Source organism: Drosophila subpulchrella, chromosome 3L, assembly GCF_014743375.2.
Source record: "Drosophila subpulchrella strain 33 F10 #4 breed RU33 chromosome 3L, RU_Dsub_v1.1 Primary Assembly, whole genome shotgun sequence".
Lineage (NCBI taxonomy): Eukaryota > Metazoa > Arthropoda > Insecta > Diptera > Drosophilidae > Drosophila > Drosophila subpulchrella.
In genome coordinates, this window is record NC_050612.1 from 7,641,696 (window position 1) to 8,100,463 (window position 458,768).

General features: G+C 40.1%; 57 protein-coding genes, 2 long non-coding RNA genes and 1 other non-coding gene across 141 annotated transcripts; 33 read left to right on the forward strand and 27 right to left on the reverse strand.

Moving 5' to 3' along the window:
- Nucleotides 1–51,578: 51,578 nt before the first annotated feature.
- Nucleotides 51,579–51,967, forward strand: LOC119555199. The gene is made up of 2 exons (XM_037866456.1): nt 51,579–51,666; nt 51,732–51,967. Exons 1-2 carry the CDS (start codon nt 51,633–51,635, stop codon nt 51,965–51,967), a joined length of 270 nt encoding a protein of 89 aa, XP_037722384.1. The 5' UTR covers nt 51,579–51,632.
- Nucleotides 51,968–52,744: 777 nt separating this feature from the next.
- Nucleotides 52,745–60,873, reverse strand: LOC119554115 (calcium channel flower). 2 transcript variants are annotated; one of them, XM_037864883.1, is made up of 5 exons: nt 60,734–60,873; nt 60,413–60,533; nt 56,488–56,695; nt 56,317–56,424; nt 52,745–53,505 (listed from the first exon to the last, which is right to left on the reverse strand). In XM_037864883.1, the coding sequence occupies exons 1-5, from the start codon at nt 60,734–60,736 to the stop codon at nt 53,361–53,363; spliced, it is 585 nt and encodes a 194-aa protein (XP_037720811.1). In that variant the 5' UTR covers nt 60,737–60,873; the 3' UTR covers nt 52,745–53,360. The 2 variants fall into 2 exon arrangements, with proteins under 2 accessions (XP_037720811.1, XP_037720812.1); XM_037864884.1 differs by lacking the exon at nt 52,745–53,505 and adding an exon at nt 54,120–55,598.
- A 973-nt stretch (nt 60,874–61,846) lies between these two features.
- On the forward strand, nt 61,847–63,798 carry LOC119555608 (zinc finger protein OZF-like). 2 transcript variants are annotated; one of them, XM_037867107.1, is made up of 3 exons: nt 61,847–61,929; nt 61,989–63,204; nt 63,281–63,798. In XM_037867107.1, the coding sequence occupies exons 2-3, from the start codon at nt 61,993–61,995 to the stop codon at nt 63,437–63,439; spliced, it is 1,371 nt and encodes a 456-aa protein (XP_037723035.1). In that variant the 5' UTR covers nt 61,847–61,929; nt 61,989–61,992; the 3' UTR covers nt 63,440–63,798. The 2 variants fall into 2 exon arrangements, with proteins under 2 accessions (XP_037723035.1, XP_037723034.1); XM_037867106.1 differs by having other exon boundaries at nt 61,989–63,798.
- A 461-nt stretch (nt 63,799–64,259) lies between these two features.
- Nucleotides 64,260–65,955, forward strand: LOC119555609 (zinc finger and BTB domain-containing protein 24). The gene is made up of 2 exons (XM_037867108.1): nt 64,260–64,475; nt 64,536–65,955. Exons 1-2 carry the CDS (start codon nt 64,350–64,352, stop codon nt 65,841–65,843), a joined length of 1,434 nt encoding a protein of 477 aa, XP_037723036.1. The 5' UTR covers nt 64,260–64,349; the 3' UTR covers nt 65,844–65,955.
- On the reverse strand, nt 65,950–74,472 carry LOC119555607 (mRNA-decapping enzyme 2). 2 transcript variants are annotated; one of them, XM_037867105.1, is made up of 5 exons: nt 73,567–74,472; nt 70,672–71,402; nt 70,394–70,612; nt 69,379–70,116; nt 65,950–69,319 (listed from the first exon to the last, which is right to left on the reverse strand). In XM_037867105.1, the coding sequence occupies exons 1-5, from the start codon at nt 73,682–73,684 to the stop codon at nt 68,783–68,785; spliced, it is 2,343 nt and encodes a 780-aa protein (XP_037723033.1). In that variant the 5' UTR covers nt 73,685–74,472; the 3' UTR covers nt 65,950–68,782. The 2 variants fall into 2 exon arrangements, with proteins under 2 accessions (XP_037723033.1, XP_037723032.1); XM_037867104.1 differs by having other exon boundaries at nt 65,950–69,322.
- A 407-nt stretch (nt 74,473–74,879) lies between these two features.
- Nucleotides 74,880–79,552, forward strand: LOC119555458 (kelch-like protein diablo). 2 transcript variants are annotated; one of them, XM_037866861.1, is made up of 7 exons: nt 74,880–75,075; nt 76,124–76,229; nt 76,530–77,248; nt 77,498–78,189; nt 78,633–78,822; nt 78,890–79,077; nt 79,202–79,552. In XM_037866861.1, the coding sequence occupies exons 2-7, from the start codon at nt 76,181–76,183 to the stop codon at nt 79,224–79,226; spliced, it is 1,863 nt and encodes a 620-aa protein (XP_037722789.1). In that variant the 5' UTR covers nt 74,880–75,075; nt 76,124–76,180; the 3' UTR covers nt 79,227–79,552. The 2 variants fall into 2 exon arrangements, with proteins under 2 accessions (XP_037722789.1, XP_037722787.1); XM_037866859.1 differs by having other exon boundaries at nt 78,890–79,552.
- A 5,711-nt stretch (nt 79,553–85,263) lies between these two features.
- On the forward strand, nt 85,264–87,331 carry LOC119555464 (CDAN1-interacting nuclease 1). The gene is made up of 3 exons (XM_037866869.1): nt 85,264–85,621; nt 85,987–86,472; nt 86,576–87,331. Exons 1-3 carry the CDS (start codon nt 85,362–85,364, stop codon nt 86,826–86,828), a joined length of 999 nt encoding a protein of 332 aa, XP_037722797.1. The 5' UTR covers nt 85,264–85,361; the 3' UTR covers nt 86,829–87,331.
- Nucleotides 87,332–87,333: 2 nt separating this feature from the next.
- LOC119555477 (zinc finger protein 706) lies at nt 87,334–89,107 on the reverse strand. Its single transcript, XM_037866885.1, has 3 exons — nt 88,920–89,107; nt 88,491–88,642; nt 87,334–87,658 (listed from the first exon to the last, which is right to left on the reverse strand). Exons 2-3 carry the CDS (start codon nt 88,632–88,634, stop codon nt 87,569–87,571), a joined length of 234 nt encoding a protein of 77 aa, XP_037722813.1. The 5' UTR covers nt 88,635–88,642; nt 88,920–89,107; the 3' UTR covers nt 87,334–87,568.
- A 333-nt stretch (nt 89,108–89,440) lies between these two features.
- Nucleotides 89,441–91,471, reverse strand: LOC119555476 (zinc finger protein 706-like). The gene is made up of 3 exons (XM_037866884.1): nt 91,294–91,471; nt 90,830–90,981; nt 89,441–89,998 (listed from the first exon to the last, which is right to left on the reverse strand). Exons 2-3 carry the CDS (start codon nt 90,971–90,973, stop codon nt 89,909–89,911), a joined length of 234 nt encoding a protein of 77 aa, XP_037722812.1. The 5' UTR covers nt 90,974–90,981; nt 91,294–91,471; the 3' UTR covers nt 89,441–89,908.
- A 666-nt stretch (nt 91,472–92,137) lies between these two features.
- LOC119555460 lies at nt 92,138–98,059 on the reverse strand. Of its 3 annotated transcripts, XM_037866864.1 has the most exons (5): nt 97,880–98,059; nt 95,143–95,516; nt 94,084–94,243; nt 93,770–93,915; nt 92,138–93,049 (listed from the first exon to the last, which is right to left on the reverse strand). In XM_037866864.1, exons 2-5 carry the CDS (start codon nt 95,473–95,475, stop codon nt 92,138–92,140), a joined length of 1,551 nt encoding a protein of 516 aa, XP_037722792.1. In that variant the 5' UTR covers nt 95,476–95,516; nt 97,880–98,059. The 3 variants fall into 3 exon arrangements, with proteins under 3 accessions (XP_037722792.1, XP_037722793.1, XP_037722794.1); XM_037866866.1 differs by lacking the exon at nt 93,770–93,915 and having other exon boundaries at nt 92,873–93,049; XM_037866865.1 differs by lacking the exons at nt 93,770–93,915; nt 95,143–95,516; nt 97,880–98,059 and having other exon boundaries at nt 94,084–94,221.
- An 8,417-nt stretch (nt 98,060–106,476) lies between these two features.
- LOC119555452 (glutamate-gated chloride channel) lies at nt 106,477–161,698 on the reverse strand. 25 transcript variants are annotated; one of them, XM_037866836.1, is made up of 17 exons: nt 161,502–161,698; nt 155,626–155,947; nt 137,676–137,752; nt 126,702–127,673; nt 125,767–125,787; nt 125,077–125,165; nt 124,503–124,577; nt 123,948–124,012; nt 123,669–123,889; nt 122,446–122,528; nt 121,271–121,408; nt 119,835–119,987; nt 116,159–116,373; nt 114,533–114,583; nt 112,068–112,667; nt 108,032–108,142; nt 106,477–107,611 (listed from the first exon to the last, which is right to left on the reverse strand). In XM_037866836.1, the coding sequence occupies exons 4-17, from the start codon at nt 127,661–127,663 to the stop codon at nt 107,465–107,467; spliced, it is 2,931 nt and encodes a 976-aa protein (XP_037722764.1). In that variant the 5' UTR covers nt 127,664–127,673; nt 137,676–137,752; nt 155,626–155,947; nt 161,502–161,698; the 3' UTR covers nt 106,477–107,464. The 25 variants fall into 25 exon arrangements, with proteins under 25 accessions (XP_037722764.1, XP_037722763.1, XP_037722762.1 ...); XM_037866835.1 differs by having other exon boundaries at nt 161,499–161,698; XM_037866834.1 differs by having other exon boundaries at nt 161,469–161,698.
- A 968-nt stretch (nt 161,699–162,666) lies between these two features.
- On the reverse strand, nt 162,667–191,933 carry LOC119555455 (serine/threonine-protein kinase BRSK2). Of its 3 annotated transcripts, none has more exons than XM_037866857.1 (16): nt 191,381–191,933; nt 175,764–176,263; nt 174,576–174,670; nt 172,670–172,896; nt 172,442–172,592; nt 170,472–170,687; nt 169,512–169,711; nt 169,220–169,444; nt 168,347–168,786; nt 167,829–167,987; nt 167,598–167,764; nt 167,117–167,221; nt 166,982–167,057; nt 166,748–166,920; nt 166,559–166,689; nt 162,667–165,890 (listed from the first exon to the last, which is right to left on the reverse strand). In XM_037866857.1, the coding sequence occupies exons 2-16, from the start codon at nt 175,849–175,851 to the stop codon at nt 165,806–165,808; spliced, it is 2,538 nt and encodes an 845-aa protein (XP_037722785.1). In that variant the 5' UTR covers nt 175,852–176,263; nt 191,381–191,933; the 3' UTR covers nt 162,667–165,805. The 3 variants fall into 3 exon arrangements, with proteins under 3 accessions (XP_037722785.1, XP_037722784.1, XP_037722783.1); XM_037866856.1 differs by having other exon boundaries at nt 168,329–168,786; XM_037866855.1 differs by having other exon boundaries at nt 168,299–168,786.
- Nucleotides 191,934–193,234: 1,301 nt separating this feature from the next.
- Nucleotides 193,235–215,148, reverse strand: LOC119555459 (cAMP-dependent protein kinase catalytic subunit 3). 2 transcript variants are annotated; one of them, XM_037866862.1, is made up of 9 exons: nt 215,031–215,148; nt 214,899–214,970; nt 206,357–207,058; nt 196,097–196,265; nt 195,640–195,749; nt 195,335–195,580; nt 195,094–195,275; nt 194,387–194,464; nt 193,235–193,724 (listed from the first exon to the last, which is right to left on the reverse strand). In XM_037866862.1, exons 1-9 carry the CDS (start codon nt 215,131–215,133, stop codon nt 193,599–193,601), a joined length of 1,788 nt encoding a protein of 595 aa, XP_037722790.1. In that variant the 5' UTR covers nt 215,134–215,148; the 3' UTR covers nt 193,235–193,598. The 2 variants fall into 2 exon arrangements, with proteins under 2 accessions (XP_037722790.1, XP_037722791.1); XM_037866863.1 differs by lacking the exons at nt 214,899–214,970; nt 215,031–215,148 and adding an exon at nt 212,211–212,998.
- A 315-nt stretch (nt 215,149–215,463) lies between these two features.
- LOC119555473 (group XIIA secretory phospholipase A2) lies at nt 215,464–216,587 on the forward strand. The gene is made up of 3 exons (XM_037866879.1): nt 215,464–215,655; nt 215,730–215,889; nt 215,954–216,587. The coding sequence occupies exons 1-3, from the start codon at nt 215,566–215,568 to the stop codon at nt 216,388–216,390; spliced, it is 687 nt and encodes a 228-aa protein (XP_037722807.1). The 5' UTR covers nt 215,464–215,565; the 3' UTR covers nt 216,391–216,587.
- Nucleotides 216,588–216,776: 189 nt separating this feature from the next.
- LOC119555478 lies at nt 216,777–217,502 on the forward strand. Its single transcript, XR_005219889.1, has 2 exons — nt 216,777–216,903; nt 217,127–217,502. It is a non-coding gene; the product is annotated as an uncharacterized LOC119555478 (long non-coding RNA).
- Nucleotides 217,485–218,375, reverse strand: LOC119555475. Of its 2 annotated transcripts, none has more exons than XR_005219888.1 (4): nt 218,300–218,375; nt 218,053–218,246; nt 217,866–217,987; nt 217,485–217,809 (listed from the first exon to the last, which is right to left on the reverse strand). XR_005219888.1 is itself a non-coding variant. In XM_037866883.1 (4 exons), the coding sequence occupies exons 2-4, from the start codon at nt 218,072–218,074 to the stop codon at nt 217,562–217,564; spliced, it is 387 nt and encodes a 128-aa protein (XP_037722811.1). In that variant the 5' UTR covers nt 218,075–218,246; nt 218,300–218,375; the 3' UTR covers nt 217,489–217,561. The 2 variants fall into 2 exon arrangements, 1 of the variants encoding a protein (XP_037722811.1); XM_037866883.1 differs by having other exon boundaries at nt 217,489–217,809; nt 218,058–218,246.
- A 284-nt stretch (nt 218,376–218,659) lies between these two features.
- Nucleotides 218,660–220,413, forward strand: LOC119555466 (E3 ubiquitin-protein ligase NRDP1). Its single transcript, XM_037866871.1, has 5 exons — nt 218,660–218,880; nt 218,959–219,101; nt 219,172–219,616; nt 219,671–219,836; nt 219,895–220,413. The coding sequence occupies exons 1-5, from the start codon at nt 218,791–218,793 to the stop codon at nt 219,996–219,998; spliced, it is 948 nt and encodes a 315-aa protein (XP_037722799.1). The 5' UTR covers nt 218,660–218,790; the 3' UTR covers nt 219,999–220,413.
- A 501-nt stretch (nt 220,414–220,914) lies between these two features.
- On the forward strand, nt 220,915–222,675 carry LOC119555467 (PE-PGRS family protein PE_PGRS5). The gene is made up of 2 exons (XM_037866873.1): nt 220,915–221,282; nt 221,783–222,675. Exons 1-2 carry the CDS (start codon nt 221,165–221,167, stop codon nt 222,565–222,567), a joined length of 903 nt encoding a protein of 300 aa, XP_037722801.1. The 5' UTR covers nt 220,915–221,164; the 3' UTR covers nt 222,568–222,675.
- Nucleotides 222,676–222,995: 320 nt separating this feature from the next.
- LOC119555448 (putative U5 small nuclear ribonucleoprotein 200 kDa helicase) lies at nt 222,996–230,101 on the reverse strand. The gene is made up of 6 exons (XM_037866822.1): nt 229,953–230,101; nt 229,149–229,844; nt 224,342–229,085; nt 224,100–224,274; nt 223,762–224,044; nt 222,996–223,697 (listed from the first exon to the last, which is right to left on the reverse strand). The coding sequence occupies exons 1-6, from the start codon at nt 229,995–229,997 to the stop codon at nt 223,212–223,214; spliced, it is 6,429 nt and encodes a 2,142-aa protein (XP_037722750.1). The 5' UTR covers nt 229,998–230,101; the 3' UTR covers nt 222,996–223,211.
- Nucleotides 230,102–231,039: 938 nt separating this feature from the next.
- On the forward strand, nt 231,040–232,801 carry LOC119555462 (SPRY domain-containing SOCS box protein 3). Its single transcript, XM_037866868.1, has 3 exons — nt 231,040–231,570; nt 231,870–232,431; nt 232,500–232,801. Exons 1-3 carry the CDS (start codon nt 231,247–231,249, stop codon nt 232,640–232,642), a joined length of 1,029 nt encoding a protein of 342 aa, XP_037722796.1. The 5' UTR covers nt 231,040–231,246; the 3' UTR covers nt 232,643–232,801.
- A 389-nt stretch (nt 232,802–233,190) lies between these two features.
- On the forward strand, nt 233,191–234,388 carry LOC119555472 (SPRY domain-containing SOCS box protein 3-like). The gene is made up of 2 exons (XM_037866878.1): nt 233,191–233,665; nt 233,776–234,388. The coding sequence occupies exons 1-2, from the start codon at nt 233,369–233,371 to the stop codon at nt 234,253–234,255; spliced, it is 777 nt and encodes a 258-aa protein (XP_037722806.1). The 5' UTR covers nt 233,191–233,368; the 3' UTR covers nt 234,256–234,388.
- On the reverse strand, nt 234,328–248,892 carry LOC119555449 (ATP-dependent helicase brm). 2 transcript variants are annotated; one of them, XM_037866824.1, is made up of 7 exons: nt 248,807–248,892; nt 248,258–248,571; nt 248,107–248,189; nt 238,245–239,522; nt 236,524–238,186; nt 235,559–236,350; nt 234,328–235,496 (listed from the first exon to the last, which is right to left on the reverse strand). In XM_037866824.1, exons 2-7 carry the CDS (start codon nt 248,496–248,498, stop codon nt 234,637–234,639), a joined length of 4,917 nt encoding a protein of 1,638 aa, XP_037722752.1. In that variant the 5' UTR covers nt 248,499–248,571; nt 248,807–248,892; the 3' UTR covers nt 234,328–234,636. The 2 variants fall into 2 exon arrangements, with proteins under 2 accessions (XP_037722752.1, XP_037722751.1); XM_037866823.1 differs by having other exon boundaries at nt 248,107–248,201.
- LOC119555470 (inositol monophosphatase 1) lies at nt 239,783–240,865 on the forward strand. The gene is made up of 2 exons (XM_037866876.1): nt 239,783–240,486; nt 240,546–240,865. The coding sequence occupies exons 1-2, from the start codon at nt 239,903–239,905 to the stop codon at nt 240,814–240,816; spliced, it is 855 nt and encodes a 284-aa protein (XP_037722804.1). The 5' UTR covers nt 239,783–239,902; the 3' UTR covers nt 240,817–240,865.
- LOC119555469 (inositol monophosphatase 2) lies at nt 241,974–243,536 on the forward strand. The gene is made up of 2 exons (XM_037866875.1): nt 241,974–242,488; nt 243,008–243,536. The coding sequence occupies exons 1-2, from the start codon at nt 242,009–242,011 to the stop codon at nt 243,380–243,382; spliced, it is 855 nt and encodes a 284-aa protein (XP_037722803.1). The 5' UTR covers nt 241,974–242,008; the 3' UTR covers nt 243,383–243,536.
- Nucleotides 243,593–245,045, forward strand: LOC119555471 (inositol monophosphatase 2). Its single transcript, XM_037866877.1, has 3 exons — nt 243,593–244,117; nt 244,517–244,620; nt 244,681–245,045. Exons 1-3 carry the CDS (start codon nt 243,638–243,640, stop codon nt 244,949–244,951), a joined length of 855 nt encoding a protein of 284 aa, XP_037722805.1. The 5' UTR covers nt 243,593–243,637; the 3' UTR covers nt 244,952–245,045.
- LOC119555468 (inositol monophosphatase 2) lies at nt 245,622–247,623 on the forward strand. The gene is made up of 2 exons (XM_037866874.1): nt 245,622–246,318; nt 246,909–247,623. The coding sequence occupies exons 1-2, from the start codon at nt 245,735–245,737 to the stop codon at nt 247,189–247,191; spliced, it is 867 nt and encodes a 288-aa protein (XP_037722802.1). The 5' UTR covers nt 245,622–245,734; the 3' UTR covers nt 247,192–247,623.
- Nucleotides 248,893–249,123: 231 nt separating the features above from the next.
- On the forward strand, nt 249,124–250,651 carry LOC119555474 (ADP-ribosylation factor-like protein 1). Its single transcript, XM_037866882.1, has 3 exons — nt 249,124–249,282; nt 249,370–249,586; nt 250,144–250,651. The coding sequence occupies exons 1-3, from the start codon at nt 249,279–249,281 to the stop codon at nt 250,463–250,465; spliced, it is 543 nt and encodes a 180-aa protein (XP_037722810.1). The 5' UTR covers nt 249,124–249,278; the 3' UTR covers nt 250,466–250,651.
- Nucleotides 250,599–254,099, reverse strand: LOC119555451 (DNA polymerase delta catalytic subunit). Its single transcript, XM_037866827.1, has 2 exons — nt 253,939–254,099; nt 250,599–253,886 (listed from the first exon to the last, which is right to left on the reverse strand). Exons 1-2 carry the CDS (start codon nt 253,992–253,994, stop codon nt 250,664–250,666), a joined length of 3,279 nt encoding a protein of 1,092 aa, XP_037722755.1. The 5' UTR covers nt 253,995–254,099; the 3' UTR covers nt 250,599–250,663.
- A 359-nt stretch (nt 254,100–254,458) lies between these two features.
- LOC119555457 (palmitoyltransferase Hip14) lies at nt 254,459–258,336 on the forward strand. The gene is made up of 4 exons (XM_037866858.1): nt 254,459–255,438; nt 255,853–256,527; nt 256,627–256,906; nt 256,963–258,336. Exons 1-4 carry the CDS (start codon nt 254,875–254,877, stop codon nt 257,355–257,357), a joined length of 1,914 nt encoding a protein of 637 aa, XP_037722786.1. The 5' UTR covers nt 254,459–254,874; the 3' UTR covers nt 257,358–258,336.
- Nucleotides 258,337–260,573: 2,237 nt separating this feature from the next.
- Nucleotides 260,574–273,689, reverse strand: LOC119555465 (phosphatase Herzog). The gene is made up of 6 exons (XM_037866870.1): nt 273,246–273,689; nt 272,832–273,001; nt 264,205–264,440; nt 263,958–264,139; nt 262,898–263,051; nt 260,574–262,835 (listed from the first exon to the last, which is right to left on the reverse strand). Exons 2-6 carry the CDS (start codon nt 272,911–272,913, stop codon nt 262,500–262,502), a joined length of 990 nt encoding a protein of 329 aa, XP_037722798.1. The 5' UTR covers nt 272,914–273,001; nt 273,246–273,689; the 3' UTR covers nt 260,574–262,499.
- A 518-nt stretch (nt 273,690–274,207) lies between these two features.
- On the forward strand, nt 274,208–276,015 carry LOC119555461 (28S ribosomal protein S31, mitochondrial). The gene is made up of 3 exons (XM_037866867.1): nt 274,208–274,338; nt 274,394–274,852; nt 275,307–276,015. The coding sequence occupies exons 1-3, from the start codon at nt 274,301–274,303 to the stop codon at nt 275,938–275,940; spliced, it is 1,131 nt and encodes a 376-aa protein (XP_037722795.1). The 5' UTR covers nt 274,208–274,300; the 3' UTR covers nt 275,941–276,015.
- LOC119555450 (E3 ubiquitin-protein ligase mind-bomb) lies at nt 275,997–281,024 on the reverse strand. Of its 2 annotated transcripts, none has more exons than XM_037866825.1 (4): nt 280,561–281,024; nt 278,326–279,558; nt 276,326–278,266; nt 275,997–276,263 (listed from the first exon to the last, which is right to left on the reverse strand). In XM_037866825.1, exons 1-4 carry the CDS (start codon nt 280,882–280,884, stop codon nt 276,123–276,125), a joined length of 3,639 nt encoding a protein of 1,212 aa, XP_037722753.1. In that variant the 5' UTR covers nt 280,885–281,024; the 3' UTR covers nt 275,997–276,122. The 2 variants fall into 2 exon arrangements, with proteins under 2 accessions (XP_037722753.1, XP_037722754.1); XM_037866826.1 differs by lacking the exon at nt 280,561–281,024 and adding an exon at nt 279,643–279,802.
- Nucleotides 281,025–295,201: 14,177 nt separating this feature from the next.
- LOC119554931 (palmitoleoyl-protein carboxylesterase NOTUM) lies at nt 295,202–306,178 on the forward strand. Of its 2 annotated transcripts, none has more exons than XM_037866040.1 (4): nt 295,202–295,596; nt 302,281–302,683; nt 303,222–303,734; nt 303,935–306,178. In XM_037866040.1, exons 1-4 carry the CDS (start codon nt 295,522–295,524, stop codon nt 304,969–304,971), a joined length of 2,028 nt encoding a protein of 675 aa, XP_037721968.1. In that variant the 5' UTR covers nt 295,202–295,521; the 3' UTR covers nt 304,972–306,178. The 2 variants fall into 2 exon arrangements, with proteins under 2 accessions (XP_037721968.1, XP_037721969.1); XM_037866041.1 differs by lacking the exon at nt 295,202–295,596 and adding an exon at nt 300,367–300,430.
- Nucleotides 306,179–306,234: 56 nt separating this feature from the next.
- Nucleotides 306,235–306,588, reverse strand: LOC119555215 (U-actitoxin-Avd3l-like). Its single transcript, XM_037866478.1, has 2 exons — nt 306,486–306,588; nt 306,235–306,428 (listed from the first exon to the last, which is right to left on the reverse strand). Exons 1-2 carry the CDS (start codon nt 306,577–306,579, stop codon nt 306,235–306,237), a joined length of 288 nt encoding a protein of 95 aa, XP_037722406.1. The 5' UTR covers nt 306,580–306,588.
- A 568-nt stretch (nt 306,589–307,156) lies between these two features.
- On the reverse strand, nt 307,157–307,502 carry LOC119555201 (kunitz-type serine protease inhibitor homolog beta-bungarotoxin B5-B chain-like). The gene is made up of 2 exons (XM_037866457.1): nt 307,409–307,502; nt 307,157–307,353 (listed from the first exon to the last, which is right to left on the reverse strand). Exons 1-2 carry the CDS (start codon nt 307,500–307,502, stop codon nt 307,157–307,159), a joined length of 291 nt encoding a protein of 96 aa, XP_037722385.1.
- Nucleotides 307,503–309,206: 1,704 nt separating this feature from the next.
- Nucleotides 309,207–309,533, forward strand: LOC119554664 (PI-actitoxin-Axm2b-like). The gene is made up of 2 exons (XM_037865666.1): nt 309,207–309,288; nt 309,340–309,533. Exons 1-2 carry the CDS (start codon nt 309,207–309,209, stop codon nt 309,531–309,533), a joined length of 276 nt encoding a protein of 91 aa, XP_037721594.1.
- A 1,585-nt stretch (nt 309,534–311,118) lies between these two features.
- On the forward strand, nt 311,119–311,473 carry LOC119555203 (kunitz-type serine protease inhibitor scutellin-4-like). Its single transcript, XM_037866458.1, has 2 exons — nt 311,119–311,197; nt 311,262–311,473. Exons 1-2 carry the CDS (start codon nt 311,119–311,121, stop codon nt 311,471–311,473), a joined length of 291 nt encoding a protein of 96 aa, XP_037722386.1.
- A 5,169-nt stretch (nt 311,474–316,642) lies between these two features.
- On the forward strand, nt 316,643–319,014 carry LOC119553378. Its single transcript, XM_037863730.1, has 4 exons — nt 316,643–316,777; nt 316,889–317,447; nt 318,002–318,354; nt 318,576–319,014. Exons 1-4 carry the CDS (start codon nt 316,711–316,713, stop codon nt 318,959–318,961), a joined length of 1,365 nt encoding a protein of 454 aa, XP_037719658.1. The 5' UTR covers nt 316,643–316,710; the 3' UTR covers nt 318,962–319,014.
- Nucleotides 319,015–320,898: 1,884 nt separating this feature from the next.
- On the reverse strand, nt 320,899–336,187 carry LOC119552857 (death-associated inhibitor of apoptosis 1). 5 transcript variants are annotated; one of them, XR_005219736.1, is made up of 3 exons: nt 335,959–336,187; nt 320,964–322,463; nt 320,899–320,920 (listed from the first exon to the last, which is right to left on the reverse strand). XR_005219736.1 is itself a non-coding variant. In XM_037862733.1 (2 exons), the coding sequence occupies exon 2, from the start codon at nt 322,381–322,383 to the stop codon at nt 321,064–321,066; it is 1,320 nt and encodes a 439-aa protein (XP_037718661.1). In that variant the 5' UTR covers nt 322,384–322,463; nt 335,959–336,187; the 3' UTR covers nt 320,929–321,063. The 5 variants fall into 5 exon arrangements, 4 of the variants coding, with proteins under 4 accessions (XP_037718661.1, XP_037718662.1, XP_037718665.1 ...); XM_037862733.1 differs by lacking the exon at nt 320,899–320,920 and having other exon boundaries at nt 320,929–322,463; XM_037862734.1 differs by lacking the exons at nt 320,899–320,920; nt 335,959–336,187 and adding an exon at nt 330,248–330,621 and having other exon boundaries at nt 320,929–322,463.
- Nucleotides 336,188–343,534: 7,347 nt separating this feature from the next.
- On the forward strand, nt 343,535–376,208 carry LOC119555038 (protein phosphatase 1 regulatory subunit 12A). Of its 33 annotated transcripts, XR_005219852.1 has the most exons (22): nt 343,535–343,710; nt 344,508–345,060; nt 354,328–354,440; nt 354,506–355,060; nt 355,532–355,620; nt 355,980–356,147; nt 356,294–356,407; nt 356,837–356,927; nt 357,682–358,059; nt 358,633–358,731; nt 358,799–358,927; nt 359,506–359,722; nt 361,037–361,855; nt 363,313–363,457; nt 363,526–363,768; nt 364,712–364,809; nt 364,983–365,045; nt 371,224–371,366; nt 371,431–371,521; nt 371,929–372,015; nt 373,030–373,930; nt 375,026–376,208. XR_005219852.1 is itself a non-coding variant. In XM_037866191.1 (21 exons), the coding sequence occupies exons 2-21, from the start codon at nt 344,806–344,808 to the stop codon at nt 375,110–375,112; spliced, it is 3,984 nt and encodes a 1,327-aa protein (XP_037722119.1). In that variant the 5' UTR covers nt 343,535–343,710; nt 344,508–344,805; the 3' UTR covers nt 375,113–376,208. The 33 variants fall into 33 exon arrangements, 32 of the variants coding, with proteins under 32 accessions (XP_037722119.1, XP_037722113.1, XP_037722118.1 ...); XM_037866191.1 differs by lacking the exon at nt 373,030–373,930; XM_037866185.1 differs by lacking the exon at nt 375,026–376,208 and having other exon boundaries at nt 373,030–374,548.
- On the reverse strand, nt 347,328–347,866 carry LOC119555039. The gene is made up of 3 exons (XR_005219853.1): nt 347,794–347,866; nt 347,466–347,705; nt 347,328–347,403 (listed from the first exon to the last, which is right to left on the reverse strand). It is a non-coding gene; the product is annotated as an uncharacterized LOC119555039 (long non-coding RNA).
- Nucleotides 376,209–377,113: 905 nt separating the features above from the next.
- On the forward strand, nt 377,114–378,196 carry LOC119555637. Its single transcript, XM_037867159.1, has 3 exons — nt 377,114–377,286; nt 377,344–377,654; nt 377,714–378,196. The coding sequence occupies exons 1-3, from the start codon at nt 377,154–377,156 to the stop codon at nt 378,026–378,028; spliced, it is 759 nt and encodes a 252-aa protein (XP_037723087.1). The 5' UTR covers nt 377,114–377,153; the 3' UTR covers nt 378,029–378,196.
- Nucleotides 378,197–378,408: 212 nt separating this feature from the next.
- Nucleotides 378,409–380,224, forward strand: LOC119555633 (uncharacterized protein DDB_G0271670). Of its 2 annotated transcripts, XM_037867154.1 has the most exons (4): nt 378,409–378,891; nt 378,955–379,271; nt 379,328–379,624; nt 379,690–379,791. In XM_037867154.1, exons 1-4 carry the CDS (start codon nt 378,687–378,689, stop codon nt 379,690–379,692), a joined length of 822 nt encoding a protein of 273 aa, XP_037723082.1. In that variant the 5' UTR covers nt 378,409–378,686; the 3' UTR covers nt 379,693–379,791. The 2 variants fall into 2 exon arrangements, with proteins under 2 accessions (XP_037723082.1, XP_037723081.1); XM_037867153.1 differs by having other exon boundaries at nt 378,418–378,891; nt 379,328–380,224.
- Nucleotides 380,164–382,474, reverse strand: LOC119555634 (threonine aspartase 1). Its single transcript, XM_037867155.1, has 3 exons — nt 382,341–382,474; nt 381,261–382,246; nt 380,164–381,196 (listed from the first exon to the last, which is right to left on the reverse strand). The coding sequence occupies exons 1-3, from the start codon at nt 382,366–382,368 to the stop codon at nt 381,113–381,115; spliced, it is 1,098 nt and encodes a 365-aa protein (XP_037723083.1). The 5' UTR covers nt 382,369–382,474; the 3' UTR covers nt 380,164–381,112.
- A 71-nt stretch (nt 382,475–382,545) lies between these two features.
- On the reverse strand, nt 382,546–385,563 carry LOC119555632 (MOXD1 homolog 1). Its single transcript, XM_037867151.1, has one exon. The coding sequence runs from the start codon at nt 385,189–385,191 to the stop codon at nt 383,035–383,037; it is 2,157 nt and encodes a 718-aa protein (XP_037723079.1). The 5' UTR covers nt 385,192–385,563; the 3' UTR covers nt 382,546–383,034.
- Nucleotides 385,564–385,708: 145 nt separating this feature from the next.
- On the reverse strand, nt 385,709–392,233 carry LOC119555635 (NADH-cytochrome b5 reductase 3). 6 transcript variants are annotated; one of them, XR_005219901.1, is made up of 6 exons: nt 392,112–392,233; nt 391,787–392,053; nt 387,229–387,882; nt 387,063–387,162; nt 386,136–386,443; nt 385,924–386,064 (listed from the first exon to the last, which is right to left on the reverse strand). XR_005219901.1 is itself a non-coding variant. In XM_037867156.1 (5 exons), the coding sequence occupies exons 2-5, from the start codon at nt 391,808–391,810 to the stop codon at nt 385,892–385,894; spliced, it is 951 nt and encodes a 316-aa protein (XP_037723084.1). In that variant the 5' UTR covers nt 391,811–392,053; nt 392,112–392,216; the 3' UTR covers nt 385,709–385,891. The 6 variants fall into 6 exon arrangements, 2 of the variants coding, with proteins under 2 accessions (XP_037723084.1, XP_037723085.1); XR_005219903.1 differs by having other exon boundaries at nt 386,136–386,401; nt 392,112–392,226; XM_037867156.1 differs by lacking the exon at nt 386,136–386,443 and having other exon boundaries at nt 385,709–386,064; nt 392,112–392,216.
- LOC119555636 (serine/threonine-protein phosphatase 4 catalytic subunit) lies at nt 389,311–391,765 on the reverse strand. Its single transcript, XM_037867158.1, has one exon. It carries the CDS (start codon nt 391,016–391,018, stop codon nt 390,092–390,094), a length of 927 nt encoding a protein of 308 aa, XP_037723086.1. The 5' UTR covers nt 391,019–391,765; the 3' UTR covers nt 389,311–390,091.
- Nucleotides 392,234–392,687: 454 nt separating the features above from the next.
- LOC119554336 (60S ribosomal protein L10a-2) lies at nt 392,688–394,105 on the forward strand. Of its 2 annotated transcripts, XM_037865201.1 has the most exons (3): nt 392,688–392,794; nt 393,109–393,264; nt 393,562–394,094. In XM_037865201.1, the coding sequence occupies exons 1-3, from the start codon at nt 392,790–392,792 to the stop codon at nt 394,052–394,054; spliced, it is 654 nt and encodes a 217-aa protein (XP_037721129.1). In that variant the 5' UTR covers nt 392,688–392,789; the 3' UTR covers nt 394,055–394,094. The 2 variants fall into 2 exon arrangements, with proteins under 2 accessions (XP_037721129.1, XP_037721130.1); XM_037865202.1 differs by lacking the exons at nt 392,688–392,794; nt 393,109–393,264 and adding an exon at nt 393,449–393,471 and having other exon boundaries at nt 393,562–394,105.
- A 4-nt stretch (nt 394,106–394,109) lies between these two features.
- Nucleotides 394,110–395,627, reverse strand: LOC119554335. Its single transcript, XM_037865200.1, has one exon. The coding sequence runs from the start codon at nt 395,585–395,587 to the stop codon at nt 394,199–394,201; it is 1,389 nt and encodes a 462-aa protein (XP_037721128.1). The 5' UTR covers nt 395,588–395,627; the 3' UTR covers nt 394,110–394,198.
- A 1,430-nt stretch (nt 395,628–397,057) lies between these two features.
- Nucleotides 397,058–412,785, reverse strand: LOC119553948 (cubilin homolog). Its single transcript, XM_037864641.1, has 17 exons — nt 412,124–412,785; nt 411,163–411,269; nt 409,200–411,097; nt 408,525–408,709; nt 408,146–408,471; nt 407,980–408,089; nt 407,575–407,773; nt 406,204–407,518; nt 403,995–404,877; nt 403,770–403,927; nt 401,532–403,300; nt 398,791–401,110; nt 398,180–398,359; nt 397,980–398,121; nt 397,757–397,914; nt 397,398–397,695; nt 397,058–397,343 (listed from the first exon to the last, which is right to left on the reverse strand). The coding sequence occupies exons 1-17, from the start codon at nt 412,676–412,678 to the stop codon at nt 397,132–397,134; spliced, it is 10,815 nt and encodes a 3,604-aa protein (XP_037720569.1). The 5' UTR covers nt 412,679–412,785; the 3' UTR covers nt 397,058–397,131.
- A 658-nt stretch (nt 412,786–413,443) lies between these two features.
- On the forward strand, nt 413,444–413,515 carry Trnaq-uug. The gene has a single exon. It is a non-coding gene; the product is annotated as a tRNA-Gln (tRNA).
- A 650-nt stretch (nt 413,516–414,165) lies between these two features.
- Nucleotides 414,166–416,219, forward strand: LOC119553666 (2-amino-3-ketobutyrate coenzyme A ligase, mitochondrial). The gene is made up of 4 exons (XM_037864178.1): nt 414,166–414,307; nt 414,690–414,886; nt 414,945–415,806; nt 415,869–416,219. Exons 1-4 carry the CDS (start codon nt 414,271–414,273, stop codon nt 416,024–416,026), a joined length of 1,254 nt encoding a protein of 417 aa, XP_037720106.1. The 5' UTR covers nt 414,166–414,270; the 3' UTR covers nt 416,027–416,219.
- Nucleotides 416,220–416,257: 38 nt separating this feature from the next.
- On the reverse strand, nt 416,258–419,559 carry LOC119553665 (kinesin-like protein Klp68D). Its single transcript, XM_037864176.1, has 3 exons — nt 419,439–419,559; nt 418,547–419,279; nt 416,258–418,444 (listed from the first exon to the last, which is right to left on the reverse strand). The coding sequence occupies exons 2-3, from the start codon at nt 419,209–419,211 to the stop codon at nt 416,755–416,757; spliced, it is 2,355 nt and encodes a 784-aa protein (XP_037720104.1). The 5' UTR covers nt 419,212–419,279; nt 419,439–419,559; the 3' UTR covers nt 416,258–416,754.
- A 433-nt stretch (nt 419,560–419,992) lies between these two features.
- LOC119554874 (spliceosome-associated protein CWC27 homolog) lies at nt 419,993–421,941 on the reverse strand. The gene is made up of 4 exons (XM_037865959.1): nt 421,322–421,941; nt 420,663–421,046; nt 420,397–420,606; nt 419,993–420,336 (listed from the first exon to the last, which is right to left on the reverse strand). Exons 1-4 carry the CDS (start codon nt 421,909–421,911, stop codon nt 420,018–420,020), a joined length of 1,503 nt encoding a protein of 500 aa, XP_037721887.1. The 5' UTR covers nt 421,912–421,941; the 3' UTR covers nt 419,993–420,017.
- On the forward strand, nt 421,902–425,544 carry LOC119554873 (trichohyalin). The gene is made up of 3 exons (XM_037865958.1): nt 421,902–422,038; nt 422,426–423,751; nt 424,055–425,544. The coding sequence occupies exons 2-3, from the start codon at nt 422,427–422,429 to the stop codon at nt 425,523–425,525; spliced, it is 2,796 nt and encodes a 931-aa protein (XP_037721886.1). The 5' UTR covers nt 421,902–422,038; nt 422,426; the 3' UTR covers nt 425,526–425,544.
- An 800-nt stretch (nt 425,545–426,344) lies between these two features.
- LOC119555084 (protein new-glue 1-like) lies at nt 426,345–426,638 on the forward strand. The gene has a single exon (XM_037866300.1). The coding sequence runs from the start codon at nt 426,345–426,347 to the stop codon at nt 426,636–426,638; it is 294 nt and encodes a 97-aa protein (XP_037722228.1).
- A 1,834-nt stretch (nt 426,639–428,472) lies between these two features.
- On the forward strand, nt 428,473–444,459 carry LOC119552499 (phosphatidylinositol 4-phosphate 3-kinase C2 domain-containing subunit beta). 2 transcript variants are annotated; one of them, XM_037862103.1, is made up of 16 exons: nt 428,473–428,921; nt 430,757–431,811; nt 431,875–431,927; nt 434,115–434,831; nt 434,890–434,978; nt 435,089–435,722; nt 435,778–436,348; nt 436,416–437,055; nt 437,130–437,375; nt 437,435–437,871; nt 437,935–438,327; nt 438,390–438,590; nt 443,408–443,604; nt 443,664–443,755; nt 443,818–443,967; nt 444,027–444,459. In XM_037862103.1, exons 2-16 carry the CDS (start codon nt 430,787–430,789, stop codon nt 444,204–444,206), a joined length of 5,625 nt encoding a protein of 1,874 aa, XP_037718031.1. In that variant the 5' UTR covers nt 428,473–428,921; nt 430,757–430,786; the 3' UTR covers nt 444,207–444,459. The 2 variants fall into 2 exon arrangements, with proteins under 2 accessions (XP_037718031.1, XP_037718032.1); XM_037862104.1 differs by lacking the exons at nt 434,115–434,831; nt 434,890–434,978; nt 435,089–435,722; ... (8 more) ...; nt 443,818–443,967; nt 444,027–444,459 and adding an exon at nt 432,474–433,067.
- LOC119552500 lies at nt 438,967–442,496 on the reverse strand. Its single transcript, XM_037862105.1, has 4 exons — nt 442,299–442,496; nt 442,053–442,243; nt 441,139–441,232; nt 438,967–440,991 (listed from the first exon to the last, which is right to left on the reverse strand). Exons 1-4 carry the CDS (start codon nt 442,324–442,326, stop codon nt 439,100–439,102), a joined length of 2,205 nt encoding a protein of 734 aa, XP_037718033.1. The 5' UTR covers nt 442,327–442,496; the 3' UTR covers nt 438,967–439,099.
- Nucleotides 444,460–446,437: 1,978 nt separating the features above from the next.
- Nucleotides 446,438–446,853, forward strand: LOC119554469 (mitochondrial import inner membrane translocase subunit Tim13). Its single transcript, XM_037865384.1, has one exon. The coding sequence runs from the start codon at nt 446,523–446,525 to the stop codon at nt 446,799–446,801; it is 279 nt and encodes a 92-aa protein (XP_037721312.1). The 5' UTR covers nt 446,438–446,522; the 3' UTR covers nt 446,802–446,853.
- A 1,652-nt stretch (nt 446,854–448,505) lies between these two features.
- LOC119555204 (serine-rich adhesin for platelets) lies at nt 448,506–455,982 on the forward strand. Its single transcript, XM_037866459.1, has 3 exons — nt 448,506–448,555; nt 449,297–449,361; nt 449,418–455,982. The coding sequence occupies exons 1-3, from the start codon at nt 448,506–448,508 to the stop codon at nt 455,744–455,746; spliced, it is 6,444 nt and encodes a 2,147-aa protein (XP_037722387.1). The 3' UTR covers nt 455,747–455,982.
- Nucleotides 455,983–458,768: the final 2,786 nt, after the last annotated feature.

Below are 458,768 nucleotides of genomic sequence, written 5' to 3' on the forward strand. Positions count from 1 at the left end.
GAGCATTGGGAGTCTTTTCTCCATCACCACCCCAATCGGATTCCCGTTGGTCTGCCGAAAAAGCTCAAAGGACGGGAACAAAACTCCCAGTTGTTAATGCATGTTGGGATAGGGGACATCGATCGGGAATGTCGACTCTGGGCATATGTAAATACCAATTTACGCTACGGAAATGTCAACAGCGACGATTACAACAACCACGGGGTTACCCTTTAACCCATTGAGGACTCCACCCTTTTTTCGAAGGTGTGCAGCCTGCTTAGAGCGCTGTTCTCTGTTTGCTTTTAATTTGGTGCCCTCGCATATTAATTTTCACATCGATCGGGAATATATAGCTGACCCGGGGCCTATATAGACGCACCTTGACAGCCTGACAGCCACCCCCTCGGCTGACCCAAATACAACTAATTGACCATGACGTAATTAGTCATCTATTTAATTGTGCATTGAAAAATATTGCTCCGGGGTTGATTTCCCAGGTTTTCGCTTTGTTTTGGTTATGGGGTTTTTCGGTTTTCGCATGGGAAATATTATATTTCAGCTTCCTGGAAACCTATTCAAAAGCAACCATATTTTGATTGAATATCTGCAATAAACAGTTGCGGTCAAAATATATACAAAGGGGAATACAATTATTGGTCGCTTCAAGTGCATAGATTAAATAATTTATGTATATTTAATTTTTAATAATTTTGTGTTTAAAATGGATGGGCTAACTAATAACTAATACATTATATACCCAAGTACCTACCAAATAAATGTAGTATCAATCACATAAACAGGATTTTTAAATAAAATAAAAACATAAAAATAACAAAATTAAGGGCCCACCGAGTTATGTGTATTATTTTCATTAATTCTGTATTTCCCTGGATTTTTTCTGCTATTATGTTAACCGCAGCTGTGTGTGCTGTAATGGTTTTCACACAAAGTTCGAGGGAGAGTCCACACTTTGGCCTGGGAAAAGCCAAAACATATTTGTGCAACACCGAAAACTGCAGTTCGCTCGTAATCAAATAACAATTTGTTATGTTCAGCAGATTACAACATTTAAATCATTTCAATTTGAAATTAATTTCATCCCAGCAACGGACACCAGCAACATCCATCCAACAACCAGTATCCAGTAATCTCGATCTCAAAGCGCCGCCGGCTGGGGAACTGGGAAAAGTCAGAGTCAAAAGAACATTTGTTATGGCAACAAGCAGCAACAAATCTCTTAAACCGAACGCAACACCCACAAACAGTGAAAGTGAGCAAAAAATGGAGCTGGGAAAACCCCATTACCAAAATGAATTTATGCACATCTCAAAAACAGCAAACAAACAACGTGGCAGGGCGAAAGATGCAAGCTGAAGCTGGATGGAAAACAAGATACGGATGATGATGCTGCTGACGAGGAATGGAAAACTTTTGCATCTCTCTGTGTGGCTGGCCTTCCTTTTGCCCTTTTTCCGGTTGAGTTTCCTTGTTTTTGCCATTGTCGAGAGAGTTGAATTGCAGGGGCAAGAACTAACCAGGGTAAATATTTATTTTTTAACACGTTAATCTCACAAATCCCCTGAAGTGGACCGACCGCAACACACACAATAACACGCAGAAGCCACACGCAGTTGGCTGAATAAACAAAAAATAAAAAACAAAACGACATCAGACACCACAGCCACGGGCAGTTGAAGGTTCAAGCGTTCTAAATTTGTAAATCATGCATCATTTTGGTTCGTTTTTATATTTCGCCCGCCACTGGACGCAGGAGGGTAAACAAACAGTAGCCATAATCAGCTGCAGGCCGCTCCGGAGCTGTCAGCACTTGACTTTCCCCCAGACCTCGGAGCCCAGAGCCGGAATCTCGAAAGGAGGACCACAGACGACGGACTGCACTTTTCCCCCGAAGTCTGAAATCCGAGGCAGGCGTTGCTACTTGCTGACAAAAATGTCGCGCCTAGAGGCGCTGGCAAAAAATATGATTTAATTCTGTAGATAGGAAAAGAAAGCGGTGAAGATACGATTCTTATATGCTCTGCTTGAGGCATTTAAATTAAGAAAATATCCACGAACCATTTTTTGTATGGAGAATCTGTTTTAAAAATACCGATTTAAAAAAAAGACAATTACACAGGAACACAAAATTGAACTTTGTGAAATTTCCCCGATCCATTCCTAGTTTTCCGCGATAATTTGACCATCCTGAGTAAAAGTCCCATACAAACTTGTGTTCCATCACTTACAGGTTCCGGGGTATAGCTAAAAATACTAAAAACCGATCTTTGCCCACATATTGAATTATGCGGCATACGCATTGGACATTGGACTAATTTGGAAAATTTTGGAAGTGTACCTGTGTTATTTTGTTTCCAAATAACATTGAGGTATTAATCTTTATATATTAAAATATAAATATGTAAACATTTTGTAACATTTTAAACGATTAAAAAATGTTTTTAATTTTCTGCTCTTAGAGTTTCAAAAACGTATTTCCTTTTTCCATTAATAGTTACATCTTGTGTTTATTTATTGTACTGAATTATGATAATAAACATAATCTTAAATATAAATAATTTAGTTTTTATCATTTAATATATTTAATTTAAATTGCCAATTAAAAACCATCCATATTATTGGTACTTATTTCTACTAAATAACAGTTTATTTACCATTCAAGTATTTTGAAGCTATTTTTTGACTATAACAAAAAAAACTGAAATTATTTAATAATTTGTTGTAAATCTACCTATCCAGTTTTATTCTTCTAACCCAATCAGCAATGCCATTTCTCCTTAGGGTATTTATAAAAATATTACAGTTAATTCAATTTGTATGAAAAAGACAAGAGATTCGGTGTGTTTTTTGTGGCTTGTCAGTCATCCGCCAGCGTGGCGAGGCCTCTTTGGGGACTGTTTTCCGAGCTCCCCCTACTCCGACTCCGACTCCGGATATCTGTCCGGGAACTGTCAGGCTTTTGTGTGTGGTCCGGTTCAAGTGGCCATGGCTCTGCCAGTTGGCCCGGCCAAAAGGAAACGGCTCGATGGGTGGCTCTTGTGTTTTCCAGTGGGCGGGAGAATCTCGTTTCAATTGTACTTTGGTCGGAGCTTCGCGCCCGTTAATTATGATAACCAGTTGTTGGTCAACAGGGGGTGTGCAAAGTGAAGTGTGGAAGGGGTCAGAGGTGGCCAAACAATGGCTGCGAACGCGATGCAGAGCTTTGCTAATTAGCAGGCAACTAAGAGCCCGCTCTAATTTGCAGGCAGAGCTCCAACTGCGACCCGGACTTTGACTCCGACTTGGACACGAAATCAGCTTCATTAGCTGGCATTAGCACTAAGTAAATTTCCTGGGCCCTTCCTACACGAAATATGATTAAGATGAAACACATGCCATGCGAAAATAACCCAACAGGAACTGGGTTTCGAATTGGAAATGGAGAGCGAACGAAACAAAAAACCATCAAAACGCCGCAGGTGATTTCATTTCCATAAAAAATACACAAAGCTCCAAAAACCGAACAAGAACAAAGCGCACAACAATATAATTAAGAGCCTCAAGTGTGTTTAAATCAAAAGGAAAAAATATAAAAGCAGCAAGTTGGGCAGACAGGATCATCGAGGTAGGCAGCGACAGATTGGCAGGCAGATGTTTCCTTAAACTTAAATCCCCCATGGAGTTTGAACAAGCAAAAAAGATGCAATATGAGTTAAGCCGAATTTCGGCAAGCTGCAAAAATTATAAAATGTGCTACAAAAGATCTCAAAAGGCATATGGCTTTTGGAGAAACACAAAGTTAAGCTTCAAAGAAAACTAAAAGAAAGAAAAGTTTGGATAAAAGTTTTTATTAAAGACTACTTTTAAACTACTTAAAATGTTGAACAAAAATTAGAAAACTTTTAATTTGCCAATTTACGATAAAAAAATATTTTTGAAGTAACGCTAAATGCATATAAGGCTGCAGTTCTTAAGATACAAAATATTATACCAAGGAATACAGTAAGCGAATAATTATATTCCCATCGGGTTTCTCAAGACTCTTCAAAGATTATAACATCTAAGAAAGATATTACAGGCCATATTTTAGGCAATCACAAAGCTAAAAGATTTACACCGCCATCATTAGCTAAATCTCTTTATTTACACAAACATCTTTCAGGCTTGGCAATACCGGGACATATGAAGTGTTGGGGAAATATACCCCGAAGGCACAAGCAGCCACACCGCAGAAATTATAGCAACCAATGGACCTCGGCGGCGTATGCGATTATTTTGATGAGTCCGCCAGTCAGTTCGACTTACGCCGTAAATATTGGAAAAAATATGGCACAAGAGCAGCGCCCAGCGGGAATACATGGGGGAATCCACTGTCGAGGATCCCCCAAACAGACAGGGAATCGGAACCAGAACACAGGGGTCTGGCACAGAAGATATTCCAGCAACGTGCACAACTCGCATGCCCCGATGCCCCCAGCTCGCCAGCGAGTTGCGTGTGATGTGCGTGAAATGCAACTAAATCATGCCGCGAAATATTTCAGGGATTGCTACTCTCACAAAGAAACTAAGTGCAGTCGAAAAAAAATAAATTAAAATATTTAGGTCTTTAAAAATATAAGAATACTAAATGGTTTAGCATAAAGATGTATTAATATATTTTTTTAGAATTAAAGAAATTGAGAGATCACTAAATTATATAAAGATTTTTTTTCAAAGAAGCCTATTCATAACTAGTAGAATATATTTATTGTTAGCCCTAAATATCAAAATTCAAAATACATATAGTGACTATATACAATTATTCATTGAAATACCAAACGCATAACATAATAACTTAGCTAAACTTACCCATATGTTTCTTATGTCCATAATAAAACGATTCTACCTCCTGGACAAAATATTTTTTAAGTTCCATACAGGCAAATTATCTTAATGTTAAATCATATTTCAAGACAAAAATTTAAAAAATTTGGCTTTAAATTCGATTTTCTCGAGTGCAGGGACCGTAGTTGGGGCTAAAAACACGAACGAGCTCCCCACCAGGCGGCAGATGGCCGGTCGGGCGATTCTTGCTGTTGTTGATAACTTAAATGCCACATTTAGATACAGAAATTTCAGTAAAGTCGACGCATAAATCAAGCGGCAAGCGGCAGGCAGCGCAGTGAAGTTGGGGCAGTGAAGATCACCAGAGGCAGGAAGCAGGGGGCGTTGCTATAAAGATGGAGCGGCGAAACTCTGGGCTCCGGAGATCGACTTCTGGAGGGACTGCAACTCGATCGCCACAAAGTCGGAGGCGGAGTTCTGGATCTGAAAGACGGAAGTATGCAGGGACATAAAGTGGAAACAAAGAAAGGGCTGCCATTCAGATTCAGATTCGTCCATCTCGTGCGCTTAATTATTGTCATTTTTTTACAGAGTCTTATTTTTCCAAGGGGGAAAATCGGAGGCGAGCCGCTTAGTCACAGCTCTTTATCATCATTCGTCGCCCTCGTCGACGTCATTTGACACTTTCCTGACATTTTTATCATTTAAGTCACATTCAGATATATTTTTTTGTGTTTGTTTATTTTCGATCACTCCCCCTCCGGAAAGTCCAACTGGCAGAGGCTTGGATATGACAGCTTTTCAGGGCCATATAAAGATATTTTATTGTTGCCCAATTCCGTTCTGTGTTTAATGAAAGTGTTGAGTTTTAGTTTTCGTTGCGCTTTTTATTCTTTTAATTGTTTGTTTATAGTCAACGCATTCGAGGCGTGCTCGTTAAGAGGGCTCCCTTCCCTCCATGATAAATTGCTTAGGATTTGGGAATGGAAAACCCATTCAAAATGCGCCATAAAACTGCCTCTCTTCGACTGCACATTTCAAATTGATTTAAGTTGTTGCCCGTTGTCGAAACACGGAAAATCTATAAAACATCCCAACTTACCTTAACAACTCTGTTAAAAAAGGAAGAGAGAGCGGGGATAATACCTCCCCAAGTCAGCATTTCAAAACATTTCAGTGCGAGTACTTAAGAGCTGAGCATTAGCAAATACAAAACGTGAAGCAAATCATCGGTGGGTTATTTAAATGAAGGCACAAAGTAAACAAATGTAGTCCAATAAAATTTAAGTATTCTGTAAAATGAGCAACCAGGGAACGTTGATTTGGTTGCTGCTGTGATTGCCATTCGATTCGAAATAAATGAGAGAAAAGTGAGTTAAAATGGAGTGAGGGCAGCTACAAAAGATCTCACATGCATATGGCAAAGATTAAATTTGGTTTAACTACCTAACATCCTTGACTTTTCGTATATTTACCGTAACTTACGACATAAAATAAGATATACCATTTAAAGCTTTCACAATATTTAGTATGTTTATCAAGTTTGTGCTTTGCTTTCTCTCTCTTTTAGTAACTTATGCTAGCCAGTTAAAGATTAAATATGTCTACTACCACTAAATTATCAAATAAATAAAACCAAAATCTACCGATTAGACACTTTAGCCAGAGCAAATTACTGTCCAGCAGATAACTACAAGAGCTAGACATCTGATATTTAAACAGACTTTAACCACCACCGAACAGCAAACTACAGCGAATTATGTATACTTATAAATCAAATAACCTAACAACATGGCCCCTGTAATTATGGGAAATTTATAAAAAATTACATAATATTTACAAGATGTTATCGAACTTAACTATGGGGGAAAAGAACGAAAGGAGATACAACATAAGTTAATTTGTCTATTAGGACCAGTTGGCAGCCAAATGCAGTCGAAGAGAGTTTTTTTGTAAATGGCTCTAATCAGTCAGCCAAAAGGGTAAGCCTATAATTTGGTAATTACGACTACCAGGCCAAAGGAAATTCGAGGAGATTACCCTCAACCAACGGCATACAAATGAAGGTAATAAGTCAAAAAACGGTTGCATTTTGGGTGCATAATTTTGGGTATACGAACTTCTGTTCTTGACTTTCTTCCCGTTCCCATAGCCTGCGGGTATAATTAGCAGGCCCAAATGATGATGCCCGCTGTTCGAAGGTCTGCATCGATCTTTAAACCGGAAAAAATGCAGTAGTCCCCCGAGTTCCTGTTTTCCAGTTACAGAAGATGACGATCCAATCGGCCATAGAGACATCAACAGCTGTGGCATTTTTGACAATTTGATTTGTGGTTTTACGGAAACTATTTCACTGGGATACACATTTTTCCCGCATCACATACGTGCTTACAAACGGAAATTACATTTTAACAATTACGTTGCGAAAAAAGACCGATTCGGGGCCACATTGTTTAGAGGAATGTTTCTAAAAACCGCTGGACCCAAAAACCGTTGAGTGACCGCAGCCGTCAGTGGCAGTTGAAACCACACCGAAATCGTCGTCCTCCCAGTGCAAAACGAAATTGATAATTGCCAACCCAAATAATACACTGAAAATAAAATGCAGTTTAAATTCTAGAATGAAATTTGTAGAACACAGAAAGATTGCAAGAGGAAATATAGTCCTTGAAACGGAATAACATTCTTGGGTGCCTAAATGATCTATCTCAAAAATATTTATATTGAAATTCCAATTTTAATTATTTTGATTTATTTTTTTTCACTGTATGAAATCAACATAACTCAATATCAATAGTTACTATTACTTTATATTATAATAATATATTTGTGTATTTTTCTATCTGCAGGAACAGTAATTTCGCATTAAAACAACAGGTATGGCACCACTTCAAAGGGCTTAAAGGTTAAAGACCAACATTTGTATTTTCAGCCACACACCATGACCTTTTTGGGCCAAAACCCCGTTTTCGGGTCACGCTCACGCACTTTGGCGCTTTATCTACAAAGCATTTGCCCCCACCCCGCTGGGAAAATGAAAAGGAGGAAAATTGGTCGAATATTTTTTGAAAAAGGAAAACGTTCCTCAACCCACATATGCTGCTGCTGCCGTCGTCTGTGTCAAAATTACTGTTTAACTTTTATGGTGTTTTGTCGTATTTTGCCGCATTTCGCCAGCTATTTATACTCGGCAGCCATAGCTTTTGCAGCTTATTTCTTTGGCATTTTTCGGCTGTTCGGCGTCTGACACAAATGTGACATAAAATTTTCGGTTCGAGCAGTTTCGGGGTGGCCATCCCCATCCCAAAATCCCCAGTTCGGAGTTCCCAATCCCCACAATATGGCGCTTGTCTTTGGCCAAGTTGTTTGCTCTGGTTGCATGGCGTGTTGTGTAATTGCTGCAATCTGTTTTTGGGAGGGTTTCATTGGAAATATAGGGAAAAAATAAAAAGAGAGGTGTGGCAGCCGTACAAGGAGTTGGGCATCGGGGGACACATGTTGTCGGAACAGCTTTTAAATTGTTATTGATTGGCAAAGCGAAGCGAAACGAAACAAACAGAACAAAGCTAAAAGTGTGACATGTTTTGGGTCTAAGTGGCTGGGAAAAGGAAAAACAAGCGTACGCAAAAACAAACAATTTAATATTGGAAATCGGGTTATGGAAATATATAGATATACGTATCTGAAAAGTTTCAGCAAGAGCTCGTAGCTGCGTAAACACCATCAATCAATGTTATGTAGGTATTGGCTGCGGGTAGTTTTATCTTTTGATGGCTAAACTGCGGAGCAGGAGTGAATCTTAAAGGCTTGTTTAAAAGAAATTCATACTAGCTGGAAATAAAGTCACCACAAAATATTTCAGATTTATTTTCTTTAAAATGTCACATATCAAGATATTTTAAATGACGTATCGCACAAATTCGTAATAAAGATATATCATGTCACATGCAATCTTGCATGACTAAATATTTATATTAAACATATTTATATATATATAAATTTCACTGCATTAAATTTAAATGTACTACTTTTAAAAATCTAGAAATTAATTTCCAATTCCGTTTGTTGAGTATATTTCAACTACTAAGCATTGAAATCACGATATTAAAGTGCAAAAATTTAATTACAAATCCCACTGTAATTAAGAAAGATGCCATTTGTCTGCCTCTTGAATATTTAAGTATTAACAATTTTCTTATCGGGCAGCTGCGGTGCATATTACACATGTCATACGCCGAAGAAAAATGAACTGAACGGGCGGCGAACGGACGAGTTGGCCACCGAAATGCACTTTTCTGTTATCTAATTGCATTAAAAGTCGATAAATTAATAAATAGCAAGCAATAAATTTAGTAAAAACAAGCCATTAATAACACTTTGGTTGACACGGCCAGCAAACGAGACTCGGCGGCCCTGCGGCAATGGATCCGTTGGCCAGGTCGGGTCATCCAGTGGTCGGCGGCTGGGACTCGGTGGTTCAGGGGTCAGGGGTCGCGGCCCGCCGACATGTGCGCTGAAAAGTTGAAAAATCGAGCGCACCATGTTTTTGTCACCGCCAAACTAGCGGATATTCCTAAGAAAAATGCAGCAAGTAATTTAATTTTCAGTCCACAAATGCAGGGCGGGCACAATTCGTTGCACTTCGTTGCGTTTTGTCGTTTATCAAACAATTCATTTATCAAACAATATCGCCCACAATGCGATGAGGTGTGGGCGATTTGTGTGCGAGTGGCTCTGCCGGCAACAAAGCGTAATTAAATTTTTAAAACTATTTAAATCAACGCCGCCAAACAATTGGAATTTGTACTGTAAATTAAATTTGATGGGCCACGCCAGGCGAAGCATGCGGGCCTTGATTGAATCCGGATCTGAATCCGAACCCAAATCGAAATTGGAATCCTGCTAACGCGTGCCACTTTCCGCCTCCCAACTATGACTATTTTTAAATAAATAAAAAGAAGACTTCACTGTTGTGCATTTTACAGTCCAAACTGTTGTTTGGGTAATTTGTTTAATTGGAAAAATCGTAAAACGAGCGGCAATTGCAGCACAAATTGATTTTTACGACATTGAGCAATTGACAATAACGGTGGCAAAGTAACGGATAATTTACGATACAAAGTAAAGCCATTGGCATAGTTGTGCCAAAGGGGTGACAATGGAAAATCTATAAATCTATAAAAAGTATGCCGTACTCCGGAATTCATTTAAATGCCCATAAAGCAGAATTTATGCGAGGAAGCGATCGGAAAGTCAAGCATTTAATGGGCAACTTTACTATTTCTTGCACCGCAACAAGCCAACGAGGCCGAAAATATATTTCCTACTCCAGAAATACATGTATTTCCATCCCCACCACCGCAAGGCCAATTAAATCAGCAGCAAAAGTCTCACACTTTTGGCCAGGAAGGAGCATTAGCCTGCGGCACGTACCGCACAATAGGCCACAATACAGCACTTCCAGCAGGGCCAGTTAGTTAGTGGGCTTTCCCATTTTCCCAGGCCCAGTGCGTAGGCAATCAGCCTCCCGATTTTCCTACTTTTCCAGCATTTTGAACGGGGATCGGGGGTGGTGGTGGGTGGGCGGCAGCTTGAGAGACAACCACAAAAATGCACGCCACTCGGTGTGTGTGAAAATACCAGAAAAAAGAGGAAAACTGAGAGAACGAAATGGAAAAGTGGTGAAATGTATTTGGTTAGAGCCACAGGGAAACGTGTCTCTAACTAACTTGCTGACTGACATGGGGCTGAGTGACCCACCGAACGAACCACTGTCAGTCCATCTGACTGACTGAGTGCACTGAGAAAAATGTGAATTAAGTTGACCCGTGGCTTTCTTGCATCAGCACCGCAAAGTCATAATAATAAATATCCTTTAATCCGTTTGAAAATGGTTCACAGTTAATGAGCAATGAAATGCTTAAAACTTTTTAGACTTGATATTAAAGTTTTAATTACATTTATATCATTTTCTTCTTACCATATTATTATTCATTACATAAAAAAACATTTGACCGTTTTAAAATAATGTAAACCTTATTTAGATTATTTTTCGTTCTTTATACATCATATGCAATTTTATACTCCTAAGTAATTTAAATTTTTATTTTAATAAGAATAATATTACACTAAAACTTGGTCAATAGGGTTCGGATTTCGAAATTATTATTTTATGATGTTCCAAAGGCCATAACTTGGTTTATAAGATTCGAATTTCAAAAAGCCATACCTACAAAGGTTTGTAGTATTATTATTTTGTGATCTGCACTTATATATTTTATTCATAATTATTAACCATACTGACAAAACACGAAGTTTACAGTTTTGTTAATGCAAATCACATGTTTTCATGATTTTTTCCCGTGTAGTGTGGTGCGTTTTCAGGAGATAGAACAAATAGCATTTGGACACGCAATATGGAATTTATGTTGGATAAAACCGGGGCGACTCGTGCTTGTGTCGACTGCCGATGCAGAGATAAAGTTTCAAATTAGTTTTGTGGCTGGTAATTAAATTTAATTTTTTTATTAGGCCAAACCACACAGCGAACAATGCCATGCGGAATGTGTGTTGGGGTTAAATAAAATGAAATGAGGACAGTTTTAAATTGAAATGGGAAATTCATATGGTAGCAGGAGATGAGATGTACCGATGAGAGTTTATCAACAGAAACATTGCCATATTTATTCCAATAGCATGTCTCGAAATAATTAGTAACTTACGGCCATTCATCAACATCCTACTCCCAGCAAATTTGCATTTTCACAAACCCAAAAAGCTTTCAGTCGAGCCATCTTGATTGCCATTTGATTCGTGATCTTGCTCAACTCAACTGTCAGCCGGCTTGACTTGATGACTCTGGCCCCCAGTTTTGCCAAACACTGATTGATTGATGATGCCGGTGGTAAGGTGTGTTTCCTCTGGTAAAACTTCTTCGAGCACTCCTCTTAAATTCAAGAGGAGTGGACTTTAAGGAGAGCCCTCCTTATAAGCTAAGTAGGGCGCACTGGCAACCTGTTAACCCACTAAAAGAAGAACCCCCACGGAAGTAAAAAGTTTCCTGGCATTATTGTAACAGAAAATACTGACAGCAACAACCAAAGCAGAAACATTGGAAAGCTTTCCAACAAGGTAAACACGTGAAACAAATGCAGGGGCTAAAACAATATTGGCAAAAACGACAAAAAAACAACAGGAAGCCCGGAAAATAAAGTCAGCTGGGGCTGATAGCTGGCTAAAAAGGAAAAAGGAGGCTAACAACCCAATAAAGTACCAAACAAATTGGAGCATACATATCTTCCCGACCAGACATAATCCACCGGAATGCCGGGGTTATGATAAAGTGTCAAGATATTCCGGAGGTTCAACCTGAAAGGTAATTGAAATAAGCGTGGAAATTTGTTAGGCTCAGAAAAAAGCTCTTAGCTAGAAGTTCTTTACTCGCTTTGCCCCCTTTTGAAATAAATTCGTGCGTATTAATTATGATTTTCGGGCAGGCTCTCCTAATGGAGCCCACCTGATTGGCGGGGGGTAACCCGAGTAATAAATTCAATTTAAATGAAGCGTAAAATTCAATCAGTTCGGTGGTTTCGGAGCACTAGGGTTCGGCTTCTGCGGCTGCGTCTGCGGCTTCCTAGGTGGTAAATTGTTTTCCAAGGCGCTCCTCGAGTGGAGTTCTGCGAAATTAAAGGCAAACGCCACAATAAAGAAGTCAATTTATATACATTTTCCACTCCTCGGGTTCTGCGGTTCTCGACAAAAATGCAATTTACGAACTGCCCCGGCCTTTGTTTTCCCTCCTCGAGTGGCTCTCATTCTTCTCCGCTCGCTTTTCTTTTGTGTAATAAAATTAAGGAAAAAATCTAGGTAGACAAAGCCGTGGTAGCATATGTTATGCGGTCGAGTGATGCGGCATTCTCGAGACCAGAGTCTTTGGTCCCCTTCATCCCGAGCGGCATTCAATCAAAATGATGTTGTTTTAATTTAAGGGACAAGCGGGATTTGCGTTGAGAATTTTTAATAAATGCTTTTTACGACCATAAAGAATCGCTCTGTGGCTGCAGTGGAGTGTTTTTGGCCTGGGTCCTTGCTCTAATTTTATTGATGGTGTTTCATGTGCGCTGGATTGTGCGCAGCATTTGTAAACTGTAATTGCACAGTTTTCGGACAAGACGCAGATGTAGTTGAGTTGGGTTTTGTTTTAGCTGCATATGTTATTTGGAAAATGGGTAAATGAGGCAGAAAGGAGCCTACAACTCCGGGTTGCGGAGAGAAAAGGGAGTTTGTGGAACTAACTACAGTTTATTAATTTAGTATGTTACAGGAAAAGTGTTGCAATTGTAAAGAAACCTTTGGGAGTAACATAGTTTCCAACTATTATATTGGGACTTAAGAAAATCATCGATCTAAGCTCCGTTCGTTAAACCCTTTGCTTTAGGTAAATCCAAAAGAAATGAATTTCCAAATTTTATTTTAAAATGTTTTTAATTTAAGCTTATGTCCTCGCTGGAGCCCACCTCGTCTGAAACCCCATTTTGCTTTGGCTTACCCATGAGATCCCATTTGCGAACCCTCGCATATCCCACAAAAGCTTTTCATTGATAAATAATATTTATACAATAACCAATTGAACTTTAAAATATTTTTATAAAATTGAAAAACTCGTAAAATTTGTTAGTATCAGAATTAGGGTTCTTTGAAGTCTATCCCACTAAAATACCCAGTAAAACCGCCGAAATTCCAGCACTGTCTCACATATAAACGGCAAACTGGCCTGGCACGTCTGCTCCAACGCTTTTAGTCTAAATAAAGGCATTTAAAAGATTTAGAGCAAATGAACCTAACCTCAAGCGATGGTTCCCAAGTTCCCAGTGCGGCATTAATGGGCTGCGGTTTCGGCAGCGCGTGGGGCGTGTCACATAAAAACAAAGGACACGCATGTCCTGCCTTGTCCTGTCTGTCAGTCTGCTCCGCCGAAACTCGTCCTCCTTCACTTGTGTGACATTTTTATGGCGAATTTAAGACACGCAACTTTTTGCGTTGCCTCCTTTCTTGTTTCTCTGTCTTTTTTTTGGGTTTCTGCCTGGTGATTTGTCAGGAGTCGCTTTAATTTCCTGATTGTATATATATTTTGAGGGATTTCGAGTTTTCCCCGCTGGCTGATGATGATGACAAAATGACGCAAATAAAATGCTTCTGTGCATTTCCTGATCACATCCTGCGGTCTGCGTGCACGTAATTGCTTAATTTTTTATGTTTTTCTGCCTTTCGCCGCAGCTTTCCCCTGCTTTCCCTTTGATTCTGGGCTTCGATTTTTATTTATTTACGCTCTTGGCGAATTTTTATTGCCGCCTCTGTTTTGTGCAGATTTTCTGTTAATTTTTGCGCTTGATTTTTATCTGCCAGCCCCTGTAGTTAATTAAGTTATTAAGTGCGCCAAGGGAAGGACGTCACCAGCAACTTTATTTTGTATTACATAAGATTGTGTATGGTAATATCTTGTCTGGGGATGCACATATATTTTTATGACAACTGCCAGGGGCCTAGATCAAGGCGGTTGATATTAAGTCTGCGACAAGCAGAAGGTGGCGCAGCTGCCAAAGCTTTTAGCTAATTAAGTCGAGGAGCACAGTCTTAACGATTGAAGCTTACGAGCATAATTAAATGGATTCACCTCATTGGGGAGTTATAATAGGGCCATAAATTAGGTTTTTCAGACGGGGATATAACCCATTAAAGATAGGATCGCAAGAAAAACTAAAAGTGAGGAAGCTAACTTGCAACTAAAGATTCATTGATAGTATTGAAATTATATTTTTTATTATTCTAGAAAACAATAATGATAGGATGGGATATCATTTTAAGGAATTAAAAATTTTTTGTTCAACTTTAGGTTAGGAAATTAAATTCCAAATATTTTTATTTTCAGAAACTACTTTTGAATCGTTTACATAAAGATGATGATCAAGCAACAAACTTCCAATGTTTAGTTACATACTTTTAAGCTTTGCAAAATACTTCTCTAGCAGGTTAAAAAAGAAAGTAAAGTAAAGAAAGAAAAGTACCAAATACTTATTTATAAACTATTTTTAAATCGTCCATCTCTTATTTTCTAATTAAAACGGATATTGAATTATTTATGTAAAGTGGCTCTTAAGAAATTGGTTTTAAAAAGGACAATATATTTAATAATTCAGCTTAAGTGCTGCATTTTTGCAAGTGATGTTCTTTGTCCAACTCATTACACTATTCTTTACCAGCAGGCACAACCGTCACTAATACTTTTCAAATTCAGGGAAACCCTTTCGGTCGGTCTCAGTTTCCCAGTAGACAGAGATATACATTTGCCCGAACTTTCCTGGTGTCCACGCTTCAACGCCTACTCCAAAGTTTTAGCACAACCAATGCAAATTAGCATTAGCATTTCGGGCAAGACAATGTTGTGCCATTAAGTTGCTCTCGAGCACTCCATTGTTATGCATAAAGCCGAAACCTAGACGCGACGTTGTCATGCATAATTCAAAGTGTCCGTTAAGTTGTCATAAACTGCAGCAACAAAGAAAACTGAAGCTGCCGGAGCTCAAAGGAAATTAGCAAGCCAGAAACAGAGCAGCCAAATTTGGCAAAGAGGAAACTCTCGGCAGCCAAGGAAACCCTGCGCAATTTGGGAAAGCAAGGAGAAAAATGAACAACTCGGGGAAGTTACTCACAACTTATTGCTAATGTAAATATTTTGTTTTAATTTTCGGGTATGATAAAAACAACTTCTCATGCGGGCCTTCGGCTGCCTGTCTGTGGGACTGGATACATTTGAAACTTCGAAAGTGGAATTGTGACGGTAACACGAGATAGACAGACAGCTCTCTAAAGCGCAGTGATATAAAATAAAATTATGAAAACTAATTATAGGGGTCCCATCCGCAGAGGGTTGCTCGAATGAGGTGAGTCCTCAGTTTTCCCGTCAAACAGTAGCCGATATGGCCTAGTCGGGTTCTTCGGCTGCCACGCAAACGTTCAAGATAATTAACCACTTATGTTTAAACAAATGTTAAGTGCTGCACCCCGCGCCCCTCTCCATCAAAAGGGGGAGTGGCACATCGACGTGGGAATAATCAGAAGCACTGTCAAGCCAAATGGAAATTGGATACCCTCAAGAAAGCGAAAGGGAAATGCCCTTGTCTGATTCAAAATTAATTGCATTACCCAAAGGTAAATTTATAAAAGCAGTTTTTCTAATTTTTTTAGGTTGATTTACAAGACTTTACAGTACTAAAATAAATTTAAATGTTACAAAATCAAAACGCAAAGCTTGCCAAGTTTAATATTTATTTAGTATTTATTTTAAGGACTTCCCTCTTATTCAGGAAATATTTTCTTAAAGCCTACATAAACTGTAATATTTAAAAAGTAAAGCGAAATGCAATAGAAATTAAATGTAACAATAACTGATCAATTTAATTGACAGTTTAATACTTTTATAAGAGAAAAGGTCGGACTTTTAAGTGTCGTACATTTGAAAACAAATAAATATTTTAACTTTCAAATTATTAGCAAGCCCCTAAGGAATGACTAAAGTTTAACCGCATAATTTTATAGGAAATCCGTGACCGTATCAATAAAGAATACCCGATCCACTTCCGTTCTGCGTCACCAACACAATTTAAAAGTAATAATACCCATTATTTCAGAACATTCAGTTCAGGAACTCGCTCTCTGTGCAGGAACTCTCCTCTGCTGCATTGCGGCGAAGTTTAAGTGAAAAACTTTCTGTTTTTCCTTTTTTGCGTCGAAAGTTTTGCAGCTTGGCCGAGGAAAATTGCAGCGGCTGCCATTACAACGGCCAGGGAAATCACAGTTGGCGGTTGGAGGGGGTGGTGGGCTGGTGGGGCGGCAAGGAAATGGCAGCGGAACCAAGGAATGTTAACCGAAAACAAACAGCAAACAGCGCGGTGACATTGATTTTTACGTGCCCCTGGACCAAGCACACAACAGGCCACAAATGGCAGCTCAAGCCATCATTAACACGCACAGAGTTCACTCGCAGTTTCGGGCTACACTGAGTCAAAATAACTAATTAATTATAGGAATTCAGAATTTAATTATTAATCAACACTGTTGGTTGTTAATAAAATGATTATCCAAAAATTTATACACCTATTTACATTAGATGGAATTCAAACCATGTCTTAAGGATTCCAAAACATATTTCTTTTTCATAGTTCTTATTTCTTGATTTAAAATATTTTAGTAAATATTTTTTAAGAACAATTAAGTAAAAAATAAATTGGTAACAAAAAGGAAAATATTAAATACTATTTTCCATTGTTCAACAACAATCCTTTCGCATTTTTGTCTTATAATTATTTCTATCTTTCTTGATAAGTTTCGAATGGTTTTTTCTTTTCTGGGTTCAATTGCTATTTACCAAATTGAGTTTTGCATGTTTTTATAGAATACTTTGTTTGATAATATCTTCTGTTCAATGTGGGTATTATGTTACTGATCAGACTAGAATTTTTCCCAGTGTGGCCCTCAGCTTGGAGGCAAAACTTAAGCAGCTTAGCAGAGTTGCATGCAAACGGAAGCACATTGTAGCTGCTGCCTCTGAGCACAGGGCCGTAGAAAGGACATTACACTCAGGACCCACATCGAAGTGAAGCCGGGCAACAAGAACTACATTGTTGTTAGACATTTAGACAATTGGACAGCTCTAGGGAGTGGTAATGGTAGTAGTAGAAACAGTATAGGGATACATAGGGGGTGGCAAGGAGTTCGGGGCTTGTTGCAATTAAAGCCAAAGTAGTTTTGCCTTTTTAAAATAGTTTCCTTTTTGGCAAAGACAACGTCTGGAGTGGCTTCCCCATCGAGAAAAAAACGGCAGGAGGAGATCTACAAAAAGGAAGTGGCAGAAATGTAGCAATTACTTTAATTATTGGCGGCAGGAAATGGGTTGACAGACAGAGCGGAAAAAGCCAAAAAAAAGGAGGGAAGGAGATAAAGGAGGAGAGGAGATTTAGAATGGACAGCTATAGTCCAAACTTGCGAGGCTGGACATAGAAATATTTATAAAGAAATATATAGGTGAAACAAGTTATAACTTAGACATATTAAAGTAATATTCAAGATTATTGCAGTTTTCCATCCTACAAATCCATATGCACTCATTTAAAATAATATAGAAAACGGTAGACACAGTGATATTAAAGCTTTGATCTTTTATCACATTTATACACTCCTTAGTAATTTATAAAATATTTACATTAAGACTAAATTGTTATTATAACTATGGATAGTTTTACATTTATTTTTTATTTTAAAACAGATATTATTATTTTTATTTTTTTTAAATCTAGAATGTGGTTTTTGATTCTCCACAATAACATATGTTGTTCTTATTGTACAACATTTTTTTATTGGAAATGAATGAGACTATATTTTCAAAACGAAAACACATATTTTATCTGAAACTTCTGCAACCCCTCTACCAGTTATTCTTAAGTTTGCGGATCCTCTCGCAATTTGCACGTTTCGACGGCCTTCCTTTTACTTGCCAAACCACCCACGCCCATTCAATTACATGCCAAGGCAATTCCGCAATCGCTGGGAAAAAGTGATTTTACTTTGATTTTTGTCTGGCAGCGAATACTTTTTGGCGCCTTCTCGCTGATTTGTAATCGCAGGACGAAGGACATCGGAACTCCACCACCCACCACTTAGTTTGCTGCTTTGTTCTTTTGTTAATGCTGATGTCACGTAAAAAATTAGAGTGACCACCCGCTGATAGTTCCCCGAACTGTTTGCGTTTTTTATATACCACCCAAGGCGTTCGTTTTGGCACGCCCAGAATTCCGAAATTCGTTTCATTATTTTTTGTAAATTGCTTGCACGCGTTCAATGCAAAACTTTAAGCATGATAAATGAGTGCAATTGTTGTCCCTGTGTTGGTGTTGCTCCTGTCAGGCAATTAACTTCTGGTTCTCCACCAAGTGAAATTTGATTTTTTTATTGAATTGCATTTTCAACCACCGTGAAAATCTCATAAATAAAGCAGTCAACGGCTCGAGCGAAAAGGTAGGTAGACAGTTAGGCAGCCCGCATCCCTCGCAGTAGCTGCATTTTTTATTCCCGCTGACAGCAGAAATAATAGGGAATAAAATTGAGTCATTGTCAATGGTTCGTTTTGACAGGCAGGCACACAGGAAACAATTTACTTAATTTGATATGCTCCAAAATGTTTTCTGAAAAATATAGAATTTTTCTTCACTTTACAAATTGTACTACCATTAATATTAATATTTATATTAACAGAGAAATTTAATTCGGAAAGTTATTTGTATGTATAGCAATTTGTATTTAATATAGTAATTTATAAAAAAAAGGATCTTATTTTCCATTTAACGAGCTAATGATTTATTAAGAATTTCTTTCTGCCATTCTGTAAAAAACATTCTAAAGGTTTTTACAAGGCAACAAAATAGTATTTAAATTTTTCTTTAATTCAAAAAAGTTTTGAAAGTACCTTAAAAATGTTAGTTGTAAAGTAAATTGTTGTCGAAAATATATAAATAATACAAATTATGCATAAATAACTATTATACCATTTCTAAGCTAATTAAAATAGAACTTCCACACATATTTTCTCAGTGCAGATAGAACCGCTGGATATTAAGGGAATTATGAAATATTCCCCAGCTCAAATTTCTTTCGGCCAAGAACGTCTATCTCAAACGCCGAAAGAGAAGCCCAATCAATGTCTTTCACTCTATCTCCGAATTACCTCTGGATTTACCTTTACCTTTAACCAGTCCGTTGTCTGGCAAGTTTGACTTTGACATTTTCGTTGGCATTGTCGTACCGGCATTCATGTGCAGCCAATTTGTCCGGGTTTTCGGTGGTCGGGGTGGAAATACCGGAGATAAGCGGCTTAGCTGGCTTATAAATGGAAATTGCAGGCAAGTTGCGTTTCCTGTTTATATAAGATCATGATCACAATGCTGCTGATGACGTTGCATGCTGACGATTTGAAAAATCAGATTAATAACCTGAATTGCTCTTGAGCTCACGCACACATAGACCGCGTGTCGAAGGCTTAAGCTCCCTTTTCCTTCAATTTCGATCCCGATAATTGGCTCACGTTTCAGGTAAATACTCAAAAGAGCATATGTGAACTGAGGACTGGGAGGATGAGTTTTGGAGGGCCGTGCTTCGAGGTGTGGGAGTGGGTGTGTCTGCGTCTGTGAATTTTAATTAAAAAATTTTTCCCCAGCTGCACTTTTGCAATTTTGATTCCAACAAAGGTAAGAGTGAAGATAACGAAAGTTATTTGAACAAGAGGCAAGAAAAGCTGAAGAGGAAGGCAACCAAACTTGGTAATCGTAATGAAATCACGTTTGGCACTCGACTGAAGAAAATACTTTAACAAATGTACTTGTATACCCATCATTTCGGTTATTCTCCTGCCAAACGAATAACACACATATTTTGCCTTTAACTAATCTGCACAATTGTGTTCAAAATAATAATATTATTTTTAATACTGCAAAACAAGTTCCAAGGTTGTCTCACCTTAAACACACACATTTGGCCATAACTTTCGACAACTCGACGTTAAAGGTTAAGCATTGGCTTAAAACATTTTGTGGCACTCATAACAGCATTTACTTTCAAGGGCTTAAAAACTAATCACTTCCGAACCAAACCAACATCGAAAACGGTCCGCACATCAGTATCAATTTTACTAATTAAACGTTTAGAAAACTAATCTAAATTAAAGTCCAATCACTTCCAAAGCACAGACCACTTTAATTTAAACCGAAATTAAAGTTTTATTAGCAACTTGGGAACGGCAGGCGGGCACACTCTCTCCACAAGGGCATTTTATCAATGGAGACCAGCATCGATCTGGGTAGTGACCCTAAAACCAGGCAGATGGCTACGCTTCACTAAATTAAGAAATTAGTACCAAATAGAAAACAAATTAGGAAAGGGTCAGTTTGAAGAAGCGAAGGCCATAAATGCCCCGGGGATGACCACATCGAACATCCTCCCCCTTTTAAACGCCCCATGAATGACAAAATCAAAGTGATGGTCAGTTTATGATGGTCCACTGGGCCCGCACATTCCCGAACGAGAGTTCGATAAGACGGACATAAAAACTGACCACTGTCCACCGAGGAAATAAGAAATAGTTACCCCTCCCCAGTTTCCCAGTTGCCCAGTCGTGTGTCCGCCTGTCAATCATGCGGTCCATGGGCGATAATTTAACTATTTGCCGATAATGAAAACGGTCCAGCGATTTCTGTCTGCCTAGGCAAAATCGGGAAACGGAACGAAAAATCAAATGTACTTTTGCTGATTGCCTTGGGGACCTGTGAATTGGATTTGCAAAGGGAGGGCCTGCTGATGATGCCGCATATGTAATGCCATTGATTAACTTTTATCCCTGAATGTATATATTCTGCATAATTTGGTCGAGCGACAAGTTGACAAAAATTGAGTTAGGCACTGTGTTAAAATAGCTCAGGGAGTCACCGAGGAACAGGACAATCGATGCCAAATTAGGGAGCGCAGAAATTGTGACTAAACAGGCGGGTTATTTGTTAAAGTGATAAAACCAGGTTAAATATGGTTTCATTCATGGATGCTCCTGACTTCATTATATTACTTTATCTTTAAGGTTGGCCAATCAAGATGCCCTAACACAGGAGAAATTCCCAGAAATTTCTTTCTCAAATTTAAAGAAAACATTTACCATAGTTTGCAGTCAAATTATACACCCATCAATTAATCTCCATTTGTCCGACTCCCCCTTCGCAGAGTTTTCCCAATCATTTTTCATGCCTAGGTGCAAATATAGAACTACATCATCCATCTGTGCCTCTTGGCGTGAGAAAAGTGTAACCGAATACACGGCCGCTCCCGGCAATTTCCACTCCACGTCCCAAAGTGACAAACCATTAGCATGTCGGGCTCAACCCCAAATACCCCAAATATCAATCCAGCGATCCCCCTTTCATGTAGGGGCCTTCAAGTTGGATATGCTCAATCCTTTGGCTGTTTGGCTGTCAGCCTAAAAATAACATTTTCTTTAATTTGAGCCAGAGAAAGGCAAAAATTTAAAGCGCCTTTTTGACAATTTTCACGTCAACTCCAAATCCCCCCATCGAGTGGAGAATCCCTGGAAGAGCCAGACGAAATTTACATACCCGAGTGAGCCGGGCCGCTATATGTATTATATCTGCTGCACGGGTATGTATGGTATATATAAAAATAAACACAATTTTTGTCGCTCTGCTTCATCTCTATCTCGGGCCCTCTGGAGGCATTCGTTGATATAAAAATATGAAGCGGAAAATCAGTGACAGCAGCACGGCGAGGATTCCTTTCCTCCTGTGCCTGGTGGGTTGGTAGTTCTGAAGTGGAGTTAAATTACTTTCGGGTGGGGGTGGCATTCACCGGTGGTCGGGGTGGATCGGATCGGACTGGAACATCGTATCTGCACGAGATACCGGCATGTGCATTGCATTTGCCTCGGCGGTCCCTTGTTTTTTCCCTGTTTTTATTGGAAACTTATTCCCACAGTTCGTCCGACTGCCGGTCCAATCTGTCTGCTAGCTTGTCCGATTTGACTGGCAGCGAATGAAATATGGCTTTATGTGTAAAATAGAAAAATAAAAGCACCAGGGGTGTGGGCAAAAACATACACGAAAATCAGCCAAAAAGGTTTGCTGATGGGTCTAGCAAATTGCATTCTGATATTTGGCAACTTCTGTTGGCTATTGATTTTACCCAATTGTTAAATTTCACAACTTCCCCTGGTAAGAGTCTTGGGTTCTCCTCATCGAAATGAAATTATCTTAAATTATTAAGGCCTTACCCCTATATTCACTTACTTTCTCCGCTCATCATTGATTTATGGGCAAATCATGTAAATTTTACTGAGCATCAAACTTGATTATTATTATTATTGATGAACTCCCCGATTCTCCCCCGGTTTGATGGCTTTTTATGACTTTGCCGCTGCAATTAAATGATTTCTAATTGCTGACAGAAAAAAATCCCTCACAAATGATTTGTTGATTTATTGTGCCTTGAGACTTTAGCTCATAATTTGTCATATTTCCCTGACGGCCCATTTTTGATAAAGATTTATTATGACATTTCCATTTTTTGTTGCGTAATTAATTATGTCGGAGTTGTAAATACGCATAGAGGCAATTTGACTTGGGCAATTTTTATGCTGGAAATTGATTGAGTTAATCAAATGAAAGTTGATAGGCTAATAAAATATGGATTGGCTGGGAAATGGGGCGAAATTAGGGTTTTTCGTTTGGGTTTCTTAAGGTTTTTGTGCAGCCATTAAGATCCATTAATGTCTTGATTATGAGTGAATGTATGTAAATTGAGGAATGGCTTTCTATTGTCATTTTATTGAAAAGAAACTGTTTAATTTGCCGATAAATCATTTATTGCGATTGAAGGCCAGATAAATCTTCTCATGTCATCAAAACTATCAAACAAAATTATAATTATTTTAGATGATCTATTAAAATTACCGTTTCATTCGAAATTTAATTTATTTTACTTAAAAATTGTGTCTGCTTAACAACTAAAACTAAGAATAATGATGCTTTTATAACAAGTGTTGCTCCTTTTCTCACAATAAATAGGCGTACGATTAAAAAATAAAAAATCGTTTTCATCTGCACCTTTTATTAAAGTATTAAAATATTCCCTTAAATTATTTTATGGCTGCCTTATAACAAAATAAAAAAAATTTCTGTAATGATATATGGGTTCCCTATCAGGAGACTGCAGGCCTGAAAGCCTTTTCTCGCTTTTATGGGCGCCTTTCCAGGATACTGCACGCATTCTTGGCCAAGACGTGTTGGCTTTATCGCGGCCCCACTCCAACCCACAGAACGATATTTATACGGTGAAGCTTAACACAAAGCGGCCAAAAACCGCCAGCGGTTCGGGCGACCAACCAAAGCCAACACATTTCGGTGATTTACATTGATAAAGTTAATGGAATGGAATGCGTGCGCACTCGCTGACTCGACTGCGATTTCGATTCCGGTTCCATAAGGCGATATATGGCTTATGTGTTTGGACAGTGTGTGCAGAAATTTGCATTTCTTGGGAGCAACGCCGACATCGTCACACGCCAAACGGAAGTTGTATACAAAGAGTTGCACTTAAAAAGCACCCGACAATGTTCCCGTTTCCCATTCATTTCCAAGGAGCTACACAGAAAAGTTTTTCGATATTAAATTGGTTTAATTGAAGATTTTCATTTAAAACTTTACTTGATGTATATAAAGGTTTACAGCAATCAAATAAAATATTTTGAATGTTTTCGCATGTTTTTAAGATATACAATTTCAGTTTTATAATTAAAGCATTAAGTTTATTAAATCTTTATTTTATGATTATATAATTCGTCAGAATTGATAACCAAGGAAATACAAAATTTATAAAAACAAAACAGATAACTAAAATGTTTATTATTTTATAATAGTAATAAATAAATTTGTAAATAATAAAATCTCTAATAAAATTAAGTACACAAATTTATAATATTTAGTAGACACATTTTTTCCAGTGCAGCTTTCAACATGCATACGACATTCGGGACATGCAATTTTTATGGCTTGTAAGCTGGCTCCCATTTCGGCAATTGAAATGGGCCTGGTTCATGTTTTCTGGGGGTTAAAGGAAAAGTGACTTTTTTTTTGGTGGGGAAACTCCCAGTGCGGAAATGAAAAACGCCTAATCTAACAAATTTTCGTGCTAATTTAGGTCAAAGGCGGATTTGCATAAATTTCGCCCCGTATTGCAGGTGTTCACCTTTTGCCACCTTATCAAAGTCCATTAGAGCCGAGCCAGCCGACATAATTTGTGATGCCGACGTGAGGGGCTCGTACTCCTTACTTCACCCCCCCCTTCCATTCTGGAAAAAGAAAAGTATTTTCTCGGTATTTAAGTCATACTGACACATGACAAATTCCACATGAAAATTCCAAAACAGCCCAAGAGGGAGCCATGGGGCCGATGCCAGAAGTCATTAGCCCAAACACCCAGTTCTCCACCAAATTCACCAAGTGGGCCTGGGCCAAATGGAATTTTGTCATAAACGTTGTTGTCGTTTCTGCTATTTTTTTGCCCCTGTTGTTGTTGGCGACACTAGTGGCATATTTTCGTGCAAAATTTCACGCTCATGCATATTTAAAGAGTGTTTTACGGAAAAAAGGCACACAGAAATCATGAATCGTATAGGTTAAAGACTTTTACTCTTTGTTTGATGGGACTAGGTGAGTCTATGAATATTTTAGTAATAGATATTGGTTTTTTAATTCAAGGGTTATTGTTTTTATGGCTCTATAAAGGGCTCAAATTGATTTTGTAAACAGAAAGATTTATTTTCAGACTTAAATGTTACTTTTTCCTGTTGTTATGTTTCAAAATAGTATTTTAAGACTGTATTAACTTCAAAATTACCCTCATCCGATTAAAAAAAAATGTTTGTTGCTTTTTTTTCTATCTAGTTGAATTTTATTTGTTAAAATTTTATAATTTTTTTATTCATTTAATTTAAATTATTATTCAAAGGTAGGTACTAAAGGACTTTAAAGTAAAATAGTGTTTAATACATTTTGAATGCATCGCTAGCCACACAAATGGGGTGATATGACTAATATTTATTTTATTCGACACATTCTCTATTTGGTTAATATTTTAATCCTTTTGTATAATGCATAATCCTTTGTTATAATCCTTTATTTACAGTTTTAAGTAAATTTTCATGGTGTATAGAGGCTTTACTATAACCCACTACACTTTCCCGTTTTGGCCCATAGTCTCACTTAGCCTTATCAACTGGGCCCTCTCTCGCATGGGAATGCGCTAACTAAATAAGCCCAAAATTATAAATTACCATTGGATAGCCGGCACGAAAGCCACCGGCAGCTGATAGCAGGCTTTCCCCATAATTTTGCACTTTTGCAGCTGTCCAAAATGGGGGGACATCAATCAAACGTCATGGGGTAGAGCATTTCAACTTAGCGCTGAGTTATGGCTGAAAACCATTGCTGCCGTAGGTTGAGGTCGCTATACCTACATTTTCTTTGTGTTTTACGATTCAGTTTTTGGGCGTGTCCTTGCCAGCTTTTGGCCGCATTAAGTGCACAGTTGCGTGCACACACGCCCAACCCGTTCGAATCCGAAGGTGTAAAAGGGGGCGTGGCCGGTCGGAGGTGACGCCACGGGGCGCCCAGTAAGCAATTTACCTCAAATTGTTGCCATTTGTTTGCCGGCGCTTAGAGAGCCTCGAACACAAAGTTGCATTAGTATTTCTTGTGTGCTTAAATTGTTCATCAAGTTGTGCAAATTATGGAAATTGCCGTGCGTGAGCCAAAGGAACGGAGCGACAAGGCGTCGGGAATCTGGGATAATAGCTGATGGAATGACATGGAAAAGAATTTCTGTGAGAGGAATTCTATGCCGGAATTTGCATTTCAATCGATGCAGGACGAAGATACAAGCCACCACTTTTGAATAAAGATATTTCTTGGTTTGTATGGAAATTCCTGTTTCGGATTTATCATTTTTATCGCGCAAACTTGTATGCTCAATAGAAAATACAAATATTTTAGCATGACTACTAACAGGAAAATAAGTGCAATTGTTTATAAGCTTGCTTATTGTATTTCTGTTACAAAGGAATGTAATTCAAATAGGAATTTCATTATGTTTAATTTGTGATAAAAACTAGACTAGCAACATATATACAGCATACTTGTGTTTTAACCAGTAACTAATTACATTTATTTTTAGTTACATTTATTTTAGAAGGAATTTAATTTCAATTTAAAATTCAGAATCTCTCTAAACCGAGTTAATTTTAAATACCCTTTTACAAAAACTCTGCCTTACGTACAAAGGTAAATATAAATCGTTATATTGATTGACCCTTACTCAATTTCTTTCTTTGCTTTCTGTAATTTTTAAACATTGAGTAAGAATTATAACGAGGTTTTACCTTGAGCTTACCAGCAAACCCGGCCCCACTTGTATTTATCAATAATAATTTTTTGCCCGAGCTGCCGTTAAGCGAAATGCACTTCGGGTCTTCGCCTCTTGGCCAAGTCCTTCACGGTTGAATGCACCCGTTTCTGTTTGGGCTTAACCTCGCCTGACCTACTCCGCAACCGAACCAGGAGCAGGAGCAGAAACCTACAGATGGCGGCTCCGGGCAGAAGGAAAATGCAATTTCCTTTCTCCATTTTTCATATGCGCATTAAGCGCCTTTTCCACATTTCAATTTGCCAGGCGACCTGCCTGCACGGCGCAGTTGTGCTTTTGGCCCGGCCCACAACTATTGCCACCTGGGCCTGTAAGCATATAAAAATTAATATTTGAATGAGTTACCAGAAAGAAGCTCGACTGGGTTATGATTCCGGGACCGAAGGATCCTCAGGCTTCTCGGTCTCCTCAGGCTCCTGCTGGCAAAAGGAGCACTCTGGGCATATATATGGCCGAAATGTGGCTGCTTAAAAATGCATGAGAAGTCAGTCTGCTGGAAAACTGGGTGAAAGCTACGGTTGCACTGGCACAAACAACTTTATTTCCACTTAAGTTGTAAATTATACGAGAGCCCGGCGCCAGGAGGCCACCCACTAGGCCATTTGGCATTGTCCTTGCCCTCTGACATATGGTTTTCGCAATTGTCCAACCACAAAAAAGGGCAGACATTGAATTAGGCGAGGGCCGAGGCCATCAGGCTGTCCAAAATACACATAAATTCAATCGTGAAAAATTCTCACGCATTCACCTGTGGCTGCAATCACGTCCCCTCCACAAAAATATTCCTCTCTATATATAACAAAAGCGATTTCCCCCTTTGAAGACGTGGGCACACAAAGAACCACAAACAAAAGAATGAGACGATGTCTCGCGGTGCTGCAGCCTCACAAAAAATGTACAAAACTCGAACAAAAAGATGACACAAACAAAAATAATTTCATTTCTATTTCTCGTTACCAATTCCTATTCTGTTTTTGTATTGTCCCAGTTCCCCTTAAAATGGGTTTGACATTGTCTATGCGCAAAGTGTTGGACCACTGGCCACAAAAAGCCTTCGCACACACGAATATCGTGTTAAGCACACGTCGATCTATTGTTTTGGTGATTTTTGGGCTAAGGATCGTGTTATAAAATTGATTATACACACTTGCCCCGGCACAACGAGGTACATACAAAAGAACGGTCTATAACTATAATTTATTATATGATTTCTTTGAATATTAAAGGTAGTTTGTGGGAAGACTGCTTAAAAGAGAGGTCTAGTTGCAAGCCCCAGAGACAAGCGGAAATGTGTGGGTAGTTTTCTACTTGTTAGCTTCATTTAAATATGCCAAATGACTGTCGCTTCCTCTCAATTGAGGTCTGAAGTAAGCAAAGAATCCTTATAAAGTTTTAACTTTATTAGGGGGTAACAAATTCTTGTTTCACCTTTTTAACCCTTGGTATGTCGAAAACTTGATGGGAATTCCCTTTTTCAGGAAACTGAAAATTTGTTTCAATGCCATCAAAATCATAATATAATTTTCTTAACTTAGTATTAAAATGGAAAAAAAAATTATTGATACCGAAATTATTATGAGCCACTTTCCTTATATTTTTTTATTTTAATAGATAATGGATTTGAAAAACTAATTTTTTTTTTCATTTCCCTGGTTGGGTAGATTGTCTTACATTTATAAAAAAAAGTTCTTAAGTCAATATACTTTTCAATACAATTGCGTTTAACTAAATAGAAATATTATGAAATTAAGTACCCAACAAAAACTATCAAATATCCTTATAGGGTTAAATCTAAAGTTTTCCTTACTGCCGACTTTATTAGTTCCACTCACTCACCTGAATATTATGAAATTAAGTACCCAACAAAAACTATCAAATATCCTTATAGGGTTAAATCTAAAGTTTTCCTTACTGCCGACTTTATTAGTTCCACTCACTCACCTGAACTTGCGCTGTATCTTCAAACTTTTTTCAAGTCCAACCCGAACCGAGCAATCATCGTCAAGTTTAGCCCAGGAATCCTGACAGTTTTTGCCAACCACTAAATGTCAAACTTTGTGAGGTCCCGAGCGAGAGGGACAGAGAGTGCCGAGTGAGAGGGACAGCAGCCACGTCCTGTCTCATATGTGACATTCAAGTGTCATCAAAGGAAACGTGATGGTTTGCATTTTTATGAGAATGACAGCTAAATGGGCGGAATCCCGGTTCCAATGACTTGAGTGACTTTCAATAACAGTAGACAACAGTGGGGGAAGGCCTAAGATTTAGCATAATTAAATTTGGAAAAAGTTTTTTCAGTGCCTTTTTTGTATCCGGAGCAGACAAAGGATCTGCGATGCCTGGAAATCAGCATAAAATAATTGAAAATGTGTACGGTTCTGGTTCTATTTGAATAAACGCAATTTGAATGCAAAAGCACGAAGTGCAAACAAGATGGCAGACGTGAAAGGATATACAGGATGGGTGGTTTTCGGGATGGGATTTAGGAGCCAGGACGGCAGGATGACAGTCTCCTCTTGTCTGCCGTTGATAGATGGATGGTACTGAATGGGGTTTCGAATGGACTCTTTTCTTCCAGCGAGGTAAGCAAAAGTCGAAAGGTGGGAGGGTAATCTTCATCTTTGGTCAACTTAAAGTGCCCTTAATCTCAGGTCCTTTTCAAAGTGATATTCCCCGTACTTCCTATCTCTAATCAGCCTCGTTTTCCGCCCCTTTAACCCGCGCTAACCTAATCTAATCTCGTTTGCCACAGCGGACCTGAAAAGACCAGCTGTGGGTCTAGGCCTCAGCCTTTTGTTCCCCTATCAAAATCGCACATTTTCCGCACTTTCCACTCTTTGGCAATTCACAAATTTCCACACCTACGCACACAATTGAGCGTGCGGGCAAGTGCAAAGAGCTCTGTAGCAACAACAAAAAAATTGTTAATGCCATTTGACAGTTGACAATTATAGCAATTGTCATAGCATTTAACACGAGAGCTGAGCACTATACCAAAATGCGGAAAGGGATGGATGAAATACTCCATTGTTGTCTGCACAGGGAAAAATACAGTCTTACAAAACTTAAATTGTAGCTGCATGCTAAAAAACAAAAATGTGTTAGTTACCATGTATAAAAAAACTAAAAAATCTAAGTTACACAAAAAACAATTTTAACTAAGCAAATAGTTAGCATTAGTCAATACTTGCCGTTTCTAAAACTACTTCATTTACCAATAAGACATATGTATTTAATTAAAAAAAAAAACTTTGAAGATAGTAATGTTGATGAGTTAATAAGTATTATTTTAATTAGGGAAAATAAGAATGTTTTAGGTTCCAAAATAAAACACAAAATGATTTATAAATATTCACCGTCATCCTTATAAATTATGTTAGGCCTTTAAATAAATTGTTTAAGGAATCCAAAAAGAAAAAGCCATTTACTTATTTAAAGCATTCTAAAGTTACAAATTAAATTTTATAAATACAGTTTTAATTGTATAGTTTTTGCTTCGAAAAACAAACTATAATATTTTTCTCCCAGTGCGGATCTAGGCACGGGGATAGAAAAAGCAAACGAGGGTTAAGCGACAGAGGGAGGCGGATGTTAACCCTTGGTGGGTCGGTCTCACCCCATGATTCGTTTTGTCCTGTCACTCATTTACCCTTTTTTGCATGTCAGCGGGCATTAGTTGTCCTTGCTGCTGCTGCTGCTCCTGATGTTGCTGTTTTTGCCGTTGTTGTCCTTGGTGCTCTCGGACTCTGCTTATCTGCACCAAATTTGCACAGTCATTGTCAGGACTCGAGGTCCTGGACCGCCCCGTATCCCCTCTTGAACCTCTATTTTCGCCCGACTATCCTTTCATTTTTGCCCTATCCCTTTTGTTCGCACTTTTTGCCAACTTTGCATATGTGCAAATAATTTAGCATCCCAACTACAGCAAAAACATCGGCAAAAACCAACAACACCAGCAAGGACAATTGTGGATTTACTCGAGATTAGGGATCTTTGTTAGTTGGTCTGCGGGTCTGTTTGTTTGTCTACTGCTTTGCTGGCCAAATAAAAATTATAGTTGGCCGGTTCGTAGAGGGCTTCAATGTTGGTTGCTTTGTTAAAGGAGTTGCCACTGGTTTAGGACAAATACAATTTGGTTCCGGACCGAGTTTGGACCAGCTCCAAGGGGCGATGAGCCGGCTAGATGTCCGAAAGTGTGATGGAATAAATGTGCTGATGATGGTTATGTGATGTGGGTGCTTTTGAAGACAGTTCTGAAGGGAAATAAAGGAGGTACTTGTAAAAAAGAATGTAATTTGGCTGCTTAAGCATTAAGCTTAGATCGCTTATATATGTACATTTTCCCTCAGTATTCTATATCGCAATAATTGGTTATCTTTTTCCATGTAAACTTGGAGATACTCAAATGCAGATATCCCTAAGAAGCTCACTTTTAAAGCCAAGAAGCGTATAAGGAAAACTATCAGAACATCCTTTGGGTCCCCTTTTGGCTTATTTTCCTTTATATTTTTCCCGTGGATTTTCGCACCCTTTCCTTTTCAAGTTCATCATTCCGTAAGCCAAAATCGCACAAGAGCCGCCTCGAGGACTTTTCCTTGGGCTCCCCCAGAAAAGTCGTGTGAAGTCAAAGTGTCTCATCGCTGCTTATCTATACTGCAGAAATTGGCTGCTCAAAGTTCGACGAGGCGGGCAAATATGAAAACTTTCGGTTCATCCATGCGAAATTCCCTTTTCCAAAGGCAATCTCATCTTTATCTGCACCGCGCTGGGAGAGATGAATGCAGCTTTCAGAGCTCGTCGCTCACATATGCGACTCAACACTCCAACTTGTGCCAAATGCATAAAAATTCAGAGGGCGCGGAGCTGGCAGAAGATGAAGAACGGAGCTCCTTGACAGCAAAACTGCATTCAGAACAAGAAATAGAAGCAGAACACAAACTACACAGTGAAAAAATCATCGAAAAGTAGAACAAAAATGTATAGATATTCCCTTTGAGTGGGGATTCGCAGAACAAAATAACCAGGGCTCATTATATGATATTTATTTTAATGGCGAACTAGGACATTATTGTATTTACTTTTAATTATGTAAAGATACACAGTTGTAAAAGGAGATTAATGATATAATGATATTATACACTTTCAAAGCTTTCTTACATATATTGCCATAATTAAAATCTTTACTTTACATCATGAATCTTACAATCCTGTGATACTTGTCTGTGTATCAGTAAAGTAGGTCAGTTTGGGGAGTTTCCACAGAGGGACTTAAAGCACATCCTTGCTTATTGTGCAAACAACAAAGTGTTCGTCCATTTTCAACACCCACTGGTGTTCGGTGCTTGGGATTCTGGAATAATGGCCAGGCATTGTAACAACATTTCAAATGCAAAATCCCATTTTCCTTCTAATTGCTTTATCGCTCAACAAGCTGTTGGATGTGTTTCACTCACACCCTCTCATCGCTCCGCTCATTTCTCACTAGCTCACTGCTGACAGGATAATTCCAGCACAGGGACAATGCCACCCCGTTAAGTAGGGTGGCTCGATCTATTGGTGTTCGAAATTATAGATCTTAACTCTAAAGATTTCATCATTCATTTCACTTTCACCACTCATAGATTTATGATATGGTGATAACAAAACACATGTGTTTCGAATCTTTAAATGTACTTTTGGTAGAGGAAACATTAGGATAGTAGTAACTAGTCGTTAACTATACCCCAAGGTTCTTAATAATATTATATAATATAATTAACAAACCTTCGAAAGGTATTTTCGGGTACAGATGTTCAGTAGAAGACTAACTGCAGAACCATAGGTTATCGTGAAATACAGGACAGTACTTTGTTCCGACCCACCCTAACAATAAGCCCCTTTTTGAGCCCCCTAGTTTCTTGTTTACGTTTGTGCTCTGTCAAATATGTTCGAATTTTCTAACGATTACAACTACATTGGACGCCTGGCTCTGCTGACCTGATTTTCCATTTTTCGCTTAGCCGCTTTGGAACATGTGCTTCTGTTGTTGTAAGACCCTTTAGGGAGCTATACTGGCCGGGCTTTTGTTTGCCAAACGTCCCGGGGCTAAACGGATTTGTCCAACCTGCCATCGTCACCGAGTCAAGAGTACCCAGAGCCGAGCTGCAATCCCCCGATCAAATTGTTTGTTAATTGCAAAAAATTTTCGAAAATTGCGCATATTCTGGTTGGAACGGCCTTTGTAATCGGGCACTATGTGTATACTATATTTGGTGAGTGGGGGCGGATGAGGTGTTCGCCTATTGATCCGATGTGGTTAATGGTCGCTCCGCTTTTCGTAACAGTTGTCAGCTGCAGTTAAGCTAATGACGGAGGCAATTTCCTGGATGGGTTCAGAGAGGAAAATTGCTGGCGGTACATGGCATTTGATGGTTCAAAGTCGAAACTGGGGCAAGGCTTTTAGATGGCTGCAATTGAACATAACAAAAGCAGGAGTCTATACTGCCAATTAGCTAAAGCATTTCGGTACACAAATTAGCTAGGCAGTTTGGCGAATTTCACATTCAGTATGGTTAAATTGTATGGTTAATGTAAATAATAATCATTTTCAGTAATATTTAAATGTGATTGGTTCTTTTTCTTTTACCAATATATGTATAATCTCATTTCCCCATTTAAACATATTCCCCTTATAGTATTATCACCAAAAATAAACCCATTCATTCATCACTCAACTTTCAACATCTCCCCGCATTTGTTGAAATCATTAGGCAACCCCCATATCTCTTATCACAAAACCAGACCTACACTAACCATCTCGCAGCCAATAATTGAAATGTCAAATCCCTGCTAATGACAAATGTAAGAGCCAAAAAACTTTCCGAACCGCAACCGAGCAGAACCCGGACAGAAATTAATAAATGACACAGATTTTAGCACTTTAGTCGAGAACGAGGCACTCCGGAGACAAAACTGCTATAAAAACATAAGTGACAAGTGTGGCAGACACATGTGAATGAGATTTTCGGGACCCAAACCGAAGGCGGAAAGGCAGCGGAGAAATCTGAAATGTAGTGGGAATTTTGACACTTTTGACAGGCGAGCGTGGTCTTAAGTAAGCGGCCATTTGATAGCCTCATTAGTGCAGAGCCACCGCAGAAGGAGGCCACCGAAAGTGGCTGTCAAAGTGCTTAAGGAGGCTCCGATTCCTTGAGCTGTTTGAGTAACACAAAACCGAAAGGATATCGACCATGACGCACATGCGATACACGACCCCCGCCAATATCCAGAGACCTATAAATAAGTATATACCAGGCCAGAAGGTGGGCCTCGTTCCCCCAAAAAAAATTAAAACATAACCAAAACCGAAACCGAAACACGAAACACAACACAGAAAGTGGGTTGGTCCCCCACAAATTCAGAGGCTGACACAAACTTGGCTCCTCGCTCGGGGGCATTTAGTCATATTGAAACATTAAAAAAGTCAACACCCCCACATGGAAAACTAACAAACAGAACTTGACCGTATGGCTTTGCGGTTTCTGGTTATAATAAACAAGTCAAGGGGTAGTCCAGGCACTGTCCAAATGAATAATACACCACAGGAAAGGAAATCTGGAGCGGTCTGGGGCTCAGTGGGAACTTGAAATGCCCTGTAGGTTGGCTAGCAAGTGGGAGTATCAGAGGTCAAACTAAATGGTAAAATATAAATGGCTTTCTGGAAATTGAAATAATAAAATATGTGCATAAGCTGGAATTTAAGATTCAGAATATGTAGAAAGTTAAGACATTTTGTTGTTAATAGGTCTAGCAAAACAAAAAGAGATTTAAAGAATAAATTAAAGTTCTGATTCATTTATAATTTAATATAAGTCCGGGCTATAAAGTGCTTCAAAATAAAATGTAATTTGAATTTTAGAATATTTTTGGTAATATTTCATGTTAATGAAGTCTAACTTTTAAAATGCTATGATCAAGCAAAAACATAACATTTATCTTAAAGTTCTTGATATCCAAATGACAGATAATTATTTACGGACTTACTGATTGTTAAGAACCTTTATCCTTATCCCTATATCTGTTATCCTTATCACCGAACCGCAACTAAACGTTTGTAACACGATCATTGCTATCGTTTAGTTGGTGACTCGGGCTTTAGTTTTGGGGATCCATTGGATGGGCTGGGGCTCAGTAAATGCCCAAAGCAGCCATAAAAATGTCAAAAATTTCTATGTATTCATAAACACATGTGCTGCAAAAGAGGAAACTCAAAGGCGATGGCAAACGACCCCAAGGAGAAACCCAAAACCCCAAAACACGCCAACGCAATTCGACCACAAAGTTGTCCAGGACACTCCGCACTTCACTCCATATACAACCAAATATCTGTATCCGTCGATGGGGGTGTGTGCGCTTGTTAGTTTATATATGAAGTGTACATAACTTAAACATCCCAAACCCGAATGTCCATATGTGCATTTAACATGCAAACTACGCCCGATATGAAAGGCTCTTCGGCGGGCGGGGCGGTTCTCAAATTTCCGGTCAAGCAAGTGAATCCTTACGACCAAACGAGGAGCATTCCATATTTTTGTCGGTTATTTCTCCTGCTTTTTCTTTGCTTTATTTTTTTGGTTTCCCTTTGCCTGACGCCCACAAAATTTCTGCTAAATTAAATTATAAATACGGGCAAAAAGTCGACGATAAAGTGGCCCGAAGGCAGAGGGTCTGGGCTTCCATTATGATTCATGGCCATGTCTGGACTCCCCACACCCATCCACTTCCTGCGTTGGTTAAAGCTCGCCAAAGGATATCTCTCGCTTTTGGCCGGAGTGCGTGTCAAATTGGAGAGGCGAGCCATTCAATCCTTTGACAAGTCTGCATAGTTTTTGGCTCCGATATCCTTGATGTTGTGCCCGAGCATATTTGCCGGTCGGGATTTGTGTATTTTGTGGGTTGATTTGGGTAAGGCGATTGCATATAGGGGTGTTTGGATAAGCCTGATGTGGGTTTATTGTCTTCGGATAGGTTTTTAAATTCAGTTATTAAAGGAAAATAGACTAGGCAAAAATTTAAAAAGGCCGACATACACAAATTTTATTTTGTAGCTAAAACCTTCTCTGATTCTTTTTCGATTTACTTCTAATCAATGGATTACTTAAGCAAAATATATTTGCCATTTTGCCAAAATATTTTAACCACCAGGAAATTCCCCTTTTAAAATAATGGTAATAAAAACTCAGTTTCCTACCTTTAAAAGAACAATAGGTAAACCAATTTGGGTGTCAATCATAAACAAAGTTGGCAAACAGGAACATAGCGTGCCTTCGGTATAAAGGCCGTAATCCTTCCACTTTATTGTGTGTCACCTCAATCAACATTCAAACAACACCTCAGAACTCCGACGCCCTCACCAAAAATTCAGCCAGGAAGTGAACAATTTTCGCACCAATTAATCAAATTAAACAAGGACATTCAGCGTGGGATAAAAGGTTATCCTTTAACAGAGTTAATTGAAAATTTTGCGGTTGTAGGTTATCGCCAGAATGGTGAAAAAGGATAAATGTCGTGAGTGCAGCTGCAAGGATTTTTAAATGCAGCCCCAGGATTCCATTAGGGATCAGGATCAGGCTCACGCACTACGGCAGGACAATTACGCAGACGATTAGGCACGCCGCTAAAATCCAGAGACAGCGGCAGAGGAACCCCCAGCAAGGACCTTCACAGGACACCCTCGCACAGGACCTCCTCTCTGGGATCTGCCAAGTTTTATCAGCTGCAAAACAGTTGCCATTGAAATGGCGCAGAAAGTCGTTAGATAGATGGCCCGAAAGAAAACAAAAAATAAAGGAGCAGCCAAGGAGTCGAACAAAGCAGGGACCACAAAGCCATAACCCCAAGCTCGAACCACTTCCAATCCGCAGACCTATCCCATTGCCACGCCCCCATCAGGACAGCAGAGCATCAGAACCCCCGATGCTGCCCTCGTTTATAGAAAAAACATTGCGAAAATTGCTTTACAACTGATTAAACATTGAGCGGAACGCACGGCACGTTTAAATTTGGGTTAAATAGATTATATGAACTGGAAGTGTTATGAAATGATGTGCTCCGCCAGCCGTAGATGCGTTCTATAGTTCTCGACTCCATCAGATACCCTATATGTTGCGTTGGGTGATGGGCTTAATTCGATAATTTGATCGACTTTTCGACAATTTACTTATGATAAAATAATAGAATTAATTTACTTTATTACCAAAGCATGCATAAAATTATTTTTCCGCCCAAAATAAAGTACAACTTCAAAAGCAAGCCATATTTATAAAGCTAAAATAGATTGCAACTTTTAATTTTAAGTATTTTTTAATGTAGTTGTGTAAATATTATTTGGTAAAGTAAGAAAGGTTATTAATAAGGTAGGTAATCAAAACTGTATGTGTTCCTATAATTTCCAAAAAAAAATGTATTAAGGTTGAAATTTATTGGACTAGAGATCCCAATAAAATTAATTGTGCTGGCATTTTTCACATTTATTCTTAAAGGGTATTCATAAAGCGTGGCCATATCTTTTCCGTTTCAGCATTTTCTCTATTTTGTTTTGCTTTTCCCGCACTGTTGCTCAGCTCAGCTCAACAGGACTCAGCTCCAACTCCAGGTCCTTGGTCCTTGGGCAATCCTCGCAGCTGCGGCGCCTCTTTTCACGCTCGAAGGGTGCAAGTTAATGGCCGGATTCGATTTGCTCGTGTAGATGTTAACCACAGTTAAGGATTTTCGGGTTTTGGGTTTCCTTTTTTCCTTGGTCATTTCACTTGGGAGAGTGGGGAATTGCAGGACCTGGGCTAATGTGACCTTGACTGTTATCCGCCTGCGGATATAAATTTCAATTCAATTATCCAGCTCGTACCAATCAATACTTTCGAAGCTCATCCAGATATAGGGGGCATCTCTAGCGCATCGTAGGGTATGATTAATGAAGTCTTAAACCGCGAAACCGAAACTCATTTTTCCGGCCCGTTAAAAAACGAAGTTGGAATCTGGCGGGGTAAACTTTTAAATTCCCCCAACGTTTTGCCATTAATATCGCATTTATCAATATCACAGTTTTTCATTTTGTCGTCCGGTAAAACGTATTTCACTCTATCCACACATTTCCCATCGCCCCCGCTAAACTCCATTTTCTTCTCCAGCTCTTGTGCAATTTTCTTCGCCGCCAGTGTTTGCCGGGCGCTGGAGGAAAAAGGGAAAAACCCATTTCCATTATACAATGCCACATTTCTCTTTTCCGGTTTATACCGTTTAGATCGATTGCATTTTATAGTTTGTTTTAATGTTTTTTCTTCCTACGTCCTGTCCTTTGTGATTGCAACGGAATCGTAGGAATGGCTGGGAAGCCAGGATGCCACAGGACCAAATTGTCTCCAGCAGGAGGCCTCCTCGTTCTTGTTTTTTTATTATTATTTCGGCCGCCGGAAGCGCTACAAAAAATATATATTCTCTCAAGTCGGTCTGGAAAAATTATTTTATTGCTTCCCTCGACTCGCAGTCTCCTGATTCATTTAAAGTGAATATAACTTCCGTTTTGCCCGCACTCACAATGGGCCATTGTCCTGGCTTCTTGTCCGAGCATCAAAAGATTTTAAGTGTTCCTTTGCCCAATTTCTGTTTCAATTTCTTCTTATTTTTTGCTACAATTCAATTAGGCATTTGGCAGTGCTCAGTGTGTGTGGAGTCAAAAGTGAGAGCACTTTGCCTTTTGACCATTTCCTTTTATTTAGATACCTTCCTTAATGGAACAGATGTAGCTTAAATGATATAAGCAAAGTTTACAATTCAATTTGTTGCATTTGGGGCACAACCTTAAAGGAGATGAAACAAGTCTCAATTTTAAATGTTTTATTTTAAAGGCTTCATTTAGCTTGCGATATAATTCATTTCCCTTAAGCACATTGAATTATTTTTAAAGTTTTTCCACCAATCTCCCCGTAACAAAACCCCAACTGTCCCAAAAAGTCTGTCCAAAACTCCCATATTTTCACATTTTGCTATCTCACATGTACCCATAATCTCGAGCTTTTTTATATGTGGGCTGCATTAAATAAGCAAAATATCTCTTCTTATCTTTGGCAAAACTTTTCCTGACCCCAACGCAATATTGTTTATGCCCGTCAATTATCTCCGACCCCAAGAAGGACACCAAAACCGAGAAGCAGGAGAAGCTAAAAGAGCAGCAAAAAATATAGCAAACTAAGTAAATCTCTTCCATTGCTAACAATAATCTGACATAATGTTTCAATTATGCGTCGTTTAGCATTATATGGATGTCCCAAATCCCCCACTTTGGCCATCGCAAGCAACAAACAAGGCCAACTGCCCCGGCCCCCGGAAGAAGGAGCATTCTGAGAGCTAAGCAAATCTTACTAGAATAAACATTTTAGCATTAAATTTACATAAGAGACGACAATGAGCGAGGAGGCGTGGCACCGAAAGGGGGCGGAAGGACCGTCTACTTACCAGACATTTTCATAAACATCAGTAGCAGAGTTTTCTGTTTCTTTTTTCTCGCTTCAGCTTCAGCTTGATGTGTTTTCGCGTATTTGCATAAACATTAGCAAAACAAATTTGCACATTTGACTCACTTCCCTTCCGCCCCTCCACCCACCGTTTCCATCACTCCCCACTCGACATATGCAAACAAGCCGCAAAACAGCAACAAAAGTTCACGGGCGTCAAGAAAATGAAGTTAGAGAGCAAAAGAACGGAAGTCTTTAGGCCAACGACTGTGGAAAAAATCCAGACAAAACGGAAACGGAAGTGCGTGCCACGGATAGGAGCAAACGGGAGGGGAATAAGGAACTCCCGAGTGAGGAGCCAAATATGCTAAATCAGCCAAAAATGTTTACAATCATTCAAAAGATGAAGACCATAATGATGATGGCAGCAGTTGGAATGAGATACTTTCGAGGGGATTGCCAAAACAAACTATTGGATGCCCTGGTAATTAATCTATTTAGTATCTAGTAACCTAAAGAATACATTTTTAAAAAAAAATTACTTATTTTAAGAAAATAATAAAATATCTAATTATAACATTTTGAGATATCACAGCATACAAATTTTTTAGGACTATAAAATTATTCTATTGTTTTTTAAAGTCCTTCCTCAAAAAATTAAGCATTTCCAATTTTCCGTTATGTTTTTGTTAATTAATTATTTGTAATCATACTAATCATATACCATATATAAAATCTTACTTTATTTTTTTAGGAAATGTTGGGGAAATATATTCGCAATCCAATGCAATTTCCATAAAAAGAAGATTGGTTCTTTATTAAAATTCTACATATGTTAAAAGCAGAGATTTTTTTAAAAATTAAATTAGGCTGTGCGCCTATGTTGTGTGTCTATCCATATACACCCCTCATACCCTATGATTCTCGTTTTACTCTTACTTATGACTGCCTTACGTACATTTCAACTGTCTATCTCCCAGATGCTCCCCAGTCGCTTGGTATCCCAGTTTTTCTCCTCCTTTCTTTAGCAACTTTAGCGCCATTTTCTGTTTGCCTCTGTGGCGAATTTTGTGGCACTTTGGCGCCCAAAACTCGGAACAAATGACAGCCAAATATGCGTTTTATTGAATTTTATGTGCTCGGCTCTCTTAGCCGCCGCTTTTTCGCTCTGTGCCCCTCCAAGGATAACGCTTCCCGCTTGTTGACTTGGCCAGACATTATTTCCTTACAGCTTTTTTGGCGCTTAGCCGGTATTTGATTTCTTTTTTATTTTGGTGGGGAGATCATGCTGGGAAAGTGTAAAATACATTTCTGAATTTTCTTTTTGGCCGCCAAGTGAGCCTGAAATGCGCCAAAGGATTTTTGTTTTAGTCTTATTTAGTCCCATCGTCGAAAGCCCTTGAACTTCATATTGGGGAACTTCATGACTTTTGGCACGGAACTCGGTAATAAATTTTGAATAGGGGAAATTGCAGTATGCAAAACAAAATTTGGCATTTCAAGTGGAAAAATGCTTGTAGTGCAATTGAAGCTATAAAACAAAAGGCCTGAGCTCAACTTCTATATCTATCTCCTTTAAGAGCTACAAAAAATACCTCAACCTAGAACAAGATTTGAAAGGTATTACATTTAAATGTAATGTGTTGATATTGCGGACGAACTAAGAATGGCTGCTAGCCGACGAAGCAACTATTTTCCAGCTTCAGTAAACATTTTAAAAGTTTTAACGAGATGTCTACTAAAAGGGACAAGTACCTCTAAGCTCATTTAAATGAATTGAAAGTTCCAGATAGCTTTCAAAACTAACGACACTTGACAGCGACCAATCGGAATGAAACCTCAAAAACTAATTAGCACAAGTCAAAGGAAACCCGAAAACATTTCCATTTCAACATGTGTCCTAGCATCTTCTGGTAATATGTAATCAATTAATCAACGCCTGGGACGGCACCCACAAAAACCAAATTTCAACAAATTTCCAAATCCTTTCGACAGTTGACCGCATCTGGATGGAACTTCGCAGAACAACAACAACGCCAACAAAATGAAACTTGGTTTTTGGGAAGGGGAAATGCATAAAATTTCAATTTTCTGTAGCATAAACAAGGCAAAGGATCAGGCAGCCGAGGGAAAATCAAATCAAACCCAGAGGCAAAATTTAATTGCGTTTAACCTGAAATCAAATTTTCAAGACGATGCTGACCAGGCCTAGATTCAATCAATCCACAGGACATTCTAACTCGGGGCGAAAGGTCCAAGCAACAAATCAGAAGGGTTCATGTTTATCAAAATATTCATACAGTAAGAAAAAACAAGTTATAGTTTTCCTATAGTTCGTTACGAGCGTAAACTAAGGGTAGTAAATTATAACATTTTAAAATCAAACAACAATCAATTTAAACTTATATTTTTATAATTATCTATTTGTCTCCAATACCAATTTAAATTCTCCACACATTAATATCAATATAAAAAGGATATCTTCTCGCTTCTTATTTCTTAATTGGGATGAATATACAAAGCTTTTTCTCTGTGTGTACTTATACGTTCGGTTATTCTTTTTCCCACACAAGAAAGGATAATAAAATGCCTGGGGCAAACAAAAATAAACAACATGCGTACGCCCGGCTGGCTGCATCCTTTAAGGATGGATCCTTCAGGGAAGCCGGCGAATGGGGACGAGGCAAAGGCTTAGACTTAGATTGTGGCATTGATTTCATTTTCGGCTGTCTATCAAGCCAAATGGACAAGAACATTTAACACAATCAGGCAGTAAGGATGCCCGTCAGGCAGTGTTTGCTTTTCCTTTTTTATTATTATTATTTACTTTCATTTTGATTACTTTTTGGCCTCCGGCAAAGTTTTGCCCATTCACACTTCATTTGATGAAGCCCCGAAGGCTGCAGGAGCTAAGGATCAACACGAGAGTTCACCGAAAGTTGTTTCGTCCAACATTTTGAACAAATCATCGACTAATTTGCCCCGCTCACACCGAAACTAAATGGAAAAAGTTTTTTTATGGTCGGCAAATAAAATTAGCCGCCCTATCAACAGGTGTAGCCCCTAACAGATGTCTCACCGCCCGACCTTTGTCATATTTGTGGTTCCAGGTAAACCTACATAAAATGAAACCTTAATTCCGTGTAGTACCCTTTCTCGAGTCTGATGATGCTTATCGTCGGAGAACCGATTCCTTTATTCCTTTTTACGAATCATAAAATTCTGGTATTAATAAACGCGTGCCTGTCAAAAGAAATCTAATGGATTTTAGGGTTTGCCTGAGATAGAAATCTGTGGCCTGACATCTTTGGTGGATAGTTTATGGTTCGGTGTGGATTTGCTTTGGTGACTCACATATGATCGTTGAGTCACAGGCGAGGACAGCTGTAGGATTCAGGATGGGGTTTGTGAATATTTTGGTGGATCTTTTCAACAGGTGATGCAGGCAGAAATATTGGAGGACCTTGATAGATTAAATCTAGATACCAACAAAATAAGGTACATAAATATTCCCACATTCAGTCACAATTGTCAACCATTATTTTTAATTTTCGTGTTTAATATATAAATAAAACGTATAATATATTAATATATCTAAAAAAGTTTAAAATATTAATTCAAACAGCATTGCAATTGTACAAAATTAGGATTTTAATTTTCTTATTTTTAAGTATTAACTAATAATAATGATAATTGAATGTAATGTATAAACTTCAAATACAACTTTGTTTACCATCTATGTATTTTTTGCTGTGCGCTTGCCAGTGGAGATAAATAAAAGTAGAATCAAGGAAAGGCATCATTCTCTAATTGATTGAATTCCACAATTTAATACCAATTAAAATCTTTATAAATACCAATAATTTGGTTACATTTAATAAAAATACACTTTGCTGCGTTATCCTACAATCAATATGAATTTCATTCTCACAAAGACCTCCTCTTTTTTCTGTCTCCTGCCCATTTATGTCCTGTTAAATGAAACCGAAAAAAATGCAACATTTTACAACCAGATTCGATGTTTCGATTCTCGCCCACCAAAAAATATTTGAATAAAAATAAAGAAACCCTTTAGCAGAATATCCGAAACTATAAATTATCAAGCCATTGAAAGTATAGCCGTGAAAAAAGTCGCTACCATAAATCCCCAAAAGAACGTTTTTCATTTACAACCCAAAACGTAACTCATGAATATTTCGACCAAAAGAGAAAAACCCAAAAAATATACTGGGCAAGCGTAAAGTAAAATAGACATGCAAAAAGTGCGACAGACGCCAAATGTAAAGTCAACAAATAAACAAAAATAATAGACAGTTTTATTTAGAAGTTGTTTTTGTTGGTCTTTCTCTCGTTATTTTGTATCGGAATGGGAGCAACAATCACAAAAGTAACCTCAAAAATTTCAATAAAGACCACAACAAAGCAATTTATAAAAATGCCACAGAAAGGAAGGGGGCGAACGACAACAAATGAAAGCTCAAATAGAACAGAAATATTGGTAGGGGTATTTCTTTTTTGGGGGATGGAGGGAAGTCGGGGACCCGGCACGACATTTTAACAAAACAATAGAAATCAATTGATTGCGTTGTGGGAAGCTTAGCACTTGATTTCCGTAGAGGGAGGGAGGTGGATGGACAAAGGGAGCGGAGGTGGATATATTGCGTGAAAGCCAGAGGAGCTTTTCCTCTTTGAGTACAGTAAAACTTCTTATGTGGAATTATACAAATTGAATGACTTACATCTTGTACTAAGGAATTTAAAGCTTAAATTTATATTATTATTTAAATGATACAATATGATATCATTGTATTCTGAAAACCAAGCTAGATATTAAAAGAAATAAGATCATTTTTTAAAATTACCTTTGAACAGCGTATATAAAATACCATTGTAAGGGTCACTTTATAAAGTTTTTATTTATAGTATAAACAAAAATCACTTAAAATTGAATTATGTTCATAGCATAGGTTAATCCCAAGGCCAACTGTATGGGTTGTTGCCACTGTTATTGGAAATGGTGGTGCGGCTAAAATTCTATTTTTCCAATTTTTGCGCAATTTATTGCATTGTCAAGGGATTCACAGGAGTCAGGAGGAAAACGAAAGCAAACGAGGAAAAAAGGCGAGAGACATTGGGAAAAACAAGCAACCCAAATGCCAAAACATAGTGCGGCTTGTACGGTTTATTGGTGGATGGGATGGGGATACGGATGGCTATAGGGATGGGAATGGAAATGGGGATCTTGGGGGGCTTTCGTCTGGGGCCAAGCGTAAAAGTAAACAAAGCCAAAAGCGGAAACGCAAGTGAAATAATACCACAGAAGCTCGGCAGCAGCAACTAAACATCAATAAGCATTGACTAACTGGATTCGCATTCCGGGCACAACAAAAACCCAAGGATACGGGCAACTGGGGAGTACTCCCCACCCCCCCCCCCCCCCCAGGACCCCACGGCATTAATAGCTCCAGATTAAATAATCGCTCCTTAAGCGAGCGAACAAAGAAATGCAAGAAATTGAAAAGACACTGCTGGGACTTGATTTCGAATTAAATAAAATTAATTTTAATTGGGTCCGCATCTGCGTGGAGTGGTTGGTGGGAATGGCGGAATATTTAGGGTGCTGTGGATACCAGAGTATTTGTAGTTTTCTGGGGTTGATTGGATCAATTTTTGGGGGTTAAATTAAGTATATTGGGGGTTCCATGCAGCACAAAGATCGAACTTTAACATGAAAATCATTTTCTTAATTACAATTTTGGAATGTTAAATAAAAACCGTTATTTGTAGTATATGTAATCCGAATCGAATATCAAATTTAAAAAATATAATTTTGTTGTTCTTTATTTTTGATAGTTCGTATAATTCTTAGTTAATGCATTATATTCATTAAGACACCATCTTAAATTCGCTCATATATTTATAAGATTTGTGTTAAATACTAAAACATACCTCTGCAAATTCCCAGATTTCCATTATCTGTCAATAATGAGCCAAAAATTGCATAGAACCATAGTTTAAAGATTAGTGTCATCCCAGAAAGTATCGCAGCAGACTGCAGTTTTCCCTTAAAAAAGATATCAAAAGGACAATCCCCCAAACAATATCAACAACAAAGTCATCATCCACTGTCGTCCCTCCATTCTTCGATATCACAGGCCTAACTCCGATAAAGATGCAACATTACAGCGATTATATCGTGAGGCAAAGAAGGATCTTTCAGCGAGAAGAATGCAATGAAAGACAAAAGGGCGGGCGAACAAAATGTCATGATTATGGCAAATTTTCGTAGTCCTTTGTGGCTTTCAATTGCGCTTTTTTCATCCACACGACACACAGTCTTCGGATCGAGGGTCTTTAGAATTCGGAACAGACAATGTCCAGCATTGAGAATCATCGACTGCAAAATCTCAAATGTCTTGGGCAAAGGACTGCCCGTTGCTCCTTCTAAACTGTAGGCAAGTTTCTCAAATTAGAGGCTCTGCCCGCCTGCCGAGAGTCCTGCAAAGATGTCCCCGCCAGGGGCGGTCCTTTCTTCAGTTTTATCTCTTTGTCCAGGTCGGCTAGTTTTATGGTTGACGCGAGCATCGCTTTTGACTCCGACCTGACATCATTGTCCCCGATTTGCAGCTGCATCTATATCTGCTGATGTCTTACTGCCTGTCAGCTTCCCTGGTAGCATTTCTCGAAAAAAAATAAGGCCCAAAAAGGTCTTCTTTTTTGCGCAATGTTTGTTTGTCCTTCCGATGTCCTTTTCTCGATCCTCCTGTAGGTGGTTACTAATTGGGTTATTGTCAAATATTTGATAAGATTAGGCGGCAGCTGCTCATGCTGCAGCTCCTGACCAATTAATATTTCTCCTGGCGTAATCATGAGCTGGAAAATTTATAGTTCCGTGGAAGCGCCGCCCAGCGTTGTTATCCCTTCCTGTTCCCTGCACAAAGAACACTACAAAAAATGGGTTTAAGGTCCCCCCTTTTATTAGGAAAACTTTTTTATTTCGGTGGGTTGCTAATTTATATTTTGGATTCAGGGCCAAACAAAAATTGATTTTTCAATTGTTTATTTACACTAATTCTTAATATTTTATATGTACAATGTACATTCGTTTTGTAAAATGTTTACCAAGATTATTAATAAAATATAATTACGCTTATAATTCAAGGCACTATATCCTGGATTCGATTTGGAATTCATGTTGAAAAATGTTATTCTGATAGAACTCTAATCAACAAAAACATCTTAAAAACATTCCACATATTATTTAAATATTTTGTTTATTTATTTTTAGACTTCAAATTATCTCAGAAATCTATCGGGCTCCAAATAAAATATATTTATATGTTTTAAAACGAATGTTGTTTTTTCTGAGTGCCCTCAAATGTTAAATGGAAACGGGATGGAAATGAGGCCCACCAGCAATTCGGGGAGGCGCCTTGGCGTCATCATAATTTAAATCGCGCCACGCGCACCGAGCGAAGGTAAATATGGAAAATGGGGAAAACTATGCCCCGGGCACTTTGCGCCAACGTCAGACACAATTTTCCAACGAAACCGAATGAAAATGAGCATTATCCCCGCTGAGGTCGGCGGTCCTTCTGCCGCATTTAAAATCAGTTTTTACCTGTTGATCGGATGGGCATGGGATTGGGATTGGGATTCAGATTGGGAATGGGTTTGGATTGGATCCGGGCCTGCGGATAGGACGCCTGGCGGAAGGTTATGACAATGTTATACGCTAATTGAGCACAAAACATTTAGAATTTATGGAAATTACACTGCCGAGCATAGTATGCGTTCTCAAGGAAATCGTTATTGGAATATTAACAGCATTTGAACATGAAATAATGTGAATATCCTAGTATAGGTCTATATAGTAGACTTTTCTGAAAATATTGCAAAATGAAATATTTACTTTGGAAATCGATGTGTATGTTTTGTATTAAAAAATTCGGATGTCTTAGAAAACATTTTGAAATAATTTGCTACAAATATTTATTATTGCAAAATGTAAAGATATAGCTCTTACATTAAACCTAAATGTATGAATATTATTTTTTACCTAGTTATATTTAAGAATATTAAAAATAAAGTTTTTTAAAGATTCATATACAAGATTTAATCATACGGAGTTTAGTGTAGCGCCCCAGGAAGCACATGCTTTCCATTTTTACTGACCCCTCCGTAATATCGAAGTATTTCTTTGTCACACATGCGTCCCCAAAAGAACATAATTCTCGATTCCAGAGGACGCCTCCTCTCGATTTCGTTGGCAGCGCCTTATGACAGTTTTATGGTTTTGGTGCTGGGTGCCCTACGCTACTTTTGTTTAAATGCAACCAGCAACAAAATCAGAAGACAAAGAGGAAAACATGGAAATTATGCATAATTTAATTTGTATATAATATATGCATTTTCCGAGCACATTTTGCCGCTACAGGAATTCCTAGAAGTTGGGCGACGGAAGCCGCTGGCGACAGGCTGCCAACATCGCTCCCCAACTTCGACCCAATCACCAAAAAATATATATTTCTGTTGGGGGAATTTATTCATGTTTCATGTTTTTTATTGTGCCTTACTCGTAATTTGATTTTGATTTGGGAATTTTAATTAATAATCATGTTTTTTAGGGGGAGGTGCTTTGAATTTTTGATGAAATATTGTTATGAATGCGCTGCGTGTGCCATGAACATGTATATGGAACTCGAATTGGACTCGGAATTAAAAATAGTAGGTGGATGGGGACATCTAAAAGTCACCTAACAATATAATAATAATTGTATGGCTTTTAGAACATCTAATTGGCCGAACAGAAATTTTATGGTCCGCTCAGCCATTTTAATTGTTACATTTATGTTTAGCGGTTTGTTGGTGAATCTCTCAGGTGTGGAAAATGTTTATTGCTTAGATATATTATTATATTGTAAGGTTTTATGAAATTCCATTATTGAAATTTAGATTTTGCTTTATAATAATTGTTTCTCTCTTTACTTTAAATTTATCGAGTAATGAAAATACTTTAAATTAACTAATTTTCATTACAATATTTATTTTCAAACCTTATTTTCTCTTTTCCATTAAAACTAACTCAGACTATTAGTTTTCAGGAAAACTATTGCAACTTAGTTGAATTGGTATGAAATATCCATTCTCAACAAAAGAAGTATTAAATGGATAAAATTCAGCACAGTAGCCCCCAACCAAAAGAACACCTTACAATAGCCGATTAGTTTTCGAAATGGTTTTCCAAAAACTTTTCTTCAGAACAAGCAAGGAGAACCATTGTCGTCGACTTGAAAGCGGAACTCGTGTATTGCATTACCCGCAATGAAAATGGAAAAAGGAGGAAAATCTCAATTAGTGTGCACTCGAGAGCGTTCTGAAAAGAGCAGAAGACCAGGAGCCGAGAAGGAAATTTGCAAAAAAGATCAATTTTCCAGCGAAACGGAAAGCCGGGGCGCACATTTTAACAGGATAAGATGCGTTTAAGCAAATGAACGGACAAAAAGGACAAAGGACGTGCGTCCTTTGAAGTTGCAGGCGTACAACAAAGCGAAATGGTCAAGCCACAAAAGGCAAACGGTGCGGAGCAGCTGGCCGAGATGTGAGCAGTAGAGATTAGCCAGGAAAAAAGGAGCAGCAGATCCTGAACACAATGCCATTTAGCAGGCAGAAGGGAAAAAAGCGGAAGCAAAGTCTTAAGGCGGCTACGCGCTACTCGATTTAAAAAATCTCAAATTAATCCCATTTGGCGGAAAAGATACACTGGAAAAATGTAGAAAAAAAGCCATGGCGAATGGAATAAATGCCGCCAAAAAACAGCTGGGAATCCTGCGGGAAGTCGGCATCCTGCTGCCAACTTTAGTACAAATTTCATGCTGGCTTTGGGAACAGAATTTCGTCTGTCAACTCGCCGACTTCGCTTGGCAAGAACTGTTGACACTTTCAGCTGTCCCTTTGATGTCCTGGTGCTAATATGTTAAGCAGCAGGCATCCCAAAAACCGGACCATTTCCAAATTCATGCTGCGAGCCGAGAAATTCCTTCACACTCCACAGATTGAGCTGTCATCGCAGAGTTTTGTCCTGCGGCGCTTTAGCCAGAGAAAATTCGGTATCTTGAAAGTGCTTTGGTGAGTTCCCTAGATGCGATGTGGGAATATCTGTATCTGGCGTCTTTTCATCCGAAATCTTCCCTCTGCCCAAACACTTGACCCACATCTTCCGCCACCGAACTATTTTGCCTGCTCAATCGAATTGCGTAATCGATACTTTGCCCCAAAGGCAGACTTACGATCGATTGCGAAGATACAATGGCGGAGACAAAAGGATTTTCTGCTACATTGAGTTACGTAAAAAGGTAAGATCCCCAGGCATTTCTTTAAAAGGATGTCTAGACAGATGCTCAACTTATGTGGGCTCAATCAATTGAGGATCCTCTTTATCCAAACGGATTAATATCAACATTGAAATTTTTGAACTGGAAACCCCAGAAAAATAGACGACCCTAAAATGATTATTATACGGATTTTTACAATTCAGTAAGTCCATCTACCATGATTTTTATTGACTATTGTGCAGCGCTTTTTATTCATATTTATTAATTAAGCCCTTCAGAAGGACATTCTAGTTACGCTTATGTTCATTACCTATAATTCACCTTCCCTCACCTTTTCAATCTGATCATTCTTTCATGCAATTTTTTATGTAAATTCAAGTACGAGACAACTTAAAGCAAGAGTATTTTGTTTTTTAAAAGGAGCTGTTACAACCAATATATTTATTATACATATTGGCCACTTTGGAGCTTTGCTTCATGTTAAGGGATATCATATGCTCTTACCATGCCAAAAATCATTTTACAGCGACTACAATTTATAGAATTGTTGATGTCTTTAGATTTTAAGAAATGGAATAATGGCTGTTTAAATATATTAACAAAAATCGATAAATGTTATAAAAATAATAGATATTTATTGTTGATTACCACAAATTTTTTAATAATAATTAAATTTTCTTTCTCGATTTTTCAAGTTCTCACAAAACCATTGCCCAAAGTTATGCTTTACAAAATAAATTTTAAACTTATGTTAACTGATACCCCCAAAAGTATGCTTTTAATGAGATGTTACCCTTTGAATTCGCTCATTTTTGTTTAAATTTGATATTTGTTTTGCCCTGCCTCAATTGAATTCGCCTGTTTTAGCGAAGTGTGGCATACTTTCAGGCTGCAATTTTCTTTCGAGTTCAAACTAACGCTCTGCCCGCCATACATTTTTCTGGCAGATAAGAAACACACAATAATTATATTTTAAGAAATTATTATTATTGTTCTCGAGATAACAACAATAACAAATTTTCGTACGCGATTACTCTCAGTCTAACGACTATTTATTTTATAATTTCATCAGCAAATTAACATTTGTTGAAGACGCTGTCATAGCTGAGTTAATTTAAGTTTCCTTCAAAAACTTTTTTGTTTTGCTATGATTTTAAATGTTGTTAAGATATACAAAAAAAAATATAAATCAGCTGACAGTTTCTTCACTCAACCATTTTTGAAGCTGTTTATTAATAAGCAAACTATAGTATTTTATATGTATTTAAAAACATGCATATAAATAAAAAATCTTATATGAAAAAAAAGGTTTTTCCATATTTTTGTAAATTTGTATTTTATATATATACATATAAAAAGATACCTACCCAATTTTTTTTTTAACTTTTATTAATGCGTAAATTTTATTCTTTAGATTAGCACACTGCTACCCAACTGGCAGCTGAATCTAATCAGTTTTTACAAAAATAGTACAATAATTAGTCTAAGCGTTTCTTAAGGCAAGAAATAATTTCGTGGTTTTTATTTTTGTGTATTAATATTGAGGGTGGTCCTACCCAATGTGAATATTAGAATACGATTTAAGTATCCCCAATTAGTATATATATATAAGTTGTTTTATTTTTAAATTAGCCAAGCCCGTTTACGACCTTAATACTCCGTTCTAGCTCTCGAAATTCCCAAGCGCTCCCCGAAATGCTGACCTTGATCACTCTCTAGAGACCTCAAACTCAATAGCTATGCTAATATTTAGTTAGTTGTTTTTATATAGAATTGTAGGGCGATCTGTTGATCTTGAATTAGTCAAACACTGACTGTTGGGTCAGGCAAATCGCAAGGCATTCGCAAAAGTTTGGGTATATAAACTTGGGCCAAGAGCTCACTTAGCATCGAAAGCATCTCAAGCTATATTCAACCATCAAATATGCAGTCCAACAAGGTTTTATTCCTGTTCTTCGGTGAGTTTGGAGAAGAAAGCCACGAAAAGGATACAAATTCATCTAACAACGATCTTTCCATTCAGGTGTCCTTGCCATAGTGATCGCCGTTAGTCTCTCCTCTGAAGTTGTGGACCAGGGCAACGATGCTATTAGCGATCGTCGTTTCCGTTGGGAATTCTCAGAAGATTCCGATGAGCCTGCAAATGACTCGCAAGCGGATGACGGACGCGTTGATGAATCCGACATAATCATCTCTGAGTCTATTGAATATCAACCAGCATCTTCTAAAAGTAATGAAAGCGGCTCCACTGAAGCTTAAACATCAAGCAATTTGTACAAAATTTGTATTTTTAAGTAGTATTTGTTTTTATGGGGAGAAGTTTAAATAACAAAAGATATTTACAAATGAGTCTAGACTATTATTATTCCCAAACGGAAGCTAACTTCGGCAAGGCGAAGTTTCTATACCCTTTCAGGTCGTTCCCGTGGCAGCATTGTATGTACAGAGCTTTTCGGATTTTTAGAAAACTAAAAGTTTATTATATAACTTTTAAGATAATGTTCCATTTACCGAAAACGAAATATAAAGGTCTTTATATTATTATGACGTTAGTTATCCGATGGTTCCTATGACAGCTACATATTATGATATAGATGTCATATTTTTTTTTAATTTTATTCCAAATTCTGAAATATTAAAACAATGGTATTCCCAAGAGTATAAGTTAATATGTTAAAAAGCACCGAAGTAATAATTTTTTTTATTTTGTTGATCATTCCGATGGTAGCTATAGGATATAGTTGTCCGATCCGGCTCGTTCCGACTTAAATACTACCTGCAATAGAAATATGACTTTTGGGAAGGTTTCATCCCGATAGCTTTAAAACTGAGCGACTAGTTTGCGTGGAAACGGACAGTCGGACATGGCTAGATCAACTTTTCTAGTGATGCTGATCAAGAATATATATACTTTAGGGGGTCAGAAACGTCTCCTTAACTGCGCTGCAAACTTCTGACTGAAGGGTATAAAAATGCTCAAGTTGTTGAATCATCCAAAAAGCATGCCCCATATCTCTGATGACGAATACAACGACGCTTTGTATAATTAATTTTATTTAACATAATTTAAAGTATGTATAATTCAATTTTAATATGGTTTACATACAATATTTATAGTTTTATTTGCATTAATTTAAACATTTTAGTATTATGCATTTAAATATATTTAAGGTATATTTAAACTATGACTAAACATAAATTTTACATGGTTTTCTCACCTCGCTAGTGATGTCGTTCAATAATTTATTTGCAATTTCTACTTAGTTGAAACCAAATATTTTGGAATGATGGGACACAGGCAACACAATTGATAGGATATAGAAAACGCAAAACGCATTTAAACCCAATAAACATTTACATACATTTAATACTAAACGTGATTTTTTAACTGAATGATAGGTTTCGTTAAGGGGTTTGTCTGATTGAATAATTTGGATTGCTCTAGAAGGAGATCAGAGCTAATCGGATTTAAAAACACTTGTGATTCCATTGCGTTGGTTATTGAACAATTTGAAATTGCACATGATTATGTAGATTGCCTGCTGATGTTCTCTTGGTTAGGTTTGCCTTCAAATGTTGCGTTTGAGTCTTGTTTTCTCACGGCACACCCAGCTCCCCGAATCTCCGGTATCCCGATCAGCTAGCTCCTGGATCACACATTGCTGTCTGTGCCCACGGCGCCGGTGAAGGAGAAGGGCTGGGCATTGTTCACGATCCCCGCTCGATCGTTGGTCTGGGAGGGCGTGTTTCCACCGAAGGTCTGTTGAGCAGCTGCCCGCATGTCTTCAGAAGACGCTCTGTACGGAAGAATAAAAAGAAAGTATTAGGTATTTGCAGTTTAAGATTGCACAACTAGTATACGAAATTATAGGGTTTACAAGTGCTCAACTAAAAACTGTGATTTTGCCTACATAGGATCGAGGGACGAAAGAACAGCAAGAATGGTCCATACTGATGCACAGACCAATGACAAACCAACAAAAAAAACTAAAGCAGCATTAAATACAGTATGAAATGTACAATTTTTGCAAAAATGCCAGGATCTACGGGAATTAAGCTAATTTATTTCAATTGTAATGTACAAAAATAAAAATACTTCATATGTATTGACTACTCAATATATTCTACATGGAAAAAGTCTACAAAAAATATACAATTCGTTAGGAACTACAATATGAAAAGCTCAAAGTGTATTTGCCTTTGGTGATCTCTTGGACGCAGCAAAGTTATTAACGAGTTGTTAGAGCGTAAATCGTATATTGTTCATTACGCTGTTGGCCGCCGTTGGTTGTACTTGGCTTTAACGGCAGGTTTTTGGACAGTTTTTATGTGGCATGTACAAAGTCATTGATACTTGATTCATGCTCGTTCAATTGCTAACGAAATATTTTACATGATTCCATTTTTAGTGTTGCGTTCATTGATTAACAAATTTTAACAAATTTATTACGATTCATTTTTACTTCAGGTGAGATTCTCGGTTTCTGGCGAAGGCTATATTATAACAAGTTCTCGCGAGTAGTTTTTAAATAATGTCTACTTAAAGTTATAGTAAATAAAAAGACAATAACTTAAGTGTAAATAAAAAGATTTGGAATGCTTCTTGCGATAAGGAAGCCAATAGGCAACAATAAAAATAATTTAAATCGCTTTTTTCTCAGACTTTCAAAGTTTAAACGATTGGAATAAATACTTATAAATAACTTAAGTATACGAAAAATGAAGCACATATTACTAGCAAACAAGAAATCATACGAAACCCGAAAAAGAAAACCTATTAACCAAGTGATTGTCTAAAAAGAAAATTGTCTACAAATACTTCAAATTGAAATGGACACGTTTTTTGTTCACAACATTTAAAAAATAGAACTGGTAATTCCTCAACTTGTTGTATATATATTCTATTTGTATGCTTGATTATGTTCAATTTCAATTTGTGACTATCTTGCGAGCAAATCGATCCTCAAACAACGTTTAACATTTAATTGTATGGTTTACATCGAAGCAAAGCATATAAAGTTAATAATTTCTGAGTTGTACATATTGCTCTAGGTTCTCGACATTCACTTGTCCATATCATCAGTGGCTCTTTAATTAGCTTTAGCTGTGTGTGAGAGTGTGTGGTGTGGAAGCTGTGGTTTACTTATAGGTTTCTCTTGCATTCGGTTAGCTTTCAAATATAGTTTCTCACTAAAAATATATGCTTACTGCAGCTTGACATGTGTATTACGTTATTGTTATCAGTAGTTTCTCTATGCGTATAATATATTTAACTGTAGTTTTTAACAACACCAACCGCTCGACGAAAGACATTAAAAAATTTGAATACGAATACGAATGACATGCAAAAAGGGACGAATGACGGAAATGCATTTGCCCAAAAAACACTTTGATTACTAACACTCTCGGTTTCAACAATAATGAGAATTTCGTTCAATTTCTTTTTGTAATTGGTGGGGTGTTCTGTATTCTATTCTCTGATGCCCTACACTGCTGCTTCGTATTGATTTTGTTTTCCTCCTAGTTACATTTTTCCTTGGAACGAACATTAAAAACTAGGCGCCGTAAAATATTTGTTACTCGATCAATTGTTGCATCATTTGCATTTCTAGTGTTGTGTTTTCTGTGTGGGTGTATCTGAGTATCTGTGTCTTTTATCTTCAACTGATAATGTATCTGTATCTTTATCTGTATCTGAGGGTGTGAGAGTTGTGGTTTTTTTTGGCAGTTACTAATCGCGCGGCTAGGAATTTATGTGGGGCGCCAGACGTCGGGATCTTCCATGAGTGTGATATGCTGATCGCCGCCCATCTGCATCTGACCGCCCGCCTGACTGCCGGCCATCTGTGTGGGCGATGTGGCAGCGGCGGCCATGTCCTCCCGAGAAGCTCTACGTGTTAGTTTATATTTATTAAGCGTTTTCACAGTGGCAAGCACATCGTGGGAATATAGAGAAAACAGTTGGTTTCGATTAGCAAAAATGGGTTAGCATGGCTAACTAAAATCGCTCTTTCCTCCGCTTGCTAAGCAACTAAAATGAACCCCCACTTTATAGTTAGAAATCGCCTTAAAATCCAGAAAATCGCTTTAGAAAGTGGAAAAATTTAATATGATCTTCGGGCACTCTTTTTTTAGGCTACTTTATGTTTAAAGTAAGTTTTGGGCGACTTTGAGCCACAGTTTGATCTTATCACAATATTTTCATTGTGTTTTGATTTACTGCAAGTACTGTGCTTTTTAGTTTTAAGATTAACACCTTTCGAAACATTTGTTAAACTGGTCATTCTCATCTAAAGAATTCGTTACTAGCATTTGGCTGAAGGTCCAACAAGTGACCAATTGAGATATTTTGTTTATAATTGTTCAAATTATTGAAATCGAATTGTGGTAGCACATGGGACATTTAAACGATCGGAAGACTGTTAAGACGGTAGGGTATGTAGCGTCCAACTATTCAATCAATTGTTCTTTAATGCCCAATTTTATCCTTGACGAGCTTTTGATATGTGGTATCATTCGGCTCATATCTGCTTAAAAATGCAGGCTTTGGCTTCGATTTTCGGAATTTTTCTGGGATTTTTTTCAAAGGTTCTAGCGCCCCTACTCACTTCTTGCCTAACGCCATCATTCCGTAGACGACGCCAGTGCCAAAGATCAGGCCACTGCCGAATAAGCTGGCCAGTCCGAAGCACAAGATAATAGGCGGAATAGCCATGCTGAAAATAAAATATAACATTGTTAAGTTATACAAATTTTGGGAAACTCCAGCTGTTACTCACGCAATGTAGAGTCCGGCCCGGAAGTACAAGGGCTTGGAGTCCACCTTATCCGCGATCATGTTCACCTGCTCGAAGCAGACGAAGCAGCAGGGCGCCTCCAGGAGCATCACCACAAATCCTGCCACCATTTGTATGATGCCAGCCACCAGGCAGGTAACGCTGAGAGTGAGAATAGAGAACACATTCCACAGGCCGAAGAGTATGGCAACTGCAAGCGCAAGATGAAAAATTAAGTTTAGGTTACAAAGTCATTTTAAATGATTTACATATTTTGTAAAGCAAATATATCAGAAAGTTTATTTAATTTAAGTGATTCAATTTAAAGTGATCGCCAATTTAAAGGGTGTCACTATGAATCAACAGACCTTTTAATTGGAATTCTGCTATCAAAGAACAGTATAGCCTTACCTACTTTTTACTGATAACAGTTATCGAATTGCAGTAAACAAATAAAATTTTTTGTAAGTCATTTTGTTATTTAAGTAAATTGTTATTTTTATATTTAGTGCCCTAATAAAGCTTAATTTAATTACAAATTCATTCAACTTAAATCAGCTTTTTGCAGCATATTTAACTAAATTTCAAAACTTGCAAATAGCTGACAAAATTAAACAAACATTGAAAGGGATGTTTTGGGGAAAATGTAACCAATATTATACTACGCATTTTCTAAATATTTTTTTTCTTAAAATTCAGTTTTGTTAAAAAGTTTTTGAGGCGTATTTTCTTATCTTCAAACGCTGACCCAGGAGACCGACCAAAAATGTTAATCACATACTCCCTCTGAGCACAATAAACATTTGAAATCGCAATCTAATCGACAAGGCTGACTCATATATGTGTGCCAGTTTTTAACGTTTTTATGCCACCGGATCTCTTTTATTTATAAATTAGCCACAATAGCCAGCCAGAGAAGCGTGACAAAACACACTAAAAACAGTTGGGCAAATTGTAAGTTAACTTTCATAGAAAGAATGTTCTAAGTTCTACTTGATATCGCAGGGGCGTACAAGCAAATTACATTAAAATATTTTATCAGCTGCATTTGGTCTATGATAAAAGCATAAACAAAGAGCAAACAGCACATACGACTTTAATTCTTAGATAAATAAATGGCGGTGCGGGCGTGATAATTGGATAAAAGTGGCTACAGAAAATAATACGGAAGATCACGAGGGAAAGCTAAATTCTTAGGCTCAAAATATTACATTTATAAAAAAAGATTCCTTTTTATGGATCACTTTTAACTTTATGTATTCTGTACCTACAAGTTTTATTTTTATACCCGTTACTCGTAGAGTAAAAGGGTATACTAGATTCGTCGGAAAGTATGTAACAGGCAGAAGGAAGCGTTTCCGACCCCATAAAGTATATATATTCTTGATCAGGATCACTAGCCGAGTCGATCTAGCCATGTCCGTCTGTCCGTCTGTCCGTCTGTCCGTCTGTCTGTCCGGATGAACGCTGAGATCTTGGAAACTATGAGAGCTAGGCTATTGAGATTTGGCGTGCAGATTCCTGAGCTTCTTACGCAGCGCAAGTTTGTTTCAGTAGAGTGCCACGCCCACTTTTACGCCCACAAACCGCCCAAAACTGTGGCTCCTACAGTTTTGATGCTAGAATAAAAATTTTAACTGAAATGTATTGTTCTCATCAATACCTATTGATTGATTAAAAAAAAAGTTTGCCACGCCCACTTTATCGCCCACAAACCGCCCCCAAACTTCAAAAAATCGTAAATATGAACGTGGATATCTCGGAAACTATCAAAGATATAGAATCAGGATTTCAGATTTAGATTCCGTGTCTTTGTACGCAGCGCAATTTTGATACGCGAATATGCCACGCCCACTCTAACGCCCACAAACCGCCCAAGCCTGTGGCGCCCACAATTTTCATGCTAGATACAAAATTTTAACTGAACTGTATCGGTCTCGTCAATACCTATCGATTGACCAAAAAAAAAATTTGCCACGCCCACCCTAACGCCCATAACGCTTAAATCTGTCTACCGCCGGTAGGTGGCGCATTTCAGTCTTGCTTTGCTGCTTGCTTATTTCCATTTCCCTTTGGTCCCTTTAGCTGAGTAACGGGTATCTGATAGTCGAGGCACTCGACTATAGCGTTCTTTCTTGTTTCTTTTGCGAAATGCGATCTGGGTTTTGAGGTTATTGCGGTTCATAAAGCCAGACAAACTGACCCAACTTGTGGAAGAAGTCGTTGTGCTCTACGGACCGGCTAAAAAAATTATTTATTAATCATAGACTTTTGGTTTTATTTTACGCAAACACAACCGGTTCATTGACGAAGCCGCACGAGTGAGTTTTGCTCCCTTAATTGAGGTATTCAGCTATTTATATTGATTTTAAGTGGATGGGGTACATTTGTTGGTCAACAATTGCTGAATAGAAACTTCTCCATTTCCCTAAGTAAGTGAGAAACATCGCCAGGAAATGCAACAACAAAAGAAGCGGTTGTACAGGGAAAGAAAATCGCTAAGGAAAAGGTTAATTTCCTTGGAAAAAGAGCGATTAACCCTCTTTGTAACCATCATATCAGCTGTTATAACTTTTGTCCCCTTATAACTCGTAAGTAAATGAAAAAATATATGAACAGCATTTTAAAAATAAATATTCCAAGGAATTTGCACAAAAACATCTTTGATAATAACACTATGATGAATTTGTTAATTTTGAAAAATATTTAAATGAGTAAGCAACACAAAGCACTATATATATACATATATGTTTTGGGATTTCAAATGAATGAGAAATTCAAAATGTATCTTTATTTTTTACTTATGCCATTTGCTGTACAAAAAGTAACAAGATTTTCAAAATCGATTGCAAATTTAGCATGGTTTTTTGTGAAGTAGCGTATTAAATTCATAATTATTGCAAGCAAAGCTGTATAATATTGAATCCATAAGAAACAAGGAAGCTTTGAAAATATCGAACTTATGGCTGGGGGAATTCGATAAGGAATTCTGAGAAGTTCATTCAACTGCAATCATGAATGCCTTCTATTGGTGATGATGAAATTAATTCCGACAGCTAAGAAAAATAGCCGAGTTTGTTGAGTTCAAGAGATTCTGAGTAATTTTTTGCAATGTTACCATTATGACACGTGGGGCATCTGAAGGGTTAAGGTTAAATGAGTACATATAACAAAGCAAATACGCAATACGAAACAGAGAAAAAGAGGGGGCGGAAAAGAAACGGGGGATGCTGATAAAACAAAAGGCAATGCGAATTTCCAGTGAATGGTCGCAGAGAATTACATTCGATATGGAAAAAACAGAGCGCCAAACTTGACACAGAAAAGCTCTTTCACACACTTGCAATATCCTGTACACAAAGAAAAAATGGAAATGCGCAGGACAGAGGTTTTCTAATTGGTTATATTTTTATGTATTAATAAAAATGCTAAATTAACCATTCCACTTTTACAAAAAATTGTAATAGTACATTTAAGAAAATTTTGGAGTACCCTTGTAGTAAGAAAGGAAATATATTTTTACCGTATTTATTTAAATATTGTTAGCGGTAACCCTATTCGCTAAACTTACAGTTACGATTTACAATAAAAAAAAACTTTTATGTAGGGCCACTCAAAGATTTACTTTCAGTGTACGATTTTCTGTATCCTTTTTGTGTTGTCTTTTACATGTTTCCTTTCTCCGCTCTCACTCTCTCGCTCTTTTCCTTTATCAATGTCAGAGAGCGTGCGTACACACAATGGGACAAACACAAATACACGACTACACCTACGAATAGATAACAGCAACAACAACGGGTGGTACACAAAAATCGATGCAACATATTTTTGGGCCGCCCAATGTCACGGATGTTTCTTTTTCTCGGTCCCCAAGGGGTTAAAACATATCTTAACTTTGCTAACATAATACGTAGGTGTATTAACTCACAGAAAGCGGCCACAATGCCCAGCAGTCGACTTCCATATTTGAGATACCAGGGCTGCTCCGGTCCAATTGGATCTTGTTGGTTCGGCCGTGCCAGCAGGCCCGTTATCTTTTCCGCAAACGACTGATGGAAAGTGGGAAAATCGAAATGCAATTAGGAAAAATCGAAGCACAATTTTGTATTGTGACGCGGCGGCCGCTTTTTTAACACGCACACACTGCCACACGGCACACACACCAGGTAACGCGCGGCACACACACACTGATCACTGCGTCAGCACTTTATCACCTATATCGCTCCTCCATCGATCAGGAGTTACCTACCATGGCTATTTGTTGGGCTAGTTAACAAGACTTAAGCTAATTCGAACCAATATTATGTGCACTTTTCACGTCACACGAAACGAAAAAAATCCTGAGTTCTGCTGCACACGAACTAGTAATGAACTAGAGCTGCACGAACCGCACTAGTTCACGATTCTGATTTTCGATTGGGCATATCGATAGTCGGTGGCCATCGGTATTTGGAAGTCGTTCACTAGTTCCACTTCATTCAGTGTCGTTACTTCAAACATATTAATTATTAAATTATTTAAAAATTTAAAGCTATGTAAATGTGTACTATTAAAGCTATTGCACGCAGGCTTTATTAAAACATATGTTGTGACAAAATAAAGTTACAGGAAAATAATAACAGCAATTCAAAAACAATATTAATACGTATATATATATTTATTTAATCAATTTATGAAAAATGACTTACAGTCGTCACAACTCACTGCAGCCAAAAATGGGACTGCGCACGGAAAGCGACTTGTAGTGTGCAACAGATACTAGAATGTTATTAAAAAGAAGCTACTTAATATTTTTACATCAAACCAAAAACATTTTTAAGAAAAAATATTTCTTCTCGTATCGCTGCACTTGAAAGTTGGGCTGGTAGTTAAATAAATCACATATATTTTTGTCGCGTGCTAAAGCCTTTGGCTAATTTCTATATCTTCAAAACGAACAATGTTCCAAAGTCAGTCCTAGCACCAATTATAGTGCTAATCAAAAGCTTTAGCTTAAGCCCCATGCCGAAAAAAAACTCTTGGAACATGTCTTTTTTTCATCTTTAAAGTATGCGTTTGTCGCGTGCGACAGTAGAGCGACTGAAAAGTCAGAACAACTACTACATCTTGTACTGTAATGGCAAAATAAAATATTTTAACTTATTAAATTCCTTACAATAAGTTTTAAAGAAATTTTACTTCCTAGAAACGCCTCTCAATGCAAAATATTTTGATGAATTTTGTATCTATTAAAAACTTAAAACGAAAATATTTGAGGTACTCTGTTTTCGTATGTATGTGTTCTTTGTTTAAGAAAAAGTGTGAAAAGTGTATTACCATCGACGGTGTCCTTAACAAAAACACGATATATTCACATCACTAAAAAATGTTTTGAGGAAATGTAAACAATTCCAAACGTTTAAGTTGAGAATTTTTAAATCTGGTTATATACACCCAAATACAAACGTAAGAAAATACTCATTTAATATTTTCAAAAAATTTATCTTATTGTTATTAAATTTCAGAGTTATGGAGGCGTCATTATGCAGGGTTTGCCTGGAAAATAGCGCCGAAATGGTCAACATATTTGAGGAGACGCTTGCATTTGGAGTTTCCATTGCAAATATGATATCAGAGTGCACCGGCTTGAAAGTTGAGAGAAGCGAGCTAGGTTCCCCAACGATTTGCCCTTCCTGTCTAAAAGATGCGCGAAAGGCATTCGAGATAAAGAAAGTTTACGAGCGGAGCACCCTGCTCTACTCCCAGTCAAAAAAGAGTAAGGATCCCCTGGAAGCTAACCTAACGAAAAGCGGAGGAGGATCTCTACTGGCTGTCTCTCCTGTTAGGGAGGAAGTGGCAGAAGATATGCATGCAGTGGAGGAACCATGTGTATCCCAATGCCAAGTAAAGAACGAACCACTTGAAGAGGGCGTGTTTGAAGAAGAGAAGGGTCCGATTTTAGAATGCGACTTTAAGGTTGATGAAGGGGAAGGGAGTTTGCAGGTTGACGGTATTGGGAATAACAAGGCTAACTTGAAGCGAGAATATAAGTGCCGATATTGCCCCAGAACTTTTGCTTTTAAGTCAGTTGTAAAGCGTCACCTACGAGTGCATTCAGTTAATGGAAAACGCCAGTGTCCTTACTGTCTGAAGTACTTTGTTCGGGTCTCAAGTCTTAACACACACTTGCTTCTCCACACAGATCGTCCAGTTTTCAAATGTTCCCAATGTCCAAAAAGTTATTTTAAGAAGGCACGTCTTGATCACCATTTGCAAGTACACGCAAGATCGTTCAACTGCTCTCACTGTACAAAGAAGTTTGCGAAGGACTCGACTCTTCAAAAGCACTTAAAAGTTCACTCGGGAGGTCGGTTTCTTAATTGTACCCAATGCCCAAAGGCTTATAGCCAAAGTAAATCGCTTCGGGATCATCTAAAAAAGCACTTAACCCACTCCTTAAAGACTTGTTTAAAACGGGGTGCTAACAAGATATACCTGAGAAGTACCGCACCAGAGAGACCGCTTGTGTGTACTCAGTGCTCAAAAGCCTTTAGAAATAAATATTATTTCAAGGCACACCTGCAACTACATAAAGGAGAAAGTCCGTTTAAGTGTTCCCATTGCTCGAAGAATTTTGTAACACTTTCGAGCTTGCAGATTCACTTGCGAACACACACCGGCGAAAAACCGTTCAAGTGTTCCCACTGCCCAAAGGGTTTTACCCAGGCATCGGCTCTTAAGGTACACATACGAACCCACACGGGTGAAAAGCCGTTTAAATGCAATCACTGCTCAAAGACTTTTGCATGTCTTTCAGGTCTTAACGCCCACATGCGAACGGTCACAGGCGAAAAACCATTCAAGTGTTCCCACTGCTCAAAGGGTTTTAGCCAGGCAGCGAATCTTAAGATACACATACGAATCCATACGGGTGAAAAGCCGTTCAAATGTACCCATTGCTCAAAGGCTTTTGTAGCTCAGTCAAATCTTATTCAACACAATCGAACACATAAAAAGAGTCTTACCCAGACCACAGAAGTTAAGAAACACAATTGGAGTCACGAAGGAGAATGATGCATTTAAATTTTAAAATCGTGCTGTGATTTATATGATTTGTGTTGAAGATTAAAGAACAATCTTCTGCGAATTAACTGTGGCTATTGTTTTTGAAGTAAAAAAACCTCTAGATCTAACACCTTTTGGTTTTTATTAAATATTGCTTGCAAAGTCGTTCACTTACAGGCTACCATTTAGCTTATAAGCTGTAGCTAAGTTAAAAATTACCTGTAAATTTTACATTATAACAATATAAATAATAATAATACTGCCTCTGAAGAGTGGTTGCTAACTTTTTCTCTTTTGTGTCAATGTATTAAATTATATCGTTATACCTTCAAGCTGTATTTTTGAGGATGCTTTTGATCATACGACTGGTAATATTAATAGTGAGAATAACGACTAACTTGACGAAAACTGTTATTAGGCTACTGGACCCATAAAGTATATATATTCTTGATCAGGATCACTAGCCGAGTCTATATAGCCATGTCCGCCTGTCCGTATGAACGCTGAAACCCATAAGTGGCTATAAACTAAAGGTCAAATACTCCTCAGCAACTTTATTAAATGGTAAGACTTACAAGATTTCACGTAAGTTTCTATACTTTCTTATAAGGTTTTTTGAATTTTTCATGAAAATCAAACAAATCGATAAGTCAATTTGATTATCGATGTTAATACCAGCTCTACAAACTATCGATATAATTAAAGAGTCCCCGATTTCTCGCATTTCATAGACTTATCGAAAGTATCGATTGGCCGACATCGAGGAAATCATTGAAATGAAAAATTGAATTTCTTCATAAATTTCATAAAATTGGAACAAAATGTCAAATAAGGAAGTTTGCAAATTATGCAAGAATAACCAGGCGATAGAGGAAGATCTTGAAAAGGCCAAGTTCAAATCGGTTAACAAACTGCTGCAAAGACTCTTCGAGTGCTACAAAATTGATGTGAGTCCGAAAAACGCTTCTATAGTTATGTATACATATGTATACTTACATACTCTTTAGATCGGCATTCTGGGAGAGGATTCGTGCCTATGTGAGCCCTGTTTGGATGAGGTTTCGCGTATGAGCGAATCCCTTGAGAAATGGAGCAAGGGCCAGGAAGATATCCGGGATAAAGCCCTCGAAATAGACGACTCCAAGGCGTTTCAAGTGAAGTTTGAAGTTCCGTCATCCGATGATGAGGAGCAATACCCCGGATATTATGAGGAGCAATCCCCCGGATATTGTGAGGAGCAATCCCCCGGATATTATGAGGAGCAATTCCCCGGGAAAGATGAAGCACAATCATCCGGGGAAGATGGTGAGGAGCAATCACCAGGGAAAGATGGGGAGACATCAACTGAAGAATACGATATGGAGGGAACAGAAGAGGAAGATGATGATCTATCTGACCAAAACGACGATATGAAACTGGCAGAGGAGGACCCTTTCCAACCATCGGCCGAGGATTTCTTCAGCGTGGGCTTGGCCCGCGATGGCTTGGCGATAACCAAGTTCTTCAAGGACAGGACCAAAACCACCCGGATGGTGTGCACTTGTTGCGACCAGGTGCTCGAAATCCTGGCCCACATTCGGATGCACAGTGGAAGGGCCCGACCGAATCCGACCTACTATTGCCGTGTATGTGGCTCGGATTTTCACACTCCGGGCGAGCTACAGACGCACACCATGGCGATGGGGCATACCATTAGCAAATGCGGTGGAAGAGATCTGGAATTCTTGTGCCTCAAATGCCACCAGATGTTCTCACGATACTTCGACGTTATCCGCCACGAGAACAGCGCCCACAGTGCTTCACATCCCATATGTGTGAAGTGCAACGTGTCCTTCAAGTGCTGGGAAGCCTACGAGAAGCACATGAATGAACATAGTACCGAATCTGACGAAGGAAAGATCTTCCAGTGCCGCTATCAGAACTGCAATCAAAGGTTCCGAGTGTGGGCCCGTTTTGCGACGCACATGAACTGGCACAGTGGTCGGGGTCACCTTTGTCCGCATGCCGGTTGCAATGCGGAAATACTGCCCGGGAATTTCATGGTCCACATGCGCACGCACTTACAGCCATGGCGACTCGATCGGATGGGCCAGTTTATGGCCTTGGATCCTTCGAAGCGGGTGGAACCGGATGTTCGAAAGGTGCCGTACGACAAACGAAAGTTTGAGGCCCGGCAGGGTCGCTATCTCCGTCCGCTTAAGCTCATCCAGCCGCATCCCTCTTGCGGAGGACAGTTCATCAGCCTGCCCAAGAAAATATCCCTGCAACAGGGCAAATACATAAGTGTTGGCAAGGCAAAAGACCAAAGAAAATAGCAATACGGACGTGTGATGATACGTAATTTGATTAGTTTCCAATAAAATAATCAGTATCAACCCAGAAGTTGAAGTTCACCCAAGTGAATAATTAAAAAATGAGTTCTTAAAACTTGGTACATCAATTTATTGCCGGAATTTTGGGGGAAAAATGTTGGAAATATATATTGCCACAAATTAGTTATTTTATAATCTTTTTACGTTACAATTGTTCTTGATTGGAGAGTTAACTTCGTTTTTCGTATTTGGTTGTTTTGGCATTAAATTCTACATTGTTTTTTTTTTTGATATCGTATGATTTTGAAGGAGGTGCGTGCACAAGAATAGAATTACTCAACCAATTAACTTGAATTATTCAAGTGTGATCAAATTTTGTGTTGGATCCAATTTCTTTTCAGGAAATCTATTCTGGTGTACTCACTACCTCAGTTTTTGTTTTGGACGTGTTTGCAGATTCCTTTTTGGTTTATTTTCGGATACAATGGTTAAAATGCATAGCAAATTTAGCTTGGAACGAGTATTCGGATCACTCGAACCGTCGGGCGGTGATGACTTTCAGGTGTTGGCAAGATTTCAGTAAATCAAGTCCTCGCACATCCAACGTTCACTTAAATTAACTTAATGTTGTCGGTTGTTGTTCCAGGAGCCCTTCACTAAAGTTAATTAACGCTATGTCTATGGTTTTTAACAAAGATGAATGTAAACTATAATATTGTTTTCGGGTTGGATTTGGATCAAGTGTCAAACAGGATTGCAGTTCCTCAAATGTAATCGGTTTGATTGGACTCTGTTTTATAATTAAAATGTTTGACTTTGCTTTTGTGTTTGATTATTTTTGTACAACAAAATTTCACAATATTTAATTCTTGGTTTCCTTGTTGCTTTCATGCTGCTTTAACAATGCTGTTCTTGCTTGTAATTTGATATTCATTGCTTGCTGAATAAGTTTGATGTTCGTTTGTTGCTTGGCCCAGACAAATGCCCAAAGGAATTAGGTTTAAGGTTTATTTTAAGAATGAAACGAAGATGCTAACGAATCAAAATTGATCAAAATTATAGTCAATTCCCTTGGGCATTTGTCTATGGCGGCTGGAAACGGATTTTGCAGTGTTTCCAAAAAATAAAATGTTAAACTATAGGTTTTTTTGATAAAAATGAAATATAATCCGAATCCAAACTAAAAGAGAAATGTTTAAAACAAATTTGCAGCTCGTTGTGTAAACATATAAAATAAAAATTAATATGGCTTTTCAAAAAGCTTTAAAAGTCAATGGTAAAAGATTTAAAGCAAATGCAAATTTTTCTGTTTTTGGTGGTTAAGATTAAAGAACTAGTATCGAATTGTACACAAAAGACCGAGTTACAGGGAACTTCTTTTGATTTTCAGTGCTGTAAACTAATAGACTCTGGGATTACGACCTTGGAGACATTGCTGATCATTGCTTAGTCTAAAGATAAACGCTAATAGGCAACTGTTTCACACATTGGAGACTATGCTTGATGGAGAAGTTAGATAACATGTTGCGGCATGCTTACGAATTATAGGAAACTCGGTCTGGTGGAAACCCTAACGACCTCTATGCGTAGTTATCAAAAGACTTAACACTTCTTAAAAGGCTTCTCCTCCTCTTTCTTACGCACTAATGGCTCACAAAAATATACTCTTCTGGTTTTCGTTAAATTACAAATCGCTCATATACTTTTACCTTTCTTCGTGTATATCATACAAATTTATCATGATTGAAGACGTTGTAAGCATTCAATTTTAAACTAATTTAAATTCGTTAAATGTTTTGTTTTCTCATATTTAGCTTCGCATTCCCAAGTTGTCAAAAATATTTTGACGAAACATTTTACTGCTGAGATATGCCTGATATTGCCCCCGATTGTGGGAAAGTGGGTCTCAATTTTGAACAGTTTGTGTGCGGGGCATTCCTTTTGATTGATTAAAATGGTGATGTGGTTCGCTTATAAAAGTTTTTGTAGTTGCCAGCCGTTTGTTAAGATCACAATTGTGCTAAGAAATACTATATCACAATTTAATTATTTACATTGTTATTATTTGTATTCTTTCTTACACATCTCTCTCGTCTATCATTCGTAGGTGGGGGCGGGCAGTAAGTAATACGGCCCAGAAACTTTATTTGTTTATCATTTTATTCTCGCCCCGCAGAATCGTTTCGTCGCCCTTGTAGAAAGTCAACCCTGGACTTTGAAATCTTAGCTCAACGATCTGTACTCGGGGCGGGTTAAAGCTACGCTTTAGTTAAGTTAGATTTAGTTTGTTGGTTTTCTCTAAAAATACGTTCAAACGGCGAGCACTCGGCTCGAAGTAGGCTTGGTTCACTTGGCTCACAATAAACACTTTTTAGCTTATACAGGAAGGATTCTAACATAATTATACTCAATCTGTTCGTTCTCACTTGGGTCTTAAAGTCGAACAGCGATTGTAGTGTTTTTACAAAATATTACTTTACATGTGCTGAGCGGAAGACTCTCGTTATTTTTCTTTTTCTTGTGGTTTTTGGTATGAAAATCATGTTCATTTTCGTATTAAAAATTTCTTATACAATTGATCGCATTCAATTTTTGAGTTTGAGTGTGCTGCTTGCAGTTCCCTAACGTAGAATGTGTGTGTGGAAAAGTTTAACCTCCAGTTTAGAGATCGGGAAACTTTACGTTCATACATAGTCTCCAAAGCCTAGGACTAGACATGATTAGTTGTCTATAGTGTTGGTAGTTGTAGTGTTAGTTTTATAACAAATGAACTTGTTAAATGCAGTTGGCATGCTTTCATTTTCTAGCAAGTCTCCAAAGATTCTGTTCTGTCAGCCCCACAAAGCCTGCTAAACTATTCGGTGTCCCCGGTAACCTGGTCTTTTGCTGGGAAATGCATTAATTCAGAATTTTGAAAGGAAGATATTGACTCGAAGAGAAGTTTAGCAAAACACATTTGCTATGAAGTTCTTGGTGAAGGAGAAATTCGTCCACGAATTGAAATTTGGCGTAAAGTCAACGCCCAACTGCTGCTGTTGCTGCTGCAGTTGCAACTGCTGCGGTTGTTGTGATTGGGCTCGCTTCAAAATCCTCAAATTTGTGCCCGAGGCCATGCGCTGCAGCTTGTGCATGTCCTGGGCATCCGGAGCAGATGGTGTGGCACCTGCGGCACCACCTGCTCCAAAGTTAAGCGACACAGAAGCTGGTCGTGGTCGTGGTTGCTGCTGCTGCTGTGCTGGCTGCTCGTTCTTTGGTGTCTTTTGAGCTGCGGCCGCTGCCGATAGCATAGCTATTAAATCCATGCCCGTTGTGGGTTGCTGTTGTCCCAAGATCTTCACTGGCTGCTGTGGATTGTACTGCTTATCACTCTGGGACTTGGTGCGCAATCGCTGTTGCTGTTGCTGCTGTTGCTTTTGCGCCTTAGCTGCCTTAAGTTGTTGCTGCTTCTCCTTGCGTATTAAATCAAAGGAGCTGACAATCTGCTGAAGAATAAGGGTTTTACAATTCACTTGTATACCAAACACTGCCCCGAACTTACCTTCTCATTGCTTGCCGATTGCTGTGCATCGTTCTGACTTTGGCTGTGGAACAGTTGACGCTTGGAGGATATTGTGCCGCCTCCGACGGCTCCATTTGACGTCACTGCTGTTGCTGTTGATAGTGGCGTTGTTTGATTGCTGCCCGCAGCCGCGTTTTGTTTATTGCGTTTCCCATTGCTATTGCAAATGTTCATGGAGTTGATAGCAGCGGTGGCGGAGGCGGGAGCTGCCAGTCCCGCACCCGGTGCAGCTGCCACCTTGCCACTGAGATTATTTAACTTGACACCATCCAAATCCCCCATTGACTTGTGTCTCTGACGTCGTGATTCATTTCGCACACCGGCGACGTCCTTCTTGCAACTCCCGTTCATGTTGGTGGGCGAGGTCGCTTTTGGCGATTGCTGGCCGGAGCATTTGCGGCGACGCGGTTCAATTCCAGCCTTCCGCTCGTTCACCCACTTCTTCAGGCGCTTCACGAACGGCATGATCATGAAGAAGGAATTGGAGTTCTTGCCCAGCTTGGCCTTCGATATGGCATCGTTCTTGTTCACCGGCAGCGCATCAATGCGGAACCAGTCGCAGCACTTGATCTCATTTCGGGTGCGGGGCACGAACTGCGTGTCCATCGGTATATTTCGCACCACGTACAGCCGCGTGTACTGGTAGTTAATGAAAGCCTCGATGTAGTCGTTGGCATCGATGATGTCCGTAATGTCGAACCCGGTTTCCTCATAAACCTGAAAGGGTAAGGATTTAAATCAATTAAACAAAAATCCATAGCTTATCTAAACTACTTTCGAATCAGATTGTCATATTTCTGAATTTAAATATAAACTAAATATCTCAATTCTAAAAACAAAATTTATGACTGTGGTTGAGAGTGGAATACGGAGTATTTAGAAGATGACATTTTCGTTTGGTTCATATTATTAACAATGGACTTTAAAATAAAATAATAACAAAATAACGATAACAAGTTTGGTAATTTTTAATCCTTGTCCTTTCCCGACTTGCCTCTCTCGTGGCGCAATGAGCTGGATCCTCATTCTCGTTGATCTTGCCCTTAGGAAATCCCCATGAGTTGCGTGCAAAGTAGGACTGCACTAGCAAGCAATGGTTGTGATCCTCGGACACCAAAATAGCTCCATACGTGGGCACCGACAGCTTGTAGTTCTTCCACTGGTCGAGGATTTGATCCACGGTGTCAAAGTGTTTGTTCAGAAAGGGAATGTGCTGATAGAAAACCAATGTGTTTCAGTTACATTTCGAGAAAAACACCCAATATTACTCACTTGGAACAACTGCATGGCAAACTGCTTGATGCCCACCGTTGGCAGCTTTCGCTGGACGCTCTTTGGGGTTTCGCCATCCTCGCCAGTTTCGGGGGCACAAAAAAAATCCAAATAGAACCAGTGGGCCAGCTCGATTTGGAAACACATTCGAATTAGATTATTTAGCTCCATGTCCGGTACATTGATTATAAACCGACTGGCCAGATCATCAAGTATATCGGACGGAATTTTCGATTTCTCTGGCAATTTAATGCTGGACGCCTTCGTGGTGTTTGCTCTTGGTGTTGTGGTGGCTAATGTGGCAGATGCGGCTGCAGCGTCTTCCGAGGATGAGCTGCCGTAGGAGGAGTTCGTTGATGTCGATGAGTGGGTCGATGATATGGATGAGTTGAGGCGTTGCTTCTGTGCGCTGCATTGCTGCTGCTGCTGATGATGTTGCTGTTGCTGTTGTGCATATTGGTGTTGCTGCTGCTGCTGGGACTGCTTCTTCCTCTCGATGGCAATGGGCGCTGTGGGCGTGGGGGTGAAAACTGCTCCAGTTTTTAGCAATTGGCTTAATACATCGGATTCGCTCTTAATATCGAGGTATCGTCGTTGTGGTTTTTGTTGCTCGCTTAGCTTGATATCGCTGCTGTGGCTGCGGTTGTTGTTGTTGCTGTGCTGGTTATTGTTGTTGTTGATATTTAGCACTTTTTGTAACGTCAGCGAAGCGAGCAGCGCCAGATTGTTGACTTGAAATAGAAAAAAACAAACACTTGGAGATAAGCACACGACACCAAGGAATTGATAGTAAAGTAATAAAAACACCCAGAGTTAATGGAACTACAAAAACACCTCACAGGTATCTGTTTCTCGTCCGATTTTCTGAAAGCACTTTTTTATGTGACCCTCGGTGGTGTCAAAGCACTCCTGACTTCAGTTTTGTATTTTCAGCTGATTACAAAACATTTTTATTTTTAGCAGAGGTAAAAAATGGAGTCTACACATTCATTTATTTAGCATTACGTACGTTATGTGTACGAGCTCTAACTAATAATAAAACTCAAAGTTTTCATAAATCTTTCATTAATCCAACCAAAAGTGAATTTAAATGTTATCCAGATAGGTTGTAAAATTTATGTTTACTGATTGTTATTATAAATTCATTATTTTTAATGTCTTTGAAGGTACTCTTTCGGAATGATATTAAAAGGAATTTGAATGTTTTGAAATCCAAATCTATAAATAACTTATAGTTTACAGAGTTTAGTCAAACTAATGTTTATATCCAAAGCAAATTACCATTTTATTACATTTTTGAAAATCTTCTGGGTTTGCCTTTAAAGGTTAACTACTTGATTTAAAAAGCACAACTGTAAGGGCCTTAAAATAACCTTTTGTCTACGGGTTGCCAAGCTGTCTAGGAATTTGAGGCAAATGCTATTTTGCTATGGAGCACCTTGAGGAACTGCTGAGTAATCGCAATCGCTGGCCAATGATCTATCTGCGCTGCCAATTGCGCAACAACAAACAGCGAGGGAAAAGGCAAAACTACTACTATTACTATGCTATTGTTGTCGTACTCCGTTCGCTTGGCCTCTAAAAAACAATTGAAAAAACACTCGGCGCAGTTCAGCGACCTCCGTTGAAAAGTGTTGCAACATGCACATGCACACTAGCTGGTGTGGGTGGCTATTTGTGCAATGTGTACTGGGTACCACAGTCCGACTTCTATAAATGCGAAATATTCGACTTTACAGATATGAAATTAGCAATTATCTTTTTAATTTCACATAACATGGGAGAATTTAAATTAGAAAACGAGTTAAGGAATTATATTAAGCTGATGCACACGTTTAAAAAATTGAATATATATTGCAACTCTTTATTACTGGATTCACAAATATAACTTTTCGTTAAAAAGATCGAAGTTATGGTGTCTGAATGCTATAAATTAATATTTTCTTAAATGCTTATCTAATTTTTTTGACCAATAAAGTAAAATAACTTGGTAAATACAATTTGACTACTCATTAAGAACATTAAGATATGGGGTTTATTGGAACATTTATTTATAGAATATGTTTAGGAAGTCAACCAAGCTATAACATTCATAAGTTACAAACAGATTCAAATATAAATGTGAAATTAGTTTATACAGACCGAAGCTTATAAGGTATACATCTTCAGTTCTTTGATAAGGGCAAGTTAAAAATTTAGGACTATTTCAGTTGGTGTAAGTTTTAAAGAAGAGAGATATGTATGTACAATGTACATCTTTATATATATTCGACGGCCTCGACTATCAGTCACTCAGCTAAGCAGCAAAGCGACAGTATTGCACTCTCCGAAACAGCGCCACCTACCGTCGATTCCTCGATTTGCTTATATCTTTTTAATGGATGTTCCGATTTAAAACATTTTTGGCAATGTTTGGCATTTTTGTATATGTGGATATTGATAATGAAAACAATATTGTATTTACACTTTTCCAATCGTTTGTAGACGTGGCATCCTGCTAGAATAAACTTACGCTGCGCAATAAGCTCAAGAATCTACTCAAGTACATGCAAAATCCCAACTTTCTAATTTTTATAGTTTACGATATCTCAGCTTTCCTACGAACGGACCTGGCTAGACCGACCCGGCTAGTGATCCTAATTAAGAATTTATATAGTTTATAGGGTCGGAAAAGCTTCCTTCTACCTGTTACATACTTTCCGACGAATCTAATATACCCTTTTACTCTACAAGTAACGGGTACGAAAATTGGGGTAGGTACAGAACCGTGAACGCAGTTTTCATAAGAAAAAACTTTTCACTCGTGGAGTATCCACTGTGTCCTGCGATTACTGTAAGTGTGTATGGTTTATTGTGGACCCTTATGGGGCGATTATCATCTAAAGCCCCGCTTACCGTTATCATTCTCCTTGCTGCTGCTGCTGCGCGTGACGTTGGTAGAGGCAGAGACAGCGACGGCGGCAGAGGCTGTGACGGCAGCGACGGCGTTATTGATCAGTGGTGCAATTTCCATAATATTTCGATATCTGCGCCGTTTGCTTATGTAATACACTTTATTGGATTGATTTTGTGTTTGTCCTTTCGCAAAATATTTTTGTTTGTTTGTTAATTCACGTTCGCGTCTCTCTTTCTCTCTCTCCCTCCCTCTCTCTTTTATATGCGAGCGTGTGGGTGTCCGACTGCGTGTATGTGTGTGTAAGCGTTTTGTCACGTATTTTTACAACGGCGTTGTTTTTGTAGTAAATATGGCTGCCAAGTTTCGAAAATTTTTGCAATCGTCCGCTTTTGTCGCACGAATTTGAATTTCCAATGAAATTGCTGTACTTGTACTCTATTTAATTTTAATACATCGATTGCATTTGCATTACATTCTAACGCTTTCGCTATTGTTCTCTCGATTTTCGTTCTCTTTGTGATTTCCTCAACATTTTCTGCACTTGCATTTGTATTTGCTGTTGTTGCTATTGCTGTGACGTCGTTTTTATTGTTGCTCTTATTATTGGTGTTGTTGTTCCACTCCATCCACAAAATAATTGAGTGCGCTCCACTTCGGTGCGAGGGAGACGGAAAACTCTTCGCACGCACACAGTCTCACGTTTTTGCGTTTTCTCTTCTCGCCCTATTCACGTACTTTCCACTTTATAATCTCGAGTTAATCGCTGCTAGGAATATGATCGCGATCTGATTTTTATCTATTTACACGTTGCACTTAAATTTAGTTACTATTTTGCACTTTTTTACGGGCTTTTCAACTTCTCGAAAATTGCCTTCCCTCGTCTCGTCGCGTCGTGTATTGAAATTAGAGGTGGGTTGACCACTCACGATGCAACTTATATATCGATGTTTTCACGGCTCTATTAAAAATAGTGTGACCAAAAACGGGATATATCAATTGAGCTCTTCAAAATATTTTTATAAAAAACTAGTTTATTTGAGGTCAGCCGAGCTGCTACTGTAAGCAAACTCTTTCAAAATTATCTTTGTTGGCTTCAGACTAAGCCGTTATTAAGTTATAATAAATTTATATTATCGAGAGCAACGGACGAGTGTTTCTAACAATTTTTTTACAAATCAAAATGTTTATTAATGTATAACAGGTTAAATTTTTTGTTATTTCAATATTTTTAGCACTTAGTAATCGATATATAAGTATTGGCACATTTATTTTATTGAGAAACATCGATATACATTTATTTTGTTATGTTCACATCTCTAGTATCAATCGTGTGTTTCGACTTTTCCAGGCCAAAAAGAAAAACGATTTTCCCTGCTGAAAAGTGCATTTCGCGCCAGGAATCTTCGATGTGGTCGCTTTAAGCCAGCAGCAAGATTGCATTTTCGAAATTTTCCGCCTGCAGCTGGCCCTGGACGTGCTTTGTATCCGTGGAGAACAGAGACGCAAAGGTTGGGACACCAACATATAAATCGACATCTAAACCAACATCGGTCTCGCGTGCATGTGTGTGTGCTTTAAGGTGGACCAGGCTGACATCCAAATTAAAGGAATATCAGTGGATTGCTATTTGGCCTTAAAACTAAAATCAGTATACGATAAAAGACATTTTAATTTGATATACATTTTTGGTAAAAGAAATCGGAAAATTTTTTTATGGACTTGACGGTTTTTAGATCAAAATGATCAAATGTTCCATTTCTCGAACTAAAAATAACAGTGCAGGTGGTTTATTGTATTTATTTATCGTTTTTAATTCATAAATACTTCAAATTGTAAAATTTAAATTTTTGGTTAAAGACCAATTGCTAAAATATATTAGTTTCCGTTTCCTATGTTCAATATATGTATGTATTTTTTAATTGATGTTTGCTAAATATGCCCAAACAAGCCGAAGGTCCACCTTTGTGTCCATGGATTTAAGAGCACGAATGCGTGTGCGCTTTACTTGGCATGTGTGCGTGTGGGCGGTGCAAAAGTTGGTGGAGGAAAATGAAAATAAATCAAAATCACCTCCTCCAGTGTTAAAGATATGAATTTTATTAAAACCAAAAGTCTTCTATGACTTAAACTCTTACATCGGTACATATTAATAAGGTTTATCCTCATAGTAAAGTTTCAGTGAGCCCACGGTACAAAAGTCGCTTGAGAATAGATACAACAAATCAGAAATATCTCATGCTTAAATTAATTAAATGAACTACAGTTCATATCTAAAAATGATTGGGCTTATCACCGAAAAATTAACTGTTTCAGATTAAAGTTTTGATCATTTCTCCTTAAGGTAAAACAAAATTAATGCACTATGTGTTAAAATGTACAACTTAATTCAGATATATGTTATTGTATCACAGCCCAAAATGTGATACCCCTTTTATAGACCACAATGCTTTATCGATTTAATTCATTGATTATATTCACCATTCAGTAATAATGGATTTCGACGTTAATTAACAATGTATTATTTTATTGATGCCCCAACTCCCCTTTAACCCACAGATAGACGCCGTGTGGGGTTGGGTTGCTTCCGGCCCGCTGCGCTTAGCAGCGAACAGAATGGGCGACCTGCCGGGCTCGGGCTCCACCGCTCAACCACGGGATGCTGGTAAGGACGGTTTAAATAATTAAGTAATAAGAGTCTTCGCTCAAAAATGTCATACCTTATTGATTTATGTATGTGTAGCTTTAAAATTCAACTGTCATTCTGACAGAGGCAAGCCATGAAAAGGCATAACTGTCTTTTTGCATGATGCAATTACTTTCGGACGCCTTTTTCTTTTTTGCTTATTGGCTTCATCCAATTTCTAAAGCTCAAAACTTACCTTCATATTTTACACTTTTGGATTTCATTACTTGATTTGCCTTTTTCTAACTCGAATCTGTCTTCAATTTTTTTCTTAAACAGCTGTCACCGGAACAGGTGGTAATTCCACGGCTGGTGGCGGCTCCTCCGTTGGATCGACGGCAGTGGACCGACCTCCGTCGCCCGCCCGCCTCTCTCACACTTCCGAGAAACATCCAAAGGTCACGCTCACGGAACTCAATATGCTGCGGCGCCATCGAGAGCTCTGCGATGTGGTTTTGAACGTGGGCGGACGGAAGATCTTCGCCCACCGGGTCATCCTGTCCGCCTGCAGCTCCTACTTCTGTGCCATGTTCACTGGCGAACTGGAGGAATCGCGCCAGACGGAGGTCACTATACGCGACATAGACGAGAACGCCATGGAGCTGCTTATTGATTTTTGCTACACCGCCCACATCATCGTCGAGGAGTCCAATGTCCAAACGCTCCTTCCCGCCGCCTGTCTGCTGCAACTGGTTGAGATTCAAGACATCTGCTGCGAGTTCCTCAAGCGACAATTGGACCCCACCAACTGCCTGGGCATCCGCGCCTTCGCCGACACACACTCCTGCCGGGAACTGTTGCGGATCGCCGACAAGTTCACGCAGCACAACTTCCAGGAGGTGATGGAGAGCGAGGAGTTCCTGCTGCTGCCCGTCGGCCAGTTGGTGGACATCATCTGCAGCGACGAGCTGAACGTGCGCTCGGAGGAGCAGGTCTTCAATGCGGTCATGTCCTGGCTCAAGTACAATGTCGCCGAGCGGCGACAGCACCTGGCGCAGGTGAGCTATATTCTTTAAAACAAAGTAGAGTATCTAACTCTTAAAACTATAAAGTCATTTAAAGACAATAAGTCCGCAAAAAAAATAAGTTCAAAAGATTGGTTAAACAGCTAGTCACAAAATGGAATCGTAATTAAAAGAAATTAAGTTATTATAATAATATTATTAATATAATATAATAATAATTAAGTTATATACGTTTCGGGATATATTTACATACAAAACTAAAACATTACCGCTTTCTTTCAGGTACTACAACATGTCCGTCTGCCTCTACTCTCCCCAAAGTTCCTGGTGGGCACGGTGGGCTCTGATCTCCTGGTCCGCAGCGACGAGGCCTGCCGGGATCTGGTGGACGAGGCCAAGAACTATCTGCTGCTTCCGCAGGAGCGACCGCTGATGCAGGGTCCGCGCACCAGACCTCGCAAACCGACCCGACGAGGTGAAGTGCTGTTCGCCGTGGGCGGCTGGTGCTCCGGCGACGCCATAGCCTCCGTGGAGCGCTTCGATCCGCAGACAAATGACTGGAAAATGGTCGCTCCTATGAGCAAGCGGCGCTGCGGAGTCGGCGTGGCCGTGTTGAATGATCTGCTGTATGCAGTGGGCGGTCACGACGGCCAGAGCTATCTAAACAGCATCGAGCGGTATGATCCGCAAACCAATCAGTGGTCCTGCGATGTAGCGCCTACCACTTCCTGCCGCACCAGCGTGGGCGTGGCCGTGCTCGACGGCTTTCTGTATGCGGTGGGTGGACAGGATGGCGTTCAGTGCTTGAATCATGTGGAGCGGTACGACCCCAAGGAGAACAAATGGTCAAAGGTGGCCCCGATGACCACACGACGGCTGGGTGTGGCGGTAGCTGTCCTTGGAGGATACCTATATGCAATTGGTGGCTCCGATGGACAATGTCCGTTGAACACTGTTGAGCGATACGATCCCAGGTAAATAAAACATCAAGATTTTTTCGATAAATTCAAAGTATATTTATACAAAAAGTTTCTAAGAATAATGCGATTCCCTAAATGGTTTTAAAGGCAAACAAATTTTACGTTTTCTTAAAAGGTCTAACTATTATAATAACTAAAACAATTCATTTAAAAAAAATTCGATTTTTTAAAGTTCCTTAAGAACTACTTTATTTATTTTGAAAACCCTTATGACTATCCAACAATTTAATTTGGTAAACTTGTTTTCATTTGCTTTAAAAATATCCCTAAATTAAAGTATATATATTCGAGCAGAGGGACCAGGTGGTTTAAAAATAAATGCTCCAAATATAGTTCTCGTTGCCCCGGTTTCTTTTTTAGAGCGACAACAGAGTGGTTGATTGCACTTAAACTCACTCCCAGAATTGATTTAAAGCGCATTGATTTAATTATTATAGACACAACAAATGGGTGGCCGTCAGTCCAATGTCCACGCGACGCAAGCACCTGGGCTGCGCTGTCTTCAACAACTACATTTACGCCGTCGGCGGACGGGACGATTGCATGGAGCTCTCGTCCGCCGAGCGCTACAATCCACTGACCAACACCTGGAGCCCCATCGTGGCCATGACCTCTCGTCGCAGTGGGGTGAGTTTGTTTTATCCACCTCTCCACACCGAATGATATTCAAATCAATGAAATCGTGTCGTTGTAGGTTGGCCTGGCCGTCGTGAATGGACAGCTGTATGCGGTGGGCGGTTTTGATGGGTCCGCCTATTTGAAAACCATCGAGGTCTACGACCCAGAGACGAACCAATGGCGTTTGTGCGGCTGCATGAACTACCGCCGACTGGGCGGCGGCGTGGGCGTGATGCGGGCCCCCCAGACTGAGAACTATATGTGGTGCGAAAACAGTTTTAAGCAACAAAATCCCTGAAACTATTCCAACTCCTAGACCTTCCATTGCTGATGAAATACCATTGTCTTGTCTCTTTCTCCCCCCGAACACATGCTATTTCGAGTACAGGATTCGCAAGGATTCTGTTGTCTGATGGGAGCAGCAGCCGACGACGTTGCCCTCGCAAACGTTGCCGCCGCCGCATTTCTACTAACAATATCCGCAATCGAAGCCAAATCTAATCAACTAAATCCCTTTCACCCCATTGTCTAGCATTATAATCGCATTGTATTAATTGTTAATTGTTTATTTGGTAGAGCCTGAAGCGCGTGTTTGTTAGACTTTCCCAGAATAGTATTAGCGTTAGCATAACCCCTTCGCTCCCGTACACCTGCAATCTCACTCACCCCCATCTTTTCGTAATTATACATGATTCTACTCTTAAGATATATATATTTTATAAAGAACTTAATATCTAAATGTTGCTGGTGTTATTTCATGGAAATAGCTAGCTCGTAACCATGCCTTCTTTCGAAAAAAAACAGAATCAAATATTAAATTAGAAACGAATTCGATTAGTTGTAAATCTTTAATCGATGAGCTCGAAAGTCAAGTAACAAATTGGTATTAACATAATTTAGCTTTAAGAAGTAAATACGAGAAAGTTAGTCCGAAATTAGACATCACAATGGTGCAATATTTCGATCGACCAACTTAATGATGTATTAGTTATTTAGTCAAGTCCTCTTAAAATCGAATCATTGCAAACGTCTTTAACAATAATACGATAACATCAAATAAACAGAAGAATTAAAGAGTTAATTAGAATTAATGTTCAGCCTGAAAAACAATGAAGATAAAAACCTTATCAAAAAAGTTAGACCTAGCCCAAAAAATCAATAGTAAAATTAACAATTATACAGCCGTAAGATCAGCACTAAGCCAATACATTTTAATATTGTTACTCCTAGATCGTAAGCCGGTAAAAGCATTCATCCGGAAAGAGGACACGTTTTATGAATAATTATTGTTAAACCAAGTTTGACCATCGAGCTGAATGAACCAACTCGAAATAATTGCTTAGACAAGGGAGAAAAACAAATTGAGTCTCCCAATAGCAACGTATTTGGTATGCTGCCTTTTTACACCAACACTTATTAATAAACTATTTATTTCCGAAATTACTATTTATTATACGCTTTTGAATCTCATTTAGTTTATTCTTTTGTGCACATTTGTCATTATTTTATACACTGTTGTTGAATCGAGCAAATGGGAAAGAACTTTGCTTCCAAATGATAACTAAGAATAGCATTTACAACACAAAAACCAAGCTTATATATATTATAGATTTAAGTGAATGGTGAACACATACAGATATTCGCATACCACACACACTATTCACAAAAATACAATAAAAATGAATATTTATATTGAGTGGAAAAAACGTGCTTAATAAAAATAATAGACAAAGTGTTAACCTTAAAATCGTAAACCCGTGCTAAGTGTAAGGATACATGATAATAAAATATATCGAAATTTAGTTAAAGAGGAGTTTTATTTCATAACATTTTGAATTGAGGTATAGATTAAAAATATAGCTAGCATTTAGACGATCAATGCCTTAATCAATAAACCTTGAGTACCACTTAAAAGGTCATAAGGTCCAGTAGCATGCCTAAGATTTGATTTCGTCGAGTTAGTCAGTCTTCTCACGATTAATATTACCAGACTTATAAACAACAGCCCTTTGTATGTGTTCCATTGTGTTGAATAAGATTTGATTGACCTACAAAAGCCTTTGAGCAGTGGGTACAATTGAACGGATTTCACCCGTATGGATTCGAATGTGTATCTTAAGATTCGCTGCCTGGCTAAAACCCTTTGAGCAGTGGGAACACTTGAACGGTCTTTCGCCAGTGTGTGTTCGCAAGTGTATCTGCGAGGCGCAGGTGTTGAAAAATTCTTCGAGCAATGGGAACACTTAAACACACCTTCTCGTGTGTAAAGTTGCAGGTGTGCCTTAAAATAATATTTATTCGTAAACACTCAGTTCTCAGAGAACACATAAACGGTCTCTCCCGTGCGGTACCTCGCAGGTGTATCTTGAGACCATCTCGTTTTAAAGACAAGACAAACAATAAAGTTTTCTGATTTGTCCCAATCGGATATATTGCATTATCTTGGGTCACGGAATGCTATGCAAAATAAATTTTGTGGGACGAACCTACAATATCTCTGAGCTAGTTGCGTCGTTAAAGTAGCGCGTAAAACGGTCGAAAACAGTTGGTTACAACATAATTTAGAAGTAATAACAAGAAAAGACTGCTTCAATGTTTATTTAATATAAACTGTTGCTCTTATCAAATAAAAAGTTCACGCTGATTAACTAATAATATTCGGACATACTACACATATGTATGTATTTTTGTTCAGGACATAAAAACAATGGTTTTGGCTGGCTGCTGCTTTCTTTGTCTTGACCTATATTGCCTTATCAACAAATTGTTTTTTTTTGCACGGAAATGCTATTGTTTTTGGTATGTTTTTCAAAATATTAATTGATTGTTTTTATGTTTGCGGCAAAACAAATGTTGTTTATTTATTCTACCATTATTTTTATTCTAGTATTAAAACTGTAGGTGACAAAGTTTTGGTCGACTTGTGGAAGTTAGAGTGGGCGTGGCACATTCCAACTTCCATTGGGATAACAAACTTTTTGGGTCCACCAAATCCGTTTATGGATCCCCCAAATCCGATGTTGGAAAATTTTCAATAATATAGCATTACCTCTTTAAAAAAATGCAAATTGTTGATAAGGCAAATAAGGTTCAACTGAATGCAGAAAAAAATATAACTCACAGACGAAAAAAGCAGAACTCAGTCAAGTGTTTTTCCTAGCTAAAGTCGAAAAACAAAAGTTTTTATATGGAGCTGTTTAATACAATGTACATAATTCAATGACCTCAAACCAAATTCAATGCTCTGGCATCCTTAGGTGTTCTGAACTGGTAAAAGTGACTATTTTTGTTGTTATCAAAAATTGAGGGAGTCTCAAGGGATTCACAGTTTACATTTTTGACAGCAATCGTTAAAGCCCTTTTTAAGAATTCAAAAAAAGACTTTAAAAAAAATTGTAAAATTGTTTTTTATTCGGACGACTGTATCATATAACTGAAAAAGATCTATCAGATACTCTTCACTCAGCCAAGGGGAGCGAATGGGAGATGGAGATATGCAGCAGCAAAGCAACTGTTTTTGGGATTGCAGGGCGCAAGCTTGTGTTGATTACAATAATTTCTTAATAAATGGTCTGATTTGCACAATTTGTAGATGGGCATTGATAATCACAACAAAATCCAATTTACACCTGTACAAAACCTTTAAAAATATGGACGAAAAAGATATTTTAGCGTTTTTTGCGTTTGCGGGCGTTAGAGTGCCCGTCAAACATTGTTTAGGTCAATCAATAGGTATTGACAATTCCAACATATTTCAGTTAAAATTTTTATTTTTGCATTAAAACCGTAGGTGCCACATTTTTGGGCGGCCTGTTGGCGTTAGTATTGGTGTGGCACATTCGGATGAACAACTTGCGCTAAGCTAAGGAAACTCTCTAGCTCTTATAATTTCCGGGATTACAGCGTTCATACGGACAGAGAATAGACGGACATGGCTAGAACGTCTCGGCTAGAGATCCTGATCAAGGATATAATTAAATACTTTATGGGTCGGAAAAGCTTCCCTCTACCTGTTACACACTTTTTATACTCCTATAATTAAAGCTGCAAGGGTATATCAAATGCGGCTTACCGAAGAAAGCATCCTTACTTGATTACTTTACATTACCTTCCACTCGGCTGAAATTCTTTACACAGGCAACAAGTTTTACAATTTCCTGATTTTACTCTTTGGAATCTGGAAAGAGTTGTTACCGTAAAAATCAGCACACTATTCTGTTAAATGGCGGAAAAATAATTGTTTTATTAGTATTTTAGACTATTTTTAATATATGGCTTGATGATGTTTATGATTTTCATAGATTTTATGATGCTTTCCGTTAGAACCACCATTATTGGTTCTGGCAAGTTCGTAGTTGGGTCCGCCAAATATGGTTTTGGGTACATTCGATTCATCCCCGTTGAAATATCCGAATACTCCCTGACCGCCAAGTCCAGTAAATCTTTCGTCATAATGCCTTTCAGGTCTGGCCAAAACAACGGCCACCAAGGCAATCAGGACAATCTGAAAGGCGAACCAATTTTGGTTAAGGCTACTATTTAATTAGCTTATATTACTCACCAGTATTTTCATGTTGAATAAAATTTGAGAACTGAAATGTATTCCCAAAACTAGCTCTTTTTATACCCGAGTCGTTACAAAATTCAAAATGTAATTTCGACTTTGAGATACCTAATAGCATACCTAACTCTAAATTTATCCAAGCTTTAAAGTCATTGTGCTCTTATCTTGAAAAATATATATTGCACTTAAGTAACAGAGGAAATATCCTTTTATAAACATAATGTTTGTTTTGCGACAAATATAAAAATTATAAATCATAATCTGTCAAGGCATATTCCCAATAGAACAGCATTACCGTGTAAAAAATAAAAAATTGTTGATAAGGCAAAAAAGGTCAATGCTAATGTAAGCCTGGAACGCCAGACGGAGGAAGCAGTAATCAGCAATAGCCATCGTTTTTTGTTCTAAAACAAATTCGCAGTCTTATTTATGTATGTCCGTATTTTATTAAGCATGAGTGTGAACTTTTTAATTGTTAAGATCAATTTCATACTTTAAGTCTCTTTAAATATAAAAAAAGTAATTTAAAATAGTTATCGTTAAGACCTAGTATTCAACCTAACAAAAAGTCGTCCAAAACCAAAAATTGTATATGAAAACAAGGGAGAACGCTATAGTCGAGTACCTCGACTATCAGATACCCGTTACTCAGCTTAAGGAACCAAAGGGAAATGGAGATATGCAAGCAGCAAAGCGAGATTTAAATGCGCCACCTACCGGCGGAAGACAGTTTTAATCGTTGTGGGCGTTAGGGTAGGCGTGGCAAATTTTTTTTGGATCAATCCATAGGTATTGACGAGACCAATACATTCAGTTAAAATTTTTTATCTAGCATGAAAATTGTGGGCGTGGCATATTCGTGTAACAAAAATGAGCTGCGTATAAAGCTACGGAATCTAAATCTGAGATCCCGATTCTCTATCTTTGATAGTTTCTGAGATATCCACGTTCATACCTACGATTTTTTGAAGTTTGTGGGCGGTTTGTGGGCTTTAAAGTGGACGTGGCAAACTTTTTTTTGGGTCAATCGATAGGCATTGATGAGAACAATACATTTAAGTTATTTTTTTTTTATTCTAGCATCAACACTGTAGAAGCCACAGTTTTGGGCGGTTTGTGAGCGTTAGAGTGGGCGTGGCACTCTGCTGAAACAAACTTGCGCTGCGCAGGAATCTCAGGAATCTGCATACCTAATCCCCGTATTGTAGCTCTTATAGTTTCCGAGATCTCAGCGTTCATACGGACGGACAGACAGACAGACAGACGGACACTGCTAGATCGACTCGGCTAGTGATCCTGATCAAGAATATATATACTTTATGGGGTCGGAAACGCTTCCTTCTGCCTGTTACATACTTTCCGACGAATCTAGTATACGCTTTTACTCTACAAGTAACGAGTATAATAAAAATGGCAAACGGCTTTTTGAAATTTTGATATTTGTAGCTGTTTTCTTGCTAAACTAGCTGTTTTTTCAAAAGGCGTAGATTTATTTTAATACCACAATGTGTTATACTCGTATGTCAGAAGTTGGGAAATCTTAAGGGCTTTACAGTTTAAAATTTAAACAGAAATCGAAACTTAGCCAGATGTAGTTGTAAAGTTTCTTATATCGAGCTGTTTAACACCATTTCCAGAACGTTAAACAACGTTTTGGATTTTAACAAATGTCCACAACAGCTCCAATATTTTGTTTAAATATTTGTAGTGCTTACAATATTTATTATTAAAAGGCTTAGCCTAATTTGGAGTTCGTAATACGTTGCATAAAAATTGTTTCTTCGCCTTAAAGGGTGAGAACCTTTTGCAACAGCGTCGGCAGTGTGAACTTTAGTCCCAAGGTGTTAAAACAATCGCCTCAAACTGATATCACTAAGCAATCGATACACTTAAATGTGTATTCGATCAGCGCTCGCCGCACAGCTGTTTATTCTGGCGCTCTTTCCTAGTTTGTTGGAACAAGTTTGGTTTCTTGCCCGTTAAAATGTTCCACGCCCCGGATTTGGCCGGCGGAAATGTGCAGCAGAAGCGGAAGATCCTGAGTGGCGGGGAATACAACCGGATCTGCCAGTTCATCAACGGCTACCACGGATTGGCCATCGACTGTGAGTTCGAGCTGAGGAGCCGCTTCTTCAAGGACGTGGAGCCGATGGCCTTGACATGCATCCTTCAATCGGAGCTGTTCAACAAGTCGCGGGGTCAACACCACAAACAGGAACAACGGGGCAAGAAGCTCCTCAAAATGTAAGGTTCCCGAGGAAATGCAACCTTTTTGGGTCCTTTTCTGAGACTCGGCTATTGGGCTTGGTTGTCCCTGACGATATTTTGTAGTTTTAGCAACGACGACAAATCTTGTACTGAAAATCGACCCCAGATCTTCTTCAGGAAGCTCGTACATATGTACATTCACGTTCTTTGTCGAATTTCATGTTATTTCATATATGTTATGTTCTGACTGTGCCCAAATTAGTACTCTTAAACTCTTAACAACTGGTCTTTCATGAAATTCAGATTGTACTTAAAGGTTTTAACGAAAGATTGGTCGATTTAAATGTTAACTTTTCTCTAAACTTTGTGTACCAATAATAATCCACATTTCTTGCCTTTAGCTATGAGGATCAGAAGAACGTCTATGACAACGCCCTGCTAATCCGGATGGCCTGTGTCGAGGGCCTCAATCCAGTGGCTCTCTGCAGGATGCTGCTGCTCGAGAAGTACAAGCGACGCCACCGCTCGCACATCTCACGGTTCCTGAAGCATCCACATCTCATCGACGATCCCAAGCTGGCGGCCAATGTGCAGCAGTGCATAATCAGCGACAATCAAGAGGGATCCATTACGGACCTGCGAAGACGCATCATCGGCGAGGAGTACGAACTGAAGCTAAAGACTCTGGCCACGGAGGCCGGTATTCACTTCTATGACGAGCAGGATTTGCGGCGGATGGGTTATGACAAGACGCCGGACATCAAAATGATCCTGCCATTCCTATACAGAGGCTCTGTGATCAACTGGATCGAGAGCAAGGCCAATTTCGGGGACCCCAAGGGACATAGGTTCAACATCCAACAGCAGCTTCATAGCTACTGCAATCGGTAAGGATTTCAACTAATTAAAATTCAATAGTTTCGGTTATCTTTATCCAAAGGGTTGGTTTTTCCTACTTCCACTCCGTTTAAATCAATTGCTTTTTTTCAGTTTTGGGTCTGGCATTATAATCTATTGGTTTGGTTATCACGAGGAAACGCCTTTGCTGTCGGATAATAACATTGGCATTACTGTACTCGCTGGTTTTCCGGCCAAAGAAGATTTGGTTTTCCTGCAGCTTGCACAAGGAGAATCGGCCACAGAAACTCCAGCAATAACAGCGGATTCCTGTTCGACGAGTCAGCATTTAGGACAGACTATAGAAGCCTTAAGTCCGGGCAAAGAACTGAAAAAACCCTCATGAAAGCAGAAGTGTTCCAAAGCAATCAGAGACACAGCAAATAGTCGTATTTCGCAGATTAGACTTTTTACCAATTGAACGATATGTGCTTGTTCTTACAACGTGCATAGAAAACATACACTTAAACTTAACATTGTAAAATTTAAGTAGCCCTAAATCAATCAAATTAAACTAAATCACTTCGAATGGTAGTATGAAGACGGAGATGCTTTGCATTTACACATTAGCTGTTAGACAATGCTGCTGCAGCAATAACATTTTTTTTAGTTTTAACAATTATTTTTATTGTATTTATAAATTCAAATTTACATGATTTATTAATTGTGTATAGTACAAAAAGATTGGTTTTCTTCCTTTTCTGGCATAAATCGCATATAAAACTATAAAATATTGTAATAATCGTTATTCAGTGAACAATGTTCATAAAACAAATCAAAAACGAGCACGAGTAATGATTGTGACTCAAATTGCTTGTCGTCTTTCAGGGAAATAAAAATCGAAACAAACATTTTTATTTTGCTATGTGGTAGGTTGCTCTGTATTGTGGTAGCCATTAGGTCATGTGATATTTTCAATGTAAAAACCGAAAGTCAGCAGTGTATATAAAAAATTCAGCTGGGCCCACTGCAATTGTATTTTAACCTAAGTCCTAACAATTTTGCATAGGTTTCGTACTGGTAGGCAATTCGTCGATCTCTTTCAGCTTGATATATATATATATATGCACACGACAGAGTTTGTCATCAGACGTCCTTCAGCTCCTCGGGCATGTCGTTCTTGGGGTGCTTATTCTCGAAATGCTGTTTATAAGTCTTGGGATCGGGCATTTGCGACTGAAATGGAGGAGGAATACGATTAGATTTCACACAAACAAAAAACTTATGAAAATCACTGTTTACAATGGAAGCGCTATGGCTTGCCTTTTCCTCCAAATTAAATCGGATTCGTATGCCGCATAAAAACCTTTTCGCTGAACTAGAAGGCACTACTTTATTGTTGAGTTGATTATATCATGATCATTTTTTACTTCCAAGATAAAACCACCGTCATTTAGCGTTGCATGCAAATGAATTTAGCAAGCAGACAGTTAAAAAGTTGAAAACAATTATTTGTACGTTCACTTCTGGAATTTCGTTTGGCGCTGACTTTTAATATTCAAAGGAATTTCTATAACAACAAATTGTATATTGAGTTGTAATTTCTTTTCGAAAAATACATTTTGCACTAGATAAGAAGAAAGTAATTTTGCTACAGTTGTAAGTTGTAATTTTGTTGGTATAACTAACTTGATTTGGATTATTAAAAACAAAGCTATCCAAACACCCATCATTATGAACATTTTTTGTATGAACAAATAAATCTAAGCGCTTAAATTTGAACTACATATGATTTTAGAATCGTATAATCTGTATAAGATTGGAATAGCCATGAAGATGTAAAATGTTTCCCTGTCGATTTTGTATGGCTACGGTGTTTAAGTGATACTCTTATGAGATAATTTCGCGGAATTTCTACTTGTTACTATTCCTCTAAAAAATGGACTGGGTCTATTTAGATAACAGCAATAGAGCGGATCGGTCCTTTTCAAAACAACATCTACGTATGTTCAGCAAAATAATATTCTTAGTATTGTGGACTTGGGAGGTTCCACTGTAGCTGCCTCACCTTGCAAACGGCACACACATGGACGAGTGCCTTTTGAGCCGCCTTTTTCTGGTCGTTGGCACTGTGTCCCTGCTGCTTCTTGAGCTTGGCCTGTTTCTCGGAGGCCTTCGCCTGCGACTGGATCTTTTGGTGTCCGCGTGCCATGTCTTTCTCTAAAAATAGTAATAGAATTGTTAGTATAAGTGGTTTGCCAAAAGGTCTCAGAGCGGGATTACAAAACAAAGGCGGCAGACGCGCAGTTACTTTCACTTTTTCGACCCTGGATTACCTGGTACAGGCTTTTCCTAATCTGTGTATTTCCAACGATAAGATTGTAAATATACAAAAATCGGGCCTGACACGACACAGTACTGCACATCACCCCCGCAATAGAAAATGTGGATTGCGACCACGTTCTGCGCTCTTTCTGCGAATTCCATCCTAACTTACCTAATTAACCCGATTAATTTTGGTCGCCTGTGCTAAATGCAGGTGTTGCAGCCTTATGATTTGGGTAAAATTCGTTGTCTATAAGCTGTTTTGATTTGATACCCGAAATTGTTGACGATTCGCTTTAGCAATTTATTAATTTGTTGAGTTTTGTTTCGCTGCCAGGTTGAATGGGACCAGATGGAACTCTGAAAGTATACCCCAATGTAGTGCATTAATGTAATATATGCCAGCGGGTGGAGGTGTAGATACTTGGTAGACCTTAGCGGTGACCCAAACCTCTTGAAGTACTCAAAAACAAATGCATACCAATTTTCCAAACAATGCAAATTTTAATTGTACTAAGACGTCCTCTGAAAGTTTATGGAAATTATGATAAAAAAAAATATTCCAAATTAATAGATTATCAAACTAGATTCAAGTCACGAAATTAAAAGATTATTGAATATTTAATTTGTTTTAAGATTTCAAAAGTCCGGCGGATTGGAAATCCCTTGTTAGGGCAATGTATAACTTCTAAATTATTTTATTATTAACATGTTTTATTCTTTAGTTGCTTATAAATTGTCATTTCTTTGTTGTTTTCATTTGTTTACAGTACAAAAAGATTTCGGGCTTAAATTGTATAAAACTGTTCTTTGTAAACCGAATCCTAAACGACGCACAGAGTGAAAAATAAATATCTAAATAAAATCATTCCTATTTATTTTGCTACGTGGTTGGTTGCTTTGTATTGTGGTAGCTATTCATCGAACACACTGTGTTAATTTCAATGTTTAAACCAAAACCAAAAGTCAGTATTGTGTACACAGAAAAATTGGCAAATACAATTATTATTACTATTATCCATCCTCTGGGCTTCGGCTTGATTGTTGGTTTTCTTCTTGGGCTGATGTAAAGTTATTGTTGCAAAGGTTTCGTACTGGTAGGCAACTCGTCGACCTCCTTCCGCTTGATAAATTTATATATGCACACGGCCAAATCGGGCATCAGACGTCCTTCAGCTCCTCGGGCATGTCGTTCTTGGGATGCTTGTTCTCGAAATGCTGCTTATAAGTCTTGGGATCGGGCATTTGAGACTGAAATGGAAAAGGCATTTGATAAGATTCCATTTATAAATGGTTATCTATTGAGAGAAAGATTGGGTGGAGGCTTATAACCGGAAAAAATAGTGATACGAGTTGCTATCGGCTAACTTCGGCAATATATCATGAGTGCATAGCTATATTTTACTCTAAAAGAAATATATTTCGTTAAAACTCAGTATTAATTATAACTATAATCATATTTGAGATTTTAGTGTTAACAGAAGAGAACTAAAATGATTCTTTCGTTGAACTCTTTAGGACAACAAAAAGCGTACAGATTATTGTTATTTAAATAAGTCAGACAAAATTAAATAAAATATTAATTTAAATATAAGGACATATTAAAAAAAAATTGTTAAACAGAGCAGAAAAAGAAAGTTTTTGACGACATTTGAGTGAGCGTTGATAATGCTAAATACCGGAATACCTTGAAAAACCATTGTATGTTAGTGTAGAGGTGTTTCAATTTAAAAAAATATAAAAAGAGTAATAAAAACTATGTGAATTCTAAAAGGTTATTTCAAAAATATATTTCAACAAAAAATGTTTGGACCTATATCTTAAGTGGTTGAAGCAAAATGATGCTATTTTACTATTTTGTATTTGTTTTTGAACAAAGTAACTTGTCAAGGATCTAGTGTGGTTCGTTCAACTACATCCTATTGCAGGTACAACTTTCTTAACTGTTAGATATTAGTGTATTTTCTTTAAGCTTGAAAGCCCCATTCAAGCCGCTCTTTTTCGATCTACTTGGGTTCTTCCAAAGACTATAAAATGGTCTACATATATTGTCTTTGGATCTACTGTGATGTGATGGCTCACCTTGCAAACGGCACACACATGGACGAGTGCCTTTTGGGCCGCCTTTTTCTGGTCGTTGGCGCTGTGTCCCTGCTGCTTCTTGAGCTTGGCCTGTTTCTCGGAGGCCTTCGCCTGCGACTGGATCTTTTGGTGTCCGCGTGCCATGTCTTTCTCTAAAAATAGTAATAGAATTGTTAGTATAAGGGGGTTGCCAAAAGGTCATTAATCATTGGTTTTTTCGTTAGGCTCAAACGGGATTTGCAACAAAGGCGGAAGAAGCGCAGTTACTTTCACTTTTTCTCCCAACAACCTATAACCTACTAAACAGGAAATGAGTTTCCCGATCTTTGTAACTCCAGTAATAAGATATTAGTTATTATAAATTAAAAATAAAATTTTCCACCTACAACAAATCACCCCCGCAAAAGAAAATGTGGATTGTGACCACGTTCTCGCCTCTGATTCCGAATCCCATCCTAACTTACCTAATTAACCCGATTAATTTTGGTCGCCTGTGCTAAATGCAGGTGCTGCAGCCTTATGATTTAGGTAAAATTCGTTGTCCAAAAACTGTTTTGATTTGATACCCGAAATTGTTGACGATTCGCTTTAGCAATTTATTAATTTGTTGAGTTTTGTTTCGCTGCCAGGTTGAATGGGACCAGAGCTAGGATATATCAAAAATGGTCGGTAGCAAATATATTTGGGTGGGGTCTTTGATAGATACTAGTGCTGACTCAAACCCCTTAAGGGGTTTCAAACAACGTAATGACAAAGGCCGTTGAAAATCTTTTGAATCGAGTTAAGGAACGGTTAAGGATTTACCCTTGCAATCATTATTTATATATATATATCTAAAAATCTAGAATATATCTGGAATATGTATATCTAAAAATCGGCAAAGTCAATCCTTTTTGCTTTATCAAATAAAATCATCAAAAGAACATAAAATAAGCTACTGTAACCTAACAGAAAAACAACAATATAATTTAAGAAATATTATATTCTTCTAATAATTATACCCAAGTGTAACTGAAGCGCAAGTGAAGCCGTAGATACTTTTTCTCTATAACTAAACTATCTGCATAATGAAATTTTTACAAGGTTTTGTAGATCTTTCGAATTTTAGAAATATTATTGTACAAATGCCAAGTATCTAACAAAGCATTTATTGTTATTGGCTTGCTAGGTCATTTTGCAAAAGTTATAATAATTTTCAAACGCTTTCCAAGGAATCCCAAATATATCAAGAAAGTTTAAAATATATATAAAAATGTAAAAACTACATATTTATTCGTCAAAAACTTAACAAATTACAAATATTTAAAACTATACCAGCATACTGGCATTATTATCGCAAAACTCGTAAATATTATCAACAAACTGCATTTCCTGCGTGTTTTTAGCAACTTGAGGGGTATTTTCAATTTCCTGTGAGGACTGTGGTTGTTTAGCCACGCCTCCTTTACATTCAGTATCTGCCTCCGTTTCCTCCAAGGTCAGACGTTTTAAATTGTTGATCAGTGAAATGTCGTGCCTGATCTCGTTCTTTAGTTCGAGAAGTTCGTGTTCCGTCTTAATTATGTCCTCGGCATGAGCTTCGATATTTTGCTGCAACTGCCCAACGGATAGCTCCATTTCCGGTCCCTTGTACCGTTCGTTCTGCAACCGGTACAGTCGGCACTTTTCGGATAACTGACGTGTCAGCGCATATTCCTTCTCATAGCGAACATTCATATCGGCATGTAGGGATGCCAGTTTATTGCGAACACTATTGCGTAAGGGTTTATCCTTTCTCCTCCTTATGCAGTTATTATTATAGTTATTGTTGTTGCACTCGCTGGGGATTGCTGTCCTGAATGTTTCGATTGAAGCCTTCGTAACCTCATGACGACTTCGCCTTCGACGTCGCTGCTTTGAGACCCGATTCTCGGCCAGTTTGTAAAGCTTGGCTTTGGCAGCATTTTCGGTGCCCTTATAAAGCTGGTCTGGCATTATAACCAATACCAAATCATTGGCAATCGATTGCTTTTGGCCAAGCAAACTCTTCTCCTTCAATTTGTTAGGCACTTTGGGAGGAGTCTTTGTCGGTTTTGGCGTTATCTTCTTTCCCTTTTTAAGATGCAACAGTTTTTTGAGCCACTTGATCATCGAGAAACTTGTGGGCGGTTGTGTATGGGGTATTAGTTGCATGGCCTGGGGATCTCTGAAGTTATCTCGATGCTTTAAGGATATGCGAAGCTGTAATAAAAAGAAAAGGAATATGAACAAGGCAAACTAAAGTAAGTTGAAGCAGGTAATAAAATTGTAGGCTTAGAACTATTTCTTTCTTGTTTGTGCTTAAGGTATGTCAATGAATTTTTTTAAAAATAATTTTGCGGACAAAATAAAATTTTGGAACTAGCTAAATTTTTTCTACGTGACTTCTGATCTACTACAATTAAAAAAAAAAGTTATGCAATTAACGGTATGTACTACCCCAATCTACCTCTATCCTAACTCTTTCTGTCCATTAACTAGATAAGATCATCAAATAACAATTAGAAGCTCGCAGTCCTCAAATAACATTACCAATGGGAGGGATCATAAAAAATTTACAACATAATTAAGCCGAAAAGGAAACATGAACTTTAATATAAAAATCAATAGGCAAATTGATTTCACTCGGTGCGTCATGAACAAATAAATACGAAAAGCCAGAGCATAAGTCAAATGCGAGTGGTACAATATAGTAGTCGCGGGTGTGACTTTGGAAAGGGATGTAGAACCTAGGGAAGGGGTTTCGAGAACGACATGAATTTCACATTTCTTGGCTTGCGTGTGGCGCCAGGAAAAAAGCGCTTATTATGCAATCACTGTAGACTTTTTTTCGGGCCCAGTTCGCTGGTGTTTCGTTTTTCTATTTCTTTTTTTCTGCACGCCAGGTGGGATTCCCCTTGGTCCCCCGATTGTTGCCATTACCTCATTGTGTACACGGCTCCAAGCGCGCCAAACGGGCAAAATGGCCATGTTGCCATCGTAGCTCCGCTCTATGCCGCCCCAACTTTCCGTTATAATGTAATCGCCGTAGTCACGCGATGCTGCCGCCGTATTCCTCTGGCCGCCATCTTGTTTTTCCAACGTCCGGAAAACAAAAAATTCAATGAAACGAAACGCAAACGGGAGAAAATAAAATTAATTTTAAATAAGAAGCATAAATAAGTAAAAAACCGAAATTGTGATATACAAAAAAAAAGCAGTCACGACAGGATCGGTTGAAAATATTATTGACTTACCTTTCGGATTGTTTGCGCAGTAAATCCCATCGCCGTTCCTCAGTTCGTCATCAATCAGCGCCTTGATTATGTCATCGCACGTCGTTTTGTTCGTCACTCCCGATACGTAACGCGCTTCGCCATCGTCCATCCAAATGGGGATTTCCTTGTGGCCTTGCTCCTAAAGGGTGGCAGGGAAAAATGGGGAAGTACGAAGATCAATAAACAGGGTTGCCAGACATTCAACATTGGATTAAGGGGGCCTTTGTGCAATGCTTAGGTTTGATACTATAAAACTAGTTGATGAATAGATTATTCATTAAAAAATGATAATGAAAGAGACAGTTCAAACCTTTAATAGTTGTTTTCATTTGTCTACTTTTAAAAGTTGATGATCCAATACAAATTTGTTTAAACAAGTTTTTGATAAAATACTTTTCTATTTCTTTTCAATTTTTTTTTACCCAATTTTATATAATTATTTTTTACCAGTAGCAGCATCCTTACCATTTGAAATTTTTTTTGCTTTTGTAATTTGAATGTTTTTTGCTCAGATTTTTGGTTATTGCTGGAAACTAACCTTGTAAATTTGAACTTGAAAAGTTAAGGCGTGGCTAAAGGCTATAGAACGTTTATATTTTTGATACAACTTTTATTTCCTTAAAATAACTTTAAAAATTAAGTTGAAAGGAGGCTTAAGAGATCTGTATAAATATATGAAAGTTTTTGATAATGCATTTGTTTAAAGATATCCCTAAAATTGCAATCAATAGCTTATACCACCGACGCATAAAATGAGATTCCCATTGATGTTTTTAGAAAATGCATTTCTTAAAGAAATCAATAGCTTATACAATCGACGCATAATGGGAGTTTCCCAGGCCCATTTAAGTACAGCACAGGTTCTCTTCGAGGTCGCCTGTTTATACATATGACAAGCGCCTGTGCCTGCCCACCCAATTAGATGATTTGTTTGATTTCAGTGGAAAAGCTGCCGCAACCGAAAATCAGGGGTGGGAATTCATGAGGGGTTGGGCTGGTAGTAGGGGTTTTTGGGCCGGAGGAGGAGGAGGCACTTACCACAGTGCTATTAACGCCATAGAGGGAAATGGAACGGTGGCGACGACTGGCCTGGCCAACGTTTCCGTTTTCCCTGCCGTGTTTATTTTTGCATGCTTGCCGGGCTGGTGGTGCTGCTGGTGCTTTTGGCGGTGCTAATGGTGGTTCCCCCACCGATTCATCCACCAATCGCTCCTCGAATGCAGCCTGCTTATTATTATTATTATTATTGTTGGTGTCTTGATTTTGACATCGCCGCGGCGGAAGAATGGGGCTTTCTGGTAGATTCAACAGCGATGGACAGCTGTCCAGATTATCATCGATGAATGTGGAGTTCTGTTGTTGCGGCGCCATATTCCTTTGGCTCGTTGAAAAACCTCTCTAGCTAATTGGCACTGCAATGAAAAAAGAGGAGAAAAATAGTTAAATATATATGGAGAACATGCAATATCCTTGTTAGACATTTTGTTGGTTCAGCTGGGTGTTCGCCTACGCCTAACGATCAATTTAGATTTGTTGCCCGCGATTAAATAAATTATGCAGTAGCCCTTGCCGTACAATACGTTCAGTTATATAGAACGTATACGTGTATATATAGATGCACCTCGCCATAGACACGACGCAACCCCATCTAGATTCCTAGAAAATTGCCTACCAACGTCAGTTGGCGCCGGTGGCCCATTATTCAGGAACATTGCCGGCGTTTAGCCTGTCGCCCCATCCCCCATCCCCCGACCCACTCCGTTCCATCGGAATCCTACGAGGCCTACTAAGGCCCCGTTCCCCAGTTCACGGCCCCACTAGGCCTCACATAATTTGTTGTTCGGGGGGCGTTGTACGGACCTTGCAGTTTGTATGCAAATTCTCTTTTTCAGCCGAAAAACATTTTCCTTTCTTGTTCATTTTCTCTTTGTTGCATTGCAATTGGTGGCCTGACTGACTTATGAATTAATGCTAATTTATGCCGCCGGAAAATGCAGCGAAGGAGCTCAAATTATATAGATTGGCGGGAAGGACCGATGAAACATTTTTCGGCGAACGAGTTAGAGAGAATATGTTTTTTTTTGGATAGCGCCAAAGTAGTAGTCGAAAATAGAGCATTGTTTTCCTAAAATTAAAACTTGTATATATATTTTTACTGAAAACAATTTGAAGGATATTAATTCATTTAGATTATATTAATCTTAAGTTCTAAGTACAAATTACAATTTGACTATAGTTCTGTCAAAAGATAATCTCGATATTCAGGTGGGATCAAAAAAGTATTATTTATAAGTACTGGTAAGGTGTGCACTTATATGTAGAACACGTTATTAATGGCATTAACATGAGCACAAGATCGATCTAGGATGCACTTAAAGTAATTTAATTTTAAAAATTGTTCATAATGAACCTCTTTAAAGTGGCACCCCCGAGGACCTTATTTGTGGTCAAAACTACAATGGAAATGGAATTTACGGAACTTTTCTGAATTCCCTCATCAAATATTTATTTGCTCTCTGGACAGGTGGCTCAGTTGTGGGCCACGCCCCCTGGTCTATTAGAGAAATGAGTTATGAGTAATGTAATTTGCGAAAGGATTTCCACCTGCACCGGGCTGCAACCCCTCCAGAATATCCTTGAGTGTGGGCCGCCTTTGATTGCGCCTGGACACCTGGACATGCCAGCGTTCATTTAAAAATGTAATTTCCAATCAAGATAAGTTCAAATGTAAATTTCCATCGGCGAGGTCAATTACTGAACTCTGACCCGCCCCCGCATTGCACTTAATTGTTTCTGGGGGGTGGACAGCCACCCCTTATTACACATTCATGGGTGGGCGGTTGGCCAACTTAGGAAATACTTCTAGCCCCCCGAAAGTTCAATGTCTCCAAAGTTTGGCCAGCGATTGTGTTTCACTCTTCGAATATTATATTTTTAACTTTTTCACAATTTTAGCTTATCCCCAATTAATTGCTCCCGTGCAATCCCCCCTCGATATTTCTGTTGCGTGCTGGGGTGAAATTAATTTTGTTTGGGTACTGCGCATTGGATTCTAAAATAAAAGTAGAGGAACCAACGCATTCGTGACGTTAGCGCTTCAGTGGGGCTGGCTATGGGGGCGTATGAGTAATATTGCGATGCCTGTGATTTGGAATAGTAGAAGTCAAAGTTTAAGCTTTCGTAAGAAAAAGTCCTTATGGGTGTAGGGCTTAAACTTTTTTCTGTGTGGCTTTGACACGATTTAGCTCCAACTTAAAATGGATTTTTATTTGTGTTGTATTTGTATGGCTATCTTTGGTTTCTTTTAAAATAAATCTCCTATATTTTGATTTTACGTGATCAATAAATAAATCAAAGAACAGGAATATATCTATAGAAATTGTACGGTTTTATAAAATACATGAAAATAAGTATTTCACACTTATTGAATCTTTCTTAGATTATTTTTGGCTCCTAATCGTTTTAAAATAATTAATATAACATATATTTGATTCAAAACTAGCTAAACTTGCCTCTACCTATTGGTTCCCTTTTATATCCTTCTAATAAAACCTCTCTTCCCGTTTCAAAAGTAAACTCTTTTTAACATTCAGTTTAACTGGGCACTTTTGTAGTCGTTGTGTAGAGTCGAGGATTAAATTTTGGCACCCGCAGAACCACAGAATAATGAAATCAACTGTGAATTCTCCCAGTGCCAAGGTTTAAAGTCGGCTGAATCATGATCTAGGGTTCCAAAAACACGAATTCTTAGAGAAGATCACCGAAGACCGCTTACCTCTGAGTGTTTTTCTCCAAATGTGGCAGTTGTGAGACACTTTTCAGTTTGATCTTTTTCGGGTTTCTAGAAGTTTTCCTGCAGTTTTTGGCAAGCTAGCAAGTAAATTTGGTGCTGAGAATTCTGTTTCGCAGTGAGCTCCACTGGTTCACACATGCTGCAGCTGCAAGGACATGCTAATCCTTTGAGCTTTGACACTTGACTGAAGTTCAAATTTGAATTTGCGGCTATGTAAGGTGAGCTAGGCAGCGCCGTCGACGTCGACAGAGGCGCTGACTGCGCTGCTGCCTACCGGCCGGATAATAAACGAGTATATAAAAATGTTTCTAGATCTAGACAGGTGCTAATGTTGCTGTCCCTGTCGCTAGCACTCGATTCGAGCCTGGCACTGAAAGCCTTTCGCTCCTTTCGTACCGCTCGCATTCAAATATTCTCGGCACGGCACAGGTCCTTTCCTTCCTGCTCGAGGACTCGTGGTTGCCACCAACAACGTTGCACAACAAATAACTGAACGGCGTATCCTTGGCGACGGCAAGTGACTAACTAAAATTTTATTTGCTACCACACAAAACTTTAAAGCAAAAAGGGAGCGCAGACACACCGACACACCTGGCGTTGCGGCAGAAAGAGAGAGCGTCCGATCCGAGGGTAGGTTCCCTTCCCAGCCCCGCTGTCGTCATCATCATCATCATCATCACCATCATCATCACCATCCTGCCACTGTCTTTTGGCCAACCACCAGCCACCACCGAAATTGAGTAAAAACCCCGGTATCAACGCCCGAGTGTTCCTACCAATTTCCACTAGCCCTAGCCTTCTAGAACTTCTCTCTTTCGTTCGCGGCCACTACCATTACCAATACCATTACCAATACCATTACCAACACCACTACCACTACCACTGCCGCTGCCACGACCACTCCCTCCGCTCCTTGTTGCAGTTTCAGCTATTCCGTAAGCGAGCTATAGCGTGTGCTACCCGCCAGCAGCACCAACACCAGGAACCACCAGGAACCACCATCAACACCAACACACTACTGCACTGCAAAAAATACTAGCAACACTGATGATCTCATGATCCAATGGGGCGCACTCCCCCACACAATGGTCCCTGAAAAATGTTCATATTTCTTGGTTTCTAAAATTCTTTGGCTTACAACTGTAAATATTCTTGGCTGAATCCGCTCTAATCTACTTATAAATTACATTATTATCCGTACTCTTTTTAAATATATTTATAAAAAGATGTTAGGTCTCAAAATATTTTATTTACTAACAACTTTTAACTCTAAGTTTATTAAAGTCTATAACACACTGCTTGAAACATATGTGACACAGGTTTCTTAAGTGATTTTAAACATAGAAAGATCATTCTTTATAACTCGCCTGTTTTAATTTTGTGGATACATTTGTAAGTATATGGTTCTCTGATAATAATGTTTAAAATGAATTTTTAAATATTTTTAAAACATTTTAAAGTATATAGATGTATCGGATTTTGAATAACTTATGCTAACATTTATCGGAAGAATTTAGGTTTTACTTTGATATCAGAAAAATAGGTGACCGTACTTAATTATATAAATTTAATATTACATTTAACACTTCTGCCAACAGGGGGTGCGGAATACGTTAAATGTATCATTTTTTCCTGTGTACCAATGCCATGACGCGCACTTTGCGTTATTTGGTAAAACGAGATTGTTGATAACGTGCAAGCAACAACAGCAACAACGAACTATAAAAAACTCGCGGTACATAAAAAACGAATTTCTGCCTTGTTTTTATCCACCCCCACTACCACCTCCATCCTTTGCCCAGCCTATTTTGCCACCCCCACTGTTTTTTTCGCTGTGTATTTTATTGTTAATGGGCAGCATTTGCTTTTCGATTCGATTTTTTTCGACTTTTTTTCTTTGGTTGTACATTTGTTACTAACAGACTTTTTTCGGCCAGGATCAAACACTTAAGGATAGCAGAGGCAGACATACTATATGGTATCGAGTTTGGGAGGAGTTCAATATTGCTATCTAAGCAATAGTGCTAATGGTTCAAGCAGCAGGCTTTTGTGGCTTTGGGAATGAAAAGAGTTCCTTTTGTGACAATTGTGCGACAAAAATAATGTTTAGCGTTTGATGCAATATGATATTTTAATTTTTAGTCGGTATTCTTAACGGCTTTTTGATGTTAATTCAGGTGAATTGACGATTTTGATAAAAGAATGTGATAGAAAATAAAATTTATATTTTTGAAAAGCTTAAAGTACTTCTTTCTTTTACGAACTTTTTTATCAAATAAGATTTGGTACTCAAAAACAAAATGTATTTAGCATATAATGCATATAATAAACATGATATAAACTTATTGAATACAATAGAATAGGTAAATTCGAAGCCAATCTATTCGTTCTGTAATTCTCCAGAGTCATAATTCATATACAGATCGATCCACGATGGCTATAATATATATTTCCCCTGGCTTCAACTACTTTGCTTGGCCAACCAATAATTTCCATTGGTCTCATTAGGATTGGACAATACAAATATTCAATAATGCTTCTGCTCATTAGGAATCGATTGAATGGAAGTGCGGCTCATAAGGAACATTGTTGGAATTATAGCTGCGGAGGAAACGGGGTTCTACCTCCTGTAAAGTTGATGGCAGGTGCCAACTTATCTGTGTAATATGACAAATTGCCCCTCCTTGCAAGTCATTACAACTTTGCTTAGTAATGCTCAAGCGATTGCATTTGAAACTAAAATATAGTGCCTATACCCACCCATCAAAAAAAAGAAAGAAACAATTAAAAACACGCAACTTGTCCATTTCTGGGGAAAAAGCGCGTGAAATTTCGACGCGTTTTGGGCCAAAAGCGAATGTGGCTATGACGATTATGTAAATGATTGATTTGGAGTTGGAGCGGGTTAGGCTGTACTTACTGGCTCTCAGTGACTAGGGGTTGGTTAGGGGTGGCTAACTTGCCCGATGCGGTTCAGCGGTTTCATGGTACGGCGTCGCGTTCGGAATAAACAAACATAATGCTCGTAATATCCTTATAATGGCACCAGCAACTCTCTGGGGGGATTATTATTACTATTACTGCCTTTTTTTTTAGTGTGGGAACCTTTGCTGGTGGGTATTAATTTTTATTTGGATTTTCCTTGGCCACATGAAGCGACTAATTGCCACGCCCCCGCCGCCTTAGATCCCTAATTTGGCAAGTCCTTTTTGTCCATTCTCAGTCCTGCATGCAATTGCCTGGCGCCACGTGTCAGCGGGCATGGAGGCGCCGAAAAGGGGGTTATTTGTGGGGGGTGCTGTCTAGCGTTGCATGTGTCGCACACTCGCATATGGAAATTTCCTAATGACAGGGGAGTACGACTCGGCACCCAAGTTCATTGTAGTCGAGTTCAGTGCTCAAGCAATGATTGAGTTTTATTGTTGATTGTTGAGCAGAGATTGCAGGTCAGCCGTACAGGGTCAGTTGTCAGTGGTCATACTGGGTGTCCTAGCCCTAATGAAAGCGACCCAAAGGTAAACTCATTTGGGACATGGCAACATAATACTACACCTATAATTTTTTTATCATTAGCCTTTTAAGTGCTTACACGTCTTAAAAAAATGCATAGGGCATATTTATTGCTTTCGATAAAATAAATAATACGTATATTCTTACCTTTAATTAAAAAGGACTAGTAGTTATTTAGAAGAAATAGTTACTTTAAATTTATGTATGAATACAGTATTTTGTTTATATGTTATCTACAGTAACTACATTAATCAATAAGATTTTAAGACAACTAAAACACAGTAATGAGCTTCCTAGAGCATTGAACATTCTGTTAAACACCTCTTTATACTATGTGCATTGTTATTTTAAGAGAGCTCTAGAATAATTTTATAAATTTAATTTAAACAAATTAAGAATTACTAAACTTATATAACAAGAACAATCCTGAACCCTGCTAAAAATCCTGGGTACGCCTTCGCATTAAACAGTATTTAATATGCCATATATTTATTCTTAAAAAAACCTCCAGGTGGCAACAGTTTTTGTATTTCTTGAACATCGTGAGTTTATTTTACTTTCCACCCGGGATTATAGGACCCAACAGATCTATAATATAATTTGAACATTCAGCATCAGCTGTTTTCTGGCATTGTTCCCTTGTTAGGACGTAACACACATGTTCTACTCCAAAGACTGACCCTGACATAAATATTTCCTAAGATCAGTTCACATGTGTTCGATCCATTCCACACCCTCCACAAATTGTAACGTATTTTACCGCCACATAACAAAATATAATTTGTTTGCATCAAGTCCTAAAGAGGGGATATTGTTACCTTTTGGGCCGCTTACTCGCCGAGGCACAAAATAATTACAAGTGGCAACCGGCAGACGACAAACGGCCAACTGCATCCAGGTAGAACCTGGCTGACTTGGCCCCTTCCTCAGGGTCTTACCTTTACTTTGCCTTTACCGCGTGCCATCATCGCCGGCTGCTGTTGCAGGTGCAGAAGTCAACGAAGCGCGTCCCGATCCCAGTTGAACTCACTCTCGTACAGGGAAATAAATACTTTCGACCTAGCATACCTATACCCCTATCTGCATTGATCAAAATCGAGTTGGGAAGTCGTTGAGTTTACTATTTTATTATAGTTGTAATAACATTAAGAAAGTTAGTTTGTAATATCATTTTGAGGCTAACAAGAACAATTGTATCCACTTATATTTACGCTATGGTTATACAATCCAATAATTTAAAGACTTTTTTAAGTATACTATCTCTGTTTAAATGAAATAAGAAGAAATAAAAAATTTGGAATAAAATACATATTACTTTTATACCCCCGTGGATCCGCGTATGATTCAAACCAATTATATAACAGCATGTTTTGAGTAGCAGATCCTTTTGATCATAATAAATTAATTATAACAAACAAATTATAAAAAAATATATATTACTAGAGTTGTTGTAAATAATACTACAACATTTTCCCCGTGTATCCACAAACATTCTCAGACCCAAAAGACAGTTGCATTTCGTGCGGGGCGGAAGGAAGCTGTTGCGCGGGTCAAAACACTTGTCCTCGTTCGCCGGTTCCGAGTTTGAACCTTTTGGAAGAACCTGTTTGCTGGTTTATCTGGCAAGGGCGGGCTCTGAGATCTGGACAGCAGTCAGTGAAAATAAGTACACAGAGAATAATATAATGACAAATCTGAATGTGAGGAACGATATATTAAAGAGACTTTACCAACAGATAAAAGATAAAGATACAATTAATTTTTTAAAAATCACAACATAATTATAAGATACAATATAATTATAAAAATATTTTTATTTTTAATGCTGAACTAATAAAAGCGTAGATTCTCTAACGGGCTAAATAAAAACAAAATGGAATAATTTCTAAAGTAAAATAATTAATAATTAATAATTGCGAATGACACCGTTTTAAAAATTGGAATTGTTCGTGAACAAAGTTAAAATACAAGAGTTTATGCGATAATAAAAACTAGACATTTTCAGAAACCGATTGTAATCTAAAAGGTATTTTCTCTCAGTGCAGAAGCAGTTGCAGCCCCAGTGCACTCGGTTGTCATTCTCTGGGCAGGTTGTTTCTCATATGGCTCTCGACTTAGGGGTTGTCCCGTCTTAACGGCAACTGCGACTGCGTCTGTGACTCGTGTGCATTGACCTGAAAACAGAGCGTTCCTTTTGCGATATTTCTACTTAGTTGTTGTACGCAGTATGTTTATCCACTACGTCAGAATCTGCAAGAATTCTTACATGATTGCAGCTAAAATATAAGGAATCTGTTGTTTTGGGGATATCCTTACGGACACGTTATCGTTTCGTGTCTTGAATTTGTAATAGTTTTGAAGAGTTTTCGATTTGCCTTTCCCGTAGAGATGGATGCTTGCTACCATCGAATCTTTTGATGTTTTCCCTCTAATGATATTATTTTAGCGGTGGGTATTAAGAATAGGGAAGAATAGGAAATATTTAAATGCAAATATACACAGAGAAAGTTCTGACGTTCTCATCTGAGTTGAAAATATTCTTAAAAATAGAACGACATTTTTGAAGAAGTAAATGTTTTCATTTTCTCGAATCAAAGTGGTATTTACATTGTATATCTCACCAAATAAACTATTAGTCCAGTCATTAGTGAAAACTTATCAAGAAGTTGGTAAATAAACTTAATTTAACTTTTCTCTTCTCACCATTTCATTTTAATATTGAGAACATAGATACCAAAATGTACTTACAAGGTTTTTAAGAATGAATGTTCCTTATTGAAGAACAATGTTCTTGAATATTTCTCTCTGTGTACGATTTTTTTAAATAAATAATATACTCTTTCTTTTTACATATTGTTTTATATTTGTTTTATTTTCTGCCCACGCTCCCAGCCCAATAAAAACAATCAATTGCTTCAAAATTATTTAATAATTGTTATTCGTTTTCTGATTGAGACGATCTTTATTAATGCGAAGCTGCTTTGTTTATTAGTTTTCTGGTTTTTCGTTTGTTGTTTTCCAATTTATCTTTTTTTTCAAATATTTTCTCGTTTATAACTAAGTTTTGACTTGGTTTATGTACTTGGTGTATTTACATGATGTTCGTTTGGGAATGCAATGTTAATAAATTGGTTTTTATTATGCTCAAGGTTGTGCATTATAAAAAAGTTAATATTATAATTACGTTTCGTAGCATTGTGGAGTTTTTGTTTTGCAATTGATCTTTAAGAAATCTACTCGTGTGTGAAATAAATTGGACAACAGAAATTGCCCCAATGGCTCAACATGTTCTTCCTTTTTAAACTTTTTCATATATTTTTTTAACAAATCTCTAGCAAACAGTTCAGTTTGACTTTTATAGATTTAGCAAATATTACTTGTAAAGAAATTATTTTAAAGTTATCGATAAAATGATTTAACTACTAACTGTCTTGAATTATTATTATTTACATTTCGTTCATAGCATTTACAAATTATAAAGCTTCGGGTATTGAGAATTTAAAATGTATTTGCAATTTGCACTTAGCACATATTATTCATGAGTACATCTACAGATTTTTTAATGCATCTGAACATTGTGTTTTTTTACTTATCCTTTTTTTTGCTAAATTCATTAATGCTTTTTTTAAGTGTGAACTTTTATGGCTTTGTTTTAGATCTATTTCATTTAAATACATTTTCATAATGTTACTGGTCTTTGGTTTAGCTTCTACTTTGTTTTATCAGCAGTGTAGCTTGTGAGGAGTTAAATACAATCCCAAACTGAAATCGTTATAGGGCACATAGGTCGGGTTCCCATCCATAACAACTCAAACTGTGTTTCGCTTGAAACCATCTAAGCAATCAATTAGTTTTTAATTCTCTTAAAGAAGGCACCTTCACCCAAATAGATTGCTAACTAACATTTAACAGAGTTACGTGGTTAAGCTGTTCAAAAAACGAATCGAATATAGTTTCTAAGGGTCCATCTTTACCGTATTTTATTTGTACATTCCTTATATTGGCCACATATTCAGCAAATTCCACTCACATTTCGTACCCTTGACTATTTATTCGCAACAAAAATATTTATCCTTGGACGCGATGAATTTGGAGTTCCGTTTTTGTGTATTTCGTGTTCTATATAAGCAGCTAATTTTACAAAAGGATTCAAAATTATTCGGCATTGCTTGTTAGAAAGTTTACTTAGCACTTCCTTTCATCTAATTAACTTTTTCGTTTTTGTAAATTGCAAAAAGATTGTCCTTGTCTTTGTGTTTTCTTTTCCTTTTTGTGGTAGTTTAGTTATATATATTTTTTGTTCAACGAGAAATAATTGCGAAGAGCTTGCAAAAATGGCGAAAAGAAAATTTCCCAAAAATCTACAAATCTCTAAATTCATAAATTTATTTATTTGCAAAAAGCATTTTGTGTATACGCGTATTGTGTTCTATAAAGGTAATATTGTTTAAACAATTGGTAACTGTGGCCCTCAATAACCTGCTCTCAATTAATTTCAATAAAATTTCGTATGCAAAGGTTCGTTTAAATTTAGGTTTCTTTTTTGTGTTCTTTATCACAAGGTTTAAATTTGGTTTAGGTTTAAGTTTGTTTGAATTAGGTCGTGCTTCATTGGGGTTTTTTTTTATATTTTATTTGTCCCACAAACAATTGCAGGCGTTCGTCGACATACATTTTATCTAAAATACTTGGGTGTTAGTTTTGTGAGTTTATAGTTGGGTTGGCATATGTTTCATAGCTACTTATGAGAATTTTATAAAGTTTCTTGTCATATATTTTGTAAATATTTTAGTTAGCTTTCGTTTATGTTTCTTCTATGAGCTTTGATATGTATTTTAATAAAAGTTGTTAGGCAATTCCTGCTGCTACTTAAAAAGGCGTTCATGGATTGAATAAAATGAATCTATGAAGGTGTAGGAATTTTCGTGTGTGAACTATTTTTGCTTAATACATTCTTATAAAACCAAATTACTTTGCGTGTTTTTATTTCACCTGAATTTAAGTTTAGGAAAGCTTTTACTGTGGTCTACTTTGCGGCGGTTCCATTTCTATGAAATTATGTGATGCGATAAGATCAAATTCTGCTTTATTAATCGAACATTTATTGAAAAAATAAACGGAGTTTAACTAAACATTTAAATAAATATTATATACAGTACATTATAACGTAAAAATCAGTGTGATGATAACAATTTGTGTGTTCTGTTTGTTTACTCTTTGACATATGCGGAGGCACTTCAACTCATTGAATTGAATGGAACAAAACTGGGTTTTAATTTCATAATATTTGACTAGAGCTGCTTGTAAATATATAACATCTATGTATATGTGTATAAACAGGTTTGCATCTTTCGACTACTCAAATCGGTAAAGCCTTAAAGCTTTTTGGTTTGCGTTTCATATTTCATAATTATAGGCTAGGTCTTTTTATCTTCTTGGATCGTGTTTTTGGTACTTTCAGCTTACATTTCTTTGCTTAATAAATTGTTTAAATATTATATATTACAATTGCTAGACAGTGTTTCTTTGGTTGGTATAATTAACTAATGCATTTTCGAGCATATGCAAAAATTTGCAAATTTAATTTAAGGTTCGTTTTTTTTTTTGGTTGTTTCTACTATTTTTAAAAAAGGCAGTCGAAAATGTTTCTTTCGTATGTTTGCTCATTTGCATAAATTTAACTTTCGTAAATATTAATTATTAACAACTTATTCATTTTCTTTTTCCCCGTTAACAACTCAGTTTAAACTAATTTTTCATTTTGACGTTTTTATCACTGGTTTTGTCATGTTGTTGCCATTTAAATAATCGTTAATGAGTAATTAGATGTACTTTGTGTTTCCCTTTGTTACATTAAAATTAGATGACTTTGCAAGGCCCTAGAACTTAGCAAATGAGTTTTCATGTCAGTTTGCATGTTTCTCTACAAATTACTTTACGAATAATGCATTCTCTCGGCATTCGAGTCTGCTTTTCTGGCATTGCTCCGGCAATTTAGCGTGTTCAAGTATCTATATATGTATGTTATGCATTACTTTTAGTGTTTTATGCTTAATTTTACGAAAATCCTTTATAGTGTACAAAGAAGAATATCAGAAAAATGGCATAAGCAGTTGGAAATGTAATTCTAGCGATGACATCGATCGTCTTGGCCACTCGAATCGGATGGGGTGGCTCTTTTTTACGCACTTGGACGAAGCAGGTCTGAAAGGAAATAGGAAAGTAGTGAGTATTTATCCAAAAGGGTTCCAAAAATTAGTTTCTCATTGGAAAATATAATTTCTTGGCTTTTAATGATGGTATTCATGGTACTTCAAGTTGGTAGCAAAGTTAAAAAGAATCTAAATATGTACCTCTGTGGTTTTTTCGAAAATATATGCAAAATCAGTTTAAATTGTTTATGCTCTTTGAATTCTTAGATTGAACTAGTTCGAAATTTTAAAAATATTTTTTTTATAATAAAAAACGATACTCTAAGATCTTGAAAACATGTCTATAACCAGTTTCAAGATGATAATATACAGTATATATATTTTCTACTATTCCTCAGAATTTATATATTTATCTTTTTGGAGAAACAAATTTTTAGATTTAGTTTTTATTGATAATTAGGGGTAGTCTCACCTCCGTGGCACAGCCATTGTTCGCTGAATGGGTGCACGGACTGTTGCTGCCGCCGCAGGTGGTGCATGCCACGATTTCGTTCGGGGCCCCGGCCTCTCGTCGCTTCTCGCCCTGATAGACGGCGGTAAATTTAAAAAACTTATTCGTTAATTTTCATTGGGCCATGGTGGTGGTTGGCAAACAAGTTGGCAATTTTACAAGTCAAATACAATTGGTGAAAAAGGAGTTATTTACACATACATACACACACATACGCATACGAAAAAAAAAACGTAAAATTGGTTTGGCAGTTGCAGTTTGGTTATTTTTCGGTTGTTTGCATTTCGTTTTTGCAAAAACCCAGCAAAAAGCGTATAAGTATGTTAAAAATATATGAAAAAAAGGTAGAAAAATATTTTATTTATTAAAGTTTATTAAACAAGTGGCACAAAATCACTACGAAATTTATCACAAAAGCGCTTGAAATGCTTTTACAAATTGAACTACGGAAATATTTGAAATATAACTATTATTGTTAGGTCAGCATACTTACGGGCTTTAAAATGTTTATTTTATTTAATTGTTTTTATGTCAGTGGCAGCAGTTGAAAAAGCAAAGAAGAGCAAATTTTATTTTAGTACCTGGCAGTCTATTTATAACCACAGCGCAATTTAATTGAATTTATTGAAATTTTTCAAATTTTTACTAAATTTTTTTTTGCACGTACAGTATTTTATTCATTTGTTATTTTTGTTTAAGCTATAGCAGTTTGTATAGAATTTTGTATTTTGATTGATATGAGAATGGCATGAGAATTTTGCTGTGTTTTTATTTTAAGTAGGTTGAAATTAAAAATTACTCAAATGTGATGAGAATTTAAGTTTCAAATTTAAATAAAACACTAAATGAAGTATTTAACGCTTAAATAAATATTAAAGTTTTTGTTATAAAATGTATAATAGTGTTTATTGTAGGTTTAGTGTGGTATGTAGGATGCTTATTTGGGGCGGCATTCTATTATTTATGAGCACGAATATTTTTAATGATTGAGTATGAACACATACAGGGTTAGTTTAGGTTAATTTCTGTTGAGTTTTGTGCATTTATTGTGTGGGTTAAAGCGTGCTTTATGTTGGATATTTCTAGGCAGAGGTGTTGGGGTAAAATCGAAGCTTGTGGCTTTAAAAATGGTACTATATATACAGGCTGTTTACTATACAAGCACACATTGAAAAATTAACTAAAGTTGTGTAACATTTATATTTTACAATACAAGTTGGTCTCTATAAATATTTATTTTTAGCTTAGTAAATAACACTATGTGCTGAAGGCTCAGCTGTTTCAGCAGGAAACAAATACAAGTGCTGCCTGATTACTGCTCTGTTTCATGGAAATTGTGGGCTTAATTAAGATCAAAAATTTGTGAGCGGTATATAAATTGTCCAATGGGTCGTAGGTGGCAGGCTAAGAAATTAACTGCGTCCGCTCGCAAGTATGCTACAATTTATTGCAGCTACAGTGGCACGTACTACCCCAAGTTGCATCTGAAAACGCCAACGAACCAGGGGAAAAATCAAGTGGATTTTCCGGGGGGTAGAAGGCTGGGTGCTTTTTGGGGGCGTTGGGCTGGCAGCTGACTTGTCTTTGTTTGCCAGCAGCTGGCGGCCATTTGCCGAGTGCACAAATGCAGCCAAAGGTGGCCGAAGGGGTTGCGAAAATGGAAAAGTCGGGAGGGCAGGAAAATGGGAAAACGGGCTGGGAGGAAATAGTTACTTAGGTAAGATGTATTATGCGGGTGTGTTTAAGCAGCCAGAGAGCCGGATAACGTGGCTGACCTAAATTAAACAGGGTAGCTGTGCCAGAACTTTGCTTCTCGTTAATTTCTTCAAAATCAACAAGGCATTTTTAACGACCACTGCTTCAAGAGCTGACTAAAAATGTATTGCATTTGATTTTAGAGTAGATATTAACATACATTTTAATTTTTTAAATTTTTTTATATCTGAAGAGAGAAAAATGATTTAAATTGGCTTGATGGGATGCAATTATTTCAACTTTGGCAGATAAAGCTTTTAATTATATTGGAAATGACCCAATATTTTTAAAACGTATGATTATACGTTCCTAAAATATTTCACAGGAAAATGGCGAGATTTCTTAAACAATATGAGCTCTCATACATTTTCGGTAAGTGGTCCCGAAGGTTCTTATATAGCCATTTAATTTTATTAACACAATACTGAGAGAAAAACTTGAAAAATGTATGACAAGCGAAGATTTATATGCCCAGTGCAATTAGCATTGGGGGAAAAAGTGTGAAGTAAAAGTATCTTCCCTAGTGAATTTTTTCGGCTTTCCGAACTTTTCGTATTTGCATAAGACTCCCGAGGGGAAGCGCGCTGCTTTAAAATGCCGGGCCCGAACTTTTCCGCTGGAAAATCCTTGCGCATCCTTTCGAGAACATTTTCGGCTATTATGATGCATGTACCGACGCGTTCTGTTTTCGTTTTCATTTTGGCTTTCCTTCTCCGACTCGGCCGCATCCTTCGCATCCTTCGCTGCCATTTGTTTGTGTTTCCACTCTCGTGTCGTTGGTTTTTCCGGTGCTCTCGGGCTCATTACGGCATTTTCCACTTTGGGGCGCTCATGAATAATTATGTTGTCCTGTTGCGGCCCAGTCATCCCGTTGTCCACCTGGCCGGGCGCCAATTTAAACGCGTACACCATTTTTAATTTACATGCTAATGGTGAAAAACATTTTCTCAGCCACCTTGTTGTTGACGGTTTTCCGTTTCTGGCCCGGCTGCAACTCCTTCATGCTCTGGTTCTGTCGGAAGTCGACGTCAGCGTTTCACAATTTCCCATAAAATAGTTTTGCCTGGAACACGGTCTTTCATCACGCCCACTTGAGTTGGTTTTATTTGCCTTATTCCTATCTTGATGGCGGCCCGGCTCTCCTTCACCATCCCGATAAGTTTGATTTACTTGGGGACTTTTGGGGGAAGTTTCGTGATTTATGCGCTGGAAATTGGTTGCAAATCTCGAGGACGTTAAAAGTTTATCGCCACTTTGATACACCACTTTGATATCTTAGGTTTTCGTGATATTTCTAAAATATCTCTGTCTATAAAAAAAATATTTATTTGGAAGATAATAGTCAATATTATTTCATCACTAATAAAAAGAAAAGGCATAAAAAATATCTGCATAATGCGTTATTTAATTTAAAAATATTTAATATTTAAACCAAGGTAGAAAACATTAGTTTTGATACTAGTCATATTGTCTTAAAATATTTAACTTCATTAAAAAAAATAATTTCATATTAATTTTAAATTTTAAAATTATTGAGTTTATTGTAATTGTTAAATTAAATATTTTTATATTTAAAGTAAATGTTGAAATATTAAATACCAAATCCTTGGATTTACTACGTTTTTTATCAGTGCTGAAATGCCCAGATTCGGATGTTTATCTTTAAATAGCTAATAGTTTAAGTCGATGAAAACCCTTAGAGCGCAAGTGTCCTCTTCAGTGACCTAATGACTAAATCACTTAGGCTAGGGGTAATTAGTTGGGAAAACATCTTCATTGCTTGTGTTCGATTTTCCAAGACAACTTTGCCCCACTTTAAGCCCTAATTGCTTAACCTTCTGTTTCCTTTGGCTACCAATTGCTCATGTCTAATGTAGTTACTCTTGTTAGTCATTGTTAGTCTTTCATTTAAAGTTCAATTGCAAGTTTTTGGCAAAAAATCCAACTTTGAGTGTGCGTGTTTGGGGGTGTTTGGGTGCATTTTGTGGGTGTTTTTTCAAAAATGGCAAATGGCAATCAAAATAACCGCAGGCAATCAAGTTTAGTGAGAGGGGAGGCGAACTTCGATGTTCGCCTTTTGGCCAAACTTTCTTCTTGCTGACGTTTTTCTTTGGCTCCGGCTTTTTGTACATTGTTATGGTTAGTTATTAGTCGGTTGTGCAAACAACAACAAGAATGAAGGTTATTTTTGGTGGATTTTTCGGTTAGTCTCGGGAGCGATTCTGGTGTGTCCTCTACTCACTGTAGTATCCACATTTTCGAACGCATCGCCATAAACGGAGGCTGGGGAATTGGAGCGCGAGGCCTTGCGGCGTGGCGGCTTCAGCGGCAGGGACAACTGGCGTTCTGTGGCTTCCACATCCTGGACCGGCTTCGGTTCCGCCTCCAGTTCGGTCTCGGTCTCGGCCTCGATCCTCACCACCAAGGCCGGTGTGCTGGTGGCCACCGACCGTCGCAGGGTGGCGGTGGACTCGGGCTGCTCCTCCTCCTCCCTCAGCTCGTCCTTGAACTTCACCTTGGTACTTGAGACACCGGAAGTCGTTCCGCCGGGTTCCTCGTATATATGCTCAGTGGGTCTGCCACTGGGATGGGGCGATATGGATGTGGATGGACTTCTGGCCGCCTTCCGTTTTATGGAGCGTGCCCGGAGATTCTGAACAGCAGCTCCAATGATCCCGCCGTGGGCCTCCTGCCACCGCATGCCGCCGCCGAAGAACTCCTCCGGATCGGTGGTCCTGGGGGTTCCGGGCGTGGCCACCGAGGAGGAGGCGGCCGGGGTGCCAGCGGACATGGGCGTGGCACCGCCCATCATCGACATGGCCGGCGTGGCAGCGGCGCTTGCCTTTTCGGAGGACAAAAGCGGCATGAAATTCGCGTTCGATTATTTCCTACAGAGCAGGTTGGTTGAATGGGGATAGTCTTTTGTTTTGGATTGGTTCTGAGCTTTGGTTTCTTGAGAGTGTTTTTGTTTTCGAACGCGAGGAAGAGAAAGACAATTTTCGGAGAGAGACACACAGGTGGTTTTAGTCAGGATAATCGAAGGCCACAAGAGTAATTGGGTTAATTGATGGGCATTGTCAAGAGAGAGGTTACTTGGATTCAAGCGGTTTTTGTTAGGTTGGTTAAGTAATACCCCAAATTATTGGACTCTTGTTTTTCTTTTTCGTATTGATTTGTTTTTCGTATTTTGTAATTCCAGTTTAAAATGTTTGCAATCGCCTTTAAGATTCACAAGATTAAACAAAATGTTAGTTTTCGAAAATTCTTAGAACAATTGAACTTGTAGTCAAGTTTTTAAGGTGTTGCCTTGAATTATTTATTTTTTAAAACTGTTTATAGAAGTATAAGAATTCAAAAATGTACACTATATCATAAAATTGGAAATATTCAAAAATATATGTGGCATGCCTTCTTTAAACTTTTTTTTAAAGATATCCCATTTTCCTTTATTTTATTTTGCTAGTTTCACACGTATCTGTAATTTGAACCATTCAGTTAAAAGGACACCCCTAGGAGCATTTATCGATGTTTCTGGTGTCTCGTTTATAAATTGCATGAGTGTTTTTATATTTATTGAGAAACATACAGATGCACAAAATGCTCTAAAACCATACGCCTAAACAAAAAGCTTTCAAGCAAACACAGACTACACAAAACAACCAAAAATGAAAATGTTTCAGCTACTACTTGTTAGTACCATAAATAATAGTGGCCAACATTTCCGGCACCATATATCGCTTTTTTTGTAGAGTAAACCAAAAAAATATTTGTTTTATTGGTGGCAGAGGGCGGTGTCAGAAAATCAATAAGAACTTAATTCGAATGTATATTTCAAATTCAAGGCAAAATTCATTTACCAAAATTAAAATGTAAATCAGGGGCAAATAACAGAATTGATTTATAGCTTTTCCGATATAATTTATTCGATTTGTAAGAATATAAAGAATTTTTTCCATATTAATTGGTAATCGTTTTTTCGCTTTTCTGTTACAATTTTCTCTCGTAACATTTTTCCCAATTGTAAGTGACCTTAAAGTGTGTTTTATTGATATATATATATTTTTTATATTTATTTTTCATCATGAGTTTTTCTATGTTGTGGTTGAAGTTGTCGTTTCAGCTGTTGGTCGTGTGCAAATAGATTCATCAAATACAATTATGCGACGCATATGAAATATGCGTAGAACTGGCTGTCAGGTGTTTAAGCACATAACGAGTTTGTTTATGATTGGTTCAAAAACACAAAAACGTAAATAAATTATGAAAATAATTAATGTAGTAAGTATGGAGTTATATACATTGAAAGCAAGTGCGAATCTACTAGGTAATTATTAAATTTGAATTATAGTTATTGTTATTTTCATTGGTTTTCCGTTTGGCTCGAAAATCAAATTAAACACTGTTTGTTTTTTTTTTTTGGGGGAAACACAAAAACCAAAATCGAAACAAAACTTTTTCAATGCATTTCATCAAAGCGAAATTCGCATGCCATTTTTCTTAGGATTACTTTTCGCTGTTTGGTCGGGGGAGGGGGGGAAAGGACTCGGTGGGGGTGTACAGTGTGTGTGTGTGTGTTTCTTAGTTGGATCGAGTGTGTTTAGTTGGGGGCTTTTTGTGGCTGCTGTTTGCTGCTAAATGGTTCTGTTAAGGTTTTCTGTTTCTCAGGGGGCGGGGCGGGTGGTGCATGAGTTGTGGTTGATAGCTTACCAAAGGACTTGCAAGAATTACTCCGATCCTGCTTAGTACTGCTGGAAGACGCTGCAAAAATGTACACAAAACAATGTTCATACTCAAAACACACTTTAAGTTTGGTTTGGTTGTCATTTGATTGGGTTTGGTTTGGTTTTCTGTTTGCCGTTCGCTACTGTTTGTTCAGTTCTCACTTGGCTGCTAATTTCGAGAGTAAATTGAATTTTGCTGGTGGCTGTTCGAATGGTTGCATATCACTAAAATTGGGAACAATGTTCGATTCTTTTCGGTCACGCAGACGTCTTTTTACGTTTTAAAATATAAGGTATATTTATGATGCATGGGGCTAAAAAGTGGCATTTATTTAAGTGGCACTATCAGCTTATTGATATGGTTGATTTTTATGTAATCTCTTCACGTCACATGCCACTTAAATGAATTCCCATAAACAGGATTACAAATTCGTAAATCACATCAAACAAAAATGCTTAACGTGCATTGAACGTTCGGTTCTTAATTCGAAAAGTGCCTACGTAAAAACAAAATGCATATTTAATTGGTTTTTCAATTTTAGTTTTTGTGGCTTCATTTTCGTTAGAAAACAATGGAAAACATAAATAAACATACCTACCTACGGGCATGTAAAACGTTTCAATTATTTTATTATTGTTCATATTAAGTTTGGGTTTGTTAAAATATTTGCAAACTAATTGGAGATGAATAAAACGCATTGTTTTCCTTACGAACGATTGTATTATACAACACTTAGAAAATAATTGAAACATAACAGAAAAGAAATGTTTAGGTTTCTATCGAAAGGGAGGATTGGCTGTTGGCATTTCTCGGGGCAAATGTCACTTCATTGGGTTAATAAAAATGCAAACAAATAATACAACTGAGCATCGGCACAATTAATACACATACATAGACAGTATCTTTATATAGGATGGGTCAAAAATCAAAATCAAATCAGTAGTGTGTGGACAAAAATCAAATGGAAAGTTTCGGTTTAAATCATTTCGTTATTCGTAGGACACACAAGTTTACGTTTAGTATAGATTTAAAAAGTAGTTGTACAAAATGCTAAGGGATCAACACAAAGTGAGTTTTTATAGCGAGCATTTTGAAGTTGATAATGTAAATATGACAATGGTTCTATTAACTAAAGACCATCAAATAAGACTGGACAGTACACGGATAGGTGATCAAAAGTTGGGTATACGCAGATATAGAGAAAAGGAGAGATATAGACGGATAGAGAGAGAGACAGAGAGAAAGGGGGACGCAACACAATGGCGGAAATCGAATTGTTTTGTCTGAGTTTTAATATATTTTTTGTTTTTTTGTTGTTTCATGACTTGGGCTCAGGTGTTGCTGGCTTCTTAAACAAAGGAAGAACAAATAACTTGAATAACTTATATAGTACGAATGTTGGTTGTTGTGTTCGCTGTGTGTTTTTATTTGCTTGGTTTGTTTGTTTTTTTTATAGGTATATAACGTTTTTTGTTTTTTTCTGGTTTTTTGTTGGCTTTGCACGCTCATGTAAAATTCATATTTAATTGCTTTCAAAATGCATACGAAATTAGCTTTTTTTCGGGTCGGGGCTGCCTGGTGTGAATCGGATTAAATGATTATTTAATTTACCTGTGTTACGGGATTCTCGCCGGGCCGGTAGACGACGTTGTGGAGGGGCCGCTTTCGCCCCACATAATTGACGCAGACGAATTCCAGCAGGGAGGCGTAGATGAAGCACATACAGACGCCGTCCCACACGTTCATCGCCGTCAGATTAGAAACAACCGGCAGAGTGCTCCGGAAACCGTTCGAGGTAGTGAAGAAATTCAGCATGGTTGTCACGCCTTCGCCGGTTGTTCGTTCAAGTTGTTTCAGGTTGTTCACAGTTGTTCAAAGTTGTTCATCGTGCGGATGGTAATTGTAGAGAAACTTGCATTAGCCGTTTGACACGTAATTAGAAAAGCATTGCATTCTTTGGGTCGGGGCAAAGGGGTCTTAAGAGGTGTCAGGGGCGGCAGGATGTATTCGTATAAATTCTGTGGCGTTTAGTTGAGTTGTTTAATTAGTTTTGGCATATGTACAAAAGTTTTTAGTTTCAGCTTTACCGTCCGGTACTCGGAGAAAAGGATTCGTTATGTCATACTGTGTTGGTTTCACTTGTTCGGTTTTATTTTGTGGTTCAATAAATGTGCATAAGCTAGGGAAAAGTAAACAAGTCTACTAAATTGATGAGGGGCATTATATCTAAGCATTCGATTCATGTATTTTGTTTTATATTTTCTGTGGTGTCGCGGAGGTCAATGTTGTTTTAAAGCAGAATAGTTTTGTAAGTTATTTTTTCCAGAGTTTTTAACTTCGGGTTAATTGTTATATGGTTTGTAAAGTATTTAAAATTTTTTTATATTTTTGTGTGTCATTATCAGACTTTGGATTTTATGTGAATTCGTTTCTTACTTTAAGTTTTTAGTGATCCTTGATCAGATAAAAATTTGCTTACAAAATTAGAAAAATATTTGGCTATGATCCTATTATGATTTAATTAATAGATTATTAACCAATCGAATAGGGCTGGAAATCGTTAAAAAAAACGATTTCACACAAAATTTTACGTCATGTCATTTAATAGTTTTTATATTTTGTTTTTGCTTTTTATTTAACATCTTAGGACTGTTGACTTAATATAAATATATTTCATTACTAGTCGTTGAATTATAGGTGAAATCGTTATTTTTTAAAACCAATTTACAGTGACGCTTAATTAATTACGCATTTATGGTATTCTAAAAAAAGTATGGTTTTATGTAAAAAGTCAAGAATTGCAGAAAATGAATGTTTAAAAAATGATTTCACATATAATCCGACGTTCAGTCATTAATCTCATTGATTAAAATGATTATTTCAATATATGAAATCTAAAAGCCCTTTAGCAAAAAATAATAATTTAATTAATCACAATGATGTGTTAAAAAGTACCTTCCTTCCATTAATATTTTATTTGGCTGCAAATGACTAAGTTTTTTGCTTCATTAATCAACTTTTTCCCCATCAACCGAAGCAAAAGTCCGAATCGAATTAATCAAGGGTAATGCTGGCATTTAATATTAATTATTCAGCTCATGACCGTCCGACATAAAAATGCCATTGGCCAATGATGCTGGATATGCGACATTATCAATCTTGGTTGCCTAATTAGTTGCGTCAACAATTCGCCAGCTGGCTGAATGCAGGGGAATTTAACTAGTTTGGCATGCCGAAAGGAGCCCTTTCAGCATCCGCTTCGCTGCGTCCACGAACCACATCGATTTTCAATTTGCCAGCGTTTTGGTATCCGCCCTACTCTTACCAATAAAACAGGGAAAATGGGGAAAATCTCGACGCTGCACTCAACTGCAAATACTTCGAGGAAAAGCTCGAGAGCCAAGCGGGTCACAAATGAGGCAAAAGATGCTGCCATGCTAAGAAGGAGCTGCTGTAAAATGCATGCAATGTCAGCACTTCGGCTTACAAAACGGCATCGCTTGCCCCGAAGCCATTTCGCCGTTTTTTGACTATTTATTTATTTAGTTTCCCTTTGTCATTGAAATGTCGTCTGATTGTGTTTGCTCTGGGCAGACAATGACAGCCAGAAACAGAATTATCCTTCCCCCATTCGATTTTACAATGCCATTTGAGTGCTCTGTCGTCGTTTTGTCAGCGGAAGATCTCAAGTGCATTATTACTGCAAAAGTTATGTAAATCAGGCCAGTTTCATCAAAAGTGATGTTTAGAATCAAATTGCAATCTATGTTGGCGGATCCAGAGCTATCATAACTTACGATATTATCAAGGTAAATTTATAAAAACTTCATGAACTACACACGGTTTATAATAACCATAGCAATATCTTTTTTTTCATTACTTTTAAAACAAATATAGTGATGACCAATTCCTATCTGTATTCCTTCTTAGTGCAAATATTATACTGCAATTTAAAGTCAAGTCAAGCACTAAGCTTTTTATAATCCCCAACTGCTAGTTTTTCATCTCTGCCCCAACTTTGTAGTTTTGGCATTACACGCACTGAGAGCTTTCTGTTCTATTTGCCTAGTCCATGTGGCCCATATGGCTTATGCATAAATCATCATGTATGATGTCGCCACCGTCCACGTCATCATCATCATCATCGTCATCGCAGGAAAAGGGACAGGGATGTGGATGCGGAATGTGCCACAAGCCGTGGAAAATACCAGGATACGGCCGTGTCCGTATTTCTGTGTCTCCTGTCCAGGAGCAGCTGCCAACGACGTGGGATTCTGATGTTTCGACTGACATTCCCCTTGCGTTGCTCTCATTATTTCCATTTCGGTTTCCCTCACTCACTTTTGATCATAGAGTTCAGTAATTGCATTTTCCCTCCACTCGGCTTAAACAGCTGAGGACAAAATACTATAAGTGGCCTAGGAAATCGTCACACATTGGAAATAAAAAAGCTAAATTTTATAAAACTACTAAAATAAGCTGTATTATTTTAAGATCATTTTAAAATTGATTTCAGATTTTTAAAAGATTTGTAGTTATTTATTTATAGGGTTCTATAACAAAGCGGTAAATGTTTTTGTATTGTATTCATTATTTATTATTTTCTTTTTATTTACTATGTTTTTTATTGTTCGTTGTTATTAAAATAATTTTTTATTCGTTATGAATTTTGTTTTGTATTTTGAAATAACTGTCTTTTAAAATGTTAGTGTCGAAATCTATTTGAACATAAATTCGAGTAGCCTTTTAGCATGATGTAGTAGTATGTAGAATGCTTTAGTTGTTTTTTCGTATGTTGTTTTACCAAAGCTTCTCAAAGAAAATAAAGCTTTAAAATTGCCTAGTTTAAGTTAAGAGGTCATGCAATGCTTAAGGACTCAAAGGAGTTGGGCGTTTACCAAATACGAGTGCAGGAAGTAAAAGTACAAAATGAGAAAATCAACATTGGTAAAATCAGTCCAAGAAATGGATCGAAATGAAAAAGAATCCATTTAAATCGAGCGGCTAGCTAAACTGAATTTTAAATGAATGTTCCTATGCTGTTCTAGACTAAAAAACACTTCTAAATATATTTAATTTTTGATTGGCCAATTGTCTCGTGGTTGCGTTTAAATTTGGATTAGAACTTACTGGACTGCTACATTTTCGTAAACGACTAAATTGTGATTTGGATTGTTTTTTCATTGATTTGGAAGACTTCGATTTTTGTTAAGTTTTCTATTTGCTTCATTAAGAATTTGGATCTTCTTTTGTTTTTTTTGGTTTTGGTTTTGATTTTGCTACGTACCGATCATAACCCGGGCTGGGACTGCATTCCATTCCAGCCAAAATGTGATAAACGACGAGGTGACCAATATAATGCCAGGTATGAAAACGGTTGTAAAATAATACGCACGATCACGGGTAAATGTCAACTCGACCTGTAGGCAACTGTAATTACCTTAAGAAACAAGGCCGGAATTATGCAAATTCGGCCAAAGGTTAACACACGCACACACACAGAGACAGACAGAGAGAGAGAGAGATAGATAGAGGCCTATTTGGTAGGAGGACGCATTTATAAGGAAGTTCCTTAAAGGGCCTAAAACTAGCCTATGCTATTTCCCGAGTTTTGGCTTATTTTGGCTAATCTATAATCTGATTGCAGAACTGAAAAAAATGTAAACTTATACAGTGTTTGGTAATTTGGGCTTTGCTTTTCAGATTTTGGGTGGGATTGGTATTGGTGGCTCTCATTCAAGGAACAGAACCCATGCAGCAAACCTTAAACTCTAAGATCTTTTTTGTGTGGGCATACTTTGGGTGGGTACTTTGTTCTTATTTATTTTTGCATCTACTTTGGCCGCTTTAAAATGAAATGGAAAAGTGACAGTTATAAATCATAAGATTGTACAAATTACATTACAGAAGGGCAATCGAAAAAGGCAAATGCTACGAAAGGCGGAAAGAAAATCAACTCTCAATGGCGTACAAAATTGATTTTTGGTTCGGTTAAATTCTTAAAAGTACGTATTTTTATTAAGAGTTTTTTTTTTGGTTTTGTTTAGTGTGAGAGAGAGAGCGAGGGCAAAATTGGTTATGGTTGTTTTTTTTAATTGGTTGGTGGGTATTTTGGTATTGTTACCTATCATCGATCTAGCTGGCACTGCATTCCATTCTAGCCAGAAGGTTATAAAGGACGACGTCACCAATATAATGCCGGGTATAAAAACGGTGGTGAAATAGAATGCACGATCTCTGGTAAAGATTAAATCGACCCTAAGACAGCTGTAGTTCCCTAGGGGCATTATTTGTTTTGTTTTGGTATTTGGATATTTTTGTTGGTTGTTTTGTAGCGTTGGTTTTTATAAGAGAGAGGCGGAGTGGGAGGGTAGACAAAGAGTAGACCATTAGATAGGCATTGGATTTATTTGTAGATTCTTTGCTAAAATGTAAAAGCTGCAAAAGCACGTCTAGCCGAGGCCTGAGACTACGAAAGTAAATCAAGAAAAAATTAACTTCAAAAGCCAAGCCAAAGAATGGAGTACTAAACTGTTTGTAAGAACCTAAAATTATTCTTTAAATACGCCTTTTTGTATGTTGTACAAAGAAATACCATTTTACCATAAAACACTACGGTTACTAAAGAGCAAAATTTCCTGGTTGTAAAATCTTTGGCTAATACAAAGTATAAGCAAATGAAGTGATTGGCAATCGAGTCAAATTGAGATCCCAATGACTTACCTCTCCAGCTGTTTTGATCGCAGGCCGTTGTTTGATTCTTGATCAAGTACGCGTTTAATGTGGTCAGCGAGGGACTTTTCCGCAGAGTGTCCTCATCGTTTTTCCAGACGTATTTGATTTGGGCCTCCTCGTAGGAAACTGGCAAACAGGGACGAGAGAAGAATTCATGTTAGAGAGACACTGGTTTGCCCAATGGGATTACACTCCCAGCCCCGAGTAATCCCATCATCATGCCATTAATTAATTAGATTAATGTAAATAGGCAGCGGTACACAAACGCATATTGCCTGAGTCATTTGTCAGGGTTCGGGCCCAGACCCAGTAAATTAAATCATATTTGACAAACAAGGCTTGACAAGCAGGCAAAAGGCACAACACTTCGATGGATGTTCCTGTTACCCCCTCATAGATGGGAATCTCGGCAGGAACCGACATCATCATCCTCTCAAAGTAATTTACGATGTTGCTCACGTTCTTAGCCGATGTTTCCAAGGGGGCTGGGAACCGGAAACAACTTTCGAAAACAATGTAAAGACAAAAAGCCCAGAACAAGGCTGACTGTGCGCCTGTCTGTGTGGCAGGCAGTCAGCCTTGTTAGTCACTTTGTCAGCTTTTGTCGTTTGGGCCCCCCTTGCCGGTGCCACGCCCCTTTAGGCCCCATCGCCTCCTCCATTGTTGCATAAACACAGACAAATAAGCACACAGACGAATGCAGATAGAGGAACAGATTTCCCCTGAGTGGCAGTCAACACGCTCGCCTGCCCATCTTTTTATCATCAGAGCATCAACATCTTGAGGTTCCCTTTCAACACTTCGGAAATGTCACATTATTTATACATTAATCCTACTGGTTCCTTAATTGTGCTGTTAAAAATAGCTTTACTCCCAACATTTGTTTTTGACATCTTTTTTTCTACTTTTCAATATATTCATAGCTTCAACGAATATGATTAATTTATTCTTAAGATATTTTGTATCGTCAGTTTCGTTAGGAAATGCCTTTTAATTAATTATTAAAAGGGACTGTCTGACATTCACATACCGTTTTTTATTTTTGTAAATAAGTATATAAGCCTATAAGTATTTTATATATTTATTTATATGTGCAGCCAAAAGGGTATTCTGGCTTATAATAACAAAATTTAAATAAATTATATTTTTATACTATAACTTACTGCTTTCCATGGAGAAGGAGCACTTTGGATCATCGAATGGAAATATATGAAGACTTCCCTGGCAGGATAAGATCAGATGACGTCTAGAAGGAGATACCACAAGCAATATTATACATAAATTCATAATAAATAAATTAAACACACTTTACAAGTACCTTCAGTTGTCTGTTTAACTTTTAAATACTATAACGATTTTCATAAATAAATGTATGGTTTTAATTCAGAGGCTTCAGGCAAATCTTTAACTATACTCGTATCGTACAAAATCTTCGATAAAATGAATAGGCAATTCAAAGATTTTAAATACTTTTTTAATGTTTTCTGATGCACATCTACCGTGAAAATATTTTGACCTTATAATTCTTCGAATTTTACCCTCAAGCAATTTCATGCTTGTCTTTGCCACTTAATATCTCGCTTTGTTCGCCAGCATCAATTCATAATTTTCCACCCCGTGTCGCTGTCGCTTTTCCAGCAAGTTTTTCCGACGTTTCTCCTTGTCGGCTATGCAAACACCAAAAGGGAAATGCTGGACCAGAAAAGCTGGGAAAGTAAATGGCAACTGCAACTTATTTTAATTGCTGGACGACACTTTTGCGCTATGCAGTCAATTGGAAAAGTTCTGTTGAATTAAAAATGTAGACAAGTTGGGAAAGCGGAAAAGGGGAAAATGGAGGAAAAGAAGACAAACATGAGCATTCAGCAAATGCTGGCCATATTGTGAAAAGTTCCTCGCCGTTTTTTTTACTCAGAAAACAACATACGAGCCTGAATTTTCAGTTGGCCAGGAGTTGGGATGTATGTACCTTGTACCTGTCCAAATATTTACATACCTACTTTTACCTTTTTTACATTTTACTCATATTCACCTATTTCTCTGCGCTACCTTCTCCATTTCTTGTGCTATTTTTCATTACGGCCTCGTATGTTTGCCCTGCTAGCTTACATATTTTGTGGGCCCTTTCCTCAAATTTTCCACTAGCCAGTGAGAAATAAAAAAAGGAAAACTGCGGAAAATTGAGCAAAAGAAGCGACGGAAAAAAGCAGAGAGAATAAAAAAATATGGCCGCTCTGCCTGTCATCTTGCTCTCCCTAATGAATATGAACTTTGAGCGAAAATTTGCATTTTCTGGCGCCATTAAAGCCGCTTAGCCCGGCCTCGTCTCCGGTTTTGTATAAAAAATTCATTCATATTCAAATCGGGCTTCAGAACAGACACACACCTCATTGCGTACGTAATGGTCCCGTTCCGAAATATTCTTAAAGCGAAATGCATTGGTATGATGGGATCCTTGAAATCGCCATGCATAATGAAATACGTATCCGGCGTCCAGATGCTGTCATGATGATGCAGAGCATTTAAGAAGTCGTAATGAGACTTATTGCCATATTGCAGTCGCGGATCGTTCCATTGCTGGTTAAGCAGAAATTCCACCTCGTATTTCTGCAAGCAATCGTTTCAATAAGAAATACATACTTTCTTCAATTTCCCTTGGACTCACCAAACTGCTTTCATCGGGCGATGCTAAGCTCAGGAGCAGCACGTTCACGTTCACCGTCAGAGTGCCTATTAAAAGGAGTTCAATACACACAATAGGGGTCTACTTAAAAATGTTTTTATTGAAATGCCATAAAAGTGCCGGAAGAAATGAAAATTCTAGTTAGCAAAGACGCAATAAAAGCAAAAGTCTACTATAAATATACATTTTATATTCAGCTAGCAAATATAGAAATTGGTTTTTAATATGGAACCCCAATATAAACAAAAACTAAAGTTTCAGGTACATAACACCACCTTCGTATGGGAAAAACTAAAATCTTTCTAATAATGCACTCAACTACATGGATTTGCGAAACTTTTCTGGATGTTTCTAATTCAAATCAGTTGTACATGAATAGAAAATAAATAATATTTCATAGATAGAGAAACTAAGAGAAGTCGAAAATAAATATAAAACATCTTAGAAAATATAGCAATCTCTACAAAAGTAAGAAGAAACACAAAACGTCAGACAAAAGTGCAATCATAATATAAAAATCCGTGAGAGTACACCAACCGCGATTGTGTGGTCTCCGTGCATTTTGATTAGTTGCCATATCGGGCGATTGCAGACCACAGCAAAAGTCTTCATCTGCAAAAGTTCAATGATAGTAGTCTGATCGATTTCGAGTACAAATATTAAACTTTAAGCTCATTGTTAATCTCATCAAGTTTTCCCATTAATATCATCTCCCATTCCCTATTTTCTGACTGCCCAAAGGATGTAATGTAATGGTTTCCAAAGCATAAACATATCGAAGAAAATGGAATTCCATTGCATAGATGGTCGGAAGATAGTGCCCACCCAAACCCACTTCTTTTGTGCATCAAATCCAGGGCAGTGGACCCATTAACTTTAATTGATTTTATACTGTCCATACGTTGAGACTTGGATCCTGCAATTGTTGTCTGTTGGTTGTCATTCGGCAACCAAGACTGAAAACACCCAGCGATCCCCTTTCCCCCTTGAACAGCGACTCTTAATGGCACAAAAACTAAGTTTTCATTGTTTTGACCCACTCTCCACTTAGTAAAATTGAAAATGTAATCGCAACAATGTGGAATGGAGGATAAGTTCTGAAACTTCTTACCATTTACAGGCGGCAGTAATCGTTTATCGTAGCGCTTCTTCTCAAGCAGTAAATCTAATATCTCCTTGTCCGAACTGGACTCATCGAATCTGTGGAAAACATAAGAAAATTAGTTTGGTATTTGTGCACATAAGTTAGAGTTAGTAATAGTCAAAGTATAAACTGGTTTATTTTCCCAAGGAATCTTTTATATACAACAGTTTTGTGTGCTGTTTTAAATAGATGGGAAGATTGCTAGTTTGTGGATAAATAAGTCGAACAAGAAAACCAATTAACAGATAATATCGTTTAACTCATATGTAAGTAAGCAGTAAATAAAATAATTTTCCTATTTTATAACCAAAGTGGCTTTAATTAATTGTTTGATAAAAACATTAAAAATGTTGCTAGTTATCTGAGAACTTGGAAAGTCCTTGATTTGCTTTGATAGTAGTTCGCAAATCATTTTAGTTTGTGCAAATCATAAACTTGTTTTCATATCGCATGCATAACATCAGCAGAACGAAGCTGAGAAAAACCAATTACCTCAACAGGAATCAAATAAACTCAAAAAGAATAGTGTGTGCACAAAACGAAACTTCATTATTTGAGTAAAAGATGTAACCAAAAAGTCTAGTTTGCTCTTTTTCCATATTTTCTTTGTTTCGGTTTATCTTTTTTAGAGAGGGAAGGAGGTGTGCATTAACTTACTTCGACCAATCGATGCCATGACTGAAAGAATTTCAAAAAGGAAAAAATAAATAGAACAATTTTTGTACGTGTCGTGGAAAGGATTGCCGGGCGATATAGATTGATAGATTTGTGGAGAGACAGATAGATAGTAAGGGAAATAGAGAGGCGCGTGTTTGTTGAGGGTAACAAAATCAAATGGCGGTGTTCCGGAATGAATTTGGGAGTTTTTTAATGAATGCAAGAAAATCGCCTTGATTTGAATTCAAAATTGTAATTCATTTGTAAGTGGAATTTAAAAAACCTCTTTTATGATTTCAGAAATTAATGTTAGTATTTCTATAATAATTTTCTAGTTAAATTGTTATCTGATTTGTTAAGTTTCTGGTTTTGAATGTATCAATCAATTTACATTTTTCATATACTTTAAGCTTTACCTTCAATTTCTTAATCTACAAATTGCTTTTTAAGCACTTCAATCAATGGTATAATAGTCATTTTAAGTTTATATTATCTGACGGCCTACGTTTCCGGTTTTGAACGTTCGATAACAAATATATTTGCTATCGATGTTTTATTACCATCCGTTTCCGTTAGTTAAAATGGCGGATGCCAGTTTAAATTGTGGGTTTCCGTTAGACGAAGTGGCGGGTTTCGATAAAAAGTAATTGAAGCCTGTTTATCGATTATCTTCAAAACATAAAAAATATATATTTGTTGCTCCGGAAACGGAATTTTTTTATGTACAATTTATTACTTTTATCTTTAATGTTTTATTATAGCCTGTTTATCGATTATCTTTGAAAAATAAATATGACTGCTACATCGTAAACGGAAGCCTCAATTTTTTTACATTTTAATATATTACTTAATTTTTTCAAAATGTAAAGAGATAAATCAAGGCGACCTCTGCGGTTACGGGGACTCTGTATTGGTTTCAGCCGGCCTGCACTCACATGGGATGCTTGTCGAGGGCACCCGTCTCCGATTGCGTGGCCGCCGTGGACGCGGTGGTCAGATAGCAGAGCATCAGGATGACGCTGGAGGCGGCGTAGAAGCTGATCGACTGGCTGTAGTGCTTGTAGTGCTGGCCGAGATACTGGAAGGCTGCCGCCGAGGTGGCCGCCGCCGTGGCGCTGACATTCGCGATGATGGCCGCTGACATGGTGGCGGGCAGCTGGCTCTCCGCATACGGATGTCCCTGCCACGGCCGGTAGGCTATTGGCTGGCGATCCTGGCCAGGACTCCCCACCTCGTCGTCGTCGTCGTTCTGCTTCTGCAGTGTTTTCGCTAGGGCGGCGAGGGCTTGGAAATGCAGGGACAGTGCTGAGGTGCCAGCAATGGCAGCTGGTGACTTCGAGACGCTGGTAGGATTCGCTGGGTCCTGGCGCCTCCGCCGGCGGACAGTGTGATGCTGCCGATGCTGCTCGTCCTCATCCCGCTCGGCGATTTGAGTCGTTGTTGCCGCAATATCGATTCCGATTCTGGCCGTCGTGTCGACAATGGATCCTGGCGTCGTCGCCAACGCGTCCTTCGCGCCTTCGTCCTTGTGCGTTTCAGCCACTTGACTACCGTGCTTGCCGTTCTCCTGACGTGCCTGCCGTATCGTTAAAAGCACTTGAGCCGTCGCTTTTAGATGTTCGGGCACAGTTTCGGCCTCTGATTGTGTTTGGGCTTCTGATTCTGCCTCTGATTCTACTTCCACTTCTGCCTCTGTTTGTGTTTCGGTTTGCGTTTTATGGTTTTGTTGATAGTTATCCTTGATTTTGATGTCCTCAGCTGGTTTCTCGTTCGCTCTGACAGCGGCCTTGCCTCTGGTCCCCGCTGCCGCCTTGCCACGGCATTGGTTGCGCCTCAGTTGCTTGCTTCTCGGTTTGTGGGGCTGCTGCTCTTTGGCCGCTTCAAAGACGCAGCCCATGTTACGACAACTGCAAAGAAAGGAATCCTTTAAGTCACACATCAATCGCTTATGTAATCTGAGATACAGCTTATTCCTGTCAAAGCGGTCCAAGGAAGTATCTCTTCAATCTTTTCAAATGGTGCCTTGAAATATAAGCTTAAGTCCATATCTAGTGGACCTCGAAATTTGCATATAATTGTTTATTTGTACAAATTCCTAATTAGATTCAGCTTTAGCCTAATAATAAAGTTATAAAATATGAGTATATTTAAAATGGCCTAAACATGAATGTTTAGAATTCGATTGTATCAATAATCCTTCGTCTAATAATCGGGTATTGCTAATATTTATTGTGGAAGTAATTTTGACCCTTAAGGAAAAATATTTAAACTAATTTTTAACATTGTATCAGCACAAATAAAATGTTAGTTCATTTTAAAAAAATCAACTCCTCTGGTTGGAAACTGCTGATGTAATTCGAATTTCAAATCAACATTTCGCGATCTTTAAGAGGTACTGGAAGTCCTTTGGAGCTGAATTTCACAAAATTCTTTATTGGTGCACTTCTTCTCTATAACACGTTTCAAACTCAATTTATTCTATAATCTTAGCTCTTATACTTTGTTCTAAGGGGATGTCGGATATCGACTTTAACTATTTTAAAGTAATTAGGATTATAGATCTCAAAATGTTTTTAAGATTTGTTTGCTTATTGCAACAAAATGTATGGTATAATCATAATAGCGTATTGTGCATGATTTTTAAACTAATTAATACTTAAAAAGCTTGATTCCCTAAAAATAAATGTCAAAATCCTGTGCTGAGAAAAAACTTATTTCACGAAAATCACCACTTAACTCCTTGGCGGTATTTCAATTTAGGGGCACCCCACAAAACTAATTAACCTCGTCGAAAGCAATTCGCGCGGCACAATCTAAAATAAAAATCTATCGTCACCCACTTGATTGTCGTTTCCAATGACTTGCCTGCATCAACACTCGACCCCGTACATATAGGATTTGATTGATGTGGCAATATTGGATTGTTTCGGCCCAACGGCCACGCCCACCTGCGTGCACAACTAACCGTAAATGTCAGTTGCCAAATAACACGGTTCCTGAAACAGATTTACGACTGCCACAAAACTTTAATTTTCCAGGTAATTTCAAGCATACATAAGTTGGGGTTTTGTAGAAATCCGTAATATAAGTTGCCTGCAATGCCATTGTGAATTATATGGACAAGTGTCTATATTGACAGCCGAAAATAGTAGGGTAGATCACGATCAAACTGATTGGGCATCTTTTCTAATAAATCTAAGATTTTTAATAAGATTAGCTATATATTTTACAAGATTTCTGTTAGTTTGTTTCCTCTTGTAAAAAAATTAAATTATATTTTTACTAACATTTTAAATCAGTACCAAGTATCTTATTCTTGATCCATATGCTCTGTGAAAAAAAAGCAACGATATACAATTCCTTCCAAGCTAATATTTTTTATAAATGCAGTGCCAAAAATAATAACAAACCAGGCCGAAAAACTAGCTTTACCCTACTGTAAGCGGTTTAGGCGAGACCCAAAAACTGAATGTCAGTCAGCTAGTCAATGGGCCAAACGAATTTTTATTGTTGCCTGTCAAAGGCTGTCTTTTGGCTGTCTCTCCACGGCTGCTGTTTTTGTTGCCAGTTGTTGCAGTAGTGGTTGTCAGTTTGTGGCCAAGTCAGGCAGGAATGCAATTTTCATTTCGGCCAAACGTATATGTAGTTTTCAAGTAGGTACAAGTTTGGCTATATTTTGACATTTATTCAACATGCAAAGACTCGAACGGCCATTGCACTAACCGAACTGAATGCAGACCGCAAAAATTCAATTTCCGCTTTTGCTCTAAATAAAAGTGAAGAATAAACAGACATCCATTGAGACCGAATGATTTGGGTCTGATTAGTTATGTACATATGGTTGCATGCATGTTCGAATTCGTGTATTTATTGTATAAGCGGATTATATAGGAAACAGCTTAGAACATTCCTTTAAGCGGTTTAAAGGAAATTTATTTTAATACTTTAAAGAGAAGTTTACAGACTAAGAATGCGGAAAACATGGGAACAAACCGCAGTCAATTTAAGCTTGATTGCCCAAACAGCTTATTCCCAACCATATGGAAAAGCCAGTGAAAAACTTTGACAAGAGTGAGACTGCTCTCTAGCCTTTGCCCCTTCAACAAAAGGAAAACCGCAGGAAACACAGACAATCCCACCAAGCTCAGTGGCTTTGGGGTATCCTCCACCATATTCAGGGTCTTCATTATACATTTATTCGATTTTTACGTGACTTTGGCCATAAAGCACAAAAATAAACCCCAAGGCGGCAGATACCGAAAGTAATAGGCATAGAAACTAGGGAAGGCCCAAGAAGTGGGCTTGTAAATGGGACTCATATACAAATTGGTACCGATATGGCTTATACGTGTTTTCCTTGGCCCCAACTCGGTTCCACCCGCCCACATGTGCCAGGACAATTATTGACCTCAATCTATTTTAAACGCCTGTTCGACTTTCTTTTTGTTTCGGTTGGTGCACCGAAAATGTCAAAAAACTTTAGCTGAATGCGAACTTTTTGAGCGAGGCAGAGGGCTTTAAAAAAAAGGGTAGAAAATATAGAAATTTCTGACCGTAGATCAGTTCATACCGGGCTTCCTTTGAATCCTTCCTGGCCTTCCCCGCTGATATCCTTCATGCCTTCCGGGGCATAAATTTACACAAACCGCGCTCGAGCGTCCGACGACTGCAGCTTGGCCAAAGTTAATCCGGCCATCGTCTGGCGGCCGGAAACGGCGCCAACTGACAGCCCAAGCCAACAACTAACCCGAAACACAACCAATCCTCAAATCCCCCATCCTCTCCTTCCCTTGGCACATTTTTTTCCTTGGGCTTAGTCTAGTTCGCTGTGCATTTCATTTTGCGCTCTCAACTTTTTCATATTTTTACTGGAGCAACTTTTCATATTCCGTATCTGTATCTGCGTTTTGTATCTTTTTTGTTGGTGCGACTTGTTCAGTCAATTTAATAATTTGCTGCTAGTTTTTGCCTGCTCGCCAAATTAGTTGACACTGTGGGTAGATTTGCAGCCAACATTATTTGCATACTTTTGGGCGGGCGCTTTTGTTGCGGTCGTGGCCACATGTCGGATACTTAATATCCCCCGGACCGACAAACATTTCGAGCACGTTTTGTGCTGGATCAGCTTTAATGCCCTAATTTGAAATTTCGCCCAAATCAAGCGGCAATCCAATTAGATGTTAGTCCAACGCTTTTGAAGCCAGGCAGAGTTAATTGAAAATTCCATTAAATCTGATGGGAGAGAAACTATTTCCCAGGCTGTTTAATTGCAATTTACAGCTGGTGGTCAGATGTAAAGAGCTTGCAGGTGATAGGGTTTAATTATAATTAAGATATAGCAAATCAAGATGACTTTAAATTGAATTTATATTCTAAACTGTTATAGAAAAACACATGCTGATGGATTAGACTATCAAATATTATATTATATTTAACACATCTCTGTAAACTCGCCTAAGGTTCAATCTATTAACCTAAATACCTTTTATTGGGGAACCTTTTAAAGAAAGTATTTAAGTTGCCGTTGAGCGGACAAGTCTCGGTCACAGACCAGCAAGTAACCTCCGTAAACAAAATAACAATAAAAACTTTAGCCACAACGGCAACAATAACAGCAACCAGCAACAATTACAAACAACTTGTTATCGATTTTTCGGGCGTCAGTGTTTGCCATGGCGCCATTGTTCGAAGTCACGAACTTTGCAGTGACAGAAAAGACAAGAGCAAAAATAAAGTTGATTAAACCCATTGAAATATTCTCTGGCCTTTAACGTATCCCTTATAGCCACGTATATATAAAGATTGTGGGCGGCCAAACCAGAAAGGCCAAATGGGGGCATTGTTGTGTTGAAGGCAGCTCTACAAATTATGAATGTGGACAACTCAACAAATTGTGAATTAATCCGTTGTTCTGAAAGAGTTACAATCACACAGGGAGAAAAGCCTGTTAAAATTTATAAATTAACTTTTTAAAACATTCTATATAAGCCCTTTCAATGCAAAGTAGTTTAAGATTTGCTGTTAATTTTAATTTTGGAAAACGATGGTTGTGAAATTCAACTGTTTCAATTTATCCGTAGTCCCGTTTTGAAACCATAATGGCAGGTCATTCCGAATTTACATCGCTTTCCGGCGTTTCAATCAAATCAACGCAAAATGGTATCCATTTTTAATGAGCTTAATCTGCCGCTGGCCATAATGGACCGTAATCTGTTGCATTAAAAGTTATTAAAATGTCATGGCATAGACCAAAAATGGATGGCCAGGCAAATGTGGTAATTGAGGAAGGGCACTTGACCCAGTTTTGCCAGCGGGTTGCAATTGGAAATTGGCAGCGCGAGCACTAAGAGCAATCTGCATGCTGCCATGATGCCCTGCCTAATTAAATAACTCGGTGGGCAAATGCAGCGCAGTTCAGCCCTGGAATGCAGGTGGGTTTCCGGAGTGGAATGGAGATCCAGTCGAGTCGAGTGCAGTTCATTCGCATTTCAATTAAAATGGAAGTGCAGACACAGACACAAACAGGCGGCGGGCTCTCAACAAATGGCAAACCACTCAGAGGGACGCTAAGCCGTTTAGGCTTAAGTCAGCTTATTGCTCGGAAAAGTGGAACACGCGACGACATAGTTGACACACGACGACGACCTGTTGGAGACCGAGAATTTTCCAATAATCGAACGTACACGTTTAATTAATGCCAGGCGAGTGTAATTGAATAAAAGTTCTATCCCCGGCGATTTTTAATTTGATTGCAATGTTTAATTTAAATTTTTGTACATATGCAAGCCTGCAGCGACCATAACTGTATATACAGTGTAGTACAGTAGGTATTCCCTATAAAAGTATCACAACAAAATTAACAAAGGCAATTCTAAACAAAGACTCTCGCGATGATGTTAAAATTATTACAAGGCGCTTATTAATATTCGATTTGTGAATGTTGGTATTTTCATTTAAATCGTAGTCTGGTCATATTTTAAAAGGACCTTGTCGTGTAGAACCGACAAAAATACCATTTTAAAGTCTAGAATAATGGGAAAAATTTTCGTTTCTAAAACGAGTACTACCTCTTAAAGTTGAATTTCCCAAAATGTATTATATTTATGAGCAAACAAGGCCGACTTCCACTGTACATGCTTATGATTCATCGCTGAGGTGAGCCATTTAACCCAACTAATTGCACATTTTGACAGTTTGCGGTGCAAACGTTTGCGCAAAGTTAACGCAAAATGACAAAGTGCAAATGTGCTATGGTCGTGTGGAGATAGAGCAGGAATTGCGGTTGGACTTGGGGATTGGGAATTCGAATGGGTTGTGGAGTTAGTGGTGCATTCATAGGATGTGCGGGGGTGTTATTCCGATATTCCGGTGTTTGTCTGCGTGGTATCACATTCTGTTTACAATAAGCTTGGGTCAGCTCGATGACGATGTTGGCCAACACACAGGAAAGTGAAAAACATCGAAGAATAGTTAACTTTTTTTTTGTTTTTTTTGTCCATGCCCCAGAGAAATAAGAACAGAAATCGAACAGATGGCAATCGTACAATGTTGGCTTTGGGAATTTTTACTAGCTTGTTCGGTTATGCAACATGTTTTCAGTTGAACACTTCCGAAAAAGTTGTACATACATGTTTTATATATAATTAAAATTGAATGAGCAAATTGCGGTGGATATTCACGGATGACCGCGACCACAGACCCTTAAAGTGAAGCGGAAGTGTGTCACGCCCGCAAATATTGCGAAAACAGTTGCGGTCAGAATATTAACACTGCGAGTTCAACTTGAAGCATTTCGACGATTTATTTATTGGAATTTTTAAACTAAATATATAGAGGATATAGTTTGGTTCTTTTTTCCCTGTGAAATTTAGCTTAATTTCAATTTTATTTTTATGTTTAAATATATTTATAAATCCCTTAGATCTCTGGTTTATTAATACAAAATCGTTAAAACAAAAAAAAGGCTCGCTTATTCCAAGTAATAATAACAAGAATAAATAAAAAAAATATATAAAATGATAAAATATTATAAGAAAAGGGTATTTTCAAAATACCAAAAATTAAACGGGTTAGAAGTTGTCAACCATTCTATTTATTCTACTATTTTTTTAACTTATGCATTGTAAATTCTGTATCTGCACTTAAGCATCAGCGGAACATGTTTTTTTTATACCCACTACTCGCTGCCATTTCATTGATTGTTTGAGTAATTAAACAATCGAATCGAGCAATCCCCTTGATCCCATTTTCAGATCCAACTTTTCGAGGCTGCGTCCTTTTCAGTTAAATTTTTTTTGTGCATCACGCCCAGTTTCGTTAAAGGGCTTTGGTAAGGATTTGTTTTTTGTTCGAGAGCCCTCCTAAAATGTCGAAGGGAGGAGTTCGAATGCTCTTGGTCCTGTCACTGCCACTTAAATGCCATGCATCATGGAAATTTATGTGAATAAATTATAATCAAGCAAAGAAAAACTTGCAGACCGTAATAATTCAGATTAAAAAGTATTTATACACATGACACAGTCAGTTGGGTAAAACGCTGGATGGTGAGATGGGCCCTTGGGAGGAGGGCGTGGCAGTTGGCAGTTGGCAGCTGGAAGTTGGGTGGGCTTATGCCGCTGGTCACGCGTGTTGGCCGCGTGTGTCCCGCGCTGATTTCGCCATAATAAATTGACATTTTTTGGACATTTCTCTGCTCCTCGCTCTGGATTCACCCGGGGCACTGGGAGCTGTCTGTCATTTAAGCTGCCCTGTTTTTACTCTTTTTCCCCTTTGGCTGGTGGTTTCTGCTGTTTTACAAGGGCCGAGGGCAAGCGGCTTACGGGGATATTGGCTCAAGAGTCGAATTGAGGGCGAACCGAAGGATATGCATGCTGACAATTGAGAAATTTATATTTTAAATCGAATTGGTTCTTACAAGTTGTAATACGTATATGGTAGCGATATTGGGTGTTTGGGTATTTTCCAACCAACGTTTTCATTGAAGGTCAAAATTCTTAAGTCTAAAAAACTTAAACATTATAAAAGCAAGAAAAGAATCACCCCAGAAAATGCACAAATTTAAAAAATCTTACCACCAGGCTTAAATTTATAGCGAATTTAGGTAGATTTTCTAATATTTATAAAAATGTATTTATGAGTGTAATGGCCAGGAAACCAGGAAATTCAACCAAAACATTTGAATTTCCTGAACATTTTCGAACTCTACGGCTATAATCGTTGTCTATAAAAAATATATGTATAGAATTAATACTATAGATGCCATCGGATTCAAAATCATTTCATAGTAAGCTATTGTATCCAATTTTGTGATGGATAAATAATATTTCTTAAACTATTTAATATTAAAAAAAATGTGTATCCAAAATATTTTAAATGAAGTTCCTTGGAAATAAACAAATTCGATGTATCTTTTCATATGTATATATTTATCAAGGATCGTACCTTAAATGCCACCTTTGGGATCCTAAAACCTACAATATCCCTTCGTAGACCACAGCAAATAAAGCTTATGCGGGAATTTGCTTCACAAAATCTGGACAATCAAAATTCTTGGTTTGCCCCTACAAAAACAAGAAACCAGCAAGAAAATAACAGGAAAAAGCAATAAGCATTCAAATAGCAAGTAGCATAAGAACAGCGAACAAGCAACGACAAATAATTTGGCACAAAAGCAAATAAACAAGATAAACAAACAAACAAACAAACAAACACGAGGGGAAGACGTTGAAGAAGCAACAACACCGACGAAAGTAAAGACAAAAACGAGCCAAGTACCAAAGCACATAATGAGCATAATGGGCGTGTTGAGAGGGGGCGGCTTGCTGGGGGGTCACATTGCCCCTATGCCATGCAACCTGCCCCCGATTGCCCCCCTCCATGGACATGCCGAGTGCCAAAGAGCTTTTTGTGTTGGTTTCTCTCTGTTAGTGCTAGAATAAGCGCCACTTTACATGCACACACACACGCCAATCACATACGCACACACATGCACTGAGAAAAAATGTATTCAGAATTTTTATAATTACATCTCGTGATTTACAAAAATGTTATAAAAGTATTAAGTCAAAACTAATACATCTTTAAGCTTCTAACAAAAGATCATTTTATAAATATAAAATTATATTAATAGTAAATCAGTTAAAATTAACAAAATATTTTATTACCCACATAATAAGGCATAGATAGAAAATATGTTTTAGGTTTTTGAAAACAAATCTATGAAAAATGTTTTCTGTGTAGAATATCCTATCTTAAATAAAGAGTAATTAGTATTGATTTAAGAGTAAAGACACGCTTTTGTATAGACTTTGAGTTATGGCAGTAAAGATATATTTTATATATAAAAGACTTTTGTTCTTTCCCTTTTTTATTTTTAGTGTAGTGACTGAGGGGTATGGGCGGAGGAGCGGAGGAGATATTAGGGGATGTCGCCCTCCTGGCTGGATGCAGTTACCAGCTGCAGTTGCATCTGCGAAACGAGGGCAAAGGCACGTCGCCAACCATTTAAACTAATCTTGAGGCAGTTTATTTATATATCTCAAGGGTCGTTTGTCCTAACAATGTGCCCTGCTTATATAGGAGCAGATATATACGCAGATACGTGTGTATATGTATGTTTATATACCTGAGTCAAGAACAGGTAAGCTATCGAAAAGGGGAGCACGCCAAACGAATGGGGGGTCCTATTAAGGCCAACTCCCTTCTCCAAATACGCCCTAGATTTATCTTCATAAAAAAAGTTTCAGGTTCTTTAGTATAAAGGAGAATTCCTGCGATGCTATACCATTTGCTAGATTGTGGAAAAATATGTTTAACAATTATAAAAGACACGATTTCCGAACTTCCTCTTCAAAAACTATTAAAGGATCCTAAAAAGATAACATTTTTAAGAGTTGTGCTCTTTGCAATTACTTAATAAATTTAGTTCTTCTGTTTATATTATCGCATTATTAAATTTAAATGCTCGTGGTGGGACTTTAAATTGATTTCCCATGCCTCAGTTGATCCTCATAATCAGCATGAGAGGACTTCAATTACATGAATTGAATAGAGAACCCAGCCACCCCGGGCACTCCTTCACCTCCAGTTCAGCGGTTCATAGGGCTCCTGAGGTCGGAGTCGCACACTTCACTGACCTTTGCCTTAAGTAATACCGGCTTGGAGGCTATTTAATTTCTATATAAATATTATGCCATAGACCACAAATCTGCGGGTCATGAGCCGCAAGGACACGACGCCACAGGACACGCAGCTCCTTGGGAGCTTACGAGTCCGTCAGGCTCGCCAATCCTGGCCAAGCCTCAAGTGCATGCCCGACTGAACTTGTATTAAAGCAGCCGGAAATTAAACACACAAAAGTTTTCCAAGACCTAGCCCGCACCTTCACAAATACATATAGTATGCACGTACCTGCACTGAAAAATAACTTTAATTGTATGCGTTGTGGATGGGTTTTGGTTCTCCAGATTACGTTTTTAAAGTATTACCAAAATATTCATTGTTTTAAAAAAATTAAAAACAGATAAGTCCCTATATTCAAAGAACTAAAGTCTGTTCAAAATATTTTTCAATAATTTAGAATTTTGATAACACTTTTTGAGCACTAATAAAACTTATGTAAAGACCTAACGTTGTGTAATGATGCTGTCTACAGCTTTTCACTTTATTATACAATTTATTAAAAATGGCTTTATCCAGATTAAAGCTATCTTTAAGTACCTTAAAGCCTTTTCTCTCTGTACCCCTGCACTGCTTGTTAGTGCTTTGCATTTTTATGGCTCGCACTTTATTTTTATATTTTTCGTACGAGATTCTTTGCAAGCGAGTGCATTCAGAGATCTGTTTGAGCTGGTGGGGCTTTGAGCAAGTAAGGCTGCCATTGTGATTGAAAGGAAAAGTTTCGCACTCACCGAATTTAACTTGGCAGCCAGTTCAATGGAATCCTCTATCGCCTTGTGTCTGCATAAGTGCACACGATGCGAGACCGCTGAAAAAGATAAGCCAGTTAGAACAACCAATTATTAAATGGAAATCAACACCAAAGGCCCGCATATTTTCGCACTTCAAGATTGCCTGGTTGTGGTATAGTGGGTTGTGTTTGGGTTAATTCCCCATTGTCCGGATCCCAGGACAACAAGCAACAGTCGAGAGCTGCTTTTAGATGAAATTGAACATATGACTTGGAAGGAGTGAAAGGAGTGAAAGGGACTTAGGCTGCTGATGTCGTCGGCATTACCAACTTGGAATTCCCCAGCATGTGCCGCCGGCGCAAATGATGGAAATCACTTAACACGGAGTGCGGGGAGTGTAAGACGATGACGATGACAACAGGATATGACAGGAGTGGGTTGTTATGGGGCTGCGAGTGGGATTGTGTCTGAGTTCTTAATGAGCTTTTGTCTGCTGCATACTTTTCAGCGCGGAGCATTGGAGACGAGACTTGCGCGTCTTGGGCTTTGTTCAAATATTTGACAGACGGCCGGGGGGCGGGGCTGTCCCCTGGCTATTATGGCCAAGTTTCTCAAAGAAGAGTGAAGCACTAATGAAAAATCAGAGCAGAGGGCTTGCTTCGAGTAACTAAGCTTTGACGGACCCTTGCAGATCATAACATTAGCCTGGAGATGCAAATAAACTGTTTAGTAACCAAGAGTTGTCATTAAAAAAGTTAAGCTATAAAGACATCAATAAGAACAGAGAAATATTGTTTAATGTCTGAAGAAAAGATTAGAGCAGTAAGTGAAATCCTTTTAAAAGATTAAATTATTAGCTTGTCATAATTATATTAAATCCGAAAATCTAAATTATAATATCTATGGCTAAACATCCATTATCAAAATTTATTAGCCAGGAGAGCTAAAATTTATTTCTCGACAAAATTTCATTAGAGACTCAGCCCCTAATGAGTGCCCACTTAATTGCCTTGCTTTTGTATAAGATTTCTCCATTCCGACTTCCATAACAATATCAATATCTTGTTTATGGGCCACACACAAAATTCAAATTTCCCCACTTATTTAATATACTTAAGGCATCAACTTGGACTTGGTGCACATGGCCACACGTCCTAAATCACTTACGGCCAAGTTCAATCAAACGAGTTAATAACTTCCGCAATGTGGCAGCCAAAATTAACCATAATTCACATGCTACGGCCAACTAAACTGACCTATTAGCCCCCTGGTTCTCCGCGGACATGGGGGTCTGGGCCCAGTTTGTGCGCCTGAATAGATGGTCCGTAGTCCGTGGTCCGAGTGGGCCACGTTGATCCGGGCCAAGACTACTGGGCGGCTGTCGGGGGACTATAATATGGTAATTTTAGCGCTTGTCTCTCCACGGACTCACATGGCAATCAGCACACACAAGCCCAGGTACACAAGGAATAAAAATGCCGGAGCACATGTCACATTTGCCACATGAGTTAACGTAGCTCATTTATCATGGCCCGTCCTGCGTCCTGCGATGTCCTATATCCTTCTGTCTCCCCGAGGCGGCGGTTCAAGGTGACCAAGGCATTTGCCGGCCAATCTAAAGCCGTGTTTTCACGTCCACTTGGAGGCACGGTGGTGCACGTTAATCAAGTGCAAGGATTCTTATAAAAATTTTTGTTTTTCTATTAGTTCGAAAATTATTTCTTCAGAGGGAAGAACTTAAAAATTCACCAAGAAATAGTTTAGACTAAGACTTAGAATTTTTAATAACAAATATTGCTACTATGATTTAATTTAGATTAAATTGACTGCAAGAGAAAATATGAATAACTAAGTTTACATTTTTTTATCATTTTAATAATTATTTATGAAGATATCTTTTGAAATCATACATAAGTTTTGTCCCATCAAAAGAAGGTTTTAAAGAAAATGCTTCCCAATTTAAGGTTTAATTTTCATTCACAAGTTTTTAAAGTGTTTTTTTATTTCTTTTAATCTTGTTATTCCAACAAAATATACCATGCTTAACTTAATGACTTTCACATTGCTAGGGGCTTAGTAATATTGATTGTTATTCGGAAAATTCAAAAAGAATTTTTCCCGCTCCAGAAAGAGAACTTTTTTTAGGTGTAAACATACATGTGTAGAGAGTGAACACATAACACCAAAATCTAATTGTAGCCCCAAGGCATAGGCAGATGGTGGAAGAACTTTAATTACGGCAGCCACGACTCCTCAAACTGAGCGGACTCCATTCCCAGTATCACAATGCAATATTTATTAGTGCGTGTGGCCGTGCTCCCTGGCCTCCATGTGTATAATAAACATATATGCATGCGAACATACACTGTGTGTGGTATGGCATTATATGTCGCCTGACTAAATTTAGATATGCAAATCGATAAAAAAGAAATACCAAGGCACGCACGCATTTTTAGTGCCCAGGTTTTGCCTCGGAACGTTTTTCCAGGTAGACTTGAACTAGGAGTTTCAGTCGGAGTCGCATAAAAGGGCTCTTTCTGAGGGACATGTGTATAAAGGTCGCGCTTTAGTTATAATTGTATAAGGATAGTAAAGGTCTTATTCCAGCAAAACGATTTACCAAGCTGCCACGAGGATTCGCCCACAACTGAGGCTTAAGATTTAGGCTAGCCTGATAGCATTTCACATGAAATGCCAACTCATTTGTTTTTCTCTGGAGAGTGGTTGGGTACTAAATTCAAGCACAATGTATTTAAGTGTGTGCTCTGTATGTAATAACAAAGGGGATTGCTTATGTTGGAGTGCATTACTTTGAAACCCCTATAAAAAAATAATCCTGTTACTTAAGTATTAAGGCAAAAACATGCAACTTAACAAATTTGACTAAGTTGTGTGAAGCCCATTACAAGTCTAATTCCAATTTCATTTGAAAATATGATTTCATATCCTATAAATGGATTTTATATTTTTATTCAAATCTATGTTTTGGAAACGTTTGTGTATATTAATTCGGAACCCTATTAAGACGTGTAAGGACAAAGACATGCATCTTCCTAAGATGTGAAAAGTGGAGTTTTTCTTTGCATTCAAAAATATATTATTTAAATTTCCTTATATACTTATATCGAATTTATATCATTGTCATGTTCTGGGGCTCTTAGGAACTGTCTGACCCAGTCGTTTACCTTTAATTATTATGTCCGACGCCTTGTTCATCGAAATTATAGGGCTCCTGTCTGAAATATGGTATTCCATGCAGTTTAGCATTGTGGGAACTTTAACTTTTGTTTTCCTTTCACTAATTGGACCAATTGGGGCCACACAAGCACCAACACATATATTACAGGCATTCATATATCTTTTCCCTATGGCTGAGAGCTCTGTGCAATATTTATGGGCATATATTGATTAAATAATTAGGCCTCTGCAAGAGACCAATTCACATGGATATAAATAAAATTTATGTCAAATGGCGGAGAATATAAATTTGCACAAGTAAGGTCTGCTTTTTCAGTTGCATTTCATTTAATAAAGCAAATTGCACAGACTGGTCAAGTAGAGCGACTTAATTAATAATTTATACGCTGCTTGTTAACACTTTTTTCCTACTTTCCTGCATCTTTTTCAACATTTTCTGTGTTTGCTCCCCCTTTTTTATTTGTTGTCTTATTTGTCGGGCCCAGAGCCCCAGGACATTCAAGCAGGGCTCACCGAATAGGGTTAAGTTTTTGAGTCAGACCGTGATAGACAAAGTGAATAATAAAGCTGCAGCCAAAGTAGAGCAGACTCGCCCAAAGTATGTGGCAAAGGTAAAAGGAGCGGGGTATTTGGTGGGATTTCTTCTTGGTTTCCACCATAAATGAAGGGAAATTCTTAGCAAAAAAAAGGGTTAATGAAACACTGATTTTACGAATCCCCATTAAAAATAATAAAGTATAACACACATAATGAATAAATAGTTGTTTAAATATTATTAGTAAATATTATTATTTGTAGTTCTTCAATCAGTACATAATTATTTCTTTTGGAAAGTTTTAAAAAAATTGACTGGTCAATAATTTCTATAATAATTTTTTTAAAGTAAACAAATAAAATGTTTACAAAGCAATAAAGATTAAGTTTATAAAAATATATGAACAATTGATATATATTTTTTAAGAAGTAATTTTCTTCATTGTCCTAAATAGGCGTTTAATATTTTATTTATTTATTGTACTCTGTTGCCAAAAGTTTAAAACTTAAGGTACAGGGAGGAATCGGCCATAGTTGCTAAGACTTTCGGCCGGACTAAATTGTATTTACAGGTTTACTTAATAACTAGAATTTTACATATGAGTGGGAAGAGAAGGAGATTAACAATTTAAATGAGTTGAAGTAGGTTAGCTGATTTGAGGAAGTTAAGAATTTGCTGGAGATTTTCATATGAAGGGTTAATTAAGAGATCAGATAGTTTTATATTTGAGTTACTAGGTCTATGTGTTTGAAATGCGGTGCAGTCGTTGAGGATAATATTTTATTTAATATTTTATAATAGCTTATTTTTTTGGCAAAACACTAAAAATATTTAAAATGTTCTGTGGTAGAGATCTTTTGATAAAACATATAAAATGTTGATAGTTTGCTAGAATCAACTTTATAATTATATTTTAATGCACATAAAGTCAAATGCACAAAATAGTAATAATTGGCTAAACTTAGTATTCAAATTGTGCTCAATGCACAAATTTGTTTATGTTTAATTTTATCACGACATCCGTAAGTACTAAAACTATTTCACAATTTATGCAATTACGTGTGCATTGCCATTCGCGGTGATATGAATGCTTTTATGTGGCTTCCATCCGCATAAATATATTAATGGCTCTCTCTGTTTTTTCAGAGTTCATAGTAAACGGCGCGGAGAAAGCCGAAAGTCGCTCACTCACATATTGATGGATATTTATGGCGTTCGTGGCTGGAAAGCGTAAAAGCTTCAAAATACGTGCATGATTAAAATCCTCGCGGGAGCACACGGATATGCGGATATGGCCAGCGGACATGGCTCAATCAAGCTGGCCAAATAGCCGAGGGCGGCGAGGGCACCTAAATTGGCTTTGTAACTGTTTGAATTTGTTTGTCCAGCATTTTATTCGGCCACATCTGCGGGGCAACGGAGATCGCTGTTGCGGGGTCATCTATCGATTTTCCCATCGAAACTCTGACATTAAAAAAGCTGCGTTTTTTCGCTGCCAAATATTTGCGCCTATTGTGTGCCGCTTGTCTATTTACGAAAATATTTATTCTGCATTTGCTTTCGATGTGTTTTTGCCGCTAATTGCTTGCATAGGATAAAATGGCGAACAAGACTAATAGTTTGATAGTGGGCACTATTTAAAAGTCAACAGCTTGTGTGTTACGCTATCCTCTGGGGTCATTTTTGGCACAGATAAATACATATTCTTTAGTTTATCCTTTAGCCAATTAAATTTTAAAAGCTATTATTTGTGAATTGTATCTTAAGAAAATTTATTTTCGTTAAAATTCTTAAGAGCTTTATTTATTATTTATAGTCAACTTTTTCTGGCAGGAAATGCCGTAGGAATGACTCACAGCAGCTAGAAATTCTTATATAATTTTACTGATAAAAATCAGTGTTAGTGTTTTCCATTTAAATGGCATCTACATTTAATTTATAATATTTTTATACCCGTTACTCGTAGAGTAAAAGGGTATACTAGATTCGTCGGAAAGTATGTAACAGGCAGAAGGAAGCGTTTCCGACCCCATAAAGTATATATATTCTTGATCAGGATCACTAGCCGAGTCGATCTAGCCATGTCCGTCTGTCCGTCTGTCCGTCTGTACGTCTTGGAAACTATGAGAGCTAGGCTATTGAGATTTGGCGAGCAGATTCCTGAGCTTCTTACGCAGCGCAAGTTTGTTTCAGTAGAGTGCCACGCCCACTCTAACGCCCACAAACCGCCCAAAACTGTGGCTTCTACAGTTTTGATGCTAGAGTAAAAATTTAAACTGAAATAAATTGTTCTCATCAATACCTATCGATTGACCCAAAAAAAAGTTTGCCACGCCCACTTTAACGCCCACAAACCGCCTACAAACTTCAAAAAATCGTAAATATGAACGCGGATATCTCGGAAACTATCAAAGATAGAGTATTGGGATTTCAGATTTAGATTCCGTAGCCTTGTACGCAGCGCAAGTTTGTTATGCGAATATGCCACGCCCACTCTAACGCCCACAAACCGCCCAAGCCTGTGGCGCCCACAATTTTTATGCTAGATTAAAAATTTTAACTGAAATGTATTGGTCTCGTCAATGCCTATCGATTGATCCAAAAAAAAATTTGCCACGCCTACCCTAACGCCCACAATGCTTAAATCTGTCTTCCGCCGGTAGGTGGCGCATTTAAATCTCGCTTTGCTGCTTGCATATCTCCATTTCCCTTTGGTCCCTTTAGCTGAGTAACGGGTATCTGATAGTCGAGGTACTCGACTATAGCGTTCTTCCTTGTTAAATCTCGTTACGTCAACTACGATGCTTTAATAAAATGGTATCTTTTGGTCCCAAAAGCTTAATTAAAAATTTAAAGGCCGCTTTAGCCGGCAGATCAGTTTCATATCTTTGACACACATTCGAAATGGTTATTCTAATTTGATTGCTCAGAGCAAATAATAAATTCTGCAGGAGCACAAACATTCCCCTTGCAGTTGGCAAATAGCAAAGTTAATTAGTTTTATGCACAACCTTTGTTTGCGCAAAAAAAAAAGAGAAAAACTAGCAGACTAGCGGAAAGCAGGGGAGAAATCTACAAAAAGTTTTCACATTTCCGTGCAAGGACATGCGTGACGTAGTTGGGTGACCCCTCAGTTTTCACACTTGCTACTTTCTCGTACAGTACTCTTATTTTTTTTGGCCAAGACTCAAGTGAAAAACAAACTTGCACGGGTCTCGAGGAATTAAGAAAACGAACGAAAATATAATACGTATATATACAAAGGACATTGCTATGATTAGCATTTCAATAGTGCTGGGCTGAGTCCTTGCCGGAATATTATTCATAAGAGGCGATTACTTTTAATGCCCAGGCAGGCCTCGTGTGCCAGTAGCCACTAACTATAATTAGATGGCCAATTATGGCGTTGAAAATTGAAATTTGCAGTGACTGCAGCCAATTTGCGATACAAAGAACAAGGCGGCGTATACGTAACATGCACTCATTCTGGTGGACCTCTTAGTCACGCGTCGGCATCTCAAAATTCCCGGGCATAGCTTCGCTCACAGGCGCCAGGTAGCCATAAAAAAGCGTGTCATCCAGGCGATTATCCTTGCGTGTCCATGGATTAATTTTAATGCTCAAAATGACGCACGATTTGGCTTAATGCATGTGGCCTTTTTTCAGAGGATGTGTGCGGCCAAAAGGGACTTAGCCCCCAGATCTGGGTCACCTAGCCTGTTCTGTCCTGTGTTCCGATCACGAATCGGAAAAGACAACCTCTACCAGCCATTTAATGTACTAATCCTCACCGAGAACCGAAGAACTAACCGCAATCTGCATTTCAGTTCATTGGCAATGCTAGGGTCCACTTCCATTGAAATTTAATTAAAAATCACCCACGAATCAAGCCAAATGAAAAAAAAACACACGTCAAACTGTTTGGTAATAAAGTCAACCGGTTCATTTGGCATTTAAGGCAATTAAACTACAATGTTTATATCAATTAAATGAGTTTCCACGGCTGTCCGCTGCGGACTGGTCCACCGAAATGTTTACATAATAAAATAATTAAAAGTAATTGTGTTGCATTAAGCGGTAATGGAAATGCGATGGGTAAATTTCACGGCATTGACATTATTAAATATGAAGAAGAACAAATGATAAATGGCAAATCGAATTAAATGTTGTGGCACAGCCTTTGTCAAATAAATGGGAATTACTTTTTATATTATTTTATTGTGACTGCAGGTGCTGTTTAATTTTTTTTTTATTAGGTAATGTGTAGTAATTGTGTAATTGGTTTTTCAAATTATTTTGTCAGGTGTTCTTTCCGTTGACTATAAGATTTAAAAAATATACCAACACCTATTGTGGTTGATTTTCTAAAGATGGTAGCCATAAATCCCCCGCTTAATAACCGCATGGGAATTGGTACGCAACTCGGCGAGTGCAGCACCAAAGTGCGAATAAGAACGAAGTCGGAAAATCTTTAAAATATTCTCATCTCACAAACGAACATATATTGCACTATCTTATTACCATACACCATTTTCCTCGTACGCAGCAGAAATTGTTGCACAGCATGTGGCGAGGATAATGGCGGGGGACATCGAGGGCCAGGAGTTAGGATCCTTGGTACAGAGAGCATATTTGAGTTTCCTGCTGCCGAAGCCCTGCATAATAATCCTGCACACACACACTCGATAGGATACCTTGTGTTGAGGGGAATGTAAACGAAATTTGTTGTATTGAAGGCATGGCTTGGATTTCAACGCCCTGCATATGACACGCTGTCCCCATTTCCACCTTCGCCGCCCTGAATGCTCAATGAGTTTGACTTTTTACCTGCTCGAGAATGTTTCTGGTTGTGCTTGGCTTTGGGTTTTCGATGTCACATTTCCCGCATGCAGGAGCAGAGATTAAAGGGGCGAATATCGCATTTGAGTCAATACGGTTTGAGCCATATTTCAATAAACGCCACCATTCAACTTGTCAACGTGTCGCCTGCCAAAGTGGCTGTAAAATGCAACTCCCTTCGCACTTTTTTTCGCACTTCCTCACCCCAGTTTATCATCTCCCGCATACTTTCCCAGCCCTCGAAAATTATTTTTCCAACGCGAGTTTCCTTTGCAGAAACATAAAAATCGCTGGCGGTTCGGAAGGGGTAACTCATTTAAGCCCTGACATGTGATGCCTGCCTGCCTTGTTATGTGACGGCCAAGGGTGAAAGTTTTGCATAATTTACGTTGAGCGCGAAATGTGAAAGTTTTGCATCCCCCTGCCGCCACGTTCCCTTTTTTTTTAGATGTTCGGTGTCAGGCCCGAAGGGCAAAGGACTTTGAGCCTGGAGAGTAGAAATATGTCTCCTACAACATTAATTAAACTTATTACATGGCGGGACATTCTTTTTAAGGAAGGAAAATGATTTTTTTAATGTTGTAATTTAAAAAATGATCATTATTCCAATGAGGAAAGGGAAAGATTCCAATATAATATGCTTATAGTGTAAAAAATATGCTCCTAAAAATTTAAAACTATTACCTTTGGATAGGAAAGTTAATTTACACTCTTTAACTAATTTTGAAATTTTAGAAAAAAAAAGTACACTGAAAACTAAGAACAGTTTTTATGATGCGGAAAGTAAGGGTGTTTTTTTTCTATTATGCAACAACATAATAATAATAAAATTTTTTAAGGGTACTTGAACTGAATAAGGTTCCCATGAGCGCCACAATTTTAATGGGAAATGTATAAAAAGTCTAATACCAATATAAAGAAGCTCCAGGTTAGTATAAATTTCAGATACGCTATGCTTGTTTTGCATGTTTTGTTTATTTGAAACTTTGAGATTTGATATTTCCCCGCTGGAAAACTCATGCACTGACAGCTCTATATCCCCTTTCCACAGCGCCCACGGCCAGGTATCGTTTTCATTTCGGTTCTGGCAAGGAGAACAAGGCAAAAAATATCGAGCAAATATAGGTAAACGTGTATATAAATATATGCAGCAACGACAGGAACAACAAATCAATTTCTGTTTGACCAATCGCTCCACTGAGCTGGACACCGAGCTAACTGAAAGCGGCGGCAGGCGGAATGCCAATCGAGTCCACTCCGAGTTGCCACCACGTCCATCCTTCCCGGGTTGGTTTATGCCCTTTTGCAACCTGCAAATAAACTTGGTTTCGTTTGTGCCCGGTTTCTGGCTCTGGTTCTCGTTTTAGCCCGTGGCACTGGCACTGACACTGATTGCTTGTGAGCCATGTGCCCGACTTGACTGCAGTCAAGACGGCCATTATTCACTTGCACTCGCCACTTCAGCCGGTTCGTAACGGCCCAATCCGAAGCCAAAGCCACAAAGGCGGGGGGCAAACATTGGATTCCCGTCGCAACTTCACGGGCAATAGGCGACCAGCCACAAAGGAAAGCGACAAGCTTTTCGTTCGATTTTCCACCACTCACTGGGGAAAAATCGAACATCATAAGGATAATATTTTATACACTTACAAGAAAAAGGAATTGTATAAATAGATATCTGGAAATTGAACTAAAAAGGTTGTATTTGATATTTGAATTCAACTCATAAACATATTATTTGATAAAAAACATCTTAAATTGCAAAATTCAATTTGATAATATTAGAATCAACGTAGGAAATATAAGATACTAATATTTAAAATGAAAAAAAATTATATTTTAATTTAAAGTCATAAAGTTCTGTAAGCTAATAATTCTGGATAAATGTAATATTTCCAGACTTACAATTAATAAAAAGAACATTGCATGAAAAATAAGGAGAGAAAATTTTAATTGAATGTGATATTATTGATATTATTGTTTTAGTTTTAATTAGTGTACGAAGTTTCGTTTTATTTTAAATGAATTTCTCATTGCATATGCATCAGCTATAGAAGTTGACTCAGCTGTGGCAGAATATTTATAAATATATGAATAAATTAATTAAATAATAAATAATACAAATAATAAATTATTTAAATAACTGAATTAATTACAAGTTTAGAATACGATGTTGATAATTTTTTTGTATTTTTAAGAGACCTTTTTCTATCATTATTTTTAAGAGAACCCCTGAACTGTCTTGCTCCTTAAATTGAAAGCACTTGCTAACACAATGATTTCTTTTTAACTTAGATTTTGCAATACTATTTTTCTTTCTCTGCACCCAGTCCCTTGAGGGAGGGGGTGGTGCGTTTGTAGGCTTGGCCACCGCACCGGATGTCCTGGCATTTCCGCCCCGCTAATACGGAGTCGCTATGAGTCAGCCATTGGGCCATGTTTGCTTCGCCTGCCTCGGGTTTTCTTAGTTTTTCATTAGCATTTTCTTGCAACTCTATGGGGAAATATTGTCGTCAATTATGTTACATAATAAACAAAACAAAAATGTAACAATTCCTAACTTTCGCAGACTGTGACATGGTTCCATTTTCCACAGTTTTCTTTGAGTTTCCCCAGCAGATTAGTATTAATGATGTTAAGTTAGCACGCGGCCAAAACTAGGCTAGCTTAATATTTAGGTTAATTCGGCTAATTTTTCTTACTTTCGGCACTAAGACGAATGGATCAGGAAACTAGACCCAAATTCCGCAATTATGACTTTAGCAACGGATATGCGCTGAAATTTCCGTGGCTTTCACATCAGAAACTTTTCTAAATCAAGGTTATAGCTAATTAGATTCAAAGAAAACAATTTCACGAAGGCAGAAAAATGTTCCAACTTCCTGGAGCTTTAAATAAATAAATCATGAAAATGTATTTCAGCTATTTTCAACATAATTCAAATGTCTATGATTTCTACTCTACCGCACTTGCATAATTTTATTTCATTCAACTCACATATACTCGTCAAAATGAGAAAATATGATTTAATATGATATAAGAGCAGCATAATTTCAAGTCAAAGTAATATTTCTTTATTTTTGCACACAGTTTTTAACCTTGTTTTCGTCAAATTGTTATTCTGCCTTCGAAGCTAATGAAGCTGAATTTATTGCCAAGGCTTTATGGACATCGACCCAGTTCGCACATACTCGTTTTATGGCCCACAACACAAAATAATGCGACTGAAGAGCAGACAGAATCGGCTAATGTATGCAAAAGTACGACGGATATGATGGAGATGGTGGAGAAAAAATTGGGGATGTTCAGGATGTCAATGCTGTGCATGCCCAAAAAGTTGGTACCACACAAAATGGATTTTGCCTGCATTAAAATAACTTCTAGATAAAGCAAGGAAATTGCTTTCGAATACAGGCGCATGCATATATATTTTTGATGGCAAATTGAGACATTTTCTGTGGCATTTTTCAAGTCGTTAAGCTGCAAGGAGCAGACATGACGTATACGCAATTTTCCACATTGTTTGCCAGCAGCATCGATCCCATATGCATGATGGCAGCGGAACAGTGAAAATGTGCTTAATTTACTTATGGGTTTTGCTGGAACTCCAAGAGCAGCGCAGCCTTGGTGTTTTGCCAACTGAACGAGTGCCAATTGAAGAGACTCCCTCCCACATAGCAGCTCGTAAATCTTGGTTCAAACTCTAGCTGCCGGGCTGAGGACAAGGCATAAATCCAAATTTGGCAGCGTTGGAATCAAAGTTTCCAAGCACGCACAGTTAAGAAAAGAGCGTCACATCCCAGTTGTAGTTCTGGCCAAATAAGCCCACTCAATATGTTGAGATATCTGGGTCAAAGTATGAGTTATGTGCCCTTCCACAATCGTAAGCCGCTTAAAGAGTTCGGCAAACATAATAGTGGAAATAAAATGAAATCTCTTGTCTGGCGGAGGTCCTTTACCATTCGTAACCTTGGTGAAGTCCATCCGTACTTCTAGGCCGGCCACACGCACACATAAATAATTAAAATGACCTCATAATGTTTCGATTTTCTCGCTTTTCCCTGGCTCCTTCACATTGTTTTCCCAGTTTTTGTCTGCTGGGTGGACTTTTTGGCGCTTTTTCGACTTTCTGCCGCAGTCATTAATGTAATGGTCTGCATTATTTGCGAACATTCAGAGTGTTAGTGGCCATCGCTGTCCTGCTATTTATTTGTCGACCTTAGGCCTAGACACTAAATATATGTGAATGACACGCAACGCACTGGGGCACCCTACAAAATAAGGAGAGTTGGGAGATTATATACAGGCAAGCTTCTTCAACATAAGTCCCTTTAAAAGATTTGGCATCCTTATTTAACCAAAATGTGACAACATTATCGAAATACCTAAGCAAAAGGCCTGTTGAAATTGTTGTAAATACCATAAATAATAACTATTCTTACAAAATCGAGTAACCTAAAATATTAACGCTGCAAAGAAATATTATTTTGTTTGAGGGAAAGAGTAACGTCTTATCAGTTTTAAAAATAGATGTTACAATATTTTGTTATAAAATCAAACAAAAATAAATATTATTTATTTAAAAGAAATACTAACGTCTTTTCAGTTTCATGTTAACATAATAAATTATTTTAGGCAGATTAAAAAAATATATAAATAACCTTTGAGGATGATATAAAAATAGTTAAGACCATCGGTTGAGTTATGGAAGTTGAAACACTTTATTTCCGTAAATACCTCGAAAACGAAAGTTTCTACGCAATCTAACCAAAACATAAAATATTAACGCTACAAAAGAAATATTATGTATTTAAAGGAAGTAGTAAGGTCTTTTCAGTTTCAAAAATAGATAGTACATTATTTTAGGCATATACAAAATATGTATAAAAAGCCTTTGAGGATGATATAAAAGATAACCAAGGCCTGAGACCATGGATTGAGTTATGGAAGTTGGACTGTACGCTTTATTTCCGTCCCCGTCCTTCTACTTTATATGTAGGTATGTACTTGTAGGTTCCTTTTAGCATTTTATTGCTGGTCACTTTTATTTTCGTCCTGCTGCCGCTCAACCTTCGATAGGGAGCTTCCCCCTTTCGGGTATTTTTCCTTTTTCGGACCCTTTGAGCTACCGCTTTCCTCAGCAATTTTTCCGCTTGGCATTCGCTGGTCAGTCATTCATGACGTGGCCACCATTGCTCCGGTCTAATCCTCCACTGCCGTTTTGCCTGCCAAATCGGCTGTGCCATCAAATTAAACGACAACTAAATTGGCGCACATTTTGCGCTATTTGGCAGGCTTTTGTCTGCTTTCCAGGGTTTACATAAGCGGACAAAAACCAGCCAACAAGAGGGCAAATAAAATGCTAACAATGACAACAGCTGACATTGATTGGGCCCCTGAAGGCCGGCGGGGAGGCGAAAGGCGGGTCTAATAACTGTAATAATAATAAGTAGCTGATAATTTGACACTAAGCCACGGGGTTGCATGCGTAATGCGATAGAACATAACCGGAATTGGTTTCGCCGAACAATCAATTGGTTAGAAAGGTGAACGCATGGTAAAAATTATATCTAACCGTTGGGCATGAAGATCTTAGCCAGTAATCCAATGTAATCATAAATACCTATCTTCATTATGTGTTAACATACAAGGAAGGGTTTTAATATATTATATTCTTAGAATGAAATTAGGTTCCTTCATATTTCTACATTTTTACAATACAGTTTTAAAAGATCTTTTATTAAAGACATTAAAAATATAATTGTTATTCTAGACGATTTTGGTTTTAAAGTTAACTTTCGGAGTATCAAGGCCGACTTTGACTCATTGGACTTATTTTATAAAATCATGGCAACCTAAACCTGATTTTATATATAAATTAAAAAATTGTTACTAAGGTGTAGAGCCTTTTTTGTACAGATTGCCACGACTTCAAACAAGTGTCATAAGGCCTTTAGCTTTCAAAGGCCCCTGTATTTGATCTTCTATAGAGATTCAGTGGGTGTATAATTGCATCAAAATCAAATCAAATCGACCCTAATTCCATTCTGCTTCTGTGCAGCCATTCATTGGAGTCTTGCCATGCCAAAAAGGTTAATGCAACCACTTTCCGGGTGCGAATCTCTCGACTCTCTCACACCAATTCACCCGACACTTTCGCCGCTTTCACCTCGGAAAATGTCGAGTGCAATTTCCCGACTGACTTAATTAGTTGCTGTCACATTTTCTGGCAGCCAGTTCGGCAAGACGAAAGCCCCGAAAAGCCCGCAGCCCACGAACACTTGCAGCTCCCTTGGCGCACATGGAAAACTTTCAGAATAGATTAAATTTGTTCTGGCTGCGGTGCCGAGGGGGATTCACCGCAGCTTCCAGCCCCGCCCCAAAAGAAAACGCCGAATTGCAAGAAATGGCTAAATTGAGTGCACACAAAGGGCTGGGCAGAGGGGTGCCAGAGGAGGGGGACGGAGCAGATAGTTGTTGCACAAGTGCAGTTTTCCTGCCGCTGCGGCTGTCCAAACATAAAAAGGATAACACATGCAGCCGCCACATCAGGGCCAATAACTTGGCAGATAGTCCGCCAACAGGATGAGCCCGTTTTCCAGGCCCAGCAGCTTTACGGCTAGAGGTCAGTGATGTCCGTAGCGATTGGATACATCGGGGTCATGGATTAAATGTAGGCTTTTTTTATATATTTTAAATAAAAAAAAAACTAATATTCCATAAATCGTATTTTCCATTTTAAAGTACAGATTGAAAAGATTCGAAATGTATCTTTCCTGATCTATTTACCTAAAATATACACAGCCTTTGTATAAGAAAATTGGTTATTTCTCAGAAAATGAATACCCATTTGTCTACTAATTAAATGAATCAAATTAATTTGTTTTAGTTAATTCTTAAGAACCATAATCTTAACATAAAATTCTGTAAATTTATTTGCTTAAACGGAAAGGAGTTATATTTTATATTATAATTCTGAAAATATTTTTGTTGAAAAGAAAGGGATTAATATTTTATCTGCTAGCACCAACTTTAATATAAAATACGATCATGCTGGATTTATGATACTAACATATATTAGATATAATTATTAAACTAACAAAATAACCCTTTGAAATATATTTCATATTAAGGACTAGCATTATAAAAATATAAAATTTGAACTAAAATTCGTTTGGAAAAACTTTAAATGTAAATTCACTTGTTAGATATCCCACACAATTTTTACGAGTTATTTCAAACACTTCAAACTACATTTTAAGCCATCATCTTTGATCATAAATTGGCCAAGTTGCCAGCTCTGGCCGTGATGTTCGTCCAGTTATGACAACAAAGGAATGGCCAACGCGAAGGCTGAAAGCGTACAGCGAGGGGCAGCAGAATAGAGCTCCATTGTGGCAACCGAGCTGGGGAAAGGCCAAGCTAGTTGGGGCTGCCTTCGGGCCATTCAATTGTCGGCCTGATCCCAGAAAACGAGAAGCCAGTTAGCCCCAGAATCTCCTCTTATTTGCCTGCTGGCCTTTTCTTTCTCTTTGCTGTTGATTTTCCATTTGGCCAGGACACCGCCTACGCTTTTCCCCAGGCTCAGTGTTTAATGTTTCTGGCTTTCAGTTACCTGTACCTGTATGTAGGTCAGAAATGTACAATCAGTTACAAATACCTAGCATACCTAGTGGAACACGTTTTCCAGAGATATTACGCATAAGTCAGCGGGACCATGAAACATTTTTGACATACAAAACAAACAGTGCAAACTAAAAATGAAATATATTTTTTGAGCAATTTTCATGAACGAAAATATTTTCCCCCGCTTTTCCTTTAGCCAATTTCCAAACGGTTTTCTGAATAATAAACCCAATCGCCCAAGCGTTTAACAAAAAAACAAGAGTTCCTGTCATTTCAGGCCACAGCAAACGAGAATTTATACATTCGTTAAGAAAAAAGTGCAATTGCAAAATTGCACAGAAACGAGAAGCAAAGGAATGATACCCATGAAACAGTGTATTTATCGGAGTGGGGAAAATCTCTATTGATGGCTAAAAGCCCGAAAAATCCCCAAAAAAAATATATAGAACATCAAATTTAAAATCATTGAATGCTGTTTATCATCTAGCTTTGATGCAGTGGATGATTCTATTCAACACGAAATGAAAGCCAAACATTGCAGCGTCATTTCACCTGCGTGTATGATTATGTGACCCCTCAGCTCCCCCGATGCAGTTTACCAGGAAATTCAATTTGGCGCAACGCGGTTTTTCCAAAATGAAGAAAAATTGCCTGCAAAGCTTTTTTCGATTGGCTTGGAACATCGATTGACTGCCGGAGGCAAATAAATGATGAAAAACGAATTTAAGCTGTAGAATTCTACATATCTGAAGCATATGAAAATTGAAACATGGAGGAAACACTTTGTTAAACTTTCTTTTTCCTTAAATATTAAAAAAATGTTTTCTAAGATTATAATTATTATTTGTAAAACATCAAAAAAATGGCACACGTTTCAATTATAATATATTAAGGTTATTTGTTTTTAAATTTTAAGTAACCTCAAGTTATAAAATGTTAAGAAATTGCAATCGCTGTGGACGGCAATCCACGTAGTAACGAAGCGCACGAGGAGAGTGTGCGAAGGCGACGAACTACGAGAACAATTCGTAAAGAGTAATACATTAATCGAAAGGTATCGCAAAAACTAAAAGGATTGCATACCAACCTTTAAATCAAATAGCTTCAAAGAATGGCGGCGAAAGTGAAAGAGTAAAAATTTATAATATTTGATCTGTTGCGGCCGCTGGGGATTAATGTAGTATTGTATTAAGTATTGTATTCGAATGAGAAAAACTTAAGTGTATTTATTTAGTAGATCGTATAATACATTTTCGTCGCAAAAGTTGATATCAGAACTTTTGTTTGTTGAAGGTACGATCGTCACTAGACTTTTACCTCGTTAAGAGGGGTTTTTGCTTGATGTCCTTATTAAAAGATAATGTGTAATAATAATTTATTTAGGAACATCTATTTAATTCAAACATAATAATATATGATAAGCTATAACAGTTCTCAGTTCATATAAAAACTAAACACTCTGCTCCCCTTGATCAACATCGGAGCAATACCAATTTGTACATAAAGCAGGATCCCATAATCAGTTATCCTTTTAATTCCGTTACATCATAATCATCGCGGAGAGAGGCAAGAATAACATATGATTAAGAGTTAAAGTAAACTGGTGGCCACGTGGCGTATGTGTAACATTTAGTGCACTCGCGGCTGACGCAAATTGCCATAATTACAGCCCGGCCCCGAAATGAAATAATATGCCCGCCACCTCCTGGCCACAAAGGACACACTCCTTGCGGCCGAATGGCAGTGACTTACCTAATTAGCGACAGGATTTCCAGTAGTAGCAGCAGTTGTAGTTGTAGTTCTTTGGGGTTGTTCAGCTCGCTAGCGCCACCAAGCGGGCGACAGACGGACTAGCCAACAACGTTCATTTGGCCCTTTGGGCTATTGTTGTGGCGTTGTTAGCCGCTGTTGTTGTTGTTGCTGCTGTTGTTGGCCAACAATCTGGCAACGCCTTTCAGCCCGCTTACAATGTTGCGTTGTTTGTTTTTCTACCTTTTTGGTTACGTTTTTTTCTTGCTGTCGTTGTTGTTACTTTGCTTGTTGCAACTTATGTGCAATTGCCGCTGGCTGTGGGCTGTGGGAGCGAGCGAGAGGGCCGCAGATTTAGAGGGGGCGGTGGTGGTGGGGGGTGAGTGAGCGAGAGGGGCGAAAGTTGCAAGGACACGCATGGCATCGCCTGACGAGCGACACACACAGGATTTTGCACCCACACTCGCGAGCACCCGACAACGTACGACACTTTGAAATGTATATTTCTCTTTTTTTTTGGTGTTTTTCTTTTGATTTTGCACTGGTGTTGGGGCGTTAGGTCCTTTGAAACCACCCCTCGAACAACAACAACAAGAAGCCCCAGTTTTATTTTATTTCGCCTTATTTTGGCCAACTTTTGACGCTTTATGTTTGGCCCTGTGATTTGCTTTATTTCTCTTCCTTTTTTTTTATGGTTCTCCCTCTTTGTTTTGTTCCCCCATTCGCACTCATCTTTTACGATTGTTTTGTTTACTTTGAGGTCTTAACTGCCCTGCGATGTATGCTAAAGTTTTGTGTTTGCTGATTTTTTTTCCTACCTACACTCAGTTGCTCATTTGGCGCCACTTTTTGGCCGAAAAACTTTTGTATTTTCTTTTGAGTAAGTGATGGCCGAGCTGCTTACGTAAGTGGCAGCAATTTGCCAAGCAGTTAGCTGGCGGAGAAAGCGGAGAAAGCAGGGAAAACACTTGCCTTGAGGTGGAAACTTATGGAAAGTGATGTAAAGCTGGGGCCCTGATAAAAGTCTTTGGCAGCGACAGGCAACGTCTTGGGAAATTTATAATGGGATCTGGTGGAGTTGAAGAGGTCGAATGCAGCTAAAGTTTTTTTTTAAATAAGTTAAACTCTGAGCACGAGATAAAGTTCGGAGATCTGTGCTTTACAAGATTTCAAGAAGTGATCTGGAACTTTTTAAAAGATTCCTCTAGTGGCTTTGGCATAAAAGTTCAAGTTGGATATATACATTTTGAGAAAACTAAAACTGACAAAGTCAAAATATATATTATACTAATACCATAGCCTAATAAATACAATAATATTAAAATGTTTTATTTGTTTCAGTGTGATAAAAGCAATTTAAATCGAACTCATCAGCAAACACTTAAATTCAAAATTTGTTTAATTTAAGAATAGAAAATTATTTTAAACCAAGCTAACGTTTCTAAAACCATAAAATTGCCCTATATTTGTTTCGTACAATTTTTCTAGCCAATAATTGCCTAGAATTCCCCGTCGCAAAACATTATTATATTATTCATTTTGTTGCTACTCAACCACCTCAGTGTATCCATGCACCCTTCATTTGTACACTCGCCTTTTCCCAGCGATTCATTAAAAAATAATTCCCTACACTTTCTACACTGGCATATTCCTCCGTGTATGTGAATAAATATGTGAGCACGGCAAAGGCTGTAAAAATCGTGTTTGTCTTCTGCCTCAATGAACTATTTTTATTTATTTATGCACTCGATTATTGCCCGGCGTATTAGCGGGAAAATTGTGCGCTTAAATAAAATAAAATTAAACAAAAATAACCCGTTTGGCTGCGAATTCAATTCGCAATGCATCTCAAAGTAATTACGACAAAAAGTTTTGCAGCGAAGCTATTTTTACGCTTCATCGCGTTTATAGTGCAGTTTTTGGAAATTTATTAGGGTGATCGTCATATGGAAGGTGGCCATAAGGAAGAGATCATAAATTACCATCTGTCTCAGCCTTATCATTCATTTATTTCGCATCATTTGTGGCCGACAATGTAACGAAGGTGGGGGAATTTTTCACACGCTCTGAGGAAAGATGTTAAAAATAAACCAAAGCACCGAAAAGAGAAAGCCAAAAATGCGAAGCATCGGACCAAAGCAAAACCGAGCAAAAATACCATGTGAAAGTCTGATGGTTCGGCATTTAACAAGCCAAAAAACAAGGAACACTAAATCTAATTTAATTGTGTTTTTTGTAAAAACAAATTCGCCCGCTAGTCGGTACACAAATGCTGAGTATATTTCGGTGTTTTTCATCTCATTACTGCGAGGGTGGCGGTCAGACAAATGCCCCTGTTTCAATGTCTGTCCTTAACACGGCGTTGGAATGCCGGGCATTTCGTTGAAAACGACATTTTTGTCTAGCAGCCAAACACGCCCCGAAATATGCAACATGTCTTCCTGGCCCCGCCATCGCCCCATATCCCATGTCCACTTTCTTTGGTGGAGGCTCCACCCAAGAACACGCAATGCTCGAGGACGAGCACTTTGCACTAGGAAAAAAAAGGATACAACTAGTATGATTTTTGAGCCTAGATCAGATTTTATTATGTACACAAGGTCTGATTTTAGAATTCTACTTATGATTGTTAACAATAAATTACAATCGGAATGAAACAATTCAATGATCTCGTCATGAAATAAATATATTTTAGTTTAGTACCATAAAAACGAGTATTCACTCCTAAAGTTTAAGTAAACGTATTAGGCCATACAACATATTAATTTCGTTACGTTAAATAAAACTGTCATGGAAAAATGTATTAATTTACTACGTTAAGACACATGATTTCCTTCTGTCTATATTAACACAGTGTTTATAAAATGATATATGATATAAATCATAAAAAAATTGTTTCAATACATTACGTGTTAGTTGAAATTTCTCATCAATTTATATTTTTATTTGCATCAAATATTAGACTATTTATACTTTTAGAAAATTGCATCGAATAAAAATATTCTTAAGGCTCAGAATGCAAGGTAGCAAAATTGTTTCGAAAACAAATCCATTCAACATTTTGACAGCCACACTCAGAAAAAACACCGTGCTAAAATTAAGCACAGTCTTGATCTAACAACGATTTCATGCTTAGCATACTAACTGAAAAGGTCTTAAATTGAGAACACTTTGGATATAAAAAACGATCAACTCCAAAAATTCCGTGCTCAGTATGAGGCGCATAAAACACAAATACAAAGCACGAATAGGACTAGATTTAAGAATAATTCATACATGATTGTAGAGCAAAAGGTTCTGAAATCGAGTTTTTTTGTCCTTAAAATTCGTACTTGAAAGCTGTATTCTTTTCTCAAGATTGGGATTTGCCACTCTTGGCGAAGTTTCGACACTGAAAATAATGATTCAAGTGCCAAATACTTGATTTTTTTAGTGAGTGCAATAATATGGGTGTGACTTTTCGTTTGGGAGAGATTTAGTTAGCATGAATATTGGTTAAAATATGTAAAGATTCGTTTATCTATAAATGAAGGGCAGCCAAAATCCTTTCGTTATTCCCAATTTCCTACTTTTTTCCATTTGGTAATCCTTTATTAAAATATTTTTATAAAATACCCCCTAAAAGATATAATTTTAAACTTTCTTTAATTGCGATACCAGATTTTCCTTCGAGTGTAGGTCACATACTGGCTGACTCATAAGGCATTTCGGCTAATGATTGACTGACTGACTGGAGGAACGACTGGCGGACTGGCTGACTGATGGACGTACCGGCTGACGAACCGACTGAAGGAATGACGAAGCGACGGAGTGTCGGAATGTCAGAATGACGGAATGACTAACCAGCGTGTGTGACTTTTCCCAGTTGTGTGTGGGCTTTCGGCGACTTTGCGTGTAGTTTGTAATTTAAGTAATGTGGGTCGCCGCCTGAAAGCTGAGCCCTGCGTATCCTTGTTCTTGTTGTTGTTGCTAACGCGATTTACCTTCCGAGCGAAACACGCGCCTCGGTTCCGTTACGTTACCGTTAGCCGTAGCTATGGGTATAGCTTTACCGTTAGCGGTGGCATATATAGAGACCTGCGGTTTTAGCAGCCTAATTGTCATTGAAGGCAACCCACCCAAGACATAAATTCAATTTCTTTCTGTTCGATGTGACAAGTCTAGAGGGGCACCCCCTTGCCACCCCCTAATGCACCGCCGCCCCTGCCCAGCTGTTGTTTTTGTTATTATTTTTTGATAGCCACCTTTTCGTGTGTTGCTTTCTCGCGATGTCGTCGCCGCCGCCAAGAAAAGGGGGTTCCCCTTCTGGCCCCTTTTCGGGCCTTCTTTTGCGTTTTCTTGACTTGTTCTTTTGGCTCGACTGTTGCCGTCTCTCTCTGAGACACCATCCCCGTCTCTTTCGCTCTATGCACTGGCTGCACCTTGACACTAATATTGAGCAAAGTAAAAAAAAATAATAAAAACAAAAAACAGAAAGCAAGTGCAACTAAAAATAGTCGGAGAGAGACCGCTAAAAGCGAATTGATTGGCAAGTGTGTGTGTGGCTTTTGGGCTCTTTATGCGGACACTTGGCGATTTTATTGTCAGGTTATAATTGGTAATTGATGCCGATACCCAAACTGATTGTGTTATGATATAGCTCACTCAATGGGCTGATTGCGGGGGATTGAAGCGCCTGTAAATGAGTTTTGATTGATTTACCCACGCGGGGAGGGGCGAAACCTTTGGGTTTTATGTAAACTTTTGCTGGCTTAGGGCTGTTAAGTTGTTGGATTATGAAGAGGTTTTATATGTTTACATTCGATTAACATAAGATCATGGAAACAGGTTCAATCCTGCATATTTTATGAAATCTAGAATGTAAGTTAAAAAGAGATCTATAATTTACTTGATGAGAAAAAAGATATTGAAAAAATGCTATCGAAGAATATAAATATTCATATATTTAATATGGTCTTTGTTGTTTGCCCATTAAGTCTAATTTTCCTTAATTTGTTACCTATATTATATGTTTTTTAATGTGGAAAGTTACCTAATTATATTTTTTCCATGTAAATATAATGCAAAGAACTGTGTTTCCTAATCGTCTTTTTGTATTGAAATAATTCTAATTTCTTATTAGTTTTTAGGTATTGTTACGGTGCTCAGTAAGTTCCTCAAATTATGGTTTATTATTCATATTTTCTCAATTCCTTTGGGGATTCAGTTTTAAACAAATAGTTACGAAGTCACCCAAGATTCATTAACGCTTAACACGCCACACAACCTTAAAATTTTGAAGTTTTTAAGATTATGCATATATTAGCAGTAATCCATGGGTGCGTATACTTAATTTCCACCGCCAACACAATCTTCGTTTGAAATCCCACTTTCTGCATCCTAATTCTCTCGCCGTTAATTTTTTAATAACCACTTTTTTTTAAGCCACTCAATCTTGCAACGCTTATTGTCGGTTCACACGCTCGCCGTTGTTGTTGTTGTTGTTCTAGTTGTTGTTGCAGCTGAAAGTGGCCATTGTTGTTGTGGTGGTGGTGGTGTTGTTGGTGCTGGTCACTATCCCGCACCCAACAAGAACCCCAAAAGGAACCCAACACAACACCAGAGCTTTACATAACTCACTCGCTCACTCACTCACTGCAAAAAATGGAAACACTGCTGGGGGGAACGTTAAAAATTCAAAACACAAATGCACACTTAATCGCACATTGCAATTTCCACGCGTTTTTCCATCATTTCCCAACACAGAACACACTGGGAAACGGTCCACACTCTGCGGTCAGGCACTTTCGCATTTATTCCGATTCCGTTTTCTTGCGAATATCATATATGCGATATAATATATATACTATATCGAGGGGCGGTGGAGTCGATATTACTACGCTGGCTTATATCGCTTGGCCCGTCTCCGCTGTGGCGACGAATTCTCTCCGCTTCCGCAGTGCTGTTGAATTGCAAACCCGAACCGAACTGAGACCTCAACTGACCAGGTTTTCCTTTTCATGCACTTTGGCACGCATTTTCGGTTCGGAAAGGCGGAAAATCGGAAAATCGGAAAGGCAGGATGACGAGGCGCGGCGAACACCGAAAGGTCTCTGGTGCGCCGCTTGCTTTTCGATGTCGCCTCCTATTTTCCGTTCGGAGCCAAAGCTCTCGGCCGGCTCTCTCCGAAGCTCCGCGGATGGGCCAGCTTTCCGAGTGGCCCAAAGCTCCACAGCTGATTGCCGCCAGTGCATGCGGCATTTGGCCCCCTTGCCACACTGTCCCCTCCCCCTCGGTCGCCCCAAGCCATCCTTCGCCCCGTAAAAACAGCTGATGGCCGAGGGTCAGCCTCCGTGGCGATAGAGACATGGCGGCAAGTGACGTAATCCTTTGCGGATGCACGGCGCACAGTGGGATGGATCGGAAGAGAAGCACTCAAAAGTGGGGGGATAGAGATATGAGGTATTTTCTATGCTCAACGCTCAAGCAATATTTAAATTAACATTTGTATGCCAGAAAACATATTTACTCGGTTTTAAATTAATATTTCAAATACTTTATTCGGAATGTAACAAAAATGAATTACCTACATAAGAAAATGAGGTGAAGTGCAAATGTTTATTATGTAAAAATTTATATTATGTATTCAGGCCATAAGTAAACTTACAAAACATACACTCAACAACTGAAGAAATGAAACAAACGCTTTCAAATATAACTCCTTAAAGTATGCCTAATGTATTTTCATTTCGTACTTTATCTACTAAATTTAATTACAGAGTTTATTTTCTTTTCATTTTTTATATTTTTTAAAAAAATATTTAAAATTTTTAAACAAATTTAGAAAGTAGTCCTGGCTATGTTTGTGTTACTCATAAATTTGTTTAATTCTGTTAAGCCAAAAATAAATAGACAATATAAGAAATTACGCATACGACCCGTAAGCCAGATAGAGCTTACCATTACGTAATGGAGTACTGTGCTTTGCTAGCATAACTTCAAATTCTTTATTTTTGCAACCCAATAAAACGTCTTTGTTATTATTTGAAATATTAATTTTATTTTTAAATTGCAATTACAATTTGTTGTTGTTTGCTTGTCTGTTCACTGTTTGTTTTTATGCTAAGTGGTATTTTATTTGTATTTATATATATTTCACACATTTTCTTGCAAACAATATCAATAATTCTTTTAACCTAATAACAGATGCCACTTTGTTTGTTCATTTTTTTTGGTTTTGGTTTTGTTGTTTCCCTTACACGTGTTGGTTCTAATATTTATCTCTTTTACGGTTTGATCTCGGCCTGTCTCCGATTCACCCACCTCAGACGCGATTCCTCAAGCTTAAAATTAAGTTACAAAATACAATCATTCAACTTATATCCGAAGATACAAAACAAAGCGCACAATGCAGTATTTAACTTAGCCGTAATCACTTGCAGAACTAATTACAATATTACAATAATATATCGAAACGCAGGAGGAAAACAAGACAACAACGTAAAAAGCGTAGTACAATACACAACATTACCCTCTAAATGTATTTTAATAAGTATGCGAATCGTTTATTTTGTAATGAGTAATAAACATTCTCCATTGCACTGCATTTGCATCTGAAGTAAAGCGCTTGCTTTGGTGTATAATGCGTGTATATATATAGGGATGTATATATATACTATAGATAGAAATATGTATACATTGCATATAAAATTATCTCGGCGCAAATGTTCGCTGCTTATGCACAGTGTGAAGCAGTTAAAATGAGTTAGTTGGGTTTGGTGGTGATTATGTTTTTGAAAAGAGCGCGAAAGATTGGTTGATCATCTAGTATAGGCTTCAGTTAAGGTAAAAAGGTAGGCGTGGCATAATGCAGCATTGAGTATTAGGTGTTTTTTTTTGGATTGTTGTCCTTATAAAGCAATTATCGTTATAATTTTCCTTGTAGCTGCGATTGGTTTTTAGTATGCTGAGCTTTTTGGTTATGCTTAGGTTTAGTATTATTTGATTTTAGTATCAAGTGAAAAATATGATTTTTACATTTCTTATGATACAATTTTGGTGATGAAATGTAACTTGTATTAAATGCGCTTGTATGTAAATATATATGGATGTACGAATGCAGGTGAGGCATATAGATGTATACTTCGTATATGTTGGGTATGCTGGGAGGACTTTGTTCTTGTATATGAAAGTAAATACAGAATATAATATGATCGAGGTGTATATGATATATGCATGTATAAATATATGAATGCGATCTCTTCAAGTCGGTGAGCTTAATTTTGAATGTATGTTCAGCTTAAATGCGTTTTCTTCTTGAGTATTTTCAATATGATGAGCGATAAATAATTTGATGTATTGTAGTTAATGCTAGAAAGTAATTTCATTTCAATATTATTGCATGATTTTTGTTTGAGTTTGTTCTCGTGTATTTTTCCAAGTACTGATTCAATACTTTTAAATAGTTATGTTTAATATTTGTTATGTTTTACGCGACGTTACTTTGGTTTATCATTAAGCATTTATTAACTTGTCGCATTTTGTCGTTTAATATTTGTTCTAATCACGTTTTAGTATCGCTTCCTACTCCCCATCTGACTATTTTGATATTGCTGTCATACACAGTTTCAGTATAGATCTATATCCTTTTACATGTTACATACATTATTCAGTTTTCCCCTTACATTCTTATCCAGTAGATTCCACAAATTGCTGAGGTGCCTCTACATTGTTGTTAGCTTTAAGTGGATAAATGGACGGTTTTTTGTTTGGATTTCATTAGCTTTTTGTCGATTTCTTAAGTCTTTTAGTTTCAAAATATCGTATGTGTTATAAAAAGAACTCTGATTGGCTTGGGTGTTAGAAAAAAAGCTATAAACTATGAAAACCACTCAAAAGTAGGGTAGGGAAGGATTCAATGTGATTGTTTGTGGGGTTGCCATGCGAAACGCTTCTTACACTGAGAGAAACACCATCGTAGGTCATCGATAGCATTGCGATTTGTGCATTCTTGGACAGCTTGTTTGCTCTACTAGTTTTCCAATAAAAAATATACAAACTCCAATTGAATTTCTCTCCTAGGTTTTTTTGTCACTGATGCAACCCAGCAATTTGTACAATCCCTGATCCCTTCTATACATAGATATATATTCGTCTCAATCGATTTATACAAGTATTGGTTAAGAAAGCTTTATTTCATGCCCATGCAAAATATATTGTTTCTGGTATTTAATGTCGTTACTTTAATGTGCTGTATATGCTTAATTAGCCATGTGCTGTGCCGTTGTTAGTTATTCGGTATATTTTGTACATTATACATGCTTGTTTTTCTTCATTCCTACGCACTGTCAATATCAGCTGAATTTATCTACCGCACAACACTCTTTTGATCGTCATATATGCATGTCTGAAGTTCGAAAGTTGACGCGTTTTATTTAGTAAATATTTTTTTGTTATTTAGGAAAAATAGTTTGCGTTTCCCGTTCCGCTTCTTCCGTTTTTCTTTTGGCTAGCAAAATAGTTATATCGATTTGGTTTGTTAGAAAAAACAGCAACGCTAAGTTAATGCAAAAGTTCTTTAGTTTTTCATTTTTGTTACTTTAGTTAGTATTTAAAGATCAGTGCATTTGCGTAATACCCTTTATACACTCTATACAAATCGTCAGCGAATTTTCTTGAGTAGCAATCGTTTGCGTAGCTAAATACGAGGCCTAGTCTAGGTAAAGAAATCGACTAGAATAACTGGTTCGACTTACGCTAGGGCTAAGTTGATTTTTTTGTATATTTTTACACGGTGTTTTTATTTGCAAGCTTTTTAGGCGCGGCGGCAACAATGTCCCTCAAAAGAACACATACAAAAAGTCACTCAAAAAATCAACAATAAATTAAAAATCAAGTTCGATAAAAGCTAGAGCAGCTAGCAAATTCTGTTCGTTCGATCGGCTTTCAAAAGTTTAGATTTCTTATATATTCTAATTCATAGAAATTCCACTATTATTGCTTTGGTATATTATTCGGATTTTTCGTGTGTTTACTTAGTTTGAAGATCTCTGGCTGATGGTACTCTAGAAAAAATACTGTTTGAGTGGCTGATTCGATTCGTTCTCTAGTTGAAATACATTATTTGGTTGCGTTTGGTGTTGACTAGTGCCATATCGAAACAAATGTCCTTGAGAAAAATGTAACTAAATCAGAGAAATAATTCTCATGCGATTGCACTACCGGACATCGTTGTCGCCTGACGCTCACTCTGCAGCTCGCGGTTGCGTTCGTGCTCAGCGGTTTCAGAGCTGAAAAAAGGAATATATTAGTTTTCGGTATACGAAGTTTAAATTATTAAAATAATACGTAGAACAAATAATTTATGAGTGATTTTAAATGTATTTTTCAAGGCCGAAGGACTAGTTTCAGGTGACTATTTATTTTAACAATGCAATGTTTAAATTTGATATACTAAAGCAATTTGGACATTATAGCAACATAAGGACATGGCGTAAAACTTGATTAATAGGGGCAATATTTTTTAAGGCTATTTAAATATCAGGTATTCGTTCTCAAAACAATGGAAGGTAGGTCAATAGAAAAACACAAGAAATCACTATCAAAATAGACTACAAAATTTTAAAGAAGCAAAGCCATTTGTATTTATAATGATATTTTTGCGACATTTTATGGCTTTGCATTTTAATTCTTAATGTCAATACCTATATACCCTAAAGAAAATAAAATAAAATAAAATTTGTCCTATGTATAGCCCATTTTTATTTGAAGTCTTTACATCGCTATAATGTTAAAACGCAAACTTAGCTAGAGGAACCCTAAACCGGGTTTCAGTAGTACCATTAAATGTAATAAATTTTAGAAGTTCACTATCGACGATTCACTATCACTTAGATCTTCAATTTTTTTATTCCGATAATCGATCTTGGTTTTTTTTGGACTTTGGTGTGCTGCTTACTTTGATCGCACTGCAATGGGACTTCCGGGTATGTCGACTGGATTGGCATTATTGTTGTTTGTGGTCGAGGCCCGACGTCCATTACCCGACTTGTACGAGAATATGGAGTCGTTCTCCATGTCGTTTTCGATCTAAATAAAATATAATTAGCTCTACATCCTCAAAAATGGTTTTTTTTAGCCAACTCACCACCTGTCGCTTGTACGATAACCTCTCACTGGACACCGATCCGCAGGAGGAGCTCTCCGAAACAGCCTGGGTTACACTGGTCACCGTCGGCGGACTACTGGGACCCGGGAACCGCTTCGAGCACACCTGGGATTGGATGTGCTCGCAAATGCGTCGAAAACGCCGAATGTTACCTGGATAAGCAAGGAGCTCAATAAGGACATTTACAGAGGTTAATGACGGTGTACGGTTTACCTGATAGCAGCGTAAATGTTAGTGCAAACAACATATCAGCAATGTCACCTTGTTTGCAAATGGCACTGATGTCAACCTGAAAATATTCATGAACCATTAGTGACCTGAGTCCCTGATGAAGGCTAGCCAACTCACCTGAAACTTAACATGGCGCTGGAACATTACGGGTCCATTGCCATTCCGTTTGTACTCCACCCGAAACGAGGTGGGCGAGACCACACTATGAGATAGTTCAGCCATCTAAAAAAGGAAAAAATATTCCAGATGATAATAGGTACTTTTTAGAGTCTTTAATTTCATAAATATGCAATCAAACATTTTTTACTTTTAACTATTAGCAACTATTTTAAAACAATTTTGTAGTACAAATTATACTCTTTAAGAAACTTAATATGCTTGACTAGTTATAAGGCGTGGAAATACATATATGTGAAATCATTTCATAAACATCTGAATTTTCGTGTCTGATTACCAATTTGTTGTATAAAACCATATCATTGACTTCAAAAAAATTATGTGGATTGGGATGTTAAAATAAGGCATATAATCGATGTACCTAATACCTAGAATATCCCTCAATAATTTTATCCCCAATCGGATGTAGTATTTAACTTACGGATAAAAATGCATGTATCAAATGCGCCTTGACCGTGGCAATGGGCTTGCCCTTGACCAAAATAGTAAAAGTTTCATCCTTCTCGGTTGTTATGAGATTACCGAACCAGGAGCGCTTCGTGAGCTCTGGCGAGGATTCGGGCGTCAAGTGCACTTCATCGGCAGAAACTAGGCGGATTAATCAAAATAAATATTTTTGTATTTTCAAAATTATTTTTGTAGGCTCACATACCCTGCATTTTTCTACGATGGAATCGCGGACTTCCCAAGAAACTGTTTTTGATGTTTGTGAGCCGCGTCTTCCATAACTGGCCTCCTGGTGTGTTGCAAGGAGAGCCGGGCATTCCCGGATTGCTGTTGTTCATCATGGGCGAGCCATTGGGATTCACAACTGCACAGGCGATAGTAATAATAAATGAGTAATCAGGAAACTCAAGGCACAGAAAAAGTAATGTCCACTATTAAACCGATATGTCTTTAGGTAAATTTACTATTTTCCTCTGGTACCGCTTTAAAAAATCAATATTACCCAAGCGATAATAATATCATGTGTAATTGTTTACACCATTGAAAATACTAAATTACCCGTATCATATCGGTTTTGTTTGTTCTTGAAACAAGATTATATGGATCTTGATTTCATTTGTTCATTTTTCTGTGTTAGACTACTGTGTATAGGGGATCTACGGGGCATGCACACACCACTATTCGAATCTGGATCGTGGAACATACTAATGGCAATGGTCGGACCTGAGTTGGCACGGTGGTGCACCGACGGTGAGGCGGAATTGGATCCGCTCGAATTGCCGCCCGGACTGCCCGGCGGTATGCCGCAGTCCCCTCGCTCCCTCGGCGATCCTCCTCCGCGCTCCTGACGCAGTGAGTCCCTTCGCTCGATCCTTGGCTCCCGCACCACCACCACATCGCCCTCGATGCTCTTCTGCGAACTGTGCGAGGGTGTCCGGCTCACGGAGGAATGGTGTCCGGATCGATCGCGATCCCCGTAGGTCGAATGCCGCGTTCCCGCCGCTGGGGAAGATGGCCGGGAAATGGCATTCGCCTGCTGCTGGGCCGAAGTCATCGGGGAGTTGCAGCGCGTGGGACTGTGATATGAGGAGCTCCGCACCGACGAGGAAACTGTTGTGGGCGAGCGCCGTTGGTGGTTCCGTGTGCTGCTGTACGACCGGAAGCTGGAGGTTTGAAAAATTATACAAAAAAGTTTGAATTTTAATAAAATGTTAAGACTTTAAAAAAATTGAGCTTTGTAGGACTTTTATTTTGATAAGTAAAAGATAATAAACTATAAAGCATAATAACAAATGTAAAGCATATTTTCCGGAACTGATATCCTCTCAAAATACAAAATGGGGACTACTTGAGCCTCTATTTAACAATCATCTCAAAAACAAACTCAAGAAGACTTTTAACTTTATTTCAAGAACATTTTTTCTCAAATAAGTGAGAAGACGATTTTGTTTAAATCTAAAAAAATTGGTATTTAAAACAAGTGGGCATTAAATTAATATTGCCCTAAAAAAAAGACTCCCAAATAAAAAAACATCTTGACCGATTTATCAATTTTGGGATCAACTTCTATTTATAATTTTAGTATTAAACACTCACTTAAAGGCTTGTCGTCTGGGCGTTAGCGGGGAACCCTCCGATATCTGTCCATAGCTGGGTGCATTGGTGCCATTGATGCGGCAGGTGTCCAGGCGCTTTCGCGGCGGATCCACTGCATCCAGTTCACTGCGGGATTTCTGCGCAATCTCGTCGTCGTCCTCCAGCGCGGGTCGTCTTCGCTTGCGCTCCAGCAACAGAAAGTATATGACCTTCTCCGTATTGTGACTATGTGATAAGATAAAATAAACATAAATCATTCGCTACTTTAAATATTAAAGCTATTTAAGCCAACCTTGCACTGAGCAGCTCCTGGATGAGCTTCTCCTTCTCCTTGAAGCAGCCCAGCGAGCAAATGGCGTTCAACACGTCCGGATCCACCGCAGTGGCTGTGGGAATAACATGTGTCTGCACCACCTCCATCATCGGCAGCTCCAGCTCCAGCTCTCCCTTGCCTCCAGCCGTGACCCACGGATGGCGGTTGATTTCAGCCAGCTGGACGCGGTCGGAAATGAAGCAAAAACGAGTTACAGGGAGGAAGTCCAGGGGGTGGGTAAATAGCTGGCAACGTGGTGACCCAAAAACCAACAAACGCTTGGGGGGTGGCTTTCAAATGACTCACCACCCACACTCAAAAAAAAATTACAGGCAACAGGCTTTAGATTCATGGTAGCTTTAAAGTGCCTGTGTGCTAGGTAGTTAGAGATTTTTTTCTCTCTCTGTGTTTGAAAATAAAATTGGTACTCCAATTGAACATTTATTTTTGTTAATTAAGAAAATCAAATAATTACTATGTACGTTTCCTGAATTACAGTGTTTAGTATCGACCGCATATCTAAAATCAATATTTTATTTTTTGTGGTGTTTGATTTAATTTAAATATCGGACAGCTACTAAAAAGCAAACGATTTTCTGTGAGTTTAGTATTTTAGTGAAGGCAAAGTTCTCAAAAATACCAGAACATTTGTAGAAACATTTTATAAAAATTGAGTTCCCTTTAAACACGTAAAATCTTTTTTTTAAGTGGGTTAAAGCATATAACACAATTTAAAATGAGGAAAAAATTAAATATCTGTATATCAAAGTATGTTCTCGAGAAAGCCTCGAATCGGTGCAAAGTTAGAGCCGTTTTATAGGAAATCAAGAAAAGACTTTTTATTTTTTCAGTGCACCCAGAAGAGCAGATAGTTCTGGGAACTGGCATTGTTGGATCACCGCTGCATTTCGGGTGCGAAAGTGAATGTGGATGACTCACCGTGAGCCGCCGGTCCGGATTCACCTCAATCATGCCGCGCAGCAGACTCTGGCAGTCCGGCGGCACGAAGTGCGGTATGTGAAAGACGCCGCGCTTGACTTTCTCCAGCAGCTGGCGCAAGTTGTCGTCGTCGAAGGGCAACGCACCCACCAGCAGGGCGTACAGGATGACCCCGCAGGACCAGACATCCGCCTTGCGGCCATCGTACTTCTCACCCTGGAAAAGTGCGAAAAAATAAATGGGAAAATGGGAAATCAGAAATTGAAACGTTTTCAGGACGAACGTTTGTCCGTTTGCTCGGATATTCCATCTGTGTTTGCTTTCAGCTTGATTATTTTCGAAATTCGATTGGCCATTGTGCGTGGCCCCAAATCGTTAGGACCCTTCACCCTTTTTTTATTGAACCACATTCGTATGGGAATGCCATCAGCCCGATCTGAATGCTTACTAATTTAAAAAGTTTTCTATTTAAAGAATAATAGATAGAAGGGGGATTAGGTCCGTTCAACTCGTTGACGTCCATTGACGTGTCCATCAAATGCCAAGTTTCTCCCTCTCACCGACGACTCGGTTTTCCTAGGGGACGGTTATTGACTTGGCAGGTAAATGGCACAATGACTCGCAGTTTGTTGCCCACTACAATGTGTAATTGTGGTACGACTGTAAATTACGGGTCATGTGGAGTCCCCTCAAAGGTAAATCTTTAAGCACGAAGGTGGGATACATTTAATGATTTCAAAACTATTTGCTTTGAGTTGTGTGTATCCTGTGCAGCAAGAAATTTAAATTGCAGTATACTTGTTTATTTGATTTGAAAGTAACTCTAGTAACTTTTATATGAAAAGAATTGCAATCTATAATCTGTTAACCCTCGATAGCAACCTCATGTTTTCCCTGTCATAAGCCAAAACCGACCCACTATTAATAAGCATTTTCCAATTACAGCTACTCTCAAAACTCCAATTTGCTAGATTATATGTCTGGTGTGCGCTCGATTACCCTGGGCAACTTTTGCTTATCGGTAACCCTAAACCTTACGGGGGCTCTGGTTGTGGCTTGAGCCCCTACCACCTTCCAAAGATTGATAAACGACCACTTAAGTGATTGAGCACATGGGCTTTCCACGCATTTTTCCCCTACAAATTGTCAAGGTTTTTCCTTACAGGGCAGATTTGGTTAGCAGACATCAATTAGGAGTTGGGGAGAGCTTCCAGTACCCAGTGAGCTTTGACTGCTGAATATTTATAAAAGAATATATACTTGCAGATAAGCTAAACATCACGTGCAAGCCAGATTTATAACTTAGCCGGAGTATATGATAAGACTGAACGAGGAAATATTTTAAAATTCCCCTTATGAATTTATTACGGGTGCAGGAGCCATGAAGCATCGCCAGAAGCTGCAGCGTCTCCTGCTTGAAGGATATGGTCAGGATGCACTAAGAAAAATGTACAAATTATTATTTTCCACTACAGGGTTTTCCCAAGTTTACAAAGGAAAGGTAAAGAAAATTGCCTTTATTTAATAAGCATACTCATTTTGTGTCAATATCAATGTTCTTATATTAAAAATGGGTAGAAAATATTATCAAGGACCTCACTTTTAAATCGCAATAAATTGTTTCTCTCAAAACAGAAAAGATTCCTTTACCCATGGCAGAAAATCGAAGTCTTTAAGGGGGAATCGAAACTTTTTGTTGGGTGTAGAGAACGCAGGGCGTCCCGAGATGGGAAATCATATGCGCACATGACGTGCATTTGCATAGAAGGGAGCCCGAGCCTGACGAAATTTTCATGGGAAAGCGACTCCAGGAAGCCGCCTCCTCCAATGCCACCAATGCTGCATCTGAAAATGTGCTAAAAAGTTCGCCTTGATTGACGTTTATGCGTTTGCCGCACTTGTGCAGAGTGCAGGGACGAATAGAGCTGCCTGGGAAGCAATCTTTTGGCCATTTTTCACCAGAGACTTACCCGTATGACCTCCGGACACGCGTAGTGTGGACTGCCGCACGAGGTCTCCAACATGCTGCCGGCTGGCTGCAGAGAAGCCATCCCAAAGTCCGCTATCTTAATGTTATTCTTCTCGTCCAGCAGCAGGTTCTCCGGCTTCAAGTCCCGATGGCTGGTAGGCAAAATAAATCCCATTTTGATTGCAGTTAGGCAGGGAGTTTCCATCGAGTAGAGGGGACACGGACTTACCAAATCGAATGCGAGTGACAGAAATCCAGGGCGGAGATGATTTGCCTGAAGAACTTGCGAGCCTCCTTGGGCGTCAGGCGACCCTTCTTCACCAGGTAGTCAAAGAGCTCGCCGCCGGATACATGCTCCAATATCAAATACAAATACTTCTTGTTCTCGTACACATCGCTCAGGCCAAGGACGTGCGGATGATCGATTAGTTTCATTATGGCGATTTCACGTTCAACCTTCGCAGGGAGAAGAGAAAGGAGCATGCGAGCGATTTTAATCGACTTATCGACAATGTTGCCAAGTTCCCCTAAATCCCCATACCCACACTTGGAGAAAAAATCAAGCAACTGAATTAAATAAGCTTTAAAATACAGCGAGGGCTTTAATGGTCTACTGATTCTAGGTAAGGTACTTGTATAATAATAAATATCCCTCGAATTTCTTTTATTTTCTCTGCAATTTTCTAATATCCGGAAAGAAATCTCAGATTTTTTGAAGAGTGCACTTCTCCCCACAATGCACTCAAAGTGCTTGGCCATAATAGCCCATTGTTGTCCTCCGAATGGCGTCCAATTTCTCATTGCGTGTCCCGACCAGCTGGCCCTACCACAGGACACCACACGCAATCATCGGCGGTTCTTTATCCTCATTTGCACCCCCCGACCTCACCTTGCACTTCGATTGTCCTACATGTCTGAGCTTTTGTCACCCCCAAAAACTCCACCCCCTCCTGAGGGCAGTCAATTTTGTTTTACTTTGTTGTCGCACGCACTAATTTGTCCCATGTCCTTTCAATGTCCTACAAAAAAAGTGCACCACATTTTCGGTAGATATAGAGAAGATGTTGGGGGTGGGGTGACCTTTTCTATGGTTCTATTATGACAGCAAAGAAAAGATAAATAGTTGAGCTTTGCTCTGACTTTTATTGGAAGCGAATGAATGGTGACTGGGTCTGGGAATGAATGAAATCTATTTAGAGTGTTTGCCACGAATTATAATAGACGTGGTGCGGCCTGGATTATGGCAGAAAATCGATTACGGAATGAATGAATATTTACCGCAGATAATTTGTGGTCTATTTGTAAGATAATTACAACCTGTGTAGCAGGTAATCGTAGAGGTCAGATAAGCAATGGATATTTTTCCCAGTTTGTGTTTAATATTTAATTTATTGAATTTTTAAAAAGATCATAATAGGTCATAAAGATTTGGAACATTTAAAAAGTAATGGTAAAATACCTTAAAAATATAAACATTCAGAAAAAAATTTCGTTGAATCTGGTCCATCGACTTTAATTTAAGGAATAATGGACTTAAAGTGGCTATATGTAAATATGGCCTTAAAAATGTGCTTCCCACATGGACTTAAACCAATTTTAGTCCCTGAATAGCCATGTTTAGCAAATTTAAGCCCATTGTTCCTTAAATTACGGTCTTTAATGTGTAAATGTCACCCACAAAATGACTGAAATGTTTAAAGTCTAGTTGAAGACACAAAACATCCCTATGACTTTCCCTGACTTTGGCACACTAAAGATCCAAAGCCGGGCAAAGCCGCAAGCCTGGGAAATCCCCAAAACCATTTCACCCCTTCCCCAACATGTAACGTAAGTCCAAAAGTCCAAATGGCTGTAAGTTTGACTGCAATGTTCCACCCCTGGATCCACCCCTGCGACAGCCCCTAGACCGCGGTTCTGTTTCAAGGAACCGGGCAATAAAACAACGAACCACAAAACAAATTTTATTGTCACAGTTTTTTATGACTCGTACGCCAGGAGAAGAAGACAAACAAGAAACCAGAAAGAAATAGGAGAAGAAAGCGAAAAACAAAATCATAAACAGCGGGAAAGCCATAAACCAAAGGCAGGGAAACTTTCCATCAAGCCACGACCTTCGACCCCGGGTAACTACTTACCTTCATTAGCACCGATTCGCTGAGTTTCTCGCGATTGATTATTTTAATCGCAACCTTCTTGCCAATCACACAATGCACGCCCAACTTGACGAGACCTGCAGACGGATAAATGGAAAATCGTAATTGAAATAACTATTGTGAGTGTTGCAGATATTTCTAAGTGGTTTTTGTGCTTTGGAAAAGAAAATAACGAAGAAAACAATTAAGAAGGTAAATTACTGTAGCTCTTAGAGTAAATACTACAGGTAGAGAAGACAACAGATAGACATTCAATACAGGTCTTTATAATTGTTTGGCAATAGTGATTATTGAAAGTTTTTAGTCGGGGAAGGCATTTGTTTAAAAATATTATTCATACTTGATATACGCAATTCAACTAATTTAAAAGGGTCAGATTTTTCCTCACTTATTTTAAAAGAATTGGATTAACCTAAAATTTTAAAAGGTTGTGGAGAAATTGTAGTGAATATGATTAATTCTTATATAAACACCCATGTGTGCAAATAAATAAGTAAACATTTAGAATTTATAATTTAGTCAAAAATCATTTATTTAAAAAAATGTATATTTCTGTTTTAAATGTTAACGATCAATGCCAATTCCAATTATAATATATTATATTATATTAAATTATATTATATTATATTATGGGCATGTCAAACTTTAAATAAGACTTTGCTAAGTTATTTTCAAAAGCATTTTTGACTTTAAAAAAATATAAAAATGTATTACATTTTTTTAAATTTCATTTACACTAGATTCCAGCCATAGTTTTTTTTTAGAAGGATGGTGATTTAACAAAGTTTTATTTCCTTAATCCTTAAATGAAATGTCCATAAAAAATTTTGCGACTTTTAATTTATGATCTAGGGGTCCAACTCTACCAGAAACTACTATTATCCTTCTTGGAACATTTTCAAAATTTTATTTTGTTAGCTTGTGTAAAGTTTACTTGATTGAATAAAATCTTTTTCGTGCGAGGTACCTATTGATTATACGTTGCCTGGATTTTAATACCTAAAGTATCAACGATACTCTTTAATTCAAAGAAACATCAGACAGAGGTATAATTACAGTGAAAAAGATTCGAGTAAGACAAGCACTTCAGCTAATAAATGTAATGATAGTTCTAGTCGATGCAGCTACCACTTAGAATCACGTATATGGTAGGAGTTCTCCGGCACTTACCCGTTTGACCCTTGCCGAGGGTTTTCTCCAGGCGATAGGGCCCCACAAATTGGCAATTCTCCGCCGTGACATTGTTCTCCTTCTGCATTTTGTCGGCCGTCGCTTGGTCCTCGTCCTCGTCGTCGTCGGCGTCTTCGTCCTGCGTCCTTGGTCCCCGCGGGGCTCCTTGGTGTTAGCTGTTAGCTGTTTGCGGCTGGCAGCGTCAGCTGGCTCCTGGCCATGTACTCCTGGACTCCTGGCCCCGCCTCCTTGCCCCCTTGCCCCCTTGCCACTCCTACCAACTTGGGTGTCGCATAGCGGCAAGTGAGGTATTGGTATGGGTGTGGGTCCTTTAATTACTTTTGTTCGACAAAAGTTTTATTGCGATTGTTAAGAATTCCTTTTTGCAGCTTGCAAATGATGCAGCATTTAATTAACTTTTGCCTATAATTGTACTGGTCGTGTTGTTGATGTCGCTGTTGTGGCTGCTATTTCCACATGACTTCATCACAAAATACTAGCTGCAATAAAAGAGAGAGACGAATATATGGTTGAGTGAAAGAGACGGAGGGAAGGAGTAAGGTCAATGTGATTACCAATGAATATTTATGTTCCCTTTGGCCAAACTGAATTTTTAATTGAAATAAATGGAAACTAACTATATTACCGGATAACTACATATTTGGGTGTGTGTGTTAGATGGTGTTCGTGAGTGTGTGTGTGTGTTAGTCAGCAAGGTGTTCTAATTAAAACCCCTCCAGCTGTGCCTGTGTGCTTGCCTCTCGTTTTGGCCATTTCAAAACTAAATTTATGACTAGCCAGCTTTCTACGAACAGGAAAGCCATGGCAACACACACATAAACAGGTGAGAAGAATATATATTTTAGTGTGTGCCGGTTCATTTAAATTCGTAATATTCTTGGCTCTTTGAAGTGTCTCGGTTTCAATTATTTGCCCATTTAGTTTAATTAAAGGTACATTCTGCTCCTAGTGGGTTTCCTTGTAAGAGATTATGATTTTGCTATTTACGGGAGTGTGCTACCAAGTGGAATTTTTGATGCATGCATCCTGTTTAACCATACTGCAATTTAAAAGATAAGTGGGACTTAATTGCTGATAAGCCGATCAAATTTAAATTGCTGTTCTAAATATTGGGTAAGCGCTAAATTATATTTAAGTCAGTGATAAGAAAATTTTAACTAGTTTTAAGATTTGACTTAATTAAATAATATAAAAGATTATTGTGACTAAGATAGAGATACAACACCCTTACAATCCAATTTTTTTTTAATTTGTCAAACCTGATACTTTCTCTTCCTAATAAAATATCTATTAGTCAATTTGATAAATTCAACTCTGTTGAAACTAATATTATATAGTATTCAACATTGCAATCAATAAATTAATTTTATTCAACTGTTTAGAACTTAGTAATTTAGATACTTTCTAAAGTATTTCTAAAGTAAATTGATAAATTCGTGATTCGTGGTGATCAATTAAAGGCAACCTTGTAACCATTTGTAAGTTCAATGAGTACAGACCAAAAGATACAAATAGTTTCTGGGAATTTTCCTCATCATTTCTACGCAAATTGACGCTTTTCAATCTGCTGCTGGCCGTGAAGTGAGACAAAATCGTTTAAAAATTTCATTAGGAGAGCACTAAAAACACCCATAGAAGCAACAACAATTGCTCAACGGGGCGTGTTGGCATAAAAAGCGACCATTAAACTTGGCCAACTACGAATGGCTGAGAGATGGGCAGGAACAAAGACCAGCCATGGATAAAAGACCAGGGAATCCGGCTGAAATACTGGACGAGGGGGCAGGTAAGCCTTATATTTAGATGCTGACGCAGTCGCTGATAATTCTCCGAAATGACGTTGAAGTGCCAAGTCCGAGGGGCGGGTTTGAATAAGACGCCAAACTGACAGGACGATGGATGCTCACGCGCTCAAATTGAAAAATAAGTGCACATCAAAATGAAACAGTGCGCAAATGTGGGTACACAAAGGAAAATATTAAAACCCTTTGGGTGGTAAACGAAATTATAATAATTATAACATTTAAATATTCTTTTGAGATTACAAAAAAAATGTTTATAAAATCGCCTTAATAAATGTATGCCTTGTTCTAGTTTCAACAAATTAAAATCAAATTACTCTTTAAATATCAAACTTGAAACAAATTCTTTTCTTTCTGTGCCCTGAAGTGAAGTGAATGGAAGTGAAGGGTGTGGTTCTGGTTTGGCCCAAAACATTAAGGTTAAACGGGCAGCAGATGGTGGGTTTACGCAGGAAGCGCAGGAAGGAAGGATGCTAACAAGCCTACCGCCAAGCCCTTTCCCCTCCACCCAAAACAATAAGAAAACTTTCACTGGGGCCAACACCATCGCACCCCTGTACTCTCACACACGCACAGCCCGACATCCTAAAATCATTTCTCCCAACCCCCCGCCACTGTTCTGCTAACCTAATTTGAAAAATGCGCTAAAAGTTGAAAACTGACATTGTTTGGCAAGTGCCAACACAAAAAAAATGGCAAGATAAGGCCAAATTGAAGCCACGAATGGTGGATACTCCGCATAACTTAAAGTTTCCAGGCGCATGTGATTTTTGGATTTCGATTTTTTGAGGGGAATTCCATTCTTTGCGATACTGATTTTTTTTCTTGAAATTTTCTTTTGTTAAGCAAATATCACTTATTATAATAATTATTATTAATGCTAAAATAATGTTAGCACCACATATTTCTTCTGAATCATTTTTTTTAAATTTCAGTCCTGTGGTTCTAATGTAAAGATTCCATCATGCTAACAATATTGATATATAAACATGTTAAATATTTTCTGTGCAATTTCTTAGGTTTTCCCAAAAAGTATGCTATGATTTTTGTATAAAACAGCTTTCTTCTAACATTTCACGGTAAATAATGCTAAAATATGTAGACCGTCTCATCAAAGGAAACTTAATGAAATAAACCAAGTGCTCGCCCATATAGGCTCATGAAGTGTAAAATGGGCGTGGCCGCCAACTGCCATAAACAAGTCATCGCCTTGGGTCGCCTTTTTCCAGTTTTTTTTTAGCTTTCGCACTTAAGGCTGCGGCAAAATGTCTACACAGGCTTTATATATAAATGTACAAATTTATATATATATATCTTTGGATCTGAATAAGTTTGCCTTCGTGTGCGTGCAATAAAAATCATAAGCAAAACGTTTAGAGCATTTGGCGTTGATTTTGGCCAAGCCACGGGAAATTTATGCTTTTAGGTCGTGGCAACTAGGAGAATGTCACAAGGCAAAAGGAGAGCGGAAGAGGAAGAGGAATAGGAAGGACGCGGGGATTGAGGCAGGAAGACGAAAATGGAGACGACCGGCATTGATGTAGGCCCAAAAGGACCTGGGGATGTGACCGCCTTTTATGGCTCCGTGCCCCAATAAAATGCCATCGACCATAATTAAGCGATTTGCAAACAATGCACAGCCATATAAAGGCAATGAATAGTGCTGAGATAGATCGAAGCTGGAGGTGGCTTGATTTCGCATAAATTACTTTATGGGGACCATAAGAAATACGAGACAATGTATGTGACAATCCTTAGAAGTTCGATTAATTAGTAAAATGTTTCGAGAACAAGTTTACTGTGTCATATGTGGGCCGTTTTTGTTATTGTTACAAGGACGCTTTTTTTATTAATCAATATTTTTGCCAAATATTTATTAAAGCCAATTTGACAATATCGATAAGACACACGGAATTATTATTAAGAAATTGTACTTATTAATTAAATGTGTTACCATTGTTCAGCAATGACAACGATGCGGGGAGGAATCGAACTTATCGCCGCACTGCTGAGGCCAAAAAGCCCACTCAAACAGAGGGATGTGACGTCCACTGCCCTGCGGAATTGGGACTGCAGAACACTATCGAAATTGCAATCACAAGGGCTACATTCGTTTGTGACGACTCCATAGTAGTAGCCTGCCATAGGGAAGAAGGGCTTCTTGCATCACCACAACTTTGACCCTTCTCAGAGGAACGAAGACAGGCTGCACTCGGTGTGGTGGTTGTCATGGCAAAGCTAGTGGTACTGAAAATGAAACTCGAGTCTGATGAGCAGCTGCCAGCCAAGCCACAGAACTGGAACTAAACGTCGCGGAACCCATCCTTATCCGAAACCTTTATTGTCGATAAGTTCTTGAGCGATTCTCAAAGTTCCTTCCTATCGCGCAATTGTAAGCGACATATAACATCATCCCCGGCATAGGCCAGCAGGTTCTATCTCGATTAGAATTTTTCAATATGAATCAGAAATCAGTGATTAAGTTTGTTATCATGTTGTTCCGCTGAACGCAGCCAATGTTTCTCGTTCCGATAAATTGAAAGAGTCAAGAAAACCGATTGGCTTTTACGAAAAATCGATCTGGCTTTTAACTCTTTCGGACAGATAGCTATTAGGGACTTTGGCAGGGACTCGAGAAACCAGCCCTTAATTATTGAGCCTTTGCTAGAATTAATTTCATTCAAGAACTCCTAGAGTTTCCGTTATGAAAAACCTACTATCCATTAACATATGAATTAAGAATGAAAGTTATTTCTGCAACCAATTAAACTTTGCCACTCATAATTCATACTCCCAAGATCCAACCCCCAATTACCAATTAAGAAACCCCCAACTCCAACCTTTTCTAGTTTTCCTCGAATTTACATCTTATTAATGTTCACTCAACGGTTTCAAAAACAATTAACAAGCCGAATCTGAAACGCAGCTGTCAGATGCTGCCCGAGCTCCACGTTCATTAGCCTTCTCGCACAATTAACCCCGAGGGGCCAGGAACCCCGGAAAATAAGGAATTTTCCGTAGGCAAGTGCGTTATCTAACCAGCAGCCAGCAAAAAAAAATGAGCAGTGACTTTGATTTCTCAGGCCATCCCCATACACATTTGCATACATCTGGCTGAGACCTCGAGGGCTAAATTGCCTTTGCAGCAGCGCCAGGAAAAGACCCCAAAGTTTAACCAAGTTTTTTCTTAGGATGGGGGTGCAGGGTACGTGGGGCCATCTAAAAGCCAGAAAAACTCAATTTCAAAACGACAGTCAATAAACGCACCCAGCTCACACGCACATTTCTGAAAGGGGCTGAAAATTCACTGGAGCAGTATGCCAGCCAACGTGGCGTATGAGTGTTTTGGTTTCTCAACCCGGCGTTTTTAAAGTGCAATCAATAAAATGCTTTTGAGTTGTGAAAATTGTGCGTAAGTGGCTTTTCATCAGGCCCCCGACAAGAGTTTGCCCGGCAGTGAGTTGAGGAAATTCAGAAACAGCAACAGAAACCCAATGGGGAACAGCAAAAGGGCGTTGCTGCCAGGAGAATGATGAGAACTTGGGCACAGTGGAAAAGGGGGAGAAAATGGGAAAAGCTCTTCCAACATTTCAAGCAGTCCCATCAAATATTTGCTAATTTTGATGAATTTTTAAAAAAATTCATCTGAGCTCCAAAAGCTTACACAAATAATAAACACAAGCTTTGTATATTCAAATTTATATCCATAACATACAGGGGTGTCACATTTATCACTAGGGATCCGAAACCACTTTTAAATGTAATTTAAGGTGTATACAAGTATGCAACCAGGTATTTAAAGCCCAGAAGTTCAATTACATTGGTTAGACATCTAAAATAACATGTAAGAGTGATTTTAAAACCCTTGTGGATGGTATGAATATACTTTAAAAAGCCAAAGTAATATTTTTACCCTAAACAAATTACTTGCTTTGGAAATTCCTTGTAAATGTAATTTTTGGCGTCTAAAAGTATGCAACAATATATTTAAAGCTCAGAGTACTGTGAAAAACGAGTATTCATTATTCACTGCATACTTTTTGACACCTAAAAAGTGACTTTAAGCATGATGCTTATAAAGTATTACTTTTTTTTTCTTCTTCCTATTGGATCCTTTATGTCCCTGTGGAAAGCACTACGTTTCTGCAGATTTAATTCCATAAAGTGTGGATCGTAGTAATATCTTACTTATGGAATAAGAAAATAAGCTCAACCACTGTGCCACTTTAAGCCATCGTAGTGTTGGCTGCTCGACCCGACTTCTCGTTGAATGCCTGTTATTGCATCCGTTCCTGTTTTTGATGTTGCCCGACACCATGTTTAATCAGAATCAGACTGCTCCACAGGCGATGGCAGCGACAGGAAATGGGGAAACAGGACTGCAACAGCTGGCTCCACATTCATCAACTAATTGCAATTATGTGGAAAATTAAAATCAATATTTAACTAACCTCCGCCCCTCGGAAGCCCCTCTCGACTGCTGTTGTCATTTGCCATTCAACATTGATTTCAATTTCATGTCAACTCGATGCTGCTGTGTCAGCAGCAGCAAAAGATTTTGTTTACTGATTGTTTCTGTATTGGATTCTTGATATATTTGAAATCAATGTTAAGGTCCATTGAAAAATGCAGGCAGCAACCAATTTTAAATTAAATAAGGTCAATTAAAAACGAATAGAATGCCAAAAGAATTATTGTAACATCAAAAGAAAACTACATATTTTCTAAGTTTTCATTTAAGGGAATAAATATATTGAACTCGTCAACTTCAATAAGTTTTCTTTCTTTTATAAAAATGTTTTTAATTGAAATTGATTTTTGAAGAGCTGCTGTTAAATATCAAAGTGAAAGAATCAAATTAAGTTAATGCCCAATTCGCAAAAATGAAAGCAAAGGTGAAAGTGTCCTATTCCATTAACTGTATACAAGACCTAAACAAACTGTCTTAAGTTTGTCAATTAATCATTTATAGACAATATCAATCAGAATATTCAATGAAATTGTCACTTTGCCACAATAGCCGCCACAAGTTGATAACTACTTTTCTTTTCCCAAAAAAGAGCCGGAAAACAAACAAGTTGTCGAGAAAATCAACTGCTTGGACGAAGCAAACGAAAACAGAGCCAATAAACCGACAGACAAAGCCCTGTGCCAGCAGGATATGCCAACTTTAAGCCTCCGGATTTCCAGTACGATGAAAATGAGGAATGAAACCGCCTCTCTTTTCATTATTAAATAATGGCCACCATGCTGTGGGAAATGTTAAGCAGCTTACTTCCAAATCGGGGCTAATAAACCGCTTAGATCAACACGTAAAATGCAAAAGCAGCAAACCGCAAAAAAACCTTTAACCTGGACCCAGTCAATGCCTCGAAAAACACGCAGCTGGACTCAACAGCAAAAATTCGATTAAAAGCAGCCGAAAACTAACACAGCTGCCGGCGGAGGAGGAGGATCCTATTGCAGGCTCCAGGACCTGGCCCGGCACAAATTAACTCGATTCGATAGGGCCAAAAAGCCAGAAGCATCCACAGCAGCTGCTCCTGTTCACAGCAACAGGAACAAACAGCAACAAGCACTTGAAAAAAAGGATCCTTGCAAAAAGCAACAATTAAGATACATTTTTGGGAGTGTAAATTACCCATACTTTCTATGGTTTTCTCTTTATATTGGTCATTCCTACTCCATTTTAGGTATATTAAGTAAATGATTTTTAAAAATATAGCTCCTTAATGCTTAAACAGAATATATGGTCATCTTAATTTAAAAACCCCACTATAAAATGTAAAAATATTTTAAAATTAAACTACACCATCAGTTAGTAATAATTACAAACACATTAAAAAGCCATGGTGCAATCAATAAGAAAACGCTTTTTCTCTAAGTGAACTACAAACTCTGTTGGCTGCCAGTTTTGCTCATCTTTTTGCGAAACGAACATCAAATCAAGTTTGTGTTTGCCTACGAAGTGTCCACCTCTCGTCCTCGAAATTTGCAAGCGGAAAACATTTGCCAGTTTATTTGCCCTGCCTTTTGGCAGGACGATTTCGATTACCAAACACACAAAACTGACTACTAACCTGGCCGGAAGCTAAAAAGATGAAATGATTAAGGTCGCAATTAGATGGCTAACATCCGCAGCGAACTCGAACCCGGCCGTTTTCGGTTCCCTGGCGGCAAAAAATTCAATTATTTCTGGCAAAAAAATTGCAAAACCAGCCAAATAAAATGCAAACGCGAAAAATAGAGAAAAACTGAAAATTGGCATCGGGATAAAAGAGAATAGTGAATGGAATGGCTGGAAATGGCAGAAACTATGCAAAAACCCAATTAAAAACGAAGGTTGGAAGCGCTGCATAGTAGATTGTTCAATTCAATCACACGAGAAAGCAGTGGGAAAAGGATGATATTACGCTACGGAAATAATTTTTGAAATACTTATAAATTTATTTATTTATTTGTTTAAAAAAAAAATTGTGATGGTTCCTCGAATTTAAATTATTATTATTATTCTACCTACAAATAAATCAACAAAAACCAATATTTCTTGAATGGAATATAATAAATACCCAACAGGAAACCCAAACGATTTTCGAATTACCAAATAAATCATGACTCATCAGTACTTCACATAAGACATTTCCTTTTATATTGATTGAAGACCCACAGGAATAATTTTGAGTTTGGGGAGTGCTCCTGAAACTTCTTCCCTTATTCCAGTCACATTAAACGAAACCTCCCCCGCAAAGTGTTTTTCTTACAAAATATGGAAATCAAGTTTAGTTGTACAAATAATCCGGAACAGGAGAAAAAGAGCAACAAAAAGAAACCCAAACAACAACCGGGAAAAACATGGCAAAACAAGCAGGGCATTTTTCAATTTTACGCGCATCGCAGGCCACCAACCTCCAATCTCGTACACCCCCTCACCTGGCCCGGGGGCAAACAATCCGGTCTCCGGACTCCAGAGTCCACAATCCGGGGAACAAGATCTCAGGACATGAGCACGGACTTGGCAAAGCCCGCATTTGTTTGCCAAAGCCATGGGCTCTCGCCAGCCATCACCTCCAGCTGCTATCCACTGCTCCGCTCCAGTCCGCTTAGAATTCAATTTGGGAGTGGGGCAGCCGGAGGAGCAGGAGTGTTAAGGACACTCAAAAAAAAACTATCCCTCATAATGTGATATATTTCCATCAATAAAAGCTCAGAAATCGCTTTGTCCCAAGAAAAAACTATGATCAATTGTTTTCCTTGTTATAATCAAGTAACAGCTCAATTAGTATTTTAGTATTTTAGTATTAAGTGTTTAGTATTTCGTGTCTTAGTATTTAGTATAATAATGATGTAATATGAAACTTTATGAAACCATTACCTCCGTTTCATTTTCTAGAGCTCTAATTTTAAGTTAGCTCATAGTTATACACTTTTAGTTAGCTTTATGTAAATAATTAAATAAAATATGTACCTTTAAGTTCACGTTTTCTCTATTAGGAACTCCACATTAAAAAAAAGATAACAACAAACCCACTTGTCTTTAAAAAATGTGGCAGTGTCCTTTTGTACAGCTTTATCAAACATACTTATATTATTCATCTAGCTCTTAATATATAAAACAAAATAGTTTTTTATTTTAACTCAAAGCAAAAAGGGTATACACAAAACTATTCGCCTTTTTTTCCTAAAAAAACATTAATTCGAACCTGAAGTTAGGAAAACTTTTTTGTTAGTGCCGGGACTTCCTTGTTCTTAATGATATATTTTGCGGTTCTGCAGCCGCACTTAATTCAATTTTCGTTTACTTAGTTATGCATGCGTGTTGCCAATGACACGCCCGCCGGCCACCGCCCCGCACCTTTCGGCCAAGGATGCTGGCCTGGCCAATTTGCAATTGCCAGCCTCTTGCTTTTTTTGTTGCCTTGGCACCATTTTTTCACCGGCCCAGGACGAACGTGTTTACGCCTTTCGCGCGGCCACTTTGACGTTTTAATTCTCCGTCACTTTGTGTGTTTTAATGCAATTTCTTGGCAGGATTGGTGGGATTGACGGGGTCCAACAGACCCAGCTGGCGGCTGGGATTGCACTCCAGATACAGCTTAATTGGCAACCGACAGTCGACAAAACTTTTCAATTAGAATTAATGATGTTAGGGCCTGTTGGCCGAGGGCAGGAACAAACTCAGCAGAAAACTGGAAAACTTGCACTTGCCGCTTGCGGTGGGCGAGATTATTTTGCCAATTACAAGTGCAATTTTTCCACAAATGGAAAACCGGCTGACAGACAACTGAAATATGCAAATTAAATTTATGACTCGACATTCCTCGGGCAAAAACTGCAAACTGTGAAATACATTTTTGGTGTTGCATACTTTTGGTCGGGAAAAAATGCCAGCACCGAAATCACAATGTACGGCAACGAACCGAATTTAATGGTAGGCTTAAGCCTTAAAGTACAAATAGTCGGATATTCGGCTACTTTTGCTGTCAAGGATGTTGCATTTTGATGTTGGATTTTGTGTCACTTTTGTGTTACGTGTATTTCTTTTTTTGGCAGCTGAGCCATCGCATTAGGGCTAAGCAGGTTGCTCCAACCCGAGCCCGATGGAGTCTCTGATGTAAGCCGAGTTCTGTATAATTGATGACATCGGAGCGAGACCGCACAAGCAGGTCAAGGCAGGTGGCTGGGGGCCCATCCAAGGCCAGGCCGGCACGTCTTGCAGGTAACTGGGCATTTAAATCGCTCACTCTTCATTTCTTTGGGAGCAATCCTTTCAAGTCTATCACGCAAATAAAGGAAATTCTATTCAAATGCAACGTTTTAAAAGAAAAAATTACCACAATATTTACACGAAACAAAATTTAATTATTGCATATGTATGGATATCAATGGGTTTTTATTGAGGCATTTTGAATTTATAACTTTTATTTTTATTAACATAAGAATAAATATTGTTAAGATATATTTTTCTGTCAAAATACACCTATATGGGTCGGTTTCTGGAGTGCTGGCTAATATTTCTCGGAGAGATAAAGTGCATGCTAAGGAAATTAGGTTTGTCTATGTAAGAGCTAACTCTGACAGAAACTGTTAAGTCTTTTCGGCTCGATAAAATTACATCTTTTTTCACAAACCCTACCAAAATGAAATTATGCAATCTAGAACATAAGCAAAACCTAAAGTTAGCCCTGTGTTTTCGCTTGACAGCTCAAATTTGTGCTGAACTTTACTCTGTAATTGTTTCTCGTTCGGATAAATAAAAGTTTATCTGGTCTTTAACTTTTTAGAACGTATAACAATCAGGGGCTTTGTCAGGGACTCGAGAAACCGGCACTAAGCAATTTAATGACTTTGTCGCCAAATAATTGAAATATATATATTCTCAAAAATTTTAACATATTCTGGGGGTTGAACTGTTCTATAAAACTTATCTCAAAAATATTTATTTATCTGTAAAACACCAATCAGACTTAATAAACATTCCAAGTGGCTCAGCTGACCACACAGGTTGATTTGTAGTTTAGAGTTTATGCATTAAATGCATTTCTGTTCAGCTTTCTATTCCCTAGCACGTTTCAAATAAACTGTAAGAACAGGTCGCTGTAAAATAATAATCATTGTAAAATACCTATCGCTCAGGCTCTGGCACCAGACATGTCCTTGAAGCAGTATACAATTTCCCAATTCGCAGATAACCGATTTCACACCAATGCCAGATTGAATTCCCTTCGGTCAGCTCTGAACGTAGCAAAAATCGATTTCGGGGCACTGGATGGGGGTGGCTCCATCGCTCTATCGCTCCTTCTGGCTCCACTCGTGCAGGCAATAAAGCATTCCCAGGACCCATAATATTTGGCCAAACAAATGCCTCGGTCCCTGCATCGGAAAACCCCTCCGGCGGATACTGGCTTAACCTATGACAACAAGCAGCGGACAAACATTGCCAAGCGCAAGGACGACGGCAAAGGCATTCCCCATGCTAAAATTTATGCGGTCGGCCGCATAAACAAATTTCAACTTTAAAACAAGCCCAACAAAAATTGCAAGCTGGCGCAAGCTGAAAAACCAATTCGATTTCGCCATATGCAATGTAAATCCCCCAAGGATTTAGAGGGAGAGTACGTAGGGATATGCGGCACATGCTCGAAGCCCAGAAGTTGAAAGAAAAAATGCGGAAGAAGCGGAAAAAAACGTTTGCATATGCTTTAATCAAAGGCAATGACGTACGGGAATGTGGTTCATTCTTAAAAACGTAGCCAGGATTCCGGAGAGGGTTATCGGGTGTTGGGGTTACGTGGTTTGGGGTTCGGGGCTTCGAGAGAGGGCTTCCTCCAGAAACGGAACTGTTGACAAAGCCATGCGGGTAGCTGCTCAGGCAGGATTCCGAATGGACATTTGTGATTGTCCGCTGGCAGGCCCAGCGCAGGCGCAAGGGTTAAACAAAAGAGCGGAGAGTGGAGAGTGGAGAAAGGAGAGCGGTAAACGGTGAACGGAGAGCGCAGAGAGCTTTGCCACTCTCTTTCTCTGCCGCCCTTTCTGCGGCTTACACGCCCCACTGGGTGGTTGTTGTTCTCTCGGCAGGGTTGCTTTTGACATTCTGTTTGCCATGTGCCCCACTGTAAGACGGATATACACTGAGCAAAATACCCGCCTTCGAAAAGTTCAAAAAATAATATTAGAAACTCGTTGTGCTCTAGTTAATAATTATATGTTTTATTTACGCACTTCTTACCTCTGATACTAATTTTCGCATTACCATTGCATTATATTACAAATTCTTCACAATTTTTCCTAGTGTTTATTATATACCATTGGTTAAAAAATGAAGACTTTTTTGGTCCAAGTATTGCAACCTAGATTCACGAAAGTCACATACGTTTCTGAGAAATGCATTAATTAAAAAAATGGGATTTTATTGCATCAAAATATGCATAATCTTACCATTAAATTTTCTTCAATTTGTATTCTACTTGAGACACTTATAAATCAAGATTGAGCGTACAGATTTCTTGCAGTGTACCCTCCCCGCTGCCCCATTTTTGCGCCACGCAACCCCTCGTTTCTTGGTTGCCGCTTATAGCTTTTTAATTACAAATAGAAACTGTTAACATTTTTGTTTACGTTTATTAAACTAATTGGATGAGGCAATGTCGCTGCATAGTTTACATCCTGGTCACCTGGCCTTTGTTGGGGATTTTGGGACTGCAGGAACGCCCACGGTTAGGGGAGTCCCGACTTTGTCTACAGCGGTAATCCCCCGGGTCATTAAGGCGTCTACGTGTCTGCAACAGCAGCATCAGCAGCACCAGCAGCAGGATGCTTACAGCCAGGACGTTGTCGCCTGCCGATTGTCGCATGTTTTATTCAGTTCTGCGACGTTCTCCTCATCGCCGCCATCAGGTTGTAAATATTGAACAACACCAACAACAGCGGTGAAACAACGACCGAGGACAGAAATCCACCGGAAGCCAAAATGGTGCTCATATTTTAAGATGTTGCATTTTTGATCTGACGCGACAGTTTCTTTTATTGCCCAAGACGAAGGAAACCTTAATTGTTTGTCGGAAAAAGGATAAAAGCCAAAAGACGGGGGTGCAAAAATTGCAAGAAGCTCTGGGACATGTCATTGGAATTGAAATAGAAATGGAAAAAATAATAGAAAAAAGATAGTAACAAAGATGGAGATAGAAATTGAGTTAGAAAACGAGATGGAAACGGAGATAGGGATGGAAAAAAATGACATGAAAGCCACTGGAGCTTAACTGAGCTAAACATTTTGGCATTTTTATCGATAAGCCATATTTTGCCTGCCTCGTATCTTTGAAATATGAAAACTTCCATGGACCTGCGTTTGATTGATAAAAAGTTTGACGTTGCAAATGCCTGATGAAAAGTTTGCAAGTTGTAAACCGAAAGTTCGAAAAGAAAATGTCACAAGCAAGTTGCATAAAATGTAACACAAATGTTTTACTGCAGGACACTTGACATTTACTTTCATCTGACAGTTGTTAGATTATCAGCACTAATTGGTAAATTTATAGATTAACATATACGGTTTCCCAATTTCAAAAAGCAATAATTTTACCCTGCCCCCTAAGAACAATATCCTGTCATTTATCGACTTTTTCATTGTTGCATGGATTTATTTTTTGGTTCGCCCGAGAGTAGAGTAGTTCATTAGGACAGTGCAATGTTGACAACAACATTTTGAGGGTTGAACTTGGCTATAAATACGAAACTATAATGCTACCAAAAGCAACTAAGCTGACAAAAACAGACAACAAGACAGGGGATCACGGCTTGGGGTTGAAAATGGACGGGAAATATTCATAAGTATTTCTGGATAGGTCTGCGGTGACGTCATTACCGCAGAAATGCTATTGCAATCTATCGGGGATACTTGGACGTGCACAAAAAAAATGACATCAATCAATTTCGAATATTTACCATCTTAAGTAAGCAATCCGCCGCCCCGTTGTATATCAATATTTTGTGCGAAGACAGTTTGATAACGAAGACGTTTAGCCATTTGCAGGGCCAACTTCAGGCGCACAAGTGTCTCCTTCATTTCCCAGATCGCCCCCCATCGCCCCGCCCCCCTTTCGGCCCCTTGATTAATGCCCTTACTGTCAGGCCAAACACCTCAAGTGCCCATTGAGGCCCGGCTCCTCCTCCACCTTTCCTCGAAGCTCGCAGGTGAGCACTCGTAAAACTCAAAAGCCACATCCGCCCGCCATATTAAATTCTGCAATTCAACTTCGTTTTCGTGCAGAAACAAAAAAACTGTCTATAAATACTGTTAAATGAGTGAGGTGAAGACTCCTGCGTACGAGGACACTGAGGGAAAAGATACCATCTGTGGTGTATTTTGGGTAAAAAAGTTAGGCTTTAATATTTCATCATTTAGTCTCGGCATAGTTCGGTATACATATGAAATATGAGGTGGCAGACACGTTTAATTCAAGAAAGTGTTTATAATTTTTTTTAGTAATTTTCGATGCATTTGATGTGCATCTAAAAGTTATCAGGTTGTATTTAAAACAATACTCTTTAGATGTGATAACAAAACCATTCATAATAGAACTATATCCTAGAATATGCTGGCTTCCAAGTTCTTGAACCCTTTTTTTCTCTGTATGTGTGTAGCCATACGTAGTTGCGGTTGCTTGTGGTTTCCCCCTGAAATAATTGTGGGTGTATGGGTGTTCGTGTTTTTGTGTGTGGGGACGCACGGATGGATGGTTCGATGTTGTTTCCCAGTTGTTTTTGGTTGAAAATCGATAGGAACAAAAAATCCATAAAAACAAAACAGTAACAAACAAGAAAATATGTGAAAAATGCATAACATCGCAGAAAAATATTCGTTCTCTGTATGCCAAATATTTCGCTCGTGGTGGACAAAAAATCGAAATGAAAGCAGTCGGAAAAGTATCAACGACTTGTAAACCATTATATTTTATTAATTGAAGTTAAATTTTTATATTTAAACATGTTCGCAGAATATTTGTAAAATCAAATTACTTAAAAAATAATCCAACTTAATTCAAAAAGCCTTAAATCAGGTTTATTAAAATTAAATCAACAATCAAAAGGTTTTTATCCTAAGAAAATACAAAAATATCTATAAAAGGCGTTTAAATGTGAATGGGAACGGTGAAACCGTATCTCAAAAAAATGTAATATGAAAGGTAACAAACCAACTGTTAAAATTGGTTTGGTTCCTAAAAATCCCTAAAACAAGTCGGTAACAATATGGGAAAAATGCAAGCCTGCTATGGATAATGCATGGGCTCTACGTACCAACTATTTCCGTTTGGGTGTAAAATTTCAGAGGCTTTCGGCCTTATACAAATCACTTCCGGGATGAACCGTTCACGTTGTTGCACCCACAGTGCACACATACAGGCGCCCACTGCCGCTCACACACACACAGACAGCTGGCCACGAGACACCAACACACGGCCACACTCGCCAACACCTACACGCACACACACACACACTCGCGCGAAGAAAAGGAAGAGGAGCTGCAACCTTTGCCTTTCTTTGTATTTGCCAAAAAAATACTTTTCGCTTATTTCCTCGTGCCGCTCCTTAATTATATAATTTCGTTTCACTTAATGCACTTTATGATTTTACGCAATTGGCGCACATTCGTCGCATGATTTGCATAAACATTTTACTGATTTTTCCCACAGCACACACACACGCGCGCGGTCTGTGACGTACGCACACACACACTCAGGCGTACTTATTTTTTCTCCTTTTTTGTTGCCTATAATCGCGCTGCCGTTTACAGTTGGAAATGATGTTTCAACTAAAATAGTGTTTGTCCGTTCTTTTTTGGCCACGGCAAACGTTGTCTACAAACTGAATGATTTTATGGAGCGAAGCTCGCGAAAAGCCGCGCTCTGTATAACTGTAAAAGCGTGCCATAAGGCAGAGAGCGAGTGTGAGAGAAAGCCTGCGAGAGCGGAAGCACTTGCCATGTTTGTTGTTGTTGCTATTGTTGTTGCTACTGTGGTGGTAGTTTGGCCGCCACAGGGTGACTCTCGCTCGCAGTGGGCACCCTGTGCGAGAGACACCATGCGCGTCGCACAGTGGGCCCATCAACAGGCGGGGGTGAAATTCAAATTACAAATCAAGTTGAAATACCCAAGGCAGCGATTTCCTTTCGAACTTTGACATACACCAAAATATTCTTAAAATTAATATTCTTAATTTCAGAAGAAATTGTTTATAGCATACTTTCTTGGGTGGCGCTAATTTCGTTATTGTACGAAGCAATTTAACGCAGTTTTTTTTTATTTTCCCAAATGTAAATTAGGTACCTGATAGCAATGACAATACATTTTTTTTTGCAATTCAAAACCTTTAATTTTTATCTCAATAATTTCTTTTTTAAAATTCCCTCCAATTCTTATCGATTGCCATCGCTTCTTCAATTTTTCGCTATCCGATACACAAACCGGAAATGCGGTGAAGTGTTCAAGTCCAAATAAGTGGTGAAAGTGGTGTACAACAATTTTAAATACCAATAGTACAGATTTTTGCCTACACAGCCATTTTCTATTCAACGCGAAGACTGAGAAAATTTTAGAAACTGTATTTATTTAGTCAACCGTATCATAGTTACAAAAGTTAATATCAGAACTTTTCTATGATAAACATGCGCTCGTCAATAGTTCTTTATATCGTCAAGTGATACTCGAGCCCAGTAGCCACGACCATCATAATACCAACTTATCATTTATTTATTATATTTTTTAAAGAAATTAAAATTAGTTTTACCTTTCAAATTTGGCAAAACATCTAGTTTTTAAATAACCTTATCTTTGGACACCGAAAAAACTGTTGAACGAAAAGAAAAAGAAAACTTATTCAAGTTTTCAAAAGACCAAGAAAATTATTTCAGACATCAAATAAAATAATAGAACTGGACCGAAATAATTTAGAATATATAAAACCAAACGTCAAACAGAGATCACGCTCGTCACGCCTTCAGCAAGTTGACTCGTGTTCAAGATCTGACAGATTTACGGATCCAAAACTAATCCCCCAAAAGTATAGAAATATAGTCAAAATGAAAACATAAAGACCAAACAGAATTTCAATTTGTATCACTTTATTCAACGTTTTACGTTAATATTTTTTTTGTTTTTTAATAATATACTCTTTACTGTACTTTATACTGTACTCTTATAGGGATTTCTTTTTGGGTTTGGGGACTGCTCGCAATTTGAACATTTAAACAATTAAATATATATAAATAATTATAGACGTCACTTGCTAGACATAACATTACGGGTATAAACTTAGCTTACTATGTATGGGTGTATGTTTATGTATAGTCGTACATTATAATATAGTTTATGTATAGATATATGTACCGTTACATATCATTGCATTAGCACAGCACTTTAAACACTTAATTGCAGGTATAAATAATGAATGTTCTTGCTGTCGCAAATTATAACAATTTTCAACAGAAAACAAAAAACGACAATTTCTCGGCTCTTATTTAGAAATCATTGAAGTACTGCAAATCTCTTTGGTCTACTGCCTTGGCGGGCTTCCAATCCTTCTCGGGATAATCATCAAAATTTTTGGTATCACCGTCGTGATGTACATCGGGCAAAATAGGTGGCTACAAGCGAAATAAATTTGAAAAATTATTATTTTGATGTGGATCTATTATATTTTCACTAATTGTTGAATATTTATGGGTATTTTAATGCGAGCAAAAAAGTGTTCAATTAAATTGCATGTAAGCTTATTAAATCTAAAAAATACAAGGAAAATTCTGAAGTGAACCTAGGGCATTTCCATTTCCAAAATCACATAAAACATACGTGATTAGCGGGCAAAAAGTGAGAAATGTGTGCAAAATTCAGCACGTTTGTAACAATCATTTCTGACGCATTTAACCCATTGTCTCCCGCCTGGGCGGGGGCGTTCATGTGGGCAATTAACACCTTCTCCTTCAGATGCGAAATGCCCCCTTTTGTTACATTTCACTCGCACTTGGACCAGCTGGGCTGGCCAGGGAGAATCCGGAGATTTATGGGTCTAACACCCACCACCACGGCCGAAATAGACGCTGCGGTCATTAACTAAAGGCACAGCTAATTTGAAAAACTGATTTGTTTATTTGCTTTTAATTACGGGAACGTATGAAAATACACATTGGTCGACTGACAAAAGCTCACAAAAAAAATTTGTGTGACGCAAAAATCCTGGCAAAGTAATAACCTCATTTACTACTAATTAAAATGAACTATTTTCCGGAGCAGGAACCCTTGAACTCACCTTTAGTTTCTTGCTGTAGACGTCATTCCAATTCAAGTGCTTGAACCAGCGATGCCTCTTCACGTCATCGGCGCCATTCTGTGGGGTCGAGGGAGGTATTCCGAGATGGGGGCGAACATAGAATGAAATACAAAATATTGGACATAAATAACGTTCTGCACTTGGCTAGCTCGTGTTGCAAAAACGCGCGACAAATCTATTAAAAAAAGCAACCGTGCCGAAAACAAAATTCGCACGAATAAGAAAAATGATTTTGAGGAAAATGTATTGGGCTAACTGACAACGAGCATGTGCAGATCTATTTGCGATGGCCAACAATTAATTTTTGATATATGCGATGCAATTTTTAATGCCAGCAACAAAAACTGACCATCCAACTGTGACAAGTGTAAACAATTCTCTATAAATATGGGGCCTAATAAGCCGGAAAATGTTAACGAAAAGCTTGCCAAGTATTTTTATGGGTGCCTATCTAAGAAAAGGGTGGAAGTGCTCGAAGGGGCGGAATAAATAAATAAACTTTGACAGGGCTAATTTTACTAATCATTAAAAGATATTCAAAGAAAGAAACAGAAAACTTGACGGATAGTCCGGCAGCTGAACAAACTTTATGCTTCCAAATATTTGTTTATTTATTCCAGTGCCATGTTAGATCTCTGAGACTTTCTATAATTTTATTTTTAAAAATTCAACATCTGATTGCTCACCTTCATGTTGCCCAGTCGCTTGGTTCTATCATTCACCAGCAGCTTTTTGATCAAGTCTTTGGCAATGGGATCCATATGACGCTCCCACTCAATTTTACCGCTCAATATCTTCTCGTAGATGCCAAAGGGCTGTTCATCGTAGAAAGGTGGATAGCCCACGAGCATTTCGTAGATGAGAACTCCTGAAAATGAGTAGAATTAGTATTTTACAGATCATTGAGATTACTGCGGAGAAACTCACCCAATGCCCACCAGTCCACGGCCTTGTTATGGCCCTTGGACTGAATTATCTCAGGTGCTATGTACTCGGGCGTTCCGCACAATGTCCAAGTGCGATCCCTCAGTTTTTTGGCAAATCCAAAATCTGTTATTTTTAAATGGCCATCCCGATTGATCAGCAGATTCTCTGGCTTCAGATCGCGGTACACAATTTGCAGTGAGTGCAGGTATTCCAAAGCGCTGACGATTTCAGCCGCATAAAAGTTGGCTAAAATATACGTAATACCCATTGATTAGGTTTTCTTATTTTACAGAATGGTTACCTACAGGTTTGACTAGTGAATTTTCCCGCATTCCGCAGATATGTGAACAGCTCTCCGCCGCAGACATAATCAAAGATCATATACAGATTTGAGTCATCCTTTGTGGACCATTCCCTTTGTAAGAGAAGAAGTAAATATTTTTATTAAATAAATAAATAAATATTAGCATAAAATAAATATTTGTGTCTCTTTCAAAATGAAATTGACCTTTTATGTTTTTGTTAAATACAAAAGAAAGGAACAAATTTATTTAATGTTGTAACAAATCAATGAAAAAATTTTAAATAAATTATAATGTATTCTTTAAATATTTCTCTTTTAAGGTACCACAATATTTTATGATGTAGCTGACAACAATTTAAAAATTCGTCAAATTATATTTCAGACCTTTTGTTTTTTCAAACTTTTTAAGGAAGTCTTTTTTTTAAATTATGGTATAGTCTCCATATTGTTTTACTTACAGACTGATGACAAACGGATGTCGTATTTCCCGCAATATATTCCGCTCGTTCTTAACGTGTTCAATCTGTTTGAGACGAATGACTTCGGTCATGGCCAAAATCTTCATGGCACAGTACTTCTCCGAAATGCGATCGCGACACAAGCACACGCGTCCAAAGGTGCCAGTGCCTGAAAGGGAAAAGAAGAGGTAATGTAGGGTATCGTATTATCGAGTGCAGCGAGGCCAAAACCGCAAACAACATTCTTAAATATCGGGGCATGCCCCATTAAAGTGTTCGCAAACGATATGGCAAAGGTCTCGGCTTACCCCGAAACAGACGAGGTGGAAAAAATAAAGCCTAGAAATAATATGTATTTAATTATGTATTTAATATAAACCCTTCTACGTTGCTATACAATTTTGTGTAATTTGTTTGATTTTATTCTGTGCCCTTTTGAAAAAGATTAAGATTAGGGGGATTGAAAAGGAATATCACCTGTACACCTCATCGTATACACCATTAAACGGCTGTTATTCAAAAATAATTACTTCCATTTATGTAAGCCGCTTTTAGCACCACTTTTGGAACCCCAGCTGTAAAGTGCATATGTGCGGAGGGTGCATAATTACTGTTTTCACTGCCGAGCACGTTTTGAGGTTACAAAAGCAAGCTTGCTTTTACTACCACCTGGTAATATGGCCGGCAAGCTGGGTGTTGGGTGTTGGCTTACACGCCCGGCCGAGATTTTCTCAACCTTGAGTTTTTAATTGGGCTAACGTCCGACTCGCTGGGCACTCGGCAGGCGAACGAGTGGCTGAGTGACTAACCGGCAGGAAAGGAAACACGGAGCGTGTGAGCCTCTCGGATTTCACATAAACACTTTGGCCAGATACACTTAAGGCCAAGTACGACGTCGGCAAATTTCTTTTCGTTTCGTTTTCTGTGTTTTGTTTTCCATGGCATGCCAAAACAACAAAACGGCTACAAATTGATTTGTCTTATAAATCAAAAGCCGAAACGCAACCATTTCAGATTCGAAGAGGCCGCGGGGGAGTGGGAAAAGTTTTACTTTCTGCAGCTGCTTTTAGTTTTTCAGCACGTTTTCCCTGTGTGCTCGATGCTCGGTGTTCCCGATCATGCCAACAATAATTAGCCGTGATTTTCAATGTAATAAAGCAAGAGTGAGCAGATTATTGAACTCGACCACAATTATTTGCCACGTGCGTTCCTCCCAGAAAATTAAACAAAAACTTCCAAGCAACGTGCCAGAATAGTCGGCTCCATACAGCAGAGGTAAAAAAAATAAGGATATTAAATTATCTAAAATGATTTTTAAACTAAACATTAGAATAGTTGATTGCTAAACTGTAAGTAAGGAGACCGTTTTTGCAAAGACCATTTTATTGTTTTTGAAAACTATTTTACTATAAAAAACTTTTAGGTAAAATTTACCATTATAATAGCTAAATGGTCCCAACCTATTAAATTGTCAATTTGACCAACGAATTAGTTACTCTCCCAACAAAAAAACACACACAAGTAACCATTTTATGGTAGTTTTACTGTAAAAATAGTAACCAAAGCTAAAATAAAATACTAGTCACAATTTTTAATAGTTGCTAACCTTTTCTAAGAGTTAGGTTCGTAACATACAATGTACTTAAAGAATACGAATACTAATTGCCAAATTTTTTAAGTTACACCTAAAATTAATAAGTCCAAAAGTATTCTTTAAATGCCAATTTTATAGAGCTGTAGTTTTTTGATTTTTGAACTCGCAGCACTATTTTTTTTGGCTGCCACTGTGCGCGGGCGTAGTTGGGTGGGCGTACCCTGCCCCACATGGGTGCACCTGGAGGGGGAGAGCATTACACGTGCAAATCAAAATATAAATCCCGACATTGTAATTAATGAATTGTTCTTTTTTGCTGTACACAATTAGGTTTTTCGATTACGTAGTTTCAATGATTCAGCAAGACAATGGGATTATATAAGTTTTGAAGTGGGAATGAAAAAGCGTGGAAACCGAGAACCTGGTTGATAAATCCCAGAGGCATTAATGAGCCAATAACACTTCTTCCGAAATGAGTAGAAATTCATGCTTTCAAACAGCAAATATCCACATGTCCAGAACTTCCAAAGAAATATTCCCCAAAAGCCAATCAAATTGCCCTCCCAAATACATTCCAGAATATCTAAAACATTTTTATAGATACATTGCTCGAGTGCAAACAAACTCAAACAAGAGGAACCCCCTAAATCGAACTTTGAACACCCCTACTAAAAGAAGCAATAACTAATTAAACCATCATAAATAAACAGCTTATAGAACATACATTTGTGGAAAATCTAGGATATAGACGTTGTTTAGCAATCGCCATGGCATCCAAAATTCGAAATTTAGCTAAACGGGAAATAAACATTGAAAATATGCCAGACGGAATAAATCAAGCAGATATAACTACAGCCAATGATGGATTGGATGATTTTATGGTTAGAATTCGAATTCGGGGGCGCAGTTGCAGACACCGACACATTGCATGGGATTGTGATTACGAGGCGTGAAGAAAACAACAAATTGCAGGAAATAATCAAAAGTATTGGGGGAAAAGTATTGAAAAACTGAAAGTTCTGGCTGGCAACCAGTTGCATGAAAAAATTCGAGCGAGTCTGGCAACAGGAATTCGGCTGCGCTCTGGAGAGAATAGTTTTTTAAATATTTACATGTTTTAATAGTGGAAAATTCCATCAAAAGTTTTTCATCATTTCTGATTGGGGAAGTGAAAGGCTTTGTTTGAAATTTCTAGTTCAGTTGGTAAACTTTTCGAGCATTTATCTGCCAATGTTTACTTGAACCACGTAAGGAAATGGCTCTTAGATTTCCTGGAGATGTATAACCAATGAGTTAATTAAAAACTTTCAACTCAGAAAAGAACAATATTATTTCCACTTTCTGAGTTTTAACTCACGTAATAAAAATTAAAATTGTGAAATTTTCTAAAATTCAAATTTATGAGCAATTAAAAAAATATATCTTTCATAAATGTCAGATTATTTTTACTTCCAGTGGATCTTTAGCCCGACTTAATGTTGAATTAACAAAAGCCGCTTGTTTATGCCAAGTACAATGACTGTGTGAATACTCCATCCCATCTCTTAGTTTCAAATGCTTTTCAAACACGCTTTCCAAAAGAAGCGGCATCTTCGCACTCAGCAAACATTTAAACTGATCTCTTAGCACCTCGTATACGATCCACTCCACCTCAAGTTGATCTCGTCTAGTGCAAAGGAAAGTGCTTTTACCGATGTTTTAACTACCACTTCCACTTCCATTTCCACTACCTCAACCGGCAACTGCCCGCCGGCTGCTCCTAAATGTCTGGTCGAAGTGAAATTGTGACAGCTGGGAGCAGACAAAACCAAGACTGAAGGTTGCACTGAAAACAATCGCCAGGACTAAAATCTTTTATATAAATAATAAATAAATAATAATAATAGAAACAATGTCTTCTTCATGCATTTAACTAGTTCCGAAAAATAAAGTACAACTATATAAGTTAGTTATATGGTCATTTAACTCTTTTTTAAATTTGGACTAACGGGCTAGATTGTCTTATAAGAATCATGACCACCTATACAAAACTTTACTTTATATATCTATTTTTAATTTATCGTCAAATTTACAGATATGCTGTAGGTTACAATGAATAAATCTAGTCAAGCTTAGGTATTTGTCATATGGTCATAATAAAACTAAGCTCGGTTTCAATAATCTTAAAAATGTTAAAAACTTGTTCGGCAAAAACAAAAAGTATTATTTTTAGCTTTCCTAAATTAATTAATTAAAACGAAAACAAGTTTAATATGGAAATATACCCAATATACCATTTGGTAGAAATCCTGCAGTACTGTAATAATATTTTGTACATGATTTAAAATGATACCATGGTGAACCAAACCTACTACCTACATATGTATTTCTAATAAAAATCGTAAATCGTAATACATGTTATTATTCAATTTCTCTCAGTGCAAGCTAAGTCTTCAGAAGTCGAAGCCGCAGACGGCCGAGTCGATAGTCGGGCGCAATTAAAGTCTGGCCGAGATGTGGCCAAACCTGTTGGCGGTGGCAGATGGCGCACATAAGTTGCAGAGATGCAACTGCAAAAAGTGCGTGAAAAAAGGCGAAGCATATTTTACATAATACGCGAAACTTTCTATTTGACGAAGCGATGCCATAAACTGTCCAGTGAAATTGCCATCCCATGGATGCAGTCCGTCCGTCAGTCAGTCAGTCAGCATCTGACGGATGGATGGATGCCTTTCATTTGCGCTGGCAAATAAAAATCATTGCAGTTGGACGCGTTTCTGTTTCTGTTTTTAATAAATTATGTGTGCCAAAAGTCAAAATACTGTAAAAAAAAGAATCCGAACATCACAGCATGTAAATGTGAATATAAACTTGGCACCATTTGCATTTCTCGCCAGCTGGCGTACCAAGTTAAATAAAGTTAATTGCGTTTTATGCAGTTCGTCGAAGCAAAGTTTGTTTAAAGATGCATAAATAAAGGAAGACGACTGAGAGACTCGGAGCCATGGAGGCCAGGGTAAAAATAATTCTGGCCTGATCTTACACATTTCCAAATAGGCATTAAAATCAGATATTTAAGCTGCTGTAAATAATAATAAACAAGTTGTATTTAGGTCACTTGATTATTGTTGACTGACTGAACTCATTTAGTTCGCCGCTGGGAACTTGTTGTTGATATTGCAATTTGTACTTTCGAGATGCAATCTTGTCGGCTTTCAGTTATTTAACTTTCTGCTTTTTGTGGTAGGTTAAATATTGTTTCCGAACTGAATCATTTATTGTTTGAGTTAATTATAACAATTAAGGGGTTTCATCTATATGCTTTTAATATTATACTTCTGTTCCAGTTTAATTAAGTATTGATGTTCTGGAAATAAGGAAAATATTAGCCAAAATATTTTGCCCTTGATTGTTTTCCAATAAATTATTCTTCCAAACAGACAAATAAATAGATTTAATTTTTAAAAATTCTTGAAATCACTTGACCAGCTACTGACCATAATACCAATTCGTAGAACTCATTTATGAAATGGCTGTCAAAATATTTTCATATGAAAATATAGGTATAGAATTATTTTTATTAGTTTGAATCTAAACCAATTCCTGGTAAAATATTTTGGTTTTAAAGCAATAATAAGTCAAGTTTAAGATTATCATAGCCTTTGTTTATTAGACTTTCAACTGTGCTTATAGATATACAGTTTTATTGACCAATAATTGGAATTATCTGTGTGGGAGTCACCCAATGAACCACACACCTTGCCCAATCACCATTCCATTGGCGACATCCCGATTCAACTTAAGCGATTTATGACACTTTCAAAGCAGATGTTTATCATTTACCACATAGCATATACGCCGTAGACATTAGCCCACCTGCCCCTGCCTGTCGATGAGAATTCACATTTGTCAAGTTTTTACAGAATGTATTTACAATTTTACAAGACCACAAAGTGGTGGGAGGCTCGATCGAACATAAATTTGATGTTGAAATATAAAAAAAAGGGGAAAATCACTCCGCGTTTATTTCTGGTAATGGGTGCAGTTCAATTTGTCTATATTTGCCAGATGCAAAGTGCATTTTTAGGTCACCTTTATAAATAAGACACAACAGAGGCGAAAAAGTGTGCTTATAACGCAGTTTTATATGCTCGTTTAATGTTTGAAAGAGGCGGAGGTGGGTCTCGATTTGGATCCGAACTGGGTCCCCAAAGACGGGGCGATTCTGCCAGCCGAAGAGCGGACGAGGGGTCTTTGGTTTTCGGCACAGTGCCAAATAATAATTTCTATATTATACGTTGGCTCGATGTTGTTCAAATAAAATTCACATTTTCCTCGGGCTTCACACAGTTTACAGAGATCGGGCGAGGCGAATTCAAATTTTCCATGCGATCGTAAATTTCCCGTTGACTGATTTTGTCTTTTCATGCGGCGAACACAGCCAAAAATTGTTATTACTTATACAGAATATATAGATACATACTGTCCGAGCACTTAGCACGCAACAAAAAACGAAACGAACAGGAGGTTTTCCAATTTCCATTTCCATTTGAACTATGAGTTATACTTTGCAGACGCAACGTCGACACACAACTTGTTGTTCTACACGGCAACAACCACTGGGACATGTGTTCGCTATCCGACAGATACATTTAGCCGCTCGAAATTTGATTGCCTTTTATTATTTAAAAATCAATTTATGCTAAAAGCACAAAAGACGGCCCGAAAGGAATCCCCGCCACACACGCAGTCTGACACTCTGCGATTTCAATTCGATTTCAATTGGCAAACGGCAACGCGCTCTCGTGTTTTGGCCAATTTTATGTCCCAGCTGAATTGTGTTTCCGAGAATCGTGCGTAAATATTTATCTTTGGAAAAATCCATCAATCAATGGGCAGACTAAAAGGATTGTCTGCCCCCAGGTCTTTCCGCATTTCGAAAACGGTCCACGATCCGCTGAAAAGACACCCCCCACAGGGAAAATTTGTCAAGTTGATATATTAGCTGTGGGGACTTAGGGAAACAGAAGGTCAGCACCTCAATTGTCAGAGATTTCCGCATTGGTTCTACTTAGTCCAAAAAGTGGGCCACCAAACGATATGTATAACTCTTTCGTCGCTAATTGATGGGGTTATTGATCCTTTCCGAAAATCTGGCGCACTTTTACCACACTTTATACAATTTTAGAGCAATAGGCACATTTGGGAATTTTTAATGAGCCAATTGATCGCCCGAGAACACATTTCACATTTCCAAAGTAATGTCTATCAGCCCGTTTTGAGATTTTCATTTTGAAATTTTTAAATTTTGGGTTGGCCGAATTTTTGTGATTTTAGTATACGATCCGTAAAAGGTCATTAATTTAATAATACTTTAAATAGGAATGTTTTTAGTACCTGGTTTATTAAGAATTATAAAATGTATATTTATAAATATATTAGACTAGACTATTTCATATCTATTCTATTTCTTATTTAATCCCCCATTTCAAGGCTTTTGACTCTGAGTGATAGACCTTTTATTTTCTCTTTATATCTCCCCTGGAAGATCCTGGTAAGGCTTCACGAAACAATAAAAACTTTCTTCCCGGACACTTAAGCAATGATAAGACATAGACTTTCACTCAAATAAAACTCTGTCGGAGACGGGCAGACTTCAATCCAGTTTCCCGAGGCGAACATTTCCTTTTCGAGTTACAACCGCAGTCCATTTCACCGCGGTGTTAATTGCATTTCAACTGTTGAATTGACAGGTTTAAGGCCAAAGCTAATGGCATTTTCTGGTTGTTGATCCATCGCATCACATGCACCCAGAACGTGCACAAATAAAAACATGTTTTGTTTGTTTCCCAAATCAAAACAAAAGTTCTTCTGTTGTTTGCGGAATTTTAAAAACATTTCTTGTGAAATTTTCTCACAAGAAAATCCCCTTTTTAGTTTAAATCATTCGTAAGAGACCTGGGGTCGCTGGTGGTTAGTCAATGGGATTTTGAAACAACCAAGCAAATGAACTATCAATATTTATAGTAAATCTTGAGGGGCACATGTTCAGAGTTGGCAATGTTTTCGTTTCGGTCCAGTGTGGTTTTTCTTCATATTTTCATGCCGCATTGTTTTCAGCATCCACTGGCTTTTCCGCAATTACGGCGATGATGCTCGCTTACCCATAGCCGCATCTCCTATCCTTCGGCTGTTATTGTTATTATCGAAGATATGAGGGGAGGAAACTAGACCGACTGATTATCCGTATGCCCTAATAGAAGCGTGACTCACTGGCATTTATTCCCCAGCAGCCCATTCCCATTTTCATTTGGGATACCATGCGTGTGCATGGCATTATATCCGCTCTGGTTTATTTACTTTTAACGGATTTCGCTCGAAAATCGCACTCAATACCTTTTGGGCAGTGCGATGTTCTGGCAATTGTTTAAAATCCATGCTAGATTACTCATACGGCGTGTGGTGTGCGCCAAGCTAAGTATGAACACCCCTGGATTTTTGAAAGCAAATACGGAAAGGAGCTCGGCCGAATTACTCATTCTGCGGAAGAGGTGTTAACTGGGGTAATTTAAACAATGGCCGAGAACCGGAAAGGCCACGGCACGTCCTCCCCTTGACATAGGGCAAGATCTATAAGGTAAATACGATAAATCGTTCTCCAAACACATGCGATTGACTCTTACTTACAATTAATCATTTACTCCCATAATAAAAAAATTATATTTTTAATAAACCTTATCCAAAAAATATAATTCAGAGTTCATTTCAAACAAAATTTTGGTTTTGAATGAAATGGAATCTTCAAGATAAAAAAATGGTTTCAAGAAAAAGGGGTATTCCAAATAAAGTATTCTATGGAAGAGCCAAACTTAATCCACTAACTAATTTGGAAGACTTATAACCACAATTAACCTCATCACAAAAATACAAATAATCTTCTTTCAAATTAATTGCCTAGAAACAAGTAAGAATCGCTTGCCAAGGGAATTAAAATATTCCAAGAACCAATTTAAACTCCCACAGTGGTTTCAAGAAACGCAAATGTAGCTGTAATTAATCTATTGAAATAAAAAAAATCAAGACCATAAAACCATTTAGAAGGTAATTGTAGTCCAAAGAAAAGCCATTATTTACTCCCACAATATTTTCGCGATTGTTTGAGTTTGCTCGAACATTTTGGAGCTGAAACGATCGGTGCATAAATGTTTTTAAATGATTTTGATAGCACAAAGAAAAACCAAATTGATCACACGTGTAGTAAAGCAAATGTTGTGGTAATAAATCAGGAAAATGCTCTGAACTTGCCTCAACCGCAAGTAAATATTTATGCCACAAGGCTTAATGAGTGTTTGAATTGTATACTAAATTTAGTTCGGTACTAAAATCGGCTGCTTTGCTCACACCGAAGACGTCAAAATGGGAAAACAAATCAAAATATTATGGGCATTAATTGGTTGAGCGTCTATGAGAGTACGTAAGACCCATTGATGATCCAAAGCAGAGTCCATGAATAAATACCCGTACGTAAGCGGACTCACTTTAAGTATTGTCTAAATGAAATTTTACGCAATCCAGATCGCTGTGCAGCAATGAAAACAATTGCCCTGCCCGCTGTGGTGCGAAAAGCTCATAATCATCATAATAGGAGCATCTAGTCTTCGCTGCCCCATTCAATTTGCGTAATCAATAAGAATTTATTTATGCATAAAGCCAATAAAAAGCAATAGAAAACCGAAGCTGACGCTGGCCTGTAAGGAGCTCACACACACCGAGGTGCTTAAAAAATGAGGTAATAAATATTTGAAATTAAATCGTTGAGCGAAATCAAGGAATAGCAAACAAAAAGCAGCGAAAATGTGAGTCGATGGTATTTGAATACATTTTTTCATGTGCCAGATGAAACAACTGGAGATGAAAACGAATTGATTGAACAGGTGAGAAAACTCTTTTAATTAAATCGAATAGTCAAAGTAAAGAAAGATTTGAAATGTGTGCGGGGGTGGGTCAGTTTGATTTTTTTGACAGAAATAAACGTGTTTCCTATGAGTTTTGTCCAAATTTTTTCGATGGCTATCTGGCTTTTTACTTTTGTGTTTTCAAAAAGAATACAGAAAATGGGTGGATAATTGTATGTTTTAGTTAATATTTTCAAGAACCAATTTTTACTGGCTAAGATTTTAAAGTTTGCTTATCTTTGGCTACCTATCAACTGTGAAAAAAGATTTTAGTTAAGTTTCATGGTGTGTTTTTAAAAACTTATTTTCAAAATCATGAATTCCAAAAACTAAAAAATTATATTTTCTTTAGGAAACTATTATCAGATTTTTAAACTTTGAATTGCCTGTTAGAATTCACTACCACAAGGAAAAGCCGCAAGGAACCACCATTACTTATGAGGTAAGCAAGTAAGTATTGAGCATTTAGGGTGAAGATAACCTCCATCAATTCCCCAATGAAAACAATTGAGCCTTGACTTCCGAACTGACCTAGAAGCGGAGCAGTTTTGATGTCATCAGTCTAAACAGTTTCCCGGGTAAACCAACAAACAATCGAGAATCGATCGGATCGAAATAGTACACTATCTATCTACAACCAAGCGACAAGTTGAAGGCTGAAAGGCTGAAAGGCGTGGGACCTTCACATCAATCATACGCCCCGTGGGCCAGTGTAAACAGCATCCGACTTACCCACTGTTTTGATTATCTGGTAGTCGTCCAAGTGGTATTTGCGCACTCCCTTCGCGGTCTGGACACTGCTGCTCTCCTCGGACTCGTCGTCGTCCTCCTCGTCGTCGGTCTCATTGCCATCGTCCTCCTCGATGCTCTCGCTGGAATCGTGGGTGGCCTCATCGGCGTCCCGCCCGTTGCCCTCCTCCTCGTCCTCGTCCTCCTCCTCGTCCTCCTCGTCGACGTCATTGTCATGGTCAGCGGAACTGGTGGTGGTGGTGGTGGCGGTGCTGCTGCTCCGGCTGTTGGTGGCCGGGTCCGGCCTGCGCTGCTCCTGCTCCGCATCCTCCTCGCTGTAGTCGGACTCCAGCGGATCGGATGACTCACTGGAGGCCACGTTGCTGCTGCTCCGCCCGTTCGGGCGGCCCAATTTGAATGTGAATGTTGTCTCTGTGTTGCTGCTGTCATTTGCTGCTGCTGCTGTTGCTGCTGCTGTTGTTGTGCTGCTGTTTGATGGAATCTTCTTCTTGTAGGATGACGTCATCGTGCTGCCGCTTCCGTTTCCGGTTGTCAATTTTGATGTGGATCCTGCCGTGCCGGATGTCAAAGGCGTGCAGAAGCGGGCACAAGTCGCCATGGACATCTCTGTCGCAATCCTCGCCTGCGGTTCCCCGAGAGTCCTCGCCGGAGTTCCTTTCGCCCCTTTTCCTCCTGTCGATTTTCCTGCAATCGAATGGAAATGAATTGTCTGGTTATATTTGGATAACAAAGCAAATAGTCAGCGAGATTGATTGAAAAGGGTTACAATCGCTGTAATTACAAGCCGGTAACGTTTCCTTCTCGGTGTAACGTTTTATGTAACAATCTAAGCAGGATGTATTAAGTTGTCAAAAATAAAATGAACTACTTAATTAATTTGCTTTAAAAAATACTCTCTATGTTTAACAGTTAAAACAAAATAAATATTTAATATTATTGATTTCCACAATTTTATTTTACTATTTTTTTTTATTTAAGCCATTTTTTAAAACTAGTTGAGCCCATACTATTTTTAATTTTAGGTACGGCTTTAAATGTAATATAAATTTACCTAAGAAAATAACGTTGTTTTTATCAATATATGAATTTGGGTTATTTAAAAACTCCTAATTGTTGTGAATCGTATCGTATAAGATCTATATAATCTTAAAGTAATACAATCATAAATACTCTTCGAAATCCAAATAGGAGGCAGGGCACATCAGTGAAAAATGAAAACATTGTATAAAAAATTGATACAAATTTAGAGATTTACCAAATATTTCAGTACCAAATTAAATTTTAAAAAATCCTCAAAGGGGAAGCATATAGATCTATACCTAAGTTCCGACCCCTTAACTTTTAGGGAAGCAACTACCGTAATTACAACGGCTACTATAAACTTGCATTCTTTCTATTTACTTCCCGTTCTTTGAGCTCAGTTCACATATCCATTAAAAGCCCAGAGCTCTTAGTTAAATGCCGCCTCCATTGTTCTCTCAAATTGCCTTGGGGTGTATTTATACGCCGAATCCCACAATCCCGTCCAATCCGCTCCCATTGCCAGACCATGGTCGCTTAATTAACCAGCCGAGGATAGTGCTGATGGCTTTGTGTTTAGGCCCGGTCGGGCCGTTGTGGTGTTCGTAGATTGAAAGTAAAATGAAATGGCCGCCGGTCAGAGGGACTATGTGTACTCCAGCGCATCCAGCAACAAGTGTCTGTCCCGGGTCTTATCAACGCACACAGACTGACTGGCGCGCCGACAAAAGGCATTATAGACTGACAGCCCGGGAAAATTGAGTTCGCATGCCAAAGGGTTTTCACCGCCACAACAAAGGAGGCTGCAGTCCAGTTAATATCACATACTAATATTATTAATAACAATGACTGCAGTCTTGATTCAATTTGCTGCCTGCCTGCCTGCCAACAAAAGGAAAGCCCAGTGTCCCCAGTCACAAAGCCAATTTCCTGAGGTTCGCCTTAATGCACAGATGCATTTAACTCAAGACATAATAATGGCGATAAAGAGGTATTGGGGTCGATCCACCCGAAATGCAAAATCGAGATGGATGCATGCGGCCATAAAATCAATATCCATCTATATGGCGCCTCTGCCCGTATATTCTTGGCTGGCCCGAGTGGCTTTTATTGTTTAAGCGGGTGCTGGGGCAATCTAGGCCAGTCGGGCCATAGAAGAGCATTCGATTGATTCGAGGATTGTACAAAAAACCACCCGAAATGCGGACTGGAGGGCAGGGATTGATCCGCATCATTAACTACAGCTTTGGCTTTTCGAAGGCCAAGAAGATGACAATAGATTAGTCAGGCGAGGCATTTGACTGAGGAACATCGAAAGGGTTTATGGCAAAATTCGGTGAAAAGGCATATTTTAAAATTGAAAAAATGTGTGCACAAAAGCTAATACTTTTAGTAGAAGTACAAAGTTCTTTCGAACTATGTTTTACTAAATGATATGAAAAATATGCAAAGATAATATTAATAGTTTATATTTTTAGTTTAAATGGCCCCTTTCTGAAATATCTTAAATGATTATAATTTTTTGGAACTTCTAAATTTTGTTCAGTTTAATGTATTAATTTACTACCTTTGTATTTACTATTATTGCTATCTTGACTATTAAAAATAAATTTTATGATACGGTCTAAGTTACCCTGGACCTACGATAATCCTACAAAAAATTCTAACTAATCATTATGGAGCAAAAAAACTACACCCAATTTTATCAGTACAAAATGATGTTCGGTTACAGAACCCGTTTGGTTTTATTTAAATTCAGGGGATTTGTATTTTTAAAGCATTGTATTGTCTTGCCTAGTTTTCAATCGAGAATATCTTACTCACGTAAAAAATACCCCTCAATGCAATCGACACGCCTCACGCTCTAATGAAAAAGGCAACCCCTGATAAAAATGGATTTACGTAAATCTGTTTAACTACGCCTCAAGGAAAATAAAACCTACGTATATGCATATCTATATTGTTTTATTGAAGTAAACCTTGTGGTATCAGAACGTTTTGTTATTTACGAAAAATACCATCCAACGATTTCTTGGAATATTTTCTTTGGCTTTTGTTTTGTTTGGTTTTTTTTATTATTATTACACACATTTTAATTTTATGAACGTCTGTCACTCACGATTATTTACGTACGCGTTAAAAATTTGTGCACTTTTTCGGTGGGGATGATGAAAATAAAACGCCAACGCAATAAAAGTGCGGAAATATAAATTAAAGTTGTCTAAGGCAAAGTGCATGGATTGTTTTGAGAATAATTTCTCAAAAATTATTGTAGACAATCACTCGGGCTGTAAATTAGCCAAGCAGCAGCAGCAAGAACCAAGAAACACAAACAACCGATCTCGATCGGCGGGTCCTACGAACATATATCCATATATCCACTCACACTCACTCTGAAGAGCGGCCCCATTCACCTTGGCGGCTGCCAAATTTGAAAATGGAAATGGAAATTGGGGTCGTCGCTGCCAGCCAGCCAGCCAAATGTTAAAATGTTGCCTAATCTTCCGGTGGCCAACACTCTTTTTCTGCTCTTGTTGCCGCTTCCACTTTTCGTGAATGGAAAACGCAATAAAAAGTATATACTATATGCTTCGTACAAAAGTTAAGCGCAAGAATTAGTGGCTACGAGATAAGGTGGAAAGATCAGGTGAATGAAGTGCGAGATATCGGGGCTATCAACTTCTAGAGAACAATTAAGGGATTTACAAATTCTGATTACAAGATGGAATTTTTGGAAGAGTCAACAAACAATCAACACGGAAATTTTTGTAATATGTATTTACATTTCATAGGAAACTTACTTAAAATGTTTTTCCTCACACATGTGTAATTTTTCCCGAAATATAAATAAAGAAATGTTCTTTGTTAGGATCTATTAAAATTTTTATTTTGTTCAAATAACTAATTTATGTTTCTTTTCAACTTTTAAAATAATTAATTTTGCTTATAAAATTAATTTATGTATCTCTTTAACTTTTAAGTTTATTTTTTTTTTGTTTAAAAAATTAATTTATGTTTTTTTTCAACTCATTCAAATATTCCCCTTAATAATATTTAGATTATAATACTCAGACCCAATTTATCTTGACTGTCTTATAAATTATTTGGAAGCATTTTCTTGTTCGAGAAGATTTCCTGATAAAAATTATGAAACTCATCCCATGGGTCTTAGCTCACCTCGCATTAAGACACTTTGATTTATTCAGAATATTAGCAAATGTTTCAATAAGCGGACCAAAAAAGAGATTGCCTAATTTTGTGACTGCAGGCCACTTGACCTCTGATTCGGGAAATTAAATTTACGTGCAATGTTTCCAACATTTATTAATTCGTTGGGCTACCCAGGGCATAAATTATGATATTAATTAATTAAAAGCAACGTGAGGCGATTTATTTAAAAATATATGCTCGTTTTGTATAAAAAGAAAGCGTCTCATATTAATATCATCGTCATCGGTGTATTTTCAAAATTTATAAACAGCGAAAGAGAATTTGCCGTAGGCGTTGGTATTATTAATATTTTTCGTCCGCCAGGATATGTAATTATCTGAGTAAGTGCACAGGTCTGAATTAATGATCGGGGTGTTACAAAAACGAGAATTCATTGGCCGTTTTCGGTTGACAAAATAACGATTTTCACCCCACTCCCTGTCTGCGTTTGGGCAATAAACCCCAAATGGTAATAGTCGTCAAAAATAATGCCGGCTAAATGTAATCATAACATAAATACATATAACAGCCTGCGCCACGCTTTTTATTTTTCCTGGGCGGGTTTCTCGAACTCGCTTAAGGGCGAAACAGATTTATGGTCTTGGATTTGTTTTTATAGAGCAAGTATTTCCGTTGTCCTTGTGCTAGTTCCTCACTCATTTGGCTATGAGAATATATGGAACTTTTATGCGTAAGAGGAAGTTGGGGAATAGATTTGGAAAGTCCTTGGCTGAGTTTGTGCAGAATTATTGGAGCGGTACATGAAGAAGGGCTATTTAAATGAGGTCAACTAAATGAATATAGTTGCTAGATTTCGAAAGCGAGGGAACAAAAACAAAAAAAAATGTATGTAAAGGTATTTTGCCATATATTTTGGAAAAATGTTTGGGTGTTTAAAAACACATAAATCAGGGGTATATAAATGTTTCAGATATTTACAATTTGTCGCAAGACAATCTAATGATCTATAAGACTTTCAGAACTTAAGAAAATCAAATCTTACATATAAGTAAAATATGTACAATAGTAATAAAAATTGTGTAAATACATATACTTTGTAGGCTTTAATGAAATACATTTTTAAGGAGTAATTTTTAAGCTACCTTTTATACAGTAGAGATGTATTACCTTTTAATATTTTGTTAACCAATTTAAATTAACAAATTTAGAAGAAACCATAGAATGCTTTAAATATTATTTTAAATTAAATTTGTCTCCCCTTTTAAAGATTTTTGGCCTCAAAGAATTGTGTCAAAAAGATTATCGTTTTGTAAATGAATGTTAATTTACAACACTGCAAACTTAATGAAGTTAATCGCTACATTACCCAGATCTCGGAAATCTCCGTAAGACAAAGCAAAAAAAGCACATTAACTACAAACTCTTTTTTATATCTTTTCCACTCCAAATATTAAGATTTAACTCTCCATATGAGGTGTAATTAGCTAATTGCGCTAATTAAATCGGCTCGCCTAATTATAGTACTAAAAGCTTAATCATCAAAGCGAATTTATCTCCACTTTTTGTTTCTATTTTGGAAAGCAAGCATTTATGATTTGTGGCTGGTTGCTGGCTGCTGCTTTTTACACTATTAACGATTACTCACCAAACTAAATTTTAAGAGCCAAAGTTGCCGGCCGTCGTTGCCGCTGTTTTGGTTTTTCTTAACGATCGCCCCGCCGATCTATTTATTGTTGTTGTTCTGGTTGTTCTGGTTGCGATTGTCTGGTTTCTGAGTTCTGATTTTTTTGCTGGAGCAAAATTTGAACGCTTGCGAAATTTTTAAAAATAAATATGTTACTTTAGGAGCGCACGATTTTCCACGACTAGCCGTCGACGATTTTTCCTTCGTTTTTGGCCAGCAATAATAACAAAAAAAGCGAAAAACCGCTGAAGCCGACACAGAAACAGAAATAAACTCAACACTCAGCGTTCCCCGGGGGGCTATAGGTATGGATATTATTATACGGGGGTATGGGTATGGGTATTATAGGTACCAGATCGACTGGACACACCGATCGCGCTTTGCTTTAATTGTGTCACTTTTTTCGTGGGTTTTCCAACGTTTATTTCGCTTGATTTTTTGTGGCAAAAAGTGCCGCTTTGTTTGGTTTGTTTTGTTTATACGCTGGGATCGTGAGATCCGAGAGATCTAGAATTTCCGGTTTTCTGCAGCGCAACTTGCAGTTTTTGCTTTGTTTTTCGTTAGTCTCCGTTTAGCCAGCACAATGCAAACTACTGACACTAACCGTAATTAATCAAAACTAACGTTCGGGCAATTTGAATATTTTTTTTTAACTGTCTGAAGAACCTCTAGACTCGAGTTTTCAAATTTTCTTTAGCTGACTTTGTGTTCTGTGGTGTTTTTCTTGGGTTGACCAGCCGCTTCCACGTTTTGCACGAAACTGAAACGTAAAATCTGCGAATCGCTTGCCACAGCTCTCGACGTCGACGTCGCAGTAGGCGCCGCAGTCGTGGTCGCTCGGAAAAGGGGGCGGCACAGACTGAGGGGGCGGGGCAGCGGCCAATGATGATGACGACGATGATGATAATGGCCAAGGGGAGATGGCTTCGGGATGCTCGGATAGTCACAGGCGGATGTGTTTGTGTTTGTGTTCGCCCTCCATGTGTGCGCGCTGTTTGGCTTTGGCCAAGTGTCTCGAGTGTTGGTCCATTCGAGGGCCTAAACGGTTTGGCGGCAACAGGATCATCGCCACAGGATAGCGCGGGCGTCCTAATCAACGAAGGCGATAAGGCAGCTAATTGACAGCAGCCTCACGGAAAAGGAAGTCTTTACAGTACACTTATAATATATTGTCTGGAATACATTTGGAAAAAATGAGGTATTTTCGAAGTCAAATTGGGGGAAAAGGATTTTCTTGGACCTAATTTAATCTGTTAAGTTCATTTTATCACTCACCGAAAAAAAAACGATTAAAAAGTTCCATGAAAAACAATTTATCATTACTTTCAGCAGTAGTAGTTTTATAAAGTTTTTAAAAATATTATTTTAATTTTTCGTAATAATGTTGATGGGCCAATTTTTTTCACATAAACTGTCAAAAATATCTTTCTGGGTTGAACCTCCGAATTTAATCCGTTAAGTTCATTTTATCACTCCTCGAAAAAACGATCATAAAGGTCTATGAAAAACAATATATCAGCAAAAATAGTTTTTAAAACTTTTTAAAAATATTATTTTAATTTTCCTTACTGTTGATGGGCTAATTTTTTTGCACATATACTTTAAAAATTATCTTTCTGGGTTGAACCATAAATAGCTCTAAGGACATGCAACCAAAAAGGAATATAGGAAGGAAAGCAATAGGAATAGAATATATAAATATAATTATTGGAAATACAGTCGTAAAAATTTATTGAGGCAAGAAGTTTATACCTGCATTAAAGTAACGTGTTTCCCGCAAACGATTTACTTGGGACTTTTATAAATATGTATGGTTTTCCCACAGTGTTAGGTTTTTTGGCAGACATTTCATTAGCAGCGAATTTAGGAAATTATATATATTTTTTATCCATATGTGCTTGCCACAAACATGGATTATTTTATGTAGTTCTATTATTGCAGATGTTCAATATTGAAATAGAATAAAATTAAATCAATAAGATAATTACCTAACAGGTTTTGTTGTCCATAAGTTTTCGAATAGTGTTTGTAGGCATTTGTTAGGCATTTTTTTCCTAGTATTTAGAAACATATGGCAAGAACTTATTGAACTTGTAGGTAACTGTTAAACTTCAAGAAACATATTTTAGATATAAGCTTTAAAGTAATTAATTAATGTGGTTCAAAGTGGGCGCACAAAAAAGCAATCAATAAGTTTTTGGCTGATTTATAAGGGTGTTTTTCCCCAGTGTTTTGTTTGTTTTCAGTAGACATTGAGGCAGCGGCGCTGGTGAAAAATCTGGGAAATATGTTTTGTGTATTTACGAGCCCTCCTCTGCCAGTGTAAGCAAACAGCGAGAGCGCCTCTTTAACGCTTTTTTCGGGTGTTGCGTTTGCATGTTTATGTATGTTGATTTTGCTGGCCGTTGCTATAAAGGCCAACAAGGTCAGGTGCAAACGAATGTGCGAGCGACGCCTGCGTGCCAGAGTCACATTTCAGGTGTCGCACACACAATTGCCGTGTGCATTTCAATTTGATGTTATAATTAAGCGGAGGCAGGCACGAGATGTCAGCATGCCTTGGGTTTAGTTTCTGTTTGGCTGTTTTTCCACTGCGGCTGCTGCAGCAGCAGTCCTGTGTTGTCAAGGGCAAGGACATTGTTCACTCACCTCCTTGAGTGGGCGGAGAGGGCGTGGCAGGTCCTGTCCGCAGACCGGAAGCCTCGTCATGGTCACGCCAGTCTGTCAGCCATAATTATTTAAATTTCTTGCGCACTTCAAATACATAAGTACCCGACTCACCTTGCCTCCAGCAGGAATATAATTTAAGACCTAATTTGACGACTACGCATGAACTTATTCTGTAAACTACTAAAATAGGGTCAAAAATTTGCCAGACCTCCATAGGACCAAAATATTACTTGTTTTACATTAACACTTTTTGAATTTTCCCTCCCGATAGTTCGATAAATTTTTGTGTGGCGCTGCCAGATATCAGGGGACTATGTCTGTAACAGATGGCGCCACTATTGATAAAAAGGTTTGAGTCATAGATTAAATTTAATTGAAGACTCAAGCCAGTGGCTTGTGTATCGGATATTCCTTATATATTTTCCGCGCTATAATTTGAAAAGCAGTTACAAATCATAAGAATCGGAAACAGTCGATAACAATATTTATTTCATCGATTTGCCGCTGATTTCGATATATATCGCATCTGGTCATATGCACGTCGTGCAACCATCACTAGCAGCAATTGAAAAAAAAGGTTTATTATTACGCGCAAGGAACAAACATCTCACCTTTTAAAAGGAATAATAATCAAAAGAAAGCAAACATGCAGTTCTCCTGGATGAAGGTGGCCATATATCTTTTAACGTTCCTCACCTACGCCTATTCCGGCTATGGATCCAGCACAATAGTTCATGTGAGATACTTTTTTGGGAACCTGTAAAAGATGGTATCTGAATTCCTGCATCTTCTCTTCTCCCCGGATTTCAGCTAAGGGATGCCATTATTGCGGCGGAGGCAATATTTGGTGACGTGTTCAAGAACCTGATAGTTCTGGTGCGCAAATTTCGCACGGTTCATGAGGTCTTCGATGCGGCAGTGGACGAAAATTGCGTTTACCAATGCCCCGCTCCGGATAGCGGAGGGCCAGGTGCGTGACGCAAATCGAATTATGTAAATTGCCCGGCATCTATGAACATGTTTTCTTCTTGCAGCCCCCCGAGCGGTGCAGAACAAGTTCTATACCCCCACCTCCGATGGCTGTGGCTCCCTGGGTCTGCGGATCAGTACGGATTACCTGCCGGCCAAGGAGATGGAGACCTGTTGCAATGACCACGACATCTGCTACGACACCTGCAATAGCGACAAGGAGTTGTGTGACCTGGATTTCAAGAGGTGCCTCTACAAACACTGTGATAGCTACGAGAAGTCCATAGCCAGCGATCTTATGGTGAAGGGCTGCAAAGCGGCTGCCAAGATGCTGTTTACCGGAACTTTGACCCTGGGATGCCGGTCTTACTTGGACTCCCAGCAACGATCCTGCTACTGCGCTCCTGCGAGGAGCTCCTCCTACAATGGCAACAAGCAGGGCACCAGCAGGGAGAGACAACAGCGCCAGAAGTATGGCTGGAAGGATCGGAACGAGATATAGTACAGGATCACTGCTTATGAGGGTGTGGGACACGAGGGGTATCTGAATAAGTACGCGTTGAATGTTTTCGTTAACCTGTTTTGTCTTAGTTTATGAAAGGGTGTTCATATCTTACTCCCGATTCGACGAATTTCATAATTGTATACCAAATAGTGGCATGTCCAGACTGTTGAATAAACTGATATTTTTACCATTTATAAAGATGTCTTATTTTTAAATCGAATAGTCATATACGATGTTGACGTGGTCATTAAGTCAGGATATACTGTAGGGCAATTGTTATGGGCGCGGAAAATTGAAGAAGACTTGAATTTCGGCTAAAAGAGAATCCTGTGACAATCCAAATATTTAGCTTTTAAATGAAGCTAATTTATTAATAACTCAGTTAAACAGCTGTTAGCTGTGGGCTCGGGGAAATTGTTAATAAATTTGGAAAATAGAGAAATTGGATGAAATCGAGCTATTAATAAAAGCTGCAGTGGAGCTAAGTACTTTAAGGATACTGATTATTAGGTAATAATTAATTCGAATTCGTTTTGGGAGGAGGATGTTCGTAATAATTCAGATGCGTTGTTCAAACAAAATTTCCGATTGGATCGAACTACGTTCACTGCCCTGGTTGAACGGCTTTCCAATCTGCGGAAGGACACTCCATTCCGAAAATCAATCCCCTTGGAGAAGCGAATAGAGATTGCCTTATATTCGTAAGAATCCTCTTTGGACTACCGCACCATAGGTAGTCTGTTTTTCTCTCCCAGGAGAAGATCACAGAAACAGGGAAGGGATTTGAAAACATTGGGTTTCCCCATTGCTTTGGAGCAATGGGTAGGTCAAGCATATTTGGAAAATACTCATTATTTAATACATTTCTCAATAGACAGCTGTTACATCGATATAAGTCCGATATCAGGGGATGCAGAGGATTACCGATTGTATTGTATTTGTATTACTTACAACTGCTCCATTGGCGACAACTGGCTGACAACAGTAGACCAGCAGCAGAAGAGGGAGGTTTGTATAAACAATACAAATAAAAGTACAGAATTCATCCGGAAAGCTTTGGGACAACATTTAAGGAGTACAAATTTAAAATAAATTCGGAAAAATTCTTATATGCCTAGTTTTTATTATTTATATGCATAGTTCTTATTGTAGATATAACAAAGACTTCTTACTTTTTATAACGCCTTTCCAGGATATCCAGCAGGCGGTTCTGGAATTTTGCGGAGTCCTCAGCCATTTTTTCCATTGCTGCGGCCTTTCTTTCCTCAGCCTCAACCAATCTCTCGGTCAAGTCAGAGCGACTCTTTTTCGCTAGAGGGCCCGAGGACTCCTCAAAGGAATTTTCGGTGGGAAAAGAAGAGTTGCTTGCTTCTGAGCACTCGATATCGCAACTGGCCTCCGCGAATTTTAAGAACTCTGCATGAAATGTTTTTAAAATGTGCTGAACACTACTTCTGTTAATATGGTATTACCTTTGCTGTCGGCAGGATTATCATAAACTCTATTAGTGGTTTCAAGAATGTAACCCAATCGGTCAAAGTGCTCCCATGACGAGGGTCTCCCCCTTGACGGATCCACCTTGGCCAGCTCCCTTCTAGATATTGAAATAATTACTTGTATTTTGAAAACGGTTTTATTCATGAATGGTTTTTATTTTACCTTACCTGTACCTCTTTACCATGTTTCCATTTTGTTTTTTACTTCCATGTGATTGGGCCCGAAGTCCTTTAGTTTTTCAGAAATTTCTTTATAGATATGCGTATTTTTGCGGTCCCCTCGGAGCCCATCCAAATTATCCTCCCACAGCTCGAAGAGCGATTCGACGGCCATATCGCTCCAAGTAAATCTAGTATCTGTAATGGAGTAGAATGAAGGTATACGGTTTCTAGTTAATGTTTTTATTTACATTTCTCTGTGGAGCTCATAACTATAGTTTGTGGGTGCTGTGATAGTGACCGATAGACAAAACTCTCGAGTTTCGGAGACTCCACTGAAACGCACCTTTTTCCCATCACTAGGTCCTATTCAAAACCATTGTAAGGCCGCGTTTCCAATATGGAAGCGTTTGGTCAAATATTTTTTTAAATATTTGTTTAATAAAATCATAGCAACATTTGATGTATACAAATTTTTAGATATATTTTGAGTTTTGAATAAAAATAAGAGCATAAAGTGATTTTTATTTCAAAAATTATACCCCATACGGTCCCGTTTGCTTACACTTAAAAAAGCCAAATCTGGCGAAATATAGCTGACGCGCCACCTCTACTACCCAACATACACAGTGTTGTGAAACACAACACACACGAAACAAGCGCAGCGATTTTGCAATCCGCAGAAAAAACTTATTAATAAATAGTTTATTTATGCGGATGGCCAGCGAACTGAGGACCTAAGATGGGTTACGACGTGAATCGCTTTCAGGGGGAGGTGGACGAGGAGCTCACCTGTCCCATCTGCTCCGGAGTTCTGGAGGATCCGCTGCAGGTTTGTTTTGTTTGCAGTCGTGCAAAGTACACATACGCTATGTATACACATATGTACTGAATATATTCACCGATTTAGGCCGTGATGTGTGAGCACGCCTTCTGTCGCGGATGCATTAACGAGTGGCTAACCCGCCAGCCCACTTGCCCTGTGGATCGCAACGCCCTGACGACCGCCAACCTGCGGGCAGTGCCTCGCATATTGCGCAACCTACTGTCCAGGTGAGAACCACCCAAGGCCTCCTCCTTCTCCTCGTGAGCCACAATCTAATCTCCCACTCCTGCCAACCAGACTGTCAATTACGTGTGACAATTCGCCATATGGCTGCACGGCTGTCCTGAAGCTAGATGCCTACAATTCCCATCTGGAGGAGTGCATCCACAATCCGAAGCGTCCGTTTCCCTGCGAGAAGGGCTGCGGCTTCGACATACCCAAGGACGAGCTGAAGGATCACAACTGCGTCCGGGAGCTGCGCACCTTGATTGTTAAGCAGACAGAGAAGATGGGCGAGCTCAAGTCGGAGCTCACTGACCAGCAGCTAACCATCAACGAACTGAAGCGCGAGCTGCAGCTATTTAAGGACTTTATGCGTGCCATGCGCGTCTCCAATCCTGCGATGCGGGCCATAGCCGACCAGATGGAGCGCGACGAGGTGATCCGCTGGAGCAGCACGCTGCCACGGGCCAGGGTCACGCGCTGGGGGGGAATGATCTCTACGCCCGACGATGCACTGCAGGTGAAGTATTGGATACACGTTCGGTGAAACATTAACTAACTCTCCGTTTGACAGCTCATGATCAAGCGCGCCTTGTCCGAGTCGGGTTGTCCGCCACACATCCTGGATAGCCTTATGGAGTTCTGCCACGAGCGACGCTGGCCACGCGGACTCAGTTCGCTGGAGACGCGACAGACCAATCGTAGAATCTACGACAACTACGTGTGTCGACGCATTCCAGGTGACTAGGATAGATCCTGAAACCAACGGGCATCCTTTTAACACAAACTATTCCACAGGCAAGCAGGCTGTGCTCGTTTTGAGCTGCGATAACCTTCACATGACTGAGGACGTCATGATCGATCCCGGCCTGGTCATGATCTTCGCCCATGGCATCGAGTAAGCACACGCCGCTGCTTAACCACTTATCCTAGGTTAACTGCTAACTATATCGAACAGTGCTCAGTTTTGTTGATTCCTTAACTTAAGTCTAAGAATTAAAAGCAATAGTATAAGAATAATCTCTAAAATCAAACCATTCAATCGCCTCATGACGACTTTCAAGTTGTACAAAAAATTATACATTTATTTCAAATCTCCATTTAGTTCGTAAAAAATTTCGCATATTCCATTAAAAGTCGCATACCTAATATTACATGTTTGATTAAGCGATCTCAACAAATGTCCCTTTGTTATCGTTCACTTCATCCTCATTTTGATGGAAGAATGCTGTGAGTGTCTTAATTCGTGTTTCAATTCTTAAAATTCTGAAATATTTGTCAATACTCTTAGAATAAAATTGGAACAAGTAATAAAAATGTATTTAACTTACGAATATCATAAATTGGTTATTCAATATGGTGTCAACACTTAATTAATTTTGTAAGAGAAGAAATACCTACTTCTAATAGCTTCCTTATGACAAGGTCTGTTTCAGCAATCTCTTTCTGAAAGTTTATATTTTTAATAAAATTGTTTATGCGATGCAGCCTCTCATCAGCTGAAAGGGTAGACAATCGGCTGCATTTAGAAATCTCAGACAGAAGTTCACTGGGATGCCCTCCACTCACAGACACCAACACATCGCGGAGATCACTCCGCCTCCGCCCATGGCACCCGTAAAAGTTCTGGGCAACATCTGTTTCCCGAAAAGGAAATCGAAAAGCAACAAAAACCGGGCACCGCCGAGATAAAAAATAAACAAAAGAAATCCAAACTAGTTCCTCCACGAGCTTTAGATGCTAACCGGTTTCGGCTTTTGTACACCCGTTTTGTTTTTTCATAATACAACATTATTAAATGTTTGCATCTGTTACATGTGCCAAAAATCGTTTGATTATACAAGCCAGTTTTTATCCAATTTTTTTTCGTATTTGCCGAAACATCTCGAATATTGATAGAAGCAATTAGCGCCATCGGACAAAGGGGAAGGCCCCCCGTGTCGATTGAAAAGTGAGAGTTGATCGGCCGATCGGAAAGGCTGCGATCCAACAGTTGATCGTGAAGCGGCCTAGCTAGCGGACGTGTCCAGCTGTGATCCCCAGAAGAAAACTAATCGAAGAATCAGCAATGAATCTGTCAGTTCCGGTGCTAATCGTGGCCCTCATCTGTCTAGGAGCTGCGGCGGCGTTTCCCCAACTGAGGCAGCGAAACGAGAAGCAGGTCCAGACCGGGGAGGATGATTTCCGTGAGTGTTTGCTTCAGCAGCCTTAAAATATATGAATAGATTTAATAAGTATACCAGTGATTTGAAAATATTTGTGGGGGAGTACGCTATATTAAGCTTATCCCCTACATATACACAAAAAAATTACATTACATATACAAAAAATTGGATAAATAAAAAAAAGGATTTTTAAAAACTAACAAAACGCAGTTAGTTTTTAGTCGAAATGTTAGGAGAAGATTATTTACATGGTTAATATACCAAATACTTATAAAATAAATGAGGCGGGACATAGAGTAACAATTTTGTGGACTTCTCGGTTTGATATATCGGTACGAGAATGTGTAAATCAAATAGAATAATAAACAAATTTTAATAATATAACTGACAAAAAAAAAGAGTCGCTCTCCATTCTATCATCTTAAAAATAACTATTGTAGCTACTAAATCAAAATCTTTATTGACTTTCGAGTAATTTATATTGTAGAATCTAATAAATATTGAACTTTGTCGTTTTACAGCATCCAAGGGTGCCTTAATCGAGGAAGTAGTGGTGGAATCCGCCTTGTACATCAAGCCGAAGTCTAACCCACAGGTGCGTCGCGTGCGTTCGGTTTTGGATCAAGGGTCCGGAATCACCCACAAGCGAGTGAAGCGTCAGTTTGGTCGTCAGTTCGGTAATCAGTATGCGGGAAATCCCGGCTTCGGCGGTGGTTTCGGTGGAAATCCCGGATTTGAAGGGGGATTCGGTGGTAACCAAGGCTTCGGCGGCAATCAAGGATTCGGAGGCAATCAAGGATTCGGTGGCAATCAAGGGTTCGGCGGAAATCAGCAACTTGGTGGAAAAGTGCAGGCAGGCACATCGGCCGGGGCTGGAGGAACCAAAGCAGGCGTTGATGTTGGAGCCGGACCAGATGGCGGCAATGCCAACGCTAATGTCCAGTTGAATCCTCTGGGACCACTCGGCCCCAACGGCTACAACCAGGAGCAGGCCGCATCCAACGGAGCTGCCAACAGTCACTACAACAATGGACTTGACTCTGGGTCCTCGGCAGCCAGTGGACAAGCCCAAGGTTTTCAAACGCAGAGCGCTAATGGATCATTCGGTGCCTCCTCCGCCAGCACGGCTACTCAGTCCCAGAACTCTAGTCCCTTTGGATCTAATAATGCGGCAGGTGCTTCGCTGAGTCAGGTGTACCACCTGCCAAATGGACAAACCATCAACTTCAGCTCCACGAACAGCTTCGCTAATGGAGGTGCCAACCATGGCAGTAGCCACGGTTCGGCTGTTTCCGTCAGTCGTTAAAAACAAGTTGTATTCCACACGGAAAATACCTCCAAGTTAATCCATTGGTCAGCAGCCCTATGTGCAAATGTCTAAAATATGCAAATAAATATTTATGATTGAATCTAATATAAGTTGAGATAATTTAAATGGGAAAAAAGGGAAGGATCATGGCAAAATAGTGTCGCCTATTGAAAATTGGAGATATATAATTAAATTGTTTGCCTTTATATATCTGGTGATTATTTTCTTCCTAAACTGCAGTTGATTTTAAATATAAATCTTATCTCAAAAGTAGACGTGGAATAATGTCAAATAATTTCTTCAACATTTGATTTCTAGTAATTCTTGTATTGGTTACCATTTTTGATTTTATAAAATCCTAATTAATTTAAACATTAATACAATAATTGGTGATTACAAAGATATGTTTCATATAATTCTTCTCGTAGTTTTTGGTGATTTGTCAATAATGGTTTTTATTAATTCTTTTACGGTCTGATAAAAATAATACAATTTTCCCCAGCATTGCATTTACAAATTTGTGCTACTCGCAGGTAATATAAGAAACGATTAAAAATTATTGCCACAATTATTGGGATTAAATTGTAAAATGGTTGATCTTTATTTGCGCGACTACGCCCAACTGATGTTCCTTAAGATAACTAATCTGACTCGCTCTCGCTTTCCGACTGGAAATCGCCCACTTCAATGGAAAACTTGTACTCCTGATCGCAGCCCAAGTAGGAATCGCTCATGTAGTACAGAGTGTAGTCGTGCTTGCCCGGACTAGGGGCCACAAAGTCCAGCTTGACCTTTGCCTTCTGCTGCAGCGTGAGCCGTTTGATGGAGAGCAGGGAATTGGTCTTTGGATCACCAATAACGACCCACCATCCTTCCTCGCGTTTCTGCGGGAAGAAGGGAGCGATGACTGGACCGGTGACCTCATCCTCACGCTCAAGTTGAACCACCACATTGACGGTTGACCCGGAGTTAATACGATCTTTGTCCACCACCTCGTAGTTCAGCTCAATGTTGGGATACCGGTTACAGAAACGGGCCACATCGGCCATTTGTAAATCAGAGAGCTGCAGCAGGCGGGTGCGATCCTCATCCTCCAGTTCCATGATATCAAAAACGGTTTCGATTTTCTAAAAAACACAAGCGAAACTCCATTAGAAAAGTTGTAAAATATAAAATTGTTCGAGAGTTTACCTTCTCTGTGCACCGCTTGACAATCTCAGGACTAAAGTGTGGCAACTGTTTCAAGTACGAGTCCTTGCTCCACATGGCTTGTGTGACCATCTGGGCCAGCTCCATGGCAGCCACAGCCGGCGAGAGCCAGCCGTTCGAACTCAGCACATCCACACAGGCCTGAATGAGGCGGATGGCCTTGCTCAAAATCTGTTCAGTGTCGCCCTGCAGTTCAGGCCCCAGCTGCAATCGTGAAAGATGAGCCTGGAGCAGCAAATTGGTCTTGATGTGGGGATCATTGAATCTAAAATTAGATTGGTTATGATTTTTCTGGTATAATTGGTGTATGGCTAGCTTACTTTGGAGCCGTTTCATTGGGTCCGGTTAGCTTGTTCGGCAAGCGCTGCGAGAGAGTGCGCAGGACCTGCTCCTCATGATGCCTAACCACCACATCCTCGTACTCAGCTGCTGATGAAATAATCTCCAGCAGGCCACGCACTTTCGTTTTGCTGTTAAGGGACAAACTGAAGAGTTCTAAGGGGAACAAAATAAAATGGAATATAGATGATATTTGCTTTAACCTAATAGTTATGCTTCTTACCGATAGTTGTGTAGTTTATGTAATAATATGCCGCAATCATGCCCAGATTCAATGGAAGGGTGTCCATATCGTCCTCCACGCTGATACATTTTGACTGCTCCAAATCGCTCAGCGTATTCTCCACCAACTCCGAAAGATGATCGGAAAGATGGCGATGCGTGACGCCTTGTAGATTATAGTAATTGGGATTTTGAGTCAATCTCCTGTATAGGAACGTCCAGGTTAGATAATCCACAGCATCCTGCTTATTCTCAATCGTCTTGGTCACCACTTCAGCGTTGAAGTGATCGTGCATTCGGTGGTCCAAATGACTTTCGATGGGCAGCGGTTCGTTGATGAACTTCTTGAAGAAATCCTTCTTGCTGCTCTGGCACATCAGCACACACTTGGCATCCGCATCCTCGTTGGGGCGATTGGCTCGTCCAATCATCTGCAGCACGTCCGTAATTGGGTAATCCTCATACGAATGATTCTTGCCGTTGTAGAATTGCGTGTCCATGATGATCACCAAGTGGGCGGAGATACTCATGCCCCAGCAGAGGTCCCTGGAAACCACGGCTACTTGCACAGCGCCGGAGTCAAAGAGTTGCTCTACAAGGCGATGATCGGAGGCGGATAGTCCCTCATGCAGATAGGCCACTCCTTGCGCTAGAGTCTCCTTCAAAGTTTTATCCGTCATTCTCTCCAGGAACGGCTTGATATCCTCCTCCTCGGCATGGAAGAACCGGTTCGGTTGCAAGTCCGAGGCAGCGTAGGTCAGAACATCAATGGCCGTGAGCCTCGCCTGCTTCCTGGACGAGACGAAAACAATTACTGGCTTGTGGGCGCTGTACTTGAGGATGGCATTGTAAACCGGCTTGGACATAGTGGCTATCCTGGTGGCGTTGTGAGTGACATTGAATCCTTGGATGTGCAGCTCCAGCGGAATGGGTCGCACACTTGGATGGAAGTTAAAAGTGGCGTTGGGATTACAGCCCAGCCATTGGGCCACATCCCTCGCATCGGTCAGAGAAGCGGACAGGGCCACTATCCTGATCTGCTTCTCAATCTGCGAACTTATGTATCGCATCCTAGAGCACACGATCTCCAGCACAGGACCATCCTCACCGCCCACCAGCTGCAGTTCGTCCACAATGAACAGGTTTACGAGTTGCACGTTCTTCCTCTGCTTCCATCTGCGGGACAACACATCCCACTTGTCCGCAGTTGTAATGACCAGCTGACCCTTGGCTATCAGCTTCAGATCGGTTCCAGTTTCTCCAGTCAATTTAACAACTTTTATGTCCAGTGCACCAAACTTACTATGCCAATCCGCAAAGACAAGATCTGCCAGAGCCTCTTGGGAAACCAAATAGACACATCTGGCATCCGATTGAGTGGTGAACAACCGCATGATGGCAAACTCAGCAATTGTCATCTTTCCGGATCCAGTTGGAGCTCCAACAAAGACGTTTTCATCACTGTTGTAAACCGCGTTGAAGACCTGAGTCTGGATGGGATTGAACTGCGGGAAGCGTTGCGAATAAAACGATTCAAATTTCGGCTGCCGCAAAGCACTAATAGGAAGCGGTTGCAGATCCAGCAGCTCCGTGGGTGGCATATTCTTCTCCGGCAAAATCAAGTGGCGGAATGAGACGGGCAGTTGGGTCTCTGCTCCTATCCAGCGATCCGAGACAATTCGGAGGAAGTATTGCGGAGGCAAGGGTTCAAAAACGGGCACAAAGAACTTCAGCTGATGCTCATCCTGGGAATACTTCTGCTTTAACAAGAAGAACTCGTGATGGAGAATGAGTTCCGAGTCCACATCTTCGATCAACACCCAGAAACCTTCAGACGCTCCATGCACCTTCTCATCCCATTGGAAATCCGGTGTGATCGTGAGTTCCACTCTTAGAGTTCCCCTTGTTATGGGTTGAATGTGCGTGGAGAGCTCCAACTTGGGAAACTGGTGCACAAACTTATGGATGGTTTTACCCAGCTTGGGCACTCTGATCAGCTCACCCAGTTCGTGGGGCTCCAAATCGTAAAGCCTTCCCCATGGGAAGTGCTTTTTCTCCAGCTTCTTGGCAATCTCGTCGGGCATCTTCTTGAACTGCCTCAGTGGAGTCATCGATTGCCACATCCTCCTATCAATCATCTTACAAAGCGTCAACGTTTTGTCCGCCAATTGAGCCCACCCGCGTGTCAGGACAATCTCGAAGATAGCCCTCATTAGACGGGCTGCGGATTGAGTGATAAACACCATGTCTGACATCAAGGCAAAGCCCTCCAGCTTCAATTGGGAGATATAGGCCTGCAGCAGAACATTCACCTTGGCGCTGTGCTCCTCAATGGACTCCTTGATGGGAATGGGCACTCGTTCCATTAGCTTCTGCAGCTCCAACTTTTCCTCTTCTCGAACGGAAATATGTCGGAATTCCGAAGACAAGGAGAAAACACGAAACAGCTCGATCTCACTGAGAGTTTGCTTCAGGAGCTGGTTGTAGGTCAACATGGTTTCGTGGGTAAGGTAGTAGTGGGAGGCAATGCGTCCGAGATCCGTCACCTGGAAGTGTCCCGTCTTTCGATCGTATTTAACAAGACCACTCCTCTCTAGACAGCAGGCTGCGGTATGCAAGAGATCAGCCCGATGCTGCTCCAACAAAGGATCCGCCTTTATGGCATCGTGGGATACGCCATACAAAGTGGGGTTCCTCAGCATCCTGATGTACAGGTAAGTATAGCCCAACCAGTTCACTGCGTCCTGTAGATGTTGGACCGTCCCCAGCACAATCTCAGCATTCAGCATGTCAGGGAGCTTGGAGATGAATTGCGACTCAATGGGCAATTGCTGGTTGAGCAGGGAGAGATAGAACTGCAGTTCACTGTGATTGGTAATGAGAATACCCTCACCCTTGGTGTCATACTGCGGTCTTCCAGCACGACCCAACATCTGCAGGACATCCAAAGCACTCAGCTCCACCCAGCGACCTTTTTCCGGATTGTAGACCTGCGTTCCCTTGATGATTACCGTGTGAGCTGGGAGATTCACACCCCAAGCCAACGTGGCGGTGGAAACTAACACCTGGATGTGCCGATCTGCGAAAAGATCCTCCACCAGAGTTCGGTCGACACGGGTCATTCCAGCATGATGGATTGCGAATCCGTAGGGCAGCAGCTCCTTAAGCTCTGTGTTCTTCACTTGCTCTGCTTCAGTACGCAGCACCTCCATGCTAGCTGATCCCTCCCTTAGGAAGCTACCAAGAGTGTCTTGCTCCAGGCACATGTCCCTAACGGCCCTCGCCGTTTTTCCAGTCTCCTTACGCGAGTGTACGAAAACCAGCACCTGATTCCGTCCGGCGTGCTCCATGGTCTTTTCGTATACAATTTCGTTCATCACCTGGAAGCGCTTTAGAGCCTTCTTCTCCGTCACGCCGATATACTGCTGCTCCAGGGACACTGGCCGATAGCTGTTATCAAAGTAGAAGAGGCCTTTATCGGGTTTCACGCGTAAGAAAGTGGCCACATCCTGGTAGTTTGGAAGTGTGGCCGATAAACCCACCAGTCGCACCTCCTCCTGGGTGGTCTCAATATTCCTAATGGTACGAGCCACCAGGGCTTCCAGGACCGGACCACGTTCGTCGTGAAGCAGGTGGATCTCATCGATAATTACCAACCGCACTAGGCTCACGAAGGTACGCTCTCCTCCCTTTCGAGTGATAATATCCCACTTTTCTGGTGTGCACACAATCACCTGGGTAGCAGCAATTTGTTCCCTGGTCAGCTGGTGATCTCCGGTCAACTCGGAGACCGTCAGATTATAGCAGGCGAGGCGTCGTCCAAAATTGCCCACCATTTCCTGTACCAGCGACTTCATGGGAGCCACGTAAATGATCTTGAAATCCTGCGCATTGATAGTGCCATCTTCGTTGATGTGCTTACCAATCTCCCGCATCATGGTCAGCAGGGCCACATTGGTTTTACCTGCACCAGTGGGGGCACACAGCAACATATTCTCGTCACTGTCCAACGCGGCTTTGTACAGACGACTTTGTATGCGATTGAGGGTCTTAAAACCCTCGAACACGGGCTGCACGTACTTCGGGAGCTTGTCCACCGGTTGAAGCTCCTCGTTGGCATCAAAGGGTACTGGTTTTAGGGCAGGAACGTGCACCTCTTCGTAGCCCTTGCGCTGTTTCCTGTAGGAACCATCGGGCAGTTGACAGCGTTTGTTGGCCATAAAGTGCGATCCCTGTGTGAAAGCCATCTCGTCCAATTCAAGTAGTTGCCGCACACCGGCCACCTGACCTGCAGCTGCCGCTCCTCCATCCTCTGCATCCCCTTTGCCACGCTTGCTGCCACGAGATTCGCCCTCGTCCTGCTCCTCTGCCTTTCCCGTGTCCAACTGCCGGAGAATCTTGGCCAGCGCGGAATTCCCGCGCATCTTCTCGCGAATCCTTTGCCGTTCGCTGTCCGTTTGAGCTGACGCCAGCATGGTGCAGTACAGGACCATTTGGCGGTTGAGCTTCAGCTGCTTGATGAAATCAAAGCAATCATAGCCCAGCAGCAGCACCAATTGGTTTTCGCAATCGCGATCGTCGGCGGCATCTTTGAGGATCTTAAGCACATCAGCGGCTTTGCTCTGCGACACCATGGCATCCTTGTAGAACTTGCTCAGGCAACGCTGCAACCAGTAGGCATCTATGTCCAAAGGATGCAAGGAGCGCTCTTTTTTAACATTATTGGCGGCTTCCTCGTTGGCCAGCTGTGAAAGAGGAACGAAACATGAATTAGAAATAGGATTCCCAATATTACTTTTATAACTCACATTCTCTGCATGCAGGGTGTGATCAATCCGCGCCTCTTCGCCCTCGTCTTGCGCATCATCATCCCGAATCTCGCCATACATGTCGTTGTCGCTCTCCTCCTCGGACTCCTCGAACTGCACATTGATGCCGTAGGTTTCATCGATCTGTTCCTCGTTGTTGGGAGCAGCAGTCAATGCGTTCACGGCATCACTGCCGAAGTCTGTGATCTTCTTGCCCAGGTTAACCAACAGGGCAAAACGCTCGTCGGTGACAGCGCCCAGCAAACTGTCCACGTCCCTCTTTCGCTCCCGATCCTTTAGGCGATCGTTCTTCAGCACAGCCAAGATCTCGTCGGCGGCACCGCACAGGATGTCCCTGGGCTGATCGCCCAGAGCCTCTTGGATGAAACTGAGCAGCACCTCGTAGGTCTGCCGGGTTTCCTGCGTCTTGGGTCGATAGACAATGCCGACCATCTCGTCGATGCCCTCGGAGAGCAGTGTGGCGCCCTTCATCCGCTCGAAGTCGTACTGGGCCTCATCTCGCTTCTGGCGCTTCACCTTCCGCTCCTCCGTTTTCTCCGGCTTCGTCCGCTGGTAGCGATCGCCCATCCGGGTTCCGTCAAGCTTTCCCACCAAGGAGCACACCTCGCCGGTGGCCTCATCGCGACGCGGGCGTTCGATGAGTCTTACATCGGCTTGCAGCACAAGATTGGAGTTCTGAAATGGGGAAAACTCATTTAATACATATGTTTGTGAAATTCTGCGGAGACGCCGCATGGAGTGGGGAAACTTTTTCCGGCCTGGATTCCGAGGTTCTGCACTTACCGCCTTGTACTCGTACTGCAGCTGACGAGCTGCGGCATCCGCCATGTCTGTTGAGCTGTTTTCACGGGCGTTAACTTCTTAAATTAACCTATTTTTATAGATTTTTCAAAAATATTGTAGTGAAAAGCCGCTGTTTGTGGTTGGCCACAGAGTTGCATTCAAGTTGTTCCATTCACACAAAAGTGTCATTCACACAATGCGTATGATTTCTACCATTTGGTATATTTTCATAATTTTAAATTAGTTTTTTATTATAACAAATTGGTAAACAAATTGGTAACAAAGGTAATTTAAATGCATTTTGAATGATACAATACATTTCGTAACCCATTCAGTATTTATTGAAAAGGACGAATTTGTGTAAATCTACTTAAACATTTTTTTTTTAACTTTTTTCCTCGACTTGAAAACATAAATTTTTTGATGCAAAAAGGTTTTTCAAACAAAAATAATAGTAACTGCAAAAAGAATTTTGCTTATATTTTTTATAATTTTTTGAAAATGTTTAGAAACATGAATTTAAGCCATATTTGTCTTGTTTTCATACAAATTTTTTTCGACATTGTCACCTTCAAAAAATCATAAAAAATATAAGCAAAATGATTTTTTAAAAAAATTCTTTTTGCAGTTACTATCATTTTTGTTTGAAGAAACTTTTTGCATCAAAAAATTTAAGTTTTCAAGTCGAGCAAAAAAGTTTAAAAAGTAGATGTTTACACAAATTCGTCCTTTTCAATAAGTACTGAATGGGTTAGGAAATGTATTGTATCATTCAAACGGCATTTAAATTACCTATCCATTGATGCCAAAGTTTAAAGAAGTAAGTTCAAATTATGAGTATATTTAACTTATGTTTTGTCAAAATACTTAAGCCGACCACTGTAGTTACAAATTAATTTTTTTTATTATTCCGAAAATTTAGAAATTTTGAATTTTTATCATTGATTAAAATAATTACATAAAAGATTAAAAACATATCTAAGCACGACTGGTAATTTTTAAAAATAAACATAACTAGTATTTTGAGTCATGCAGTGTGACCAAACACTGATGACGACGCCGGCAGCGACGCTGGCGTCTATTTACAACGCATCGTTTTTGTTTATTGTTCATTTAATTTTTTTCGGATAGGTCACAAGCTTATATATGAGGCTGCAGCTGGTTTAACTGGAAACACTTGTGGTCCGCCGACTGTTCGAGATCATTGCACACGACTGTCACAAGTCATTAGTGTCGAGGAAACCAGAGATCCTAAGAGAAACCAGTGAGGAGCCAGTGAGGAGCCAGTGCCAACATGCTGCTGCCACCGCACCAGGAAGCCTGCAATCCCGGCTTCTGCGATTGCCCGTTCCCCAACTCCATCGAGGTCACCAACCACAAGGGTCACATACCCGACTTGGTGAAGTGCCGTTGCGGCGAGGATGAGCTCGGCAACGTAAGTCCCTGGCGGTGGCACGCCACAGAGGAATCGGATGCCATTGTGACCGACAGGGACATCATCTTCCACCCCACCTACAGCCAGGGCACGGCGATTGTGAGGGGGGAACGGGCCCTTAAGCCAGGCATGGTCCACTTCTGGGAGATGCGCGTCATCACGACTCTGGCCGGCACAGATGTGGTGAGTTATCAGCCCGGCTTGGCAACTAGTTGGGATGCTCCACGAGATGAATGTCAGTCAAAGTCGCCGCCTTAAAATAGATCACTGCCTGCTAGGCATCTGGTGTGCCCGATTCCATTGGTTACTACTTGATTGTTCGCTTCATTGTACTACTGATTACGGATTACAAGGCGGTGATAAGATAACAGGCGCAGCGGGTGGGGAAAATCTCGGCAGACAGCCCAACTAGATGATAAGCCAGCAAAAGTTCAATGTAAACAATGTGTTCTTTTTAATCGCCTTCCCTTTTCTCCTTCTAGATGTTCGGCATCGGCACGGAGAGCGTTAATCTAGGGCAGTTTAAGTTCCACTTTGTCTCGGCTCTGGGCACCAATGCCCAGTCCTGGGGCTTCTCGTATTCCGGACGCATCCAGCACTGCGGCGAGCAGCTTCCCTACGGCCAGAAGTTCTCGCAGGGCTGCCTGATTGGAGTCTGTCTGGATCGAACGCGGGGACACTTAGAGTTCTATCTGAACCGCCGGTCGTTGGGAGTGGCCTACACCAACGTTCCCACAGATCCGGATGTCAACATATATCCCATGGTCTGCTCCACGGCGGCGAAATCCGTTATAAGGCTAATTAATTGCACGTCGCAACCGGTGACGCTGCAGCTGCGATCCTTCCAAGCTTTGTCCAGGCAGCCCCTCAAGTTGGCCGAACTGCGACAGATGCCGGGTCTGAAGGGCATCCTGCAATCGTACTGGTTCCTGGCGCCGCCAATTCGTTACTCCCGGAACTCTCGGGAAAACGAATTGGACTTGGGCGACGAGGCGGTGCTCTCCAGTTCCAAGTTAAGGTTGGGACGCAAACAAAAGTACCGAGGTGAGATCATTCAGTCACTTCCACTTTCCCACCCTTCTAATCATTACTTCCACAATTTCCATTAATAGAAACTGACGATGCGGCCGTTGACGAGGACGACTTGTACGCCAATGCACACAAGATCACACTGCGGAGTAGTGATAGCGGCGACGAGGAGCACACCGCCTCCGTCCACGAGATGTGCGACGAGTATTTCCACTACTTGCTGTAGCTAGCACCTAAAAACCATATCAAAATAATTAATTATGCATTTATTTGAAGGAGCCTATTAAGTAGAATTGTTAAAGAAGCGTTTAATTTACGTTATGTTTAGTCTCGTTAATATCAACAAATACAGACATTCTCGGAGAGATGAATAACTTCAAAATAATTGGTTTTCTCGTTCCTGTGAGACCTTACTCTTGCTGCCCATTTCTTTTTCAGATAAATTATTATTATATCTGGTAGTTAATTTAATCAATGTAATGTTAACTTTTGTAATTGAGTTAAATAGTTGCTTTGGTAAAGTTAAATACCTCAATATCATGATGTCTTAATTAACTGGATACACTTAATTAGGAGCAAAGTTCTAGTTAAATTTCTCGTGATAATGGACTCTGTACATATCTATCATTCGAAAAACTAACATCACAATGAGAAAACGAATTTGCTTTCCACTCCATGTTGAATTTCTCTGGGAGGTAACGAACTGGATCCTTAACATGCGTTGAGAAATTGGCCTTTAGAAAATAAAAGAAATTATTTATTAGTTTTACTTGTCATAATTTTGACGTCTTATTTCGACTTCAACATCGTACAGGATTTTTTGTGAGAGCCGAAAATTTCATTTTTATTATCATTTTACCAGGCTTCAGTCACAAATCCAATAAGTCTTCAAATCCCCGATAAAAACACAAGTACAAAGTCCTTATTTGGTGCATCTGCAAACAGCATTGTCATGGCTCACGGATTCTGCGACTGCTGGATCCCTACCGACACCGACGAAGAGCATTGTGGGGGCCACACACCCAACTTGGTTGGGTGTCAATGCGGAGATAATGAAGGCGGCCACGGTTATTCCTGGCAATGGGAGGACACCAAAGAGTCGGATTCTTTGGTTACTGATAGGGACATCCTTTTTCATTCCACCAGGATTAATGGCACCTCCATTGTAAAAGGAAAACAGTCCCTGGAACCGGGCATGGTGCATTATTGGGAGATGTGTGTTAGCTCTCCTACATTTCGCCCAGATGTGGTAAGTCGATTCGGGCTATCACCATTTTTCAATCGCAACTGTGTTGGAGAAATCTACTTCAATCAGTCCTATGTTTGAACTGCAACCAGCATTTAATTTCCTCTTTTCAGGTGCTTGGTATTGGTACGCAGGACGTTAGCCTTGGACAATGTGCCAACAGATATGTTTCGGCTTTGGGTAGCAATGATCATTCGTGGGGTCTTATGTTTTCCGGACGGATTCAACACTGCGGCGAGCAGCTGCCCTACTGGCAAAATATCTCCCAGGGCTGTCTAGTTGGAGTCTATTTGGATCGTTCTCGGGGCCACTTGGAGTTTTACCTAAACCGAAAGGGATTAGGATTGGCCTACACCAATGTGCCCGTGGATCCGAGCGTAAAGATATATCCAATGGTCTGCTCCACGGGATCGATAACTGCGATAAGGCTTAACAACTGCACGTCAGTGCAGGATACCTTGCAGCTTCGATCCTTTCAAGCATTGGCAAAGAAGCAACCGGATCAGGTCTCCATACTTCGCCAAATTCCGGGATTCAGGGCGACCCTTAAGTCCTACTGGTTTCTGTATCTCTTATTTCATTACTTCGAATAATCTGGATTTTCTTTAAAGAAATATTACCTTATATCTAAAAAAAAACCGTCCCACAACTTACACTGTATTGTATACGGCTAATTTATGTTATGTATGCATTTATTTTAAAGCACGTAATTATACAATCAAAAGAATTTGGAGAAATAATGGTTGTGTGCGTAAATAATTGAAATTGAACTTAAGACGAAAACCTACAACTAGGAAAGATAGATATATAAAAGTGATAGCCTGATAGGGAGGCTAGATGGTTAAGGAAACCCTTAAGTTAGGGTTGCAATAAGCATCGTCCTCGAAAGTGTTTAAACTTAAACTAACTAAAAATCAATTGCCCATGCCTTCGACATCCGACGATCCGCGTTTGAAGATCACTCCCAACGGTAGCTAGTCCATGTCGTCGTCGTCGTCGTCTGAAATAGTGTATTTCTTCTGAGACCGCTTGCGACGCGTCTGTTTTTTTGAAGTGGTGGCCGCTCCGCTGCCCACATTCGAAGATGATTGCGTGGGCGTGGCCGGGGCACTTGCCAGAGATTTGTTCAGCTTGAGCTTCATTTTAACAGCAGCCGCTGAAGTGGTGGCAATCTCCTCGTCGTCGGAACCGTCATCCCCGCCATCGTCGTCGTCATTGTCCGAGTTATCCGAGCCCCCGCCGTTTCCATGTGCTTCTCCCGTATTTTCACCTGCCGCCACTGCGGCTGCATCCGCTGCAGATGTAACCCTCTGCCTGGCGCCAACGAATACCTTTTGCAAGGCAATCGAATCTAGGTAGATCAGGGAGGCCTCTTCGTTGTAGATCTGTGCATTCTGGCACAGCTGCATAAAGTCCTTCTCCAGCTCGTTGAGATCGGCATACTTGCAGTCCTCGATGCGCTGCAGGATTTTCTTGATGTCCACTGGCCGCTTTATGATCTCGTAGTAATCGGGCAACCGCTGGCGCGACGGCAACTTCATGAATGGCTCTGACAGGGTGCGTCCATCCTGATTGTGCTTGATTACCGCGCTCATAATTTTGTGCATCTGCTTCTTAGATCGCTTGTCCAGGTTCTGGCGTCGGCGCCGCTTCAGGATCATCGAATCATCGTCGGACTCTTCCTTTCGATTCTTTCGCTTTCGTCGCTTCCGCTTGGAATCGTCTTCCTCCTCCTCCTCGTCGAACTCGGCGCCATCGTCGATAGCTTTCAGCCACTCCTTCTCCGTCAAGCTGTCCGTGTAGTCCACCTCCTTTCGCTGCCGGGAACCTCGGCCTAGAACAAAATAGTTCAACGGTTAGATAAAGTTTTGAACAAATGATAGCACTAAAACTCACCCAGAATGGTATCCTCGTCGTACTGATAGTGAAAACGCTCTACCTCGTCGTCGTCCTTTGTCAACCAGTCTGGTAACTCGGACTCATCGATAAGACGTTCCCTTCCCGGATGGATCTCCTCATCCTCCTTCTTGCGCTCCACATCCATGCGCTTAAAGATCTCGATCTCCTCTTCGCTGCGAGCAATCATCATGTTGATCATCTCATCATCCGGCACCTCATTTTCCTCCTCCTCTTCGTTGTCGTCCTGATGCAGAATCGTCTGGAGGAACTGCTGCCGCTCGCTACCCGTCGACTTTTGATCGAACATACCAGCTTGAATAACCTTCTCGTCCATGTTCAGCTTGTATCTGGCGGCAGCCAGGATCCGCTCTTCCACGGAGTTGACTGTCATTAGCCGGAGAACGCGAACCTCGTTCCGCTGACCAATTCGATGGGCACGATCCTGCGCCTGCAGATCCTGGTGAGGATTCCAATCGGAGTCGAAGATTACGACAGTATCGGCGGTCTGTAGATTAAGGCCCAAACCACCGGCTCGGGTGGACAGCAGAAAGACGAAAACGTCCGACCCCTTGGCGTTGAACTTGCGCAGCAGTTCGCCACGATCCTCGGCTTTGGTGGTACCGTCCAGTCGAAGGTAGCCGAACTGGCGCCATCCCAGGTAGTCTTCGATGATGGTCATGCACTGAGTCATCTGACAGAAGAGCAGCACGCGATGGTTGGTGGCCTTAAGCTTGGGCAGGATGCGGTCGAGCAACTCGAATTTTCCAGAGACGCGATACAGATCGGGTCCTGAAATCAAGAATTCATTAATAAACCATTCAAATTCTAACACAAAAAGAAAGTTTAAAGAACATATTTAATAACTATAATATAGCATTCTATATCTTCAAGTGTTATGAATAATAAACATACCTATAATTATTACATTGAATAACATTTTCAAATGAATAAAAGCAACTTACCAGACACCACTCCATGGCCTCCAGTGTGGTCGCAGTACTTCTCCTCGATGTGCTGGAACATAAACGGATGGTTGCACAGCTTGCGCAGCTGGACGATCGTGTTCATCAACGCCTTGGCGCCGCCCTTGCCGTGCTTGCCCTTCTCGGATCCGTCGGTGAGCAGGACGCCCTTGCTCTGCATGTGCTTGTAGAGAACCCGCTGCAGGGCGGACATGTCGCACTTGATGATGTACTCCACCTTGTCGGGCAGCTGGTGCTCCACCTCCTTTTTGAGACGACGCAGCAGGAAGGGTCGCAGCACCTTGTGCAGACGGCGAATGATAAGGATGGTCTCCTCCTCGTTGAGCTCGACTTTCTCGCCGGTGGTGGCGAACGGGGCATTGAACCACTGCTCAAACGTGGAGCAGGACTTGAAGATTGAGGGCAGCAGGAAATTAAGTAGCGCCCACAACTCGGGTAGTTTGTTTTGCAGAGGCGTACCCGTAAGTAGCAACCGATAGGGAGCAATGTAGTGCGTATTCAGAACCTGGGTGAGTTTGCAATGGTGGTTTTTCATGCGGTGACCCTCGTCGATGATCATGTACTTCCACTGGATCTTGGCAAGAACTGCTTTGTCCTTGATCACGTACTCGTAGGTGGTCAACAGCACATTAAACTTGGTGGCTCGCATTTGGTTCTGCAGCAATCGCCTGCCTTGCGGGCTACCCTTGTAGCTGACCACGCCCACTGCCGGCGCCCACTTCTCGAATTCCAACACCCAATTGGGCAAGGTCGAAAGTGGAACGATAATCAAGTAAGGACCCATAACCTTTTTCCGATCCATCAGGTAGGTCACCAGCGAAATCGTCTGAATGGTTTTGCCCAAACCCATTTCATCGGCCAGAATGCCATTCAGATTGTTGTTGTAAAGCGAAACCAGCCACTCCAGGCCCTTGATCTGGTACTCCTTGAGCGAACCGTTCACCATGATGCTGGCCTGCTCGACAACCTTTTCGTGAATTGTGTGAGCGATGCTGTAGTATGTCTGCTCCTCCGTCCTGTACTCATCGTCCTCCACCTTGGCCTTAGTAATCAGATCCTTGGGATCATCATCGCTGCCCGTCGCGGCCGACTTGTCGGTAACATCCTCCGTGGCCATTGGCTGCTCCTCCACCTTGGGTTTATGGTCATCGTTGCTGCCGCAGCTGTCATCTTCATCGTCGATCCAATCCCAGCCGGGATGCATGTTCAGCCAGCGGTGCAAGTGCTTCAGCATGGGAGCATCATCGCCGGTGAGCTTCTTGCCCGTGCACTGCTCCACCACATGGACACGCATATCGGCAACAATGCTGCCCTCGTCAATGCCAATGTACTCGCCGCTCATCAGCAGCTCCTTTTTGAACAGTAACAGACGCTTGCCCTCCTCCTCCTTCTTCTTCATCTGGTCGTCCTTGTGCTGCTTCACCATCTGAGTGAGGTTGCTAATGTACTCATCTGTCTGAGACAGCAGGAAGGCCAATCGCTTGTCCTTCTTCTGATCAATCAGCTTGCGGTAACCCTCCTCATCCTCGGCCATCAGGCGTCGCATACGCTCCTTCTCGATGCGCTCTTGTTCCTTCTTCTGCTCGCGCTCTGCATTCGCGTGATGGTTCATCACTGCCTTATTCATCCTGGCAAGCTGGGCCTGGTGGAGAGACAATTCATTAGTTATCACTCTCGTAACATAATTGTAGTTCACTTACCTTGTTATTTCTGTGGAACTCCCTCAGATCCTTTCCGTGCTGCAGCACCGCGGCCAAGAATTCCAGATGCTTTTGCCGGCGTTTCCGTTCAGCCTCAAGTTTCTGTTGCTTCTCCAGCTTCTCAGTGGCTCGCGCCTCTCGCAGTCCCTGCCTCTTGGTCCTCTTGTAGAACTTAATGTTCAGCGCCGTCTCCAACGTGGTATCTCTTCTCGTGCACTGGACAAACTCCATTCGCAGCTGTCGCTGGAAATTTAAAACCCTTAAAGCCCTCAACTCGATGGCTGCTTGCAGACGCAGATCCTCCGACATGGTGGCCGGCAGACGCTGCAACTCCTGCATGCGCAACGAAATCCTGGCTGCTATTCGGTTCTCCCTTTCCTGCAGCAATGTGATGGGATCCAGACCCACGGGCTTGGCCACCGTTGTAATGCGATTGGGCTTGGGCATGGGCATACCGGCGGGTGGCACCTGTCGCGGAGGACCACCTCCCGGTTGAGGGACCTGACTGCCAGGCGGCATTCCTGGCAGGGCACCCCTCACTTGCGGCTGCATTGGCGAGGCTGGTATCAATGGCTGTACTCCGGCGGATCCCATGCTCAGGGGTTTGCCTCCATTTGGCAACTGATGCTGCAGTTGATCCGGTGGCGGGGGCTGCGGCTGCTGTGGTTGCTGCTGCGGCGGCTGTTGCTGCTGCTGGATGGGCGGTGGTCCTCCCACCTGAGGCGGCTGTGGTGGCAAAGGCTGTCCCTGCTGCATGTGTGGCGGCGGTGGAGCTACCTGCATTTTCTGACCAGGAACTGGCGGCCCATAAGGATTGCTGGCAGGTGGCGTGGAGCACTGAGGCGGTGTTCCTGCTGATGGAGGCGGTTGTTGCTGTTGTTGGGGCTGCACGGGAGGCTGACCTGGATGTTGGCCACCCGGCGGCGGTCCTCCTGGTGCTCCAGGTGGCCCAATCGGAGGTCCTGGCGGTGGCTGTTGCTGTGCCGCCTGCAGAGCCTGTTGCATCTGCATGGATATGGGCTTGTTCCTCGCTAGCAACCGATAGGCAGTGATCTGTGTGCGCAACAGGTTTACCTGGTTGCCATTGAGGTGCTGGTGCTTGGAAGTTGCCCGCATCGCCAGAAGCTGGGAGTAGCGAGGATCTTCCTGCAGGCCCTTCTCCTCCATCGAGTCAATGGCGCGCTGGAGTGCATGAAGGTTTTCCTGACTGGAGCGCTCTGGAGGCGGAGGACCACCAGGTGGGCCACCAGGCGACACTATGCAGGGTTGCGTGGGAGCCTGAAAACAGGAAAGCATTTTTTATAAATTTTTAATTTTTTAATTTTATTTTTATTAATCTGCATTCTTTGGTGTTCTTGGGTTGTCCTAGACTGCCTAAAGGTCTTGGGTAGACTTCCCAATTTAATTATGTAAGTTCTATACAGTAAGTTCTGTACAAAAGCTGACTTCATGAGCAAATAAATTAAAAAAGCTCCCAGAATCTCAGTTAGCGAATGTCAGTCAGTGAACCAAGCCACTGGGCAAAAAAAAACCCGTTCCACTGTTGACTGTGCTCAGTTCTCGATTCAGTCGAGACGAAATCGGTATAGGCGCAATATACCTACGGCATATAGCATATAGTAAGATAGCACAGATAAGTTAAGCGAAAAAGAAGTGAGATGGCAACCAGCAAGTCACAGGTCGAAGAGCTCTACGACTTCATCTTTCCGCTGGCCGTAAGAGCTGGGGAAATCCTGCTGGAGGGATATCAAAATGCCGGAAAGAAGGTGGACCTCAAGGATGGAGAATTCTTTAATGTAGTGACTGCCTATGACAACCAGATCGAAGAATTTCTCATGGAGAAGATACTGGCCAGCTATCCCGATCACAAGTTTATTGGCGAGGAGGATACCCACAAAAATAACAATGTGACCAAAGAGCTGACCGATGCTCCCACCTGGATCATAGATCCCATCGATGGCACCTCCAACTTCATCAAACAAATTCCTCACGTCTCGGTTTCAATTGGATTGTGCATTCAGAAAAAGATTGTCTTGGGTGTGGTCAACAATCCGACACAGAATAAGCTGTATACGGCGAAATTGGGCCAGGGAGCCTTCTGCAATGGCAAACCCATCCAGGTGAGCAGCTGTCAACACATCAATGATGCCAATGTGGCATATGAGGTTTGTTTGCTGCACGCCCCAAAGATCCGGAATAAGCACATCAAGAGAATCTACCATGTGGGATCCAATGCCAGGAGGTGGGTTAACAAGTATAAAACTGTTGCTCCATTTCATTTACGTCGTAAATTCTTTCCAGACTTCTGGCCTATTCAGCTGTGGTGGATTCCCTTTGCATGGTGGCTGCTGGAAATTTGGATGCCTTCCACATCGAGGACATGTATCCGTGGGACTGTGCAGCTGGTTACTTGCTCATTCGTGAGGCCGGTGGAGTGGTCACTCATCCATATGGCGGACCCTTTGACATCATGAAGCCGGATTTGATCTGCGCCGGAACGGAGACATTGAGAGCTGAGATAGAGCAACTCATTCGAAAGGCTGATCAGGAGAAGCATGTGGGTGGGGAGTGAGATTGTAAATCTAAAGAGCTTTTGCAACAATAATATAACCGACATAAAACTGAGTCTTATTTAAAGGAGGTAACGATAAAGAACCTGGGAGTCATCATGCAAAAAACATCTAGAGCTTCTAGATCTGTTGTGTTTGCAGGGGGAAAAGTGTGTAGGGGTTAAGATAAACCACCTAAGAATCAACATTTATAAACAACTGCTGCGTCTAGATCTGTAGTGTTAGCTCTACATTTTGAATGATAGTTCATATCAGTCTAGCGTAAAAAAGTCAATTATTAACGTAAAATCAGAAAATTTATCAAACACTTTATCAATCAATAATACTTAGATGACATTTGCAATGCTTATATATACATACCTACCATATTCGTATTGAACAAAATAATATTAGAATTCTCCTGATGATTTATGATCGTATTTTCTCATTACCTATTAAAACTTTTAACACCCTAATGTTTATAAGTTTGGGGAATACCTAAGTTCATATTTATTTACATATACATATGTTTCTTATCACCTTGATATGATTCACAAGAATTCTTGATTTTAAACCAATAACATTTTAATTGATTCTATAAGAAACATGTGATTCATGGCATATAATAATATTCCCACAGGAATACTTTGATTATAATTATAAATATATAAAAATTTGTTTCGGGAAATAGTGTTATGTATAGCACTACAACTTTCTTACATTCTTTTTACCCAACATATCAGATTATCATAAGTTGTTCGGAATGGAAAATTGTTAGTGTTAATAGTAGGGACCGTAGATAAAAATAATTTTTGATTTTTATTTCAAAAACCCTTCTACGATTTTTGATTTTAAACGTATTATCCAAAAACAATCAACTAATTTGAACAAAATAATACTATATTTATGGTGGACTAATTGGTTAAGAAATTCCTAGTAGGTTATTTAAAGTAAAAATCACAAACAACTCTTAAGGTCCCTGGTTAATAATATTAATAGGCTTCTATTTGCTTCTATTTGATTGCCCACCGCTGTATTAACACTCCCACGAATCCGACACAATAGGAACTCTATCGCACTCTTCGATATGTCCAAAGTTCTATTGCACCGAAGAAAGCTTCGGTTAAAAGCTCTCCTCTCGCGACGCATTTTCTACAGCTGATTGGTTATTCGCATTCAGTTCAATCGCTCAGTTGGCAATCAACAGAAACAGCGATGAGTTCCCCGGTCAGCGAGTCCAAGCTCAAGGAGTACTACGATGTGGCCATGAAACTGGTCCTCAAGTGCGGACCTCTGATGCAGGAGGGCTACCAGAAGCCCAGGACGGACTACAAGGTCAAGGCGGACTTCTACGACCTGGTCACCGTTTATGACAAACAGATTGAGGATATCCTAACCGAGGGATTGGTGGCGGCCTTTCCCGAATCCCTAATCATTGGTGAGGAGGAGTCGGCAGCCTCGCAGCGCCAGGCGGAACTGACGGACGCGCCCACATGGATCATTGATCCCATCGATGGCACCACCAATTTCATCCACCGCATCCCACATTGCTGCATTTCCGTGGGTCTGGCCATCAACAAGGAGCTGGTGGTGGGCATCATCTACAACCCGCCGGCCAATGAGCTGTTCTCCGCCTACAAGGGTCATGGAGCCTACCTAAATGGCCAGCCCATCCACACATCCAAAGTGACGACGGTAAGAGAGTGCTTATATAATCCGGGAGCAACAAAAAAAGCGACAAACAAGATAAACGAAATTTAACAAATAACCGTGCATGTCATTTTGCCTGCACTCAGGTTTATGTGCACGGGAAAAAAATATGGTTTTATCTTAAATAGGCATTTCGATAAGAAGTGATTTGACATATTCGTTACAAAGAAAATACTCTGTCATATTTTATGAAGTAAATATTTTTAAAATCATATTTTATCAGTATCATAATTTATATTTTATTTTAAAGACTGGAAAGTATTCCATGATATACCAACCACACCTCTAAATATTTTTCTACTGAGAAAATTCCCATTTTTTTTATAAGGCAAAATTGTTTTATCTACACAGTGCAGAACATATAATTGTCCAAAACATGGTAAAAAATTTCGATTTCCTTATACAATTTTTTGTCTGTATCCGGGAGAATAGCATTTATTAGCATGACCCTATATACAATGCTCTTCTTAAACCGCTCCCGCTCAATTATATTCCCCTTTTCAGATCAACCAGGCGGTGATTGCCTACGAAATCTCCCTGATCCACGCCGCTGGAGTGAGAGACAAGAATGTGAAGCGACTGTACAAGATGGCCTCGAGTGCCACGGGAACCCGCTGCTTTGGAAGTGCAGCCCTGACCCTTTGCTATGTGGCCACTGGCCAGTGCGACGCCTATCATGTGGAGGACCTAAAACCCTGGGACCTTGCTGCCGGAGCCATTATCCTGACCGAAGCCGGCGGCACTGTTTGTCACACCAGCGGATCCAAGTTCGATGTGATGAAACCCGATTGTGTATGCGCCTCCACGCCGGAGTTGGCCAAGAATGTGATTAGCCTTATCGAAGAGGCCGGCCAGATTACTGAGTACACATTCAAGTAAGGGTTTTAACTGCACACAACAGTATGCAAAGTCAGTATCTACATTTATCATTTGTAAATCAGCTGTAAACTATTGTAATCGTGTGAGATTAAACAAAAATATTCCAGTATATGAGAACAAATAAAACGACTTATGTATATCTCAGAGCAGAAAACCACTCTGGAAAAGCTCGCAAAAAAAGCTTTGCCATAATCAGTTAACAGCTGATTCGGGGAAAAATTGTAGTTCCCGAACTGATCGGTCGATAGTCGGAACATGAGTTATCAAATTGGGGAAGAAAAACTTCGCGAGTACTACCAGGTATCCCTGGATCTGGTCAGGAAGTGCGGCCCCCTCTTCTTGGAGGGTTTCCAGAAACCAAAAACGGATTACGAAGTGAAGTCGGCTTTTTATGATTTGGTCACGGTGTACGACAGGCAGATAGAATCCACACTAACCGAAGGTCTGCTCAAGGCCTTTCCGGAATCAAAAATAATAGGCGAGGAAGCTTTGGCAAATGCCACAATCCAACCGGAATTGACCGATGCCCCCACATGGATCATAGATCCCATTGATGGTACTAACAACTACGTGCGAAAGATCCCGCATTGCTGTATCTCCGTGGGTCTGACCATTAACAAAGAGCTGGTGCTGGGGATTGTCTACAATCCACCGGCAAACGAGTTGTATTCAGCTTGGCAAGGTCACGGAGCTTTTTTAAATGACCAGCCCATTGAGGTTTCTAACGTAAAAGAGGTATGTGTGGGAAGAGTGTTGAAATAACTCAAAATCTCTTAGAACTGATAAGATAAGCTGTGATTAATAAGAAGTTGGACAAGTTTTAAAAACTACAACTGCTTTGCTTAGAAGTCAAAAAAAAAAGTCTGTCAAAAAAAAACTAAAAGTTATATGTATCGAAGATAAGCGTTATTTCCTACTGGACTTGAGAAAGTAACCCACGTGATATTTTAAATATTATAACAATAACATTTGATATATTTTTCTTTCGTATACTTTAATAAACCAATTAAAAATATAAAACCAATCAATTTTTCTTAGCTTTCAAACTGATAGCAGATTGGCAACCTAACTCTTGGAACAAATAAACATTAAATGAGCATTTTTTAGAAACAATATAGACACGTTCAATTACAGATAAACCAAGCTGTGGTGGGCTATGAGATCTCCCTAATCGTGGTGTCCAATGGGCGGGACAAAAACGTGAAGCGCCTCTACAAGCTGGCCTCAAATGCCACTGGGTGAGTGACCCACAGCACTCTGATCTTTTCCTCATAATTTACACTGCATTCGGCTATCAGCACTCGCAGCTTTGGGTGCGCAGCTCTCACGCTCTGCTACATAGCAGCCGGCCGATGCGACGCCTATCATGTGGAGAATCTTAAGCCCTGGGATCTGGCTGGTGGTGCCGTAATCCTCAGGGAAGCTGGAGGCATTGTTACCCACACCAGCGGTTCAAAATTTGATGTGATGAAGCCCGACTGCGTGTGCACCTGCTCTGAAGGATTGGCCAAAAATGTAATCCAATTAATAGAGGAGGCGGACCAGATCGCAGACTATACTATCGAATAAAAAGGAACTACCTAGGATTTGATAAAACGAACTGGACAATTATGTATTGACAAAAATATAGGTAGTAAATTAACCCTAATCCAATAAAAATGAACAGACGAACCTCTTTTGTGTTTAATTCAATGAGTTGAAAGGTTTTAAACAAATAAATAGATACAAAAACGTACACAACAAAAATATTTTTGAATAAATTTCATATTTCCTCAAATGAACACAAAAACCCGATTTTCTTGTTACATTGATTAAATGTAACTTAATGCTACTGGAGCTTAATGTGTCAAAGATCAAAGGGAACACGTCAAACGAATTGATACATTTTAGCACAAAACGCCGCTTGCAAGGTCTTTTTGACAATAATGACTAGCAGACCGATATTATAAGTCACAAAACAAGGACTGGAAGCGGGGAAAAATGCTGATAAAAACCGGTTTACAACTATTTGACTACACCGGCTGCCTGGGGAGATAAAGATTCTGTCTATTTGTGTACATCAAACAAATTTAGATAAAAAAGAGGAAGGCAGCCAGGTGAGATGCCAATTTTAGTACCGGCTATGGGGCGCTGTCGCCGCGATCATAAAACGAGATGCAGGCAAACAACAATCAGAGAACGAACGTATTGCTGAATGTAACCAAATCGAAGCAAAGCTCCAGCGCCAGCCAGACGAAACAACCGGAGCGAGGAACTACCTTCAGACGGGCACAATTTCTATCTGATTAGTTGGCACCGCGAGCTGAGCAGCAACGGATCGTTTTTTGCCGAAGGAATTCGCATAGAAGCAACATGGCAGAAGTAACGCAAGCGGAAATCGAGGAGCTGTACAACTTCATCCATCCCCTGGCCATCGAGGCGGGCGAAATCCTCATGGAGGGCTATGAGATGGCCAGCAAAAACGTCTCCATCAAGGGCGATTTCTATGATGTGGTCACCGACTATGACAACAAGATCGAAGACTTTCTCATGGCGAAGATATTGGCCAGCTATCCTGGTCACAAGTTCATCGGTGAGGAGGCGACGGCCAAGAACAACAATGTGTCCGGTGAACTGACGGATGCTCCCACCTGGATCATAGATCCCATCGATGGAACTTCAAATTTCATCAAGCAGATCCCACACGTTTGTGTATCAATTGGTTTGGCCATCAACAAAAAGATTGTGGTTGGAGTGATTAACAATCCCGTCCAGAAGAAGCTCTTCACAACGAAATTGGGCCAAGGAGCCTTTTGCAATGGCAAGCCAATCCATGTGAGCAACTGTGAGAGCGTCAAGAATGCCAATGTGGCCTACGAAGTGTCCCTGCTGCATGTCCACTCGGTGGCCAACAAGCACATCAAGAGGATCTACCATGTGGGATTAAACGCGAGACGGTGAGTGATAAATGTTTTTAATTCCTTCTGTCTTAGAGGGGTAAAAAGTTGTGTGTGTATAGCGTTTATATGGCCAAGAAAGCTCAAATTATAAAACAAAAACTCGGATCTTCAAAACCAAATGTCAGAACTCGACTCACAAAAAAAATATTTGCGAAAACAAAAAAATACATAGGGGTACAAAACAATTAACCTGTTAAAGCTCACTATAAAGCTTCAATCGTATGTGGTTCCAATTTAATTAAAAGAGTCATGCAAAGTGTATATCTATAATATGCATGCATACGAGTATATACAGCTGCGTTCAAAATATTAGGTGTATTTAAACGATGTATTAAAATATATTAGAGAAATAAAACAGGAATCTTTTCCAGCATTCTTGTTTAAGTAAAATAACATTGAAATATTTTTTGAATTGAAATTATAAAATTATTTAATATTCAAATATTATTTTTACGTGTTATGATAAACTAAAATAATATTGAAAAACTATTTAAACTTGCTATGCCCATTGAACCACTCCTACGCGTTCTATTTTTTAAATGAGCCTTGAAATGTTTTTTAATTAATCCAGTCTTATTTATCACCAGCCTTGTGGCCTACTCCTGTGTGGTGGACGAGCTGTGCATGGTGGCTGCTGGCAATTTGGACGCCTTCTACATCGAGGACATGTATCCCTGGGACTGCGCCGCCGGATCCCTGCTGGTGACTGAGGCGGGGGGCGTGGTAACGCATCCCTTTGGCGGACCCTTCGACATAATGAAACCAGATCTCATCTGCGCCGGAACGGAGAAGTTGCGCAAAGAGATCGAGGACCTGTTGCGCAAAGCCGACCAGGAGGAGTCGGTGGGGGGCAAGCCAGTGCAGAAGTAATTAGAAACAGACAAACCTAATAACAATCCTTGGCAAAAACGATCCAAATAAAAAAGCTTGAGTTCTGTTTAACCAACACTTTATCTTTGGAAGCTTTGCAAATTGAAAGCTTTTAGATATCACCCCCCACTTTGATCGCCGGCAGCTGGTAGACACGACACAAAAAAAAAAGGCGGGAAAGCAAATGACTCTCAGTTCTGCCTCTCAAAAACAATCTGTTATGATACAGCATTTTGTTACCATAATGTTTAGCCTTAGGCTGCCAAATAAATCAAAATAAATATAATGTTGATCCAAAATATGATATGATTACTAATATTTGAATTACTTCTCAACGATTCTAGTTTCATATGTATATTTTTTGTAAAATGATGGAAACCATTTTGATATTTATATTATCAGAAAATCTTCATTAAAGGTACAAGTAAAAGATGTAAGAAGTAACAGCTTTGTTGCGGTAATAATCACGGGTTTTATAATACCTTTTTGATATGTACATATGTAATATTGGACTAGTAAACAAATGAATATCGATTTTAATTACATTTTCACAAAAGCAGTAATGTTCCCATTAATGAATCTATTCAAATAAATCTATCTACTGCAATTCTATATCTTTGCCTTTTTCAGAGTTCCTGAAAGATCTAGAAAATATAATTGGGCTCATTTTCTCGTCCTAGAAACCCACAACCTAGTTCGTTTGAATCGTACTGAGCATAAGGACGATAAAAAGTCGTTAGAGGTTAACGGTTTCCTTTTTGAAAACCGAGGATAGAAGTATTTAGGAAGTATAATTGGTCAAGCCTGAATAAAATTTCGGGTTAGTCTGTCCCAACCAATTTAAAATTGGACTTTAGATAGCTAAATAATGCAATGTACTTTCTGTTCCAAAGTCTAAGACTTGGTGTCACTTACATTGGGAGGCATTCCGTGGGTTTGGTAACCAATGGGGGACATATTCGGACCCGTCGGCGGCATCTGCATTCCCATGTGCGGACCTTTTGAGAAAACTACGGATAATTACGTGCGACTGAGGGATTTGGGGTGGGTTAGCTGAGGAACATACTCATCCCCTGGTGGTGCGGCGGCATATGGTGGCCGGGAGGACCTTGCCCCGGCGGTCCGTGCTGCATGGGGTGTCCGTAGGGGCCGGGATGGCCAGGTGGCGGAGGTCCTTGCAGCGGACCCGGCTGCTGGTGGGGATAGGGGCTGTGCGGCGAGGGGGCGGGACTCTGCGAGGGCGGGGCCATCGGACTGGGCGCCTGTGGCGGGGGCATGGGACTGTTCGCCGGAGAGGGCGAGGCCATATCTTAGCTCTTGTTCCTCCGCTTTATCCAGGGAATCCTTCGATTAATATCCGACCAACTGGCGCAGCTTTGTCTGCAAATGGAACCCACGTCAATGCACTGTATTTGAAAACAATATAGAACCCATAGCCACGATATGTAATCCAAGCACTCTTTTTGTATGCGTTTTTTGGCACACTTTTTTGCGCAGTCCGTTGCAAACACAAAATAAACAGCAAAAGACGCGCCAAAACGGTTAAATTTAACGTCCCGCTTATCGCGCACGTAGAACGCAATAGTATTGCCCTGTTTGGGACCATAAGTATTACCTATTAGCACTGTTTTTTGAAGGTTTTCCTCACTTTTTTCAACGCGACGCGACAGCAAAACTCTAATGGCGGCCGTCTCTATAACAAAAGTCACGCGATGGTGGCAACTCTGCCAACCGGCAATAAAAGTGGGCGCGTTCACCGCAGATCACTAAAAATATTTTTTAAATATTACTTTTTTAAGTCTTTAAAAATGTTAGTTAATTCGATTCAGTATAATTTAATGTACACGTTTTTAAAGTTATTTAATTTTTTGTTACTTTTAAAATATTTGTCCGATGAACGCACACTGTGACACGTCATGTTCGCGTGACCTGTGAATGGCAAAGACGAAACCATTCTCTCTGCCCAAAAAAAGTGAAAACAAGATTATTTCGATTTTGTATTAATTGTAGCACCAAATACAATTAATTAGGTTTACACTTAAGCATTTGGAGGCAGCGCCAGCACTAGACAAAGTTCAGCCGTAATCATGGGTTTGTAGACTTCAGGAATGGAACTTCCCACTCCAGCGACACCCGGTGACGATGTCTGGTCATAAAAATCGTACGTTCTTCCTCCAGGTGGGGTGCTCAGCTACTTTCGCGGATTGCTCGGCTCCCGGGAGATGCGCATCTTGATCCTCGGCCTGGACGGCGCCGGCAAGACCACCATCCTCTACAGACTGCAGGTGGGCGAGGTGGTCACCACGATACCCACCATTGGCTTCAACGTGGAGCAAGTCACCTACAAGAACCTCAAGTTCCAGGTCTGGGATTTGGGCGGACAAACAAGTATTAGGTGAGTGGAGGATTCCGGGGGAGGGGGATTTCATAATATGATAGGTAAGACAAGCATGTAATTAGGTTTCACATATTTAGAAGCCCTACGATGATTTGTTTGTCTATCAATTTTTAATTTACACCTATTGAGAAGCAAAGTTCATGTTGTTACATATTTTTTCAACCAAAGATTAGACTTAAGCCTTTCTGGCTTTTTAGAAAACATACGAATATTATGTGAGTCAGCACAGAGGACCACAAGATAAGGGATTCTGATTTGTTTGACGTGTTTTGATAACTTTTCTTAAAAATTATGTTAATTTTATTTGTTCTTTTTCACTTCCATTTCCGCAAGCTTTCAATATTACTTACATATGTACATGAGTCTCTTATCATTCCCAAGAAATCTTGATTTAGTGAAATTAAGAATAAAGTTAGTCACCATATAATTTATTTTTGGCAATTTTGAAGCAAACATTTGCTATTAAAAAAAGCAAAAACTAACTTAAAAGCTAAAGCATAGGAAATACAATTTCTGTTTTAAAAATCGGTTTACAATCTCTAAATCCATTCCAGACCATACTGGCGTTGCTACTACAGCAACACAGACGCCATCATCTACGTGGTGGACTCGGCGGACCGAGACCGTATAGGCATTTCCAAGGACGAGCTACTGTATATGCTGCGGGAGGAGGAGCTGGCCGGCGCGATACTGGTCGTCCTGGCGAACAAGCAGGACATGGACGGATGCATGACCGTCGCCGAGGTGCATCATGCGTTAGGGCTGGAGAACCTTAAGAACCGCACATTTCAAATATTTAAAACGTCGGCCACCAAGGGCGAGGGACTCGACCAGGCCATGGACTGGCTGTCCAACACCCTGCAGAGTCGCAAGTAGATCCTTAGCCAGTCCCCAGCACCCCCAGTCCCCTGTGTAAAAATGTGTGTCCAAAGCATCGCCAGCTAGGAATCGTCAACAGCTTTTTCAAATTGCAAATTGCGCAAAAATCCACGAACCGAAAGAAACTTTGTAATAACTTCTAGTAATATAATTAATAAATTATAGGATTAAACAATTCAGTAATTCATGCATTGGTTACCACTCGGCCAGGCCGAATCGCATCACCCGCTTCTCCTGATTGTCCAGATCCATGCGCACCTTCTGTCGCATGTAGAAGATGGGACAATCTCTGTTGGAGCAGATCACCTCCTCGTGCAAGGATTCCTGGCAGCGCTGGCACTCCGTCCACAAGCGCGAGAAGGTCTCCTCCAGTTCCCTTTTGGCCCCAACCTCCTTCTGATAGAGCTCACTCATCCGGGGCTCGCAATGTGGACACAGGCAGGCCTGCTCGTAACCTTTTGGCATCAGGGATTTGCAGCCCAAGCAGGCGGTTTTCTTCGTCATAAAACCAGCGAGTCCACCCACTTTGGATGTGACCACAGTTCGCGTGCGAGTGTGCTCTCCCTTCAACAAAATGGACTCTGCATTGTCCCCCAAGATAGGTTCAAAGATTCTCAGCAGCGGCTTAGACAGCTGTTGCTCCAGATAGTAGGTGGCATCGATGGGAACGCTGTTTTCCAGCACATACAGCGGATCCTCAGCCTTCTGGTAAGCTGGTGTATTCTTAGCTGCCGCACAGATCACATAAGGAACACGATCCCCCAGCTTGGGTGCCGTGCCAGGATCTCTTTTCTTCATCTTGGCGGCCAACTCAACGTGCGCCTGTTTGGCAGCGTAGTCCGTTTTGGCCAGCTCCTTTGTTATGACCAGATGGGAGATGTCTATGCGATTACAGAGAAGATCGGCTATCACCTGCTTTACATAGGCCACTGCGCCATCAGGATCTCTTTCGATGAGTAGTTTCTGCAGGCAGGAGTTCATCAGGTTGGCCACCAGTGGTGAGTTATCTCTCCTCACGGTTTCGATGCCCTTGCAGTCCATTTTGTCATAGGTATCCGGTCGGGTAAAGTACAATCCCGCATAGCGCTTCTTGTTGATCAGGAGGTAGGGATAGTAGACCTTCTCGAACTCAAGTTTAATAGGATGCACGAACTTGGAGCTGACCAGCTCCGCCGCCTCGCGACCTAGCTCCATACTTCGCTCCAGGGTTTTTACTCCGAAATTGACCATCACGGAGTCTGTGTCTCCGTAGATGACCACTGCATTGTTTTCGTAACCATTGGCCTGTGTGTAGTGCGTCTCCACTTCGTTTTTGGTCAACTCTATCATGGTGCGGCCGTAGGCAGTAACGCTGCCAGAGATTTCCAGACAGGGTAACTTTCCCACCTGAGCACCAGTGAATCCGTACACTGAATTAGCTGAAATCTTCAAAGCCAGCTGCCTACCGTCCAAGACCTTTCGTTTAAAAGGATCTGTCTCCACTTTGAGGTCATTTTTGGCGCGCTTTCTTGCTGCCAAAAGGGACTCCAGGATCTCAGGTAGCAGGCCACGACGCACTTCAGATTTTACAAAATAGTTATTGGCAGGGGTGCGTTCCACTTGGTCGTCCTGGAGGTTTTCCTGCTCCCGTAGCTTCTCGCGAGTTCCACCCAAAACCAAGGTGGTGTAGCACAAGTTGTGCGCCATCATTATACTCGGATACAGGGAGGCGAAATCCAGCGTCGAGATAGGATCGGCATAGTAGCCCCTTTTTGGTTCAATCACAGTGGCTCCTTCGTACTGTTCATCCGATCCTTGAGAGGTGTACGAGGGCATGATGAATCCCTTGGTTTTGGCCTTGCGCAGCAGTTGACTCAAAACCTTGATCTGTTGTCCACGGGTGAGCAGGGATTCCAGCGGCACTCCCGTCACCCTGGCCATTTCCATGTAGTTAACAATGGCCATCAGCTTCTCGAGCAATCTTAACGGTAGGTAGGCATCCTTGAGGCAGTACATTGCCAGGCGGCGACGTGTCTGCTCGTCTCCGTTTTGAAGATCGGTAATGATGCTGTGATGCACATCCTCCTTTTGCTCTTGCAGGAAATGATAACTCACAGCGTTGAGTGTATAGGAGCGAAGTTTGTAGTCGCGCAGCAAGACAAACAGGAGATCGAAGGGAACTCTTCCCTCAAAGTTCACATACTGATTCTCGCGGCGACCCATCTGCTTGGACTGCAGCATCTGCTCCTTGATCACCGAGCGAATGTTCTTGATTCGGCCAAGATATTCGAAGTTCTTAACCTTCAAATGCGCTGCTCGATTGATCAAGTATGGAAAGTCAAAGTTGTTAATATTATAGCCGGTCAGGATGTCCGGATCGACTTCTCGGACAAATGCAGCCCACTTGTCCAGCATCTGGGTCTCCTTATCGTGGCACAGCACCTGGCTTCCTATAATGGGAGCACACTCATTCAGGGTAAAAACATTCCTGATGAAGGGCTCTCGTTCTCCCTGCCGGATCACCATATTGGCTATCTGAATGACCGGATCCATTTTGGCCTCGGGAAAGATTCCCTTGCGACCAGCGCACTCTATGTCGAACGAGAGGATGCGGAAGGGAGCCACCTTGGACCATTCGCCCTCTGGCTCGTGGGAGATGAACCTGTCGAAAGCAATATCAACTTCGATCTGGCATCGGGATTCAGGCAGAGGCTTGCTCCGGCTGTTCCTCATTCGCCAGTGCCCTTTCGGAAGCTCAATCCAATTGCAGCCCACCACTCCCGTGTCCACCATGAAGCGGATGTCAAAGTCAATGTTGTTTTCAAAGGCGCGACAGTCCTGGAAGTCGATCTCCGACATGATAACTTCCTTCTTCAGAAGACGCGAGGCGGCGGCCACGAACCTTGGCAGCGTAACGGAGATTTTGATGTATCTCTGCTTTTTGTCTCCGTTGTAACCGTGTATATTCAGCTTCTCCACCAGCTCTACCATTAGCACACCCTCCTGAACATTATCCTTGTTGTTGCGGATATCGGCAATGACCTTTTGATCCAAAGCTTTCTGTAGTTTCTCGCAGTGGTGCTCTTCGAACTGCCTGGGTGCTTCTATGTAAAAGTACGGACAGAAGCCGTGAACATGGCAGCACACAGAGTTACCCTCCATGGTGACGCCAAACATGCGGACCACCGGCACGGGTCCTATTTGGGCACCTGGCATTCCCGGCAGAGGCTGTCCCAAGTAGTTTTCCACATCGAGCTGCTGAAACTCCAAACTATCCCTGGACGGGTCAAGTTCTGGGGGCGCTGGACGGGACCAACGCTCGCTGGTCTGCTGGTTCTCGGGTCCGTCGCCCATTAGCAAGGTCTGGTCCATCTCCTCGGAGTTCTCAAAGGCGGCCAGCTCCGCCTCAAAGCCCATTTCCTCATCGTCGTCTGGGTTCCTGAGGGGTAAAACTTGTAATGCCTGGATTAAACTGTTAAAGGTTTCCCTACCTGGGCTTTTTGGCCTGGCCATTGGATGGTCCATTAAACTTGCGCTTGGCGTCCATTCTGGGTACCCAAATTAATTAAAATTTCGCAAAAACATGAGACAAGATGTGCTGATGCCAAAAAATTAGGCGCGCTTTTGCAGGTGGTTAAAGTGTGACCGCAATTGCTGAAAATATACCACAAATTTAAAAACAACGATTTGTGAAATTTGATTCACAAATATATCTTTCTTTTATAAACTAATTATTGCTGTCATTATATATAAAACTATAGCAGAGGTCATAATCAAAAGTCGTAAAGCTCTTACGAAATTAAAATAAATATAAAAAAATCGGCGTAGTAAAAAAATTTAACTGTTTTTATTTTATGAACTATGTATGTATTGTTAATGTATTTAAAAAATAACTAATTTAATCCATTAAAAATAAAAAACTAAAGTTGGTTCTTAAAATGTCTTAAAAATACCACAACTGCACTTTAAAAAATACCGAAAAAGTTGTGAAATTCCCCGTGGCAGTGCTGGAAAACGCGCCACTCAGTGCTATCAGCTTGTATTGTACCACCAAAATCGCTTGTAGTCCTCCTGAATTGGGAATTGGCAGGTAAAACGCATTAAACTGATTACTGCGATAGCCGTGCTGTCACCTGGAGATCCTTCCGAGAAAGGTGTCCCGCGATACGGAGGAGAACGCAGCTGCCGAGGAAACCTGCGGTGAAAATGACAAACCTGTGAATTGCCCGAAACAGTGCCTGGTGGGGGTGTCTCTCCTGCTCTCTCCCTCTCTCTCTCGCCATCCGCTCGACTCACCTCGCCTCACCCCTCTCGCTTGCTCGCCCGCTGGAAGGAGGGGGATGGACGGTTAATGTTACGACGAGCACATCGCAGTGTGAATCACGTTTGGACGACCCCAAGGGAACGGGAACCCAGAGAAGCCAGCGATGTACCAGAGTGCCTGCCAGGCGGCCACCACGGGCTCCTGTGTCCCGGGAACCGGCCAGCAGCCGGACAACGAGCGACAGTCGGCGCTGATCGCCCAACAACCCCCCACCGCGCCCGTGGAGCCCGACTATAGTGGCTTCGATATCGTTAAGGCCACCCAGTACGGGGCCATTGCCCGCGTCCGGGAGCTGGTCGAGTCCGGGTGGGATGTCAATCAACCGGACAGCGAAACGGTCACCCTGCTCCACTGGGCGGCCATCAACAATCGACGGGACATCATCCGGTACTTCCTTGAGAAGGGCGCCACCGTGGACGCCGTGGGCGGGGAGCTGAACGCCACGCCCCTGCACTGGGCCACCCGACAGGGACATCTCGGTGCCGTCGTCCTGCTCATGGCCGCTGGCGCAGATCCGAGGATCAGGGATGCGGAGGGCTGCTCCTGCATACACATCGCCGCCCAGTTCGCGCACACTGCTCTGGTGGCCTACTTTATAGCGAAGGGCGTAGACCCGGATCTCCAGGATCGAGGCGGAATGACGGCGCTGATGTGGGCAGCATGGAAGGTGAGTTTGTTTTTGGGCACGGTGATACCACACTTTCATGGGGTACATAGTACGAATTTGAAAAACACATTCCTCTTTTGGTTTATCATTTAATCTATAAACATCTGGAATAATAAGAAAGTCTTGACTAGCACAGTTTTACTGAAATTTTTATTCTTTTGGGAGTTTGATTAATGTATAATTGTTGTAGGAAATACGCAATGAATGTGTAATGTAAGATAAGAATAAAATGCCATAGAAATTATGTTGAAAATGTCAAATTCTAAAAGAATGAATATGTAGGAATAGTTATAACTTGCTTATGATCGAAAGTCTTTGTTAAAGCCTTTTAATAATATTCCTCAGCAATTAAAAATTATGTTAGATTAAAATATTCTAAAAAATTCAGCATTACTAATGATCTAATTTTTAAAGGTTTGCGCTCTGGATCCCGTGCGCTTGCTGCTGACCCTCGGAGCAAACCCCGCAATGGTTGATTATACGCATGGAAACACGGCCTTGCATTGGGCCATCCTGGCACGCAATGCCACGGCCATTTCCACACTGGTGCTCAAGTCTAAGGCCTCGCTGGATGTGCCCAATCTGCGGGGCGAGACGCCGCTCTCGATGCTGGAATCCCAGACGGGAGCAATTTGGATAGGGGCCAAGGTGATGGACCGCGTGAAAGAGGCGGCGCTCACCTCGCAGCAACGGCGATCGCTGGTCTCCAAACTGCGGCACGACAAGCGCCTGAGGTGGTGGTCCATGGTGGCATGTCCCTTCACTGCTTTCTATCTGGCTGGCATCGTGTTCACCGTGAACACGCTGTACATCATCAAGTTTTTCCTACTGGGCTGTTTGTACGCCATATTCCACACGATCGGCAAGGCCTTGTTCGATGAGCACCTGATGGCCCTACTGCCCCTGAGCGTTTACCTGGCTACCAAGGCCTGGTTCTATGTCACCTGGCTGATGTACATCGACGATGCTGTGCCATTTACGACCACCGTTTGCTTCCTAATCTCCTCCCTCGCCTTGTGGGTGTGCTTTCTCAAGTCGTGGAAGGGAGATCCGGGCATTATTCGGCCCACCAGGGAGCAACGATTTAAGGTAAGCCCACTTTTCTTAAGTAGATAAAATATGTCATTCTTATGAATAAGTTATGAGTAGTTCAGTATATGTGACACACAACTTATTTATTCCCTATAGACCATCATAGAGCTTTCGGAGCGAGGTGGAATCGGCTTTGAGCCCGCCTCCTTCTGCTCCGGTTGCCTGGTGCGCCGCCCTATTCGGTCCAAACACTGCTCTGTGTGCGATCGATGTGTGGCGAGATTCGATCACCACTGCCCTTGGGTGGGCAATTGCATCGGGCTAAAGAACCATAGCTACTTCATGGGATTCCTCTGGATGCTGCTGATTATGTGCGTCTGGATGCTGTACGGCGGCTCCAAGTACTATGTGAACCAGTGCAATGTGCGGTTCGATGGTGAGTTAATCGATTGATTCTCTTGTGAATCCATCTTATGCGCGAGTCACCCACAGATTTTCTCGGTGCCATGCGGGCCATTGGCAACTGCGATGCGTGGGTGGGCTGGGTAATGGGCAACGCTCTGCTGCACATGTCCTGGGTGATCCTGTTGACGATCTGTCAGACATATCAGGTGATTTGCCTGGGCATGACCACCAATGAGCGCATGAACCGCGGACGGTATCGCCACTTCCAGGCCAAGGGCGGCCACAGCCCCTTCACACGCGGTCCCATCCAGAACCTTGTGGACTTCCTCGAGTGCAGCTGCTTCGGATTGGTTCAGCCCAAGCGGGTTGACTGGATGAACTACTACGACTACGATGCCCAGACGCATCAGACCATCGAAAAGGAGCCGCTACTGAGCGTGGACTGCCCAGATGGAATGGCTGGCGAGCACCAGTACGTGTAGGATAAGTCCTATCGGGATGCGAAGACGCTTCAGATGCCCATCGCGCATGTTTAACAACCGACACCAAACGCTTTAGATAGTCCGCTAATGCTTTTTCTCTTTCCCAAAAATCCCACCCGTTTCATTTCCTTCAACCATTTTAATTGGTCCCCGCTGATCTGCTGCAAAAATATATAAACCACGAATCGCGAAGAAGAATTCAACACAGCCAAGACAGAAGCGTCATCGCTGACCGATATCGGATGGACGAGTTGGGGTCCGGGCCAAGTATGGCTACCCTTCACTTAAGTACATATTATGCATGTATTACTGTAATTACTCTGTACATTTCTGCGTATTTCTTACTCTTCGATCATAAGCCGAAAGTACACAAAACGTTTTTGTCCTTTAAAGTATTTGTATACCAAAAACCTAAATGCAATCGTAAGCAAATGAACACCGAACAAATTTACCAATGCAACCATAATCAAAACCAGAGTTTGTTTAAGCGTGCAATATTCAAGATTCTATTTCACATACTGAGATATTAACAAATTGTAAAGCGCACACAACAAAAGAGAACACCAAATGGAAACTGTCAACGTTTTAAGGTACTTGCATGGACTCTGAGCGAAGTTTCTCCTAGATGGAATGAATAATCAGGCATTATGTATTAGAAAAAGCAAAATTAAAGTGAAAATTCAGGAATACGTACTAATTTACGTACTTTGAGACGCTACCAGCTCTCTAGGATCGAAAACTTCGCTTCAGCAACAGCACGCAAAGACTCTTAAAATATTAACATGGCAAATACAGCGAAGACAACAAATTAACCAATCGATCCCAAGCACTAGCATACTTAAACAAATAATGAATAAATTCTAATGCGATCCAATTCTAATTATGCACTAGTCTAGTCAGAAAATCATTTAAGTAAAATGTTAAAGTGCAACTACAGCCACAAAATCGATAAAATAAATTGCATATTTATATAAACCCATATAGCTATGAAATGATCTATTTATTATGTAAAAGGAATTTCAGCAACCTGAGAACAACACGCATAGCAATGAATAAAATATGTTGTAATTGTAACACGTTACTTAAATGCATTTAAATATTAATTCAAACGAAACCTACAAACAAATTTAATACGAAGAATCGCTAAGCAAACATTTTCAACTATGTACTAAATACTGATTAAACATACAACTTTTTCGATGTATTTTGTATTTGAGATTATACAAATGGAGATGGAGACGAAGCGATTTGCTATTAAAGTAATGTATATGTTTCAAATCCATTTTGTATATTCCTTTCGCTCGCATTGCTACAAAAATAAAGCTTTCAAAAGACTATATAAATCGAACAAGATCTAACATCAAGCAAGGCCCCATAAAGCATTGCGCATATAAATGTATAAACTAAGTGTTTTTGGCCTATTTAACGAAAAATCAAGCAAATCAACCCCATTGCCTACATCTTTAGTTTAGCGGCTAAGTTCAAGACAAATATATTTAACTAAAGATATATAAATGAATGTATTAAATAGTGTGTAGAACGATGGAAATTGTGAGCTCGATGATGTGTATGTGTATGTGCGTTAAAAACAAATTTGAATAATAAATATAACTTTATTCCGTATTCAAAAAACACAATTTTTATTAATGTTATGGCTAGCAGCTAATGGCCAATATGTATTACAAATCTGCCCTTAGTCCGAACAAACAATGTTTATGATGTGGCGACGAGGACGATACTTTAAAGAGCGCAGGATGCGCCGTCTATTGACAAATCATTTTACTGTTGCTGTACCGATTTGATCAGAAATCTATCTTGCCATATTGAGGAACCTATTCGCAAGGACAATACTAAATAGGCCAAACATGAGATATGTAAAGGTGTCTTGTGGTGTAAGGACCCAAGGGTGCTCAACATGACCAGCATTCAACAAACCAAGCAGTAGCCAAGTTGGAAACAGTACCAGGCGATCAGTAGCACCCACTGCAGATGAGAATTGCTGATCAGCATGTTATACGACTCACTAACTCACCGACTCAACGGTACACTGACCCGCCAATGCAGTCAGCACATTTTGCACTATCAGCCGATCTAACTACGCGAACTGCTACCATAATCATAATTTCCTGAACACTTTAGTATATATCTCATTTCACTATTCATTACACTAGACTTCCATGTTCCAAGTAGTATATAAGCATGTATCAATTTAAGAATAAATCAGTTATCAATGCTACTTATAACTCCGCGGTTCTACTTTTTGCTTCCGGAAATAGAGCTCGTAATCCTACAATATCTCAACTAGCAGCTAACCACGTTAGCTCAACCTTTGCTTAGTTCCAGCATCGCAGTAACCATTGTTACCGATCGCCCTGCCATCAAAGCGTCCCCGTGCCAGCGACAAGTGCTTGCTACCCCCTTGTCCCGCGGCGTGACCCAGAAGGTCTACTTCGGTTAGGCACAAACAGATCCCATTCGCAAGGACAACACAAAAGAATAGGCCAAAGTAAGTTTGTAGATTTTGTTCTGCATGTGTTGCCTAGCGTATTATTAAACTGCACCGATGCTCCAACTGACAAGTAGTAAACAGTACAACAATCTTTGTAACTTTGTATTTACCAGCCTTTTTATGAAGGGGAATTAAAGAATTTGTTTTAGAGATTATAAGGATAAGATAATTCCGGCGGACCAATGTACGACATTAAAAAGAGAGTCTATCGCAGTGTTCGTCAACGGACTTAGAATTGACAGGAATCCGCTAGCTTTTATTTAAGTCTGGAAAATGTTAGCAAACAGACTAAGAAACGAGCGTTAGGTGTCCTGTTTTCTTTTACTTTCGAGCCCTTTTGCGATAATTATGCGTTACTTTATCGTTTTTGTATCTTTTTTTTCCTTGTTGCCATGGTAACCTGACTGATGCGATAACGCTAACAAACTTTTGGTCCACTTGGAATGTAATGGAGTAGCTAAATGATGTATGTGAGTTCTCATAAAATGGTGAAAAAAAATTAGCTATATACATATGAGTCAATGGGGTTTCGCTTATAAATGGGCTTAAGAAAAATAAAACGAACTCCAAATTGGGTTTTAATTTGTTTTTATTGTTTGATGACATAATATTTGTAGATTTTGAAATTTAATTTTTGTTTTAATTATTTTTTGTCGACATTGATGCATTACATTTATAGGCTCACTTTAAAAATAGAATTTCTTCCCTTTTATGATAAATTAAGTTAAATGGTTTTGCTTTTATTAAAAGTAAAACATTTAAATATACGCAATCAAAACACGTTTTCCCATTTTATTTCCGTGATTAGATGCAATCCTCTTTGTTTAGTTTTTGCTTTAGACTTTTGCTGCGGGTGTAAATGATATACAATACATATATTATTTTAGCATTATGTTAAATTTACTTGCTTGATTGCAAAAAATATGAGAATATCGCGCGTTTGCAACGTGCCAATTTTTGTTTCCTTCAATATTATTATTTTTAGTTTAAGCAAATTAAAACACACAAAGGCTTATGCTCTAAATAAAAGAATTGTTGCAAAAGTTAGTTGAGAAATACAAGACATAGACATTACATAGAGAATAAAAGATTGAAAGAAGAAATGGACTGGTCTGTGAGCGTGTCGAGTGGTTTGGATAGCAATAGCGTCTTTTGTCTATATAATATATTTATCAGGTGGGATTTCGGCGTGGCCAGCTTGAGCTCATATATATACTATATAATGATTGATATTTGGTCGGAGTTGAAAGAAGCTATAGGTGTTTCATCGTTTACAATCAATTGCCGTCTTCGCATGCTAACACAGAATACAGAACGCGGCCGAAGATGAAGTTCAATTCAAAGAAGTGTTAAAGTAGTCGTAAATATATATTGCAATGCGTTTCATAAGCGCACTTGATAAGAGGGGAAATTAACATAAATTGGTTAAAATATATAGATGTATAATTTTCATTTAAGCCTAGTACAATGTTTTGCAACTGCGCTTGCCAGAGTCCCAAAGACGGGAATTTGAATTTGCTCTAGGACAGTGGGATTATCTTAATACCAGATCGGATTGAATGTGAGTACAGATTGGGATCGAATGTAAATTCGGGTCCTTGGGCCACAGTCAAGCGCAGTCCCAGCTGTTCTTTATATATTAACTACGGACGCGCCGCAGACTTCTAGATGCTATACAATGTGGCTTACAGTTAGCCCATTTCACCCTCTTGCAATGCAACTTTAACTCGTTTATATGCGGCCCACCACTCACGATTGACAGACATTTCAGGAAACCAGAATGTGATACGATGAAGCCTTCCCCGCGATAAACCCGATATACTAACTTTGACATTTGCCAGTGCCAACGGTCAAGCGTGAGTGGTTGACCGCGTATAAACTTATTTCATTAATAAATATACGAAGTATTATACATGCCTTAGTGCTATAAACATGTGTAGACACGCCTTAAATATATATCCATGTATGTATATATCAATTTCTTTTAGTACACATATTATGTATATATTTTGTTTTAAGTTTTTCTTTCTGTTTTCTCTTCTCTTCATTTTACTCTTAGTTATTTTTGTTTTATTTTCTTTTTTAATAAAAAATATATATAAATATAGCTATTTTGAATTTGATTTTATCTCTCTGCTCATATGTATAGTTATCATTTTTGTTTTATGCCTTTAAATCTTTTGCTTGCTCAGTTGGTTTACCATTAAATATGCTTACAGAGTTATGATTATTGGGTAAAAATAGAGGCTTATGTTTTGGTTTAATATACCCCTTAGACGGGGTATCGCAAAACGCAATAAGCAATTAGCAGTTGTTTAAAAAACACAAAAAAATAATAATATTTATAATTGGTAGAGCAAAACAAGAATAAATAACAAATGTGCCGTGTAAATAGGGTTCTGTAAAAATTATGTATATCATATAAAACTTATGCTTAGCCTAGGTGTCGAGCGGGGTTATAGTATATAGCAAATGGTAGTTGGTTTCAACTCGTCTCCCGTTCTCTTGCGACCTGGGTTAATGAGTGAAGAGCTTGGGGAAGGGGCTTTTTGTTTGCTTGCTTATCGGCTTGCTTGGTCTTGTAATATGTATACAATTTATCATATATTTATAAACATTAGTTCCCACTGATGTTACGTCTTTTGCAGCAGCTCGCTTTGTGGGCTGGTCGGACTTGGCTGCTGCTGCTGGTTCAACATGGTCGGAGCAGACAGCGTTGTTGCCTGGGTAATAACTGTCGTGGCAGAGATGGTCTGTTGCTGCTGCTGCTGTTGGTGCTGCTGATGCAGCTGGTTCGGCGCCTGCTGCAGCTCCTGGGGGTGCTGCTGGTTGGTCTGATTGTTCAGCGGCTGGTTCGAATTGCAGAGCACCGAGTAGACGGAATCGACTTTGCTAAGCTTCTCAAAGAGCGGGATCAGTTCGCGCAGTTCGCAGTCGGTCACATCGTCGAACCAGGATTTTACAGGAACCTTTTCACAAAAATTAAAAAAATGAATATGGGGTTTGTGCTTTGAACGTTTTCTTTACTTACTGCATTGTCTGGATGAAAGATATAACTGGCCGGTGAGTTGTCGACAATGACAATCTTCTGAAGATCCCGCCCCAGACGATTCAGATCCTTAATGTAATTACCCCTGTAATAAACGCATGATTCCCTAAACAGTCTTGCACGAAACACATTCCATCTGAAATTAAAGTTTAACAAATAATTCAGTCAGTAAAATAGTATATACGCATTTAAATGTATTTATACCCGTTACTCGTAGAGTAAAAGGGTATACTAGATTCGTCGGAAAGTATGTAACAGGCAGAAGGAAGCGTTTCCGACCCCATAAAGTATATATATTCTTGATCAGGATCACTAGCCGAGTCGATCTAGCCATGTCCGTCTGTCCGTCTGTCCGTCTGTCCGTCTGTCCGTCTGTCCGTCTGTCCGTCTGTCCGGATGAACGCTGAGATCTCGGAAACTATGAGAGCTAGGCTATTGAGATTTAGCGAGCAGATTCCTGAGCTTCTTACGCAGCGCAAGTTTGTTTCAGTAGAGTGCCACGCCCACTCTAACGCCCACAAACCGCCCAAAACTGTGGCTCCTACAGTTTTGATGTTAGATAGAAAATTTTAACTGAAATGTATTAGTCTTGTCCATACCTATCGATTGACCCAAAAAAAATTTTTCTACGCCCACTCTAACGCCCACAAACCTCCCAAGAAAAAAAGCTATGACGTCAGAGTCAGACAGTGCGAAATGTTTTTACGCGTGTATGTGTGTGTATGTAAATAGTTGCCGGCCGAACTTAGCGGCAAAGAGAAAAGCACTGCCGGCGCTCAGAGAGAGCAAAGTGCGCGGCTAACTTATTCTATTGAACAATGAATTTGTCACGCCTACCCCAACGCACACAACGCTTAGATCTGTCTTCCGCCGGTAGGTGGCGCATTTAAATCTCGCTTTGCTGCTTGCATATCTCCATTTCCCTTTGGTCGCTTAAGCTGAGTAACGGGTATCTGATAGTCGAGGTACTCGACTATAGCGTTCTCCCTTGTTTTACATTAAATTTTAAATTAAAACTATATTTAGTTTAAGGTCAACTCACTTGTCTAACAGATCAGCAACGGGATCTGCATATTTGGCTAGTGATGCTGTAAACAAAACGCACTCGTACAGTTCACCCATCTTCTGCAGAAACTCATCCACATGCGGTCGCTTCAGAACGTACACCTGATGTACGGTTCCATCGATCTCCACTGGAACTATGAAATCAGCATTCGGTATGGGCTGAAAAATACCACACACACATTATTAATATGAGGCATATTGAAGGATCCTCTAGATGTACTCACCTTAAAACTACTGTGCACTAGGGTCTCATCCAAATCGATGACCATGCATTTTCTGTGCATATCGGTAAGCCTAACCTGAGGTAGTAGGTACCTTTGTTGGTCCGGTAATGGTGGCGGTGTTGTTGTACCATCGATTTGTGTGCCATTCTGGTTGGTTTTCGTTCGATTTCGTCGCCAGCAGCAAAGCAGAGATTGGAATAATCCTCGCTTCTGTGGCTTAAGGCGATCCACGTCGTCTGGAGTTGTACAAGCAAATAAAATATTGTTTTATTAGTTTTAAGGATTCATATCGTAATTGAAATGTTTCATTTCTCAGAGTTTGGTATTAAGTGAAGAATGATGAATATCTTTAATAAACGGTTTTCATTTCCATAATTCCATTTAGTATTTGATTATTTTAACGTTTGAGGTTTACAAATTGTAAGTTCAATAAACAACCTAATCTGTAGGGATTTATGTATTTAAGATCATCATAAATCTCAATAGGTTTTTCCAATTAAAAAATACATTCTTTCGGCTAAACTTCATATATTTTAATACAAATTCCAAGCATTTTCCTGATGGCTCCTCCATTAATTTAAACAACATTCTAGCCGCCTCATAAAAACTTCTCGCACAGTATTTAAGACCCCTAAATACGCCCACGATGTTTTCCCATACGTGCGTCTATATTTTCATTCCATTTTCGTACAAATGTTTCGCCTTGCTCGGATTACTATTTACAGTTTGTGCCCCATAATGACATAAACATTGTCTGTTTTGTTTGCTACATTTGCATAAGACAAATATAGATCTATTCCAATTTCTATATCTGGTTAATACTGCAGTACATGCAATGCAGACAATTTGTTTTAGTTTTTCGCTTGGCCGCCAGTCTGTTTTGGTTTGTGGTTTGTGTTTATGTGCGAAAATGTTTAAAAATAGAAGTCAAAGGCAAAACTAGAAGGCAGCAACACTGCGCGGCGAGGGGAGGTGTGGTGTGGGGTTGGGGGGTGGAAAATGCGTTTAATCGATGGGAAATGCTATAATTGCATGCGAACACAAACAAAGTAGCAGGTAGAGCGAGTCAGCGAGTTACAGTCCAACTTCAACATTGAAAACACCAATTATAATAATAATGGAATAAATATTTACATATTATATGTTCTTGTCATGGAAATAATAACAAATTTTGACAGTGTTAATAAAGCTAGCATGGTATTTTTCAAATTACCAGCAGTGATCTAAATCTTACATTTTCACGAGGCAGAAAATAGTCAATTATTTTAAGCAATTATTAGCTCAAAGCAAATGCGGAAGCTAACTTTAAACCATAACTTCAATGCTAATTGCTGTTTCTGAGAGCTCATAAAGTTTGCTTTTAAATTTTAGTATTACAGTTTTTATATAAAAATGGTAAAGTATTTTTGTTAATTATTGTAAATTGTTTGAACTTAATCATTTGTATTAAATTTAAATTTACAACATAAGCATGAATATTTTATTTTGCTTGTGATGTAATAACAGATTCTAAAAATGTTCTAATTGTTTTTCTGGATTTTCACATATCAAAAACATTTTATACAACATAATAACAATAAAAATAACAGCCTTCTACTATTGGCATTGTACCCAAAGTAAATTTAGTTCGAGTTATAGAAGTTTAACTGTAACAGGTAGAACGAGTCAGCGAGATAGTTACTTGGATGGATAGATAGATGAGTAGAAGGTCACAGGTTGACCTTTAAGCTGGCTTGGGGCGCGGCCACCTTGGCTAAAAGGGATAGGGGGTGGCAAGTGGAGTGCCAGGGTTAGAGGATAGCGAAAATGCGTCCGTCCGCAATTTGCATTGTATGGCAACAAAAGGAAACAGCAGTCAAACATCACTTAGCAGGGAAAACAAGCTTCAAGTCGGTGATGTTTGGGGTGGTGGGTGGCAAAAGGGGTGGTGGTCTTGGTGGCAGGAGGTGGGGGAGCGTCCTTCTTGCTGGCTAAGCTAGACGTAACGGTTCATTGAACCGTTAGCCAAGTGAAAACTGAGCTTAGGATGTGACGAGCTTTTTCTTTCTGTGCCGCTCTTTTTACCATACCCTTTTTTAAGGTACCAGAACTACTTTACAGAAAATGCAACCCATCAAAATTTATTTATCAATTTAAATTCTTGCTATATGTGGGTTTTTTTAAAAAAAAATCGAATACTATTTTAATATTTATTTCAAAATACAAAAATTAAAGACCCGATTAAAAAAAATAAAATTTTTAATATTATTTTTTAAGTATTAGTTTATCAATAGACTTTTTTAAGACAATGAACAACAAAACAATAAAACCATTAACAAATCAAAGTTTTTTAAGTACTGGTTATATATAACAAAATGGTTTATAAAATATCTTGACAAAACTATTTGACTTTTGAAAAAGGATGTTAAAACACCGTAAGAAAGATCTTGCTTACAGGACAGGTTTTTAAGGGTACTTAAACCTCACGTTCCACTCTTGTTCTTTCCTAATGTATTTTTTTTCTCATAGAACCCTTGCAAGTGAAGTGCAAATGCACTTGAATATTTTATGAGCGTGTGCTCTTGTTGTAGTTGCTGCTACTTCTCTAGCATAATGAAAGCTTTTTCCAGCGTCTGGCATTTGTAATTATTAGGCAGGTGAACCATTCCCCTCAGCCTTCAGCCCCCACCCCTCTTCCGCTCTTACCTCTCAACTTTTTTGCATAACTTTGCATAAAAGGGGCCGAAAGCCAACCCGAAACACTCAACTTGTTGAAAACTGCTCTGTATCCTTGCTGATTATTGATAGGCAATCTATATTTGGGTCGTCGATGGAGCAACAGCTCGAACCAACCCACTTCCATCCATTCCGTTCCATTCCAAGCACCCACCCACCCACAACATCACACTCAAATAGGCTTTTGTCCTATTTTTAAGGTGTTTTTGTGTGGGCAACTCGCTTCGCATTCTTCTTGTGCTCGTTTCCAGACATATTTAGATGACCATATTTATAGCTCATTATTGGGGCAACAATCTGTCATGTCTCTGCGAGATTCTGTTTTAATAGACACCCAAATATGGGCCGAAAGTATGCGAATCGAGTCGGTCACGTTGAATTATTAAATATTTCAATGGTTTCGAGAGCAATTATTTCTGTCAGGTTGCCTTTGATGTCCACAAATCAAAATAAATGGTAAAAGGAAATGGTTAGATTTATTACCTTTAAACATTTATATAAGATTGGGATTGGCGTTTTTCCAAGTGCATTTAGTGCTTGAAGATATGAATACTCGATAAATGGGAACTTTTGTTAATTATTGTATTCGCCTTATAACTGAACTGAAGCTATTAATGTTCTAAACCAGTTTTATTACCATACAAATTATACCCGACTTGTATTATAGCAATGCAATGTTTATAAGGTTTCCCAGTCTACAACAATTACCTTATATAAAACAATGTTTAAGAAAAAAGAACAATAAGAAATAATATTTAGTACAGGGTGAATCAGATAATTAACGCGCAGATTTATGTAAAACAATAAAAAAAAATCATGCTGACAAGGACGGCAGCAACTAGAATCGGTGCATTAATTTATGCAAACGCGAGTCCTTCTCCGCCAGACTGTTAAACGGCCTCACGCGTCAATTGGGCTCGATCTTCAGGACAACCCGCCAACCTACAGATCCAGAAAAGCCAACACACCCGTCTATATGTACCTCCACTGATGCGGAACGGCAATGGCAATTTCAAAAGATTTTCTTTTGTTATAATTTGAACACATTTTTTTGACAACTTTCGGTTCTGTTGGCGGGCAAGGTCTTTTTGGTGTCAGATAAGGAGAGGGCATCACGTCAAGGGGGGTATTATTTGATAATTAATTTAAAGCAAATAAAAGAAAAATTCTAAGGAAACCGTGAATATAATTGCCCACATGCCCCACACACCATTGAAACTTTTTTATTCGACTCGCGGCCACAGACGCTTATCTAATCAAAATGTTTGCTATCTGGTGGGGGGCACACTATGATATCATTCTTGCCGATTCCAAGAGCAACAAAAATGCCACACAGTCTCGACCTTCAGCATATTTATGAAGCTTTTTTTGTTTTCTATTTTTTAAACTTCAAGATAGAGGCAGCTTAACATTTAAGCCGCAGCAAAAGAAGATGCAAACAAAGTTAATGGCACGTGATATAAATGGGCAAAAGAGTGCCAATGAAAACAGTAAATATCAACTAAAGGAATACACTTTTAAGTACAGTGCTGGCATTGTTCTGGGTCATCGGAGCAAGATTATACAATAATCACTATGCCAACAAAATAACAACAGAGTTTCTCTCACTGTACCTGTTGAAACACCTGCCTTACAATTTTCGAAACCCCAATTTGCTATCTCCCTTATAAAGACGGCTTTCTAGAATTGCAGCACCCCAATCGCGCCTTTGTTTTTTGGGGGTTGGCCTTTATTTAACCCCCATCGTAGTTCAACGAACCTATATCCACCATGGAGATAAAATCTCAATGTACAGAACTCGTTGACCTTTATCGATTTAAAAAGGAAAAGCTAAAGCCATCATTTTAAAAGTGTTTCTCGACTGTTGGCATTAGTATATAGGAAATAACATCGCACAAGTCTTTTGCACGCAGTCCGCTCATCTTGGGCCATATATAATATTATTTTTTCGATAATTAAGCATTGCAATGCATCTGTTCTCTGTCTGTTTCGTGTATTTCAGGGCCCAAAAGGCCGTAATTTAAATACACTTTTGAAGAGATGGAATATTATTACAAGTATTATGTACTTTCTCTACTTTCGAAAAGTCAGTCCCAAAAACTTTTAAAAGTCAAGAGAGAATGAAATAAAAATCTACATATTTTAATGAGTCTTGCCCATTTTATTATGAACCTTATTCAACATTTTTTGCTTATCACTTTTTAATTATATAGGGTGCGAGTAATAAATGCTTAAAAAATATTTTTGTTTATACTATAGAATAATAAAATTTAAATAAAAGAATTCACACAACTTCCCTGACTCTCGGTTATTTATAGATTTACCTAATAATTGCATAATATAAAATGTTTATACATTTAAATTATAAATATTTCAGAGCGTGAATTGTTTATTCAATTATTATCTATTTTCGGATTAGGGCAATAAATGCAATAATAAAAATTTCAAATACTTTTGGCATTACCATAAGTATTAAACCAAGTGATATGTTTATACAAAAACATGTATAAACATATCCGAATTTTACTGTAGAAATTCGCCATTTCGGTCCATCCAGTTTTTTCCATTTTCTTCAAATTTGTTTATGATCAAGATCTTTGAACTCAATTCGCATTCTTTAAATTAAAAATTTTTTTTCGTATTTTTAGACTCGCTCAATAAATGTGAAAAATTAAAAATATTCTGAAAAAGGGCCTTAAATCGAAGAAAAACGCGCTGTCTGTGTGTGCGTGAGTAATTTGGCTTCCAAGACCTTGAGAAAATGGAAAAATCACAGCAGTTCAGCTGAGGCGCCTAGAAATGAGATACTAGGAGAGCATTTGCGTTTGCCCATAAAAACAATATAGATGTATTTATAAGCGAGGGTGACTCAAAGGGGTAGGGGGAGGGGCGGTGAGGCGTTATGGCGAACATATATCTATACTAATATTTATACGCGGTGAGGCAAAGCAAAAAGCACTTAGGCGGCGGCACCCACTCTCAAATAAAAAAGAAAAACATATTTCAACTGTTGCTGCTCGTTTGCCGGTTTGCCCCTGTTGCCGAGCTCTTCGCACTCCTACTGGCCCCTTACACCCACTCGCTCACACACAAAAAACAGCTGAGATCAGAATAATAGAAGTTGGTTTTTTTTTAAAGAGCTTTTGAAACAGGTCTTCCTTTAATGTCTTAACTTTTATGAACTAGAAGAACAAGTGTTTTACAATCCTCACGTTTACTATTCCCTAGTTTTACTGAAAATAGAAAGTAAAAGTTGATCATAATCAGTTCGTGATTTTTGATTAAAAATCTCTACGCCAGTGATTGAAAAAGATTATAAATCTAAATTGTAGAGGGTATGTCCAAAACTGTCTCTTAAAGGAATTATTAAAAATAAATATTATATAGCATCTCATACTAGAATGCATATTTAAAAATATGAATAATTCAGTATTTCACACAATAAATGTAACTCATAATAAATTGTCCGTTTTTAAGCAGAGACCAATAAGTATTTAATCTACAAAACAAGTCAAAAATGATTCCTCTTTTGATCAGTGTACTACTATCTTGACCGCAAGTGTTTGTACATGCTGCTGTGATGACGTCTCGCTTATTATCTCACGCTCTCTCAGTTGCTCAAAGCCCAACTAGTAAAAACCGCTTAGATTCCTATTTGGAACCCATTGGGATAACTTGATTTCAAGATGTAGGCTCCTGAATTGAGTTTCAATATATGTAGCTTGTGACACATATAGATCAGCCGTCAGATAAGAAAAAAAATTCATTTATTTGCGCCAAATTGGCAGCAGCGTCGATCAAAATCAAATTCGAAATCAAAGTGAGCGAATGACGTCGATTAACACCTAACCGCAAATATTTTCTATATTATATATCAAGTATAGCCTGTACATATGTGGCCATGTATAAAAGGTGCAGTGGCGACCGCAGATTAGATTAAATTAGTTATTACTTTACTTTAAGGCGTTCGTCGTGGTTTTTTCAACGCCCAGACCAGCCCCACCCTCCTTATTTTTCGCTCTCTGCACAGAAAAAAAAATTGAGTATCTGAGGTCAAGTAAATATTAACATTGGCAATTATACTTATCTTCAATTACCGAGTAAAAAATATACCTCTGATAAGAAAAACCGAATTCAATTTCCACAGCTGTCTATTTAATGTGTATATTTTTTAATCACAAAAAGTTGTGTTTAAATAAAGACTCGAACTTTGCTGGTCCCAAATTGCAAGTAAAATATTTATTACACACTAATTAAATTTTTCTATGTGTACCTAGGCCGCTCTCTTTCGCTCTCACCATTCATTTATTCATTCATTCATTACAACCATATCGCAACCTTTAAGCTACTCTTTTGTTGTTCGTCTGTTGCTTTGTTTGTTTGTTTGCATCACTGTGAGAAAAAAAAAAGCACACACAACTAGTTTTATTGTGGTCTTTCTCTTTGGCTGTCTCTCCCTCTCTTTATACCGGTTTTCCTCTATTTTTTCTTAACTTTTTTTTCGTACGTTTTTTGCTGCTGGCTTTTACTGTGCAATTTAATTGGCAGTTTCTATTGTTGGACCCTCGAAAGTAAACATGCAAAGGCAGTTAAGCAGTTAAGCGAGCGAAAAGAAAATAAAGTAAAATTGGAGAAAAGAAAAGGCTTTCGTGTCGAAATTCCATGACGTCACAAGCGCCGAAAGACGTCATCAATTGATTACAGGTGGGAGTGGGCCAGTGGGTGGCAAGTGGGCGGTGGGCAGTGGGTGGCGGCAGAGTTGCAACTGCGTCGCAAAATAATTCAGCAACCACAAAACGAAGCCAGCAAGTGGTTAGATCACTCACAATGGCCAACGAACAAGAAAACACTGTGTGCTGAGCAAAAAGGGGGCGAAACAAACACAACCGCCATAAGTGGGGTGAAAATAATACCATTATTAACTATTATTATTCATCAGAGTGAAATCCTGAGTAAATCTATTTAGTTTAATGCAAATTCACGGTGGGTAACAATGATGGAATAAAGATTTTGGGACTGATAAAATTATAAATTCATTTTCTTTACTTTCTTAAAATGTTTGCCTGAGAGATACACAAGTGCTTAAATGTTGTAAACCACGTCAACTCTTGTTAATGGGATAATGCTTTTAAATAGAGTACTTCATTAAAAATACATTGGTATAGTAGTTAAACCTGATAGAGTTAAACTGCTATCGAATCGAAGTATCTTTGTTCTAGTTATTGGAGAAATTGTAAGTATTTAAGTTGTAATTAAGATTTTAATTATTAAAGGCGACTTAAGATCGTATATAATGTGTGCTACACATAAACAAATGATTCACGATATATTAATTTTATTTTTTATTAAACATTTCTTGGCTTTGCTTTAAACCTTTATAAGCACCTTTGTTTCTTTTACTGAGTGCCTCCTGTATAAATTATAAAAAAAGGCCATTGCCATTTAATTATTAAAGGCGACTTAAGATCGTATATAATGTGTGCTACACATAAACAAATGATTCACGATATATTAATTTTATTTTTTATTAAACATTTCTTGGCTTTGCTTTAAACCTTTATAAGCACCTTTGTTTCTTTTACTGAGTGCCTCCTGTATAAATTATAAAAAAAGGCCATTGCCATTTAATTTGTCGAGACTTACAGAAAATACGACATATGTACAACTAACTATTCCCACGATTATATTGACCGCAATTGGGTGAGCACGAAAGGTCAGCGGGGTGTTGGGGTCTATTTTTGGGGGTACGGTGGGTGTTGGTTGGGTGGTAAGTGGAACGAAACTTCTTGGCAGCGGACAAGTGTCCTTTCGTCTTTGTTGTGACGCCTTTAAGTAGCGATGAGTCATGAGTGGAGGTCTATAATGGGTCTGGGTTTTCCCCGATGTTCCCCGTTTTTCCCCCGTTTTCTCACCTTTGTCATTGGGATAGCTGGGATAGACGTTCAGTTGCTCGTCGTCGCGGGAAACTTGCGTGATTATTGATGTTGCATCCATTTAAGCACTCGGTTTGTGGCTCCACTTCGCTTAACAGGTTGATATCTCGGAGTCGGAATCGGAATCAGATCGGTTTCGGATAGGATAGCTGCAAAATGTTGCGCACACATGAGAGATACATATGATATGACAATTATCGCGAGATATTTTCATGTTTCTCCGAATATTGATGTATATATATTTGCCATATATAACACGTATATATAGCTCACACACACACATGCACCAATTGATAGCCTGCCCCAGACAGTGGAATTTTACAATTACGCTTTGGCCGTCCGTTCGCTTCGTTTTATTTCTCGATGCAAATGGGTTTTCCCTTTGATATTCACCTCGCTATTTATCGCTCTCTCTCTCTCTCTCCCCTTCTCTTTCGCTCTGTTGCACTTTCGCCTTTCCGTTTATTTGTAACTTTAAAACTTTGAAACGATTTTAAAAAACACTTTCTTTCTCTCCTTTGCTCTTGTTTTTGGTTGCGCTCATTCTTTTACTTCTTTATCCGCGTCTGCTTTTCGCACACAGCTTCGCAGCGTTTTATTTATAAACGCACACACAGACAGAGCCACACTCACACACGTACGCACTCGCACGCACACTTGCTCGGCCGCTGATGTTTTCGTTATTTGTCGTTATTTAATTTTTCGCACTCGTTTTCCCTGCTCGCATCTTCTTGCCATTAATTAATCGCGCAAAAAAACAAAACGCGTGTGTACGTCGAAAAAAAGCGTCCAAGTCGTTCGAATTTTGGGGCGATTTTGAAAAAAAGTCGCAAAAAACAAAACGTGTGGAATAGTGTGACTGCGAGTGTGGATAACGCCAGATTGGCTGGCAAAACGGATGCTAAAAGTTGGTATATACCGCTATGATCGTGGGATAAAACGCATTGAAGAAAGTGGATGTCCTACGGAGAGAATGAAGGCTTGTGTGAAATATGGAATGCAACACAAGAATCCTGGAAAATGTTTTAGTCCTGAAATTAACTAAGAAAATTCAACATATACCGCGACAAACGGTCACTTCAACGCCTTAAAAATGTAAGCAACGGTCATACAGGTGCAGGGACTGCCAACTGTTTCTAAATGTAAGTAGCTAAATGAGATTTAAAGTAGCTAGATTTAAAATGCAGTTTTATAGAATTCTAAGCTGAATTTAAGTATTATGACCATTTAAACATATCTGTTTTAACTTAAGGACTTACGATTTTTGCATGTACTAAACTTAAAATTCATAAAACTCCATTTAAGTTAAATATAAAATATAGCCAAGTTATAATCAATGGTAGTCTGAAAGAAATGCAAAAGTCTGGCAACTCTCTGCTGGATTGTTGTTACGCGAGCGATTTTTTAGTTTTTATTTCTAGTTAAATTAATCAAAGAAATCGGGTAAAATGTTGGCTCTACGCAGCACCCACAGATTGAGCTTACGGTAGGCTATAAATCTGAACTACTACAAGCATTAATAATCGCCCAACTTATTGCAGTTCCCTGCTGCCGGCTGCCTACAAAAACGTGGGGTTGGTCAGCTTCTCCTCGCAGTCCAAAAACGACGATGGATACTCCTCCTCGGACGACGAGAAGCCCACAAAGAAGAAGGAGAAGCCCGAGGAAAAGGAGACGGCTGCCCAGCGGCTGAACCGCCTGCTGGGCACCATGCAGGCCACAGATCAGCTCTCGGCATCTGACTTCCCACGACCTGGCGATGCCAACCGCAAGCGAAGGGAGGCCCAGAAACAAGAGGCGGCCTCCAAGAATGTTTTGACCGCGGCCAAGAACATTGCCAGCATGCTGGGCACCAACGAGAGCGACAAGAAGCAGACTGAGTCGGAGCTACTGGCCAAACTCCTCGGTCATGGCAGCGAATCCTCTCCAGCGGCGAAAGGAGAAATTCAGTCGGCTGATGCTCCATCAGCCCCTGCTGGCGAAAAGGAACTTAACTTAAGGTGGGCGGAAATCTGATACTTCATTTCTAGTTCTATTTAAGTTCATAATTTTCTGAGGAACCACAGGAATTGTTGGTTTATTTTAAATCCTTGATTCCCTTTAGTTCCTAGTCAAAAAAGTTAGCTTTGAAAGATTTGTGACATTTTATTCTTTTAAATTAATAACATTTATGCAAATCTATAAGCCACCTAGATATATAGATACCTAGATTTGTCTTCAAATCAAATTAATGAAACCAGTGAAACGTAAGAAGTTTCAAAACTGGAATTTCAATAGTGATTATAATTACATACAGTTTAAATATCTCTGCATTTAAATAGTCCTCATTGAAATGCCTTGGTAGATTAAAAACTTTCTGTCACTCAGATTTAGTTTGCGGTTGGAATTCCGTGGTCAGATTTGTATTTAGTTTAGAAAATTGTAAGACTAATTGAATCTAATCTATTTTCACAGTGACCTGATTGTGGGTATGAAGATCGATCGTCGCCAGCAGCCACAACAAGAGCAGACTCGTGGAGAATACGTGCGTCGTTCGTTGGCCTCCAGGTCCAAGCACCAGGGCAGAGATGGTGGCTATCAGCGGCCACAGAGGCACATCAAGCGGGAGGCCGAATCCTTTACGGGCAGTGTCAATTTGTACGGTGGCGAACCGCTGGGCATCTTCAAGGATACCCAGCTGCCCAGTTCCACCGACATCCTTTCCACCTGGTCGCAGCTTAGCGAGCGGGAGCTCAGCCTCCAGGCCTCCCATCCGCCGGCAAACTACTTCGAGCAGATGGTCCTGTGGACGGATCAGAGCAAGGTGTGGCGCTTTCCCATCAACAACGAGCAGGATTGGGTTGACGAGGTGAACGTTGACTTCTCGGAACACATTTTCCTCGAACAGCATCTGGAGGATTGGTGTCCCAGCAAGGGACCCATCCGCCACTTCATGGAGCTCGTCTGCGTCGGCCTGTCCAAGAACCCCTACGTGACCGCCCAGGAGAAGAAGGATCACATCCTATGGTTCCGTGACTATTTCCAGGCCAAGAAGGACATACTCAAGGATCTGATTAGCAAGGAGCCGGGCAAAAGTATTTCCGCTTAATGTCTTTGTTTGAATATTTGTTAAAAATATATTTTTGCTTTATAAGACCATCGATATATAGTTATATATATGATATATTGTGTAGTTATATGTGTGTGTATAAGAATGTGAGTCCGTTAAATATCCTAATACTTCCAGGGCTGTGCAGACTGTGCGCGGAATGTGTGTGCCGGGAAGGGGCTTCAGAAGAGCAGAATGCGTTTCTCGACCGTCTTGCGGCAGATGGGACAACCCTCGATCTGGTCACCGCACATCTGGCAAGTGCCGTGGCCACACAGAAAGACCATGTTCTTGATGCGATCGAAGCAGACGGGGCACATTGTCTGGAATTTTGATACACGATCAGTGGATTTAAATCACTACAATTAATTGTGTAGCAACTCACCTGCTCCTTTATGTCCTGCAACTGCTGCTTCAATTTCTGCACATCGTCCATCTGGAAATTGTTGACATTGGAAGGGGCCACCATCACACTGCCGGCGGCTGCCAGATTCGAGACATTTGAAGAGGCTGCCGCAGCTGCCAGCAGATTGTTCTGGCTATTCAATGGATTGCTGCTGCCCGCCACCGGAGTTACCACGGTGTTGTTCATGACTACGTTGTGACCGCCTGAGGTATTTGCACAGGCTGCCGCTGCTGCTGCCTCCATGAACCGATCATCGGGCAGAGGCAAACCCACGGTAGCCACTCCTCCACCTGCCGCAGTGACCTTCTCTGGTCGTCCACTTCCTCCGCAGCAGAGACTAAACGACAAGATCTCGTCGATCTGGGTACGACAAAGGACGCACTTCTTCATCAAAGCACTGCAGTGTTCGCAAGCAACCATATGGCCACAGGGGCGGAAGAAAACAGCTGCCCTTCGATCCGAGCAAACCAGACACTCGTCGATCTTTTCGCGTGAGGAGACCGTCTCCCGGCAGATGAGGCACTTCTTCACCCTCGGAGCGCAGGTTTCGCAGCAACTGACATGGCCACAGGGCTTGAACACCGTATCCCGCTTGGCATCCGAGCAAACCAGACACTCTTCCAGACTGGGTGTCGATTTTGGGGGATCCTCGTGCAGGGACTGACTCATCTCGTTGGCGATGCCATTGAGGGCAAATATGGAGGACGAGGAGGCGGCGGGGAAGGTGGCGCTGGCAGCGAGATTGGCCAGCGGCAAACTTGTAGAAGAGGATTGGTTTAGGCTACCGCTGGCGGCTCTCGCCCTGGCATTCGAACTTGTGCCAGCCACATTTCCGGGCAACTCGGAGTCGTCGGTTTTCCTTTCGTTATAGCACTTGACCAGGGTCTTGCAGAGATTGGGATCTGGACACAAGTCCAATGGAGTCTGCTGCTTTCGATTCTTCAAAGTCAAATCGGCTCCATTGGCAGCCAAAAAACAGGCAATCGAGGCAGAGGCCTTCTTGTTATTGGCATTCCTTAGGCCCATCAAAAGCTTGCCGAATCCCTCCACATCTTGTAGTTGCTTCAACTGCGAAAGTGTATGATGTCTGAGCGCTTCATGCAGCGGAGTGTCCCCGTCCTTATCGGGTATGTTTAGATCAGCGCCATCCTGCACCAGCAGCTTGACAATCTGCACATGCTGACGCTCCACCGCCAGATGCAGAGCTGTTTGGAGATTCACATTCTGCCTGTCCATATTGGCCTTACCCATGTGAACGAGTAACTCAGCAATCTCAACGTGGTTATTGAGTGCTGCCAGATGTAGGGCAGTGTAGCCGTCATCCTTCTTTTCCTCCACGATCCAAGGACGGTTTGTCTTGGTCAGCAGGATCTTCATGGCGCTGGGATTACCCTTGAGAGCAGCATGATGTAAGGCATTGAAGCCATTGTTATTGTTAAGCGTGATGTCTGCCCCGAAGTCCAGCAGCAGGGAGAGCATCTCGTCGTGCTCCTTGGAAATGGCATCGTGAAGAGGTGTATCGCCCTCGGAATCTTGCAAGCTGGGATGGCAGCCCAGCGTAAGAAGCGTCTTAACTACGTTCAAATGGCCCTTGTTGACGGCAATATGCAGAGAAGTTTGTCTCCGCTTATTGCGTGCGTTTAAATCCGCGCCAGCTTTGGCCAAAATCTCGATGACTGCCGCCTCATCCCCAAAGGCAGCGTGGTGGACAGCACGATCACCGTCCTTGTCCTCGATCTCGACGTCCACGGAGTGTCGCAGTAAGACCTGAATGACCTCGATGTGGCCATTCTGGCTGGCCGCCTGCAAGGCTGTATGTCCGGCAAACACACCATTCACATTCACATCCGGGCCGGAACTGGGCGAGGCACTAGAAGTCGAAGGTTGACCTGCGCCGGCCAAGTACTCCTCGCAACGGGCCTGTAAGCACAATAAAATTGTTTAAGAAAATGAGAACTTAGTATTGACCTTGCACTCACCGCAAATCCATTGGCTGCTGCCTTGACAAACTCCTCAGTGGCATCGCCGGAGACGTTCGGTTCAAACAGCTTCTTAAGAATGGCCGAGAGACGTTCCCCGCTGGGGATAACCGGAGCACAGCCCCCATCGGAGGACGTGGAAGACGCCACCTTGCACACGGCCAGCGGATTGTAAGTCCACGACGTGTTGCCCACCTCCACTTTGAGGTCGTTATCGTGATAGACCTGCTGCACGCGACCAATCTTGCCCAGCGTCAGCTGCATGGCATCAGCCCACTCGCCGTGTCCGCGTTGCAGAATCTTGATGCTCTCCACATCCGAACAGATCTTGACAATGTCGCCCACCTGGAACTCCGGAGGAGCAGTTGTGGGGGACGATACTTTAGTGAGAACAGCTGGGTTAAATGTCCAGCGATTTCCGGAATTGTAGGCCACTACAATATCGTGATCTTCGTCGATTCCAACGACCATTCCCGCGTTGCTCAGGCACTCGAACATGCCATCGGTCCAGCCGCCATGTCCGTGCTGCAGAGACTGCACGATTTCTAGGTCCAGATCCACTGTAACCTTGTCACCAATCTGGAAGCCATGTGGTCCCTTTCCGGGTCCGTTTTCGCCAAGGAGTGGTAGGTGATCCCGGTAAACATTACTGCCCTTGGCATCGTTTACGACCTTCAGATCGGCCATTCCCTCGAAGCCCACGCGGTAAAGATTCTTGGAGCCATTGTCCCAGATAACATAAGCGGCGGATCTTGGCGAGGCCGAGGACCAGTCCTGGATCTCGTTGACCTTGCCACGTCGGCCCACTCCGCCATCTTGGTCCTCCCACTGCCAGTCTACGCCCCGAACCACACGGGCTCCCGGGAAGATGCCTCTTGCCAGCACTTTCTTGGACTTTCGACGCGGCTCCAGCATGGTTCGTTCGCCTCCTGGCGTGGTTATCCTGTAGAATCGATGCCGCAGGTGATGCTTATCTCCATGGTAACAGATGGAGCACAAATCGTAGTTGATGCACTCGGCGCACTTCCAACGGATGCCGAAGATCGGTTGCTGGCGGCAAGTGTCGCACATGGTGCCCTCGTGTTTCACGCCAGTGGGCGCACTGTCCAGGATGCGGAGATCGTAGGCTCCAGCGCAGCGATAGTTAGCAGCGGTGCCATTGTCCCAGACCACCACCACTTCCTCGGCTGATTCGAAATTGCGAACGGTGCCCACGTGTCCTTCGCCGCCATCCTGGGGAGAATCAAGAGGAGGGAATATTTTATTAGTCAGTCTCAGTCATTCGATTTTTCATTGCGTAAATAAGCTTGAACCTACGCTGATTAGGATGCGAAAATTATAGATGAAGTGCATAATAGCAACTAACTAAGTGTTAAGGTAGGCAGTCGCTACAAGTTCGTTTGGCTATCTTGCAAAGGGATCAGCGAGTCGGAAAAAACTAGGGTTTGCATACCCTGGTTTACGATTAGAGTGAGTTTATTTGTTCAAAGGTTTTAATGACATTTCAATGAGGGCTATCGGAATATTTTTTATACAAAGCTGGCAGATACTGTAAGGCCATTAGAAAAGTATCTGATTTATGGATTAGTCATATCATGTCAATGAACACATTTTATACACTGGAATATTAAATTACAATATGTGATTCATTTATTAATGGTAGCAACTGTCCATTTACAATTTAATTTGCGGAAATAACTTTATATTTATCTAACTATCTTTATCTACATCTAAAGAGATGTGCTGCATTTTTAAAACTTGCATAAGGTTATGACTCACAATGAAAACATATTTCCACATTATAAGACAAAAAATTTTAGGCATTCAAGATTTTAACGAAGCCTTTTAAGAATATATTGAACAGAAAAATAGTTTACATTGTTAATTTGACTATAAATTGTAATATACCTAAAGAGATTAAATTTCCTTAAGTTTCTAAAAAAAAATTAATTTAGTTTGTAAACCAATATGCGGTAGGCGATGTAAATACTACATGTTTATTTCTTCATGTGTATTTCTTCAGTCTACCGAATGAGGACTGTATACACACTTTCTAGGATCACTTGTGTCCATTCTGGTGAAAATGTGAAAAGAGAAACCTGACTAGTTTGGCAAGACGTCAAGAACCGAGCTAAGCGGGGTGCAATTAAAGCAATTGATCGGTCAATTGAGAACGGGGAGAGTGTTTTTTCGCCAGAACCAGATGGCTCAACTCGACTTGACCCGCGCGCTCACCTGTTTGTTCCACTTCCAGTCCGGTCCGCGGATCACCCTTGCTCCCACGCCCTCCATGGAGAATCTTCGGACGAGGGCGGCCGCCGAGTTGCCGCCCCCCGTTGCCACGCCCCCTGCGGCGGAGGAGGATGCGGTGGTGTTGCCCGAAATGGAGCCTCCCCCACCCCCTCCGCCCGATGCACTGCTGCTCACTACCACACCCACAGCCGTCGACTGTGTGCTAGTGTTGGTATTGCTGTTTGTTGGTGCTCCACTGGCATTTGCATTCGCGTTCGCCGCGTTCGTCGAGTCCTTGGCCGTCGAGAGGGTGGCCGCACAGGACATTTTGCCACTCCGCAAGGTCGTTGGGCGGATGCGCAATGTTTTCGCACGGTGAATTCCACAGTATCGTTAAGTAATTCGCGTTCGAAGTTTCGGAGCCACGGAATTTACAACCACCGAGCAGTGTGACCGTTGGTGCGCAAGCGATAGATGCCATAAACGATAGTTTGGCAGTAGGACCGTAGGACATAATTTTGAAAATGTTCCCGTTAAACTCTGGTCACTCCCTCCCGCACAGTGGAAAGAAAGGAGTTAATGTTCAACAAAAATTTAATGTCGAGCCAAAAACAAAAATAGTAAAAAATGTTGGTCTGAATTAGACCAAATTGTATGTAATTAGGAATATTAAAAAAAATTGTGAAGTAAAAATTATTATTAAATAAACTAACAAACAAACAAACTAAAATTACGGACATACAAATTAAATCAGAGAAAGTCCATAAGGCACAAACCAATCACATCAATCAAAACCAAAATACAAAATAGAATAGAAAACCAAAGACAAAAATTAACATACAACCAATGGAGTAGCAAATGCCAAAGCTAATGCAAACGGCAAAACAGTTTTGATACATTTGACATTAGATTACATTTTTTTAGTCAATTTGAGATCGTCAACTTGATAGGGGCCGTTTTCCTTCGATTTCCAGAGATTTTACAGAGAAATCTTTTTCAGCCAAATCGGTTGAAATTTGAATTTCCATCATTTGAGACGTAGCAGATAGACATTCCTAATCTGTTTGTTTAATCTCAATATCCAATTGTAGGCAGGGTTTTACCGAGCGCTTGTTTCACTTGTTTCGATGAGTTATTTTGGAATTTAAGATCCCAACTGTGGTTTCCATTTCCGTGTTGCAATGGGTTACCTGGTTCGATGACAACTACCTAATATTCCGTTTTACCAATTAAACATTATTACAAAATGTAAAGGGAGGTCGACTTCGCCCCACCCTCCCTAAGTAATCCTTCAGATATGTCGCCTTTTTCCCATTAAAAGGAATTGCCGCCCTCGATTCGTTAAGTCCTTGCTGCTTAGCAGCATACATAATTGCCGCCGTAAAGTATCAATCACAGATTTGAGTGATTTCCCAGCGTCCCCCGGTGCTGCGACTAATCAATTCAATGGCTCGAAATGCCCAGCTCAAATGATCTGTTAGCGGTCGAGATGAAAGGGGCGCGCGGACAATAGTCGAAAGTGTCCTCGTCCTCGTTCTCGTCCTCGTCCTCGTACATCAGCGACGAAGACACGCTTCACTATGGGCCTAATTGCTTTAAAATAAGCCACACCCACGGTGCCCGAAAATCCATCTTGCACGCACATTACGAGCCCATCGATCGACCGTTAGGCAAGTGACTACATCTCGGACCTTTTCCACCGTAGCTGGAGGATTGGGTTCTGGGCTGGAATGGAGGAGTGGAGGAACGAGCGTGCGGGCGGCCGGCGGCTTTGATCTTCAGGATCAGAGCGGTATGGCATAGTGTACAGTGCGGTGCGGGGCACGCTTGTCAATTGTGGTTGGCTTCAAAAGCGGCTTACTGAACCCCATGTCCCGATACCAATACCGTTTCCAATCCCAATCCCAATCGCAGTCGCAGTCGCTGTCCCAGTTCCCCGGGCGAATGAAGTGTGTAATTTGAAATTAGCTCAGGCTCAGCGGCACCTTTTGAGCCTGGCTGACTGGTGACTCGGTGCACCTGCTGCTGGAGACGGCGGTGCTGATGGTGCTGATGGTGCCGATGGAGATGGCGATTGATGATGGTGATGGTGACGGTGCGGCTGTCCTGCGGCGGCTACTCAGTTACGCAGTCGCACCGCAGCGTCAAGGCCAGGTATCTGAATCTGAGTCCCCCGCATCTCATCCAGCTCAGTTCGATACACACAGAAAAATGCAATATATTTTTACTTTTAATAGTTCTACACCCATAGTAAATATTTAAGCAGGATAATTTTAGTAGGGTCTAGTTTGCCACCCCCAATCTTGTGAAATCTTATGCAAACTGTTGTCTTAAAATAGAAAGTCCCCATAACCAAATCCAGAATACGCCCCTGAGCACAACACATATCCAAGAAGATACAACCAAAATCGGGGGGACTCAGAAGTCTCATCGGGCGGAATATGTATTGATTTATGTGTGAATATGTGTAAATACTCCAGTTTAGCACAAAGAGATTTTGGTTTTATCTGTTTGGGGATAAAATTCATATCTAGTTTTTTTCTCAAGGTAATCCTTTTTTCAGTGCAACATTCTTAACACTTAGACTTACAGATCTTTTTAATGTACTTGCAATAACTTTGATCTAGATAATCATTTATTCTCTTCTATGGAATCACACAGAAATACATAAATTATCTTAAGTGAGAAGATACAATTAAAACAAATTAAATGTAATTCGTATTAAAAATTTTCACATGGGAATAATATCTTATCCTATTCTATCTTTATAAATTTTTTGTATCAATGACTTTCATTTTATATTGACAAAAAATTGTATTAGATTAAAAAAAAACACATTAGGAACAACAAAAAATGCTAATTGTTATCAGCTGCACATCTATAAAAATTATATAGGTATACCATTCCGCCAATTGTTTTTTAACCTATTAACAGTTCTACAGTTTTTTTCCGTGTGAAATTTCATTTTCGATTTCTGCTCCATTCAGCAACTGAATGCCATAGAGATATACGCAAATTTATGGCCGCACATTTCTGTATGTACATTTATAATGTGACTAATTTGCGATCTCTTGATTTTCCAAATCCAAGACTCATCCAATCTCGGCTTCAATCTTCTATGCCTGCAGTGGGGGGCGCTAATCAGGTTTCTGGCCCCAAATTGATTTCATTTTCATATTTCAATTTCGAAAGACGGTAGCCGGAGCTCTGTCGAAAATGCAAAATCAGTAAGACCAGTAGTCGCGACATGATATAAATTAACTGTTTTGACTTTGTGAAATGAAATGCCGGCCTCTTTGAAATTCAAAAGCAATTCGAAAAGGCGAAATATCGGAAAGAGCCAAATCGATTTCATACACACAAAAACTACGAGCACCGAAAAAAATTCAGAAACAAAAAAAAACTGAAAAAAAACAAAACAAAATACCATTCAAAGTGGGTTCCGAACCGCCGAGCGAGTTGTTTATCTCGTTAGAGTTGCCAGCGCGCCGATTTCTTTTCGGCTTAAATGGTTTATGTGCGTTTGCAACCAGTTTTATGGACATCGCCTCCGCAGGCTGACGGAGCGGCCTGATTATATATTGATGCCGCCGCTGGATGTTGGATGTTGGATGCTGATGCTAAAGCCGATGCCGCCAGCTCTACGTATTCGAGAGTTTAGGTGGGCCGTGGCCGGCGCCTTTGAAGCATCTCGTTTACCACGTGCCGTGGCAAGCAGACCCAGCAGATCCAGCCGACCCAGCCGATCCATCCGATCCAGCCGACCCAGCTCATCCCATTCCAATCCTCTCCAGCGGGTGAAGTCTTTCGGCTGATCCCCACATGATCCAATCAAAACGGCGACACACAGACCCCCATTTGAATTAATAAACAAAAATATGCTCATAAATAAATATATATTTTATAAATGTTTATTTATATTGTTGAAAATTTATTCCGCAGCCTGTTTTCAAGTCGAGTAGCGATTTTAAACGATTTTAATGATGTGCTCAACGTCTTATGATTTAATTATGCCGTTTGTTGTTGCGGTTATCGTTTGTTATCTTCGCTTTTTTTGTTGTCCCCGCCTTTTATCGGTCTCAGCTAATAATATATGCCCCATATTGAAGCCGGCCCGGCTATTTATTGAGCCTTAATTATGTGCGATTTAAATTCTTAATGAATGCCGCTTTTGGCCAGATCCGCCGCAGATCGGCGATCAGCTCCTGTTTGGCGTGGGCGCACATGTGCCGATGATTTAAATGATAACGAATTGAGATATCTGCATAATGCCGATAATGCGCGGGAGGCAGCCAAGATGAGGAGGCGCCAGCATGACGACCCCAGCGGACCATCTTGCCGAATCGCGAATCGCGAAATTCCGCAAATCCGAACGCAATGTGTTAAAATATGGGGTTATACCGATTTATGGTACTCCCGGGGAAGAGGGAATGAAAGTATGCCCAGAGATTAAGGGGAAATGGAAAGTAACAGCTAAGAATCATATATATATTCCTGAGGTCATATATTTTTATATATTGTTGCTCCTGAAGTGAATTCATAAACCAATAAAGCATGTCCTCAGCATAATGCTCTAGATTTTTTTAGATGGTACAGTAAGTTCCTCTTTTAAATTCCACAAAAACATGGATTTAAAAAAAAATATCTCTAAGATTTGTTGCGTTAATATATAAAACTATTTTTCGACCCAAGAGGCTAAATTATAATTCAGCCGGTTTTAACAAAATTTCTTACTTCAAACAGTAAGCTCTTGCTAAGGAACTTATTAATATAACAAATAGGAATCTTTAATAGGATCTTTATTAAATATAATCTATTTATGACTAGCTTCTAACGCTAGTTCTTCGAAATTGCTTATATTTGTTCTACTAAAGTTGTTCACATTAGAAACTAGGGGTTTTCATTCATTTACAAAATGTTCTGTTAAAAAGTTAGGTATAATATAAAAAAAGTTTTTTGGGGTTTATAACATGCTAGGATGACTGGTGAATTTGATCCTTTTGACGAGATCAAAGAGGCTTGCCTCTTCAACTACAGAATGATATTTCGGCATATGAAAGTGGAAATAGAGGATGGTTTTGGATAGAGAAAAGGAGTTCTATGTTTCGAGGGGCGGGGCGGGGCGTGGCGAACGGGCGACATATGTAGGTTGCGCTTAGTAGCTTAGAATCAAAGTCGGATCAGCGCAAATTTTCTCTGTGATCTCCAGCGATTGCCCTCTGCCAGCGTCGCTGCCTCTGCCTCTGTCGCTGCCGCTGCCGCTGCCTCTGCCGCTGTCGGTTGAACACTTTGATGTCCTAATTGGTTTATTACTTTGTCGGCATCTCGAGTCTTCTTTGTGTTTCTGCTTTTTCTCTCCACCTATCCAGATCGCTCTCCCTCTCACAATGCACAGGAACAAATTTTTATATTTTTCCTTTCGTTTTTATATTGCCACGAATAACTATTTTTTTTAGTTCACAAGTCTTTGCACTGATGTTAAAAAGATAAGCATGCAAATTTCTCAAAAATAATACTTAAACTACTAAACTACAAATAATGTTATATTTGATAATTGTCAATTTTAACTTGGCATCGATTTTTTGGTAAGTCAAGATATTTTTTCTAATTTAAAAATTTGTATTTGAATGTGATTCGCTGTGCGAATGGGAATAAAAGCCAAGTCTATTAATTTCCATTTGAATAAAAACAAATTTTTAAAAAAATTCCGAATTTGAATTAAAAAAGGGAAAGTAATCATAATAAGTTTGCAAATGGGAATAAAAGCAACTTATATTACTTTCCATTTGAATAAAAACATATAAAAAAAAGGTCGAGTTTGAATTAAAAAAGAGAAGTATAACATCAGAATAAGTTTCATTTTATTAATAAGTTAATAAGCATTTAAACATTTTTTTTTTAAATGTATTTCCTAAAACCGGATATAAGTTTTATAACAGTTATAAAGTTATAACGGTATAAAATTCTATAAATAATATAAGTAATATAAGTTATATAAATTTATATAACAATAAATGAATTTTAAACTCTATTATTTTTGTCAGTGGATTTTTGCTGTTGTAGAGTTCTGTATTATGCCGTTGCCTGTTTTATTTATTTCTTTATTTCCCTGGGTTTTCATGCTGCAGCCAGGGACTTGGGGCACAACTTGGAGCCCGGCTTTGGCCCGAAATGGAGCTTAACGAGTGAGCACGCGCACGCGCACAGAACGGGACGATGGTCGTGGGCCTGGGCCCCGAGGCCCCGGGATCCCGAGATCCCGAACTGGAAAACGATCTGCCCGAACTCCCCAGCCTCCCAATTCCCCAATCCCCATTGGAAGCCCCAACTCCTCTTAACAATGTTGCCGCGTGTGCGCTCAATCAACATGTTGCGATATCAGCGCAATTTGTCATCTTATAAACAACAGAGAGCGCGGCGCGGCTAAAATTCTGGCCAGGTCCGGGGCATCGTGATCAGAAGCAGTTGTGGCAGTGGCTGCATGGGCAGCAGAACATCACAATGGGCAACTACCAGGAAACCGTTTTCCCAAATCTCCCATCTTCCATCTCGCATCGCCCATCGTCCATCGCCCATCTCTCAGTTCGCCGTGCGGTGCGGTGGTCCTGTGTGAAGTTTGCCGTATTCAAAGCACAAGAAAACTCAATCAAGGGCCTCGTAAATCTTGGCACAATTTGATGAGTGCACAGTGGGAGACAATGGCATGGGCCATGGGCCGTGACCCGTGCACAGTGGGACTTAAGCATATAATATAGTAGCGATTAACAGTCATTGCAATTATTTTTACCAGCTAAGATGACCTTTGACTAAAACTATAATAGCCTATATTAGCCTTAACGCAAAAGCTGTATAAATTAGCTAATTCGAAAAGAAAAGAAAACTATTTTTAAAATTTGCCTACAATCATCCAAATTGAAAAAGAAATTCAATAAAATCGCAGTATGTTTGATTATTTTTGGTCGTTTATGTTTTTTTAACGTAAATATTTTTGGTATCTATTATTATATATTTACAAATGGAAAACCCTATTAACGCTGATCCAATTAAAAATAATTAAGCATAATTACTTTAACCTTGTCCCGACCAATTATTTTTTGTTAGGTGACCCAGCTGAAAAATATATTAGCACGCGAATTCTTCAGGGGAATTCGAACTGAAGGACTTTCGGTTTAAAGTTGTGTTTTGTTTTGTTTTAATGATAAGGATGACCATGTATGGAATGAAACCACAGTTTGAAAGCACAATCAAAATAAATTCGTGTTGAATAAGTACACGGCCAATATATTTATCTTAATATCCCTCCCTTTAATAAAAGCTTTAGAAAACCTTATTAGAGACTGTGATCATATTAATGAAGTTTTATTCTTGGTTTGGAGACACTTTAATTTTTTACACATTTCTACAACGCATCCATCCCACTGTGCTGCCCTGTAAGTGGTCCTAAATTTCTCGGCTTATTGATTATAGCCGACGCATCGGCGCATCCAGTTCCATTTCCGATTCGTCATCATCGCCCCCAGCTGTGAGATTCTTGAGGATTCAATCGGAGTTATGATGGCTCGACGTGTGTGGCGGTTGTTTTGACATTTCAGGGCGCTCGGAATTTCGAATCCCAACGTTCTTTGGCCGTTTTCCATCCCGAATTCGAGTCATCAAAAGTGATCCGTTGATCTGCCGAGCAGGGCTGATTCTGAATCTGAAGCTGAAGCTGAACGTGGCATTATTGATCACCCCGTGTCCCGCTGTTGTGATCCGGTCGCAGCAGGCGGTAAAAGACGGGCCCATTACAACAATGGCATCGTTGTCCCATAATCTACACCATCGGCGGACCTTTTGAAGGTCCTTTCGGCCAAAGTTCTGCCGTGAAGGCGAACACACACGCTGCCAACATATGCAAAACACAATGAAGTTCTTTGAAGCGCATCGTCGTCGTATTTCTTTCAGGTAAGCGACAATTATTTATCTTACAAATTTACCTGAAATTAAATACTTTCGTTTGACGGCGCTGCAATGCAGCAACACAAAAGGCGACAAATTCCCCCTTTTGCCATGTGTGTCGTGTTTTCATTTTTTGTCTTTAATCAGCGGCTGTTGCTTTGATCACCATCTCGGGATCGGGATCGGGATCGGCATTGCCATCAGCACCACCTGACAAGGTGCTACGTTTAAGTCCCTCCTTGGCTGCCCACCTACCTGCGGTTGAAGGTGTGACAAGTCAGCGGATTTGCGTGTTGCTTCTTGCGAAATATTTAAAATGCAAGATTATCGCCCAAAAAGGCTCGCTCGCCGCACTTAATCCTGCCGCTTTTGCAGGCTCTCCCATTTCAACTGGCTGGCCAAAGTACACAGAGAAAAGTAATCGCAGTGATATTGCAAGCAGATTTTTAATATTTAGTCCAATTTTTATAGCACACTTTTTAACACAACATTTTACACGTTGTGTTGGCTTTTAATACTTTTGCACTTTCTTAAACAATTACAAAACAAAGGAAAAAAGGTAGGTAAAACTAAAGCACAAAGAATACAAATTTTTGAGATATGTATGTCTACCATTTTGATGAAATTCTGTATCCATTCTATCTAGTTTAAAGTTGTGCTCCATAACTTTGGATGTTTGCACCTTGCTTTTTGATCTATTGTTTATACTTCGGAAAGCTTCGAATATTGCTGCATCGCTCTTTTCTTTCTTTATCAATTTGTAAGAATTTTCTTATAGAGAAAAAAGATACTTAATAAATGTACCATGCGAATATCAAAGTATCAACCCTATTTAAAATAGTATTTTATAATTTTGAAAATTTATAAAATCATGGGAAGTGGTGTGGGTAGACTAACAATTAATAATCACTTTATTCTTTAAAAAAGTCATAACTAAATCAGTATATATCAGTATAGCATTTCCTTTATTAATTACTCTTTCTTAGGTACAAACAAATGTTTGGTGTATAAACCGGGATGCCCAATTTAGCGAGAAAAAATAAGAATTAAGAATCTTAGGGAAAACTAAAATTCTTAATATTTTCCTGTGTACAATCTTTTGTTGCTTTTGATCTTGCCGTGCGCTCAACTAATTAGCAATGAAAGCAACCGAAACAGTAAGCGAGCGGTGGATATAAGAACAACACAATTTCGATTAAAGCAAAATCCACCGACAACTAATTCGATCCCATCATAATCGCGCAATCATAATTACAAGAATCTTCCGAAAGAATAATCCAGACCCAGTTCCAGTTCAGGTCCCAGTCCCAGTCCCGATCCCATCCCATGCCATCCGAGAGACACAAACAAAGATCGACCGATCTTAGCCGGAATTCTATTGCTGCCTTTATACCAGCCAAAACCAAAACCAACAAAAGCGGCAGCGGCAGCACTAACAACGTCAACAACAGGTTGCCGCTGCCTGAAGTGCTTCGTGGCCCAGACAAACGTTAAGATTGTAATAACCATGTTAAAAGCAATTTACGTTTAAAGTGCTACCGTGATACGCCGCCGATGCGTTTCTTGATTAAGAACGGAGGGGATGCTGGAAAAAGGAGGAGGATGAGGTCCAGGAACTGGACTTTATTTGGCGGACAGAAATTTTGTATACCCGTTACGGGTCGAGGGAAGGAGTATATTCGAATTAAAAGGGGAAAAGATCAGTGTTTTCAATCAAAAAATTGAATTTCTGTAATAATTAATGTTAGGTATTTAACATACCTTCATAATTTTATAATAATCCTTAAAGAGATTTACTGAACAGTTGGTCTAATCCTTTCCTCTAACATTTTAAAGATAGTTACCGCATATATGATCGTTTTATTTTATACGGGATGGAGACGCCTGAATTTATGCAACATATTTTTTTTTAAAGAATTTAAATAGTGGGCATCTCATAGTCGTGGCATATTGTTTAATTTTTTTAGTTTGGCTCCTTTGGGAACTTTCCTTTCATATTCACAGTCCACTTAACACGCGCGTCGCAAAATGCGCCTCAAAACACAAATGAGCAGAGTTCTGCGCATGCGTTGCTGCTGCTGCTGATGTTGCTGTTGTTGATGTTGCTGCTGCTGCTGCTGCTGCTGATGTTGCTGCTGCCCCAACGGTGGCGATGGTAACCTCAGAAAATCTGTGCTGGCGGCACGCTTTGATGTTCGGAATGGCGTGTGCCCCAATGCAGAGATTTTCGCTTTGTTGTTTCGCCGACTTTGTCTACGTCTTCGTTGCCGGCCAACAACAACATCATCGCCATGCAACAGCAATTTGCCGCCAAGTGGACCGCAGCAGCAGCAGCGGCAGCAACAACAACATTGGAGCGTGCGATCCGAGAGAGTGCCACCAGAAAGTTGTTGCCCCTTGGCCAAGTGTAAAAACGATTTCAGCCATCTCTGGCGGCCTTTGGGAGTCACATAGAGTTGAGCACTTGACTGTCGCTGTGAGGTATTACAAAATCTTTCATTTTCGTAACATATTTTACACTTTTTGTTGAAAATAAAGAATATATAAGTCAGAGAAAGTAAACATAACATAAATATGTTAAGACATATTTCCAATCAGAAATTTAGAGACTATTTTTTGGCAGACATTGCTCAAATACAATCTCTTTACTTGCATTTATTGTTATGTATTACATACCTATGTAATTTTTACACATAGTGTTTGCTTCAAATTTGTTCTAAAAAGCGTTATGAATCTACGATTTGTTCTAATTTTTATTTTCATAACAATTGTTGAGCTGGAAAAAACAATGCTTGAATCCATAATATTCCATAAGTTTCATTATTTGTAATAAATTTGTATTAACATCAATGTTATGTTAAAATAATTTTAAATTATAATTTTTAAATTATTCTATGTACATTCAAACACTAATCGTTTTATCTTCTTTGAAAACAATCATTGTAAAGCATACACTTATCGCTAGGAAATATTTTAAAATAACCTATCGGAAAAAAGAATTTAGCTTGAAAATTAAATCTTTAGCAATATATTTTGGTAAAATTATAAGTGAGTCTAAATAATTTTTGATAAATTCGGAGCCAAATATAATAAAATTCCTTATGATCTCCTTGAATCGCCTGGTGAACATCCAACATCACTGACCTCCATCAATCGAGAGCAATGCAATTATGATCGCTGGCCGATGAAATTAGAGATGCCCGCTCTGCCGGCTGGTGAGTAATTCCGCTGCAGACTGGGGATGGGATGCTGAATCTGGATCCTCGGAGCACCTGTTGCGTTTCCCACAGTGCGATGCCGATGCCGCTTTGCTTTTCGCAAAAACGGGAACAGTTGCGCGGCGGATCCTGGAATCTGGTAAGGTAAGGTAAGGTACGGAAAGGAAAGGAATGGAAAGGATCAAAGGACGTGACCGTGACTGGGCCGAAACGATAATAAAGTTGTGCATTAAATGAAATTTTAATTGCTTATCGGCGACCAGCGATCCGGGAGCCCATCTGTTGGGATTAGAGCGGCCGAATGGTCGACTCGATTGATGTCAAGCGATGTCGGCGCTTTGAAGATTATGCCCAAAGTTATGAGGCTGCGGCCTGAGCTCCGTTTTCCAGGTGCTCGGGGTGATCGGATCGGCCTATGCGAAATTATATAGCTCGGTGGTAGCGATGTAGCAGCTTTAACTACGCAGTCGCTGTCGCTTCCTCGCCGTCCTCATCATCACGATCCTCCTCATCATGATCCTGCTCATCATGAGCATCATCTTCCATGGGGCATCCATCGCATCAGCTGGCGCTGCTGCTTGCCGCTTGCTGCTTGCTATTTGCTGCATGCGGCAAAAGATGAAACGCGGCGGCAACACTTTGATGCGGCCAAGATCAAAGCCGCCGATTGTTTACATAATAGTGGCCTTTGAAACGGAACAATAGAATGCCAGGATCAAAGACACCGACCAGTTTACCCGGTTAGTGCGCTTAAGCGAAATGAATGTCCATGTCCGTCCGCCCGTGATCTGTTTTCCTGGCCCCACACCGCAAAAAAATCTAGGTCACTTTGGAAATGAGTTCAGTACATTATACTAAAAGTCGTTTACAAAAATTAATACACCACAAATCATCTGTAACATTTTTATTATTTAATAATATTAATTTCCTTGTGATTTTGTTTAAACCATTTTTATTCATATTGAAATATACAAGCAAATTTTATTTGGCATAGATTTATTTCAGTGTGGTAAAAATGCGGTGGAAATATCATTAAATTGCCTGCTAAACTACATTAACTTATGTAAAACATTGCAAATTGCAAGTTAATATTTTTAACACAATATACACCAACGATTTTTAATTCTTAACACGAAATATTTGTATCAATAATATCGAAACAACCCGTTAAGTTATTATAGTTGTAGTCATTTCTTTTTTAAGGAGGTAAATAAGTTTATTATTCATTATAATACTTATATCCAATTATTTATACTTTTATCGCTGACTTTTAAGCTTCTGTATTTTTTGGCACTAATAAAAAACATTTCATAAAACTGGTTGGTAATTAAAAACCCTGATACAAAGTTAAGTCAAAATAATTACTAAGAGAACAGTCGGGAGGAGTCTTAGCAGAACTAGGCTATTATAGGTAGTTAGAGATATAGATTGGTCCAGGAGACTTCGGGGGATCTGATAATAATGATTTAATAAAAAATCTGAAATACAAGTGTCCTTTACTTACCAACGACTTCGACTTTTGAGTTCCCCACAATATTACAATTGATGGTATCGAAAAACCCTGCGAATTAATCAATCGTTTCTTACAGTTGAGGATGGTTCTTTAGAATTAAACCAGAACTTGGCTGTCAAATTATATTTCCAAGGAAGAACACTAAACACTTCTGTAAATTAGTTTTATTTGAAAAGAAACAATCGGAGTTGCTTAATCCAGCTAAATTTTCTCCATAATTTAAAGATTTTTCGTGTGTACAAATTTAAAAAATAATGAATATTATTAACGATTATTTTCTTCTTTCAAAAAGTGCTTTCCAAATCCAAGGGAAACAATTCCTTATTAACAAATCATTTATTTAAATTTTAAGCAAAAACAAAATACTTCGATCCTCAGAAAAGACATCGGATTGTACTTAAATATTTCACGGTGCAGTAAAAGTAGCACTCATCACAGCCAAGTGATCATCGCGATGGCAATATCATCTTGGAGCGTCTTTGAATTTGTGCTGCTGTAATTGCTGCTGAGCAGCCGAAGGAGTTGCAACTGCTGCTGCACTTCTGCTGCAACTTCTGCCGCAACTTCTGCTGCTGATTGCGCGTCAAATGTTTATGGCATTCATCGCGTGCTGGCGGCGTTTTAATTGCCCGAACGGCACAAGCGCCTAGTGGATAGTGGATAGTGGATGGTTAGTGGACTGGTGGACTGGTGGATGGTGGCCACGCTGCGTATGAGCAATGCGAGCATCAATAATCTCCTGAGATGCTGCCGCCGCCGCCGTCGTTGTCGCATAATAATTGCGTGTACTTAATGCATAAATATTGCACTGAATCGGACTGGTCGACCAAGTCGGCTCCTTTCTATTTGCCACTTTTAAGTTTGCCGCCGCCGTCGCCGCCAGTTGGACATCATTTTTTCAGACGCTGCTTTTTTCTCTTTTTTTTTTTTGTTTTTTGCTCTTGCCTTCTTCCTTTAGGCCTACAATTTCTATTGGAGCAGCGCTGCGGCGGCGAACAGCTAAAATCAATTTGGTCAGTGATAAAATTTTTGCAAAAGCGAATCAATTTTATGGCTGGTCCGGGGTGTCGTGGTGTGGGGGAAAATCGTAAAAGTATTTCGATTTCGGGGCCAAAACGGCAAAAATCAAAAGGCCCCGAAAAAAAAGAATTTTTAATGATCTGTCATTAATTGAGTTTCGCATACACATACATACTATGCTATACTATATATAGAAAAGCGTGGCAAGGGTCTGCGAAAACAGAGGGGGGAATTTGCCTTTAGATTTACAATTAGATAAAGTCGCTGGCTACTTTATTGAGATTTTATGTCTTTAAGCCGCATCCAAGAAGCCGAATATCCAGGGCCATATCAAAATTGCTCCGTTTCCACGAAATGCCGACATATGCCATAAAACACAAAATGAGCCAGTCGAAAAAAAAACCAAAAACAATAAAAAATATATACATATACATATATGCGATGAGCGAATTATGAGAGTTTGCATTATAATTGCAATTACACTAAATTAGCATTAAAGAAGAAAAAGAGAAAAAGGCGAGGGCGAAAAACAAAAGACTTAGGCAACGAACGCGAGCGGGAAGACCAGAAGCGAATTTCATTTCGGCTTTCGATTAAGCAGATCAAAGGGAACCTTAATACGGTTATTAACAAGTAGCTGCAGTCGCGGTCGCTGCCGCAGTCGGCGTAGCAGCCGCTGCGCTGCCCGCGGTTCTCTCAAACTGCATTGCCCTGCAGTTTATTATTAGTTTTGTTATTATTTTGCGTATTCTAAACAAAAACGCAGGCGGACAAACACCATGGAGAGAGGAAAATAAAAGCGAGAGAGAGAAACACGTGAGAGAGCGGCAACGTCGACGGAGGCGGCTACGGCGACGGCGACTGCGACAGCGACTGCGGCAGCGGCAGCGGCGGTGGCAGCAACTTCGGCATCCAATCCACAAACGCAAGGTAAAATTTCATTCCGTGGCGAGCATTCAACGCGAGCGGACGTTTTGAGCGCGTGTGCCGTGCCGCAGATAACGAAACATCGCAGTGCTATCACTAGAATACAAACAAAAATCGAATCGAATCAAATACATTATTTCACAGTTAAACGACAAATAGAGATAACCCCCAACCGCCCGAAAGCAAATCAAAATCACAACAAGTTGATAAGTGCCAAAACAAAAATCAATACCGATCGCATACCATGCAGCGCCCCAAAAAGTGCTACCAACTGTGCTGAACAACAAAACAAACAGCAGAAAATCTATATTTAATCCAATACCATATCTATGTGTAATCGAATCGAAAATGGCAGCCGAACAAATCGCTAAAATGGCAGCTAAAGCCGCAGAAGCTACAAATAAATGGATTAAGCCCCAGCAGGTGAGTTCTCAGCCGAAATACGGTAGCCCATGAAATGAGTTATGAAGATGCTGCGATGCCGCATCGAAATATTATAAAAGGGGGAAAAAAGGGGGATTTCAAAAGTTGCCGCTTAAGCAGAAAACCGAAAAATACAGTAGCACGTCAATTAAAATTAATAGCTTCCGACTTAAGCCGCTGGCCAAGTTGTGAGAACTCGGCCGAGAGCCCCAAAACCGAAATCGAAAACCCTCTACAGCTTTATTTACGACATTAGCATAGTCGGGTGAAATCAATTTGAAAATCCTTTGCAAGGGCATAAAAAACGAGATTAAATTTGCCTGCGTGCGCAAAAAGCCACAGAAAAGGCGAAAAACAAAAACAGCAGAAGAAAAATAAGCGGGGCGGCGAAGGGAATTGGGGGATTGAAATGGGAAGAAAACAAAAAGGCCGACAGAAATGAGCGGGGAATGGGACTTTAAGTGTAGCTAACCAAAAACCCTCATCAGCAGCAGCAACAACAAAGTGCAGGCCGCCTTCGTGCGCCCCACTTCGCTCGAACTCGAACGCCAAGTCGGAGTCGAAGTCGAGACCCCATATCCCCATAGCCATACGGCCATACGGCCATACAGCCCAGCCACATCCACATCCACTCCACTCCGCAGTCGTAGTAGCTACTGTTTTCAAAGTTAAGATCAATGAGTGCGGCGACGACGACGATGCCTCGGGTTTTTGTAGTTGGTCCGAACTGCACGGAGAATTATTTTCTTAGTCTTTTAAGATCAGCTAGATGGTTTTCCTATAATATCCTGTTTTTAAAAAGAGGCAATCTTTTAAAATAGTATCAGAAGTATTATATAATTAAACCACCTTTTCGTTGAACTATTCCCTTCAAAAATATCTCAGTTTCAATATTTCAGAACTCAGTTTTTCAAGATCAACTAGATGGTTTTCTTATAACATCTTGTTGTTGAAAAGATCCAGTTCTGGGTACTAGAATTCTTTTGAAATAATATCTGGAGTTTTACGTCGCTAATCACCCTTTGGTGGAGCTGACATTCACTCTTGCTCTCCAATTCAAGGTACTCTATAAGCCCAATTAGTACAATAACAGATGATGATCCTATTCTGCAAAGTATATTTATATCAAGTTATATATCCTTACCTTAGTATTGCTATTGGTTCTCTACATTTTATTTAAATTCTTGTGGCACAAATATTGTATGGTTTCATTTAATCATAGAAAGAGTAGGAACATACAATAATCCATAAAATGAGGTAGAGATTAAAATGAAATGAAAGCAAGATAATAATCTGAATCGAATTTAAATACAAAATTCCTAACTGATGATCCAAAATTAGCTGCATAGTCACAGTAAAGACGATCCGATTTCTCTCGGTGCCTTTGCTGGCCAGCTTCGATCTGCTTTGCAACATGCCGCAAACATACACGAGTCCATGGGCGGCAAAGTACAAAGCCGAAAACGGCACGGGTTTAGCGCGCTCGGAGTAAAAAGCGATCAGCGGGCAGCAGCCGCAGCGGTAGAGGCGACCGCTTGGCAGACGTGCGCACATCCACAGATACACTCACAGATACAGATACGAGTACGGCAGAGACACAGATACTGAGATACTCAGATACTCTGATCTGGCCGGTCTAATAACGCTGCTGTTGGCACTGGCTACACGATTCGGCGGCCTCGCTTTTGTTGTTGCCGCTCTACCGCTTCATTCCCATTCCAATTCCCATCCCCATATACCCATACCCATACCCATTCCCATTCCCGCTGGCCTGCGGCTTCATTTGAGGCTGCTTCCGAATTACCTGCGCCTTTTGCCATGCCAGCAATGCAGTAGCAACGCAGCAGCAACACAGCAACAGCAGCCCTGCCATAAAAAGTATTAAATTGCCGCAAACAGGTGTATTTTTATGCCCGGCAGGCAGAAAACAGAAACCATAAGGCGGATCGTTCAGGTTTCTTTCGGGAACTGCAATTATGAGCGCCTAGGCCATGGCTTTAAGTATTCTAAAACTTTGCCACAGGCAGGCCGGCCTAGAAGAAAAAACTAAAAGCGCAATTCAGGTCAGACGCGCTGGACAAATCAATCTTCGCCAGCTGCCCAGGATTAGGCAGGTAAAAGTGGAAAAGTTGGCGAATAACTAGGAAAAATGGGTATAGACGGTTGCTCATGGCTAGGAAACCTCTGAAATGTTAAGATCATAAAGTTTGGCCAAGAAAAAAAAGATAAAAAATGTACACTCAAAGGTTACCTTGTCAAAATAGGTCATATGTCATAGGGATCATTATAAATACCATCCAATATATAATATTAAATATCTTAATAACCATAATGGCATTTGATTAATTTGGAAATATTATGTTATTAAACAGTTTTCAGAATTTGTATCTTAGAAAGATGAAGAAAATAATTTGAAAACAGGTATATTTCCTAAATTGAATCCGTAAACTTTATTATCCGATGATGATATTGATAGATATTGCATAATATAACATAATAAATATAAAGTGTTAATACAACAGTGTATAATCTTAACGTTTTACCAAGAAAAACCAATATAAAATGTACACTTTGGTATTACCTTACCTTACCTGAATACCATCCCACATATTATGTTAAATATCTTTAGAACCATAATGGCATTTGATTAATTTGGAAATATTTAATTATTTAAGTGTTTTCACAATTTGTAACTTAGAAAGATGAAGATAATAACTTGAAAGCAGGTGTATTGCCTAAATTGAATCCGTAAGCTTTATTACAGATATTGATATTGATAGATATTGCATAACATTGCAGGATAAATATAAAGTGTTAATAAAATTGTGTATAACTCTTGGTTTAAATCGGTGTTTTTCACACTTGTTTAAAATTATTTGTAGAGAGACCGCTCTCTTTCATAACGATTCTGGTTACGCGCGCAAACTGAAGCCATTGAAGCCGGCAAACAACAGAGAAACCGGGAAAGAGACGGAGATACATTCATGAGGGCGGTGGAAAGGGACGGAGGAGCGCAAATCAAACAAACTGGCAGCAGGAACAGCAACAACACCAACAACAATACTTACTATAGCTAAAACAACAATAATAATAACAAGAACAACTACAACAAGTGCTGTGAGAACGGCAACGGAAGTTTATTTATGCCCCAGACCGCTGTTTACTTAAGCGTATTGCGATAAGCTGCGAGTGACTGAAAAAGCGCTCGTCCGTTTGTAGTTGTTGTTATTACTGTTGGTGTAGTGGCTGTTGTTGTGGCTTCGGTTGTTGTTGCTGCTGCAAGTGCGCCAAGAACAACAACAACAACAGCAACAACAGCAGCGTTGAAGTGGAGCTTCCTCCACTTTTAAGATCCATGCGACGACGGCCTCCCTTTGATTTGGACAAGGTCGTCATGGATTGTGCTTAGATAATTCTGTATACAGTGAAACCTCACTATGTTGAACCACTTTAGAACCACAATACGTTCATTTAGTAGTGAATTTTTTCTGGAAATTAATGGACAACAATGTGTAGCTGATTCCAATTATAAAGTCCATACTTTCCATATTATCTGGTATTTTTATTCACACACAGAGAATTATTCAAGTACATGGTTCTTGAATTGAGAACATTCGTTCTCAAAAACCGTCTAAGTACATTTTGGTAGCAATGTTCTTAATATTAGAACGAAATGGTGAGAAGGGAAAGGTAAATTGAGTTTATTTAACCTTCTGACTGGACTAATAGTTTTTTTGTTGAGATATATAATGTAATTACCGCCAATTCAACTTGATTCAAGCAAAATAAAAATATTTTCAACTTCAAAAATGTTGTTCTATTTTTAAGAACATTTTCAACTCAGATGAGAACGTCCGAATTGTCTCTGTGCAGTTCACTTTTTATAGGAAATCTTGATATATGGATAGCGACTTGTTGCTGATTCCAATTATAAAATCAACTCATTCTTTATTATCTGATTTTTTTATTCAGTCAAAGATCATTCTTTCGCAATAATAAATTACAAATAATTTACGACACTAAGAATTATTTATTTCAAATATTGAAATTAAGACTTTTTAAAAAAAATACCATTAATCAAATTTATTTTTAAAACATATACAAATTCGGAATCAATTATAAATATATATAAAATAGCAAAGTAATTAATATCACCACCCTTACGAACAGGCTTAACCTTTCCTTAATCAACTTTCAGAAAATGGTTTATCTCGCCATCCCTAACCTAATGCAAATTCGATTAAAAACACTTAGAGGGGCGCACAGTTGCAGTCAATTGCCGCCGCAATCGAATCAAATGGCATCAAATCAATTCCAGTCACAACGGGGCGTATACTCAATTTTTTAATAAATGAAAAAAGGCAGGGGGAAAAATAACAAAAATAAAGAACGCTTAGCGCCATCGCGTCGCAAACGCGACCGAGTATTTGCAGCAATTAATAAAAACTGACAATATAATCGGCGCGACAAGTAGTTGGCTGCCAGCCAGCCCCCAGACATTCGATTCGAATCGAATCGGATCGGATCGAGCAGAATAGCGCTCCTTTGTCGGCATCGCCACTTTGGCAGGGGAGTGAGTTGGGAAAAAAGGGGGAAAATAAGGCGAAATATTAATAAGCACTGCCCGCAATTAATAGCGCAACTTAAGACTCTATATAGGGTAATTAAGCGGCGCTTGTGAACATTTTTCCTTTGGCCACGCCGCCTCTGTTTTGTTTTTTGTTCGTCGGCGCTGCCGTTTTTCTTTTTATTCCGCCAGGTAAACAGCAAGTGCAACGTACTTCGTATCTCTCGGTGTATCTGTATCTGCATTTGTATCGGTGTTTGCTCAAACGTAAATCCGCGCACGCACACGTGAAATCTTTTTATTTGTCTTTATTTTACTTCTTTTTGGGGAGGTTCATTTTGTGGTCGCAGTTCATTCGCTGGCGCAGTTGAACTAATCAACAATGGAAACTACTCATCTAATTTTTTTTTGGTTTTTGGCGGCAAACATCAGACAACGAGCGGCTAAGACGGGCCACAAAATATCCAAACCTGTTGAAAGAGACGTGGAGAGCGGTCTGAAAAGGGGGATGGGGTGAGAACTAGAAGAGTGGAGCGAAATGTGTATGGATGTTCAGGGGGTATATAAGCAAAATACATTAGAAATAGGATGTCTTTTACAAAATATGCCTCTTTCTGTTTCCATAATCTCTTTTCCATAATTATTGTTATAATAAACTACTTTTTTGTAATTTCTTGAAATAAAATATATGCGAAACTATATTTAAGTTCTATAACAGCCTCAAATAAATCTAAAAATATTTATGTTTTAAAATCTTTCTTTATAATACAACTATCCAGAATTTATATAATAATCAACTACGATTTTAGTTTATTTCATATCTTGATTTCCATAAGATAACTAAAATTAAAGATAGCACTTCATAAATTAATATTTTAATTAACTATCTTTTTCAATCAAAAAAATATATTTAAACAACATAACAGCCATATAAATCAAGCTTCGCCACATCTCAATCCGAATTTATAAAGCGGACTGTCAAATAAAATCAATTCACTATTATTAAAATGTTATCATTTTAGGTATTTGTCAATGATTTTGTTAAACCTAATTTATCTGAATTCAGATTAGGTCTTCCTGCATTATGCATATTTCCTATGAATTTGGGAACCCGGTTGGGGGGGCTTTTAAGTATCCGAGCCACCGATATCGTGGCATATTCCTAGGAATACATATATTTTAATGACGGCTAGCTGGCTACCGTTAGGCCAAATTATACTTTGTAGGCCTTTGGCCAATATAATTGCCAGAGTGTTTCCATTTCGTTTCGATTCGTGTTTGTGTCATTTGCATTTTTCTGTCTGCAAATTGTCGTCGCTGCCGGCGGCTGAAATCGGCGGACTTCAAAGGCCTGTATAAACATTGATTGAAGATTTCTTTACGATTTCTGAATGGTTATTTATGCGGAGGCAAGACCGTAGACAGAATTGACAGACTGACACACTGAGACACTAAAATCGTTGCCGATGTTGTCGGCAAATGTGTTTTGTTGTTATTGTTATTTTCTTATTTACAAATTGCTGGAAAATAGCTAAACAAAAAACTCCGGCTGAGAATCAGCGAAACAACAAAACAAATCGCCAGATAGCTCATTTGATTGATGTGTGTGATGTGTAAAAAGCGAAAAAAAGGGGGAAAAAAAACCATAGCGACCTTAAGTTCAAAGCCAAGAACTGCTGATTACCACGCGTCAGCGGCCATGACAATGTGAAATTGAAATTTGTTTGACTGGCAGTGGGACTGGCCCACGGGGCGTATGATTAACAACAATTTCTTGCCATGTTTGACTAAATACTTTGAGGCTGTCTCAGTGTCTCTCTCTCTCTCTGTCTATGTAAAAAAATAAAGGGAAAGGTAAAGGAAAGGGGGGGGGGGGGGGGGGGGGGGAAATAACACAACGAAACGGCAAGCGGCAAAAATTCCTTTGATCTTATCGCAAAGCTTCTTGCTCGCATTTTGATCAAAGCAAGTTTTCCGCCAAAAACACACCAACCACAACTGGTCACGAGAGCGTTTCTGTTTTTGGCTCCCATAGAGAGAGAGCCAGCATCTCTGTTATTATATGGCCAACTCAAAATCGAAACTATAGCAACTCTCTGTTTTCTGCTCTCCCCCAGATAGCAACGCCACTGTTAACGCTTCTGCTCTTGGCCACGTTTAGTCAGCTGCCAACTGTGAGCAGTAGCAGCAGCATCTTGGATGCGGCCAGCGTCCAGGACAAGGATCCCCTGCGGGAGACCAGCATGAACATGATCCAGCGCAACTACATGGTGATGCACTCGGCCAGCGGATCCGGCGACCACAGCCGCTCCCTGAAGCGGGCCAACCTGGTCAACACGAGCATCACCTGCAACGACGGCACCCACGCCGGCTTCTACCTGCGCAAGCAGCCCAGCTCCAAGAAGTGGATCGTCTTCCTCGAGGGCGGCTGGCACTGCTTTGACGTGCGCTCCTGCCGCGCCCGCTGGATGCGCCTGCGCCACCTCATGACCTCCTCCCAGTGGCCGGAAACGAGAGATGGTGAGTCTATCAATATAGTACTATAAAGAATCAGCTATACAGAGTCAGCTATATAGATCCCAAAAGTACAAAAGAAGTCACGATCTTGTTTAATGGTTTCATCAATAAAGATTGTAAATACTTATGGGTTTTAAAAAAGTATACTCTTAATATATTCTTGTAAGTAAATAAAATTATTTTAAAAAAATTACGAAAACTTTTAATTTTGTAATATTTTAATTTTATTTATTTATTTTTATTTATTTTTTAATTTTTGTATATAGTACTGTCATATTTATGACGGTTTTTTGACTAAAAGTAAAACGTCCATCAGTATATTGATTTACAAGTTTATAAAGATCTTTAAGATAATTACAATATTTTAAAATCACAAAAATATTGTTTTCTAATATAAGCATTAAGAAACAATTTTAACTGATTTAAATAAAGTATTATCTTTCGATACTATAAATACAAATATCCCAAGAGATAAAACAACATAAATTATATTTTTAACATCTATATATAATTTCTAATAATTATATTCCCTTATTTCCAGTTGGAGGCATCCTGTCGCCCCATCCCGAGGAGAATCCCTACTGGCACAGTGCCAACCACGTGCTCATCCCCTACTGCAGCAGTGATTCGTGGTCGGGCACGCGAACGGAGCCGGATACCAGCGACCGGGAGAACAGTTGGCGCTTCATGGGAGCCCTGATCCTGCGCCAGGTTATTGCCGAACTGATTCCCGTGGGCCTGGGTCGAGTGCCGGGTGGTGAACTGCTCCTCGTCGGCTCCTCGGCCGGTGGTCTTGGTGTGATGCTCAATTTGGATCGCATCCGGGATTTTCTGGTCAACGAGAAGAAGCTCCAGGTCACGGTGAGGGGAGTGAGTGATTCTGGCTGGTTCCTGGACAGGGAACCCTACACGCCGGCGGCCGTGGCCTCCAGTGAGGCAGTGCGTCAGGGCTGGAAGTTGTGGCAGGGTCTGCTACCCGAGGAGTGCACCAAAGCTCATCCCACGGAGCCCTGGAGGTGTTACTTCGGCTACAGGCTATATCCCACATTGAAAAGTAAGTAACACTAGGGTTTTAAAAAAGGTTTTTAAGCAATATATGTGACTAAAAGTATGCAACAATATATTTAAGCCCCAGAAGTTCAATGAATTTCTCCGGAAAGAGGTCTATCCCTTATTCACTGCATACTTTTAGGCACCTTAAATAATTAACGATTTTATGGACTTTACCTAACACCTTGTTTTTCCCCCAAACAGCTCCCCTTTTCGTGTTCCAATGGCTCTTCGACGAAGCTCAGATGCGAGCTGATAATGTTGGGGCCCCCGTAACGCCCCAGCAATGGAACTATATCCACGAGATGGGTGGCGCCCTGAGATCCTCCCTGGACAATGTGAGCGCCGTGTTTGCACCCAGTTGCATAGGACATGCGGTGCTTTCGAAAAGGGACTGGGTCAATATCAAAATCGATGATATATCCCTGCCCTCGGCCCTGCGCTGTTGGGAGCACTCGACGCGTCGTAAGCGCCAAGACAAGCTGAAACGCTCGACGGAGCCATCGACGGCGGTCTCCCAACTGCCCCACGCCAATAACCAAAGACACCAGCGGCACCGTCAGCGCCAGAAGCAGAACAATGTGGCCCAAACTGGAGGGCAGCAGCGGCGGCACAATCACTTGAGCAAGGAGGAGCGAGAGGAGCGGAAGCGGTTGCGCCAGGAGCAGCGGCAGAAAAGGAAGCAGCGCCGCCAGCGACAGCAGCAGCAGCAGCGCAAGAAGGCCAATGGAGGGCAGGAGAATCGGAATAGGAAGAACAATAGCCCCAAGTCGAACAATGGCAATGATCAGCGGAAGCAGCGGCGTCGCCAGCAGTTGACACCGGAACAAAGGCAGGAGCAGCGAAAGAGGCGCCGCAAGGCTCAGCGGGAGCAGCAGGATCAGCAGGAGCAGCCTGGGGCGGCTAGTGTCATCCCAGAGGACAAGGTGGAGCCCCTCAAGACGCGCTCCTCGAACAACGCCTCCGCGGGCACCAAGACCAAGAAGCGGCCGCGAGTGCCCCGGGTGCCGGAGAAGTGCGGCCTGCGCCTCCTGGAGCGATGCAGTTGGCCGCAGTGCAACCACTCCTGTCCCACGCTCACCAATCCCATGACCGGCGAGGAGATGCGCTTCCTGGAGCTGCTCACCGCCTTTGGCCTGGACATCGAGGCGGTGGCCGCCGCTTTGGGAGTCGATATGCACACGCTCAACAACATGGAGCGCACCGAGTTGGTCAACCTGCTGACGCAGCAGGCCAACTAGGCTCACCAAATACCCTGTAAATTTTGGGGGATCCAAAAAAGCCACAAAAATCGCAGGGGGAAGCCCTAACTTCTTAGAATCCCTAAAACATTAGTGTTCGCTAATACTTAAAAACTTTTTCTGAACGTCTTCAAAAGTACATGGTAATCCCCTACGATTTTGTGGCCTTTTCTAGGTCTAGAGAACTCGCCCACCCTACTGTAAATAAGTGGCCTGTATATATAGTTTGTAGGTGGGGCCGCTCTGTAAATATCGCATAATACACCACCTCCACCCCCAAAAAACACACACTCACATTAGCGGAGACAACTCCAATTCCTAGATCACACCAAGAAAAAGACATGCGCATAGTACCCAGTAATTAAGCAGAATTTATTTATAGTCCTACTCGAACTGCAGCTCGTATTCGTATTTCGTATTCACATTCACATTTTTTTATTTTATCATTCGCATTCTGCAATCACAATCAAAGAAATGAAATCTGCTTAACGAGAAACTAAACACAAATGCAACCACAAGACTGTTTTTATGTTTTTTTACTTATATTATATTGATAAACTAGCCTAGTTTACATAGATAGTTATGCTTAGTAAACGTAAATGTTTATGTAATTTATTTGATAATTTATGGCCCGCTTAGGATGGTACTTTTGTGTGGAATCTAGACTGTTTCAATTGCCCCACGCAAATGTTTTTTTTTTATATTTTTTATACATTGTTTTATGCCTACCTCAGATCAGTAAGAATGAAATTGATAAACAGCTGCCTTTACATATTATTGCGTACCTGTGCAACGAAAATCAAATACTTAATACTTAACTTAATACCGCCCGCATTCCGTTAAACAAAAAAAAAAGAATACAACAGCACTAAAACAAATGCGAAAATAGCTAACCAGAAGCGAAGTGAACAAATCGAATGAATAATTGTAGCAATGTTTGTAAAGAATTTCTAGATAAACGAGAAAAATCGCACAAAAATAAACTATTTAAAACTAGTTACCTATGTTAAGCCTGTACAGAACTGGTTGAAGTTTAGCCCTAAGAATTGTTGTACTTAAACTTAGTGATAATCATAAACGTAATGCAATTTCCAAGCTTATTAGCTTTTGTTAGCGTTGTTCAAATGAACTGGTTATCATTTTCAAAAGATGAAATCGACCAATATTTGAAGAGGAAACCAATCAAATAAACCAGAAAAATAACTTATGTACACTGTGTTTTATTCTAAGGGGTGACTATTTATTTTATAATCTAAATATTTATTATCTCGGTCGGCAGCCCTCGCATAGTACTTTTGTGCACCAACGATTGTCATTACCGCCACATCCGAGGTAATTTATTTTAGTGCAGTTTTTAGTCACTGCATTGTAATGCCACATATCTTTATTGGCTGACTTTTTGCACTTTCTTTTGCGATTATTACCACCATCTAAGTTTCCTATACACTTTGACGTTCCTATGAATGTTACGGATGAAAACATACTCAGTAATCTTGATGTACAAGTCCACTTACCAGGTTTTCCCTTGCATCTTGCCACTCCAGTTACATCTACTGTGAGGTAAAATACCATAAGAACAGCAATTAAAATCAATGTCGTAATCCGCATCGTAGCAGAAAACTTCGTTCTTTATATGACGATATCAGAATAAGGTCTGAACTCTGGTGTCAGGGTCTTTATAAAGCCCATTTTCAGTGACCTATTTTTTATTTTCATTGTGCATAAACTTTCAATGTCTGCTGCTGAATCGAATTGTGAATATACACGTGCAATAAAATGAATAAAAGGCTTATTGCAATAAATTTATTTGTATTTTTCCCAGTCAATAATATTTTGGAAGATTCCAGATTGCCAGATAAAGGACTTAAAAGTATGGTTTGCATTTTTTTTTGCGTTATAATAAATAAAAGACAGCTTATTTGTTTGTATTATGTGTATAATAAACAATTTGTGTGTCAATGCAATTATGCTTTCTGATTCCTAATACGAATAAATCGAAAACATTTTTTAGTCATCCAGACATGCAATCCAATTTGCGATTAGATTGGATTGTGCTCCTAGATCCATTTCTTCCCATTAAAAATAATATTACTCCAAAAAATGGGGTGAATAAAATAAAAAATAATTATTTATGCACACTGTGCATTATTCTAAATATTGTCTATTTATTTATTTTATTTTATATTTATAATCTTGGTCGGCAGGTCTCGCATAATACTTTTGTGCACCAACGATTATCATTACCGCCACATCCAAGGTAGTTCAGTTTAGTGCAATTTCTAGTCACTGCATTATAATTCCACATATCCTTATTAGCCGAATCTTTGCACTTTCTTCTGCGGTTATTACCACCATCAGGTGTCCCAATACACTTTGGAGACCCTATAAAAAATGCACATGAAACTACCCTTAGTAATTTTGGTAGAAATCTACTTACGAGGTTTACCCTTGCATCCTGTCGCACCAATTACATTCTCTGAAAAGTACAGAACCACAATAACTGTTATGAAAATTAATGTGACGTTCCGCATCTTGGCAGAAAACTTCGTTCCTTATATTACGTTATCAGAATAAAGTCTCAACCATGGAGTCGTGGCCTTTATAAAGTCTAGTTTAAGTTACATTCCCGTTTTTTAATTATTATACCCGTTACTCAGAGAGAAAAGGGTATATTTTATTCGGGGAAAAGTAACTAACAGATAGAAGCAGTTTGCCATAGAAGCGTTTGTGGCACCCATAATTTTCATTTTTTTTTCAGTGTAAATATCATTTTATTTTATTTGTCAATAACTATTGATGTGCCAAGAGTTGATAAAATGGGAACATTAGTTTATAAGTTAAGTTGGTTCACTAAGCAATGGGTATATCATAGTCGATACACTAGACTATAGATCTGTCTAGGTTTTTATTTTTTGCCCGCTGCTGAATCAAATTGTGAAAAATACACGTGCATTAAAATGAATAAAAGGTTAATTCAATAAGCTTTATTGTAATATGTACATTTCTCCTTGTCGATTATATTTTGCGAGGTTCTAAAAATATCTATAGATCGCCAGATATAGGGCTAAAATGTATTGTTTGTGTTTCAACTCTGCCTTGCAGTAACTAATGTTTTAATAATTAAATGACAGCTAATTTGTTAATATTATGTGTAAAATTGAAAAAGTTGTGGGTCCATTCACTTATTATTCATGTGTGCTTTTTCATGAGGTGTCAAATTCAGTCGAGAAAAATTCACAGATGAGAAGGATGAGCGTAAATTTCTTTCAAGGATTTGCTATTGCATTGGGTTGATCTTGTAGCTCGAATTCTGAAATGGTGTTCTATAAGACTTCTTTGTGTTTAACGATTTATCCGTTTAACTAAACTTAAAAATTTTGTTTAATTTTAACAAGAATTAATCCAATTAGATTTAATGTAAGTGTGAAGTGAAGTAGGCGCTAGAATATTGAAACAATAAAATTAAATAAAATAATCTAATAGTGCTTTAAATTGTCCAGCTCAAATTCGATTTATTTCATACTACATCTTATACCCATTTTGAATAAAAATTATAATTTAAAACACAATACTGCCTCGGAGAATAACATTAGGCCTCTTAGGTTGATGAATTCTTAAATTCAAGTCCTGGGTTCCGCTACCGAACTTGCATTGAAAATTTTGGGTTGTTCGTTTTATTTTAAATGGAAATTTGTCCAAAATATTATAGTTTCTAATAAAAACATATATCAGCTAAATTGGATCATCACGATTCGAGATTAAAATATCTTAAAAACTTTTTTCTTTATTTTTGTGATCTAGGGGTCAGATGTACCAGGAACTACTGGCCTTCTTGGGCTATTGTAAAAAAAATTGTTTTTTAGGCATTGTAATAGCAAGGCCGTATATAGAGGTCTTATCCAGCTCACACGTGTTCCCAAAAGTAGAACAACTATAAATTTTTTTTAAGTCTTATAACCCACGAATATGATACTATATGTTGGGCAATTAAGAAAATAAGAAAGCAAAAACAAAAGATTTCCAAATATAAATTAATTCCACGCTTTTATTGTAAAAGCAAACAATTTTGTTTTACAGCTATTGTTAAAAATCTGGGACAAGCTTTAAAAGAAGCATTGTTTTAATACAAATTTAAAGCATTAATTTCGGTGGTATTTCAGTACACATTCCTATATAAGCTCTGCAAATCGAACGATTAAACAGTTGAAATCAAACAGCTTAGTGCGATATTAAAAATGAAGTTCCTCATGATCCTTGCTTGCCTCGCTCTGTACATCGCTTATATCGATGCCCAGCGCTTTTGCCAAGGACGTCCTGGTAAGTGCAAAAGGATCAAATGTGATCAAGATGACTGAGAAAAAATTTCAGTTTTCCAGGTGTGCACTGGCAATCGGGATGAGGGAAACAGCAATGGACGTCTATGTGGCGCTACTGCCCAAAACGAGATGTTTTTCTTTAATAGCCGCAACAGAAATTGCGAGAAGATGAGGTACCGCGGCTGTGGCGGCAATAACAACCGCTACTGCAGCAACCAGGACTGTGTTGAAAAATGCAGGCGCTGAAGTTCTTGAAAAAAATTATTTTGTGGTCCTGGCTTTGGATTTCGGAAACATGACATAAGAGTTTAAAAACATTAAAAAAAGGTATCGAAAATTATTAAAATAACCCTCCAACGATTTTTTAATTTATACTATATACTATACACAGCAACAAAACAAGAAGGAATGCTTTAGTTTATTACTATTGCTTTTACTCTTTCAACCAACTTTATAATAAAGAGGCCTTCTAGATTGACGCTGGAAAGACATCTGTTGTTGATTTTTTATAAATATAATGCAATCCGTCTACCTCTGACATTAGTAAGCATACTTATTTTATCAATACCTTTACAAATAAAGGTAAAGTCTTAAATACTAAAAATGTCGGTAGGTTTTGACAATTAACATAAATTCCAGATTAGATTTAAACCAATTTTTAAAAGCGTGGATTATTGCGACTAGTGATCGTTATAGTAGCCTTGCGTAGGCCTTACTAAATTGTGCATGCAAGTCCCAACTCTCTAGATCCTATAGTTTGGGAGATCCCAACGTTTATACGGACGTGTGAACAGACCGAATGACATGGCTAACATCACCTTAGCTAATGATACTAATCAAGAATATACAACGACTAGAAATTAACCCTTTTCTTCTACGAGTAACCAATATAAAATGGTCCTAAATTAGTATCACTAATTCTATAGGTTTGGACTGAAAGGCTAAATTTATTTCAAAAAGTAGTTTAACCTAGAGGAAACAAGAAGAAGGGCTGTTGTCTGACTATAGTCAGATAGCCGTTAATCTATTTCTAATTGCAAATAAAATACAATTTCGGAATTTTCTATAGAGGCGGCATACACACCACCGGTGCCAGAGACACGGCACCTAGCGGACAGTAGCGGAACTAATGCGTCCAGTTTTAAAGATTCGGAATACTCTACGAGTACCGGGTATAAAAAGTCTTAGGCTTAAAAACATTGTGTATTAAATAATTTGTTGCATTATAAGTCCTTAAAGTCTTTATCTAATCTTACTGATATCAATTGGAAAGGATATTCAAACATTTTGTCTTGATTATAAATACAAAATATCTATCTTTGTAAATACAATTCCAAGAACCTCCGAATAATTTTATTTACGTAGGAAAAAACATAAGATATATCCTCTGGGAACCGAACTCTAGGCCACAAGCACATAAGGCGACATTTTTAACCCAAAAACAAAAAATCAAAAAAAAGTGCAAATTCTTAATCTATTGTAAATCTCTCTGCTTTATAGGTTTTTATAACCTTCAGTTAAATTTGTAAGGTTTTAATATTTAAAACACACATTTCGACTCTTTTAAAACCAATATATATTTTGAAATAGCACAATAAGAAAGTATATTGGATTTAATAGGGTTGACTGAACAGTAAATAGAGCGCAGAAACAATAGAAACAATGTAAGTTAAAATGGAGAACTGTATCGCACGTTTCTTTCGAAATAACTTTAATTGTTTCATAGTTATTGAAATAAGCGTGGTAAGTAGCCGAATTTGTTCAATATAAGCCCTATACCAGCACTAGAGAAATCAGTTCAAATCGATCAGTCGAAAATAAACTATCCAACATGAAGTTCATATTGATCTTGGTCAGCTTGGTCCTCTATATAAGCCTTGTCGCTGCCCAAACTTGCCCTGGACGTCCTAGTAAGTTTTATCCCTAGAACATCAACATTATCATATTTAAAATATTAAATTTAATATTAAACAGACCCTCAGAACTGCAACGGCGGAAGGGATGAAGGATCACCGACGCAAGCCCCCAGAGGAGCGCCTTGTACTCCACAACCAAATAATAACATGTGGTACTACAATCCGACTACTAGACAATGCGTAGGAATGAGTTATAGGGGCTGCTACGGCAACAGGAATCGCTACTGCACATTGCAGACCTGTCAAGTTGCGTGCGTTCCTCGAGGCTAATTTTATGATCCCAACCAAACGCTGAAATCTGACACAGTGAAATAAAATCCTAATGATCTAAAACTGCACAATACGATTTACACCGCGTTTTATCTTATAAATCGAAAATAATACAAATAAAACAGATTATTTTCTCAATATTTCAAACCCAAAATATAAACAACATTTTTTGTTTACAGAATTTTATAATAAAAAATTTTATATGTTAAGAATAATTTAGATTACATAATTTTTTATTCATATATTTATATTAATACCAATAATACCTAAATTTAATTCGTCTGTTTCACTTGCAATACATATAAACCTGGATATTGGTAAAACCCCCACACTGCATTAAGTAAGGCACGTGTGACCTATTGAAAGGTATTGACTGAATTAAAATAAGGAATCAGTAAAAATGTCTGTTTTGGCACATATGTGATACATTGTCTACACCTTATTCAAAATGTGGCGCATGGGAATAAATTGTAACGCTAAATAAGCGCACAAATATGAGTTAGTCATGAAGGTCCCTAAGTTATAAGTTAAGTCATAAGTTAATAGGAGGTCCTCCCTCCTCCCTCCCAAGGATCAACCGTCTCCTCGTGACCACCGATCCTCCTTCCCAGTCCAGCGCCGTCGCTGTCCGGATCGCCGTTCAGATTCTCCTGAGCCGTCTCCGAAATAAGCCAAGAGGATACTAATCATAGGGGAGTCCAAGGGGGGACTTACGCGTACTGGTCCGCACCGTTCTTCTCTCCCACAGGCACACTCGTTTCCAGACGCCATCCCGAGTCGTCGCGTGAGCCTGCCTACCGTCAATGCACTAACTCTGTATTTAATTTACCAAATAAACCTAAGCATGTTGATTGTACTCAAGCTCGTACGTGTCACACTCTGGGAATCCAACACGGGATTTTCTTACAGCGACCACATCTGACATAAAATAATGTTGGAACGAACTGCTGGATCCCGCTGAACAACCTCATCCAAAGCAGGACCGTTACATGGCGCCCAAACAGATTAAGAGTAATGTCGAGCTTGGGTATACATTGCGATTAAAGCTGAACTAGTGGAGTACGCAAACGAATTCGGACTGGAAGCAAAGGGAAGATCGGAGGAACTAAGACAGAGGTTAGCGGCATAGGTAGAAATAGAAACGCTGGACCATGGAAAAATGGTTTAAAAGATGGAAATAGAAACGCTGGACCGGGTACGCAGCTGGGCGATCGCTTCCAGGATACAACAAACCCTTTGGAATTCTTGAGTTAAATGTAGGAATGGGCTACGGGATACGGCATAAACAAGAATGCACTAGTACAAACAATGCCGTTCATCCTGGAGGGAGTCGGACTAGACTGGTGGAACACGTCACCTAGCCAGATAAAAACCTGGGTAGAATTAAAAAAGGAGTTACGGAATACTGGCTACCGCCAAGGTACCAGGAACAACTGGAAACACAGATCACACAACTACGGCAGCGAGAAACGGAGCCAACGAGGGACTACGCAATGGGGTTAAGAAAACTTATGCGGTTTACAGAACATTCGGAAGGCGCAAGGTTAGACCGAATATATATAGGAACTGCAGGAACAAAATAAAGCTCTACACCAGACGATCAGGTTTCAATACACTGACAGAATTCCTAAAATTGGCCGAGGAGGTGGAGGAGATCGAAGCAACGGAAAGTTCAGCGGAACCCACGGTAACAGGAAACCACAGGCTCAGTGGAATTGGACATCACGGAACCAGAAGAGACACCCCAGGAAGAGGAAATATAGCAGGCCACGTAGGAGAAGGAACCAACTGAGGAGGAAATTCGAAGATTCCTGGAGACCCAAAGGCAAGTATTCGAGGAGATCGCCTCTTCGTCACGGCAACGGCCAACACACCAGGTCCACCAGTAGCGACACAGACTGAGCCGGAGATGATCGTCAACGAGCTAGGGTGGAGGGTACCGGTTGATGCCACTATCTCAGCCCAGGCGATAAATGAGATCAAGGATCGCAAGCTACGAAAAAGGAAATGCAAGTAGAAGACGACTCTGGTAAATGACGGCGACAAGGTGTGGAAAGTGGTTTTCGAAAGAGGAACACACGTAACAATTAAGCACTTCAAGCCTTCTGAAGCAGGAGGGCGGAAGTTGACACCGAAGTTCCCCATAGCATCCTGAGAGCCTGCCTATGAATGAAAATTAACTAACTCTGTATTTAATAGAAGGATAGAGAACGACTAAGCAACAGCCCTTTCTTTTTCTAGTAACAAGTATGAAATGGTTCTAAATTAATATCACTATATTCTAAAGGTTTTAGGCTTGGACTGACAGACTTAATTTATTTCAAAAAGTGGTTCAACCTAGAGAAAACAAGAAGAAGGGCTATAGTCTTTCTATAGTCTTTTTTTAAATTGCAAATAAAATACAATTTCAGGGCTTTTCTATAGACGCGGCATACACACCACCGACGCCAGCGACACGGCACCTAGCGGACAGTAGCGGTACTACTGCGTCCAGTTTTGAAGATTCGGAATACTCTACGAGTACCGGGTATAAAAAAGTCTTAGGCTTGAGAACATTGTGTATAAAATAAGTTGTTGCATTATAAGTCCCTAAGGTCTTAATATAATCTAACGGAAATCGATTCGGAAGGATATTCAAACCTTTCGTCTTGATTATAAATAAAAATTATTTATCTTTGTAAGTACAATTCCAAAAAACCTCCGAATATTTTTATTTACGTGGGAAGAAACAGAAGTTGCATCCTCTGGGAACCAAACTCTATAAGGCGAACTTAATGGCTTAAAAATAATCCAAAAAGTCACTCGACAACTGTAACCCAAAACCAAAAATTACATAAGAACGAGCAAATTCTAAATTGATTGTACAACTCTTTGTTTTATAGATTTTTATAACCTTCAGTTAAATTTGTAAGCTTTAAATAATTAAAACACACATTTCGATTCTTTTGAAACAAACATATACTTTGAATTAGGACGACAAAATAGTATATTGGATTAAATAGGGTTGACTGAATAGTAAATAGAGCGCAGGAACAATAGAAACAATTGTAAGTTAAAATGGAGAACTTTAATTGTTTCGTCGTTATTGAAATGCGCGTGGTAAATGGTCCGAATTTGTTCAATATAAGCCCTATTCCAGTACTCGAGAAATCAGTTAAAATCGATCAGTCGAAAATAAACTATCAAAAATGAAATTCATTCCGATCTTGGTCAGCTTGGTTCTCTATATAAGCCTTGTCGCTGCCCAAACGTGCCCTGGACGTCCTAGTAAGTTGTATCCCGAGAACATCAACATTATCATTGTTAAATAATAATTCAATATTAAACAGACCCCCAGGACTGCAACGGCGGAAGGGATGACGGATCAGCGACGCCAGCCCCCAGAGGACCGCCTTGTGCTCCACAGCCGAATAATAACATGTGGTACTACAATCCGACTACTAGACAATGCGTAGGAATGAGTTATAGGGGCTGCTACGGCAACAGGAATCGCTACTGCACATTGCAGACCTGTCAAGTTGCGTGCGTTCCTCGAGGCTAATCTTATGATCCCAACCAAACGCCGAGATATGACACAATGAAATAAAATCCTAATGATCTAAAACTGCACAATTCGATTCACACCTCGTTTTCTCTTATAAATTGAAAATAATACAATTAAATCAGGTTCTCAACATTAAAAACCCAAAATGTAAAAAATTTTTTTTGCTTACATAATTTTAAAATAAAAAGTTATATATGTTCAGATATCAATATATCAATATAAATATGTGAAAAAAAATTATGCAATGTACATATATTAACATTGCATAATTTTCTTTCACATATTTAAATTGATACCAAAAATACCTAAATTTTATTCGGCTGTTTCACTTGCAATACATATAAACCTGGATATTGGTAAAACCCCCACACTGCATTGAGTAAGGCACGTGTAACCTATTGAGAGGTATTGACTGAAATAAAATAAGGAATCAGTAAAAATGTCTGGTTTGGCATATATGTGTTATTGTATACAAAATGTGGCGCATGGGAAAAAATTGTGACGCTAAATAACCGCACAAATATGAATTAGTCATGAAGATCCTTAAGTTATAAGTTAAGTCATAAGTTAATAAAAAACTGGAGAACAGCCGATAAGCTGACAAAATCAAATTCAAACTCAAAGGTCACACTGGCAGGGTAGTATCTAGGTCTAGTAGGTACTCTAGTACCAGGTTCGAATACATTGTAGTTAGCTACCTTCCCTTCCTCCCTCCTTCCTCACGGGTCAACCGTCATTCCGTAACCACCGATCCTCCCTCCCAAGGGTCAACCGTCACCTCGTGACCACCGATCCTCCTTCCCAGTACCGCGCCTTGCCTGTACTGAAGCTCGTAAGTGTCATACTCGGAGACCGGGCTAGATTCTCTTACAGCAACCACATCTGACATAAATAAATGTTGGAACGAACTTATGGATTCCGCTGAACTACCTCAGTCAAAGCAGGAGCGTTACATATACCTATGCCTATCTGTATGGCTTTGGAGTGAATCGAATGATCAAGGAGATTGTTTCTAGGTTTCTTTCATCAAATCTTTGAACTTTTTTTCTCATTTATTTTTTTAAGAACGGAAGGATCATTCTTTTGGACTTTCGAACACTGGCTCTTGCCGTGTCCATATTTATTAAAATTAATATTGAAATGCATTTGCGCCTACAAATCGCAATAATAAATGCAATACCTTAAAGTTATTAGCTTAAATGATGTCTAATCTGTTAATTATATAAAAAGCTATTTATAATTAAAGTGAGGATGCCTTAAATGGTCAGCGTGCACTAACAATAGAGGTAGGTGGCGCTCTCGCTCATAGAATTGCACCTGGCGCCATCTAGAATCACATTTGTTTTGAAATTTCTTATCTGATAGACGAGCCTCTGATTTATTTTGATATTTTATTTAAATAAAGTCTTACATCGGAGTGGTTGTTTCGTAGTATTTCTTCCGAGAACGTAATTTCCATTTGTACTGGTCTCTCTCAGGTCAAACGATCTCCAAGCTGGGAATGCGAAAGCGCTCAATTACTGTACTCAAATGGCGTTGCGGGGGCACAAATGGCTGCTTCAATTGTCGCGCTTTGAGATACAAATGCACAGAAACGTAACTCTCGCCTCAATTCGGCACTGGCTGCCGAGCAAAAAACACGCCAAATCTATTCAGAGTGCTCGTAATTTCTAATTGAGTGTCAAGTTTAAAGATGATTAAAATGAAAATATTAGTAATGCCTTTGCTGCAGTCACTTCTTTTGATTGGCTCCCTGGAAGGTGGGTAAAAACTTCGTTAGCTTGCAAGTCTTATAACAAAGTTATACGTTTTCGAGGTTACTGCAAAGTGTATTTTTGTTTAATCCTAAATCAGAACCAATTATTTTTCAGCTGGCTGTCCTGTGTACCTTACCATTTCGCTTACTGGCAAGACACTGCAGGACACCTTTCTCGAGATCAACTGGGGTCCCAACTGCTATGGACCGCCCCAGTGGGTGGGCATCTATGGTCAGGATCCGACCATCTCCAATTTCCAGCCCGATCTGCGCATCGATGGGCTAGCCAATAGCACAGGTAAGATGATAACGCCCATAAAACTGGGTAAACTTCACTTCCCTGGTGGCTGGAATCGGCAGGATGATGGCGATCAGCCGGTCACCCAATACCCCACGGGCAAGTGCCTGCCGCATTATGTGGCCAGCTACAATGGCACTGAGCTGCTCACCGTGGACTGCCTCAAGATCCAGCCCAACTGGATGGCCCATATCAAGGACGTCAGCCAGATGCCGCTGAAGAACATCTTTCTGCCCGGCACACATGCCTCGGGCGCCGTGGTTGGTAGCTCCAGTAAGACCAATTCGGTCCTGGTCAGGGACTATCTGGTGGCCCAGCAATTCGATGTTTGGTCCCAGCTCGTCTTTGGGATTCGCTATCTGGATTTTAGTATAGGGTGAGTTTAGTAGGGGTAAATATGGAGTAAGAAATAAGAACCACCTATAGGGGGTTTGTCCATTTAAAAAAGCACTCAAAAACTAGTTCTTAAAGTGAAAGGTTCAAAGTTAGGAGGTAATAATATACTTTTAAGGACTTTAAAGAAATTACATTTTTCCTAAACGTTATTTTTAACCCAATGACGAAACTTATCATTGATCCTAGGAATATATTTTTATAACATAACAACACATTGGTGTTACGGATAAGAAAATAACCTCCTATATTAGATGAGCATAGAAATAAAATTTTAAATAACATTCATTAGAAACAACATTTTTAAAACATTTTTAAAAATTAAGTGTTGTTTGTTAGATCAAAGTTTTATAATAATATTTGAGTTGTTAAGGTTTTTAAGAAAGGAAAGTTTTCCGAAACAATTGTTTAACTCAATACTGAAACTTTGCAACGGTTTTAAGAATATTTTTAGAGCGTTCTTTCTTGTGTTTATCAATTCATTACTATCATTTATTGGTAACAACGATTCCTAATTATGATGGTTTCACCCGGCAGTTACAAGAACATGAACACCGAGAATGATGCGGATAATTTCTGGATAGCCAACGAGAACATGCTCATAACACCTCTGGTTGGAATTCTTCGTGATGTTTGTCAGTTTGTGAAGCGATCTGGCGAGATGGTAGTGCTAGATTTCAGTAGCTTTCCCATTGGATTTTACAAGCACCCGGAAGTCTATAGTTCGCTGTTCCGCCTTCTTCGACAGGAACTGGGGGATGAGGCCTATAGGCGCAATGTGACCAAGAACGAGCATTGTGCTGATCGAAATTTCCGGAAAATACTGCAGCAGAACAAACATCACCTAGTGATATTGTTCCCCTCGCAGGAATTACCCTATCCGGAGAACGGTATGTTGTTATTTGTTAAATGCTTAAGTTAACTAAATGGGAAGTGTATACATTTTTAATCCAATGGTCTAAAAAATTGTATTGTACCTTGGATAATGGTATACCTTCTTTACAAAGAAGTACACAAATATTTTATTCTAATGCACAGGCTAATATTATTTTCTTTAAAAACAGTCGACAATATTAAATCCACATTTACTTTCTATAAAAATCCTTTCCAGAATCGAATCTGATCTGCCCGCCGTGGCAACGCTTTAGCAGCAGTTTTATGAACATTTCGCAGACCCTGGACTATATGCGCCTGCTGTTCAGCAAGAAGCCGAACTCGCCGGTGCGGGACGATGGCTGGATATTCACCGCGGTGAGCAGCATGGAGCAGACGTTGAACGCCCACCAACTGCTGACCGCCAAGCAGCGAGCGACGGTGCTCAATCCCAAGGTTAATCAGTGGCTAAAAGGTCCTTGGGGCAATAATGCCAATGTTGTGGCCATGGACTATTTTAGCAATACGAATCTTGTGGATCTGGCCATACAAGTGAATGCACACAAGGCCTTCATCATGGCCAACCAGGACTATATCAATTTGGAAATTTTGAATTTAGCTTGAAAAATGTAGGGCTCGAATTGAATGGTTTAATAATATATATTTTAAAGAGCAATACACTTTGCTTAGTGTCTGAGTTGTTACTTACTTTTTCAACATTTTTGTGAGTACATTTTCTATTTATTCCTTATTTTAAGATTAACAAAGTTTTGATAATTTAGTTCAGTGTATGTTAAATGTAGTTTTTAGAAAAGTGGACAGTCCCTTTAGCTTACACACAAACCAATTGGGCTCAATTGCGGTATCATAAGCTTTAAGCGTTAGCCAGCACAGGAACCAAACAACAAGCAATCAAAGCAAAATAGCAGGTTTCAGAACCTACCAATAAAAGCAGCACCAAGTACCAAAACCAAATTGATCATTTTACAAAACCTTTTTAGAAAATACACAAACCAGCTGATAACCGTTGAATTTGAATATATGAAAGTAGCTGAGAATTTGTTTAACATTGCATTATCTACGTTGCTATTTCCATTGAGCTTGGGAATAGAAATTAAAGTTTCTCACACAAGTTGAAGGCAGTTTTATCAGGGGCCTTCGCCTGCTAATTGAAAACCTCACGCAATCTAAGGTCAGCGCCTGACTTTACGATCTCTCGCCACTGAATCTAGATCAGCAATTTGCATAATATCGACTGTCAAATGCCATTCCAGTTATGATCTCTGATACTTGCAGCCCACTAGCCAGTAGTGAGTGACATTCCTTTCCAGTTCTGGGAACGGATGACTCAGGTAAATGTTTCATTCATTAAGGCATTTCGTAATAATAAATAGCAAAGAGCCTGTTGCTATCTGGCACGTGTGCAATCGCATGGATTACAAATCCATATGCATATGGTTTGGTGATGCAACCCGCAAGTCGTACTTACCCGCTCGCAGGGTGTGCAGCATTTCTCACCTTGGCTAATCCGAAACCGGATCTGTCCGATCGCGCTAAACTAATTGAAATGCACTGCGAGCTTATCTGATGAGGTGGAAAACGCTTAAATCCAAATCTGATCTCCAAAAAAAACACCCAGTCCAAAACCTGAAATTTCAGAATTATTACGGCTTAATAAACGCAACAAAGAGCAGGGATTTGTCACTGCACACTGCACTTTAAATTGAAGTTGAATGCACTTTGTTTAGGCGTGGGCGAATGATTAATAACTGCATACCCTTATAGATCCAATGACTGATAAGAGCCCCTTTATTTAAGTTCCCTGGACAAAGGATCTGGCACGTGCTTATAGGTATGTGCAAAAGTAGGCCCGTTGTTTGGACCAAGATAACCGACTATTGCTAAACACCTGCTGAGACATTAGAAGGTAGGGGTATTACTTATAAAAATTTTAACAAATTGATAATGACAAATAAAAATTGACTAATACCTATTGATTAGATCTTAGTATTTACTTTTTTTTATAAAAAATGGCAATGGAGTGTATCAATACATTTTATACTTTAACAAAAAACCCTAAAAACTCATTAATCAAGATATTAATAGGTCTAAAAATTCTTGCTTAATTTTTGCTGATAGTATTAAAGCTAGTATCTCTCTCTATTATTTGTACGACTCATAAAAATTGTTACCAAGGGTGAACACAAATAATTTGTTTTCTGCGGTTCTATGAGATCGACAGTTTAATTTAGAATTCTATATAAATATGTTTCATACCAGAAACAAATAATATTAAAATCCTGAGACAAAGCCAGCCCTCAGTGATTGAGTGCTCTTGAAGTCCAATCGGCATTCGTGAATCCTCTTGATGATTCTCCGGGCTTCGGCGTGAACTCATCGCCGTGGCACTGTAGTCGACGCCTTTTGTAATTAATCCCACACCCACAAATGACAAACGACAGAGGGTTTTCGGTAATATGTTAGTTTTATTATAAATAACGCATATAAGTGCTGCACTAAACTAATATTACATTGGAGGCTTACGATCTCTACCAGGCTTGGTGTTCTTACTAAAGGCAACGGCCAGCTGCCGGGCTGCCCAACAGCTGGCCGTTGCGATCGCCGGTTGAACCCCGATTTTTTCTTACAGTTTTGATTAACACATTTGAAAATGGGTTTCATATTATTAATTTTGAATTTGGGGACTTCGGTCCAGATTAGCGTTCTTAAGAAAAATATACACGCATCACATCGGTGAAGGGCTTCCGGCACAGCGGGCACTTGGTCACGGAGGAGGCGCACTTGGCGCAGGCCACCACATGGCCGCAGGGCAGGAATGCCGTATTGTACTCGGCGCCGTAGCAGATCTTGCACAGCTTCTCCTCGGGTATGGAGGAGGGGCCGCTGTTGTTGGAGGACGGAGCCACCGATGTCGCCTCCTGGATTTTGTCGAAGATGCGGGTGGCGGCCGTGGGTGGCACGGACGGGACCACATCTCCCGAACTGGCCGCCTCCGAGGCCTCCGTCGCCTGCTCGGCCGGGACCTGTCTGCTGGCCGACTCGACCCCTATTGAACTCTCCTCCTTCTCCTCGGCTGGCTCTGGTTTGGCGGCCACTGTATCGATATAGAGTTGACCCTTCATCAGCTTGACGAAACGGCACTGATTTAGCCACAGGGCGTGCTGCTCCCAGGGCTCGTCGTTGTCGTCCCAGTCCTTGAGACCACCGCCGCAACTGAAGCAGCGGACGCGATCTCCAACGCCCGTGTAGAAGAAACCCGCCTCGGCCAACTGGTGGGGCTTCTGCTTTAGGTTCCTCGGCCACGCCTCGAAGGTGCGCAGGCGTGCCGACTCCACGGCGTACTCGGGATACTCGGGAAAATAATTGCCACTGGCGGCCGGGGCACGACACGTCTCCGGCTGGACATCGCCGTTGGCCTGCGTGGCCGTCGACGCGTGTGTGGCGATGGAGCTGATAGGCGGCGGGGAGGCAATTCCAGCGACAGAGGCTGCCGCATTCGCTGTGTTCACGCCTATCGACTGGATAAGCTGTGACATGGGGATGCGTCCTTCTGCGTACGCGTGCTCCCTCAGCTCCACACCCGTCGTCGAGTCGTTGGCACCGCATATATCGTAACTGATCGGCGGCAGGATGCGGTCCAGGGCTTCGCCATTGAGCGGCACATTGTTGGTGGTGCGGCGTCGCAACAAAGGGCAGTTGGGCGACCATCGCTGATGCTCCGGCACGGGTAGATCCTCCTGCTCCCAGCGTCCGATTTCCACGCCGCAAAAATAGCACTTCACCTTGTCGTCGACGTGTGTGTAGAACATGCCCGTCTGGGCCAGTTGGCGTTTGTCCAGCCACTCCAGCGGCCAGTTGGTGAAGGTTTTTAGGCGCGCCTCCTCCCGGTTTAGATCGTTCATGATGTTGTAGATATTGTTCTTGAATAGCTGCGTCGTCGCGTTCGTGTTGTTATCCACCTGATCGTGTACTAGATCGAAAGCGCTAGGTCCATAAGACGGCAGATCTGCTACCACATATGCCATTTTGCGTTCTGGTATTTGTTATCTTCCCTAGATTGTAGATCCTTAAATTCTTCTCCGGTTGCTTCCCTCTGAGCTCGAAACTGGAATGAATGAAAAAAAAGAAAGGCATCAGTATAAAGGTTTATCGGGCAGGTTCAGATAGGCGCTATCAACCTGATAAGGATATGTACACCTAGACTTCCCAAGCAGACGAGAAACTTCTTCTGAGAAGGTCTACGCGGTTCGAGCACACATCGCAGCAAGAGCTCATAAGAAACTGACAGGCAAGTACAGAGAACTTTGACTTGCCCGACACTTGACTTATAAAGCAATTATTGATAAGGTCGACCGATAGATAGGTAACAGGCGTCAATGGAAGTATACTATACACATAGAACTGATTTGCATTTATGTGTAATATGTATTAGAAAATGTTACTAATGCAGCTTTTATAGACTGAGATAAAATTCGTAGCATTGAAGTTCCACTTTGTATTCTTTGAAAAATCGTAGATGACAGCATGCATTTGCAATTTATAGTATCATATGACTAGACATGATTTTAAGAAATTTTACATTGCCTTTTTTTATATTGCCTTAACCCTTTAAAATGGGTATGCCTTATAAAAGTATTATAATATTATGAACAACATAAATTCTGGGAAACGTAATCAAAAACATGAGTAACTTGCAATGTCACAATGAACAAAACAAGTTTTGAAATACATCCTTATCAACAGAAAAGTAATTAAAATGAACACAACAACGATTTTTCTATTGATTCCCTTTTTACTGTAAACATCCAGATTAAAATGGTGAACCGATAGAACAAATCTTAGAATTATTAATGGAAATCATTTTTATTTAACCAACGATTTTTTTTTTATATTAAACAGATTATTTCATTGCCGAAAATATTCTTATCATTGTTTTTCAGATTTTATATTCAATTAATCACTTTATGGCATTATAAATACCTTTCATTTGATAAGTAAAATATTTTTGCTAAAGCTCCAGACACTTTTTCGTCGCACTTCTACGTTTTTCAGAGTGTGTATGTACAATGCAGGGAAAAACTGAAACGCAGTTCAAGAAACTGGAGATGCAGCATCAACGAACTTTAAGAGCCCTTAGCTGATGGAAAACACAGCGGTTGTCCCGCTTGCACGCGAGCCGAGGGTGGTTTTCCTTTCGGGGAAAACTCCCGAGTTGCGATAGAAAAAATATACGTAGTGGTATAGAGTACGCAATGTTACAACCGCTCGTTTTCCCAGTGCGCCGAATCGCAGTGAGTATTAGTATTTTGTCCTCGGAACAGCACCACCAGACACGAGTGCCTGAGTGGGTGGTTTTTCGTGGGACGGTGGGTGGCGCCTGCTAGACGTTGCCCGATAACAATTCTCGATCTGACTCACCGAGCAAATAATTTCAATAATAATGGCAAAAATTTGTAGTCACAAAAAGCGGCAACAGATAAATCAGTATGCTAATCGAGGGGCAACCCACACGGCGTTTTCAATTGCTTGTCGGTTGTTGAGTTGGCAATTATAGTAATGACAGGAAAAGCAAATCTATTCTGTCATGTATTACAGTAACTATGAGTAAAAACAGTAGTCCTGAATAAAAAAATTGCTATATAGTTTTATTATAATTTTTTATTGCTAGGAAAAAAAATATCTTTAAAGTAGCAACAAAATATCAAAAAGAACTATATTGTATTAAAACAATATTATTTTAAAATCTATCGGTTATTGACTATCGGAAAATGAAAATAAATTTTAGTTTAATCGATGAAATCGTTGATAACAAATCTGCTTTAAACTTATTAGTTATCGGAAATTGAAAATGCATGTAATATACTTTTAATATTTAACATGTCAAAGATCTTATACTGTATTTTTAAGGAGTTTCCAAAAATGGAGTTAAACGTCTTGAATCGCCAAAAACATGGTTCCTATCGATAGCCGCGTATCGCTGCCGATCGAATGGTGCCTGGGGACCTAAACTGTATCTGCGGTGGTCTCCTCCAAGGAGATTGTACAGCCGTTTTTCGACATTTACTCGCCTGTGCCACCAGCAAACAGCAAAAACCCAGCACGACCGCTGAGTTGGGCCCAGGCCCCGTGTTCAAAGTCCAAATTTCAACCACAAACCAGCCAAACTCGCCAAACAATTGCAACGGATCGGGGCGGTTGGGGCAGTTGGGCGGCTATGGCTATGGCTATGGTGGTGCTAGGGGGCCGGGGCCGTCGTTGGGTTAGCTGGCAGTGCCATGCACTGTGGAGCACTCCAAGCTAGCCGACTGTGAGAAAGTTTTAATGGAATGCAGTCAAACCACTCTGGCGACGGCGCACTCGGCGACTCCAGCCAGCAACACCACCGCGGAGCACGGAGCATGGAGCATGGAGCCCGACTTGCAGCATAAAGCGCAGCATAAATGCATATTGGAGGCCCGGTGGTGCAAGCGAGACGGCCATGTGGTGCAAAGACGAAACCATCAATGGGAAAAACAACTAACCACAGGAAAAACAGAGTGCAGCGCAGTGCAAAAGGAAAAAAAAAGTACACATAAAGTGCAGCAAAAACAAAAGCAATTGTAAATTACAAATGCTGACTTCTGGAGCTCGGGATATATGGAGGATGATGCCTCTGGATCGGGGGATGCTAGAGATGGGGGTCTCTTTCTGTGCAGAGATTGCGCATTGTTTTTGAAGTGGAGCAGCGGCCAGCACACAGACACGCACACGAAAAGCTTGAGATGCTGTCTGCTATTATAATTGCAATTTGTCTACCCTTATAGGGAATCCAGAATTTTGCAAGTGCTTTAGAAATATGCTACTTCCAAGATAATCTTGGTTCCATTTTGGGATTTTATATCATAAAACTTAAATATCTAGCTTGCTTTCAAAATAAAATCAGCTATACTTGAAGTATAGTTAAATAATGAGATAATATATGATGCGATGCATTTTCATATCAGTAGTATAATATTTCAGACAAAGAGTACTCGAATCTTTGGTCTACCCAGCTGCCCCCTCATTATTGTTTGTTTTGCTTTTCTAGCCAGTACAAAGTGCAATTATAGCTGCCTCTGCCGACGTCTGTTATTTGTTATTGTGGAATGCCAAACCCATTAACAATTGTAATGCAAGCCGACTATTGGAATTTCACCGGAGCTATATCAGGAAATTCCGTGGAAAGTTCAGAAGCCAGACATTTGCATTTATTCAGTTATGCAGGGTTCGCTAACACTTACCAGTCTCTTTTGAAATGCAACAAACTCGGTGAACTTTAAAACTGATTTTTATTAAAAAATTAAGTTAATTTTTTTGTACGGATGGGAAAAACCAGGAACTATAATGTATCAAGCGATGGATGTAAACCGTGAGCAGCGCCTTCACCCAACACCAACCGAAGACCGACTGAAAAGACAAGGCCTCCTGGGCGGCGCATGAATGGCATGGGAGCACAAAAACAACAACAACGCTCGATCCCAGAGACCAGAAGAAAATACCACTCGGCAGCAAAGAAAATCATAATCAAAGGCCAAAGCAAAAGGCTAGGCCCAGGAGGCAAGGCAAGGCAACAAACAGAAAACTGAAAACTGAAAAAAAACACAGAAGAACAAACGAACACGAAAGACAAGACCAAAACCGAACGAGCGAACCTACAATGGAATGCAGTCGGGCAACTTTTCTACAAAACTCCGCCACAGAAATCAAACTGGAGTTGGAGTTGGGCTGGAGTGGAGTGGAGCGGAGCGAAGTGGTATGGTAGTTGGAGCTGCCTTTCGGGTTTTCTGATTGGAATAAGCCAAGCCAGGCCAGTTCATTCCGTTCCCAGTCTGCAAGTAAAGCTGGGCCCAAGTGACTGGAGTTTTGCTGTTGCTATCGCTGTAGTAAGTGAAGGTAACCGCAGAGGTCCAAAGACGTGGTAAAGGTCTGCGTTCTGTAACCACAGACGAGGGCAAAGAAATAACATGTTAAGTGCTGGGGTAACTACTATACCGACTTTGATTTCGAACATTTTTTAAAGTTTTATTGTTGTTTCTCGTTGCTTCAATATTTTCAAACTTACTAACGTTACAGTAATTTTCTTAAATTTTATACGTGTGATAACTTTCTTATATTTAAAAATTGTATAGATTGTTCATATAAGGAATTGTTGTGTATATTGGAGTCCTTAAGTACATACATATAACGAAATAAAAAAGTATTCAAGATTAAACTCGATAGTCCTAAAAGAAGGCATTTAAAATCATTCTGAACTGAGGATGGTGGTAAGTTCTTGAAAAAATCTTTGGTACTAAAATATTGACCACAGCTGTTTTGATTATACCCTGGGAGCCCCGGAGACATGAGCTCGACTGTGGGAAACTATTATAAACACTTTACCATTCTTTTTGTTGTTGTCTTCGACAAAAAAAAAACCGAGATTGGAATGCGGTGATACCAGATACGACAAGAACAACAAAAACAACACCAAGCTAGGGTTAAAAGAGGGGCCACTAAAGCAAGAGGGAAGATACCCCTGCTGCTGCATGAGTCGTCATCGTGCTCAGAGCCCAAGAAGAACAAGATGAAGAATCCGAAGTGGAAGAATCCGAACATGAGGAAGAAGAAGGGGCATTCAGGAGGATGCAGAAAATAAATAAATGCAACACACACAAAGAACATTCTTGCATGATCTCCGCACACGGCATCTTTATGTGCGTACTATACGAAAGTGTGTGCGTGCGTGTTGTGGCCTTCCAAGAAATGCAGCAACAAAACGACCGCCGACGTCGATAATACGAGAAGAAAACAGAGATGGAACAACAATAATAATAACAACAACAACAAAAACAATTCTGGGATGCTGGCCAACAAAGGGCAATATTGTAATCATAATAAATGCCCCCCGATCCGAGCTGTTAAGGAATGCATTAAGATCGGCTCGACCGTATATGTCTCTCTCGCTCTTTCTTCTCATCGGTTTCGGTTTCTTGCCCCTCTTCCCTATTGAACATTGATCGATTGTCCAAAAAACTAACGGCGGCTTGGTTCAAAGTCGTAGAACCGCCGACGCCGCCAGCATTTTTCCTAGGAAAACCAAAGGAAAATTGTTCTCAAACCCAAAGTCAAGTCGTGTGCGAGTGAGAGGGCAAAACATTTATCATCGCAGCATCTCTATGGGACTAGGAATGTGGGTACGATCCCAGGGAAAAGCGAGATGAAGATCAGGGAAGGGAAGGGAGGGCCTCGTTAGTGGAAATAATAGCTGAAAGGTCGTTTTTCACGCGGCCCAGCTCAAAGGTCGTGGAGGCGACGAGATGATTCAGCTTGAGAGCATCGAGAATTCCGGGAATTCCGAAATGTAATTTTCTTCATCTTATGCTTAGCCCTGTCCGGGGTTCTCATCTCCATCTCCTCTTTCAAGGGCCGCCTTGGTCCATTTCCATTCATGTGCTGATTGCCGTCGCGTCTGCTGCCGATAACAAATGGAACTCACGGGAGGACAGACAATAGGATCTATTCTATTTTCGGGAAATTTCTACTCCCAGCATTTACGTGAGAACTGTTTGTTGTTTATTAAGCACCTTATCTATCGTTTTATTAACGAATTGTCTCGACTCGTCCCGATCCGATTCGTGGGAGTGGTAAATGTGGGCGCAGGGACCACCATCGATGGTGTGTGGGTGCGGCGATAATGCAACGTTGCCAGCGAAAAATACAGGCCACAAATTGTAACCCCTATAAGGAAAATGCAATTTACGAAGACGTTTTTATATATATTTTTTTTTGTTTCGATTGATATAACTTTTTATCCTAATAAATTATGAAACTTAATGGCGAAAAAATGTGTTTAACTTGGAAGTACCGAAATATTTAAAATCGTTATATACCATACCATGTGTATTTAAAATGATCAAAAACGTTGACTTGGCTGAAAGGGCTGTATAACTTTGTAGTCTAAATTGGTCGACACATTTAATATAATATTTTTGAGGGACTCATGTTAGTGTTACTGTTGTTCCGATAAGGAAAGTTTCAGCTATGGTAGTTCGACTGTTTTCAGCAGTAAACTGAAGCTTAGCTCAGCTCAAGTTGAGAAACTGAGAGACTGAGACTGGCGAGACTTTCTCTTTGTTCGGCGAAAAATGAACGCAAAAGTTCAAAGCAATGAAGCATAAAAAGCGGCACAGTGTGCAAAAAAAACTGCACTCGGCGCGAAAAAAAAGCATAGTGAAAATTGGCAACAGCTCAAACGGTTTTTTGAGCTCGTCTCTGTGGCAATGGTTTCTCGACATTACCATTATACCTCGGCTCTTTTTCTCTCCATTTCTGCAGAGTGGAAAACACGCATGAGTGCACCACTTCCGTTGGCAGCGGATGTGCCAGACAAAGAAGCTAATGCTCCATAGTCCGGAATCGGTGGTGGTGGTGGGTTGGGCTGGATTATGCGAGTGAGTGTGTGCGTAAAAGAGGAAGTGCCTTACACATAGTGTAATCGTATATCGTACGGAGTAAAGTATGTGTGTATACCCAGCAAACTGACGCGTCATCTGTTTATTCAGATGCACGGGAAAAAATGTTTAGTTTAAAACACGTTTGAAACGTGATACACAAAAATATGAGCAACATTAGTCATATAAGTTTGTATCATATGATATTAGAGTCCAAGGCGAGAGTTTAGGTATGAGTTTAAAAACCATTTGTAAACCTACAAATTAAAAAAAAAAAATATTTCAATAAAATGTTAACGATTAATTCAATTTACATTTATAATTAATAGTAAAAACATAAATGTATAATAATACATGTATTCAAGATCCGATTTGACAAGATCTAAATTTGTTTTTCGTGTTGAATCGAACAAATTGATTTAAATTAGAACAGGATGGAGGGTTCTACTGCTAGATCGATGATGACACATAGCGTGACCTTCGAATCTGGTAAAAATCGGGTAAACTGGAATATTTTGGATTCTGTAGTCATCGCTTAATTTTGACCGTAGACGAACACAGTATACATATTGCGTAGTCCGAAATTCGGATGAATATAAAATTAATGGCATTGTATGGTACAATAACCGCCCCTTATTCTTCTCCATCCACATTATGCCCAATTGAGAATGTTGTTTTTAAACGACCATTGAGGATCGCAGGGGATTTGCGGGGTGTGGAATTTCGTATGAAATCACTCAATGCAAAAAGAGGGTTACCATATGGCGGAAAGTTTCGCGTTCCATGGCCTGAAAAGCCGTGCAAACAACCATGTGTCATTTTAATTTCTGTTTACCGAAATGGAAAAATTCGACGAATTTGTGGGGTAAACAAAAATTGGTAATTTTGTAAATAATTTAGAGTAAAGCAGGAGTGCGAGTATTTGGCAACTCTACGGTCGCCATCTTTTTATGAAACAATCTCTCGTCGCTGCGGTCGTTGAAGTGCGAGCGAGAGACGACGAACGAAACGGGAACACAAAACAAACGGCAGACACCCGACGAAAAATCAGAAATCGTTTTCGCTCTACTTTTGCCACAAAGTTAAAAGCTTTTGCTGATTGTTTACGTTTATTAACTAGTGTTATCATTTGTTTACCTTTTATTACATAGGTATAGAACTTAAAAGTAAACAAATCATAAATTGCAAGCAAATCTCATGCGACAACTTTGTGTTCTGGACATTTTTATGCTTGTATATGCGCGCGCGTGTGTTTTTCCCCAGATAACGTACATTTGTATGTGTGGCTCAGTGAACGTACCAGCAAAGCAAACAACAAAAATATATTTTAGCTTTTGCTGTCTGTCTTCTGATGTCACGTTTTCATTACATTTTTTGGGGTTAAATTCGTTGGGAGTACACAAAATACCATACACTGCAAACGCTATAAACTTCAGCTCACCTTGACGGCTTTTCTCTTTTTCTTGAAAAACTCAAGTTTCCGCTGGAAATTTCTTCTGCGATGAGATTCGGCGATATGGAAATCGTATAATAATGCGCTTTCACAGTCAATATTGATTTTCCGTGAACAAAATGAACGGAAAACACAATAATGTTACACTCAGACAGGCACACGTTCTCTGTTATCTTTTTTTCGTTCCGTTGTTGTTGTTCTTGTGTCGCCAACAATTACAAAGCCAACTATCACAATTGAGTCCGTTAAATACTTTATTTTTGTACTTTATTCTAGCTTTAAATGCATAAATTTATATCGAGACAGCGCTCAAAACAGCTCAGTAATCCATTGCTTCCGTACGTGTTGAGTTGCGATTCCGAACTGACGCGAACGAGCGAGACGAGCGCAGCCGAAGCCGCTTTCCGAGTGTTTGACAGTCTAGCGGGAAAATCGGCATTCTGGCTATTTTTATTCATCGTCTATTCAGCAGCGTTTACTTTGAAATTTAAAAAAAATGCTTTAATTTATTTACTAAAAATCTAGGTTTTTTTGGAAACCCTTGTTTTTTTCAGTGGGCTGTATATCTTTTATCAAAGCGTGTTTAGTATTATCAAAACTTTATAACCTATTTTCCAAATTAATAGGCTTTTTACAGGCTTTTGGTACAATTTAACAGCTGTAAGATATCAGCTATTACTCAAAAATCTTGTAACTTCCAACTTATAACATTGAAAACCTATCTATGTAATTTTCCCACTAAATTATTTCTAGCTACTTTTTGAATGTAACTTGATGTTATTTTTGTCAGCACTAAAGTCGAGAAAAGGAGACAGAAAACCATACAGCTGTGTTCCTTTGCTGCGTGAGCGAGACGAAAAGTCTTGAATGCAGTTGCTCATTCGGCCTTTCCGCAGCTGTAGTTTTGGAAAAAAAAACCTTTGCAAAGTAGAAAACCATTTGCCTTCGAAGGCAGCTCGAATCAATTAATTTAAAAGTAAACGGTCTGGCTATTATTGTTAAAAATGTAACTATTTAAATAGGCAAATGCAGGTGGCATAGTGTTGTTGTACTACGACTAGTATTAGTACGCAACCCGTAATAACCGTAAAACATTTGGCTGTATGGTTATCCCTTTCGCACTCGCAGACGCAGCAGCCAGGATCATTGATTTTTAGGCTGCTGTCCTGGAAGAGAGTGGAGAGCATGCGCCGAACGATGTAAGCAGCGCGTGTCAATGCACCGCATTTCTTCCTCTCTCTTCCCACAAACTGTTTCTTCTGCACTTTCCAGACGTCGCGAGAAAAAGAGAAAGAGAGCGAGAGCAGACAGCAGCTGCAGTTTTATTGTGTATGCACCTCATTCCGCCCTCACCTTCCCACTCTCTAATTTTCGTTTTACCTGTCTCTTCTTCGGCTTCCTTATAATATCTGTAGCAGCTGGAATTATCCTGAAGTCTCTTATCACAAGGGGCAGATAAGAATCGCTCTAACGCGTTTGTTTGGCAGGAGCAGATGATTTTTTTTAAAATTTTTATTTAGTCGGGATTCTGACTTTACTGTTTCATTTCACACAAAACTATCTAAAAGTATTGTCACTCACCCCCAAATTTAACAAGAAAAGATACTTTAAGTACTCCATCTATTTCTTAAATTTTTTTTTGGCACCAAACCGCGCATTTTTTAAAATTTTAATATCAGGTTCTAAAAAGAGTTTTAATTTTAAATGTTTTTACGTGTTTCCTGGTAACGATTTAAAATCTAATAGCAAACTTTGCAATTGTTAACTTTTTAACCTTGCCTTTCGTTTTTAAAAATTCCACTTAATTTATTAAGTACTTACGGAAAAAATGAACAAATTATCAGTTGAATCTAAGTAGATAGTGCCTATCAATAATTTACAATTTCAGTGTTAGATGTAGATAAACAGATAGTCTATCTTATCATAGAACTTGTGTGATAAGCATTATCAACACAACTTCTTTGGGATAATTAACTAAACTTTTTAAGAAACGTTACCAATGAAACCAATAAGAAGGCTGCGATGAATAAAAAGCTATATTATTTGTTACCCTTCTAGTAACAGGTATACTTATGATCAAATTTGGTTACAATTTGCAAGTTTAGTTTAATACTGAGTAATTCTGACTTGTCAGACAGTCATTAAAATGTTTCCACCCATGTTTATTGGGGTCTAATTGTTTATATACATATGATGGTGAATCATTAGTAAAAATATATATAACCTGAATTTTTAAGACCATTACAACAGTTTAATTTAAAAATATTAATTATCTTTGTGTATAAATGTTTGTTAAATTGTTTAATACTTAAATTGTTCCTAATATTAAGGCAATAGTTTTAAAATTTTGTGAAATTACATGAAGTCATTTCCTGCCGTTTAAGATAGGATCTTTGCGATTGTTCGTATTATTCTAAGAACGAGTCCACTGCAATAGATTGTCGATGGGTATAATACTTCTAATCTAAGTACAAGCCTTTCCAATTTAGCACCCATGACACGACATCGAAGTCACATTTATTTCAGTAATAATGGCGCAAAGGAAATGCCGACACGTTCGAGGACTGAAATACAAAAGATTGCCAAGTTTGAATCATTTATGGAAAGTGCCCCGGCGACAGTGCGCGACGTGTGCATATAGCGTCCGCCCGCAAACGGGTTGAACTTTTCGGATTTTATAAATACACTATGCTAAATTTACCACGAAGATGTCGCGACGCATTTGAGAAATTTGCCTATAAATGCGGAGTCTAGACGACTTTGACATGTTGCAAGGCGACACTATCGCAGGCGGTCTTTTGGTGGAAATTAAACGAAATTGTGGCGGCGATATGTTCTATTTGCGGATGGTGGCAGAGTGCCTTTGGCAATTTGGAATTTTCTGTTTCAAAAGATCTGCGCTGACCACACAGAGTTGATACCGCTGAGTGGCCGGACAAGTTTGAGCTGAAAAATCCCTGGCTCAGAGCCGAACGGCCTTGCAAGGCCTTTTAAAGTTGTTGCACTCGCCCCGTTCTTGTTGGTGGCGCTGCTTATTGTGATTTTGATTGCTCACCCATACACTTTAATTTATGTACAGTGGATATTCTCTACAACGAGTTTCCTAGGTATGCAATTTTTTCTAAAATTTATCTTGATATCTTGACTGCAAACCACTTGAGTCACTTTGTTGTCTGGAAAAGATAACTATGTTTTACTTGTCGCTGAATGGTAAAGATATTTGTTATGACCCAGGGGGTATATATATTTGACAGTATCTTTGGACCCATATATCCTGAAGTTGTCTAAAAGTTGCTATGAAAGTTGTATCTAAAGTTTATCACAAACAAATGAAATAAACATATCATAGTATACTTTTAGACACCTTTTTAAACATATTTTTAGAACAATTCTTATTTTTTAAACTAACTTATAATATCTCTTTCATGTTCATCTTACGAACGTCGGACTGTCATTTTCGTACTGGCTTTGGCTAACTTTGTCTGTGGTTTTTAATTGACAGCCAAATGCAGCCAGCGGGCTGAAAACCTGTTTTTGCCTTTTTGCATTCTCTTCTTTTGCGCGGCAATTGGCAAAAGGTGTCATAACAGCGAGTTGGGCACGATTCGATTAGATTGCCTATTACCTATTACAACATGTGCTGCCTGTCGGTCCCTTTTCAGCCACCATATATGTAATTACCTGCCTCAATCAGGGCTATGAAAAACTGGATCGACAATTGCGGACGTGTGCCGGCAGCTGCAAGCGAAGCAGGCACAATAAACCGATCAGAGGATCGCCGAAAACGGAGCCACCAACATCTGCTCTTGGGGCAGGCAGTCCTGCCCTTATCCTTATTGTGCATTGTGTCTGCTTCCAGAGAAAGGATCGTGCGGCACATGACGTCGCCAGCTGCCGTCGATCCTTTGTAGAGATATCTTTAGGGATGGGGATGTGTGGAACAAACCAATAATGAGCCAGTCCAACTGAGGTGTCCTGTGAATCTGTTGCTGTCAAATGGAGAATCCCCATAAAGGGATCTCTTCTATGTGATAAGCATCTGTATTTGCTATCGAACAAATATAATTCACAGCCATTAATTTTAATCAAAAGATGTCTCGGCTAAATTTGTTGATGATCGAACAAAGCTCAAGTTATAAATCCAAATGCATCACCAAGCTAATAAAACACGTTTCATCAATTCGTGTACGATGTATTATGAATAACCAAAGAAGTATGCGAGTATTGGGTTTTTTAACATCTTTTAACGGATAAATTAAAAGTACATAAAAATTGGGTAAGTATCACACGTATCTCCCCTTTCTGTGTTTAATTCTTACGTAATGTTCCAAAAATTACCGGCGCTATTAATTTACTTCCTTGTGTTATAGCATATGCTCTTTATTTTGATATATTTTATTGTTATTACATAACTACCTATCTTTATATACCATATCTGCATTTAAGTGTGCTGTTTTCAACTTAACAATTAATCGAATGTGAGCTCCAAATAATTTTATCAGTACATTCCATTTGTATTTGACAATGCCTTAAGGAGTATTAAAAATGGTTTTTTTGAGGAAATTGATTGTGAATTGGAATTTTAAGTGAACTCGAGGTCATGGTTGGTTAGGTTTTTATAGCACAACAATTTTAGAAATATTTGTGAAATATTTGGTCTGCTAATACAATTTTCAAGCATTGGACCCAGGAATTGTTTATACAATTGCGGCTTATTTGATAAACTTTATGAATGAGATACCTAAGAGAGAGCCAGTCACAGTTACCAAGAATAGATTATAGCTTGTTATGGCAACTGTTTTATAAAAACATCTGCCCTGTTGAAGTCAAGTTCTTATCAATTAGACAGAACTTGGCGCCAGAAGAAACGGAAGTAAATATTAGTGTGCGATTTTCATTTTACTTGCTAAGTTTAGCACACAGTGACGCAACTCAAAATGCATTTAGGTAAGTGCAATTTCGTTCTAGTAAAATGAGTGAGGTAAGCAGCTGATTATATAGGCGAAAACCCATCAATCTTTGGAACCTACGCAGCGCTGTAAATGGAAGTGACATTGAGCGGTAATTAAAAATAGGAAAATTCTAGCTAGTCGCGTTCTACGAGTGGGTGGGGTTCGGCGAATGGGGTGGGAATGGTTTCATCATGAATGAAACGCGATGCGAATGAGCTCAGCATCGGCGAAGATAAAAGATACAATGGAGCAATCTAGAATGTAAAGTAAGATAATATCCCGGCCAGGCCATGTGCGTCAGAGCAGGAGGGATAGATTTCAGGTGGGGTGGATTGGGAGGCAAATGGAAAGAGAGGGTTGACTTTAGATTGCATACAGTTTCGAAATGACTGGAAAATGTCAGAGAGAGAGAGAGAGAGAGGTGTGTGGTGTCCATGTGCATTTTCCAGGGGGTGACTGTGAGTAAGGACATGAATGAAGAGAAACAAAACAAAAGTGTTGTGGAAAAGAAATCACAAAAAGGGGAAAAAGGATGAAAAAGAAAGAGAGAGAGAGATAGGGAGCGCCTATATGTATGCAGTATATTACAAAAGTAAATTAAACCCAACCCTTATAAGCAATTTAATAACTAAAAATGGTAGTCAAATTTATTTTTGAACATTCCTAGTATTTTCCATCGACAAATAAGACCGTATAATCTTATTTGCCTTGGAAATATCAAAATAATACACTCAAGTAATCACTTACCGGAGACATTTTAGTCCTAGATAAAGTAACAATTTATCATTGGTTGTTTTCCTTTTATTTTTCGACCTCCAAATATTAATTGTGTTTTTGTTTACGTATCGCTGCCCGATAAGATTATTAAAGCGCCTTTGGGAAATGTTTATTGGTAAACTTTCGAGAATGCACAGATAAAGTTATTTCACTCGATGTACACGCGTCGTCCGGTGGGTTTGAGTGCCATGCAGCGACTACGCAAAAACTATGTGTTTTATAGAGCCGCCTAGCCTACTTTCCTATAGGTATTTGTTTTTGTCGGTTTTGCATTCTCATTTGGTTTGTTTTGCTTGGCTTTCTAGAGAGGGAGAGGGTGCTGGCGGGAGAAAGAGAGTGAGAATTAGCGGGGCGGAACGGTCGAAATAGTTTTTTTCCGGCTAGGCGATGCGCAATTATTTTGGGGGTGGGTTATGTGCTCTCATTTGCTATCTCTCTATTTTTCGTTTAAGATTTTGACGATTTTAAGAATTTTTAATTAACTGATAAGCCAATAAAATATATGTTATGCTTCCTTCGGTGTTTTACATTTTAAATTTCAAATTAGGGCAACAAAACCGTTACAGCTGTAAACTTTTACATGATGCTGCCCTGGTTCTGAAATAAAAATATTATTCCCTAGGGGTCACACTGTTTTTGGTATTTTACAAGATATCGATAGTTTCATGAGATCGATTCTGTGTCGCATTTTGGTTCAAGTGTGGGGTAAGCTCCTAGCAAGGTTGCCAACCCTGTTAAAACTGCTATACACACAACCAAGGATTCCAACCACCATAATTTCTCAATATATTTGTATGTGCTTAAATAAATTTTTTTTGTAATGTGGTAATCTTTCCCAATTCATTTTCATTATAAATTAAATTAAAAAATAATAAAAATAAAATAATTTTTTAAAATGGAAGAAGTCCCAGCTAACAGTCTCCAACAAGAAAGCCGATACACACTCCCGACAAAACGAACTCAGTTTCCACATATGGGACAAAAAAAACTTTGTCTGTGTCTTTTTCTAGAGCGGGACAAAAAATACGTTACGGCTGACACTTAACAGTGCTATTATAGATGGCGTGTTAGCAGTTTCCCAATTGGGCTCTGTTAGTTGGTTGGACTTCACTTCTTTGCAGAGTGACGAAGATTTTTGACGAAGCTGCTGGAAATTAAAATTTGCCACTTATTAATTATACCCGTTACTCGTAGAGTAAAAGGGTATACTAGATTCGTCGGAAAGTATGTAACAGGCAGAAGGAAGCGTTTCCGACCCCATAAAGTATATATATTCTTGATCAGGATCACTAGCCGAGTCGATCTAGCCATGTCCGTCTGTCCGTCTGTCCGTCTGTCTGTCCGGATGAACGCTGAGATCTCGGAAACTATGAGAGCTAGGCTATTGAGATTTGGCGAGCAGATTCCTGAGCTTCTTACGCAGCGCAAGTTTGTTTCAGTAGAGTGCCACGCCCACTCTAACGCCCACAAACCCCCCAAAACTGTGGCTTCTACAGTTTTGATGCTAGATTAAAAATTTAAACTGAAATGAATTGTTCTTGTCAATACCTATCGATTGACCCAAAAAAAAGTTTGCCACGCCCACTTTGACGCCCACAAACCGCCCACAAACTTCAAAAAATCGTAAATATGAACGCGGATATCTCGGAAACTATCAAAGATAGAGTATTGGGATTTCAGATTTAGATTCCGTAGCTTTGTACGCAGCGCAGGTTTGTTATGCGAATATGCCACGCCCACTCTACCGCCCACAAACCGCCCAAGCCTGTGGCGCTCACAATTTTTATGCTAGATACAAAATTTTAACTGAAATGTATTGGTCTCGTCAATACCTATCGATTGATCCAACGCCTACCCTAACGCCCACAATGCTTAAATCTGTCTTCCGCCGGTAGGTGGCGCATTTAAATCTCGCTTTGCTGCTTGCATATCTCCATTTACCTTTGGTCCCTTTAGTTGAGTAACGGGTATCTGATAGTCGAGGTACTCGACTATAGCGTTCTTCCTTGTTTTATATTTAAGTTAATAATTCGAAAGTATGGTAATAAAATGTAACAGAGTTGACATGTCTTTTTAATGAAATAAGTTAAAAACACGGGTTTTAAGCAATTGAACAACCATAAGGTTTTTAAATTGCTGAAAATTATGAAAATTGAGTTTGTAGAGGACAGCTGATCAGCAGCTGTCCAAAATTCAACAATTCAGCGCTCAACAATTAGGGGAATAGGAAAGACGTCTAATTTTAAGATCTGGCGAAACATTAACCATACCCTGTTAGGAAGCATGTCCCACAACGCTGAAGCATATTTAATAAAATTCCTACCAACTTCATAGAATAAGTATTAGGTGAGCGGGGTAAATTCGGCGATCCTGCCGGGAACGAGAAAACACAAGAACTGAAAACTTTGAAGGAAGCATCAGTCAGTTCAAATCCCGGGAGCTAGTCTAGGACCGGACCTTAAGGGAGAGGAAGCATCAGGGGAGTCAAAAACTTAAGGTCGTTACCTTGAAAAAAAAGCGAGATCAAAGTTTAAGACAAGTCCAAACAATCTAGAGATGATTCAAAGATCCCAGAGCGAACAGCGGAGTAAAACCAAGATCGGCTGACTCGGAGAAACCAGCACCAGAACCAGGACCAAATTTAACTCGACCAGAATTTTCCGGCCCAGGACCAGCGGCGAAGGGAAGCACCACGAGTACCGAGTACAAGCCGAAGCTAGGAGTAAGGATGATCACCGTGTATGCCATGTATGCCAAGAGTGGAAACAAAGCCAATAAAAAACCAATTAAATAATGAGTAAGCTGTAAACATTTTAAAAAGAAATACAATTCTTTAACTGAGTATAAATCAATGTAGTGTTCTTGAGTGAGGAGGATGCTAAGAATGAAACGTTATTTCGGATAAGCAGTGGAATTGCTAGTAGAAGCTATTTCACACAGTTGATTGGATCCATCGTCAACTCAATTGAACTGAAGCGGGCAGAACTTTTGTACATATGTTAATGGTGCGTGATCGTCAAGACCCTTTACCACGTTAAGGGGTGTTTTTGTTTGATTTTACATATAACACAGGAACAAATAATTTATGTGTATTTAGTAGTCGACTTTTCACAATCTCTTTGTGCAATTTTTAAATTTTAGTTAAGTTTAAAAAACATATGCATTGTCCCAAATTGCGTGGGGCAAGTTCAAGCCTACTGTTTTTTCGCAAGAGATAACCTGGAAAACCTGAAGATAACAAGTGTGCAAGTTGCTTTAGGTCGGAATGCTTCCTAGTGTTCTGAAATGTTGGGTACGTAAAAGTTAATTTCTAAAATAATTCAATAGATTAACTTACGTATATATACCTTTCTCTTTTTATTTATTTTTATTGTGCATAACCAACTTTTAGCACTTGGCAAAAGAATTTTATTAAAAAAAGGTAGGACAAGCGTTAAAAATGAATTGAGCTCTTAAACTGAAGCGCTAGGATCGACCTCTCCTAATAATTCAGCTGTGGAAACGAAATGTACATAGCAAGGATTGAGCTCTCCTAGTGATTCTGGTGTGAATATACCCCACAGATCGAGCTTTCCAATAATATTAAAATTATTAAGCTCTCTCGGTGATTTTAAGTATTCTGAAAAAGGATTAGGCTCTCCCAATGATTTTAAGTTTTAAGTATTCTGAAATGGGATTTATTTATAGTATTCGTATTCTTAAAAAGGATTGTGCTCTCCCAATGACATTAAGTATTTTGAAAAAGGATTAAGCTCTCCTGTATATGATAAATTTTTGCCACGAGGATCGAGCTCTCCCTTAAATCATGAATTTTTACAAGAACTAGGCATAATTGTGGAAAAAAAATTGGCATTAACAAAAATTAATAAAGGCTTGAGATTGCAAAATATTAAATTGAGAAATTAATTGTGAAAAAAAAAATTGGCATTAACAAAAATTAATAAAGGCTTGAGATTGCAAAATATTAAATTAAGAAATGAAAAAAATATTAACATTAATGGATTAAAAAATTATCAATTACGTGCAGGGAGGCGGATGTGCAGCGCCAGATATACCAGGAGGTGGTCAATAAAGACGGGCTGTAAAGAAGCGCATGGTTAAGTTAAATGAGTAGGATGGAGAAACATCGATGCCAACATCGATGACATCGATTTTTTTTTAAATGAGTGCCGGATCTAAAGTCCCAGCTGTTCGCTTGGTAAACCATCGATGGCGCTGCTATCGATGTTTTAGAGGTATTTTTGCAAGCTATCAATACTATCGCAAGTATCGAATTAAGCCAATTTGATAATATGTGGGGTATTCATCAAATAAATTTGCCAGATATGGCCAGAATTATATTCTAACAATTTTTAGTTATTAATTAATTTATGATTTGTCAACCTCAAACAAAATTTCATTTCTAAAATCAGAAATCCACAAATTTTTGCTGATAAATAGAAGTTTATTAATGTCGTTTGATTTAAACGCTCTAAAATGTCTTGGCCTGCCTTCGAAAAATTCTCTCAGACTCTGTTGAGAAACGCACAAAGACTTTATTCCGCCCCTGGTGGTGCTCCACTTTTTATACCCGTTACTCGTAGAGTAAAGGGGTATACTAGTTTCGTCGGAAAGTATGTAACAGGCAGAAGGAAGCGTTTCCGACCCCATAAAGTATATATATTCTTGATCAGGATCACTAGCCGAGTCGATATAGCCATGTCCGTCTGTCCGTATGAACGCTGAGATGTCGGAAACTATAAAAGTTACAATACTGGGATTAGGCATGCAGATTCCTGAGATTCCTGCGCAGCGCAAGTTCCTTTCAGCAGAGTGCCACGCCTACTCTAACGCCCACAAAATTTTAACTGAAATGTATTGTTCTCGTCAATACCTATCGATTGACCTAAAAAAAAGTTTGCACCGCCCACTTTAACGCCCACAAACCGCCCACAAACTTCAAAAAATCGTAAGTATGAACGTGGTTATCTCGAAAACTATCATAGATAGAGAATTGGGATCTCAGATTTAAATTCCGTTGCCTTGTACGCAGCGCAAGTTTGTTACGCAAATATGCCACGCGTACTCTAACGCCCACAAACCGCCCAAGCCTGTGGCGCCCACAATTTTCATGCTAGATAAAAATGTTTAACTAGTGTTCTTGAACTAGTGTTCTTGCTAAGAATGAAACGATATTTCGGATAAGCAGTGGAATTTCTAGTAGAAGCTATTTCACACAGTTGATTGGGTTCATCGTCAACTAAATTTTTGTTACATACATACGCCATGGTAAGACTACATGGTGTTCCGCCAAATGATGCTATCTTCCTCGGAGGTTCCTCGATGTTCACTACGGTCGCTGAGGTTTATGTGAAATCTGTTTGCAACATACTCGAAACTCTCGGTATGTCTCTCAATATGAAGAAGTCCGAAGCACATAACTCCCTGGAGTCGCTAACGTTTCTTTGATATAAAGTCAACTTTGGATTGCCTACGAAGGATGCCGATAGTTTACTATCCTCTCTTACATACCCGGGAACTCCTGACGAAAGCTTGGATGACGCTGCACACTTGTCATTTATTGCGCTAACCTTGGCGATCTGAGATCTGTTATAAGATGGTAAATTTACAGACCTTCACCTTATCGTTTGGTCGTGGATTTGAAAGGTCGATAAAACACATTGGATATATGTACATTACTCGATGAAGTCAAGACCCTTGTGGAGTTAGTCTGAAAGGCCTTGTTGTTGGTCACATATCCTATTAACCCTTTAAAATGTTTCCTGTATATTCATAGTACTAAAATTTTTCAACAGGGGCTAGTAAAGTATATTTCTTAGTTGACTTCAACTATTAAGGGGAACTTTTGCAAGGATCAAAATGGACACAGAAAAATATTCAGCAAAGACCTCAGAACCTCCTTAAAAGTTGAGTTAATTGAAAATACATTATACTAAAGTTTGGGTTTTTAAATACAAATAAATGAAAGACAACAGGTTTTTTTTTGCTCGCACGCTGCGAGCGCTCTGCTCCCAATATTGGTGTGACACGTTCCGAGTAGGGATGTCAAAAATATATAAAAAATATCATTATATCGAAATTTTTTGAATAAAAATAAATATTTATATCGTGATATTTTTTCCTCTGATATATCGAATATCGCTGTTTTATTAAAATATATTTTTGATAATTCCTAACAGGGCACACTGATCGGAAATATTGTGCAAAATGAACAAAATACTTTTCATACATTTCATTTCCAAAATTCATTAAATAAATTAGCTAGACAAAAGGTTGTTTAATATTATTTATAACAAAAATTTAAAAAAAATTTTTATATTCTAACAATTTTTAGTTTTTAACTAGTTTATGATTTGTCAACTGAGAAACGCACAAAGCCTTTTTTGCCGACGGAGCCGGCAGTTCGTTGCTCTGTACAAAAATAACATATTTTTATGTATAGAGAAAATAAGTTATAGGTTCGCTTTTTAATCCCCAATATTCTACTAAATCACTGCACTATCAGAATTTGTTACTTCAAGTGGCAGTTCATTTTTTTAAAACAATGTTTCTGCACTGCTAAATTGATATCAGGTGACAGTCTCTGGGAAAGTAAAATTATAAACGATATGTTTTTTTACACTGTGTATGTTTCGCAAAAACCGCCGGCGCGACCGTTACAACTTTAAAAGTAAATTTATTTTCGGATTACTAGGAAAGGGGGCGGGGAGCAGCAGCGGCTTAACCGGTTCGCGCAGAACGATAGCGGGATGCTGCTTCTGGATGTTGTAGATGGCGTGTTAGTAAGCGCCAACACTTACGTTACTGACACTTACGTTTGCCGACAATTTCGTATCGTCATATGTTTACCGATTGGACCAGTTGAACTCTGCTAATTGGGGTAAAATCAAATAAGTTGTTTTATTATCGAGCTTCAAGAATATCGATGGCTTATCGAATTATAGAGGGTAGGAAATATCGATGTTTGTACAGCTATATTCGATATTAATCGCCCGATTGTTAAGCACAGACCCTCTTATACGTTCTTCACACAGCCGCTTAAAAGAGCTGTTGCAATTTTAAGCGGACTCTTGTTCACATAGAGATTCGCTGAAGAAATACAATTTCAGCACTAGCAGCACTAGTTCTATTAGCAAATGAGAGAGAAATAAGAATTCCATTCAGTCAATATTAACTACTGCAGATTCGCAGAAACGCCAAATTCTAACTGTTTAGACACTTTTAAGTATTTAACCCCTTTTTCGCATACCATTCTTTTACTGTATCCTTATTTTAAGCAACAATTTTGACCAAACTTGTAAAAAATACAAAATAAATTTACTAAAGTTCTGCATAGTTCTTACATTTCGTCGAAGCAAACATTTAGCGACTTTCCCGTCCCTTTCTAGCACGCATATTTCGCCTGCCAGAAAAAGTCGCTGAAGCGGAATTTATTCGCTGATGCAGAAACACTCTCTGTCTGAACACCCTGTCAGCGAAAGAAAACAGTGTGACCGGTCACGGAAACTGGGAAATATACCGCGCAATACCTTTCGATTCACATCGTCAAAAAATTTTGGTCTGTGAAGTTCGTGCGGATGAAATTCGATTTGAAAGCCAGCGAAATATGCAAAATAAAGTGAAATACCAGTGCCTCGCGGACGAGGAGCGCTTTAGCGGAGCGTCCCGCAGCCAGTAAAGCCAAAAGAGCGGCCCCAAATCTGGTAATTTCGCGGCGAAAAGGTGCGTTTTTCGTTTCGCTTTTCGGTGTGTGTGAAAAGTTTCTACTGCAATCCATTTTTCTCTACGTGCGTGTGCGGCATACGTGTGTGTGTGTGTGTGCGAGGCGAGCATGTGTGTGTGTGTGTATGGAGTGGGGCGATGTAAAAATGCCTTTACATAATTACATAGACAATTGCGAGGACTTTTGTGCATACCGCAAGCTTGCAGAATTACATAAAATCATCGCATTTAGGTGCGTGAAAAAATACGCGGCTTCCATTTTCGTTCTATTTACTCGCGACGTCAGCGTCGCGGCTGTTGAATTTATGTCAAATTGGTAACACACACACATGCAGGCCAGGCGGAGAGCGCGCGTATGCAGGCCCTAACTGCATGGGTGTGTGAGTGCGAGAGAGAGCGCAAAAGGGAGAATGATAAACAAAGTGAAAAAAACAAGCGGCTGTTAAAATGCCCGCAAGTGTTTTCAACTGAAAATATGGTTGTTGGCATTCTAATTTAACAATTTTAAGATCAAAGTAACGACAGTTAAAAAATATTCTTTTCCCCTATAAGCAGCACTACTTTTTAACTGTTTATCCTCCACCCTTTTTTCTCCCTTCCTTTTCGCATTTAATATGTGTAATTTCCATCGAATGCAACAACAAAGGTGCGCGTTTAACAACAACAAATAGCATTGTTTTGCGAGAGAGCGAGAGGGAGAGAGTGCGATCCGCATGCCAGTGTGTGCAAGCACACGCACACACCACACGCACACACACGCATGGAAAATAGAAAAATCGAAAAATAATAATAATCAGCAAGCAGGAGAAGAAGAAGCAGCAGCAGCAGTAGTACAAACAGCAAAAGTGTAGTTGTGATCGAAAATCGAAAGTGTGAAGCATTTTCTATAAATAGTGCAAAATCAAAACCAAATTCCCAGTGCAAGCAAAAGCGCAATAAAAAACAATAACAAAAACCGGGGATAAAGCGAACAATATAACAACGATATATATACATATAACTGGAGCGGTCGATCGATCTCACAGAGCGCGCGCTCTGCACAAAGAGAGCAGGATTATCTGAAGGATCGCCTTAGGATCTCCAAGGATCTCCAAGATGTCCTCGCTGGACGCGCGCAACAACTCGGCGATGATGAAGCGGGCGGAGCAGCTGAAGCGCTGGGAGGAGTCCGACACCAACCGCGCCGCCCCCACCCCACGCCACGAGCACGGGCGCCGGATCAAGTTCAGCTCCGGCTGCGTCTTCCTCGCCGCCTGCCTCTCCGGCGACAAGGACGAGGTCATCCAGCTCCTCGACCAGGGCGCCGACATCAACACGGCCAACGTCGACGGCCTGACCGCCCTGCATCAGGTTCGTCTCATTCAACTTGTGTCATTTTCCTAGCTCTATCGTGATTATATGGGATCTTTATTTTAAAAAGATTGCTGGGATTATAACATACATTTCAAACAATTCACATTTCACTTTCTATCCACTGTCACTTTCTTAGGATTTGCGATTTTTATATTCAAAAGAGTACTGCGATGTTTACATATAAATGTTAAATATTTTAATATCTCACTTTTAACTCCTGTTTAGTAGGGGTGTCTACTTGAAAAGCAAGCTAAACTCAATTCCACAATGTTTAAAATTCAGCCAAATTGACAAAAAAGTTATAATTTTCGGTCCCTTTTATTTTTATTTCTTTTACATTTAAAAATATTACACATACCTCAGTCCAAATTATTCTCCAGCTGCAAATAAAAAATAATTCATAATCGAATGTTCGAGCGTTGATAATAAAACTTGTGCATACTGCCATATCTTAAAGGAATGCACCTTTAATGGTAGGTGGTTTGAACTTTACTTAGAAGTTTTTTTGCCAAGGGCTTTAGCTTGACCTTATAAAGTCAAAATTTAGCTCAAAATTTGTATTGACGCAACTTTTTATAACACAAGTGTATCATCCATTTTCTTCTTTTTTAATATTTTTATGTTTTTTACGGTAAACAAATGAACCATGATTAACAATGAATCATTTTTATTTATTGCACTTTATAATCATGGGTTCTTTAGTCAGTAGACTAAAAAAAGGCCTTAAAGAAAAAGAGGGTTTTACTAAGCGAAGAAATATCAAATTTTAAATAGCGGAAGCAGTTGTAATTACATTAAACTCAAAGTTATCAACCAAAGAATATAAGAAACTTCAATAATCGAATGTGCATACTCTTAGCGATAGCAAAACACTTTTGAACCTATTCAATGGTATATATTAATATGTTTATCAATCGATTTTTGGGGTAGAAGGTGCCCAATACTAAACACTCTATAAAGGGTTGGATCTACATCAGGTGCGTTCTCTATTTCATCAATTATGAATATCCATTTTGCATTCCTTTTTCGTTGGGGATTGTTTTCCCTATAGAAGGGGGCAGAACGTTGCGTCAGTCTGCTGCAACTGCGATCACGCGACCAGGCGAGGGGGTGGTGGGGGCGGAACGGGCGCAGGGGGATGCAATTTCGACACAGTTGCGTTGCGTCCAACTGTGGTGCTGACGTGGGCCGTACTGTGGGTTCAATTCCATGCTTCACTGAACAGTTTATAAAAAAAATATAACTAAAAATACCTGAAGAAATCGAGGAATGTAGATGATTTCAAAATAATTCTGTCTAAAGAAAACCATAAGTTATAGGGTTTTATTTTGGTCGTGAGTAGTTTAGGCTTTGATGGAAAATAGAAGTTGACTTTTTTTAATTACATAAATATTAAAAATGAAATTGTACGTAACAAACAAATTTCAAAATATTAAATTCACTTTAATTCAATAAAATATATTTATTATTTAGGTAGGTCAGAATTTATTGTATGTTTTGCATATTATAACAAATATTGACTTATAACTACAGCTTAACCTAATATATAGCCTTTAGAAATGGAGTCATTAAATTCTATTGCATATTTCCGGTTTAATTTCTTTTATAATCTGCAAGGAGATCCTCCTAGCCCAATCAAGGTCAAGAGGGCACCTGCTTTTAGGCCCACTGTGCAGCGCCGATCGCCAGACGCTCGACCATTGTTTTTGTTGCGTATTTCGTGCTCTTTCTGTGGTTTCAACACCGCCGCCGCAACAACAATTCGAAATTCGAATATTAACAAATACACTCAACAAATATATGGCTAATGCAAGCCGACGATTTACAAGTCGAATGGCCAGAGCAACAACAGCAACAACAAGCGAAAGGCAAACGGCCAAAAGCATTAAATAAGAAAAATACAAAATGTTCTATATTTAACCCCCTAGAAAAACATACAATTCTCATACACATGAAAGCCAGTTTACATATTGAAAGCCCAAAGATTTTCGCAAAATCATTTTTGGTTTTCCTCTCATCTGTTTAACTCGATTTCGTTCTATGAAGAACAAAAATTAATGATACTTGCTGGCAAGAAAATGATATAAAACCAAATTTTCGCTCATTATCAGAAAATCCGATTATTTATTTTACATTCCATCTTACACTTAAATTATTAATTTATTTTAAATATAATTGTTTTAGATTAAAAATGAGCCAGATAGATCTAAAAGCGATTCAAATGGAGTCCAAACTTTGGAAAGATTGAAAATCAAATTACTTACTTGATAATAAAGTGTGCCCGTAGCATACCACACCCATTTAGCCCTCATTTTAATTATGCTGAAATTGGATCAAAAACTGAGAATTTGAAAATTAATGGGTAATATTCAACTAATGAGAACTTCATGGAAATAGCTTACCATCGAAATTCTTCATTAAATAATATAAAGAGCACGAATTTTTTATCAAAGCATTCTGCATGTCCGCTGTCATCTTGCACTCACTGTATGCTCTGCTCCAATTCAATATAATTGATTCTAATTATGCTGCGCCAGCAAGAGTCGTAGATTTTCACCGTTTAACCGCGGCGCACTTGTTAACCAGATGCTAATTTGCGCAGCGCGGTCGTCGCGGGGAGGGTTCCACTGTCTGGGAGTGCACTGTAATTACAGCAACAGCAACTACAACAGCTACAGCACAATAATAAATAATAATAACAATGGGAACAGTGCAAACGTTTTGAATTACCTGCCACATTGTGTGCGGTGCAAGTGCGGTCGCAACCTGCGGCTATTTGCTTCACTTGCCGTTGTCGTTTTTGCTAAACCGCAAAGCAGAATTTCGATTGCATTTATTAAAATAATTATCTTATCGCCTGCACTTACAAGTCCTCTAATGGTTGCAAAAGTCCACCCCCGCGCTTTCTTTGTAGGTATCTACATATGTATGTAGTGGCTTTCCTTTGGCCCATGCCGCACCAATTTCACATGCATACATTTTCAATGTTTGGGCCTTCCATTCATAAGCATTGACAACGACAGCACCACACCTGCACCACATTTTCAATGGCATGCGACACGATTGCTGCAGACGGGAGAGGCCACAGTGGTTCGAGTACTAGTGTACATGGTCGTTAAATTGTATTTATCAAAGGACATTTTTAGACTTATGTAGTTGTTCCAGGAATGTTAAGAATTAGTATAAAAAGCTTTTAGAAAACGCACAGCACAAGTGTTTTGATAAGAAACACAGACTTCCTTTGCTGAACAAAAAAAATTACATTAAAAAATACTTGGTGTGATAAAATACTGAAACAAATTCGTATTGTTTTGCAAAATAAAATGTGTTTGATTCGCTGATTTTTTTTTACATTTATTTTGGGTATAAATTCACATAAAAAAATGTAAGACATTTACACTATTTTGCAAGACGAAAGTGCTCTCGAGTTAGTTTTCCGAAATGGGATTTAAAATAATAGAAACATGTAGTCTATTTTTTGTTTTTCGAGATAAAATTAGCCTCGCAAACCGAGATCACTTCATCTCTATTTTGACAGTTTCAGATTCAATCCTTCATGGGTCACTTTAAAGATCGTGGAAAGTAACTTGGATCTTGACTTGGTAATCTTAATAACGTAAACTTACCGAAAAGATTTTATTAAACTTATGAACAACTTTATTTTTTACTTTGTTAAATTAAGTAAAATAAAATAGTGGTTTTTTATTAGATCCACTGTATTTCTTCGCTACCTTGGACTTTATATGAATGATGTTGACTGATGGAGAGGAAGATAGAAAACGGAGGACGGAGGAGGCTGTTGCAAGTGACCGTGTATCCATGCCGTTGGCTGACTTTGATTTTTCATGTGGCCTACAAGCTAGCAGCGTGCATTGACGTTCAAACTCACTGGGGGACAAGTGGGAAATTATCAAAGAAATGGCAATAAATTACGTGTGTTTACAAGCGTTCAGATTCAGATATTTACATTTAAATACAGTTCAAGGATAATGTGAGGCTATTTTTTTAAATTTCTTTTAGAAAATTATATTTCATGGTCCACAAATTCCTCACACAAATCAGTTATGAACGTTAAATTTAGATTTTTTTTGGAAATACGTGGGCTTTGCCGCAAAATTTATAGTTCATTCAGTGTGCCATATGGAAATATGTGCTAATTATAATGAAATGAATCATTTTGTACCTTTAGTGAAACTATTTGGATGAGACAAATGTTCCATTCTTACCCAAATAATAATTTATTAATTCAAGACACTTTATTCTTATATTTAAAGTTTGGATACACCAAATTTAGTAATCGTATATATTTGATAAAAGGTTTGCCGTAAATTGCTTAATTTACCCATTTATAAAAGACTCCCAGCTGTATCAAATCTGGTTTTCTTGTCCCCTGAGTGCGAATCTATGTTTCTTCATTAATCAGGCTCTTTCAATGATATGCTCAAATTAAGAATTGATTTATATACATACATTTCTGCCAATTAGCAATTGATATATTTCGATTTAAGTAGGGGGACAGGAGAGGCAAGCTGGCGCCGCATAAATTAAGAAATTATTCTGTCAAGACTTCTCTCAAATTGAGCTATAGTCAGTGTTGAGTGCATATAATAATCGTAGCAATTGCCGATCCGTTGACATGACGATCGTGAGCCGCAGATCGATGACGAGTCCTGATCGTTTGGGGAGTTGGTGGTTGGGAAAAGCTGCGTGAGTTTTCCCAAATAAAACACGCTGTCTTAGCATTCGCTAGTAGATTTGTTGCTGTCGGCTAACGCGCTTTATTGACGTGTTTTCTAACCTTGGCCCGGTTCTCGACGGACTGACGGGACGGACAGCTGTTGAAACGCACAGCTACAGACTACAAACTACACACTACACTCGACAGACTCACAGATACAAATCGAATATCCTCAAGAATCAGTAGCGCGTGTATACGGAATGATCTCTGGATGTATCTGTTAGGTTGTTTGTATATAAATGGATGCGATGCGGTCGCTACACTTGATTTGATTTATTTCTCGTTTCGTGTTTTACACCCAAAATAACAAACGAATGCGAATGATCAAAATGAAAATGAAAATTCGCTCTATGCCAGATACAATTTGATGTGATGTCTGCAGTCCGCTGTCCGCATCTGTATCTGCCAGTATCTGATGTGTGCGTTGCATAATACCATTTCTAGCCATACAGCCAGCCGACAAAATGTATGCCATTAAAAATCTTTCGTTTAACAGCCGAGTTTCTCTGATTTAGGCCTATCCAATCTTTTCTTTTCCTTTATATCTGGTTGCCAATTCTGCCGACGCCCGATTATAATTATTATACATTTGCCTGCACGCGCCGATCCGCACACACACGATCTGAAATCTGTTGTTTTATGGATAAACGAACCGAAACCAGCGGGAACTATACGAAAAATAATATACTTTTTGCCAACCCATGACGACATGAGCTCAGAAATAGTTCAGCACAAAATACATTAAATTCTATACGCAATTTATGGAACCAGTGTTATATTTGTTCTTGGAAAATCTCTAAATAATTGTTTTTATAAATACTATTTTCCATCAGCTAGTGGTTGTCATATCCGAGAAAAAATTCCAAGAACTAGTAAAACCATATTTATTTTACTACTTCCTGGAATTCCTGTTTTCGCACATTAACAATTTGTAATAAATTTGGGAGATACATATTTTATCAACGACAACTTGCTTTGGTGAAAGTTTAGGGTGATTATCATATCAGCTTATTCACGCTTGAAATCTTAGGCAAATAAACATTATAGTGATAAGATTTTATTTTTATAAAGCTTCGTAAAAAGCACAGGTTTTTTAGAATTCAAAGGTTGGTGCACCTTCAGTTACTATAAAATAATAATACTAATACTTTTTTTGTCGTTATATTTTTTATAAACTTATAAATACAATCTATTTGTGAGCACACCAGTGAACACCATAAATCTTTGGAATCATAAGGAAATTGTCTAGATTCTTGTTTCCGTTTGGATTTTCTTTTTGTTTGTTTATTTTTCATTTTGCAATCGCTTGTGTTCATTATTTTTCACACTTCTTTTCAGTCCAGCCAGATGTCTCGGTTCCACCTGGCCGAGTTAAAAAAAGAGATATATTCAAAGTCGGAAATAATTTGCCTGACCAAAAGCGCCTACTCAAACGGCGCTGTATAAATCGTTATACAATTTGGCAAAAATATGCCAGGCATTTTTAGTGGCAAAAAGCTATTGAGATACATGAGAACTTTTCTTCAAGAAAAATAAAAGGAATAGATACGAAAGAAATTGTTTGAAGGCTTTGCAATATGCGAGAACATTTCGCAGAGCGAAAATGCCTCGAAATCGGTTGGATATAGGCACGATTAGATATATATATCGGTCTATACGTATGGGTATATATCATATGGTTTATGTAGATTCTTTGCACTTTTATCTTGTGGCGCTAATTCAAATTTGTAATTTATTGAACTCAAGCGGTTGGCTCGTCTATTTTGGCATTTGGTTTATAATATATGTATGTACATTTGGTTTCTTTATTGTATACTACGGCGGCAGGTCAATGAGTGGCAGGGAATGTTTTTTCTTAAAACGTATTTTAGAATACAACTAATTTCATCATCTTTTATGTATTTTAATAGCGGATCATGGGAAAATAAATGTGTGATCATGTATGATAAAGGAATCAACAAAGGAAAAATAAATAAGTATTTTTCGTTCATTAGAAAAAGGAAACATAAAATGGAGCACATCATTTTAAATTAAATAATTACATTTTAAAGATTTTTTAAAATAATTTCTTGAACAAAAAGCCAAAAAAAAGTTCATTTTATTGGAGCTTTAAGAATATTTGTTTTAATTACTTGTGCTTAATCTTTTAAAAGTGCTTGTAATTTTCATAATGTTATCTGAACGAACCAATAATGACTTGAATATTTAAGGGGGCCTAAGCCGAACCGAAACCCCCAAGCCTGCTCTTTCAAGAAGTGTTTTCCATGAAACTCTCGTGCCTGGCCTCTTCATCACAGGAATTGTTCAGGCTATTGAGTTATAAGCCAGAATTATGTGCATTGATGGTTAACAAAGCGGGGGCCAAATGGAGCTTGGCGCCTGGCAAACTACCGCGTAATGAGCCACGTTAAGCTGGCAGCCTGGCGGCCCAGAGTCTGAAAGCCGTCTCAACAAGTCGCTGTTGGCCTACGCGGCGTATACGTAATGCGGCGAGGTGAATAACATTTGGCGTGCAACGGCTGAAAATGCCGCTCAATGGCGTGCCAAAACAAAAGGCTAAACTTAGCATGCAGTTTTTTTTCTTTTCGCTTTTTTCACTGCTTTTCGTTTGGCAATGCAAATGGAAATAGCGTAGAATCCGTTGCTCTGACATTAAGGCCCAAAGTCTGGGGAATCGCTGTTGAGGGAATTTCGCTGATGGAATAGCTCGTGTCAGAAATGTTTGCATACCACAGAGTCACTGGGCATTGTCGTCGAGTCGATTTGTGGATGGTCACGCGTGGGCGTTGCCGCTCCGCAAAAACCCCTTTTCCTGCCCAGCCGGTCAGTTTATCAAAATTGTTCATAATTAATTAATTGGCTGCGTTCCAGATTTACAAATTGTTTGGGCCACCCGCCGTCTCTCTATCTAGGCTTCTTTTTTTTATTTGTTTTACTGCGAAATGCAAATTGCTTTTGGATTTAAAAATCAACGGCAAAGAAGTCACTTTGAGGCTCAGCCAGTAAAGAATTGGAATTAACATATGCCGAGGAAAAGAAAAGAAGAGAAAGATAGAGAGACAAAGACAAGAATCGGAATCGGTCATTTGATTTTTATAATGCCCCACTCCTCAAACGTGCTCTGTTATCAAAGTTGTACACAGAAATACACAGGGAAAACAAAGCTAGAAGTATCTGTATGAAGTATCTATTGGATATTATCTAAGCAAACAATTTATATAACCTTTACTTACAAAACCTATATTAAATGGAACCATACAAATAATAATAACTTTAAAAAAAATGGTATATGTTTTAAAAGTACCTTGTTGCCTTTATTGTATGCTCAACAAATATCTGTGGAATTAAAAAAGAAATGGTATATGTTTTTAAAGTATCTTGTATCTTTTCTGGCAACAAAATCTACTTATTGTATCGTTTGAGCCCCGAAATTGAAATGTTTGATAAGCAAACTATTTTGATAAAGTGCTTTTGACAATTTGCCAATAATATAGCTTATGAATACCACGCAAGATAAGAAACTTTTGTATATTGGAATGTGGCTGTAGTCGATTTTTTGTGCTGTGCATTGATAGAGTTAGCGCCTTTTGTTGTGGGCCTCTCTTTTACTTTCTTTTCCTTTGGCTGAGCTGTTGCTTTTGCGCCAAAGAATGCTTATCGGCATTTGCAACTACGAGGCGTTGTCGTCTCCATTCGACTCCGTCCGACATTGTTGTGGGGTTGGGGTTGGGTTGGGTTGGTTTGGTTTCTTCGCTGGCTCACAGATACAGATACAGATAGCAGGGGACCCAAGAAGCGCCGGAGTAGCGGGCGATGATATCATCGTTCAATGGCGTGCATGTGCCATCCAGCCAAACGAAGATGTCTAGGTGGGTTCAGCGGAAATCCGCATAAACAACCCAACCATGCTGGATACACTCTCTGCTTTGGCTAGCGTCTTCACTGGCTGTTTACTTTAGCGTTTTAGCAAGATAAACACAAAAATTTTAAAACATTTTACTAGCTCTTATAAAAGCAAATCGAAAGCACCAACGAATCTCTTCTACGAAAGTTGATTCAACTTTTGATGCACTGCATTTACGACTTTCGTCGGGAAATCGAATTGTTTTTCTGGCTATAAAAATTTAAATAAATACATTTCATTTGGCAAAGTAGAACGGTTTCAAGGATTGTTGTTTATGGTTTTGACCTTTCAATGTGGAATTACAATGCATTACTATATACAGACGTAGGCATATTGTAATAGCCATGACTTAAGCTTATTGACAATGTCTATTATTTCGTATTTTAAGATCATATTTGATTAAAATTTGCGTTACTTAAAGTAACTTCTGTCATCACTGTTTCTATAACGGTATAATAACAAGACATTAATAGCTGTTGGAATTACTTGTGGGTGCAATGAAAATTCTCATATAAATATATACTTTACCAAAGTAGTTTACCTTATTATTACATGTTGATTAAAATTAATAATACTTTTAGTCTCATTTACTAAATCAAGTACTTATCTTTATAATTTACAGGCGTGCATAGATGACAATCTCGACATGGTAGAGTTTCTGGTGGAGCGAGGTGCCGACATAAACCGACAGGATAATGAGGGCTGGACGCCCTTGCACGCCACTGCCTCCTGCGGGTTGGTTATAAATCAATATTCCAAGAAACTTAATTACTGATTAATGTATTTATCGCATCACCTAGCTTTGTGAGCATAGCTCGGTACTTGGTGGAAAATGGCGCTGATGTGGCCGCTGTGAACAGCGATGGCGATCTGGCCTTGGACCTGGCCATCGATGTGCAACACATGGCCATGATCGACTACATGGAGAAGATGGTGCAGGAGCTGAACATAAATGTGGATGAGGCTCGAAAGGCTGAGGAGCAGGCGATGCTGAACGATGCCAAAAAGTGGCTGAGAAGCGATGCCGCCGAGGTGGACAGACCGCATCCAAAAACGGGAGCCACAGCGCTTCACGTGGCCGCCGCAAAGGGTTACACGAAAGTTCTGGGCCTGCTCCTGGCCGGTCGCGGCAATGTGGATCGCCAGGACAACGATGGCTGGACGCCTCTGCACGCGGCATCGCATTGGGGTCAACGGGAAACGGCCGAGATGCTCGTGGAGTCACTGGCCGACATGGATATACGCAACTATGCTGGGCAGTCATGCATCGATGTGGCCGATCGCAAAATAGTCAAATTCCTGGAAGAACTGCGGGCCAACAAACGCAACAAACGGCGACCATCTAGTCAAATCAGGTGAGAAAAATTAAAAACAAATTGCAGAATTAGTTCTGGTATGCAAAATGATAAATAAAATCTACATTAGTTCAGTTCAGTGGGCTATATATTTATAATCGTCAAGTGAGCTTTGTATTCGATTTAATGGCCCACGTTAATAAACAAATCGTTTTGTAGAAGATTGCATGATTCATTCATAATTAAAAGTAATTATATAAGTATGTTTTTAAATAAAAATGATGTTTCTCAGGAACTGAAGTTTAAAACGTTGAACAGCACATATATTGTATGACGTAGCATATAAGGTGAATCATTTTCATAAAAAATGTTTTTGCTAACCGAATCATGGTTAAAATAAATTTGGAATTGAAGATTGTTTTATAACTTTTATAATAACGATTGAGTCTGAAATAACGCTGTAGTTTTGCATACCTAAAAGTAATTTCATTTCAAATAAAACATCTTATTAATGCTGTCTATCTTTTTCAGCAGAATCTCAGATACGATTGAAAACCATGTGGACAAGACGCCCACCAAACTGGTGCGCGTCGAAGTGAGAACTGATGCCACAAAGGATGGTGCGTATGCCTGGATAATACAGATTTATATCCAACCTTACCTTGGCTGCATAATATAAACGAAAAGCTTTCTTTGATTTCTCGCACACACACACTCTTGTGTTTGTCCTGTTTATTATCCTGTTTAGGTTCTCATGCGCGATAATCCTGTGTTGTTGGAGCATTTAATCGTAAAACATTTGCCACTGCCTCTCGTAATTTAGTCACTCAAGATCACGTTGTCTAGTTTAATTTGCCTCCATCAAGCTCATGATCATCCATCAGTAGAGCCCCTTTTTTCTCTCTGTATCTGTATCGTGTCTCTTTCTCTCTCTCTGTATTTGTGTATTGTCTTTGCTTGTAAATCACGCACACTGCAGCTGCCAGTGGCTCAGGTGAATCTGCCAAAGCTGAGGCTTTGATTCCAAACGCTGCTGATGATGATGATGGTGAAGGTGGAGGAGTGGTGGCCACTGGCCAGAGCGATACAGAGGAGCTGAGCGATTCCACGGAAAGCTCACACTCGACCAGTCTTTCCGAAAGCGAAGGTAGTCGGCACTTGTTTTGCGTCCTGATCGAGGAATTCCTCGTCGAACCCTGTCTGTGATAAGCCCGCTTATGAGCCACTAACCCAACCCTTGTTGTTTATGGTTCTGAGATAAATATTAAAATTGTTCACCTATTGCTCTTTCAGCTGAGAACGTCAAGCCCAATCAGCAGATCCATGCCACCGAACATCCAGTCGAGGAGGAGGCGCCCTGGCGACGCAAGCTGCCACGGACACCAAACGACAGTCCCACTAATAATCGTAAGTCTTACTGGGAGTTTGTAAGTCGCGTTCTAAGAGCTTAAGATAAATAGTTAATAGTATTTATTTAGAAAAGTATATTCTTCAGACAAAGAAGACATTTTGCAAGTAATTGTAATTCACAACAGATTATTTAATTTAATTAGCTAATTAAATTCTAAGTCAAAATTGTTTCTATTAAGGAACTTTAATAAAAGATACGTACATTGTATGTATGTCAAATGATTTTCTGAAGAGTTCCCAGTTGAATTTATTATATTTCATGAACAAAATACTCTTATATGATACTCTTATCTAAATTATTGTTTCGACTCGATTTTGAGTTACTTATTATTACAAATGTCATAGGTTTCTGACAGCTCTGAAACGCATTGCAAACGACTATAATCGAATCTGATAATAATAATCAACATAATTATCATCTTGCAGAAGTTCCTGATAGAGAGCTTAGCAGCAATAGCTCGGAGACCGCCAACGACGTCATTTTGCGACGCACGCAAAGCTTTGAGAACGATCAAAAGTGAGTTGAATCCAAAGAAAATAAAACATTGCGTGCCGCTCACACACAAACACACAATCGCATCACAGATTAACCCACATATATAATGAACATTTATATACAAACACTGATCGGCCAAATTGCACCGAAAGGTCTTGATTTGTTGGTTGATTTTGCAGTCTGCTTTTCACTTTCTGCCGATAGCATATGCTTATCATTGCCGCACATACTCACACTTCAATGTTTAACCAGTCATTCAGCCTTTCGCGGAATACATATATTGATAAACAAAGAAATTCTAATTGTGTATAGGTAATTGTTTAAATTTACCCCTGGTGGTATCATGATCTGGGAAAGCTTCCCGAATCTCCATGAATCACAAGCTTTCCATTAATGAGCTTTTTCCAAAACACCATTCGCATTTGGCAAAGTGAAGCGTTGACTGTAAAAGGCAACAAATAAGGGAAAACAAAGTATTGAATTTGATTTTAAAGTTTTTGTTTTGCTTTATTTTTTTCCCACCCTTCAATACAAATAAACAAACCAAAAATTGTATCACCAACGCACCACAACCAACCAAAAACAACAACAAACTCATCAAAACGCTTATCCCGAAATCTAACCCGCCCGCTCGCCCACCTGCTCGCTCCGCCCGCCCACCTGTACGCCCGCACGAACGTTCGACCAAAAAAATAAAAAACAAACGCCTGTAAAATCGCTCGCAAAAATATCCTCGAAAATCGCTCGAAATACCATCTGAAAATCCGAATGACAGATTCTATCAAAAGTACAATGAGCTGCGGGCACGCATAAAGGCCAACTCCTGTCCCATTCTGCCGGCGAATGCGAATGCTAATGCCGCTGCTGCCAATAATTCCAATAACAACAATAATCTTAGTAGCAATAACAATCATAATAACAACAATAACAACAACAAAAGCGATCTGCTGTTGGGATATGCTGCTGGCACAACAACAACAAGCACCTCCACAACAACTACAACAACAATCAGTACATTCAACAACACCCACTCGAACACCAACAACACAAGCACCCCACAACAACAACAATCAGCAGCTTCAGCTTCGGCCACAAATCAATTATATAGCGTACAAAGATCGGCCTCACTCAAAGATAACTCAATGTATTACAGGTTTGTTTTGCATTTAACACGTCCTAAGAAATAAACTAGATCAGATTGTTTAGATATATTAAGTAACCGTTGTTGAAATTAAGAAAAAGAAAACTTGTTAACACTTACATTGTTTGAATGTATCTTACTTGGAAGTAGTATTTAGTCTTTAGGAGGATAACAAAAAAGGAATATTTTTTTAAAAACTTATGTAACCAAAATGATTTATAACATGTATACCAACTGGAACCTATAATAACAACCTATTACTTTAGATGTATTTGATATTTTAAGATCCCATTTTAAATTTTGTAAAATTGTTCTACCCTACGTATTTTGTTATCTTAAGATCTGATCTAGTTTATGGAACTACTCATAGCTGTTAACCCCAACTTAATTTGTTGTAACTATTAACCTAACTGTGCTTCTGCTTAGCTTCTTCTTGTCTACACCTTCAGAAACAAAACTCATTGCACCAAACTATTTAACATATTTTCCTAGGCCACGCACCAATGTCGTCTATTTTCTCTTGGCTGTATACCCCCTTAAACTATGAACCCTTCTTTAAAATCCATTTATTTTAATTATCCCCAGGAAACCGAACGTTACGATTGCCACGCCAACAAGTGCAGCAGCCACGGCAAACACGGCGCTCAATTCTCCATCGACTGTACAGACCCCACCAATTCGCAGGTGAGTTTATTTTTATAAACACTTTAAATAAATATCTTCTTTAAAAACTCCGCTGTCGATCAATTAGCCAAGTTACAGCGAAATCAGCAGAAAAGAGCAATAATGGCAGCTCATCCACGGCCAGTGTCAGCGATGTGGAGAGCTCCAAGCCACCGCCCAAACAATCCGCGAGCAATATGATCAAAAACTTCTTCAAGTAATGAGAGAAAGAAAATTAGTTATTGTTTTCATTGACGTTGAGCTAACCCCGCAAGCAAGCTGCTAACCCAATTTCTGCTATTATCAAAACCTTTTTTTGTGTAGCATGATTTACTTAAAATATCTGCAAAAAATGATCAAGTATAATTAACTAAAGACTGCTTTCTTGAAGTGATTTCCTTGACTTGAACCATAGGTCCTAAAATGTTAAACGATAAAAAAAATTCGACTGTACAGTTCAAGAAGAATTTCATTAAATTTATTATTATTCATTAAGATCGAAAACCAGACATGTCTTAAATGCCTTGAATTTTAAAGATAAACCCAAGATTTTAAAGATAAACCTAAGATGTTAAAACCGCAATCCTTACAGACTAACTAATTTACAAAATGTTCGATATCAAATGTCGATGTATTACACCATGTGTTAGGCTTGAGTTATTTAAGTGATTACAGCTCGATGTTTTGCTACTTACTTTCCAAAGATAAATGCGTTTACAGCCCTTTTAATACAATTGATATATTTAAAGTTACATATTTCTAAAACTATATCTTTTTACTCCACAAAAATTGTAGATCGTTTGTGCCACCGGTGCGCGATGAGGAGAGTGAAACGCAGCGAAAGGCACATGCCAAGCGCGTGCGGGAGACCCGCCGGTCAACCCAGGGCGTTACTCTGGACGAGATCAAGAGTGCCGAGGAGCTGGTCAAGAAGAAGAACATGGGCATGGCCAACAACAACAACAATAACAATATCAGCACCACCACTACGAACACCATCAGCAACAGCGGCGTAAGTAGTCCAGCGTCCAGATGGACACTCTAACCGAATCATCCACGCTATCACGACAAAAATCAAACCAAAACATTCACACCCGAGGAAGCTCTCTTCATAGAATCATGGTAGATCATGCCTGTAATCTTAGATGGGATTACGGCATCCACACACGATGTCCACATGCAGTTCACACCCACTCAAACGTTGAGCGATACACACCAGTTCAAAAACCGAAAAAATAAATGCTTATGGTTATGGTGTCCCCATTATTCGGATATCCCTTTCTGTTTATATATGTTCGATTATGTTCACTCACACAAACTCTTTCATAAAAAGAAATTAAATTAATATCATTTCATTGTTATTTGTGTGAGTGAATGAAAATGTACTAAAATAGTGATTGTAGTTTAGAAAAAATCGTGTAGTAAGCAGAATGCAACAGGTTACAAATATGCCCTGAAAAGTGTGCTATACCTTTAATCTCATTGTTAAAAAAAGAAATGGTGTAAGAAAAATGTAATTTTGTAAGAAACTAATGAACAATTGAGAGTGGCCTTAAATCAAATATAATGGTGCTATTAAATCAAGTGCTTCAACGGGTTATTAACACCTTTAGTGATCTTGATTGATATAAACCTCTAGCAACCTTGATGGTTATAACTTGAATCTGCTGCATTCTGTTCGTCTCATCCACCAATCAAAAACAGCCCTTAGCTGTCTTCATTTCAATCAGAGTCCCATCGATCAATCAGTGCTCATTTAGTGTACGTTGTCATCCGTTTGATTATTCGTTCGTGATCGATCGCAGTATCACACTTAACCAATCAAGTTGAGTTCAGTTCCTGCGTTCTGCATTCTGCGCCTCTGCCCAGCTCCGCTCCGCCCTGCCACGCCCTTTGACCCGCCCCCGCCTCATCGACTTTGAGTACTCGTCATAGCGTAGCTTTATATTTATGATTTCCAATCATCGGCATATCAGTATCAAGCAGCTGCAGATCAGTGAACCATAGCGTAATCACCATTCCAACATGTATTTATGTTACAGTTTTTAAGTTATCTCTGTGTTCAGTTTCCTTACTACTTACTAGGCTCTATATTTGTATAGCTATAAACTGTATGTCTTTGGAATATGTTGATGATTATCATTTTGCATGTCCCATTTGCATGCGCAATCAAATCGGGTCACCCTAAGTATCATTATAGTATGCAATTGATATATATATTATATAGATCTAGTGAGACCTTTTTGATTTTTGTTTGAATCACACTCGCGTCCATCGCCTCAGGACAACTGTTTTTTTATTTGTTCCGAACTAATATTATTAACAGAACGAAACAAGCTCAGCATCATCGACATCGACATCAGCTCCAACATCATCGATCCTCGACAGCAATGAGCAGCGGGACGAGTCGCAACCGCCACCACCGCCCACCACACCACCGCCAGCCATAATACCCACCACAACGACGGCCACCGATGAGACGGAGATCGAGGAGGTGGTAACCAATCCTCCTCCAGCTGTCCAAAGTCTGAACGACACCACTGCTAGTTTTACCCTATCCGCTCCGGTGCGAAGATCGCTTTCGGGCGATGCCGATGCCAATAGTGATCCCGAGGGGGATCAGGATCAGTCGGTGGTCAGTGCCAGCTATACGATAATGCCCAGGCGGGAAAGGCTTCCCGAAAGCACAGAGAATGCAGAGAGTATCAGATCTCCGCAAAAGACTGACCCAGTTGCCAAAAGTTCCAGCGAGGAGAAGGCCGAGGAGCCACCGCTTGTCAGGCCCACGGATCTGCCACTGATCCCAGCTCCTGCCGTGGCCAGCACAGAAGCTATTAAATCATCCTCGGCGGCCACCACGCCCGCTGCCCTCGAGAGTCCAGTGCGTTTGCGGGACAAGCGGGGTTTGGCCGGCAGTCAGGAGTCGGAAACTAAGTCCGATACCGCTTCGCCCGTGACCTCTCATCCGGATTTCAATGCCAGAGACTCACTACTTAGTCTGTACGCCCGACGCACAACGGAAAGCGGCGCGGGAGGAGGTGCTGGTGGTGGTGCAGGTGGAGCGAGTGGAGCTGCCTCTTCGTCTTCCACTTCTGCAGCAGAAAGGCGTCCGTCTTGGCGCCTGAAATTCGATGCCGGCTCCAAGGTATGCCCACACTACCCAACTCTGCCCTCTAAGCAAACCGATAGCCTAATCCAAAATATAAGAATATTTTTCGGTCGGTTGCCAAATTCGTGTGCGCCACAATTATTTTTGTTAATCTCTAAGTGTAGCATGGATTTATTTTGATTAGTTTGTGTATAGTTAATGGAGAACTACGGCTGAGCAATGTGGAAATTGCCCTTGCTTTGATCGCCTTCATAAATAACCTCATCGTTTTTATAAAGCTTTTTGAATTCTACTTAAAGGTCAACATCTTTTGATTTTGCTGCCAATTTAACCCTTACACTAAATAATCAGCATTTAAAAAATATTATATGATTGGAAGAAATCATATTGCTTTGCAAGAATAACTCAAGCCTTAATGTTATTAGTTGTATAACTATGTATTTCATTTTATTTTTTACCACCTGAATTATTTATTTTAAGACTCATTTCGTTAAGTTGTATTTACGCATCTGTATTTTTCATGTATTAAATTGATCTTAATTTACGCTTGATGTACTGAAAAACTAAGTAACTGCATTATTATATATTGTAATCCATGTATTATTTAAAAGAATCATTTAATTTAAATGGTGTACGTATATATTTATTCAAATATAAGTTCTCTTTCATTCGGCCGTTGACCATTGATATGTATATACTTACATACATGAAATTGTGTTACTAATTTGGCCGTTTAAGCTTGCATTTATGTTTCTTTAACTTTTAAAAGTAATCTATTACTATGTTTATGCTATGAATTTCATGCTTTCTCCAACACATGAAATTATAATAACCCCTGTTTATACAACACAGACAAATTCATGAAATGATATCAGTAAAGCTGTCAAATTTTTTGAATTTGATATAGAGCTCTATAGAGTAATAGGCTGTGAAGTAGGCTGTGCCTCAACATTTCGTAAATTGGGACTGAATTCATAGTCAACTTTCGTGTTATCGAATTCATGAAAAGGTGTTTATACACACACGAATTTGCCCATTTCATGAATTGATTTCATGAAATAGGCATAGCATAAACACAGTATATGTTTGTTTTTAACAACAACCGAAATCGAATTTTATAACAAACTATTTGCATGTTACAATCTTATATCAACATCTTCATTTTTATTCGACTTAGTAATTACTATACTCAAATGGTTCAAGGAAACACAGAAAATGCTTAGCTTAGGTAATGGGTTGCGGGCTCTAACTGATGGATCCTAAGTGCAAATGGTGTCTGATACTTGTTAATTACTACTAAATGTTTAGTATAAACTAACTCCCGCTGCATTCGAATGATTCAAGACATAGCTTCTTGTAAGAACAAACACATTGCACACAACCCAAACAAAAACGACAGTAAAAGAGAAACATTTCAAAACATAAATTGATATTTAACAACGTGTCTTTATAATCTAGTTGAGTCCCTAATAAAGGATTTTGTTTTCATGCAGTTTAAACTGGAGGACATAACCAGCGGGGGCACATATCCGCCCAACAACAGCACTATTATCCCGAGTGCTCCGGCGGTGATGGCAGCCGTCAATTTATCAACTACAACTGGAGTCCAGCGGCGCATCAGCAGCGGTCCCAACGCACGTAAGTTTGGAATGACTTTCTGCTTATTTTATTGTTGTCACATATTTAATATCTCGTTTCTGTTGCAGTAAATGCTTCCAATCAGTCGCTCAACTCTGTGGGTCGTCCTGTTTCCGCGCCCAGCGAGGGCACAAACAACAGTGCCTATGTTACGCCCTCAGCTCGAAAGTACGAGGCGAATGCCACGTCAACGGCGGCGAACTCAACAACGGCCGCGACCACTAACTCAACCTCCAATTCAGTGTCTGCAACCAGTGCCAATCATGCAGCGGCTACGGCAACTAGCGCCACGTCAAACCACGACGATAAGGGTAAGGAGACAAGTCGAACAAACCCCAAATTACTCGTAGAGTAAAAGGGTATATTAGATTAGTCAAAAAGTATGTAACAGGTGGCGTTTCCCACCCTAAAAAGTATATTCATTTTTCATCAGGATCACTAGTCGAGTCGATATAGTCATGTCCGTCTGTCCGTATGGACGCTGAGATATTCAAAGTTTGAATTAAGCATGCAGACTCTAGAGATTCTCGCGCTGCTCAAGTTTGGTTCGGAAAAGCTAAAATCTGGCTGTTGCCCACACTTAAAGATTTTGTGAATGTGTAAATGGGATCTTGTTTATCTACCAACTGTACAAATCGTCCATTCATTAAGAAGTTATGACCAAACATTTTAATCTCTGTTACCTGCTGGCATATCTCCACCGTACTTGGGCTCCCCTTTAGCTGAGTAACGGGTATCTGATAGTCAAGGCACTTGTCTAAAGCAATCTTCCTTGTTTTTACACATTAACCTAACAAGGTTTTTATATAAATTGGTTACAGATATTGTACACAAATATTTCTAAATAATATGGTTATTAGACAAAAAATGTCCTTAGTCATTTTAAGTCGTGCCTAAGCTTAATTAGTTATTTCAAGTTCGTTCCAATGGATTAATCTAGGAATTTTGCATTTGATATAAAAATATATCAAAATATTTTTATATATTTAGCAATTGATACAATTTCTCGCATATTTGTAACATTTATTGATGTGCAACTTAATAAAAAAGACACATAACATTAAAGATTTGCTATAATATGTTTCTTGATTAAATTGCACGACCTTATAATAAACTATGAATTTTGAATATTAGGAAACTGAGTATTTAAACGTTTTTCTATTTAAAATAAGCATGGATTTGTCCTATATTCTTAATATCAATAGTTTAGCGAAGTTTTTTCCTAACTAATTTAAATCATTTTAATTTTTATAGATAACGACAAGGAGAACGATAATCGCACACAGACCGTCATTCAGAGGCGACGCAAGCCGAAGCGCAGATCAACAGGCGTGGTGCACATCGATATGGATGTAAGTATAGCTGGGCGATACATCATTTGTGTGCCTAATTGCCAGGCAGTTTGTCAGAATAAATGAGCCATGGGCCATGCAAGAGCCGTATGTCAACTATTCATAGCCAAATTGCTAATTAGTCGGGAGATTAGGAAAATGCTAAATTGAGAATTTCTTTTGTTCTGCTATAGGAACTGGATCCCGAGCGACAGAACGAATCGTCAAACAACGACAACGAGGAGAAGGAAAAGGAGGTGAGTCCACCAATAATAAGTACTTACCATATGTTAACTACCAACAACAACAACAGCAAAAATATTTTTATTATTATTATTATTGAATTTTTCACACCTTGCCAAGTAATTAGAATTTTTGTGTCAGCCTCTTATTTCCGTGCTGCACCTGACAAATTTGTTCTTTCTTTTTGCCTGTGCCTTCGTCACACCTTGTCACAATGTTAGAGATCTCCGCGTCCTTCAAAGTAGCTGAGTGCCCCTCCATTTGTCTGCCCCCACAACTTTTCCCCATCGCACGTCTGGTCCAATTAGCGGGCGACCCAAAAACGAAATTATGATTTGCCACTTGGAAAGTGCGCACGTGGCATTGTGGGTTCGGAATTTTCGTGTGGGAATCTAAGTGTAAGTGCAAGGCAACTGCAAATCCTTTCATGGCCGAGGTCAGAACTATTAGTGCGCATCCAATTTGCGTCCAAAGAAATCACGAGTCTGCCCCGAACCTGTTAACAATTTATCTGAGCAAGTGTCAGCGCCGGTGTCGCCTATTATTAAGAACTGACACAATTTCTGAGTGCATCTTGTCATTAATGTGCTCTTTGCTTGTTTCTACCAAAAAATATTAATTGTTTTGCTCATTGGACCATTAAAGAAGCACCATAAATCGTATAATCGCTTTAGCATTGATTAATGCAAAACAGTTCTCTATAGTTTTATTAAACTAGTTTATATGTGGTGGTTCCCCCGGTGTTTTATTAAGATCTTGGGCTATCGTTAAGGTACGAACATTAAAAAATCGAAGAAGATTAAAATAGATTGTTGAAATAAGGCAACTTAAAATTAAGAAGTATAATCTTGAATTTGATTTTTAACAGAAAGCGAAGTATACTTGAATATATCATTACAAATTTATACTTCTCAGGAATAAAATTTATTTTTGACTTTTCTTATAAAGCTAAATAACATAATAAAATAATCATTGTTTTTGGGGAACATTCTAAAAATCACAAATTTCAAAATAGTGATGAAAATGGACAGACAAACTAAAGAGAATATCCATGGTATTTTTCTGCGAATTTTAATCCTAAGGGGCTGATTTTTTGTTTTTAAAAACGGATTAATAATCATTACTTAAAGTCCCTGAAAAATATTCTAAACCAGAGGATACATTTAAAATTGAGAACTATTTACATTCTCATTTCTAAGCATTAACGCTTTGTTTAAAATATTTAACAAAGCAATTCATACATCCTCAAGGTAATTTATTGCTCATTGTAGGCAACCGTTAAAAGTGAATTTAATTGGTAATTTACTTGTCTGAAATCGTGCTGAAATATACATTTCCATGAAGTGAATGATGTAATACGATGTCTATATTTGTTTTATAGTATATAATTTTAATACCTTAGAAAGCCTTTAAAAGTCAAATGGAAATGAGTTGAGAATTTCCGTTTCAAGAGCTATATTTTCCTACAATTTCTTGATTTAACTACTGAAGCAATAAATTATATGAATTTAAAGGCTTGTGGTTCCCCAGACGATCCATCCAAAGCGGTGGCAGACCATCTGACGCTCTCTGATTGACGATGTCAAGTGTGCCATTGTGCATTTATTCTTTTTTTTTTCAGTAGTCATTTTGCAAATGCATCTGGGAAAATCACTTTCACAATTTCATTCTTTGTAGACAGTTGGCATTTTATAATAAATTGGGCAATTACAGAGGCACGACCCAAACCAAAGGAAATATATAAAGAAAAGCTGGCACACGTACATTGAACTTTGCAGAAAAAGCGAGAATATGTGTGGCTAAATTTATAACAGTTTGCAGGCATTTGCTTCCTCATTCTGATTCTCCGTGCGGCAGAAGGATCGTCATTCGGTATTTATAGCCGGAAAATGCATCCGACGAAAGTGCAAACTCTGTGCGGAGGGGGCTGCTTTTGGCCCAGTTATGAAGGGGGAGCAACTCCCCAAATTGGACTCCCCTGTCGCTCACTTTCCGCTAAAATTAAACCGAAACAGAAATAGTTTTTCCTATGCTCGCGTTAGTTTTTCTTTTTTTTCTGTGATTCGCTGCAGTCTTGTGTCAATGACTGTGCTTCGCCTTTTGGCCCAGTTTGCAGTGCTCTCTTTTCTAGTGCTCCCCTGATTTTCTGACCCCAGCATAGTTAACAATTTTGCGTCTCGGACATTGGGCCAAATACGTGTGCGATTTACTAAATTTAGACGTGGGCCCACCAGGTGAAAAACTCAACTCGCACAGCGAATATTTTGTGTGCGCAATTTCAAGTGAAAATTTGGCTCCTTTCCCTGCTCTTATTATTTCTTGTTTTCATATTTGAGTTTAAAATATATTCCCCCATGATTTGTTTTATTTTTCCGGCTTTTCTTCTCTTCGGGGAGCTCTTAGTTCCATTTGGGCACTCTTTCGCTGCTCTTTCGTGTTTATTTCCGATCGTTCGCTTTCAAATAAAACATTTCAAATCGTCTGCGAGCAACGCAGTTGAGTTTTGTGCGCCCAGCACAGCGGATCATCTCGGTTCAATTCAGTTCAGATCATCAAAACCAAGCTAATCCAATCAAACAAGTCTAAATCTCAATGTAAATCCCAATTAAACTCAAGAATTCAATACGTCAAGTGCAACCAGAGACCAAAAACCACAAGACCTGTCGAACGTGTCAAAGAATTGTTTTGAGGGGAAAAAAATGAATTGCAATAAGCCTAGATCAGTTTACCCCCGGGATCAACGGGGCCAGAGGGGATTTTCCAAACCGAAGTTGATGATTTGACTGCCAGCCACAACGAGTTCGCTCGTTTTCATTCGATCAAATCGCTCCGCGCTGCCTTTTTTGGCCAACTGCGCATCATTTTTGGACATTTCAAGTTGATGCTCTCTCAGGTGGCTTCTGCAAATATGGTCAAATATTTTGATAAGTTTTTAATTTGATTTCGCGAACGTGCTTAGTTTATTTTAATTTTATTCGTGACTCCAAATGTCAAAGTTAAACCAGAGCATTCCAAAAATATTTACTAAAAGTTAAGGGAACAAGTTTTGAGATACAATTAAAAAATGAATACTAAAAAATTTTTTAAACCGTTTAACAAATAATAATGAACAATAATGCATAAAAAAAAATATTTATAATTCCAGTTTATATAAGAAACCCCATCACATTTTTTTTGTAAAGATTTTTCGTTCCAATTGCCAAATAATATATATCAAATTTGTATCCGTTTTCTTAGTTTACGTCCATTTCCTAATCCATTTTATGATGCCTTCGCGACCCGGCCAGTTCATTTATCATCGGCATGACACAACACAAAATTGTATTTTTAAAACGTTTCCTTTCTAAACTTTTTTATGTGTTATTTGCCAGCTAAATGTTTGAATTACCACAAAACAGAAGGCATAAATGAGGAAAATTGTTGCAAAAGACCAAACATTTAAAACGCCGCTTCATTCATAGGCGATTGTCCTATAGATAGAGCCATTTATATGGTATATACCTAGAAATAAGTCTACTAGGAAACAGAAACGGTTTTGTCGTAAATTATATGCATGGGAAAATTGCTTGAAAAGAAAAACGTTTTCTGACGGTCGGTTTCATGTTTGTTGTTTGTATCGCGTGGGTGGAGGATAAGAGGCATCAACTTGGAGAAACAAATAAATAGCAGGCCGGCTGCGGGATAGTCCGTCCCATATATCACGTTTTCTATGAGTTTTCAATCCTATCGAGAGCTTCCCGTCGAGATCCACAAGATCCACTGCTGCCAGTGGGGGTACGCGCCGAAAACCGAAAAGAAAATTGTCAAAATGGATGCCTTGACGTCATTTTTGGTTTTCCCGGTGCACGGCCAAAACCAATTCCCGAACCACATGTCAATATAGCGTTCTCCATATCGAAAGATCGCTCTAGTATACCTCCGATATATATATATACACACATGTAAACACACACAAAAGTTGTTTGTTTTCCTTTATTTTTGTTTATGCCGAATTCAAGAACATTTTGTGTGTTCGCTTTGATTATAATTGTAATTGCCTTTTGTGTGCACGTCTAAAAATGGAACGATCGATCAGGATCGAAGTTAAAATGCCCTTCAATTGCGGATAATCCCCTGGGGTCTTGTTCGGTCGAAATGCGTTCTTTATATAGCATGTGGAAACTGAAATCAAATTAAAGTTCAAAGAGTCTTTTGAATGGCAGCTGTCAATTTGAGTCAAAGGCCTTTTCTCTTAATTGTATCATTCAATTAGGTTCGGAAATCGGAAAAAATTGTATTATAAATTTGAAAATAATTTTACAAAGAATTTATTTTCATTTTTAAACTATCAATTATAAAATCAATGCAAATCTCTGGCCAGATGTTAAATCCCCTCTGATAGAGCATTCAAGTCATGTGCTTTTTGGTTGGCTGGCCTATTTAAGCGTAATTGCACATTGGTATTGACGATTGAAATACGAAGTGCCTGGCGAGATGGCATGTGCTAATGGGGCCCCAATCTCTTATAGCTACCATCAGCGAGATGTCCTTTCGCTCGAGATCACGCACCCAGGCGCCGCTGTCCAGCCGCCGGCGATCGCTGTCCTCCAGTTCGCGGATGGCTCCCTCGGCTGGGGGATCCGGGGTCTATAACTACAACGGGAGTAGCTATAGCAATTCCGGCAGCACTGGTCGACCCCTGAGCACGGGCTACTTTCCCAGCAGCAGCGGCACTTCCAGCTACCAGAGTCCCTATGCCAGTGTCTACAGCTCCAGGGAGAGTTTGTACGGCGGCGCAGGAGCTTCGGGTGGTGGCCGGACCTCTTATGGTAATGCCAGCAGTCGCTACGACTACGGGGCGTCCAAGTATCACCACCACCATCACCATCATCATCAGCAGTTCACCAGCACCAACCACTATTCGAATCAGCATTCCCATCAGCCAACCGCAAGCGGTGGGCCATCGTCGAATGTAACCTCATCCGCCTCCTCCACATGCCATGCCGCATCCATAGCTTCTGCGTCCAATGCCACGCCAGCAACTAAAACGCAAACGCACCATGGCAATCGCTACTATCTGCAGCTGCAGCCCACCACCGCTGCCGCTTCATCCGCTTCGGGTTCGGGTTCCGGTGCGGTGGCCACCGGTGGAGGTCACCACTATAGCCACCTGGTGGTGGGCAAGCATTTGAACCAAAGCCACAGTTACGGCCAGTCTAAAGCCTCTGCTCTCTCCTCCTCTCTGTCCACCGTCTCCTCGACGTCGTCCTCCTCGGCCTCCAATGGAACAGGTAGTGCTGGTGGCTACGACAGTTCGAGGTACAATCCCAGCTCCTACTCCTCGGCGGGATCTTCGTACTCCGCCAGCGATCGTTATGTCAGTCCCTATTCGAGCAGCTACGACAAGGGTGTGACCACAGCCTCGCTCAGCTTCAAGTCGCCGGGTTTGAGTTCGTCCAACTCGTTTAAGGGTTCACGCCTGCTGAAGACCAAATCCCTGTCGGCATCCAATAGTAGCCTGAATGCTGCAGCCTACGGTGGTGCATCATCGACCTCCACCAACGGAGTAACCAGTGCCGGAGCCACAGTGGCTGCCATTGCGGCCACCAGGAGTAACTCTCTGCGGGAACAGGAGCGAAAGTCCCGAAATCGTACGCGGTCAAAGAGCGCGGCACAGCGATCCATTAGTGCCTCCTCGGAAAAGAGTGAGGGATATGAAGTAAGCAGGTGTTTTGGCTAAGTGGTTTTATATTTAACGTTATGCTGTTGTTGTTGGTATTAAAATAAGCACTTTTATATTTTTAGGGTCATATATCTAACATAAAATTGGTAAATTATCTTTTAAGGACAAGAAAACTGTATAATACTCAGGCTAATACCAAAAAACAAATTTTAATCAAATACCTAGTATAATGATTAGGAAATCAATACCTAATGTTAAATTATATTCCATGTAACCTCTTTTTCGATTCTCTTTAAAGCCACGCGAATTTTTTTTTGCAGTATAAACTTTTTAGTACAGATCACGAATATCTTATTGATCGGATTGGATCGTTGAGATCCTTTCTAAAAATTCTTAAGATACTTGCTAGTAATAGTATGAAAGCATACATTGTTTGATAAATGTAAATCTTAAATATTATTTGCTATAATTATTTTAAGCCTAGATTTTTTTTACTAATTACTCAAATGGGTTCATATGATTTATTATAGAGTGGCAGTGAGCGGACTTCCCGTTCCCGACTGGGCAGCACCGCGAGTACGGCCACCACGAGCGAGTCGAAGAGCTCCACCAGTAACGATAAAGCGGAGAATGGTGATGGCATTGACTACAAGGCACTCTACGAAGCTGCCAAGTGAGTATTCCCCCTTTTAGGGACTCCAAGATATAACCAAATTAAAACCCGTAATCCCATTTAGATTGGAGAACGATAAGCTGAAGCAGATAATCAAGCAGAAGGACGATGAAGCCGTGCAGACACGTGCAACGCTCGAGAGATTCGCCAATGCCGTAAGTACTGAAACACGCCCTAACATGCCACGCCCACATCAGCCCACTATAAACTATAAACCAAAAGCCGAAAAACAAATATAAACAAGAAGCAAACTGCCAGCAGTAACCAACAACAAAACAACACGCAACACCATAAACTTAGTTCAAGGATGCCACTAAAATGTATATCTTTATCACACATAATCCCACCTCGCTGCCTCTTTTTCCCCCTCATGTGAAGCTTACTGCTCGCGCTCTCTTTCGCTCATTTTTACACCCCGCTCTCGTATATATCTTTTTTCGATCTGTTGAACAACAAAATAAACCCCAAAAACAACACCACAAAACTGAACAAGAAAGAGTCCCAAATCAAAATCAAAAACGACAAACAAAAAACCACATCTTGTTTCATTTCACATTCGCAGACAACGAAAAATTCACTATCTGAACTTGAGAAACGCGAAAGAAGAGCTATGGAACGCAAGCTTTCCGAGTTGGAAGAAGAGCTCAAGGTAATTACAAATGTGTCCCTTTGCTAACCATAAGCGTTAAACGTTGCCGCCGCTGTTTCTGTATTTGTGTTCTGAGAACAGGACTTGAAATTGATTGCTATTTTTGGTTTACCCCCTTATGATTTCTCCAAATGTTTTTGATACTTTGATTCTCCACCCTCGCCCGGAAATTCTCTGTTGCATGTATGAAATTTTGATTTATTAACCCCCTTTAGATTAATTGGAATTGAGCTGTTCTGTTCTTATAACCAAAAATCATAAAACCAACCCCCTCGCACTGAGTTCGAGCAAACGTTTTCTCTCACCCTATTATATTTTAATCAAACTCTTATTATTGCCTTTCCCTTTTGGCCAGATGCGCTTTATACACCATATAGAACACCTAGCTGACTAGCTGTCTTCTGTGTGTGAATGCCATGGCACTTGATTTGATTTGAAATTGATTTACCCAGCCCTCCTGTGTATAGTATCTTTTTTGTGCTACCCCGCTGTACAGTGAAGCGATCGCTTTGATTTCCGTTGCATATTTATTTTTGCCCCACCTCCGCCTCGTGATCAGATCATCATATATTTGTTTTCTATCGTTTTTCTCATATCACACAACAGCAACAACCAGACATCAGACATGCTCTCATCTTAAGACCATTATGTTTCTCTGTCATCTGTCATCTTCTCAAATCATCACTCGCTCAATATCTCGCTCTGTCATTCGCCACCTTTTATGATTTTTGGTCACTGTTCCCTAGAGTTTATACGTTACACGTTTATCGTTATACGTCTACCAATCGCACTCACCTAATTGTTAAAAATTAAAAAACAAAGCGCTCTCATTCAATACGCTCACTCAATTTGATTTTCTTTTCTCTCTCTCTTCCCACGCGCCTCATCGATCGAACAAACAATCGAACTGTCGAAATAATCGATAATCGGCAATCGCTCAAATAAAAACATGCGTTTTTTTCCACTTATTTTTCTTGCGTCGCCGCTATGTCCTTATTTTTTGTGTGATTTTAGCTATTGCAGAAGCTAAAGACTGAGAACGATCGTCTGCGAGCCGAGAATCGGGCCCTCACGCGGGTCGTCTCCAAGCTGACCACCTCGGCTCAGAGTCAGCTGGCCAAGACCAAATAGACGCAGATCAAAAGCATTTAGATTGCCCAGCACCAGCCCACATACACCCGAAATTCTCACGCCCCTTGCTCACAAGCACAATGTCGCGATTATCGTTATATCGTTTCTATTAAAACTGGAAAAAGATCGATGTTCTTATAGGTAAACATCGATAATCAATAACACCGATGTTTTTCTTGCTCTAGATTCTTTAACTCAATTTTTAACACACCTCGATGTCGTTATGAATTATATATGGATATTTAAGCATAACCGAATACACAATAACTAAATGTATTGTAGCTAAATTAAGTTATCATTGAGCTCATTGGCTTCGGACTGGTCACTGGTAAAACGTAAACCTTAAACATTACTATACACAACAACTCCTTGGGAGTTACTATATACTACAAAACCCTTTGATAAAACCGCAAACTTCAAAAGTAGTTAATTTTTAAATAGTAAAATATTAATCTCACGGCTTGATCGTTTTTGATAACCTAAATATGCGCTAGGATAAAAATGTTTGCGAATTTATAATGTAATTATTATCAAACTATATTTTATGGGAACTACAGACCACTGTACGGTTGATAAGTACTTTAAAATCAAAAGCAAACATACACTCGAATCAAAGTAAAGCTCATCGAAACCAACGAGATCAATCATCAAGCCCCCACCACCAAAAAAATAAACAGCATCAGCAAATAGCGGCCCAAGGATCTGGAGGCTACTTGTAGGGTCTCCAGAAGTCGAACATCAGGGAGAGCAAAGTGGTCTAGTTGGTGATGCTGGATGCTTAACGGTAAATGACCCACCACTGACACAGAATTGAGCCATTCTAAGAACCTGCGCCCCAATATTATGAGCTGGCTGTTGTTTTGTTGTTATACACATACCACATAAAAAGAATATAATAAAATATATTTTAGCTATAACTGTAACATGGAGTGTTTCAAATTGTTGTTTAATTTTTTAAAACGTTGAAATAAACTTAATAAAAAATCACAATGTAATATCATTGTTTGAAAATATGTGACTCTTTAAAGAGTGCTATAATTATTTGTTATAGTTTAATAAACTGGAAAATAATACAAATGCTTTATGGAATTGTTGTAGACTATTTTTAAACTAATATCGCGGGTTCCCTGTTTCTTTATCCCATATATATCATTTGACCTAAATAAACTTTTTGAAACACTCTTTATGTACATATAAACAATACTTACCTAATACTCTACTATATAAATAATGTCTATTAAACTATAGTATGGATTTATACCACTTGTTGTTAATATTGTTACCAGTTTTATCTGCAATTTTGTTTATCCTTTTGTGTGTTCTCGACTACAACACCATCGATCGATCTTGAGTTATATATATGAAATAAACAAAACTTTTGCTCATTGTCGTTCTTATTCAACTTGTTGCTGTTTATTGTTTGAATACGCCACGTTGGGTGGGTGTATGTCTACGGAACACTCGCATCAGGCATCAAAATTCATGAAATCCATTCGACATTAAATGATCGATCGTCTATAGCTCGCTTATCACAGCACACGACACGCGTCATAAAGAACACATGAGTCAGATTTCGCAGAGACAATTATCTAAGCGGCTATGTTTCGAGTGTAGTTTGTGGTTAAGTGCATGTTATCTGGTTTTATTCTCGAGATTAGGGTGTCCAGATGAGTTCCATTCTTAGGTAATTACTAATCGTTTGTTGTTGTTTCTGTTGTTGTTGCTGCTGTGGCTGCGGCTACCGCATCCCCAATAGATTAACGAAGCATGCCCCATGCACACCTAAACTCAAGACTTGTGCCCCCCTGCCATAATCGTATATTTATAAGGATATCTGTGTGTTTTGAACTAATTTAATCTCATCTCATCCGTTCAACAGCAACTCGATACCTACAAGTCGGATAATCATCGCCTGAAGGAGGAGAACGCCGCGTTGATTAGAGTAATTAGCAAATTAAGTAAATGAAATTATGTTTTACTTTCAGTGTATGTATGTCTGAGAACCTATATCATCGAGAAGCAACAATTTTACTTTATTTACCAGCTGCAAAAAGGCTGAAAAAATAAGAGAATGTTAAAGCGAAAAGCGATGTAAGCGAAAGCGGGATATTCGCGTGAAAATTTCAAAATTTGTTTATTATTTATGTTAGGCCCCTAAGAATTAGGTGAAACCATGTTTCAAATATCGTTGAGAATTGTTTCGTTCGTTTTTATATGAAAAAAATAATAATAAAATCTTATGTATTTGGACAAATTTTATATACGAAATAGAGCAAATTATAAATAAACTTACACAAATCAAGCTTAACTATATTTACATAAACATACGCGAAGTGTATAACGATCAGAAGATCGCAAGAAATGAAATGAATAACAAAAACCTTTACATACAAACTGAGAACATATTCATCAAATGAGCCCTAGTTATATACAATAGTTATACACATTACATAATATATATTTAAATCAACCGAATCATAAGTTCAACATTTCAATGTGTAATATCATCGAGGATCCAGACCGCCAGTTGAGAGAGTCCGGAGATGTGTCGAAACCAGCCCACGCGTCAACTTACTAAGTGTAATCGTTATCATCCAATTGTAATTGTGTTTAGTGCTTCATATATATAGGCATCTGTGAAGCCATCAAAAGCTATAGTATACGTACCATAAAACTGAGGAGACTTTGTTGCAGGAGCTCCATGGCGCTATCCTATAGATAGGATGGGTTTCACTACAGATGCACTATTATTTCTATTATTTGAGTACCTTAGTTTAAGCAGGCACTTTTAGTTCTCTCCTTCACTTCGAAACGTATTATATACATTTACATCGTACTATATTTTACTTTCGCTTATAACGAAACAAATGATCATACGCATATTTCTGTTATTTATTAAATTCGCTTAAGAGATTTTGTGTTACTCTACTCGTAAATGGAAACGATAATCAAGCATAAACAAACATAAAAACGTGAATTGTGTAATATGTAAAATTGTGTGAGAAAATATTTAAGAAAATTTGATTCAAATACGAAACTTAATAAATGTGATTGCAAGCAAATGTATCTCTTTTTTATTGGGCTTATCAAGGATAAGTGAGTCTTCTGGTGTTTTGCTGAACTTTTTATTTTTGTCTAGATAACAACAGCCAATTATTTTTATGCTGATATCTTTCATTCAAGGTTTTCTTTGGTTTATTTTTTTATTGACAGCTTTTATTTGAGTTATCTAATGATAAGATCAACCTTAAAGTTCACATGAGAAATTCACTTGGAATGTGTCTATTTTATTTAATTTCAGCAATTCCTCGATTGTAAAAAAATTATCAAATAATCTGCATGTATTCGAGTCGAACTAGCCATGGTCGTCCGTCCGTTTCTACGCAAACTAGCCTCTCAGTTTTAAAGGTAACGGAATGAAACGTTTTCAAAAAAAATATGTCGGAACGATCATACTATGTTCTACTCTGGGATATAGCATTATTTAAAAGATTTATAATTTCGTTTTTTTATTTATTTATAATTAAAATTTAAAAATTGGACGACTATATTAAAAAGCTATCGTAGGAACTATCGGTATATTTATAAACAAGTCTTCCGAATGAACTGTTTCTCAATATAGCAATGATTGCAATTGCATGATATGGTTTAAACTGCGTGGGTAAATCAACTTCGAATTGACAGGGCTAGCTTCATTTCTTTTTTTTTCATATTTCGGGACTTTAATTAAAGAACATGTTAAATTTTTTTTGGTTTTTTATCGAGTTTCTTTTCAAAAAAAGCCCCACTTTGCGAAATCTTTAATGTTTCTTTATTGATGTAAATTTACAAATAAAACCAAATCTGACAAACAGTATTATCAAAAGAGCCATATAGATGTTATTAAAGGTTGACTTTTTTTCTTTTTGAGCTTTAGATTTTTCTATATATAAGACTGCAAGTGCAGTGCATTGCCATAGAACTATCTTACTTTTCTCTTCGAGAACCTTCTTAAAATCCCTAAGAAAATGAAGTTTACTATACCGATTTTTGCCATAGTTTTTTGTGGCCTATCTGTTGTTGAGTCTCTAAATTGCCAGGAGTGCCTTTCGGACAACGAAGTTTACTGCGTAAACCAAACTTCATATAGGAATTGTTTTAGTAAGTTCTGGAAAGATTTCCGAGCTTTTCATTTGTGAATCTGTATATTCCATCCAGAAAGTAGTCCCTCTGGCAATGTGATAAACTGTCCCACAGGAACGGTTTGCACCAATTCCAATGACGTTTGTGTTGAAAGTTCCGAAGTTACAGGAACTATAATAGATGTGTGCGGAACCTCTGGAGGAATCGGATGTGCAACATGCACAGATACCAACTACGCTTGTGTCAGCAAAAGTCAATTTGCGAGATGTTCTAAAGAAGTTCTAATAGATGCGAATATCTATAGTTGCAATACTGATGAGATTTGTAGCTCGATAGCTCTCAAGAAGTACGGCAATATCTGTGTGCCCTCGTGCGCTCGTGATTTCGTAGGTTTTTTAGGTAATTACATTAGACTGAAATAATACTAATCGTTAATATTTGACAGCTGGATTTAAACGCTACGTGCAGCAACAGTGAATATTTGACGACGACTACTGCAGCTCCGTCAACTGTTACACCCAGTTCTGATGATAAAATTACTGCCTGTACTCAGGCAGAAAAGGATCTTGGGGTAGCATTGAACACCACATACTTCCTCACAATATATAAAGCAGATATTAACTGCCATACTTATCTGTATTGCCAAAGAAGTGTTACCATTCAATGGGATACAGTATATATGTCCTGCCCCTCATCCCAGCCATATTACGATTCTACAAAAAACATATGTGTGGGAACTAAACCAACAGGTTGCCCCTAGTTAGACTAAGTAGGGCACTAACTGCAGCACCAACTATATATCAGAACCTTATAATATGCTTTAAGAACTACCCGCCAGATTTTAAAATGTTGTATAAAATGTATATTTGTCAAAAAACAACTAAATACTGGAAACTATTTTTTAGTTGTTGCTCACCTTTTTTTACAGTTACGTAACTATACGTATTGGTCAATTTTACCTATAAAATTTTTGTGTGTATAGTACCGAATTTGTAGTCATTTAATTAAATATCTTAGGCTGTGGTGGATCCAGAATTTGATTGTCGGGGGAATATAACAAAACAAATTCGAATAAAATATGGGGGGATCTGTCCCCATATCCCCTGTGGAACCGCGCATGATCTTAGGTATTATAAACAAAGTTTTATGTTAACAAAGGAAATTTAAATTAACCGTCAAAGCAACCCTAAATGTACCGTAGTTTCTCAGAAGTCCATAAAATTGGCAAAATAATGTTATTGTCATCTGCTGATAGCCGTAACTGGCATTTTTAGAACGCTTCAATATTACTTTATGATGGAAGACTTTTGGCAGAGACAGACGGAACCAAATCTGACAAACAATATTATCAAGCAAGGGACCCATAAACAATTGAAGGTTGATGCAAAGCCAGATCCGCGCGCTATATAAGACGGAGGATGGGTTGGGTCGGATCATATCATTTACTTATTCAGATTGAGAAACATTACCGCGAAAAGTTGCAAAGGAACATGCAAAGGATAATTGCAATTGTGGCCATTGTGGCAGCAGGACTTTCTCTTGTGGCAGCACAGACTTGCCAGGAGTGCCAGACAGACAACGATGTGTACTGCCACAATCAGACCGCATATCAAAATTGCATGAGTAAGATCAAGGATATTTGTAATATTGAAGAATATTGAAATAAACAAACACATACGTCCTTAGGTGGTGCAACAATCGGAGACATTGTGTTGTGTCCTACGGGCACAGTTTGCTCCAATTCCGACGACGTATGTGTGGACAGCTCCGATGTGAGCACAACCGTATTAGACGTTTGTGGAACCTCTGCCGGAAACGGTGCCCAGTGCGAAGTGTGTTCCAGCAAATACGCCTGTGTCAGTAGCACCCAGTATGTCCGATGCTCCTCCAGCGGATCTCTCATAACCTCCAATGTGTACAGCTGCGGTACAGATGAGAGTTGTATCATCGAGTCTCTTTCTGTTTTTGGATCGCTATGTGTGCCTTCTTGTGCCGCCGAATTCGTAGGTCTTGTCGAACTATTAAAATGGATCAATTTTAATTTTTGTTTATATTACAGGGTGGCTATAGCGCCTCATGTAGCAACAGCGTGTACCAGCCCGCAACTACGACAGCTGCTCCGACAACGACGCCGAGTGCTACCCAAAAAGAGGAGTACTGCACTGCTGGCGAGCCTAGTACCAGTAAAGCGTACTTCTTCACCAGGAACACCGACGATTCCACGTGCAAGACTTACTTGTACTGCCAGAAATCGGGAACCGACTGGATAGCCATTTACATGACTTGTGGTGCCTCAACACCCTACTTCGACTCGACCACTAGCACCTGTGTGGCGACCAAGCCTACCAGCTGCTCGGTAACAACCACCACGACTTCCACGAGTACCTCGACTTCCACTACAACCCCGTCTTCCACTAGTAGTGATTCAACGGAGTCTTCCACGGAATCTTCTTCAGCTGATGCTTCTACGACTTCTTTAACGACTGATTCTTCAACGGTTTCTACCTCGGAGGCTTCTTCCACAACTTCTTCGACGACTGATTCTTTAACGGATTCTTCCACAACGGCTTCAACTTCCACGGAGGTTCCCTCTGATTCTTCTTCGACTGATTCTTCAACAACGGCTTCAACTTCATCATCAACTGAAGCATCTTCTACAGAGGCTCCCTCTGATTCTTCAACGGATTCTTCAACGGATTCGTCAACTGATTCTTCAACGGATTCTTCAACGGTTTCATCTTCCTCGGAGACTTCTTCAAGTGATGATTCTTCCAGTGAAACTACAACTATTTCTTCGTAGTCAGACGACAGCTACTCTCCTATCAGTAATTCTTCCGCAAAATGATGGACACAGAAAAATGCTTTCTCAAAGCTTTTAAAGTATAATAACATACATTACGATTGTAGACAATCTTCAATAGGCATTTAAAATAAATTCAAAATAATAATTACGTTACATTTAAGAGTTAGTTATTTCTGATTATCCGTTACTGGGATCTAACGCTTTAAAATATGACTAAAATCAGGGACACGAACTTAGGCAGTATTAATCATCGGCTAATGGAACTCTTTTATTGGGGGTGTTGTAAGTAGTTTGAAAAAGCCTCGAGATGTTTAGCAATTATTTGCCATGAAATACCATGGGATTATTAGCCGAAACCCCATAAACGGAGAAAATATGTATGAATGTTTTGTCTGAAACAGCTCGCGTCATGTGTGTATTATATGTACAAATCGATTTACGCTAAAAGTAAAAGCATTTTCACAATTATCAAATATTCATGTTGAGGACAACTCGCGATACTGGGGACCTTGATATTGTGTGTGCATGCTGTGGCTTCTGTTTAGCTCAAATTAATGGGTTAAGTTCTGTACATTGATGGCCGTAAACACTTGGACATAAACACACAGATGCGCACACAAGTCAGCGCGTCTAAATATACAAACGGATACAAACATATGCCCACTCGAATATGATATTCCGAACCGACTCGCATGCCGCCGTCTGATTTATCTAGCGCACCCGGTTCGACGAGGAGAACAATATTCGAAATCCTATTTCATTGCTACTACTAGTACTGCACACATTACGATCTACGAGAATTTACAATAAAAGTTTTTGCTTAATTATCTTAATATTTCGCCGAGAGAGAAATCAGCGTATACAATAATTCTGCCCCAGCTCCTCCGGTGCTTTCTTCTGCCATATGTCATTGGCAGCGATTGTCGCGGCAATTAAACATTAAATCAAATGAATTGCAGATGCAGAGCAGCAGTACCAGGACCATGAGCAGCAGGGGGATGCGGATGGGGCTGTGGCTGAGGCTAGTTGGCCAGCCCACATTTAAATGCGCAAATGGAAATTATGGCCATTGACGACGCACGATCGGCCCGGGACGCTGTACGTGGGCAGCGGCGAATGCACAAACTGCAAATATAAACACACACCGAATTAGATATAGATTCGCAAAATGATGGATGGGTGTACGAACCTTTGGCACCCTCTGGTTGGTTGCCATGTAGCCGACACAGAACGACTGCGTCGTGTGGCTCCACATCACCTCGCCGCTGCTCTGGCCCGGATAGTAGAGCAGGGTCAGGGCTCCGGCGTAGAGATCCTGCTGCCGGGGCAGCAGCGGTGAGTCCAGGAACTTTTGCTTGAACGTCTTGTGCAGACTGGTCACCGCGCAGTCGCTGCTGAAGGCCCCGTGGCAGATCTCCCTGGCCAGCAGTGTTTTCATCAGGTACTCACCGTTTCCGGTCGTGCAGGTGGCAATGGCCAGGTCGTCCGTATCGGTGGCCCAGCAGCCGGCCCCGTAGGTTGCCGCCTGGCCCACCCTACCCGGAACCTTCAAGAGTATTCCGCCAGAGCTGCATCCTGCCGCCGTGTTCCCCGCCCCATCCACGCACACCGCACCAACGGTGTCCAGGGCAGCGGCTAGTTCCACCTCGTTTCCTGGCTCCGGCACTGGCACAGGCTCCTCAGAGGCCGCCTTGCCTAATCTGCTGCTGACCACTAGGTCGTATTTGCTTTTGTAGTGGTTGAACTGGAACTTGGCCTTCGATGAGATCAGCACGGCGGGATCCACCATGGAGCAGCCAACCTCGTCGGCATAGCGTTCGGCCCCAGTGCCGGCGAGGATCATCGGTGGAATGCGCTCCAGCAGCTGCGGACTGGACTGGGCATCACAGATGCGTCTGGCCAACTGGATGGGGTTCTTCACCCGGCTGACGTTCGTGCAGGCACCAAAGTTCAGCGTGGAGCCGTCCATGATGGCCGCATCGCACTGCACGGATCCGTCCATGCAGAGATTGGAGCCGTAGCCGGCGTTCGTGTAGCCGCAGTTCTCCAGCCGGATGATGGCGGCCTCGCAGGCGTCCACGGCGGATCCGCCGTTGCGCAGAATGTCCGTGGCGCGCAGGCATGCCTCCTTAATCACCCGCTGGTACTTGGTCTCGTCGATGCAGTTCCCAGCCCCTGAAAACGGGTGACGGTCATCAATCATCTGGCTGCGGCTATGGCTGTCTGGCGACTGCCCGGCGGATCGGAACCGCCTTGGCCAAATACGAACCTGTGTGCACCGCCACGAAGCCGGCCATGTTAGTATCGCTGTTTATGCTCGCGCCTTGTTGTTGGGCCAACTGCAATCCGTGCGCTGTACGGCGTAAACAAATTGGCCAGAGTGACCGTGTGGGCTGAGCTCGAATATACCACACTGCCGAAAGGCACTTGGGCAGCCAGTACACTCAGAAAAATATTCAATTGCAAGTGATTTATTTTTATAAATTTACTTCTTTATTCAAATTATTCTTATATCTATACTTAATTAATTAGTACCAATTATACTATCCTTAAAATGTTATAAATAAATTATATACAGCGAAACTTTCAGAACTTGTAAAGACTTCAAGTCAGAGAGTTCATTCAAATACTTTGGGAGTTTTTTTCCTCAATTTAAAAATGTCATTTGTTTTTCCAATTTCAGAGCATGTTTCTTAAAAAACTTTTAAGTTATTTTTAAGACCTTCTAAATAAGATTTTAACCTGTTTGCAGAAGTCTTTGAAATATATAAAAAATTTAATTGAAATTGAGGTAAGCCTTTTAATAATTTTATAAGCGTAGGTACATGTCTAATTTAAATCGATTTCTTATTTATTTTTAACGAATATTGACTGAAATATTCCTGAATACTTTAACGATCGATTATTATTGGTAAGTTAGCTTTATCAATCATGTTGTAAAAAATACTGTTCGCAGTTTTTCTTTACAATACTATTTTTCGCAAACCAATTTCAAATAGAAGTAGACTAAAGGTAAAATCAGTAAGATGTCTTGAGCCTCCCGATCGAAGTTCTTCGTTGTCAGTGAAAAAATAATTTAAACAGGCTGTAGGAGGTTTAACAAATGCAGTAAAATCGGGGAACCGAATTATTTCCGATGGAATTGATATTGATTCATTGGAAACACGACAAAACGTCATATGCTTCCCTGTTATAAACTCTTGCTCTACACGTTTTGTAAAGAGGGGCTCGTACCACGGCAATTGATTTAAGTGCGCTAAAAATGTGCGATCGTGAAACTCGGGAGGCTCGGATATAACTAGTTTGTTTAACAAAGATTCTTGGTAAATAACGTCCTCGTTGGACGTTTTTCCGTACTTTGGTTTTGTTGTTGTATTTCTTGTATTTGTACTATAGTCAACGTAATCTCCACTGTAAAGAAACATGTTCTCAATGTCAGTCATATTTAAAGAATAGAATTGGTAAACACCGAACATCTCGAAGAACTCGCGAACCGGTGTCATACTGTAGCATCCAGACAACTCAATCCTTGGGTAATAAGTAATAAAGGTAAGACACATTTCTTCTTTCGTTGAATAGCCGCCGAATGTGGGTCGCTTTCTGAGTTTTGTGTCATAGGAACAGTCTGTAATAAGGTAATCCCCAGGTAATACAACCGTTTCATTAGCAAGCTGATGGACTTTTTGATGTCTGTAATCGTAGTTTTCGTCTACAATGATAGGATTTAACTCTTTTCCAGAGCGAATGTGCCGAAGACTTATTTGGCGACCAGCTTGATGTGAATGCAACGTTCCAGAAATTACTTTGATACCGTCCTCGGGGAACATGACGCTTGAACAAGAAGGTCCACAAATGCCGACGTTTCGGTACTTCTTTTGACCAGGTGGGATGAGTTGAGTTTCCGAAATAGATACGCCATTAATTAGGATTCCGGCATCGTACGTTCGCAGATTCTGTGTGTAATGTATTCGAAATCCCGAATGATCTACAAATAATTTTCCATGGGGATTATCATAGTGTATTTCTAACATATAATATTTAACTCCAGATGCCCCTCCCATTGGAATTCCTGCATGGGGTGGCATAAACTGTCCATCAGATCCCAACGACCAGACTGCAACTGGCGTGGAACAGGAATCCCAGTCCCGCGGTGTCAGTAGGTTACTGTTGCACACCGTGCCGGAACTTCTTACCCAAATGTCCCACGAAGAAGGGTCGGATCCAGGATATGATTTTGACTGGCACTCAAACAGGGTCATGTGGTGCACTATATTTCTATCATGTTTTCCAGACAACAGAGGTTCATAACCAATAATGTGCTGTTTCTTAGTTAACTCTGGTAGTTGCACTATTTTACACCAGTATAGTGTGTCCATTGATCGTTGAATGGTTACATTGTTCACGGTTATATCCCATTTTTGAATGTCCGACATATCAAATGTCTTTGAGTTTGAACTGCGACTATGTTTGGTAAACATGGGAGAAAATAATCGCAACGACTTTACGCCTCTGCTCTGACCATGCCATTCTAGGCTCCTGTGGAGAGGATCAGAATCCCCCATCGACCAAAGTACTTTAAAAGTATCAGCCGAAAAGGGAATATCAAATGGGTCACAAGTTTCAATTTTTCGTTTGAACCTCACATTCGTATGCGTTGAATTTTGGTAACCATCAATGATATCATAGTTTTGCGTATCGTCTTGCACAGGAGGTCCGCTCGAAGGATCCTGCGCCCCATGACAATCCAATGCGTTCGCTTGTTCCGTGGTATCGTCCACCCACAGTAGCACCATATCTGCTCTTGCCACTCGGCCGTCCTTGGAGAAACCCAGTCCGGCAAATCCCCGAGTATGGACAGTTACCTCGAAGTAAATAGTATTCTCTGTTGCATTTATCCACCATTTGAGCCAGTACAGCCCATTGTTGTCCATCCTTTCGTTGCGAATCCAGTTCTTATGATGTACAGGACCATTAGTATCGACATCGTAGTCTTCGTGCCTGAGATTATTTTCAAAATAACCATATCCCAAACTCAGCTGTGCTGTAAGTACAATCCATAACACGTTTTGAAACGACATTTTCTTTAGTTTTTGTAAACAGTACGAATTTCTTGTATACATGAATCGCGCGCGTCGGCTTTTTTTTCTTTAAATAGTGTGATCGTTTTTGGATATCACTTTCACGTATAGTGTGACCGCACCGAAAACGACAAAAATACCATTCGGCGTAAAAATAAATACCATTTCAGTTTCAGGAAATACCATTTGTATACCAATAATCCAAAAAGAGAATTTCGTGTTTTTTTTATAAATTAAGAATTTAATTAATTGGTAAAACTTAATAATTTCTTACTAAAATTATAAATATATAAACAATTGAATGCAAGAATGATCTATTTTTAAAAGTATTAATACCATGAAAAAAAAAAAAATTTTTAAAATAAGGCTCTTAAAAATAAAAATAACGGTGATATTATTTAAGTACAAAATTAAACTGGCAAAAAAAGGTGGAACAACTAAATGTCCATTTACCCGAATTAGCTTCTATAAAAAAATGCTCGCAGAAAGGGGACAATCTTCAAACCAAATAAAATTAAATAAATATGTAAATTAAGGACCCGAAAGCTTAAACAAATTCTTTTTTCAACACATGTTTATTAACAAATCATAAAAAAGAGCCTATACAATCAGCACCGAATTTGTAGAGCCGCAATGGACTTTGGGGAATTTAGATGAACTAGTATGGGGAAACAGATAATCATGGAAAATAACAATATCGAAATGCAATTTTTTCCGTTCGGCGCGCCTTGGGCGACAACTTTTAGTAGGCGAAACGGGTGTCCGGGTGGAAGCCGAGTTTGTCCAGCGCGGGGTTGCAGGCGAAGTTGATCATGGGCGGTGGGCCACAGAGCAGCACAATGGTATCGTCCTTGGCGGGAAGCAGGTGGGCGGCAATCATGTCCTCGTTGATGAAGCCGACGCTGTACGGCCAACCTGGGTAAAAGAATTAAGTAAAAACCAAATTAGTGAGGATTTTTAAAGAGTCTAGACGTTCTGAGCGGGACCTGCTGCACCCAATCTTTCCCATTATCTTGGCATTGTGAAATCAAAGCAAAACACAGAGATAGCATCTAGTTTGTCAGCTAGAGCTGCTAGTCCTAATAGCTAAACCGCTGCTCGGCCCGGTGGCCAAGTCGCTCTAGGCCCGGAATACACGTGTAGTTAACCATCGGTGGAGGACCACACAGCAGGCACAAAGTCTCCTCATCGGGCGGATACAGATGCTGCTTCATCATGTCGTCGTTCACATGGCCAGTGTTGTAGGACCAGGCTACGAACCGCGCGTTCCCCGTTCGCGGCATCCGTTTGAGAGCAGCATGGGACGAGGGGCATTGACAAGAATCTTAACATAATAGATGCTTGGCATTGGTCACAATGATATTCCAAATGGAATGGTGACTGGTGAGGATGCTGCATGTGGATGAGGTTAGTATGGTAGTGGGTTCGCGAGTCAAGGGAAAGATTGGTGCAGGCTATCATAAAGTATATTATGGTGGTTCTATTATCAATAGAAAATATGACAAAAAATCCTTTAAAAGTATTATTTGAAGACATCCTGAGTATTGTTTTGAACATTCAAAGATTTTAGAAGACCTAAATATGTAATAAATTCACAGAATGACTATATAATTTAACTGTACTTCTTCAAAATATATAGATAAAGTTAATAATATTTCAAATATTTTAAATTTAATTGATCTAAATTGAAATGAAAGTTCTTTTTAAAAACGAAATAATGCTCTATTTAAAATATTGATTGATGGTATTGGTTTTTTAACTTAATTTGTCTTAGAGAAAAATACACCTTCCCACACCGAATTTTTTGGTTTCAAAATAAGTTTTACCAACAAAGCAAATCATGAACAAATGTTACGATCTGATGAGCACGATCATATGATATATGCCTATGCTCAGTTAGGACTGCGACTCACCTTCTCCGGCCTTATCGACGGTGTACCAGACCTTGAACTGGTCGGGATGCTTCTGGGCCAGTTCGTCCAACTCCGCGCGGAGCAGAATGTCTTTTTCACTCTTTAAAGGAAGTTACAAGAAAACTTTAATAAACTTGGCCAGCAATATTTCTTATCGATCACCCACCTGGTTGGCGAACAGCAACGCCAGTTCAGTCTTGTCCTTGTCGCTGCGCTTGAGCACTTCTCTGGCCAGTTGGAGCATGGGGGTAATGCCAGTGCCGCCGGCGATCATGTTCACCCGCTTGGCGGTAACATGCTTGGGAGGATCCTTGCGCAGCTTCTTGATGGAGAAGGTGCCGTTGCCGAGATACTGCAGCCGTCCCGAGGGACCACGGAACGATATCTTGTCGCCCAACTCGAGCTGCTCCAGGTGCTGTGTCATCTTGCCGCCGGCAGGAAACTTGGGATGTGAGTCCTTAAAGTACACCTTGACCACGAGATCGACGTAGCCAACATCCTCGTCAGACGAGATGGGTGTGTACGGCCTGATGACAAGCTCATTATCGATGGTGGCGATCAAATGGATGTGCTGGCCAACGGGCAGACCAAGGACGTGCTGCTTGGAGGGCAATCCAAACCGGAATCGCCTGGTGTCGTGGCTGAGATTTTCCTTTTCGATCAGGGGCAGCAGATACTTGTCATTGGGGTCCACCAGGGTGCGCAGGCGGGCGGTGCGATTCGGTTCCCTTCGTGGCTTCGTGGACTTCTTGTTCAGCAGATAGTGGAGGATCAGGGCGCCGGCAACTACGGCAACCACGCCCACGGCGATCGGCACAAACTGAAAAAAGGAATCCAGATTAGTAAGGGACTTTAGATCAGATCAAAGGTAAATTCGGATGAAGTGCATTTGCAATGCCAAACTCAAACGGTAAAGAGGTGACTCAAAATGAAGTCCGTGCGGCGACATTCCGGTAAATAGTATAAGGTAACCCAGGAAGTTAACCTAAGGATGCACCCTCAGACGTTTACCTTTATAACACGAACTGCGTATTGATTGTAAATATGTTTAATCTTTCAGATTCCATTCAAAATAAATACTTATATTATATGCTAGATTGCGTTTATAAGGTTGCTTACGCAAGTGGAACAAAATGCAGTGTATTTTTTTTCCAAATCGTGGGAAACTGGTAAGTACATGTGTAAGTAAATAAATAAATTAATAGACCTTTCACAAATGTAATTTAAAATGGGTTACGACTAAAACTAAAGAACTTGTTAATTTGTTGTGATAGTTGTACTTGGAAAAACGATTTCTAAACAACTATCTATAAATAACTCTAATATAATACGAATAAGACAAAAGTGTCGTTTTTTATAGCACTATAACACATACATAACTTGGTTGTAACGTTGAAATAGTTTTGATGTAGACCATATTTAGCTAAGTAATGGATGTGTTAATACTTGGTATTATTCTTAGTCTTTTATGGGCTGACTTTTAAGGTTGATGAGAGGTCATGATGGCTAATGGAAACTGCCGCGAGTGATAAGAAAAAATAAAGCCAAACATATGTCAAAGAGATTAGTTATATTCGAAACTGATATTCACAGCTGCGAAGCCCCCCAAAAACCTGTGGCTAATTGGGGTTACCAGCTTGAAACACCAAACTTTGGCCCCATATCACAGCCGACCTTGAGTTATAAATATGTATTTTTTTGCTTTGGCAACAAATCCGCATCTTATTATTTATGACGTCACAAGCACTACTTAGATAAACAGAGAGGCCGGTGTTGTAAAAGAGAAATGGATTGGAATGGAGAGCAACAAAAGGTGAGAGAGAGGGCTTTCACTTATCACTTACATCAAATTCCGTCATTTTATTACAAAACACTTGTTGTAAACTAGCTAATTTGCGATTTGAATTGCACACCGAACTTGAAAGCGAGCGAGAAAACGTGCGACCGCGTGCCGCCGATTCCAATTTCCAATTGAAATGAAGTAGAGTCGTCGCGTGGAAGTCACTACTAACTACACTCTCTTTTTCCCTCTCTGCCGATTAAAATGCACAGTCAGCACGAGTAAGCACAGTGACTGTCAAAAGTATAGGATAACTGGTCTCGGCAGCAGTTAAACAAAAAGGAAGACTAAAGTGACTGCTAATAAAATACTTTTTTTTACTATTTAAAAATAATTACGAAATACATTGACAATTAAATTATGATTATTTTTAACTGTTTTATATAACAATATTATATTAACAGAGTACTGTTTCAGACAATGTACAGAGAAACCTAATCAAATATGCTCCTTTAAAACCAAAGTTGTTTTGCCTAGAAAAATCTTCATTAGCCCTTCAATACAGTGAATTGCTAAAATGAAAATCCACTTTAAGTAAAGTTCCCGGATGCGACATTTTCGATTAGAATGGTTAGAATTAAATGTTCTTAATTCTAGTACTCTCGGGAAATTTTACTATTACAAATTTATGTAAAATTTTTGATATTTATATATCTTTTGTCAAAACAGTCTAGTTTTATAATGTTTTTTAAGTGATGAAAAACTCAATTTGCCTGAAAACAAATGTAGCTTAAAATGCCGTGAAATCTGTTAATACATAAAGTATTACTTGGTCATTTTAAAATCATGTAGGTGTATTTTTCTTATATCCTGGCTATTATGAATCAATGTTTTCTTGAAACCACAATCTTTTTAACTACAACTTTTCATAAACTCACAGCGAGTGCTATAAGTTTAAGCACCGATGTTGGCCAGATAAGACTGCGAAGTGGAAAGAGAGTGCAGATAACACAAGCAAAGGCATCAAGAGACCGCCAGAGCCAACGCCAGTAAAGGGAAGTCTACCTCAATGTTATACTGAGTGTATATTTTATTGATTACGATTCTAAGAGTAAGGTGGAATGGAAGAGTTATGGTCTAAGAGTGCTGGGGTGGGTGTATGACTAGGTAAACAGCTGATTTTCCCGCTCTGTGAACTTGACATTGCATTTTATCTCGGGATGAGATTCACGGGGAAACTGAGATTGCATCATAAGAAAAACTGACGACACCGCTTTTTCGGTCTCTTTGGCTGCGGTTTGGAGTGCAGCGCCTGCGCCTCGAACACCTCGAAATCGTAATCCTCGGCAGAATTCACACGCAGAATGGCCGCCTTGTTGCCACAGCGATAGCAATAGTTGGGTGCCGACCAGATGGTCACAAGCTGTTGGCCAAAATGCCACCGGAAGCCATCCTGGGCCAACTGATGAGCCCGGCAAATGAGGGAGATTCCATTGCTGCGGCTGAACTCCTCCACCACATCGCCGCCAAAGAGTTTTCCATGTCCCCGCGGCGATGCAGCCCATCCAGGTGCCTCCTGGGGATCGCTCCAGAGGAGATCCGCTATGCAGCCGCTCTCGGGGATCTCATGGCGGCGATCCAGCTTACGGAACTCATCCAACTGTTGGATTTCCGGCGACAGTCCGCCATGAACGCAAAATATTTTCCCATCAATGATCGCCGCCAGGGGCAAGAGATCGAAGACGCGGCAACACATCCGCCAGACATTCGCCGAACCATACTGGGCCAGGCACTCCTCGTAGAATCCGTAGCATCTTGTGGCACTGCGGCACTCGTGGTTGCCCCTTAACAGGCTCACCTGGCCGGGATGTCGGACCTTGAGGGCAGCCAGCAGCAGAAAGGTCTCCACGCTGTTCTTGCCCCGATCCACCAGGTCACCCAGGAACAAGTAGCGATGTTGCTGGACCGATCCGCCCACATCCAGTAGGTGCAGCAGGTCCTGGAACTGCCCGTGGATGTCGCCGCACACGATCTGCGGACTCTGCAGGCTCAGCAGGTTGGCCTCGCCGGCGAGCAAGTCGCCCAGGGATCGGCACAACTGGCGCACCTCCAACTCCTTGGGCAGACGCACGGGCACCCGGCGCAGATTGGCCACCAGACGATCCGCATCACTCATCTCCTCAGGTCACCAGGCGGACATCATGTCTATTCTTAAACCGGCGACGTCACTGGCCAACAGTGATGGGAAAGAAACTATTTCTGGTTATACTAGATGGGCCTATTTATATTACAGGTAAATAATATAAGGTAGAGATTTGTTGTATTTTGAATTAAAGTATTGAACACGGGGAAAAGACTGCAAAGTTATTCGACATTAAATAAACACTTTTTGGGGAAAAGGTACAAATGGAAAAAGGCATATATTGTACCTATGATTGGTCAAGACAATAAAATGAGAATAAATAAGAATTAGCAACTGTGGATTATTAATGAGGAATACTAATCATAAGTTATGTTTACGAATTCGAACTTAAATGATTTTTTTTGGAAAATTTTAATGTACCCAAAAAAGGTACAAACGGAAAGAGGCATAATTGTTGTACCAACAATTGTTCAAGACATCAGAATAATAACACAAGTTACGTTTTAGGAAAACAGATACCTAGTTTGCATGTCTCAAGATCTCAAGAAGGAGCACCTCAGATAAATTCTGAGGAATGTGCGTTGATAGTTCCCATCACTGTTGACCAACAATTTAAGCAAATGCAAAACCACTGGGGCATTTGGCCGAGCAAAGGAAAGCGAAAGATCATCGCTGACAATTATGAAATGGCAGAGGGAAAGAACAAGAAGAAAGTGGAGAAAGATGGGGGCGGGGCGGCGGATGCGAGTTGGGAGTTATGTAAAGAAAACCCAGTGAACGGATTAGTTGCAATTAACTTACATTGCTCTCGACGACTCGGGCCATGGCCAATGGAAAATCAATGCAGTTGCGACTCGAATCCCTTATATAATCCGCCAATTGCAACGACACCACGCACTTATTTAATATCTACCAGCGAAATGCCGACTAAACTAATATGCGGACTAAATCGCGATATGGTGAAAGCAATGTTTTCATTTCCACGCACTCTCAGTGGGCGAAAGAGAGCGAATGTGTTCTCTTTGCCTCTCTTTACGAGTTCTCTCCTCTCTTCTTGGAACGGAATACCTGCAAGAAATTACTTAAATTAACAGAGTCACTAAACACACAAACTTTAGATATTTACACAGTTTTTAAGTAGCTGCAGTTACTGTATTTTTGCAGGCACAGCGGACCTTAAGTAGGGATCAATCTGCAAATATAATAACAATTTGCTCAGCTCCAAACAAAGCCGCAATTCCAGGGCTACCAAAATAATGGACTGAAAACCAGTTGGCAGCACACCAAATATCGCAGCTATTGGTAGGGTGATTCGTCGTCATCCACAAAACTTGTAATAATACATAAAAGTATTCCTGATTTGAAAATCAGCTTTAATGAATATCAGTGGAAAAAGCGTCATCTAAAAACATCTTTTCTATCCCTATTTTATTTCTTTCTCTTTTTCGTAGGTGTAAGATTTTCGGGATATTCTTTTTGATAAGTCTGTACGAACTCCCCACCGAAAATCGACACTTCCCGATATGAAACAGTGGGATGATTTCAAAAAGTTTTATGAATACTGTCGGCTCAATTGTACGATCTTAAGCTAAGCTCAATAATTTTAATCAAACCAGCAGTTCGGAAAACTACTAATCGTACCAGGAATACCCCTATCGAAGCGATGGTCAAGCCTCAATAATAACAAATCGATATTAAATAAACATCGGAAAACATCGCCGAAAAAACATCGCTATTTTGTACATCCCTATTTCCTTTCTTCCTCTACTTTTTCTCTTTTCAAATTGCTCGTCGAACAGTTGAGATGGCGTAAGTGAAAATCCCTGAAGTTTCGGACCATCTTATGTGTTTAATAAATAATTAAACATCAGGGCCCTAGATAAAAGATCAAGAAGCCCTTTCTAACTATATTTGGCAATCAGAAACCAGCTTTTTAGACCTTCCATGTCCACATCAGTTTGGAAATGATTGCAAAAGAAAATGTGATTTTTGTGCTAAATATGCAACTAATATGTGGGCTGCCATCATTTGCGCATTTTTTCGACAATTAAAACAGCGCCCTAAGCTGATAGTTTAGAACTACGTTCATTGCACTTTTATTAATAAAGAACTTAACCTTGCAGATCGAAAGTCTCGCGTGACACGCTCTACGAGGGCGTCAATGGACTCCTGGACGCTTCGGCCAAGAAGAAGCGCGGCTTCCTCGAGACGGTGGAGCTGCAGATCGGCCTGAAGAACTACGATCCCCAGAAGGACAAGCGTTTCTCCGGCACCGTCAAGTACGTTGGCTAAATCACCTGCGCACGTGTTTGGAGACCACCTCCTCCGGGAGTGGAGTCCACCGCGGCATCAGGTAGTCGAGCACATGTGGCTGCCACATCTCGGCGGACCTGCACTCAGGGTCTTAAAAACTTGAGTAGGTCTCCAGCAATGGACACCGACCCCCCTTTCTTATCAAAATGAAAACGTGCTCCCCTGTGGGCCTTGTAAGTTTTCCCCTTGTCCCTCCCCACATTTCCTTCAACTTCATCCCGCAAAACCCAGCTAACCAAAGGTTTCTTCTTGTCATTCGCCAGGTTGAAGCACATCCCCCGTCCCAAGATGAAGGTGTGCATCCTTGGCGATCAGCAGCATTGTGACGAGGCCAAGGCCAACAACGTTGACTTCATGGATGCCGAGGCCCTGAAGAAGCTGAACAAGAACAAGAAGTTGGTGAAGAAGCTGGCCAAGTCCTACGACGCCTTCCTGGCCTCCGAGTCGCTGATCAAGCAGATTCCCCGTCTGCTTGGCCCTGGCTTGAACAAGGCCGGCAAGTTCCCTGCCCTGCTGTCGCATCAGGAGTCCATGATCGGCAAGATCGAGGAGGTCAAGTCGACCATCAAGTTCCAGATGAAGAAGGTGCTGTGTCTGTCCGTCGCCGTCGGCCACGTGGGCATGAAGTCCGACGAGCTGGCCCAGAACGTCAACCTGTCGATCAACTTCTTGGTGTCGCTGCTGAAGAAGAACTGGCAGAACGTGCGCTCCCTGCACGTCAAGTCCTCCATGGGACCCCCTCAGCGCCTCTACTAGATGTGGCTACATTTCCGTTTTAATATCTTGGAATAAATAAGAGATAATACATTTGTATAATGTAATTTAATTTTTATTTATTATGCCCTTGTAAAGGGTGTCAGCAATATTAGGGGATTTGGTATTGTTGATATAATACTAGGCTTAAATTTCTGTGGAGCTTATGGTTCTGGCTAAAAAATCGCGCACTTCTAGCGCCGCATGGGACTGCGCGTCCTCTTCAATTGAGTCTGACAGCGGTTCTGCCCGAAACTTGGACACATCCACCAAATTGCCCCACTCCAGCATGTGCGGTTCACTCAGTTCCTCCAGTAGATTGTGCAGCACGGCGGCTGCTGTGATGATGCAGGATGCTGTGTGGAAGCTTATGTCCAGGGGCTGGCTGAGGAAACTCCAGCGGGACATGAGGCGATGCAGGGCGCAGTCACTCAACTCCTGCAGGTGCTCGGCCACCTCGTTGAAGTCGTGCTCATGCGGGGCAATCGGATCCGTATAGCGCTGCAGCAGCCAAGGACGCAGAGGATAGTTCTGGTTCACTGGAGCCAAGACAAATGCCGGTACAGGACGGGAATTGATGCGGAATTTGGGCAGGGTCGAGAGGGTGTTGGGTGCGTACGAAAACATGGGCGCCATTGTGGCTCGCGAGCCACAACCCAATTGCAGCTCCCGAAAGAGCATCCGATCGTCCAAGAGGTACTCCATGCGCAGCACGGAGTTTTTGGCATCGCCATTGGCCCGGATGGGAATAGAGCAGACGCCCAGGACGCCAACAAGTGCAGCGGGCATGTTGCTCTCGCGCTGAAAGCCCTCGGCCACACCATTGCAGTCCACAGGGTGATGTGGCAACTGTCGAAGGGCCCGTCCCAAAGTGGACATGACGGCGTTGCAGAAGACCTTAAGGCACTTGATAACTCTGGGACGAGGCAGGGAAAACCGCTCGGCAATCAAGGAGAGCCGCTCGCCGCTGGCCAAGAAGTACAGGGCCAGGGCAACGCACTTTTCGGGCGAAATAGCAGGCACTCTTCGAGTCAGTTCCTCCGAAACCCGCAGAGTGGGGGCCAACTGCTTGCACAGGGTCTCGAAGGTTCCGCGGGATACGTGGAGAGTGTTGAGGAACTCCTCTTCGCTCATCTCGGGGACCACATGCTCAAAGAAGTGGGAATCGAAGTTTGGAAAGTCAGCCAGCAGCTCCATCTCCTCAGGCGGCTGTCCACCCTCGTCGCTGGCCTCGGACTCCGTGTCCTCGGCTTGGGAATGCTTCAAGCGCAGCATGGCGTACATCTGCAGGTAGTTCGAGTGCATCTCCATCATCTGGCGCATGAAGAAGGAGCGCAGCATCCTGAACCGCCGCCTGGTCCTCTGCTGCGTCCTCCGCCTGTGGGTGATCACGGTGGTCTGCACGTGCTGCAGGTGCAGGCGGATGAGCTGGGCCATTTTCTTCTTGCGATCCTGCAGATCATCGCTTTTGCTGTCTTTCAACTTGGTCAGGGCATTGCTCAAATTGCTGTTGATTAATTTCAGTTCCTCGTCCATTTTTTTCTACCTGTTCTTATTAGGGATGGGAGCACAATTCGTGTTGCTCCTAGGGATGAGCCAATTTCACTGCCAATCGGCACAAAGTATAAAACTTTTAAAGATTCCATTGGCACACTTTTTAAATTCCTCTAAAAAGAAAGTTTAAAGGCAAACCATTACCGTTAAAAAATATTTTTTTAACTATTTGTATAATTTTTGTACAAGTAAATTTTTTGGGAAAAGATTTCTTATTAGCAAAACGCTCACGACGTCAAAATAAGTAAAATGTGTTACCTCAAAAACTGCACCAGACAACTCTTAAAATGCTGAGTTCTTGAAATTTGTCCAGCTGTTTTTCAGCTGCTCCATACAAACTGAATTTTCAGAAAATTATGCAATTAAACAACACTGTTGAATTGCTGAAAACCAGAGTTGTCACGTTATTTCATTAAAAGCCATGCCAACTCTCTGTAACAATTTAGTATAAAAAGTTAGCACTTATTACCCAAAAATCAATACAGAACTTTTTTTTAGTTCTTCTTACCTTATTTTAAATTTTAGGCACTAACTTATAATAACAAATAAAATATTACATATTTTTACCTCCGAAAAATTCAAAAACATCTCTTTAAAAATTCAACATGAGCCATTTATGTATTTTCGATCCCGGAATTCCGAAAATTTCCTGTTGCATTTTTAACAATTCAGTAATTTAACGGTTTGGGGAATACTCAAAATAAATTTTCGACATTCACTTTATAAGCAAATGATACCGCAACTGCAGCAATGAGCATTAGTAATCGTGAAAAAGCAAAAATCAAATAGCCTGTACAACTGAAAAAAATCTAACTTTATTCACTGTTTTTTTTTTATAAGCAGCAATGTATCATGTATCAAGAAAAGGTGGCGTTCCATTTTTCGCTACTTACTTTTACTCCATCATAATTAATAATCATGTGGCAAATGCTGATCAAATTGGTTTTGAAATTAGAATCATTCAAACCCAAAAATTATTTGAACTAAATACTTAAATTGCCTCTTAGAAACATATTTTTTTTTTACTTTTTTATAAAACAAGGTACAAATTGGTTTGTAAACCAGTAAGTAGTGCTATATCCGAAAATGTGTTTTGAAATGCACGAAACACATTTACTGGAAAACAAACAGCATCAAAAAAATTATGTTTTTACGTTTGAACTTACTCAAAATCTATTGAAGTTGCACTCATTCACTTACTTATAATGCACATCAGGCGTTTTAAATGCATAACTCTATTATTTATGTATAGCTGAAAAATATAAATAAATTACTTTAAATTTGTGTTGTCCACACAACCGGCACTAAACGAGATTTCGTTTTATTAGTGGATTAACGATTAAGTGTTATGTTTTGAATTTAGTTGAACAACTCAACTTATCTGCACCCAAGTAAGAAATTACATAAAGGGTACTCTACTAAAAAGGGTATTGCAGGCCATACATGTAAAATGACACCTCGAGCCTTAAAAGGCCTTTATTTGTATTTATATCATAGTACTTTTGTTGAAAAAAATAGGAAAGTGTTTAACTTGTTTCATATATGTCCATCTTAAACCCTAATCCATCGAAATTTGGCGATTTCTTAGCAATTATAATAACATTATTTTTGGCTATGGTAATCTCATTTGGAATTCTCGACCCACAAATGCTTCTCACGAGTGTGCGGCCGTCGATACTGTTGTCATAAAATTGCAAATTATCCAGATCACAATTGGTTTCCGAGCCCATGTTGAATTCTAAAAGACAAGCAGTTGGTATTTGAAGAAAAAAAACGACTAACACTCTCTCACCTGAGAATTTAAATACCAGGCTTCCGCCGGGAGGTACTGATATATTCCAACTACACGTTAGGCTCTTGTGGCCTTCGAAGGATGGATTCTCCAGGTAACTTCCCATCGATCCACCCACCGCTAGTGTACCACCACAGCCGCTGGGGAACTCATTGCTAGTGGAAAAGTAAAATATTTTCAGGAAGGATACCCCATGGCTACGGAGGCGCAGCTCGTTGGTAGTGGTGAGCATTGCTGTGGTCAGCCAATAAATCGTCGTAGTATTGAAAATAGTCTTGTTTGACTTAAGATCCGTTATCTGCTCAAGCGTTAATACAACATTTGAATATTTTTCGAACTAGTGAAAATGGTTAACTTACATCAAATAAATTAGAAGAATCGTCCAAATTGTTAAACACCACAGACATTACGTATAGCGTTATGCTGTATCCAATTGGAACTTGAATATATTCAGTGCAGTTGCTCAGAGCGTAGGTATTGATAACCTGACTCAGTTCCGTGTAATTTCGATTACAATCTGTAAATACAAATGGAATTAAATACTTGAAACTTCCAAAGAGTATTTAAGGAACATTTTTGTACTTGATTTTCGTCGTATGATAACTTCAAACCCTTGGGATTCTTCGAGGATGTCGCTGTGGAAGGTAAGTTGTAGGTTGGATTCATCAACTTCCTCAATCAACTTGAAGCTTTTGTCGAGCTGTCCGCAAAAAGATCTGGAGAACTGAAAATGGATATGATCAGTACGCGGGTGACAATTTTGTATACAGTTTTCGCATTACGTATGGCTTAGACAGTTTTAAGTAGTCTTCGCATTTTCCAGTCCGCTGAGATATTTCTTTAAGACGAATCTTTTGGAAATCCAACTCCACATCTCCGTTTCCCTTTATTGTCCAGGTACATTGAATAGGTCCCTCGTTGATGCTAGAGCTATTATCATTTTGCAGACGCAGCGTAATGGTCTATGAAAAAAAGAAACAAAATCTCGTTATATTAAGTATAAAAATAGTGTTCTTAGTAATGATTAAACGTCAAGTTATATTTGAAATAACTTTCCCAACATTCGGTTTCCAAAAATACGGGTGATTCCAAATTATAATCAAATCAATCATTATGTAGAGCGTGCCACACTAATCAAGAAGTCTAGAAATCTTTTTTAAATGCAGTTTTGGGTGTTCTGGAGATAAAAGAAAGTCGTCTTTCTGAATGAATTCACTATAATTCTAATTTAAAAATTAATGGATGCATACACCTATTTTAAAACACAACCTATGTGTGTGGCACCAACGATTATTATCTTTTAATTAAAAAACTAGAACCAGCCGGAAAGGTAATTTCACATATGTATAATCCGACGCCTAGTAATAACTTTATTTGTTATCAAGTGATTTACCTCATTCAACTGCATGTCGTACACCGTTTGACCACATGCAGTGCGTTCCATTTGCAGGATCAGCTCGAAGCTGATGTTCTGTTGTGACTGCACGGTATCGGCGTTCAGATGGAAACTCAAGGCCGAGTAGGAACTGTACACCTTGGTTGGCTTTGAGCTCACAATATTGTAGTACCTTCCAATTATCTGGTTCTCGACTTCATCGCCATCGAGGACCTCTAAGTAGCTGCAACCGCGGCAGATGTCGTGGTTCAGTTGGAGCTTTCGGATCTCCAACGAAACGCGGTAATCCGGTGGAACACTGGCTTGGAAGTAGCACACCAGGTGCTCGGTTGTATTGAAGGTGTACTGCCTTATCAAGCTCGTGCGCGGCAGTTCCAAGTCAAGGTTCACGCGCTCATTGCAATTCTGGGAGAAGACCACTCTGGCCAGGAAGCCCCGGTGACTGGTGGAGCTGTCCGTGGAAAGGACAATCAATGCCTCGTTGCTGTTCACCATGATGGTGCGGGGTTTTGTCATATTGCCGCACAGTTTCTCGGTCCTCTGCTCCAAGCTGGCTACTTTGCCGCGGTAAATGGTAAGACTGTCGAAACGACAGTTGATGCTGCTCTCCATATCCAAGTATTGGAACTCTATCACAATCGCATGCTGTGGAGGCGCGGTAACCCTCCACTCGCATTTCTGGTTGTGGGCATATCCACTGGACTCCTCATCTAGCGGCGGGCGCAGAGTGAAGGGTTTGCTGTGGTTGCTACCGCATTCAATTAGATGGTACTGCAGCTCGAAACTCCGCGACACTGGAGAAATGTAGTTCAGGCGAAGACGTCCGTAACCGTTCACTTTGAAGTTGGGACACAGCCTTCCAACACTCTGCTCCACCTTCCCATCGCCCCGACGATAAGTATCGAAATAGGACCTGCTGCACATATACGGCTCCCATGAACTTCTGCTCTCTACACTGACCACCAGTTGGTGCTCGTCGTCCGTGAAGAATTCGTAGCTGCAGTTGAACTGCAGTCCGCGGGTGGCCGCCCAATTGGGTCTTCTCAGGGATTGGGCCCCTGTTCTGGCCTGCAGTACAACATCACAGCTGGGGGAGACTTGGAAGCTGAAGCCGTCGCCCGAGGTATTGGAATTCGTTCGGAATATCACCCTCATCCGGGCGGATTGCACCAGAATATCGTTGGGCTCTGGCCTGCCGCAGAGGCTGGTGACTTCTGAAAACGATTCATTCCTTTCATGATAACGCTCCACCGTCAACCTGTCCAACGAGCAGTTGGGTGAGTTCACAATGAAGATTCGACTCAGGAAATGAAGCTTCAGAGATAGCCCATCGTTGGTAACAAACTCCCAAATGCGCTCCTTTTGTTTTAAGTAGTCCTTGCTTTGCATCGTCACCGGTGGGGATGGTCGTTGGTCTAGGCGAATCAAATTGCCGTCAGATACGGATCTCGTAGCTTGCAGGCTAAAGTGACTAGATCCGAAGAGAGGGCGCTCCGAATGATAGAGAATCCTGGAGGAGGGAAGCTGCAGGAGAGTGTGGTTCATCGTCATACCCCGACAAATGCGCCCCACCTCCGCCTGTCCGCTGAAGATCGCCAGGTACTCCCGATCGCAGCGGTCGCTTAGGGTCACATTGCCCTCCAGCACATAGCCGTTACTGTTGCTCAGCGTCCAGAGGCACTCCACTACGCCGTAGGCTTCGTTGAGAGAAGTCAGCAGATCCGGGGACTCAATGGTGACTCCCTCAGCTGCCTGCAGTCGGCCGCCGCAGTTGTGACGACGATAAGAGGCCCGGAAGCGTCGCAGCTTGATGTGATCGCTATTCAGAAGTGTTACCCGTCCAGCAGTGGTGACCACAGATACATAGCTATTGGTGACATTGGCGTACATCGCCATGTTTGGACTACTCGAGACTTCATCTCGGAACACAACTGCTGGGCCGCCGTTCGTTTGGAACAGAAGCTCTTCGACCTTAAATGTAAGTGTTGTACTGACAGTACCCACAAACTGAATTGTGCAATGGTAGCTGGGCAGCTGGAGGAGAGTTTGAATGGACAGGGATCCCATCGCCTGATCTCCAATATTTGGTGGGCAGTCTGTGGGTTTGCTGGAGCTGTAGCGAGCCCTCACAGCGGTGCCACTCAAGTCCAACTGATTGGTCATCACTACGACGAGCATAACGTTGTCTGTGGACTCAATTATTCCACTGCCGTTGTACCCATCGACCCGGAATTCGGTGATTTTAGAGAGTGAGTTGATGTCGTTGTAGAAGGAAAAGTGAACCATACTATCAAAACGATAGATTGGTCTTAGAGATCTGCAAAGAGGTTATTTAAATTCATCAAATTTTATTTATAAAAAAAATAACGAAGAAGTTATAAAAGAAGGTGGTACAAATGATCCAACCCGATATGATATCTAAATGTAATCGGAGTGTATAAAAACAAATTATTGGTATCCAAATTTAATTTGAAGGCATCACTAAAATTTGCATCTCCTAAAGTTTAAGTTGCTGAGATCGACTCGGCTAGTGATCCTGATTAGGAAAATATAAAAAGATTTATAGTATAGAAGTTATGGACGGATACTACTACCTGCTACATTCTTTTTAAGGAATTCTCTATAGGAAACGCGTATAACTACCCCTTACCTTTTGAAATAGATATGTAAATTTAATAAATTGGTACACATTTTTGTAACAGCTTGTATTGCTTATAGGTAAAGACTTAGTTTCTTACCGCTTAGTTCGGTGGACAACGCGAATATCAGCGAGGTTAAGAAGACTCAGCCGCACCCTCTGTCCCTTTGGCACGTTGATGGTTAAGCGGCAGTATCTCAGCCAGGTTGTCGGTGGCATTGGCGGGATCACGATGTCGCCTGCAGCTCCGTTTATATCCCTCGAGCACGTCCCAAGGGAGCGCTGGTACTTTAGCTTGAAGCCCCGATAATTGTTTACATTTTGGATGGCCACGAAGCGGATGGTTGCCGCATTGGTGTTCAGAGTGACAAGAGTGGGCGCAACTGTACTGCCGTCCAGCACAAATAGTTCTTGAGTGGGATCCGCATAGTCGACGATTTCCAGGCGATCGCTCGTACTCTTCGAGGATGTTCCATTTGAATCGAACGGCAGATGAAGATCCGTGATGTTCAACCGGATGAAATAGTCCTTGGCCATGCGAATGCTATACTCGCACACCGACGGCTTAGGATATCCACCCGGACTCGGATAGTTCTCCGAGCTGATGAATCCAGAAAAGCCACTGAACTGGCCGCCACATGCGCTCAGCGAGAGGTTAAGCCGAAACCCTCCACTGGGTTCACTGAGCTGCGACTGATAGTGAACGAGGAGCAGGTTGCCCGAAGAGCGCACCGTGGCCTGCGGCTTGCGGCAGGTGCGATGCAAGAGGCGGGCCAGCTTGGTGGAGCCATCGAAGAACTCCACATTCTCCTGTTCGCAGTGCCGGGCACTCAACTCGAATGGCTCATCAAAATTGGCCGCGATGGTCTCCCCCGCCGGCGCCATGATCAACCACGTGCATTCTGAATGTGGATGCGGCAGATACGGATATCTCGGCGACATGAGCACATAGTTGGGAGCCTGTTGAGTCAACTGGATCTCTCCGTTGCATTCATTAAACTCTCTGTACGTGAGAGTCCACGAGCACGACAATCTTGGCAAGATGCTTTGATGGTACTTTATGAAGGCATGCGAGCCGCTAGTCCGCAATTGACTCTTCCTAAATTCCAGTTGGTTGCTAAACCTGCCATGTTCCAGCAAAGGAGCATGTTCATCTAATCCATCGTAGATAAGACCATACGACTGACAGTCCTTGTCAGCATGGTCATTATAAGAGATGGTAAAGTCTATTTTTCGACCTGGCCTCACATCGATGTGCCAGGTGCAATCATTTTCAGATCTGTCCACCAAAATGGTGCCCACAGTTCCTGTCATGTTGGAGCCGCAGACGCTGCGAAGCCTCGCGGAAAATCCAGTTCTGTTCATGGATACATCACTGTGGAATTGGAGTCTCAGGTTTGGCGTTCCGTGAACTGGAGCAATCAAACCCGACGGCTTCTTGCAAGTGCGCAACTCAGTAGTCCAGTGGCTGAGGTCACTTGAACTCTGAACCTGAAGATAATCGGCGGCACATTCGGGGAAGTCCTCCAGATCCACTCTAAATGAATACGCGTAGATATGTTGAGAAGGGTCCTCTGATTTAATAGTCCATTCGCAGTCTAGATTGGGTGCGTAACCGTTCGGGAATCCAGGCGAGCTTAAATCAATGTTGCCGGAGTTGCCCAACGTCACTTCCCTGGTACACTCCATGGAGGTCAGGCTGACGTTGCCCTCCACTAAAGAGCTTTCCAGCACGTGCCACTTGACCCGGAAATCACTCAGTTCAGCGTTTAAGGTCTTTAAATATATCACATTGCTGCTCGAGGTGAAAGTCCATGGACTGGCTTTTATGTCAACCCCCAAAGCCATTTCATCATAGCCATTGAAGAGCTGGAAAAAGTTTTTTTGTATTATAAAGGTAATTGCAAGAAAGTAGTGGTTAAACATCCTTCAGTAATCCCAAAAACCTCGTGGGATAGTATTTAAAATATTAGAACCCAATTTCTCAATGTCATGCTAACCTGTCTCATTGAGTTAAATTGGTGTTTCCGAAAAATTTGGATTCCCAATTAATGAAAATAACGCTTTAGTTCTTACATACTTGTAATTGGAAGTTAGTTATGGTTAGAATTCATATTAGGCTTCCAACTAGAGTAAATGTTCTAGTTAAATTTGTCGCCTACTCTTCTTTTTTTTAGCATTATCAGACCGAAAGCTATTGCCAGATAAAACTATTTTGTCTTTCAGAACAAATAAACTTAACGATAACTTTCTCTGACAGTAAGAAAAACTATAGCCCTAACATGGCATGGAGAAGTCGTCCCTAAAAGTGTTATTACTTATTACGATTCATACTTACTAAAAGGCCTGATATATATTCCTCAAACTGCAACACCACAACCTTTTCGCGATCGGTAAAAATACGCCAGGTGAAGGGCTGATCCTCGCCATTAACGAAGATCGGTGGAGGAGGCTCGATTGTCCCATTGGTGCTGGTTGTAACTTCAATGTTGTGTACTGAGAAGAGGTAGGTTCGAAAGTCTTTTGCAGATCTATAAAAGTGGATTGGCTTAAGATCACTTACCGTAACTCCAGCGTAATCGGAAACCGCCAGCGGTGTTGGCCGGCCGGCTACGGAATTTGATCCAAACCTCGGATCGCACAACCAACGGACTCGCCGGTAGATATTTATCGCAGTACAGGCCCAAAAGTGGACCCTGCGAGCCAGAGCGGAGCTCCAGGAAGTCCTCGTTGCAGTGCTCGGAGCGGACGATGTCCATGGCCTCAAAACTGATTTCCAGACCATTTCCCGGACGCGCGCCGATGGTCCAGACGCACTCAATGTTGGCCGGATAACTGTCCGGGTAATTTGGTGAACTGAGGCTGCCACGGGCTGATGTGATGTTCCCGCCACAGGAGTTTTCGAAAGTGCTATACTGCGCCTGCAGCCTTACTCCGCGGGTCAGGATGCGCACATTGTTGGCGGGCACAATCACATTGGCCGGATGATCGCGGCACATCTGGTAAAGAACAACCTCATCATCGTCGTTGAGCAGCTGAAGACCCTCTGGGCAATTGTTCGAGGCAGCGGTACACTTCGGACATTCTAACTGATTGATACTAAGACTTAGTTTGCTGCCCTCCGGTGACGAGATCAGCCAGTTACAGTCCTCGTCCAGCCGGGATTGCAAATAGCCCTCTCCGGTGGAAAGCGGTCCACCACACTGGCGCTCAAAATACATGGCGAACCGACCCCAGGTTCCCGCCTGGGCTTTAAACCTGACACGCAGCTTCTTTCCGTGAAATGTACGGACAATGGGCGAATCTTCCCCGCAGTTGGTCTCCTTAAATAGGTCGTTTTCATCCTCCCCTGGCTTTGTGAGTTCCAAGAAGCTCAGCGAGCAATTGGCCGATTCCGTGAGGTTGAACTGTTCGAAACGCAACCTAATACCATAGCCATTTGTAACCTAAGGAAAAGAGGGATTCCATTTGTTAAAACTTGGAATAATCATCACTCCTTGGACTTAATTAAAATGACGGTTTTGAAAAAAAAAATGGGGCTAAACATTTTAAACACTTTTTTCGAAAATAAATTTGAACGTCTAAAATAAATAAGGTATTCACTGTATGAAAGGGGGAATACCCGTTTTACATACAAAATGGCAACGATCTCGGCAAACTACTTACACTAATATTTGGGGGAAATATGAGTCATTAAATGGGGGTTTTAGTTTTAATTGTTAGTCAAAGTGTTTTAAAAGTTAACAAGGAGTACCTTTACTCCCTATTTTCAAATCGTCTTTTTTTGTCACTTAAAGAAATCTTTGAATGTCTTTCTTAAGAAAAAACAAGGAAGAACGCTATAGTCGAGTACCTCGACTATCAGATACCCGTTACTCAGCTAAAGGGACCAAAGGGAAATGGAGATATGCAAGCAGCAAAGCGAGATTTAAATGAGAGAGAGATTTAAGCATTGTGGGCGTTAGGGTAGGCGTGGCAAATTTTTTGGATCAATCGATAGGCATTGACGAGACCAATACATTTCAGTTAAAATTTTTAATCTAGCATAAAAATTGTGGGCGCCACAGGCTTGGGCCGTTTGTGGGCGTTAGAGTGGGCGTGGCATATTCGCATAACAAACTTGCGCTGCGTACAAGGCTACGGAATCTAAATCTGAAATCCCAATACTCTATCTTTGATAGTTTCCGAGATATCCGCGTTCATATTTACGATTTTTTGAAGTTTGTAGGCGGTTTGTGGGCGTTAAAGTGGGCGTGGCAAACTTTTTTTTGGGTCAATCGATAGGTATTGATGAGAACAATTCATTTCAGTTTAAATTTTTACTCTAGCATCAAAACTGTAGAAGCCACAGTTTTGGGCGGTTTGTGGGCGTTAGAGTGGGCGTGGCACTCTACTGAAACAAACTTGCGCTGCGTAAGAAGCTCAGGAATCTGCTCGCCAAATCTCAATAGCCTAGCTCTGGCTAGATCGACTCGGCTAGTGATCCTGATCAAGAATATATATACTTTATGGGGTCGGAAACGCTTCCTTCTGCCTGTTACATACTTTCCGACGAATCTAGTATACCCTTTTACTCTACGAGTAACGGGTATAAATACACCTACAACTGAAAAAAAGCCTTCTAACATAAATTTTTAGGTATGTATCTTTTCAACAAATACCGTACATTTTTACTACATGAATTACAAGTATGTATATCGTAAAATATATATCGGAATACATTAAATTCAATGTAAGAACAGTCTCGTCATGTCGTTATCTGAATAACCTACCTCCACAGTCCATACGCACTCCACATTCGTTGAGTAGTTAGCGACATTGCTGCTATCCTGGAGATTATGGAAGCCGGGGGAGGTAAGCACCCCGCTGCTGGCGGTAATGAGTCCTCCACAGCTAGCTGGCACCTGGACGTAGCTGGCCTTGAAGTACTTCCTAGTCGGCGATGGGCTGCTGACAAAGTGTACCACCAGCTCGTTACCCGGCGAGGTGAAGGTTTGCGTCTGCGTCTCCTCGTGGCAGCTGCGGTACAGAACCACCGAGGAGTTGGATCCACTAGGGGCAGATACGGAGAGGCTGGATTCCGCATTGCTGCAATCCATCTGGGGCGCCTCGAAGTGGACTTCGTGAAGCAGGAGACGGATTTGGTGGCCCTCCAATGCTGTGATGACCCAAACGCAGTCCATGTCCAGGCTAAAGGGTGCCTTCGGCGATTCAAACTTTGTGCCCTGCTCTTGGAAATGGTCTCCGCATCCCAAACGCTTGTACTCAACCCGGAAGCCCTGCATTTGATATGAGTAATCGCTTTTGAAGCGAAGGAGCAACCGATTTCCGGTCGTTGTGATGGGGTCCAAGTAATTATTGCTGCAAACGCGCTTCTCGGCGAGCTGTTGGTCGTCCAGCATGTCGATAAGGGTCGTGGAGTCAATGCACATTGGCCCCATTTTCTCCACTGATAGATGCGAGAAGACGAGTTGCAGACGATTCTTCCGTCCGCCAGCGCGAATATCCCATTCGCAGTTCAAGTGTGGTGGATAGTTCTCCGGGAAATTGGGCGTTTCAATGGCACCCTGGAAGGCCTCCAGTCGCACACGACAGTCGGTTTGGTAGTTCAGCATAAAGTTGGTGCCGTCGGGTGACTCTTGGCTCACATCGTAACGGACCAGGACTCGATTTCCGGTGGACAGCAGGGGTTGGGTGCCGTTTCCATCGCATCGCATCGGCATTTGCCTGCTGGCGGTGGTGGGGCCATCGAAAATGGTCAGTTGACCGGTGCAGAGACGCTCGTCGCTGCTCTCGAGCTGCATGTTCACTCTGGATCCCTTGGCGACGACAATCTGCCAGTCGCAGGCGAGAACACCACGATTCCCCTCCAGCAAGTGCGGCGAATGTATGCTGCCCGAGGAGGAGCTCAGTTTGCCGCCACATCCGGTTCCGGTCTGCTGCCAGCTCAGAAGAAATCCACTCCTCTCGACACTGCCATCTGACTGGAAACTGAGATGCAGGGCATTTCCAAATGAGGGGAGCCTGCTCGGTATTTTAGTTCCGCAATACCGCCCGATTAGCGGCGACGACTGGGAGTCACCATTTCTGAGGAAGAAAATTAAAAAATTGACAACTTGTTTGTAATCCACCAGGTCGCCCACCTTATCTCTAGCCAGTCTCCATTGCAGTTATTGGCACCATAATCAGATTCCAGCGTAAAGTTATGCACCACCAATTCCAAGCGGTGGCCAAGCGGTGCTCTTATAATCCACTCGCAGTTCTCTGACTCTCCATATGCCTTTGGCCAGTTGGGTGACTTTATGTAGCCAAAGCGACTGGTCAATGTTCCTCCGCAATTCTCTGATTTAAATAAAATACAATTAACATTATATAGGGATTCCCTAAGGTAACTTTACAACATTTGAGGTGGCATAGTGAACTTTAAAAACCAGTTAGTTAGAGCTAAACAATACGATGGGTTACCAATTTGTTTTTGATATACCGTATTCATTTGGTAGATTGGCGATCTAGAATTATAAATGGTAAATATATATGCATTATCGTACCTTGCTCAACAATTCTGAAACTCATTATAATCAGTCCGAAACCGCTATCCCTAAAAATGTTTATTGTCAGAAGATCTCCATCGAAAACATCATCAACGTTTAACGAGTAACTAAAATATATATAACCTATTAATATATTTATGGTATGCAGTTTGTCAGCACCTACCTGTTCAACAAAGTTCCTGGGCTTGTGGTGTTGTCATATATATTTATATTAACATCACGAGACAATGAATGGATATTTATTTGTTTTCTTCCAGGAACATCAATAAAATACTGACAGAATGACGAGGTAATGCGTTTAATGATTCGTCGGCCGGGCTCATGAAGAAACCCACCACAATTGGTGGGCAAAAAGCTGTACTCCAATCGCATTCCACGACCACTACCGGATCCGCGGAACACCAAACTAGCTCGATTGGCGTCTGACATCATCATTAAGTTATCCATTGACTTTACAATATGCCGCTTTTCATTACGCGATAAGTATACCTAAGGGATTTCAGATTTATAGCATAAGTTCAAGATTCGGAGATGTCCCTTACATCCAAATAAGATGTTCCATTTTCATTATTGCCAGTGCCCAGGGATATGTCTGTGAAGTTGATACGAGCAACCGTATCCAGAGGCCCAGTCAAGTTGTACGTGCAGGTCATGTCATCGAGATAGGGACCCGGGTAGTTTGGGGTACTAATGATTCCAGAAGAGCCCCCAAAGCTACCAGTACACACTGAAAAATAATGACAATTATATCACTATATCTATATGATATCTAAATGTTGAAAAAAGGAAAGCACATTGTAATAAATTAATGTCAGGAATTAATAACTACTACTCAGAAAATAGAAACACCTAAGGATCAATGTTATATTTGGATGGTAAACTTAAAAAAGAAATTAAATAATGACAGAAAAGATCAAGATAGCGCATTAAATTACTATGGGTAAGAGCGAGACAGTAATGTTCGAAACTCTTCCTCTCATTTTGAATTGATAATGAATTTCTTTAAAATTATCATCATATCTTATTATTTTTTTCCGTGTAGATATACATTTTTTTATTTTATATAATTTTCATTAATTAAATTTAAGTAATTAAATAACGTTTTCATTAATTAAATTTAAGTAGTTAATTACTTAAAGTTAATTAATGAAGAGTTGATTAATAGATAGTAACTTAAATTTAAATGAAATGGCTTATGGGTTTTTGCATTGACTTACCTCTTGTATAGCTCAATTCAAAACTTTTTCTCAGTCTCAAGCCCGTTAAAGCGAATTCATAGCGCACTAGCAACACATTTCCCGTGGAGATTATGGGCTCCAGATCACGTTCCTCCTTACCACCACATACGCGTCGCAATTGGGGGGAATAAGTTGTTCTCCCGTCGAAAATCTCCATCTTCTGAAGGAAGCAATTCAACATATTTACCTCCACGAACTCCAGCTTAACTTGGGTCCCTTTTGGCTGTTCGATCAGATAAAGACAGACCTCGGCGTCCATGTAACCCCTAATATGGCCCCGCGACTCCGTGAACACTCCTCCGCATCCCGGATGGCCCGGCACCACCTCGTAATGCATCTGGAAGGAACTATCCGAACGCAGTGCGTCCGTGTGAAAGTCCAGACGCAGGCTATTCGAAGAGCTGTACAACGGTGAAGGCTGGAGGGACTGGCAGGCCCGAAGGAGCTGACGATCCGAGTCGTAGACAATGAGCGAGTCCTGGGAGCAGTTCGCGGAGGCGCTTTCGGTGCTTCCCAGTTTTATGTCGTAGAAACGGAGGAGCAGCCGGTAGCCAAACGGCGCCGTCAATTGCCAGCGACAGTCAAGTCCGGGCCGGGCGTCACCAGGATAACCTGGAGATCGGATCACGCCAGTATTCGTCTCTGTCAGGTTAATGGTTTCGCCACACGAGAATGGCAGCGAGTTCCAGATGACGTGGAAGCCCTTGCCCTGCGTCTGGTTGTCGGAGCGGAACCAGAAGAAGACCTGTTCCTGGCTGGTAACTACACTCCCGTTGGTCATTGGTAAATGGGAGCCACAGAAGCGACCAATCAAGCGGGCGGTCAGCGATTTGCCGTCGTGCAGCTGCAGGAAGTCGGCGGAGCAGTCGGTACTCTCCTGCAGATCGAACTGGGTGAATGTCAAGTTCAGAATCAGATTGGCAGTAGTGCTTATGATGAATGGACAGCGTTCGTCCGCCTGGTAGTCGCCATCGGCGGTGTTGGGCGGAAAACGCAGCTGGCCCGAAGGACCACTGATCGTGGCACCGCAGAAGAAGCGCTGATGGGAGCAGGTGGTGCCGGTGAAGCCATGTGGGCAGACGCACTGGAACTTGTTATCCGTCAAGAGGCGGCAGGTTCCGCCATTCAGGCAGGGACTGGAACTATGACATGCGTCCGACGAGTTGCACAAGGCGCCCGTATAACCTGGTTGGCAAATGCAGGTCGTTCCCCTCCCATTCTGCACACAGGTGCCGTTGTTCTGGCACGGATGCTGTTCGCAAGGCAGCCGGCTTGAGTCTGAGGTGCATCCATCGGCGCCGTAGCCATGGCCATAGCTGCCCAGCGGACAGGTGCACACCACCGTGTCGGATACGTACTCGCACTTGGCCAGCGGATGGCAGATCCCCTCATCGTTGCAGGAGTTGGAATTGGAGGCTGTGCAGGTGCGTCCGTCGCCGGTCCAGCCTGGTGGACAACGGCCACAGCGATTCGAGCCCTCCGTGTTGGTGCATGTCACCCGCGGCAGCAGGCTGCAGCCTCCATTATCCTCGCCGGCGCACTCGTCTATGTCCCGACAGAAGCGTCCGTCACCCGTGTAGCCCGGTGGACAGGGTCCGCAGCGGAAGCTACCAGGCAGATTGATGCACACGTCGTGGCAGGGATTCACGCGCGGCTCACACTCGTCCACATCCCGCGTGCAGGCACTTGGACTGGCAGAGGTCGCATTGGCATCCGCCCACGTCCATCCTTGATCGCAGATGCAAACAAAGCCGGCGGCATTGGCCGCCTGGATGCAGGTGCCGTGATCGCCACAAAGCTCCCGGGATCCGCTGGTAAAGCAGGTGTTGTTCCGGAGGCGACAGTGGGTGCCGGAGAATCCATTGCGGCAAACGCACCTGAAATGAGGAGTCGCAGGAATACATGTCACCTGCTGTCCTTGGCGATGCACTTTTCCACCTACCGATAGCTTCCGGGTGTGTTTATGCACTGGCCATTGTTCAGGCAGCCGGCCAGGTCCGTGCCTGCCAAGGTGAAGCACTCGTTCACGTCATCCTCGCATGTGACGCCCTAAATTAGGCACAAGTTGGATTAGTTATTTAACATTCTAATAGTGGCCGTATGTCACCCGCTTAAAGTTCCACTAAACTAACCTTACTTATGCGTGGAAGTAGTGCAGCTATATGGAAATTTACCTGTTCTTAGAGCAGCACTACCATATTGTGAAGAACGGCTAACGACTAGGATCTAGTCACTAGACGAAAAAAAGGTTTTTTTGAGTACTATATTGAAAGCAGATAATGTAACAATAATTAGGTTTTTTACCGACGTTCGATTAGAAAAATGTATGATTCAGATTCTTGAGGTTCTAGCGCAGCGCAAGTTTTTTTAGAAGGATGCCACGTCCACTCTAACGCCTATTACGCTAAACCAGTCTATCGCCCACATTTTTAATGATTTTGAAAATATAGGATTTAGTTTTAATTATTAATATCCATCTTCATGTTAATAGTTGTTTAAATCTGACCATCCATTGTAAAGTTATAAGCAAATAAAGTGTGTTATCTCGGAAACAGCATATTTGCTGCATGCATTTTTCCATCTCCCTCGCACTTTCCTTAGCTGAGTATTGATTATTGGCTTTTTATTTTCAAATTGTTTTACCCAAATTCGATGGGAACAAATCTAAGCGTATTTTTCTTGGAGAAAAGTATCTAGTAAAAGAATTTCTGTGGAGGTTTTAAGGATATAACAATATTGATCATAAGATAGAAAAGATATATAAAAAACGGATTCAAAAACATATTGAATTCGAGCAAATTCCTCGAACGTAAACATCAGAAAAGGCCTGTTCATCATATCACGTCTTCTTTCTACGCGAAAATACGCCCCCAATCTCCAAAGAGACGCCCCCGGTAACTCACTTGCCAACCCGCGGGGCACTCGCACTGGAATGCCTGGTAGGCGTCGTGGCAGGTTCCGCCGTTCTGGCACGGACTGGAATCGCACTCGTTCCTAACCAGGTTCGCGGTGACGGATCGCAGGATTCCCGTGACGCGTTCCACCCTTTGCAATTGTCGGCGCAGGATGCGATTGAGCCCACTCCTACGCGTGGAGTTCATTGTATTGAAGACCCTTCGCTGTATCCGCTTCATCATGCGCTCCACATCCCGGAACTGATCCTTGACCACCTCCGTCGAGAGGGGCTCCCTTCGAGCCGCCGCCTGGCGATCGATTATGATCTTTTGGCGACGACGGAGCAGCGACAACATGTCCACCCCATTGATGTTCACGGTGGCAGATTCGCCCATCAATCGCAGGGTAACATTCTGATCCCTTGCTGCCTCGAGGAGCAGATTATCGTTGGATTGTCTCACGACCCGGGCACGATGCTCCAGATTGTCACGATATCCACTTGCGGAAAAGATATGCAGGCACAACACCAGGAAAAGTGGTGATTTTGTTAGCTTACAAAGCATTTTTCTTCATTTTTTGTTTAAGTCACAAGTTCACAATTGGAGTTGGGATTGTTTTCAATAGATTTTTCAATTTTGTATTTTCTGAGAAAGTTTTCAACCACACGACAGGCAATATCCACGGAAACTGGTACCAGACGGACACGGGTCTCTCATTTTATACTGCCAAAAAGTGGGCGTCTACGATACTGGTAGAGCGATGAACTGTGGAACATTATTTCTATTAGGAAATTTCACTTACATAGCATACAAGTGAAGATATTCAGATCGCTTTCAGCAGTCTCTTTATCTCCAAATATTTTTAAAACCCTTAATCCAGAAAAAATTAGAATTCGAGCAGCCCTTCCGAATGGGATAGCTCTAACTTTTGTATTAAGTAAATTGAGTTCCCAATTATAACTTTAAGCCTATTCCTAAACAACAAATTTGGGACATCATTAAGAAAAATCGAATGGTTATTTGTGTGCCACTCAAAGAAACTGGTGTAAAAAATAATTTATTATAAAATTGTCGTTAAATACACAATATACAATATTAAAATTTCGACTTAGCAATTTTTTTTAATTTTAAGGACGTACATATTAAATTAATTACCCTCTTTTCGACTCTTATGTCACTTTTCGTTCTAATTATATTGACCTAAAAACATTTCCGATTAAATTCAGCTGATAACATTTGTTTTTCATAGCTAAGGCACTGAACAACTCGTTTCTTTTCTAAAGCAAGATGTGAATTTGTATAAGGTTATTCGGACCGCCAAATTTAAGAGGTTCTATGGTGTAATGGTTAGCACTCTGGACTTTGAATCCAGCGATCCGAGTTCAAATCTCGGTAGAACCTTAAATCATAAGTGTTTTTTATTTCATTAGCATTTTATCTTATTTGTTTTCTCTTTTAGAATTTTTAATATCTCTCTATAATTTGAACAACCTTAATTTAACATATGTGACGGTACCATCAGAAGTAAATAATTTAATAATTTTAGTTTTTCCATATCTTGTTTAAAAGTTTTATATTAATATCTAATAATATGCAAAATAAATATTTCATGGTAATAATAAATGTATGTACATATACGTTGAGATCCCTTTATAAATTTGAAAAGAGATTTAAATAAGCATATTTTACAAATAGTTGCAGTTTGCGTTATCAGCTTGGAATTGGATTCAGTTCAAGTGAAAGCAAAGCCTACTTGACAATGACATTGGAAGCAATTTGCACAATCTGTTCATTCAACACTGACAGATAAGCAGATACATTTGTATCTAAGTTGCTCCTCATGTGTATCCCAGTAAATACGCCTCCATGACAACAAGAGTGAAAGCAAATTAAATCAATTTAGTCAAAACGAAAGCAGTGAGGTAGATATAGGCACATGTACTACGTATATGTGGTAAATATGTACTATTAATAAGTGAAAAACAAAAATCAGCTGCTTGCAGTGCGAGCCCCCAACAAGGGAGACTTGTTTCCATGCCAGTCTACGTCGACTGGTTGCCATTATTCAGTCAAGAGCGAGTAGTCCAGCGGATCTGGACACGAGCCAGCCGGAATATATAAAGTCGCGAATAGAAAAATATATAAAAACCAGCGGCATGTCAATTTTCTCAAAAATGATGCTATTTCGCGGTGGTAAGCCACAAGCATATAACTCGTGTCGCTCAATAAAATGATGTGAATACCTAAATTCACAGACAAATAACTAATCTTTTTTATAATTATATATTTACATAAATTTCATAAACTAGTGATCTTAAAAATACAACATATTTTTGTAGAAATATTTAATATGTATGTATTTGTATAAATAGTGCTTTTAAGAAACGACTATTCTAAAATTACTATTACGCATATTGTTTAATTAAAATTTTTCAAGTTGTGGTCATATAAAAAATGGTTTTAATGAAATAATGAAAGTTTTTTAAAAATATATAAATGTATTTTTAAAATCTGTGATTATGTTTAAACTAAAAATATCTATTAGACAAAGTAATTACCATGAATTTATTCCCAGTGGGAAGACGTCAATATAGCGCTGCGGCTCAGACTCAGTTGAGGGAGATCTTGGGCACCCAGCTAGTCGGGATTAAGGAAGCGGGCACCTTCAAGGCAGAACGAATCATCACATCTTCGCAGAGCACCCAGATAACAGTTCAGGGCAGCGACAAGAAGATACTCAACTTTTGCGCCAACAACTATCTTGGACTAGCGGTAGGTAAATTAAATGTGTGCCAATTTGTATTAATTAAGAGGTTCCTTTGGCCACCAGAACAATCCGGAGATCGTGGAGCACAGCCAGAAGCTGCTGGAGCAGTATGGCGCCGGTCTGAGCTCAGTGCGCTTCATTTGCGGCACACAGGATATACATAAGCAACTGGAGCAGAAGATAGCCCAGTTTCATGGACGCGAGGATACCATTCTGTATGCCTCCTGCTTCGACGCCAATGCCGGGATCTTCGAGGCCATTCTCACGCCGGAGGATGCGGTGTTCTCCGATGAACTGAACCACGCCTCGATCATCGACGGCATCCGTCTGTGCAAGGCCAAGAAGCAGCGCTATAAGCACCGGGACTTGAAGGACTTGGAGGAGCAGCTCAAGGCGAGCGATGCTCGGCTCAAGCTTATCGCCACCGATGGTGTGTTTTCCATGGATGGAAACATTGCACCTCTGGCCCGAATCGTTGAGCTGGCCAAGAAGTACAGTGCGCTTGTCTTTGTGGATGAATGCCATGCCACGGGCTTCTTTGGTGCCACGGGTCGCGGAACCGAAGAGTATGATAATGTCATGGGTGAGGTGGACATCATCAACTCCACGCTGGGTAAGGCTTTGGGTGGAGCTTCCGGCGGATACACCACTGGTCCCACCGAGCTAATCTCGTTCCTGCGCCAGAAATCCAGGCCGTATCTCTTCTCCAACACCTTGCCGCCCGCAGTTGTGGCGGTAGGCCTCAAGGTCATGGATATGCTCCTGCAATCCAGCGAACTTACCCAGCGAGTCCAGAGCAACACGCAGCGTTTCCGGAAGGCCATGACCAAGGCGGGATTCACCATAGCCGGCGAGAACCATCCCATCTGCCCCGTGATGCTGGCCGATGCTCGCCTCGCCTCCAAATTCGCCGATGAGATGCTGAGTGAGTTGGGAACTTGATTATCCTCTTATCTGTGCTATACTAAATTCTTATTTCAACTTCAGCCCGTGGCATCTATGTCATCGGCTTTAGCTACCCAGTGGTTCCTCAAGGAAAGGCCCGCATCCGCGTTCAAATCTCCGCTGCCCACACTGAAGCTGAAATCGATCGGGCCATTGATGCATTTATTGAAGTCGGTCGCTCTTTGAAAGTAATCCAGTAAAAATATTAAACTGGGTCCAGTATTGAATATTGCATTTATAACTATTAATGAACACGGCACTTGCCTAAGAAATACTGAGATATTTTCATCGACAAATATTGTCAACGAGTAAAAAAGCCGAATCCTGCATTTACGTTAAACAAGTTGCATTTACCTTTAAAATAAAATACTTGTTCTATTTGGATTATTAAAACCGCCATTGCTCCTTAATCATTATTAGGCAACGTTTTCTGTGTTTATGGAGTTGCTTTATTTGGTTCATAATATTAACTAAAGATCATTTACTAAGTAAATAATGGACTATTGCAGTGGGTTTAACTTAAGCTTAGATTGCACGATAGAAGAAAGTTTGGCTCAAGCCGGTAAATGCACGCGCCAACTTAAGCGAGCACAAACCTACATATTTAGGTACTAAAAAGTAATAACAAATAATTCGAGTCCAGTAACAAATAAACATAAAAACAATTAAGGAAAGGTGTGTGGTCGGCTCTTAAAACTCTCTTAAAACATGTTGCATCAACTAATATGGAATCAATGCTTCAGTTTAAATGCCGGGACTTTAAGTTAGCTCAAACCAAAAGGAAACTTTTACAAAGCGCGAAATGTGAGTAGATTGGGCTAGCAGTACCGAGGTGTACATATTGCGATGACTATGAAATACTTTGGTTAGTTTTGTGTTTGCATGATTATGGTTAGCTGCAATTCAATTCGATTCGAGTCGCTTGTGATTATTTGTTGACCAGGCCTCGGGCTTTGGGATACGCCGAGGCTGGCTTCTTTGCCGGTAGACGGCCCGTGGGCGGACGGCGATTGGAGTCCAGATTGGGGGCGGCACTCGGCAGTCCCCGGCTCGACTTAATGTTTCGGACACTCGGAATGGAACTTCCCACAGCTGTGCCGGCACCAGGACCAGCTCCTCCATTGGCATTCGCATTGATGATGTTCTCTAGACGACTGCGCAGTGAATTTGTGTGTGAATCCACTATATCGATATCATCTCCGCCCGTTTGCATAGCTTGCGCGAGCACCGCCTGAAGCGAGGCAGACACCTTGGGCGTACGATACTCCTGTGTGGTGCGGCAGGGCATCTCCAGCTCGTAGTTCACGATGTTCTCGCTCTTGAAGCGCAGGGAGCTTGGAGCATTCGACTTGGCTTCCTGCAGGGCGTACTCGGAAATGGGCCTCCTACGCTGAGGATGCGACACTGGTCGCTTGCTACTGAACTTGCCATCACCACCAGGCGGCGTGGGCAAGGACATCGAAGAAAATTTCCATTCCTCCTGCTCCTCGTCATACTTGGCCTGCGTGTACAGACGCTGCTTCACCTCAATGGGCACAAAGTTGTCGATAATCAGTAGCTGGCGCTTCAACTCCTTAACCAGCTCGTTCTGAGCCATCTCGAGTTCCCTAAGGTCCTGGTTGTGGTCGGACTTGCAGTCGTTGAGCTCCTGCTGCAGTGCCAAATACTTGGCATAGCACTTTGAGAGCTTGCGCTTCTTAAGCTCGACCTCTTGCTCGAGAGAAACGTTCCGTTCGCGAATCTCCAGTGTGGTCTCCTCTTGCAACTCCAGCTGTTGTTGGATCTCGATTTCTCGCTTCTTTCGCTCGGCGATTTCGACTAGCTTCTTCTCCAGTTCAATCTGACGCTCACTGTACGTGTCCAACAAGTTTTTGCCGCCGCGCACCAGTTGACCTTCCAGCTCGGCCAGTTTGGCTGCCAGTTTTGAGTTCTCTACACGCTCCCGCTCCAGTTCCTCGTTGGACTTGGCCACCTCGGCCTCGTTTTCCTTGTCCGACTCGGATTCTTCGCCCTCGGGATCGCTCTCCTCTTCCGTCGGCTGCTCAATGGTTGAGACCTGCAGGGAGTCGGACATTTCCTTGGATACGGGCTCTTTCTTGGGCTTCTTGACGCGCTGCTTCTTGGTCGTAACCTGCTTTACGCTGCGCTGCTGCTGTTGCGGAGCAATCAGTCGCTTGAGTCGCTCAATCTCAGCTTGGTACTCCTTCAACTTGGCGTCCTGCGGATCTTCGTTCTTAATCGGCTGATTCTGGATAGACTTGGCCCGAGAGGCGTAACGCAGCGTTGTCAGCGTTTCGTTATAATTGTAGTTGGAGGGCCCAATGTTGGCAATCATAATGGTCTTGGAATTGCCACCAAGCGAATCCTGCAACAATCGCGTCAGCTTTGAGTCACGGTAGGGAACGTGGGGTGAACTCTCGGCGAGGGCGGAGATCACGTTGCCGAGCGAGGAGAGTGCCAGGTTGATCTTGCTGGCTTCCTTCAGACGCTCCGCTGATGCTCCTGTCTTGGACTGACGCTCGCTGCCCGCCAAATCGATGAGGTTTAGCTTGCCCACCTTGATGGTGTTCGTTTCCGTGTCGCACATCTCAATTTTAATCATGAAGATAGCGTGGGATCTGCAAGACAAATTTATATGTTAGATTGATCAATTTTTAGAGCCTGGTTTTAATTGTGATGAGTTTTTCTATAGAACCCAGGCAATTTCCTCATCCACTCACCTTGAACTGTGCTCATTCATGTTGGTGAATCCCACGGTGCGGTTCTTGTTGCCCACCTGCATCACCTTAATCATGTCGTCCACACTCTTGCAGTTAATGGCATGCAGATTGGGAACATATACGCCCGATCCCCGTTCGCGCACCTCCAAGTGCTTGGAGTTCGGCTTCAGGAGATCACGCAGCTCCTCCATGTAGATCTCCAGATAGGAGACATCGACCAGGAACTGAAAGTTCTCGGTGCGATTGATGTGCAGCCAGATCTGTTCGAAGGTGCGCGGTATAATGCCCATTAGTTCGTCATTCCCGCGCACACCCTCCATGGTGAAGGTTTTGCCAGTGCCCGTTTGTCCATAAGCGAATATGCAACCGTTGAATCCCTCCAGTACGGAACTGACCAGGGGAAAGACCACCTCGTGGTAGAGCGTCGTCTGCGAGGCACTCGCATCATAGGCCGCATCGTAGGTGAAGACCTTGCGCTGCTCCTTGTTGGCATCCACCACATTCTGCAGCTCCACAACGCCTCTGTTTGGATATACGTTGACCACCTCCGGCGATCCCTCCGAGCGTTCTCGGTTGCTCATGGGCCTGCATCTGACCACCACTTGGACGCACTCGTTGGGCGTCTGGCTGCCGCCGGTTCCGGGTCTCCTTGTCTTGGCACTCATCTCCAAATATCCGGAGACCTTTTTTTGTGTGGTGACTCAGGCGGCTCCCCCTCAAAAAAGTCGGGTAGCTGTGGCGACCGAAAACAAATGACGAACAAAATCAATAATATCCTCTTGACGCAACCATCTGACTGGGCCACTTGTGCGCCCGTTTTGCAAGCAACCTCTGAAGTTTTTCAGCCACTTCAGCGGTTGGGCAAATAGATTTGGCAATCAACTATTATTACCTGTTATTTTGAAGCCAATTACTTCACCTTGAATCGCTTTTTTTGTCTCGGGCTGTGGTTAACAGTCGCTAAAATTTTTCCAGCGCTGCCACCTCGTTGAAATAAAAACAGGCTTTTACAGCTGATGACTTAACAGTGATGCGCACTGTTAAACTTTTCTGTTAGTAACATTAGAGAATGCAAAGAAATTTTTAACGACTTTTAAAAAATGAGTCTTGTCAAAAAAAGTGGTCAAATTGCTAGGGGGTGGGATTTTATAATCAGATAGCTTCTGATTCAATGCAATTTTGTTATTCGAATGTGTCGCGCTCAGAAAGTTTGTCTAGAACCCACATTTTTAAAAATTTTGTAGAAGTTTTAATACGATTTCGTGCTGTTTATACAATACCATCCAAAAATGGTTCAAATGGACCATTCATGTTCAAAGGTAGAAGCTAAAAAACTGACATGTATATTTTAAATTGGGCTATAAGGTAAATTGATTAGCTGAGTAACGGGTATATGATATATAAAAATATCATATTTTTTTTTCGTTTATGCTCGCCTTAACGAACACATTTTTATTTTTTTTTCATTTGCTTACAAATCACGTTTAGTGGATTTCGATTTTCCGGCACTAGAACCAGTTTCACCTCGCTTGCGTTTGTTCAGAGGATTTCGTGGGTCGTAGGCGTCGTACCAGTCGTCTCCCTTTTTATTGGCATCCTTAGCCAAAACGGGAGCCGTACTGTTGAAGTTTAAGGTGTGCGACAGCCAGTCGTCGCCGATTATTTCCTGTTCCACTGAACGGTCGTCCAAGTCCCTGGGTTCAGGTTCGCAATCATCCGAACTTGACTTTTGCTTCAAGTTGTCCAATTTGGTTCGGAACTTTGAGAGAAGGCTAAGTGTAAATGCCTCCCTAATGAAACAGAAAATTAGCGTGAGTACAATTGCTATTTGAAAATGAAGTACAGCGTACCTTGACTGTCCTTTTGGTTGCAGTTTTGTTTTTGCAGTGTACTTCTCCTTGGACTCAATAAAATCATTAATGTAATGGTTTTCGCTGGACCCCTTGATCTCAGACGATTTTGCTTCTTTTTCTTGCCCATTCGAAACTAGTTTATCTTTGCTCTGCTTATCCATTTGATATTGCTTCTTAAGAGAAGCAATTTCTTCACGGATCTTCGATCTGGAAAACGTTATTCCAGTTACATGATAAATATGTATTACTTAAACCCAGCTTACTTTTCCTCTGAGACTTTCCGACTTTGTTCTTGCTCGCGTGTTAACAGAACATCCTCTTCATCCTCAGAATCAGTCTTTACCTCAACCGGCTTAGATTTCTTATCTGGCCGACTCTTTGAACTCTTGGACAGCTTCATTTTAATAAGATCTGAGCTGGCAGTGGAAGGTTTATCGTTGACACTGTCCTCCGGGCAATCGTCGGTCAAGGCTTCCTCGACTTCGGTCCTTTCTACTGTTGGTACGCGGATGGGTTCCTTGCTTAGTTTAGGATCGTCCGTGACGTCGTGCAGGGATTTCGCTTTACCGGCGTTCTTTTTTACATAAACGTTGGTCTCCTCCTCATCGCCCTCGGCTTCTTCGCCAAAGGAAAGCAGGCCGAAGTTCCTGTGGATTATCTTGAGAGGTTACTGACAGACTTCAATGTATTAAAACCGAAGCTAATATTTGCCATGGGTTAAATATTATGGTTTCAGTTTATTAAAATTTTTATATAGTATGCATGATTATACGGAGTTCTCAAAAATGTCAAGTTAAATAACTTGGTTACGGTCATGTAGGAATTGGTCTGCTCTATGACTGATTCATTTTTAGGAACTACTCTGCTGACTTTGTGTAGTAAATCAGAACCCTTGCAATTTAAACATCTTACTATATCTTACTTGACTCCTTGCCGTTCCTTCTTGCTCTTTTTGCTCTTGGAGGACGGCTTGGCCAAAGTGCGAGGTATAATGTCATCGAACGGATTCGAGAGCACCTCTGTGGAAACGATGCGATGCGCGTGCATTGGCCGCTCCTGGTGATCAACGATGCCCTCCTCCAGCTTGAGCATGTTGTAGATGGTGTCGCCGGTGATCTTCCCAAACAGCGTATTCTTGTTCTGCAACTCCGGCGTGGGTGCAAATGTGAAGAAGAACTGCGAGGCGTTGTCATCCTTCCCAGAATTGGCCATTCCAACGAGGCCACGACGCGTGTAGCGCAGGCGGGAGTGGAACTCGTCCTTGAAGGGCTGCCCGTAGATGGACTCGCCGCCGGTGCCATCGCCATTTGGATCTCCGCCTTGGGCAATGAAGCCCTTAACCAGCCGGTGGAACTCGGTGTTCTTGTAGTATCCCTCTAAGCAGAGTTGGATGAAGTTTCGGCAGGCTTTCGGACACTCTCGCGCCCACAGCTCTATGTCTATGTCGCCCACAGTGGTCTTCAGAAGGACTTTTCCCGATGTGGGCGGCTCCTGGATGTAAATATTGCTCATTTTTGTCAAAAATTAACAGCCAAACACTAAATTTTTTTTAACAAATAACAACACTGTTATCGATGTTTGGTGATAGTTATCTCACCTATCGGGCTTAGTGTGACCGCAGACCGAGTTGTTTTATTGGGTAAGTACCGTTAGTAGATAAGTTTAACGGTACTTAATAAGTTTTTCGAAGGATATATAGATTTTTATCATATCCATATCGTAAATATTTCTTAATTTCCCCTTGAAATTTGCTTTTTAAACATATGTGCATTTTCAAACACATGTTAAAAGTCTTTAAAGGTGCTTTAGTTCTTAGGAATTTTTCAATTGCTTAAACTTAAATATTTCTGAATTTGGTTTATGTTGGTCATTACATTTTGGCCCCCAAATATGAATATGGATAGTTGTTAGCTCCATCCCTTTCGATAACATTTCCTGCTGTAGACATTTAAAATACGTTACTAGGCAACCGTTTTATATTCATGTCTTAGTCTTCTACTTTTACATTTATTTTATTTGACTTCAGCATGAATTTCAACGACGATCCACTGGCGGATCTGCTGAGCGATAATAGCCTGGATAATGACAACTTTTTCGAAACTCCAGGGGGAGGAGGTCTCAAAAAACCGGCGAAACTGGCCAAGCCCAAGGGCAAACTGGAGGATTTGTTTGGCATTCAGGAGGAGACGGAGGCAGATGTGCAGGGTCAGGGATCGGGAGCCAGGACCAAACCCAATGCCACCAGCACACCAAGAATTGTGAAGCAGAAACCATCGATTTCGCTGGACGATGATCTGGCCGAGGACGATGACTTGGGTTTCGATCCCAAGCGACCCAAAAGTGGTGGTGCCAAAAAAAGCCTGTTTGATGATCTGCTAACCAGCAATGTCGAGCCCAAGAAGAACATCTTTGATGAGATTCTGTCTGGGGATGCCGGCAAACGTCCTGCCACCGCTAAGCCATCGATGTCCCGCCAATCCACTGATACCACCACGGATAATTCGCAGGCGCGACCCAAGACTTCCACGGGCAGAAGGAGCTCCGCGCAATCGGCCACCGTTAATGCCGATCCCCTGGGACTTTTTGGCAAGGATACGAATGCCACTGTTTCGGGCATGTCCACGCCGGTTTCCAGGAAGCGGGGAACCACCGCTGATTGGTTGGGTCTGGAACAGGAGCAAGAGCAGGATCAGCGACCTATGACGCCTAAGCCGCAAAGCCCAAAGAAACAGTCCTCCAGTGAAGGTCCATCGAAGAGTACAGCCGAAATCCTGCGCCTTCCCGACTCCGATGAGAACGAAATGGAACCGGAACCGGAAATGGCTGCTGTGCCCGTTCCTTCCGGCGTCACTGCCTCCACCCAAAATATCCTCATGCTGAGCAATCTCAATCTGGAAAGCAATCAAAAATTCAATGCCCTGCAGCAACAGGAGGCGCAGTTGGTGATTGCAGCGCAAATGAAGAACCAGGAGAGGACCCTACTCGAAATGCAGAGGCGCCAGGAGAGCCAGGACCGAAAGTTCCAGGCCCTAATCCAACAGCAACTGCAGCGCCAGCAGCAAATGGAGGAGCACATCAAGGTGCAGCAGGAGCGGATCAACATGCACATTCAGCTGATGATGTCACAACCTGTGCATGTCCAGGAAGTGGTCACCGCACCCGCGGCCCTTGATAAACCGGAATCGGAAGCGAAGGAGGCCAAAAAGACGGCTAGCCAGGAGCAGGAGCATTTGCTCCTACTCGAAATGGATGCCAAGCGGAATCTGCTGGAAAAGCAGCGACTTGATGAGCTGGTGGCCAACATGAAGGTCAACTATGAGCAGGAGATCGAAATGATCGATACATCCTACAAGTGAGTCAGTCGCTATACAGGTTATATATTTTCAGATATGGTTGCCTTACATTTTTTAAAATTAAAACCTTTTGTACCTTAAAAATTATATAAAATCATTTTCAGCTTTTAAAGATGTGTTTTCAAACTATTGAAATTTTTTGGTCAGTTTTCTTATGAACATGCTTGACAAAAAGTTATTTTAAACTTTAAAAACCATACGTTTTTTCAGGTTTAAAACCTACCTTTAATTTACTACTCGATCAAGATGATTTTGAAAGTATAAATTTAACCCACTTAAATAATATACATTTCCGTTTCCAGAAAGCAAATAAAGGTGCTGGAGGAGCACTTGTCCGCCGTCGAGGATCGTCTCAAATTAGAGAACGCGGAGTTACGCCAGTACTACACCGACAAACTGGAGAAGCAGAAGGAGGACTACGTGGAGCAGATCTCCAACTTGAGGAATGATCATGAGGATGAGGTGCGCAAGCTGCGTCAGTCTCACGAACTTGATCTCGAGGGAATTCGTCAGGCCAAGATGCTGGAGCTCTCGACGGTGCAGGATCACGGCAACTACCTAGAGACGCTTCGCCTGGCCTCCAACAATCTTCAAGAGCTTCGTGATGGGATGAGTGGCAACCAGGAAAAGGAACGTCAGCTGGAGGCGCGGGAACGTCGATTAGCTGACCAGGAGAGGCGTTTAAAGATCGACGAGGAGACGGCCGACGAGGAGAAGCGCCGCCTGATGGAACTGGTGAGCACGTTGGAGCTGCAGCTGGGCCGGCTGTCCAAGGACTCCGCCGAGGAGAACTGGCAGCTGCGTCAGCGCATGTCAAGTTTGGAGGCGGAACGCAAGGCTTTCGAGCGCGAAAAGGAATTCCACCGCGAGCAAATGAATCGGGATGAGAAGCGAGTCGAGGACCTGAAATCCCTTCAGTTGGCGGAGACAGAGCGACTGCACCACGATCTCCAGCAGGAGCGCAACCAACTGGCAGTGGAACGCCAGCAAATGGAACTTAGGCAGCAGCTCCACGAGCACGGCGACCTAGACAAGGATCGCCGGGAGCTGGAGGCCCTGCTGCAAGTGGCCCGCGAGGCAATCCGGCGGGCGGATGAAGAGCGGGATCGCTGGCACAAGCTACAGCGTGAGGTGGAGCAGCGCAAACGCCAGCTTCTGGACAAGGAGAACGCCCTGAATCTAAAGGAGGACGAACTGGCCCAGGCCACCGGCGCCTATCGAATGGCCACCAGTCGCACTCACCTGGCCGAACACAAGGCTCGAGAAGGGGACCAGCTGCTCCAGGCCAAGCTCAAGATAATCGGCAAGCGGGCCCACGATCTCGGCGAGAAGGAGGCCCAGCTAGCCCAGGAACGAATGCTTCTGGCGCAGGATCGCATCGCCCTGGTTAATCTAAAGAAGCAGATTCTACGTAGCAGATGTGCCCTGTGCAAAATGGGGGCGGAGTCTGCAGAAATCGCAGTGCGAAGGGGTAATAATAATCTCCAGACAACCGCGGACCATCAGTTGCCTCAAATGACCACCAGCAGTGCGGATCTCCTGCTCAAAATGTCCGCTCAAGAACCGGGACAGGCTCAGAGTGACATTGTGGAGCGAATGCTGGACGAGAAAATAGAGGCCTCCTACCGCAGGATGTACAATGCTCCACCCAGCAGTTCCCTCGACGATGCCGATTATGGACTTACTGGTGGGCTGGACGATGACTCCAAAGTGGCCATGGATCACGGCAGGAACCTGGACCTGGATGAGGCATTTTTGGCCAACTTTAAATAGAGACTTATTCGGGAGTGTCAATTCAATGGACTTCAATTATAACAATAGAATCTTATAAATAAATAAATAAATAAAAGAAAGATGGAACTTTAAAGATATGATATAGATATCAACATATAGGACACATGCTAGGACATTTTGGGTATAAATCCACTCTTTCCTCCCCTCTCTTTTGATTGGAGGTGCCAAGTGCATTAGAACAGAACAAGAAAAAGCGATATAGTCGATGCTGAAACAAACTTAAGCTGCGCAGGAAACCCAAGAATCTGCACGGTTAGTCCCAACATTCTAGCTCTTTTAGTTTCCGAGATCTCAGCTATCATACGGACAGACAGACATGGCTAGATCTACTTGGCTAGTGATCCTGATCAAGAATATGTATACTTTATTTGGTCGGAAACGCTTATATGTACCAATATCATTCTGGCCCTATTACGCATATTTATCTTCGTGCTTGCATAATGGAGCAAAGTATCTATTTTACCGAGCTGTTTTTTCGCGTTTGCTCACAGTGATATAACATAATTAAAAAGTGCGTGTATAAATATAACCAGCTGAAAGTCGATGCAGTGTCAACATGATTCCAGCAAAATTAATTCGCCAAATATCTTTAAAGTTTGCACAGCTGCTTTGTGGTAGGCTCAGTATTTTGCAAATTTTTATTTGAGTAGGCTGGTTTATGCGTACGGTTCTCACGCTAATGCGGATAAACCCAAAGCCGTCAGATGTTTGCTTTCTACCTTACAAAATAGGTATAAAAAGTGTGATGGTCCAGCCAGAACAGCATCAGTTGAACATACCCAACTAACAGTCGCCAACATGAAGTACTCCTGTGCGCTGCTCCTTTTGGCCATCCTGGGATGCTGCCTGGTGAGCCTGTCGAGAGCCGCAAGCACAACCGCTACGACGGAGGCCTCCACCGCCGCCACCACCGCCACCACCACCACCACCACAGCCGCGTCTACGACCACCACAACCACCGCAAAAACCACAACCACCACCACAGCTGCTTCCTCCAAGAAAAAGAAGAAGCACGTGACCCACTACAAGCGCAAGACCCGCCGCCCCAAGAAGGTCAGGAAGATCCACCGCAGGAAGAGGCGCAGCGGTTAAACAGCTATACATATATTCCCTCCAATCCGACTCCATTTGTTTTGAGCCTAATAAAATTCCCTACACCTTATTCCGCTGGTTTTAACAAATTTATGTTTCCTAAATGTTTCTTTGGGGTTTTAGCAATATTTATATCCACTACTCGTAGAGTAAAAGGGTATACCAGATTCGTCGGAAAGTATGTAATAGGTAAAAGGAAGCTTTTGCGACCCCATAAGGTATATACATATATTTTTGATCAGGATAACTAGCCATGTCCGTCTGTCCGTATAAACGCTGTGATCTTGTCTCGGAAACTATAAAAGCTACAAAGTTTGGATTAAGCATGCACATTCTAGAGATTCCTGTGCATCGTATGTGTGGGTGCCACTCCAACTCTAACTTCCCCAAACTGTGGCTCCCACCAGATATTAATTATTAATACTTACAGTCTCTTTATACTGCCGCTTAAAATTGCAACAGCGATCTTGTTCGTATAGAGAATTACTGAAGCGAACAGCTGATCGGCATAAGCAAATCGTATCCGAAGCGAAAGGAAATTCACTTGGTACGAAACAATTTGTCGTTATTCCGGGAGTGGAGTAATACCAACTTGAACCTTACGTTTATAAATCGAAAATAATTAAACGATAGACATGAAAATGGTCAATATCTTTATGTAAAAAAATGTCCACTTATTCCATTTTTTGAATCAAGGCGCCTTCATACTTCCTTTTTCATAAATTTTTATTATTTTCATATAAATTAAAATAAATGGAATGTTCAACGAATGTTATTATTTATGTAAATTAGTAGTTTAAAGCTTCCTTCTCGTACCACAGATGCTTCGCCATCTTTCCCGCGCCACCGCGGTCCAGCTCCGTGTCCCAATGGGCATATTGGACCTTGAGGAAGTGGGAGCCGGATTGGGAACGGGGTTGATCCGTTGATGCTGCAGAAAGTCGCCCAGCATCCTGACAATGGCTATGGCCTCTCCAACTGTTCCTTAGCGGACGCGCTATTTTCCTCCTCCCTATGGAAGCCAGCGGGTCCTCAAGCTCCGCTTAAGCTGGTGGTGTCCGGAGTGCTTATGAAGAGGTCGTCGGATATCGTATTACTGGTGATTCTGCTAAAAAGATACTTATATTAGTACAACGTAACCAAATTCTTTTGGCCAGGTCTTACTTTATTTACGAGGACACGCCCGGGAGGATGTTCACTCGGCATGTTCCCTCGCACTGGGATTCTCTAGTGGATCTCCTCCAGCACTTCAACTATTCTGCAGATTTGCCTCGTTGTGGTATTGCTTCTTGTCGGTCAAGTCCCACAATAATGGGCAACAGCTTGGATTAGGCGTCCTATTTCATCTGCACTGACCTTCTGCAGTCGATTTTGGGGTTTTCCTTTCATTTTTAATTTTTAGTTTCCACATCGCCTTTGCACGAACACCGCCAAAGATCAAATTTCTTATTCTTTGGGCCGCGGCTAACGGCGTTCATCGAAATTCACTCGCAAAATCTGGTACTTCCTTAGCTCATCTGAATACCGCGCTGAAAAACAGACCCGACGAAAGGCGTTAGCCGCGTATCTGCCTTTCGCTCACTCCTATTGTTAGCTCGCGGTTTTCGTCGAATTGTGTACTAGGCTTTTAAATCAAGGCGCCTTCATACTTCCTTTTTCATTAATAGGTGTCATACATTTCCACATCTGGCAGCACGGAGTCTTTTAATTTGCTATCGAACCCATTTTGAATCGAACCCATTTCCGCAGTAGGCAGTTGGCTTACGTTTTGCCGACACTTACGTCTTGCGTCTTACGTTGTGTATAAAATGATGTATCGATTTGCGTTCCCATCTCTAATGCTTGTTGCATTCCGTTTTGCGGTTGGAATTCGCGTTTTTCGCACATAAAAAGCTGTTTTTTAATGTACAAATGTACAAATGTGTAGATAGTATGTGATAGTGCAGGAAAATAATATAGGGGAGCAACAATTTGATCAGTACTTAGGCGTTTTGTCCATTCCCCTTTTGTCAAAGTTATCTGTTCGTGTGTGTGTTCGTTTCGCATGTGTGTGTGGGAGTAGGTGTGTAGTGTGTAGGAGGAGAAGCACCTCCCCTTCCAAAAACAAAAACCATTCGGAAAGTTACTACCTTTCGGTATTCGGTAATTATAACGTTATAACGGTTAAGGCAAGGGAAATAAGTGGGAATCAAGCGCTCTACCGGATGGTGTAAATTCGTAACCCCAGCCAGTAAAAAACGGAACCCTACAAAAAATCAGCAGAGGTGACACCTCGAAAAGCGAGTAAGTTGGCAATAAGCGAATGAGAATCACACAGAAGAAGACGAGTCTGCATATTAAATATTAATGACAATCTCCATTATCGTTTGCGCTGCGTTCGCCCTTCCACCCAAATTCAACGTTTCGAAATTTCAAGCTTTCTTTTGCTATCAAATAAATTGGCAATCAATTGAGTTGATTTCTTGTTTATGAATAGTTTATTTGCATTTGTTGTAATCTATTGATTTACCTTAACCTTTGCGGCAAAAATACTCTCTTTCTCCCTCTTGCTCTCCCTCGCCGGTTCGCATTTTCTTATCTTCCATTGCCTCTCCTTTCGCCGAGCGCACACACACTCGCGCCGTTTGTGGGTGTGTTTATGTCGAACAGCTGTTTCCTATCTGCATACGAAACGCTTTCTATGGGAAAAAAATTAAAACGCTTCCCTTGCAGATATACATATGTACTTATAAATGAATCTCTGGGGCATTCGTACTCGCAGCATTCATTCACGCCAGTTGATGCCGCCGCTATTGTTTGTATTTATTTATTTATTTACAATTGCGCGCTCAATTGCGCCTTTTGCGCCATTCGGCAATATCGCAATCACGAATTCGGAGCGCTTGCAATTGGTTTATATATAAACCATATTGTATATGTACGTACAACATGTACAAAGTACACAAGTACTAGCATGGATCCGCCATATATTGTTCATATCTTTTCGGAATAGGAACATTCTGTTTATTTATCACACTTAAAAAGCGGAAAACCCAACTTCCCTCATTAAGTAAAATTTCATTATTTGGTGTTTCCGTTCGTACTATCCAGATTCGAAATACTTCTGAATATAAGACTATTGGAATTTTGGGGAAAACTGATTAATTACTCCTAACAATAGATCTGAGACGGTCTTAAAGTTCCTTTAAAAGATACTCATAAGGCAGGTTTTTTATACTTTTAATTAAAAAAATATTGATTTACCCAAAAAATCTCGGTATTTCCCTTCAGTCTTTAAATGAGATCAGAAAGTTGATCCAATTTTTTGGGTTGGTAAACAACAATTTGACGCAAAGGCAACTGTGCGTATGATAAATAAACTTTTGCGCCAATATGCAGATCCTTTAATGGTCTTTTTTGGGAAAAGTTCGCGCACCTATAAAACTTTAAAAGTACCCTCAATTTCAATTCAAATATGGACTGCCCAATCCTTATAAAAATAAATTTTAAGATGTTCTAGATGGTTTGTTAATAATTGCAATTTTGAATGGTTATTCTTAGCATCTCGGGTAACATTTTTAGACATTAAAAATAATACAATATAAAGAAATCCGCAGTACGCTAAAAAGTTTACATTTAATTTTAATTCTTAGAAGTAATATGTTTATTTTAAAAGAAAACCGAACTAATTTATAAGAAACATTATAGGCGTTAGTCATAGATTAGTAATTAAAATCTTGTTCGAGAGTTCACAACTGATTAAATGCAAGAGATAATGCTGGTGACGCTCAACTAGCGAAACTATTTTAGCGTTTAATATGTTTTCGCCTGGTTTCTGAATCACCCAATCGGTGCCCGCCGGTGATTGCCGGTCCTCTTTTGGAACTCAATAAAAACCTAGCGATAGGCACCACCACTCTTTCTCACCTGTTCTTCATGCAAGTACTCATACCACTGCCTTTAACACGGCATAATCGCTTTTATCGCCACCTGTTTGTTATCGCAGCGATAAGGGAGTCAAAAAGCAAACGCCTTTGTTCACCACGGGAATAACAAATAAGCATTGAAAGAGAAAATACTGAAAAAATTGAAACAAAATTTGAAAATTTCTTACTTTCTGTTCTGGTCGTCATTCGCAGTTCAACGGAACGGACGCTTCAGAGGGGATAATGTCAAATCAGGCGCAGATCGACTACGACCAGCAGTTCCAGGATGACCTGGCCAAAGCCACCGCCCTGAGTCTGGAGCAGCAGGCCCTCGACGATTACCGGCGAAACAAGAAGTACGGATCCGGCCCTGGCTACCCGCAAAGCTCCTTCCTTTCTGGTCGGGATTATCAGACGGCGCAGCGAAGTCAGATCCTTAATCAGGCTCGTCGCCACTCGGAGGTCCATCAGGTGGCGGCCAGTCCTGGAAATGTGGAACGATCGCGCACGCCGCCTGCTCAGGGTTCGGATAACGACCTGATCTGCTTCGCAAGTCCCACCAGCAAGCAGCCGGAGAGTAGCAGTCCCTTTGGCAAACTCATCGAAGATCTGCAGCGAATGCAGCCAACCAATCCGCAGTCTGCTATGGTGCCCATGGGATCAGTAGCGGCGGCATCGGTGCCGACTCATTACGGCTATCCTCCACAACAGCAACATCCGGCTCCGGTTCAACCCCCGCCATATGGAATGGTTGCAGGAGGAGCAGGAGGTGCCTACGGTGACCTGCAGTTGGTGCCATACCAACCAGCTGCTCAACAACAGAGACCTCTGAACAACGAGGAGCTACAGCGGCTGTATAGCATGCCAGCTCAAATGGCCGTGGCTCCAGTGCCTCAACCAAACGCCTATTTGTATTATCCGGGAGCAGTGGTAACGCCCTACACGGCACCCATAGTCCCTGGGTCGGCTGCTTTTATGCCGCCGCAGTATCCATCGCAGGGATATGGTTTTGGAGGTGCTTACACGCACATGGATTTGCGGCGTCCTCAGTCGCAACCGGCTGCTCCAGCACCGTCCACGAACCATCATAGCCAACCGTCCAATCATTCCGCTCCCTCCCCCGCGGAGGCAAATGGAGCAGCCTTCCAGGCGCGACGTCAAGTGCCCTCGACTGGTAGCATAAGCTCCAGTAGCCACACCGGAAACAATGGTCATCCACCTGGCCCACGCCGGGGAAACGATTTGATTGACCTGAACCACGAGGATTAGTATGTATCGATGGACAAACGATGAGTTTCTGTTCGTAACGTGTTATTCTTCTGCCCTTTTAGCTCCCGTGTGAGTGTGCTGGAGGCTTTCGATCCCCTGCTCAACGACAATACCGGTAAGCAACCGCAATGTTGTAATTAACGTGTAGCTCCCGGACCCTCGCCAAGATCCCCATAGATTTTTCGCACCGTAAACAAAGTTTGAAATATAGTCTGAAACTATTCCTCGACAGAGAACTGAAAATAAACCTAATTGGCCTAATTACCCTTCTCTGATAAGCCTATTTCGATTTGTTATTTACTTCAACGTTATATCTAAGATATGGGAAAAAATTGTAATGATGTTTAAGAGAAACCATTCATTTGAATATGCAAAAATGGATTAGGAACCTGGATTGACAAATTATTAAGTTAAAATTTTTAATTTTTATTTCAATTGGTGTTTACTTAGCACAGTAATTAAAAAAAAAATTAAATAGTTTAAAACCATTTGCCACCTCTTTTGCTTCTAATAAATTGATTAACTCTAACAATTTGCCAAGGACCAATCTCCGTTAATACTAATTAGATAGTTTCATTGTTTCTAGACCTTTCGAGTAGCAAGTCGTTGAACGCCTTTAGTTAAGAACTAAACTGAATGTTTTCGTTTCTCTATATTGCAGTGTCGAAAAAGTAATCCATTTTAATTGCAAGTCCTCTACTACTATCAGTACTACTACTACCAAAACTGCAAAAAGCAACTACTTTACACCTACAACAGCTACACCATCTAACAGGTTTCGGGTCGGTTTGGTTCGTTTCGGAGGCAAAGACAAATTAGTGTCTATAACAGCACACACTTAGAACCACCTACTTACACAAAAAACTAAATAATTGTGCCCTCATATCGAAATTTGTGCCTTCCGCAATCACCGAAATAATTTTGAAGAAAGGTTATATATCGATGTCGTATAATATTCGTGCATAATGTTTAAAAATGTTTTTATGTATGTTAATGCACTTGTAATAATCAAACAGTACTGATCTTATCAAAATTTAATAGAACTTATCGACGGTCACTTGGAAGAAAAGTGATCAAATGAGAAGACTTAGGATCTTCTTTTTTATAACCATGTATTACGAAATGAACACATTGTGATTTGCTGCTACATATATCCATATAAACACATATATACAAAAATAAATACATACATATGTTTAATTCTATCGTGTATCATTGTGAGAGAACAAATAAATAATTTCTTGAGCAAATTGCAGTTTGTTGTTGTTTTATTAATCGGTTAGTCGCTTGCTTCTAACCCCCGCTTACCAGATTTAATAATGCCTGTTCACGCTTTACTAAATAATAATTGACATTAGATGTTATATTATAAAGCTTTTAGAGCATATGTATGTATTTATTTATTACATTCAGGGTAGTTTGAGAAATTAACCAACTTTTCAATGGGTATTTTATCTTTTTAGAATTTTGTTTGCATTTAATTATTGCACTTTTATCAAAATACTTTTAAGCCATTAACCATTGTTGATCCCCTAATGTTGTCTTTCACAAAGTTTTTAAAGTAAATTAAAGTGATTAAAAATAAATGGATTTACCAAGGTTTTTTGCGAGGTCTTTAGAGAAATAGCCTTTCCTTTTGTGGGGAATAAAACAGATGTAAGGGCATTAGAGGCGACAGATTGAGAAACAAAGCGATTTATAAATACTCACATAGCTACAGTGGGCATCGGCTTTTTGTCGGGTTTAGTTGTTTAAAAAAAAAGTTTAAAATTAGTCTTACTCCAAAATATTTAGATTGCTATAATCTAAAAACAGAAATAGATTGGTGTTTGGTAAAAGCTTTGTGTGTGACTAAGTCCTCCGATTTAAAAATAGTACCTAAATAAATAGTACTCTAATTTGATGTCAAGTAATATACTAAAATTATGTTTTAATTTTTTTACGAAAACTATTTTAAAATCAAATATAAAGTGGTCTAGATTCCACTGTACTGGACCGGCGTGGGCGGTGTATGACAGAAATCACAATTAGCTATTAGCGAGGGCAGTCGCCTAGCTGTCCGGCGGATTTGTTAGCGTAGATTTGCGAATGGTTTTCGCTTTGCCAGTGGTGCCAGTCCACCCCATCCAAATCGCTCTGTTTCGGCTTTTGGGGCCGTCTCATTTATTTTTGGCCACACGATGTGATATTCCTGGGCTCTCGCAGTAGTAGGCCTCGGTTCTCGAGCATATTTGCATAACTGCTGGCGATATTCTGTGATCTAGATTAAAACCGGAACTGATCATGCACTCGCTACTTGCAGGAAACGACAGCGCCTCCGACAGCACCTCCTACTATGCGGAATACGATCCCTTTGACTTCCTGTACAGCGGCGACGGAGGCACCCAGTACTCAGATCCCATGTACGAGGCGGTCAACAGATGGGACAAATCTGCGGCGACCGTGAGTCCGAACGCTGGTTTTATTGGTTGGCGTCAAGATTTTTTGAACCAACCGTCAACATCGTCATCAACGTATTATGGAGATGCGCCGCCGGAGGAGAGTATAAAGGTGTCGGAGAATGGCTCTGGGAGTATATCCCCGCCCCCACCGTTGCCGCCAAGAAATCAGCAGCACTATGAATCAAATCAGGCTCCTGTGCCTGCCTCGAAGCCTTATCAGTCTTCTCTACTGACGGACAGCTATACCTCCAGCATTCCGGCCAATGTGGTGCTGGATCGCCGGAAAACCTGTACACGTCTGTACGAACTAATCAGCGACCAGCGCACAGATGATCCAGAACTACTGGAGTTCTACCATATGGTTAAGGAGCTCAGGTCGCGCTACCTGCACGACGATACGCCGACGAATGTGGGCCATGTGGTGGCCGCCGAGTTCAATTACCACTACTTGATGAACACCAGCATCAAGGTGATCGTGCACCCGGCTCTCAACACCCTCCAGTCGCACGTTCTGGCCGCCTCCATGGCTAAGGAGCAGGTGAAGGGGTATGGAATGCCAGTAACGTTCACCTGTGACAGTAAGTGTGATTTAAAACTGATTGGAGGCCTCTCTGACGTTCGAATTTCGTCCAACAGTTGACTCTGTCGTGGCACAGGTGGTGGCACAGGCATTGGCGTCATTGGAGGGACAGGTCAAGGGCACCGTCACAGACTACGTGGTCAAGGTGTGTATATTTAAAATTGAAAATGAAAAGCTGAGAGAATACCACACGGATTTGCATACTTTGTGATCTACGTATCTTCCAATTATTAATAAGGAGTTTCCCATTCACAGCCAATTGGTCTCCTGGAGTGGCTGGCGCCCACCTCAAAACTCAGTCAGCTTGAGTGCGTGCACAATAGCTTCCAGTTGGAGAAGGATGTGCACCTGGGTCTCTGTCTGAGTACGGCGGCCAACATGCAGGCGATCGCACGAACAGAGCGGGATGATGAGCACGATGCGGATCTGCTGCCAGAGCAGCTGCTGCCCAACGAGGTGGTACCGATTGTGACCTACGACAATATGATGATACTCATAGAGACGCTCGAGATGGAGATCGACAAGCTGGAGTCGGCGGCAGACGGACTGCCCGGACGGAGTGTGGTGAGCTGCTCCGGGGTGGTGCAGGCAGTGAAGGCCATTTGTGCCTTGCTCGGTTCCATCGATACAATGGAAATAGCACGATGCGTCGCCGATCTGAAGCGAATTTGCGAGGTGGAGCAGAAGAAGTACTCGGCTGGGGCCAGCAATCCGGAGATTGTGAGTGACTATGGTGATTACGCTCAAGTTGTCCTACGCCCTCGCTCGATGCTGGAGCAGATTAAGGTCAAGTGCAATGAGCTGCGAGATGCCGTGCAGGAACTGGTGGAGCTGTATGCAAATGTATTCCGCGTGGCGTTCTCCGTGAAGACACCCGATTACTCTACAAGTAAATGAAACATTGTATATTCATCTTCTTAACTAAAACATTTTTAATTCTACAGCTCCAATACCAATCTCCTGCGTGTCCAAACCAATTGTCGTCTGCATCAACTGCCTCCACAGGCCACCGCCGAATTGGAAGTTTGACGATTACTCTCTGTGCGTGCAAATCGTTTATGGAACTCGACTGCTGTCCAAGCCAAATGTATTAACCTGCTCCAACGACACGAGTGGAGGCCTGTTCCCGCGACTTAACTTTAGCGCCTGGCTGACTTTCGATCAGCATCCCATTTGCACCCTGCCCCGGGAGGCCCGGATCACTTTTGTCTTATACGGAAAACAGGCGGCCAGCGAAGGCGAACTCAATACGGAGCAGAATGGAGAGAGGCGTCAAGTAACCACTGAGTTGGGTTGGTGTTCCATTCAACTGTTCGACTTTAAGCGAGTGATGATCTGCGGTCCCTACTTACTTTCCTTGTGGCCACCAACCACGGATAAGATGTTGGGACCAGCACCTGCGCGAGGCTGTCATCCGCATCCTGACTTCTGCCCTGTTCTAAGCATTGAGGTCCCTCCTTATGGAGGTCGCATTGAGTTTCCCGAGCACCAGGAAGTGCCAAAACCTGCACCACAGTAAGTATAACATCCATAAGTAACTATTGAATTTGTTATTCTAATAAAATTATTTCTTCCTTGCTAGCTATGACTTTGCCTCGCTGGATGCCAATCTGCAAGAAGAGCTGCTAGACACCGCTGAGCTGGGCTACACAGGAGCCACAGAGCGACGTGAGGTGTTTTGGGAGAAACGACTTTATCTGCAGAACTATCCCAATGCACTGCCCAAAGTTCTACATGCCGCCCACAGCTGGGATTATGCCAATCTGATCGATTTGCATGCACTGCTCCACTCCTGGGCGCCGCTTTCGCCTTTGCAATCTCTGGAGCTACTGTTGCCTCGCTACCCGGACGCCAAGGTTCGCGAGAAGGCAGTCGAGTGGATCTCCAAGATGCCCAATGACCAGCTCGTGGACTTTTTGCCCCAATTAGTGCAAAGTTTAAAACATGACACCTATGAGGGCTCGTCAATGGCTCGATTCCTGCTAGCCAAGTGTCTGGAATCGCCGCGCTTTGCTCACCACATGTACTGGCTCCTGGTGCACAGTCTGCCGGATGATCCTCACAACTCCATCGGGGCCGCCATGGTGGACCAGGAGTACGACGAGTCGCAGGTTACCCAGGCGCGCTACTATCGCCGCAACAAGATGATGCTGCGAGCCCTAATGGCCATCTGCGGCGAAAAGATGCTGCAGCGGTTCATGTACCAGCATCGAATGTGTCAGGTATGGAGATTTACAAATTATTAAAAAATCGAAAACCTTTTACCTAATAAAACTAAATGATCTTGTTCTTTTAGAAACTAACTACTATAGCAGAATCTGTCAAAGAGGCTAAGGAGTCGATGCGCCAAAAGAGTTTGGCAGCTGGCATGGATGAGGTCCATCAGGATTTGCTTGAGAAACCCACGTGCCTGCCATTGGGACCTGAACTGGAAGTTACTGGAGTGAGTGTGCGCAATTGTAGCTACTTCAACTCCAACACGCTGCCGTTGAAGATCAACTTCGTGGGACCCGATGCAGAGTCATTGCCAGCTATATTTAAGGTAAATATCAATGATTACTCCCATACGAAATATGATCTGAAGACTAACATCTTTCTCAGTGCGGAGATGACTTGCAGCAGGATCAGTTGACCATACAGCTGATTCGGATTATGAACAAAATGTGGTTGGCGGAACGCTTGGACCTGAAAATGGTCACCTTCAACTGTGTGCCAACGGGCTACAAGAGCGGAATGATTGAGCTGGTCAACGAGGCGGAAACGTTGCGGAAAATCCAAGTAGAGTGCGGACTGACGGGGTCCTTCAAGGATCGCCCGATCGCGGAGTGGCTGGGCAAGCAAAATCCCAGTCCTCTGGAGTACCAGAGTGCAGTGCGAAATTTTACGCTCTCCTGTGCCGGATATAGTGTTGCCACCTATGTGCTGGGCATCTGTGATCGGCACAATGACAACATCATGTTGAAGACTTCGGGTCACTTGTTTCACATTGACTTTGGCAAGTTCCTTGGCGATGCCCAGATGTTTGGAAACTTCAAGAGGTATGAAAATAGATCATTAATCTAATCTAATGTGAATTACAACTGATGTTTTTTCTCTCGCAGAGATCGCACACCATTTGTCCTAACTTCTGACATGGCCTATGTCATAAATGGCGGAGACAAGCCCTCCACTGACTTCCATTATTTCGTGGACCTGTGTTGTCGGGCCTTCAACATTGTGCGGAAAAATGCGGATCTGCTCCTGCACACTTTGGCCCACATGGCCACCGCTGGCATGCCGGGAGTTAACTCAAACGCTGTGCAATATGTGCGACGTGCCCTGCTGCCATCCCAATCGAATCCCGAGGCGGCTGCCACCTTTGCCAAGATGATTCAGTCCTCGCTGAAAAGCTGGTTCACCCAGTTTAACTTCTTCCTGCACAATCTGGCTCAGATGCGATTCACCCCTGACGAGGGAACCGGGGAGCTGCTCTCCTTCGTGCCAAGAAAATATACGTTAGTTTATTGTACCATTGAATTTAGCTCATTTCGTCTAATATATATATTTCCAACCTCAGGATGCAGCAGGATGGACGATTGAAAATTGTCAAGGTGGTCTGCTTCCAAAAGCACTACAGCATGGAAAAGTTCTATATGTACATTCTGGAAGTGACGCGACATGGACAGCCCGATCCGACGCATTTGTTCCGCTCATATCGCGAGTTCACCGAGTTCCATCAGAAGTTATGCATGCACTTCCCTCTGGTTAAATTGCACAGGTGAGCTAACTGGAATTATTTATAGTGAATCTTTTTCCATTTTGTTGTTTAATAAGAAGACAGAAATAATTCCTAGTAGATTTTATAGTTAGACTGTTTTAGTTTAGCTGTTGTCCAACCGCTTAGTTTTATAGATATCAAGGGGTTTATGTGTATCTTTGTCGCTTTCTGACTTATGTCTATCAGACACTTTATCTAGACATTGAGGAATGAAAAACGCTTTTGCCGTTTAATCATTAATTACGAAAATGTACTTCAGAATTCTTGGGTTCCATGTTGATTCACTTTCCGTTTAAGAGTTCCTAGAAAGGTTTTTAAAATGTTATTTTTTTTATCTTGATTGGCTTTCCTGCTATTACTTTTATTATTATATATATTCAACATTATATGGCAACTTATCAGCGAAATGTATGTACATAAATAGGTCATAGCCATTTGGCCAAAATTAACACATAGAATACTGTATTTGCTAAGGAAGTCAAGAAGTGCGGCAGTTGGGGGTCTTCGGATTAGGCGTCGGTATCGCTCCTAACAGCGTTTGTCCTCAGTGCCGCAGTCATGGAGCGATGTTGGCTGATGGCGCGTCCGAAGCCATCGTCGTCATCACTGTCTTCCTGGGAGACCTGGGATCCGAACAGGGTGGGCACTCCCTTATCTCTCGGCTCGAACACGATGGAGCGCTGCATGGGAGTGGGTTGGGGCATCGGCTCATCCTCTTCGGACTCCTCACATGAGGTCACCACTTCTGCGGACTGGTAGTACTGCAGGTTGTCCACATCAAATCGGACTTTCAGCGATTTTGGATCACGTTTGGCAGGCTCTGGAGCTGCTCGGGCTCCATCCTCCCCATCGGTATCACTGGAACTGGAGCTGGGCAGCTCTTCAGGTTGATAGCACGCCAGGGGAGGAGCGTCACCTCGAACATTTAGGGTTGTTAGTTTTGTGGATCTCGGGGCAGGCTGAGGAGCTTGACGCACCTGTGGCACAACCACAGCCATTTCCTGACACAAGTCCTCAAAATTGTGAATGTCATTGGTTTGGTTAGCTGGAGTTCCGGTTATCTCCACCTGGTCAACTTCCAGATCCGCATACAGATCCTCTATGCTACTTACATAGTCGGCTTTCTTTGACCTTTGTTCCATTACCTCTGTGTATTTGGGCAAGTTCTGACCGCTCTTCGCGTTATCCAATTGCATCAGGGATTCGTAATCGGGTAGATAGGGAAGATTAGGACCGTAGGGGGGCGGCTTCACAATGGGAACCGGAGGCTCAGGCTCGAAAATATCCAAGCTGTCTTCTACAGCCTCTAGTTGATGGAGCAGGCCCTCCGCCTGTTCCACATTTTCCAATGTGAGGGTTGCCTCACGCAGCGTCGTCTCCACCGTGGGCAATTGCTCTAAGCTATTTGGATGCAGGGCCCAGTTGGGCTCTGGTACTTCCACTACGGCGTCCAGGTTTGCGAAGTTCTCCCAGTCTTCGTCGATGCTCTTTCCAAATCCTGGTGGACTACTGGCCGCCGGCAGCTGCAGTGGATCCAAGTCCAGGATGTCCGCCTCGTTCATCACGAAAGACGAACGAATGCGCACAAAATCGCTGTCGTGCTCACCTTGTGGTAACTCTAGGCCATCGAAAAGACCACCTAGAGAGGTTGGCTTCATACGAGGAGTCGCTTCCGTTTCAGGACTTCCTGCTATAATTTCCACGACGAAAGCAGAGTCTATATTGATTGGATTCTCAAAGGGATCCTTTGGTCCTTGAGGCTCCACTTTCGGTTCGGGTTCTTCCTTGGGTATTGCTCCCCTGTGCACCACAGCTGTTACAGACATAGCTCCTCCCAAGCCATCATCAGGAGTCAGTAGCTCTGGAACGGGATCCTCGGGGGTCAGAATTTCCGGTACATCATCCACTCTCTCGAACTTCACATAACGCCCACTGTTCTTGCTCCTCAGCTGGGTTGGTCTTGTGACCTCCGTGGTTGCTTTCACACTGAACAGCTCGTATTTCTCGGCAAAGTGATCGAAATTGGGCATTCCCAGTTCGCTAGGATGCTCTGGAACTGGATCGACAGAAGCCGCAGGCATAGATTGGTTGGACGTAACAGTTGCTGGTGTAGCTTCCCTTGTGATCATGGGGGATGGAGCAGGCAAGGGTTCTGATATCTTAGATGAAGAAACCACCGAAACAGTTTCGGTTGCCAGTTCCACAGAAGGAGCAGGTGGCTGGCGTGTAGGAGGAGCGGTGTAGTATTCATATTGTTCACTATGCACCTCCAGGCGATGGTGTCGTTGCGCCTGTGACTTTTCTCGATATGTGACTTGGGATGCCTCCGTGGTTCTCGTCTCCCTGGGGCTAGCATCATATAGTTGCAGATTTGGAACACTGCCAGTTGTGTAGCTGTTTCCTGTTCAAAAAAATATTCTGTGGTTAATAAAATAGTTCATTAAATCAAATTGAAACTCTGTTAAAAAAAGTTGGTAAAGTTAACGTTAGAGGATTTCGACTGCAGCAAAATTTTTTCGATTGAATGATTTCGGTTTGCTATCTTCACCTGTCGCTGTTGATGCCGATGGCCATGGGCTTTCAAATTCCTCGAGATTGCGACGTCGGAACACTCCATGGACAGCGGTATCGGTGCCGTTAACCTGAAGAATTACAGAAATTGCTTTTTAGGGTATTGCGATATTCTGAATTATATTAGCTTGGTGCCCATCAGCTGTGGACTCAGCTGTTTGGGCTGATCACTGGGATGCGTCACTAGTGCGAAGGCAAAGGTGTTACACATGACCACAGACACGCCAACTCAGACGAATACGAGAACACGTCCATGCGATAAGGTGCGACTTACCCTTCGCTTTAAGCTCTCTGTGCTATTATGATTTCGATAAGCGATTTAGCCTTCTAGGCTGGACTAACCTGTTTTCCCAAAAATCAATCAACTAAATGGTCTTATTTTTATAAGTTCATTGTTTTTGGGTGATTTGTTGAATACTTAAATAAAATAATGAACTATTGATGTATTTTAATAAAAGTTCAGACCTATAATTGAGTTACTGTAGATAATACTTAAAATTCTGATCATGTCGCAGTCTTTTCTGGTTTTATTTAACTTGTTTCCTCTGTTCTTTAATATACACACCGAAGAATTTAAATGGAGAACCCCATTCTAGCCAAGATGCAAATAAGTGAAAGCCGAATTCGACTGCGATTTGCATTCCTCACGCCCCCATCGCTATCATCCATCCTCAACTTAAACACGCTCTCTGAAATGATATGGTCCCAACACCTGCGAATGTTTGTACTCGTATTTGCCCTGCCTTATCAGAGCCACTCGTCGCTGGATCAGTGTTCGTATATGTACATATGAATATTGGTATGGGTATAGCCAGTGGTGGTATCGGTATCACATTAACCTTTATTAACTGCGTGCATCGGCTGTAAAGTTCTTTTGATTTGCATACGCACCTGTGACTCGAAAGCTGCGTAACGTGGCGGCGGTCGCTGCTGTTGGTTTTGCTGAGGCTGTTGCACCTGCGATCGGTCGAAAGTCAGCCGCCGCCGGAAGCCGAAGAACTTGATCCCCAGCAGGGCAAAGACCAGCCCCATGAGCAACATGGCCGAGGCGAGCATTGGGCCAACAACAACGGCCTGCTGACCTGGAAGGGATTACTGGATGATAAGATATCTGGGGATCTCCAGCCGATCACCTACCTTGGCCCACATTTTTTAGCTGGGCCATGTCTTCGTGTCTCACCAGCAAATCTGATGGCTCGGCATTCTGGCTTAAGTCGGTGGTTTTCGCAGAGCCCCTTTGTTTTGGCCAAAAATATAATGAAACTTCACCACGTCGCTAATCGAACCGCTCTCGGCTCCGCTCCCCAGCTCGCTCGTCGACTGATTGAGCGCTGACGTTGGCGCTACCGCTTTTGGCGGAGCGGTCGCCGCTTATCGGAGCGATTCGGCCCGATATCGTTTACTCGGGCCGCTCTTCTTTCACCCACTACATTATATGGGGTCTGCTCTCGGGCTCTCGGTCTCCCCGGCTCTCCGATTCGGTGAAATCAGTCTGCCTCATTCGTCGATTTATCAGCTATTAGCGGTGTTACCACAGAGTCATGGACTTCGGGGGAGACGCTTTGCCAGCACTGATAAGTAATCGGGAATTTGTACCATGATTTGTCAACGCACCTTAACAAAACACCGGCTATATGGACACCATGAAAAATAATAATAATAGCTGCTGAACCGTATCTTGGGCGATGATAGCCCCCATGAAATTGTGGATAATCTGATATTGTTTACACCCAATTATAAGCAATTTTATCGATCTTTTGTTGGTATTAAATAAAATGGTATATGATCGGGCGTTGTTTGGGATTGATTCCACCAGATTTAGTTACTATATTGTAATGATAAATATAGGTAGTTAATAACTGGATGATGCATGATATTCGCTTTATTAAAGAACTCCAAAAACCTAGCATATCAAAGAATTAGAAAATTAATTGGATGAAACTTGTGGACAAACTGACAATTGATAAACAATTTTCAAGAATTCAATTAAACATTTATTTTCATTGGAAGTATGTGATTAATTGATTTTAGGTTCACTTTATTACTCATGCATGATCAATGCCAAACATTTTCCTCGCAAAAGATTAATAAGTAAAAGTAAACATATATTTTGACATGAAGTAAAGTTCACTGGTACAATAAGGTTAATTACTTTACAAGACATAAATACAAAAATATAATTTCTAGAAATTATTATTATTATTAATTGCTAACTTCTAATTCTCAATGCTTTATCTTTTTTGTAGTCTTCCGGCTGGCGTGCATGTTGGGCGTTCCAATATCAAATCTGTGGCAGAAAAACGACTACCTCTTATACAGCGATTTTTGAAATCTCTGTTCGATGCGTCCGAGGAAATAGCGCATTCCGAGCTCGTGTACACATTCTTCCATCCGCTGCTGCGCGATCAGCAGGAGGCCAAACTAGGGATGCCGAAGATAAAGGGTAAGATCTCATCAAAAAACAAACAATTTAGTTATTATATTTATATGTTGTTTATGCAGAGGTGAAGAGACAACCGTCGAGGGATAATCCCAACGAGATTGGCCAAATTCGACTTTCGCTGCAATATCAACGCGGCGTACTTACTGTGATGGTGGGTGTTACTAGATAGTACATTTTTCATAATTAGCCTAATGGAGAATATGTGTATTTCAGATACACCACGCCAAAGGGCTGCCCATGTTACAGGGCGGTCAGGAGCCCAACACCTATGTGAAGTGCTACCTAAAACCGGATCCCAAAAAGGAGACCAAACGCAAGACCAAAGTGGTGCGCAAGACCTGTGTTCCCAGTTTCATGGAAACGGTAAGTAGTTTATATAAAATTTTGACATCCTAATAAATAATTGTTCTTTTAATAAATAGTTGGAGTACCGAATGCCCCTGAATATTATTCAAGAACGCCTGCTGCAGGTAACCGTCTGGTCACACGACACGCTGCAAGAAAACGAGCTGTTGGGGGGCTTCGAATTGGATCTATCGAAGCTCGACCTGCGCCAGGAGCTCTGCGACTGGCATCGCCTTGGTTCCGTGCAAAGGAACTGACCAGAACTGAGAGTCGAGCTCTGAACCACTAGGGACACCCTGCCTACCGACAATCTGGCTTAGGATTATGCAATACTAATATATGTTTGTGCCTGTCTTCTCTTGATCGCAATAATACTTACTTACTCGAAGTGATTGTACATTCCATATACAAATATTATCTTTCGATTTGTGCCTCAGATGTAAATATTTTATACCGAATACACTAAACATTCTTTGGACATTTAAATGTAATTATAACTCTAAAGTTAAACTTTGCACGTGTTTTCTACTTTTACTTAAATATTTGAAATTAAATAAGAAAAATACATTTTATTGTGCACCTTGGGAATTCAGAAAATTGAATATATTGGTAGTTGTTAGTTCAAAACATTCTTTTGTAGGTAAAAGGTAAATGTTCTTTTGGAGTAGTTAAATAGAAGTTCAGTATTACGCCTAAAAACCATTTTCGCAATATATCTATTAAAGAGTTTTAAAATCCCTATACTTAAAATATTTTAATTCAATTTAAAGAAGTGCACTATATATCTTAACGGTGAAAAAAAAAATTAATTCCTTTTCATCCTTATCCCTTTTTAAGTTAAATTAAAACTTAAATTTATAAATACTTATTTTGGCATGATTAATCTTTAAAAAACAGAAGAACGCACAGATATTAATTAAAACGCTTTCTTTTTGATCGGACTATAAAAATAAAATGTATACTCTTCACAACCTGCTTTCAGTATCTAAATGAGATTTCGCCTTTGGCAAGCATCTGTGTTTGGGTCTAAACTCAACTTTTAACTACTTACAACAATAAACAAGGAAATAGTAAATTACTATCAGAGAGAACAAGAACTAAAAGTGTCTTAAAAAACTAAACGAATATTGTAAAATATCTATAAGAGAACACACCGCAATCTACAGATTATATTTTTATAAAAAAAATTTAAGAGCTATATCTGCCTGAGTATTTTAAATAGTACTTCGGAACTGATTAAAAGCAAATGTTTAAAGTATCAAATGTTTTTATATAAATAAAAAAACAAGCTTAGAACCTATTCAAATTTTTCGCTAAGAGCTAGGGAGACTTAACTGTTTAAATTGGTGTAATAATTATTTTTGGCACAAATATATGAGCAAAACAAATTAATAAAACAAATGATGTTTGATTTTATAACTAGGTATTATTCAGATTAATATAATGAACAAAAAATTCTCGATTATTGGGAGCTAAACTCCAACTAAAATTTGATATACCCAAAGCTTATAATCCAAATCGAAATTATCAAATTAAATTTTAAATTTTATTATTTATGATAAATTGATGTTTAAAGAAAGTTGTAGTCTGCGAAATGCTAAGTCGTGACCTTTTTTATACTCGTTACTCGTAGAGTAAAAGGGTATACTAGATTCGTCGGAAAGTATGTAACAGGCAGAAGGAAGCGTTTTCGACCCCATAAAGTATATATATTCTTGATCAGGAACACTAGCCGAGTCGATCTAGCCATGTCCGGATGAACGCTGAGATCTCGGAAACAATGAGAGCTAGGCTATCGAGATTTGGCGTGCAGATTCCTGAGCTTCTTACGCAGCGCAAGTTTGTTTCAGTAGAGTTCCACGCCCACTCTAACGCCCACAAACCGCCCAAAACTGTGGCTCCTACAGTTTTGATGCTAGAATAAAAATTTTAACTGAAATGTATTGTTCTCATCAATACCTATCGATTGATAAAAAAAAAAGTTTGCCACGCCCACTTTTACGCCCACAAACTTCAAAAAATCGTAAATATGAACGTGGATATCTCGGAAACTATCAAAGATAGAGAATGGGGATCTCAGATTTAGATTCCGTAGCCTTGTGCGCAGCACAAAATTTAAACTAAACTGTACTGGTCTCGTCAATACCTATCGATTGACACAAAAAAAAAATTTTCCACGCCCACCCTAACGCCCATAACGCTTAATGTCTGCCTACCGCCGGTAGGTGGCGCATTTCAATCTTGCTTTGCAGCTTGCTTATCTCCATTTCTCTTTGGTCCCTTTAGTTGAGTAACGGGTTTCTGATAGTCGAGGCTCTCGACTATAGCGTTCTTCCTTGTATTCTATTGGAGGCACGACAAACTTACTTACAGGGTTAGTTATTAGCTAGTAATGATGAACAATAATAGTACTTACAGCACTTCCCTTTCCATCGAAACTGGTTTTCTGTTTTATCCCTCTAGTAAACAGTGAGCTGCGATTTTTCAGTCCGACTCCCGTGTTTTGACTAAAACATAAACTTAAACTTAGTGTTCAGATTTGAGGAAATTATAAATTAAATTGTTTATCCGAAATGGCGGCCGCCAACATGGAGAAGGGGGAGCTGATGAGCCAGGTGAAGCAGCAGATCGCTCTGGCCAACGCCCAGGAGATGCTCTCGAAGATGACGGAGAAGTGTTTCAAGAAGTGCATCCAGAAGCCGGGTAAATCACTGGACACCACCGAGCAGAGGTGCATTTCGCAGTGTATGGATCGCTTCATGGACGCCTGGAATCTGGTGTCCCGCACTTACGGCAATCGCCTGCAAAGGGAACAGTACAGGACCATGGACACTGTGGAGATTGGCAACTAGGAGTCGAGTTCAGGTCCCCGTGTAATTAAAGCCGAATTTATTTTGTTCTTGATCCAGTCTCAACTCAATTTTGAGTCTTTTTAGTCTGTTGACAGTCAACCCTTTAATGGTCGCTTATCGCTGCTAGGGTGATAGCCGGCTGATTATATAGAATGCAACTGCAAGTGAAGACCCTCCTGAGGGTTGGGGGTTGTCTTTGGGTATAACCCCATAGCCGCCGGCTTGATATGTGCACTTTTCCTGATCGTTATCGTGTTTGGAATGGTCTCGTTAGCTAACGGATGAGCAAGTGCTCGGCTCACTGGCCCAAATGCAATTTGCACGGAGACGCTGGTTTCCTAAGCACTGAAAAGTGTAGTTTCGAGACCACTCTAATCCATTGCAGCATTTTCTACAATATGCAAATTCATCTCGATTTTCTTGCCAAATCTAAGGTTTTTTGTTGGCTAGGAACAATGTGTGATAAAGTGATAGATACTGTAGCAAAGATATTTTCAAGTAAGTAGGTTAAGATACATTATGAGTAGACGCCGGATTATAACATCCGATCTCCACTGATACTTGATTGGCTAAAAATTTTTTATTGTAAAATCATTGTTAGTTGAATCCTTAATCCAGTTTTACAAAAATTGTAATTTTAAGAAATAATTTTACTTACAATTAAGTTATGCACTTAATTTTCAGAGATTGGGCTTTAATTGCTTAACCCGTTTTTTCCTTGTAGTGATTTCTAGTATTTATAGATCTACTTCCATTACCAGACAGAAAAATGAATTTTGAAAGACTTCGTTTTTTTGGTATATAAATCAGCAAATTATAATAAGTGATTATTCTTTTTCGGAACTTAAACTTAATATATACGCCATGATAGGTAAACCGCTTTAAGGCCACTTAAATCAAAATTAGCACGAGTGTATGCATTTTTGTTGGTGGGCAAAGTTAAACAACTAGACCTCGTAGAAGAGCTATCAAAGTTCGCTGATATCACTGCTGGCGAACGTCTGGACATGGCAATTTTTGGCAATTTTAGTGGGTGCAGGTGACCCCGTGCACTGGCCAAAAAAACGCTGCAAATAATTCAAAAATAAATAAAAAAAAAAACAAAAATCAAAAATAATAAAAATGCAAAAGATAAAATGCGAATTCGTGGCCGAACTTATTGGCTCGAATACCAGAGGTAACAAAATCCAACATGGGATTTTTCCTCAACTAGGTACATTCGAAGCCACACAAGTTACGATAAGAGTGCGGGCCAAAACACTGCTATATGGTGGAGTACGGAGCTTCCGCCTGAAGCTTTCTATCGTTCTAAAAATAGTAATAACGCCCACCTGTCCCGCCCCTCCCAAGGCAACAACAACAGCAAGTGCCCCGGGGTTTTGAGTAATCATTGCAAGAATACGGGTACGATAAGTGCTGAGACGGCCCCGTTATCTGAACAACTAATCGGAACTGTTGGGCCGCCGAGGGGCGGTGGGTGGAGGTGGAAGGCAAATGGGTTCGTAGGTTGGGCGGTGGTTTCACCCGAGGGGCGGAAGGTGGGCTATGGCAGCCGTTACACTATCGCCCGCAGGTCTACAACGGTCGACATTGGCGTCCGCGCAAGGTGAGCTGCGATAAAGGCTTGCTGACAGCGCCATTATGCGTCCAGATTAGAAAGATTATGAAGATTATAAATGCGCTCGGAACAGCCTTCAATAGGCAATGAAACGGCTTATCATGATCTTAGAAGTAATTGTTCTTTCTGATTTGTAGTAATTATTGTAATTTGATGTTCTGATTGATATTTTATATGGTTTACTGAAAATCTCATTCTTGATCTAAAGAATAATCCAATTTGAACATTTCGATAAACTTCCGTTACATATCTAACCACATTTATTAAGACCCCAACAGACTGAGATAACTTACAATGGAGAATGAAAATGCTTCAAGAAATACATTTGTTATAAGCAAGTGAATTGAAGAGTTTAAATGGCATAAACAGACAATTTTTGATAAGGTTAAACTAACTTGTATGATAAAAATGTATACCTAATTCACTTGAAATATGTCTCTCGGAGTTTTACAAGTTTTTAGTCAATCATATTTCTTTTTAGATCGAAAAGATTTTTCGAAAGGAAAATTTCACAACATAAAATGTTCCAGATTGATGTCAAGTCCTATTTTCAAGGATTCGTAACAAACCGGTCAAAAATGACCTTCTCCAGAGGTGAAACCCCATAAGAAACTATACAAATGACTTCGAGTGAAGCTAAATCTTTTTATAGATGGGTGTTGTATAGTAGGTATTGTTATTAGGTCGTCATTTGTTTTGCACTGTTACGCTATGCTTAGGCGAACTATTTCCGATTCCATTATCGGACAAATGTTCCACACACAAGAACCACGCTGTTTTGGCTAGTGTTTAATTTATTTAAAATACTTGTACCTTACAATTTTCTTTACACATTCCACTTGAGATTACCTTCTTGTTTTTCAGCGGAACAGTAAAGTATAAAAGGCGGGAACTTGCTTGCCCCGTTGCATTTTCTTCAATGTGTTTCTAAAATGCAAGTTGGTAAGTAAGATACATAGTAAATAATTTAACAAATAATATATCCCTGATTTTTTCAGTGAAAGTCCTTTGGGCTTTTCTTTGGATCCTTCCTCAGGCCCTGGCAACGGATTCTTGTGCAGGACAATCGTTTGGATCCAGAGCAGTTGACCTCGAAGATCCCCAGTCGTATTATCTCTGCCTGGGTTTCCTTGGCCATATAAAAAATACATGCAATGATGGATATTTGTTTGATGATCAGACGCAGGGATGTGTGATTAATAACCAGCCAACCCCAAAAACACTTCAAGCCCCAAAAAAGAATTCGGATAAAAGTGAAATTAGCATCACACAAAATGTGAACGTGGACAGACCAGTTATTTTTAACATCTTTGGAAACTTCAATTTATTTGCAAGTCTATGGGGCAGCTCCGAGAATACGACTTCTTCGCCCCCGAAATCCAGCCCAATTTCTCATCTGCAATTACTTTATGGAGCTGAGGAAATTGACCAGTTATCCTCCATAAATGCAACAACTCCCGGGCCCCTAGATAATTCTCTGGGCAAGTCTACTGAGAATAGCATATTAAGCTCAGAAGCTCAAATTGAGATCGATTCAAGTTCGCTAAATTCGTCAATAGGATCTGAACCAGACATTTCAACACAGAAAACTAGCTCCAGCTCAAAAAAATTGTTCTTCACAAAATTATCATCATACCCAGCTAAATCGAAAAACACTAATAATGCTTTGTTCACAGAAGTTTCCTTAGTAGGGAGCTTAGGCTTGGAGAATCTATTGTCTACAAAATCATCAACAAGTTCTGAAATTCCCTCAAACTCAATCAATCCAAAATCATCAACAAGCGTGAAGGACGGTTCATTACCAACAGAATCTGCTGCAGAAAGTTCCACGCAATCAAGTATATCAAGCTCGGAGAATACCTCGTCCACAGAAGGTTTCTTAGAAGATCTAATCATAAGGTCGAAAAGTCCTTTCTCTACAGAGTCATCAACTGAGATTGATTTAAGTTTACGAAGAGTCTCAACTGAATCTGCTCCAGAAAGTTCTACCCAAGAAAATAGTGCAAGTTCAGAAAACCCCTTGTCCACAGAATCATCAGCGGAAGTCATAAAGGATTTTTCGTCATCGGAATCATCACTACGAACCTCTAAAAATCCGTTGTCTTCATCAGAAAGTTCGACACCAGATAGCGGATCGTTATCTGAAAATCCGTTGACCACAGATTCTTCATCAGAAAGTTCGACACAAGATAGTGAATCATCCTCTGAAAGTCTGTTGTCCCTAGAATCATCAACAGAACCTTCATCAGATAGCTCGACGCCAAATAGTGAATCAACCTCTGAATCATCATCTATAGATAGTGAACCAACTTCTGAAAGTCCGTTGACCACAGAACTATCGACAGAATCTTCATCAGATAATTCAACCGAAGATAGTGAATCAACCTCTGAAAGTCCGTTGTCCACAGAATCCTCAGTAGAGTCATCATCAGAAAGTTCGACGCCAGATAGTAAATCAACCTCTGAAGGTCCGGTGTCCACAGAATCATCAGCAGAGTCTTCATCGGATAGTTCGGCGCAAGATAGCGAATCAACCTCTGAAAGTCCGTTGTCCACAGGATCAACATCTATAGATAGTGAAGCAACCTCTGAAAGTCCGTTGACCACAGAACCATCGACAGAATCTTCATCAGATAATTTGACGCAAGATAGTGATTCAACCTCTGAAAGTTCGTTGACCACAGAATCATCGACAGAATCTTCATCAGATATTTCGACCCAAGATAGTGAAACAACCTCTGAAAGTCCGTTGTCCACAGAATCCTCAGCAGAGTCATCATCAGAAAGTTCGACGCCAGATAGCGAATCAACCTCTGAAAGTCCGTTGTCCACAGGATCATCTTCAATAGATAGTGAACCAACTTCTGAAAGTCCGTTGACCACAGAATCATCGACAGAATCGTCATCAGATAATTCGACGCAAGGTAGTGAAACAACCTCTGAAGGTCCGTTGATAACAGAATCATCGACAGAATCTTTAACAGATAATTCTACCCAAGATAGTGAAACCACCTCATCGATAGAATCGTCAACAGATAATTCGACGCAAGGTAGTGAATCAACCTCTGAAGGTCCATTGACTACAGAATCATCGACAGAATCTTCATCAGATAATTCGACCCAAGATAGTAAAACAACCTCTGAAAGCGCGTTGTCCACAGAATCATCATCAGAAAGTTCAACACAAGATAGTATATCAACCTCTGAAGGTCCGTTGTCCACAGAATCATCAACAGAACCTTCATCAGATAGCTCGACGCTAGATAGTGAATCAACCTCTGAAAGTCCGTTGTCCACCGGATCATCTTCTACAGATAGTGAACCAACTTCTGAAAGTCCGTTGACCACAGAACCATCGACAGAATCTTCATCAGATAATTCGACGCAAGATAGTGAATCAACCTCTGAAGGTCCGTTGTCACCAGGATCATCTACCGAATCTTCATCAGATAAGTCGACGGAAGGCAGTGGGTCGATCTCTGAAAATCCGTTCACCACAGAGTCTTCATCAGAAAGTTCGACACAAGATAATGAATCAACCTCTAAAGGTCCGTTGTCCACAGAATCATCAACACAACCTTCATCAGATAGTTCGACGCAAGACAATGGATCAACCCCTGAAAGTCCGTTGACCACAGAACCATCGACAGAATCTTCATCAGATAATTCGACCCAAGATAGTGAATCAACCTCTGAAGGTCCGTTGTCACCAGGATCATCTACCGAATCTTCATCAGATAAGTCGACGGAAGACAGTGGGTCGATCTCTGAAAATCCGTTGACCACAGAGTCTTCATCAGAAAGTTCGACACAAGATAGTGAATCAACCTCTGAAGGTCCGTTGTCCACAGAACCATCAGTAGAGTCTTCATCAGAAAGTACGACACATAATAATACATCAACCTCTGAAAGTCCTTTGCTTACAGGATCATCAACAGAATCTTCATCAGATAAGTCGACGCAAGATAGTGAATCAACCTCTGAAAGTCCCTTGTCCACAAAATCATCGACAGAATCTTCATCAGATAAGTCGACGCAAGAAAGTGAATCAACTTCTGAAGGTCCGTTGTTCACAGAATCATCAGCAGAGTCTTCATCAGAAAGTTCGACACATGATAGTATATCAACCTCTGAAAGTCCGTTGTCCACAGAATCATCAACAGAATCTACATCAGATAATTCGACGCAAGATAGTGAATCAACCTCTGAAAGTCCCTTGTCCACAAAATCATCGACAGAATCTTTATCAGATAAGTCGACGCAAGAAAGTAAATCAACCTCGAAAGGTCCGTTGTCCACAGAATCATCAGCAGAGTCTTCATCAGAAAATTCGACACAAGATAGTATATCAACCTCTGAAAGTCCGTTGTCCACAGAAACATCAGCAGAGTCTTCGACACATAATAGTATATCAACCTCTGAAGGTCCGTTGTCACCAGGATCATCTACCGAATCTTCATCAGATAAGTCGACGGAAGAGAGTGGGTCGATCTCTGAAAATCCGTTGACCACAGAGTCTTCATCAGAAAGTTCGACACAAGATAGTGAATCAACCTCTGAAAATCCCTTGTCCACCAAATCATCCACAGAATCTTCATCAGATAAGTCGACGCAAGAAAGTGGATCAACCTCTGAAGGTCCGTTGTCCACAGAATCATCAGCAGAGTCTTCATCAGAAAGTTCGACACATGATAGTATATCAACTTCTGAAAGTCCGTTGACCACAGAACCATCGACAGAATCTTCATCAGATAATTCGACGCAAGATAGTGAATCAACCTCTGAAGGTCCGTTGTCACCAGGATCATCTACCGAATCTTCATCAGATAAGTCGACGGAAGACAGTGGGTCGATCTCTGAAAATCCGTTGACCACAGAGTCTTCATCAGAAAGTTCGACACAAGATAGTGAATCAACCTCTGATAATCCCTTGTCCACAAAATCATCGACAGAATCTTCATCAGATAAGTCGACGCAAGAAAGTGGATCAACCTCTGAAGGTCCGTTGTCCACAGAATCATCAGCAGAGTCTTCATCAGAAAGTTCGACACATGTTAGTATATCAACCTCTGAAAGTCCGTTGTCCACAGAATCATCAGCAGAGTCTTCATCAGAAAGTTCGACGCAAAATAGTGAATCAACCTCTGAAAATCCCTTGTCCACAAAATCAGCGACAGAATCTTCATCAGATAAGTCAACGCATGAAAGTGGATCAACCTCTGAAGGTCCGTTGTCCACAGAATCATCAGAAGAGTCTTCATCAGAAAGTTCGACACAAGATAGTATATCAACCTCTGAAAGTCCGTTGTCCACAGAATCATCAACAGAATCTGCATCAGATAATTCGACGCAAGATAGTGAATCAACCTCTGAAAGTCCCTTGTCCACAAAATCATCGACAGAATCTTCATCAGATAAGTCGACGCAAGAAAGTAAATCAACCTCGAAAGGTCCGTTGTCCACAGAATCATCAGCAGAGTCTTCATCAGAAAATTCGACACAAGATAGTATATCAACCTCTGAAGGTCCGTTGTCCACAGAATCATCAACAGAATCTGCATCAGATAATTCGACGCAAGATAGTGAATCAACCTCTGAAGGTCCGTTGTCACCAGGATCATCTACCGAATCTTCATCAGATAAGTCGACGGAAGACAGTGGGTCGATCTCTGAAAATCCGTTGACCACAGAGTCTTCATCAGAAAGTTCGACGCAAGATAGTGAATCAACCTCTGAAAATCCCTTGTCCACAAAATCATCGACAGAATCTTCATCAGATAAGTCGACGCAAGAAAGTGAATCAACCTCTGAAGGTCCGTTGTCCACAGAATCATCAGCAGAGTCCTCATCAGAAAGTTCGACACATGATAGTATATCAACCTCTGAAAGTCCGTTGTCCACAGAATCTTTACCAAAAAGTTCGACGCCAGTTAGTGGATCAACTTCTGAAAGTCCTCCGTCCACAGGATCATCAACACAATCTTCATCAGATAAGTCGACGCCGCATAGTGAATCAACCTCTGAAAATCCGTTGTCCTCACAATCATCGACAGAAACTTCATCGGATAAGTCGACGCAAGATATTGGATCAACCTCTAAAAGTCCGTTGACCACAGCATCACCATCAGATAGTTCGACGCAAGGCAGAGGATCAACATCTGAAAGTCCATTGACCACAAAATCATCAACAAAGCCATCCACTGGTACCACACCGTTTACCCCGTCCCGAACTCCACAGAGTTTAACAACTTCAACTAAAGGAAATATTTGGTCTACTACATCAACACAATCTTCATCAGATAAGTCGACGCCACATAGTGAATCAACATCTGAAAATCCGTTGTCCTCACAATCATCGACAGAATCTTCATCGGATAAGTCGACGCAAGATATTGGATCAACCTCTAAAAGTCCGTTGACCACAGCATCATCATCAGATAGTTCGACGCAAGGCAGTGGATCAACATCTGAAAGTCCATTGACCACAAAATCATCAACAAAGACATCCTCTGGTACCACACCTTGCACCCCGTCCCGAACTCCACAGAGTTCAACAACTACAACTAAAGGAAATATTTGCTCTACTAGAGCAACATCGTGCACCAACGATAGGAATCCTAAAAGTTCAACGCAGGGTAAGGTAGGTAGAACATCTACTTTAGAACACTCTACGGGAAGAACGGCCAGTAACCAAGAAGAAAGAACTGATTGCAGCAACTTGCTCAATGGAGTCTTCCTAAGGGACGCTCAGTCATGCAATAAGTATTATGTATGTCTGAATGGAAAGCCGATTCCCGGACACTGCCCCAGAAATCTGAACTTTGACATTAAGAGGAAGGTCTGCAATTTTCCCAGTCTGGTAGATTGCTCCATCAATGAGGTTCTGGAATCTGTTACGAGACCATCGAGCCCAGAATCTGCTCCTGACTGCAAATCATTAAAAAATGGGGCTTATGTTCGGGACTCACGGTCATGCAGTAAGTTCTATATATGCGCCAATGGACGGGCTATATCTCGGCAGTGTCCTAGGGGTCTACACTTTGACGTGAAATCAAACTTTTGCAATTACCCAAGCCTGGTTCAGTGCTCAATAGACGAGGTCCAGGCTGATTTACATCAGGCATTACTTACAGATAAAGTGCCGGATTGCAGCAAAGTGGAAGAGGATACACGATTCAGCGATATCAATCAGCATAATAGGTATTATGTTTGCCTAAAGGGAAAGGCTGTGTTGCATTACTGCAGTCCTGGAAACTGGTTCGACCTCCGAAGTGGAAAATGCCTCGATGAGCGACTGGCTAAGGTGAAAGAACCAAAGAAGCCTTAAGTATCAGTGACATGATCTTTAATCTAGCTTTAGGAACTTGGTGATAGGGATTATTCTTATAAAAATATAATGGGTGAATGGGAAACATAACATGTATCATATTATTTTAGAGTGGTTACTGACTCAAAAGTTACAAGTAGACTCTAGTACGACCTAGCCAGTTGAAGAGTAAAATGGAATTACTCGAAATGTCTAGGATTTATTAAACGAATAAAAATTTACAAACTATCTATTAATTGCATTATAACTCCATCAATATTAGAAATCTGAAACCATTTTAAGGAAAACAAAAGAACCTCACAATTGTCACAGTTGGAACTCAGGCAAAAATTACAGAAAAGTCCGAAAGGCGATTAAAAGCCAAGTCGCCTGTCCATTATAATTCCGGCCTGCTATCTTGGTGCGTTTTCCCTTGGAAAAGCCTAGACAGCCGCTAATTTCTTTGTGCGCGGAAGTGACGCCCGGCCACAAAGTTATCCCATTTAAATTTAATTAAGAGATAAACGCATGTTCCCGGTGTTTCTGACATAGGCTCTTAGGGAGCGTGCTAGCTCCAGTTACCTTAAAGCCCCGACTCCGTCTGCGCTCCGTCTCCGGCTATAATTAAATTGTCCAGGAATCAGGGGGAGGGACCTTCTGTGGGTGGCCGTGGCAGACTGACAGGCACTTTGCGTCACTGTCGTGCGGCGACAAATTACAGGACACGGCTCCTTTTGCGCGCCAACTCATCGATAGTAGAACTGGGGGTGGTGCTGCCTCGAAATCGATTTGATTCCAAGGCAAGTCCAGACAGCAGACGCACAAGTCTCATGTTACACTTGCCATCTGATAAGAGCTCACGACACCACCCACCCATTTTTCAGCGGCTTTTTAGCAAGCGTTTGAGTAGTGCAAATGCACATTTGGTGAAGAAATCCGTGTGTAAGATGGTATATACATACAGTCAGCACAACATTTATTCGGACACCCCTGATTTTCAACTTGATTCATTAATAACTCAACAAAAACGTAACGTAAACAAACATTTTATATTTCATTGTGGAGACCAACTTTCTTACAGTCTATTTTAACAAAAAAAGAAGAAATTTTTAACATTAACATAAGGTATTTCTTCAAAAAAACAAAAAAAGTCAATATTTTACGCACAAAAATTATTCGAACACTTCATTGATATACCAAAAAAAAACATATTAGTTTTTGTTGGGGTGGTCTTAGTACTTGGTAGGTCCTCCCTTAGCATCTATAACAGCTTGTAAGCGTCGACCCATGCTTTTGACCAAGTTTTCGGTCCCATTCGCGCCAATTTGGTCCCATTCAGTCATCAATGCCGTTTTTAAGGACTCCTTCGACGAAATGACACGCTTCCTTATTCTTTTCTCCAGAATATCCCACACATGTTCTATCGGACTTAAATCCGGTGACTGGGGTGGTGTTTTTAGCTGTTTACAGTGATATACCAGCCACTCTTGCACCAAATATGACGAATGTTTCGGGTCATTGTCTTGCTGGAACAAGAATGACTTCGGATTGAGACCAAGTTTTAATGCACTGGTGATCAAATTTTGGCTTAAAATGTCCTTGTACATATTTTTGTTCATTTTTTCATCAATGAAGACCATTTGATCGACTCCACCTGCAGCTACACACCCCCAAACCATTACATTGCCGCCACCACGCTTAATAGTTGAAATCAAGTTCTTCTCTTTCAAGGCTTCATTTGGTTTCCTCCATACTTTCGAAGGGCCGTCGTGTCCGAAAATGTTAAATTTCGATTCGTCACTAAAAATAACGTTCTCCCAAAACGAATCCGGCTGGTTAACATGCAGTTTTGCGAACTCCAAACGTTTTTTTTTGTTGATGGCAGAAATATATGGTTTTCGACGAGCAACTCTACCATGTAATCCGGCCTTGTGCAGGCAGTTTCGGATGGTTTGACCGCAAACTTTTTTTTGCGTAGCTTTCTCTACATTCTTCCGAATTATTGTAGATGTTGTTCTTGGATTTTGCAAGACTGTAGACACAATTTTTCGTTCCTCGCGTGGTGTTAGAATCTTTGGCCTTCCAGAATTCCCGTGATTTGCAGCTAATTCTCCAGTATTTAGGTATTTTTTGATCACACTATGTATTGTGGAAGGTGATTTGCCAATAATTCTACCGATTTCACGATAACTTTTATTCTCCAAATGTAATTTTAATATAGATTTTCGCAAATCAAGCGATAAATCTGGACCTCTGCCCATTTTGTCTAATCTTATCAAGAGACGCGCCGAAAGTAACCGAAAAACAGAAGAAAAAGCACACCGAAGCCTGATCTGAACTAATTCCAAGAAAAGTACCAAAAGGAGTCGGCGATTACCGTTGCATTCAGAAATATAAGTCGAAAAAAAAGACATGTCCGAATAATTTTTGTGCAGCATTTTGAGCAGTTTTTTCGCTTTCCTTTCCATATTTTCGTGTGTAATACAAAAAAAAAATATTATTTAATATAAATGTATTAAGAAAATAACTGTTTCCATGATACGTAGAAAAAAAGTTGATAAAATTACGAAAGTTTAAATAAATAAACCATTAAACTTGCTCATAGAGAGTGTCCGAATAAATGTTGTGCTGACTGTACATACATGGTTGGGTGTGATGATCTAAGACGTCCCTGCTTGGGCGCCAAATTTGGGGACAGTTGGTTAGGCTCCACAAAATGCTCGCTGTTAAAGTTCATCATATTTATTATAATTTAAAAGTGACAGTTAATCGATTTAAAGCCATTGGAAAATAAAAATGGTCTCTACTAGGGCGCCAAACTATCCACTTTAGAATCTTTGTTCGACCGTAAAACATTAACTATACCATTTCTTTTCTATTATCGTTTTCGGTTTTCTGGTCCTCTAAAAGCGGTGCCTATCCGCAATATATTTTCTTTGTTTCTGTTCTACGACACTGCAAGTATTTAATTACTAATTGATTTTTATATGGAAATACTTTAACAATTAAGATCAATGTAAAACAATTAAGATGGACAAATGAA

Coding starts and splice junctions, on each gene's coding strand:
- LOC119555459 (XM_037866862.1), bottom strand. CDS start 215,133: ATGGAGGTCTGGCAAATTTTTGACCCTATTTTAGTAGTTTACAGAATA. Junction 195,750..196,096: donor CATCCGTTTGTCATCAGTCT/GTAAGTAAAACA, acceptor TCTCTTACAAAG/GGAATGGTCCACAAAGGATG. Junction 195,276..195,334: donor CGTGGACTGGTGGGCATTGG/GTGAGTTTCTCC, acceptor ACTCATTTTCAG/GAGTTCTCATCTACGAAATG.
- LOC119555471 (XM_037866877.1), top strand. CDS start 243,638: ATGAGTTATCAAATTGGGGAAGAAAAACTTCGCGAGTACTACCAGGTA. Junction 244,118..244,516: donor AGGTTTCTAACGTAAAAGAG/GTATGTGTGGGA, acceptor GTTCAATTACAG/ATAAACCAAGCTGTGGTGGG. Junction 244,621..244,680: donor CTGGCCTCAAATGCCACTGG/GTGAGTGACCCA, acceptor TTCGGCTATCAG/CACTCGCAGCTTTGGGTGCG.
- LOC119555470 (XM_037866876.1), top strand. CDS start 239,903: ATGGCAACCAGCAAGTCACAGGTCGAAGAGCTCTACGACTTCATCTTT. Junction 240,487..240,545: donor GTGGGATCCAATGCCAGGAG/GTGGGTTAACAA, acceptor AATTCTTTCCAG/ACTTCTGGCCTATTCAGCTG.
- LOC119554664 (XM_037865666.1), top strand. CDS start 309,207: ATGAAGTTCCTCATGATCCTTGCTTGCCTCGCTCTGTACATCGCTTAT. Junction 309,289..309,339: donor CTTTTGCCAAGGACGTCCTG/GTAAGTGCAAAA, acceptor AAAAAATTTCAG/TTTTCCAGGTGTGCACTGGC.
- LOC119555465 (XM_037866870.1), bottom strand. CDS start 272,913: ATGGATGCAACATCAATAATCACGCAAGTTTCCCGCGACGACGAGCAA. Junction 264,140..264,204: donor TAGTGCACAGTAGTTTTAAG/GTGAGTACATCT, acceptor GGTATTTTTCAG/CCCATACCGAATGCTGATTT. Junction 263,052..263,957: donor GTTGCTGATCTGTTAGACAA/GTGAGTTGACCT, acceptor CTTTAATTTCAG/ATGGAATGTGTTTCGTGCAA.
- LOC119555199 (XM_037866456.1), top strand. CDS start 51,633: ATGCAGTCCAACAAGGTTTTATTCCTGTTCTTCG. Junction 51,667..51,731: donor GGTTTTATTCCTGTTCTTCG/GTGAGTTTGGAG, acceptor CTTTCCATTCAG/GTGTCCTTGCCATAGTGATC.
- LOC119555461 (XM_037866867.1), top strand. CDS start 274,301: ATGTTGGCTCTACGCAGCACCCACAGATTGAGCTTACG. Junction 274,339..274,393: donor ACCCACAGATTGAGCTTACG/GTAGGCTATAAA, acceptor AACTTATTGCAG/TTCCCTGCTGCCGGCTGCCT. Junction 274,853..275,306: donor GAAAAGGAACTTAACTTAAG/GTGGGCGGAAAT, acceptor CTATTTTCACAG/TGACCTGATTGTGGGTATGA.
- LOC119555466 (XM_037866871.1), top strand. CDS start 218,791: ATGGGTTACGACGTGAATCGCTTTCAGGGGGAGGTGGACGAGGAGCTC. Junction 218,881..218,958: donor TTCTGGAGGATCCGCTGCAG/GTTTGTTTTGTT, acceptor TCACCGATTTAG/GCCGTGATGTGTGAGCACGC. Junction 219,837..219,894: donor CGTGTGTCGACGCATTCCAG/GTGACTAGGATA, acceptor ACTATTCCACAG/GCAAGCAGGCTGTGCTCGTT.
- LOC119555469 (XM_037866875.1), top strand. CDS start 242,009: ATGAGTTCCCCGGTCAGCGAGTCCAAGCTCAAGGAGTACTACGATGTG. Junction 242,489..243,007: donor ACACATCCAAAGTGACGACG/GTAAGAGAGTGC, acceptor TCCCCTTTTCAG/ATCAACCAGGCGGTGATTGC.
- LOC119554335 (XM_037865200.1), bottom strand. CDS start 395,587: ATGGACGAGGAACTGAAATTAATCAACAGCAATTTGAGCAATGCCCTG.
- LOC119555458 (XM_037866859.1), top strand. CDS start 76,181: ATGGGCGACCTGCCGGGCTCGGGCTCCACCGCTCAACCACGGGATGCT. Junction 76,230..76,529: donor CGCTCAACCACGGGATGCTG/GTAAGGACGGTT, acceptor TTTCTTAAACAG/CTGTCACCGGAACAGGTGGT. Junction 77,249..77,497: donor GGCGACAGCACCTGGCGCAG/GTGAGCTATATT, acceptor GCTTTCTTTCAG/GTACTACAACATGTCCGTCT.
- LOC119552500 (XM_037862105.1), bottom strand. CDS start 442,326: ATGGCCCAGCTAAAAAATGTGGGCCAAG. Junction 442,244..442,298: donor GCTAAAAAATGTGGGCCAAG/GTAGGTGATCGG, acceptor AATCCCTTCCAG/GTCAGCAGGCCGTTGTTGTT. Junction 441,233..442,052: donor ACGCAGCTTTCGAGTCACAG/GTGCGTATGCAA, acceptor GTAATTCTTCAG/GTTAACGGCACCGATACCGC.
- LOC119555468 (XM_037866874.1), top strand. CDS start 245,735: ATGGCAGAAGTAACGCAAGCGGAAATCGAGGAGCTGTACAACTTCATC. Junction 246,319..246,908: donor GTGGGATTAAACGCGAGACG/GTGAGTGATAAA, acceptor ATTTATCACCAG/CCTTGTGGCCTACTCCTGTG.
- LOC119555636 (XM_037867158.1), bottom strand. CDS start 391,018: ATGAGTGATGCGGATCGTCTGGTGGCCAATCTGCGCCGGGTGCCCGTG.
- LOC119555084 (XM_037866300.1), top strand. CDS start 426,345: ATGAAGTACTCCTGTGCGCTGCTCCTTTTGGCCATCCTGGGATGCTGC.
- LOC119555449 (XM_037866823.1), bottom strand. CDS start 248,498: ATGGCCTCGCCCTCTCCGGCGAACAGTCCCATGCCCCCGCCACAGGCG. Junction 248,202..248,257: donor GCCGCACCACCAGGGGATGA/GTATGTTCCTCA, acceptor AATTATCCGTAG/TTTTCTCAAAAGGTCCGCAC. Junction 239,523..248,106: donor CCCACGGAATGCCTCCCAAT/GTAAGTGACACC, acceptor TCCTGTTTTCAG/GCTCCCACGCAACCCTGCAT.
- LOC119552499 (XM_037862103.1), top strand. CDS start 430,787: ATGTCAAATCAGGCGCAGATCGACTACGACCAGCAGTTCCAGGATGAC. Junction 431,812..431,874: donor GACCTGAACCACGAGGATTA/GTATGTATCGAT, acceptor CTGCCCTTTTAG/CTCCCGTGTGAGTGTGCTGG. Junction 436,349..436,415: donor GTGCCAAAACCTGCACCACA/GTAAGTATAACA, acceptor CTTCCTTGCTAG/CTATGACTTTGCCTCGCTGG.
- LOC119554336 (XM_037865201.1), top strand. Junction 393,265..393,561: donor CGTTTCTCCGGCACCGTCAA/GTACGTTGGCTA, acceptor GTCATTCGCCAG/GTTGAAGCACATCCCCCGTC.
- LOC119555633 (XM_037867153.1), top strand. CDS start 378,687: ATGGGTTGGGTCGGATCATATCATTTACTTATTCAGATTGAGAAACAT. Junction 378,892..378,954: donor CGCATATCAAAATTGCATGA/GTAAGATCAAGG, acceptor ATACGTCCTTAG/GTGGTGCAACAATCGGAGAC. Junction 379,272..379,327: donor CTTCTTGTGCCGCCGAATTC/GTAGGTCTTGTC, acceptor TTTATATTACAG/GGTGGCTATAGCGCCTCATG.
- LOC119555635 (XM_037867156.1), bottom strand. CDS start 391,810: ATGGCCCGAGTCGTCGAGAGCAAT. Junction 387,883..391,786: donor CCCGAGTCGTCGAGAGCAAT/GTAAGTTAATTG, acceptor TCCTTTTTTCAG/TTTGTGCCGATCGCCGTGGG. Junction 387,163..387,228: donor CGTTGCTGTTCGCCAACCAG/GTGGGTGATCGA, acceptor CTTCCTTTAAAG/AGTGAAAAAGACATTCTGCT.
- LOC119555609 (XM_037867108.1), top strand. CDS start 64,350: ATGTCAAATAAGGAAGTTTGCAAATTATGCAAGAATAACCAGGCGATA. Junction 64,476..64,535: donor TCGAGTGCTACAAAATTGAT/GTGAGTCCGAAA, acceptor CATACTCTTTAG/ATCGGCATTCTGGGAGAGGA.
- LOC119555450 (XM_037866825.1), bottom strand. CDS start 280,884: ATGTCCTGTGCGGCCACCCTCTCGACGGCCAAGGACTCGACGAACGCG. Junction 279,559..280,560: donor ACTGGAAGTGGAACAAACAG/GTGAGCGCGCGG, acceptor GATTCTCCCCAG/GATGGCGGCGAAGGACACGT. Junction 278,267..278,325: donor CAGCAGCCAATGGATTTGCG/GTGAGTGCAAGG, acceptor TTGTGCTTACAG/GCCCGTTGCGAGGAGTACTT.
- LOC119554115 (XM_037864883.1), bottom strand. Junction 56,696..60,412: donor GGGCATTGTGGCCGCTTTCT/GTGAGTTAATAC, acceptor TTGCGCTTGCAG/TTGCCATACTCTTCGGCCTG. Junction 56,425..56,487: donor CGGGCCGGACTCTACATTGC/GTGAGTAACAGC, acceptor TTTTATTTTCAG/CATGGCTATTCCGCCTATTA.
- LOC119555637 (XM_037867159.1), top strand. CDS start 377,154: ATGAAGTTTACTATACCGATTTTTGCCATAGTTTTTTGTGGCCTATCT. Junction 377,287..377,343: donor TTCATATAGGAATTGTTTTA/GTAAGTTCTGGA, acceptor TATTCCATCCAG/AAAGTAGTCCCTCTGGCAAT. Junction 377,655..377,713: donor CCTCGTGCGCTCGTGATTTC/GTAGGTTTTTTA, acceptor AATATTTGACAG/CTGGATTTAAACGCTACGTG.
- LOC119555474 (XM_037866882.1), top strand. Junction 249,587..250,143: donor GGCGGACAAACAAGTATTAG/GTGAGTGGAGGA, acceptor AATCCATTCCAG/ACCATACTGGCGTTGCTACT.
- LOC119555477 (XM_037866885.1), bottom strand. CDS start 88,634: ATGGCACGCGGACACCAAAAGATCCAGTCGCAGGCGAAGGCCTCCGAG. Junction 87,659..88,490: donor ATGTGTGTGCCGTTTGCAAG/GTGAGGCAGCTA, acceptor CCTCCATTTCAG/TCGCAAATGCCCGATCCCAA.
- LOC119555476 (XM_037866884.1), bottom strand. CDS start 90,973: ATGGCACGCGGACACCAAAAGATCCAGTCGCAGGCGAAGGCCTCCGAG. Junction 89,999..90,829: donor ATGTGTGTGCCGTTTGCAAG/GTGAGCCATCAC, acceptor TTTCCATTTCAG/TCTCAAATGCCCGATCCCAA.
- LOC119555455 (XM_037866855.1), bottom strand. CDS start 175,851: ATGCAGAAGGAGAACAATGTCACGGCGGAGAATTGCCAATTTGTGGGG. Junction 167,765..167,828: donor CCATCGTAGAAAAATGCAGG/GTATGTGAGCCT, acceptor TAATCCGCCTAG/TTTCTGCCGATGAAGTGCAC. Junction 166,921..166,981: donor AACATTTACGCTGCTATCAG/GTAAACCGTACA, acceptor TTGCTTATCCAG/GTAACATTCGGCGTTTTCGA.
- LOC119554873 (XM_037865958.1), top strand. CDS start 422,427: ATGAATTTCAACGACGATCCACTGGCGGATCTGCTGAGCGATAATAGC. Junction 423,752..424,054: donor ATGATCGATACATCCTACAA/GTGAGTCAGTCG, acceptor TTCCGTTTCCAG/AAAGCAAATAAAGGTGCTGG.
- LOC119555608 (XM_037867106.1), top strand. CDS start 61,993: ATGGAGGCGTCATTATGCAGGGTTTGCCTGGAAAATAGCGCCGAAATG.
- LOC119555472 (XM_037866878.1), top strand. CDS start 233,369: ATGGCTCACGGATTCTGCGACTGCTGGATCCCTACCGACACCGACGAA. Junction 233,666..233,775: donor CTACATTTCGCCCAGATGTG/GTAAGTCGATTC, acceptor TCCTCTTTTCAG/GTGCTTGGTATTGGTACGCA.
- LOC119555201 (XM_037866457.1), bottom strand. CDS start 307,502: ATGCGGAACGTCACATTAATTTTCATAACAGTTATTGTGGTTCTGTAC. Junction 307,354..307,408: donor AGGATGCAAGGGTAAACCTC/GTAAGTAGATTT, acceptor CATTTTTTATAG/GGTCTCCAAAGTGTATTGGG.
- LOC119553666 (XM_037864178.1), top strand. CDS start 414,271: ATGTCAATTTTCTCAAAAATGATGCTATTTCGCGGTG. Junction 414,887..414,944: donor ACAACTATCTTGGACTAGCG/GTAGGTAAATTA, acceptor TTTGGCCACCAG/AACAATCCGGAGATCGTGGA. Junction 415,807..415,868: donor ATTCGCCGATGAGATGCTGA/GTGAGTTGGGAA, acceptor TTTCAACTTCAG/CCCGTGGCATCTATGTCATC.
- LOC119555457 (XM_037866858.1), top strand. CDS start 254,875: ATGTACCAGAGTGCCTGCCAGGCGGCCACCACGGGCTCCTGTGTCCCG. Junction 255,439..255,852: donor TGATGTGGGCAGCATGGAAG/GTGAGTTTGTTT, acceptor TAATTTTTAAAG/GTTTGCGCTCTGGATCCCGT. Junction 256,528..256,626: donor CCAGGGAGCAACGATTTAAG/GTAAGCCCACTT, acceptor TATTCCCTATAG/ACCATCATAGAGCTTTCGGA.
- LOC119554469 (XM_037865384.1), top strand. CDS start 446,523: ATGGCGGCCGCCAACATGGAGAAGGGGGAGCTGATGAGCCAGGTGAAG.
- LOC119553665 (XM_037864176.1), bottom strand. CDS start 419,211: ATGAGTGCCAAGACAAGGAGACCCGGAACCGGCGGCAGCCAGACGCCC. Junction 418,445..418,546: donor ATGAATGAGCACAGTTCAAG/GTGAGTGGATGA, acceptor TTTGTCTTGCAG/ATCCCACGCTATCTTCATGA.
- LOC119555448 (XM_037866822.1), bottom strand. CDS start 229,997: ATGGCGGATGCCGCAGCTCGTCAGCTGCAGTACGAGTACAAGGCG. Junction 224,275..224,341: donor CATAAACTACACAACTATCG/GTAAGAAGCATA, acceptor TGTTCCCCTTAG/AACTCTTCAGTTTGTCCCTT. Junction 223,698..223,761: donor TCAAGCGGTGCACAGAGAAG/GTAAACTCTCGA, acceptor TGTGTTTTTTAG/AAAATCGAAACCGTTTTTGA.
- LOC119555215 (XM_037866478.1), bottom strand. CDS start 306,579: ATGCGGATTACGACATTGATTTTAATTGCTGTTCTTATGGTATTTTAC. Junction 306,429..306,485: donor AAGATGCAAGGGAAAACCTG/GTAAGTGGACTT, acceptor TAACATTCATAG/GAACGTCAAAGTGTATAGGA.
- LOC119555203 (XM_037866458.1), top strand. CDS start 311,119: ATGAAGTTCATATTGATCTTGGTCAGCTTGGTCCTCTATATAAGCCTT. Junction 311,198..311,261: donor AACTTGCCCTGGACGTCCTA/GTAAGTTTTATC, acceptor AATATTAAACAG/ACCCTCAGAACTGCAACGGC.
- LOC119555634 (XM_037867155.1), bottom strand. CDS start 382,368: ATGGCCGGCTTCGTGGCGGTGCACACAG. Junction 382,247..382,340: donor CTTCGTGGCGGTGCACACAG/GTTCGTATTTGG, acceptor ACCCGTTTTCAG/GGGCTGGGAACTGCATCGAC. Junction 381,197..381,260: donor CCAACCAGAGGGTGCCAAAG/GTTCGTACACCC, acceptor TTATATTTGCAG/TTTGTGCATTCGCCGCTGCC.
- LOC119555460 (XM_037866864.1), bottom strand. CDS start 95,475: ATGGCGCCGCAACAACAGAACTCCACATTCATCGATGATAATCTGGAC. Junction 94,244..95,142: donor ATGGCGTTAATAGCACTGTG/GTAAGTGCCTCC, acceptor GCCACCCTTTAG/GAGCAAGGCCACAAGGAAAT. Junction 93,050..93,769: donor GGAGCCGTGTACACAATGAG/GTAATGGCAACA, acceptor TTTTTATTACAG/CTTCGCATATCCTTAAAGCA.
- LOC119555632 (XM_037867151.1), bottom strand. CDS start 385,191: ATGTATACAAGAAATTCGTACTGTTTACAAAAACTAAAGAAAATGTCG.
- LOC119555467 (XM_037866873.1), top strand. CDS start 221,165: ATGAATCTGTCAGTTCCGGTGCTAATCGTGGCCCTCATCTGTCTAGGA. Junction 221,283..221,782: donor GACCGGGGAGGATGATTTCC/GTGAGTGTTTGC, acceptor GTCGTTTTACAG/CATCCAAGGGTGCCTTAATC.
- LOC119554874 (XM_037865959.1), bottom strand. CDS start 421,911: ATGAGCAATATTTACATCCAGGAGCCGCCCACATCGGGAAAAGTCCTT. Junction 421,047..421,321: donor AAGGAACGGCAAGGAGTCAA/GTAAGATATAGT, acceptor GATAATCCACAG/GAACTTCGGCCTGCTTTCCT. Junction 420,607..420,662: donor CGGAAAGTCTCAGAGGAAAA/GTAAGCTGGGTT, acceptor AACGTTTTCCAG/ATCGAAGATCCGTGAAGAAA.
- LOC119555607 (XM_037867104.1), bottom strand. CDS start 73,684: ATGGAAATTGCACCACTGATCAATAACGCCGTCGCTGCCGTCACAGCC. Junction 70,613..70,671: donor TTGCCATGCAGTTGTTCCAA/GTGAGTAATATT, acceptor GTTTTCTATCAG/CACATTCCCTTTCTGAACAA. Junction 69,323..69,378: donor AATCGGCAAGCAATGAGAAG/GTAAGTTCGGGG, acceptor CTTATTCTTCAG/CAGATTGTCAGCTCCTTTGA.
- LOC119553948 (XM_037864641.1), bottom strand. CDS start 412,678: ATGCTTTGTAAGCTAACAAAATCACCACTTTTCCTGGTGTTGTGCCTG. Junction 411,098..411,162: donor AACACACCCGGAAGCTATCG/GTAGGTGGAAAA, acceptor TCCTCATTTCAG/GTGCGTTTGCCGCAATGGAT. Junction 398,360..398,790: donor ACGACATGCAGTTGAATGAG/GTAAATCACTTG, acceptor TTTTTTTCATAG/ACCATTACGCTGCGTCTGCA.
- LOC119554931 (XM_037866040.1), top strand. CDS start 295,522: ATGGCAGCCGAACAAATCGCTAAAATGGCAGCTAAAGCCGCAGAAGCT. Junction 302,684..303,221: donor GTGGCCGGAAACGAGAGATG/GTGAGTCTATCA, acceptor CCTTATTTCCAG/TTGGAGGCATCCTGTCGCCC. Junction 303,735..303,934: donor GCTATATCCCACATTGAAAA/GTAAGTAACACT, acceptor TCCCCCAAACAG/CTCCCCTTTTCGTGTTCCAA.
- LOC119555475 (XM_037866883.1), bottom strand. Junction 217,810..217,865: donor TAATCCTGCCGACAGCAAAG/GTAATACCATAT, acceptor CATTTCATGCAG/AGTTCTTAAAATTCGCGGAG.
- LOC119555464 (XM_037866869.1), top strand. CDS start 85,362: ATGTTCCACGCCCCGGATTTGGCCGGCGGAAATGTGCAGCAGAAGCGG. Junction 85,622..85,986: donor GGCAAGAAGCTCCTCAAAAT/GTAAGGTTCCCG, acceptor TCTTGCCTTTAG/CTATGAGGATCAGAAGAACG. Junction 86,473..86,575: donor CTTCATAGCTACTGCAATCG/GTAAGGATTTCA, acceptor GCTTTTTTTCAG/TTTTGGGTCTGGCATTATAA.
- LOC119555451 (XM_037866827.1), bottom strand. CDS start 253,994: ATGGACGCCAAGCGCAAGTTTAATGGACCATCCAATGGCCAGGCCAAA. Junction 253,887..253,938: donor GGCCAGGCCAAAAAGCCCAG/GTAGGGAAACCT, acceptor TTTACCCCTCAG/GAACCCAGACGACGATGAGG.
- LOC119555462 (XM_037866868.1), top strand. CDS start 231,247: ATGCTGCTGCCACCGCACCAGGAAGCCTGCAATCCCGGCTTCTGCGAT. Junction 231,571..231,869: donor CTCTGGCCGGCACAGATGTG/GTGAGTTATCAG, acceptor TTCTCCTTCTAG/ATGTTCGGCATCGGCACGGA. Junction 232,432..232,499: donor ACGCAAACAAAAGTACCGAG/GTGAGATCATTC, acceptor TTCCATTAATAG/AAACTGACGATGCGGCCGTT.
- LOC119555204 (XM_037866459.1), top strand. CDS start 448,506: ATGAAACGGCTTATCATGATCTTAGAAGTAATTGTTCTTTCTGATTTG. Junction 448,556..449,296: donor ATTGTTCTTTCTGATTTGTA/GTAATTATTGTA, acceptor GGAACAGTAAAG/TATAAAAGGCGGGAACTTGC. Junction 449,362..449,417: donor TGTTTCTAAAATGCAAGTTG/GTAAGTAAGATA, acceptor TGATTTTTTCAG/TGAAAGTCCTTTGGGCTTTT.
- LOC119555452 (XM_037866836.1), bottom strand. CDS start 127,663: ATGGGCTGCGTCTTTGAAGCGGCCAAAGAGCAGCAGCCCCACAAACCG. Junction 121,409..122,445: donor CTCCTTCTCCATGGAAAGCA/GTAAGTTATAGT, acceptor CCTGTTTGCCAG/TTTCCTACGAGGAGGCCCAA. Junction 119,988..121,270: donor CGATCAAAACAGCTGGAGAG/GTAAGTCATTGG, acceptor TTGTTTCTTAAG/GTAATTACAGTTGCCTACAG.
- LOC119553378 (XM_037863730.1), top strand. CDS start 316,711: ATGATTAAAATGAAAATATTAGTAATGCCTTTGCTGCAGTCACTTCTT. Junction 317,448..318,001: donor TATCTGGATTTTAGTATAGG/GTGAGTTTAGTA, acceptor TTCACCCGGCAG/TTACAAGAACATGAACACCG. Junction 318,355..318,575: donor ATTACCCTATCCGGAGAACG/GTATGTTGTTAT, acceptor AATCCTTTCCAG/AATCGAATCTGATCTGCCCG.
- LOC119555038 (XM_037866185.1), top strand. CDS start 344,806: ATGTCCTCGCTGGACGCGCGCAACAACTCGGCGATGATGAAGCGGGCG. Junction 354,441..354,505: donor CACGCCACTGCCTCCTGCGG/GTTGGTTATAAA, acceptor CGCATCACCTAG/CTTTGTGAGCATAGCTCGGT. Junction 356,408..356,836: donor CGACAGTCCCACTAATAATC/GTAAGTCTTACT, acceptor ATCATCTTGCAG/AAGTTCCTGATAGAGAGCTT.
- LOC119555473 (XM_037866879.1), top strand. CDS start 215,566: ATGCAGTTCTCCTGGATGAAGGTGGCCATATATCTTTTAACGTTCCTC. Junction 215,656..215,729: donor GATCCAGCACAATAGTTCAT/GTGAGATACTTT, acceptor CCCGGATTTCAG/CTAAGGGATGCCATTATTGC. Junction 215,890..215,953: donor TCCGGATAGCGGAGGGCCAG/GTGCGTGACGCA, acceptor TTCTTCTTGCAG/CCCCCCGAGCGGTGCAGAAC.
- LOC119552857 (XM_037862733.1), bottom strand. CDS start 322,383: ATGGCATATGTGGTAGCAGATCTGCCGTCTTATGGACCTAGCGCTTTC.